The sequence below is a fragment of the Neolamprologus brichardi genome, unplaced genomic scaffold (genome assembly GCF_056152115.1).
Source record: "Neolamprologus brichardi isolate AB-2024 unplaced genomic scaffold, ASM5615211v1 NODE_ptg000031l+_length_7269946_cov_1, whole genome shotgun sequence".
Classification (NCBI taxonomy): Eukaryota; Metazoa; Chordata; class Actinopteri; order Cichliformes; family Cichlidae; genus Neolamprologus; species Neolamprologus brichardi.
The window spans coordinates 2,340,083-2,916,798 of NW_028270136.1; the positions used below are offsets into that span (position 1 = coordinate 2,340,083).

The 576,716-nt window shown below is 40.8% G+C and overlaps 18 protein-coding genes and 6 long non-coding RNA genes across 33 annotated transcripts; 10 read left to right on the top strand and 14 right to left on the bottom strand.

Moving 5' to 3' along the window:
- Positions 1-22,443: 22,443 nt before the first annotated feature.
- Positions 22,444-28,147, bottom strand: LOC148094693 (ornithine decarboxylase-like). 3 transcript variants are annotated; one of them, XM_087837222.1, is made up of 9 exons: positions 27,994-28,147; positions 26,993-27,114; positions 26,089-26,262; positions 25,831-26,003; positions 25,527-25,743; positions 24,941-25,027; positions 24,096-24,252; positions 23,868-23,989; positions 22,444-22,792 (listed from the first exon to the last, which is right to left on the bottom strand). In XM_087837222.1, the coding sequence occupies exons 1-9, from the start codon at positions 28,145-28,147 to the stop codon at positions 22,535-22,537; spliced, it is 1,464 nt and encodes a 487-aa protein (XP_087693348.1). In that variant the 3' UTR covers positions 22,444-22,534. The 3 variants fall into 3 exon arrangements, with proteins under 3 accessions (XP_087693348.1, XP_087693346.1, XP_087693347.1); XM_087837220.1 differs by having other exon boundaries at positions 23,868-24,004; XM_087837221.1 differs by having other exon boundaries at positions 24,090-24,252.
- Positions 28,148-34,675: 6,528 nt separating this feature from the next.
- Positions 34,676-38,350, top strand: LOC148094694 (uncharacterized). The gene is made up of 2 exons (XM_087837406.1): positions 34,676-36,832; positions 38,285-38,350. The coding sequence occupies exons 1-2, from the start codon at positions 34,676-34,678 to the stop codon at positions 38,348-38,350; spliced, it is 2,223 nt and encodes a 740-aa protein (XP_087693532.1).
- A 1,791-nt stretch (positions 38,351-40,141) lies between these two features.
- Positions 40,142-211,636, top strand: LOC148094695 (uncharacterized). Of its 2 annotated transcripts, none has more exons than XR_015718421.1 (4): positions 40,142-40,279; positions 208,984-209,317; positions 210,242-210,370; positions 210,468-211,636. It is a non-coding gene; the product is annotated as an uncharacterized LOC148094695 (long non-coding RNA). The 2 variants fall into 2 exon arrangements; XR_015718422.1 differs by lacking the exon at positions 40,142-40,279 and adding an exon at positions 206,498-206,573.
- Positions 56,502-58,934, top strand: LOC148094696 (uncharacterized). The gene is made up of 3 exons (XM_087837382.1): positions 56,502-56,876; positions 57,525-57,668; positions 57,915-58,934. Exons 1-3 carry the CDS (start codon positions 56,502-56,504, stop codon positions 58,932-58,934), a joined length of 1,539 nt encoding a protein of 512 aa, XP_087693508.1.
- Positions 70,786-72,528, top strand: LOC148094697 (uncharacterized). Its single transcript, XR_015718424.1, has 3 exons — positions 70,786-70,850; positions 72,060-72,231; positions 72,395-72,528. It is a non-coding gene; the product is annotated as an uncharacterized LOC148094697 (long non-coding RNA).
- Positions 75,922-83,890, bottom strand: LOC148094698 (ornithine decarboxylase-like). Its single transcript, XM_087837228.1, has 9 exons — positions 83,586-83,890; positions 82,582-82,703; positions 81,680-81,853; positions 81,422-81,594; positions 81,118-81,334; positions 80,532-80,618; positions 77,793-77,949; positions 77,565-77,701; positions 75,922-76,489 (listed from the first exon to the last, which is right to left on the bottom strand). The coding sequence occupies exons 1-9, from the start codon at positions 83,602-83,604 to the stop codon at positions 76,259-76,261; spliced, it is 1,317 nt and encodes a 438-aa protein (XP_087693354.1). The 5' UTR covers positions 83,605-83,890; the 3' UTR covers positions 75,922-76,258.
- On the bottom strand, positions 118,170-122,631 carry LOC148094699 (ornithine decarboxylase-like). The gene is made up of 8 exons (XM_087837241.1): positions 122,526-122,631; positions 121,627-121,800; positions 121,369-121,541; positions 121,065-121,281; positions 120,479-120,565; positions 119,737-119,893; positions 119,508-119,629; positions 118,170-118,427 (listed from the first exon to the last, which is right to left on the bottom strand). The coding sequence occupies exons 1-8, from the start codon at positions 122,628-122,630 to the stop codon at positions 118,170-118,172; spliced, it is 1,293 nt and encodes a 430-aa protein (XP_087693367.1). The 5' UTR covers position 122,631.
- LOC102799956 (uncharacterized) lies at positions 126,396-131,380 on the bottom strand. Its single transcript, XR_015718428.1, has 4 exons — positions 131,131-131,380; positions 130,907-131,024; positions 130,243-130,294; positions 126,396-129,186 (listed from the first exon to the last, which is right to left on the bottom strand). It is a non-coding gene; the product is annotated as an uncharacterized LOC102799956 (long non-coding RNA).
- Positions 140,629-141,744, bottom strand: LOC148094700 (syncytin-2-like). Its single transcript, XM_087837383.1, has 2 exons — positions 141,520-141,744; positions 140,629-141,403 (listed from the first exon to the last, which is right to left on the bottom strand). The coding sequence occupies exons 1-2, from the start codon at positions 141,742-141,744 to the stop codon at positions 140,912-140,914; spliced, it is 717 nt and encodes a 238-aa protein (XP_087693509.1). The 3' UTR covers positions 140,629-140,911.
- LOC148094701 (ornithine decarboxylase-like) lies at positions 156,363-194,913 on the bottom strand. The gene is made up of 9 exons (XM_087837195.1): positions 194,871-194,913; positions 160,838-160,959; positions 159,939-160,112; positions 159,681-159,853; positions 159,377-159,593; positions 158,791-158,877; positions 158,049-158,205; positions 157,820-157,941; positions 156,363-156,739 (listed from the first exon to the last, which is right to left on the bottom strand). The coding sequence occupies exons 1-9, from the start codon at positions 194,887-194,889 to the stop codon at positions 156,482-156,484; spliced, it is 1,329 nt and encodes a 442-aa protein (XP_087693321.1). The 5' UTR covers positions 194,890-194,913; the 3' UTR covers positions 156,363-156,481.
- LOC148094702 (uncharacterized) lies at positions 168,584-169,690 on the bottom strand. The gene is made up of 3 exons (XR_015718430.1): positions 169,442-169,690; positions 169,218-169,335; positions 168,584-168,606 (listed from the first exon to the last, which is right to left on the bottom strand). It is a non-coding gene; the product is annotated as an uncharacterized LOC148094702 (long non-coding RNA).
- LOC148094703 (ornithine decarboxylase-like) lies at positions 190,818-194,026 on the bottom strand (the record flags this gene model as incomplete). Its single annotated transcript, XM_087837384.1, has 7 exons — positions 193,870-194,026; positions 192,971-193,144; positions 192,713-192,885; positions 192,409-192,625; positions 191,823-191,909; positions 190,978-191,134; positions 190,818-190,870 (listed from the first exon to the last, which is right to left on the bottom strand). Coding segments are annotated over exons 1-7 (966 nt in total), but the record flags the coding sequence as incomplete, so codon positions are not given.
- A 7,835-nt stretch (positions 211,637-219,471) lies between the features above and the next one.
- Positions 219,472-225,214, bottom strand: LOC148094704 (ornithine decarboxylase-like). The gene is made up of 9 exons (XM_087837407.1): positions 224,967-225,214; positions 223,963-224,084; positions 223,022-223,195; positions 222,771-222,943; positions 222,467-222,683; positions 221,881-221,967; positions 221,033-221,189; positions 220,804-220,925; positions 219,472-219,729 (listed from the first exon to the last, which is right to left on the bottom strand). The coding sequence occupies exons 1-9, from the start codon at positions 224,983-224,985 to the stop codon at positions 219,472-219,474; spliced, it is 1,329 nt and encodes a 442-aa protein (XP_087693533.1). The 5' UTR covers positions 224,986-225,214.
- Positions 225,215-238,010: 12,796 nt separating this feature from the next.
- On the top strand, positions 238,011-240,015 carry LOC148094705 (uncharacterized). The gene is made up of 3 exons (XR_015718434.1): positions 238,011-238,250; positions 238,854-239,406; positions 239,779-240,015. It is a non-coding gene; the product is annotated as an uncharacterized LOC148094705 (long non-coding RNA).
- A 20,231-nt stretch (positions 240,016-260,246) lies between these two features.
- On the top strand, positions 260,247-267,112 carry LOC102797037 (ornithine decarboxylase-like). Its single transcript, XM_087837194.1, has 9 exons — positions 260,247-260,592; positions 261,637-261,764; positions 261,881-262,054; positions 262,142-262,314; positions 262,409-262,625; positions 262,708-262,791; positions 265,631-265,811; positions 265,913-266,028; positions 266,280-267,112. Exons 1-9 carry the CDS (start codon positions 260,247-260,249, stop codon positions 266,535-266,537), a joined length of 1,677 nt encoding a protein of 558 aa, XP_087693320.1. The 3' UTR covers positions 266,538-267,112.
- Positions 267,113-271,212: 4,100 nt separating this feature from the next.
- Positions 271,213-322,992, top strand: tanc2a (tetratricopeptide repeat, ankyrin repeat and coiled-coil containing 2a). 3 transcript variants are annotated; one of them, XM_087837206.1, is made up of 29 exons: positions 271,213-271,500; positions 291,612-291,724; positions 292,000-292,101; positions 304,095-304,231; positions 304,517-304,685; positions 304,773-305,093; positions 308,388-308,513; positions 308,602-308,871; positions 309,277-309,410; positions 310,365-310,596; positions 310,698-310,870; positions 311,721-311,801; positions 311,874-312,074; positions 312,896-313,030; positions 314,102-314,298; positions 314,388-314,496; positions 314,645-314,767; positions 314,843-314,980; positions 315,080-315,178; positions 315,588-315,779; positions 315,860-315,953; positions 316,883-317,016; positions 317,109-317,232; positions 317,713-317,888; positions 318,033-318,165; positions 318,377-318,468; positions 318,576-318,710; positions 318,828-318,928; positions 319,884-322,992. In XM_087837206.1, exons 2-29 carry the CDS (start codon positions 291,664-291,666, stop codon positions 321,745-321,747), a joined length of 5,853 nt encoding a protein of 1,950 aa, XP_087693332.1. In that variant the 5' UTR covers positions 271,213-271,500; positions 291,612-291,663; the 3' UTR covers positions 321,748-322,992. The 3 variants fall into 3 exon arrangements, with proteins under 3 accessions (XP_087693332.1, XP_087693330.1, XP_087693331.1); XM_087837204.1 differs by lacking the exons at positions 271,213-271,500; positions 291,612-291,724; positions 292,000-292,101 and adding an exon at positions 298,961-299,927; XM_087837205.1 differs by lacking the exons at positions 271,213-271,500; positions 291,612-291,724; positions 292,000-292,101 and adding an exon at positions 298,961-299,927 and having other exon boundaries at positions 308,605-308,871.
- A 4,708-nt stretch (positions 322,993-327,700) lies between these two features.
- cyb561 (cytochrome b561) lies at positions 327,701-340,328 on the bottom strand. The gene is made up of 6 exons (XM_006808865.3): positions 340,203-340,328; positions 336,063-336,270; positions 331,306-331,404; positions 331,099-331,202; positions 330,863-331,020; positions 327,701-328,407 (listed from the first exon to the last, which is right to left on the bottom strand). Exons 2-6 carry the CDS (start codon positions 336,265-336,267, stop codon positions 328,215-328,217), a joined length of 759 nt encoding a protein of 252 aa, XP_006808928.1. The 5' UTR covers positions 336,268-336,270; positions 340,203-340,328; the 3' UTR covers positions 327,701-328,214.
- Positions 340,329-352,949: 12,621 nt separating this feature from the next.
- Positions 352,950-423,978, top strand: hdac5 (histone deacetylase 5). 2 transcript variants are annotated; one of them, XM_087837365.1, is made up of 29 exons: positions 352,950-353,199; positions 366,994-367,131; positions 387,486-387,581; positions 389,070-389,323; positions 389,404-389,548; positions 389,649-389,754; positions 393,939-394,072; positions 396,251-396,382; positions 396,537-396,646; positions 398,357-398,473; positions 400,540-400,651; positions 400,775-400,885; positions 400,980-401,173; positions 401,257-401,375; positions 403,379-403,574; positions 407,417-407,528; positions 408,744-408,877; positions 410,580-410,700; positions 411,235-411,284; positions 411,361-411,468; positions 411,547-411,602; positions 411,690-411,777; positions 414,321-414,440; positions 415,560-415,657; positions 415,840-415,958; positions 416,161-416,294; positions 416,728-416,809; positions 416,902-417,082; positions 417,246-423,978. In XM_087837365.1, exons 2-29 carry the CDS (start codon positions 367,110-367,112, stop codon positions 417,283-417,285), a joined length of 3,291 nt encoding a protein of 1,096 aa, XP_087693491.1. In that variant the 5' UTR covers positions 352,950-353,199; positions 366,994-367,109; the 3' UTR covers positions 417,286-423,978. The 2 variants fall into 2 exon arrangements, with proteins under 2 accessions (XP_087693491.1, XP_087693490.1); XM_087837364.1 differs by lacking the exons at positions 352,950-353,199; positions 366,994-367,131 and adding an exon at positions 373,655-375,367.
- Positions 423,979-425,330: 1,352 nt separating this feature from the next.
- On the bottom strand, positions 425,331-428,514 carry pex12 (peroxisomal biogenesis factor 12). 3 transcript variants are annotated; one of them, XM_006808869.3, is made up of 5 exons: positions 428,299-428,514; positions 427,472-427,546; positions 427,187-427,314; positions 426,528-427,063; positions 425,331-426,015 (listed from the first exon to the last, which is right to left on the bottom strand). In XM_006808869.3, exons 3-5 carry the CDS (start codon positions 427,307-427,309, stop codon positions 425,622-425,624), a joined length of 1,053 nt encoding a protein of 350 aa, XP_006808932.2. In that variant the 5' UTR covers positions 427,310-427,314; positions 427,472-427,546; positions 428,299-428,514; the 3' UTR covers positions 425,331-425,621. The 3 variants fall into 3 exon arrangements, with proteins under 3 accessions (XP_006808932.2, XP_006808930.2, XP_006808929.2); XM_006808867.3 differs by lacking the exon at positions 427,472-427,546 and having other exon boundaries at positions 427,187-427,311; XM_006808866.3 differs by lacking the exon at positions 427,472-427,546.
- Positions 428,515-437,834: 9,320 nt separating this feature from the next.
- Positions 437,835-443,230, top strand: LOC102798509 (uncharacterized). Its single transcript, XM_006808870.3, has 6 exons — positions 437,835-437,941; positions 439,632-440,064; positions 441,528-441,673; positions 441,935-442,103; positions 442,491-442,653; positions 442,896-443,230. Exons 2-6 carry the CDS (start codon positions 439,759-439,761, stop codon positions 443,201-443,203), a joined length of 1,092 nt encoding a protein of 363 aa, XP_006808933.3. The 5' UTR covers positions 437,835-437,941; positions 439,632-439,758; the 3' UTR covers positions 443,204-443,230.
- Positions 443,231-449,850: 6,620 nt separating this feature from the next.
- LOC102776086 (M1-specific T cell receptor beta chain-like) lies at positions 449,851-473,597 on the bottom strand. The gene is made up of 10 exons (XM_087837408.1): positions 473,583-473,597; positions 472,198-472,200; positions 471,896-472,094; positions 469,217-469,627; positions 467,647-467,956; positions 452,985-453,034; positions 450,938-451,285; positions 450,823-450,846; positions 450,620-450,726; positions 449,851-449,897 (listed from the first exon to the last, which is right to left on the bottom strand). Exons 1-10 carry the CDS (start codon positions 473,595-473,597, stop codon positions 449,871-449,873), a joined length of 1,494 nt encoding a protein of 497 aa, XP_087693534.1. The 3' UTR covers positions 449,851-449,870.
- Positions 473,598-484,676: 11,079 nt separating this feature from the next.
- Positions 484,677-502,897, bottom strand: col1a1a (collagen, type I, alpha 1a). The gene is made up of 49 exons (XM_006808871.3): positions 502,605-502,897; positions 500,619-500,810; positions 500,339-500,361; positions 500,205-500,240; positions 499,004-499,096; positions 497,467-497,535; positions 497,339-497,383; positions 497,013-497,066; positions 496,873-496,926; positions 496,681-496,734; positions 496,530-496,583; positions 496,366-496,419; positions 495,578-495,622; positions 495,420-495,473; positions 495,280-495,324; positions 495,115-495,168; positions 494,534-494,632; positions 494,300-494,344; positions 494,074-494,172; positions 493,804-493,857; positions 493,599-493,706; positions 493,001-493,054; positions 492,787-492,885; positions 492,639-492,692; positions 492,448-492,546; positions 492,301-492,354; positions 492,156-492,209; positions 491,894-492,001; positions 491,761-491,805; positions 491,020-491,118; positions 490,817-490,924; positions 490,343-490,504; positions 490,184-490,237; positions 489,988-490,095; positions 489,817-489,870; positions 489,487-489,540; positions 489,238-489,399; positions 488,954-489,061; positions 488,601-488,708; positions 488,235-488,288; positions 487,744-487,851; positions 487,569-487,622; positions 487,367-487,474; positions 487,206-487,259; positions 487,006-487,113; positions 486,563-486,842; positions 486,282-486,472; positions 485,747-485,989; positions 484,677-485,620 (listed from the first exon to the last, which is right to left on the bottom strand). Exons 1-49 carry the CDS (start codon positions 502,684-502,686, stop codon positions 485,474-485,476), a joined length of 4,344 nt encoding a protein of 1,447 aa, XP_006808934.1. The 5' UTR covers positions 502,687-502,897; the 3' UTR covers positions 484,677-485,473.
- Positions 496,897-506,087, top strand: LOC118455859 (uncharacterized). Of its 2 annotated transcripts, XR_004844268.2 has the most exons (4): positions 496,897-496,949; positions 499,290-499,377; positions 500,598-500,847; positions 502,483-506,087. It is a non-coding gene; the product is annotated as an uncharacterized LOC118455859 (long non-coding RNA). The 2 variants fall into 2 exon arrangements; XR_004844267.2 differs by lacking the exon at positions 496,897-496,949 and having other exon boundaries at positions 498,781-499,377.
- Positions 506,088-574,203: 68,116 nt separating this feature from the next.
- On the bottom strand, positions 574,204-575,456 carry LOC148094706 (macrophage mannose receptor 1-like). The gene is made up of 3 exons (XM_087837319.1): positions 575,183-575,456; positions 574,478-574,761; positions 574,204-574,392 (listed from the first exon to the last, which is right to left on the bottom strand). Exons 1-3 carry the CDS (start codon positions 575,454-575,456, stop codon positions 574,204-574,206), a joined length of 747 nt encoding a protein of 248 aa, XP_087693445.1.
- Positions 575,457-576,716: the final 1,260 nt, after the last annotated feature.

The following is a 576,716-nucleotide window of genomic DNA, read 5'->3' on the forward strand; positions in this document are numbered from 1 at the left end:
AATTCTTAAAATTTTACCCCAAACATGAAAAATTCTTCAAACATTTAGAGACAGAGTGGAGTTCTAGATAAACATAATGTAGCAAACCACATAAGGATGGAGCATTGGAATCAATAAGATGGTGAAATAACACGCAGGAAAAATGTTGATCATGTTGATTATGTTTATTCCAGTGTGCAGAGATTGGCTAATCTGACCAGGAAATGTTATGAAATGGATTGTCGGAACAGTCAGCGTTAAAGTCACCTTTGACAGTCCAGACTAAGATGGCGTTGGACATCTTTAGGGCGGAAAAGGGTTGGTGTGACCAAGGTGTGGTTTGGCTTGTTGTATGTATACTTCAAGATGATATGGCTCTGGATGGACCAGTTACCAGGGCATGGAAGGAGGACAGACTAATTAAATGAGGAGAAGGAATTTTCTGTGGTTGGAGATCCTCTGGGTGAGTGGTTGACTAAAAGCATGCATAAAATAAAAGCTATCTTTTGTTATTGATTGGTAATAGATTGATAATTGGCCACATTTACAGCTGTGTTGACTTGTTGTGGACGTAGTCTACTTCATGTTTAAGCACTCTAATTAACAGATTGAAAATAGTGACATTAAAGGAAGAATATGCAGCGCCACCCTGTCAGATGCCAGTGACGGTGGGGCTCAGTGATGAATCAGGTGAGCTGGATTCATGGCTGAATCAAAACATAGATGCCCCTGCTGTGGTAAGTAAGGGAAAAACAGGGGGAAATAAAATTGAAAAGAGGCATTTATAAACGTTTATGTGTGAAGTTTATAAACGGGATAAAAAGGGGGTGTTTTACTGTTATTTTAGCATCAGCATTATTGTTACATCAGAATCATATAACAAGCATTGCATTAAACATTTATTGAAGCTATTGACATTACATTAACATTTGTATTACAGTGATTGTTATAACCTCATGTTAATCTTCTATTTACAGGTGTCAGAGTAATCATATGATCTTTCATTGCAGGTGTAACCATGATAATCTTATACATATTGCAGTTTGTTGCTCATTATAGAGTTGTGCTCAAGTTAATAAGGGTTAAAAGCTACAGTCAGCGCAAGGTCTGGCTGATCTATGGAGTGGAGTAACTTCAAGCATATAAGGCCGCACGCGCTTACATAACACTGATATCATGTTATTCTTTGTGATTTTTATTCAGTTATATCTTTTGTTAAGTTTTAAGTAGTGGCAGTTGATTAAACAACATTCATTTAATATTACATACCTGATTCAGGGCATTACACACAGATCAACTTAACAATCGGCAAAACCTTATAGCTAGAATGTTGTGTCTCAATAAGGGACAGTTGGCTCGAGGAGATAAGTGGGAGTCAGTGCCTGTCCTGGGGAAGGAGAGAATGTTCCTTTGCTGTGTCAAAAGTAGTCAACAAGTTCATATTGAAGTGAAGTTCATATTAATACAGGTTTTGTTTGTAGACAATTGTGAAGACGCAGGCTCTGGGTGGAGCCAGGAGTTGAACAGATCTAACATGACAATTAAATTGATTTCATTCCTTGGCACAGGATAACAAGACTGGAGCAACGACACTGGATAGGAGAAAGTCTGATACTTTCTAAGATATGAGGTGTGGAGATGGAAAATTATTTTACTGTTACTATTCATAATCATTATTATTACTGTTGCATCACTTATGATTTATTATCACTTATGAGTTATCATCATTTGATTAGAGCATTTATTGAAACTGTTGATGTTACATTAAAGTCTGTATTTCAGGTGTTAGCTGAACCACATAAGAATCTTTCATTGCAGGTGCAGCTGTAATCATGTTATACACATATTGCATTTTTGTGCTAATTGCAGAGTTGAAGCTCAGTTGATAATGGTCGGAAGCTTCGGTCAGCGTGAGTTTGATCGATCAATTGGAATACCTACTGGGCTAATGAAAGACTGCATACATGCTTACAATTCACCACATATTATATAGGAAATAGAATAAAGGCCTGTGTGCCCTCATGTTGCATTGAAGTCTGCCTGGCAACACATGACTCAAACTGAGTCAGGCAGTATGCTTCTGAAATGTCTTTTGTTTGTTGAGTAAGGTCTTGCACTGAGGTCAGGACACACACAGGGTGCCTGCACACACACAGTATTTAGATAGATACTGGTTTGCTCGCAACTGCAAGGTGTACCTGCATACGTGACAGTTTGGTTCCACAGATAAGGGAAATAACAGGACGCATCTGGCGATAGTGAAGGAACAAAGGAAGGAAATGCTCTTTTTTTAGAATATGTCCTAGGATCTCTGGAAACTTACTGGAACTTATGCTTGTTGATTATCTGCTTGTGACGCACTATTTTCGTATATATATGACACCCCATGTATTGTTCGAGGAAGATCGATGCTGTGAGGGATTGTGCTCGGTCTCCCATGTATATATATGTGTTTTAATAAAATCATTGTTTGACCCACTATGGACCTCCAGTCGTATGTCTCCACCTCAAATTACGAATCAGGACAGAGGTCACTAACCTTTTCTTTTAATTTTCTAGCTCCGTTGAATTGACACATGGAAATGTGTCAAAAAGGGGGGGAAGTTGAGTTTTAACATCAAACAAGGGTTATATGAAAATTTTTATGACTTCATTTGTGTTTTAATAACTTAGGTATGGTAAAACTTAAGCTAATAATGACCCAAAAGGTTTCCATATTTTTTAGAGAACCAGTGAGAAGCATAAATCATTATTTCCATGTTTAACCATTAATCATTGAAATGAACTGAATAGTGTTTAGAAGATAAAATGCCTGTGTTCACGAGAAGCTGAGTACCACACTGGAGAGGAAACCGTGGGACGGTAGGTGGAAGGAAACACATGATTTTTGTGAAAAGGGGGGACACATGTTAGAATCAAAAATGGCTAATTTGTTTTTGATGTCTTTTATTAGAATGAGTGGTTTTAATCATTTTCATACACACCTTGCAAATGTGCTTACAATGAGTTGGCACTCGGCCTTTTGAAGGTCATAAGCTTCGTTCGGCGATGGTCCGGACTGATAAAGTGTAGGAAATGCCTTGAGTGCAGAGGGCTAAATGCAAACACGCTTACACACACATACATTATAATTAGGATAAGTCCTTGGGACATTCTGAATATTCTAAACAATTCAGAACCACCAAAAGATTAGTAGATAACAACATTAGATTATTAGAGCTAGGAAGAGAGGTGTTTTGGTTTTCTGTCTCTTACAGAGAAAGGAACAGACACCAGACGCGGTCACAGATATACGAGGATCCTTCGCAGCAGAGACAGACACAGTGACTGCTGAAACACCAACTGGGTTCAAGTGTCATGGCATTTTGGGCTCCAGCTAGTCACCTCAAAAGGATGGATCCCATAAACACAGCAATAACCATGAAGGGGTTGGCGGAAATCCAGGAACACCAGACCAACAAGGTTCGAGAGGCTCTTGGTCAAAAGGGGGACACGTTCCTGTTCCTTTTTCTGGGGAACACAGCTGTGACCCCAGAATACACAGATCGTTGTTTGAAATCGGGGCAGAATAATCCCCTGATCTGTGCAACGACTGAAGGGTTGTCTAACCCCTGAGGTTGAAGAAAGAAGAGCAGAGGATCACCCGACTGGAAGACACTGGTGCCTACAGCAATAAAATAAAGGCTAAAAGCTCCTCGGACAGAGGTTCTAGTCTGAGTACGGGTATAAGGTAGCACCGAAATAAAGCTGTGGGAGAACTGGGGAGTGTCATCTGTACCTACTATTGTTTTTTTTTTTTCTTTGTTTTTTGTATTTTTCTTTTTGCCTGTCCCATTTGGTTCTTTAGCCGTCAGAATTGTTGTCTGAAGACCAACAAGGATACTCAATGGATTTATTTTGCCAAATGGATCATCATGGCATTGCCGTATTGGTCCATTTGATCGACCTTTGTTTTTATTATTTATTTTATTTTATTTTCAGTTGTTACAGACGGGACAGACATGAGTGAGGGACAGGAAAGGGAGAAAGAAAGAGGAAGGAAAAGAAAAACAAGGGGAGAGGGACAGTGAGAAAGGGGGGGAAAAAAATATCTCCGGGATTCAATTCAATTTATTTATATAGCGCCAAATCACAACAAATGTCGCCTCAAGGCGCTTCATAGATACAGAGAAAAGCCCAACAATCATATGACCCCCTATGAGCAAGCACTTTGGCGACAGTGGGAAGGAAAAACTCCCTTTTAACAGGAAGAAACCTCCGGCAGAACCAGGCTCAGGGAGGGGCGGCCATCTGCTGCGACCGGTTGGGGTGAGAGAAGGAAGACAGGATAAAAGACATGCTGTGGAAGAGAGACAGAGATTAATAACAGATATGATTCAATACAGAGAGGTCTATTAACACATAGTGAGTGAGAAAGGTGACTGGAAAGGAAAAACTCAATGCATCATGGGAATCCCCCGGCAGCCTACATCTATTGCAGCATAACTAAGGGAGGATTCAGGGTCACCTGGTCCAGCCCTAACTATATGCTTTAGCAAAAAGGAAAGTTTGAAGCCTAATCTTAAAAGTAGAGATAGTGTCTGTCTCCCGAATCCAAACTGGAAGCTGGTTCCACAGAAGAGGGGCCTGAAAACTGAAGGCTCTCCCTCCCATTCTACTTTTAAATACTCTAGGAACAACAAGTAGGCCTGCAGAGTGGGAGCGAAGTGCTCTAATAGGGTGATATGGTACCACAAGGTCATTAAGATAGGATGGGGCCTGATTATTTAAGACCTTGTATGTGAGGAGCAGGATTTTGAATTCAATTCTGGATTTAACAGGAAGCCAATGAAGGGAAGCCAAAACAGGAGAAATATGCTCTCTCTTTCTAGTCCCTGTCAGTACTCTTGCTGCAGCATTTTGGATTAACTGAAGGCTTTTCAGTGAGTTTTTTGGACATCCTGATAATAATGAATTGCAGTAGTCCAGCCTGGAAGTAATAAATGCATGAACTAGTTTTTCAGCGTCACTTTGAGACAGGATATTTCTAATTTTAGAGATGTTGCGCAAATGGAAGAACGCAGTCTTACATATTTGTTTAATATGTACGTTGAAGGACATATCCTGGTCAAAAATGACTCCAAGGTTCCTCACAGTGTTACTGGAGGCCAAGGTAATGCCATCCAGAGTAAGAATCTGGTTAGATACCATATTTCTAAGCTTTTCAGCGCCGAGTACAATGACCTCAGTTTTATCTGAGTTAAGAAGCAGAAAGTTAGTGGCCATCCAAGTCTTTATGTCTTTAAGACATTCCTGCAGTTTAACTAATTGGTGTGTGTTATCTGGCTTCATGGACAGATAGAGCTGGGTGTCATCTGCATAGCAGTGAAAATGTATGCTATGTCTTCTAATGATGCTGCGTAGGGGAAGCATGTATAATGTAAACAGAATTGGTCCTAGCACTGAACCCTGTGGAACTCCATAATTAACCTCAGTGTGTGAAGAGGACTCTCCATTTACATGCACAAATTGGAGTCTATTAGATAGATATGATACAAACCACTGCAGTGCAATACCTGTAATACCTACAGCATGTTCTAATCGCTCTAACAGGATATTATGGTCAACAGTATCGAATGCTGCACTAAGGTCAAAAAGGACAAGCACAGAGATGAGTCCACTGTCAGAGGCCATAAGAAGATCATTTGTAACCTTCACTAAAGCTGTTTCTGTGCTGTGATGAACTCTGAAACCTGACTGAAACTCTTCAAATAAACCATTCCTCTGCAGATGATCTGTTAGCTGTTTGACAACTACTCTTTCAAGGATTTTTGATATGAAAGGAAGGTTGGAGATTGGCCTATAATTAGCTAAGACTGCTGGGTCTAGAGATGGCTTTTTGAGTAAAGGTTTAACTGCAGCCACCTTGAAGGCCTGTGGTACATAGCTGATCATTAGAGATAGGTTGATCATATATAAGATCGAAGAATTAATCAATGGCAGGACCTCTTTGAGCAGTTTTGTAGGAATGGGGTCTAAAAGACACGTTGATGGTTTGGAGGAAGTAATTATTGAAGTTAACTCAGAAAGATCGATTGGAGAAAAAGAGTCTAACTTAACATCAATGGAACTAAGAGTAGCTGTAGATAATATTACATCTGTGGGATGATTATTGTTAATTTTTTCTCTAATGATAAAAATTTTATTTGTGAAGAAGTTCATGAAGTCATCACTAGTTAACGTAAAAGGGATGGTTGGCTCAAAAGAGCTCTGACTTTTTGTCAGCCTGGCTACAGTGCTGAAGAGAAACTTGGGGTTGTTCTTATTTTCTTCAATCAGTGATGAGTAGTAAGCTGTTCTGGCTTTGCGGAGGGCTTTCTTATAAAGCAACAAACTATTTCTCCAGGCTAAATGATGATCCTCTAAATTTGTGACACGCCATTTCCTCTCCAGATTACGAGCCATCTGCTTTAGGGTACGTGTTTGAGAATTATACCACGGGGTCAGGTACTTCTGATTAGAGACCTTAGTTTTCACTGGAGCTACAGTATCCAGAGTCGTACGTAGTGAGGAGGTAAAATTATTAACAAGATAATCGACCTCTGTTGGGGTAGCGTTCAGATAGCTGCTCTGCTCTGTGTTGGTACAGGGCATTGACGATGATAACAGTGGCTGGATTATATTCTTAAACTTAGTTACAGCGCTTTCAGAAAGACATCTACTTTGATAAAGTCCACTCTCCACTGCTGCGTAATCAATTATTGTAAATGTAAATGTTATCAAGAAATGATCAGACAGGAGAGGGTTTTCAGGAAACACTGTTAAATGTTCAGTTTCTATGCCATATGTTAAAACAAGATCTAGAGTGTGATTAAAGTGGTGGGTGGGTTCTTCTACATTTTGAGAGAAACCAATTGAGTCTAACAACAGATTAAATGCCATGTTGAGGCTGTCATTTTTAGCATCAACATGGATGTTAAAATCACCCACAATAATTATTTTATCTGAGCTCAGAACTAAATTAGATATAAAGTCTGAGAAATCAGACAGAAACTCTGTGTAAGGCCCAGGTGGACGATAGATGATAACAAGTAAGACTGGTTTCTGAGTTTCACAGCTGGGGTGGACAATGTTAAGCATCAGGCTTTCAAATGAATTAAAAGTCTGTCTTGGTCTTTCATTAATTAATAGACTGGTGTGAAAAATTGTTGCCACACCGCCCCCTCGACCTGTGCTTCGCGATTTCTGGTAGTTAGAATGATTCGGGGGTGTTGATTCATTTAAACTAACATAATCATCCTGCTGCAACCAGGTTTCTGTAAGGCAGAGTAAATCAATTTGTTGATCAATTATTAAGTCATGTACTAACAGAGACTTGGAGGAGAGAGACCTAATATTTAATAATCCACATTTCACTGTTTTACTCTTTGGTTCAGATGTGGATACTGTATTGTTCTTTCTTTGTAAATGTTTAAGTTGTTTGTTGCTGGTTTTTAGTTTGTTTTTTGTCTTTTTGGAAGCAGACACAGTCTCTATGGAGATGGGTTTTTGGGAGGGTAGCAGGAGGAGAGAAGCTGCAGAGAGGCGTGTAAGACTGCAACTCTGCTTCCTGGTCCCAACTCTGGATAGTCATGTTTTGAGGGGTTTAATAAATTTGTCGATATTTCTAGAAATGAGAGCTGCTCCATCCAAAGTGGGATGGATGCCATCTCCCCTAACAAGACCAGGTTTCCTCCAGAAGGTTTGCCAATTATCTATGAAGCCCACATCATTTCTGGGACACCACTCAGACAGCCAGCAATTTAAGGAGAACATGCGGCTAAACATGTCACTCCTGGTCTGATTGGGGAGGGGACCAGAGAAAACTACAGAGTCCGACATTGTTTTGGCAAAGTTACACACCGATTCAATATTGATTTTAGTGACCTCCGATTGGCGTAACCGGGTGTCATTACTGCTGACGTGAATTATGATTTTACTGAATTTACGTTTACCCTTAGCCAGCAGTTTTAAATTTCCTTCAATGTCGCCTGCTCTGGCCCCTGGAAGACAATTGAGTATGGTTGCCGGTGTCTCTAGCTTCACATGTCTGAGAACAGAATCACCAATTACCAGAGTTTGACCCCCAGCGGGTGTGTCACCGAGTGGGGAAAAACGGTTAGACACATGAACGGGTTGGTGGTGTACCTGGGGCTTCTGTTTAGGACTACGCTTCCTCCTCACCGTTACCCAGCCGTCTTTCCCCAGCTGCTTGGGATCTGCCGGGGAACAGCTAGCGGGGCCTACGCTATCTTCGGCTGCACCAGCTACAGGGGCCTGGCTAGCTAAGGGTGAGAGAAGGGTGCAAAGCCGAGTCTCCAGTTCAGTAATCCTGGCCTCCAGAGCTGCAAATATGCTACATTTGTTACAGATATCATTACTGCTAAAGGAGGCCGAGGAGTAACTAAACATCTGACAGAATGAGCAGGAAAGTGCAGAAGGGACAGGTGAAGTAGCCATGGTGCTAACGGGTCGGCTACGAGCTAAGCTAGCGAAACAGTACAGAGACAGTGAGTGAATACTTTGGCTATAAATTAGGTAGTGAGTACACAGAAAGTGTGCTTCGGATGAAGCACGTGAAGATTATACTGTGAAAAAAAAGAATGTATTTAAAAGTTGTTAATTAAACTGCTAAGCAAATAAGCTACTCAGAAACACCACTGTGTTTGAGCAGGAACAGGAAGCGATACTATACCACAGAGCGAGCGAACACCAAGTGACCTTTAGGATCACCTGTTGAGAGAAAAAGAATAGAAAACAAGCAAAAAAACCCAAAACAAAGCAACATACTATACACAACACCATCGCATTAATCTAGCTAAGTGTAAACAGCAGTAAATACTAAATATTAAATGTTGTTGTGCAGCACGCAGGACAGACAGCGCACAATGTGCTTTGAAGTAGCAGCCAAGAAAGGTGTGATTTAAGTCTACGAACAGTGAACACCCGTGTGTACACCTGTGTGGATCGGCGCGCTTATATTCAAATGGTTTCCCCATATAATGGTCTGCAAGAGGATGTAGAGAGCCATAGCCCTGTCCCCCAGGGCATGAAGCATGTGTGTGTGTTATGAGAGTGTAAGTAATGTGGATGTCTAAGTTGTGAGATAAAATTGAGGCACAGGTGGCCAGAAGAGGACAGGGGGGGGGGGGGGGGGGGGAATGTCTCCCCTGCACCCTGGTGACACACCCGCACCCCAAGGCCCTACCTGTGTGGGTGGGTGTGGTGGAGCGGGAAGAGGGAGGCAGCCGGGGATGGGGAGGAAAAGAAGGGGGGGGGAGGGTGTCCCTCCCTAGGGCCAGCTCCCCCGCTGACCCCAGTAGGCACCCCCGTCCTCTGGTATCCACCAAGGCAAGGGAGCCCAGGCCCATCCAGACCGGGGCCTACGGCAGCAGCACCCCCAAGCCCCACAGGACCCGGGGCAGCCCACCCTACCCCACCGCAGAGGAAACTGTACCCACCCCAACATTCAATCATCTCCCAGACTACACAAGACACAGACACCCAGGATAAGTTTATTCTCCACCTCTCCTATGTCTCTCCCCCACCTGCAGAGTGGACTCCTGCAAAGATGGAACAACCTCCCTGCCAGTTGAAGAGCCCCCCGGCTAGGCCGATGCACAAGAGACCCCCTGCGCCAGGGCTGAGCCCCCGTGCACCCACCCGCCCACAACCTCGGCGACACACCGACGAGGACCGAAGCCCCCAAGGCCCAGCCAGAGCTCCAGCACGGAGGCGAAGCACCCCCGAACCCTAAACCCCCACGCCCGCCCCGGATCCACTCAGGGGCAGCCAGGCCACCAGGCCAGTAACCTACGTCCGCCAGCACAGACCATCCTCCAGCCCCGCTGCACGCGGCCACGAGGAGAACAACCTCAGAGCGACCAGAGCCACTAACCAGGTTATGAACACAACCCCCGGGTTAAGCCCTCCAGGGATAACGTCTCTAGGGGTCCTCCAGGTGCCCTAAGCCCATCCCAACCTCCACATCAACCACAATAGCCAAGGCGGGACCAAACCACGACCCCCTACCCCCGCTAGGTGATGGAGCCGATCAAAGGAGCCCAGAGGGATTGATCTAATGTGGTGGCAGAGGCTATATTGAGACTAATGTGATCTATTAGATAGTTTCTATATTGGCTAGAATTAAGATTATTTTTATTTTTCCAGTTCATGAGGACCGTTGTCTTGGCGATGCATAGGGCAGTAAAAACCATGTGGACTGTATTAGTTTCTGTAGTGACATCATCCAAATTTCCCAACAAGCATACTAAAGGGGAGGTTGGAATTTTACATTTCAGACACTTTGATAAGTCTTCACATATCTCGTGCCAAAACTTCTGCACTGGTGGACAGAACCAAAGAGCGTGGATGTAATTGTCTGGTGTATTGCCTTGACAGTGTGAGCAGTTGTTGGCGGATGTAAAGCCCATCTTGAACATTCGATGACCTGTATAGTGCACTCTATGTAGTATTTTGTTTTGTATTAATTGCAGATTGGGATTTTTAATCAATTTAAAGGTTTTTAAGCAAATCTGAGACCAGACGTTTTGGTCTAAGCTAACTGATAAATCTGCTTCCCACTTTGCAATAGGAAGGGATATTGATTCATCTATTTTAGAAAGTGTTCTGTATATTTTAGATAATAATTTGGGGGATTTAAGAGTAAGAAATTGAACCACACTTGGTGGTGTTTGTAATTCAACTTGACTGAGGTTAAATTTCTTTTTTACTATGGATTTAATTTGTTGATATTCTAAAAATCTTTTCTTGTTGATCCCATATTGTGTAACTAGTCTGTCAAATGGAATAAATTCTGTTCCCTCTAATATATGTTCTAAGTATTTAATTCCTTTACAACTCCATTCTGGGAAATTAATCATATTATTGTTTTGTAATATGTCAGGGTTATTCCAGATAGGTGTACGTTTGCATGGGATTAATGAAGACTCCGTTATTTTTAGAAACTCCCACCATGCTGTCAGAGAAAAGCTGATGTTGATGCTTTTAAAGCATTCATGTCTTTTGATGTTTGAGCTAATAAATGGTAGGTCTGAAATCTCTAGATCATTGCATAGTGCCTGTTCAACATCTAGCCAGGGCTCATCTAAGAGGGTACATTTTAACCATTCTGAGATGAACTGAAGCCTGTTGGCTAAGAAGTATTGGTGAAAATTAGGCAGATCTAATCCTCCTCTATCCTTGGTCCTTTGTAGCGTTTTTAAGCTGATACGCGGGGGTTTATCTTTCCAAAGGAATTTAGAAATATGTGAATCCAGAGATCTGAACCAATCTTGTGATGGTTTGTTAGGGATCATTAAAAATAAGTAATTTATTTTTGGCAAGATCATCATTTTTATAGTGGCGACCCTTCCCATGAGTGATATGGGTAGAGATTTCCATCTAGTCAGATCGCCTTCTACTTTCTTTAGAAGTGGGATGGGGTTTAATTTAATTAAGTCTGAAAGCTTAGGAGAAACATTAATACCTAAATATTTAATATTTCCAGATTGTAGTGGGGCAGAATAAGAATTATGGAAGGAGCAGTTAATGGGAAGAACTGTAGATTTTGGCCAGTTAATTGAATAATCTGAAACTCTTGAAAACCAGTTTATTAGAGTAATTACCTCAGAGAGGTTGATTTGTGAGTTTTGCAGAAAAAGCAACACATCATCCGCATAGAGACTGATTTTATGTTCTACGTTCTTACATTTTATGCCCTTAATTGTTGTAGCCTGTCTAAATGCTGCTGCTAGAGGTTCGATAAAAATTGCAAAAAGTGAAGGGGAGAGTGGGCATCCCTGTCTGGTGCCCCTCAGGAGACAAAAGCTGGAGGATGTCTGGTCATTTGTTCTGATACGAGCTGTTGGGGAATTGTATAATATTCTTATCCAATTTATGAAAGAGTTTCCAAAACCAAATTTGTGTAAAGTTGCAAATAAAAATTTCCAGTTAACTCTGTCAAATGCTTTTTCTGCATCTAGAGATAATATTATGGTTTCAATGTTTTTATTGTATGAGTAGTCTATTAAATTAAGTAATTTACGAGTGTTTGTTGAGGAGTGCCGACCTTTTATGAAACCAGTTTGGTCAGGATGAATTAAGAGGGGGGTTATTTTCTCTAATCTCTTTGAGAGAGCTTTGCAGATTATTTTAAGGTCTACATTTATAAGGGATATTGGACGATAACTTGAGGGAAATAAAGGGTCTTTTCCTGGTTTTAGCAGGAGACTAATGTTGGCAGAATTCATATTTGGTGGTAGTCTGCCATTTTTCTCGATTTCCTGCAACATTCCATGGAATACTGGTGCCAAAATTGTCCAGAATTCTTTGTAGAATTCTGAAGGAAAGCCGTCTGGACCTGGAGCCTTATTATTGGGCATACTTATCAGGGCTTCCTGGAGTTCACCTGGCGTCAGTGGCGAATCCAGTGCCATTGCTTGACTGTCTAGTAATTTTGGAAGAGTTACGTTGTCAAGAAACAAATCAATTTCATTTTTAGACGGGTTTATTTGTGGTGAATATAAAGTTTCATAGAAATCCCTAAAAATGTTGTTTATTCTTCCAGGGTCATATATTGTGTTCCCTGATAAATCTTTAGTAGCACATATAGTTGTTTTTTCTTTATTTATTTTTAACTGGTTTGCTAGAAATCGACCTGATTTGTTACTGTGTTCAAAATTCTGCAAGCGAAGTCTTTGTACAAGGAATTGTGTTTTTCTATTAATAATTTCATTTAATTCTAGTTTTGTTTTGCATATTTTGTTCATTATTTCTTGATCTTGGTGGAACGCGTAGGCTTCTTCTAAGGATTTGATGTTTTTTTCTAATTCCTGAATATTTTTGTTTTCTTCTTTCTTTTTGTGTGATGAGAAAGAAATTATTTTACCTCTCATCACAGCTTTTCCTGCTTCCCATAGAACAGAAGCAGATGTTCCGGGAGTGTCATTAAAGTCTAAATATGAAATCCATTCCTTTTTAAAATATTTAATAAAGTCTTCATCTTTAAGTAGTGATGTGTTAAATCTCCAGTTTTTACTTGGCGTAGTATTATTCTTGTGCATTAGTGTTAAAGATACAGGAGCATGATCGCTGACAGCTATAGGGTGAATCTCAGTGTCTGAAATGTCACTCAGCAGTGAGCTGCTGACCAAAAAATAATCCAGACGAGAGTAGGAGTGATGAACATGTGAGAAGAAAGTATATTCCTTACTGTTGGGGTGAAGGGAGCGCCATGCATCGCAAAGGCCATAGTCGCTCATATATTGTTTGATTATATTTGTGGATTGCCAATTGCGCTGAGTTCCTGTTGTGTTGAGCCTATCCATTTCTTCATTTAGTCCAAGGTTGAGGTCGCCTCCAAGAATGAGTGTGCAATCAAGGTGTTCAGAGAGTGCACTAAAAAATCCGTGGAAGAATGAGGGTTCATCAACATTTGGACCATATATACTTACAATACATAGTTTTTTGTTCAATATTGATAGTTTAATAATTAGAAATCTACCCTCTGGATCTATAACTGTATCGAGTACTGTAAAATTAACATTTTTATGTATTAAAATTGCTACTCCTCTTTGTCTAGAATTATAACAATTACCTACTATTGTTGTTGTAATAATAGTTTTTCTTGCATCTGAACTGCGCAAACACAGAGGTCATCTCACATATGGTTCACCCAGCAGGGGGACAAAGGGCCTCAGGGGTAAGAAGAAATGAACCTGGCAACACTGGATTGCAGGGTGTAAGTGAGCTCTTTAAGTTTAAGGAGCTCAACAGGGGGGATGTTGGATTATAATATTATTTTTATGCCATGTTAGACCCCTAATTAAAGATTGTGAATTATTATGTAGTTTTAGTTTGCATTATTCTCCTGAATTAGAAGAAGGTGATAACTATTACATTTGTTAAACTGATTTGCATTACATTAGACTGCTGATTTATTGTGAATGAATGATATTGTTTTATGATGCATTATACTGCTGAGTTATAAGAAATACTGTTCGCAGAAAGTCATCTGTAGCTTGCAATCTAGAAATGTTCCTTAAATGAAAGAAACAGCAACACAAGGTAGATTTCATATGTGATTAATGCCCAGAGAGGAAGCATACATGACACCAAGACGATAGTTACACCATCGTGTAACTATCCATCTGCAAATGCTTTGCTTTTTTATATAAATAGCATTGCGTGTGTAAACTTCAGAATAAGTGAAAATTTCAAAATAAAAGTTCAAATGTTTTTTTGACATATTATTTGGCAATATTATTAAAATTAATATTTTAATAATATTGCATAATATCCTTTGCACATTTTATCACTTTGATTTGCACCAAAGCAGTTAAAATGTATGATTTCTTTTTCCTAACTGCACAGACTGATATCCTGGCTTCGTATTATACTGTGATGATCCAGAATGCCCTTAAGATAAACAATGGATTAACCTTAGGACTAGGGATGGGTATCGTTTAGGTTTTATCCGATACCAGTACCAAACCGGTACTTTTGAAACGGCGCCAGTGCTTAAACGGTGCTCGAACCGGTGCTCAAACCGGTGCTTAAAGAATGGAGAACACAAAATTGGTCCAAAAACCTCTCATGTTCAGCTGTTTTTTTGTAAAAAGATAACAATGTTAGCCTGTTCTGCAGCTATAGGGGATTTATGGCATCACTCTTAGCTAGAAGCAGTGCTTAAACAATGGAAGAAAAAAACTTTGTCCAAAAACCTCTCATGTTTAGCTGTTTTCCACTTTTTCTTTGGTCATTTTAGCCTTTTTGGCCAGGGTGAAGGGAGTATCTGCCATCAATCAAGAAGACAGCCGCCCAGATAGAAAGACGACATTGAATTGATTTTGATTTTTCATCCGATCCGTCGTTATGGTCAGGGTTGAAATGCCACTGTTGAACAACATTGAAATACTGCGGTAAACTGACAGTCTTACTATAGGGACGTTGAAATGATGTTGATTTACCGTGGGTTTTTTTTTCATTGATATTTGATCTATTTGTAGTCGACCAGGTGACAACAACAACGTCGAGAAAACGTCTATTTATAGTTGACCATCATTCCGCGCGGGTCACCATCAAAAAGCCATCGATTTGTAGTTGAGCGTTAAATTGCATTGCAACTGAGCGGGTATAAAGTATGGAGGACCACAAGAGCCACGCGCGTCGAAATAAAAAATTCTGAAAAAAAAAAACATTTTCCAATTGCACTTTAATAAACTTAATTTCAAAAATCTTTTTCGAATTGCACTTTAATAAACTGCTTTTCAAAAACCTTTTTGCAATTGCACTTTAATAAACTGCATTTCGAAAACCTTTTTCCAATTGCACTTTAATAAACTGCATTTCGAAAACCTTTTTCCTATTAGAACCAGCACTGAGGCCTGTTACATTTATACAGTGTTAGAGCAACGGCTGCAACCTACAGTCTTTAAACTAGCGATTAAAATGCTGACAGTAAACTCGTCAGTCCAGATGTTACCACATTACTTTGTGATACTTAAGAGTTAAAACAACTGAGACAGGCTGATTAAAATAACAGCTGTCAGTTCTCACATTTAATATATCAAGACTGGAAATCACACTACTGATTTCAGTTCATTTAATATGTGAGTGCACAGATTCATTCTCAACTGGACATAAATGATGATCAAAGGTTGTATATATGATGAAGTCATCAAATCCCAGCCTCTAAAACAGTGCGCTGACTCTTAGCTTTGAATGTCCAGTATATTCTAATCAGTGCAATTTCAGCATTCACTGAACCTACAGTATCTACACCGGTGTGGCAAATGTGTGGTAAAGATACAGATAATGAAATTTACAATATATAATACAATATACATCATGAAAAACAAAAGCTGAAATTGATTCAGTTTAGTACTTTTCTCTGTATGCTCTGTGATTATAAAGGCCTTAAATTCTGTGATATATACTGTAAATGATTTTCACAGAGGTCAGAAGTAGTTAAATCACTGCTGATAGTCTGGTTGTTTATATTTTCACGTTTTTGTGTCTGTAGGGCTGTTTGATGACGGTTTGGACTCCTCTGGGAGATGAGGACACACCCACGTCTGTTCCATACTGCAGCCATTGATGGTGTTACGGCTCTGAGTCAGCTTTGGGGCATCAGACGCACACACTGGAAAACCAGCAATGTAACAGGCCTCAGTGCTGGTTCTACTAGTCTGAGCTGCTTCCAGCTTTATTTGTGAAGAGCACAGCAGCTTACAAAACACGTAGCTAGCTCGTACAGCTGCGATGTAAAACTTTCATAAGCTAAGATGACCTTAAAATAACGGGGCTACATGCGGTGATGCTAGCGTTAGCCATGTTAGCACGTTACCTTCACAGGTGGTCAGACTGCATAAACAGGCACTCAGTCAGAGGCTGTGCTCTCCGTTTCGCTGCAGGGTCCCTTCATTCTTCACATATCCGTGTCGAGCCGAGTGTAAATCCTGAGGCTGAACGGCCTTTGTACAAGCACACACGCTTCTTAGCAGGGCGAAGCTATGAGCTAGAAAAATCCAGGCTGGCAGACAGCCTGTGTCTGACCAACCAATCAGAGATCTCCTTACATCCCACGGTGTGGCTAATATGAATAACAGCAGGATTTTTAAAATGAAGTTGTTAATCCAACTGCTAATCCAACTGCTAATCCACATGTTAATCCCTGAGCAAACAGGAAAGGGAAATGGATTTTGAAATGCAGTTTATTAAAGTGCAATTGGAAAAAGGTTTTTGAAATGCAGTTTATTAAAGTGCAATTTGAAAAAGGTTTTTGAAATGCAGTTTATTAAGGTGGAATTGGAAAAAGATTTTTGAAATTAAGTTTATTAAAGTGCAATTCGAAAATGTTTTTTGAAATGAAGACTTAAAAAGCATTTTAAAAATCAGTTTATTAAATTGGAATTCAAAAATGAATTTACAAATGCACATTTTATTCTACAATTCATTATTTAAGCACAGAATTTTTTATTTCGATGCACGTGGCTCTTGTGGTCCTCCATAATAAAGTACCAGAGAAAGTAGATTTATTGTTTTTTTTGTTATCAATGACTTTGGTCTAGTTCACCAGCTTTAAAAAAAATCGTGTCGACGTGCAATTTATGTATAGGGAAATTAAAGCAGCGATCACTTGGACTATTCCGCAGCACCCCTCTCACAGTGGTACATCCCTCCAGGTAACCATTGTCTTATACAGTAGAGCGGGACATTAGATTTACTGTCAGCGGAATTGACCGGAGAAGGCACGAGTTCATGCACTGCACTGGCCTGCACCATGATTAGTATAAGGTAAGAATGAATGAATTTTCTTCTATTCGTTATTTCCACTGTTGCATTTGAATAACAGTAAAAAAAACTTGTTAATGTACAGTTTCGGACAAAATAGGAGCCCGAAATTGTGTCTACTTTCATCTTACAATCTGGCAACAAATAAATTGCACTGCGAACAAAGTCTATCAACAAAGAAAACATTTTCGTTTAATACTTTTCCGTTATATTCCCTTACAAAGCTAGCCTAACGCTTCGAGGGTTCCTTTGTTCTTGCCGTCGCCTTGGTGCTTGACCCAGACTTTCGCTCTGTAGTTGCTTTTTAGCATAGTATTACGAAAAATTGTAAATCTGTGATAGATGATTGATCAACTTAAAGGTAACTGTATAAATGTGTTCAATGACTTTGTTACTTTTAATGATTGGATTGCACCCGCTTCAATTCGCACTCAATTCAAACTTTACGTTGCACGCTCACCTACCTTGCGTTTGCACCTTTTGTCCACACATAAACTGCATTTTCGTTAACTGAAAACTGAGATTTTTAAAGACGCCTGCCAGGGTGGATATTTTCAAAAACTCAGTTTTAGCATTTACGTGTGGACGAGGAAAACGGAGTTGCCTATATACATTTTAAGCTATTATTTATTATTTAGTTCAGTCAATAGATCAAGTTTTGTAGTGACTATGAAATATATTCTAATTATCTGTTTCCTGTTTATCCTAGACAGGGCAAAAAAAAGACTCCAAATCAAAAAAAAGATAAAAATGAAAGACTGGTGCATTGTGCAGTTCAGCACTGGTGGTACACTTTTAGCAGTTAGAACAACTTATACTTGAATGCAGAATGTTACACCATCACTTATGATATATTCGTTTTTCACCTCTCACTGCTTAAGCCATTAATCTTTCTAGAATTGTTCTTTGAAACATATGCGACCTCACAAAAGATATTAACTATGCTGTCAGACCTGACCAGAGCTGTTAACGAACTCCGTGAGGAGGTCAAAGCCATCCGCCATCCCTGCTGCAATGAATCGGTAGATGCTGGGGTACTGCCTCTGGATTTGCCCTTGCACAGCACTGAGAAGCTAAACAATGCAGAGGCAGCTCTTCAATAACAAGAGGCAAATAAGGCAATGGTAAGTATATAAAGGTTATGTACACTTTGTAACTATAAAGTGTAATAGCTGTCAGATGTGATTTAAATACATAACGACGGCATGTTGATTAAACACACAAGCACTTGCATACACATTTAAGACATGAGACACGCTAATTCCATCTCTTAAAATGTGTCTATAGGTGAGACGCTTTGCCTTGATTGGAGGGACCACACTGGAGGTGCGAGTCTGCCGTGTAATGGCTTATGCCATTACAAACGAGCTGGCCTCGGTACTCAACTGGGCAGGGGAAAAAACCAAGGACCAGACAAAGCAAAAAAGGGCATTTAAAGAGACAGTGTTGTGCAGATGCATATTTGGTAAGTCTTACCTTTTGTTGTAGTTTTATGAGCCTAAAGTGAACAATAAAGGGATCAATTGATCTGCTGGGTGTGTTTCACATTTCCTATGTCCGGTTTTTGCTATATTACTTGATCTTTCTTAATAACAAGACTTTCATGTCCGGTTAATCTGGAGATGGAGTCTTTGGTCTTCAGCCCCATGTTTATTTTGTTTTAAAATGCGGCAGTTTGCAGATTTACGCCTGGTGACTTTCATGTTTATCAGCCTAAGAGTTTACATACTTTCTCCCCACTGAAGACAGTTAACAAGAGCTTATTCATGTGCTCTAATTAACTTTTTTTGTTTGTGTGTGTGTGTGTGTGTGTGTGTTTATTTTTGTCCTAGATGGCCTGACGCAGCAGGTAGGGGCGAACTCCGAGTTTGTCTTTGCACAAGCAGTCCAGACATGGCTCCGATACTCCCCAGATCGTATGGGTGGCGCAGGACGCACATCATCCATCCCCGTCCCAGAGTAAAAATTACAAACTTATGTGAAACATAGAAATGTAAATGGAAAACTGTCTTTTAATGAGCAAACAAAACATGTCTATTGACCTTTTTTTGTTTAGTTTTTTTTCTCTGTTACATCACATACAATGCTTTCTTATTTTAGGATATTAATATTGACATGATACATTGTGAGACATTTTTTTTATAAAGGGTGTCCAATTTGAGGAATAAGTACAATTATGTGTTCAGGTCAGGGGTGTCAAACTCAATTGCACAGGGGGGCAAAACTCAAGGCACACTTTACGTTGCGGGCCAAACAAGATAAACATTTATTCAACACACTAAAACAATGGTGTTTTTAAACATAAATATGAATAAAAACAGACAGGAACATTATTCCAGATTAAATAAACTTTAAAAAATAAACTTTAACTTTAAATATTTTGCTCTTCATAAAAATAAATCCTGTCAAAATTATGCAAGTTAGAAATATGAACATGCTGCCAAAAACCCCAGAAAAAATAAATGAAAGCGCACACAAGGTTGGAGCCGCATGTAGACGGAGCTGAGGCGTTGCTTCAGGAATGAAACTAATAAACTGTGCGGGCCATTCAGTGTCGTACTTTCCCTCAAGTGTATCATTACACTGCAGCTCCATCTGAATCTGCACAGGTGCAGTTCAGTTCAGCAAAGTCCGCTGACTTGGTTCAACATTACTTGGCAACAGGGAAAGTGAGGCAGGTTGCACTGGTGCATTTGTGACAGCTTCACTTGAAATGCTTTCACCGCATCATACATGCCATGTCCATGAACTGACAGGTTTCCTTGCTGAGCTCAAAAACTCTATTGAGAATTTTTATCCCAACTCAGCCAACGGTCCTCTGCATGATAAGGAATGTCGGCAAACTCTGAATCTATTTCCCACATAAAAGACTGAAATTGATGGTGATTTAAACTTTTAGCTCAGATAAAATTTACGGTCTGCGTTACAGTGATCATTACATGCTCCATTTTTAGGACTTTACCACACAGCCTTTCCTGGTGTGTGATGCAGTGATATGCTGTTAACTCACCGGTACAGTTCTCCTCCTGCATCTTTACTTGCATCCTGCGGACTAGTCCACTTTTTTCACCGCACAACACCAGCGCTCCATCTGTTGTAAGTCCAACAAGTTTGTCCCAGGGCAGTTTCATGTCGGTTACCCTTTGACATACGTTTTAAAAAATGTCTTTTCCTGTCGTTGTCCTGTGCATCGTTTTAATGTTCAACCCTCTCCACAGACGAAGATGGCCAGCTGTGCAATGTCCATCATGTCTGTACTTTCATCCACAGCAAGAGAGTATGCAATAAAGTTTTGTCTGACACAAGACATCGCACACCTTCATCATGCAGCTCTTCAGAGTGGTACCGGGCTGATTTGGCTCCTCTGCTATAATAAAACTTGCTTTCACTTTGTGATTTTGCTCTGGTGAAAAAAGTCTGCTGAAATGTCAGATTCTTCTTTAGCTCTTCTACTTTCCCTAGTTTCTGGGAACAAGTTTTTTTACAAGTTTTGTCTTGTAGTGCCGTCTTATATGAAATTCCTTAATTGCAGCCACATTAGCTCCACTAATAAGACACACGGGTTTACCAGCAATGTCTGTAAACATATATTCAGTCATCCACTGGGGCTGAAACGCTCTGCTTTCAGAATCAAGTTTTCTCTCCACCATTGTGAGCGACTAGCTTTGCAATAACAGAAGTTTGACTAGATTGATGCGGGAATGTTCCCAAGTAGCCTAGCGGTCAGCAAGGAGGCTGCAGCGCTGCATTATTGGATCTGTAGTTAGTATATTATTAGCACCTCATATGCATAACAATAATAGTACATCTATATAAAATGATCTCGCCGGCCGGATATAAATGTACGCCGGGCCGGATGTGGCCCGCGGGCCTTGACTTTGACACATGTGGTCTAAGAACACTACCTTGTGACGTAGGTAGGTAGTGTCCTTATGAGCATCCTTCCCCTGAATTCGGACACAGCCATGGTAGGTGTGTTTTATCATGATTCATATAATAGTGATGACAGATTTTTAGACTAATAGTTAGGCTAACACACTTACCGCTCATCTTTTCTTTCCTCACAAAACCGATAGATCCTGCACTTCTTTTAAGTGTCTTCCAGCGCAATTCTTAGCATATTTTGATTCCTACAACTGGTCCGTCCGGTTATTGTCTCCCCAGAGACATTGCTGGTGTTTTCCTATGTTGCAGTCCATTTGGCCTCTCAGGGCCACCGTAGTTTTAAGTAACTATCTGATCATTTTTAAAATTAAGCAGGACTAGTTCATGTTCATACCGCATTACAATGGTAAAACAATTATTCATTTTCATAGCACTTTTTGAGATTGTTAGAGACATATCCCTGAATTTGTTTTATTTTATGAAGCAAAATTTTGAAAGGGTTAGATTATGTTTTCAGTATGAACTCACTAAAAACAATTCTGAGGAGATTTATATTTGTCATGGTCCCTGTGCCTCACCAGCTGATCCTGTATTAGGCAACATGTTTTCTCTCTCTCTCTCTCTCTCTCTCTCTCTCTCTCTCTCTCTCACCTGCCGGGACGGTGCTCATTATGGGCTCCCGCCCCTGGCCCACGCACCTGCTGCCTATCGGGATGATCGCAAGGCCGATTTAAGACGGCAGCACTGTGTCACTCGTCGCTGGATCGTTGAGCTATCAGCGTCAGTCTCTCAACCATTAGTGAGTTAAACTCCGTAAAGTTGTTTCCGTCTGTTCGTCATTAACCCCCGTCTCTGTGTGCAGATCTACCCCGGAACTTTCCCTGCCTGCCTGTTTCCGTGTGGACGAGTGAGTGGATTTGTGTTTCCCCAGTGTGGGGAGTGAAGAGAGAGAGCCTTTGGAGTGCGTCTGATTCCCGTCTTTCCCCTCACATACCCCAGAACCCTGGACCCCCCTCCCCTCCCTCCAGCACGTTGTAAATAGTATCACCAGGTGTCGTTGTGTAAATAAACTGATTGTTAACTCTGCAAAGATTCCCGGTCTGCGCCTGAGTCCATTAACTAAAACGTGACAATATTCAGACATCTGCAAAGTTAGTCTCAAAACAGCATGTTTATCCATGTTCAATATTTGTTCATGTAATAACAATCTTTCAGTTTACATTTCTCGAGGAGCAGAAATTCTACAAAATTCTATAATTACTGGGCAGCAAGAAAAACTCAAATGATCGACTCTCAAATTAATGATAGTTATATTAAGTTACATTTTCTTACTCTTTTCTCAGTTATTATCTGATCATTAATTGATAGTGTTTTTTAAGCAAGACTGATGTATGGCGAGCCAGGTCTTAGCTGTCACAACAGGGTAAATGTGTGCCCTTTCAAAGCCGTTGAAGTCAGTGGATGTACTGAGAGAATAAGCCCCCATGTTATCAATAAGAAGCCAGTCCCCCACGTGCAACTCAGGAATCCAGCAGCTTTCGGTGACTTTGTCAATGCTGTCGCAGGTTGGACCCCAGATAACAGAGTAGTATCTCGGTTCACTGTTGTCAACAGCCTGTAAAAAGGAAAGCAAATGAAATATAAAACCCTAATCGCACTCTCACAATCTAACCATGTGAATTCCATACAATACCAGGTTTAGTTGTAATGAGCTATAAGTAAAAAGTCTATGTTTATCTTTTTTTCCAAGCAATGAGATTTAAATTTAACAATTCAAGATGTAGTAAGACCTTAGTCCCATTGAGTAACAAACAAAAAAATGCGTGTTATCTGACTGATTCACAAGTTGTTGTTCGGTATAACCAAGTGAATTCATTTGCAGAGCTGATGATGCACCAAAAAAATCCCTGTGATTGTGTTGGATGTTGCAGTCTGTCGAGGATTACAATGATGATGCAAACTTGTCTGCAAAAACACACTCAACAGTGAGTAGTAGTGAAATGTTGTAAAGATGTAAATACAAACAGTTTGCCTTTCACAACTTGTTGGTTACAGTGATACAGTACAATACTTACTTTGAATGCAAACAGTCTTCCATTTTTAGTTTGCATCACATTGTTCACAGTTTAACATCAACTGTATGGTTTGCAGAAAAATTTGTGTCTTCTGTATAAACGATGGGCCACTATGGCAACTGCTACTGACCTGTCCCTGGGACAGCAACCTCCCACAACCACTTCCCAACCCATCAGGGAATACTTTTTCCATTGCAGTTGGTGGCTAAAAGTGGGACACTAAGCATCTCTAGGCCTAGGCATGACTAGAGCTTAAGTAATCAATTTACCAGCAAACTCCAGTAGCTATTTGAAACCTGTTGAGGTACACTCAATCTTTCCTAGTGATCGTGGTTGCCAGGCAGCCACCAACCAGTTTTTAAGGCCTTTGTGACTTAAGATTAAAAAGGAAGCTTATGGAGGTCTCATTCTGAGTTCTATTAGTAAGTTGTGCTGTTCATCAATATTGATCAACAGCACATCTTAAATGTCAGTAACATAAACATATATTAATTGCCTAACTGTAACCATGACTTCAATGTACATGGTATGCTATAACCACAATCTTACCAACTTTACCACAAGAAACTGGATATAAACACACACTCAAAAGTATGGTGATTTTATATTATTTACCCTAAGAGGCCATGGTTCAACCTTGGCGTGGGCAGGATCATTGATAAGGCAGTTTAATGATCCGTATACTCCATCATTGATGTAGTATATCATCATCTTCTCAGAGCTGTAGTCCTTCCGATCTGATAAGCATTTACCTTTATATTTGAAATTAAATTCAATTTAAATACAAAGGCACATCATTATGGAGTATTTAATTTGCTTTAAACTGCATATCTGTACATTTACCACTGCGTTCATCTGTGTCTTCAACTCTTTTGGCAATGACATTTACTGCCAGTGTAAAGGCTGAGTCGACATAGAATCGGCCTGGTTCTGCGATGATCTCCAACCCATTGGCAGGTGGGAATAATTCATCCAGTGCTTTATTAATGACTTCTGAAAACTAAGAATGCAAAACACATTAGGTTAATGGATATTGCTGAGCTATTAATACTTCTGACATTTTCTTGACACTTTAAGATGTTCTGTAGCGATCAGTACCTCTGACCTCAAAGGCAATACCTCTGCCTTTGAGGTCTCTACCTGTGCTTCTATGAAGTACAAGAGATTGGTGATTCTAAATTGTGGTAGATAAACATTCAGAATGAAAAATACTAAGGATAGAGTTTGTGTGATATTCTAGACAACAACAAAAAACAAATGCATATACAAAATATGCTGTCTTTATGCTGCTGATGAATTACTTTTCCTTGGGAACTCACCTCTCTTCTCAAGACAGTAACACGTATAGGTAGTTCCAATCTATATCACACTACTCTATAAGCTGTAGTAATCAGTAGTTTTACATTAAAATGATTGATTTGAGGCCGAACCAACAAGGTCCCCTTCGCAAACAAGAGAAAAGATGAAGGAAAGCGATAACGTGACCAGCATCTGAACAGAATGATGTCTGTCACCAGGGCAGTCAGGGCTCTAACACATAACTAAATGTACATATGCTTGTTTATTCCAGATATTATCACAATTAAAAGGAACAACTCATTGTAAGTTAAAATTCTGCCAACCAATGTTATGTTTGAATGTCCTAAACACGTTCCCTCTGTCTTGTACAGTGTTTTTATTAATAATACCTCCTCAAATTTAACTTCAATGAAGTCTTCTGTCCCAGAAAAGCCTCCACCAATATCCAAGAGGCGCATCTGGAAGCCCGCTGAATTCTGCAAAGATATAATCTGTTTAAACTTGAGACTTTGCCATGTAGGGTTTAGCTGAGAAGACTTCTGCTTTGTATATATTAATACCATTGTTTCAATAGTTTCCTGATTAGTTTGTGGGCTCAGTCACTCATTTCAGGTCATACTGAATACAACATTAAGTCCATTTTATAAACTTGGGTCATTTTAAGTTACAGAAATGAGGAGTGTGTGCAGTGTCACAGTTACATTCTCGCCTTGCATCATCACATTGGTCTTTACTTTAGCATTAATATGAGCACTTGATCACAATAAGATAAAACTTTCAGTAATATTTCATAATTTAAATCAGATCCTTAAAGCAATACTGAATGAGTCATTAATAAAGACATTAAAAAATACCTTGAAAGTGGTAAATTTAACAACTGATCATCACAACCAATCCATATTAGTGGCAGTTATTCAAAATTAAATGTACAGTACAGTATTCTTATAAAGGTTTGTTTGTGCAGCAATAACTTACTGCTATATCAAAAGCATATCGAGCATCTGTGATAGCCTGCTTGAAGGCCAAACTTCCAGTGCACCCACTGCCTACGTGGAAGCTGACCCCAATCACCTCCAAGTTCAGCCGTCTGGCACATTCCAGCAGTTTACTAACTGAGGACAGTCTGACTCCAAACTTTGCATTGAGTCTTAGGAGAGATTTGGAGTCGTCCACTGCAATTCGCATTACTAGCCTACAAAATGCATCCAGACATTAATAGTCAATACTCTCAAAAGACATTGCATAAAATGCTGAAACATATTAGCAGTTGCTTACTTACTTGGCTTGAGGATGGGTAAGAGAGATTTTTAAAAGTTCCTCCTCATTATCAAAAGTCATTAAGTTCACTCGGTGAGTGCGGGCATATCTGATGTGGGACCATGGTTTGGTAGGATGGGCATAAATGATCTTATCAGGGGTAACTCCAAGGGACAGGGCCAGCTCGATCTCACCCTGCGTCAGACAGAGATGTGCTTCACATGAACAAACTCACAAGAACATAAACAGAATCCCCAAATCATCTTTGAAACACTGGTACCTTGCTGGCACAGTCAAAACCCGTGTCCAGAGCGATGAGCATCTTGATAACTGCTGGTGTGTTGTTGCACTTTACTGCATAGAAAGGTTTGACCCGAGGCAACCTAGTGATCCACCTGTTGTGCTTTTCTAATATATCATCAAGATTTAACACATGGAATGGCTCATCTTTGCCCTGAAAAAAGAAACATTTTATTTCAAAGATATCAAAAATCTCTGGTGTATTCACCACACTAGGGATGTGGTGTGCCGCTAGTCGACAAGATGAATTATGTCATTGTTAACATTTTAATTGATTCAGTAAATTATTGTGTACGTAATGTTATGCAGCCATCTGCCACCAGATGGCTCATCGTTGTCGAGAAATGCCATAAATCTGTTAATCTAGGCCTGATCTTTTTGTTAATACGATCAGAATGCGATATAAGCGGCAGAAATGGTAGATGACAAGAATGTGATTAATGGTTTCAAATGCCTTTGTTTAATGAGTTTTTGACACAAAACAGATCAAAAGTTTAACATTTTAGACCCTTTTAGACTCGTTAATTAGTCCAATTTTTTACTTTAGTCAAAATTAGAAATTAATCACCAGGAACATCCCTAGCGATAACCCTTGCCTTGCATGTGTTAATTGTTTAGGCACAAACAACCTTGATGTTTGAAGGCTTTCAGTGACTTAAAATGATGCCCCTGAAGTATGGTAACAAAGTATTTGTACATCGTTAATTCTCATATCTTATCATAATCATCATTGCCTCGGTATGAGGAATAATAATCTCTGAAATATAAGGTTTCACAGAGGTCAGGGACATTGCTAAAACTATCAGAATGGGCTTAAGTTAGTGGTAAAAGAAGTGGAAAAACTTGATGCACAAATATTCTTGCATGATGCCTCTGATACTCACCTGTGAACCAAGCTCTTTCACCTTTGTGTCTATCACATCAGTGATGCTCCTTCCACTGTCCAGGATTTCAATGTCATCATTTTCAGGGGAAAAAACACGCACCATTGATTCATTTATGGTAGCTGCAGGTGTCAAGAGCAAAGGCACGTATAAAGAAAAAGTGTTACACAATGTGAGATGTCGGAAAGTATGAGAAAGAGAGAAGGGAAAAGGTGATGCATTTGAGAAATAAGTATAAACGGAGCTATTCAGGAAGGTTCCGTTTTTTCCTCTAGTTTCCTGCGAATGAGAAAACAGTGACTTTGGAAGACGGAATTTTGTCATTCACAGTCAAAAAATTCAGGGAGAAGTGGATTAACCACTGTGCAAGCACTGTGGACTTGTAATTTGGGGTATTTTCTGTACTCATTTTTGCAGTGTTGGAGGACTTTGGAATAAATCATTGCTGCCCGATTCGGACTTCATCAGGTGCAGCCGGGAGAGGACTGCATGACTGGCCAACGTGTACTTTCTTTTCCCTCTGTCATTCATCTCAGGACCGGTATCAGAAGTCAGTATTAACATACAGTTAAAAACATAAAACTCATGTCATTATTTTTTTATTTGATTGCCTCTTTACTGGTCATAACATAGTCATATGTACTGTCTAGTCTTCTGCTGTGTTTAGTCAACCTTGTCTTCATGTTTGTTTATATCTTGTCTCCATGTTTGGTGCCCCCTTTCTATCCCCCTTGCACACCAATATTTGGGAATTTTGTCCCTGGGCTGATGTACTTGGAGAAAATTCTCCTGAGTTTCTCCAATAAACCTGCTACATAATGGATGACAGTATTTTCTGTTCTCCGACCTCCTTTCCTACCTTTAGGTGAAACATCTTAAAGAAACTCCAGTCACCTTCTTTCCAAGCTCTTCAGACTACCATGATCTGGATGACAGAGAATCTACACAGACAAACAACAATGTTCATGTTCACACATCAGATCATAAAGTTTTTGGCTTACCTTCCTTTGTAGTGTCCATGTTCTCCAGTGTGAAGATCTTGCAGAGAACTTCCAGAAGTTCAAAGTAAAACAACAGAGAATGGCTTGATCGGCTGGTTTTGTTAGTGGCATTTCCCCACCTTCCCCACTTTGTTACGTAAATTTGACTTTTCATTAACTTTCATACAAATAATGTTGAACTTTAACTCATTTTAACTTGGATTCTTTTATTAACTTGTAGGTCCCTTATTGCCTATAAATTGAGGTTTAGGTTAGTGGAGACCCTTACGCTAACCTAAGCATAAGCTTTTACTCTCTAAAAAAAGTAATAATTTGCATTACTAGAGACTTTTTGCCTGTGTAACTGCATGAATACATTTATATGTATGACCTCATGAACACATCTATTTAATTATTACCCAGAGTAATGGTGGCAGAATACTAAGATCAGCAGTAGTAGTACAGCATGGAGAAAAGAATCAATTAGAAATAAGTCACATAATAATTTCTGTTGTGAGAGTTAGATTTTAATTTGTAAGCAAGTTTTGATCAGCTGGCTGCCACGATTGGGGAAACACACACCGATTATTCTTAATAAATTGGCGTGCCCATGTAGCGTGCTGGCTAGAAAGAAAGAACAATACAGTATCCACATCTGAACCAAAGAGTAAAACAGTGAAATGTGGATTATTAAATATTAGGTCTCTCTCCTCCAAGTCTCTGTTAGTACATGACTTAATAATTGATCAACAAATCGATTTACTCTGCCTTACAGAAACCTGGTTGCAGCAGGATGATTATGTTAGTTTAAATACCCTAACTACCAGAAATCTCAAAGCACAGGCCGAGGGGGCAGTGTGGCAGCAATTTTTCACACCAGTCTATTAATTAATGAAAGACCAAGACAGACGTTTAATTCATTTGAAAGCCTGATGCTTAGCCTTGTCCACCCCAGCTGTGAAACTCAGAAACCAGTCTTACTTGTTATCATCTATCGTCCACCTGGGCCTTACACTGAGTTTCTGTCTGATTTCTCAGACTTTATATCTAATTTAGTTCTGAGCTCAGATAAAATAATTATTGTGGGTGATTTTAACATCCATGTAGATGCTAAAAATGACAGCCTCAACATGGCATTTAATCTGTTATTAGACTCAATTGGTTTCTCTCAAAATGTAAAAGAACCCACCCACCACTTTAACCACACTCTAGATCTTGTTTTAACATATGGCATAGAAACTGAACATTTAACAGTGTTTCCTGAAAACCCTCTCCTGTCTGATCATTTCCTGATAACATTTACATTTACAATAATTGATTACACAGCAGTGGAGAGTAGACTTTATCAAAGTAGATGTCTTTCTGAAAGCGCTGTAACTAAGTTTAAGAATATAATCCACCCACTGTTATCATCGTCAATGCCCTGTACCAACACAGAGCAGAGCAGCTATCTGAACGCTACCCCAACAGAGGTCGATTATCTTGTTAATAATTTCACCTCCTCACTACGTACGACTCTGGATACTGTAGCTCCAGTGAAAACTAAGGTCTCTAATCAGAAGTACCTGACTCCGTGGTATAATTCTCAAACACGTACCCTAAAGCAGATGACTCATAATCTGGAGAGGAAATGGCATGTCACAAATTTAGAGGATGATCATTTAGCCTGGAGAAATAGTTTGTTGCTTTATAAGAAAGCCCTCCGCAAAGCCAGAACATCTTACTATTCGTCACTGATTGAAGAAAATAAGAACAACCCCAGGTTTCTCTTCAGCACTGTAGCCAGGCTGACAAAAAGTCAGAGCTCTTTTGAGCCAACCATCCCTTTAACGTTAACTAGTAATGACTTCATGAACTTCTTCACAAATAAAATTTTTATCATTAGAGAAAAAATTACCAATAATCATCCCACAGATGTAATATTATCTACAGCTACTCTTAGTACCATTGATGTTAAGTTAGACTCTTTTTCTCCAATTGATCTTTCTGAGTTAACTTCAATAATTACTTCCTCCAAACCATCAACGTGTCTTTTAGACCCGATTCCTACAAAACTGCTCAAAGAAGTCCTGCCATTGATTAATTCTTCGATCTTAAATATGATCAACCTATCTCTAATAATCGGCTATGTACCACAGGCCTTCAAGCTGGCTGTAGTTAAACCTTTACTCAAAAAGCCATCTCTAGACCCAGCAGTCTTAGCTAATTATAGGCCAATCTCCAACCTTCCTTTCATATCAAAAATCCTTGAAAGAGTAGTTGTCAAACAGCTAACAGATCATCTGCAGAGGAATGGTTTATTTGAAGAGTTTCAGTCAGGTTTCAGAGTTCATCGCAGCACAGAAACAGCTTTAGTGAAGGTTACAAATGATCTTCTTATGGCCTCTGACAGTGGACTTATCTCTGTGCTTGTCCTGCTAGACCTCAGTGCAGCGTTCGATACTGTCGACCATAATATCCTATTAGAGTGATTAGAACATGCTGTAGGTATTACAGGTACTGCACTGCAGTGGTTTTTATCATATCTATCTAATAGACTCCAATTTGTGCATGTAAATGGAGAGTCCTCTTCACACACTGAGGTTAATTATGGAGTTCCACAGGGTTCAGTGCTAGGACCAATTCTGTTTACATTATACATGCTTCCCTTAGGCAGTATCATTAGAAGACATAGCATACATTTTCACTGCTATGCAGATGACACCCAGCTCTATCTGTCCATGAAGCCAGATAACACACACCAATTAGTTAAACTGCAGTCTTAAAGACATAAAGACCTGGATGGCCGCTAACTTTCTGCTTCTTAATTCAGATAAAACTGAGGTTATTGTACTCGGCGCTGAAAAGCTTGGAAATATGGTATCTAACCAGATTCTTACTCTGGATGGCATTACCTTGGCCTCCAGTAACACTTTGAGGAACCTTGGAGTCATTTTTGACCAGGACATGTCCTTCAACGCACATATTAAACAAATATGTAAGACTGCGTTCTTCCATTTGCGCAACATCTCTAAAATTAGAAATATCCTGTCTCAGAGTGATGCTGAAAAACTAGTTCATGCATTTATTACTTCCAGGCTGGACGACTGTAATTCATTATTATCAGGATGTCCAAAAAACTCACTGAAAAGCCTTCAGCTAATCCAAAATGCTGCAGCAAGAGTACTGACAGGGACTAGAAAGAGAGAGCATATTTCTCCTGTTTTGGCTTCCCTTCATTGGCTTCCTGTTAAATCCAGAATTGAATTCAAAATCCTGCTCCTCACATACAAGGTCTTAAATAATCAGGCCCCATCTTATCTTAATGACCTTGTAGTACCATATCACCCTATTAGAGCACTTTGCTCTCGCTCTGCAGGCCTACTTGTTGTTCCTAGAGTATTTAAAAGTAGAATGGGAGGGAGACCCTTCAGTTTTCAGGCCCCTCTTCTATGGAATCAGCTTCCAGTTTGGATTCAGGAGACAGACACTATCTCTACTTTTAAGATTAGGCTTAAAACTTTCCTTTTTGCTAAAGCATATAGTTAGGGCTGGACCAGGTGACCCTGAATCCTCCCTTAGTTATGCTGCAATAGACGTAGGCTGCCGGGGGATTCCCATGATGCATTGAGTTTTTCCTTTCCAGTCACCTTTCTCACTCACTATGTATTAATAGACTTCTCTGCATTGAATCATATCTGTTATTAACCTCTGTCTCTCTTCCACAGCATGTCTTTTATCCTGTCTTTCTTCTCTCACCCCAACCGGTCACAGCAGATGGCCGCCCCTCCCTGAGCCTGGTTCTGCCGGAGGTTTCTTCCTGTTAAAAGGGGGTTTTTCCTTCCCACTGTCGCCAAAGTGCTTGCTCATAGGGGGTCATATGATTGTTGGGTTTTTCTCTGTGTCTATGAAGCAGCTTGATTCGACTTTTGTTGTGATTTGGCGCTATATAAATAAAATTGAATTGAATTGAATTGAATAGACCAAAATGCGGCAAAGGCTAGTGATGGGTTGGAAGAGGCATGTACTTACTTTAGTAACACCTGGTGCGCTGACCGCGGCTTCGGAACCGGTGTTACGACTGGTCCGCAGGCTGAACCAGGATGGAAGAATGAACAAATCTGGATGAGTAAAATACTCATGGCACCTGAGGCGAGCGGTGGCTCGCCTCAAGCAAAGGTTTCGGTGCTCCTGACATGAAGGAACCAATGTTTGAGTGCAGAACAGGTGATTCATCTCCCTTTTAAACCCAATGTCTGTGGTCACTTGACCACTACCTGACACTGACCTGTGCTTCTCTAAGATTTAATGATCTTTCTGGATTTAGTTAACAGAATTCAACAAAATATAAGCAGATTTTTCACGAACTACACGGCCGAGTTCCAACTCCTAGACGCCATCAAGGTTATAGCTAATTTGGTTGACTGAACATTAAGAGCATCAGCCCTTTGAATTGAATTTGATGTCTCCACACTTGTAACTTCACACTGACCATGAACACAAGAGCCTACTGTCCATCAGTTCAGCATTGCTGTGCATTACTGTAAACTTAGGCACTATACCACTTCAGCCTGTAAGCATACTAAACTCCCCAGTTTTTATGCAACCTGTAATTAACACTTAATTATGTTACTTCAAATTTGTTTTTCAGACACTTCATAAAATCATAATCTAGAAACAAATAATTTTGGGGGATATTATGAATAAGCTGTAAATTGTCCATTGATGAGCAGTGTTTACCTTTGAAAATAATCTCTCATTGGCTTCTCCTATTCTTCTTACATCTTTCTCCATCACGGAGTGTCACACTTTAACTTATATTTTCTCGCTCTGTGAAATGTGACTTTATAGTACCATATTATCCCAACAGAGTACTTATTGGTGACACTCTGGTGTTAGTGTCAGAGAAATGGACACTAAAGAAACTGCTGGACATTATGGACAATGCTGGGCATCGTCTGCACACGGCCATAAACAACCAGAAGAGTCTGTTCAGTGACAGGTTGCTTCTCCCAAAGACAAGAACCATCAGACTTAAAAACTCCTCTCTGCAGGTGAGAGGGAGGGGAAACAGGTGGACAAAGGAGGGGGGGAACAACTAAGCTGTAGTGCCTCTTCACTTCACTGTGCAATTACCTTTTGTGCAATACTTTTTGTTAATAGTCAACGGTGCAATAGACTCCATACTTGAAATGTGCAATTCACTTGTATTTTTATTTTTATTCCTATTTATTCTGTCTATCCCCTTTGTATATTTTATCTATATATGTCTTTGTATTTATATATGTGTATATATATATATATATATATATATATAATATTCTGTAACTCTGTAACTTCTGTCGGTGCTGTGCTTTTTTGGAAACCAAATTTCCTAGAGGAACCAACCCGAGGGATTAATAAAGTTTTTATCTTATTGTTATTAAAGAACAACCACTGTGATTACACAACTGGTGATATATATAAATAAAATAGAACTTAACCTAAGTCCAAAATGATGTCTAGTCTAGAAAACAAGGACATTACCAGATGCTGTTTTCTCCACCATGAGTAGCTGCTTGTGTGTGACGCTTCCTGAGTTAAGTATTTTTTAAATTCATAACTGAAAAGCTTGCTTTATTATGTTAAGATCAGATGGGTGGTTTGGCCATTGAAAAATGGTCAAAGTTCCTTTAACCCTCAAGGCACCCAATGTTTATTCCACTAAGCTCGGACATCAGGGACAGTATTGTTTCTTTTATTGTTGCAATTATCATTTTTAATTAAAATGACAGTACAATCTACAGGCCCCATCTTATCTTAATGACCTTGTAGTACCATATCACCCTATTACACTGTAAAATGTAATATTGTGTTTAATTAAAAATATTAAATAGGCTGAACTCAGTTTTTATCAATTTGTTATTAGAACTCGATTTAAATAAGTTACCAATACTTTTTATGCAAAAACGCTGATAAACTCAATTTATTTGAGTTGTGTTAACTTAGAAAAACTAAGTAAAATGGAAGTTTTGCTTCTCAGTGCAGAAGGATGAAAGATGTGTTTTGAAAATGCCACGTGACTACCGTCCTCCTCCCTCTTGGATCAGTCCGCTTGTTCATGTTAGGATGCCTGGGTCGTTGACCCAGGGTTTTTGAGTTTATTATATTATTTATAATTTCTAGTCTTTGGGTTTTCGTTAGAGTCATGTCTTATGGTTTGTCTCTGTGTAATCCTTAGTTGCTGTCTCCCCTGTCTGCTATATCCCCGTGTCCAGTCAGTGTCTGTGTCTGCCCTGGTCCCACATCTCTGTTCCCTCTGTTGTAGTGCCTGCATGTGAGTCTGTGTCTTTTGTTCAGTCTGTGTTATGTGTTTCCTGTTTTACTTTGAAGGTCTCTGTCTTATCTCAGTGTGTTCAGTTTACGCTTCCTTGTCTCGTCAGTTCTGATTTGCCCCAGCTGTGTTTCCCTCCTGTTGTCCATTCCCTGATTGCTCCCTCTATGTATTTAAGCCCTGTGTTTCAGTTTGTCATTGTCGCGATCTACCGTTTATCTAGCTGTGTGTTCTGTCAGTCTGTTTGTGTAAGTTTATTTTGGATACTCAGTTTTGTTGCTTTTTTTGAGTTTAACATTAAAGCTGTATTTAAGTTCACCTTTGATTTCCGTGAGTCTGCATTTTGGGTCCTTCATGTCACCACCCCTGCGTGCACACAGCCTTCACATAACAGAAGATCGCGACCATAACATGGACCCAGCAGACTCCGTGTGGTATCGGCAACCCGCAGCTTCTGCCTTCCTCAAGGAGAGCGTGAGGCAGGAGGCTAAGCATGCCCGGGAGCTCGAGTCACCTTTCTATGGTTCACGTTTGGCTTGGGGAGGGCCCCGCAGCCTCCAAACTGCCATGACTACGGCCGAGCCGGCGCCTATGCCTCGGGTGATCAGATTGAGCACGTGCTCATTCTCTCCAGTCGCTACACCTCCGCCTCCACCCCTGGATTACCAGTCCGACAAGAGGGTTAAGCGGCGGCGGAAGAAGGATTACGTGACGCCGGACGTTAGACTCACTCCACTGCAGTCCTTCGCTCTGTTTTTGGGTCTGCCACGTTCTGAGCTTCACAAACTCTCTGCTTCCTCATTGCAGCCCGGTCTTTTGGAGGATTCGCAGCCCAGTTTGCCACCTCCCACTACCCGGAGAAAGCGACGCTCACGCGGTCGCCACTCTGTCTCTGCTGAGCCACTCCCCATGGTGAGGTATAATGACTGTTTTCATTCTGCTCCCTCTGAGCTGGAAAAAGACAATCATGTGCACACTGTAAATTCTGAGACTGTGAAAACTGTTAAGACTGTTAGACGTGGTGGTGGTAGGAAGCTAAAAAACATTTTAGAGGAGTCTGTGTTTGCTGAGCCTGCTCCTTTGCACCGTTGTGTTCCTGCTCCCAGGGCAGCTCGGGCCCAGCATTCCCCTGCACCTGTTTCAGTGCTTCAGGTGAGGGAGGCTGAGGTCCAGCTGGTCCCTGCTCCGGTGTCCAGGCCGGCTGAGCCTCTGCCTGTCGCTGCACCCATACCAGCTCCTCGGGTGGGGACAGCAGCTGCCCAGCCATTGACGGTGCCTGTCCCGGCTCCCAGTGTGAGGATGACCGGGAACCAGTTAGCTCCGGCACCCGTACCTTCTCCTCGGGTGGGAGTGGCTGGTGTCCGGCAGGTACCTGCACCTGTTTCTGACCTCGCTGGAGGCTCAGGTGAGCCCGTCCAGCAGTTTTCTTCAGGTTCTGGAGGCTCAGGGAAACTAGCGCAGCTTACTGCTGATCCACCTCCTTACCCACCATTACTACAATCTTTACAACAGTCAATACATATTAAACTTCTCTCCGTAGCTCAGACTTTAGCTCACCTATCAGCTCAGTCACCTGCTCAGTTCTCACCTCAGTCATTTCCTCCACCGCCTGTTCCTCCTGGAGGGTCCGAGGGGCCCGTCCAGCCTTCGTCTGCCTCCGCTGGAGGGTCCGAGGGGCCCGTCCAGCCTCCGTCTGCCTCCGCTGGAGGGTCCGAGGGGCCCGTCCAGCCTCCGTCTGCCTCCGCTGGAGGGTCCGAGGGGCCCGTCCAGCCTCCGTCTGCCTCCGCTGGAGGGTCCGAGGGGCCCGTCCAGCCTCCGTCTGCCTCCGCTGGAGGGTCCGAGGGGCCCGTCCAGCGACCTGCCTCCGCTGGAGGGTCCGAGAGGCCCATCCAGCGACCTGCGTCGCCTGCAGCGCCACCACCTGCGGCTCCCACGCCGTTCCCTGCAGCGCCGCCCTCGTCAGGTCCAGCCTCCGAGTCTTCGGCCGCGTCTGGTCCAGCCTCCGAGTCTTCGGGCCGCGTCTGGTCCAGCCTCCGAGTCTTCGGCCCTCGTCTGGTCCAGCCTCCGAGTCTTCGGCCCTCGTCTGGTCCAGCCTCCGAGTCTTCGCCCTCGTCTGGTCCTGCCTCCGAGTCTTCGCCTTCGGCGTCGCCTGGTCCTGCCTCCGTGTCTTCGTGTCTTCCTGTCCGGCCTGTTCGGCCACTTTCCGGGCTGATGACTGGACATCATTGCCGTCACGGACGGTCCCCTGACCTACGTCGCCGCCGGTGCCTCCCGCCCGGCCGGCCTCCTGACCTGCTCGGTCGCCGCCGGTGCCTCCCGCCCGGCCGGCCTCCTGACCTGCTCGGTCGCCGCCGGTGCCTCCCGCCCGGCCGGCCTCCTGACCTGCTCGGTCGCCGCCGGTGCCTCCCGCCCGGCCGGCCTCCTGACCTGCTCGGTCGCCGCCGGTGCCTCCCGCCCGGCCGGCCCCCTGAACTGTCCTCTTGGCTCTTGGGCCGCCTGCCTCCGGGCCGCCCCCCTGAACCTTTTCGAGACCGTTGCCTGGGCCTCTGCGCCTTTCATGGGCTTGTGGTCTGTTTTCTTTTGGACTGTTGCTGGGACGCAGTGCTGTTGTTTTGGGCTTTTGCTCCCTGTATTTTTTGTCACTGGCTCCGTGTGTTTGTTTCATTTCGGTCCCTCCATCCTGTTCCCCCGCCGCCCACCCTGGTTGGGTTGTTTTTTGTTTTGGTGTTTCGGGTTGGGCTGTCTGGGAGCCAGCCCTTTAGGGGGGGATACTGTTAGGATGCCTGGGTCGTTGACCCAGGGTTTTTGAGTTTATTATATTATTTATAATTTCTAGTCTTTGGGTTTTTGTTAGAGTCATGTCTTATGGTTTGTCTCTGTGTAATCCTTAGTTGCTGTCTCCCCTGTCTGCTATATCCTCGTGTCCAGTCAGTGTCTGTGTCTGCCCTGGTCCCACATCTCTGTTCCCTCTGTTGTAGTGCCTGCATGTGAGTCTGTCTTTTGTTCAGTCTGTGTTATGTGTTTCCTGTTTTACTTTGAAGGTCTCTGTCTTATCTCAGTGTGTTCAGTTTACGCTTCCTTGTCTCGTCAGTTCTGATTTGCCCCAGCTGTGTTTCCCTCCTGTTGTCCATTCCCTGATTGCTCCCTCTATGTATTTAAGCCCTGTGTTTCAGTTTGTCATTGTCGCGATCTACCGTTTATCTAGCTGTGTGTTCTGTCAGTCTGTTTGTGTAAGTTTATTTTGGATACTCAGTTTTGTTGCTTTTTTTGAGTTTAACATTAAAGCTGTATTTAAGTTCACCTTTGATTTCCGTGAGTCTGCATTTTGGGTCCTTCATGTCACCACCCCTGCGTGCACACAGCCTTCACATAACAGTTCATGGTGCCAGCATTTGTTATGGAATATGTTGAGCAAACCTGGAAAAGCGTCAGCTCAAGATATTATTTTCATTGCTGTGAATCTTTACCTGATACACTGACTTGGTGAGTAAATGTTTACTTTTATTCAAACTGATTTTGTGGCTTCTCTTAGTTTAGGACCAGGTTTATAATCTTGCTAGCTAGCGGCTGGGCTCATGTTACTTAAAAATTAACACCACAGCCTTAAAAACCTTACATAAAAATATGTCTGTGAAATTTTCTGTTGATTGTTTGAAATAAAAAAGTGAGATAAGAGCTCAGACGAAAATCTTCGGGAGCTGCAGCCATTAGGGGTGGGGGGTATTTTCAATCCATAGCCATAACTAACTAACTAATTATATATATCATGTTTAACCTGAGTAGCAAAAGACAGCAGGGGGGGTTGAAAACAATACGCCAGGAGTTAGCTGTGCTCGCGGACTCGATCAAGCCTTGACCTCCCGGTCAGCTTTCGCGCTGGTGGATAACAGAGCTCACCGAAAACGTGGAAGCACTTTTGCAAATATGTGATATTTTGATAAATTAAGTAGATATTTGAGCATTACAAAGCTACATTCTCGCCTGAAAATATTTTAAAAGGTTATTTTGTGACCCAGAAAGGGTAGTCTGGGGAAAAGGAGGATGGCATTTGTCGGCCACGGTTGTCGGAGCCTGTGCTACTTGTAAGCGCGGCAATGGCGGAAGAGCGCGGCTAAAAAAACTTATTAATTTTTCTGGGTCACAAAATAAACTTTTAAGATATTTTCAGGCGAGAATGTAGCTGTGTAAAGTTCAAATATCTGCTCAATTTATCAAGACATCACATATTTGCAAAAATGCTCAGACGTTTTCAGAGACGTCCATTTTTTTCATGCTTTGTGGCAGCTTTTGAACATCTGTGGCATCTATTAATGTCAAATCTAGACTTTATTTTACAACATAACTCTATGTTACAATGATTGCACAGCCATTAAGGATCAAATTAGTTTCTGAAAAATGTTCTGTTTTTTCTCCCTCTGCTTGCTTCTTACTGTCTTTGAGGCTCGGGACCAGCACTCCTGCTGTTGGACAGAAAAACATCAGTATTTTGGTTTTCCAATATATTAGCAACTGTCAGTGACATTTATATTAATCAGGCTGGACTTTAATCATACTTTAGATCAGCCTGTTTTACTTATTGTTTTATTTGTGCTTTGGTTTGGGGAAGTTGTTTCTGTACTGGTCTTCTGTTATTAGACTTGAGATATGACTGCACTATGCTGTTGCTGTTGACTCCAGTTAATTCTACAAGACATGCTGTGTAAGTAAACAAACAACAACAGTTTGGTCTGCATTTCTTGAAAGATCACATCCCCCAAACTTAGTTTAGAGGGTCTACACTGCATATAGTAAAGTCTGCAAGTTTTCTAACAGCAAAATCTGTTTTGTGCCAAAAATCATTTTGCACATCATTAGAATAAAAGTTATTGGCAATGTTTGCATAGCCCTTTTTAAAATGATGCTTTCATGACATTATTGTATGTTGGGTGGTGGTACTTAAGGGAAGTTAAAGACTTTCTTCTGCACCTACATTTGGATCACCTCGATCCATGAGACTGCAGTTGTGACAGAACAACATATATTTTATTTTGATTATATAAGTAATGTAAGTACAAAACAAACTTGTGGTAGGCCTAAACTTATTTTCAGAATAATTACATCTGAGACTTTGTTTCATTGTAAGATTATAACCGTGATGGCAATATAATTGTTTGTTGTTCAGCAGAACAGTGTCCAGTATGTTGGCTGTTATAGTTTGTTGTGTTTGAAAATAAAAGTTGGGCTCATCTTAACATCATTACAAAAAGTGTTGTTAATTATTTTTAATCATATTCAGGTTACCACAAATTGTTTTTTCATTTAGTTGAACTTGAACTGTTTGTCAGTAGGTAAACAATTAGTATTGTACAGTCAGAAATATCAAGTTATTCTTAATACTGCAGACTTGCAATGAATAAGTTGTCCTAACAGTCATCTTAAGTAAGCTTTACTTAGTATTTTTGAGGCAACAAGTTTCCTTAATTTTTTTGAGTTCTGGGAACTAACAAGGCTGTACAGTGTACTCAAAATGAGTAACGGTGTGTTCACACCGAACGCGATAGAGGCAGCCAGAGCGTCAGGTTTACATGTAAAGTCAATGGAAAGGCGCGATGACCCACGATTGCGGCTCCCGCGAAAATTCGGAAGCAGATTTGCGTCGCAAAAATGCCAAAACGTGTGAAACGCGCGTCAGTGTAGCGAGTCTGGCGTGTTTGACTCGCAAAAAAAACCACGCGCGTGAGTTTTTGTGTTGCTTTTTGTGCATATGCACATTTTGTGTCTACCACTCGAGTTGGAAAAATCTGAACTCCAGCGTCAAATCGCGCCGCGACAACCAATCAAGAGCCTGGTGACGTGGCTCTGACATAGGTCAAAGGGGCAGATCCAGCCAAAGCCCTTCATTCTTCAATGGAGGGAAGGCTAATCAACGCTGTAGCAAACCACCCGGAGCTGTTCGACACCAGCTGCTTTCTGTACCGAGACAGGAATATAAAGGACGAGCTTGGAGGAAGATATGTGAAGAGATCGGGCAACCTGGTAAGTTCATTCATTTCTCTTTTTACATTTTTGACTGACCCAGGGAAGCCGCACAAAAGCTAGCAAGCCACCGCTATTTTCCCACTGACGTACAAATACCGTTCTGCTTTTATACATGTTGTCATGCAGGAATATATTTTGTTTATTAATAAACAGCACACAGTGGTCCCGCTGTTCATCCATCACTGCTTCGCTTTTTCGCAGATTTTTTATTGCACCATACAGCATTGCATTCTGCAGCCTGATTGACAAATCTCCTCCGTGTCGTGTCTCCTGCGCTTGCCAAATTTATCACGTTTGGTTTTGATAACCATCACATCCAATAGAAAAAAAACAGCACAAAAACAACCATAACTATGACCTTCATTCGGAAATAGACACCTGCGGATGGGTGAGGGGAAAAGGCGCACGAAAGTGGCAGGCAGATGAAGACAAAATGCGGCATAATAATACTTTTACGTTTTGCAATCTACAAAGGTTTGCACTTTGAGAATCATCTTGTGAGAACTGTGACTGATGTTCATGTTTGTGGGGGAAAAAGTGTATAAAGTGCGTGGCGAGGGGCTAGTAATTCTGAGAACCCGTGCTGCAATAAATGAGGGATCACTGTATACACTTTCTCTATGATTTATTCAACCTGTTAACATTTAATATGATAATATAATAATCTTTAAAAAGCTCTATTTTCTGTTGTCTATAATGTAGAGGATAACTGTGCCTCCACAACTAAACAGGAAAATCAGTAGAGTGAAGGGTTAAAGCAGGATTCGCCAGTGCGAATGGTGGCGAAACCCTAAGATCAGTTGTAGTGGCTCAGCGTGAGGAAAAGAATCATAACTCATAATAATTGAATAATAATTAACGTGAGGTCCAGTAGATTTTCTTAATGTGGAGGCGGCTCTTTGTGGATTTGCACAACTGCATTCAACAAGATATGAGCAGATCTTTCACATCTACCTTACAATATAAAGCGCCTTGTTGTTGTGATTTGGTGCTGTATAAATAAATTGAAAATGAAAATTGAAATTGAACACAATCTCTTTCATAAACTAACCGTATACTGTATATTGTTTTTATACTAGGCTGTATACAATTGGTGCAAAGGTAGAATTTAGTGAATTGATCTATGCATCATCAGCTTTAATGCAGATTAATTTCCTTTACTTCATGTAACCTAACACTAACCATGAGCACCGCAGCCACTGTGCACAAGCCCAAGACAGTACAACAAGCTGACCTGTTTATCCTGGGCAAAACTACCCAATATTTTTATGCAACATTGAAATAACACAAAGTTAGTAGAGCTTAATTTGTTTTGCAGGATGTTTTACAATAAAACATTTTTTAAATCAAAACACATGATGTAAAAATCCCATATGTAATTCGACTTATGATATTAAATGTAAGCTTAATTTTGCAGTTAATTTAGTGTCACAGTCCTTACCTTTTGTGTCTCTGTTGATCTTGAGCTGATAGAAATGTTGCATTTGGAATTACCTGCTTATTAAAAAACATTACTCCCAAAATGCTTGCTCCTCTTCTTCAGGACTAGCTGCTGAAGTACCGTGACTTAACTTGTGTAATTTACAGGCGCCTGCACTCATTCCAGCCCATGTTAACCCCCAAGTAAAAACACTATAAAAGACACTGTTGAATATAATGTGTGTTTTGAAAATATAAGGATGACAAGTAAAAAGTTGTCAGAAAATTAAATACTCAAGCAGAATTCCACTGTAGACTTTTTTGAGAGCAGTGCTTAAAAGTGGACTTTTTATGTTTTTATATCTCCACCTACAATAACCCCTGTTCCCTGCTGGAAAATCTCACCTTGCAAAGTCTGTACATTTTGTTACAGCACTCTAATCCAACAGCATATCGATTACAAATGGCAGTGGAACTTTTCAATTAGTTTTTCCTACAGAATATAACCCAGAAATATCAGCTTCACTTCAGCTTGTTTAATAGTTTCAATGCATCTTCAGAATCCTTAATCGACCCTAAATTGTGTTTACTCTGTCTCACTTTTACCCAGTGACACTGCAGCAGCCCAGCATCTGCCTGACATCTCCTAACACCGGGCTGCTCCGGGCTAAAAGACTAGCCAATTTAGCTTCCACTTGGCTGACTTGGGGTTAGAAAAGCCTGGGACTTCCAGTGTTAACACTTAATTATGTTACTTCAAATTTGTTTTTCAGACACTGACCATGAACACAAGAGCCTACTGGTTATCAGTTGAGCATTGCTGTGCATTACTGTAAACTTAGCCACTATACCACTTCAGCCTGTAAGCATACTAAACTCCCCAGTTTTCATGCAACCTGTAATTAACACTTATTATGTTACTTCAAATTTGTTTTTCAGACACTTCATAAAATCACAATCTAGAAACAAATAATTTTTGGGGATATTATGAGTAAGCTGTAAATTGTCCATTGATGAGCAGTGTTTACCTTTGAAAATAATCTCTCATTGGCTTCTCCTATTCTTCTTACATCTTTCTCCATCACGGAGTGTCACACTTTAACTTATATTTTCTCGCTCTGTGAAATGTGACTTTATAGTACCATATTATCCCAACAGAGTACTTATTGTTATTAAAGAACAACCACTGCGATTACACAAATGGTGATATATATATATATATATATATATATATATATATATATATATATATATATATATATATATATATATATATATATATATATATATATATATATATATATATATATATATAAATAAAATAGAACTTAACTGAAGTCCAAAATGATGTCTAGTCTAGAAAACATGGACATTACCAGATGCTGTTTTCTCCACCATGAGTAGCTGCTTGTGTGTGACGCTTCCTGAGTTAAGTTTTTTTTTTAAATTTATAACTGAAAAGCTTGCTTTATTATGTTAAGATCAGATGGGTGGTTTGGCCATTGAAAAATGGCTAAAGTTCCTTTAACCCTCAAGGCACCCAATGTTTATTCAACTAAGCTCGGACATCAGGGACAGTATTGTTTTTTTTATTGTTGCAATTATCATTTTTAATTAAAATGACAATACAATCTACAGGCCCCATCTTATCTTAATGACCTTGTAGTACCATATCACCCTATTAGAGTACTTCACTCGCACACCTCTGTCTCTCTTCCACAGCATGTCTTTATCCTGTCTTCCTTCTCTCACCCCAACTGGTCGCAGCAGATGGCCCCGCCCCTCCCTGAGCCTGGTTCTGCTGGAGGTTTCTTCCTGTTAAAAGGGAGTTTTTCCTTCCCACTGTCGCCAAAGTGCTTGCTCATAGGGCTCATATGATTGTTGGGCTTTTCTCTGTATCTACTGTACAATATAAAGCGCCTTGAGGTGAGTTTTGTTGTGATTTGGCGCTATACAAATAAAATTGAATTGAATTACAATACAATTGTTTCAGACAGTTGTTTCAGGTCTCTCTCATAAAAAAGACATTGAGTCTCAATGGGACTATCTGTGTAAACAAACAAATGGGCAAAACCTTAAATGGCAGTCAGTGATTCTATGTCACTAGCAAATAAATAACAAAATTCTCCAGAAATTGTATTTTCCATAAAATGGTTTCTTAACTGTAGCGTCCATGGTTTTTGGATTGAAGGAACAATTCAACAAATGCTAAATTGGGGCATATTAACCCCGATTCTTTTGTCCCCGTGATAGAACAGAGAAAACCGACTCATAGTGTGTTACAACATTTATATTTCTTTTTATTCAATCATCTTCCGGAAGAGAGAGACCCCTGCACAGCTCAAACGGCAGTTGCAAGAGCTCTAACATTTTTAGCTCAACATGTGTCTTATATGGTGTTATTTCTGTACTTCAGACGTCACACAGTCTCAAACATTGCTTATATGGCAAAGTTCGTCTTTTCTGTGTCTTATCTATTAATATGCCTGTGCACTAAAACTTCATGTTTTTCAGTCTGGCTGAGCACTTAGTGAGTCAAAAGTGGCCTTGCTCTACAAGCCTTCAAGTACATAAAACAATATAATAGGAAAATAAGGATACTAAGGATATTGATTTCATGACAGGCAGTGTAAGAGCTGGACAGCTTTGAGGATTCAATTCGTAGCTGTTAGAAGCAAAAATTTTGTGTTGTTTTTGAGTTTATTTTGTTTTGGTTTTATACAGCTGAGAATTCTCTGACAATACAGAAAATACAGAAAGTTGAACTTAATTGAAATGAATTAACTAACAAACAGAAACATACTGAACATTAGAGTCTGTGCTACACCACTGTCACTCATCATATCATGTGACGTGATAATTAATAGTCATAATTTCATCAGATTACTACTGTTTTTCCACATTTTGCTTTCACCTTGTCGAGTTACTGCTCAGGTTTGGATCTTCCTGATGCAGTGAGGCAGAAGAAGAGAGTGAGAGACATTCATATATTATAATAAGTAATGAATTTCAGGTATCTTTTCCACTTGGTTAACTTGCACAGACAAGGTTTTTCTATTAACTTGACTTGAACTGAGAAATCAACAAATATGTTTCATCACATTCTGCTGTGTTTGGCAGGTTTCTCTGTGTCACATTCCCGTGGAATTTTTCACCATAGAAAGAAGTTTTCTTCCCATGCAGAGTGCACCTAGGACGCTAATGCTCTTCTCAGTTTTTACAGAGTCAAACTCAAAGTAATGTTGGTACTTCCAAGCATTGGTCATGTTCTGTCCTGCTCTCCATGTTATCTGTTATCTTTTAATTTAACTTTTTGTCCACTACAGAGGACATAATGAATACGCTGGGTCTCAGGAGGATATGAGGATGATTGTGCTGGATGTCCAAATTGGGTGAGACGAGTTTAGGTTTGATTGAGTTTTAGGATCCAAGTTCAATTTGATGTGATTCCATTTCATTTATATTGCGGCAATTCACAAGACAGTCATCTTATATTGTAAGGTAAGCCCCTTACAGTAATAGAGAGACAAGTTACTGGAAGTCCCCCAGCAGTCACAACCTAAAACAGGATAACTCAGGGTCAACTGATCCAGCTCTAACTATAAAATGCATCAAAAAGGAAAGTTTGGAGTCTCATCAGAGGAGAGTCTCTGTCTTCTGAATATAAACTGTGAGCTGGTTCCACAGGAGAGGGTCCTGGTAGCTGAAACTCTGCCTCCCATTCTACTTTTAAAACTCAAAGAACATCCAGAGTGATTCTCAACTTCTGATAAAGGACAGAGTTTTTAAAAAACGGAGTCTTTGTTTGTGACTGGTGGAAATAACCTCTTTGGGCACAGGTAGATACAAGCATACAATGAACATTCAGCTTTACTTTCAACTCTTACTTTAGAACACACATCTTCATCCCCTCTTTCACAATAATATGCTCATGCCAGCTACTAATGTGTTTCAAAGATTTGGACGAGGCAACAGAAATGTTCTTTGCTATCAACAACTGAAGAATGCAGTTAAGAAAAAGTTCCTACGCTTCACAGCCCTTTATAAGCACTTGCACATGTAAAAGTACACAAAGATGTACACTTAGGCCCCTCCTCAAATTCGAGTTGGTCTTTCCCTTTGGGCTCCTTGACTCCCCACTCAAACTAGCATTGCTTCCTGTCCAGGATGTGTACATCCTCATCATTGAAAGAGTGTCCACTGGCCTGTAGGAGTAGATAGACTGCAGAGTCCTGGCCTGACGAGTCCTGGCCTGTGTTGTGCAATCCGCTTAGCCAGAGGTTGATTGGTTTTCATGTATAAATGTATAAATCATGGCAATCCTCCTGGTATATAACAGCGTACACTATATTGTATCAGCATTATGTAACAATTTGATAGCTTTGTGCACTGCAGTGGGGGGTGGGGGGCGGGGAGTTAGATCAATTTGATACCAACTGCGTTTACTAGAAAAAGCACAATGAAGTCAAACAAATGAAATACAGGTTTCACAACACACTGCACATAATTCAAATGGTTTTCAGTTAAACTACAAAGTTTTGTTTGGTTTTACTTCAGGGTTTCTACTGTGTCAAAAGCAACCACACCCTCTCCCTGAGGAGCTAGTACGCTTTCTCTGTATTAAAACCAGAGCATAGCTGTGTCAATACTGAATTACTAGAGTCATACCTACTGTAGGCATTTTAACACATGTGCATTATACCAGTACAAAGAAGTAAAACACAAAGAACATTTGAATAGGAAAAAAAACATCAGTAAGTCCATGTTAATGTTATAAATTGCTTGTTCAGTATGTTGCTGTTTTGTTGTACCCGTGTACACGAATGGCACCGCGTGCTGCCTTCTGTGGTTATCACAGAGATGTAATCATCTCTGTCCTTCCCCAAGGTTAAACTAATCGAGTGTTACCGTCTTGAATCAAATGGCAGAAATGGGGGAAAACTCACCTGTAAATAAATTACAAGAATGTCAACTCATGGATCCCAACTACTGTCAATATCTAAAAAAAAAAAAAAAAAATATGTGTTGACACTAGCAGTAAATTAAGTGAATAACTCTGTAATTGGCTTATATTCTTCTGGTTTTCTCTTTCAGAAGTGTCAGGCTTGACACATTGAACAAGTAGTCCAGCAGCCAATCTCAAGTGTCAGACTCAGTACCTTTTCTCTCTTTTTTGTATTTTATTTATTAGCTTACTTTGTTAAGTAGTTGTTCAATAGTGTTGGCTGTATTTCTGCAACACATTGTGTGTTCAGCATATCCACGTTTATGTACAAGCTTGGGAACCTCCAAGCCATACTACATATCAGTTGACTTTTCAAGAGAAAAAGAACAAATACACACCTACAACAAACAAGCATTAAAATGAGACTTTCTTTACACAAAAAACACTACCAGTTACAGCAAGTTAGGGCCCCATGCTTAGTGTGCCACCTGGTGAGGTACTCATGACTAATGCTGCATCACCATCAGTGGTAGCCATCTGAGAGAAATATTTATAAACAGACATGGTGAATTGTACCACTACATGCAGATCATGACCATTTATGAAGATCAGAAGTGTAAACATAAGTACAAGTAGACGTATACAAACACTTGGGTAGGACGGCTTGGTATAAATGCACTGGGTACCTCAAACAGCAATGCTTTCCTAAACCTAATGCAAGCATCTAATGAAAGTAAAACTATGCACTGAATGAACCTAGATTCAAAATGTGGCGTCAAAGTTCAGTCTCATGATTTATGCTCCCCCACCAGCTTGTTGATAGCCACATTTAAAGCTACTATAAGAAATATAATTTGTACTTTTGAACAGCAATGTAGATCTATGGTGGACTTGGTGACACTTGGTGTTCGCTCGCTCGCTCTGTGGTATAGTATCGCTTCCTGTTCCTGCTCAAACACAGTGGTGTTTCTGAGTAGCTTATTAGCTTAGCAGTTTAATTAACAACTTTTAAAAACATTCTTTTTTCACAGTATAATCTTCACGTGCTTCATCCGAAGCACACTTTCTGTGTACTCACTACCTAATTTATAGTATTCACTCACTGTCTCTGTACTGTTTCGCTAGCTTAGCTCGTAGCCGACCCGTTAGCACCATGGCTACTTCACCTGTCCCTTCTGCACTTTCTTGCTCATTGTGTCAGATGTTTAGTTACTCCTCGGCCTCCTTTAGCAGTAATGATATCTGTAACAAATGTAGCATATTTGCAGCTCTGGAGGCCAGGATTACTGAACTGGAGACTCAGCTTTGCACCCTTCTCTCACCCTTAGCTAGCCAGGCCCCTGTAGCTGGTGCAGCCGAAGATAGCGTAGCCCCCGCTAGCTGTTCCCCGGCAGATCCCAAGCAGCTGGGGAAAGACGGCTGGGTAACGGTGAGGAGGAAGCGTAGTCCTAAACAGAAGCCCCAGGTACACCACCAACCCGTTCATTTGTCTAACCGTTTTTCCCCACTCGGTGACACACCTGCTGGGGGTCAAACTCTGGTAATTGGTGATTCTGTTCTCAGACATGTGAAGCTAGAGACACCGGCAACCATAGTCAATTGTCTTCCAGGGGCCAGAGCAGGCGACATTGAAGGAAATTTAAAACTGCTGGCTAAGGGTAAACGTAAATTTAGTAAAATCATAATTCACGTCGGCAGTAATGACACCCGGTTACGCCAATCGGAGGTCACTAAAATCAATATTGAATCGGTGTGAAACTTTGCCAAAACAATGTCGGACTCTGTAGTTTTCTCTGGTCCCTTCCCCAATCAGACCAGGAGTGACATGTTTAGCCGCATGTTCTCCTTAAATTGCTGGCTGTCTGAGTGGTGTCCCAGAAACGATGTGGGCTTCATAGATAATTGGCAAACCTTCTGGAAGAAACCTGGTCTTGTTAGGAGAGATGGCATCCATCCCACTTTGGATGGAGCAGCTCTCATTTCTAGAAATATTGACAAATTTATTAAACCCCTCAAAATATGACTATCCAGAGTTGGGACCAGGAAGCAGAGTTGCAGTCTTACACGCCTCTCTGCAGCTTCTCTCCTCCTGCTACCCCCCCAAAAACCCATCTCCATAGAGACTGTGTCTGCTTCCAAAAAGACAAAAAACAAACTAAAAACCAGCAACAAACAACTTAAACATTTACAAAGAAAGAACAATACAGTATCCACATCTGAACCAAAGAGTAAAACAGTGAAATGTGGATTATTAAATATTAGGTCTCTCTCCTCCAAGTCTCTGTTAGTACATGACTTAATAATTGATCAACAAATTGATTTACTCTGCCTTACAGAAACCTGGTTGCAGCAGGATGATTATGTTAGTTTAAGTGAATCAACACCCCCGAGTCATTCTAACTACCAGAAATCTCGAAGCACAGGTCGAGGGGGCGGTGTGGCAGCAATTTTTCACACCAGTCTATTAATTAATGAAAGACCAAGACAGACTTTTAATTCATTTGAAAGCCTGATGCTTAACATTGTCCACCCCAGCTGTGAAACTCAGAAACCAGTCTTACTTATTATCATCTATCGTCCACCTGGGCCTTACACAGAGTTTCTGTCTGATTTCTCAGACTTTATATCTGATTTAGTTCTGAGCTCAGATAAAATAATTATTGTGGGTGATTTTAACATCCATGTTGATGCTAAAAATGACAGCCTCAACATGGCATTTAATCTGTTGTTAGACTCAATTGGTTTCTCTCAAAATGTAAAAGAACCCACCCACCACTTTAATCACACTCTAGATCTTGTTTTAACATATGGCATAGAAACTGAACATTTAACAGTGTTTCCTGAAAACCCTCTCCTGTCTGATCATTTCTTGATAACATTTACATTTACAATAATTGATTACGCAGCAGTGGAGAGTGGACTTTATCAAAGTAGATGTCTTTCTGAAAGCGCTGTAACTAAGTTTAAGAATATAATCCAGCCACTGTTATCATCGTCAATGCCCTGTACCAACACAGAGCAGAGCAGCTATCTGAACGCTACCCCAACAGAGGTCGATTATCTTGTTAATAATTTCACCTCCTCACTACGTACGACTCTGGATACTGTAGCTCCAGTGAAAACTAAGGTCTCTAATCAGAAGTACCTGACCCCGTGGTATAATTCTCAAACACGTACCCTAAAGCAGATGACTCGTAATCTGGAGAGGAAATGGCGTGTCACAAATTTAGAGGATCATCATTTAGCCTGGAGAAATAGTTTGTTGCTTTATAAGAAAGCCCTCCGCAAAGCCAGAACAGCTTACTACTCATCACTGATTGAAGAAAATAAGAACAACCCCAGGTTTCTCTTCAGCACTGTAGCCAGGCTGACAAAAAGTCAGAGCTCTTTTGAGCCAACCATCCCTTTAACGTTAACTAGTAATGACTTCATGAACTTCTTCACAAATAAAATTTTTATCATTAGAGAAAAAATTACCAATAATCATCCCACAGATGTAATATTATCTACAGCTACTCTTAGTACCATTGATGTTAAGTTAGACTCTTTTTCTCCAATCGATCTTTCTGAGTTAACTTCAATAATTACTTCCTCCAAACCATCAACGTGTCTTTTAGACCCCATTCCTACAAAACTGCTCAAAGAAGTCCTGCCATTGATTAATTCTTCGATCTTATATATGATCAACCTATCTCTAATAATCGGCTATGTACCACAGGCCTTCAAGGTGGCTGCAGTTAAACCTTTACTCAAAAAGCCATCTCTAGACCCAGCAGTCTTAGCTAATTATAGGCCAATCTCCAACCTTCCTTTCATATCAAAAATCCTTGAAAGAGTAGTTGTCAAACAGCTAACAGATCATCTGCAGAGGAATGGTTTATTTGAAGAGTTTCAGTCAGGTTTCAGAGCTCATCACAGCACAGAAACAGCTTTAGTGAAGGTTACAAATGATCTTCTTATGGCCTCTGACAGTGGACTCATCTCTGTGCTTGTCCTTCTTGACCTTAGTGCAGCGTTCGATACTGTTGACCATAATATCCTATTAGAGCGATTAGAACATGCTGTAGGTATTACAGGTATTGCACTGCAGTGGTTTGTATCATATCTATCTAATAGACTCCAATTTGTGCATGTAAATGGAGAGTCCTCTTCACACACTGAGGTTAATTATGGAGTTCCACAGGGTTCAGTGCTAGGACCAATTCTGTTTACATTATACATGCTTCCCCTAGGCAGCATCATTAGAAGACATAGCATACATTTTCACTGCTATGCAGATGACACCCAGCTCTATCTGTCCATGAAGCCAGATAACACACACCAATTAGTTAAACTGCAGGAATGTCTTAAAGACATAAAGACTTGGATGGCCACTAACCTTCTGCTTCTTAACTCAGATAAAACTGAGGTCATTGTACTCGGCGCTGAAAAGCTTAGAAATATGGTATCTAACCAGATTCTTACTCTGGATGGCATTACCTTGGCCTCCAGTAACACTGTGAGGAACCTTGGAGTCATTTTTGACCAGGATATGTCCTTCAACGCACATATTAAACAAATATGTAAGACTGCGTTCTTCCATTTGCGCAACATCTCTAAAATTAGAAATATCCTGTCTCAGAGTGACGCTGAAAAACTAGTTCATGCATTTATTACTTCCAGGCTGGACTACTGCAATTCATTATTATCAGGATGTCCAAAAAACTAACTGAAAAGCCTTCAGTTAATCCAAAATGCTGCAGCAAGAGTACTGACAGGGACTAGAAAGAGAGAGCATATTTCTCCTGTTTTGGCTTCCCTTCATTGGCTTCCTGTTAAATCCAGAATTGAATTCAAAATCCTGCTCCTCACATACAAGGTCTTAAATAATCAGGCCCCATCTTATCTTAATGACCTTGTAGTACCATATTACCCTATTAGAGCACTTCGCTCTCGCTCTGCAGGCCTACTTGTTGTTCTTAGAGTATTTAAAAGTAGAATGGGAGGGAGAGCCTTCAGTTTTCAGGCCCCTCTTCTGTGGAACCAGCTTCCAGTTTGGATTCGGGAGACAGACACTATCTCTACTTTTAAGATTAGGCTTAAAACTTTCCTTTTTGCTAAAGCATATAGTTAGGGCTGGACCAGGTGACCCTGAATCCTCCCTTAGTTATGCTGCAATAGATGTAGGCTGCCGGGGGATTCCCATGATGCATTGAATTTTTCCTTTCCAGTCACCTTTCTGACTCACTATGTGTTAATAGACCTCTCTGTATTGAATCATATCTGTTACTAATCTCTGTCTCTCTTCCACAGCATGTCTTTTATCCTGTCTTCCTTCTCTCACCCCAACCGGTCGCAGCAGATGGCCGCCCCTCCCTGAGCCTGGTTCTGCCGGAGGTTTCTTCCTGTTAAAAGGGAGTTTTTCCTTCCCACTGTCGCCAAAGTGCTTGCTCATAGGGGGTCATATGATTGTTGGGCGTTTCTCTGTATCTATGAAGCGCCTTGAGGCGACATTTGTTGTGATTTGGCGCTATATAAATAAAATTGAATTGAATTGAATTGAATTGACTTCCAAGTACAAACTTTTCTGTGTTGACTTTTGCTGGACTGGTCTTTGATAATAATCATCTGAATTTACAGCAAACACAAAGTGTCTTCATAGACTGAATGAAGAACCTGTTGTGTGTAATGTGAGCTTTATTGTTGTGTGACATAAGCTCCACAGTGATTGTCTATCTCTGTAGAGATACTAACAGAACAAACTTAACATGTGAATTGTTTGGTGTATTAACAGAAATGGGAAGAAAGAGCATTTTGTGTGTGTGCATGTCATTTACTGAAGTTGCATATGTCAGGGGCCTCTAACCAAATATTGATAGAAAGACTAATATTACTTGTGGTTCCTGGGATATTTAAAAGTAAAACGGCAGGCAGAGCCTTCATCTTCCAGGCCCCTCTTCCGTGGAACCAACTTCCAGTTTGGATTCAAGAGACAGACTCTATCTCTATTTTTGAGATTAGGCTTAAAACATTTCTAAAGCTTATAGTTAGCTGGACCCTCCCTTAATTACACTGCAATAGGCTAGGAAGCTTGGCTGCTCCCTTCATTGGCTTCCTGTTAAATCCAGAATTGAATTCAAAATCCTGCTCCTCACATACAAGGTCTTAAATAATCAGGCCCCATCTTATCTTAATGACCTTGTAGTACCATATCACCCTATTAGAGCACTTCGCTCGCACACTGAAGGCCAGCTTGTTGTTCCTAGAGTATTTAAAAGTAGAATGGGAGGCAGAGCCTTCAGTTTCCAGGCCCCTCTTCTGTGGAACCAGCTTCCAGTTTGGATTCAGGAGACAGACACTATCTCTACTTTTAAGATTAGGCTTCAAACTTTCCTTTTTGCTAAAGCATATAGTTAGGGCTGGACCAGGTGACCCTAAAATCCTCCCTTAGTTATCCTGCAATAGACGTAGGCTGCCGGGGATTCCCATGATGCATTGAGTTTTTCCTTTCCAGTCACCTTTCTCACTCACTATGTGTTAATAGACCTCTCTGCATTGAATCATATCTGTTATTAATCTCTGTCTCTCTTCCACAGCATGTCTTTATCCTGTCTTTTTCTTCTCTCACCCCAACCGGTCGCAGCAGATGGCCCCGCCCCTCCCTGAGCCTGGTTTTGCTGGAGGTTTCTTCCTGTTAAAAGGGAGTTTTTCCTTCCCACTGTCGCCAAAGTGCTTGCTCATAGGGCTCATATGATTGTTGGGCTTTTCTCTGTATCTACTGTACAATATAAAGCGCCTTGAGGTGAGTTTTGTTGTGATTTGGCGCTATACAAATAAAATTGAATTGAATTACAATACAATTGTTTCAGACAGTTGTTTCAGGTCTCTCTCATAAAAAAGACATTGAGTCTCAATGGGACTATCTGTGTAAACAAACAAATGGGCAAAACCTTAAATGGCAGTCAGTGATTCTATGTCACTAGCAAATAAATAACAAAAATCTCCAGAAATTGTATTTTCCATAAAATGGTTTCTTAACTGTAGCGTCCATGGTTTTTGGATTGAAGGAACAATTCAACAAATGCTAAATTGGGGCATATTAACCCCGATTCTTTTGTCCCCGTGATAGAACAGAGAAAACTGACTCATAGTGTGTTACAACATTTATATTTCTTTTTATTCAATCATCTTTCGGAAGAGAGAGACCCCTGCACAGCTCAAACGGCAGTTGCAAGAGCTCTAACATTTTTAGCTCAACATGTGTCTTATATGATGTTATTTCTGTACTTCAGACGTCACACAGTCTCAAGCATTGCTTATATGGCAAAGTTCCTCTTTTCTGTGTCTTATCTATTAATATGCCTGTGCACTAAAACTTCATGTTTTTCAGTCTGGCTGAGCACTTTGTGAGTCAAAAGTGGCCTTGCTCTACAAGCCTTCAAGTACATAAAACAATATAATAGGAAAATAAGGATACTAAGGATATTGATTTCATGACAGGCAGTGTAAGAGCTGGACAGCTTTGAGGATTCAATTCGTAGCTGTTAGAAGCAAAAACTTTGTGTTGTTTTTGAGTTTATTTCGTTTTGGTTTTATACAGCTGAGAATTCTCTGACAATACAGAAAATACAGAAAGTTGAACTTAATTGAAATGAATTAACTAACAAACAGAAACATACTGAACATTAGAGTCTGTGCTACACCACTGTCACTCATCATATCATGTGACGTGATAATTAATAGTCATAATTTCATCAGATTACTACTGTTTTTCCACATTTTGCTTTCACCTTGTCGAGTTACTGCTCAGGTTTGGATCTTCCTGATGCAGTGAGGCAGAAGAAGAGAGTGAGAGACATTCATATATTATAATAAGTAATGAATTTCAGGTATCTTTTCCACTTGGTTAACTTGCACAGACAAGGTTTTTCTATTAACTTGACTTGAACTGAGAAATCAACAAATATGTTTCATCACATTCTGCTGTGTTTGGCAGGTTTCTCTGTGTCACATTCCCGTGGAATTTTTCACCATAGAAAGAAGTTTTCTTCCCATGCAGAGTGCACCTAGGACGCTAATGCTCTTCTCAGTTTTTACAGAGTCAAACTCAAAGTAATGTTGGTACTTCCAAGCATTGGTCATGTTCTGTCCTGCTCTCCATGTTATCTGTTATCTTTTAATTTAACTTTTTGTCCACTACAGAGGACATAATGAATACGCTGGGTCTCAGGAGGATATGAGGATGATTGTGCTGGATGTCCAAATTGGGTGAGACGAGTTTAGGTTTGATTGAGTTTTAGGATCCAAGTTCAATTTGATGTGATTCCATTTCATTTATATTGCGGCAATTCACAAGACAGTCATCTTATATTGTAAGGTAAGCCCCTTACAGTAATAGAGAGACAAGTTACTGGAAGTCCCCCAGCAGTCACAACCTAAAACAGGATAACTCAGGGTCAACTGATCCAGCTCTAACTATAAAATGCATCAAAAAAGAAAGTTTGGAGTCTCATCAGAGGAGAGTCTCTGTCTTCTGAATATAAACGGTGAGCTGGTTCCACAGGAGAGGGTCCTGGTAGCTGAAACTCTGCCTCCCATTCTACTTTTAAAACTCAAAGAACATCCAGAGTGATTCTCAACTTCTGATAAAGGACAGAGTTTTTAAAAAACTGAGTCTTTGTTTGTGACTGGTGGAAATAACCTCTCTGGGCACAGGTAGATACAATCATACAATGAACATTCAGCTTTACTTTCAACTCTTACTTTAGAACACACATCTTCATCCCCTCTTTCACAATAATATGCTCATGCCAGCTACTAATGTGTTTCAAAGATTTGGACGAGGCAACAGAAATGTTCTTTGCTATCAACAACTGAAGAATGCAGTTAAGAAAAAGTTCCTACGCTTCACAGCCCTTTATAAGCACTTGCACATGTAAAAGTACACAAAGATGTACACTTGGGCCCCTCCTCAAATTCGAGTTGGTCTTTCCCTTTGGGCTCCTTGACTCCCCACTCAAACTAGCATTGCTTCCTGTCCAGGATGTGTACATCCTCATCATTGAAAGAGTGTCCACTGGCCTGTAGGAGTAGATAGACTGCAGAGTCCTGGCCTGTGTTGTGCAATCCGCTTAGCCAGAGGTTGATTGGTTTTCATGTATAAATGTATAAATCATGGCAATCCTCCTGGTATATAACAGCGTACACTATATTGTATAAGCATTATGTAACAATTTGATAGCTTTGTGCACTGCAGTGGGGGGTGGGGGGCGGGGAGTTAAATCAATTTGATACCAACTGCGTTTACTAGAAAATGTCACGGTCCTGGGTCGGTGACCCAGCGCTTTGAGTTTGTTATTAGTATTTTCTAGTTTATTCTGTTTTGTATTGGTGGTTGGGGTTTGGTTGTGTTTATTTTCCCTACCTGCGTCTCCCTCGGTGCTCTGTTCATGTCCCCGTGTTGTTATGTAAAACAGTCTGTGTGTTTCCTGTTTTACTTTGTAGGGTTGTGTCTCGTTATGTCCATTAGTTCCAGCTGTGTCCCCGCCTGTCTGCCATTACCCGATTACCCTGTGTGTGTGTGTGTGTGTATATATAGTGGGTGTCGGTCTGTGTTCGTTGTCGGCTCGTCTGTGTTTCATGGTGTCTGTTCCTCGTCTGTGTCTCTCTGCCTCCCACCCCATTTGTATGATCCGGTTGTTATTTAGCTCACCCAGTTTAGGTTATGTTCTGTCCTGCCCTCAGTTCTGTTATTTGTACACTGTAAATTAAACCCTCACTCTTATCATCAAATCGGCTGTCTGCATTTTGGGTCCTCCGTTTCCTCCACACCACACGGCTCACCCCGCCAGCCGTGACAGTACGAGCCGACCAAACATGGACCCAGCAGCATCCGCACCCTCCCAGGAGTTTCGGGAGGAATTGATTGACTCCGTGTCAAGGTTAGTTAACCTGTGGCTTGAGCATGAGGGGGAGGAATTTCACCGCGCTGTAGAAGCCAGGCTACAGCAGCTAATCTTTGCTCACTCCTGGCTACTGGACTCACTTCACCCGCTCGCACAGAACTTCATTCTGAACGAGCTCCGTCTTCACCCCCCGGCTGCTACCACCCACCCTGCAACTCATGCTTCACTTCCGACAGAGGATGTTCTGCCCGGCCCGTCAACCCAGCCTTCAAGGGGGAAACGGCGCTCACGCTGCCGACGCTCCTCGCCACAGTCGGACCTGGGGATTTCTGAGCGGCCGGCTGTGGTGAGTGGACAAGACACTCTTTTGGTTTCACCAGAACTAGTGACGGTTTATACCGGGGCTGTGTTTTTTGAGCCTGCTGCAAAGCCGCAAGCTCGTTTAGCTGCACAGCCGCATTCAGCTCGGCCCCCGGTATCCCCACTAGCCCAGTCATCTATGCCATCTTCACCGACCCCCTCTGTACAGGAGGCTGCGTCTCTGCCTCCCGTTTTGGACTCTTTTTCTAAGTATTTTTTGCAGAGAGACAAACCACACAATCCTGCAAACGTTCCTCAAAAGCTGGCCAGTTGTGAGACTGAGATGCACTCCAGGGCCTCCCCAGAGGCTGGGTTTCAGCCCCCAGCAGACTCTGGACCCCTGGAGGTAAAGAAGCCAGCTGAGGACTGCACCCGGCTGTCGCTGCCTGAGCTGAGTCAATGCTCGGTGCAGCTGCAGTCAGCTTTGTGTTTGCCAGAGGCCCGTGCGCCTGCTGGTTCTGATCTGTTCCTGCCAGAGGCCCGTGCGCCTGCTGGTTCTGATCTGTTCCTGCCAGAGGCCCGTGCGCCTGCTGGTTCTGATCTGCGCCCGCCAGAGGTCTCCGCACCTGCTGGTTCTGTTCTGCGCCCGCCAGAGGTCTCCGCGCCCGCTGGTTCTGTTCTGCGCCCGCCAGAGGTCTCCGCGCCTGCTGGTTCTGATCTGCGCCCGCCAGAGGTCTGCGCGCCTGCTGGTTCTGTTCTGCACCTGCCAGGGGCCCCTGTGCCCGCTGGTCCCGAGACTGTTCTCGCTGGAGGGCCCGAGGAGCCTGTCCAGCCTCCTGTCCCGTCCGCTGGAGGGCCCGAGGAGCCCGTCCAGCCTCCTGTCCCGTCCGCTGGGGGGCCCGAGGAGCCCGTCCAGCCCCAAGACTCGTCCGCTGGAGGGCCCGAGGAGCCCGTCCAGTCTTCTGCCTCGTCAGCTGGAGGGCCCGAGGAGCCCGTCCAGTCTTCTGCCTCGTCAGCTGGAGGGCCCGAGGAGCCCGTCCAGTCTTCTGCCTCGTCAGCTGGAGGGCCCGAGGAGCCCGTCCAGTCTTCTGCCTCGTCAGCTGGAGGGCCCGAGGAGCCCGTCCAGCCGCCAGCTGCAGCCTCATCATCCTCGCCGGCTGCCGCTCCATCCACGCCGCCGGCAGCAACAGCAGCTTCATCCACACCGCCGGCAGCAGCCGTGTCTTCATCCTCGCCAGCTGCAGCCTCCGTGTCTTCATCCTCGCCAGCTGCAGCCTCCGTGTCTTCATCCTCGCCAGCTGCAGCCTCCGTGTCTTCATCCTCGCCAGCTGCAGCCTCCGTGTCTTCATCCTCGCCAGCTGCAGCCTCCGTGTCTTCATCCTCGCCGTCGCCTGGTCCAGCTCCGGCTTCACCCACGCCGTCGCCTGGTCCAGCCTCTGCATCCGTTTCGCCTGGTCCAGCCTCTGCATCCGCTTCGCCTGGTCCAGCCTCTGCATCCGCTTCGCCTGGTCCAGCCTCTGCATCCGCTTCGCCTGGTCCAGCCTCTGCATCCGCTTCGCCTGGTCCAGCTCCGGCATCAGCCTCGCCTGGTCCAGCCTCTGCATCAGCCTCGCCTGGTCCAGCCTCTGCATCCGCTTCGCCTGGTCCAGCCTCTGCATCCGCTTCGCCTGGTCCAGCCTCGGCTTCCGTCTCGTCTGGTCCAGCCTCGGCTTCCGTCTCGTCTGGTCCAGCCTCGGCTTCCGTCTCGTCTGGTGCTGCGAAGGCCACGCCGCCTTCAGGTCCCAAACTGCCGCCTCGACATCGGCGGTCATCTGCCAGGCCGCTTGTTGGGCGTCATCGTCGATATGGACGACCTCCCACAGGCCGCCGCTACCTTCCGCGCGGCCGGCCTCCGGACTTGTGTCGCCGCCGCCGTTGCTGTCCGCACGGTCGGCCGCCTGACCTGTTTCCCCGCCGTTGCTGTCCGCACGGTCGGCCGCCTGAACTGTTTCCACTTCGCCACCGCTGCCTCCCGCGCGGTCGGCTTTTGGACCTGAGTTGTCAGCCTCCGGGCCGGCCTCCTGATCTATGTTTTGGGACCCTGTTCGGGAACTCCAGTGTGTGATGTGTTTTGGACAATTCGTTTGGCCCACTGGAGCTTGTGTTTTGTTTGGTTGTGGTCCCTCCATCCTGGACCCCCCGCCGCCCGCCCTGGGTTGGTCGTCTGTTTTTGTTTTGGGCTGTCTGGAGCCAGCCCTTGGAGGGGGGGTACTGTCACGGTCCTGGGTCAGTGACCCAGCGCTTTGAGTTTGTTATTAGTATTTTCTAGTTTATTCTGTTTTGTATTGGTGGTTGGGGTTTGGTTGTGTTTATTTTCCCTACCTGCGTCTCCCTCGGTGCTCTGTTCATGTCCCCGTGTTGTTATGTAAAACAGTCTGTGTGTTTCCTGTTTTACTTTGTAGGGTTGTGTCTCGTTATGTCCATTAGTTCCAGCTGTGTCCCCGCCTGTCTGCCATTACCCGATTACCCTGTGTGTGTGTGTGTGTGTATATATAGTGGGTGTCGGTCTGTGTTCGTTGTCGGCTCGTCTGTGTTTCATGGTGTCTGTTCCTCGTCTGTGTCTCTCTGCCTCCCACCCCATTTGTATGATCCGGTTGTTATTTAGCTCACCCAGTTTAGGTTATGTTCTGTCCTGCCCTCAGTTCTGTTATTTGTACACTGTAAATTAAACCCTCACTCTTATCATCAAATCGGCTGTCTGCATTTTGGGTCCTCCGTTTCCTCCACACCACACGGCTCACCCCGCCAGCCGTGACAGAAAAAGCACAATGAAGTCAAACAAATGAAATACAGGTTTCACAACACACTGCACATAATTCAAATGGTTTTCAGTTAAACTACAAAGTTTTGTTTGGTTTTACTTCAGGGTTTCTACTGTGTCAAAAGCAACCACACCCTCTCCCTGAGGAGCTAGTACGCTTTCTCTGTATTAAAACCAGAGCATAGCTGTGTCAATACTGAATTACTAGAGTCATACCTACTGTAGGCATTTTAACACACGTGCATTATACCAGTACAAAGAAGTAAAACACAAAGAACATTTGAATAGGAAAAAAAAACATCAGTAAGTCCATGTTAATGTTATAAATTGCTTGTTCAGTATGTTGCTGTTTTGTTGTACCCGTGTACACGAATGGCACCGCGTGCTGCCTTCTGTGGTTATCACAGAGATGTAATCATCTCTGTCCTTCCCCAAGGTTAAACTAATCGAGTGTTACCATCTTGAATCAAATGGCAGAAATGGGGGAAAACTCACCTGTAAATAAATTACAAGAATGTCAACTCATGGATCCCAACTACTGTCAATATCTAAAAAAAAAAAAAAAACAAAAAAAAAACGTGTGTTGACACTAGCAGTAAATTAAGTGAATAACTCTGTAATTGGCTTATATTCTTCTGGTTTTCTCTTTCAGAAGTGTCAGGCTTGACACATTGAACAAGTAGTCCAGCAGCCAATCTCAAGTGTCAGACTCAGTACCTTTTCTCTCTTTTTTGTATTTTATTCATTAGCTTACTTTGTTAAGTAGTTGTTCAATAGTGTTGGCTGTATTTCTGCAACACATTGTGTGTTCAGCATATCCACGTTTATGTACAAGCTTGGGAACCTCCAAGCCATACTACATATCAGTTGACTTTTCAAGAGAAAAAGAACAAATACACACCTACAACAAACAAGCATTAAAATGAGACTTTCTTTACACAAAAAACACTACCAGTTACAGCAAGTTAGGGCCCCATGCTTAGTGTGCCACCTGGTGAGGTACTCATGACTAATGCTGCATCACCATCAGTGGTAGCCATCTGAGAGAAATATTTATAAACAGACATGGTGAATTGTACCACTAGATGCAGATCATGACCATTTATGATGATCAGAAGTGTAAACATAAGTACAAGTAGACGTATACAAACACTTGGGTAGGACGGCTTGGTATAAATGCACTGGGTACCTCAAACAGCAATGCTTTCCTAAACCTAATGCAAGCATCTAATGAAAGTAAAACTATGCACTGAATGAACCTAGATTCAAAATGTGGCATCAAAGTTCAGTCTCATGATTTATGCTCCCCCACCAGCTTGTTGATAGCCACATTTAAAGCTACTATAAGAAATATAATTTGTACTTTTGAACAGCAATCTAGATCTATGGTGGACTTCCAAGTACAAACTTTTCTGTGTTGATTTTTGCTGGACCGGTCTTTGATAATAATCATCTGAATTTACAGCAAACACGAAGTGTCTTCATAGACTGAATGAAGAACCTGTTGTGTGTAATGTGAGCTTTATTGTTGTGTGACATAAGCTCCACAGTGATTGTCTATCTCGGTAGAGATACTAACAGAACAAACTTAACATATGAATTGTTTGGTGTATTAACAGAAATGGGAAGAAAGAGCCCCGGGGAGGGTGCCCGAGGGCGAGCGTCTGGTGGCCGGGCCTTAGTCCATGGGGCCCGGCCGGGCACAGCCCGAAGAGGAGACATGGGCCCATCCTCCCGCAGGCCCACCACCCGCAGGAGGCGCCATAGGGGTCGGGTGCATTGTGTGCCGGGTGGCGGCCAGGAGCGGAGGCCCTGGCGGACTGACCCCCGGCTGCCAAGACTGGCAATAGGGACATGGAATGTCACCTCTCTGGTGGGGAAGGAGCCTGAGTTAGTGCGTGAGGTTGAGAGGTACCGGCTAGATATAGTCGGGCTCACCTCTACGCACGGCTTGGGCTCTGGAACCAGTCTCCTGGAGAGGGGCTGGACTCTGTCTCAGTCTGGAGTTGCCCCTGGTGAGAGGCGGCGGGCTGGGGTGGGTATTCTAATATCCCCTCGGCTTGCTGCCGGTACGTTGGGGTTTTTCCCGGTGGACGAGAGGGTTTGTTCCCTGCGCCTTAGGGTCGGGGAACGGGTCCTGACTGTCATCTGCGCTTATGCGCCGAGTGGCAGTTCAGAGTACCCAGCCTTCTTAGAGTCCCTGGGGGGGGTGCTGGAAGGTGCTCCACCTGGAGACTCTGTTGTCCTGCTGGGAGACTTCAATGCTCACGTGGGTAACGACAGCGAGACCTGGAGGGGCGTGATTGGGAGGAACGGCCTCCCTGATCTGAACCCGAGCGGTGCTTTGTTATTGGACTTCTGTGCTAATCACAGTTTGGCCATAACGAACACCTTGTTCGAACATAAGAGTGTCCATAAGTGCACGTGGCACCAGGACGCTCTAGGCCGTAGGTCGATGATCGATTTTGTAATCGTATCACCAGACCTGCGACCATATGTTCTGGACACTCGGGTAAAGAGAGGGGCTGAGCTGTCAAGTGATCACCACCTGGTGGTGAGTTGGATCATGTGGCGGGGGAGGACGCTGGACAGACCTGGTGCACCTAAACGCGTAGTGAGGGTGTGCTGGGAACGACTAGCAGAGGCCCCAGTCCGCGAGATCTTCAACGCACACCTCCGGCAGAGCTTCAACAGCATTCCGAGGGAGGCGGGGGACATTGAGTCCGAATGGACCATGTTCAGCGCCTCCATTGCCGAAGCTGCTGCATTGAGCTGCGGCCGCAAGGTGGTTGGTGCCTGCCGTGGTGGTAATCCCCGAACCAAATGGTGGACACCAGAGGTGAAGGAAGCCACCAGGCTGAAGAAGGAGTCCTATCGGGCTTGGTTAGCCTGTGGGACGCCGGAGGCAGCCGACAGGTATCGACAGGCCAAGCGGAATGCGGCTCGGGCAGTGGCTGAAGCAAAAACTCGGGTGTGGGAGGAGTTCGGAGAGGCCATGGAAAAAGACTTTCAGACTGCCTCGAAGAGGTTCTGGCAAACCGTCAGGCGTCTCAGGAGGGGAAAGCGGTACTCTACCTGCACTGTGTATAGTGCTGGCGGAGCGCTGCTGACGTCGACTGAGAAAATTGTCAGGCGGTGGAAGGAATACTTCGAGGACCTCCTTAATCCCACTGACGCGTCTTCCAAGGAGGAAGCAGAGTCTGGGGATGAGGGGAATGACCCGCCAATTTCTGGGGGCGAGGTCACTGAGGTAGTTAAACAACTCCTTGGTGGCAGAGCCCCTGGTGTTGATGAGGTCCGCCCCGAGTTCCTGAAGGCTCTGGACGTTTTAGGGCTGTCCTGGCTGACACGCCTCTGCAATGTTGCGTGGAGATCAGGGGCAGTACCCGTGGATTGGCAGACCGGGGTGGTGGTCCCCATCTTTAAGAAGGGGGACCGGAGGGTGTGTTCCAACTACAGGGGGATCACACTCCTCAGCCTCCCCGGGAAAGTCTATGCCAGGGTGCTGGAAAGGAGAGTTCGTCCGCTAGTCGAACCTCTGATGCAGGAGGAACAATGCGGTTTTCGTCCTGGTCGCGGAACACTGGACCAGCTCTTCATCCTCTCGAGGATACTTGAGGGTGCATGGGAGTTTGCCCAACCAGTCTACATGTGTTTTGTGGACTTGGAGAAGGCATTCGACCGTGTCCCTCGGGGTGTCCTGTGGGAGGTGTTGCGGGAGTATGGGGTGTCTGGCCCATTGCTACGGGCCATTCGATCCCTATACAACCGTTGCAAGAGCTTGGTTCGCATTGCCGGCAATAAGTCGGACTCGTTCCCGGTGGGTGATGGGCTCCGCCAGGGCTGCCCTTTGTCACCGGTTCTGTTCATAATTTTTATGGACAGGATTTCTAGGCGCAGCCAAGTGGCGGAGGGCTTTCGCTTTGGTGGCCTCAGGATCTCATCTCTGATCTTTGCGGATGATGTGGTTCTGTTTGCTTCATCGGGTGAGGGCCTCCAGCTCGCACTGGAGCGGTTCGCAGCCGAGTGTGAAGCAGCGGAAATGAGGATCAGCACCTCCAAATCTGAGGCCATGGTTCTCAGCCGGAAAAGGGTGGAGTGCCCACTCCGGGTCGGGGATGAGGTCCTGCCCCAAGTGGAGGAGTTCAAGTATCTCGGGGTCTTGTTCGCGAGTGATGGGAGAAGGGAGCTGGAGATCGACAGACGGATTGGGGCTGCGGCTGCAGTAATGCAGACGCTGCACCGGTCCGTCGTGGTGAAGAGGGAGCTGAGTGTAAAAGCGAAGCTCTCAATTTACCGGTCGATCTACGTCCCTACCCTCACCTATGGCCACGAGCTGTGGGTAGTGACCGAAAGGACGAGATCGCGGATACAAGCGGCGGAAATGAGCTTCCTCCGAAGGGTGGCTGGCATCTCCCTTAGAGATAGGGTGAGAAGTTCGGCCATCCGGGAAGGGCTCAGAGTAGAGCCGCTGCTTCTCCACATCGAAAGGAGCCAGCTGAGGTGGTTTGGGCATCTGGTAAGGATGCCCCCTGGGCGCCTCCTGGGTGAGGTGTTCCAGGCATGTCCCACCGGGAGGAGGCCCCGGGGCAGACCCAGGACACGCTGGAGAGATTATATCTCTCGGCTGGCCTGGGAACGCCTTGGTGTTCCCCCGGATGAGCTGGAGGAGGTGGCTGGGGAGAGGGAGGTCTGGGCCTCTTTGCTTAGGCTGCTGCCCCCGCGACCCGGCCCCGGATAAAGCGGATGAAGATGGATGGATGGATGGATGGGAAGAAAGAGCATTTTGTGTGTGTGCATGTCATTTACTGAAGTCGCATATGCCCGGGGCCTCTAACCAAATATTGATAGAAAGACTAATATTACTTGTGGTTCCTGGGATATTTAAAAGTAAAACGGCAGGCAGAGCCTTCATCTTCCAGGCCCCTCTTCCGTGGAACCAACTCCCAGTTTGGATTCAAGAGACAGACTCTATCTCTATTTTTGAGATTAGGCTTAAAACATTTCTAAAGCTTATAGTTAGCTGGACCCTCCCTTAATTACACTGCAATAGGCTAGGAAGCTTGGCTGCTCCCTTCATTGGCTTCCTGTTAAATCCAGAATTGAATTCAAAATCCTGCTCCTCACATACAAGGTCTTAAATAATCAGGCCCCATCTTATCTTAATGACCTTGTAGTACCATATCACCCTATTAGAGCACTTCGCTCTCGCTCTGCAGGCCTACTTGTTGTTCCTAGAGTATTTAAAAGTAGAATGGGAGGGAGAGCCTTCAGTTTTCAGGCCCCTCTTCTGTGGAACCAGCTTCCAGTTTGGATTCGGGAGACAGACACTATCTCTACTTTTAAGATTAGGCTTCAAACTTTCCTTTTTGCTAAAGCATATAGTTAGGGCTGGACCAGGTGACCCTGAATCCTCCCTTAGTTATGCTGCAATAGACGTAGGCTGCCGGGGGATTCCCATGATGCATTGAGTTTTTCCTTTCCAGTCACCTTTCTCACTCACTATGTGTTAATAGACTTCTCTGCATTGAATCATATCTGTTATTAACCTCTGTCTCTCTTCCACAGCATGTCTTTATCCTGTCTTTCTTCTCTCACCCCAACCGGTCGCAGCAGATGGCCCCGCCCCTCCCTGAGCCTGGTTCTGCCGGAGGTTTCTTCCTGTTAAAAGGGAGTTTTTCCTTCCCACTGTCGCCAAAGTGCTTGCTCGTAGGGGGTCATATGATTGTTGGGTTTTTCTCTGTATCTATGAAGCGCCTTGAGGCGACTTTTGTTGTGATTTGGCGCTATATAAATAAAATTGAATTGAATTGAATTGAATTGAATTGCTTGAGGTGTCTGTTGTTGTGATTTGGCCCAAATAAAACTAAACTGAATTCTAAATTCAAAACATCATCCAGTGCCTAATGAGCTGACTTAAACAGCTATTCTCTGTATTGCAGGCTGCGGGGCAGGCACTGTATCCAATAACCAAACAGTTAGAGTTTGGTTTAGATGACTGGGAAAACATCTACGCCAAACAAAGTCAAATGCAGCAAGCTTGTAAAACAGAGACGTTATTAGAGGGTGCAAAGAGAAGTAACCAGCATTTAGACAGAAAATGTCTCACATGATGTCAGCAGGTACTTTTGACCGATTCAGTCTTTTATTGTGTATTATTTACAGGGATAGCATATGATTTATGACTCATGATTAGCATAATCATGAGTCTTAGGCAGCACGGTGACACGGTGGTTAGCACTGTTGCCGCACAGCAAGAAGGTCCTGAGTTCAATTCCACCATCAGGCCGGGGTCTTTCTGTGTGGAGTTTGCATGTTCTCCCCGTGTTTGCGTGGGTTCCCTCCGGGTACTCCGGCTTCCTCCCACCGTCCAAAGACATGCAGCTTGTGGGGATAGGTTAATTGGATAATCCAAATTGTCACTAGGTGTGAATGTGCGAGTGAATGTGAGTGCGAATGGTTGTCTGTCCCTGTGTGATGGCCCTGCGACAGACTGGCGACCTGTCCAGGGTGTACCCTGCCTCTCGCCCTATGACAGCTGGGATAGGCTCCAGCGCCCCCCGCGACCCTGAAAATGATAAGAAGAAGCGAATGGATGGATGGATGGATGGATTAGCATAATACCGGGTTTTAGCATCATCGATCAGCTGATAAAGCACTAGGTTACTTTTCACATACAGCACTCCTTTCCCATCAGCACTGCTTTGGTGGAGAAGACGTGTGACCAATGTGTAAAATTTTGATTTTATTTACAGCAGAACACAGGAAACATGTTGAATGTTTAAACTGAGAAAATCTGTTTATCCAGCACATCCCACAGATAACTAACTCTCATTGCTGTGCTCCTCAAACCATTCCTGAAGCATTGTGTATTCTGACACCTTTCTATCAGAACCAGCATTATCTTTTTCACCAGCAGCTCGTCTGTTGGATCGGACCACACGGTGCCACTCAAGCCTTGGCCACTCATCACCCTGTCCCTGGTTTACCACTGTTCTTTCCTTGGACCACTTTTCATAGATACTGACCACCGCAGACTGGGAACACCGAACCAGAGGTACAGATTTAGAGATGATTTGACCATTCCAATTTGACCATAATTTAACAAACTCACTCAAATCCTCATGCTTGCCCATTTTTCCCGCTTCTAACACGTTGAGGATAAAATCTTCAGTTGCTCCCCAGTGTGAGATAGTATGACTCAGTTTGAACACTGTTTCTGTGTTCGGTTGTGAATAAACATGATTTTATGAGAATCATAAATATCTTTACATTGTTTTATTTACATAATACACAGAGTGATGAAGCTATTCTGGCAGATCTTGCAGTGTTAGTGATTCATGAGTCAATCAATCGTCAATAAACTCAATAAACTCAAAACAACACTGGTCAGCACAGTCACATCACAGCATGGTTGTGCATGTCATCTACCAGAGCCCTTTGCGTTCTGCATCATCTGATTCTAGGACTACAGTCTTCTGGACAGAGACCTCTGATGCTGTGCCTGAAATCTGCCGGAGCCACTCTTTCAGTTTGGGGGTTACAGCTCCTAATTTTCCTATTAACACTGGGATCATATTAGACTAAGGAAACACATTGAATTTAAAAAAAAAAGAACTTGATAAAAAGATGAACAATGAAAAAAACAGAAGGTCTGTTTAGACAGAAAAGTTTTTAACTGCAGCTAAACAGAGGAGGTTCTGTTCCCGAACACTGGAGCCACACACTGCAGGCCTCGGTCCTCTCAGTTTTCTGAGTAAAGACAGCGAGCAGCAGTGTATTTAACAGGAAGCTGAAATATTTAGTCTGGAGCTCTGTATGCAAGTATGAGAATTTCAAAACAAATTCTAAAATAAACTGGGAGCCATCATAAAAACAATAAAATCAGCGCAATGTGAACTTGCTTGCTATAGTACGTTTGGTTTCTGGTTGCAACATTTTTTCTAGCTTGTAAGGATGAAAGCGACAGTTTATCTAAGTTGGTAAACGGAGGATTACAATAATCTTGACACAACGACATGAAGGACCAGTTTTCCGCAGTTTAGAGGGGCAGACTGTAGCTTGCAATCTAGAAATGTTCCTTAAATGAAAGAAACAGCAACACAAGGTAGATTTCATATGTGATTAATGCCCAGAGAGGAAGCATACATGACACCAAGACGATAGTTACACCATCGTGTAACTATCCATCTGCAAATGCTTTGCTTTTTTATATAAATAGCATTGCGTGTGTAAACTTCAGAACAAGTGAAAATTTAAAAATAAAAGTTCAAATGTTTTTTTGACATATTATTTGGCAATATTATTAAAATTAATATTTTAATAATATTGCATAATATCCTTTGCACCTTTTATCACTTTGATTTGCACCAAAGCAGTTAAAATGTATGATTTTTTTTCCTAACTGCACAGACTGATATCCTGGCTTCGTGTTATACTGTGATGATCCAGTATGCCCTTAAGATAAACAATGGATTAACCTTAGGACTAGGGATGGGTATCGTTTAGGTTTTATCCGATACCAGTACCAAACCGGTACTTTTGAAACGGCGCCAGTGCTTAAACGGTATTCAAACCAGTGCTCGAACCGGTGCTTAAAGAATGGAGAACACAAAATTGGTGTTCCAAAAACCTCTCATGTTCAGCTGTTTTTTTGTAAAAAGATAACAATGTTAGCCTGTTCTGCAGCTATAGGGGATTTATGGCATCACTCTTAGCTGGAAGCAGTGCTTAAACAATGGAAGAAAAAAACTTTGTCCAAAAACCTCTCATGTTTAGCTGTTTTCCACTTTTTCTTTGGTCATTTTAGCCTTTTTGGCCAGGGTGAAGGGAGTATCTGCCATCAACCAAGAAGACAGCCGCCCAGATAGCAAGACGACATTGAATTGAGGTTGATTTTTCATCCGATCCATCGTTATGGTCAGGGTTGAAATGCCACTGTTGTAACAACATTGAAATACTGTGGTAAACCGACGATCTTACTATAGGGACGTTGAAATGATGTTGATTTACCGTTGGGTTTTTTTTCATTGATATTTGATCTATTTGTAGTCGACCAGGTGACAACAACAACGTCGAGAAAACGTCTATTTATAGTTGACCATCATTCCGCGCAGGTCACCATCAAAAAGCCATCGATTTGTAGTTGAGCGTTAAATTGCATTGCAACTGAGCGGGTATAAAGTATGGAGGACCACAAGAGCCAGGCGCATCAAAATAAAAAATTCTGAAAAAAAATTTTTTTCGAATTGCACTTTAATAAACTTAATTTCAAAAATCTTTTTCAAATTGCACTTCAATAAACTGCATTTCAAAAACCTTTTTCCAATTGCACTTTAATAAACTGCATTTCAAAAACCTTTTTCCAATTGCACTTTAATAAACTGCATTTCGAAAACCTTTTTCCTATTAGAACCAGCACTGAGGCCTGTTACATTTATACAGTGTTAGAGCAACGGCTGCAACCTACAGTCTTTAAACTAGCGATTAAAATGCTGACAGTAAACTCGTCAGTCCAGATGTTACCACATTACTTTGTGATACTTAAGAGTTAAAACAACTGAGACAGGCTGATTAAAATAACAGCTGTCAGTTCTCACATTTAATATATCAAGACTGGAGATCACACTACTGATTTCAGTTCATTTAATATGTGAGTGCACAGATTCATTCTCAACTGGACATAAATGATGATCAAAGGTTGTATATATGATGAATTCATCAAATCCCAGCCTCTAAAACAGTGCGCTGACTCTTAGCTTTGAATGTCCAGTATATTCTAATCAGTGCAATTTCAGCATTCACTGAACCTACAGTATCTACACCGGTGTGGCAAATGTGTGGTAAAGATACAGATAATGAAATTTAATTATACAATATACATCATGAAAAACAAAAGCTGAAATTGATTCAGTTTAGTACTTTTCTCTGTATGCTTTGTGATTATAAAGGCCTTAAATTCTGTGATATATACTGTAAATGATTTTCACAGAGGTCAGAAGTAGTTAAATCACTGCTGATAGTCTGGTTGTTTATATTTTCACGTTTTTGTGTCTGTAGGGCTGTTTGATGATGGTTTGGACTCCTCTGGGAGATGAGGACACACCCACGTCTGTTCCATACTGCAGCCATTGATGGTGTTACGGCTCTGAGTCAGCTTTGGGGCATCAGACGCACACACTGGAAAACCAGCAATGTAACAGGCCTCAGTGCTGGTTCTACTAGTCTCAGCTGCTTCCAGCTTTATTTGTGAAGAGCACAGCAGCTTACAAAACACGTAGCTAGCTCGTACAGCTGCGACGTAAAACTTTCATAAGCTAAGATGACCTTAAAATAACGGGGCTACATGCGGTGATGCTAGCGTTAGCCATGTTAGCACGTTACCTTCACAGGTGGTCAGACTGCATAAACAGGCACTCAGTCAGAGGCTGTGCTCTCCGTTTCGCTGCAGGGTCCCTTCATTCTTCACATATCCGTGTCGAGCCGAGTGTAAATCCCGAGGCTGAACGGCCTTTGTACAAGCACACACGCTTCTTAGCAGGGCGAAGCTATGAGCTAGAAAAATCCAGGCTGGCAGACAGCCTGTGTCTGACCAACCAATCAGAGATCTCCTTACATCCCACGGTGTGGCTAATATGAATAACAGCAGGATTTTTAAAATGAAGTTGTTAATCCAACTGCTAATCCAACTGCTAATCCACATGTTAATCCCTGAGCGAACAGGAAAGGGAAATGGATTTTGAAATGCAGTTTATTAAAGTGCAATTCGAAATTGTTTTTTGAAATGAAGACTTAAAAAGCATTTTAAAAATCAGTTTATTAAATTGGAATTCAAAAATGAATTTACAAATGCACATTTTATTCTACAATTCATTATTTAAGCACAGAATTTTTTATTTCGATGCGCGTGGCTCTTGTGGTCCTCCATAATAAAGTACCGGAGAAAGTAGATTTATTGTTTTTTTTGTTATCAATGACTTTGGTCTAGTTCACCAGCTTTAAAAAAAATCGTGTCGCCGTGCAATTTATGTATAGTTGACCGGGAAATTAAAGCAGCGATCACTTGGACTATTCCGCAGCACCCCTCTCACAGTGGTACATCCCTCCAGGTAACTATTGTCTTGTACAGTAGAGCGGGACATTATATTTACTGTCAGCAGAATTGACCGGAGAAGGCATGAGTTCATGCACTGCACTGGCCAGCACCATGATTAGTATAAGGTAAGAATGAATGAATTTTCTTCTATTCGTTATTTCCACTGTTGCATTTGAATAACAGTAAAAAACTTTAATGTTTCGGACAAAATAGGAGCCCGAAATTGTGTCTACTTTCATCTTACAATCTGGCAACAAATAAATTGCACTGCGAACAAAGTCTATCAACAAAGAAAACATTTTCGTTTAATACTTTTCCGTTATATTCCCTTACAAAGCTAGCCTAACGCTTCGAGGGTTCCTTTGTTCTTGCCGTCGCCTCGGCGCTTGACCCAGACTTTCGCTCTGTAGTTGCTTTTTAGCATAGTATTACAAAAAATTGTAAATCTGTGATAGATGATTGATCAACTTAAAGGTAACTGTATAAATGTGTTCAATGACTTTGTTACTTTTAATGATTGGAGAGCACCCGCTTCAATTCGCACTCAATTCAAACTTTACGTTGCACGCTCAGTGGAACGTAAATGAGTTGGGGTGGCTGTAGCTCAGGTGGCAGAGCGGATCAGCCACTGACCAGAAAGTCGGTGGTTCAATCCCAGGCTGCTCCAGTCTGCATGCCAAATATCCTTGGGCAAGATACTCTCCGATGCATCCATCGGAGTGTGAATGTGTATGAATGTTAGATGCTTAGAAGTGATTGGGTGAATGAATTAGCTGTATAAAGCGCTTTGAGTGCTCGGACAGAGTAGAAAAGCGCTATATAAGAACCAGTCCATTTACCATTCACCTACCTTGCGTTTGCACCTTTTGTCCACACATAAACTGCGTTTTCGTTAACTGAAAACTGAGATTTTTAAAGACGCCAGGATGGATATTTTCAAAAACTCAGTTTTAGCATTTACGTGTGGACGAGGAAAATGGAGTTGCCTATATACATTTTAAGCTATTATTTATTATTTAGTTCAGTCAATAGATCAAGTTTTGTAGTGACTATGAAATATATTCTAATTATCTGTTTCCTGTTTATCCTAGACAGGGCAAAAAAAAGACTCCAAATCAAAAAAAAGATAAAAATGAAAGACTGGTGCATTGTGCAGTTCAGCACTGGTGGTACACTTTTAGCAGTTAGAACAACTTATACTTGAATGCAGAATGTTACACCATCACTTATGGATATATTAGTTTTTCACCTCTCACTGCTTAAGCCATTAATCTTTCTAGAATTGTTCTTTGAAACATATGCGACCTCACAAAAGATATTAACTATGCTGTCAGACCTGACCAGAGCAGTTAATGAACTCCGTGAGGAGGTCAGGCCATCCGCCATCCCTGCTGCAATGAATCGGTAGATGCTGGGGTACTGCCTCTGGATTTGCCCTTGCACAGCACTGAGGAGCTAAACAATGCAGAGGCAGCTCTTCAATCACAAGAGGCAAATAAGGCAATGGTAAGTATATAAAGGTTATGTACACTTTGTAACTATAAAGTGTAATAGCTGTCAGATGTGATTTAAATACATAACGACGGCATGTTGATTAAACACAAAAGCACTTGCATACACATTTAAGACATGAGACACGCTAATTCCATCTCTTAAAATGTGTCTATAGGTGAGACGCTTTGCCTTGATTGGAGGGACCACACTGGAGGTGCGAGTCTGCCGTGTAATGGCTTATGCCATTACAAACGAGCTGGCCTCGGTACTCAACTGGGCAGGGGAAAAAACCAAGGACCAGACAAAGCAAAAAAGGGCATTTAAAGAGACAGTGTTGTGCAGATGCATATTTGGTAAGTTTTCCCTTTTGTTGTAGTTTTATGAGCCTAAAGTGAACAATAAAGGGATCAATTGATCTGCTGGGTGTGTTTCACATTTCCTATGTCCGGTTTTTGCTATATTACTTGATCTTTCTTAATAACAAGACTTTCATGTCCGGTTAATCTGGAGATGGAGTCTTTGGTCTTCAGCCCCATGTTTATTTTGTTTTAAAATGCGGCAGTTTGCAGATTTACGCCTGGTGACTTTCATGTTTATCAGCCTAAGAGTTTACATACTTTCTCCCCACTGAAGACAGTTAACAAGAGCTTATTCATGTGCTCTAAATAACTTTTTTTGTTTATGTGTGTGTGTGTTTATTTTTGTCCTAGATGGCCTGACGCAGCAGGTAGGGGCGAACTCCGAGTTTGTCTTTGCACAAGCAGTCCAGACATGGCTCCGATACTCCCCAGATCGTATGGGTGGCGCAGGACGCACATCATCCATCCCCGTCCCAGAGTAAAAATTACAAACTTATGTGAAACATAGAAATGTAAATGGGAAACTGTCTTTTAATGAGCAAACAAAACATGTCTATTGACCTTTTTTTGTTTAGTTTTTTTTTCTCTGTTACATCACATACAATGCTTTCTTATTTTAGGATATTGATATTGACATGATACATTGTGAGACATTTTTTTAATAAAGGGTGTCTAATTTGAGGAATAAGTACAATTATGTGTTCAGGTCAGGGGTGTCAAACTCAATTGCACAGGGGGGCAAAACTCAAGGCACACTTTACGTTGCACGTTACACTAAAACAATGGTTTTTTAAACATAAATATGAATAAAAACAGACAGGAACATTATGCCAGATTAAATAAACTTTAAAAAATAAACTTTAAATATTTTGCTCTTCATAAAAATAAATCCTGTCAAAATTATGCAAGTTAGAAATATGAACATGCTGCCAAAAACCCCAGAAGAAATAAATGAAAGCACACACAAGGTTGGAGCCGCATGTAGACGGAGCTGAGGCGTTGCTTCAGGAATGGAACTAATAAACTGTGCGGGCCATTCAGTGCCGTACTTTCCCTCAAGTGTATCATTACACTGCAGCTCCATCTGAATCTGCACAGGTGCAGTTCAGTTCAGCAAAGTCCGCTGACTTGGTTCAACATTACTTGGCAACAGGGAAAGTGAGGCAGGTTGTACTGGTGCATTTGTGACAGCTTCACTTGAAATGCTTTCACTGCATCATACATGCCATGTCCATGAACTGACAGGTTTCCTTGCTGAGCTCAAAAACTCTATTGAGAATTTTTATCCCAACTCAGCCAACGGTCCTCTGCATGATAAGGAATGTCGGCAAACTCTGAATCTATTTCCCACATAAAAGACTGAAATTGACGGTGATTTAAACTTTTAGCTCAGATAAAATTTACGGTCTGCGTTACAGTGATCATTATATGCTCCATTTTTAGGACTTTACCACACAGCGTTTCCTGGTGTATGATGCAGTGATATGCTGTTAACTCACCGGTACAGTTCTCCTCCTGCATCTTTACTCACATCCTGCGGACTAGTCCACTTTTTTCACAGCACAACACCAGCGCTCCATCTGTTGTAAGTCCAACAAGTTTGTCCCAGGGCAGTTTCATGTCGGTTACACTTTGACATACGTTTTAAAAAATGTCTTTTCCTGTCGTTGTCCTGTGCATCGATTTAATGTTCAACCCTCTCCACAGACGAAGATGGCCAGCTGTGCAATGTCCATCATGTCTGTACTTTCATCCACAGCAAGAGAGTATGCAATAAAGTTTTGTCTGACACAAGACGTCGCACACCTTCATCATGCAGCTCTTCAGAGTGGTACCGGGCTGATTTGGCTCCTCTGCTATAATAAAACTTGCTTTCACTTTGTGATTTTGCTCTGGTGAAAAAAGTCTGCTGAAATGTCAGATTCTTCTTTAGCTCTTCTACTTTCCCTAGTTTCTGCTCTGCATTTAGGTTTTTCAGCTTATCCTGACGTTTTGTCTTGTAGTGCCGTCTTATATTAAATTCCTTAATTGCAGCCACATTAGCTCCACTAATAAGACACACGGGTTTACCAGCAATGTCTGTAAACATATATTCAGTCACCCACTGGGGCTGAAACGCTCTGCTTTCAGAATCAAGTTTTCTCTCCACCATTGTGAGCGGCTAGCTTCAATAACAGAAGTTTGACTAGATTAATGCGGGAATGTTCCCAGGTAGCCTAGCGGTCAGCAAGGAGGCTGCAGCGCTGCATTATTGGATCTGTAGTTAGTATATTATTAGCACCTCATATGCATAACAATAATAGTACATCTATATAAAAGGATCTCGCCGGCCGGATATAAATGTACGCCGGGCCGGATGTGGCCCGCGGGCCTTGACTTAGGTAGGTAGTGTCCTTATGAGCATCCTTCCCCTGAATTCGGACACAGCCATGGTAGATGTGTTTTATCATGATTCATATAATAGTGATGACAGATTTTTAGACTAATAGTTAGGCTAACACACTTACCGCTCATCTTTTCTTTCCTCACAAAGCCGATAGATCCTGCACTTCTTTTAAGTGTCTTCCAGCGCAATTCTTAGCATATTTTGATTCCTACAACTGGTCCGTCCGGTTATTGTCTCCCCAGAGACATTGCTGGTGTTTTCCTATGTTGCAGTCCGTTTGGCCTCTCACAGCCACCGTAGTTTTAAGTAACTATCTGATCATTTTTAAAATTAAGCAGGACTAGTTCATGTTCACACCGCATTACAATGGTAAAACAATTATTCATTTTCATAGCACTTTTTGAGATTGTTAGAGACATATCCCTGAATTTGTTTTATTTTATGAAGCAAAATTTTGAAAGGGTTAGATTATGTTTTCAGTATGAACTCACTAAAAACAATTCTGAGGAGATTTATATTTGTCATGGTCCCTGTGCCTCACCAGCTGATCCTGTATTAGGCAACATGTTCTCTCTCTCTCTCTCTCTCTCTCTCTCTCTCTTGCCGGGGCGGTGCTCATTATGGGCTCCCGCCCCTGGCCCACGCACCTGCTGCCTATCGGGATGATCGCAAGGCCGATTTAAGACGGCAGTCAGTCTCTCAACCATTAGTGAGTTAAACTCCGTAAAGTTGTTTCCGTCTGTTCGTCATTAACCCCCGTTCTGTGTGCAGATCTACCCCGGACCTTTCCCTGCCTGCCTGTTTCCGTGTGGACGAGTGAGTGGATTTGTGTTTCCCCAGTGTGGGGAGTGAAGAGAGAGAGCCTTTGGAGTGTGTCTGATTCCCGTCTTTCCCCTCACATACCCCGGAACCCTGGACCCCCCCTCCCCTCCCTCCAGCACGTTGTAAATAGTATCACCAGGTGTCGTTGTGTAAATAAACTGATTGTTAACTCTGCAAAGATTCCCGGTCTGCGCCTGAGTCCATTAACTAAAACGTGACAATATTCAGACATCTGCAAAGTTAGTCTCAAAACAGCATGTTTATCCATGTTCAATATTTGTTCATGTAATAACAATCTTTCAGTTTACATTTCTCGAGGAGCAGAAATTCTACAAAATTCTATAATTACTGGGGAGCAAGAAAAACTCAAATGATCGACTCTCAAATTAATGATAGTTATATTAAGTTACATTTTCTTACTCTTTTCTCAGTTATTATCTGATCATTAATTGATAGTGTTTTTTAAGCAAGACTAATGTATGGCGAGCCAGGTCTTAGCTGTCACAACAGGGTAAATGTGTGCCCTTTCAAAGCCGTTGAAGTCAGTGGATGTACTGAGAGAATAAGCCCCCATGTTATCAATAAGAAGCCAGTCCCCCACGTGCAACTCAGGAATCCAGCAGCTTTCGGTGACTTTGTCAATGCTGTCGCAGGTTGGACCCCAGATAACAGAGTAGTATCTCGGTTCACTGTTGTCAACAGCCTGTAAAAAGGAAAGCAAATGAAATATAAAATCCTAATCGCACTCTCACAATCTAACCATGTGAATTCCATACAATACCAGGTTTAGTTGTAATGAGCTATAAGTAAAAAGTCTATGTTTATCTTTTTTTCCAAGCAATGAGATTTAAATTTAACAATTCAAGATGTAGTAAGACCTTAGTCCCATTGAGTAACAAACAAAAAAATGCGTGATATTTGACTGATTCACAAGTTGTTGTTCGGTATAACCAAGTGAATTCATTTGCAGAGCTGATGATGCACCAAAAAAATCCCTGTGATTGTGTTGGATGTTGCAGTCTGTCGAGGATTACAATGATGATGCAAACTTGTCTGCAAAAACACACTCAACAGTGAGTAGTAGTGAAATGTTGTAAAGATGTAAATACAAACAGTTTGCCTTTCACAACTTGTTGGTTACAGTGATACAGTACAATACTTACTTTGAATGCAAACAGTCTTCCATTTTTAGTTTGCATCACATTGTTCACAGTTTAACATCAACTGTATGGTTTGCAGAAAAATTTGTGTCTTCTGTATAAACGATGGGCCACTATGGCAACTGCTACTGACCTGTCCCTGGGACAGCAACCTCCCACAACCACTTCCCAACCCATCAGGGAATACTTTTTCCATTGCAGTTGGTGGCTAAAAGTGGGACACTAAGCATCTCTAGGCCTAGGCATGACTAGAGCTTAAGTAATCAATTTCCCAGCAAACTCCAGTAGCTATTTGAAACCTGTTGAGGTACACTCAATCTTTTCTAGTGATCGTGGTTGCCAGGCAGCCACCAACCAGTTTTTAAGGCCTTTGTGACTTAAGATTAAAAAGGAAGCTTATGGAGGTCTCATTCTGAGTTCTATTAGTAAGTTGTGCTGTTCATCAATATTGATCAACAGCACATCTTAAATGTCAGTAACATAAACATATATTAATTGCCTAACTGTAACCATGACTTCAATGTACATGGTATGCTATAACCACAATCTTACCAACTTTACCACAAGAAACTGGATATAAACACACACTCAAAAGTATGGTGATTTTATATTATTTACCCTAAGAGGCCATGGTTCAACCTTGGCGTGGGCAGGATCATTGATAAGGCAGTTTAATGATCCGTATACTCCATCATTGATGTAGTATATCATCATCTTCTCAGAGCTGTAGTCCTTCCGATCTGATAAGCATTTACCTTTATATTTGAAATTAAATTCAATTTAAATACAAAGGCACATCATTATGGAGTATTTAATTTGCTTTAAACTGCATATCTGTACATTTACCACTGCGTTCATCTGTGTCTTCAACTCTTTTGGCAATGACATTTACTGCCAGTGTAAAGGCTGAGTCGACATAGAATCGGCCTGGTTCTGCGATGATCTCCAACCCATTGGCAGGTGGGAATAATTCATCCAGTGCTTTATTAATGACTTCTGAAAACTAAGAATGCAAAACACATTAGGTTAATGGATATTGCTGAGCTATTAATACTTCTGACATTTTCTTGACACTTTAAGATGTTCTGTAGCGATCAGTACCTCTGACCTCAAAGGCAGTACCTCTGCCTTTGAGGTCTCTACCTGTGCTTCTATGAAGTACAAGAGATTGGTGATTCTAAATTGTGGTAGATAAACATTCAGAATGAAAAATACTAAGGATCGTCACAATACGGCTGTGTGCAGGCAAGAGTAGTAGTGATGGGTCGTTCGCGAACGAAATGGCTCTTAGAGCCGGCTCTTTGACGTGAACGACGCGAGCCAGCTCCTTATCGCGAGCCGTCACGTGTTTTTTTTTTTTTTTTTTTCCCCCCCTTTCTCTCACCCTCTCTCTCGCACTTTTTTTCCGCTTCACTCTGCACGCGAGCCTTGTGCTTTATGCTGGGCAGAGGGGGGAGGGGCGGTAGTTACACTCAGTAGCACAGGAACAGAGCGGGAGCGAGGGAGAGAGAGCCAGGGACAACAACGTCACATTAGAAAGGTATAGTAATCATCCACAACTATTTTCGGTTGCAGATGATAAAGGATTCAGAAAGTTTATTCATGCAGGTCCATATGACAGAGAATATGCATGTTATTTTTGTTTTCATATTTTAATTTATATTTAATTGTGTTGTGGTTTGCAGTGTTTTGTGTTGTTTCACTTTAAATTTGTAAAAGGAAAAAAGCTGAAAATTTAAATAGTTAAAATTTGAAATGTGAATAGTTGATTTTTGTATTATATGATTTATTTATTACATTTTATGTGGAGTGAATAAATAAAAGTATATTTACGGTGGCCCCTACAGACAAAGCACGTACAAACTTCAAATCACGTACAAACTCAAAAACACGTAAAAACTCCGAAGCACGTAAAAACTCAAAACATGTACAAAAGACAACAGAAGTGCTCCAGGATGCTGGGCGCAGTGTTGAGCTTTTGTTACCTAGTGGCTACACAAGCCAGCAAGTACCAACGACCGGATTTGGTGTGTGGTAGTAACAGGTAAATGAACTTTTTTTTTTTAATTATTTGAATATATATGAGTGCCTGTGTAAAAATACACAAACAATACACACATGCTTTCATTTGTGTAATTTAAGTGATCTAGTAGCTCTGCTTTGGAAGTTCAGTTCATGCTAGTAATGTGTTTTGGAGTTTGTACGCGTTTTGTCTCTAGGGGCCACCGCATATATTTATATATATTTTATAAACATATATAAATAAAACCACTTTTTTTACGTTAGTAATTCCTTTTGTGCATAATTTTATATTATTGTTAATAATAAATTAATTAAAGCAACAAAACAACCTGAAGATCCGGTCCGGTTAGTGAGCCGAACCGAAAGAGCCGGATCTCTAAAAAGAGCCGGAAATCCCATCACTAAAGAGTAGGACCCAAACGCAAACTCGCAGAGACAAAAAGTAAACTCAAAAAACACAGCTTTATTGCTGGCGTGGAGTGGGACAGGAAAAACAATACAAAACTAAACTGGGAAAACTAAAGCACAAGGAGCCACAGGGAAAAATCACACAGCTATGAGGGAGGACGCAACACTGACAAAGAGAAACATGGGGCTTAAATACACTGAGGGATAACGAGGGGGAATGAGCCACAGAAGGAGAGCACAGCTGGGAGTAATTAGGCAGGACGAGACAAGGGAAGCAAAACTAGAAACATTAACATAGGACAGACTGTGAAAGTAAAACAGGAAACGCACTGACGGAACTCAAGACATGTAAACTTAACATACTGGGGAGACAGAACATAGGGACCTGAAACATGAAACAGAAAGGCACAGTAGACACAACATGAACATAACAACGCCACAAGGGAAGAGTAAAACAAAATGCAGGATCACAGGACCTCTTTCAAAATAAAATGGGAAACATAATGAAACGCAAACATGACAACATAAGAAACACAGACATGAAGCACATGAAGGACAAGGGAGACTTAACAGGGGTTGGATACACAAGGGGAATCTAATAAACAAATGAACTTAGATAACCTAATGAACCAAATAAACTCAAACTTAAAACGCTGGGTCAAAAGACCCAGGATCATGACAAGGATAGAGTTTGTGTGATATTCTAGACAACAAAAAAAAACAAATGCATATACAAAATATGCCGTCTTTATGCTACTGATGAATTACTTTACCTTGGGAACTCACCTCTCTTCTCAAGACAGTAACACGTATAGGTAGTTCCAATCTATATCACACTACTCTATAAGCTGTAGTAATCAGTAGTTTTACATTAAAATGATTGATTTTAGGCCGAACCAACAAGGTCCGCTTCGCAAACAAGAGAAAAGATGAAGGAAAGCAATAACGTGACCAGCATCTGAACAGAATGATGTCTGTCACCAGGGCAGTCAGGGCTCTAACACATAACTAAATGTACATATGCTTGTTTATTCCAGATATTATCACAATTAAAAGGAACAACTCATTGTAAGTTAAAATTCTGCCAACCAATGTTATGTTTGAATGTCCTAAACACGTTCCCTCTGTCTTGTACAGTGTTTTTATTAATAATACCTCCTCAAATTTCACTTCAATGAAGTCTTCTGTCCCAGAAAAGCCTCCACCAATATCCAAGAGGCGCATCTGGAAGCCCGCTGAATTCTGCAAAGATATAATCTGTTTAAACTTGAGACTTTGCCATGTAGGGTTTAGCTGAGAAGACTTCTGCTTTGTATATATTAATACCATTGTTTCAATAGTTTCCTGATTAGTTTGTGGGCTCAGTCACTCATTTCAGGTCATACTGAATACAACATTAAGTCCATTTTATAAACTTGGGTCATTTTAAGTTACAGAAATGAGGAGTGTGTGCAGTGTCACAGTTACATTCTCGCCTTGCATCATCACATTGGTCTTTACTTTAGCATTAATATGAGCACTTGATCACAATAAGATAAAACTTTCAGTAATATTTCATAATTTAAATCAGATCCTTATATCAATACTGAATGAGTCATTAATAAAGACATTAAAAAATACCTTGAAAGTGGTAAATTTAACAACTGATCATCACAACCAATCCATATTAGTGGCAGTTATTCAAAATTAAATGTACAGTACAGTATTCTTATAAAGGTTTGTTTGTGCAACAATAACTTACTGCTATATCAAAAGCATATCGAGCATCTGTGATAGCCTGCTTGAAGGCCAAACTTCCAGTGCACCCACTGCCTACGTGGAAGCTGACCCCAATCACCTCCAAGTTCAGCCGTCTGGCACATTCCAGCAGTTTACTAACTGAGGACAGTCTGACTCCAAACTTTGCATTGAGTCTTACGAGAGATTTGGAGTCGTCCACTGCAATTCGCATTACTAGCCTACAAAATGCATCCAGACATTAATAGTCAATACTCTCAAAAGACATTGCATAAAATGCTGAAACATATTAGCAGTTGCTTACTTACTTGGCTTGAGGATGGGTAAGAGAGATTTTTAAGAGTTCCTCCTCATTATCAAAAGTCATTAAGTTCACTCTGTGAGTGCGGGCATATCTGATGTGGGACCATGGTTTGGTAGGATGGGCATAAATGATCTTATCAGGGGTAACTCCAAGGGACAGGGCCAGCTCGATCTCACCCTGCGTCAGACAGAGATGTGTTTCACATGAACAAACTCACAAGAACATAAAAAGAATCCCCAAATCATCTTTGAAACACCGGTACCTTGCTGGCACAGTCAAAACCCGTGTCCAGAGCGATGAGCATCTTGATAACTGCTGGTGTGTTGTTGCACTTTACTGCATAGAAAGGTTTGACCCGAGGCAACCTAGTGATCCACCTGTTGTGCTTTTCTAATATATCATCAAGATTTAACACATGGAATGGCTCATCTTTGCCCTGAAAAAAGAAACATTTTATTTCAAAGATGTCGAAAATCTCTGGTGTATTCACCACACTAGGGATGTGGTGTGCCGCTAGTCGACAAGATGAATTATGTCATTGTTAACATTTTAATTGATTCAGTAAATTATTGTGTACGTAATGTTATGCAGCCATCTGCCACCAGATGGCTCATCGTTGTCGAGAAATGCCATAAATCTGTTAATCTAGGCCTGATCTTTTTGTTAATACGATCAGAATGCGATATAAGCGGCAGAAATGGTAGATGACAAGAATGTGATTAATGGTTTCAAATGCCTTTGTTTAATGAGTTTTTGACACAAAACAGATCAAAAGTTTAACATTTTAGACCCTTTTAGACTCGTTAATTAGTCCAATTTTTTACTTTAGTCAAAATTAGAAATTAATCACCAGGAACATCCCTAGCGATAACCCTTGCCTTGCATGTGTTAATTGTTTAGGCACAAACAACCTTGATGTTTGAAGGCTTTCAGTGACTTAAAATGATGCCCCTGAAGTATGGTAACAAAGTATTTGTACATCGTTAATTCTCATATCTTATCATAATCATCATTGCCTCGGTATGAGGAATAATAATCTCTGAAATATAAGGTTTCACAGAGGTCAGGGACATTGCTAAAACTATCAGAATGGGCTAGTTAGTGGTAAAAGAAGTGGAAAAACTTGATGCACAAATATTCTTGCATGATGCCTCTGATACTCACCTGTGAACCAAGCTCTTTCACCCTTGTGTCTATCACATCAGTGATGCTCCTTCCACTGTCCAGGATTTCAATGTCATCATTTTCAGGGGAAAAAACACGCACCATTGATTCATTTATGGTAGCTGCAGGTGTCAAGAGCAAAGGCACGTATAAACAAAAAGTGTTACACAATGTGAGATGTCGGAAAGTATGAGAAAGAGAGAAGGGAAAAGGTGATGCATTTGAGAAATAAGTATAAACGGAGCTGTTCAGGAAGGTTCCGTTTTTTCCTCTAGTTTCCTGCGAATGAGAAAACAGTGACTTTGGAAGACGGAATTTTGTCATTCACAGTCAAAAATTTCAGGGAGAAGTGGATTAACCACTGTGCAAGCACTGTGGACTTGTAATTTGGGGTATTTTCTATACTCATTTTTGCAGTGTTGGAGGACTTTGGAATAAATCATTGCTGCCCGATTCGGTCTTCAGGGAGAGGACTTCGGGAGAGGACTGCACGACTGGCCAACGTGTACTTACTTTTGCCTCTGTCATTCATCTCAGGACCGGTATCAGAAGTCAGTATTAACATACAGTTAAAAACATAGAACTCATGTCATTATCTTTTTTTATTTGATTGCGTCTTTACTGGTCATAACATAGTCATATGTACTGTCTAGTCTTCTGCTGTGTTTAGTCAACCTTGTCTTCATGTTTGTTTATCTCTTGTCTCCGTGTTTGGTGCCCCCTATCTATCTCCCTTGCAGACCAATATTTGGGAATTTTGTCCCTGGGCTGATGTACTTGGAGAAAATTCTCCTGAGTTTCTCCAATAAACCTGCTACATAATGGATGACAGTATTTTCTGTTCTCCGACCTCCTTTCCTACCTTTCGGTGAAACATCTTAAAGAAACTCCAGTCACCTTCTTTCCAAGCTCTTCAGACTACCATGATCTGGATGACAGAGAATCTACACAGACAAACAGCAATGTTCATGTTCACACATCAGATCATAAAGTTTTAGGCTTACCTTCCTTTGTAGTGTCCATGTTCTCCAGTGTGAAGATCTTGCAGAGAACTTCCACAAGTTCAAAGTAAAACAACAGAGAATGGCTTGATCGGCTGGTTTTGTTAGTGGCATTTCCCCACCTTCCCCACTTTGTTACGTAAATTTGACTTTAACAGTTCATTCTGGCAAAGAGGATTTCCATTCCCAAATCTAACTTTTTTAGATATTTACAATTACGAAACTTTCACACAAATAATGTTGAACTTTAACTCATTTTAACTTGGATTCTTTTATTAACTTGTAGGTCCCTTATTGCCTATAAATTGAGGTTTAGGTTAGTGGAGACCCTTACGCTAACCTAAACATAAGCTTTTACTCTCTAAAAAAAAGTAATAATTTGCATTACTAGAGACTTTTTGCCTGTGTAACTGCATGAATACATTTATATGTATGGCCTCATGAACACATCTATTTAATTATTACCCAGAGTAATGGTGGCAGAACACAAGATCAGCAGTAGTAGTACAGCATGGAGAAAAGAATCAATTAGAAATAAGTCACATAATAATTTCTGTTGTGAGAGTTAGATTTTAATTTGTAAGCAAGTTTTGATCAGCTGACTGCCACGATCGGGGAAACACACACTGATTATTCTTAATAAATTGGCGTGCCCATGTAGCGTGCTGGCTAGACCAAAATGCGGCAAAGGCTAGTGATGGGTTGGAAGAGGCATGTACTTACTTTATTAACACCTGGTGCGCTGACCGCGGCTTCGGAACCGGTGTTACGACTGGTCCGCAGGCTGAACCAGGATGGAAGAATGAACAAAGCTGAATGAGTAAAATACTCATGACACCTGAGGCGAGCGGTGGCTGACGGAAGCAAAGGTTTCGGTGCTCCTGACATGAAGGAACCAATGTTTGAGCGCAGAACAGGTGATTCATCTCCCTTTTAAACCCAATGTCTGTGGTCACTTGACCACTACCTGACACCGACCTGTGCTTCTCTAAGATTTAATGATCTTTCTGGATTTAGTTAACAGAATTCAACAAAATATAAGCAGATTTTTCACGAACTACACGGCCGAGTTCCAACTCCTAGACGCCATCAAGCTTATAGCTAATTTGGTTGACTGAACATTAAGAGCATCAGCCCTTTGAATTGAATTTGATGTCTCCACACTTGTAACTTCACACTGACCATGAACCCAAGAGCCTACTGTCCATCAGTTCAGCATTGCTGTGCATTACTGTAAACTTAGCCACTATACCACTTCAGCCTGTAAGCATACTAAACTCCCCAGTTTTCATGCAACCTGTAATTAACACTTAATTATGTTACTTCAAATTTGTTTTTCAGACACTTCATAAAATCACAATCTAGAAACAAATAATTTTGGGGGATATTATGAGTAAGCTGTAAATTGTCCATTGATGAGCAGTGTTTACCTTTGAAAATAATCTCTCATTGGCTTCTCCTATTCTTCTTACATCTTACTCCATCACGGAGTGTCACACTTTAACTTATATTTTCTCTCTGTGAAATGTGACTTTATAGTACCATATTATCCCAACAGAGTTCTTATTGTTATTAAAGAACAACCACTGTGATTACACAAATGGTGATATATATAAATAAACTGAAGTCCAAAATGATGTCTAGTCTAGAAAACATGGACATTACCAGATGCTTTCTCCACCATGAGTAGCTGCTTATGTGTGACGCTTCCTGAGTTAAGTTTTTTTTTTTAATTTATAACTCAAAAGCTTGCTTTATTATGTTAAGATCAGATGGGTGGTTTGGCCGTTGAAAAATGGCTAAAGTTCCTTTAACCTTCAAGGCACCCAATGTTTATTCAACTAAGCTCGGACATCAGGGACAGTATTGTTTCTTTTATTGTTGCAATTATCATTTTTAATTAAAATGACAATACAATCTACAGGCCCCATCTTATCTTAATGACCTTGTAGTACCATATCACCCTATTAGAGCACTTCACTCTCGCTCTGCAGAACTACTTGTTGTTCCTAGAGTATTTAAAAGTAGAATGGGAGGCAGAGCCTTCACTTTCCAGGCCCCTCTTCTGTGGAACCAGCTTCCAGTTTGGATTCAGGAGACACACAATATCTCTACTTTTAAGATTAGGCTTCAAACTTTCCTTTTTGCTAAAGCATATAGTTAGGGCTGGACCAGGTGACCCTGAATCCTCCCTTAGTTATCCTGCAATAGACGTAGGCTGCCAGGGATTCCCATGATGCATTGAGTTTTTCCTTTCCAGTCACCTTTCTCACTCACTATGTGTTAATAGACCTCTCTGCATTGAATCATATCTGCTATTAATCTCTGTCTCTCTTCCACAGCATGTCTTTATCCTGTCTTTTTCTTCTCTCACCCCAACCGGTCGCAGCAGATGGCCCGCCCCTCCCTGAGCCTGGTTTTGCTGGAGGTTTCTTCCTGTTAAAAGGGAGTTTGTGCTACACCACTGTCACTCATCATATCATGTGACGTGATAATTAATAGTCATAATTTCATCAGATTACTACTGTTTTTCCACATTTTGCTTTCACCTTGTCGAGTTACTGCTCAGGTTTGGATCTTCCTGATGCAGTGAGGCAGAAGAAGAGAGTGAGAGACATTCATATATTATAATAAGTAATGAATTTCAGGTATCTTTTCCACTTGGTTAACTTGCACAGACAAGGTTTTTCTATTAACTTGACTTGAACTGAGAAACCAACAAATACGTTTCATCACATTCTGCTGTGTTTGGCAGGTTTCTCTGTGTCACATTCCCGTGGAATTTTTCACCAAAGAAAGAAGTTTTCTTCCCATGTAGAGTGCACCTAGGACGCTAATGCTCTTCTCAGTTTTTACAGAGTCAAACTCAAAGTAATGTTGGTACTTCCAAGCATTGGTCATGTTCTGTCCTGCTCTCCATGTTATCTGTTATCTTTTAATTTAACTTTTTGTCCACTACAGAGGACATAATGAACGCTGGGTCTCAGGAGGATATGAGGATGATTGTGCTGGATGTCCAAATTGGGTGAGACGAGTTTAGGTTTGATTGAGTTGTATGATCCAAGTTCAATTTGATGTGATTCCATTTTATTTATATTGCGGCAATTCACAAGACAGTCATCTTATATTGTAAGGTAAGCCCCTTACAGTAATAGAGAGACAAGTTACTGGAAGTCCCCCAGCAGTCACAACCTAAAACAGGATAACTAAGGGTCAACTCAGGGTCAACTGATCCAGCTCTAACTATAAAATGCATCAAAAAGGAAAGTTTGGAGTCTCATCAGAGGAGAGTCTCTGTCTTCTGAATATAAACGGTGAGCTGGTTCCACAGGAGAGGGTCCTGGTAGCTGAAACTCTGCCTCCCATTCTACTTTTAAAACTCAAAGAACATCCAGAGTGATTCTCAACTTCTAATGAAGGACAGAGTTTTTAAAAAACGGAGTCTTTGTTTGTGACTGGTGGAAATAACCTCTTTGGGCACAGGTAGATACAAGCATACAATGAACATTCAGCTTTACTTTCAACTCTTACTTTAGAACACACATCTTCATCCCCTCTTTCACAATAATATGCTCATGCCAGCTACTAATGTGTTTCAAAGATTTGGACGAGGCAACAGAAATGTTCTTTGCTATCAACAACTGAAGAATGCAGTTAAGAAAAAGTTCCTACGCTTCACAGCCCTTTATAAGCACTTGCACATGTAAAAGTACACAAAGATGTACACTTGGGCCCCTCCTCAAATTCGAGTTGGTCTTTCCCTTTGGGCTCCTTGACTCCCCACTCAAACTAGCATTGCTTCCTGTCCAGGATGTGTACATCTTCATCATTGAAAGAGTGTCCACTGGCCTGTAGGAGTAGATAGACTGCAGAGTCCTAGCCTGACGAGTCCTGGCCTGTGTTGTGCAATCCGCTTAGCCAGAGGTTGATTGGTTTTCATGTATAAATGTATAAATCATTGCAATCCTCCTGGTATATAACAGCGTACACTATATTGTATCAGCATTATGTAACAATTTGATAGCTTTGTGCAATGCAGTGGGGGGTGGGGGGGAGTTAAATCAATTTGATACCAACTGCGTTTACTAGAAAAAGCACAATGAAGTCAAACAAATGAAATACAGGTTTCACAACACACTGCACATAATTCAAATGGTTTTCAGTTAAACTACAAAGTTTTGTTTGGTTTTACTTCAGGGTTTCTACTGTGTCAAAAGCAACCACACCCTCTCCCTGAGGAGCTAGTACGCTTTCTCTGTATTAAAACCAGAGCATAGCTGTGTCAATACTGAATTACTAGAGTCATACCTACTGTAGGCATTTTAACACATGTGCATTATACCAGTACAAAGAAGTAAAACACAAAGAACATTTGAAAAAAAACATCAGTAAGTCCATGTTAATGTTATAAATTGCTTGTTCAGTATGTTGCTGTTTTGTTGTGCCCGTGTACACGAATAGCACCGCGTGCTGCCTTCTGTGGTTATCACAGAGATGTAATCATCTCTGTCCTTCCCCAAGGTTAAACTAATCGAATGTTACCATCTTGAATCAAATGGCAGAAATGGGGGAAAACTCACCTGTAAATAAATTACAAGAATGTCAACTCATGGATCCCAACTACTGTCAATATCTAAAAAAACAAAAAAAAACAAAACAAAAAACGTGTGTTGACACTAGCAGTAAATTAAGTGAATAACTCTGTAATTGGCTTATATTCTTCTGGTTTTCTCTTTCAGAAGTGTCAGGCTTGACACATTGAACAAGTAGTCCAGCAGCCAATCTCAAGTGTCAGACTCAGTACCTTTTCTCTCTTTTTTGTATTTTATTTATTAGCTTACTTTGTTAAGTAGTTGTTCAATAGTGTTGGCTGTATTTCTGCAACACATTGTGTGTTCAGCATATCCACGTTTATGTACAAGCTTGGGAACCTCCAAGCCATACTACATATCAGTTGACTTTTCAAGAGAAAAAGAACAAATACACACCTACAACAAACAAGCATTAAAATGACTTTCTTTACACAAAAAACACTACCAGTTACAGCAAGTTAGGGCCCCATGCTTAGTGTGCCACCTGGTGAGGTACTCATGACTAATGCTGCATCACCATCAGTGGTAGCCATCTGAGAGAAATATTTATAAACAGACATGGTGAATTGTACCACTACATGCAGATCATGACCATTTATGATGATCAGAAGTGTAAACATAAGTACAAGTAGACGTATACAAACACTTGGGTACGACGGCTTGGTATAAATGCACTGGGTACCTCAAACAGCAATGCTTTCCTAAACCTAATGCAAGCATCTAATGAAAGTAAAACTATGCACTGAATGAACCTAGATTCAAAATGTGGCGTCAAAGTTCAGTCTCATGATTTATGCTCCCCCACCAGCTTGTTGATAGCCACGTTTAAAGCTACTATAAGAAATATAATTTGTACTTTTGAACAGCAATGTAGATCTATGGTGGACTTCCAAGTACAAACTTTTCTGTGTTGATTTTTGCTGGACTGGTCTTTGATAATAATCATCTGAATTTACAGCAAACACAAAGTGTCTTCATAGACTGAATGAAGAACCTGTTGTGTGTAATGTGAGCTTTATTGTTGTGTGACATAAGCTCCACAGTGATTGTCTATCTCTGTAGAGATACTAACAGAACAAACTTAACATGTGAATTGTTTGGTGTATTAACAGAAATGGGAAGAAAGAGCATTTTGTGTGTGTGCATGTCATTTACTGAAGTCGCATATGTCAGGGGCCTCTAACCAAATATTGATAGAAAGACTAATATTACTTGTGGTTCCTGGGATATTTAAAAGTAAAACGGCAGGCAGAGCCTTCATCTTCCAGGCCCCTCTTCCGTGGAACCAACTCCCAGTTTGGATTCAAGAGACAGACTCTATCTCTATTTTTGAGATTAGGCTTAAAACATTTCTAAAGCTTATAGTTAGCTGGACCCTCCCTTAATTACACTGCAATAGGCTAGGAAGCTTGGCTGCTCCCTTCATTGGCTTCCTGTTAAATCCAGAATTGAATTCAAAATCCTGCTCCTCACATACAAGGTCTTAAATAATCAGGCCCCATCTTATCTTAATGACCTTGTAGTACCATATCACCCTATTAGAGCTCTTCGCTCGCACACTGAAGGCCTGCTTGTTGTTCCTAGAGTATTTAAAAGTAGAATGGGAGGCAGAGCCTTCAGTTTTCAGGCCCCTCTTCTGTGGAACCAGCTTCCAGTTTGGATTCAGGAGACAGACACTATCTCTACTTTTAAGATTAGGCTTCAAACTTTCCTTTTTGCTAAAGCATATAGTTAGGGCTGGACCAGGTGACCCTAAAATCCTCCCTTAGTTATCCTGCAATAGACGTAGGCTGCCGGGGATTCCCATGATGCATTGAGTTTTTCCTTTCCAGTCACCTTTCTCACTCACTATGTGTTAATAGACCTCTCTGCATTGAATCATATCTGTTATTAATCTCTGTCTCTCTTCCACAGCATGTCTTTATCCTGTCTTTTTCTTCTCTCACCCCAACCGGTCGCAGCAGATGGCCCCGCCCCTCCCTGAGCCTGGTTTTGCTGGAGGTTTCTTCCTGTTAAAAGGGAGTTTTTCCTTCCCACTGTCGCCAAAGTGCTTGCTCATAGGGCTCATATGATTGTTGGGCTTTTCTCTGTATCTACTGTACAATATAAAGCGCCTTGAGGTGAGTTTTGTTGTGATTTGGCGCTATACAAATAAAATTGAATTGAATTACAATACAATTGTTTCAGACAGTTGTTTCAGGTCTCTCTCATAAAAAAGACATTGAGTCTCAATGGGTGTATCTGTGTAAACAAACAAATGGGCAAAACCTTAAATGGCAGTCAGTGACTCTATGTCACTAGCAAATAAATAACAAAAATCTCCAGAAATTGTATTTTCCATGAAATGGTTTCTTAACTGTAGCGTCCATGGTTTTTGAATTGAAGGAACAATTCAACAAATGCTAAATTGGGGCATATTAACCCCGATTCTTTTGTCCCCGTGATAGAACAGAGAAAACTGACTCATAGTGTGTTACAACATTTATATTTCTTTTTATTCAATCATCTTCCGGAAGAGAGAGACCCCTGCACAGCTCAAACGGCAGTTGCAAGAGCTCTAACATTTTTAGCTCAACATGTGTCTTATATGGTGTTATTTCTGTACTTCAGACGTCACACAGTCTCAAACATTGCTTATATGGCAAAGTTCCTCTTTTCTGTGTCTTATCTATTAATATGCCTGTGCACTAAAACTTCATGTTTTTCAGTCTGGCTGAGCAGTTTGTGGGTCAAAAGTGGCCTTGCTCTACAAGCCTTCAAGTACATAAAACAATATAATAGGAAAATAAGGATACTAAGGATATTGATTTCATGACAGGCAGTGTAAGAGCTGGACAGCTTTGAGGATTCAATTCGTAGCTGTTAGAAGCAAAAATTTTGTGTTGTTTTTGAGTTTATTTCATTTTGGTTTTATACAGCTGAGAATTCTCTGACAATACAGAAAGTTGAACTTAATTGAAATGAATTAACTAACAAACAGAAACATACTGAACATTAGAGTTTGTGCTACACCACTGTCACTCATCATATCATGTGACGTGATAATTAATAGTCATAATTTCATCAGATTACTACTGTTTTTCCACATTTTGCTTTCACCTTGTCGAGTTACTGCTCAGGTTTGGATCTTCCTGATGCAGTGAGGCAGAAGAAGAGAGTGAGAGACATTCATATATTATAATAAGTAATGAATTTCAGGTATCTTTTCCACTTGGTTAACTTGCACAGACAAGGTTTTTCTATTAACTTGACTTGAACTGAGAAATCAACAAATATGTTTCATCACATTCTGCTGTGTTTGGCAGGTTTCTCTGTGTCACATTCCCGTGGAATTTTTCACCATAGAAAGAGGTTTTCTTCCCATGTAGAGTGCACCTAAGACGCTAATGCTCTTCTCAGTTTTTACAGAGTCAAACTCAAAGTAATGTTGGTACTTCCAAGCATTGGTCATGTTCTGTCCTGCTCTCCATGTTATCTGTTATCTTTTAATTTAACTTTTTGTCCACTACAGAGGACATAATGAATACGCTGGGTCTCAGGAGGATATGAGGATGATTGTGCTGGATGTCCAAATTGGGTGAGACGAGTTTAGGTTTGATTGAGTTTTAGGATCCAAGTTCAATTTGATGTGATTCCATTTCATTTATATTGCGGCAATTCACAAGACAGTCATCTTATATTGCAAGGTAAGCCCCTTACAGTAATAGAGAGACAAGTTACTGGAAGTCCCCCAGCAGTCACAGCCTAAAACAGGATAACTAAGGGTCAACTCAGGGTCAACTGATCCAGCTCTAACTATAAAATGCATCAAAAAGGAAAGTTTGGAGTCTCATCAGAGGAGAGTCTCTGTCTTCTGAATATAAACGGTGAGCTGGTTCCACAGGAGAGGGTCCTGGTAGCTGAAACTCTGCCTCCCATTCTACTTTTAAAACTCAAAGAACATCCAGAGTGATTCTCAACTTCTGATAAAGGACAGAGTTTTTAAAAAACTGAGTCTTTGTTTGTGACTGGTGGAAATAACCTCTTTGGGCACAGGTAGATACAAGCATACAATGAACATTCAGCTTTACTTTCAACTCTTACTTTAGAACACACATCTTCATCCCCTCTTTCACAATAATATGCTCATGCCAGCTACTAATGTGTTTCAAAGATTTGGACGAGGCAACAGAAATGTTCTTTGCTATCAACAACTGAAGAATGCAGTTAAGAAAAAGTTCCTACGCTTCACAGCCCTTTATAAGCACTTGCACATGTAAAAGTACACAAAGATGTACACTTAGGCCCCTCCTCAAATTCGAGTTGGTCTTTCCCTTTGGGCTCCTTGACTCCCCACTCAAACTAGCATTGCTTCCTGTCCAGGATGTGTACATCCTCATCATTGAAAGAGTGTCCACTGGCCTGTAGGAGTAGATAGACTGCAGAGTCCTGGCCTGACGAGTCCTGGCCTGTGTTGTGCAATCCGCTTAGCCAGAGGTTGATTGGTTTTCATGTATAAATGTATAAATCATGGCAATCCTCCTGGTATATAACAGCGTACACTATATTGTATCAGCATTATGTAACAATTTGATAGCTTTGTGCACTGCAGTGGGGGGTGGGGGGCGGGGAGTTAGATCAATTTGATACCAACTGCGTTTACTAGAAAAAGCACAATGAAGTCAAACAAATGAAATACAGGTTTCACAACACACTGCACATAATTCAAATGGTTTTCAGTTAAACTACAAAGTTTTGTTTGGTTTTACTTCAGGGTTTCTACTGTGTCAAAAGAAACCACACCCTCTCCCTGAGGAGCTAGTACGCTTTCTCTGTATTAAAACCAGAGCATAGCTGTGTCAATACTGAATTACTAGAGTCATACCTACTGTAGGCATTTTAACACATGTGCATTATACCAGTACAAAGAAGTAAAACACAAAGAACATTTGAATAGGAAAAAAAACATCAGTAAGTCCATGTTAATGTTATGAATTGCTTGTTCAGTATGTTGCTGTTTTGTTGTACCCATGTACTCGAATGGCACCGCGTGCTGCCTTCTGTGGTTATCACAGAGATGTAATCGTCTCTGTCGTTCCCCAAGGTTAAACTAATCGAGTGTTACCATCTTGAATCAAATGGCAGAAATGGGGGAAAACTCACCTGTAAATAAATTACAAGAATGTCAACTCATGGATCCCAACTACTGTCAATATCTAAAAAAAAAAAAAAAAAAAAAAAAAAAAAAAACATGTGTTGACACTAGCAGTAAATTAAGTGAATAACTCTGTAATTGGCTTATATTCTTCTGGTTTTCTCTTTCAGAAGTGTCAGGCTTGACACATTGAACAAGTAGTCCAGCAGCCAATCTCAAGTGTCAGACTCAGTACCTTTTCTCTCTTTTTTGTATTTTATTTATTAGCTTACTTTGTTAAGTAGTTGTTCAAAAGTGTTGGCTGTATTTCTGCAACACATTGTGTGTTCAGCATATCCACGTTTATGTACAAGCTTGGGAACCTCCAAGCCATACTACATATCAGTTGACTTTTCAAGAGAAAAAGAACAAATACACACCTACAACAAACAAGCATTAAAATTAGACTTTCTTTACACAAAAAACACTACCAGTTACAGCAAGTTAGGGCCCCATGCTTAGTGTGCCACCTGGTGAGGTACTCATGACTAATGCTGCATCACCATCAGTGGTAGCCATCTGAGAGAAATATTTATAAACAGACATGGTGAATTGTACCACTACATGCAGATCATGACCATTTATGATGATCAGAAGTGTAAACATAAGTACAAGTAGACGTATACAAACACTTGGGTAGGACGGCTTGGTATAAATGCACTGGGTACCTCAAACAGCAATGCTTTCCTAAACCTAATGCAAGCATCTAATGAAAGTAAAACTATGCACTGAATGAACCTAGATTCAAAATGTGGCGTCAAAGTTCAGTCTCATGATTTATGCTCCCCCACCAGCTTGTTGATAGCCACATTTAAAGCTACTATAAGAAATATAATTTGTACTTTTGAACAACAATGTAGATCTATGGTGGACTTCCAAGTACAAACTTTTCTGTGTTGATTTTTGCTGGACTGGTCTTTGATAATAATCATCTGAATTTACAGCAAACACGAAGTGTCTTCATAGACTGAATGAAGAACCTGTTGTGTGTAATGTGAGCTTTATTGTTGTGTGACATAAGCTCCACAGTGATTGTCTATCTCTGTAGAGATACTAACAGAACAAACTTAACATATGAATTGTTTGGTGTATTAACAGAAATGGGAAGAAAGAGCATTTTGTGTGTGTGCATGTCATTTACTGAAGTCGCATATGCCAGGGGCCTCTAACCAAATATTGATAGAAAGACTAATATTACTTGTGGTTCCTGGGATATTTAAAAGTAAAACGGCAGGCAGAGCCTTCATCTTCCAGGCCCCTCTTCCGTGGAACCAACTCCCAGTTTGGATTCAAGAGACAGACTCTATCTCTATTTTTGAGATTAGGCTTAAAACATTTCTAAAGCTTATAGTTAGCTGGACCCTCCCTTAATTACACTGCAATAGGCTAGGAAGCTTGGCTGCTCCCTTCATTGGCTTCCTGTTAAATCCAGAATTGAATTCAAAATCCTGCTCCTCACATACAAGGTCTTAAATAATCAGGCCCCATCTTATCTTAATGACCTTGTAGTACCATATCACCCTATTAGAGCTCTTCGCTCGCACACTGAAGGCCTGCTTGTTGTTCCTAGAGTATTTAAAAGTAGAATGGGAGGCAGAGCCTTCAGTTTTCAGGCCCCTCTTCTGTGGAACCAGCTTCCAGTTTGGATTCAGGAGACAGACACTATCTCTACTTTTAAGATTAGGCTTCAAACTTTCCTTTTTGCTAAAGCATATAGTTAGGGCTGGACCAGGTGACCCTAAAATCCTCCCTTAGTTATCCTGCAATAGACGTAGGCTGCCGGGGATTCCCATGATGCATTGAGTTTTTCCTTTCCAGTCACCTTTCTCACTCACTATGTGTTAATAGACCTCTCTGCATTGAATCATATCTGTTATTAATCTCTGTCTCTCTTCCACAGCATGTCTTTATCCTGTCTTTTTCTTCTCTCACCCCAACCGGTCGCAGCAGATGGCCCCGCCCCTCCCTGAGCCTGGTTTTGCTGGAGGTTTCTTCCTGTTAAAAGGGAGTTTTTCCTTCCCACTGTCGCCAAAGTGCTTGCTCATAGGGCTCATATGATTGTTGGGCTTTTCTCTGTATCTACTGTACAATATAAAGCGCCTTGAGGTGAGTTTTGTTGTGATTTGGCGCTATACAAATAAAATTGAATTGAATTACAATACAATTGTTTCAGACAGTTGTTTCAGGTCTCTCTCATAAAAAAGACATTGAGTCTCAATGGGTGTATCTGTGTAAACAAACAAATGGGCAAAACCTTAAATGGCAGTCAGTGACTCTATGTCACTAGCAAATAAATAACAAAAATCTCCAGAAATTGTATTTTCCATGAAATGGTTTCTTAACTGTAGCGTCCATGGTTTTTGAATTGAAGGAACAATTCAACAAATGCTAAATTGGGGCATATTAACCCCGATTCTTTTGTCCCCGTGATAGAACAGAGAAAACTGACTCATAGTGTGTTACAACATTTATATTTCTTTTTATTCAATCATCTTCCGGAAGAGAGAGACCCCTGCACAGCTCAAACGGCAGTTGCAAGAGCTCTAACATTTTTAGCTCAACATGTGTCTTATATGGTGTTATTTCTGTACTTCAGACGTCACACAGTCTCAAACATTGCTTATATGGCAAAGTTCCTCTTTTCTGTGTCTTATCTATTAATATGCCTGTGCACTAAAACTTCATGTTTTTCAGTCTGGCTGAGCAGTTTGTGGGTCAAAAGTGGCCTTGCTCTACAAGCCTTCAAGTACATAAAACAATATAATAGGAAAATAAGGATACTAAGGATATTGATTTCATGACAGGCAGTGTAAGAGCTGGACAGCTTTGAGGATTCAATTCGTAGCTGTTAGAAGCAAAAATTTTGTGTTGTTTTTGAGTTTATTTCATTTTGGTTTTATACAGCTGAGAATTCTCTGACAATACAGAAAGTTGAACTTAATTGAAATGAATTAACTAACAAACAGAAACATACTGAACATTAGAGTTTGTGCTACACCACTGTCACTCATCATATCATGTGACGTGATAATTAATAGTCATAATTTCATCAGATTACTACTGTTTTTCCACATTTTGCTTTCACCTTGTCGAGTTACTGCTCAGGTTTGGATCTTCCTGATGCAGTGAGGCAGAAGAAGAGAGTGAGAGACATTCATATATTATAATAAGTAATGAATTTCAGGTATCTTTTCCACTTGGTTAACTTGCACAGACAAGGTTTTTCTATTAACTTGACTTGAACTGAGAAATCAACAAATATGTTTCATCACATTCTGCTGTGTTTGGCAGGTTTCTCTGTGTCACATTCCCGTGGAATTTTTCACCATAGAAAGAGGTTTTCTTCCCATGTAGAGTGCACCTAAGACGCTAATGCTCTTCTCAGTTTTTACAGAGTCAAACTCAAAGTAATGTTGGTACTTCCAAGCATTGGTCATGTTCTGTCCTGCTCTCCATGTTATCTGTTATCTTTTAATTTAACTTTTTGTCCACTACAGAGGACATAATGAATACGCTGGGTCTCAGGAGGATATGAGGATGATTGTGCTGGATGTCCAAATTGGGTGAGACGAGTTTAGGTTTGATTGAGTTTTAGGATCCAAGTTCAATTTGATGTGATTCCATTTCATTTATATTGCGGCAATTCACAAGACAGTCATCTTATATTGCAAGGTAAGCCCCTTACAGTAATAGAGAGACAAGTTACTGGAAGTCCCCCAGCAGTCACAGCCTAAAACAGGATAACTAAGGGTCAACTCAGGGTCAACTGATCCAGCTCTAACTATAAAATGCATCAAAAAGGAAAGTTTGGAGTCTCATCAGAGGAGAGTCTCTGTCTTCTGAATATAAACGGTGAGCTGGTTCCACAGGAGAGGGTCCTGGTAGCTGAAACTCTGCCTCCCATTCTACTTTTAAAACTCAAAGAACATCCAGAGTGATTCTCAACTTCTGATAAAGGACAGAGTTTTTAAAAAACTGAGTCTTTGTTTGTGACTGGTGGAAATAACCTCTTTGGGCACAGGTAGATACAAGCATACAATGAACATTCAGCTTTACTTTCAACTCTTACTTTAGAACACACATCTTCATCCCCTCTTTCACAATAATATGCTCATGCCAGCTACTAATGTGTTTCAAAGATTTGGACGAGGCAACAGAAATGTTCTTTGCTATCAACAACTGAAGAATGCAGTTAAGAAAAAGTTCCTACGCTTCACAGCCCTTTATAAGCACTTGCACATGTAAAAGTACACAAAGATGTACACTTAGGCCCCTCCTCAAATTCGAGTTGGTCTTTCCCTTTGGGCTCCTTGACTCCCCACTCAAACTAGCATTGCTTCCTGTCCAGGATGTGTACATCCTCATCATTGAAAGAGTGTCCACTGGCCTGTAGGAGTAGATAGACTGCAGAGTCCTGGCCTGACGAGTCCTGGCCTGTGTTGTGCAATCCGCTTAGCCAGAGGTTGATTGGTTTTCATGTATAAATGTATAAATCATGGCAATCCTCCTGGTATATAACAGCGTACACTATATTGTATCAGCATTATGTAACAATTTGATAGCTTTGTGCACTGCAGTGGGGGGTGGGGGGCGGGGAGTTAGATCAATTTGATACCAACTGCGTTTACTAGAAAAAGCACAATGAAGTCAAACAAATGAAATACAGGTTTCACAACACACTGCACATAATTCAAATGGTTTTCAGTTAAACTACAAAGTTTTGTTTGGTTTTACTTCAGGGTTTCTACTGTGTCAAAAGAAACCACACCCTCTCCCTGAGGAGCTAGTACGCTTTCTCTGTATTAAAACCAGAGCATAGCTGTGTCAATACTGAATTACTAGAGTCATACCTACTGTAGGCATTTTAACACATGTGCATTATACCAGTACAAAGAAGTAAAACACAAAGAACATTTGAATAGGAAAAAAAACATCAGTAAGTCCATGTTAATGTTATGAATTGCTTGTTCAGTATGTTGCTGTTTTGTTGTACCCATGTACTCGAATGGCACCGCGTGCTGCCTTCTGTGGTTATCACAGAGATGTAATCGTCTCTGTCGTTCCCCAAGGTTAAACTAATCGAGTGTTACCATCTTGAATCAAATGGCAGAAATGGGGGAAAACTCACCTGTAAATAAATTACAAGAATGTCAACTCATGGATCCCAACTACTGTCAATATCTAAAAAAAAAAAAAAAAAAAAAAAAAAAAAAAAACATGTGTTGACACTAGCAGTAAATTAAGTGAATAACTCTGTAATTGGCTTATATTCTTCTGGTTTTCTCTTTCAGAAGTGTCAGGCTTGACACATTGAACAAGTAGTCCAGCAGCCAATCTCAAGTGTCAGACTCAGTACCTTTTCTCTCTTTTTTGTATTTTATTTATTAGCTTACTTTGTTAAGTAGTTGTTCAAAAGTGTTGGCTGTATTTCTGCAACACATTGTGTGTTCAGCATATCCACGTTTATGTACAAGCTTGGGAACCTCCAAGCCATACTACATATCAGTTGACTTTTCAAGAGAAAAAGAACAAATACACACCTACAACAAACAAGCATTAAAATTAGACTTTCTTTACACAAAAAACACTACCAGTTACAGCAAGTTAGGGCCCCATGCTTAGTGTGCCACCTGGTGAGGTACTCATGACTAATGCTGCATCACCATCAGTGGTAGCCATCTGAGAGAAATATTTATAAACAGACATGGTGAATTGTACCACTACATGCAGATCATGACCATTTATGATGATCAGAAGTGTAAACATAAGTACAAGTAGACGTATACAAACACTTGGGTAGGACGGCTTGGTATAAATGCACTGGGTACCTCAAACAGCAATGCTTTCCTAAACCTAATGCAAGCATCTAATGAAAGTAAAACTATGCACTGAATGAACCTAGATTCAAAATGTGGCGTCAAAGTTCAGTCTCATGATTTATGCTCCCCCACCAGCTTGTTGATAGCCACATTTAAAGCTACTATAAGAAATATAATTTGTACTTTTGAACAACAATGTAGATCTATGGTGGACTTCCAAGTACAAACTTTTCTGTGTTGATTTTTGCTGGACTGGTCTTTGATAATAATCATCTGAATTTACAGCAAACACGAAGTGTCTTCATAGACTGAATGAAGAACCTGTTGTGTGTAATGTGAGCTTTATTGTTGTGTGACATAAGCTCCACAGTGATTGTCTATCTCTGTAGAGATACTAACAGAACAAACTTAACATATGAATTGTTTGGTGTATTAACAGAAATGGGAAGAAAGAGCATTTTGTGTGTGTGCATGTCATTTACTGAAGTCGCATATGCCAGGGGCCTCTAACCAAATATTGATAGAAAGACTAATATTACTTGTGGTTCCTGGGATATTTAAAAGTAAAACGGCAGGCAGAGCCTTCATCTTCCAGGCCCCTCTTCCGTGGAACCAACTCCCAGTTTGGATTCAAGAGACAGACTCTATCTCTATTTTTGAGATTAGGCTTAAAACATTTCTAAAGCTTATAGTTAGCTGGACCCTCCCTTAATTACACTGCAATAGGCTAGGAAGCTTGGCTGCTCCCTTCATTGGCTTCCTGTTAAATCCAGAATTGAATTCAAAATCCTGCTCCTCACATACAAGGTCTTAAATAATCAGGCCCCATCTTATCTTAATGACCTTGTAGTACCATATCACCCTATTAGAGCTCTTCACTCGCACACTGAAGGCCTGCTTGTTGTTCCTAGAGTATTTAAAAGTAGAATGGGAGGGAGAGCCTTCAGTTTTCAGGCCCCTCTTCTGTGGAACCAGCTTCCAGTTTGGATTCAGGAGACAGACACTATCTCTACTTTTAAGATTAGGCTTCAAACTTTCCTTTTTGCTAAAGCATATAGTTAGGGCTGGACCAGGTGACCCTAAAATCCTCCCTTAGTTATCCTGCAATAGACGTAGGCTGCCGGGGATTCCCATGATGCATTGAGTTTTTCCTTTCCAGTCACCTTTCTCACTCACTATGTGTTAATAGACCTCTCTGCATTGAATCATATCTGTTATTAATCTCTGTCTCTCTTCCACAGCATGTCTTTATCCTGTCTTTCTTCTCTCACCCCAACCGGTCGCAGCAGATGGCCCCGCCCCTCCCTGAGCCTGGTTTTGCTGGAGGCTTCTTCCTGTTAAAAGGGAGTTTTTCCTTCCCACTGTCGCCAAAGTGCTTGCTCATAGGGCTCATATGATTGTTGGGCTTTTCTCTGTATCTACTGTACAATATAAAGCGCCTTGAGGTGAGTTTTGTTGTGATTTGGCGCTATACAAATAAAATTGAATTGAATTACAATACAATTGTTTCAGACAGTTGTTTCAGGTCTCTCTCATAAAAAAGACATTGAGTCTCAATGGGACTATCTGTGTAAACAAACAAATGGGCAAAACCTTAAATGGCAGTCAGTGACTCTATGTCACTAGCAAATAAATAACAAAAATCTCCAGAAATTGTATTTTCCATAAAATGGTTTCTTAACTGTAGCGTCCATGGTTTTTGGATTGAAGGAACAATTCAACAAATGCTAAATTGGGGCATATTAACCCCGATTCTTTTGTCCCTGTGATAGAACAGAGAAAACTGACTCATAGTGTGTTACAACATTTATATTTCTTTTTATTCAATCATCTTCCGGAAGAGAGAGACCCCTGCACAGCTCAAACGGCAGTTGCAAGAGCTCTAACATTTTTAGCTCAACATGTGTCTTATATGGTGTTATTTCTGTACTTCAGACGTCACACAGTCTCAAACATTGCTTATATGGCAAAGTTCCTCTTTTCTGTGTCTTATCTATTAATATGCCTGTGCACTAAAACTTCATGTTTTTCAGTCTGGCTGAGCACTTTGTGAGTCAAAAGTGGCCTTGCTCTACAAGCCTTCAAGTACATAAAACAATATAATAGGAAAATAAGGATACTAAGGATATTGATTTCATGACAGGCAGTGTAAGAGCTGGACAGCTTTGAGGATTCAATTCGTAGCTGTTAGAAGCAAAAATTTTGTGTTGTTTTTGAGTTTATTTCGTTTTGGTTTTATACAGCTGAGAATTCTCTGACAATACAGAAAATACAGAAAGTTGAACTTAATTGAAATGAATTAACTAACAAACAGAAACATACTGAACATTAGAGTCTGTGCTACACCACTGTCACTCATCATATCATGTGACGTGATAATTAATAGTCATAATTTCATCAGATTACTACTGTTTTTCCACATTTTGCTTTCACCTTGTCGAGTTACTGCTCAGGTTTGGATCTTCCTGATGCAGTGAGGCAGAAGAAGAGAGTGAGAGACATTCATATATTATAATAAGTAATGAATTTCAGGTATCTTTTCCACTTGGTTAACTTGCACAGACAAGGTTTTTCTATTAACTTGACTTGAACTGAGAAATCAACAAATACGTTTCATCACATTCTGCTGTGTTTGGCAGGTTTCTCTGTGTCACATTCCCGTGGAATTTTTCACCATAGAAAGAAGTTTTCTTCCCATGTAGAGTGCACCTAGGACGCTAATGCTCTTCTCAGTTTTTACAGAGTCAAACTCAAAGTAATGTTGGTACTTCCAAGCATTGGTCATGTTTTGTCCTGCTCTCCATGTTATCTGTTATCTTTTAATTTAACTTTTTGTCCACTACAGAGGACATAATGAATACGCTGGGTCTCAGGAGGATATGAGGATGATTGTGCTGGATGTCCAAATTGGGTGAGACGAGTTTAGGTTTGATTGAGTTTTAGGATCCAAGTTCAATTCAATTCAATTCAATTCAATTTTATTTATATAGCGCCAAATCACAACAAAAGTCGCCTCAAGGCGCTTCATAGATACAGAGAAAAACCCAACAATCATATGACCCCCTATGAGCAAGCACTTTGGCGACAGTGGGAAGGAAAAACTCCCTTTTAACAGGAAGAAACCTCCGGCAGAACCAGGCTCAGGGAGGGGCGGCCATCTGCTGCGACCGGTTGGGGTGAGAGGAGGAAGACAGGATAAAAGACATGCTGTGGAAGAGAGACAGAGGTTAATAACAGATATGATTCAACACAGAGAGGTCTGTTAATACATAGAGAGCGAGAAAGGTGACTGGAAAGGAAAAACTCAATGCATCATGGGAATCCCCCGGCAGCCTACGTCTATTGCAGCATAACTAAGGGAGGATTCAGGGTCACCTGGTCCAGCCCTAACTATATGCTTTAGCAAAAAGGAAAGTTTGAAGCCTAATCTTAAAAGTAGAGATAGTGTCTGTCTCCCGAATCCAAACTGGAAGCTGGTTCCACAGAAGAGGGGCCTGAAAACTGAAGGCTCTCCCTCCCATTCTACTTTTAAATACTCTAGGAACAACAAGTAGGCCTGCAGAGCGAGAGTGAAGTGCTCTAATAGGGTGATATGGTACTACAAGGTCATTAAGATAAGATGGGGCCTGATTATTTAAGACCTTGTATGTGAGGAGCAGGATTTTGAATTCAATTCTGGATTTAACAGGAAGCCAATGAAGGGAAGCCAAAACAGGAGAAATATGCTCTCTCTTTCTAGTCCCTGTCAGTACTCTTGCTGCAGCAGTTTGGATTAGCTGAAGGCTTTTCAGTGAGTTTTTTGGACATCCTGATAATAATGAATTGCAGTAGTCCAGCCTGGAAGTAATAAATGCATGAACTAGTTTTTCAGCGTCACTCTTAGACAGGATATTTCTAATTTTAGAGATGTTGCGCAAATGGAAGAACGCAGTCTTACATATTTGTTTAATATGTGCGTTGAAGGACATATCCTGGTCAAAAATGACTCCAAGGTTCCTCAAAGTGTTACTGGAGGCCAAGGTAATGCCATCCAGAGTAAGAATCTGGTTAGATACCATATTTCTAAGCTTTTCAGCGCCGAGTACAATGACCTCAGTTTTATCTGAGTTAAGAAGCAGAAAGTTAGTGGCCATCCAAGTCTTTATGTCTTTAAGACATTCCTGCAGTTTAACTAATTGGTGTGTGTTATCTGGCTTCATGGACAGATAGAGCTGGGTGTCATCTGCATAGCAGTGAAAATGTATGCTATGTCTTCTAATGATGCTGCCTAGGGGAAGCATGTATAATGTAAACAGAATTGGTCCTAGCACTGAACCCTGTGGAACTCCATAATTAACCTCAGTGTGTGAAGAGGACTCTCCATTTACATGCACAAATTGGAGTCTATTAGATAGATATGATACAAACCACTGCAGTGCAATACCTGTAATACCTACAGCATGTTCTAATTGCTCTAATAGGATATTATGGTCAACAGTATCGAATGCTGCACTAAGGTCAAGAAGGACAAGCACAGAGATGAGTCCACTGTCAGAGTCCATAAGAAGATCATTTGTAACCTTCACTAAAGCTGTTTCTGTGCTGTGATGAACTCTGAAACCTGACTGAAACTCTTCAAATAAACCATTCCTCTGCAGATGATCTGTTAGCTGTTTGACAACTACTCTTTCAAGGATTTTTGATATGAAAGGAAGGTTGGAGATTGGCCTATAATTAGCTAAGACTGCTGGGTCTAGAGATGGCTTTTTGAGTAAGTTCAATTTGTTGTGATTCCATTTCATTTATATTGCGGCAATTCACAAGACAGTCATCTTATATTGTAAGGTAAGCCCCTTACAGTAATAGAGAGACAAGTTACTGGAAGTCCCCCAGCAGTCACAACCTAAAACAGGATAACTAAGGGTCAACTCAGGGTCAACTGATCCAGCTCTAACTATAAAATGCATCAAAAAGGAAAGTTTGGAGTCTCATCAGAGGAGAGTCTCTGTCTTCTGAATATAAACGGTGAGCTGGTTCCACAGGAGAGGGTCCTGGTAGCTGAAACTCTGCCTCCCATTCTACTTTTAAAACTCAAAGAACATCCAGAGTGATTCTCAACTTCTGATAAAGGACAGAGTTTTTAAAAAACTGAGTCTTTGTTTGTGACTGGTGGAAATAACCTCTTTGGGCTCAGGTAGATACAAGCATACAATGAACATTCAGCTTTACTTTCAACTCTTACTTTAGAACACACATCTTCATCCCCTCTTTCACAATAATATGCTCATGCCAGCTACTAATGTGTTTCAAAGGTTTGGACGAGGCAACAGAAATGTTCTTTGCTATCAACAACTGAAGAATGCAGTTAAGAAAAAGTTCCTACGCTTCACAGCCCTTTATAAGCACTTGCACATGTAAAAGTACACAAAGATGTACACTTAGGCCCCTCCTCAAATTCGAGTTGGTCTTTCCCTTTGGGCTCCTTGACTCCCCACTCAAACTAGCATTGCTTCCTGTCCAGGATGTGTACATCCTCATCATTGAAAGAGTGTCCACTGGCCTGTAGGAGTAGATAGACTGCAGAGTCCTGGCCTGACGAGTCCTGGCCTGTGTTGTGCAATCCGCTTAGCCAGAGGTTGATTGGTTTTCATGTATAAATGTATAAATCATGGCAATCCTCCTGGTATATAACAGCGTACACTATATTGTATCAGCATTATGTAACAATTTGATAGCTTTGTGCACTGCAGTGGGGGGCGGGGAGTTAGATCAATTTGATACCAACTGCGTTTACTAGAAAAAGCACAATGAAGTCAAACAAATGAAATACAGGTTTCACAACACACTGCACATAATTCAAATGGTTTTCAGTTAAACTACAAAGTTTTGTTTGGTTTTACTTCAGGGTTTCTACTGTGTCAAAAGCAACCACACCCTCTCCCTGAGGAGCTAGTACGCTTTCTCTGTATTAAAACCAGAGCATAGCTGTGTCAATACTGAATTACTAGAGTCATACCTACTGTAGGCATTTAAACACATGTGCATTATACCAGTACAAAGAAGTAAAACACAAAGAACATTTGAATAGGAAAAAAAAACATCAGTAAGTCCATGTTAATGTTATAAATTGCTTGTTCAGTATGTTGCTGTTTTGTTGTACCCATGTACTCGAATGGCACCGCGTGCTGCCTTCTGTGGTTATCACAGAGATGTAATCGTCTCTGTCGTTCCCCAAGGTTAAACTAATCGAGTGTTACCATCTTGAATCAAATGGCAGAAATGGGGAAAAACTCACCTGTAAATAAATTACAAGAATGTCAACTCATGGATCCCAACTACTGTCAATATCTAAAAAAACAAAAAAACCCAAAAAAAAAACGTGTTGACACTAGCAGGAAATTAAGTGAATAACTCTGTAATTGGCTTATATTCTTCTGGTTTTCTCTTTCAGAAGTGTCAGGCTTGACACATTGAACAAGTAGTCCAGCAGCCAATCTCAAGTGTCAGACTCAGTACCTTTTCTCTCATTTTTGTATTTTATTTATTAGCTTACTTTGTTAAGTAGTTGTTCAATAGTGTTGGCTGTATTTCTGCAACACATTGTGTGTTCAGCATATCCACGTTTATGTACAAGCTTGGGAACCTCCAAGCCATACTACATATCAGTTGACTTTTCAAGAGAAAAAGAACAAATACACACCTACAACAAACAAGCATTAAAATTAGACTTTCTTTACACAAAAACCACTACCAGTTACAGCAAGTTAGGGCCCCATGCTTAGTGTGCCACCTGGTGAGGTACTCATGACTAATGCTGCATCACCATCAGTGGTAGCCATCTGAGAGAAATATTTATAAACAGACATGGTGAATTGTACCACTACATGCAGATCATGACCATTTATGATGATCAGAAGTGTAAACATAAGTACAAGTAGACGTATACAAACACTTGGGTAGGACGGCTTGGTATAAATGCACTGGGTACCTCAAACAGCAATGCTTTCCTAAACCTAATGCAAGCATCTAATGAAAGTAAAACTATGCACTGAATGAACCTAGATTCAAAATGTGGCGTCAAAGTTCAGTCTCATGATTTATGCTCCCCCACCAGCTTGTTGATAGCCACATTTAAAGCTACTATAAGAAATATAATTTGTACTTTTGAACAGCAATGTAGATCTATTGTGGACTTCCAAGTACAAACTTTTCTGTGTTGATTTTTGCTGGACTGGTCTTTGATAATAATCATCTGAATTTACAGCAAACACAAAGTGTCTTCATAGACTGAATGAAGAACCTGTTGTGTGTAATGTGAGCTTTATTGTTGTGTGACATAAGCTCCACAGTGATTGTCTATCTCTGTAGAGATACTAACAGAACAAACTTAACATATGAATTGTTTGGTGTATTAACAGAAATGGGAAGAAAGAGCATTTTGTGTGTGTGCATGTCATTTACTGAAGTCGCATATGCCAGGGGCCTCTAACCAAATATTGATAGAAAGACTAATATTACTTGTGGTTCCTGGGATATTTAAAAGTAAAACGGCAGGCAGAGCCTTCATCTTCCAGGCCCCTCTTCCGTGGAACCAACTCCCAGTTTGGATTCAAGAAACAGACTCTATCTCTATTTTTGAGATTAGGCTTAAAACATTTCTAAAGCTTATAGTTAGCTGGACCCTCCCTTAATTACACTGCAATAGGCTAGGAAGCTTGGCTGCTCCCTTCATTGGCTTCCTGTTAAATCCAGAATTGAATTCAAAATCCTGCTCCTCACATACAAGGTCTTAAATAATCAGGCCCCATCTTATCTTAATGACCTTGTAGTACCATATCACCCTATTAGAGCACTTCGCTCTTGCTCTGCAGGCCTACTTGTTGTTCCTAGAGTATTTAAAAGTAGAATGGGAGGGAGAGCCTTCAGTTTTCAGGCCCCTCTTCTGTGGAACCAGCTTCCAGTTTGGATTCGGGAGACAGACACTATCTCTACTTTTAAGATTAGGCTTCAAACTTTCCCTTTTGCTAAAGCATATAGTTAGGGCTAGACCAGGTGACCCTGAATCCTCCCTTAGTTATGCTGCAATAGACGTAGGCTGTCGGGGGATTCCCATGATGCATTGAGTTTTTCCTTTCCAGTCACCTTTCTCACTCACTATGTGTTAATAGACTTCTCTGCATTGAATCATATCTGTTATTAACCTCTGTCTCTCTTCCACAGCATGTCTTTATCCTGTCTTTCTTCTCTCACCCCAACCGGTCGCAGCAGATGGCCCCGCCCCTCACTGAGCCTGGTTCTGCCGGAGGTTTCTTCCTGTTAAAAGGGAGTTTTTCCTTCCCACTGTCGCCAAAGTGTTTGCTCATAGGGGGTCATATGATTGTTGGGTTTTTCTCTGTATCTATGAAGCGCCTTGAGGCAACTTTTGTTGTGATTTGGCGCTATATAAATAAAATTGAATTGAATTGAATTGCTTGAGGTGACTGTTGTTGTGATTTGGCCCAAATAAAACTAAACTGAATTCAAAATTCAAAACATCATCCAGTGCCTAATGAGCTGACTTCAACAGCTATTCTCTGTATTGCAGGCTGCGGGGCAGGCACTGTATCCAATAACCAAACAGTTAGAGTTTGGTTTAGATGACTGGGAAAACATCTACGCCAAACAAAGTCAAATGCAGCAAGCTTGTAAAACAGAGACGTTATTAGAGGGTGCAAAGAGAAGTAACCAGCATTTAGACAGAAAATGTCTCACATGATGTCAGCAGGTACTTTTGACCCATTCAGTCTTTTATTGTGTATTATTTACAGGGATAGCATATGATTTATGACTCATGATTAGCATAATCATGAGTCTTAGGCAGCACGGTGACACGGTGGTTAGCACTGTTGCCGCACAGCAAGAAGGTCCTGAGTTCAATTCCACCATCAGGCCGGGGTCTTTCTGTGTGGTGTTTGCATGTTCTCCCTGTGTTTGCGTGGGTTCCCTCCGGGTACTCCGGCTTCCTCCCACCGTCCAAAGACATGCAGCTTGTGGGGATAGGTTCATTGGATAATCCAAATTGCCACTAGGTGTGAATGTGCGAGTGAATGTGAGTGCGAATGGTTGTCTGTCCCTGTGTGATGGCCCTGCGACAGACTGGCGACCTGTCCAGGGTGTACCCTGCCTCTCGCCCTATGACAGCTGGGATAGGCTCCAGCGCCCCCCGCGACCCTGAAAAGGATAAGCAGAAGCGAATGGATGGATGGATGGATGGATGGATTAGCATAATACCGGGTTTTAACATCATCGATCAGCTGATAAAGCACTAGGTTACTTTTCACATACAGCACTCCTTTCCCATCAGCACTGCTTTGGTGGAGAAGATGTGTGACCAATGTGTAAAATTTTGATTTTATTTACAGCAGAACACAGGAAACATGTTGAATGTTTAAACTGAGAAAATCTGTTTATCCAGCACATCCCACAGATAACTAACTCTCATTGCTGTGCTCCTCAAACCATTCCTGAAGCATTTTGTATTCTGACACCTTTCTATCAGAACCAGGATTATCTTTTTCACCAGCAGCTCGTCTGTTGGATCGGACCACACGGTGCCACTCAAGCCTTGGCCACTCATCACCCTGTCCCTGGTTTACCACTGTTCTTTCCTTGGACCACTTTTCATAGATACTGACCACCGCAGACTGGGAACACCGCACCAGAGGTACAGATTTAGAGATGATTTGACCATTCCAATTTGACCACAATTTAACAAACTCACTAAAATCCTCATGCTTGCCCATTTTTCCCGCTTCTAACACGTTGAGGATAAAATCTTCAGTTGCTCCCCAGTGTGAGATAGTATGACTCAGTTTGAACACTGTTTCTGTGTTCAGTTGTGAATAAACATGATTTTATGAGAATCATAAATATCTTTACATTGTTTTATTTACATAATACACAGAGTGATGAAGCTATTCTATCAGATCTTGCACTGTTAGTGATTCATGAGTCAATCAATTGTCAATAAACTCAATAAACTCAAAACAACACTGGTCAACACAGTCACATCACAGCATGGTTGTGCATGTCATCTACCAGAGCCCTGTGCGTTCTGCATCATCTGATTCTAGGACTACAGTCTTCTGGACAGAGACCTCTGATGCTGTGTCTGAAATCTGCCGGAGCCACTCTTTCAGTTTGGGGGTTACAGCTCCTAATTTTCCTATTAACACTGGGATCATATTAGACTAAGGAAACACATTGAATTTAAAAAAAAAAAGAACTTGATAAAAAGATGAACAATGAAAAAAACAGAAGGTCTGTTTAGACAGAAAAGTTTTTAACTGCAGCTAAACAGAGGAGGTTCTGTTCCCGAACACTGGAGCCACACACTGCAGGCCTCGGTCCTCTCAGTTTTCTGAGTAAAGACAGCGAGCAGCAGTGTATTTAACAGGAAGCTGAAATAGTTAGTCTGGAGCTCTGTATGCAAGTATGAGAATTTCAAAACAAATTCTAAAATAAACTGGGAGCCATCATAAAAACAATAAAATCAGCGCAATGTGAACTTGCTTGCTATAGTACGTTTGGTTTCTGGTTGCAACATTTTTTCTAGCTTGTAAGGATGAAAGCGACAGTTTATCTAAGTTGGTAAACGGAGGATTACAATAATCTTGACACAACGACATGAAGGACCAGTTTTCCCCAGTTTAGAGGGGCAGACTGTAGCTTGCAATCTAGAAATGTTCCTTAAATGAAAGAAACAGCAACACAAGGTAGATTTCATATGTGATTAATGCCCAGAGAGGAAGCATACATGACACCAAGACAATAGTTACACCATCTTGTAACTATCCATCTGCAAATGCTTTGCTTTTTTATATAAATAGCATTGCGTGTGTAAACTTCAGAACAAGTGAAAATTTAAAAATAAAAGTTCAAATGTTTTTTTGACATATTATTTGGCAATATTATTAAAATTAATATTTTAATAATATTGCATAATATCCTTTGCACCTTTTATCACTTTGATTTGCACCAAAGCAGTTAAAATGTATGATTTTTTTTCCTAACTGCACAGACTGATATCCTGGCTTCGTGTTATACTGTGATGATCCAGTATGCCCTTAAGATAAACAATGGATTAACCTTAGGACTAGGGATGGGTATCGTTTAGGTTTTATCCGATACCAGTACCAAACCGGTACTTTTGAAACGGCGCCAGTGCTTAAACGGTATTCGAACCGGTGCTCGAACCGGTGCTTAAAGAATGGAGAACACAAAATTGGTCCAAAAACCTCTCATGTTCAGCTGTTTTTTTGTAAAAAGATAACAATGTTAGCCTGTTCTGCAGCTATAGGGGATTTATGGCATCACTCTTAGCTGGAAGCAGTGCTTAAACAATGGAAGAAAAAAACTTTGTCCAAAAACCTCTCATGTTTAGCTGTTTTCCACTTTTTCTTTGGTCATTTTAGCCTTTTTGGCCAGGGTGAAGGGAGTATCTGCCATCAACCAAGAAGACAGCCGCCCAGATAGCAAGACGACATTGAATTGAGGTTGATTTTTCATCCGATCCATCGTTATGGTCAGGGTTGAAATGCCACTGTTGTAACAACATTGAAATACTGTGGTAAACCGACGATCTTACTATAGGGACGTTGAAATGATGTTGATTTACCGTTGGGTTTTTTTTCATTGATATTTGATCTATTTGTAGTCGACCAGGTGACAACAACAACGTCGAGAAAACGTCTATTTATAGTTGACCATCATTCCGCGCAGGTCACCATCAAAAAGCCATTGATTTGTAGTTGAGCGTTAAATTGCATTGCAACTGAGCGGGTATAAAGTATGGAGGACCACAAGAGCCACGCGCATCGAAATAAAAAATTCTGAAAAAAAAAACATTTTCGAATTGCACTTTAATAAACTTAATTTCAAAAATCTTTTTCCAATTGCACTTTAATAAACTGCATTTCGAAAACCTTTTTCCAATTGCACTTTAATAAACTGCATTTCGAAAACCTTTTTCCTATTAAAACCAGCACTGAGGCCTGTTACATTTATACAGTGTTAGAGCAACGGCTGCAACCTACAGTCTTTAAACTAGCGATTAAAATGCTGACAGTAAACTCGTCAGTCCAGATGTTACCACATTACTTTGTGATACTTAAGAGTTAAAACAACTGAGACAGGCTGATTAAAATAACAGCTGTCAGTTCTCACATTTAATATATCAAGACTGGCGATCACACTACTGATTTCAGTTCATTTAATATGTGAGTGCATAGATTCATTCTCAACTGGACATAAATGATGATCAAAGGTTGTATATATGATGAATTCATCAAATCCCAGCCTCTAAAACAGTGCGCTGACTCTTAGCTTTGAATGTCCAGTATATTCTAATCAGTGCAATTTCAGCATTCACTGAACCTACAGTATCTACACCGGTGTGGCAAATGTGTGGTAAAGATACAGATAATGAAATTCAATTATACAATATACATCATGAAAAACAAAAGCTGAAATTGATTCAGTTTAGTACTTTTCTCTGTATGCTCTGTGATTATAAAGGCCTTAAATTCTGTGATATATACTGTAAATGATTTTCACAGAGGTCAGAAGTAGTTAAATCACTGCTGATAGTCTGGTTGTTTATATTTTCACGTTTTTGTGTCTGTAGGGCTGTTTGATGACGGTTTGGACTCCTCTGGGAGATGAGGACACACCCACGTCTGTTCCATACTGCAGCCATTGATGGTGTTACGGCTCTGAGTCAGCTTTGGGGCATCAGACGCACACACTGGAAAACCAGCAATGTAACAGGCCTCAGTGCTGGTTCTACTAGTCTGAGCTGCTTCCAGCTTTATTTGTGAAGAGCACAGCAGCTTACAAAACACGTAGCTAGCTCGTACAGCTGCGATGTAAAACTTTCATAAGCTAAGATGACCTTAAAATAACGGGGCTACGTGCGGTGATGCTAGCGTTAGCCATGTTAGCACGTTACCTTCACAGGTGGTCAGACTGCATAAACAGCCACTCAGTCAGAGGCTGTGCTCTCCGTTTCGCTGCAGGGTCCCTTCATTCTTCACATATCCGTGTCGAGCCGAGTGTAAATCCCGAGGCTGAACGGCCTTTGTACAAGCACATAGGCTTCTTAGCAGGGCGAAGCTATGAGCTAGAAAAATCCAGGCTGGCAGACAGCCTGTGTCTGACCAACCAATCAGAGATGTCCTTACATCCCACGGTGTGGCTAATATGAATAACAGCAGGATTTTTAAAATGAAGTTGTTAATCCAACTGCTAATCCAACTGCTAATCCACATGTTAATCCCTGAGCGAACAGGAAAGGGAAATGGATTTTGAAATGCAGTTTATTAAAGTGCAATTGGAAAAAGGTTTTTGAAATGAAGACTTAAAAAGCATTTTAAAAATCAGTTTATTAAATTGGAATTCAAAAATGAATTTACAAATGCACATTTTATTCTACAATTCATTATTTAAGCACAGAATTTTTTATTTCGATGCATGTGGCTCTTGTGGTCCTCCATAATAAAGTACCGGAGAAAGTAGATTTATTGTTTTTTTTGTTATCAATGACTTTGGTCTAGTTCACCAGCTTTAAAAAAAATCGTGTTGACGTGCAATTTATGTATAGTTGACCGGGAAATTAAAGCAGCGATCACTTGGACTATTCCGCAGCACCCCTCTCACAGTGGTACATCCCTCCAGGTAACCATTGTCTTGTATAGTAGAGCGGGACATTAGATTTACTGTCAGCGGAATTGACCGGAGAAGGCACGAGTTCATGCACTGCACTGGCCTGCACCATGATTAGTATAAGGTAAGAATGAATGAATTTTCTTCTATTCGTTATTTCCACTGTTGCATTTGAATAACAGTAAAAAAAACTTGTTAATGTACAGTTTCGGACAAAATAGGAGCCCGAAATTGTGTCTACTTTCATCTTACAATCTGGCAACAAATAAATTGCACTGCGAACAAAGTCTATCAACAAAGAAAACATTTTCGTTTAATACTTTTCCGTTATATTCCCTTACAAAGCTAGCCTAACGCTTCGAGGGTTCCTTTGTTCTTGCCGTCGCCTTGGTGCTTGACCCAGACTTTCGCTCTGTAGTTGCTTTTTAGCATAGTATTACAAAAAATTGTAAATCTGTGATAGATGATTGATCAACTTAAAGGTAACTGTATAAATGTGTTCAATGACTTTGTTACTTTTAATGATTGGATTGCACCCGCTTCAATTCGCACTCAATTCAAACTTTACGTTGCACGCTTACCTACCTTGCGTTTGCACCTTTTGTCCACACATAAACTGCGTTTTCGTTAACTGAAAACTGAGATTTTTAAAGACGCCTGCCAGGGTGGATATTTTCAAAAACTCAGTTTTAGCATTTACGTGTGGACGAGGAAAACGGAGTTGCCTATATACATTTTAAGCTATTATTTATTATTTAGTTCAGTCAAGAGATCAAGTTTTGTAGTGACTATGAAATATATTCTAATTATCTGTTTCCTGTTTATCCTAGACAGGGCAAAAAAAAGACTCCAAATCAAAAAAAAGATAAAAATGAAAGACTGGTGCATTGTGCAGTTCAGCACTGGTGGTACACTTTTAGCAGTTAGAACAACTTATACTTGAATGCAGAATGTTACACCATCACTTATGGATATATTAGTTTTTCACCTCTCACTGCTTAAGCCATTAATCTTTCTAGAATTGTTCTTTGAAACAGATGCGACCTCACAAAAGATATTAACTATGCTGTCAGACCTGACCAGAGCAGTTAACGAACTCCGTGAGGAGGTCAAAGCCATCCGCCATCCCTGCTGCAATGAATCGGTAGATGCTGGGGTACTGCCTCTGGATTTGCCCTTGCACAGCACTGAGGAGCTAAACAATGCAGAGGCAGCTCTTCAATCACAAGAGGCAAATAAGGCAATGGTAAGTATATAAAGGTTATGTACACTTTGTAACTATAAAGTGTAATAGCTGTCAGATGTGATTTAAATACATAACGACGGCATGTTGATTAAACACACAAGCACTTGCATACACATTTAAGACATGAGACACGCTAATTCCATCTCTTAAAATGTGTCTATAGGTGAGACGCTTTGCCTTGATTGGAGGGACCACACTGGAGGTGCGAGTCTGCCGTGTAATGGCTTATGCCATTACAAACGAGCTGGCCTCGGTACTCAACTGGGCAGGGGAAAAAACCAAGGACCAGACAAAGCTAAAAAGGGCATTTAAAGAGACAGTGTTGTGCAGATGCATATTTGGTAAGTTTTACCTTTTGTTGTAGTTTTATGAGCCTAAAGTGAACAATAAAGGGATCAATTGATCTGCTGGGTGTGTTTCACATTTCCTATGTCCGGTTTTTGCTATATTACTTGATCTTTCTTAATAACAAGACTTTCATGTCCGGTTAATCTGGAGATGGAGTCTTTGGTCTTCAGCCCCATGTTTATTTTGTTTTAAAATGCGGAAGTTTGCAGATTTACGCCTGGTGACTTTCATGTTTATCAGCCTAAGAGTTTACATACTTTCTCCCCACTGAAGACAGTTAACAAGAGCTTATTCATGTGCTCTAATTAACTTTTTTTATTTGTGTGTGTGTGTGTGTTTATTTTTGTCCTAGATGGCCTGACGCAGCAGGTAGGGGCGAACTCCGAGTTTGTCTTTGCACAAGCAGTCCAGACGTGGCTCCGATACTCCCCAGATCGTATGGGTGGCGCAGGACGCACATCATCCATCCCCGTCCCAGAGTAAAAATTACAAACTTATGTGAAACATAGAAATGTAAATGGAAAACTGTCTTTGCAAACAAAACATGTCTATTGACCTTTTTTTGTTTAGTTTTTTTTTCTCTGTTACATCACATACAATGCTTTCTTATTTTAGGATATTAATATTGACATGATACATTGTGAGACATTTTTTTTATAAAGGGTGTCTAATTTGAGGAATAAGTACAATTATGTGTTCAGGTCAGGGGTGTCAAACTCAATTGCACAGGGGGGCAAAACTCAAGGCACACTTTACGTTGCGGGCCAAACAAGATAAACATTTATTCAACACACTAAAACAATGGTTTTTTAAACATAAATATGAATAAAAACAGACAGGAACATTATTCCAGATTAAATAAACTTAAAAAAATAAACTTTAACTTTAAATATTTTGCTCTTCATAAAAATAAATCCTGTCAAAATTATGCAAGTTAGAAATATGAACATGCTGCCAAAAACCCCAGAAGAAATAAATGAAAGCACACACAAGGTTGGAGCCGCATGTAGACGGAGCTGAGGCGTTGCTTCAGGAATGAAACTAATAAACTGTGCGGGCCATTCAGTGTCGTACTTTCCCTCAAGTGTATCATTACACTGCAGCTCCATCTGAATCTGCACAGGTGCAGTTCAGTTCAGCAAAGTCCGCTGACTTGGTTCAACATTACTTGGCAACAGGGAAAGTGAGGCAGGTTGTACTGGTGCATTTGTGACAGCTTCACTTGAAATGCTTTCACTGCATCATACATGCCATGTCCATGAACTGACAAGTTTCCTTGCTGAGCTCAAAAACTCTATTGAGAATTTTTATCCCAACTCAGCCAACGGTCCTCTGCATGATAAGGAATGTCGGCAAACTCTGAATCTATTTCCCACATAAAAGACTGAAATTGATGGTGATTTAAACTTTTAGCTCAGATAAAATTTACGGTCTGCGTTACAGTGATCATTACATGCTCCATTTTTAGGACTTTACCACACAGCCTTTCCTGGTGTGTGATGCAGTGATATGCTGTTAACTCACCGGTACAGTTCTCCTCCTGCATCTTTACTCGCATCCTGCGGACTAGTCCACTTTTTTCACCGCACAACACCAGCGCTCCATCTGTTGTAAGTCCAACAAGTTTGTCCCAGGGCAGTTTCATGTCGGTTACACTTTGACATACGTTTTAAAAAATGTCTTTTCCTGTCGTTGTCCCGTGCATCGATTTAATGTTCAACCCTCTCCACAGACGAAGATGGCCAGCTGTGCAATGTCCATCATGTCTGTACTTTCATCCACAGCAAGAGAGTATGCAATAAAGTTTTGTCTGACACAAGACATCGCACACCTTCATCATGCAGCTCTTCAGAGTGGTACCGGGCTGATTTGGCTCCTCTGCTATAATAAAACTTGCTTTCACTTTGTGATTTTGCTCTGGTGAAAAAAGTCTGCTGAAATGTCAGATTCTTCTTTAGCTCTTCTACTTTCCCTGGTTTCTGGGAACAAGTTTTTTTACAAGTTTTGTCTTGTAGTGCCGTCTTATATGAAATTCCTTAATTGCAGCCACATTAGCTCCACTAATAAGACACACGGGTTTACCAGCAATGTCTGTAAACATATATTCAGTCACCCACTGGGGCTGAAACGCTCTGCTTTCAGAATCAAGTTTTCTCTCCACCATTGTGAGCGGCTAGCTTCAATAACAGAAGTTTGACTAGATTGATGCGGGAATGTTCCCAAGTAGCCTAGCGGTCAGCAAGGAGGCTGCAGCGCTGCATTATCGGATCTGTAGTTAGTATATTATTAGCACCTCATATGCATAACAATAATAGTACATCTATATAAAATGATCTCGCCGGCCGGATATAAATGTACGCCGGGCCGGATGTGGCCCGCGGGCCTTGACTTTGACACATGTGGTCTAAGGACACTACCTTGTGACGTAGGTAGGTAGTGTCCTTATGAGCATCCTTCCCCTGAATTCGGACACAGCCATGGTAGGTGTGTTTTATCATGATTCATATAATAGTGATGACAGATTTTTAGACTAATAGTTAGGCTAACACACTTACCGCTCATCTTTTCTTTCCTCACAAAGCCGATAGATCCTGCACTTCTTTTAAGTGTCTTCCAGCGCAATTCTTAGCATATTTTGATTCCTACAACTGGTCCGTCCGATTATTGTCTCCCCAGAGACATTGCTGGTGTTTTCCTATGTTGCAGTCCATTTGGCCTCTCAGGGCCACCATAGTTTTAAGTAAATATCTGATCATTATTAAAATTAAGCAGGACTAGTTCATGTTCATACCGCATTACAATGGTAAAACAATTATTCGTTTTCATAGCACTTTTTGAGATTGTTAGAGACATATCCCTGAATTTGTTTTATTTTATGAAGCAAAATTTTGAAAGGGTTAGATTATGTTTTCAGTATGAACTCACTAAAAACAATTCTGAGGAGATTTATATTTGTCATGGTCCCTGTGCCTCACCAGCTGATCCTGTATTAGGCAACATGTTTTCTCTCTCTCTCTCTCTCACCTGCCGGGGCGGTGCTCATTATGGGCTCCCGCCCCTGGCCCACGCACCTGCTGCCTATCGGGATGATCGCAAGGCCGATTTAAGACTGCAGCACTGTGTCACTCGTCGCTGGATCGTTGAGCTATCAGCGTCAGTCTCTCAACCATTAGTGAGTTAAACTCCGTAAAGTTGTTTCCGTCTGTTCGTCATTAACCCCCGTTCTGTGTGCAGATCTACCCCGGACCTTTCCCTGCCGGCCTGTTTCCGTGTGGACGAGTGAGTGGATTTGTGTTTCCCCAGTGTGGGGAGTGAAGAGAGAGAGCCTTTGGAGTGCGTCTGATTCCCGTCTTTCCCCTCACATACCCCAGAACCCTGGACCCCCCTCCCCTCCCTCCAGCACGTTGTAAATAGTATCACCAGGTGTCGTTGTGTAAATAAACTGATTGTTAACTCTGCAAAGATTCCCGGTCTGCGCCTGAGTCCATTAACTAAAACGTGACAATATTCAGACATCTGCAAAGTTAGTCTCAAAACAGCATGTTTATCCATGTTCAATATTTGTTCATGTAATAACAATCTTTCAGTTTACATTTCTCGAGGAGCAGAAATTCTACAAAATTCTATAATTACTGGGCAGCAAGAAAAACTCAAATGATCGACTCTCAAATTAATGATAGTTATATTAAGTTACATTTTCTTACTCTTTTCTCAGTTATTATCTGATCATTAATTGATAGTGTTTTTTAAGCAAGACTGATGTATGGCGAGCCAGGTCTTAGCTGTCACAACAGGGTAAATGTGTGCCCTTTCAAAGCCGTTGAAGTCAGTGGATGCACTGAGAGAATAAGCCCCCATGTTATCAATAAGAAGCCAGTCCCCCACGTGCAACTCTGGAATCCAGCAGCTTTCGGTGACTTTGTCAATGCTGTCGCAGGTTGGACCCCAGATAACAGAGTAGTATCTCGGTTCACTGTTGTCAACAGCCTGTAAAAAGGAAAGCAAATGAAATATAAAACCCTAATCGCACTCTCACAATCTAACTATGTGAATTCCATACAATACCAGGTTTAGTTGTAATGAGCTATAAGTAAAAAGTCTATGTTTATCTTTTTTTCCAAGCAATGAGATTTAAATTTAACAATTCAAGATGTAGTAAGACCTTAGTCCCATTGAGTAACAAACAAAAAAATGCGTGTTATCTGACTGATTCACAAGTTGTTGTTCGGTATAACCAAGTGAATTCATTTGCAGAGCTGATGATGCACCAAAAAAATCCCTGTGATTGTGTTGCATTTGATGTTGCAGTCTGTCGAGGATTACAATGATGATGCAAACTTGTCTGCAAAAACACACTCAACAGTGAGTAGTAGTGAAATGTTGTAAAGATGTAAATACAAACAGTTTGCCTTTCACAACTTGTTGGTTACAGTGATACGGTGCAATACTTACTTTGAATGCAAACAGTCTTCCATTTTTAGTTTGCATCACATTGTTCACAGTTTAACATCAACTGTATGGTTTGCAGAAAAATTTGTGTCTTCTGTATAAACGATGGGCCACTATGGCAACTGCTACTGACCTGTCCCTGGGACAGCAACCTCCCACAACCACTTCCCAACCCATCAGGGAATACTTTTTCCATTGCAGTTGGTGGCTAAAAGTGGGACACTAAGCATCTCTAGGCCTAGGCATGACTAGAGCTTAAGTAATCAATTTACCAGCAAACTCCAGTAGCTATTTGAAACCTGTTGAGGTACACTCAATCTTTCCTAGTGATCGTGGTTGCCAGGCCGCCACCAACCAGTTTTTAAGGCCTTTGTGACTTAAGATTAAAAAGGAAGCTTATGGAGGTCTCATTCTGAGTTCTATTAGTAAGTTGTGCTGTTCATCAATATTGATCAACAGCACATCTTAAATGTCAGTAACATAAACATATATTAATTGCCTAACTGTAACCATGACTTCAATGTACATGGTATGCTATAACCACAATCTTACCAACTTTACCACAAGAAACTGGATATAAACACACACTCAAAAGTATGGTGATTTTATATTATTTACCCTAAGAGGCCATGGTTCAACCTTGGTGTGGACAGGATCATTGGTAAGGCAGCTCAATGATCCGTATAATCCATCATTAATGTAGTATATCATCATCTTCTCAGAGCTGTAGTCCTTCCGATCTGATAAACATTTACCTTTATATTTGAAATTAAGTTCAATTTAAATACAAAGGCACATCATTATGGAGTATTTAACTTGCTTTTAAACTGCATATCTGTACATTTACCACTGCGTTCATCTGTGTCTTCAACTCTTTTGGCAATGACATTTACTGCCAGTGTAAAGGCTGAGTCGACATAGAATCGGCCTGGTTCTGCGATGATCTCCAACCCATTGGCAGGTGGGAATAATTCATCCAGTGCTTTATTAATGACTTCTGAAAACTAAGAATGCAAAACACATTAGGTTAATGGATACTGCTGAGCTATTAATACTTCTGACATTTTCTTGTTACTTTAAGATGTTCTGTAGCGATCAGTACCTCTGACCTCAAAGTACAGTAGTTTGTGTGATATTCTAGACAACAACAAAAAACAAATGCATATACAAAATATGCCGTCTTTATGCTGCTGATGAATTACTTTTCCTTGGGAACTCACCTCTCTTCTCAAGACAGTAACACATGTAGGTAGTTCCAATCTATATCACACTACTCTATAAGCTGTAGTAATCAGTAGTTTTACATTAAAATGATTGATTTTAGGCCGAACCAACAAGGTCCCCTTCGCAAACAAGAGCAAAGATGAAGGAAAGCGATAACATGACCAGCATCTGAACAGAATGATGTCTGTCACCAGGGCAGTCAGGGCTCTAACACATAACTAAATGTACATATGCTTATTTATTCCAGATATTATCACAATTAAAAGGAACAACTCATTGTAAGTTAAAATTCTGCCAACCAATATTATGTTTGAATGTCCTAAACACGTTCCCTCTGTCTTGTACAGTGTTTTTATTAATAATACCTCCTCAAATTTCACTTCAATGAAGTCTTCTGTCCCAGAAAAGCCTCCACCAATATCCAAGAGGCGCATCTGGAAGCCCGCTGAATTCTGCAAAGATATAATCTGTTTAAACTTGAGACTTTGCCATGTAGGGTTTAGCTGAGAAGGCTTCTGCTTTGTATATGTTAATACCATTGTTTCAATAGTTTCCTGATTAGTTTGTGGGCTCAGTCACTCATTTCAGGTCATACTGAATACAACATTAAGTTCATTTTATAAACTTGGGTCATTTTAAGTTACAGAAATGAGGAGTGTGTGCAGTGTCACAGTTACATTCTCGCCTTGCATCATCACATTGGTCTTTACTTTAGCATTAATATGAACACTTGATCACAATAAGATAAAACTTTCAGTAATATTTCATCATTTAAATCAGATCCTTAAAGCAATACTGAATGAGTCATTAATAAACACATTAAAAAATACCTTGAAAGTGGTAAATTTAACAACTGATCATCACAACCAATCCATATTAGTGGCAGTTATTCGAAATTAAATGTACAGTACAGTATTCTTATAAAGGTTTGTTTGTGCAGAAATAACTTACTGCTATATCAAAAGCATATCGAGCATCTGTGATAGCCTGCTTGAAGGCCAAACTTCCAGTGCACCCACTGCCTACGTGGAAGCTGACCCCAATCACCTCCAAGTTCAGCCGTCTGGCACATTCCAGCAGTTTACTAACTGAGGACAGTCTGACTCCAAACTTTGCATTGAGTCTTACGAGAGATTTGGAGTCGTCCACTGCAATTCGCATTACTAACCTACAAAATGCGTTTAGACATTAATAGTCAATACTCTCAAAAGACATTGCATAAAATGCTGAAACATATTAGCAGTTGCTTACTTACTTGGCTTGAGGATGGGTAAGAGAGATTTTTAAGAGTTCCTCCTCATTATCAAAAGTCATTACGTTCACTCTGTGAGTGCGGGCATATCTGATGTGGGACCGTGGTTTGGTAGTATGGGCATAAATGATCTTATCAGGGGTAACTCCAAGGGACAGGGCCAGCTCGATCTCACCCTGCGTCAGACAGAGATGTGTTTCACACGAACAAACTCACAAGAACATAAACAGAATCCCCAAATCATCTTTGAAACACCGGTACCTTGCTGGCACAGTCAAAACCCGTGTCCAGAGCGATGAGCATCTTGATAACTGCTGGTGTGTTGTTGCACTTTACTGCATAGAAAGGTTTGACCCGAGGCAACCTAGTGATCCACCTGTTGTGCTTTTCTAATATATCATCAAGATTTAACACATGGAATGGCTCATCTTTGCCCTGAAAAAAGAAACATTTTATTTCAAAGATGTCAAAAATCTCTGGTGTATTCACCACACTAGGGATGTGGTGTGCTGCTAGTCGACAAGATGAATTATGTCATTGTTAACATTTTAATTGATTCAGTAAATTATTGTGTACGTAATGTTATGCAGCCATCTGCCACCAGATGGCGCATCGTTGTCGAGAAATGCCATAAATCTGTTAATCTAGGCCTGATCTTTTTGTTAACACGATCAGAATGCGATATAAGCGGCAGAAATGGTAGATTAAGTGACATGATTCATTATTAAAGAATGTGATTAATGGTTTCAAATGCCTTTGTTTAATGCGTTTTTGACACAAAACAGATCAAAAGTTTAACATTTTAGACCCTTTTAGACTCGTTAATTGGTCCAATTTTTTACTTTAGTCAAAATTAGAAATTAATCACCAGGAACATCCCTAGCGATAACCCTTGCCTTGCATGTGTTAATTGTTTATGCACAAACAACCTTGATGTTTGAAGGCTTTCAGTGACTTAAACTTATGCCCCTGAAGTATGGTAACAAAGTATTTGTACATCGTTAATTCTCATATCTTATCATAATCATCATTGCCTCGGTATGAGGAATAATAATCTCTGAAATATAAGGTTTCACAGAGGTCAGGGACATTGCTAAAACTATCAGAATGGGCTTAAGTTAGTGGTAAAAGAAGTGGAAAAACTTGCCTCTGATACTCACCTGTGAACCAAGCTCTTTCACCTTTGTGTCTATGACATCAGTGATGCTCCTTCCACTGTCCAGGATTTCAATGTCATCATTTTCAGGGGAAAAAACACGCACCATTGATTCATTTATGGTAGCTGCAGGTGTCAAGCGCAAAGGCATGTATAAACAAAAAGTGTTACACAATGTGAGATGTCGGAAAGTATGAGAAAGAGAGAAGGGAAAAGGTGATGCATTTGAGAAATGAGTATAAACGGAGCTGTTCAGGAAGGTTCAGTTTTTTCCTCTAGTTTCCTGCGAATGAGAAAACAGTGACTTTGGAAGACGGAATTTTGTCATTCACAGTCAAAAAATTCAGGGAGAAGTGGATTAACCACTGTGCAAGCACTGTGGACTTGTAATTTGGGGTATTTTCTGTACTCATTTTTGCAGTGTTGGAGGACTTTGGAATAAATCATTGCTGCCCGATTCGGACTTCATCAGGTGCAGCCGGGAGAGGACTGCACGACTGGCCAACGTGTACTTTCTTTTCCCTCTGTCATTCATCTCAGGACCGGTATCAGAAGTCAGTATTAACATACAGTTAAAAACATAAAACTCATGTCATTATTTTTTTATTTGATTGCGTCTTTACTGGTCATAACATAGTCATATGTACTGTCTAGTCTTCTGCTGTGTTTAGTCAGCCTTGTCTTCATGTTTGTTTATCTCTTGTCTCCGTGTTTGGTGCCCCCTATCTATCCCCCTTGCACACCAATATTTGGGAATTTTGTCCCTGGGCTGATGTACTTGGAGAAAATTCTCCTGAGTTTCTCCAATAAACCTGCTACATAATGGATGACAGTATTTTCTGTTCTCCGACCTCCTTTCCTACCTTTAGGTGAAACATCTTAAAGAAACTCCAGTCACCTTCTTTCCAAGCTCTTTAGACTACCATGATCTGGATGACAGAGAATCTACACAGACAAACAGCAATGTTCATGTTCACACATAAGATCATAAAGTTTTAGGCTTACCTTCCTTTGTAGTGTCCATGTTTTCCAGTGTGAAGATCTTGCAGAGAACTTCCAGAAGTTCAAAGTAAAACAACAGAGAATGGCTTGATCGGCTGGTTTTGTTAGTGGCATTTCCCCACCCACTTTGTTACGTAAATTTGACTTTAACAGTTCATTCTGGCAAAGAGGATTTCCATTCCCAAATCTAACTTTTTTAGATATTTACAATTACGAAACTTTCACACAAATAATGTTGAACTTTAACTCATTTTAACTTGGATTCTTTTATTAACTTGTAGGTCCCTTATTGCCTATAAATTGAGGTTTAGGTTAGTGGAGACCCTTACGCTAACCTAAACACAAGCTTTTACTCTCTAAAAAAAAGTAATAATTTGCATTACTAGAGACTTTTTACCTGTGTAACTGCATGAATACATTTATATGTATGACCTCATGAACACATCTATTTAATTATTACCCAGAGTAATGGTGGCAGAACACTAAGATCAGCAGTAGTACTACAGCATGGAGAAAAGAATCAATTAGAAATAAGTCACATAATAATTTCTATTGTCAGAGTTAGATTGTAATTTGTAAGCAAGTTTTGATCAGCTGACTGCCACGATCGGGGAAACACACACTGATTATTCTTAATAAATTGGCGTGCCCATGTAGCGTGCTGGCTAGACCAAAATGCGGCAAAGGCTAGTGATGGGTTGGAAGACGCACATACTTACTTTAGTAACACCTGGTGCGCTGACCGCGGCTTTGGAACCGGTGTTACGACTGGTCCGCAGGCTGAACCAGGATGGAAGAATGAACAAAGCTGAATGAGTAAAATACTCATGGCACCTGAGGCGAGCGGTGGCTGACGGAAGCAAAGGTTTCGGTGCTCCTGACATGAAGGAACCAATGTTTGAGCGCAGAACAGGTGATTCATCTCCCTTTTAGACCCAATGTCTGTGGTCACTTGACCACTACCTGACACTGACCTGTGCTTCTCTAAGATTTAATGATCTTTCTGGATTTAGTTAACAGAATTCAACAAAATATAAGCAGATTTTTCACGAACTACACGGCCCAGTTCCAACTCCTAGACGCCATCAAGCTTATAGCTAATTTGGTTGACTGAACATTAAGAGCATCAGCCCTTTGAATTGAATTTGATGTCTCCACACTTGTAACTTCACACTGACCATGAACACAAGAGCCTACTGTCCATCAGTTCAGCATTGCTGTGCATTACTGTAAACTTAGGCACTATACCACTTCAGCCTGTAAGCATACTAAACTCCCCAGTTTTCATGCAACCTGTAATTAACACTATTACTGTACTATTATGTTACTTCAAATTTGTTTTTCAGACACTTCATAAAATCACAATCTAGAAACAAATAATTTTTGGGGATATTATGAGTAAGCTGTAAATTGTCCATTGATGAGCAGTGTTTACCTTTGAAAATAATCTCTCATTGGCTTAACTGAAGTCCAAAATGATGTGTAGTCTAGAAAACATGGACATTACCAGATGCTGTTTTCTCCACCATGAGTAGCTGCTTGTGTGTGACGCTTCCTGAGTTAAGTATTTTTTTAAATTCATAACTGAAAAGCTTGCTTTATTATGTTAAGATCAGATGGGTGGTTTGGCCATTGAAAAATGGTCAAAGTTCCTTTAACCCTCAAGGCACCCAATGTTTATTCAACTAAGCTTGGACATCAGGGACAATATTGTTTCTTTTATTGTTGCAATTATCATTTTTAATTAAAATGACAATACAATCTACAGGCTCCATCTTATCTTAATGACCTTGTAGTACCAAATCACCCTATTACACCGTAAAATGTAATATTGTGTTTAATTAAAAATATTAAATAGGCTGAACTCAGTTTTTATCAATTTGTTATTAGAACTTGATTTAAATAAGTTACCAGTACTTTTTATGCATAAACGCTGATAAACTCAATTTATTTGAGTTGTCTTAACTTAGAAAAACTAAGTAAGATGGAAGTTTTGCTTCTCAGTGCGGAAGGATGAAAGATGTGTTTTGAAAATGCCACGTGACTACCATCCTTCTCCCTCTTGGATCAGTCCGCTTGTTCATGGTGCCAGCATTTGTTATGGAATATGTTGAGCAAACCTGGAAAAGCTCAAGATATTATTGTTTTCATTGCTGTGAATCTTTACCTGATACACTGACTTGGTGAGTAAATGTTTACTCTTATTCAAACTGATTTTGTGGCTTCTCTTAGTTTACCCATACGGTAAAAAAATACATTTTTCCTGGCCAAAATATATTTCAAATATATGGTAAATATATTTTGTATTTGTGATGCTCCAAAAATATATATTTTTGAAATTGAAAATATATTTCTTTCAAACCAAAATACATTTCAAAAGATATTTGCGTTCAAGAAAATACATTTCCAACCTTTCAGTAGAATATATTTCAAAGTATCCCTTATTTAACCTCCTAGGACCTGGCGTCCACATATGTGGATGTCACATTTTGGGTTATTTAGACCAAAATACTCAATTTTGCTCTACAAGGGCCTGATATCCACTTCCGAGGACATTATACTGCTACTGTTCTATCAAAATTTTAAACAAATATCCTCATATGTGGCTCTTATTTTTCTTAAAAACAAAAATAAGGTAAAAAAAAAAAAATCTGGTAATTCTTTGTTTTTACATTCATCGGGCCCCAATATGCCCAAATATCAAAGAGAAATTAAAAATGCATGTCGTGGAAGAGTTCGGGTCTTAGGAGGTTAAAATGTATTTAGTGCAATAATAATAATAAAAGTAACAACATCTGCATCTAATCACATCTGCAAAAACAGTTGGATTCAAACAAAACAGAGTCAAAGGTCTAGCAAGAATTAGGTTATTTATTCATTTGCTTACAGTATTTCACATTACACAATATCAATTGACTTTGAAATTATTTGTCATTGATACAGTACACAAAATACAACAACTGCTATGTACACTTTAGTTTTTGACAATATATACAATATAGTACTTATAGAAACAGTCCACTTTTTTTGGAAATAGGCTCATTCTCCATCTCCCTCCGAGTTAAAAAGTTGAGTTTGACCATTAAGTCTTTGGTCATTTTTCAAGGCGATGCTCACTGTCCCTTTGGATTCAATGATGTATGCTAAGCTATGTTAAAAGTGTTATCACCATACAAATCAACTGTATGGATTCCAAAGTGGTCAGACTCAACGTATTAACTCTGAGGGAGTGTTCCTTTAATGATGCAATATAATAAAGCACTTAATGACTTAATGTAATGTATATCTGACGTTTTGCCATTTAATGTTTAATTATGTATGTTTTTTTTATGAACTGGTTTAAAATCACTTCAGAAAAATACCACATGGCAGAAAATCATGTTTTCTCGTGTTTAACCTTATTTAAGGAATTCACACTGATTAATGCTTCTAAAAATGTAATTGACTTTTAGTTTTTCAGTGTGAATGATCAGACATTTGCATTTGATCTCTGCAGCAAGAATACCTGTCAGATGCCCAAGACGTTTTGATACTGGTTCAAAATAACTTGGATTTGAGGCACAGAGACTATGCTTTGCTCGTTCATAGAATCTTCCAATGGCATAACACGTCTCTCCACTTTCATTTTGACATATTACAAATCGTTTAATGTTAAAGAAATTTTGATCATCATCATTCAACATAACAGTGAATGAATTACGTTTGAGTACACGACTGTAATCTTCTGAGTGAAACACCTCGCCATTTGTAATGATTCGTTGAAAGTACTTTACTCTGCTCCTTTGTACCCCATAACGACTCAGTGCCATATAGTCATCCCTCCTAATTAATCGCACTTTAGGATGATTAAGTGCAGTGATACCATGTGTGCGAGTTACATCTTTTAACTGTTTAGGTCTTGTTAGAGATTCAAATATCTCCTTGCATTCATTTGAGGCATCTTTCAGTAAAGTCTGGCCATAAAATGGTAAGGCCTTCTGTAGCCAGAACATTTTTACAATCTGTAGCGCAACCCCTTGAGTGCTTTTGATCATGTCTAGTAGTTTAGCATTGTAAGACTCAAACACAAAGGCGGAATGAGCCCACAAAGGCCCCCAGTTAACTACACTCCTTGGTAAATGGAGGCAAAGATGGACATTATAAGACAGATTAGCTTCCCCATAGAATACCTCCATGTCTTTCACAAAATCTGTTAGAAGTGCCTCAGACTCAGTAATCTGCTCTCTAGTTATATTTTTGCCCAACAGAAGGGATACTCCCTTGACTAGTTTAGACCAGTGATTCAGTAGTGGTTCTGGCAATACACCTTTTAGTACAGGTAAGCTCTAATAAAAGAGCCACATATACCACTCATGGGCTTTCCAAAATTTCCTCAATGTGACAGACCTTGGCACACGAGGTACATTACATGGCGGTTTAATCTTTAAAAGCATTTCATCTAACAGTTTTGTAGACCTACCTATATACCAGTGCTTTTCATGGTTTTCACTGTTTAACCACAGCCCTGTTACAGTTCTTGCAACACCCAGAAGTACTGAATGCATATAGTCTGGGACAGACCCTTCGATAATATCAAAACTGGGAAGTCTACACAACATACTTGGCCCTTTAACACCCATAACAGCTTTACCAGACTGTAGCGCAGCTTCTACAAATTCATTAGTTTGTTCCTGATTGCGGAGCTGAATGTCCTTCTGAAAAGGATATACACGAGTGAATCCTCTGCCTTTTTCAACTACCTTTCCTTCATGAAGGCAGTAGGAGCATCCATATTCACCATTAAACTGTTTAAAATTTTGGATCAGAGGTCTGGCAACTGAGTCACTCATTAGAATTAGAGGGATTACTTTTGTATTGACAGAAACGCCTTTGTCATCTTCCCATGTGAAACCACGGTCCTGTAGGTCCACACACTCATCAATGAAAGGTTTTAAGAAACTTCTCATGTGAGGCTTCTCATCCCCGAACCATAGTGCACAAAGGAGTACATTATCCTGTCTTGTTTTCAATGGCAATTCATTAATGGTGCAAAAAAGGGGCCAAATACTACAAGGGGACTTTTTAAAAACTGGCACACCATCACAGCTAAATGTTAAGCTGAGGGTTTGAAGGGCCGTTTCTGAACCACTTAAAGCTTTCTGATACAAAAAAGCATCACAAATGTCACTGAGAGAAGTAGATGTTTCTGTTTGCCTTCCTATTAATTCATCTGTAATTCCTGGCATTCTCAAGAGATTTTTGAGTTGATCTTCCAAGGAGAGGTATATGAAAAAGTTCTTGGTAAACCTACTTGCTTTGTCATAGGTGCTGTTGCATTGAACACAATGAACTTGGTCCAGTTCAGCTGACATTATATTACTACACTGTTCACACACATAACAGATTTTCATGATGTCTTTTGTATCATCAAAAGCTTTGTAAAATGAATATTTTGTCCTGCATGCTGAATCACTGCCACCAACAACATTAAGGATTTTCATGATATCTTCAAGACAGTCATTGGTCAAACTGTGTTTGAGCTTAAGTGCCAGAAGTAGTAGTTGATTTTGCTCTTTAGTTTGACCTGAATCCACTGGGACCTCTATCTGAACAGGACCTGCAGTGCACTCTTCATCATTAGTCATCAGCAGAGTTCTGTCTTCTGGAAGGGTGTCTGGGATTTCCTTGAAAAGAGAAGCGAGAGAGAGAATTATGGGTCCTGTAAACAAATCTTCAGTGTAAGAGCATTAACCTAGTGGACTCATAGACACATTTATGTCTATATCGGTGAGATCTGCCCTGTAACCGTCTTCTCTCTACTGTATGTATGCATCTCTTTTTTTAACATTACAGCAGACATTTGAATTTGGTCTCATTCACTAATTGTGCACTATTTGACATGTCCATTCAGTCTTGCCAAAATTTAAGTGTGCTTAGGCTGTCAAAATGAATGCTTAGTGCTTTCTTTCATGATAAATTCTGTAAGAATATATGATTGCAGTAGAAAGTAGAAATTACCGTAAAAATCATAATTAGAACAATGATTACTTGTTTTATTTTTTCTTGTTCAATGCACTAATTCATGAATATTCTTTAAAAAATAATGTCTAGAAATGTAATGATCTTTTTGATTTCATTTATTGACTTGAAAATTCAACTAACTATTGTGTACTTATTTCGACAAATCTATAGTCCAATATTCAGAATAAATTTAATTTAGGTTTATGCATTAAAAGTGTTTTCATTACACTTAACCCAAAATGTTTGTATTCCAACACTAACCTTAAAAAGAGACCAATAAGATCATTTATTAATATTAATATGAATCAAGCATTTATTATTTGGTATAACTGAGGTAATTAAATGCTAAGGGATAAGATAAAATGGATGATAAGATAAAAGGAATAAAATGTTATTTTGGTAATCATCACCCTCAAGTTGTTCTAAACCTATTTCTTTGTTCTGTTGAACACAAAAGAAGATATTTTCAAGAATGTTGATAACCAGTTTCTTGTCCCTACTGACTTCCATAGTGTTGTTATTTCATACTATGTCCATACTATGTCAATGGGGACCAGCAACTGTTTGGTTATCAACATTATTTTGTTCAAAAGAAATTAATACAGGTTTATAACAACTTAAGAGTGAGCAATTGATTAGAGAATTTACATTTTTGGTTGAACGGTTCATTTATGAATTTACAAAAATGCAAATTGAACCAATTATATCATAAGGCATACCTTTTGACATTCCTTGATAACATTCTGAAGTTCTTCTTCTGCAACCTTAATTCTGAAAAAGAAAATATACAATAAAGAAAATAGAAATTGCTTATTGCTATATTTGAACTCTAAGTGAACTGCTATTAACACGATAAAGATGTGATCACTTATAAAGATGTTTATTGATCAGTAATAAGCAGATTAGACATAGCCTCGCTACATTCCCTGTTTAAAAGAGCCAACTCCAGATCATTCATTTGGGAGCCAGAGTACATTTATCGTACCTTATGCTATGGTAATTTACAAAGATCATTTTTTCCTTACAATTTTCATTGTGGTTATTAATTACATTTTATAAAATTTACTTAGAATGATGTTTATACCATTGTTTTAAGCAACTGCATTTCCTATTTTTACAAGAACATAAGCTGAAAACACTAACTGAAAATCCTTCAATGCTATTCTGGAGTATTAAGCCCCAAATGTCTATTACACATTGGCTTTGTTTATTCTTGATAAAAAAACAAACAAACATCTTAAGCATGCAGTGGACGATTATTTGCCACTTTGAACGATTACATAATTGTGGCATCCTTAGTGATTGCCACTAGATTAATTGATTGTGCGGCCCTATGGCATTCGTTAATGTTAAAGAGTGAGGGATATTACATTACCAACACACCTTTCTTTTTGTGCCCATCTCCGTTTGGTTCTTGAAGGAATTTCCTCTTCAGGATCAGTTAGACAACGTTTATACGAAATCCTTTCAGGAGGCTCGCTCATTTTGACTCACACGTGACCTGTTGATGACATTAAAATCACATTGAAGAAAACATCGAGGATTGTAAAACAGAAACTGCAACATATAAAATAAATGTAGCATGTTACTGTGAAATATATGCTTACCGAGCAGTTTTCCAGGGAGTTCGCAAATTGCAGCGTCTTCTTCCGCGAGCGTCTGCACACGCAATGCAGACCTTAACAAAAACTTTAAAAACTTAAACGTAAAGTCCCAAAAACGTCCGTCTTTGTACATCACAGAATTAATCGAAAAAAAGGTACTTAAAACAATATAATATGTTTTTTCTATGAAATCTATGCTCACCAGAGATTATTCAAAAAATGCAGCGTCGTCGTTCTAGATCTGTAGGTTGTGTGAAAGTGTAAAGGTTAATGAGCGGAGCAGAGTATGCGCATGCGCGTTGCCATTGTGCTTTTTATAAATAAAGATAAAATAAAAAGTAATACGTAAAAAGTAAATATTGAAATATTCCCAAACATGTGCAATGAACGTGCAAAAAATATTAATAATAATAATAATAAAATTATTAGTTGTTGTTTCTTTCCCCCCCCCCCCCCCTTTTTTTTTTTAAATATAACCGACGTCTGAGGCGCAATTTCCGAATGGCCGATATACAGGCGGGAAGACACAAGCGGATAATGTTCGCGTTAATTAAGTAGTCAGAAGATGGAAAGTTCTCAATTGTGCCAACTGAACACATTCGGGATTTTGATGAGGAGGAATACTTAGACGGTTTGGAGGAAAAGGACGTTTATTTGGTGGAGTGGCGACAAGCGCCAAGGAGCCAAAAGGCGGGTGGCCGGTCTATGAAGCCTCCATCATTAAGCTAGCAGGTGCCTTTTCTCCAATATAATATTACTTTATTGTCGCTTATTTGTTAATCAAAATATGTAACTTAATCAATTATATTATGATGTACTTTAGCCTTTTTTATTATTATTCTGCCTCCTCAGAAAGGGAAAAAACTTTGCAAACAAAGCTTAAGGAAATTGAAGAACAACTACCCAAGCCAGAGGTGCTTAAGAGAAAAAGTAAACCTTCTATGAAACTCCTTGAGGCCACAGAGGTGAGAGACGAACCGGCAGCTAAGAAAAAGGTGAGTGTTTTGCCACACGTACACACACAGACATATATACTAATATATATATGTGTGTGTGTGTATATGTGTATATATATATATATGTGTATATATATATATATATATATATATATATATATATATATATATACCTGTTTTGTGTATATATATGTATGTGTAACCCCCCCCCCCCCCCCAACATTTTGAGATCATTCCTTCATACAGAAGGTGGCTTTTACAGAGAGAGTTTTTTATTTCATTTCTTAGGCATACCCAACAGACCAACAACACGATCTAAAGTTATGGAATGAAAAGAAACTTGAACATCTACAGCGTGTCATTAATCAGTTGAGAGAAGAGAACTCGAATCTAAAAAGAGAAAACGATAGGCTGAAAAATGAAATACTTGAAAGTAAGTACTGTACTATTACATGTTTTATGTGTGTGTTTACACTTGTCATATACAATAACTATCAAAACCTATTCACATTTAATTTCACTTTCACAGAAATCCCACCTCTCCTTCAGGCTACAGAGCATTTACTTACCAAGGTTAGAAACAAAGCACAGTTATCCTTCATTAATAATCACTAATTACAATGTTCCACATTTCCTTGCCTTTTTAATCATTTTAAGGCCTTTTGGAGGGTTTTTTGGGTTGTTTAGCAGTAATGTTTGTGCCTATTTATTTCAGCCCATGAAAATGAATGCAGATCTTCCTGACGTAAGTAAAATCTAATTAATTTTTTTGTCATTATCATTAATTTTGTTGCTTTGTTGTTTTTGTGCAGTTTGCAATCATATAAACCTAACAAGCATCAGTCAGCAGTGTGCCTAACCTAAACAGATTCTTGCTTTATTCACATAATATGTAGTTATATGTACTTGTACATTGTACCTAGGGTTGCGGCCACTTGGCACCGCCCCATTGTTGTGACAGCCCTGATTGTACTTGTACACTGCATCGGAACAGGGAACAGTCTGCCACATTAATGTATTTTTAAATGACTTGTTTCTAATACATAAATTTTTCTCTTACAGATGTCAAAGTCTCAACCTGATGCTGCCCTCCCTCATCCTCCTAAAGTAAGTATTAGTTGTTGTGGTTTTTTACGCAGTGTCTGTGTCACGTGATATTATGTCACATGCTAAGCATAACTATTGAAATAATAACTGTTTTATAACAGATTTTCCCAAACACTACCTATGTTTGTTGTCATTCAGACCAGTACTACTGGTTAGACATTGCTTAATAAGGATTGTGTTTTTCAGCACGATATCTTATTTTTCACAGGAAAAAGGGGAAAAGTTTGTAGATGGAAAACTCTCCAAATGTTCTTTGTGCATTTTGTTTTCTATTTGTTAGAATATTTACTATTTATTCAAGTTTTCTAAGGTATCTAATATTTTCATACCTAATATCCATGATCTAAATATTTTAAGAAATAGTCGTTTGTTTGTCAATTGAAAGTGTGTAGATCTTGCATTATTATGGTGTTATTTTATGATTATACACTCAAAGGTATTAAATGGTCTTAAAATGACAATGACATTACTTGACGCAATTGTTTATGGGGCAATATACCGACCAACAAAAAGTTGTTATCGTAACAGGGAGTGAATCAGTAGAGTGAAGGGTTAAAGCAGGATTCGCCAGTGCGAATGGTGGCGAAACCCTAAGATCAGTTGTAGTGGCTCAGCGTGAGGAAAAGAATCATAACTCATAATAATTGAATAATAATTAATGTGAGGTCCAGTAGATTTTCTTAATGTGGAGGCGGCTCTTTGTGGATTTGCACAACTGCATTCAACAAGATATGAGCAGATCTTTCACATCTACCTTACAATATAAAGCACCTTGTTGTTGTGATTCGGTGCTGTATAAATAAATTGAAAATGAAAATGAAAATTGAACACAATCTCTTTCATAAACTAACCGTATACTGTATATTGTTTTTATACTAGGCTGTATACAATTGGTGCAAAGGTAGAATTTAGTGAATTGATCTATGCATCATCAGCTTTAATGCAGATTAATTTCCTTTACTTCATGTAACCTAACACTAACCATGAGCACCACCACTCAAGCAGAATTCCACTGTAGACTATTTTGAGAGCAGTGCTTAAAAGTGGACTTTTTATGTTTTTATAGCTCCACCTAATATAACCCCTGTTCCCTGCTGGAAAATCTCACCTTGCAAAGTCTGTACATTTTGTTACAGCACTCTAATCCAACAGCATATCGATTACAAATGGCAGTGGAACTTTTCAATTAGTTTTTCCTACAGAATATAACCCAGAAATATCAGCTTCACTTCAGCTTGTTTAATAGTTTCAATGCATCTTCAGAATCCTTAATCGACCCTAAATTGTGTTTACTCTGTCTCACTTTTACCCAGTGACACTGCAGCAGCCCAGCATCTGCCTGACATCTCCTAACACCGGGCTGCTCCGGGCTAAAAGACTAGCCAATTTAGCTTCCACTTGGCTGACTTGGGGTTAGAAAAGCCTGGGACTTCCAGTGTTAACACTTAATTATGTTACTTCAAATTTGTTTTTCAGACACTTCATAAAATCACAATCTAGAAACAAATAATTTTTGGGGATATTATGAGTAAGCTGTAAATTGTCCATTGATGAGCAGTGTTTACCTTTGAAAATAATCTCTCATTGGCTTCTCCTATTCTTCTTACATCTTTCTCCATCACGGAGTGTCACACTTTAACTTATATTTTCTCGCTCTGTGAAATGTGACTTTATAGTACCATATTATCACAACAGAGTACTTATTGTTATTAAAGAACAACCACTGAGATTACACAAATGGTGATATATATAAATAAAATAGAACTTAACCTAAGTCCAAAATGACGTCTAGTCTAGAAAACATGGACATTACCAGATGCTGTTTTCTCCACCATGAGTAGCTGCTTGTGTGTGACGCTTCCTGAGTTAAGTTTTTTTTTTTTTAATTTATAACTGAAAAGCTTGCTTTATTATGTTAAGATCAGATGGGTGGTTTGGCCATTGAAAAATGGCTAAAGTTCCTTTAACCCTCAAGGCACCCAATGTTTATTCAACTAAGCTCGGACATCAGGGACAGTATTGTTTCTTTTATTGTTGCAATTATCATTTTTAATTAAAATGACAATACAATCTACAGGCCCCATCTTATCTTAATGACCTTGTAGTACCATATCACCCTATTAGAGCACTTCACTCGCACACCTCTGTCTCTCTTCCACAGCATGTCTTTTATCCTGTCTTTCTTCTCTCACCCCAACCGGTCGCAGCAGATGGCCCCGCCCCTCCCTGAGCCTGGTTTTGCTGGAGGTTTCTTCCTGTTAAAAGGGAGTTTTTTCTTCCCACTGTCGCCAAAGTGCTTGCTCATAGGGGTCATATGATTGTTGGGCTTTTCTCTGTATCTACTGTACAATATAAAGGTGAGGTGAGTTTTGTTGTGATTTGGCGCTATACAAATAAAATTGAATTGAATTACAATACAATTGTTTCAGACAGTTGTTTCAGCTCTAACATTTTTAGCTCAACATGTGTCTTATATGGTGTTATTTCTGTACTTCAGATGTCACACAGTCTCAAACATTGCTTATATGGCAAAGTTCCTCTTTTCTGTGTCTTATCTATTAATATGCCTGTGCACTAAAACTTCATGTTTTTCAGTCTGGCTGAGCACTTTGTGAGTCAAAAGTGGCCTTGCTCTACAAGCCTTCATTATTAAAGTACATAAAAGAATATAATAGGAAAATAAGGATACTAAGGATATTGATTTCATGACAGGCAGTGTAAGAGCTGGACAGCTTTGAGGATTCAATTCGTAGCTGTTAGAAGCAAAAATTTTGTGTTGTTTTTGAGTTTATTTCATTTTGGTTTTATACAGCTGAGAATTCTCTGACAATACAGAAAATACAGAAAGTTGAACTTAATTGAAATGAATTAACTAACAAACAGAAACATACTGAACATTAGAGTCTGTGCTACACCACTGTCACTCATCATATCATGTGACGTGATAATTAATAGTCATAATTTCATCAGATTACTACTGTTTTTCCACATTTAGCTTTCACCTTGTCGAGTTACTGCTCAGGTTTTGATCTTCCTGATGCAGTGAGGCAGAAGAAGAGAGTGAGAGACATTCATATATTATAATAAGTAATGAATTTCAGGTATCTTTTCCACTTGGTTAACTTGCACAGACAAGGTTTTTCTATTAACTTGACTTGAACTGAGAAATCAACAAATACGTTTCATCACATTCTGCTGTGTTTGGCAGGTTTCTCTGTGTCACATTCCCGTGGAATTTTTCACCATAGAAAGAAGTTTTCTTCCCATGTAGAGTGCACCTAGGACGCTAATGCTCTTCTCAGTTTTTACAGAGTCAAACTCAAAGTAATGTTGGTACTTCCAAGCATTGGTCATGTTCTGTCCTGCTCTCCATGTCATCTGTTATCTTTTAATTTAACTTTTTGTCCACTACAGAGGACATAATGAATACGCTGGGTCTCAGGAGGATATGAGGATGATTGTGCTGGATGTCCAAATTGGGTGAGACGAGTTTAGGTTTGATTGAGTTTTAGGATCCAAGTTCAATTTGATGTGATTCCATTTCATTTATATTGCGGCAATTCACAAGACAGTCATCTTATATTGTAAGGTAAGCCCCTTACAGTAATAGAGAGACAAGTTACTGGAAGTCCCCCAGCAGTCACAACCTAAAACAGGATAACTAAGGGTCAACTCAGGGTCAACTGATCCAGCTCTAACTATAAAATGCATCAAAAAGGAAAGTTTGGAGTCTCATCAGAGGAGAGTCTCTGTCTTCTGAATATAAACGGTGAGCTGGTTCCACAGGAGAGGGTCCTGGTAGCTGAAACTCTGCCTCCCATTCTACTTTTAAAACTCAAAGAACATCCAGAGTGATTCTCAACTTCTGATAAAGGACAGAGTTTTTAAAAAACGGAGTCTTTGTTTGTGACTGGTGGAAATAACCTCTTTGGGCACAGGTAGATACAAGCATACAATGAACATTCAGCTTTACTTTCAACTCTTACTTTAGAACACACATCTTCATCCCCTCTTTCACAATAATATGCTCATGCCAGCTACTAATGTGTTTCAAAGATTTGGACGAGGCAACAGAAATGTTCTTTGCTATCAACAACTGAAGAATGCAGTTAAGAAAAAGTTCCTACGCTTCACAGCCCTTTATAAGCACTTGCACATGTAAAAGTACACAAAGATGTACACTTGGGCCCCTCCTCAAATCCGAGTTGGTCTTTCCCTTTGGGCTCCTTGACTCCCCACTCAAACTAGCATTGCTTCCTGTCCAGGATGTGTACATCCTCATCATTGAAAGAGTGTCCACTGGCCTGTAGGAGTAGATAGACTGCAGAGTCCTGGCCTGACAAGTCCTGGCCTGTGTTGTGCAATCCGCTTAGCCAGAGGTTGATTGGTTTTCATGTATAAATGTATAAATCATGGCAATCCTCCTGGTATATAACAGCGTACACTATATTGTATCAGCATTATGTAACAATTTGATAGCTTTGTGCACTGCAGTGGGGGGTGGGGGGCGGGGAGTTAAATCAATTTGATACCAACTGCGTTTACTAGAAAAAGCACAATGAAGTCAAACAAATGAAATACAGGTTTCACAACACACTGCACATAATTCAAATGGTTTTCAGTTAAACTACAAAGTTTTGTTTGGTTTTACTTCAGGGTTTCTACTGTGTCAAAAGAAACCACACCCTCTCCCTGAGGAGCTAGTACGCTTTCTCTGTATTAAAACCAGAGCATAGCTGTGTCAATACTGAATTACTAGAGTCATACCTACTGTAGGCATTTTAACACACGTGCATTATACCAGTACAAAGAAGTAAAACACAAAGAACATTTGAATAGGAAAAAAAACATCAGTAAGTCCATGTTAATGTTATAAATTGCTTGTTCAGTATGTTGCTGTTTTGTTGTACCCGTGTACACGAATGGCACCGCGTGCTGCCTTCTGTGGTTATCACAGAGATGTAATCATCTCTGTCCTTCCCCAAGGTTAAACTAATCGAGTGTTACCATCTTGAATCAAATGGCAGAAATGGGGGAAAACTCACCTGTAAATAAATTACAAGAATGTCAACTCATGGATCCCAACTACTGTCAATATCTAAAAAAAAAAAAAAAAAAAAATATGTGTTGACACTAGCAGTAAATTAAGTGAATAACTCTGTAATTGGCTTATATTCTTCTGGTTTTCTCTTTCAGAAGTGTCAGGCTTGACACATTGAACAAGTAGTCCAGCAGCCAATCTCAAGTGTCAGACTCAGTACCTTTTCTCTCTTTTTTGTATTTTATTCATTAGCTTACTTTGTTAAGTAGTTGTTCAATAGTGTTGGCTGTATTTCTGCAACACATTGTGTGTTCAGCATATCCACGTTTATGTACAAGCTTGGGAACCTCCAAGCCATACTACATATCAGTTGACTTTTCAAGAGAAAAAGAACAAATACACACCTACAACAAACAAGCATTAAAATTAGACTTTCTTTACACAAAAAACACTACCAGTTACAGCAAGTTAGGGCCCCATGCTTAGTGTGCCACCTGGTGAGGTACTCATGACTAATGCTGCATCACCATCAGTGGTAGCCATCTGAGAGAAATATTTATAAACAGACATGGTGAATTGTACCACTACATGCAGATCATGACCATTTATGATGATCAGAAGTGTAAACATAAGTACAAGTAGACGTATACAAACACTTGGGTAGGACGGCTTGGTATAAATGCACTGGGTACCTCAAACAGCAATGCTTTCCTAAACCTAACGCAAGCATCTAATGAAAGTAAAACTATGCACTGAATGAACCTAGATTCAAAATGTGGCATCAAAGTTCAGTCTCATGATTTATGCTCCCCCACCAGCTTGTTGATAGCCACATTTAAAGCTACTATAAGAAATATAATTTGTACTTTTGAACAGCAATGTAGATCTATGGTGGACTTCCAAGTACAAACCTTTCTGTGTTGATTTTTGCTGGACCGGTCTTTGATAATAATCATCTGAATTTACAGCAAACACGAAGTGTCTTCATAGACTGAATGAAGAACCTGTTGTGTGTAATGTGAGCTTTATTGTTGTGTGACATAAGCTCCACAGTGATTGTCTATCTCTGTAGAGATACTAACAGAACAAACTTAACATATGAATTGTTTGGTGTATTAACAGAAATGGGAAGAAAGAGCATTTTGTGTGTGTGCATGTCATTTACTGAAGTCGCATATGCCCGGGGCCTCTAACCAAATATTGATAGAAAGGCTAATATTACTTGTGGTTCCTGGGATATTTAAAAGTAAAACGGCAGGCAGAGCCTTCATCTTCCAGGCCCCTCTTCCGTGGAACCAACTCCCAGTTTGGATTCAAGAGACAGACTCTATCTCTATTTTTGAGATTAGGCTTAAAACATTTCTAAAGCTTATAGTTAGCTGGACCCTCCCTTAATTACACTGCAATAGGCTAGGAAGCTTGGCTGCTCCCTTCATTGGCTTCCTGTTAAATCCAGAATTGAATTCAAAATCCTGCTCCTCACATACAAGGTCTTAAATAATCAGGCCCCATCTTATCTTAATGACCTTGTAGTACCATATCACCCTATTAGAGCACTTCGCTCTCGCTCTGCAGGCCTACTTGTTGTTCCTAGAGTATTTAAAAGTAGAATGGGAGGGAGAGCCTTCAGTTTTCAGGCCCCTCTTCTGTGGAACCAGCTTCCAGTTTGGATTCGGGAGACAGACACTATCTCTACTTTTAAGATTAGGCTTAAAACTTTCCTTTTTGCTAAAGCATATAGTTAGGGCTGGACCAGGTGACCCTGAATCCTCCCTTAGTTATGCTGCAATAGACGTAGGCTGCCGGGGGATTCCCATGATGCATTGAGTTTTTCCTTTCCAGTCACCTTTCTCACTCACTATGTGTTAATAGACTTCTCTGCATTGAATCATATCTGTTATTAACCTCTGTCTCTCTTCCACAGCATGTCTTTATCCTGTCTTTCTTCTCTCACCCCAACCGGTCGCAGCAGATGGCCCCGCCCCTCCCTGAGCCTGGTTCTGCCGGAGGTTTCTTCCTGTTAAAAGGGAGTTTTTCCTTCCCACTGTCGCCAAAGTGCTTGCTCATAGGGGGTCACATGATTGTTGGGTTTTTCTCTGTATCTATGAAGCGCCTTGAGGCGACTTTTGTTGTGATTTGGCGCTATATAAATGATATTAGACAATATTTATCAAGTAATCAGGTATAATGAAATAACACTCAGACACTTGTAACAGTTCAACGTGCACGGGTGAGCGCTCAAGGGAGTCTCACACCCTGCAGCAATTCTCTGCCTTTATTTATACACAACATGAAACATACAAGAAAGGAAGTAACATTCCCTAGCCAAACAGGCAGGTGTGAGATCTCGGAACTTATGTTCAAAAAAGGTTGTTTCTTAAAAGGTAATTTCTTACTCTTGGGTGGCGGTTTCCTGTTAGATAATGTGAGAGCAAAACAAGTCTTTTTAAGGCAAAGTGTAGACAGTTGTGAAGCTAGTTGAGTGAAAACAGAAATATGAACACTCTTAGCTTTAGTATATCAGCAATAATGATTAATAAAATGTCTTAATAATAAAAATCTCCTGACATCCCCTCCTGTTGTTCAAATTTCTGTAATAACAGCATTGCTATTGGTTCAATTCATAACCTCTTGCCTAAACATTTTCGGTCAGAACGTCATTGAGCAATCCTGGGTTCAATTAGACTTCAACATCATCACATGAATCCTTTTCCAAAACATCTTCCATTTGAGGCAGTGTTACATAAGCGTTGATAGAGGTCATCACCATGTTTGATACCATTTTCTTCAGACAGGGTATTACACATGTTGTGAAAACACATAAAAGTAAAAGTAAAATTCCAACAAAAACAAGTCCTTTAATCAGTAGGGACTTCCAAGAACCACTTAGCAACCATGTGAGCCAATCTTCAGTGCTTGTGACATAGTCTTGTTGCTGAGCGTCCTTAATCTTTCTCAAAGCGTTCAGAGCGTCGGTCATGTTTTGTGAATGCACATTGTCTGGGATGTATGTACAACATGTGGTGTTAAACAATACACATAAACCTCCTTTTTCAGCTAAAATCATGTCCAGTGCGACTCTGTGTTGCATCACTACAATGCGTATTGCGTCGATTTCTTCATTTTGTGCCTTGTTGATCTTTACTGAGGCATTTAGGAACAATCCAAATCTCTGCGTGAGCAGTTGCCAGTTATCGCTTTGTTGAATATGCACATCGCTTCGTCGAGTTCAGGTGCCATTCCATATATTGTTGCGTGTATGGCCGTTGTTGGCATGTGTGAACACACATAGCACTCCGTGCTGTTGTCGGTGCGTGTTCTGTCGTACACATACTTATACCACGCGTTGTTCATCCATGGGTGGTTGTGGTCTTGGTTCAGGTCGCGCAGGTGCGAGTTGTCGTGTGTCCATCTTTTTTCCAGATTTCTTTTGTAGCTGCCTTGCAGTGTGAATATTGCAAAGAGAGCCACCAGTGATAGGAGGATCGCTGATAGCAGGAACAGTGTCTTCATGGTGACCAAGCACACTAAAACCTCTGGTGCGTAGACTAGGGCGAGAAGATCAAGGGCGGGCTTTTTACCCAATCAGCCCTCTCTCCACCACTAGAGCACCGGTGAGATTCTAGGGAGCTGGCGTCTTAGCCTGATGCGTCCTGTACCTTTTTACAGTGGCTTTGGTGGATCCACGAGGGTCTCTCTGCTATTTTGCAGGCGGTAGGTGTGGTAAGAAGGACTTGGTACGGGCCTTCCCACCTGGGAGAGCTCCAATTTTTCCTTTGGAGCACCTTGATCAGGATCCAATCACCTGATTTTAACCTGCAAGACACTGGAGATACATCACTTGGCAGTTGGTTGTTTAGCACAATCTCTTTGTTTTCAAGCAGTTTAGTCATCCATTCAGCTAAGGTGGTTTCCTTTACTGATTTGTCTATTGGCTCGCTTGTGATCGGCAGTGGGAACGGTCTGCCATGAATAATTTCAAAAGGTGTGAGCTTCTGAGAGCCTTGCGTCAGTCTCATCCACATTTTTACTAGGCCTACACACTCGGGCCATGGCCTTCCTGTTTCTTCCATGCATTTTCTTAATCTTTGTTTTATTGTACCGTTAGTTCTTTCCACTAGTCCGGCACTTTGTGGATGGTATGCACAGTGATGTTTGATGCTAAATCCTAAGGCTTCAGAGACCTTGCTAATTATGTCATTTACAAAATGTGTTCCATTGTCAGCCCGTATTAGGCTAGGAATGCCATATGTGGGTATGAAATGATTGCATAAGCATTTTGCTACTGAAATTGCATCTGCTCTTTTTACTGGATAGATTTCTGGCCATTTTGAAAATACATCTATAATTACTAGAGCATATTTTGAATTTTGGCATTCATTCAATTCGATAAAATCCATGTGGATTGTATGGAATGGGTGAGGTGGTGTGGGAAAATGACCTCTTTTTGGTCTGAGATTTCCCTGTGCATTGTGTTTTTGGCAAATCATGCATGTTCTGATAAATGCTTTTGCTGAATTTTCGAAATTTTGAGTGTAGAAGTGTTTAGAGAGAATATCTATCATCCCCGCTGTTGATACGTGTGTTAAACCATGTATCACTAATGCTGCTGTCTTGTGTAGGGATTTTGGCAATATTGGTTTGCCATTACAGATCATTAAGTCATTTTTCAGTTGTGCGCCACATTTTAACCACTTCTTTTGTTCTGCAGTGGGTGCGGCTTTCTGTTCATCTTTCAGTACATCAAGTGGTATTAACTCTGTGGTTTCAGACATTAAGGTTTCTATTGGCTGATGTGCTGCCTTTTTTGCAGCTATGTCTGCAAAGTTGTTGCCTTTAGTAATTTCAGAGTCATCTTTTTGGTGTGCAGCACATTTGCATAATGCCAGCTTCTTTGGCAGAGTTATAACTTCTAGTAGTTGTTTTAAAAGATTTCCGTGTTGCACAGGGTTACCGGTAGAAGTAACCATACCTCTGTTTTGCCAGATTTTTGCAAAATGATGTACTGCTGCAAAAACATACTGGCTGTCTGTGTGTATGTTTATTTTTTGTCCCTCATGCAGTTGACATGCTCTGATGACAGCCGTCAATTCGGCACTTTGAGCAGAGTGTGAGGAAGTTAATGGTTTAGCTTCTAAAACCTTGTCAGCTGTGGTTACTGCATAGCCCACACAGTTTCTCCCCAGACTATTTTTGGATGCTGAGCCATCTACAAAAATATTAGTGAAGGTTAGTTGCGGTGTGCTATGAATGTCAGCTCGTGGTTTCGTTTCCTCATCTAATTTTTGCATGCAACAGTGTTTTTCTCCGTCTGCTGAAGTGGGGAGAAGTGTGCTTGGGTTTAGTTGTCCACACTTCTCAATTGTAATGTGTGACTGTGATAGCAGAATGCCTACATATGAGAGCTGTCTTGCATGTGTAAGATAAGACAAGTTTGCTTGCAGTAAGATGGAGGTTACAGCATGGGGAACTTTGATAATTAATTTATGACCGAGAACAATGTCGGCAGACTTTTTTACTGCCTCTGCTGCGGCTGCACAGGCCTGTATGCACGTAGGCAAGCCTGAAGCAACTGAGTCTAATTTACACGAGTAAAAGGCGAGTGGCCGTTGTTTTTCCCCAAATGCTTGTGTTAGAACGGCCTTCATATAGCCTGCACCTCCGTCTACGTGCAAATAAAATAATTTGTCATAGTCTGGCAGGGCTAAGACTGTGCGTGTTTGTAGGGCAAGTTTCAAATCATTAAATGCTTTTTCTGCTTCTGGTGTCCATTCTATTTTATCTTTCAGTGCTAGATTTTTTCCATAAATTAAGTTTTGCAAAGGTTGAGCTAACAGAGCATATTCAGGTATCCAGCATCTGCAAAAGTTGCAGAGACCTAAATAACTCATCATCTGTTGTTTTGTGAGTGGTTTTGGAGCATTCTGTACTGCTAGTTTTCTGCTGTCTAACAGTGTTCTCCCTTCCCCTGTGAGCTTGTGGCCAAGGTATGTGACCTCTGAGCTCCACAGTTGTAATTTGTGCTGTGAGACTTTGTGGCCCTGTTCAGCTAAATGTTGTAATACTGTTATTGTGTTCGCTTTGCAGTCTGCCTGTGTGTTTCCTGTGATCAGTATGTCATCTACGTACAGGAGAAACTGTCCTGGGGCAGGGAGAGTGCAAAGCGACATAGATTTCCTTAAAGCTTCTGCATACAAGGTGGGGCTGTTCTGGAAACCCTGAGGTAACCTTGTATATGTGTACTTCTGATTATCAAAGGTGAAACCGAACAGAGCCTGTGAGTCAGAATGTAGCGGTACAGAGAAGAATGCATTTGATAGGTCTATAACCGAAAACCATTGCTCTTTTGGTGTTACTTGATTTAGGATTGTGTGTGGATTTGCTACCACAGGTGGGATTTGTTCTGTTACGTCATTTATTGCTCTGAGGTCATGTACTAGGCGATACTTTCCTGTGTTTGCTTTTTTCACTGGAAAGATTGGAGTGTTACAGGTCACTTTGGTTGTTTTTACTAAAATGCCTGCTTTCTCCATATCTGCAATTACTGGCCTGATGCCTGCCTTTGCTTCTGCTGTTAAGGGATATTGTGGTTTGACTGGCCTGTAGGTTGTGGTGGTTTTTACTACAACGGGATCTGCTCCTTTAATTAATCCTACATCTGTAGAGTCTGCGGACCACAGAGTTGTGGGCAGTTGTTGTAGTTCTGGGTGTAACTCTAATGAGAGTTCATGTCAGTTCTCACTATCTTCCTGCACGTGTACATCAGTGCTGTCAATCATGTGGGTGGCTGGGTGGGTAGTGAGTACCCACCCTAATGTGTATCTCATGCATCCTGTTCTGCGACCTTGAAGCCATCCCTCATGTGTTTCTTCAGTTTTTTCATATCTGTCCCTTTCAACTTGAGCGAGAACGCGGCCTAAATCTTTCCACTCAGTGCTGTCATTGTGTGCTACTGATACATGTGGTTTTGGCATCCTGTTCACTCGTTGCACTATTTCTGGCTGAAGTACAGAGCAGACTGCATTACCACTTTGAGTGACATATAGGTGCTGCAATGTGAGCATTTGTGGGCCTAGTTTATGCACCTGTAAGTCATACATGGGGTCATGACCTGGGCTTTGTTTGAACCTCAGTGTGTTGTGATACTCTGTGTAGCCCTGCCGTGTTGAGTGGGTTGGCAGATATTGATTTGCTATGTGTTGCAAAGGTTCTAGTGAGGGCAGGTCTAATGTCCAGTAGTAGTGAGGCTCTCCCTGTCCTTCACACACATTAATCTGACAGTCAGTGAGGTTTTGCTCTTCATTCAACATTAGCTTAGCATACATGCCTTCTGGCCCTGGCAATACACCTATTTGCAGTTTTTCTAAGGAGTCTCTCCCTAGAAGGTTAACTGGGCAGGATGGGTCATATATACATTGATTTTTGCAGCTGCGTCCACTGTCTGTATGTACTAACAGTAGGCTCTCTGTTAAAGACTTAATGCTGGTGTGCCCTGATGCTGATTTCACTATCATGGTGTTACTGGAGTATTTCAGATTCGGTGGTTTTTGATTTAACACCGTTTTACATGCTCCAGTATCACACAGCATATTCATAGGTTTGTTGTTAACATGAATAATTACTGTGGGTTTATGTTCAGAGCCTAAAAGTAATTGTTGTATGTTATAGATTTCAGTTTCATCCTCAATGTTTTGTTCAGCTTCAGTATTTTGCTCTAGTCACATACTTTCTCTGTCACTATGATTCTCTTTTTTGTTTCTGCAGTCTCGTGCAAAATGTCCTTCTTTTCCACAATTATAACAACGGTTGTCTCTTTCATTTCTGTGCTTCCTGTTACCTTTGTAACCTCTGCTTTTCTGTCCCTTTCCTCTGTGTTGTCCTTGTCCCTGTCCTCTGTATTTACCAGAAAATGCTATGACACCTGTGTCGGGATCTACAGTGAAAACACCTCCTTTTTCCTTCTTTTTCAGCACTCTAGTTGCATGCTCTGCATATTGTAGGGCGTCTGCTAGATTTCCTGTGTTTATTGTCACCCAGTGCTTTTCGACATGGGCTCTGACTGCGGGACGGAGACCATTTAGAAATGCATTTTTTAACTGCTGTTGGTAAGGTCTTTCAGGGCGGTCTTCATAATCTAGGCCTGAATGTTGTCGGAAAACCGGGCGTAGCCGATCGAGGAAGTCTGATGGTGTTTCGGCTTCCTTTTGTTTTACTTCTCCTATTTTGGAATAATCTGCTCTGGGGGCTAAACGAACCCTAATTCGGTCATATAAGTCTGTCAAAGTGTTCATTAAATCTAGGGAATCTGGGCCAAGAGGTCTTCCTTGGTCATCTGCACCTGTAAAACCGTCTTTCACTGTCCCCATTCTCAATCCTAACAGGTCTTGTACTACTTGAAGCATTTCATGACCGTTTAGGCCCCATTGAGTTCTAATTAGTTCTACTGCGTCTCTCCACTGTTGAAAGCCTTCATTTAAAGATGGAACATCTTTTTCGACATTTTGTCTGTCAGCTTGGGTCCATGGTCTAAAAGCATACACAAATGGGTTTATATCTCTTTCTTCGTTCTCACCACCTATCAACTGTCCATATCTGGGATTAGGTGCAGCTACCATTGGAAAAATTCCAGAGGGTCCTGGAGGATCTACAATACCTCCCATGTCCCTGCCTGAAGGGTCTTTCCCTATGTCTTCCTGTGGGTTTGTTGTCATACAGTTTAATGCACTTCGGGCTTGGGCATAAGGATTAAGATTAGGTTGACTAATGAAGGGATTTTTTGATTGTGGCTCCGGTGCTGACGGTGCTGGTACATAAAGTGGCGGCTGTAGGCTTTGTAATGTTGTTTCCTTTTTCTTTTTTCTTTTTTCACTACGTCTGTCTTCCTCCTCTTTCCATGCTTTGAAATATTTTAACTCTTGAGTACGTTTTATTTTCTTTTTAGGACTTTTTTCATTGTTTAATTCTGCTTGGAGGGTCTCTTTTAAAGTTGTCACTGCAGAGGGATTACATTTTCCCTCCCACGCAGGGCATTTAAACTTTTTTGGATTCCTCCATCTGTTTGCACTAATTTGTCCGGCGCCTGGACATTTTTTCTCTAACCACTGCTCGTCAGCAGTGAGTTTTGTTGATTTATTACCCATTTTCACTAATTTGTTTTAAATGTTTTATGTTTAGGTACCCTGAAAATTACAGCTTTTTAACTTTTACACACACAAACAGCCGTGGTGCTTTCTCTGGCACGAGGGATGAGAGAGGTTATTAACACAGCCTTCTACTTTCAAGCTACCCTTGAAAGCGGTGTTAATTTTATGTGATGAAGCACAACCTTTTTCTCGTCCCACCAGTACGTGAGCACCAGTCGGCAAACAATACGGTGGAATAGTTCAGCCTCCCTATTGTGCTGTAAAATGTAACTTATTCCACCAACAAAACAATAAAACAGAAATATTTCGCGCGTTTAAAGGTTTTTATTATGACGCTTTTCCCTCTAAAATAGCTACCAACCCTCTTTCAGGCGAGCATTTACATTTAGAGTTTCCTATAATAGCTACCAGTCCTCTCTTAGAACGAGCATTTACTTTTAGGAGTCTCCTATAATAGCTACCAGTCCTCTCTTAGGACGAGCGTTTACTTGTAGGAGCAGCGTCAACTCTTATTCGAATTTTTCGCAAGATGTGGGTGAGTGTTAAATATTCACCTGATTTATTTCGTGGTTGTTTAGGTCTGCTCCATCAACCCCCAACGTCGTGGACCACTTTATAAGAACGCTGGCCAGAAACTGAACTATAGCATCTCTGGTCTTTATCCTCTGCCTGGAGAGGAGCTGTCGACAGACTTCAGCGCGGGCTTCTCACGACGTCAGGACTTGATGAAGGTTTCCTAGTGGAGCATGAAAAAGAAAAAAAAATCAATGTCCACTCCGGCTCGGAGGACCATTAAAAATGATATTAGACAATATTTATCAAGTAATCAGGTATAATGAAATAACACTCAGACACTTGTAACAGTTCAACGTGCACGGGTGAGCGCTCAAGGGAGTCTCACACCCTGCAGCAATTCTCTGCCTTTATTTATACACAACATGAAACATACAAGAAAGGAAGTAACATTCCCTAGCCAAACAGGCAGGTGTGAGATCTCGGAACTTATGTTCAAAAAAGGTTGTTTCTTAAAAGGTCATTTCTTACTCTTGGGTGGCGGTTTCCTGTTAGATAATGTGAGAGCAAAACAAGTCTTTTTAAGGCAAAGTGTAGACAGTTGTGAAGCTAGTTGAGTGAAAACAGAAATATGAACACTCTTAGCTTTAGTATATCAGCAATAATGATTAATAAAATGTCTTAATAATAAAAATCTCCTGACAATAAATAAAATTGAATTGAATTGAATTGAATTGAATTGCTTGAGGTGACTGTTGTTGTGATTTGGCCCAAATAAAACTAAACTGAATTCTAAATTCAAAACATCATCCAGTGCCTAATGAGCTGACTTCAACAGCTATTCTCTGTATTGCAGGCTGCGGGGCAGGCACTGTATCCAATAACCAAACAGTTAGAGTTTGGTTTAGATGACTGGGAAAACATCTACGCCAAACAAAGTCAAATGCAGCAAGCTTGTAAAACAGAGACGTTATTAGAGGGTGCAAAGAGAAGTAACCAGCATTTAGACAGAAAATGTCTCACATGATGTCAGCAGGTACTTTTGACCCATTCAGTCTTTTATTGTGTATTATTTACAGGGATAGCATATGATTTATGACTCATGATTAGCATAATCATGAGTCTTAGGCAGCACGGTGACACGGTGGTTAGCACTGTTGCCGCACAGAAAGAAGGTCCTGAGTTCAATTCCACCATCAGGCCGGGGTCTTTCTGTGTGGAGTTTGCATGTTCTCCCCGTGTTTGCGTGGGTTCCCTCCGGGTACTCCGGCTTCCTCCCACCGTCCAAAGACATGCAGCTTGTGGGGATAGGTTAATTGGATAATCCAAATTGTCACTAGGTGTGAATGTGCGAGTGAATGTGAGTGCGAATGGTTGTCTGTCCCTGTGTGATGGCCCTGCGACAGACTGGCGACCTGTCCAGGGTGTACCCTGCCTCTCGCCCTATGACAGCTGGGATAGGCTCCAGCGCCCCCCGCGACCCTGAAAATGATAAGAGGAAGCGAATGGATGGATGGATGGATGGATTAGCATAATACCGGGTTTTAGCATCATCGATCAGCTGATAAAGCACTAGGTTACTTTTCACATACAGCACTCCTTTCCCATCAGCACTGCTTTGGTGGAGAAGATGTGTGACCAATGTGTAAAATTTTGATTTTATTTACAGCAGAACACAGGAAACATGTTGAATGTTTAAACTGAGAAAATCTGTTTATCCAGCACATCCCACAGATAACTAACTCTCATTGCTGTGCTCCTCAAACCATTCCTGAAGCATTGTGTATTCTGACACCTTTCTATCAGAACCAGCATTATCTTTTTCACCAGCAGCTCGTCTGTTGGATCGGACCACACGGTGCCACTCAAGCCTTGGCCACTCATCACTCTGTCCCTGGTTTACCACTGTTCTTTCCTTGGACCACTTTTCATAGATACTGACCACCGCAGACTGGGAACACCGAACCAGAGGTACAGATTTAGAGATGATTTGACCATTCCAATTTGACCATAATTTAACAAACTCACTCAAATCCTCATGCTTGCCCATTTTTCCCGCTTCTAACACGTTGAGGATAAAATCTTCAGTTGCTCCCCAGTGTGAGATAGTATGACTCAGTTTGAACACTGTTTCTGTGTTCGGTTGTGAATAAACATGATTTTATGAGAATCATAAATATCTTTACATTGTTTTATTTACATAATACACAGAGTGATGAAGCTATTCTGGCAGATCTTGCAGTGTTAGTGATTCATGAGTCAATCAATCGTCAATAAACTCAATAAACTCAAAACAACACTGGTCAACACAGTCACATCACAGCATGGTTGTGCATGTCATCTACCAGAGCCCTTTGCGTTCTGCATCATCTGATTCTAGGACTACAGTCTTCTGGACAGAGACCTCTGATGCTGTGCCTGAAATCTGCCGGAGCCACTCTTTCAGTTTGGGGGTTACAGCTCCTAATTTTCCTATTAACACTGGGATCATATTAGACTAAGGAAACACATTGAATTTAAAAAAAAAAGAACTTGATAAAAAGATGAACAATGAAAAAAACAGAAGGTCTGTTTAGACAGAAAAGTTTTTAACTGCAGCTAAACAGAGGAGGTTCTGTTCCCGAACACTGGAGCCACACACTGCAGGCCTCGGTCCTCTCAGTTTTCTGAGTAAAGACAGCGAGCAGCAGTGTATTTAACAGGAAGCTGAAATATTTAGTCTGGAGCTCTGTATGCAAGTATGAGAATTTCAAAACAAATTCTAAAATAAACTGGGAGCCATCATAAAAACAATAAAATCAGCGCAATGTGAACTTGCTTGCTATAGTACGTTTGGTTTCTGGTTGCAACATTTTTTCTAGCTTGTAAGGATGAAAGCGACAGTTTATCTAAGTTGGTAAACGGAGGATTACAATAATCTTGACACAACGACATGAAGGACCAGTTTTCCCCAGTTTAGAGGGGCAGACTGTAGCTTGCAATCTAGAAATGTTCCTTAAATGAAAGAAACAGCAACACAAGGTAGATTTCATATGTGATTAATGCCCAGAGAGGAAGCATACATGACACCAAGACGATAGTTACACCATCGTGTAACTATCCATCTGCAAATGCTTTGCTTTTTTATATAAATAGCATTGCGTGTGTAAACTTCAGAACAAGTGAAAATTTAAAAATAAAAGTTCAAATGTTTTTTTGACATATTATTTGGCAATATTATTAAAATTAATATTTTAATAATATTGCATAATATCCTTTGCACCTTTTATCACTTTGATTTGCACCAAAGCAGTTAAAATGTATGATTTTTTTTCCTAACTGCACAGACTGATATCCTGGCTTCGTGTTATACTGTGATGATCCAGTATGCCCTTAAGATAAACAATGGATTAACCTTAGGACTAGGGATGGGTATTCGCTCTGTAGTTGCTTTTTAGCATAGTATTACAAAAAATTGTAAATCTGTGATAGATGATTGATCAACTTAAAGGTAACTGTATAAATGTGTTCAATGACTTTGTTACTTTTAATGATTGGAGAGCACCCGCTTCAATTCGCACTCAATTCAAACTTTACGTTGCACGCTCAGTGGAACGTAAATGAGTTGGGGTGGCTGTAGCTCAGGTGGCAGAGCGGATCAGCCACTAACCAGAAGGTTGGTGGTTCAATCCCAGGCTGCTCCAGTCTGCATGCCAAATATCCTTGGGCAAGATACTCTCCGATGCATCCATCGGAGTGTGAATGTTTATAAATGTTAGATGCTTAGAAGTGCTTGTGTGAATGGGTGTGATTGGGTGAATGAATTAGCTGTATAAAGCGCTTTGAGTGCTCGGACAGAGTAGAAAAGCGCTATATAAGAACCAGTCCATTTACCATTCACCTACCTTGCGTTTGCACCTTTTGTCCACACATAAACTGCGTTTTCGTTAACTGAAAACTGAGATTTTTAAAGACGCCAGGGTGGATATTTTCAAAAACTCAGTTTTAGCATTTACGTGTGGACGAGGAAAACGGAGTTGCCTATATACATTTTAAGCTATTATTTATTATTTAGTTCAGTCAATAGATCAAGTTTTGTAGTGACTATGAAATATATTCTAATTATCTGTTTCCTGTTTATCCTAGACAGGGCAAAAAAAAGACTCCAAATCAAAAAAAAGATAAAAATGAAAGACTGGTGCATTGTGCAGTTCAGCACTGGTGGTACACTTTTAGCAGTTAGAACAACTTATACTTGAATGCAGAATGTTACACCATCACTTATGGATATATTAGTTTTTCAGCTCTCACTGCTTAAGCCATTAATCTTTCTAGAATTGTTCTTTGAAACATATGCGACCTCACAAAAGATATTAACTATGCTGTCAGACCTGACCAGAGCAGTTAACGAACTCCGTGAGGAGGTCAGGCCATCCGCCATCCCTGCTGCAATGAATCGGTAGATGCTGGGGTACTGCCTCTGGATTTGCCCTTGCACAGCACTGAGGAGCTAAACAATGCAGAGGCAGCTCTTCAATCACAAGAGGCAAATAAGGCAATGGTAAGTATATAAAGGTTATGTACACTTTGTAACTATAAAGTGTAATAGCTGTCAGATGTGATTTAAATACATAACGACGGCATGTTGATTAAACACAAAAGCACTTGCATACACATTTAAGACATGAGACACGCTAATTCCATCTCTTAAAATGTGTCTATAGGTGAGACGCTTTGCCTTGATTGGAGGGACCACACTGGAGGTGCGAGTCTGCCGTGTAATGGCTTATGCCATTACAAACGAGCTGGCCTCGGTACTCAACTGGGCAGGGGAAAAAACCAAGGACCAGACAAAGCAAAAAAGGGCATTTAAAGAGACAGTGTTGTGCAGATGCATATTTGGTAAGTTTTCCCTTTTGTTGTAGTTTTATGAGCCTAAAGTGAACAATAAAGGGATCAATTGATCTGCTGGGTGTGTTTCACATTTCCTATGTCCGGTTTTTGCTGTATTACTTGATCTTTCTTAATAACAAGACTTTCATGTCCGGTTAATCTGGAGATGGAGTCTTTGGTCTTCAGCCCCATGTTTATTTTGTTTTAAAATGCGGAAGTTTGCAGATTTACGCCTGGTGACTTTCATGTTTATCAGCCTAAGAGTTTACATACTTTCTCCCCACTGAAGACAGTTAACAAGAGCTTATTCATGTGCTCTAAATAACTTTTTTTGTTTATGTGTGTGTGTGTTTATTTTTGTCCTAGATGGCCTGACGCAGCAGGTAGGGGCGAACTCCGAGTTTGTCTTTGCACAAGCAGTCCAGACATGGCTCCGATACTCCCCAGATCGTATGGGTGGCGCAGGACGCACATCATCCATCCCCGTCCCAGAGTAAAAATTACAAACTTATGTGAAACATAGAAATGTAAATGGGAAACTGTCTTTTAATGAGCAAACAAAACATGTCTATTGACCTTTTTTTGTTTAGTTTTTTTTTCTCTGTTACATCACATACAATGCTTTCTTATTTTAGGATATTGATATTGACATGATACATTGTGAGACATTTTTTTAATAAAGGGTGTCTAATTTGAGGAATAAGTACAATTATGTGTTCAGGTCAGGGGTGTCAAACTCAATTGCACAGGGGGGCAAAACTCAAGGCACACTTTACGTTGCACGTTACACTAAAACAATGGTTTTTTAAACATAAATATGAATAAAAACAGACAGGAACATTATGCCAGATTAAATAAACTTTAAAAAATAAACTTTAAATATTTTGCTCTTCATAAAAATAAATCCTGTCAAAATTATGCAAGTTAGAAATATGAACATGCTGCCAAAAACCCCAGAAGAAATAAATGAAAGCACACACAAGGTTGGAGCCGCATGTAGACGGAGCTGAGGCGTTGCTTCAGGAATGGAACTAATAAACTGTGCGGGCCATTCAGTGCCGTACTTTCCCTCAAGTGTATCATTACACTGCAGCTCCATCTGAATCTGCACAGGTGCAGTTCAGTTCAGCAAAGTCCGCTGACTTGGTTCAACATTACTTGGCAACAGGGAAAGTGAGGCAGGTTGTACTGGTGCATTTGTGACAGCTTCACTTGAAATGCTTTCACTGCATCATACATGCCATGTCCATGAACTGACAGGTTTCCTTGCTGAGCTCAAAAACTCTATTGAGAATTTTTATCCCAACTCAGCCAACGGTCCTCTGCATGATAAGGAATGTCGGCAAACTCTGAATCTATTTCCCACATAAAAGACTGAAATTGACGGTGATTTAAACTTTTAGCTCAGATAAAATTTACGGTCTGCGTTACAGTGATCATTATATGCTCCATTTTTAGGACTTTACCACACAGCGTTTCCTGGTGTATGATGCAGTGATATGCTGTTAACTCACCGGTACAGTTCTCCTCCTGCATCTTTACTCACATCCTGCGGACTAGTCCACTTTTTTCACAGCACAACACCAGCGCTCCATCTGTTGTAAGTCCAACAAGTTTGTCCCAGGGCAGTTTCATGTCGGTTACACTTTGACATACGTTTTAAAAAATGTCTTTTCCTGTCGTTGTCCTGTGCATCGATTTAATGTTCAACCCTCTCCACAGACGAAGATGGCCAGCTGTGCAATGTCCATCATGTCTGTACTTTCATCCACAGCAAGAGAGTATGCAATAAAGTTTTGTCTGGACACAAGACGCCGCACAGAGTGATACCGGGCTGATTTGGCTCCTCTGCTATAATAAAACTTGCTTTCACTTTGTGATTTTGCTCTGGTGAAAAAAGTCTGCTGAAATGTCAGATTCTTCTTTAGCTCTTCTACTTTCCCTAGTTTCTGCTCTGCATTTAGGTTTTTCAGCTTATCCTGACATTTTGTCTTGTAGTGCCGTCTTATATTAAATTCCTTAATTGCAGCCACATTAGCTCCACTAATAAGACACACGGGTTTACCAGCAATGTCTGTAAACATATATTCAGTCACCCACTGGGGCTGAAACACTCTGCTTTCAGAATCAAGTTTTCTCTCCACCATTGTGAGCGGCTAGCTTCGCAATAACAGAAGTTTGAGTAGATTGATGCGGGAATGTTCCCAGGTAGCCTAGCGGTCAGCAAGGAGGCTGCAGCGCTGCATTATTGGATCTGTAGTTAGTATATTATTAGCACCTCATATGCATAACAATAATAGTACATCTATATAAAAGGATCTCGCCGGCCGGATATAAATGTACGCCGGGTTGGATGTGGCCCGGGGCCTTGACTTTGACACATGTGGTCTAAGGACACTACCTTGTGACGTAGGTAGGTAGTGTCCTTATGAGCATCCTTCCCCTGAATTCGGACACAGCCATGGTAGGTGTGTTTTATCATGATTCATATAATAGTGATGACAGATTTTTAGACTAATAGTTAGGCTAACACACTTACCGCTCATCTTTTCTTTCCTCACAAAGCCGATAGATCCTGCACTTCTTTTAAGTGTCTTCCAGCGCAATTCTTAGCATATTTTGATTCCTACAACTGGTCCGTCCGGTTATTGTCTCCCCAGAGACATTGCTGGTGTTTTCCTATGTTGCAGTCCGTTTGGCCTCTCAGGGCCACCGTAGTTTTAAGTAAATATCTGATCATTTTTAAAATTAAGCAGGACTAGTTCATGTTCATACCGCATTACAATGGTAAAACAATTATTCATTTTCATAGCACTTTTTGAGATTGTTAGAGACATATCCCTGAATTTGTTTTATTTTATGAAGCAAAATTTTGAAAGGGTTAGATTATGTTTTCAGTATGAACTCACTAAAAACAATTCTGAGGAGATTTATATTTGTCATGGTCCCTGTGCCTCACCAGCTGATCCTGTATTAGGCAACATGTTCTCTCTCTCTCTCTCTCTCTCTCTCTCTCTCGCCGGGGCGGTGCTCATTATGGGCTCCCGCCCCTGGCCCACGCACCTGCTGCCTATCGGGATGATCGCAAGGCCGATTTAAGACGGCAGCACTGTGTCACTCGTCGCTGGATCGTTGAGCTATCAGCGTCAGTCTCTCAAGCATTAGTGAGTTAAACTCCGTAAAGTTGTTTCCGTCTGTTCGTCATTAACCCCCGTTCTGTGTGCAGATCTACCCCGGACCTTTCCCTGCCGGCCTGTTTCCGTGTGGACGAGTGAGTGGATTTGTGTTTCCCCAGTGTGGGGAGTGAAGAGAGAGAGCCTTTGGAGTGCGTCTGATTCCCGTCTTTCCCCTCACATACCCCAGAACCCTGGACCCCCCCTCCCCTCCCTCCAGCACATTGTAAATAGTATCACCAGGTGTCGTTGTGTAAATAAACTGATTGTTAACTCTGCAAAGATTCCCGGTCTGCGCCTGAGTCCATTAACTAAAACGTGACAATATTCAGACATCTGCAAAGTTAGTCTCAAAACAGCATGTTTATCCATGTTCAATATTTGTTCATGTAATAACAATCTTTCAGTTTACATTTCTCGAGGAGCAGAAATTCTACAAAATTCTATAATTACTGGGGAGCAAGAAAAACTCAAATGATCGACTCTCAAATTAATGATAGTTATATTAAGTTACATTTTCTTACTCTTTTCTCAGTTATTATCTGATCATTAATTGATAGTGTTTTTTAAGCAAGACTGATGTATGGCGAGCCAGGTCTTAGCTGTCACAACAGGGTAAATGTGTGCCCTTTCAAAGCCGTTGAAGTCAGTGGATGCACTGAGAGAATAAGCCCCCATGTTATCAATAAGAAGCCAGTCCCCCACGTGCAACTCAGGAATCCAGCAGCTTTCGGTGACTTTGTCAATGCTGTCGCAGGTTGGACCCCAGATAACAGAGTAGTATCTCGGTTCACTGTTGTCAACAGCCTGTAAAAAGGAAAGCAAATGAAATATAAAATCCTAATCGCACTCTCACAATCTAACCATGTGAATTCCGTACAATACCAGGTTTAGTTGTAATGAGCTATAAGTAAAAAGTCTATGTTTATCTTTTTTCCCAAGCAATGAGATTTAAATTTAACAATTCAAGATGTAGTAAGACCTTAGTCCCATTGAGTAACAAACAAAAAAATGCGTGTTATCTGACTGATTCACAAGTTGTTGTTCGGTATAACCAAGTGAATTCATTTGCAGAGCTGATGATGCACCAAAAAAATCCCTGTGATTGTGTTGCATTTGATGTTGCAGTCTGTCGAGGATTACAATGATGATGCAAACTTGTCTGCAAAAACACACTCAACAGTGAGTAGTAGTGAAATGTTGTAAAGATGTAAATACAAACAGTTTGCCTTTCACAACTTGTTGGTTACAGTGATACAGTACAATACTTACTTTGAATGCAAACAGTCTTCCATTTTTAGTTTGCATCACATTGTTCACAGTTTAACATCAACTGTATGGTTTGCAGAAAAATTTGTGTCTTCTGTATAAACGATGGGCCACTATGGCAACTGCTACTGACCTGTCCCTGGGACAGCAACCTCCCACAACCACTTCCCAACCCATCAGGGAATACTTTTTCCATTGCAGTTGGTGGCTAAAAGTGGGACACTAAGCATCTCTAGGCCTAGGCATGACTAGAGCTTAAGTAATCAATTTACCAGCAAACTCCAGTAGCTATTTGAAACCTGTTGAGGTACACTCAATCTTTCCTAGTGATAGTGGTTGCCAGGCCGCCACCAACCAGTTTTTAAGGCCTTTGTGACTTAAGATTAAAAAGGAAGCTTATGGAGGTCTCATTCTGAGTTCTATTAGTAAGTTGTGCTGTTCATCAATATTGATCAACAGCACATCTTAAATGTCAGTAACATAAACATATATTAATTGCCTAACTGTAACCATGACTTCAATGTACATGGTATGCTATAACCACAATCTTACCAACTTTACCACAAGAAACTGGATATAAACACACACTCAAAAGTATGGTGATTTTATATTATTTACCCTAAGAGGCCATGGTTCAACCTTGGTGTGGACAGGATCATTGGTAAGGCAGCTCAATGATCCGTATAATCCATCATTAATGTAGTATATCATCATCTTCTCAGAGCTGTAGTCCTTCCGATCTGATAAGCATTTACCTTTATATTTGAAATTAAGTTCAATTTAAATACAAAGGCACATCATTATGGAGTATTTAACTTGCTTTTAAACTGCATATCTGTACATTTACCACTGCGTTCATCTGTGTCTTCAACTCTTTTGGCAATGACATTTACTGCCAGTGTAAAGGCTGAGTCGACATAGAATCGGCCTGGTTCTGCGATGATCTCCAACCCATTGGCAGGTGGGAATAATTCATCCAGTGCTTTATTAATGACTTCTGAAAACTAAGAATGCAAAACACATTAGGTTAATGGATACTGCTGAGCTATTAATACTTCTGACATTTTCTTGTTACTTTAAGATGTTCTGTAGCGATCAGTACCTCTGACCTCAAAGTACAGTAGTTTGTGTGATATTCTAGACAACAACAAAAAACAAATGCATATACAAAATATGCCGTCTTTATGCTGCTGATGAATTACTTTTCCTTGGGAACTCACCTCTCTTCTCAAGACAGTAACACATGTAGGTAGTTCCAATCTATATCACACTACTCTATAAGCTGTAGTAATCAGTAGTTTTACATTAAAATGATTGATTTTAGGCCGAACCAACAAGGTCCCCTTCGCAAACAAGAGCAAAGATGAAGGAAAGCGATAACATGACCAGCATCTGAACAGAATGATGTCTGTCACCAGGGCAGTCAGGGCTCTAACACATAACTAAATGTACATATGCTTATTTATTCCAGATATTATCACAATTAAAAGGAACAACTCATTGTAAGTTAAAATTCTGCCAACCAATATTATGTTTGAATGTCCTAAACACGTTCCCTCTGTCTTGTACAGTGTTTTTATTAATAATACCTCCTCAAATTTCACTTCAATGAAGTCTTCTGTCCCAGAAAAGCCTCCACCAATATCCAAGAGGCGCATCTGGAAGCCCGCTGAATTCTGCAAAGATATAATCTGTTTAAACTTGAGACTTTGCCATGTAGGGTTTAGCTGAGAAGGCTTCTGCTTTGTATATGTTAATACCATTGTTTCAATAGTTTCCTGATTAGTTTGTGGGCTCAGTCACTCATTTCAGGTCATACTGAATACAACATTAAGTTCATTTTATAAACTTGGGTCATTTTAAGTTACAGAAATGAGGAGTGTGTGCAGTGTCACAGTTACATTCTCGCCTTGCATCATCACATTGGTCTTTACTTTAGCATTAATATGAACACTTGATCACAATAAGATAAAACTTTCAGTAATATTTCATCATTTAAATCAGATCCTTAAAGCAATACTGAATGAGTCATTAATAAAGACATTAAAAAATACCTTGAAAGTGGTAAATTTAACAACTGATCATCACAACCAATCCATATTAGTGGCAGTTATTCGAAATTAAATGTACAGTACAGTATTCTTATAAAGGTTTGTTTGTGCAGCAATAACTTACTGCTATATCAAAAGCATATCGAGCATCTGTGATAGCCTGCTTGAAGGCCAAACTTCCAGTGCACCCACTGCCTACGTGGAAGCTGACCCCAATCACCTCCAAGTTCAGCCGTCTGGCACATTCCAGCAGTTTACTAACTGAGGACAGTCTGACTCCAAACTTTGCATTGAGTCTTACGAGAGATTTGGAGTCGTCCACTGCAATTCGCATTACTAACCTACAAAATGCGTTTAGACATTAATAGTCAATACTCTCAAAAGACATTGCATAAAATGCTGAAACATATTAGCAGTTGCTTACTTACTTGGCTTGAGGATGGGTAAGAGAGATTTTTAAGAGTTCCTCCTCATTATCAAAAGTCATTACGTTCACTCTGTGAGTGCGGGCATATCTGATGTGGGACCGTGGTTTGGTAGTATGGGCATAAATGATCTTATCAGGGGTAACTCCAAGGGACAGGGCCAGCTCGATCTCACCCTGCGTCAGACAAAGATGTGTTTCACACGAACAAACTCACAAGAACATAAACAGAATCCCCAAATCATCTTTGAAACACCGGTACCTTGCTGGCACAGTCAAAACCCGTGTCCAGAGCGATGAGCATCTTGATAACTGCTGGTGTGTTGTTGCACTTTACTGCATAGAAAGGTTTGACCCGAGGCAACCTAGTGATCCACCTGTTGTGCTTTTCTAATATATCATCAAGATTTAACACATGGAATGGCTCATCTTTGCCCTGAAAAAAGAAACATTTTATTTCAAAGATGTCAAAAATCTCTGGTGTATTCACCACACTAGGGATGTGGTGTGCTGCTAGTCGACAAGATGAATTATGTCATTGTTAACATTTTAATTGATTCAGTAAATTATTGTGTACGTAATGTTATGCAGCCATCTGCCACCAGATGGCGCATCGTTGTCGAGAAATGCCATAAATCTGTTAATCTAGGCCTGATCTTTTTGTTAACACGATCAGAATGCGATATAAGCGGCGGAAATGGTAGATTAAGTGACATGATTCATTATTAAAGAATGTGATTAATGGTTTCAAATGCCTTTGTTTAATGCGTTTTTGACACAAAACAGATCAAAAGTTTAACATTTTAGACCCTTTTAGACTCGTTAATTGGTCCAATTTTTTACTTTAGTCAAAATTAGAAATTAATCACCAGGAACATCCCTAGCGATAACCCTTGCCTTGCATGTGTTAATTGTTTATGCACAAACAACCTTGATGTTTGAAGGCTTTCAGTGACTTAAACTTATGCCCCTGAAGTATGGTAACAAAGTATTTGTACATCGTTAATTCTCATATCTTATCATAATCATCATTGCCTCGGTATGAGGAATAATAATCTCTGAAATATAAGGTTTCACAGAGGTCAGGGACATTGCTAAAACTATCAGAATGGGCTTAAGTTAGTGGTAAAAGAAGTGGAAAAACTTGCCTCTGATACTCACCTGTGAACCAAGCTCTTTCACCTTTGTGTCTATGACATCAGTGATGCTCCTTCCACTGTCCAGGATTTCAATGTCATCATTTTCAGGGGAAAAAACACGCACCATTGATTCATTTATGGTAGCTGCAGGTGTCAAGAGCAAAGGCACGTATAAACAAAAAGTGTTACACAATGTGAGATGTCGGAAAGTATGAGAAAGAGAGAAGGGAAAAGGTGATGCATTTGAGAAATAAGTATAAACGGAGCTATTCAGGAAGGTTCCGTTTTTTCCTCTAGTTTCCTGCGAATGAGAAAACAGTGACTTTGGAAGACGGAATTTTGTCATTCACAGTCAAAAAATTCAGGGAGAAGTGGATTAACCACTGTGCAAGCACTGTGGACTTGTAATTTGGGGTATTTTCTATACTCATTTTTGCAGTGTTGGAGGACTTTGGAATAAATCATTGCTGCCCGATTCGGACTTCATCAGGTGCAGCCGGGAGAGGACTGCACGACTGGCCAACGTGTACTTTCTTTTCCCTCTGTCATTCATCTCAGGACCGGTATCAGAAGTCAGTATTAACATACAGTTAAAAACATAAAACTCATGTCATTATTTTTTTATTTGATTGCGTCTTTACTGGTCATAACATAGTCATATGTACTGTCTAGTCTTCTGCTGTGTTTAGTCAGCCTTGTCTTCATGTTTGTTTATCTCTTGTCTCCGTGTTTGGTGCCCCCTATCTATCCCCCTTGCACACCAATATTTGGGAATTTTGTCCCTGGGCTGATATACTTGGAGAAAATTCTCCTGAGTTTCTCCAATAAACCTGCTACATAATGGATGACAGTATTTTCTGTTCTCCGACCTCCTTTCCTACCTTTAGGTGAAACATCTTAAAGAAACTCCGGTCACCTTCTTTCCAAGCTCTTTAGACTACCATGATCTGGATGACAGAGAATCTACACAGACAAACAGCAATGTTCATGTTCACACATAAGATCATAAAGTTTTAGGCTTACCTTCCTTTGTAGTGTCCATGTTTTCCAGTGTGAAGATCTTGCAGAGAACTTCCAGAAGTTCAAAGTAAAACAACAGAGAATGGCTTGATCGGCTGGTTTTGTTAGTGGCATTTCCCCACCCACTTTGTTACGTAAATTTGACTTTAACAGTTCATTCTGGCAAAGAGGATTTCCATTCCCAAATCTAACTTTTTTAGATATTTACAATTACGAAACTTTCACACAAATAATGTTGAACTTTAACTCATTTTAACTTGGATTCTTTTATTAACTTGTAGGTCCCTTATTGCCTATAAATTGAGGTTTAGGTTAGTGGAGACCCTTACGCTAACCTAAACACAAGCTTTTACTCTCTAAAAAAAAGTAATAATTTGCATTACTAGAGACTTTTTACCTGTGTAACTGCATGAATACATTTATATGTATGACCTCATGAACACATCTATTTAATTATTAACCAGAGTAATGGTGGCAGAACACTAAGATCAGCAGTAGTACTACAGCATGGAGAAAAGAATCAATTAGAAATAAGTCACATAATAATTTCTATTGTCAGAGTTAGATTGTAATTTGTAAGCAAGTTTTGATCAGCTGACTGCCACGATCGGGGAAACACACACTGATTATTCTTAATAAATTGGCGTGCCCATGTAGCGTGCTGGCTAGACCAAAATGCGGCAAAGGCTAGTGATGGGTTGGAAGACGCACATACTTACTTTAGTAACACCTGGTGCGCTGACCGCGGCTTTGAAACCGGTGTTACGACTGGTCCGCAGGCTGAACCAGGATGGAAGAATGAACAAAGCTGAATGAGTAAAATACTCATGGCACCTGAGGCGAGCGGTGGCTGACGGAAGCAAAGGTTTCGGTGCTCCTGACATGAAGGAACCAATGTTTGAGCGCAGAACAGGTGATTCATCTCCCTTTTAGACCCAATGTCTGTGGTCACTTGACCACTACCTGACACTGACCTGTGCTTCTCTAAGATTTAATGATCTTTCTGGATTTAGTTAACAGAATTCAACAAAATATAAGCAGATTTTTCACGAACTACACGGCCCAGTTCCAACTCCTAGACGCCATCAAGCTTATAGCTAATTTGGTTGACTGAACATTAAGAGCATCAGCCCTTTGAATTGAATTTGATGTCTCCACACTTGTAACTTCACACTGACCATGAACACAAGAGCCTACTGTCCATCAGTTCAGCATTGCTGTGCATTACTGTAAACTTAGGCACTATACCACTTCAGCCTGTAAGCATACTAAACTCCCCAGTTTTCATGCAACCTGTAATTAACACTATTACTGTACTATTATGTTACTTCAAATTTGTTTTTCAGACACTTCATAAAATCACAATCTAGAAACAAATAATTTTTGGGGATATTATGAGTAAGCTGTAAATTGTCCATTGATGAGCAGTGTTTACCTTTGAAAATAATCTCTCATTGGCTTAACTGAAGTCCAAAATGATGTGTAGTCTAGAAAACATGGACATTACCAGATGCTGTTTTCTCCACCATGAGTAGCTGCTTGTGTGTGACGCTTCCTGAGTTAAGTATTTTTTTAAATTCATAACTGAAAAGCTTGCTTTATTATGTTAAGATCAGATGGGTGGTTTGGCCATTGAAAAATGGTCAAAGTTCCTTTAACCCTCAAGGCACCCAATGTTTATTCAACTAAGCTTGGACATCAGGGACAATATTGTTTCTTTTATTGTTGCAATTATAATTTTTAATTAAAATGACAATACAATCTACAGGCTCCATCTTATCTTAATGACCTTGTAGTACCAAATCACCCTATTACACCGTAAAATGTAATATTGTGTTTAATTAAAAATATTAAATAGGCTGAACTCAGTTTTTATCAATTTGTTATTAGAACTTGATTTAAATAAGTTACCAGTACTTTTTATGCATAAACGCTGATAAACTCAATTTATTTGAGTTGTCTTAACTTAGAAAAACTAAGTAAGATGGAAGTTTTGCTTCTCAGTGCGGAAGGATGAAAGATGTGTTTTGAAAATGCCACGTGACTACCATCCTTCTCCCTCTTGGATCAGTCCGCTTGTTCATGGTGCCAGCATTTGTTATGGAATATGTTGAGCAAACCTGGAAAAGCTCAAGATATTATTGTTTTCATTGCTGTGAATCTTTACCTGATACACTGACTTGGTGAGTAAATGTTTACTCTTATTCAAACTGATTTTGTGGCTTCTCTTAGTTTACCCATACGGTAAAAAAATACATTTTTCCTGGCCAAAATATATTTCAAATATATGGTAAATATATTTTGTATTTGTGATGCTCCAAAAATATATATTTTTGAAATTGAAAATATATTTCTTTCAAACCAAAATACATTTCAAAAGATATTTGCGTTCAAGAAAATACATTTCCAACCTTTCAGTAGAATATATTTCAAAGTATCCCTTATTTAACCTCCTAGGACCTGGCGTCCACATATGTGGATGTCACATTTTGGGTTATTTAGACCAAAATACTCAATTTTGCTCTACAAGGGCCTGATATCCACTTCCGAGGACATTATACTGCTACTGTTCTATCAAAATTTTAAACAAATATCCTCATATGTGGCTCTTATTTTTCTTAAAAACAAAAATAAGGTAAAAAAAAAAAAATCTGGTAATTCTTTGTTTTTACATTCATCGGGCCCCAATATGCCCAAATATCAAAGAGAAATTAAAAATGCATGTCGTGGAAGAGTTCGGGTCTTAGGAGGTTAAAATGTATTTAGTGCAATAATAATAATAAAAGTAACAACATCTGCATCTAATCACATCTGCAAAAACAGTTGGATTCAAACAAAACAGAGTCAAAGGTCTAGCAAGAATTAGGTTATTTATTCATTTGCTTACAGTATTTCACATTACACAATATCAATTGACTTTGAAATTATTTGTCATTGATACAGTACACAAAATACAACAACTGCTATGTACACTTTAGTTTTTGACAATATATACAATATAGTACTTATAGAAACAGTCCACTTTTTTTGGAAATAGGCTCATTCTCCATCTCCCTCCGAGTTAAAAAGTTGAGTTTGACCATTAAGTCTTTGGTCATTTTTCAAGGCGATGCTCACTGTCCCTTTGGATTCAATGATGTATGCTAAGCTATGTTAAAAGTGTTATCACCATACAAATCAACTGTATGGATTCCAAAGTGGTCAGACTCAACGTATTAACTCTGAGGGAGTGTTCCTTTAATGATGCAATATAATAAAGCACTTAATGACTTAATGTAATGTATATCTGACGTTTTGCCATTTAATGTTTAATTATGTATGTTTTTTTTATGAACTGGTTTAAAATCACTTCAGAAAAATACCACATGGCAGAAAATCATGTTTTCTCGTGTTTAACCTTATTTAAGGAATTCACACTGATTAATGCTTCTAAAAATGTAATTGACTTTTAGTTTTTCAGTGTGAATGATCAGACATTTGCATTTGATCTCTGCAGCAAGAATACCTGTCAGATGCCCAAGACGTTTTGATACTGGTTCAAAATAACTTGGATTTGAGGCACAGAGACTATGCTTTGCTCGTTCATAGAATCTTCCAATGGCATAACACGTCTCTCCACTTTCATTTTGACATATTACAAATCGTTTAATGTTAAAGAAATTTTGATCATCATCATTCAACATAACAGTGAATGAATTACGTTTGAGTACACGACTGTAATCTTCTGAGTGAAACACCTCGCCATTTGTAATGATTCGTTGAAAGTACTTTACTCTGCTCCTTTGTACCCCATAACGACTCAGTGCCATATAGTCATCCCTCCTAATTAATCGCACTTTAGGATGATTAAGTGCAGTGATACCATGTGTGCGAGTTACATCTTTTAACTGTTTAGGTCTTGTTAGAGATTCAAATATCTCCTTGCATTCATTTGAGGCATCTTTCAGTAAAGTCTGGCCATAAAATGGTAAGGCCTTCTGTAGCCAGAACATTTTTACAATCTGTAGCGCAACCCCTTGAGTGCTTTTGATCATGTCTAGTAGTTTAGCATTGTAAGACTCAAACACAAAGGCGGAATGAGCCCACAAAGGCCCCCAGTTAACTACACTCCTTGGTAAATGGAGGCAAAGATGGACATTATAAGACAGATTAGCTTCCCCATAGAATACCTCCATGTCTTTCACAAAATCTGTTAGAAGTGCCTCAGACTCAGTAATCTGCTCTCTAGTTATATTTTTGCCCAACAGAAGGGATACTCCCTTGACTAGTTTAGACCAGTGATTCAGTAGTGGTTCTGGCAATACACCTTTTAGTACAGGTAAGCTCTAATAAAAGAGCCACATATACCACTCATGGGCTTTCCAAAATTTCCTCAATGTGACAGACCTTGGCACACGAGGTACATTACATGGCGGTTTAATCTTTAAAAGCATTTCATCTAACAGTTTTGTAGACCTACCTATATACCAGTGCTTTTCATGGTTTTCACTGTTTAACCACAGCCCTGTTACAGTTCTTGCAACACCCAGAAGTACTGAATGCATATAGTCTGGGACAGACCCTTCGATAATATCAAAACTGGGAAGTCTACACAACATACTTGGCCCTTTAACACCCATAACAGCTTTACCAGACTGTAGCGCAGCTTCTACAAATTCATTAGTTTGTTCCTGATTGCGGAGCTGAATGTCCTTCTGAAAAGGATATACACGAGTGAATCCTCTGCCTTTTTCAACTACCTTTCCTTCATGAAGGCAGTAGGAGCATCCATATTCACCATTAAACTGTTTAAAATTTTGGATCAGAGGTCTGGCAACTGAGTCACTCATTAGAATTAGAGGGATTACTTTTGTATTGACAGAAACGCCTTTGTCATCTTCCCATGTGAAACCACGGTCCTGTAGGTCCACACACTCATCAATGAAAGGTTTTAAGAAACTTCTCATGTGAGGCTTCTCATCCCCGAACCATAGTGCACAAAGGAGTACATTATCCTGTCTTGTTTTCAATGGCAATTCATTAATGGTGCAAAAAAGGGGCCAAATACTACAAGGGGACTTTTTAAAAACTGGCACACCATCACAGCTAAATGTTAAGCTGAGGGTTTGAAGGGCCGTTTCTGAACCACTTAAAGCTTTCTGATACAAAAAAGCATCACAAATGTCACTGAGAGAAGTAGATGTTTCTGTTTGCCTTCCTATTAATTCATCTGTAATTCCTGGCATTCTCAAGAGATTTTTGAGTTGATCTTCCAAGGAGAGGTATATGAAAAAGTTCTTGGTAAACCTACTTGCTTTGTCATAGGTGCTGTTGCATTGAACACAATGAACTTGGTCCAGTTCAGCTGACATTATATTACTACACTGTTCACACACATAACAGATTTTCATGATGTCTTTTGTATCATCAAAAGCTTTGTAAAATGAATATTTTGTCCTGCATGCTGAATCACTGCCACCAACAACATTAAGGATTTTCATGATATCTTCAAGACAGTCATTGGTCAAACTGTGTTTGAGCTTAAGTGCCAGAAGTAGTAGTTGATTTTGCTCTTTAGTTTGACCTGAATCCACTGGGACCTCTATCTGAACAGGACCTGCAGTGCACTCTTCATCATTAGTCATCAGCAGAGTTCTGTCTTCTGGAAGGGTGTCTGGGATTTCCTTGAAAAGAGAAGCGAGAGAGAGAATTATGGGTCCTGTAAACAAATCTTCAGTGTAAGAGCATTAACCTAGTGGACTCATAGACACATTTATGTCTATATCGGTGAGATCTGCCCTGTAACCGTCTTCTCTCTACTGTATGTATGCATCTCTTTTTTTAACATTACAGCAGACATTTGAATTTGGTCTCATTCACTAATTGTGCACTATTTGACATGTCCATTCAGTCTTGCCAAAATTTAAGTGTGCTTAGGCTGTCAAAATGAATGCTTAGTGCTTTCTTTCATGATAAATTCTGTAAGAATATATGATTGCAGTAGAAAGTAGAAATTACCGTAAAAATCATAATTAGAACAATGATTACTTGTTTTATTTTTTCTTGTTCAATGCACTAATTCATGAATATTCTTTAAAAAATAATGTCTAGAAATGTAATGATCTTTTTGATTTCATTTATTGACTTGAAAATTCAACTAACTATTGTGTACTTATTTCGACAAATCTATAGTCCAATATTCAGAATAAATTTAATTTAGGTTTATGCATTAAAAGTGTTTTCATTACACTTAACCCAAAATGTTTGTATTCCAACACTAACCTTAAAAAGAGACCAATAAGATCATTTATTAATATTAATATGAATCAAGCATTTATTATTTGGTATAACTGAGGTAATTAAATGCTAAGGGATAAGATAAAATGGATGATAAGATAAAAGGAATAAAATGTTATTTTGGTAATCATCACCCTCAAGTTGTTCTAAACCTATTTCTTTGTTCTGTTGAACACAAAAGAAGATATTTTCAAGAATGTTGATAACCAGTTTCTTGTCCCTACTGACTTCCATAGTGTTGTTATTTCATACTATGTCCATACTATGTCAATGGGGACCAGCAACTGTTTGGTTATCAACATTATTTTGTTCAAAAGAAATTAATACAGGTTTATAACAACTTAAGAGTGAGCAATTGATTAGAGAATTTACATTTTTGGTTGAACGGTTCATTTATGAATTTACAAAAATGCAAATTGAACCAATTATATCATAAGGCATACCTTTTGACATTCCTTGATAACATTCTAAAGTTCTTCTTCTGCAACCTTAATTCTGAAAAAGAAAATATACAATAAAGAAAATAGAAATTGCTTATTGCTATATTTGAACTCTAAGTGAACTGCTATTAACACGATAAAGATGTGATCACTTATAAAGATGTTTATTGATCAGTAATAAGCAGATTAGACATAGCCTCGCTACATTCCCTGTTTAAAAGAGCCAACTCCAGATCATTCATTTGGGAGCCAGAGTACATTTATCGTACCTTATGCTATGGTAATTTACAAAGATCATTTTTTCCTTACAATTTTCATTGTGGTTATTAATTACATTTTATAAAATTTACTTAGAATGATGTTTATACCATTGTTTTAAGCAACTGCATGTCCTATTTTTACAAGAACATAAGCTGAAAACACTAACTGAAAATCCTTCAATGCTATTCTGGAGTATTAAGCCCCAAATGTCTATTACACATTGGCTTTGTTTATTCTTGATAAAAAACAAACAAACATCTTAAGCATGCAGTGGACGATTATTTGCCACTTTGAACGATTACATAATTGTGGCATCCTTAGTGATTGCCACTAGATTAATTGATTGTGCGGCCCTATGGCATTCGTTAATGTTAAAGAGTGAGGGATATTACATTACCAACACACCTTTCTTTTTGTGCCCATCTCCGTTTGGTTCTTGAAGGAATTTCCTCTTCAGGATCAGTTAGACAACGTTTATACGAAATCCTTTCAGGAGGCTCGCTCATTTTGACTCACACGTGACCTGTTGATGACATTAAAATCACATTGAAGAAAACATCGAGGATTGTAAAACAGAAACTGCAACATATAAAATAAATGTAGCATGTTACTGTGAAATATATGCTTACCGAGCAGTTTTCCAGGGAGTTCGCAAATTGCAGCGTCTTCTTCCGCGAGCGTCTGCACACGCAATGCAGACCTTAACAAAAACTTTAAAAACTTAAACGTAAAGTCCCAAAAACGTCCGTCTTTGTACATCACAGAATTAATCGAAAAAAAGGTACTTAAAACAATATAATATGTTTTTTCTATGAAATCTATGCTCACCAGAGATTATTCAAAAAATGCAGCGTCGTCGTTCTAGATCTGTAGGTTGTGTGAAAGTGTAAAGGTTAATGAGCGGAGCAGAGTATGCGCATGCGCGTTGCCATTGTGCTTTTTATAAATAAAGATAAAATAAAAAGTAATACGTAAAAAGTAAATATTGAAATATTCCCAAACATGTGCAATGAACGTGCAAAAAATATTAATAATAATAATAATAAAATTATTAGTTGTTGTTTCTTCCCCCCCCCCCCTTTTTTTTTTAAATATAACCGACGTCTGAGGCGCAATTTCCGAATGGCCGATATACAGGCGGGAAGACACAAGCGGATAATGTTCGCGTTAATTAAGTAGTCAGAAGATGGAAAGTTCTCAATTGTGCCAACTGAACACATTCGGGATTTTGATGAGGAGGAATACTTAGACGGTTTGGAGGAAAAGGACGTTTATTTGGTGGAGTGGCGACAAGCGCCAAGGAGCCAAAAGGCGGGTGGCCGGTCTATGAAGCCTCCATCATTAAGCTAGCAGGTGCCTTTTCTCCAATATAATATTACTTTATTGTCGCTTATTTGTTAATCAAAATATGTAACTTAATCAATTATATTATGATGTACTTTAGCCTTTTTTATTATTATTCTGCCTCCTCAGAAAGGGAAAAAACTTTGCAAACAAAGCTTAAGGAAATTGAAGAACAACTACCCAAGCCAGAGGTGCTTAAGAGAAAAAGTAAACCTTCTATGAAACTCCTTGAGGCCACAGAGGTGAGAGACGAACCGGCAGCTAAGAAAAAGGTGAGTGTTTTGCCACACGTACACACACAGACATATATACTAATATATATATGTGTGTGTGTGTATATGTGTATATATATATATATGTGTATATATATATATATATATATATATATATATATATATATATATATATACCTGTTTTGTGTATATATATGTATGTGTAACCCCCCCCCCCCCCCCCCCCCAACATTTTGAGATCATTCCTTCATACAGAAGGTGGCTTTTACAGAGAGAGTTTTTTATTTCATTTCTTAGGCATACCCAACAGACCAACAACACAATCTAAAGTTATGGAATGAAAAGAAACTTGAACATCTACAGCGTGTCATTAATCAGTTGAGAGAAGAGAACTCGAATCTAAAAAGAGAAAACGATAGGCTGAAAAATGAAATACTTGAAAGTAAGTACTGTACTATTACATGTTTTATGTGTGTGTTTACACTTGTCATATACAATAACTATCAAAACCTATTCACATTTAATTTCACTTTCACAGAAATCCCACCTCTCCTTCAGGCTACAGAGCATTTACTTACCAAGGTTAGAAACAAAGCACAGTTATCCTTCATTAATAATCACTAATTACAATGTTCCACATTTCCTTGCCTTTTTAATCATTTTAAGGCCTTTTGGAGGGTTTTTTGGGTTGTTTAGCAGTAATGTTTGTGCCTATTTATTTCAGCCCATGAAAATGAATGCAGATCTTCCTGACGTAAGTAAAATCTAATTAATTTTTTTGTCATTATCATTAATTTTGTTGCTTTGTTGTTTTTGTGCAGTTTGCAATCATATAAACCTAACAAGCATCAGTCAGCAGTGTGCCTAACCTAAACAGATTCTTGCTTTATTCACATAATATGTAGTTATATGTACTTGTACATTGTACCTAGGGTTGCGGCCACTTGGCACCGCCCCATTGTTGTGACAGCCCTGATTGTACTTGTACACTGCATCGGAACAGGGAACAGTCTGCCACATTAATGTATTTTTAAATGACTTGTTTCTAATACATAAATTTTTCTCTTACAGATGTCAAAGTCTCAACCTGATGCTGCCCTCCCTCATCCTCCTAAAGTAAGTATTAGTTGTTGTGGTTTTTTACGCAGTGTCTGTGTCACGTGATATTATGTCACATGCTAAGCATAACTATTGAAATAATAACTGTTTTATAACAGATTTTCCCAAACACTACCTATGTTTGTTGTCATTCAGACCAGTACTACTGGTTAGACATTGCTTAATAAGGATTGTGTTTTTCAGCACGATATCTTATTTTTCACAGGAAAAAGGGGAAAAATTTGTAGATGGAAAACTCTCCAAATGTTCTTTGTGCATTTTGTTTTCTATTTGTTAGAATATTTACTATTTATTCAAGTTTTCTAAGGTATCTAATATTTTCATACCTAATATCCATGATCTAAATATTTTAAGAAATAGTCGTTTGTTTGTCAATTGAAAGTGTGTAGATCTTGCATTATTATGGTGTTATTTTATGATTATACACTCAAAGGTATTAAATGGTCTTAAAATGACAATGACATTACTTGACGCAATTGTTTATGGGGCAATATACCGACCAACAAAAAGTTGTTATCGTAACAGGGAGTGAATCAGTAGAGTGAAGGGTTAAAGCAGGATTCGCCAGTGCGAATGGTGGCGAAACCCTAAGATCAGTTGTAGTGGCTCAGCGTGAGGAAAAGAATCATAACTCATAATAATTGAATAATAATTAATGTGAGGTCCAGTAGATTTTCTTAATGTGGAGGCGGCTCTTTGTGGATTTGCACAACTGCATTCAACAAGATATGAGCAGATCTTTCACATCTACCTTACAATATAAAGCACCTTGTTGTTGTGATTCGGTGCTGTATAAATAAATTGAAAATGAAAATTGAAATTGAACACAATCTCTTTCCTAAACTAACCGTATACTGTATATTGTTTTTATACTAGGCTGTATACAATTGGTGCAAAGGTAGAATTTAGTGAATTGATCTATGCATCATCAGCTTTAATGCAGATTAATTTCCTTTACTTCATGTAACCTAACACTAACCATGAGCACCACCACTCAAGCAGAATTCCACTGTAGACTATTTTGAGAGCAGTGCTTAAAAGTGGACTTTTTATGTTTTTATAGCTCCACCTAATATAACCCCTGTTCCCTGCTGGAAAATCTCACCTTGCAAAGTCTGTACATTTTGTTACAGCACTCTAATCCAACAGCATATCGATTACAAATGGGAGTGGAACTTTTCAATTAGTTTTTCCTACAGAATATAACCCAGAAATATCAGCTTCACTTCAGCTTGTTTAATAGTTTCAATGCATCTTCAGAATCCTTAATCGACCCTAAATTGTGTTTACTCTGTCTCACTTTTACCCAGTGACACTGCAGCAGCCCAGCATCTGCCTGACATCTCCTAACACCGGGCTGCTCCGGGCTAAAAGACTAGCCAATTTAGCTTCCACTTGGCTGACTTGGGGTTAGAAAAGCCTGGGACTTCCAGTGTTAACACTTAATTATGTTACTTCAAATTTGTTTTTCAGACACTTCATAAAATCACAATCTAGAAACAAATAATTTTTGGGGATATTATGAGTAAGCTGTAAATTGTCCATTGATGAGCAGTGTTTACCTTTGAAAATAATCTCTCATTGGCTTCTCCTATTCTTCTTACATCTTTCTCCATCACGGAGTGTCACACTTTAACTTATATTTTCTCGCTCTGTGAAATGTGACTTTATAGTACCATATTATCACAACAGACTACTTATTGTTATTAAAGAACAACCACTGAGATTACACAAATGGTGATATATATAAATAAAATAGAACTTAACCTAAGTCCAAAATGACGTCTAGTCTAGAAAACATGGACATTACCAGATGCTGTTTTCTCCACCATGAGTAGCTGCTTGTGTGTGACGCTTCCTGAGTTAAGTTTTTTTTTTTTTAATTTATAACTGAAAAGCTTGCTTTATTATGTTAAGATCAGATGGGTGGTTTGGCCATTGAAAAATGGCTAAAGTTCCTTTAACCCTCAAGGCACCCAATGTTTATTCAACTAAGCTCGGACATCAGGGACAGTATTGTTTCTTTTATTGTTGCAATTATCATTTTTAATTAAAATGACAATACAATCTACAGGCCCCATCTTATCTTAATGACCTTGTAGTACCATATCACCCTATTAGAGCACTTCACTCGCACACCTCTGTCTCTCTTCCACAGCATGTCTTTTATCCTGTCTTTCTTCTCTCACCCCAACCGGTCGCAGCAGATGGCCCCGCCCCTCCCTGAGCCTGGTTTTGCTGGAGGTTTCTTCCTGTTAAAAGGGAGTTTTTTCTTCCCACTGTCGCCAAAGTGCTTGCTCATAGGGGTCATATGATTGTTGGGCTTTTCTCTGTATCTACTGTACAATATAAAGGTGAGGTGAGTTTTGTTGTGATTTGGCGCTATACAAATAAAATTGAATTGAATTACAATACAATTGTTTCAGACAGTTGTTTCAGCTCTAACATTTTTAGCTCAACATGTGTCTTATATGGTGTTATTTCTGTACTTCAGATGTCACACAGTCTCAAACATTGCTTATATGGCAAAGTTCCTCTTTTCTGTGTCTTATCTATTAATATGCCTGTGCACTAAAACTTCATGTTTTTCAGTCTGGCTGAGCACTTTGTGAGTCAAAAGTGGCCTTGCTCTACAAGCCTTCATTATTAAAGTACATAAAACAATATAATAGGAAAATAAGGATACTAAGGATATTGATTTCATGACAGGCAGTGTAAGAGCTGGACAGCTTTGAGGATTCAATTCGTAGCTGTTAGAAGCAAAAATTTTGTGTTGTTTTTGAGTTTATTTCTTTTTGGTTTTATACAGCTGAGAATTCTCTGACAATACAGAAAATACAGAAAGTTGAACTTAATTGAAATGAATTAACTAACAAACAGAAACATACTGAACATTAGAGTCTGTGCTACACCACTGTCACTCATCATATCATGTGACGTGATAATTAATAGTCATAATTTCATCAGATTACTACTGTTTTTCCACATTTAGCTTTCACCTTGTCGAGTTACTGCTCAGGTTTTGATCTTCCTGATGCGGTGAGGCAGAAGAAGAGAGTGAGAGACATTCATATATTATAATAAGTAATGAATTTCAGGTATCTTTTCCACTTGGTTAACTTGCACAGACAAGGTTTTTCTATTAACTTGACTTGAACTGAGAAATCAACAAATACGTTTCATCACATTCTGCTGTGTTTGGCAGGTTTCTCTGTGTCACATTCCCGTGGAATTTTTCACCATAGAAAGAAGTTTTCTTCCCATGTAGAGTGCACCTAGGACGCTAATGCTCTTCTCAGTTTTTACAGAGTCAAACTCAAAGTAATGTTGGTACTTCCAAGCATTGGTCATGTTCTGTCCTGCTCTCCATGTTATCTGTTATCTTTTAATTTAACTTTTTGTCCACTACAGAGGACATAATGAATACGCTGGGTCTCAGGAGGATATGAGGATGATTGTGCTGGATGTCCAAATTGGGTGAGACGAGTTTAGGTTTGATTGAGTTTTAGGATCCAAGTTCAATTTGATGTGATTCCATTTCATTTATATTGCGGCAATTCACAAGACAGTCATCTTATATTGTAAGGTAAGCCCCTTACAGTAATAGAGAGACAAGTTACTGGAAGTCCCCCAGCAGTCACAACCTAAAACAGGATAACTAAGGGTCAACTCAGGGTCAACTGATCCAGCTCTAACTATAAAATGCATCAAAAAGGAAAGTTTGGAGTCTCATCAGAGGAGAGTCTCTGTCTTCTGAATATAAACGGTGAGCTGGTTCCACAGGAGAGGGTCCTGGTAGCTGAAACTCTGCCTCCCATTCTACTTTTAAAACTCAAAGAACATCCAGAGTGATTCTCAACTTCTGATAAAGGACAGAGTTTTTTAAAAACTGAGTCTTTGTTTGTGACTGGTGGAAATAACCTCTTTGGGCACAGGTAGATACAAGCATACAATGAACATTCAGCTTTACTTTCAACTCTTACTTTAGAACACACATCTTCATCCCCTCTTTCACAATAATATGCTCATGCCAGCTACTAATGTGTTTCAAAGATTTGGACGAGGCAACAGAAATGTTCTTTGCTATCAACAACTGAAGAATGCAGTTAAGAAAAAGTTCCTACGCTTCACAGCCCTTTATAAGCACTTGCACATGTAAAAGTACACAAAGATGTACACTTGGGCCCCTCCTCAAATTCGAGTTGGTCTTTCCCTTTGGGCTCCTTGACTCCCCACTCAAACTAGCATTGCTTCCTGTCCAGGATGTGTACATCCTCATCATTGAAAGAGTGTCCACTGGCCTGTAGGAGTAGATAGACTGCAGAGTCCTGGCCTGACGAGTCCTGGCCTGTGTTGTGCAATCCGCTTAGCCAGAGGTTGATTGGTTTTCATGTATAAATGTATAAATCATGGCAATCCTCCTGGTATATAACAGCGTACACTATATTGTATCAGCATTATGTAACAATTTGATAGCTTTGTGCACTGCAGTGGGGGGTGGGGGGCGGGGAGTTAAATCAATTTGATACCAACTGCGTTTACTAGAAAAAGCACAATGAAGTCAAACAAATGAAATACAGGTTTCACAACACACTGCACATAATTCAAATGGTTTTCAGTTAAACTACAAAGTTTTGTTTGGTTTTACTTCAGGGTTTCTACTGTGTCAAAAGCAACCACACCCTCTCCCTGAGGAGCTAGTACGCTTTCTCTGTATTAAAACCAGAGCATAGCTGTGTCAATACTGAATAACTAGAGTCATACCTACTGTAGGCATTTTAACACATGTGCATTATACCAGTACAAAGAAGTAAAACACAAAGAACATTTGAATAGGAAAAAAAAACATCAGTAAGTCCATGTTAATGTTATAAATTGCTTGTTCAGTATGTTGCTGTTTTGTTGTACCCGTGTACACGAATGGCACCGCGTGCTGCCTTCTGTGGTTATCACAGAGATGTAATCATCTCTGTCCTTCCCCAAGGTTAAACTAATCGAGTGTTACCATCTTGAATCAAATGGCAGAAATGGGGGAAAACTCACCTGTAAATAAATTACAAGAATGTCAACTCATGGATCCCAACTACTGTCAATATCTAAAAAAAAAAAAAAAAAAAAATATGTGTTGACACTAGCAGTAAATTAAGTGAATAACTCTGTAATTGGCTTATATTCTTCTGGTTTTCTCTTTCAGAAGTGTCAGGCTTGACACATTGAACAAGTAGTCCAGCAGCCAATCTCAAGTGTCAGACTCAGTACCTTTTCTCTCTTTTTTGTATTTTATTCATTAGCTTACTTTGTTAAGTAGTTGTTCAATAGTGTTGGCTGTATTTCTGCAACACATTGTGTGTTCAGCATATCCACGTTTATGTACAAGCTTGGGAACCTCCAAGCCATACTACATATCAGTTGACTTTTCAAGAGAAAAAGAACAAATACACACCTACAACAAACAAGCATTAAAATGAGACTTTCTTTACACAAAAAACACTACCAGTTACAGCAAGTTAGGGCCCCATGCTTAGTGTGCCACCTGGTGAGGTACTCATGACTAATGCTGCATCACCATCAGTGGTAGCCATCTGAGAGAAATATTTATAAACAGACATGGTGAATTGTACCACTACATGCAGATCATGACCATTTATGATGATCAGAAGTGTAAACATAAGTACAAGTAGACGTATACAAACACTTGGGTAGGACGGCTTGGTATAAATGCACTGGGTACCTCAAACAGCAATGCTTTCCTAAACCTAACGCAAGCATCTAATGAAAGTAAAACTATGCACTGAATGAACCTAGATTCAAAATGTGGCATCAAAGTTCAGTCTCATGATTTATGCTCCCCCACCAGCTTGTTGATAGCCACGTTTAAAGCTACTATAACAAATATAATTTGTACTTTTGAACAGCAATGTAGATCTATGGTGGACTTCCAAGTACAAACCTTTCTGTGTTGATTTTTGCTGGACCGGTCTTTGATAATAATCATCTGAATTTACAGCAAACACGAAGTGTCTTCATAGACTGAATGAAGAACCTGTTGTGTGTAATGTGAGCTTTATTGTTGTGTGACATAAGCTCCACAGTGATTGTCTATCTCTGTAGAGATACTAACAGAACAAACTTAACATATGAATTGTTTGGTGTATTAACAGAAATGGGAAGAAAGAGCATTTTGTGTGTGTGCATGTCATTTACTGAAGTCGCATATGCCCGGGGCCTCTAACCAAATATTGATAGAAAGGCTAATATTACTTGTGGTTCCTGGGATATTTAAAAGTAAAACGGCAGGCAGAGCCTTCATCTTCCAGGCCCCTCTTCCGTGGAACCAACTCCCAGTTTGGATTCAAGAGACAGACTCTATCTCTATTTTTGAGATTAGGCTTAAAACATTTCTAAAGCTTATAGTTAGCTGGACCCTCCCTTAATTACACTGCAATAGGCTAGGAAGCTTGGCTGCTCCCTTCATTGGCTTCCTGTTAAATCCAGAATTGAATTCAAAATCCTGCTCCTCACATACAAGGTCTTAAATAATCAGGCCCCATCTTATCTTAATGACCTTGTAGTACCATATCACCCTATTAGAGCACTTCGCTCTCGCTCTGCAGGCCTACTTGTTGTTCCTAGAGTATTTAAAAGTAGAATGGGAGGGAGAGCCTTCAGTTTTCAGGCCCCTCTTCTGTGGAACCAGCTTCCAGTTTAGATTCGGGAGACAGACACTATCTCTACTTTTAAGATTAGGCTTAAAACTTTCCTTTTTGCTAAAGCATATAGTTAGGGCTGGACCAGGTGACCCTGAATCCTCCCTTAGTTATGCTGCAATAGACGTAGGCTGCCGGGGGATTCCCATGATGCATTGAGTTTTTCCTTTCCAGTCACCTTTCTCACTCACTATGTGTTAATAGACTTCTCTGCATTGAATCATATCTGTTATTAACCTCTGTCTCTCTTCCACAGCATGTCTTTATCCTGTCTTTCTTCTCTCACCCCAACCGGTCGCAGCAGATGGCCCCGCCCCTCCCTGAGCCTGGTTCTGCCGGAGGTTTCTTCCTGTTAAAAGGGAGTTTTTCCTTCCCACTGTCGCCAAAGTGCTTGCTCATAGGGGGTCACATGATTGTTGGGTTTTTCTCTGTATCTATGAAGCGCCTTGAGGCGACATTTGTTGTGATTTGGCGCTATATAAATAAAATTGAATTGAATTGAATTGAATTGAATTGCTTGAGGTGACTGTTGTTGTGATTTGGCCCAAATAAAACTAAACTGAATTCTAAATTCAAAACATCATCCAGTGCCTAATGAGCTGACTTAAACAGCTATTCTCTGTATTGCAGGCTGCGGGGCAGGCACTGTATCCAATAACCAAACAGTTAGAGTTTGGTTTAGATGACTGGGAAAACATCTACGCCAAACAAAGTCAAATGCAGCAAGCTTGTAAAACAGAGACGTTATTAGAGGGTGCAAAGAGAAGTAACCAGCATTTAGACAGAAAATGTCTCACATGATGTCAGCAGGTACTTTTGACCGATTCAGTCTTTTATTGTGTATTATTTACAGGGATAGCATATGATTTATGACTCATGATTAGCATAATCATGAGTCTTAGGCAGCACGGTGACACGGTGGTTAGCACTGTTGCCGCACAGAAAGAAGGTCCTGAGTTCAATTCCACCATCAGGCCGGGGTCTTTCTGTGTGGAGTTTGCATGTTCTCCCCGTGTTTGTGTGGGTTCCCTCCGGGTACTCCGGCTTCCTCCCACCGTCCAAAGACATGCAGCTTGTGGGGATAGGTTAATTGGATAATCCAAATTGTCACTAGGTGTGAATGTGCGAGTGAATGTGAGTGCGAATGATTGTCTGTCCCTGTGTGATGGCCCTGCGACAGACTGGCGACCTGTCCAGGGTGTACCCTGCCTCTCGCCCTATGACAGCTGGGATAGGCTCCAGCGCCCCCCGCGACCCTGAAAATGATAAGAGGAAGCGAATGGATGGATGGATGGATGGATTAGCATAATACCGGGTTTTAGCATCATCGATCAGCAGATAAAGCACTAGGTTACTTTTCACATACAGCACTCCTTTCCCATCAGCACTGCTTTGGTGGAGAAGACGTGTGACCAATGTGTAAAATTTTGATTTTATTTACAGCAGAACACAGGAAACATGTTGAATGTTTAAACTGAGAAAATCTGTTTATCCAGCACATCCCACAGATAACTAACTCTCATTGCTGTGCTCCTCAAACCATTCCTGAAGCATTGTGTATTCTGACACCTTTCTATCAGAACCAGCATTATCTTTTTCACCAGCAGCTCGTCTGTTGGATCGGACCACACGGTGCCACTCAAGCCTTGGCCACTCATCACTCTGTCCCTGGTTTACCACTGTTCTTTCCTTGGACCACTTTTCATAGATACTGACCACCGCAGACTGGGAACACCGAACCAGAGGTACAGATTTAGAGATGATTTGACCATTCCAATTTGACCATAATTTAACAAACTCACTCAAATCCTCATGCTTGCCCATTTTTCCCGCTTCTAACACGTTGAGGATAAAATCTTCAGTTGCTCCCCAGTGTGAGATAGTATGACTCAGTTTGAACACTGTTTCTGTGTTCGGTTGTGAATAAACATGATTTTATGAGAATCATAAATATCTTTACATTGTTTTATTTACATAATACACAGAGTGATGAAGCTATTCTGGCAGATCTTGCAGTGTTAGTGATTCATGAGTCAATCAATCGTCAATAAACTCAATAAACTCAAAACAACACTGGTCAACACAGTCACATCACAGCATGGTTGTGCATGTCATCTACCAGAGCCCTTTGCGTTCTGCATCATCTGATTCTAGGACTACAGTCTTCTGGACAGAGACCTCTGATGCTGTGCCTGAAATCTGCCGGAGCCACTCTTTCAGTTTGGGGGTTACAGCTCCTAATTTTCCTATTAACACTGGGATCATATTAGACTAAGGAAACACATTGAATTTAAAAAAAAAAAGAACTTGATAAAAAGATGAACAATGAAAAAAACAGAAGGTCTGTTTAGACAGAAAAGTTTTTAACTGCAGCTAAACAGAGGAGGTTCTGTTCCCGAACACTGGAGCCACACACTGCAGGCCTCGGTCCTCTCAGTTTTCTGAGTAAAGACAGCGAGCAGCAGTGTATTTAACAGGAAGCTGAAATATTTAGTCTGGAGCTCTGTATGCAAGTATGAGAATTTCAAAACAAATTCTAAAATAAACTGGGAGCCATCATAAAACAATAAAATCAGCGCAATGTGAACTTGCTTGCTATAGTACGTTTGGTTTCTGGTTGCAACATTTTTTCTAGCTTGTAAGGATGAAAGCGACAGTTTATCTAAGTTGGTAAACGGAGGATTACAATAATCTTGACACAACGACATGAAGGACCAGTTTTCCGCAGTTTAGAGGGGCAGACTGTAGCTTGCAATCTAGAAATGTTCCTTAAATGAAAGAAACAGCAACACAAGGTAGATTTCATATGTGATTAATGCCCAGAGAGGAAGCATACATGACACCAAGACGATAGTTACACCATCGTGTAACTATCCATCTGCAAATGCTTTGCTTTTTTATATAAATAGCATTGCGTGTGTAAACTTCAGAACAAGTGAAAATTTAAAAATAAAAGTTCAAATGTTTTTTTGACATATTATTTGGCAATATTATTAAAATTAATATTTTAATAATATTGCATAATATCCTTTGCACCTTTTATCACTTTGATTTGCACCAAAGCAGTTAAAATGTATGATTTTTTTTCCTAACTGCACAGACTGATATCCTGGCTTCGTGTTATACTGTGATGATCCAGTATGCCCTTAAGATAAACAATGGATTAACCTTAAGACTAGGGATGGGTATCGTTTAGGTTTTATCCGATACCAGTACCAAACCGGTACTTTTGAAACGGCGCCAGTGCTTAAACGGTATTCAAACCAGTGCTCAAACCGGTGCTTAAAGAATGGAGAACACAAAATTGGTGTTCCAAAAACCTCTCATGTTCAGCTGTTTTTTTGTAAAAAGATAACAATGTTAGCCTGTTCTGCAGCTATAGGGGATTTATGGCATCACTCTTAGCTGGAAGCAGTGCTTAAACAATGGAAAAAAAAAACTTTGTCCAAAAACCTCTCATGTTTAGCTGTTTTCCACTTTTTCTTTGGTCATTTTAGCCTTTTTGGCCAGGGTGAAGGGAGTATCTGCCATCAATCAAGAAGACAGCCGCCCAGATAGAAAGACGACATTGAATTGATTTTGATTTTTCATCCGATCCGTCGTTATGGTCAGGGTTGAAATGCCACTGTTGAACAACATTGAAATACTGCGGTAAACTGACAGTCTTACTATAGGGACGTTGAAATGATGTTGATTTACCGTGGGTTTTTTTTTCATTGATATTTGATCTATTTGTAGTCGACCAGGTGACAACAACAACGTCGAGAAAACGTCTATTTATAGTTGACCATCATTCCGCGCGGGTCACCATCAAAAAGCCATCGATTTGTAGTTGAGCGTTAAATTGCATTGCAACTGAGCGGGTATAAAGTATGGAGGACCACAAGAGCCACGCGCGTCGAAATAAAAAATTCTGAAAAAAAAAAACATTTTCCAATTGCACTTTAATAAACTTAATTTCAAAAATCTTTTTCGAATTGCACTTTAATAAACTGCTTTTCAAAAACCTTTTTGCAATTGCACTTTAATAAACTGCATTTCGAAAACCTTTTTCCAATTGCACTTTAATAAACTGCATTTCGAAAACCTTTTTCCTATTAGAACCAGCACTGAGGCCTGTTACATTTATACAGTGTTAGAGCAACGGCTGCAACCTACAGTCTTTAAACTAGCGATTAAAATGCTGACAGTAAACTCGTCAGTCCAGATGTTACCACATTACTTTGTGATACTTAAGAGTTAAAACAACTGAGACAGGCTGATTAAAATAACAGCTGTCAGTTCTCACATTTAATATATCAAGACTGGAAATCACACTACTGATTTCAGTTCATTTAATATGTGAGTGCACAGATTCATTCTCAACTGGACATAAATGATGATCAAAGGTTGTATATATGATGAAGTCATCAAATCCCAGCCTCTAAAACAGTGCGCTGACTCTTAGCTTTGAATGTCCAGTATATTCTAATCAGTGCAATTTCAGCATTCACTGAACCTACAGTATCTACACCGGTGTGGCAAATGTGTGGTAAAGATACAGATAATGAAATTTAATTATACAATATACATCATGAAAAACAAAAGCTGAAATTGATTCAGTTTAGTACTTTTCTCTGTATGCTCTGTGATTATAAAGGCCTTAAATTCTGTGATATATACTGTAAATGATTTTCACAGAGGTCAGAAGTAGTTAAATCACTGCTGATAGTCTGGTTGTTTATATTTTCACGTTTTTGTGTCTGTAGGGCTGTTTGATGACGGTTTGGACTCCTCTGGGAGATGAGGACACACCCACGTCTGTTCCATACTGCAGCCATTGATGGTGTTACGGCTCTGAGTCAGCTTTGGGGCATCAGACGCACACACTGGAAAACCAGCAATGTAACAGGCCTCAGTGCTGGTTCTACTAGTCTGAGCTGCTTCCAGCTTTATTTGTGAAGAGCACAGCAGCTTACAAAACACGTAGCTAGCTCGTACAGCTGCGATGTAAAACTTTCATAAGCTAAGATGACCTTAAAATAACGGGGCTACATGCGGTGATGCTAGCGTTAGCCATGTTAGCACGTTACCTTCACAGGTGGTCAGACTGCATAAACAGCCACTCAGTCAGAGGCTGTGCTCTCCGTTTCGCTGCAGGGTCCCTTCATTCTTCACATATCCGTGTCGAGCCGAGTGTAAATCCTGAGGCTGAACGGCCTTTGTACAAGCACACACGCTTCTTAGCAGGGCGAAGCTATGAGCTAGAAAAATCCAGGCTGGCAGACAGCCTGTGTCTGACCAACCAATCAGAGATCTCCTTACATCCCACGGTGTGGCTAATATGAATAACAGCAGGATTTTTAAAATGAAGTTGTTAATCCAACTGCTAATCCAACTGCTAATCCACATGTTAATCCCTGAGCGAACAGGAAAGGGAAATGGATTTTGAAATGCAGTTTATTAAAGTGCAATTTGAAAAAGGTTTTTGAAATGCAGTTTATTAAGGTGGAATTGGAAAAAGATTTTTGAAATTAAGTTTATTAAAGTGCAATTCGAAAATGTTTTTTGAAATGAAGACTTAAAAAGCATTTTAAAAATCAGTTTATTAAATTGGAATTCAAAAATGAATTTACAAATGCACATTTTATTCTACAATTCATTATTTAAGCACAGAATTTTTTATTTCGATGCACGTGGCTCTTGTGGTCCTCCATAATAAAGTACCAGAGAAAGTAGATTTATTGTTTTTTTTGTTATCAATGACTTTGGTCTAGTTCACCAGCTTTAAAAAAAATCGTGTCGACGTGCAATTTATGTATAGGGAAATTAAAGCAGCGATCACTTGGACTATTCCGCAGCACCCCTCTCACAGTGGTACATCCCTCCAGGTAACCATTGTCTTATACAGTAGAGCGGGACATTAGATTTACTGTCAGCGGAATTGACCGGAGAAGGCACGAGTTCATGCACTGCACTGGCCTGCACCATGATTAGTATAAGGTAAGAATGAATGAATTTTCTTCTATTCGTTATTTCCACTGTTGCATTTGAATAACAGTAAAAAAAACTTGTTAATGTACAGTTTCGGACAAAATAGGAGCCCGAAATTGTGTCTACTTTCATCTTACAATCTGGCAACAAATAAATTGCGCTGCGAACAAAGTCTATCAACAAAGAAAACATTTTCGTTTAATACTTTTCCGTTATATTCCCTTACAAAGCTAGCCTAACGCTTCGAGGGTTCCTTTGTTCTTGCCGTCGCCTTGGTGCTTGACCCAGACTTTCGCTCTGTAGTTGCTTTTTAGCATAGTATTACAAAAAATTGTAAATCTGTGATAGATGATTGATCAACTTAAAGGTAACTGTATAAATGTGTTCAATGACTTTGTTACTTTTAATGATTGGATTGCACCCGCTTCAATTCGCACTCAATTCAAACTTTACGTTGCACACTTACCTACCTTGCGTTTGCACCTTTTGTCCACACATAAACTGCGTTTTCGTTAACTGAAAACTGAGATTTTTAAAGACGCCTGCCAGGGTGGATATTTTCAAAAACTCAGTTTTAGCATTTACGTGTGGACGAGGAAAACGGAGTTGCCTATATACATTTTAAGCTATTATTTATTATTTAGTTCAGTCAAGAGATCAAGTTTTGTAGTGACTATGAAATATATTCTAATTATCTGTTTCCTGTTTATCCTAGACAGGGCAAAAAAAAGACTCCAAATCAAAAAAAAGATAAAAATGAAAGACTGGTGCATTGTGCAGTTCAGCACTGGTGGTACACTTTTAGCAGTTAGAACAACTTATACTTGAATGCAGAATGTTACACCATCACTTATGGATATATTAGTTTTTCACCTCTCACTGCTTAAGCCATTAATCTTTCTAGAATTGTTCTTTGAAACAGATGCGACCTCACAAAAGATATTAACTATGCTGTCAGACCTGACCAGAGCAGTTAACGAACTCCGTGAGGAGGTCAAAGCCATCCGCCATCCCTGCTGCAATGAATCGGTAGATGCTGGGGTACTGCCTCTGGATTTGCCCTTGCACAGCACTGAGGAGCTAAACAATGCAGAGGCAGCTCTTCAATCACAAGAGGCAAATAAGGCAATGGTAAGTATATAAAGGTTATGTACACTTTGTAACTATAAAGTGTAATAGCTGTCAGATGTGATTTAAACACATAACGACGGCATGTTGATTAAACACTCAAGCACTTGCATACACATTTAAGACATGAGACACGCTAATTCCATCTCTTAAAATGTGTCTATAGGTGAGACGCTTTGCCTTGATTGGAGGGACCACACTGGAGGTGCGAGTCTGCCGTGTAATGGCTTATGCCATTACAAACGAGCTGGCCTCGGTACTCAACTGGGCAGGGGAAAAAACCAAGGACCAGACAAAGCTAAAAAGGGCATTTAAAGAGACAGTGTTGTGCAGATGCATATTTGGTAAGTTTTACCTTTTGTTGTAGTTTTATGAGCCTAAAGTGAACAATAAAGGGATCAATTGATCTGCTGGGTGTGTTTCACATTTCCTATGTCCGGTTTTTGCTATATTACTTGATCTTTCTTAATAACAAGACTTTCATGTCCGGTTAATCTGGAGATGGAGTCTTTGGTCTTCAGCCCCATGTTTATTTTGTTTTAAAATGCGGAAGTTTGCAGATTTACGCCTGGTGACTTTCATGTTTATCAGCCTAAGAGTTTACATACTTTCTCCCCACTGAAGACAGTTAACAAGAGCTTATTCATGTGCTCTAATTAACTTTTTTTGTTTGTGTGTGTGTGTGTGTTTATTTTTGTCCTAGATGGCCTGACGCAGCAGGTAGGGGCGAACTCCGAGTTTGTCTTTGCACAAGCAGTCCAGACGTGGCTCCGATACTCCCCAGATCGTATGGGTGGCGCAGGACGCACATCATCCATCCCCGTCCCAGAGTAAAAATTACAAACTTATGTGAAACATAGAAATGTAAATGGAAAACTGTCTTTGCAAACAAAACATGTCTATTGACCTTTTTTTGTTTAGTTTTTTTTTCTCTGTTACATCACATACAATGCTTTCTTATTTTAGGATATTAATATTGACATGATACATTGTGAGACATTTTTTTTATAAAGGGTGTCCAATTTGAGGAATAAGTACAATTATGTGTTCAGGTCAGGGGTGTCAAACTCAATTGCACAGGGGGGCAAAACTCAAGGCACACTTTACGTTGCGGGCCAAACAAGATAAACATTTATTCAACACACTAAAACAATGGTTTTTTAAACATAAATATGAATAAAAACAGACAGGAACATTATTCCAGATTAAATAAACTTAAAAAAATAAACTTTAACTTTAAATATTTTGCTCTTCATAAAAATAAATCCTGTCAAAATTATGCAAGTTAGAAATATGAACATGCTGCCAAAAACCCCAGAAGAAATAAATGAAAGCACACACAAGGTTGGAGCCGCATGTAGACGGAGCTGAGGCGTTGCTTCAGGAATGGAACTAATAAACTGTGCGGGCCATTCAGTGTCGTACTTTCCCTCAAGTGTATGATTACACTGCAGCTCCATCTGAATCTGCACAGGTGCAGTTCAGTTCAGCAAAGTCCGCTGACTTGGTTCAACATTACTTGGCAACAGGGAAAGTGAGGCAGGTTGTACTGGTGCATTTGTGACAGCTTCACTTGAAATGCTTTCACCGCATCATACATGCCATGTCCATGAACTGACAAGTTTCCTTGCTGAGCTCAAAAACTCTATTGAGAATTTTTATCCCAACTCAGTCAACAGTCCTCTGCATGATAAGGAATGTCGGCAAACTCTGAATCTATTTCCCACATAAAAGACTGAAATTGATGGTGATTTAAACTTTTAGCTCAGATAAAATTTACGTCTGCGTTATGGTGATCATTACATGCTCCATTTTTAGGAGTTGACCACACAGCCTTTCCTGGTGTGTGATGCAGTGATATGCTGTTAACTCACCGGTACAGTTCTCCTCCTGCATCTTTACTCGCATCCTGCGGACTAGTCCACTTTTTTCACCGCACAACACCAGCGCTCCATCTGTTGTAAGTCCAACAAGTTTGTCCCAGGGCAGTTTCATGTCGGTTACACTTTGACATACGTTTTAAAAAATGTCTTTTCCTGTCGTTGTCCCGTGCATCGATTTAATGTTCAACCCTCTCCACAGACGAAGATGGCCAGCTGTGCAATGTCCATCATGTCTGTACTTTCATCCACAGCAAGAGAGTATGCAATAAAGTTTTGTCTGGACACAAGACGTCGCACACCTTCATCATGCAGCTCTTCAGAGTGGTACCGGGCTGATTTGGCTCCTCTGCTATAATAAAACTTGCTTTCACTTTGTGATTTTGCTCTGGTGAAAAAAGTCTGCTGAAATTTCAGATTCTTCTTTAGCTCTTCTACTTTCCCTAGTTTCTGCTCTGCATTTAGGTTTTTCAGCTTATCCTGACATTTTGTCTTGTAGTGCCGTCTTATATTAAATTCCTTAATTGCAGCCACATTAGCTCCACTAATAAGACACACGGGTTTACCAGCAATGTCTGTAAACATATATTCAGTCACCCACTGGGGCTGGAACGCTCTGCTTTCAGAATCAAGTTTTCTCTCCACCATTGTGAGCTAGCTTCGCAATAACAGAAGTTTGACTAGATTGATGCGGGAATGTTCCCAAGTAGCCTAGCGGTCAGCAAGGAGGCTGCAGCGCTGCATTATTGGATCTGTAGTTAGTATATTATTAGCACCTCATATGCATAACAATAATAGTACATCTATATAAAATGATCTCGCCGGCCGGATATAAATGTACGCCGGGCCGGATGTGGCCCGGGGCCTTGACTTTGACACATGTGGTCTAAGGACACTACCTTGTGACGTAGGTAGGTAGTGTCCTTATGAGCATCCTTCCCCTGAATTCGGACACAGCCATGGTAGGTGTGTTTTATCATGATTCATATAATAGTGATGACAGATTTTTAGACTAATAGTTAGGCTAACACACTTACCGCTCATCTTTTCTTTCCTCACAAAGCCGATAGATCCTGCACTTCTTTTAAGTGTCTTCCAGCGCAATTCTTAGCATATTTTGATTCCTACAACTGGTCCGTCCGATTATTGTCTCCCCAGAGACATTGCTGGTGTTTTCCTATGTTGCAGTCCATTTGGCCTCTCAGGGCCACCATAGTTTTAAGTAAATATCTGATCATTATTAAAATTAAGCAGGACTAGTTCATGTTCACACCGCATTACAATGGTAAAACAATTATTCGTTTTCATAGCACTTTTTGAGATTGTTAGAGACATATCCCTGAATTTGTTTTATTTTATGAAGCAAAATTTTGAAAGGGTTAGATTATGTTTTCAGTATGAACTCACTAAAAACAATTCTGAGGAGATTTATATTTGTCATGGTCCCTGTGCCTCACCAGCTGATCCTGTATTAGGCAACATGTTTTCTCTCTCTCTCTCTCTCACCTGCCGGGGCGGTGCTCATTATGGGCTCCCGCCCCTGGCCCACGCACCTGCTGCCTATCGGGATGATCGCAAGGCCGATTTAAGACGGCAGCACTGTGTCACTCGTCGCTGGATCGTTGAGCTATCAGCGTCAGTCTCTCAACCATTAGTGAGTTAAACTCCGTAAAGTTGTTTCCGTCTGTTCGTCATTAACCCCCGTCTTTGTGTGCAGATCTACCCCGGACCTTTCCCTGCCGGCCTGTTTCCGTGTGGACGAGTGAGTGGATTTGTGTTTCCCCAGTGTGGGGAGTGAAGAGAGAGAGCCTTTGGAGTGCGTCTGATTCCCGTCTTTCCCCTCACATACCCCAGAACCCTGGACCCCCCTCCCCTCCCTCCAGCACGTTGTAAATAGTATCACCAGGTGTCGTTGTGTAAATAAACTGATTGTTAACTCTGCAAAGATTCCCGGTCTGCGCCTGAGTCCATTAACTAAAACGTGACAATATTCAGACATCTGCAAAGTTAGTCTCAAAACAGCATGTTTATCCATGTTCAATATTTGTTCATGTAATAACAATCTTTCAGTTTACATTTCTCGAGGAGCAGAAATTCTACAAAATTCTATAATTACTGGGCAGCAAGAAAAACTCAAATGATCGACTCTCAAATTAATGATAGTTATATTAAGTTACATTTTCTTATTCTTTTCTCAGTTATTATCTGATCATTAATTGATAGTGTTTTTTAAGCAAGACTGATGTATGGCGAGCCAGGTCTTAGCTGTCACAACAGGGTAAATGTGTGCCCTTTCAAAGCCGTTGAACTCAGTGGATGCACTGAGAGAATAAGCCCCCATGTTATCAATAAGAAGCCAGTCCCCCACGTGCAACTCTGGAATCCAGCAGCTTTCGGTGACTTTGTCAATGCTGTGGCAGGTTGGACCCCAGATAACAGAGTAGTATCTCGGTTCACTGTTGTCAACAGCCTGTAAAAAGGAAAGCAAATGAAATATAAAATCCTAATCTCACTCTCACAATCTAACCATGTGAATTCCATACAATACCAGGTTTAGTTGTAATGAGCTATAAGTAAAAAGTCTAGGTTTATCTTTTTTTTTCCAAGCAATGAGATTTAAATTTAACAATTCAAGATGTAGTAAGACCTTAGTCCCATTAAGTAACAAAAAAAAAATGCGTGATATCTGACTGATTCACAAGTTGTTGTTCGGTATAACCAAGTGAATTCATTTGCAGAGCTGATGATGCACCAAAAAATTCCCTGTGATTGTGATTGTGTTGGATGTTGCAGTCAGTCGAGGATTACAATGATGATGCAAACTTGTCTGCAAAAACACACTCAACAGTGAGTAGTAGTGAAATGTTGTAAAGATGTAAATACAAACAGTTTGCCTTTCACAACTTGTTGGTTACAGTGATACGATGCAATACTTACTTTGAATGCAAACAGTCTTCCATTTTTAGTTTGCATCACATTGTTCACAGTTTAACATCAACTGTATGGTTTGCAGAAAAATTTGTGTCTTCTGTATAAACGATGGGCCACTATGGCAACTGCTACTGACCTGTCCCTGGGACAGCAACCTCCCACAACCACTTCCCAACCCATCAGGGAATACTTTTTCCATTGCAGTTGGTGGCTAAAAGTGGGACACTAAGCATCTCTAGGCCTAGGCATGACTAGAGCTTAAGTAATCAATTTCCCAGCAAACTCCAGTAGCTATTTGAAACCTGTTGAGGTACACTCAATCTTTCCTAGTGATCGTGGTTGCCAGGCAGCCACCAACCAGTTTTTAAGGCCTTTGTGACTTAAGATTAAAAAGGAAGCTTATGGAGGTCTCATTCTGAGTTCTATTAGTAAGTTGTGCTGTTCATCAATATTGATCAACAGCACATCTTAAATGTCAGGAACATAAACATATATTAATTGCCTAACTGTAACCATGACTTCAATGTACATGGTATGCTATAACCACAATCTTACCAACTTTACCACAAGAAACTGGATATAAACACACACTCAAAAGTATGGTGATTTTATATTATTTACCCTAAGAGGCCATGGTTCAACCTTGGTGTGGACAGGATCATTGGTAAGGCAGCTCAATTATCGGTATAATCCATCATTAATGTAGTATATCATCATCTTCTCAGAGCTGTAGTCCTTCCGATCTGATAAACATTTACCTTTATATTTGAAATTAAGTTCAATTTAAATACAAAGGCACATCATTATGGAGTATTTAACTTGCTTTTAAACTGCATATCTGTACATTTACCACTGCGTTCATCTGTGTCTTCAACTCTTTTGGCAATGACATTTACTGCCAGTGTAAAGGCTGAGTCGACATAGAATCGGCCTGGTTCTGCGATGATCTCCAACCCATTGGCAGGTGGGAATAATTCATCCAGTGCTTTATTAATGACTTCTGAAAACTAAGAATGCAAAACACATTAGGTTAATGGATATTGCTGAGCTATTAATACTTCTGACATTTTCTTGACACTTTAAGATGTTCTGTAGCGATCAGTACCTCTGACCTCAAAGGCAGTACCTCTACCTTTGAGGTCTCTACCTGTGCTTCTATGAAGTACAAGAGAATGGTGATTCTAAGTTGTGGTAGATAAACATTCAGAATGAAAAATACTAAGGATAGAGTTTGTGTGATATTCTAGACAACAACAAAAAACAAATGCATATACAAAATATGCCGTCTTTATGCTGCTGATGAATTACTTTTCCTTGGGAACTCACCTCTCTTCTCAAGACAGTAACACGTATAGGTAGTTCCAATCTATATCACACTACTCTATAAGCTGTAGTAATCAGTAGTTTTACATTAAAATGATTGATTTTAGGCCGAACCAACAAGGTCCCCTTCGCAAACAAGAGCAAAGATGAAGGAAAGCGATAACATGACCAGCATCTGAACAGAATGATGTCTGTCACCAGGGCAGTCAGGGCTCTAACACATAACTAAATGTGCATATGCTTATTTATTCCAGATATTATCACAATTAAAAGGAACAACTCATTGTAAGTTAAAATTCTGCCAACCAATGTTATGTTTGAATGTCCTAAACACGTTCCCTCTGTCTTGTACAGTGTTTTTATTAATAATACCTCCTCAAATTTCACTTCAATGAAGTCTTCTGTCCCAGAAAAGCCTCCACCAATATCCAAGAGGCGCATCTGGAAGCCCGCTGAATTCTGCAAAGATATAATCTGTTTAAACTTGAGACTTTGCCATGTAGGGTTTAGCTGAGAAGGCTTCTGCTTTGTATATATTAATACCATTGTTTCAATAGTTTCCTGATTAGTTTGTGGGCTCAGTCACTCATTTCAGGTCATACTGAATACAACATTAAGTTCATTTTATAAACTTGGGTCATTTTAAGTTACAGAAATGAGGAGTGTGTGCAGTGTCACAGTTACATTCTCGCCTTGCATCATCACATTGGTCTTTACTTTAGCATTAATATGAGCACTTGATCACAATAAGATAAAACATTCAGTAATATTTCATAATTTAAATCAGATCCTTAAAGCAATACTGAATGAGTCATTAATAAAGACATTAAAAAATACCTTGAAAGTGGTCAATTTAACAACTGATCATCACAACCAATCCATATTAGTGGCAGTTATTCGAAATTAAATGTACAGTACAGTATTCTTATAAAGGTTTGTTTGTGCAGAAATAACTTACTGCTATATCAAAAGCATATCGAGCATCTGTGATAGCCTGCTTGAAGGCCAAACTTCCAGTGCACCCACTGCCTACGTGGAAGCTGACCCCAATCACCTCCAAGTTCAGCCGTCTGGCACATTCCAGCAGTTTACTAACTGAGGACAGTCTGACTCCAAACTTTGCATTGAGTCTTACGAGAGATTTGGAGTCGTCCACTGCAATTCGCATTACTAGCCTAAAAAATGCGTCCAGACATTAATAGTCAATACTCTCAAAAGACATTGCATAAAATGCTGAAACATATTAGCAGTTGCTTACTTACTTGGCTTGAGGATGGGTAAGAGAGATTTTTAAGAGTTCCTCCTCATTATCAAAAGTCATTAAGTTCACTCTGTGAGTGCGGGCATATCTGATGTGGGACCGTGGTTTGGTAGGATGGGCATAAATGATCTTATCAGGGGTAACTCCAAGGGACAGGGCCTGCTCGATCTCACCCTGCGTCAGACAAAGATGTGTTTCACACGAACAAACTCACAAGAACATAAACAGAATCCCCAAATCATCTTTGAAACACCGGTACCTTGCTGGCACAGTCAAAACCCGTGTCCAGAGCGATGAGCATCTTGATAACTGCTGGTGTGTTGTTGCACTTTACTGCATAGAAAGGTTTGACCCGAGGCAACCTAGTGATCCACCTGTTGTGCTTTTCTAATATATCATCAAGATTTAACACATGGAATGGCTCATCTTTGCCCTGAAAAAAGAAACATTTTATTTCAAAGATGTCAAAAATCTCTGGTGTATTCACCACACTAGGGATGTGGTGTGCCGCTAGTCGACAAGATGAATTATGTCATTGTTAACATTTTAATTGATTCAGTAAATTATTGTGTACGTAATGTTATGCAGCCATCTGCCACCAGATGGCGCATCGTTGTCGAGAAATGCCATAAATCTGTTAATCTAGGCCTGATCTTTTTGTTAACACGATCAGAATGCGATATAAGCGGCGGAAATGGTAGATTAAGTGACATGATTCATTATTAAAGAATGTGATTAATGGTTTCAAATGCCTTTGTTTAATGAGTTTTTGACACAAAACAGATCAAAAGTTTAACATTTTAGACCCTTTCAGACTCATTAATCAGTCCAATTTTTTACTTTAGTCAAAATTAGAAATTAATCACCAGGAACATCCCTAGCGATAACCCTTGCCTTGCATGTGTTAATTGTTTATGCACAAACAACCTTGATGTTTGAAGGCTTTCAGTGACTTAAACTTATGCCCCTGAAGTATGGTAACAAAGTATTTGTACATCGTTAATTCTCATATCTTATCATAATCATCATTGCCTCGGTATGAGGAATAATAATCTCTGAAATATAAGGTTTCACAGAGGTCAAGGACATTGCTAAAACTATCAGAATGGGCTTAAGTTAGTGGTAAAAGAAGTGGAAAAACTTGCCTCTGATACTCACCTGTGAACCAAGCTCTTTCACCTTTGTGTCTATCACATCAGTGATGCTCCTTCCACTGTCCAAGATTTCAATGTCATCATTTTCAGGGGAAAAAACACGCACCATTGATTCATTTATGGTAGCTGCAGGTGTCAAGAGCAAAGGCACGTATAAACAAAAAGTGTTACACAATGTGAGATGTCGGAAAGTATGAGAAAGAGAGAAGGGAAAAGGTGATGCATTTGAGAAATAAGTATAAACAGAGCTGTTCAGGAAGGTTCAGTTTTTTCCTCTAGTTTCCTGCAAATGAGAAAACAGTGACTTTGGAAGACGGAATTTTGTCATTCACAGTCAAAAATTTCAGGGAGAAGTGGATTAACCACTGTGCAAGCACTGTGGACTTGTAATTTGGGGTATTTTCTGTACTCATTTTTGCAGTGTTGGAGGACTTTGGAATAAATCATTGCTGCCCGATTCGGACTTCATCAGGTGCAGCCGGGAGAGGACTGCACGACGGGCCAACGTGTACTTTCTTTTCCCTCTGTCATTCATCTCAGGACCGGTATCAGAAGTCAGTATTAACATACAGTTAAAAACATAAAACTCATGTCATTATTTTTTTATTTGATTGCGTCTTTACTGGTCATAACATAGTCATATGTACTGTCTAGTCTTCTGCTGTGTTTAGTCAACCTTGTCTTCATGTTTGTTTATATCGTGTCTCTGTGTTTGGTGCCCCCTTTCTATCCCCCTTGCACACCAATATTTGGGAATTTTGTCCCTGGGCTGATGTACTTGGAGAAAATTCTCCTGAGTTTCTCCAATAAACCTGCTACATAATGGATGACAGTATTTTCTGTTCTCCGACCTCCTTTCCTACCTTTAGGTGAAACGTCTTAAAGAAACTCCAGTCACCTGCATTCCAAGCTCTTTAGACTACCATGATCTGGATGACAGAGAATCTACACAGACAAACAGCAATGTTCATGTTCACACATCAGATCATAAAGTTTTTGGCTTACCTTCCTTTGTAGTGTCCATGTTCTCCAGTGTGAAGATCTTGCAGAGAACTTCCAGAAGTTCAAAGTAAAACAACAGAGAATGGCTTGATCGGCTGGTTTTGTTAGTGGCATTTCCCCACCTTCCCCACTTTGTTACGTAAATTTGACTTCAACAGTTCATTAACTTTCATACAAATAATGTTGAACTTTAACTCATTTTAACTTGGATTCTTTTATTAACTTGTAGGTCCCTTTTTGCCTATAAATTGAGGTTTAGGTTAGTGGAGACCCTTACGCTAACCTAAACATAAGCTTTTACTCTCTAAAAAAAGTAATAATTTGCATTACTAGAGACTTTTTGCCTGTGTAACTGCATGAATACATTTATATGTATGACCTCATGAACACATCTATTTAATTATTACCCAGAGTAATGGTGTAATGGTGGCAGAACACTAAGATCAGCAGTAGATTCAGATTCAGAATTTATTTGTCACATACAGGTTGCCCCGCAGTGAAATGAGACACCCCCCCCCCCCCCCCCCCCCCCCCGACCTTACACACATAACACAGAAGTGTTACAAGTCGGAGATCGGCAGAGTTACAGAAAAAAACACTGAAATGTACACACAATGGGAAAGTACAAGAGGAAAAAAAGAGACCTCTACTCATGCTGTGCTTCCATGGTAGGACAGCACGAGAACAGGAAACAAAAAAACTCCTCTGCACAAAAAAAAAGCACATGAATGTTCACAGCACAACATTGTGAAGACATAACAAGCCACAGGGTTGGGTAGGGGGATGATGAGTAATCCCAGGCAACACAGCGGACATCCTGCCACTGCGCCGACTCGCCAGCGCGGGCCCAGACCTGCCTCGTGTTCCCGGGAGGTAACAAGCATCGAAGGCGTTGGAAAGGGAAGGGGAGATGAGTGAGTGCTTATCAGTGTAAGTGTGTGTGTATGCGTGTCCATAGTTCAGCTGAGACAGTGTCCTTCGCCCTATCAGGCTAAGTAAACAGTCCTCCAGCCAATCCAGGTGGCCTTGCATGGGATGGGGAGAATAGTCATCACACAGTCGTTATCAGGGAGTGTTTTGTCCGGCTTCAGCCTTGGGCCTGTGCAGCTGGCGCCGTGGTGGTGTCTGCATTTTGATCCCGAATTTGTTGATTTTGTTGATTTTCTTTCAGCTCACGAGAATTTTCAAAGCTGATCTTTTAACACTCTGATGCTGGTCTCTCGATCTCCCGTTGGAGAGCCGCGAGCCTCCCCATGATGGTATCAAACTTCTGATCCGTGGTGTTATCATTCTTTTGATTCTGAGACCTCACAACTGCAGTGATCCGTTCTGTGATGTGATCCAACTTTCGCTCAAGGTTGTCATTTTGAGCAGGGCCCTCTCTGATGTATCCCACCATACGCTCAATGGTGTTGTTTTGAGCCTTCACAGCAGCTGTAAGCGTCTCCAAGGTGTTAACCATGCTGCGTTCGTTGTGAGATGTCGCGACTCGTCCCGTCGCTTCGATTCCAGCGGGCAGCCTTGGGGGGGTTTGAACAGCCGGTTCCGCTCTCTCAATTCTCCGAAAAGTCAGGGCCATGCCAGCTCCGATCAGCAAGAACCCTGTTATCATGGTTCCGAATAGGTAGATATCTTCAGCGTCCTCGATCGACAGTCCCGCCAGGCACATGACTCTCCAGTTCTGCCACCCGTCCATCGTGTATCCGGCAGGGAAAGTCCCTCCAGGGCACTCGGGCTCTCCCGAGCCCAGACTTTTCATTGAGAAGAGGGTGTCAATAGCATTCAGAGACCAGTTGATCAAATCCATAATTCTCTTTTAGGTTTTAGAGAACGACAGTGAGAGACTGTTCCAGGGAAAAAGTAATGCACATGAGACAGACAAGGACACAGAGGCTAAGCAGGGAAGATAAGGGTAAGGAGGAGAGGAGAAAAGTGCGACCGCCTTCGCTGAGAGCCAAACGAGAAGTGAGTAGTAGTACAGCATGGAGAAAAGTATCAATTAGAAATAAGTCACATAATAATTTCTGTTGTGAGAGTTAGATTTTAATTTGTAAGCAAGTTTTGATCAGCTGGTTGCCACGATTGGGGAAACACACACTGATTATTCTTAATAAATTGGCGTGCCCATGTAGCATGCTGGCTAGAAAGAAAGAACAATACAGTATCCACATCTGAACCAAAGAGTAAAACAGTGAAATGTGGATTATTAAATATTAGGTCTCTCTCCTCCAAGTCTCTGTTAGTACATGACTTAATAATTGATCAACAAATCGATTTACTCTGCCTTACAGAAACCTGGTTGCAGCAGGATGATTATGTTAGTTTAAATACCTAACTACCAGAAATCTCAAAGCACAGGCCGAGGGGGCGGTGTGGCAGCAATTTTTCACACCAGTCTATTAATTAATGAAAGACCAAGACAGACGTTTAATTCATTTGAAAGCCTGATGCTTAGCCTCGTCCACCCCAGCTGTGAAACTCAGAAACCAGTCTTACTTGTTATCATCTATCGTCCACCTGGGCCTTACACAGAGTTTCTGTCTGATTTCTCAGACTTTATATCTAATTTAGTTCTGAGCTCAGATAAAATAATTATTGTGGGTGATTTTAACATCCATGTAGATGCTAAAAATGACAGCCTCAACATGGCATTTAATCTGTTATTAGACTCAATTGGTTTCTCTCAAAATGTAAAAGAACCCACCCACCACTTTAACCACACTCTAGATCTTGTTTTAACATGTGGCATAGAAACTGAACATTTAACAGTGTTTCCTGAAAACCCTCTCCTGTCTGATCATTTTCTGATAACATTTACATTTACAATAATTGATTACACAGCAGTGGAGAGTAGACTTTATCAAAGTAGATGTCTTTCTGAAAGCGCTGTAACTAAGTTTAAGAATATAATCCAGCCACTGTTATCATCGTCAATGCCCTGTACCAACACAGAGCAGAGCAGCTATCTGAACGCTACCCCAACAGAGGTCGATTATCTTGTTAATAATTTCACCTCCTCACTACGTACGACTCTGGATACTGTAGCTTAAGTGAAAACTAAGGTCTCTAATCAGAAGTACCTGACTCCGTGGTATAATTCTCAAACATGTACCCTAAAGCAGATGACTCGTAATCTGGAGAGGAAATGGCGTGTCACAAATTTAGAGGATCATCATTTAGCCTGGAGAAATAGTTTGTTGCTTTATAAGAAAGCCCTTCGCAAAGCCAGAACATCTTACTATTCGTCAATGATTGAAGAAAATAAGAACAACCCCAGGTTTCTCTTCAGCACTGTAGCCAGGCTGACAAAAAGTCAGAGCTCTTTTGAGCCAACCATCCCTTTAACGTTAACTAGTAATGACTTCATGAACTTCTTCACAAATAAAATTTTTATCATTAGAGAAAAAATTACCAATAATCATCCCACAGATGTAATATTATCTACAGCTACTCTTAGTACCATTGATGTTAAGTTAGACTCTTTTTCTCCAATTGATCTTTCTGAGTTAACTTCAATAATTACTTCCTCCAAACCATCAACGTGTCTTTTAGACCCCATTCCTACAAAACTGCTCAAAGAAGTCCTGCCATTAATTAATTCTTCGATCTTAAATATGATCAACCTATCTCTAATAATCGGCTATGTACCACAGGCCTTCAAGCTGGCTGTAGTTAAACCTTTACTCAAAAAGCCATCTCTAGACCCAGCAGTCTTAGCTAATTATAGGCCAATCTCCAACCTTCCTTTCATATCAAAAATCCTTGAAAGAGTAGTTGTCAAACAGCTAACAGATCATCTGCAGAGGAATGGTTTATTTGAAGAGTTTCAGTCAGGTTTCAGAGTTCATCGCAGCACAGAAACAGCTTTAGTGAAGGTTACAAATGACCTTCTTATGGCCTCTGACAGTGGAATCATCTCTGTGCTTGTCCTGCTAGACCTTAGTGGAGCATTCGATACTGTTGACCATAATATCCTATTAGAGCAATTAGAACATGCTGTAGGTATTACAGGTACTGCACTGCAGTGGTTTGTATCATATCTATCTAATAGACTCCAATTTGTGCATGTAAATGGAGAGTCCTCTTCACACACTGAGGTTAATTATGGAGTTCCACAGGGTTCAGTGCTAGGACCAATTCTGTTTACATTATACATGCTTCCCTTAGGCAGTATCATTAGAAGACATAGCATACATTTTCACTGCTATGCAGATGACACCCAGCTCTATCTGTCCATGAAGCCAGATAACACACACCAATTAGTTAAACTGCAGGAATGTCTTAAAGACATAAAGACCTGGATGGCCGCTAACTTTCTGCTTCTTAATTCAGATAAAACTGAGGTTATTGTACTCGGCGCTGAAAAGCTTGGAAATATCTAACCAGATTCTTACTCTGGATGGCATTACCTTGGCCTCCAGTAACACTGTGAGGAACCTTGGAGTCATTTTTGACCAAGACATGTCCTTCAACGCACATATTAAACAAATATGTAAGACTGCGTTCTTCCATTTGCGCAACATCTCTAAAATTAGAAATATCCTGTCTCAGAGTGATGCTGAAAAACTAGTTCATGTATTTATTACTTCCAGGCTGGACGACTGTAATTCATTATTATCAGGATGTCCAAAAACTCCCTGAAAAGCCTTCAGCTAATCGAAAATGCTGCAGCAAGAGTACTGACAGGGACTAGAAAGAGAGAGCATATTTCTCCTGTTTTGGCTTCCCTTCATTGGCTTCCTGTTAAATCCAGAATTGAATTCAAAATCCTGCTCCTCACATACAAGGTCTTAAATAATCAGGCCCCATCTTATCTTAATGACCTTGTAGTACCATATCACCCTATTAGAGCACTTCGCTCTCGCTCTGCAGGCCTACTTGTTGTTCCTAGAGTATTTAAAAGTAGAATGGGAGGGAGACCCTTTAGTTTTCAGGCCCCTCTTCTATGGAACCAGCTTCCAGTTTGGATTCAGGAGACAGACACTATCTCTACTTTTAAGATTAGGCTTAAAACTTTCCTTTTTGCTAAAGCATATAGTTAGGGCTGGACCAGGTGACCCTGAATCCTCCCTTAGTTATGCTGCAATAGATGTAGGCTGCCGGGGGATTCCCATGATGCATTGAGTTTTTCCTTTCCAGTCACCTTTCTCACTCACTATGTATTAATAGACTTCTCTGCATTGAATCATCCATCCATCCATCCATCTTCATCCGCTTTATCCGGGGCCGGGTCGCGGGGGCAGCAGCCTAAGCAAAGAGGCCCAGACCTCCCTCTCCCCAGCCACCTCCTCCAGCTCATCCGGGGGAACACCAAGGCGTTCCCAGGCCAGCCGAGAGATATAATCTCTCCAGCGTGTCCTGGGTCTTCCCCGGGGCCTCCTCCCGGTGGGACATGCCTGGAACACCTCACCCAGGAGGCGCCCAGGGGGCATCCTTACCAGATGCCCAAACCACCTCAGCTGGCTCCTTTCGATGTTGAGCAGCAGCGGCTCTACTCTGAGCCCCTCCCGGATGGCCGAACTTCTCACCCTATCTCTAAGGGAGATGCCAGCCACCCTTCGGAGGAAGCTCATTTCCGCCGCTTGTATCCGCGATCTCGTCCTTTCGGTCACTACCCACAGCTCGTGGCCATAGGTGAGGGCAGGGACGTAGATCGACCGGTAAATTGAGAGCTTCGCTTTTACACTCAGCTCCCTCTTCACCACGACGGACCGGTGCAGCGTCTGCATTACTGCAGCTGCAGCCCCAATCCGTCTGTCGATCTCCGGCTCCCTTCTCCCATCACTCGCGAACAAGACCCCGAGATACTTGAACTCCTCCACTTGGGGCAGGACCTCATCCCCGACCCGGAGTGGGCACTCCACCCTTTTCCGGCTGAGAACCATGGCCTCAGATTTGGAGGTGCTGATCCTCATTCCCGCTGCTTCACACTCGGCTGCGAACCGCTCCAGTGCGAGCTCCTCTGTGAATCGCAACCTTATCGTGGTGGAGGGGTTTGTGTGTCCCAGGGATCCCAGGGGCTATGTTGTCTGGGGGCTTTTGCCCCCTGGTAGGGTCTCCCATGGCAAATTGGTCCTGGGTGAGGGACCAGACAAAGAGCGATTCAGAAGACCCCTATAAAAAAAACACAGAGGGAACAGTTTACCCTGCCCGGGATAGGGTTACCGGGGCCCCGCCCTGGAGCCAGGCCCGGGGAGGGTGCCCGAGGGCGAGCGTCTGGTGGCCGGGCCTTAGTCCATGGGGCCCGGCCGGGCACAGCCCGAAGAGGAGACATGGGCCCATCCTCCCGCAGGCCCACCACCCGCAGGAGGCGCCATAGGGGTCGGGTGCATTGTGAGCCGGTTGGCGGCCAGGAGCGGAGGCCCTGGCGGACTGACCCCCGGCTGCCAAGACTGGCAATAGGGACATGCATTGAATCATATCTGTTATTAACCTCTGTCTCTCTTCCACAGCATGTCTTTTATCCTGTCTTTCTTCTCTCACCCCAACCGGTCGCAGCAGATGGCCGCCCCTCCCTGAGCCTGGTTCTGCCGGAGGTTTCTTCCTGTTAAAAGGGAGTTTTTCCTTCCCACTGTCGCCAAAGTGCTTGCTCATAGGGGGTCATATGATTGTTGGGTTTTTCTCTGTATCTATGAAGCAGCTTGAGGCGACTTTTGTTGTGATTTGGCGCTATATAAATAAAATTGAATTGAATTGAATAGACCAAAATGCGGCAAAGGCTAGTGATGGGTTGGAAGAGGCATGTACTTACTTTAGTAACACCTGGTGCGCTGACTGCGGCTTCGGAACCAGTGTTACGACTGGTCCGCAGGCTGAACCAGGATGGAAGAATGAACAAATCTGGATGAGTAAAATACTCATGGCACCTGAGGCGAGCGGTGGCTGACGGAAGCAAAGGTTTCGGTGCTCCTGACATGAAGGAACCAATGTTTGAGTGCAGAACAGGTGATTCATCTCCCTTTTAAACCCAATGTCTGTGGTCACTTGACCACTACCTGACACCGACCTGTGCTTCTCTAAGATTTAATGATCTTTCTGGATTTAGTTAACAAAATTCAACAAAATATAAGCAGATTTTTCACGAACTACACGGCCGAGTTCCAACTCCTAGACGCCATCAAGCTTATAGCTAATTTGGTTGACTGAACATTAAGAGCATCAGCCCTTTGAATTGAATTTGATGTCTCCACACTTGTAACTTCACACTGACCATGAACACAAGAGCCTACTGTCCATCAGTTCAGCATTGCTGTGCATTACTGTAAACTTAGCCACTATACCAATTCAGCCTGTAAGCATACTAAACTCCCCAGTTTTCATGCAACCTGTAATTAACACTTAATTATGTTACTTCAAATTTGTTTTTCAGACACTTCATAAAATCACAATCTAGAAACAAATAATTTTGGGGGATATTATGAATAAGCTGTAAATTGTCCATTGATGAGCAGTGTTTACCTTTGAAAATAATTTGTCATTGGCTTCTCCTATTCTTCTTACATCTTTCTCCATCACAGAGTGTCACACTTTAACTTATATTTTCTCGCTCTGTGAAATGTGACTTTATAGTACCATATTATCCCAACAGAGTACTTATTGGTGACACTCTGGTGTTAGTGGCAGAGAAAAGGACACTAAAGAAACTGCTGGACATTATGGACAATGCTGGGCATCCTCTGCACACGGCCATAAACAACCAGAAGAGTCTGTTCAGTGACAGGTTGCTTCTCCCAAAGACACGAACCAACAGACTTAAAAACTCCTTTGTCCCACACGCCATCAGACTGTTTAACTCCTCTCTGGAGGGGAGAGGGAGGGGAAACAGGTGGACAAAGGAGGGGGGAACAACTAAGCTGTAGTGCCTCTTCACTTCACTGTGCAATTACCTTTTGTGCAATACTTTTTGTTAATAGTCAACGGTGCAATAGACTCCATACTTGAAATGTGCAATTCACTTGTATTTTTATTTTTATTCCTATTTATTCTATCTATACCCTTTGTATATTTTATCTATATATGTCTTTGTATTTATATATGTATATATATATATATATATATATATATATATATAATATTCTGTAACTCTGTAACTTCTGTCGGTGCTGTGCTTTTTTGGAAACCAAATTTCCCAGAGGAACCAACCTGAGGGATTAATAAAGTTTTTATCTTATTGTTATTAAAGAACAACCACTGTGATTACACAAATGGTGATATATATAAATAAAATAGAACTTAACTGTCCAAAATGATGTCTAGTCTAGAAAACATGGACATTACCAGATGCTGTTTTCTCCACCATGAGTAGCTGCTTGTGTGTGACGCTTCCTGAGTTAAGTTTTTTTTTTTTTAATTCATAACTGAAAAGCTTGCTTTATTATGTTAAGATCAGATGGGTGGTTTGGCCATTGAAAAATGGCTAAAGTTCCTTTAACCCTCAAGGCACCCAATGTTTATTCAACTAAGCTCGGACATCAGGGACAGTATTGTTTCTTTTATTGTTGCAATTATCATTTTTAATTAAAATGACAGTACAATCTACAGGCTCCATCTTATCTTAATGACCTTGTAGTGCCATATCACCCTATTATCTGTAAAATGTAATATTGTGTTTAATTAAAAATATTAAATAGGCTGAACTCAGTTTTTATCAATTTGTCATTAGAACTCGATTTAAATAAGTTACCAATACTTTTTATGCAAAAACGCTGATAAACTCAATTTATTTGAGTTGTCTTAACTTAGAAAAACTAAGTAAGATGGAAGTTTTGCTTCTCAGTGCGGAAGGATGAAAGATGTGTTTTGAAAATGCCCCGTCACTACCGTCCTCCTCCCTCTTGGATCAGTCCGCATGTTCATGGTGCCAGCATTTGTTATGGAATATGTTGAGCAAACCTGGAAAAGCGTCAGCTCAAGATATTATTGTTGTCATTGCTGTGAATCTTTACCTGATACACTGACTTGGTGAGTAAATGTTTACTCTTTGTTTACTATTTTGTGGCTTCTCTTAGTTTGCCGCTGGGCTCATGTTACTTAAAAATTAACACCACAGCCTTAAAAACCTTACATAAAAATATGTTGGTGAAATTTTCTGTAGATTGTTTGAAATGAAAAAGTGAGATAAGAGCCCAGACAAAATTCTTCGGGAGGTGCAGCCGTTAGGGGTGGGGTGTGGGGGGTATTTTCAATCCATAGCCATAACTAACTAACTAATTATATATATATATATATATATATATATATCATGTTTAACCTGAGTAGCAAAAGACAGCGGGGGGGGGGTGGTGTTGAAAACAATAAGCCAGGAGTTAGCTGTGCTCCTGGACTCTATCGAGCCTTGACCTCCCGGTCGGCTTGATAGAGTGGAAGCACTTTTGCAAATATGTGATATTTTGATAAATTAAGTAGATATTTGAGCATTACACAGCTACATTCTCGGCTGAAAATATTTTCAAAGGTTATTTGGTGACCCAGAAAGGGTAGTCTGGGGAAAAGGAGGATGCATTTGTCGGCCACGGTTGTCGGAGCCTGTGCTACTTGTAAGCGCGGCAATGGTGGAGGAGCCTGGCTAAAAAACGTATTACTTTTTCTGGGTCACAAATAAACTTTTAAGATATTTTCAGGCGAGAATGTAGCTGTGTAAAGTTCAAATATCTGCTCGATTTATCAAGACATCACATATTTGCAAAAATGCTCAGATGTTTTCGGAGACGTCCATTTTTTTCATGCTTTGTTGCAGCTTTTGAACATCTGTGCCATCTATTAATGTCAAATCTAGACTTTATTTTACAACATAAGAAAACTCTATGTCACAATGATTGCACAGCCATTAAGGATCAAATCAGTTTCTGAAAAATGTTGTTTTTTCTCCCTCTGCTTGCTTCTTACTGTCTTTGAGGCTCGGGACTCCTGTTGTTGGACAGAAAGACATTAGTAAGTATTTTGGTTTTCCAATATATTAGCAACTGTCAGTGACATTTATATTTATATTAATCAGACTGAACTTTAATCATACTTTAGATCAGCCTGTTTTACTTATTGTTTTATTTGTGCTTTGGTTTGGGGAAGCTGTTTCTGTACTGATCTTTTCCTGTCTTCTGTTATTAGACTTGAGATATGGCTGCACGATGCTGTTGCTGTTGACTCCAGTTAATCCTACAAGACATGCTGTGTAAGTAAACAAACAACAGTTTGTCCGCATTTCTTGAAAGATCACATCCCCCAAACTTAGTTTAGAGGGTCTACACTGTGTATAGCCCTTTTTAAAATGATACTTTAATGACATTATTCTATGTTGGGTGGTGGTCACGGCTATCCAGACTGACAATTGGGACATTGAATGTCACCTCTCCGGTGGGGAGGGAGCCTGAGATTGTCTAAATTGGAGTCTGTTTTATACCAAATGCAGAAAAAAATGTTTGAAGAAAGCAATTAAGTTCATGTTCCAAAAAATATGATTGTTTGCTTGCAGGACAACAGGAGAGATGAGTCCTCCGTCACAGATGGTGTGGTCAGTGAAGATGGTTGCCTTCAGGTTCAAGCTCATTGCATCTCCAACCCACATCCACTGCACTTAAGGGACGTTAAAGACTTTCTTTTGCACCTACATTTGGATCACCTCGATCCATGACAGTCATTCAGGCAGCAATGCCTGGACTGGAAACAAGCCATCCTTAAAATAATACAACGTTCCAGCTCATGTGTAGGAATGAAAAACAAATGCGTTGTTTAAATTAGAGACTGCACTTGTGACAGAACAACAAATATTTTATTTTGATTATATAAGTAATGCAAGTACAAAACAAACTTGAGGTAGGCCTAAACTTATTTTCAGAATTACATCTGAGACTTTGTTTCATTGTAAGATTACAACAGTGATGGCAATATAATTGTTTGTTGTTCTGTCACGCTGGATGGAGGCCAACAACTTGAACAGAACCCAAGCGCAGACACACAGAGCGGAGGCAAGAGGGCATTTTAACACAATTTATTGGTGATTATATAATATGGGTGAAAACACAATAACGTGGCAAACTGCGGTGTGGAAACGTAGCCGTGGAACTATTAGCGTGGTATGAACGTGAGGACAACTGGATCTAGGCAGGTAAGTATTGGTCACACTGGGGAGAGAGGAGAGCGGAGTTAGAGCTGGGTTGAAGTGGATTACCAGAGAGGGTAAGTATGAGAGTCTCTTCAGCTTACTTGCAGGAGGTGGTGTGGTATCGAGGGGGAGGTGAAACGGCTGACCTGGGATTCGTTGGATCCAAAGTGGTGAGTGAGCAGGAGGGCAGGCAGGTGAGGTTTGGAGATATTTCCCAGTGAGGTGGAAAGGAGCTGAGATCCAAGTAGTGAGCAGCAGTCGACACTGGAGAATAGGTCCTGAAGCACAAGAAATAGCGTGAGTCAAACAACTTGAGATTAGCAACATGAACGTGGGAGCCGGTTACCAACATCAGGTAGTTGACGAACTGGCAGGGAGGAGATGACAGCGCAGAGCTTAAATCCCTCTTTGGCCTGATTGCCCCAATTAGCTCCAGATGCGTGAAGCTGAGGAAGTCCTGCCCACGGGCGGAGCCAAGGGTGCTCTGACACTGATGGAAAATCCCAGCTGCTCACCCAGACCATGACATGTTAAGCAGAACAGTGTCCAGTATGTTGGCTGTTATACTTTGTTGTGTTTGAAAATAAAATCGGGCATCGGGCAACCTGGTAAGTTCATTCATTTCTCTTTTTACATTTTTGACTGACCCGGGGAAGCCGCACAAAAGCTAGCAAGCCACCGCTATTTTCCCACTGACGTACAAATACCGTTCTGCTTTTATACATGTTGTCATATAGGAATATATTTTGTTTATTAATAAACAGCACACAGTGGTCCCGCTGTTCATCCGTCACTGCTTCGCTTTTTCGCAGATTTTTTATTGCACCGTACAGCATTGCATTCTGCAGCCTGATTGACAAATCTCCTCCGTGTCGTGTCTCCTGCGCTTGCCAAATTTATCACGTTTGGTTTTGATAACCATCCCATCCAATAGAAAAAACCAGCACAAAAACAACCATAGCTATGACCTTCATTCGGAAATAGACACCTGCGGATGGGTGAGGGGAAAAGGCGCACGAAAGTGGCAGGCAGATGAAGACAAAACGTGGCATAATAATACTTTTATGTTTTGCAATCTACAAAGGTTTGCACTTTGAGAATCAACTTGTGAGAACTGTGACTGATGTTCATGTTTGTGGGGGAAAAAGTGTATAAAGTGCGTGGGGAGGGGCTAGTAATTCTGAGAACCCCTGCTGCAATAAATGAGGGATCACTGTATACACTTTCTCTATGATTTATTCAACCTGTTAAAATTTAATATGATAATAAAATATTTTTTAAAAAGCTCTATTTTCTGTTGTCTATAATGTAGAGGGTAACTTTGCCTCCACAACTAAACAGGAAAATCAGTAGAGTGAAGGGTTAAAGCAGGATTCGCCAGTGCGAATGGTGGCGAAACCCTAAGATCAGTTGTAGTGGCTCAGCGTGAGGAAAAGAATCATAACTCATAATAATTGAATAATAATTAATGTGAGGTCCAGTAGATTTTCTTAATGTGGAGGCGGCTCTTTGTGGATTTGCACAACTGCATTCAACAAGATATGAGCAGATCTTTCACATCTACCTTACAATATAAAGCGCCTTGTTGTTGTGATTTGGTGCTGTTTAAATAAATTGAAAATGAAAATTGAAATTGAACACAATCTCTTTCATAAACTAACCGTATACTGTATATTGTTTTTATACTAGGCTGTATACAATTGGTGCAAAGGTAGAATTTAGTGAATTGATCTATGCATCATCAGCTTTAATGCAGATTAATTTTCTTTACTTCATGTAACCTAACACTAACCATGAGCACCGCAGCCACTGTGCACAAGCCCAAGACAGTACAACAAGCTGACCTAATATTTTTATGCAACATTGAAATAACACAAAGTTAGTAGAGCTTAATTTGTTTTGCAGGATGTTTCACAATAAAACATTTTTTTAATCAAAACACATCATGTACAAATCCCATATGTAATTCGACTTATGATATTAAATGTAAGCTTAATTTTGCAGTTAATTTAGTGTCACAGTCCTTACCTTTTGTGTCTTTGTTGATCTTGAGCTGATAGAAATGTTGCATTTGGAATTACTTGCTTATTAAAAAACATTACTCCCAAAATGCTTGCTCCTCTTCTTCAGGACTAGCTGCTGAAGTACCGTGACTTAACTTGTGTAATTTACAGGCACCTGCACTCATTCCAGCCCATGTTAACCCCCAAGTATAAACACTATAAAAGACACTGTTGAATATAATGTGTGTTTTGAAAATATAAGGATGAAAAGTAAAAAGTTGCCAGAAAATTAAATACTCAAGCAGAATTCCACTGTAGACTATTTTGAGAGCAGTGCTTAAAAGTGGCAGCACGGTGGCACGGTGGTTAGCACTGTTGCCGCACAGCAAGAAGGTCCTGAGTTCAATTCCACCATCAGGCCGGGGTCTTTCTGTGTGGAGTTTGCATGTTCTCCCCGTGTTTGCGTGGGTTCCCTCCGGGTACTCCGGCTTCCTCCCACCGTCCAAAGACATGCAACTTGTGGGGATAGGTTAATTGGATAATCTAAATTGCCATTAGGTGTGAATGTGCGAGTGAATGTGAGTGCGAATGGTTGTCTGTCCCTGTGTGTTGGCCCTGCGACAGACTGGCGACCTGTCCAGGGTGTACCCCGCCTCTCGCCCTATGACAGCTGGGATAGGCTCCAGCGCCCCCCGCGACCCTGAAAAGGATAAGCGGAAGCGAATGGATGGATGGATGCTTAAAAGTGGACTTTTTATGTTTTTATAGCTCCACCTACAATAACCCCTGTTCCCTGCTGGAAAATCTCACCTTGCAAAGTCTGTACATTTTGTTACAGCACTCTAATCCAACAGCATATCGATTACAAATGGGAGTGGAACTTTTCAATTAGTTTTTCCTACAGAATATAACCCAGAAATATCAGCTTCACTTCAGCTTGTTTAATAGTTTCAATGCATCTTCAGCATCCTTAATCGACCCTAAATTGTGTTTACTCTGTCTCACTTTTACCCAGTTAAAATGCAGAAGCCCAGCATCTGCCTGACATCTCCTGGTCTGGGGTCCTGAAGGTGCAGAGGTCATCAGAGGTGACGACTTTGTCTTCACCTGCTCCATTTCCTCCCACTTTCCTGGAGGGGTTTTCTCCCTCATCTTCTCGGACTCCAACATCACAGAGACCAAGCCAGCTGTCAATAACTCAGCCTCCTTTAGTTTTCCTGAAGCTGACTATGAACACCAGGGCAACTACAGCTGTGTGTATGAGGTCGTAGTTGTCTCGAGGAAATTCACCTCAAACTTCACAGCAATGAGTGTCACCATTAAGAAGGCTGGATTGAAGCTGTACTTAAGTAAGACCTATAATTGATTTGAAAATTATCCTGAAAAACAAATATATTCTCTGGGTGTCCGATGAGCTCAGGGCATCCTCAGAAAACCATTATTATTAATGACACCGGTGGCTGTTCGGTGAAGTGCCACCTAACATGCATTTTTATGAGAACTCCTAAAACAGGGACATACACAAGGCATTCCTCACTATTATATTGCTTGGTGACATGTACTTGATGTTATATAAACCGGTGGGATTGACTGTATTGGTTAGTAACAGTTAAACATAGGGTAATAAAAAGAAAAGTTAACTTGGATGTTATGAAGCAGCTAATGCTATATACATGCTGCATATGTCAGTAAAATGGAGGTAGCTAAGCTAACCTTTTGCTGATGATAAAGTTAGCAAAAAATGTGATTAGCTGGCCAACTCATCAGCACCACAAAAATCTGCTTAGTTGTTACTTCATCGGTCAGTTAAGTTACCAGACCAATCTTTGTTGGACCATCTTTCTTCTGGCTAGTACTGACTTATCTGTTCATGGCCTTGGTTTACTTACCTTAATGTGGTTATTTATAAACCTGTCTCAGTCAATAATTGTGTTTTTTTGCTTTTTTGCTTTGTCATTTGTTTTGTGCTAACAGCCAGTTGTTTGTGTTCTGTGTACTATGGTTACTCATTGTTGACCTTGAAACTACAAGAGAGTCACTTAGGCAAGGCAAATGGGAGGAAGTGTTTTAAATCACATCCTGTGGCCTGACCAATCCTTCACATAGAAATCAGTGTAGAGACTGTGAGAGGCAACTGCTGTTAGGGAAGGCAAGAGAAGTTAGGATACACTCCACCCAGTGGCAATATAAAACATTTAATATATGAGAAAAACATTTCTACTGTATGTTAAATAACACAAATTTCATGTTTTTCTCATGTTTTTCTGTTGTAGTGAGTATGATCACGATCGTCTCAGTCTCAGCACCCCTATTGCTGCTTCTGCTGGTCCTGCCTGTGGTCTTTCTGGTCTGCAGGAGAAGGAAACAAGCTGAGAAGTCTGAAGACCTTGTCCATTTTCAAAGTGTGTACGCACAGAGTTACAGTACATTACAATAACAGATGAACTGAGAAAGTATTTCAATTTGCTGACGTATGATATTCTAATGTTTGTGTTGCAGTTATTTCAAACAATTACACCATTGATGGTGAGGAAGAGTCGCATTATATCAGTTTTAAGCAGAACGACACAACGAAGAAGGTGGATCAAGGACAGTGTATGGAGAGAGTTGTGTGTGAAGAGGATCATGATCATGAGTGAAAAAGGAAATGAAAGGGCAGCCAACTTTTAATTTTCAGTTGGAGTAGAAGTGGGGGAGCTGAAAGGTCCCTTTAAATAGTTTATAAGTGTGACTGTGTGTTCAAAAACAGAATAAATACCACAGCATGATAACACTTTTAATAATTCAGTCATTATCAGCCCAAATTTGCTTAGAAAAAGATTTCTTAGTTTATAAATAATTATGAAACACTCAGCAAATACTGCGACTTAAAGTCTCAGTATTTGCATTATTAATCATTATCGCAGGTCAAGGTCATAGGCCACTGTTCTATCATAGGACTCAGTGTTTAAATGTAATGATATTTGATTATTCTTTCTAAAGGAAAATGCTAATGAGACATGTGTACCAAATATTGATAGAATTATCAAAAATACAAATTCTGAATTTTAAGCAAAAAGTGAACAACTATAAAAATAAACTTACAAATAATCAAAGTTTTAGTAACTACAGTTTATGTGTTTGATTTGTCAGAGAGATCTGTGTGCCTCATGGTCTGATGAATCATCAGTAGGATATAGATTTGTGTTGGTTGCTTCCAGCTGTTTGAATTTAACACCAGATTCAGACAGTCGACATATGTGTACATTTGTGAGCTGTGTACATTTTGGTATGTAACACAGTAACGCTAAATTTATTAATTATTCAGTTATTCCAGTCAAAACACAGAGGATAGTTCCAGCAAATCACACTTTATTTTTATATAACTAAGTGAGGTGAGTGTTCACACACAGTTACATTACTTACACTCGGTAGCTATCCCCAGGTTGAAGAGTCCTGAGCTCCATGTAGCTATTATCTATTTTATACTGTATTCTAATAACAAGTGTGGGTAAGTTGATGCACTTATTGTAGCAAATAATAATCATTTTCATCATCATCATCATCATCGTTGTTGCTAAATTTAAATGTAACCTCATCATTTGTGGTTTTAATCATTGTGTCATTACTGTGCACATGGATGTTGTTCAGCTTTACTCCAAATTTAAATAAAGGCTGCTGCCAAAATATCGAAATGCTTAAATCTCATTACACACATAAAGAATTTCAACTATTTAGGAAATTATTAATAAAGTAATGAAACAATTGTGTTTAGATTTCTATTTGGCTGATAGTTTTTTTAAAGACGGGGTGGGGGGTATTATTTTCATGTTGGACTTTTTTTGCTCTAAATAAGTGTAAACTGCATTTAAAGGGTCACTTTACCCAAACTGGCTAGAAAGCAACCCGAACATTCTAACCTTACTAATAATTTTAATTACACATAATTACACATTCGAGTAACACACAACAGGTCGTGTGTGCGTGCATATGTTTGTGTGTGTCTGTGTGTGGGGACGTGTCATGTTTTCATTTCTAAGAAAGGAGAAGTTAGCAGACATTAATATGTATATCTGGTCATATAGATACGTAGGTTCAAACAGCCGCATGTACTGAGATGAGTATGAAAGAATTAAAAAATTTCAGTAAATAGCACTTAAAGTTCTCATTCATGTCACACAAAAACTTAAACACGCTGGGCATGCTCTGTTTGAACCTCTTTGAAGGCTGGAACAGACAAACCTACAGTCCTGCAGGGCTGAGGAGGCTTTCTTAGTACATGAATTTATTAATGGATAGTCTCTGGCCCTGATCCCACCATAGAAGCCATTTGAGCCACTATTGGCAGAGACAAATGATCTCTGAATCCCAAATGTGGCAGAGAGTTTGCTTTTCAGAAGTGTGATCTTTTGCAGTAGATTTGATATAAAAGGTCCTTTTGTCTTGTTCAAAAACACTTGTGGTATTTTGGTACAACAGACTTCAGGTTAGCATGATTAAAGCCTTCTGTTACTGCAACGGTATAATGGATTGATTTAGCTTGGCCAGCTTGCAGTGGTACATAAACAGCTGTTATAATGAATAATTTAAACTCTGTAAAGTCTCTGTAATGTCTGCAATGTGACATTAGGTACTTGATATAGTGGAAACTATGAGGATCATAGCCAGCGCCACTGTCACATTTGTACACTCGCTATTGACAGCTACAGGTACCAGGTGTTCATCTGAACAACAAACTGGACTGGACTCATAATTCAGACGCCCTCTACAGGAAAGTGCAGAGCAGGCTGTACCTGCTGCGGAGACTCAGGTCGTTTGGAGTAGAGGGCCCACTCCTGAAGACCTTCTATGACTCTGTGGTGGCCTCAGCCATCTTTTACGGTGTGGTCTGCTGGGGCGGCAGCATCTCTGCTGGGGACAGCAAGAGACTGAACAGGCTGATCCGAAGGGCCAGCTCTGTTCTAGGATGCCCTCTGGACCCAGTGGAGGTGGTGAGTGACAGGAGAATGGCGGCTAAGCTGTCATCCCTGTTGGACAACAGCTCCCACCCCATGCAAGAGACTCTGACAGCACTGAGCAGCTCCTTCAGTGGGAGACTGCGGCACCCACGGTGTGGGACGGAGAGATTTCGCAGGTCTTTCCTCCCCACTGCTGTCAGACTCCACAACAAAGACTTTTGCAGCTGATCAAACCCTCACATGTGCAATAAGACTGCTATATGTGCAATTCTATATGCTATATGTGCAATTCTTGTACAATTCTTCTTCTGACGAAGTTGTACTTTTGTATTTTCTTACTCAGTTGTATATAGCATTTGTATTTCCATTTTATTATATTGTATATAGTATTTTATTTCATTGCATTCCAGTGTTTTCTAATTTCTGCTACATAACTTTGCACTTTTGCTGTAACAAAACAAATTTCCCACCTGTGGGACTAATAAAGGTCATCTTATCTTATCTTATCTAGTGTGCAATAGCTGTTGTTTAAATACAGAGTCCCCCTCCTCTTTTTCTGTGAACAGTCCTATCCTCTCTGAGGAGCTAGCTCAACAGCCACATCCACAATGTTATTATTCTGCCACAGTGTCACGGTCCTGGGTGTTTAACCCAGCATTTGTGTTTGGATTAGGGCTGTCAATGTTAACTCATTGACGCGGATTAATCCGTCATCAGGATTTACACGAGTTAAATTTTAAACGCAATTAACCCATCTGGAGTGCAGAATGACTCAAAATCACTGAAATGTCTCTGTCAAAGCATATCGGGCAGTTTGTTAGTTCTGCGCTCCAGATGGGTTAAATGCGCTAAAAATTTTAATTGCATTAATGTTTACAGCCCTAGTTTGGACTTTTGATTCTAGTTTGTTTGAAATTCTGAGGTCAGGATTTTGTTCCTAGTTTTGGTTTATAGTTGTTATCCCTCTGTTTATATATGCATTCTGTGTGTGCCCTGCACAGCCTGGTCCTGCTCCTTCTCTGCCACAGATCTCTGCACCTCCTAGTCCTGTTCCCCCAGCACCAGGTTTCTGCACCGCCTTGTCCTGTTCTGTTCAAGGGTCCCCATTTCCACTGGTGTCGGCCTCCAGTCCTGTCGGAGTCTTCGTCTGAACTCCTCCGTCTAGACTGCCGGCCACACAGTCAGCCCCCTGAACTGCTAGTTTTTTGTTTTGGACTCTTATGCTACTGTTTTTCGTCATGTTCCGAGTCGTTCACATTTGTAGCTCATTCATGTTGATAACCGGGTTTTGGTGAAGATAAAACTTGCGATGGCCTGCTTAGCTTCTAGCTTTACTTGTGACCTCCTCTTTCTCTCAGTAAGGGGATGATTAAACCTTCTCTCGTGCAGGTGCCAGATCTCTGTAGGATTGTAGTTATTATTGTCCAATTTGTAGTGAATGTTATGTGGAACTATAAGCTGCTCGGGTGTACTGTGTGCATGCAACTGCTAATGCACGCACAAAAATCTTCATAAATATAAAACAGCTGCCAAAGTTTATAGAGCACTCTGCTATGCTTGGGCCCCAACTATTCTGCAGAGTACACCCAGCTCCCTCCATAACAAGGAAAGGTGGAGGTTTGCAGAGTTAATGTATTTCTGCTTCGACTGCTGCCCCTCCTCCTTTGCCTAGAAAGGTGGTAGAAAGTGAATGGATTTTGGAGGTAGATTTCTTTTCTCTTTTATTAATCAAATATTTAATTATATCACATTAGTTATAGTAATATCACTTTCTCACTTTACTATAATAAGAGCTCTCCTGTCACCAGTTGCATGAGGAATGTTAACACAGTGAGGCCATTGTAATGGGAGACGTTAAACAGATAGTGGGACTCCTCCTTATCAGGGATGTAAATCCTTAGATGACGGCCAAGCAGAAAACAAGGTCATAATTCTCTCTGTGAGGGAGGAGGTATAGCCCCCCTATGAGCAGTGGCGTTTCTAGAATATTTTTGTTGGGGGGGCAGGTAGGGGCACGGATTTGGAGAAGGGTGGCAGATGTAATTGGCAGATAATGTTAAAAAAAAAAATTACCAACCGTTAACCATAACCCTATAAACCTAATAAGCGAATGCGCTTCTAACTCTTATTAGAATGAGATTTTAACCACTACAGTGCAAAGTTTTTAGATACTGTGTTGTTGAAGTACAAGAGATACAATCGGTGCTTTGTCAGTGTTTATTCAGCATTTAAGGACAGCAATATTTGCATAGTATTTTTACTGACATATAGTGCACATGTGTTTTGGGCAAAGACATTTTTAATATTAAAATACAAATATTTTTAACATACAATTGGCAAATTAGCCAATGCCAATGCAAAACTTTATCTGTCTATTAAAAAAAGAAGATAATTTTCTCACAAACTGGTTTTTGATTTTGAAACAGGATAAAAGAAGCTCTCTGCTTCTAGTTGTTTTTTAGCCTTCTTAAGGAAGAAATTCTCAATATTTTGACACCTTTTTTATTATTTTATCTCTACTGGTTGGCCCTGAAGTAATAAGCAAAAACTTATGTCACAAACAACAACTTTCCTGATGTATGACCTTGACTAGAAGTCAGGGGTGTCAAATTCTGGCCCTCATGGACCCCTATCCTGCACGTTTTAGATGTTACCTATACCAACATAGCCAATTCATATCAAATAATCCCCAAACACCTAGTTGTGCACAAGTCTGTAAATGATTCTTTAAATCATCTGTGTTGAAGTATGGAAGCATCTGAAACTGGGAGGACAGGAGCCTTCAGAACCAGAACTGCACATCCCTGCATTGAACATGGCAGAGCCATTTCATGGGGTGATTTACACTCTATTCATAGCATGGAGCTGGCAGATAGGATACGTAATGAGAGAAATTAGCTAGACCGCACAGTGTAGTGTAAGTGCTGCCTTATGGTAGATAGATATGTCAACATCAGCAAACAGACATAGGTGAATGCAAATCAAAGGATAGAAAAAATAATCCATCAGGACAGCAAGACCACATGAAAACTCATCTCAGGCTGTTACTAGTAGATACTAATATTCTGTTTTAAGCTCAGTTTCAAGCTTTTTTCACATTGTGGCAAAGCTGTCTGTGAAGGTTCTCAGTCATCCAGGTCATTGTAGTCTAAGGAGCTTGGAAAGAAAAGCGTCTGGACTTCTTTAAGTTGCTTGAAGACGTTTCACCTCTTATCCGAGAAGCTTCTTCAGTTCTAAGGTCAAATGGTGGGGAGTCCCAGATTTAAATCCAGTGGGAGTTTTCCCCCCAAAGAGGGACAAAATGATCCTCTACCTAATCACATGAGCCAAGGTGTGAAAATGGGTGTGGATCACAATCAGCCAGGGTTTCGGGTGAGCTCATTGTGAAACCTGGCCCCACCTTATCATGTGATTTCCTGAGGTCAGATGGCCCAGGATGTGAGTGGGCATTAAGGGATCTCAAAACTGGATTATAGATGACAGACAGTTGGTGTCGTAAGCCACCGCCTTTGTTCAAAGATGGTCGCTCACAGTGGACGTAAATGGCTTCTTTTACTCCTCTTTCAAACATCTGTCTTCTCTGTCCAAAATGTGAACATTAGCATCCTCGAAAGAGTGACCTTTGTCCTTTAGATGCAGATGGACTGCTGAGTCTTGTCCTGTGGAGGTGGCTCTTCTATGTTGTGCCATGCGCTTGTGAAGTGGCTGTTTGGTCTCTCCAATGCAAAGGTCTGGGCATTCCTCGCTGCACTGTACAGCATACACCACGTTGTTAAGTTTGTGTTTAGGAGTTTTGTCTTTCGGGGGAACCAGCTTTTGTCTGAGTATGCTATGGTTCCGATTGTGGCAAATCGGAACCATAGCTATTGTCAGTTCCTGCCCATATGGAAAAGAAATAGTAAAAACTTACATGATTTACTCATGAAAGTGGCCACTTTCTCATTACTTTCATATATTGTTGTAGTAAGTATCCAAAACATACACGTTTCATTTATATAATTTTTCAAGGGATCTTATATCTGTTTTCTCTCTTGTATGCTTTTCATACAAGTTTCACACAAGACAGATACAAACTTTATAAGATTTATATATATATTTTCCATATGGGTGTTTGCAGCACACAACTAAATACAGAAACTAATCCCACATTAGTTTTATCTATCTATCTATCTATCTATCTATCTATCTATCTATCTATCTATCTATCTATCTATCTATCCATCTATCTATCCATCTATCTATCTATCTATTGTCACGGATTCAAATATTGAGGATGGATACAAGAGGAAAACCAAAATAACAACACTGGTCCGGCTGGGTTGAGTCAAACGATGATTTAATGAATACACGCGTGGAAGATGGACGCCATACAGCAGACAGCATCAGATCTCAAAATGGTGGAGCATTGATCAAACTCTTATAGCCTCTAGTGGCCCCCACCTAATCATAAAAGCCTAAACATTCACATTCTTTCTCTCACATGGCGCCTAAGCTATGACCTTGGCTCCCTGTTTATCTGCTCCTGCTGAGATGGGGCAGAAAACCTCTCCAGTATGTTCTGTTCTCTTCTAATCAGACAAATAAGGCGATGACTTTCTGCGAACAGTATTTCTTATAACTCAGCAGTATAATGCATCATAAAACAATATCATTCATTCACAACAAATCAGCAGTCTAATGTAATGCAAATCAGTTTACCAAATGTAATAGTTATACCTTCTTCTAATTCAGGAGAATAATGCAAACTAAAACTACATAATAATTCACAATCTTTAATTAGGGGTCTAACATGGCATAAAATAATATTATAATCCAACACTATCTATCTATCTATCTATCCATCTATCTATCTATTGTTACGAAATCAGTTTTACCCCTGTTCTTTTATTCGTCGAAACTACCAGAGACGGCACCGGAACTCAGTAGTTATTTTCACAAAACTTTTATTCATCTTTATTCATCTTCATTTAAGCATGCACTTCTAGAAGGGAAGACGAGGCCGGTGTGTCCCTCTGCAAAATCTTCACCCCTTTGTTAGTTACAGCCAGCTTTATAGAGGTGTCCCCATCATAAAACCCCCCTACAGTGTGCTGCAAACTCTGTGTCTGTGTCTATGTGAGTGTTCGTGTGTGACTGTGTACGCATACCTGTGTGTATGTGTGTGCACGTAAGTGAGTGTGCGTGACAGTTAAAACACTGTGGGTGTAGGTGACTCCCTAGAGGTCATAAAAAACCCATTTCCCTTCCAGATCACAGTTATCCAGGTCAAATGTTGAGACCCCCACCCAAACATTCTCTGGGGAATTTCCTCTCAGGATTAACTCCTCTCTGTTTTACTTTCACAGTTCAACTGGGGAGGGTCTCCTTTACTCTGCTCCTAAATTCAGGACACCATCAGGCCTTTATCACATTGAGGGCAGTGTCAGTGTCTCTACAATAATTCTACATTCTATGTTAACACATTTCTAAACTCTAAAATAAGCTAAACATTTCTACACTATCTATCTCAGTGGCTCCTGGGGAATAGTCAAAAATAAAAGTATAATTATTTTGGTAATTAAATCAATTTTACTTCAGGACATACAAAACGGAAGTCAGTAGTACAAAACAAAAAAATAAACTGTCAAAAGCAAGGTGTGTGCAGGACAAAATACCTAAGAGGCTAATTATATTACAACTAATTATAGTTTACTGATGTTTTTGCAGAATTTTAAAAGTTTAGGTGCATACTCCGTGTATGAGTTCACTGCAAGCCAAGGTGATCTCTTAATCCTGTGTAGGACATAAAGTCTGATCTATTAATGGTGTCATCAACATTATATCATTTACTGAAACCGGGCCGAGTCACACTGATGTTTTCCTTCTACAATGCTACGTCCCCTTTAGCTCAGGCTAACAACTAGAGGCCACATCATGCAAAAAATCTTCTGCTCTCATTACTCAAGTAGGCTATCTTCTTTGTTGAGTTTGTTTTACTTTTCACAGAAACGTTTGAGTACTTTTAAGTAAAATTATAATCTGTTGTTGTTGACTGAAATAAAATAAATTCAATTCAATTCAATTCAATTCAAGAGCCAGTGTCCTGTTGATCAGTGTGTCATTTCAAGATGTTGTTGTGCCATTGGTTTGTCTATTGAAAATGAGCTTTGAATAGCTATATTTGTGTGACACAATGCCTATTTGGAACCACAAAGTAACAATAATGATCATGTCCCAAAATGTATATTCTGTTCATCTCGATGTGGCATTTTCAGTGTGGGAACATTTTTAGCACTTGGATAAGACTCCAGTTTTGATTTTATGTGTTTGCTAGCTTAAATTAACTTTTGACTTTGAAATTAACTTTTTTTTTTTTTAACTCTAAACTTTCAATTCAATTCAATTTTATTTATATAGCGCCAAATCACTACAAAAGCTGCCTCAAGGTGCTTCATAAGAGAAAAACCCAACAATCATATGAGCAAGCATATGACCCCCTATGAGCAAGCACTTTGGCGACAGTGGGAAGGAAAAACTCCCTTTTAAGTTACATTTTTTTTATTCTTTTCTCAGTTATTATCTGATCATTAATTGATAGTGTTTTTTAAGCAAGACTGATGTATGGCGAGCCAGGTCTTAGCTGTCACAACAGGGTAAATGTGTGCCCTTTCAAAGCCGTTGAAGTCAGTGGATGCACTGAGAGAATAAGCCCCCATGTTATCAATAAGAAGCCAGTCCCCCACGTGCAACTCAGGAATCCAGCAGCTTTCGGTGACTTTGTCAATGCTGTGGCAGGTTGGACCCCAGATAACAGAGTAGTATCTCGGTTCACTGTTGTCAACAGCCTGTAAAAAGGAAAGCAAAGAAAATATAAAATCCTAATCGCACTCTCACAATCTAACCATGTGAATTCCATACAATACCAGGTTTAGTTGTAATGAGCTATAAGTAAAAAGTCTAGGTTTATCTTTTTTTTCCAAGCAATGAGATTTAAATTTAACAATTCAAGATGTAGTAAGACCTTAGTCCCATTGAGTAACAAAAAAAAATGCGTGTTATCTGACTGATTCACAAGTTGTTGTTCGGTATAACCAAGTGAATTCATTTGCAGAGCTGATGATGCACCAAAAAATTCCCTGTGATTGTGTTGGATGCTGCAGTCAGTCGAGGATTACAATGATGATGCAAACTTGTCTGCAAACACACACTCAACAGTGAGTAGTAGTGAAATGTTGTAAAGATGTAAATACAAACAGTTTGCCTTTCACAACTTGTTGGTTACAGTGATACGGTGCAATACTTACTTTGAATGCAAACAGTCTTCCATTTTTAGTTTGCATCACATTGTTCACAGTTTAACATCAACTGTATGGTTTGCAGAAAAATTTGTGTCTTCTGTATAAACGATGGGCCACTATGGCAACTGCTACTGACCTGTCCCTGGGACAGCAACCTCCCACAACCACTTCCCAACTCATCAGGGAATACTTTTTCCATTGCAGTTGGTGGCTAAAAGTGGGACACTAAGCATCTCTAGGCCTAGGCATGACTAGAGCTTAAGTAATCAATTTCCCAGCAAACTCCAGTAGCTATTTGAAACCTGTTGAGGTACACTCAATCTTTCCTAGTGATCGTGGTTGCCAGGCAGCCACCAACCAGTTTTTAAGGCCTTTGTGACTTAAGATTAAAAAGGAAGCTTATGGAGGTCTCATTCTGAGTTCTATTAGTAAGTTGTGCTGTTCATCAATATTGATCAACAGCACATCTTAAATGTCAGTAACATAAACATATATTAATTGCCTAACTGTAACCATGACTTCAATGTACATGGTATGCTATAACCACAATCTTACCAATTTTACCACAAGAAACTGGATATAAACACACACTCAAAAGTATGGTGATTTTATATTATTTACCCTAAGAGGCCATGGTTCAACCTTGGTGTGGACAGGATCATAGGTAAGGCAGCTCAATGATCCGTATAATCCATCATTAATGTAGTATATCATCATCTTCTCAGAGCTGTAGTCCTTCCGATCTGATAAACATTTACCGTTATATTTGAAATTAAGTTCAATTTAAATACAAAGGCACATCATTATGGAGTATTTAGCTTGCTTTTAAACTGCATATCTGTACATTTACCACTGCGTTCATCTGTGTCTTCAACTCTTTTGGCAATGACATTTACTGCCAGTGTAAAGGCTGAGTCGACATAGAATCGGCCTGGTTCTGCGATGATCTCCAACCCATTGGCAGGTGGGAATAATTCATCCAGTGCTTTATTAATGACTTCTGAAAACTAAGAATGCAAAACACATTAGGTTAATGGATATTGCTGAGCTATTAATACTTCTGACATTTTCTTGACACTTTAAGATGTTCTGTAGCGATCAGTACCTCTGACCTCAAAGGCAGTACCTCTACCTTTGAGGTCTCTACCTGTGCTTCTATGAAGTACAAGAGATTGGTGATTCTAAATTGTGGTAGATAAACATTCAGAATGAAAAATACCAAGGATAGAGTTTGTGTGATATTCTAGACAACAAAAAAAAAAAACAAATACATATACAAAATATGCCATCTTTATGCTGCTGATGAATTACTTTTCCTTGGGAACTCACCTCTCTTCTCAAGACAGTAACACGTATAGGTAGTTCCAATCTATATCACACTACTCCAAAAGCTGTAGTAATCAGTAGTTTTACATTAAAATGATTGATTTTAGGCCGAACCAACAAGGTCCCCTTCGCAAACAAGAGCAAAGATGAAAGAAAGCGATAACGTGACCAGCATCTGAACAGAATGATGTCTGTCACCAGGGCAGTCAGGGCTCTAACACATAACTAAATGTGCATATGCTTATTTATTACAGATATTATCACAATTAAAAGGAACAACTCATTGTAAGTTAAAATTCTGCCAACCAATGTTATGTTTGAATGTCCTAAACACGTTCCCTCTGTCTTGTACAGTGTTTTTATTAATAATACCTCCTCAAATTTCACTTCAGTGAAGTCTTCTGTCCCAGAAAAGCCTCCACCAATATCCAAGAGGCGCATCTGGAAGCCCGCTGAATTCTGCAAAGATATAATCTGTTTAAACTTGAGACTTTGCCATGTAGGGTTTAGCTGAGAAGGCTTCTGCTTTGTATATATTAATACCATTGTTTCAATAGTTTCCTGATTAGTTTGTGGGCTCAGTCACTCATTTCAGGTCATACTGAATACAACATTAAGTCCATTTTATAAACTTGGGTCATTTTAAGTTACAGAAATGAGGAGTGTGTGCAGTGTCACAGTCACATTCTCGCCTTGCATCATCACATTGGTCTTTACTTTAGCATTAATATGAACACTTGATCACAATAAGATAAAACTTTCAGTAATATTTCATAATTTAAATCAGATCCGTAAAGCAATACTGAATGAGTCATTAATAAAGACATTAAAAAATACCTTGAAAGTGGTAAATTTAACAACTGATCATCACAACCAATCCATATTAGTGGCAGTTATTCTAAATTAAATGTACAGTACAGTATTCTTATAAAGGTTTGTTTGTGCAGAAATAACTTACTGCTATATCAAAAGCATATCGAGCATCTGTGATAGCCTGCTTGAAGGCCAAATTTCCAGTGCACCCACTGCCTACGTGGAAGCTGACCCCAATCACCTCCAAGTTCAGCTGTCTGGCACATTCCAGCAGTTTACTAACTAAGGACAGTCTGACTCCAAACTTTGCATTGAGTCTTACGAGAGATTTGGAGTCGTCCACTGCAATTCGCATTACTAGCCTACAAAATGCGTCCAGACATTAATAGTCAATACTCTCAAAAGACATTGCATAAAATGCTGAAACATATTAGCAGTTGCTTACTTACTTGGCTTGAGGATGGGTAAGAGAGATTTTTAAGAGTTCCTCCTCATTATCAAAAGTCATTAAGTTCACTCTGTGAGTGCGGGCATATCTGATGTGGGACCATGGTTTGGTAGGATGGGCATAAATTATCTTATCAGGGGTAACTCCAAGGGACAGGGCCTGCTCGATCTCACCCTGCGTCAGACAAAGATGTGTTTCACATGAACAAACTCACAAGAACATAAACAGAATCCATCTTTGAAACACCGGTACCTTGCTGGCACAGTCAAAACCTGTGTCCAGAGCGATGAGCATCTTGATAACTGCTGGTGTGTTGTTGCACTTTACTGCATAGAAAGGTTTGACCCGAGGCAACCTAGTGATCCACCTGTTGTGCTTTTCTAATATATCATCAAGATTTAACACATGGAATGGCTCATCTTTGCCCTGAAAAAAGAAACATTTTATTTCAAAGATGTCGAAAATCTCTGGTGTATTCACCACACTAGGGATGTGGTGTGCTGCTAGTCGACAAGATGAATTATGTCATTGTTAACATTTTAATTGATTCAGTAAATTATTGTGTACGTAATGTTATGCAGCCATCTGCCACCAGATGGCGCATCGTTGTCGAGAAATGCCATAAATCTGTTAATCTAGGCCTGATCTTTTTGTTAACACGATCAGAATGCGATATAAGCGGCGGAAATGGTAGATGGGTTCTGCCTTACTGATACAGTTATTGATACACAATGCAAGGGGCTGCACAATTAAGTGACATGATTCATTATTAAAGAATGTGATTAATGGTTTCAAATGCCTTTGTTTAATGAGTTTTTGACACAAAACAGATCAAAAGTTTAACATTTTAGATCCTTTTAGACTCGTTAATTAGTCCAATTTTTTACTTTAGTCAATATTAGAAATTAATCACCAGGAACATCACTAGTGAAAACCCTTGCCTTGCATGTGTTAATTGTTTATGCACAAACAACCTTGATGTTTGAAGGCTTTCAGTGACTTAAAATTATGCCCCTGAAGTATGGTAACAAAGTATTTGTTTCTCATATCTTATCATAATCATCATTGCCTCGGTATGAGGAATAATAATCTCTGAAATATAAGGTTTCACAGAGGTCAGGGACATTGCTAAAACTATCAGAATGGGCTAGTTAGTGGTAAAAGAAGTGGAAAAACTTGCCTCTGATACTCACCTGTGAACCAAGCTCTTTCACCCTTGTGTCTATCACATCAGTGATGCTCCTTCCACTGTCCAGGATTTCAATGTCATCATTTTCAGGGGAAAAAACACGCACCATTGATTCATTTATGGTAGCTGCAGGTGTCAAGCGCAAAGGCACGTATAAAGAAAAAGTGTTACACAATGTGAGATGTCGGAAAGTATGAGAAAGAGAGAAGGGAAAAGGTGATGCATTTGAGAAATAAGTATAAACGGAGCTATTCAGGAAGGTTCAGTTTTTTCCTCTAGTTTCCTGCGAATGAGAAAACAGTGACTTTGGAAGACGGAATTTTGTCATTCACAGTCAAAAATTTCAGGGAGAAGTGGATTAACCACTGTGCAAGCACTGTGGACTTGTAATTTGGGGTATTTTCTGTACTCATTTTTGCAGTGATGGAGGACTTTGGAATAAATCATTGCTGCCCGATTCGGTCTTCAGGGAGAGGACTTCGGGAGAGGACTGCACGACTGGCCAACGTGTACTTTCTTTTCCCTCTGTCATTCATCTCAGGACCGGTATCAGAAGTCAGTATTAACATACAGTTAAAAACATAGAACTCATGTCATTATCTTTTTTTATTTGATTGCGTCTTTACTGGTCATAACATAGTCATATGTACTGTCTAGTCTTCTGCTGTGTTTAGTCAGCCTTGTCTTCATGTTTGTTTATCTCTTGTCTCCGTGTTTGGTGCCCCCTATCTATCTCCCTTGCAGACCAATATTTGGGAATTTTGTCCCTGGGCTGATGTACTTGGAGAAAATTCTCCTGAGTTTCTCCAATAAACCTGCTACATAATGGATGACAGTATTTTCTGTTCTCCGACCTCCTTTCCTACCTTTCGGTGAAACATCTTAAAGAAACTCCAGTCACCTTCTTTCCAAGCTCTTTAGACTACCATGATCTGAATGACAGAGAATCTACACAGACAAACAGCAATGTTCATGTTCACACATCAGATCATAAAGTTTTAGGCTTACCTTCCTTTGTAGTGTCCATGTTCTCCAGTGTGAAGATCTTGCAGAGAACTTCCAGAAGTTCAAAGTAAAACAACAGAGAATGGCTTGATCGGCTGGTTTTGTTAGTGGCATTTCCCCACCCACTTTGTTACGTAAATTTGACTTTAACAGTTCATTCTGGCAAAGAGGATTTCCATTCCCAAATCTAACTTTTTTAGATATTTACAATTACGAAACTTTCACACAAATAATGTTGAACTTTAACTCATTTTAACTTGGATTCTTTTATTAACTTGTAGGTCCCTTATTGCCTATAAATTGAGGTTTAGGTTAGTGGAGACACTTACGCTAACCTAAACATAAGCTTTTACTCTCTAAAAAAAAGTAATAATTTGCATTACTAGAGACTTTTTGCCTGTGTAACTGCATGAATACATTTATATGTATGACCTCATGAACACATCTATTTAATTATTACCCAGAGTAATGGTGGCAGAACACTAAGATCAGCAGTAGTAGTACAGCATGGAGAAAAGAATCAATTAGAAATAAGTCACATAATAATTTCTGTTGTGAGAGTTAGATTTTAATTTGTAAGCAAGTTTTGATCAGCTGACTGCCACGATCGGGGAAACACACACTGATTATTCTTAATAAATTGGCGTGCCCATGTAGCGTGCTGGCTAGACCAAAATGCGGCAAAGGCTAGTGATGGGTTGGAAGAGGCATGTACTTACTTTATTAACACCTGGTGCGCTGACCGCGGCTTCGGAACCGGTGTTACGACTGGTCCGCAGGCTGAACCAGGATGGAAGAATGAACAAAGCTGAATGAGTAAAATACTCATGACACCTGAGGCGAGCAGTGGCTGACGGAAGCAAAGGTTTCGGTGCTCCTGACATGAAGGAACCAATGTTTGAGCGCAGAACAGGTGATTCATCTCCCTTTTAAACCCAATGTCTGTGGTCACTTGACCACTACCTGACACTGACCTGTGCTTCTCTAAGATTTAATGATCTTTCTGGATTTAGTTAACAGAATTCAACAAAATATAAGCAGATTTTTCACAAACTACACGGCCGAGTTCCAACTCCTAGACGCTATCAAGCTTATAGCTAATTTGGTTGACTGATCATTAAGAGCATCAGCCCTTTGAATTGAATTTGATGTCTCCACACTTGTAACTTCACACTGACCATGAACACAAGAGCCTACTGTCCATCAGTTCAGCATTGCTGTGCATTACTGTAAACTTAGCCACTATACCACTTCAGCCTGTAAGCATACTAAACTCCCCAGTTTTCATGCAACCTGTAATTAACACTTAATTATGTTACTTCAAATTTGTTTTTCAGACACTTCATAAAATCACAATCTAGAAACAAATAATGTTTGGGGATATTATGAGTAAGCTGTAAATTGTCCATTGATGAGCAGTGTTTACCTTTGAAAATAATCTCTCATTGGCTTCTCCTATTCTTCCTACATCTTTCTCCATCACGGAGTGTCACACTTTAACTTATATTTTCTCTCTGTGAAATGTGACTTTATAGTACCATATTATCCCAACAGAGTACTTATTGTTATTAAAGAACAACCACTGTGATTACACAAATGGTGATATATATAAATAAACTGAAGTCCAAAATGACGTCTAGTCTAGAAAACATGGACATTACCAGATGCTGTTTTCTCCACCATGAGTAGCTGCTTATGTGTGACGCTTCCTGAGTTAAGTTTTTTTTTTAAATTTATAACTCAAAAGCTTGCTTTATTATGTTAAGATCAGATGGGTGGTTTGGCCGTTGAAAAATGGCTAAAGTTCCTTTAACCTTCAAGGCACCCAATGTTTATTCAACTAAGCTCGGACATCAGGGACAATATTGTTTCTTTTATTGTTGCAATTATCATTTTTAATTAAAATGACAGTACAATCTACAGGCCCCATCTTATCTTAATGACCTTGTAGTACCATATCACCCTATTAGAGCACTTCACTCTCGCTCTGCAGAACTACTTGTTGTTCCTAGAGTATTTAAAAGTAGAATGGGAGGCAGAGCCTTCACTTTCCAGGCCCCTCTTCTGTGGAACCAGCTTCCAGTTTGGATTCAGGAGACAGTAGACACTATCTCTACTTTTAAGATTAGGCTTCAAACTTTCTTTTTTGCTAAAGCATATAGTTAGGGCTGGACCAGGTGACCCTGAATCCTCCCTTAGTTATGCTGCAATAGATGTAGGCTGCCGGGGGATTCCCATGATGCATTGAGTTTTTCCTTTCCAGTCACCTTTCTCACTCACTATGTGTTAATAGACCTCTCTGCATTGAATCATATCTGCTATTAACCTCTGTCTCTCTTCCACAGCATGTCTTTATCCTGTCTTTCTTCTCTCACCCCAACCGGTCGCAGCAGATGGCCCCGCCCCTCCCTGAGCCTGGTTTTGCTGGAGGTTTCTTCCTGTTAAAAGGGAGTTTTTCCTTCCCACTGTCGCCAAAGTGCTGCTCATAGGGGTCATATGATTGTTGGGCTTTTCTCTGTATCTACTGTACAATATAAAGCGCCTTGAGGTGAGTTTTGTTGTGATTTGGCGCTATACAAATAAAATTGAATTGAATTACAATACAATTGTTTCAGACAGTTGTTTCAGGTCTCTCTCATAAAAAAGACATTGAGTCTCAATGGGACTATCTGTGTAAACAAACAAATGGGCAAAACCTTAAATGGCAGTCAGTGATTCTATGTCACTGGCAAATAAATAACAAAATTCTCCAGAAATTGTATTTTCCATAAAATGGTTTCTTAACTGTAGCGTCCATGGTTTTTGGATTGAAGGAACAATTCAACAAATGCTAAATTGGGGCATATTAACCCCGATTCTTTTGTCCCTGTGATAGAACAGAGAAAACCGACTCATAGTGTGTTAAAACATTTATATTTATTTTTATTCAATAATCTTCCGGAAGAGAGAGACCCCTGCACAGCTCAAACGGCAGTTGCAAGAGCTCTAACATTTTTAGCTCAACATGTGTCTTATATGGTGTTATTTCTGTACTTCAGACGTCACGCAGTTTCAAACATTGCTTATATGGCAAAGTTCCTCTTTTCTGTGTCTTATCTATTAATATGCCTGTGCACTAAAACTTCATGTTTTTCAGTCTGGCTGAGCACTTAGTGAGTCAAAAGTGGCCTTGCTCTACAAGCCTTCATTATTAAAGTACATAACACAATATAATAGGAAAATAAGGATACTAAGGATATTGATTTCATGACAGGCAGTGTAAGAGCTGGACAGCTTTGAGGATTCAATTCGTAGCTGTTAGAAGCAAAAATTTTGTGTTGTTTTTGAGTTTATTTCATTTTGGTTTTATACAGCTGAGAATTCTCTGACAATACAGAAAATACAGAAAGTTGAACCTAATTGAAATGAATTAACTAACAAACAGAAACATACTGAACATTAGTCTGTGCTACACCACTGTCACTCATCATATCATGTGACGTGATAATTAATAGTCATGATTTCATCAAATTACTACTGTTTTTCCACATTTTGCTTTCACCTTGTCGAGTTACTGCTCAGGTTTGGATCTTCCTGATGCGGTGAGGCAGAAGAAGAGAGTGAGAGACATTCATATATTATAATAAGTAATGAATTTCAGGTAGCTTTTCCACTTGGTTAACTTGCACAGACAAGGTTTTTCTATTAACTTGACTTGAACTGAGAAATCAACAAATACGTTTCATCACATTCTGCTGTGTTTGGCAGGTTTCTCTGTGTCACATTCCCGTGGAATTTTTCACCATAGAAAGAAGTTTTGTTCTCATGTAGAGTGCACCTAGGACGCTAATGCTCTTCTCAGTTTTTACAGAGTCAAACTCAAAGTAATGTTGGTACTTCCAAGCATTGGTCATGTTCTGTCCTGCTCTCCATGTTATCTGTTGTTAATCTACACACATCTGTTGCCAGTGTTGGGAAGGTTAATTTTAAAATGTATTCCACCACAGATTACAGAATACATGCCCCAAAATGTATTCTGTAACGTATTCCGTTACTTTACTCAATGAGAGTAACGTATTCTGAATACTTTGGATTACTTAATATGTTATCATGCTGTTTACAACTATGTGAATGTGCTATTGCTGTGATTTATTACTGTTACTGAAGGTCTGCGGCTCCGAACCGTAGTAAAGGGACCTCTGGCTAATACGTTGGGTTCATGTCGGGCTCGTAGCCGAAAACTAGCTTTACTTTGTTGTCTGGGTCAACTTTGCTAGCGAGAGACAGAGAGAGGCGTTGAAAGGCTGCTCCCATGGAACTTATTGTTTCGGAGGAAAACAGGAACACGGTGTACAATTGAGTCTTAATAGCTTACTTATGTTGCGGGTTCAGATATTGAGGGTGAGCACAAAAACACAAGAACAATAATGGTCCAGAAGAGCTTCGGTCAAACAATGATTTTAATGAACACACGCATGGGGGGATGAACACTGCCCACCGACAGCATCGATCTCCGTCCAATAATACACAAACGGTTATTTTATACCATCAGGGTTTGGTTTATGACGCCCCCTCATGCGTCAGAACACATACAAAGCACATACAATAATATTGACGACTTTCGACATATATGGAAAGAGCCTTCTCTCCGTCTCGAGGCCAGGTGCCGACTCTCACTTATCTCCTGGAGCAGACTGTCCCTTTCACAGGCATACTTTTGCAGTCACAAGCTTTTGCAAACTGTTATTCGAACTCCTAGCCTAAACATGAGTCTAACTACTGTTTGTGTGTGTGTATGTCTCGACCTCCAACGCACTTAGCCTCACCCCGCCCGTTGGCGCTTCTGGCCTTTTACCAGACAGAAGCTCTCTGTGATAGGTGTAATAATCTTAACTAAGAACATGTGTAATCTATTGAACAAATGCTTTGATGAAATGATAATTAATGTAATGGCAATAAGGATGGTTATAAATAGTAGCAGTAAAATATTTCCCTGATCTCCACACTCCTCCTTTTGACCTCTTGACCACAAGAGGTCACCATATGTTGCGCTGTGTTCAGTTCAGTTCAATTTCAATTTTATTTATATAAAGTCCACTCTCCACTGCTGTGTAATCAATTATTGTAAATGTAAATGTTATCAGGAAATGATCAAAGAGGAGAGGGTTTTCAGGAAACACTGTTAAATGTTCAGTTTCTATGCCATATGTTAAAACAAGATCTAGAGTGTGGTTAAAGTGGTGGGTGGGTTCTTTTACATTTTGAGAGAAACCAATTGAGTCTAATAACAGATTAAATGCCATGTTGAGGCTGTCATTTTTAGCATCTACATGGATGTTAAAATCACCCACGATAATTATTTTATCTGAGCTCAGAACTAAATTAGATATAAAGTGTCACTCCTCGGCCCAATCAGCTGCTTCCATGTCCATCAATGGCATCATGGGCCCGTGTCACCGTTGCCAGGTCCACTGCCCTCGCTCTGACCCTCTCTACCCGTCCTCTGGCCGAGGGAATGAGACAACAACCTCTGAGACATGAGACAAAGACAAACACCTTTCCCTACTATGCCTCCCACACTTATCTCCTCAATTGGTCTCCTAATTCTTCAGACTTGGTTCAAGCTATCATGTTTGGGAGTCTCTAATCAAAAGCGAGCCTGACTTATGGCCTTGGCTCCCTATTTCGTCTACCTTCAACAACGGTGCGAGTGAAGCTCCCGTGGAATGTGCTCTCTGTCTTCTCTACCATCAGATAAAGCAAGGTCCTGACTCTCTGAAAACAGTATTCTCAGCAACTCAGCAGTATAATGCATCAAAAACAATATCATTCATTCACAATAAATCAGCAGTCTAATGTAATACAAATCAGTTTAACAAATGTAATAGTTATCACCTTCTTCTAATTCAGGAGAATAATGCAAACTAAAACTACATAATAGCTTCACAATCATTAATCAGGGGCATAACGTGGCATAAGATAATATAATAATCTCACAGTCCCCCTTTGATCTCTTTTAAAGAGATCACTTACACCCTAGAATCCAGGTTTGCGAGGTCCATTTCTTCTTCTTAGTCCTGAGGCCCTGTGTCCCCATTTAACGAGTGAACCACATGGGATGACCTCTGTGATTGCGCAGTTCAGATGCAAGAAAAACTATGATTACAACAACAATAGCAGGTACAGATGACACTTCCATCACTCTCCAGTTCCCCCACAGCTTTATCTTGGTGCTCCAGTTTCCCCAACCTCATTTTGGTGCCACCTTGTACCTTTCAAATGTACTCAGACTAGAACCTCTGTCTAAGGAGCTTTTAACCTTTACTTTATTGCTGCAGCTATCAGTGTTTTCCAGTCGGGTGATTCTCTGCTCTTCTTTCTTCGACCTCAGGGGTTAGACCACCCTTCAGTCGTTGCACAGATCAGGGGATTATTCTGCCCCAATTTTCAAACAACGATCTGTGTATTCTGGGGTCACAGCTGTGTCCCCCTTTTTACCAAGAGCCTCTCGAACCTCGTTGGTCTGGTGTTCCTGGTTTTTTCGCCAACCCCTTCATGGTTATTGCTGTGTTTATGGGATCCATCCTTTTGAGGTGACTAGCTGGAGCCCAAATTGCATGACCCTTGGCCCCAGTTGCTGTCTCGGCAGTCTCCACGTCTATCTCTTCTGCGAAGGATCCTCATATCTCCGTGACCTCGTCTGGTGTCTGTTCCTTTCTCTGTAAGGCAGAAAACCAAAACACCTCTCTGCCTAGCCTTGATAATCTAATGTTATTATTCATTGTTCCTCTAGTGATTCAAAATTGGTTTAGAATATTCAGAATGTTCAGGACGCTCTGACCCAGGGACTTATTCTCATCATAATCTATGTGTGTGTAAGCGTGTTTGCATTTAGCCCTCTGCACTCAAAGTCAATACCTGCAATATATCAGTCCGGACCATCGCGCCGAACGAAGCTTATGACCTTCAAAAGACTGAGTGCCAACTCATTATGAGCACATTTGCAATGCGTATATAAAAATAAAAATAACCACTTATTTTAGTAAAAGGAAATCAAAAACAAATTAATCATTTTTACTTCTACCATTTGCCACCTTTTTACAAAAATCATGTATTTCTTTCAGCTTTCCGTCCTACGATTTCCTCTCCAGTGCGATACTCAGCTTCTCGTGAACACAGGCATTTTATCCTCTAAACGCTATTCAGTTTATTCCAATCATTAATGCTTAAACAGGAAAATCATGATTTATACTTCTCACTGGTTCTCTAAAAAAGTCTGGGAACTTTTGGGTCATTACAAGCTTAAGTTTTACCATACCTAAATTATTAAACACACAAATAAAGTCATAGAATATTCATAAAACCATTGTTTGATGTTAAAACTCATCTTCCCCCTTTTTGACACACTCCCATGTGTCAATTCACCTGGAGCTAGAAATTAAAAGAAAAGGTTAGTGACATCAAAATCCGTATTAATATGAACTTCACATTTGAAACGCCATTTTTCTTTTTTTTTCCCACTGTTTTTCCCTCACTGACAACAGCAGGGGAATCTATGTCTTGATTCAGCCATGAATCCAGCTCACCTGATTCATCACTGAGCCCAACCGTCACTGGCATCTGATAGTGTGGTACTGCATATTCTTCCCTTGATGTCACTATTTTCAATCTGTTAATTAGAGTGCTTAAACATGAAGTAGACTGCGTCCACAACAAGTCAATACAGCTGTGAATGTGGCCTATTATCAATCTATTACCAATCAATAACAAAAATGATTATTTTATGCATGCTTTAGTCAACCACTTACCCAGAGGATCATCAATCCCAGAAAAAATGCCTTCTCCTCATTTAATAATGTCTGTCCTTCTTCCATGCCCTGGTAACTGGTCCATCCAGAGCTGTATCATTTTGAAATATACATACAACAAGCCAAACCTCACCTTGGTCACACCAACCCTTTTCCACCCTCAGGATGTCCAACGCCATCCCAGTCTGGACTGTCAAAGGTGACTTTTGACGCAGATTGTTCCAACAATTCTTTTTATTACATTTCCTGGTCAGAATAGCCAATCTCTGCACACTGGAGTAAACATAATCAACATGGTCAGCTTTTTACTGAGTATAGTTTCCCCATATTATAGATTTCAACGCTTCATCCTCATGTGGCTTGCTACATTATGTCTATCTAGATCTCCATTCTGTCTCTAAATTTTGGAGAATTTTTATGCTTGGTGTCAAATTTTACGAATTTGACACTAGGTGACATTTATGGTGTTATCACCCCCATCGGGGCTTACCTCGCCCACTTTTGGTGATATTCCTCCCTCGAATATTTGCAATTACCCCTTTGGTGGTGAAAAACTGTTGGTGTGGTCAAGTAGGTGCTGTAAAAACAAAAGCTCAGGACAGAACAGTTATCAGTCATGTGCTTCATACAGAATTTGCATATATTTTGATTTCATATTGATCCTCTGAGTGTAACGGTACATTTTAATTAGAATTTATCAAAACTAAACACAATAGGTTTTCTTTCTTTAATTTGCTCTTGTTCTCTTGCAGTACCACATCCTATCACATGCCCCTGTCGGTTATATTCTACTTTTCTAAATTATTGACTATTTCAATGGAGAACCTAAATCACGTGGACCAGTGTTTGTTATTACATATCTCTATTTTGAATGTGACAAGTCTATCATTCCCCTGTTATTCTTAGGTATTGTTAAAGTTTTGGCTTTTTCCTCTATAAAAGTTAATTGAGTTTTTACAGTGGCCTGCTATGGTTAATAATAACATGTTCTCTCCACTGTAACATTCGACACTTCCCAACAATATAATGTGATACCTTAATTAAAACCCAGTTAATACTTACAACTGGGCTCGTCAGGCACTCTTCTTGGCTGCAGTGGTTATTATTATATTTACACCCGTTTCTGCTTGATGACAGCTTTTCCATAACCCACTTTTCCACTCTCCTTTTTCTCCCTCATCGCGCTCAAAGACACATAACGGGGATGGCAGTCCATTCTCCCTGCAGCATGGACTACACTGCCCATGAGGCTACATTCTTTAGGCCTATGCCTGTAGCATTCTGTAGCTTAGCACAACAACAACAACAAAAAGGCGCTCTCTCACCCAGGAAACACACAGTCGCAGAGAGCGCATCACCCTGTAACCATGGCAACCGCAACAATGCCGCCTGGAACAACAGAACGTAGCTGTCAAACAAAACTCAAACAGTCCTGACCCGCGACAATATGAAACGGGAAAATACCGCCGTGTAATCCATTTATTTCAACAAAGTAACTGTATTCTAAATACCACCTTTTTAAATGGTAACTGTAACGGAATATAGTTACTCATATTTTGTATTTTAAATACGTAACGGCGGGACATGTATTCCGTTACTCCCCAACACTGTCTGTTGCTACCCCATGGACATCGCAGGATCATACGTCATTGTCATGGACAATCTTGGTTTAGTGACGCAGTCACACAGCCAGCTGACGGATACTCACTACTTAGAGAGAAGGGGGGGACTGGTTCATTTGTTATGTCACAGATTGCAGGGCTTCCACGCAGAACGTCTGAATAACTCTATGAAATATGTAGTCTATGGATGTGCAAGTGCAGCTCTGAGTTCAACCGGATTTTGAACGTTGTCAATAGAAATAAAGTATCGAAGTCGATCTTATGTGCTGCACAATAATATTCAATATTTAGTATTTACTGTTATATTCAGATAGATTATCACGATGATGTTGTTTAGTATATTGCTCTCTTTTTTGTTTTCTCTTTTGTCTTTCTCAACAGGTGATCCAGGTGATTGATATATGTATTTTTTGTCTGTTTGTTTTGTTTGTTTTTGTTTTTTGCCCTTTATCACCGTCCCTCTTCCCCGCTGTTTTTCTTTCCTTACCTCTCTTTCTTTCTCCCTTTTCTTTCCCCCAGTCATGTGGTGTGTGTAGCAAGTGAAAATAAAACAAAACAAACAATAAAAACAAAGGTCAATCAAATGGACCAATACCACAAGCCCAGGATGGTCCATTTGGTAAAGTAAATCCGTTGGGCATCTTTCTTGGCCTTTAGACAATAATTCTGATGGCAAAAGAACCAAACAGGACAGGCGGGGAAAAAAGTATCAACCTGGCAGAGAATAGGTGTTAAAATAATGTGTTTAAATTTACTAGTTACTAAGTTACTAGTTATCGCAGGTGGACCATTCATCTTCAAAACAGGTTTAAGTTCAAGTAGATAGATTATTGTAAGTATCTTGATGCATTCTCAATCATCCAGGAAAGTAAATCTCCAAAAAGTTGATTCTGTTCATCTGGACGTAGCGTTTTGTGGGAGAAACGTTTCGTCACTCATCCAAGTGGCCATTCCCCAACTCTCTGTGAATGGTACTCATGGCCATTGATCAGTGGTCTTTGATCAGTGGGTTTTGGTCAGTGGTTGTTGATCAATGGTCATGAGAATTTGCATAATTAAAATTAAGGAACTGACCTCCCAGCCCATTGTTCCTTCAGTGGGCTGGTTTCAGTCATTATGCAAATGTACTGTTTATAAGATTGGAAACCTGCAGTCAGCTGAGACTGAAGAAGTCACTTGGATGAGTGAAGAAACGTTTCTCCCACAAAACGCTACGTCCAGATGAACAGAATCAACTTTTTGGAGATTATTATAAGTAGTTCTAAACAGCTTAGCATTGATACGTGTTTCTCTAAATTACTGTAGAATTAGCATTAAAGCCTCATAGTAAAGATAACAGGCGAGAGAGGCACTTAAACTCCAACTATATTGCACTGCCCTCTGCTGGGAGTGAGTAAAAGTGGTTTTACTGATGATTATATCTACTGCTAGATCCTGAGTTTGACAACAAATGCACCATTAAATAGGGAACATCTGTGAGGAAGAAGATGACTGAGGGAGGGTACAGTGACAACACTAACCTAGCATTATATTTTCAGCTTACAACAGAAAGTACAGATGTATTTCACTTTCACAGAGCTTTATTTTATAGCATAAAACAATAAAGTCAATATTGTTTAACAAAATAGTAACATTTTATTAAATAAAGTAAAGGGTGAACAAAATTCAAAGATTAATATCCCCATCTTTTAATTTAACTTTTTGTCCACTACAGAGGACATAATGAACGCTGGGTCTCAGGAGGATATGAGGATGATTGTGCTGGATGTCCAAATTGGGTGAGACGCCTTTAGGTTTGATTGAGTTGTAGGATCCAAGTTCAATTTGATGTGATTCCATTTCATTTATATTGCGGCAATTCACAAGACAGTCATCTTATATTGTAAGGTAAACCCCTTACAGTAATAGAGAGACAAGTTACTGGAAGTCCCCCAGAAGTCACAGCCTAACTAAGGGTCAACTCAGGGTCAACTGATCCAGCTCTAACTATAAAATGCATCAAAAAGGAAAGTTTGGAGTCTCATCAGAGGAGAGTCTCTGTCTTCTGAATATAAACTGTGAGCTGGTTCCACAGGAGAGGGTCCTGGTAGCTGAAACTCTGCCTCCCATTCTACTTTTAAAACTCAAAGAACATCCAGAGTGATTCTCAACTTCTGATAAAGGACAGAGTTTTTAAAAAACTGAATCGTTGTTTGTGACTGGTGGAAATAACCTCTTTGGGCACAGGTAGATACAAGCATACAATGAACATTCAGCTTTACTTTCAACTCTTACTTTAGAACACACGTCTTCATCCCCTCTTTCACAATAATATGCTCATGCCAGCTACTAATGTGTTTCAAAGATTTGGACGAGGCAACAGAAATGTTCTTTGCTATCAACAACTGAAGAATAGAAGAATAGAAAAAAAGTTCCTACGCTTCACAGCCCTTTATAAGCATTTGCACATGTAAAAGAGTTTTCAATGATTTTTCCAAAAGTAAAAAAATCTCTCTAAATTGGCTGCAATCACACAAAGATGTACACTTAGGCCCCTCCTCAAATTCTAGATGGTCTTTCCCTTTGGGCTCCTTGACTCCCCACTAAAACCAGTGTAGCCAGATGGGCTACTCGCCTTTCTTTTTCTCTTTCGCTCGCTCTCTCCTGCGCTCGCTCTCTTCGCCGCGCAACTAGGTTAATTGGGAACCCACCTGCATATTGATTGCAGGGTGGCGTTAGCCCGTATAAAGCAAGCCGGTGTTTTTGTTGGATCATTCCTCCTATGCATTCGGCACAAGGCAGCAGTAAATGCTGGCCCACTGCGACGGACTGATCAGCAAGAGTCGATCATATGACAGCTACAGCGCGGCAGTTTGTTTTATTCCGGCGTTGCGGAGAGAGGTGCTCGTGTTATCCCCACCAGTGAGAGTATAGCGCCTCCGGTCCTGGGGTAAGCCGTTAAAACGACTTTTATTAGCATTCATAGCTATAAGAGTCTAAGGTTACATTTATCTGTTTTAGGGTTTGACTGCTGTATTCGCCTGTCCGTGGCAAATCGCCCAACCGGAAGAGTGAAACGCCTTCCCAGCCGCTGTTGTGAGGACTCCTCCTCGGTGGAGCCTGCTGTCTTGTCTTGTCTCGTCTTGTTTTGTTTTAGCTGGTCTTATCTTGTTTTTATTAAGTAGGCTTACCTTTTTCTGGTTCGCCTGGTTTTATTCTATTTTATCCTGGACTGTTGCTCGTACGCTTCTGTGCTCGGGCTGAAGCGACCCTCTGCCCGAGTGTCGTGCTGGGACTTTAAATCGCCTCGGTTGCCGGTGTTGTGCCAAAAAGTGATTTCCAATGTTTGCGTGTATTTTTTATGTGTAATATCTATGTTGGTAAATAGACTTCGGTGAACAGCGTTTACAAAGGGGCTATATATGGAATTAAAAAATTATCTGTTTTTTCAAGTATCTTTACAACTCTGTGTTATTGTACCCAGATAGCGAGGAGACATTGAACAGATGTTGATTTTCCATCTGAACCATCAGAATCGTCAGGGTTGAAATGTCAACACAAAACCAATGTTGAAACAACATTGAAATACTGATGAAACCTGACACTGACATTGAAATAACATTGATTCACTGTTGTTCTGTCATCGTTGATTGTTGATCTATTTATAGTTGACAAGGTGACAACAATCACGTTGAAAAACCATTGATTTATGGTTGAGCGGAAATTAAAGCTGCTACCACTTGGACTATTCCATAGCCCCCCCTCTCACAGTGGTACATCCCTTCAGGTAACCATTGTCTTGTACAGTAGAGCGGGACATTAGATTTACTCTCAGCGGAATTGACCGGAGAAGGCATCAGTTCATGCACTGCACTGGCCTGCACCACGATTAATATAAGGTAAGAATGAATGACTTTTGTTCTATTCGTTATTTCCACGGTTGCATTTGAATAACAGTAAAAAACAAACAAACTTGTTAATGTAAAGTTTCGTTCAAAATGTGGGAGCCCAAAATTGTGTCTACTTTCATCTTACAATCCGGCAACAAATAAATTGCACTGCGAACAAAGTCAACAAAGAAAACATTTTCGTTTCATACTTTTCCGTTATATTCCCTTACAAAGCTAGCTTTAACGCTTCGAGGGTTCCTTTGTTCTTGCCGTCGCCTCGGCGCTTGACCCAGACTTTCGCTCTGTAGTTGCTTTTTAGCATAGTACTACAAAAAATTGTAAATCTGTGATATATGATTGATAAACGTAAAGGTAACTGTATAGATGTGTTCAATGACTTTGTTACTTTTAATGATTGGAGAGCACCCGCTTCGATTCGCACTCAATTCAAACTTTACGTTGCACGCTCACCTAACTTTACGTTGCACGCTCACCTACCTTGCGTTTGCACCTTTTGTCCACACGTAAACTGCGTTTTATTATTTATTTATTAGTTTTTCGCCTCTCACTGCTTAAGCCATTAATCTTTCTGGAATTGTTTTTTTTAAACAGATGCGACCTCACAAAAGATATTAGCTATGCTGTCAGACCTGACGACAGCTGTTAACGAACTCCGTGAGGAGGTCAGAGCCATCCGCCATCCCTGCTGCAATGAATCGGTAGATGCTGGGGTACTGCCTCTGGATTTGCCCTTGCACAACATTGAGGAGCTAAACAATGCAGAGGCAGCTCTTCAATCATAAGAGGCAAATAAGGCAATGGTAAGTATATAAAGGTTATGTACACTTTGTAACTATAAAGTGTAATAGCTGTCAGATGTGATTTAAATACATAACAACGGCCTGTTGATTAAACACACAAGCACTTGCATACACATTTAAGACATGAGACACGCTAATTCCATCTCTTAAAATGTGTCTATAGGTGAGACGCTTTGCCTTGATTGGAGGGACCACACTGGAGGTGCGAGTCCGCCGTGTAATGGCTTATGCCATTACAAACGAGCTGGCCTCGGTACTCAACTGGGCAGGGGAAAAAACCAAGGACCAGACAAAGCAAAAAATGGCATTTAAAGATACAGCGCTCTGCAAATGCATATATGGTGGTAAGTTTTACAGTTTTTTTGCTATATTACTTTGTCTGTCTTAATAACAAGACTTTCATGTCCGGTTAATCTGGAGATGGAGTCTTTGGTCTTTGGCTTGTTTAATCCTCGGGTTGTAGTTGTACAGCCCGAGGACCCCATGTTTATTTTGTTTTAAAGGATACACGGCACACCATGCTAAGACTTATCACTTTTTCCGCTCATAGCTCTTTGGGAATCAAATGCGGCAGTTTGCAGATTTACGCCTGGTGACTTTCATGTTTATCAGCCTAGGAGTTTACATACTTTCTCCCCGCTGAAGACCGTTAACAAGAGCTTATTCATGTGCTCTAATTCACTTTTTTTGTTTGTGTGTGTGTATTTTTTTCCTAGATGGCCTGACGCAGCAGTTAGGGGCAAACTCTATGTCCGAGTTTGTCTTTGCACAAGCAGTGCAGAAATGGCTCCGATACGCCCCAGATCGTATGGGTATGGGTGGTGCAGGACGCACATCATGCATCCCCATCCCAGAGTAAAAAATTACAAACTTCTGTGAAACATATAAATGTAAATAGGAAACTGTCTTTTAATAAAGTATTTAGCAAACGAAACATGCCTATTGACCTTTTTTTGTTTATTTTTTTTTCTCTGTTACATCACATGCAATGCTTTCTTATTTTAGGATATTAATAATGACATGATACATTGTGAGACATTTGTTGTTGTTTTTTTTATAAAGGGTGTCCAATTTGAGGAATAAGTACAATTATGTGTTTAGGTGGTTTAAGTATTGATGGAAACATGCAGTAGTTTAGTATTGGTTAAAATACCTATAAAGAAAGGTAGATTTCCAGTCATGATTTAACTGTTGTTTTAATAAAAAGCAACTGTGCGAAAGAGGTGGAAAATCAACACCATAGCTCAACAGTGTTTCAATATCAGAATCTGACATTGTTTCAATGTCAGGTTTCAACATTGATTCAACATCAAAACCTGACGTTGTTTCAACATTAAAAAAGGGTGCAAGAGTGACGTTAGGTCAACGTCACACTTCAACGTTGGTTCAATGACGTCGCCTGATATTGACTCAACGTTGTTTCAATGTTTCCTTGCTATCTGGGTACTTACATTATAACCAATCCGGTCCTTTATCCCCACTTTAAATATTTTTACAGAACTATTGTAATATTTGAGCCATTTCTGCTGTCCAACTACTTCTTACAAAAGACATTTTTAATGTTAATTAGACTTTTTTTTTTTTAACGGCATAAATAAAGGTTATATAAAAGTCACTGCCAAAGACTGATTGCGGCTTCTACCTTGTTACACTAATGTTGTTTGTAGCTCAATATGACTTTATGTCATCCATGAAGGATGCATTTGACATATGTTTCACACATTATAGCCCAACAAGTTACTTATAGCAATTTAAATACGAGCAATCAGTTTTTGGCAGACAATCACTTTTTGGCACAACACCGGTCTCAGCCGGTGAGGAGCCAGATTGAGGTGTGTGGGTGTGTGTGTGTCGTTTTTTTTATGATCTGTAGCGAGCCTGACGCTCAGTGTCCTTTTATTCTTTTAACATATTTTTCTGTGTTTATTTCAGTGAACAGAGGACGTACCAGTGGCCCTGGGACCTCAGGTGGTGGGTCGTTTTCACACTTTCTTTTGTATAGCACCGGGTGGGCTGCAGTGATTTTCTTTTGGGTCCACGGCTGCTGGTAAGTCCAAGTTCCCTGATTGTTTTATTTTCACTTTAGGACACTGTCAACAGTGACGCTACATCTTGGGTTTTAATATTTTATTTATTTTTACTATAAATAAAACTGTTTTAATATTGGAGCCAACCTGCCTCAGTGTGCATCCTTGAATCTGTGCGGCCTCTTATTCTTATTTATTTTTCTTAAATATATTTCCTGGGGGTGAAATTCCCCTAGGTGGCGTTGTCATTTTATTAGTTTTTATCTAACCCCGCCGACCACTTGGTCACACCAGCATTGCTCCCTGTCCAGGATGTGTACATCCTCATCATTGGAAGAGTGTCCACTGGCCTGTAGGAGTAGATAGACTGCAGAGTCCTGGCCTGTGTTGTGCAATCCGCTTAGCCAGAGGGAGGGAGGGAGGTAGGTAGGTAGGTAGGTATGTATGTGCACAGGTGAGAGGGTTTATTCTGCCTCTGTTTGACACCTGTGTTAGTTGAAGACGAGTTTTCCTCTACCAAGCTCTCGTGTGCGGGTGCACACTGCGACCAGTGGTACCAGGTGTCGCCTTTCCCTTTCGGTTGAACTGCTGTAGTCGTTCTGGCAATGACCTCGTAAGGACCCCTCCAGCGTGGTTCCTTCCACTTTCGTTTGAGCACCTTCAACCACACCACCTTTGCCTCCGGGGTCGCCCTGTCCACAGCGTGTACTCCAGAGGTGACCTGTTTTGTGAAACTGCAGACAAGAGCTTTTAATTCATTCCAGTATTCTGCATGAGACCTGTTACTCCTGGTGCTCGGTTCCACTGGGACCTCGGTCCAGGGTGCTGGGAAGGGATTGATTAACGGAGCATCTTATAGTCATTAGAGCAATTGGCAGAGCTGAGATCCAATTTAGCCCTGTCTGCGCACAGATTTTAGATAATTTGTTTTCCAAATTATTCAATTCAAAATTGAAGTTCATCCTCTCTACCTTCCCTTGAGATTGAGGATGGTACACTGTTCCAAACCTGTGTCTTACTCCCAACATCATCTCCACTTCTATTAACCCCGATTCTTTTTCCCCATGACAAAACAGAGAAAACTGACTCATAGTGTGTTAAAACATTTATATTTCTTTTTATTCAATCATCTTCCGGAAGAGAGAGACCTCTGCACAGCTCAAACGCCAGTTGCAAGAGCTCTAACATTAGAATCATAAACTGTGCTTCATATAGGTTTTATTTTGGTACTTTACACGTCACAGTCTCAAACATTGCTTATATGGCAAGTTCCTCATTTCAGTGTCTTATCTATTAATATGGCTGTGCACTAAAACTTCCCGTTTTTCAGTCTGGCTGAGCACTTAGTTTGTGAGTTAAAAGTGGCCTTGCTCTACAAGCCTTTATTAAAGTACATAAAACAATATAATGAGCAGATACACATTAAAAAATATTTCTCTTATCCCTAACAGAGGATTTCGTCTAAGATGGGAGACTTAATTCTGGGGATGAACACATAAATAAACACATGAGACAATTCTCCCCATCTTAGATGAAATGTGACCTTAAATGTCAGTTTCTAAGTCATGTTCTTCTCTACACACAACTCTTGGCCTACAGGGCATAACCTTTGGACTTATAACTCTGATATAAGTCCACACAGCGCACCAAGCACAGAAAATTCTACCTCAGTGCTTCAGAATTCTCCTCAAAATTCAGAAACTGTTTCTGTCATTTATCTGCCCAAGAACTTCATCATATGGACCTCGCCGGGTCCAGTAATCTTCACCACGTGTATATCACTGCAGCCAGTGATGATTTAAAAACAGTTTCTTGTCTCAGTTTACCCAGCATTCACTTATCGGATGGACCGCAGCCGATCCATCCATATCAACACAATTGTGTGTCCACATGTACACAACTTATTCTTCACTTGTATCACAGCACATCTAGTAATCTTCAGAATTACTTCAAATTGGTAAACATTGATTTTTCTTTAAAATCAAATTACCATTAGAACTCAAGATCACAGCTGACTCGATTCTCTGAAATCCTGAGTCAGTTAAACACCTTGCTCAACTCAAGGTGTCCTTTTCTCGGACTCCCTCATCCGAGCTCACTCTTTTTACCCCGGCATCTCCACCGGAATGTTATGAGATCTTCCACTCTTACTTGGTGAAAGAAGGTAACTTCGTAAGGTCTCTCCACTGTCTCACAGTAGCAAACAACCTGCGCATTCAGAAGATCCCCTTCCCACTGTAATTCAATTCTCATAGACCCAAAAGTAAGCATATTATTTCCCTAGTCAAAAATGAAACCGTTCCTCACACAGTAATTCTTAATCCAACCTTAAAATGAAACCAACAACCTTCGTGTTTTGAAACAAAAAATTGGAAGGAACAACGCCCAATTTTAACTGTGCATGTTGTGACTCAACAACACAGACACAGACACAGACCCAGGGCAATTCTTCCTGGATCATTTATCAACATTCAAACCAACACAGTCCGCATTGGTTATTCTTCTGGACCTCAGCGGATCCACCAAATTCATGTAAGTATATCAACCATTCACTGATTTATTTCTTTTCCTCAGACCACGCCGGATCTGTTAATATCAACAACGCTGCAAACTCAGAATTGTACAGCTGATTCTTCCCTTCAGACCACGCAGGATCTGTTACTTCAGCACAGTAAACACTGATTTTCCTTCAAAATCAGTTTACCAAGAGCCACAAAACCATTTCTGACTCGATTTTCTGAAATTCTGTCACTTAAACATCCTGACAGCACCAGGTGTTTTCTGTTGGACTTCCTCGTCCGAAATTACTCTTTTTACTCAGTCTCAGAAAGGGGAAGTGGCCACACCCAAATGTTAACTACGCACTTTCTCAACCCGAAAAAGAGAAAGAAAAAGAGACTTCAAAGCCTCTCACACACCGCCTGCAGCCAACGGCACTTACATCACTTCAGACAGTTTCTTACGTCACTGTTTTCCAGTGTTGGGACTAACGCGTTATTAAGTAACGCGTTACAGTAACTACATTATTATTGTGGTAACGAGCACGGTAACTAGTTATTATGCCAAAATCAGGAACGCGTTAGTCGTTACTGGGATTTAGATAGGCTCGTTACTCGTTACATCGTGTGGTGGCTATCGCGGAGCTTCCACAGATTCTGTAACATTGGCAAGTGGTGGAGGCAGCAGGTGGATGAGGGAAAGGGGACGCAGAAGGAAAAGAGACCCGAGGTGGCCGCTGGTCCAAGTGTGAACTGAACTTCAGATAAGAAGTTATGACCTGCAGTCTATCTGGGTCAGATATAAACCAAGTTTAGGTGGAGTTTATTTTCGTTATGCTAACTTTTTCCGTACTGCGTACTAGCTAGCATGACGGAGTTTCTATACAGCTGGGTGGGTGCTATGAATGATGTTGAACTTTATTTTGTTCATAAGTTATTAGAGTTGCCAACCGTCCCGTCTGGTATTCAGAGAAAATATTAAGCGTTTCTTATTGAGGTGAAAAGGAACAGTTTGTCCCGTAATTCAGCTACATTGAAAAAGACACAAAGCTGGAGTTATTCTGTGTCTTTGCTGCACAGCTGCCTCTTCTTCTCTCATTCTCTCCCCTCCCTCTCCTGTTTCTACTTCAATCATGAATCTGATCAATGATCAGCTGATCGGCTTTTCTCTCTTGTTTGTTTACTTTGCGCCAGAAAGAGGAAACCAGCCGATGTCGCGCTAAACAACAGCAGCACGTTTAAGCTTGATTAGCTGTTGTTAGAATTTATTTAATATTAATTTCTAGTATCAGCTGATGTTTGCTGGAGCCACAGCTGCAAAAAAGCTGCTGGTCATGATATCGGTTTGGTTATCTGGTGAGAGGGAAACATGAAGATGAAACCAGGAGATGTCCTTACTGAATCATCAGAGCTGAACAGGTGATGGAGAAACAGGTTTACCTTTTAGGTGACATGAATGAGTTGAAGGGAAGTTATGAACTGTTTCTGAGAGACAAATAACACCAGGATCCTTTTTTAGGTAGCTGACAGCTGGTAACTGTGCAGGGGCGGATCTAGCAAAGTTTTGCCAGGGGGGCCAGGTAGGGCATTAACAGGGAGAGGGGGGCACAAGGAAATACTTTTCTTTCTTATTCTCATTTAAAATGTCTAGCTTTTAAAAAATAATTATCTGACTCTTACAACAAACGATTGATAGATTGATGCATATATACCATCAAAACAGTGAACATCACTGTCACAACAGCGTTTGTTTTCATTCAAAGGCTTTATGATTTTTCCTATAATGGTGGGCCAGTCTCTAGTCAAAATGCCTGGGCCAATTTTCTGTCCCAGTCCAGCCTGTATGCAGCTCATCTGCAGTCTGTAGTTAACTACATCTTCCTATTCAGAAGGCAGATTTTCCGAGTTCTGAGTACAATCAAAGCACCACGACTGCAGTTTTTGTGTTGGATGTAAAAAGCGCACATGACGCTGTGACGTAGGCTAGAATCATGGCAGCAGTCAATGACGGTCCAGGCGTGGGATTTCTCTCGTGGAAATATGCACATTATCTTTTCCTTTCTATTGGTAGGTGGCACAGTGCACTTGTGGAAAGTAAGCAAGCTAGAAGACTGGCAAAGTTACGGAAGCAACACATTAACAAGAGAATTCTGAGTAAAACCAAAGTTACTTTCCCTAGTAACTAGTTACTTTGAAAGTAACAAGTAACTTGAAGTAACTGAGTTACTTTTGATAGAAGTAACTAGTAATGTAACTAAGTTACTATTTTAAAGTAACTTACCCAACACTGCTGTTTTCAACTGTAACTTGTGGATCACAGCTGATCCGGATATGGAGCGGAAGTTAATTTACCCTATCCAATGATACTGAATTTCAAACCCATTAAATACAGGAAGGAGGAAAATGCCCTCTCTGCCTCACGCGGATCTTCGCCAGGTCTCGCACTGTACATTACCAAACACCTAAATATAAGGAAACTCCGGAACAAAAAGCTATATAAGTCTGACCGTCTTATTTCTGCAGCCACTGTAAAACCATAAGGTGTTTCTTCCGTTTCACCACGACATATACATTTCATGTAAAGAAGATCCCCTGTACGTGAGTATTCAATTTGGCACGATCCCGAAATGAGCATGCCTTTCTCTAGATACCGATGAAACTACTACAGCCCCTGCAGCATTATCATCAAAATTACTTCAACACAGTAAACCTTGACATGCTTCAAACTAAGTTTTTATTGTTTCCCTCAAGCTCACGGCTGGCTTGAGTCTGTTAAATCATATGTCAACTCCCCGGACCTCTGCGTCCGGTATTACTCTTTTTCTCACAAATAAGTGTATCTCAAAATGATCCTCTGATCATAACCTATTTTAAACCAAGGTCCCAAGTCTTGGTAGATGGTCAATCTCCAGTACGGCCACGCCGGACCACCTACTGGACGTCTCCAGTAGGGAGGAAGTCTGCACTTCTGAACTTGACACTTATTAAACCATAAACTGACCAATAACTCTTATATTCTCTTATTCTTTAATCACACATTGGTCTCTTTTCTTTCTTATTTCCTTAAAACAACGTCTTGAGTTACTTTTAGCTCAGTACTGTTTCTTACGAGCCGACCTTGAATGCAACACTACAGTTTCACTTTCGTTCCAAACAAAAACTCGAAGCAGAGATCAATGGATAAACTTCTTGACTACATTTTAGAATTATAATCCAATACAGCACAATTTCAGTTTAAGAGGTTTGTGCCTTACCTTTTTTATGTGGGCCCACAGTAGTCAAGAAACCACCCGTGACGTCTGCCCGTCTGACCACCAATCCGGCTCGACCACCGCGGAAAGTAACACCGCTAAGCCTACACTGCCCGCATCCTCCACCAAGCTGTCGCGAAATCGATCAATGTAGAGCAGTGAGACAAACCACGGAGGCCCCAGAAAAGTGCAATCAAGTGTGTTAGATCAATTTGATACCAACTGCGTTTACTAGAAAAAGCACAATGAAGTCAAACAAATGAAATACAGGTTTCACAACACACTGCACATAATTCAAATGGTTTTCAGTTAAACTACTGACACCCTCTTGCTCTGTGGTTGCTCTGTGGTTGCACTTTCTCTGTATTAAAACCAGAGCATAGCTGTGTCAATACTGAATTACTAGAGTCATACCTACTGTAGGCATTTTAACATGTGCATTATACCAGTACAAAGAAGTAAAACACAAAGAACATTTGAATAGGAAAAAAAACATCAGTAAGTCCATGTTAATGTTATAAATTGCTTGTTCAGTATGTTGCTGTTTTGTTGTACCCGTGTACACGAATGGCACCGCGTGCTGCCTTCTGTGGTTATCACAGAGATGTAATCTCTGTCCTTCCCCAAGGTTAAACTAATCGAATGTTACCATCTTGAATCAAATGGTAGAAATGGGGGAAAACTCACCTGTAAATAAATTACAAGAATGTCAACTCATGGATCCCAACTACTGTCATAATAAAAAAAAAAAAACATGTGTTGACACTAGCAGTAAATTAAGTGAATAACTCTGTAATTGGCTTATATTCTTCTGGTTTTCTCTTTCAGAAGTGTCAGGCTTGACACATTGAACAAGTAGTCCAGCAGCCAATCTCAAGTGTCAGACTCAGTACCTTTTCTCTTTTTTGTATTTTATTTATTAGCTTACTTTGTTAAGTAGTTGTTCAATAGTGTTGGCTGTATTTCTGCAACACATTGTGCGTTCAGCATATCCACGTTTATGTACAAGCTTGGGAACCTCCAAGCCATACTACATATCAGTTGACTTTTCAAGAGAAAAAGAACAAATACACACCTACAACAAACAAGCATTAAAATGAGACTTTCTTTACACAAAAAACACTACCAGTTACAGCAAGTTAGGGCCCCATGCTTAGTGTGCCACCTGGTGAGGTACTCATGACTAATGCTGCATCACCATCAGTGGTAGCCCTCTGAGAGAAATATTTATAAACAGACATGGTGAATTGTACCACTACATGCAGATCATGACCATTTATGATGATCAGAAGTGTAAACATAAGTACAAGTAGACGTATACAAACACTTGGGTACGACGGCTTGGTATAAATGCACTGGGTACCTCAAACAGCAATGCTTTCCTAAACCTAACGCAAGCATCTAATGAAAGTAAAACTATGCACTGAATGAACCTAGATTCAAAATGTGGCGTCAAAGTTCAGTCTCATGATTTATGCTCCCCCACCAGCTTGTTGATAGCCACATTTAAAGCTACTATAAGAAATATAATTTGTACTTTTGAACAGCAATCTAGATCTATGGTGGACTTCCAAGTACAAACCTTTCTGTGTTGATTTTTGCTGGACTGGTCTTTGATAATAATCATCTGAATTTACAGCAAACACGAAGTGTCTTCATAGACTGAATGAAGAACCTGTTGTGTGTAATGTGAGCTCATCTTCCAGGCCCCTGGAACCAACTCCCAGTTTGGATTCAAGAGACAGACTATCTCTATTTTTGAGATTAGGCTTAAAACATTTCTAAAGCTTATAGTTAGCTGGACCCTCCCTTAATTACACTGCAATAGGCTAGGAAGCTAGGCTGCTTGAGGTGACTGTTGTTGTGATTTGGCACAAATAAAACTAAACTGAATTCAAAATTCAAAACATCATCCAGTGCCTAATGAGCTGACTTCAACAGCTATTCTCTGTATTGCAGGCTGCGGGGCAGGCACTGTATCCAATAACCAAACAGAGTTTGGTTTAGATGACTGGGAAAACATCTACGCCAAACAAAGTCAAATGCAGCAAGCTTGTAAAACAGAGACGTTATCAGAGGGTGCAAAGAGAAGTAACCAGCATTTAGATAGAAAATGTCTCACATGAGTCAGCAGGTACTTTTGACCGATTCAGTCTTTTATTGTGTATTATTTACAGGGATAGCATATGATTTATGACTCATGATTAGCATAATACCGGGTTTTAGCATCATCGATCAGCTGATAAAGCACTAGGTTACTTTTCACATACAGTATACAAGCACTCCTTTCCCATCAGCACTGCTTTGGTGGAGAAGACGTGTGACCAATGTGTAAAATTTTGATTTTATTCACAGCAGAACACAGGAAACATGTTGAATGTTTAAACTGAGAAAATCTGTTTATCCAGCACATCCCACAGATAACTAACTCTCATTGCTGTGCTCCTCAAACCATTCCTGAAGCATTGTGTATCCTGACACCTTTCTATCAGAACCAGCATTATCTTTTTCACCAGCAGCTCGTCTGTTGGATCGGACCACACGGTGCCACTCAAGCCTCGGCCACTCATCACCCTGTCCCTGGTTTACCACTGTTCTTTCCTTCTTCCCTTCTAACACGTTGAGGATAAAATCTTCAGTTGCTCCCCACTGTGAGATAGTATGACTCAGTTTGAACACTGTTTCTGTGTTCTGTTGTGAACAGTGTTGGGTAAGTTACTTTAAATTAGTAACTTAGTTACATTACTAGTTACTTCTATCAAAAGTAACTCAGTTACTTCAAGTTACTCATTAATTTCAAAGTAACTAGTTACTAGGGAAAGTAACTTTGGTTTTACTCAGAATTCTCTTGTTAATGTGTTGCTTCCGTAACTTTGCCAGTCTTCTAGCTTGCTTACTTGCCACAAGTGCACTGTGCCACCTACCAATAGAAAAAATAATAATAATGTGCATATTTCCACAAGAGAAATCCCACGCCTGGACCGTCGTTGACCGTGGCCATGATTCTAGCCTACGTCACAGCATCATGTGCGCTTTTTACATCCAACACAAAAACTGCAGTCGTGATGCTTTTGATTGTACTCGGAAATTCTGACTTCTGAGGAGGAAGATGTAGGTAACACCAGACTGCAGATGAGCTGCATACAGGGCTGGACTGGGACAAAAAATTGTCCCGGGCATTTTGACTAGAGACTGGCCCACCATTATAGGAAAAATCATAAAGCCTTTGAATGAAAACAAACGCTGTTGTGACAGTGATGTACACTGTCTTGATGGTATATATGTATCAATCTATCAATCGTTTGTTGTAAGATTCAGATAATTATTTTTTAAAAGCCAGACATTTTAAATGACATAACAAAGAAAAGTACTTTGGGCCCCCCTCTCCCTGTTAATGCCCTACCAGCCCCCCTGGCAACACTTTGCTAGACCCGCCCCTGCACAGTTACCAGCTGTCAGCTACGTAGAAAAAGGATCCTGGGGTTATTTGTCTCTCAGAAACAGTTCATAACTTCCCTTCAACTCATTCATGTCACCTAAAAGGTAAACCTGTTTCTCCATCACCTGTTCAGCTCTGATGATTCAGTAAGGACATCTCCTGGTTTCATCTGCATGTTTCCCTCTCACCAGATAACCAAACCGACATCATGACCAGCAGCTTTTTTACAGCTGTGGCTCCAGCAAACATCAGCTGATACTAGAAATTAATATTAAATAAATTCTAACAACAGCTGATCAAGCTTAAACGTGCTGCTGTTGTTTAGTGTGACATCAGCTGGTTTCTTTCTGGCGCAAAGTGGGCGATAAACAAACAAGAGAGCCGATCAGCTGATCATTGATCAGATTCATGATTGAAGTAGAAACAGGAGAGGGAGGGGGAGAGAATGAGAGAAGAAGAGGCAGCTGTGCAGCAAAGACACAGAATAACTCCAGCTTTGTGTCTTTTTCATTGTAGCTGAAGTCCAGGACAAACTGTTCCTTTTCACCTCAATACGAAACGCGCAATATTTTCTCTGAATACAAGACGATTCTGTTTTTTATGGGACGGTTGGAAACTCTAATAATTAACCTTATGAACAAAATAAAGTTCAACATCTTCATAGCACCCACCCAGCTGTATAGAAACTCTGTCATGCTAGCTAGCACGCAGTACGGAAAAAGTCAGAATAACGAAAATAAACTCCACCTAAACTTGGTTTATATCTGACCCAGATAGACTGCAGGTCATAACTTCTTACCTGAAGTTCAGTTCACACTTGGACCAGCGGCCACCTCGGGTCTCTTTTCCTTCTGCGTCCCCTTTCTCTCATCCACCTGCTAATGTTACTGAATCTGTGGAAGCTCCGCGATAGCCACCACACGAAGTAACGAGTAACGACCCTATCTAAATCCCAGTAACGACTAACGCGTTCCTGATTTTGGCATAATAACTAGTTACCGTGCTCGTTACCACAATAATAATGTAGTTACTGTAACGCGTTACTGTAACGTGTTACTTAATAACGCGTTAGTCCCAACACTGGTTGTGAATAAACGTGATTTTATGAGAATCATAAATATCTTTACATTGTTTTATTTACATAATACACAGAGTGATGAAGCTATTCTGGCAGATCTTGCAGTGTTAGTGATTCATGAGTCAATCAATTGTCAATAAACTCAATAAACTCAAAACAACACTGGTCAGCACAGTCACATCACAGCATGGTTGTGCATGTCATCTACCAGAGCCCTGTGCGTTCTGCATCATCTGATTCTACGACTACAGTCTTCTGGACAGAGACCTCTGATGCTGTGCCTGAAATCTGCCGGAGCCACTCTTTCAGTTTGGGGGTTACAGCTCCTAATTTTCCTATTAACACTGGGATCATATTAGACTAAGGAAACACATTGAATTAAAAAAAAAGAACTTGATAAAAAGATGAACAATGAAAAAAACAGAAGGTCTGTTTAGACAGAAAAGTTTTTAACTGCAGCTAAACAGAGGAGGTTCTGTTCCCGAACACTGGAGCCACACACTGCAGGCCTCGGTCCTCTCAGTTTTCTGAGTAAAGACAGCGAGCAGCAGTGTATTTAACAGGAAGCTGAAATATTTAGTCTGGAGCTCTGTATGCAAGTATGAGAATTTCAAAACAAATTCTAAAATAAACTGGGAGCCATCATAAAACAATAAAATCAGCGCAATGTGAACTTGCTTGCTATAGTACGTTTGGTTTCTGGTTGCAACATTTTTTCTAGCTTGTAAGGATGAAAGCGACAGTTTATCTAAGTTGGTAAACGGAGGATTACAATAATCTTGACACAACGACATGAAGGACCAGTTTTCCCCAGTTTAGAGGGGCAGACTGTAGCTTGCAATCTAGAAATGTTCCTTAAATGAAAGAAACAGCAACACAAGGTAGATTTCATATGTGATTAATGCCCAGAGAGGAAGCATACATGACACCAAGACGATAGTTACACCATCGTGTAACTATCCATCTGCAAATGCTTTGCTTTTTTATATAAATAGCATTGCGTGTGTAAACTTCAGAACAAGTGAAAATTTCAAAATAAAAGTTCAAATGTTTTTTTCTACACATTCATTTAATAATAATATTAATGTTAATAATATTGCATAATATCCTTTGCACCTTTTATCACTTTGATTTGCACCAAAGCAGTTAAAATGTATGATTTTTTTCCCTAACTGCACAGACTGATATTCTGGCTTCCTGTTATACTGTGATGATGGATTAACATCAACAATAAACAATAAACAATGGATTAACCTTAGGACAAGTCAAAAATTAGCTTGAAGTTATGTGTGCATGGTGTTCTTAGCGATTGGACAGAAGTAGAAGGTATTCTAGCTTGTTTTCATACCTCAGCAGATTCCTATATAAGCCTGTAGGGGGCATCTCTTCCTGGTAAGTCTGCTGCCTGCACAGCCACTCAGCGCTGGACTTCAGTCTTGCACGACCCAGAGATGAGGCCGCTTCCACATGTCTTTTTCCATCTTCAGGTTAGGTAAATGGTCCAGACAAACACGGGCAATGCACACGTCCACTATGCCAGAGGTCAATGTTGCTTTTGTCCGGAAGTAAACAGTGCTTGTAAAGGTCTTAAGCCTTCCCTGTATTTGCCTCCAAGCTCTCCTAAACAGGACTCCTGCAGGCTTTGTGAAGTGCTTTTTCACTCATTTTTGGCCCAGTCCTTTCATTGAACATTTTCCGAGGGATTTGTAAGCCACTTAACAATGACCTGTGGCTCTTTAAACAAAAAAAGGACAAACCAGTGTCGTGTCTACACCAGGGTTTTAATAGTTTTGCAATTTTCATTAGTTTTTATTTTTATTTAGTTTTGACTTCAGATTTTCAATTTTATATCGGTTTTAATTAGTTTTTACCAATTGTTTGCTAGTTTAGTTTAGTTTTTATTTTTTTTGAAAATCCTTAGTTTCAGTTATAGTTTTAGTTGTGTTTGCAATAATTAAGTGTAACAAAATCCCAGTTTCATCATATCAGTCATTCTCTTCTGCTTATCCTTGGGTATGTTGCTATTCCAGCTACCATACTGCACCCTGGACAGGTCGCCTGTCTGTCGCAGGGCTAACACGCAGAGACAGACAACTCACATTCCCACCTATGGGTTCTTTAAATAAATAAATAAAGGCAGACGAACAACCATTGATACCAGGCAACTATAAAACGTATATCTTGGCCCCAATGAGACTATTAACTCTCGCAGCACCGGGTGTTCGTAATTGTGGTTCAAGTGAATTGATAAACGTTTTGAAGGTAATTGACTCACGCAGTTGTGTAGATATCCCCGTCCTGTTGTCTCGGGATGCATCACGCTGCCTTGCCTGGGGTTAGCTTCTGTTTCTGGGGATGAGGGTTGAGTGTGCTCCCTTACCTTCTCAAAGTAAGCTAGGTTAGCCTTCTTGTGTGAGCTTTTCAAGTGCACTTTAAGGTTTGTGGGATTTTTTTCCCTTTAGAAATGTCCCTCATAATTTGTCTCTTTCCACTACAAGACACTTGCTTTATCCAAAACACAGTCATATTCAAAGTAATCCCAAATTGGACTCTGGCGCTTTCTCCCGACTTTTCCTGACATGATTCTGCGCGTGGACGGAGCAGCAACACAGACGACTCGACTAACGTACTGCCACCTGCTGGCATAATGAGACACAGCAAGAAAAAAATCTGTAAACTAAACTTCATTTTCACCCTTGACTCTTGTATGACACGCACACATCAATGAAAACTAAACACATTTTTGCTATAAATTCAGTTAATTTTAGTTAGTTTTGTGAACACTCATTATAGTTTTAGTTAGTTTTCCTTTTTTTTGTTTTTATTTTTATTTCCGTTAACGAAAATGTTTTTTCACTTCTAGTTTTCGTTATTTCGTTAGTTTTCGTTAACGATAATAACCTTGGTCTACACGTAACAGACCTCTCGGCACAGAACAAATCTTAAATTGTATGTTTAGACCCTTTAGTGGCAGCCTGTTGCAAAAACTCACCTATTCAGTTAAATCTACAAAAATTCTAAAAATAACAGTTTCAACAAGCTATTAGCCCAGATCTCAGTGTTCAGTATGTCCTTTACAGAGCATGTTGCTCTGTAAGGCTGGAAAAGAGCTACTGTATCAATCAAGTTAAGCCTCTCTGTAGTCAGGCAAAAATATAAAAATGTTAATACCACAGTCCTGTCATTAAGACGTGAGAGAATGTTGATGTTTAGAAGTACCAAAGATGGTTTTAGTTTTTTTTCTTTCAGCCTCGGTGGTGTATCATTCCCTCTATGCCTATGTTGTCATGTTTAAGATGGAATTGTGACACTTTTAAAAACTGCAGACCCTCCTACTTATCAGCACACAGAGATCTGATGGATGTGATTCATCATTAGTCAGTGATTTCATAGCTGTTAATTAGGCAGCTTTACAGGATGTGTTACTTGGTCTCGTGGTCTCATTCCTCATTGACTTTCAATTCAATTCAATTCAATTTTATTTATATAGCGCCAAATCACAACAAATGTCGCCTCAAGGCGCTTCATAGATACAGAGAAAAGCCCAACAATCATACGACCCCCTATGAGCAAGCACTTTGGCGACAGTGGGAAGGAAAAACTCCCTTTTAACAGGAAGAAACCTCAGGCAGAACCAGGCTCAGGGAGGGGCGGGGCCATCTGCTGCGACCGGTTGGGATGAGAGAAGGAAGACAGGATAAAAGACATGCTGTGGAAGAGAGACAGAGATTAATAACAGATATGATTCAATACAGAGAGGTCTATTAACACATAGTGAGTGAGAAAGGTGACTGGAAAGGAAAAACTCAATGCATCATGGGAATCCCCCGGCAGCCTACATCTATTGCAGCATAACTAAGGGAGGATTCAGGGTCACCTGGTCCAGCCCTAACTATATGCTTTAGCAAAAAGGAAAGTTTTAAGCCTAATCTTAAAAGTAGAGATAGTGTCTGTCTCCTGAATCCAAACTGGAAGCTGGTTCCACAGAAGAGGGGCCTGAAAACTGAAGGCTCTCCCTCCCATTCTACTTTTAAATACTCTAGGAACAACAAGTAGGCCTGCAGAGCGGGAGCGAAGTGCTCTAATAGGGTGATATGGTACTACAAGGTCATTAAGATAAGATGGGGCCTGTTTATTTAAGACCTTGTATGTGAGGAGCAGGATTTTGAATTCAATTCTGGATTTAACAGGAAGCCAATGAAGGGAAGCCAAAACAGGAGAAATATGCTCTCTCTTTCTAGTCCCTGTCAGTACTCTTGCTGCAGCATTTTCGATTAGCTGAAGGCTTTTCAGGGAGTTTTTTGGACATCCTGATAATAATGAATTGCAGTAGTCCAGCCTGGAAGTAATAAATGCATGAACTAGTTTTTCAGCATCACTCTGAGACAGGATATTTCTAATTTTAGAGATGTTGCGCAAATGGAAGAACGCAGTCTTACATATTTGTTTAATATGTGCGTTGAAGGACATATCCTGGTCAAAAATGACTCCAAGGTTCCTCACAGTGTTACTGGAGGCCAAGGTAATGCCATCCAGAGTAAGAATCTGATTAGATACCATATTTCTAAGCTTTTCAGCGCCGAGTACAATGACCTCAGTTTTATCTGAGTTAAGAAGCAGAAAGTTAGTAGCCATCCAAGTCTTTATGTCTTTAAGACATTCCTGCAGTTTAACTAATTGGTGTGTGTTATCTGGCTTCATGGACAGATAGAGCTGGGTGTCATCTGCATAGCAGTGAAAATGTATGCCATGTCTTCTAATGATGCTGCCTAGGGGAAGCATGTATAATGTAAACAGAATTGGTCCTAGCACTGAACCCTGTGGAACTCCATAATTAACCTCAGTGTGTGAAGAGGACTCTCCATTTACATGCACAAATTGGAGTCTATTAGATAGATATGATACAAACCACTGCAGTGCAATACCTGTAATACCTACAGCATGTTCTAATCGCTCTAACAGGATATTATGGTCAACAGTATCGAATGCTGCACTAAGGTCAAGAAGGACAAGCACAGAGATGAGTCCACTGTCAGAGGCCATAAGAAGATCATTTGTAACCTTCACTAAAGCTGTTTCTGTGCTGTGATGAGCTCTGAAACCTGACTGAAACTCTTCAAATAAACCATTCCTCTGCAGATGATCTGTTAGCTGTTTGACAACTACTCTTTCAAGGATTTTTGATATGAAAGGAAGGTTGGAGATTGGCCTATAATTAGCTAAGACTGCTGGGTCTAGAGATGGCTTTTTGAGTAAAGGTTTAACTGCAGCCACCTTGAAGGCCTGTGGTACATAGCCGATTATTAGAGATAGGTTGATCATATATAAGATCGAAGAATTAATCAATGGCAGGACTTCTTTGAGCAGTTTTGTAGGAATGGGGTCTAAAAGACACGTTGATGGTTTGGAGGAAGTAATTATTGAAGTTAACTCAGAAAGATCGATTGGAGAAAAAGAGTCTAACTTAACATCAATGGAACTAAGAGTAGCTGTAGATAATATTACATCTGTGGGATGATTATTGGTAATTTTTTCTCTAATGATAAAAATTTTATTTGTGAAGAAGTTCATGAAGTCATCACTAGTTAACGTTAAAGGGATGGTTGGCTCAAAAGAGCTCTGACTTTTTGTCAGCCTGGCTACAGTGCTGAAGAGAAACCTGGGGTTGTTCTTATTTTCTTCAATCACTGATGAGTAGTAAGCTGTTCTGGCTTTGCGGAGGGCTTTCTTATAAAGCAACAAACTATTTCTCCAGGCTAAATGATAATCCTCTAAATTTGTGACACGCCATTTCCTCTCCAGATTACGAGTCATCTGCTTTAGGGTACGTGTTTGAGAATTATACCACGGGGTCAGGTATTTCTGATTAGAGACCTTAGTTTTCACCGGAGCTACAGTATCCAGAGTCGTACGTAGTGAGGAGGTGAAATTATTAACAAGATAATCGACCTCTGTTGGGGTAGCGTTCAGATAGCCGCTCTGCTCTGTGTTGGTACAGGGCATTGACGATGATAACAGTGGCTGGATTATATTCTTAAACTTAGTTACAGCGCTTTCAGAAAGACATCTACTTTGATAAAGTCCACTCTCCACTGCTGCGTAATCAATTATTGTAAATGTTATCAAGAAATGATCAGACAGGAGAGGGTTTTCAGGAAACACTGTTAAATGTTCAGTTTCTATGCCATATGTTAAAACAAGATCTAGAGTGTGATTAAAGTGGTGGGTGGGTTCTTTTACATTTTGAGAGAAACCAATTGAGTCTAACAACAGATTAAATGCCATGTTGAGGCTGTCATTTTTAGCATCAACATGGATGTTAAAATCACCCACAATAATTATTTTATCTGAGCTCAGAACTAAATTAGATATAAAGTCTGAGAAATCAGACAGAAACTCTGTGTAAGGCCCAGGTGGACGATAGATGATAACAAGTAAGACTGGTTTCTGAGTTTCACAGCTGGGGTGGACAATGTTAAGCATCAGGCTTTCAAATGAATTAAAAGTCTGTCTTGGTCTTTCATTAATTAATAGACTGGTGTGAAAAATTGCTGCCAAACCGCCCCCTCGACCTGTGCTTCGAGATTTCTGGTAGTTAGAATGACTCGGGGGTGTTGATTCATTTAAACTAACATAATCATCCTGCTGCAACCAGGTTTCTGTAAGGCAGAGTAAATCGATTTGTTGATCAATTATTAAGTCATGTACTAACAGAGACTTGGAGGAGAGAGACCTAATATTTAATAATCCACATTTCACTGTTTTACTCTTTGGTTCAGATGTGGATACTGTATTGTTCTTTCTTTGTAAATGTTTAAGTTGTTTGTTGCTGGTTTTTAGTTTGTTTTTTGTCTTTTTGGAAGCAGACACAGTCTCTATGGAGATGGGTTTTTGGGGGGGTAGCAGGAGGAGAGAAGCTGCAGAGAGGCGTGTAAGACTGCAACTCTGCTTCCTGGTCCCAACTCTGGATAGTCATATTTTGAGGGGTTTAATAAATTTGTCGATATTTCTAGAAATGAGAGCTGCTCCATCCAAAGTGGGATGGATGCCATCTCTCCTAACAAGACCAGGTTTCCTCCAGAAGGTTTGCCAATTATCTATGAAGCCCACATCATTTCTGGGACACCACTCAGACAGCCAGCAATTTAAGGAGAACATGCGGCTAAACATGTCACTCCTGGTCTGATTGGGGAGGGGACCAGAGAAAACTACAGAGTCCGACATTGTTTTGGCAAAGTTACACACCGATTCAATATTGATTTTAGTGACCTCCGATTGGCGTAACCGGGTGTCATTACTGCCGACGTGAATTATGATTTTACTGAATTTACGTTTACCCTTAGCCAGCAGTTTTAAATTTCCTTCAATGTCGCCTGCTCTGGCCCCTGGAAGACAATTGACTATGGTTGCCGGTGTCTCTAGCTTCACATGTCTGAGAACAGAATCACCAATTACCAGAGTTTGACCCCCAGCGGGTGTGTCACCGAGTGGGGAAAAATGGTTAGACACATGAACGGGTTGGTGGTGTACCTGGGGCTTCTGTTTAGGACTATGCTTCCTCCTCACCGTTACCCAGCCGCCTTCTTTCCGCAGCTGCTTGGGATTTGCCGGGGAACAGCTAGCGGGGCCTACGCTATCTTCGGCTGCACCAGCTACAGGGGCCTGGCTAGCTAAGGGTGAGAGAAGGGTGCAAAGCCGAGTCTCCAGATCAGTAATCCTGGCCTCCAGAGCTGCAAATATGCTACATTTGTTACAGATATCATTACTGCTAAAGGAGGCCGAGGAGTAACTAAACATCTGACACAATGAGCAAGAAAGTGCAGAAGGGACAGGTGAAGTAGCCATGGTGCTAACGAGTCGGCTACGAGCTAAGCTAGCGAAACAGTACAGAGACAGTGAGTGAATACTTTGGCTATAAATTAGGTAGTGAGTACACAGAAAGTGTGCTTCGGATGAAGCACGTGAAGATTATACTGTGAAAAAAGAATGTATTTAAAAGTTGTTAATTAAACTGCTAAGCAAATAAGCTACTCAGAAACACCACTGTGTTTGAGCAGGAACAGGAAGCGATACTATACCACAGAGCGAGCGAACACCAAGTGACAGCGCCACCGACAAACAGACTTGAGGGTCAGTCAAGGCTGACTTCAGGCTGAAAAATTGGACTAGCTGACTGAAAACAGCTCAGATTAGTTGCAGCAGCGTTTCCCACTAAATTTTGTCTATTTTGGTCAGGGGAGAGGCATCTGCACACCTGTATGTGTATGCTAGTAATGGAGTGGAACTTCTAATACTATCAGATCAGTTTGCTTTTAGTTGGAGTAAAGCATCATCTTACAAGTTGATGTTTTCTGTTTTTTTTTTTTTTTTTAAGATACAGCCTTTTTTTGTAGAAGCAGATGTATGCAATAGATTAAGTTGTTGCTCCTCATTCACTCACTGTCTCACAAGCACTCTGGGCTGAATAGCAGCCTGTTTCTGGAGTAATTTCCTCAGTGTTATTCACAGGAAGTGTAAAAGCTCTTCCCAGGCAGTTGAGTATTTATTTACTTTTTTTGCAACATAATTGGTAATCACTAATGAGTGTCTCGTCCTGTGGACCGCAGCTGGTTCTTCTGGTGAACTTCGTTCTCTGAGCAGAAGGCGAGGGCTTTGCCTGCTAGTAAAGAGCCAGAGCGCACTCCAGTTGCTGTAAGCACACACTGTGTCACGTCTCTGTGTGGGGAAACGCCGCAGAGACGCGGCTCTCATCACCAGCAACGTCCTTTCACACAGAGATGAGGTCAGTTTGACACAGATTCAGATTTGCTCGCTGTGCAGGTGCAGGCCTGCGGTGGAGTGGCCAGCGCAGGTCTTCTGGGGAGCATAATAAAAATATAGAAACCTGAGAAATGCTGTTTTGCTGTAAGAGCACGCCACTGTTTGTGCCAGATGCTCAAGGAGTAAGTATGCACCCAGAGGACAGGCCATTGTGGGTCTGGGTGCTCAAGGTCAAAATTTCTTTATTGCACATGTTCACACGGGATTCCCAGCAAAAACGTATTTTCACTGCCTGTTTATGCTGGCCTTCTGTGGCATATTTGATAAAAGATATGATAAATGTGCTGCTTTTACTTTCTTTTTTCTTTTCAGATTTAGCAACAGGAGAAAAATCTAAAAACACCCGCTTCTCTGGAAACTTTCTGGACTTGTCTAAGAAGATGACTTTGAACAGACTATCAGCCAAATATGATTCAGGTAAAGTTGTAAAACATGAGGGGCTCCTGATTTTCATCTCCCAGCGTAGTCATTGCATCATCACTTTTTCATAAAGTTATTGAAGCTCCTGCCTGTGGTACCCGGCAGTCTTCAGATGTCCATTAGCCCATCGCTATTGTACCATTGCAGACGTCAGTATTATACTACTGTGTATTTATACCTAGCCCAGCAGATGATTTCTCTTGGTGATACTTTAAAGATGTAACAGGTTTTCAGGTCAGGTGAAAAGCATAGCTTTAAAAGTAAGACATGAAGATTTTATTTTATTTGAAGAATAGTTCAAAGGCCAAAATAATGTCATTTTTAACATCCTTGTGTATCATTCCCTCTATGCCTATGTTGTCATCATACTTATAAGAATCATAGTTATAAGGCTTTATATCAATTTTTGACAGATAAATCATTCAACTTGATCTTGATGACCTTGGTGGATTATAATAGATTGCAGGAGTGCCTAGTTGGGTCATGTTAACAAAGTTTTACATTACATTGAAAACTTGCTGCTGTCATGTTTAGAGACAGAATGGCACGCACACATGGAAACACTACTGAAACGTAACCTCACAGGCGTTTCCCTCGTGACTATGACTGCATAACACCGGCCTTGTTTGTCTTAGTGTAGTTAGTTTAAAGACATCTTGACATTGCACAGGAAAAAAAATAGTATTGCAGGTTTAAAGTAAATACTACTGATGTTCTTTGTTTTGTTTTTTTCTTTGTTTTGTTTTTTTCCTTAATGGTAGGTGGAGAAAAGTCTTTTCTCAGCTAATAAAACACAGCACACTGAGTATCTGTTGGACTGAGTCCTTGTAAAGTGTGCCTGCATAGCTAGAAAGCCCTGCAAACACACTCGGGCCTGTTTGAAAATAGCTTATATAGCTTTGTTGGTTTCTTTTTTCCAGAGAACGTTTCATCCTATGGTAAGAAAACAGGGGGAAAAACTTAATTTGATGTTTTGGTTTTTGTGAATGAAGTTGATTCTTGTTTACGAATCTAGACATTTTTGCTCCGTGTCTCCTCCAGCACCTGAAACTACAAATGGATCAGTCATGCATGGTTTGTCTCTTGAGAGGAATCCCATTGAAATATTAGAGACTGGAAGGAGCATCAGTGACATCATTGATGGCAAGATTAGACAGCTGTATTCGGTGGTGAGCATCAGAGGCATTGTATCATTCAAATTCCTTAATTTTGTCCAAATGTTCTGTGATGGCTCTCAAAATATTGTATGATTATGAAGAGGTCTCCAAAAAAATGCATCTTCTAGGGCAGCGAGGAGCCTTTCTGTGTCGTAAATCTCGACAATATATTAGAGAGGCACCGGCAGTGGATCAGTCTGTTGCCTCGGGTGAAACCCTTCTATGCAGTGAAGTGCAACAACACAACAGCAGTTTTGAAGATGCTAAGCGCTCTGGACACTGGTTTTGACTGTGCCAGCAAGGTACCGATGGAATATCTTAAAATAATGAGGATTAGTTTGTGTTCTTGAGAGTCAGCTCTTGTATAAATACATCTTGGTCCCACACAGGCTGAGATCGAGCTGGCCCTGTCGCTTGGGGTGAAGCCCGATAACATCATTTATGCCCACACGACCAAACCGCTGTCCCACATCAGATACGCCTGCGCTCACAGAGTGAATCTGATGACTTTTGATAATGAGGAGGAACTCTTAAAAATCTCTCTTGTCCATCCCCAAGCCAAGTAAGTGAGCAACCGCTACTATGTTTCAGCATTTGGTGCAGCTTCCTTTGAGATTGAGATTGATTTGCAATAACACCTTTGAATCACTTTCCAGGCTGGTAATACGAATTGCAGTGGACGACTCCAAATCGATGGTAAGACTCAGTCCAAAGTTTGGAGCCAGACTGCCCACAGTTAGACAGTTGCTGGGCCGTGCCAGAGAGCTGAACTTAGAGGTGGTCGGCGTCAGCTTCCACGTGGGCAGCGGCTGCACCAGGAGCTCGGCCTTCAGGCAGGCCATCGAAGACGCTCGGGGTGTCTTTGACGTAGCGGTGAGCCATTGTGACACAAACGCAACAATAATTCCTGTATTGTTTATTTGCAGCTCCAATATGCAACACTGATCTCTTTCAGAGTTTTTTGGGGTTCCAGATGAGACTCTTGGATATTGGTGGAGGATTTTCTAAGATTGGGGACTTCCAAGAGAAGTTTGAAGAGGTAAAGTCTCTGCTTTAGCATTGTCTCCACCACATTATATAAGTCCTGTTTCTAATCACCAGCTCTGGCACATTAACTCCCCACAGGTTGAAAGGATTTGTTTCTTAGAGTTGTGTATGAAAAGTCAAAAAATATGCACTCACTTGCAAACAACCACAGCCTCAAACACAGTTTATGATGGATGGATGGTAAACAAGGATCTCTAGCCTGAGATGGCAGTTTGGGAAATGCCTCCTGAGGGTCAGTGAGCTCCCAGCCTGGTGGCAACCAGGGTGACAAAATGTGGGGAAGGAGCGTGGGGCAGTTGCACTTATAAACACACAGCAACCTTAAAGACGTTCACCTGATGGTCATCCTTTATTTATCCAGCTAGTCTCACTGAAATAAAAATGTCTAGAAGAAGTTACAACAAATACAACAGGTAACAATATAACAAACAAAGAAGCGATACCTGAACTAGAGATGGACCGATCCGATATTACGTGTCGGTATCGGTGCGATACTGACCCAAATTCCTGGATCGGATATCGGGGAGAAATAAAAAATGTAATCCGATCCATTAAATATCAAAAAAGCACCTCACAAAACTTGCTACACGGCGTAACCCGGCTCATAACCATAGCACGTTGCAGCAGTGTGGTCACGTGATAGAGCCGCTGTGTGTATTTGTAGCCTCGCTACCAAACCAGCATTTCATCTCCGAGGAAGTTTTCCCAGAGAGAAGTAAAGCAAGTGTGTAAGTTCATCTCTGAATGTTTGTAAAGCATTCCAGCGTTAAGCTTAACAACCGAGATATGGAGCGACTGCCTCTCTCTCTCTCTCTCCCTCTCCTGCTGCGACTTCAAACGTTAAACTGATCAATGATCAGCTGATCGGCTTTTCTGTCGCGAGTCCGTCTCTCATTTGTTTTTGGCCCACTTTGCACCAGAAAGAGGAAACCAGCGGCTGAACAACAGCAGCACGTTTAAGCTTGATAAGCTGTTGTTAGAATTTATTTATTATTACTTTCTACACCAGGATCTTTTTCTATGCAGCTGACGGCTGTAACTGTGCAGGGGCGGATCTAGCAAAGTTTAGCCAGGGGGGCCGATAGGGCATGAACAGGGAAAAGGGGCACAAAACTTTTCTTTCTTATTCTCATTTAAAATGTCGAGCTTTTAATAAATAATTATCTGACTCTTACACCCAAAGTTTTAATCTGATGTAAAAAAAATATATAGAAGTCCATTACTGTATATAGTAACTGTTAAGTCTACTATACCCTAGTAAGCTATAGTACTTTTTCCTTTGGGAAGGTACCATCTGTGCAGTCTGCAGTTCTGTTGAAGAAAGATGTTGAATCTATTTAATATTTCTTGAAAAATAATTGATTTCTGTGCATTTTCCTCCCTGCATCAAATTAAAGTTGATTATGTTGATTAAGCATCATGAGGTGGGGGGTGGTTCCCTTCTTTTTTTTTTTGCTGGGAGTTTGCAACCCTATTAGTTAGGTTGCTTAATATTTCTGCTAAGTACTCTTTAAAATACCAGAATAGGGAGGATGGAGCAGGTTTAAGTTTATTAGATTGATCAGTGTTGCTGAACTATGAAATATTTTGGGCGCAGTGTATTTTTTACATACAGGTATAACAGAATAGCTTTAGTGTTGTTATTTATTTAAACTTGAGTATGAACTTATACAAAATGCAGCAAGATATTTTAAAAAAAACGTTTTATTTATTGAAAAACACACTATATCGGATTCATATCGGTATCGGCAGATATCCAAATTTATGATATCGGTATCGGACATAAAAAAGTGGTATCGTGCCATCTCTAACGTGAACACAAACGTGACTCTGATGCTTTCACTATCAGTTGGTTTGCTTGTTTTTCTTGATGGTCCCACGTTCCTGTTGAGAGCGTTCACGGTGTTCTGCTCGCTGCAGATGATATTTGGAATCAGTTTTTCTGCCTTTGTAGTTCAAAGCAGAGTGAAAGGAGAGCAGTGGCCACATGATGGTGCTGTTGGTACATTTGAGATTCCCAGGGCGTTCAGAGGAGCTGAAAATTATTCTGTCATATCATTTTTATTGATTATGAAGAAGAAATTTCATTTAAAAGGCTATAGGGAGGAAAAACCACTCTTACACCAGCCAACACACATGTTTGTGTGTTTAGTTTCTCCCCCACGGCGACAGCAGACTGGTATTCAGGGGAGCGTGCTGTCACTCAGCTCTGTCTTTGCTCTACTTGTCTGGATGTCCTGAACCCAGTATCTGCTGGAATGCAGTAACCTGTAGAAGCTCGTCTTCTCTTCTTCTGAATCAAAGTGAATTTTGTCTGTAGCACAAACAGTAATGGCATCACAGTCATTTGAAGACTGCATGTAAAATGGGCTCGCCAGTGGTAAATAAAGAGTTGGAGTGTGTATGTGTGTCCTGAGATGAGCTTTTTGTCTGCACTCTCACACAGACACCGGATCGCTCAAGCATAACTCAAGTTGTGGAGGAGCCTTTAAATATAAGATCTGCCTTATAGTGCAAGTTAACCACTGCAACACTATCCATCCATTTTCTCCCACTTATTCAGTGCAGGGTCGCAGTTGGGCTGGATTCTGTCATGGGTAAAGACACACAGGTACAGGTTGCCTGGATATCGCAGGTTAACACACTGACAGAGACGGACAACCATTTATTAACCTAACTCGCACATCTTTGGACTGTGGGAGGAACCCACGCTACCACAAAGCACCCCTGCCTTTTTTTAAAGAGTAAGTATTGTGAGCAGAGGCATAAGGCCATAGAGTCAAGTTATTAACAGTGTGTGTGTGTGTGTGTGTGTGTGTGTGTGTTCCTAGTTCTCGGAAGTCATTAACGGATCGCTGGATGAATTCTTCCCACCTGTCAGTGGGTTGGAGGTGATTGCAGAGCCGGGCAGATACTACGTGGAATCGGCCTTCACGCTGGCAGTGAACGTCATTGCCAAAAGAGTCGTCGTCGAGGACGGAGCCATTAAATGCACAGGTGTTGCAGTGATGTGTAACTGTTCGACACACCTTAGCGTACAGGGTTGTAGTTTCTGTGCATCTCAGCTGCTGTTATGCTAACCATCATTCCTCGTTTGCGTTCTCCAGATGGAGCAGAAAGCTGCCCCGAGAGAGTGATGATGTACTACATTAACGACGGTGTGTACGGCTCCATGAGTTGCATCATCTTCGACCCCGCTCACTGCAAACTTGAACCGTACCCTCACAGGGTAAATATCAACAGCATCCCTATAAAAGAATTTCACTGTTTTATTTTTTTTCCTCTTCACATCTGGTGAAAAGTGCTAAACATCCATGCTTTCAACAGCAGCAGTTTCTGCATGTTTAGGCCAGTGACATCATGTCAAAAATTGACAAAATCATCATTGACAAAATTGAGCATAGTGTTAGTTCAGACAGGTTGTGGGGTTTTTTTGTTTTGTTTTTTTTAAATATATCTCAGTTGATAAGCTCTCTGCAGGCTGTTAAGAAGAGCGAACCGAGATACCGCTCCGTCATCTGGGGTCCAACCTGCGACAGCATCGACAAAATAACCGAAAGCTACTGGATTCCTGAGCTGTACGTGGGCGACTGGCTTCTCGTCGACAACATGGGCGCTTACACTGTCAGCGTAACCACCGACTTCAACGGCTTTGAAAAGGCACACATTTATACTGTTGTGACAGCTGAGACTTGGCTCGCCCTAAACCTGTCTCGTGCCTACGATACTGTCCATTAATGAGGCGAGCACTTATACTTAACTTCACTGGCCTGTTGTGAATATCGTGTCTTTTGTCTGTTGCACTGTAGAATGTTTTCCTGCTTTTAAAATAGCCTCTGTGTTAAGTCTGTTAACTTAGCAGAAGCAAGCCATCCACTGCAGAGCTTCTATGAATGTATTGTGAGGTTAATGATGTCCTTGTCTCATCAAATTTAAGTGGGGTGAAGACCAATCGGTTACCTAACCTTAATTACAGTTATGTGACGCCCTTTTTAAATACGAGACATACGTCAGTTTATTTTGGCCACTTAATGACTATAACTAGTTAATATGATCTGCTGTCTGCCAAAGGAAGTGAAACTCAGAGCTAAAAGTGTTATGAAAAAACTGCATATAAAACTGTATGGTGCTATAAGAAATTATTTAGTGTCAGTCTCTTACAGTCTACAAATGTTGCAAGACTAATTGTCATTCTTTATTTTAGCCTTTGAGTGTGTGCATCTCTTCCAAAAAAAAATGGTGGGAGGAGACGAGGTGTTTTTATAAAAACAAAAAAAAAATACTTTTATCTGCTGGTGTAAATTCTTCTTCTTTTGTCTGCTTTGTTTTTAACATGCAAGTAATATTGATATGTTCCTGCTGTGTTTTGCCATATAGGCAGGCCTTTACTGATTAGTAGAGAGCAGCTGAAATTGCCACACCAGTCAAGCATTCTTTGGTAGAGTTTGTTGTTTCTCCAACGCCTCTACTTGATTCTGATTATAATTTGCAGTAAATTTTGCAGAAATTTTAAACCTTGAAACTCAGTGTGTGTTTTTTTTTTCCTTCCAGAGGTGTGCCCCTTATTGTTTTGCTTCCAAGGTGCCAGACATGCTTCATATGTAATCAGTTCTTAGCTCTCTGGGCCGTTTGAAGGTTCTTTGAACACTGGCCTGTTTTTCACTCCTTTTCAGTCCAGTACTTGTATCTGACCATTTTCAGAGGAATCGTTTTGTTTGAGCCACTTAAAACTGACCAATGTGTCATTCAAGACAAACAAAACAGGAATCTAACTCAAGGAATGATCAAGTGTTATGTGCAGACACACAACACTTGCACTCTGGAACTCTCTCCCTTTGAGCTTGAGATCTGTGGTCTCTGATTCCCAAAGAGGTATTAGATGAAAATGTGGCACATCTCTGCATGTTGTGCAGCATGTACATCATTTGGATGTCTTAAAAAGTCCCTCAAAAGCCTTCAGTTGATTGAAGATGCTGCAGCAAGCGTACTGACAGTGTTGGGGAGTAACGGAATACATGTACCACCATTACGTATTTAAAATACAAAATATGAGTAACTGTATTCCGTTACAGTTACCGTTTAAAAAGGTGGTATTTAGAATACAGTTACTTTGTTGAAATAAATGGATTACACGGCGGTACTTCCCTGTTTCATATTGTGGCGGGTCAGGCCTGTTTGCCGTTTGTTTGACAGCTACGTTCTGTTGTTCCAGGTGTCAGCGTTACGGTTGCCATAGTTACAGGGTGCCGCTCTGTGTTTCCTGGGTGAGAGAGCCCTTTTTGTTGTAGTTGTTGTGCTAAGCTAATAGGCAGAATGCTACAGGTATAGCTGTAAAGAATGTAGCATCATGGGCAGTGTAGTCCGTGCTGCAGGGAGAATGGACTGCCATACCCGTTATGTGTCTGTGAGCGCGAGGAGGGAGAAAAAGGAAAAGTACGAGCTGTCATCGAGCAGAAACAAGAGCTGGAAGCATGTAAATATAATAATAACCACTGCAGCCAAGAAGAGAGCCTGACGAGCCCAGTTGTAAGTAAGCTATTAAGACTCGACTGTACACCGTGTTCGTGTTTTCCTCCGAAACAATAAGTTCCGTTGGAGCAGCCTTTCAACGCCTCTCTTTGTCTCTGGCAAGCAAAGTTGACCCAGACAACAAAGTAAAGCTAGTTTTCGGCTATGAGCCCGACATGGAACCCATTAGTCAGAGGTCACTTTACTACGGTTCGGAGCCGCGGACCTTCAGTAACAGTAATAAATCACAGCAATAGTACATTCACGTAGTTGTAAAAAGCATGATAATATATTAAGTAATCCAAAGTATTCAGAATACGTTACTCTCATTGAGTAACGTAACGGAATACGTTACAAAATACATTTTGGGGCATGTAATCTGTATTCTGTAATGGAATACATTTTAAAAGTAACCTTCCCAACACTGCGTACTGATAGGGTCTAGCTAGAGACAGCATATTTTTCCCACACTGGTTTCTCTTTATTGGCTGTCCATTAAATCCAAAATCACATTTAAGAACCTTTTCCGTACATCTACAGTCTTGAATGATTGAGCCCCATCTTACTGTATCACCCGATTACAGCACTTCACTCTCAGACTGCAGGCTTACTTGTGGTTCCTGAGGTATTTAAATGTAGAACAAAAGGAAGAGCCTTTAGCTTTCAGGCCCCTCTTCTATGGAACCAGCTATGGGTTTGGATTCAGGAGACAGACACCCTCTCTACTTTCAAGCTCAGGTAGAGGCAACATCATGGGGGTTATTAGAGAAAGACAGGCTAAAACATGCTGTGGAAAAAAGCCAGAGATCAGCTAATTAATAATTAAATGCAGAGAGATAAATACATAGTGAGTAAAAAAAAAGGTGAGTGAAGAAGAAAATCATGGGAATCCTCCAGCAGCATGGGCCTATTGCAGTGTTAGGGGGATTCAGGATCACCTGATCCAGCCATAACTATGCTTTGAAAGAAAAGTTTTAAGCCTAATCTTGAAAGTAGAGAGGGCAGTTTTCCCTTCCCACTGTCACCAAAGCCATTGCTCATAGTGAGACGTGATTGTTGGGGTCTTCCCTGTAGTATTGTAGGTTCTTTACCTTTGCAAGTGATTTTCTATAGCTCAAGCGGTAGAGCGGGTCCTCTACTATTAGGAAGGCTGGTGTTTTGATCCCTGGTTGCACCATTCTAGCCAGATATCCTCGGGGATAACCTCAAGTTGTTCTCTGATGGATGCGGTGCAGTGTGAATGTTAGAAAGATGTCTTTATTCTTATTATGCCTTATAATTGATCCATCCATGGTCTCCATGGAATTGCTAAATTGAAAATCAGTCACAGCAGGTCTTATGGTGTGATGACTCCAAATTTGAAATATTTGGTTCAAACAAGAACTGCATGTTAAATAATGAAGAAGAGGAGGCAAAGTTTTTTGGATTTATGTTTTAGGACACAGCTGTGGAGCATGCATCTAAATCTGCTTAGGTAATGTGGCACCAAATACCGGTGTACACTGAAACAACAATTGTTGTTATCTCCGTTTATTTGTGACCTCAGTAAGCACCTTCCTGTTTTACCATGTCATTGCTAGCCTATCAGAGCCAATGTCCCTTGGTTTCTCAGACAAGTTGACACTCTGAAAGACTACATGACCGGGAGTATTCACTGATGTCTTTGTGGCTCTACATTTTTATATTCAGTCTATGGGGTGGCTGTAGCTCAGGTGGCAGAGCAGGTCAGCCACTAATCAGAAGATCGGTGGTTCGATCCCCAGCTGCCTCCTGGCTGCATGCCAAATATCCTTGGGCAAGATACTAACCCCATGTTTGCCTACTGGTGGTGGTCAGAGAGCCCGGTGGCGCCAGTGTCTGGCAGCCTCGCCTCTGTCAGTGCGCCCCAGGGCAGCTGTGGCTACAATGTAGCTTGCCATCGCCAGTGTGTGAATGGGTAAATGACTGAATGTAGTGTGAAGCGCTTTGGGGTCCTTAGGGACCAGAAAATGCAAATGCAGGCCATTTACCACCAGTCTGTGGAAGCATCACATAGAGTAGCCGCTGTTCACTGACAGTTTTGTAAAATGCTAGCAATATTTCACTTAACAAGTAGCTCGAAAATTGTTTGGTTAGCTCTTCATGCATCTAAGCTCATTAGTTGTTGAGCAAAGGCAGTCTGCAGGAAATAACCTTGAGCAATATTTTGGAAAAGACTACTCAAGAGGAGAAAAAAGAGGTTGTTAATACATCACTGTAACGTCCTGTGAAGGTGCAAAAGATATCAGTGGCTTTCATGAGAAACACCCTGGGAAAGAAGGACTAATATTTCCTCTTTGCTGCATGTGCCAAGGAACACCTGATGAGTGGAAGCATGTAATTTGATCTGATGATTGATGAGATGAGATCATTTTGTTCCGCAAGACATTCAGGATTCATCGTTTAGATTCACATGTCACTCAACGTGCCCAAATCGTGCAAACTTAAAGCCTTGATATAACAGGTGAAGAGGTCAGCTAGGAAAAAACAATAAACAAACAAGCAAAAAACAACCACGTTACAGAGACAAAAAACTGATACAAGCACACTAACACGACAGTGGTCTATTTTCACATGCGGATTAACACGCATTTGTTACTCTATCATATAACGTAACCGTGTTGCTCATTGACTTTCTCCAACAAAATAAATGTGCCTTTTGATTAGATTTATTTCTGCAAATTACCTTTTGGCCGCTAGATGTCGTCCTCGCGAGCGCTTCATGGCGACTACGCTGGTTTAACTGAACCCAGCCCAAGCATTCTGTTGTTTGTAGCACGCGCGCGCACCCAAACACACACACACACACACTCCGCGTATTGGCCACGCCCCTCTTATGAATAATGCAGCACCTCCCGTCGACCGGAGGAGACTCGTGCCACCGGAGCTCTTCAGACGTCAGCTCGTGCTCACCGGTGGAAGGAGAATAATGAGCGTAATATAACCAGTCCATCTACTGATAAGAAGATATTAATATCCGGTAATGAACGGGGAATTTGGGAAGTGTGGGAATCCGCCTCGCGCACAACAACGGGTCCGCTGGTTTGTACCGGGGTTTTACGGAGGAGGATACACCGAGGGCTGGATATTAACCCGACCGTGACCGACCTATTATCCACCGGTCAGACGGTTGTTATTCTCATCGCCGCTGAATTGAGGAAAAACAACACTTAAGGTAGGCCTTGTCTTTCCTGTGTTCTCTGTGTTTATACGTGTATGTGAGCGAAGGAAGGAGCTAAATATTATAGTAAGGTGGTACGTGTGTGTGTGTGTGTGTGGACGTACAGCCATAATATCGTGTGTCATATATATATCTATCTTTATATATCTATGTATGTATAACGTATTACAGGCCCATTAATCTTAAAAGGTCCATGTTTAGTATTATTGTTACCCCGTGTTTGTGTTTTTATTTAATAATCATTGTAATGTAGGTGCTTGTAAAAAATGTGGTCCTATATTAATGCTGAACTCAGCACGGCAGCTCTTAGTCACTGCAGAAATATTGTGTTGACAGCAAAAAACATCACTATAAAATTATGCTTGAAGACCACATGAGCACATTCTCATATTCTCTGAATGATATTAGAATCATTGCTGTTAATGTAAGGTATAGCTGACACACATTTGAACATCACGTGTAAAATACAAAGCAAAAATAACAGCGGGAGACTGTGGCTGTACTGAGATAAAAAAGCAGTTGAAGATAAAAAGGAGAAAATAACAGCAGAGACAGTGAAGGGAGCATCGTGACAGACTGGAAAAGATGACCCTCACCAGGAACTGTGTGCATGTACATGTGTGACACGGGTTTTACTTTTCCCGCCCTGGTGTGGTCTTGTTTTTCTCACACATTTTGGTCACATTTTAGTTTCCCCTGCCTCCACTGCTGGGCCGGATGTGTGATGGAGCCAGCTGGTGGTTTACAGTTGTGTTCGAAGGAAACACAAATCCTTTGTTTGGAAATGAGTGGATTATCTCCCACACTATGTACATGCTACATTATTGTGATGTCTCTGTTGGCTGGAATGGCTAAATCAGATCTGTTTGTCTGTGTGTGTTGTTATTTAGCTAACACGTTACAGGTTGAAATTAATTAGTATAGGTACAAATTACACCTAATTACTAGGGGTGTAGAGAATGCAGATATTTGTCTTAGTTTCAATTTATACCTTACTGACACTTATATGAGTTGACATTTATTGATGGCAGTGTACCAATATCGACATTCTTCTAGAAGCATATCTCAGCACTTGGAAGCCATCTTGGTAACACATCTTATATGAGCAGTTAATCTGAGGCATTTTGTACACTAACTTGCATTTCAGTGGTCACTAGAATAAAGCAGTAACAGTATTATCCAACACCAGTCAATTCACCATTCTTAAGAAATCCTTTTTCTTCTCTGGAAGGTCCCACCGTCTTTGTACGAAATTCTTTTGAAGACATGTCTTATAATGTGTCTTGTATTAGTGGCAGTTATAGCTAACTATTAGCGGTGTAATACATGGCCAATTGATGGTGCTGATGCCAGTGGCCTTCTGGAAGGATCTGGGGCATCACTGAATACACCAGCCTGCATATTGGATCATATCTGCACAACCTCATCCAAATAACAACAAAACATAAGCGCTTTGTGAAAAATTGGTATGAAAACGGGTATCCTTTTCAGTTTGATAGGATCGTTTGTTGAAAAGCTGCAAAAATGCACTAAGGAAAAGAGAATGATAAAATGAGCTGGTGCTTATATAGCACTTTTTACAACATGCCTCATCCATATAAGTACCTTTCTCTATGCCTAAGTGCTTTTCTACTTAACACTCACACGAACGCATCCAGAGGCATGCAGACTGGAGCAGCCAGGGATCAAACCACCAACCTTAGTAGATGATCTGCTCTACTTCTTGAGCTACAGAAAACCAGGACGCCCACAAGCCCAATCCAAGAAACAGCTTGGCTTTTGGTATTCCAGTAGTATGGAAGGAGCCACAGAGTCACTTTGGTGACTTTTGTTTAGTCAATATTTCTGGATACAGTTCTCAAACTAAATCATCTATCAGACCACATAAGGTAGGTTATGGAAGGTTAATCTAACCTCCCATCAGCAAAGAGACCTGTACCACATTCAGATGAAATGCCACCTCCCATTTTTACTGGCACAGTTGATAGGATCATGTTTTGTCTTCAGATGTGCAACATTCTAGTGATGAGGACTTTGAAGATTCATCTTCTAGTAGCTCATGTCCCCCCTGTTATGGCTGTGCCCCCAGCTGAGACTTCAATGCTAAGTCAGCGGGAGTTAAATGGCGTAGCACAAGATTTGGATCCAGTTTCTTGGGTCTAGGCTCTGTGGGGAAACACGTCCTGGCATCTGGAAACAAATTTTGTGGCGTAATGAGAAAGATCTTATTCCATTCTTTGAAATCCATGATTACTTTTGGGCACATCGTGAGTATGAAGAAGATGATTGGAAGCTGTTCACTGCTGTTCACAAATGGACCAAATGTGGAAAAAATGATTTGTATTTTGTGACAAAACTGTTGAACTGTTTTAACTGATTATTGTTGAATTTGGTCGTATCAGTGGCTTTCTGGAAAACAGCAGAAATTGTATTTTTTTGATTGCAAAGTGTTGTAATCAACAGCAAAAATTTAAGGTCCTGGCAGCTGACTCCCTGACAGTTAAGGAATATTAAGGTATAGTCCTAGTTCTGTCACTGTGGCTAAATGATCAAAGATGATATGATGAGGAGCTGTAAGAAAAGAAACTGGTTCTTTATTGAGAATAATGGTGTCGTTTTTTCCTGGAGTCAAAGAAAATATCAACAAAATTTTAACAGCTTACTGAGACTTACTGGTAAGTTAACGTAACATTTCAGTGGTAACAAAAAAGGAAAACTGCACCAGTCAAATTTGATTTCACCACCATCAGAATTCTCTCATAGATTCTCTCATGATATCTCAGATGATTCATGCAGTACTCCCTAAAAAGTGTTCAAAAGTCACACATAGAATCTATTGTCAGAGTGTGGGAATACAGAAGTCTACAGAGTATAAAAAGTCACATTTTATATTACAACCTTTTATCCAAAGTACCGTCCAGACCTCAGCATTCAGCAAATATGAGGTTGCAAGTCAGAATTGCTGAATGAGGGTAGTAATTTGTGAATCCATTCCACTTCCATACTTGAGCAGAGCATAAGTTGATTTGCTTAAAATATTTAAAGAATTTAGGCCATCAAGAATCTTCCCTTTTACGCCCTGATATGTAAAACAAATCAAATAAAAACCTCTTTTCACACAAGAAATATCTGTAATGGACTGAAATCAAGCATTAGCTTGAATGACCTAAAACTTAAATCATTCCTAATATAATTTCAGCTCTAGAGTTGTGCAAAGTAATGTAACCTTCTTCTTTTTTTTGTCAGTATTCAGGACTCTAATCTTTATCCAATAAACTCTGTTGGATTCCTCCCTATGTTAAAGCTGGTAGGCAACAGCTGCTGAGGCGTGATGGATAGAACTGAAGCTAAGATGGTCTATTTTCCACCAAACTTTATTTTTTCAGGATGCAGTTACACGTCTCTGTGATGGAGTTGTTTGTCATGTATTGCGCACTCCCAGCCTTTTTGCTGGCTTCTGTTCCTAGACAGTGGGAGTGCAGATGGGCATAATCCTGTATTAATCTGCCTAACCCTGTACTTCGTAGTCTGGGTTTAACGGCGCTCTGATTAAAAGCCTCCCCCTCCCCACCATGTCAGTCATTAGTTTAATTAGATCACTTGCGTGGCCTCACTAGTGCCAATTAAAGGAATACAAACTGAAGTGCCCTAGCAATGTAATTTTATTAGGATTTTTTTAAACACTCTTCACAAGTTCAACATGAATTCCAAATTCACCCAGCAAATAAAACCCGTTCTCCCAAACCTGCCTGATTAATTCTATTTTTGAGCTCAGCGCAGTGTAATCAGTGATATATTTTTCACAAAATGCTATGATGACTGATAGAAGGGAATCCAGAGTGTAAGTGCTTGTATGTGAGCATACCCTACCACTCTGACTCCCTGTGGGAAGAAACTCTCTTGGAAATGGGCATCTTGTGATTTAATGCCCCACCATCATTTTCCACAGAGTGAGTGTGGACCACCTGACCTGTGTCCTTGATGATCTTTTGAGCTTTTCATATTGGCGTGACTAATGCACCTCTCATGGAGCGAGGGATGCCAATATTTTTCTCTTCCGTCCTTCAGCAGCTCGCCATCCAAAGCGGCCCAGTTGTCATAAAGTAGAGTGATGCACCCTATCAGGATGCTTCCAAAGATGCAGTCCATTTACATGAAATGCAGCCCTCTGTGTGGTATTTGCAATGATGTTTCCAGTTGTTCAGTTATTTATTAGTTTATTATTTATTATTTTAGATAGCAAGGAGTTTATTAAACTTCACCGAAACAATCTGCAAATTTCATTAAAATGTAATAAACTCTCATCTTGTCTTTATTTTTAGTTAGCACATACCTTAAACACTTAAAGCTGTAAGCTAATGATAGTTATATAAGAGCAAGTTTTACGTCCAATGGATGCACGATCTGATTAGTCGACTAATCGCAAAAATAATCAGTGACTAGTCGACTATCAAAATAATCGTTTGTGGCAGCCCTAGAGCAGATGCATCTCTTAGGTCCTTCGTCAGGTCATTGCTGGATAGTTTCTTATTTCTTAAGGACTTGACTTTCAGATATTGTTTATCTCTTGTAGATAGTGTTTGATCTTTTGTCCAGTTTACCTAAAAAAATTTTAAGGATGCACTGTAAAGCATGCTAAGATATGACAGATTTTCTTCTTAAAGACCTTTGGGAATCACTTTATTGGTGAAAAAATACAATTGTATACCTGTCAAACTGTGTTATTGTTGATATTTTTCTTGTAGGTTCCACAAATGGGAGCAAATTATACACACACACACACAAGAACTTTATTATTCCCATGGTTAATTTTTGTGCCATTTATATGCTCAGTGCAATAAAAATAGAAACAGGAGCAGAAACAGAAACATCATGTGTGGAGTCGCACACAGACCAGAACAACAAAAATACATTTAAAACAACATAATAAAGCTCTGTTGGTGAAACAAAGATGCAGGATACAGACACAGGATCGAAACCTTTTAACCTTTGCTAAGTTACCTGTTACATGTAAACACAACACTAGTTTGTCCCTTGAGTTAGGTGCCCTTTATGTGCTGCAGTGATTTATTGGTCAGTTAAATCATTCCTCTGAAAATGTTCAGGAAAAAGGACTGTACTGAAAATGAACCACCAGTCAGTGTCTAAAGAAAAACTTTGACAGACTTTCAGAAAGCCTGCAGAACTTTTACTTAATACCACTTAAAAAAAACTAGCTTGGCTAGCAAGCTGTATCTATAAACTGTATAGGTATAATAGACAGATGTACATATCAGCTAAGTAACAGACTAATAAAATATTGAATAGCATAATAAAACTTTCTTAGATGGCATGTACCAGACAGCAGGGTAGAATATTAATTGGGTAAGGAATTAAAAATGCTCAGTTCAGTTCAGCGACTCTAAATAGTAGAGACAGACACTCAAGAAATGTTTTTGCTAATCCAAAGATTAGCAAAAACATTTCTTGTATCAGCCACAATGCTGTAAAGTGGAACATTATAACATTGGAGTCTATAGGGGCGAACTTTCATACCCATTGGTCATGGAAAATCCCCTCACTCATATTTTTGAAAGTTAAGTGGCTCCTAACTTCCTCCTGTTTCCGTAGCAGCTGTAGCAGAAGTGGTGCTCTGAAGATTCACTGTAAGCTTGAAGACCACTAACCAGAGCCTGTAGCAGTGAAGTACTGGTTGATGTACTCAGCCAAGCTCCAGGAAGCTTCAAAGCAGTGCAAGGACCACCAGTACCAGCTGCAATCCAAGATGGGGGAGTTAGACTTCATCCATGACATCAGATACTCCCTGAAGAAACTGATGGTTATGTTTTTAGTGACACAAAGTGACACTGATTCTGATGAACAGAATCAGTTTTTTGGGGGATTTACTTACTATCATGCTCATATCATTGAGTATGCATCAAGAGAGAAATGACTAATGCTAGCAGAAAATAAATATTTTGTGTACTTTCACAAAAATCACACAAGATGAATCTTTGAATGTTTGGAGAGCAGAGCAACAGCCATTAGCAATAGCGAACATTATCCTGGTAACTTAAGAAGTAAACAAGACTCAGTTAGTACAGTATGTGACTTTATCACTTTATCACTGAATCAGCATTTTTATGCAAAATGCTGATTAAAGTCTAAACTAAATGCTCTTATGAAATGAATAGTATTTCATAGCATTATTAGCATGCTGCTTTCTCTGTCTGTTTACTTTGCCCCCTTGGACTGACCAGTGTCCCCAGAAAGCTAGACAGTCTGGCTTAGTGGAGCTTAATTACAGCAGGTTTGTTTGGTCAAAATGGTTGGCCGATATTTAGTTATTTCTTACAGAACAGTTATAGGTTGTGTCTGTACATGAGACCTCTTGTTTTTTTCTAAATCACTTTTCACCCCACTAGGGGAGGGGTGTGAAGTTGTCTTGTGAAGCTTTAAATTACTTCAAAGAGTGGAAAAGTGATGAAGTGTTTACACCATGAGGAAAGGGTAAAAGGTGAGCATATCACTTAGGCCTTTGTTTGTTTATCTGCAGGAAGCTGTTTTGGGGGCCACACACGCACACACACACTCTCATTCCCTTCCTGTACTGTATGTGGGCAAGCCAAGTGAGTCCTGAGTGATTGCAGGAAGTCAGGATTGGCCTCTCTGGGGAAGAGAGATAAGAGTCTGGCACAGTGCATGTGTGTGTGCATGTACAAGTGGATTCAGTCTAATGCAAGACCATCTGCACTCAGCTATTGCTAATAACAGACACACCTATAGATACACAACTAAAGCTAGTCAAACAAACCTGTGTGCTCTAGGTTCAGTGTGTTTGAAGTTGTGTTTGAGTGTGTCGTGTGAATATCACTGGTGATTTCCTCTGCTTATATAATCAGACACTCTTTGGGTGGTTGATAAAAAGGGAAATCTCTCTGTGCTGTTGGGGGGCTATCGGTGCAACACCCAAGTTAACCTAACAGGGAGGCAAGTAGGACTACATCTCCCAGTACACCTTGGGTTATTTTAGACTCCCCACAGAGCTGCTGGAAAAACATGCACAAAGTTTGTCTTGGAACAAGTAGAGCAGAGGTGGGGCGATTTGAATTAAATTTGCATGCTATGTCAACCCTGCCTGAGAACTGCAGGGTAAATAATGACTCTGTTGTTTAAACCAGGATCCACACTGGATCCATAAGACTTTGAAAATGCCTTTGACCCAGTTTTACTTTGAAAATCTGGCATGACACAGACTGAGACTTTAGGAAACTATGATGCAGAATCACTGTGTTTTAGTTACCTTCCTTTTAGATTAGCAAAGCTGCGACACCAAGAGTACAGTGGGTCAGCAGTGATCCTCAGTAGTGGCTCTCTGGTTTATGACAACGGGAAAAGTTACACAGAGAAACAATCTCTCTAGCGGTCTCTCTAATCTCTATAAAAGAATAAAAACTGCTCTCCACCATGTCAACAGCATAATGCTGTAAAGTAAATTTAACAAAACAAATTTGGCAATGAAGGAAGTCTTTGTACTATATGTGCAAAGAGTCAAGAGTCTTTATGATAAAATATGACAGATTCAACTTATGATGTAGAGACAAACAGAAATAAAGGGCTATCTACAATACAAGTACAGTTTAAATAAAGACCTATTCACTACATTTCAAATAAAGGCATTTTAGCTGAGTAATTAGTTGTTCTTGTTTTGTTTAAAGCAGCCATAAATTGAATTCTTGATTTACTACTTTACTGTATTCATCGATAGTACCACTGTTGCTCTCTCTGAGCACAAATGTGGTTAGACAGAAAATGTGCAGTTATCTAAAGTAAATCCAGACCATCAGCCACATGTAGCTAAAGGCACACGCTTTATTTAGTGTTTGTAAATGTCATCAATAAGGTCACCCTGGTTATGCTTAAAAAGTGTATCGGGCAGTAATTGAGTCTTTTATCTTTGCTGTCTGTTCATGTGCTTTGTGTCAGTGTATTTCTGGCCCTAAATGTGCTTGCTAGCAAAGATTTTTGTACCAAAGTGTGCTAGTATAACGGCACCAAGGTATTTCTGTCCTTACATCTGGTAGCATGATGGTATATAGCTCATATGGAAATATGCTAGCTAACATATTTCCATGCATAAATGTGGTAGCATGATAAAGAACATAACTAGTCGATGTTAAACTTAAATAATTGATAGCGCAAAATAAAGTGAAACCAAAAACAAGCGACACTACTTAATAGTAAGTTATTAAAATATGTTCATATTACTTGATTCCAACTATCAGTTATAGTCTTTGTTCTGTAAGCTGTTAGACATGAATGTATGTGAGTTTGTTAACTGACAACAATACAAGTAACGGAGGGCAACATTTTGCTTTACACTGGTGTGAACGCACCATTAAATGGATGATAGATGGGTGGGATAATAATATGTAAGACTTTAGGGTTTTAGGGTGTTTGTTTGGCATCAACAAGTAGCTGTGCTCTACAGCAGTATGCATAGCACCAGCTTTTTCAGGTACACATTTCATCTGTTCGTGAATCCAACTATCTAATCAGCCAATCACATGGCAGAAAGCAACTGCATTTAGGCACGTAACCATTTTGAATGTGAAAGAAAGATGATTGACGTGATTGTGAACGTGGCATGGTTTTTGGTGTCAGTTGGGCTGAGCAGCTGACCTGCCCATCAGAAAGTGCTGATCGACTGGGATTTCCCTACACTCCCATTTCTAAGGTTTACAGAGAAAACAGTGACTGACAACAATGTGATGTTAATGTTAGAGGTTTAATAAGAATTGGCAGATTGCTTTGAGCTGATGTGGATGATGTTTTAGTGGCACATTTGGACCCGTTAGTATTTGAGCGGTATTTAATCGCAGCAGCCTACCTGAGTATTTTTCATTCCCATAAGACCAGAGTGTTCCCGTCTTCCAATGGCTGATTTGACCACGATAATGCGCCATGTCACAAAAGCTGAAATCATTCCAAACTGGTTTCTTGAACTTTACAGTGAGTTCACTCCACAGTCACCAGGTCTACATCCAATAGAGCACCTTTGGTATGTTGTGGTGGTGGGAGATTGGCATCATGGGCGTGCATGCTGACAAATCTGCAGCATCTGCGTGACATGTCAACATGAACCAAAATCTCTGAGGAATGTTTCCAATACCTCGTTGAATCTACACCACGAAGAGTTCAGGGAGTTTTAAAGGCAAAAGCGTACTAGCAGAGTGTACCTACTATAGTGTTTGATGAGTGCATGTATGAGCTGAGTTTCTGCAGCTCAGCCGGCTTCACTATTATGTATATTTTGTGCTACAGTTAAATCTGGAGAGAACTCTGTTTTTGTGACACACTCACTAAAAGTTCGAGGAAGTCAGATGGAGGAGGAACTCACGACAGATGGTGTGTTTGTGTGAAAGAGAGAGAGACATGCAAACAGCACGCTTATCTGTGGCTTTGGCACTCACATGAATGAGCTTCTCACCACGTCAGCACTGAGTCACATTTACTGGCCTCCATCTGATCAGAGTGACTCACATCAGATTCCTCGTTTCCCACATGTCTCCTCGGTTCTGCATGTTTTCTGGTGTGTTTGTGGTGATGTAGAGTGCAGATTGTACACATTTGGACAGCAGCAACATTGTTTTGTTGTTCAGTCTCTCCTTCAACACAAAATTTCAAAGGTTGCTGGACACTGCAGCGAGTTTCTTGAACAACTTCCTGACATAATGAATGATCTGTCTTCAAATTGTGAATTCCTGTGTTGTTACATTAACATTTTTTATATTAATGGTTAGCTTAAGCTTCCACTCACATAAGTGTTGTTTCTCAAGCACCACCACTGGATGTTTTTCACAGAAAAAAAATCTGTCGAAACTTACTCAGCAACCACAAAATGTTAGTGGCTAACTTTTGAGGGAGAAAAGCGTAGTCCCTATGGCAGCTAAAGAACACAACTGGTGAATGTCGGGCTGAAATGGGGCAGTTTATCACATTCAACCCCATAATTTTTATTCCTGTACTTTACTAGAGTAGCTTTGGACAATTTATAGTTTAAAATAATCCTTCTTTAGTTCATATCGGGCCTTGATGGAGCTTCTCAGTTCATTCACTGTCTGAAACAAGATATTTCAGCTTCTCACTGTTTAAGAGAACTTTCTGCTGATTGGCTGTCCCTTGGCAAAAGAGCTGAGATACTCTCTCCTTATGACATCATACAGAGTCGAAAGAAGAAGAAGAAACTGTTTACAGCAGTTTAAATATGAAGCTGGCAGCTGGGACACACTTCAATTGTTTGGTAAGAGGATCCACCACAGGAACTCTGTGACTGGTTCTTTGTTCTGAGGCTGCTTGATTAAAGTAGAAATCATAATTAGGATCATTATGGTCAGTATTATTGATCATAATTATTTATGAATCTAACAATTATCTTGCTGTTATCAGTTATAAGTTAAAAATATCTCTTTTCATGTACATTTTTTATTTAAACTTTAAGAATAATTTGAATGAAAAAGTGTAGAAAAGAGAGAGTTTACATAAAGCCCATCTTACAATTACAACTGGCTTTACCTACTGCTCTGCTTCCACCGTGGGATGTCTGCGAGTGGAGACAGGGATTGAAGAGTGGCCGAAACAGCAGCCGACTCGGGGGGAGTCTGAGAGTAAAGCTAACAAATCTGGGTCTACATCTTCTAGCTTTCACAAGCTGCAGTGAAAGATCCCTGCCACCGCTCCTCCTTCATGGCCCATGCTCCAACAACTCTGATAGTGTAGCTTGCTGGTGTTGATTCTGTCACTTATTCAATTATTGAATTATCTGCTAACAGGGACTTGGATGAGCTAGAGCTAATGCATGATAGTTAACATTTGCCTGACAAAGAGCTAGGCTGGCACGTTGGCTATAAAAGCATTTTTACAGCTCATTCTGTTTACCCAGGTGGCCAAAATGATAGTTACTGTTGCTTTATGATTGTCTGAATCAGTGCACTGGTTTACCGTTGTTTCAGTTTGATAGAAGTACAAAACACAGGCTCCACAGCCTCCTTGTGTAACAAACCATGCGTGTAAGTAACAAAGTTTATGTTAACTCACTTAACAGAAGTTTGTGTATTTTTCTCTCATTTTTGGCAATTTGACAAACAAAAGTGAGACCAAGCTTAAAAAAACAGATCTAAAATGCTTTTACTACAATCCTGGTGACTTTTCTTATGTGGTAAATACAAAAACATTTTTCTCATCAAACCCTTCTTCTCCTTTTGTTTCATTTGTGTATGTGAACATTTTTATGTTTGTTATTGCTTGCCTTCTCATTTTTCCATCTCAGGCAGACACAAAGGACTCTTGGTCTATTTTCCATTGTCTAATTTGTCTTCAGTGCATTTACATAAGAAGGCCAACATCTCTCATTTCCCAGACACATGCACTGTCATATTAATATATGTGCTGCAGTTCAGTCATGCGCGTGTTGTGGATTGGGGGGGTGTCTGGGTTTTTATTTTTTAGACTCAGTCCCGTCACTCCAGCTTACTTCCCTTCAAGGATTAGCACACTGACACACATTACACACCCATGCAAGGCTGAGCTAGTCACCACTGTGTGTGCATCATATCTAAAGAGCCAGTAGTCCTCTAGCTGCTGCAGCTAGAAGCTCTTTGTGGGATTCTTTCTCAGACATGGATTAGGCTTATTCCTAAACTCCCCTCGCAGATAGCCATGGGGTTTATTTGCTCAGGTTTTGAAATATCTGCTGCCAAGAGAGGTTGCACTGGGAATGAATGTTATGCTAAATTAATTTCAGCACTATGCTTTTCTTCAAGAATGAAATTAAACATTGGAAAGTGTTATTTACTGACAGCAGTGGCTTATCTGACTGCACACACATGCACACACACTCACTGAAGAAAGGTTCGTCCTTGTGGAGTCACCTCACTGTCTCTCTTGCTCGTAGTGCACCTGGTAGTAGCACCTGATCCACTCTCCCTTGGGCACACAAACACACACACACACACACACACACACACACACAAAGGAGAATGTTCCCAAGAGAAAACATAGTCAAACACAAAGGGAGAGGAAAAGAGGAAGAGGCTTGGACAGCATAGAGACTCTGCCACATTCTGCTCACAGTAATGATGATATGCTGAGTGGTTTCCTCATCCATCATGTACCTTTATGCACGCATGTGTGTGTGTGTGTGTGTGTCTTTCCAGAAAAAACTGAAATCGAAACCATGGAATATGAGACTAACAGTAAAAGAAAAGAAGAAAAAAAGTGGAAATAAAAACTGCCGATGGAGAAAGAGCTGCTCAGACTCAAACTGGCAGCACAAGTTTGGATGGAAATGTGTCATACATATATGTGTGCACATATTTCATAAAGTTTTTTTCTTCCATCACGACAGTGATTGTTGTTGAAATGATTTAGGGCATGCAAAGACCGCGGTGGTATTTTTGAATGTCTGTAGTCAATAAGTACAAACTCACTAAGACTGTAAATATGTCCAAAAAGATTTCACTTCAGCAGCTTCACAATGTGATGCAGCTTTGTGAGTCCTGCATGGTGAGGAAAGGGCAGGCAGTCTTCAGTGATGAATCAAATTTTCTCTGTGATGAATGTGAGTTACAGTCATCAGGAAAGGCATAAGGGCGCCCGCTTAGCTGACTACTTATGCCTTTTATACCTTAAAGTATAACACAGTTAATAAAGACTGAACTGAAAGTCAATATTTATTATGACTACCTTTATTTTTCTAGCATATCTTTATTTGTCAGCACAAAAGTTTAAAATAAGCACAATTTTATGGCATTCAGAAGCATTTTTACTGCTTTGCTTCCAGCATGTGCCTGCTTTGGTTGGCAGGTTTGTTCACATGGGCATTTTAGATCTATTTTAACTATTTTTTGGATCCACTATAAATACTTTATGATGTGTGTCAGTTAGAATGATTCTTTTCTTCTTCTCCTTCCAAAAAATGTTTTTATTATTACATTTGTGGTTGTATAAGTATAATGTAGCGTATTACCTATGGTGACTTAATCCTAACAGGGTTCATGTAGGACTGTTAAAAGCATATGAAATTTCATATTTGAAATTTCAACTGAAGTCTCCCAGCATACACTGGATCATTTTAGATTATATCAGGAAACAGGTAGTGCTGTGTCAGTCATTTGAATTAAATTTGCTTGTCATGTGGACCCCACTTCATAATTGCAGGAAGCCTACATTTCCATTATTAAATAATGTGTCTGTTAAAGATTGTGCAGTTTAAACCTAAGGTTTACCTCCAGTGTAACCCCAAAACCCCAACAAAAAGAACTGAAAAACAGTGATGCTCTTTTTTGTTAAGCTTTATATTTGAGTAGCACACCTGTGACACTACGAGTGCAGTTGGTTTACTTTACTGTAACTTAGGGTCGGTAAAAGCAGAAAAAAATGTTAATGGAAGAAAATCAGAATTACAGATGACTTTTCTTGTGATCACTTGGTAGTTTTGATGTTGTACAGCACACTAAAGTTAACCATCCTGGTAAGACAATGACATAGCTTTTATTTTCATAACACTATTCACCTTATCAGACATCTAGTTTGCTAATGTTATGCTCACATATTGTGACATAGCGTTCAACCAAAAAAAATGTATCTATTTTACCTCCAGTCTGTAGTCATGTTCATCTGTCTGTAATGTTTTGGAGTAATCTGAGCTTTGGAGATGTTAGCTGTCTAGGTATCTGACTTATTATGAATATAATGGAACTAAAGGGGCATATGGCTCCACACAGTGTCTAAGTAGCAGTGCTGCTTGTGATCTTCTTGTGATTAAAATATTCCTGCCAACAGGGCTGGGCCATATCATACCGTTCACGTTAATACCAGTATAATGTTGGGCAACGATAAGAAAATGAAATATCGCGATAGAATATGGGTAAAACGCGCATGCGCAGTGCCTTTGTTTTCATACACACATGGCGGGAAAAGCACGGCGGCGGCGATGGAGAATGAGAAGGGCGAAAGCAGATCGTTGAATGAAACGGATGGACCAGAGTTGGTTTGTAAAAATGCTGCGACTTCACTGGTGTGGAACTGGTTTAGCTTTCGTCCGTCAGATACACAACAAAGCACTATTTTTGGTAGCGCATGCTAGCGGGCCGTCGTTATTACTGTGTTTTTTGGAAAATACGGCACATTTAAAATCAATCCTTTGATTTTTCTGAAAATCGACAGTGCCCCTTATAATCCCGTGTGCCTTATGTATGAACTCTGGTTGTGTTTACTGACCTCGAAACGATTTTATGTTCACGGCGCTCGAAAATCTGTCAAATGTTTCAGTACGACTTTGCTAAGCTACGAAGCCGCACCGCTTGATGGATTGTTGGAGCATTACGGCTATATTAGGCAGGAGCCTCGTGGAGTGATACGTACTGTGCTTCAACATAATGTTACTGTATTGTGTGTGTATAACCTCTTTTTAAGTTTTGTGGATATTATACATGGTTATGCTGAGAATATGTCGGCCAGTTTCCACTGGAAATGCCTTTTGGTTAAACTGTCAGCGAGGAATTTGCATTTGCACTATTAAATTTTTATATAACGTTAATGCACATAAAAAACAGCTGCTTGTTTAAGTGAAAATCATTGATGGGGTTTTTTTTGCACTAATAAAGTTGTGGTGTTGTAAAGTATTTTGTCTAGTGTCAATTATATCGTCAGTTATATCGTTATCGCAAATTTTCAAATGTATATCGTGATAAATATTTTTGGTGATATCGCCCTGCTCTACCTGCCAATCTTCTTATGGTTGTCAGACATATCCAATAAAAAGAAAACACAATAATGATAAATCATATACAGACCTTATGCCGTATGTCGTATTTCGAACTGGAATAAGCCAGAAGTAACATGACAGTAATTAGTGTGTGTGTAAAAGCCTAATTAATATGCACTGTTGCTGACATGACTCACACTGGTAGTTTAATAAAGCTGAATGAGAGTACAGTTATTAAATTGCTGTGCTGTGAAAACATCCGTTTCCCAGTGGAAACTATAACTATGCTGCTGTTATCAGCAATGGTCAACAGAGGGGGCCAGAGGTCAGTGGTTCCTTAAACTGTTTAAACTGTAAACCCCTGGTGTGGTTTCAGTGCCAGTCCTAAGACTGTTCAGTGCATGTTGTACATGGATGTTTTTCAGAGTGTAAATCCTGAAGCAGAGACATTTTCTTAGTAAAACAGTGAGGAAGCAATGCCACTGCGACTCGGGCTTCCTGTGTTATTTAAACGTCCCTCTTGCCATGTCGGCTTCCTCACACAAAACACAATTTGGTTTTGTTATGTAGCAATACTTTGAACCAACTGAGATTAACCCTGTGAGGTTCCCTAACTGTAACCCTAACTCTATGCTATCAGGAAATACAACTTTTGTTTTTATTTGCATTATTCTCCCACATTTTGGAAATCAGGGAACAAAGAAAATAATCCCTCTAACTGACATCACAAACTATTTAAATTTTTTACAAGGAAGTATATTTACTTCCCTTACTCCACTTATTCATAGTACCGCATTTGTTTCTGTTTGCAGAGGTATTTGCCTAAAAACCGAACAGTATGTAGCTCGACGTGGATCACGTTGTGTGTAGATTGAGTGGTGATTGGAAGAGAAGTGAGCTGGAACAGGAAAGGGATCACCAGCAGAGTTCAGAACACAGGGAGAGCGAAAAGGCACGAGGCATGAGCTAAAACTGACAGCAGCACTGTGCACCACGCTTTGGCGTCATTTTGCCTTGGATACTCTCAATTTTTGAAACCAGCATGGCCAGTGTGGTCAGGTTAAAGATGTGCATGTACAATTGCGCCTGTATTTACCATTAATGATATATCAGTATAAGAGATTCCCAGATTATACAGAGAGAAAAACAGCAGCATCTTGAAAAGATGGGTTTTTTCAGAGTGGCGATAATGTCATTCAGGAGAAGACCGAAGGGATTCCAGCTTCCCCCCACATTGATAGTGCAAACAACACTGTGTCGTCTGATGAAGTCACAGCTGGAACACAACAAAACTAATGCAGTGCGTATTAGCTACCACATGGCTAACCCCAAACCTGAAGTCAACACTAAAACACATCTTTTGTTCCCAGATGTCAGGTACCCATACCGTGTAATCAAATCAGTGCCCTTGAAATGTAGAGTACATCTTCTTTATCTTCTTACCCCTCTGAGATCTAAGAAATAGGTGGTAGCCCTGACCTATCCCTATATTTTGGAAAAATATAGTTAGAATGAATAAATATTTTTTTTCCTGCTGACTTAGGAGAACCGTTTAATAAAACACAAATGAGGTATTCATTAGATTGCCCAAGGTCGGTTAGGGTTTGACAGCTTAGACGTCACAAGGTTAAAGATGTGCATTTGCCATCTTCAGTTTTAGGATATATGTCAGAAATCTGTTTTTTAAATCAAACTATCTTTCAATTGAATAGTTTCACATATTTGTCCTGAGTGTCGTTCACGTTAAGTTAAAGTTGTGTAAAGTCTCATGGAGTTGCTTATTTGCTCAAAGTCAATAACCTCACACTGACACAGTGACCCACATCTGAAGTTCTGTAGCCTTCATACGGCACAGATAAACCAGGGAAGCATACACCACCAGGCAAAAAGGGTTACATCAATATGAATTATCATTAGGGGATTGCTTAGCAACCGCAGATGGTTGCCTAGCAACACCATTGCCAGGCAGCAGTATGGGTGTGTTCAAAAGTCACACTGTAGTAAAGCAAAAGAGCAAAGAAGGGAAATGTTGTGTGGTGTGTGATTCTGTGTAGAATCAACTCTTAAATGTAATACTGCTTTTTAGTTTTCCATCGATAGACTCCACCTCCACCATCTTGGACTGCAGCTGCTGACAGTGGTCCTTGTTCAGCTTTGGAAATGTGCTCTGAAAAGACTGAATTCCCAACTAAAACTTGGAGGCTGGAGAGTAGAAAAAGGATTTTAGTCCGCAGCTACAGTCGTAGACAGTGGTCATAAAGGTTCATAGAGGGTGCACCACACACAACCCTCTGCTAACACCAATGGTGGGTTGATGAGCTTATTGCTATAGCACTAGCTAACTGGCCATGGTATATCTGTAACGTACTTCTGGTTATTTCAGCACGTGTTTAGACCCCATTATGAGCAAATGACTGATTAGAATGAAGTTCTGAGCTCATATATGTTTAGCTGTGGGTCAGGAGGTAGAGCATACAGCTCCTTTGGTTTGTATATTTAAGTATCTTTAGGCGAGATGCTGAACCCCAAGTTGCCCCTGATGTATCCATTGGTCTGTGAATTCTCCAGGGGAATGTGTGAATGGTAACCCTATAATGCCATTTGTATCATATTTCCTACATTAGTTTCTGAGACCTCTATCTCATGAACATGATCAATACTTGCCATAATTTCAAAATGTTATGGACAAAACTCTTTTTTGTCTAAAATTAACATTGTTGTTAACAAAAAGTTGCCAAAAATGCCCAGTGTATCAAATGCCATACAAAAAATATATAATAAATATTAGTGCTGTCAGCTAGGGCTGGGCGATATGACCCAAAATTCATATCTCGATATTTTTTTAAAGCCATAAAGTAAGAACAAAAAGAGAGTTCTTAGTCAAAGCTGTGTCCCAGATGTCACACAGGCACTTTTATTAACATACAGCATAGATGTACATGAAAAAAATTACTCAAAAATAAATTATGAGCATATATTAAATAATAATGCTCCATAAATAAAAGAAAACTATGTTGTTTTTGTCCATAACAAAAAGCTCACAATTGTGCAGTCAAAATGTAAACTAACAGACGCTGAGCATAATAACAAAGACAGATTTCACAGCTGCTCTGTTCCCAACTTCTACTGCGTGACTGACAGCCTGCAGTTTGAAATCCGCTTCAGGTGCCATTTATGGTCCTTATACACACACAATACGGTAATATTACGTTGAAGCACAGTACGTATCACTCCGCGAGGCTCCTCGGTAGCCGTAATGCTCCGACAATCCATCAAGCGGTGCAGCTCCGTAGCTTACCAAAGTCGTACTAAAACATTTTTTGACATATTGCTGAGCGCTGTGTACCACATAAAATTGGTTTGCGGTCATCAAGCACAACCAGATTTCATACATAAGGCGCGCTGTCAACTTTTGAGAAAATGAAAGGATTCTAGGCTGTGCAGTCCCTCTGGGCTGCATGGCGTTAGCGCGGTTAGCTCATTAGCGTGGTTAGCTCGTTAACACATTGACGCCGTCCAGCCTCACGCACAGGGCGATGCGCAGTAACTCGTTAACGGAGATTTGCCGTGTCCATCTTGTCGCTGCCTGCAGGTGAAGCGATGGGGGAGGAAGGGGAGTTGTGTTCAGTGAAGGAGAGAGGCGAGGCCGAGTAACGTTGCGTAAAGACAAAAGGGGACGAAAGAGAGGCAAACTTGTGGCTCCACAACTATAATTATAACGTAACATAGACTATATTGATATAAAGGATGTTGTCACATCTTATATCTCGTATAAAAATATATCGATGTTTTTTAAAAACTCGATATATTGCCCAGCCCTACTGTCAGCGTTAACAGGTTAACGCAGGCTGATCTGCATTAACGCATTAAAACTGGGTAATTCGTGTTAACGAGTTAACGCAGATCAATCCATGTAAGGGGTTACTCAGCATCCACGCCTTAATGCAGCTTAAACACATTAACGCCATCATCACGACTAATGCGATGAACAGTTACCCGTCTGGAGCGCAGACTGACTCAAAATCCCTGAAATGACTCTGCTAACACATTTCAGGAAGTTTGTCCAACGTGTGTCCATTCTGCGCTCCAGATGGGTTGAGCCCTTTAAAAATTTTAATCGTGTTAATCGTGATGACTGCATTAATGCGTTAACACTGACAGCACTAATAAATATCTAATAAAGATATACCATAAACAACATGATATAGCATTTTGTTATAAGGGTTATTAAACATCTCAGTTCCAAAAAAACCTGAATTTTCTGGCTGTTTTTGATGGGTTGGGTCTTACGGGGTTAAGTCAAAATTGATAGTATGAATGTATGTGAATGAGGCATGTAGTAAGAAACTGAGTAATCAAACAGAAAAGAACGGGGCTGTGTAAGTAACAGTCCATCTATGTATGTATTAAAGCATTGCAGCGGTATGACCCCTTCGCTAGCTTCACTGAGCTTTCAACTGGATGTGATGAATCAACACATCTGACAAAAAAATGATGAGCTTAAATCCTCCCTTACTTTGCTGCAAAAGGTCTAGGCTGCTGGAGGATTCCCATGATGCACTGAGGCTATGACCACACTAGCCCGAAAACGCCGTCTCAGTGCGGACGGGAGGCCAAAACGGAGAGAAACGATGCATTTTCAAACGAAAAGTATGGACGTAGCCCGAGTGTTTCACTCACTATGTGTTTATACACCTCATGTTATTATTAATCTCTGGTTCTCTTCCACAGCATTTCTTTGTCCTGTCTTCATCCACTCTTCCCTAGCCGATCACGGCAGACAGCCGCCCCTCCCTGAGGGTGGTTTTCCATGAGCCTTCTTCCTGTTAAAAGCCACCAAAGTTCTTCTAGAAACAAGTCATGCTCCTTTTTATAATGCCAGAATAAATGGAAATCTGATTCATCTTCTACCTGACAGAACCTATATAATGCACATAATCCTATAACAGATGTATTTCCTTATCCTTTTATTAGTCCTCCGTGCTTATCACTGATGCAATGCACAACAACAGAATTCTTACATATATTTCTATTCAGGATTCTCAGGCATTCAGGAGTGCCACGTCTCCTCCCTGTTTTCTGCTTCTGCCACCCAAGCTACATAAGTGTCCTTTCAGATACTCTGGGGACCTGCTGCTATTGATGTTATAGCACTATAGCAGTATACTGAGTTCGGTCAGAGACATTTACACAAGGAAATGACATTCACTGCAGATGATTAAACTGTTAGAGCAATGAGATTCTGTTAAGCAACACATACGGATCATAACATGACTGGACATAAGAGGTCAGCTGGAAAAGGAAGTGATTAGTTCTAATGGTTTACTGACTCACTCTCTCTCTGTCTCCATCTCTGTAGGAGTGTTGACAGGAAGTGTGCGCATGTGTGTTTGCTGACATCGTGAGCAATCATGTTCCGGAACAGCCTGAAGATGCTACTGGGCGGCAAAGGTCGCAAGAACAATACCAGTGGTCAGTAAATTCATATATGTGTTTTTCACCCGTCGTTTTGTGCTCCGATCAGAAGCCGTGCCTCTAGTCTGTGTGTTTCAATGAAGCCATGTCATGGATGTGTAAATAGATATGTTAATGTTATATTACACAAAATATTTTCATCTAATATTGTTGTAAAGCACGCAGATCATGGGTGGCTGTTTGTTTGGGCACATACAGATGAGTTCTTCTTCTGTACACCACTGTTTCATGCAGCAGTGTCTCTCTGTGGCTCTTTGTCACTTTTCCAATAGGTAACACGGACTCAGAGGCATCAGAAGTCAGGATGATCGAAGGATTCACTCGTTCACTCCCCTCCTCTCCTCTCCTTAACCTTCGCCTGGGCAAGAGACCTGGTAGGACTGTCTATTTATCTCAGTGCGTGCTCAATGAAAGGTTTCTCCCACTGAAAACATTACGTCCAGATGAACAGAATCAACCTTTTGGGGCTGTCTGTGTAGCTCAGTATGTTGGTCGATCACTCATGTTTAGTATTTGATTGTGTGACGTTCATGTGGTCTTATAAAAACAACAAGTAGTGCTGGAAATATGTGTGCAAATATTAGTCACAATATCTGTGTATATATTTCTGCATCTTATAAATAGAACGTGATTGTAATTATTTGTTGACAATTTTATTTGCATTTAAAACAGCTGATAAAAAAAATATTTTTGTTGATATTGCATAGGACTCAGAAATAACTACCAGTAGTGATGGCAACTGTGATATTTTAAAACCAAAACTTGAAATTGTCTTTAAATATAATATATAAACTGTACTGCACTCCTTCCTTGATTTTCTTTGTTCTTGTGGCTTCTTCTCCCCGTAGATGCACTGATCCAATTCTTTTCCTGTTCTGATCCAATGTACATACCTTGATTTTATTTTACCTTACTAATGTGATACTCATGTTAACCATATGAGGTCTGAATAATGCTGGGAGTTAACCCTAACCTGTACATTTTGACCTGGGAGCAGAGTTTTTGAAAAGAACAGAAACATCATGTTCTGAAAGCACAGGATTAGGGCAAACTCATCAATGATAACGACTTAGACCAAAAAGGGTTAATACCTGCAGTGTTTCATTCATTAGTAACCAAGTGTCCACTGTCAGAGCCTCAGCCCTGGTTCTTTTTAATGGAAGTACAAGAGCTACTTTTCTATGTTGTAACCCAATGAAAATATGAACACACTGGCAGGATATACAAATATTTATAAATCTGCCCTTAAATCTTACATCAGAGCTGTACTTATACTTCCTGAACATGTTTATGATGTTATCAGTATCAGCGTCACTGAGTGATAGTCGAAGGACTTGGAAAGAAAAGCAGCTGGACTTCTTTAAAAAGTTGTGCCAATTGATCTCAATGGGTCACATAATTGGTGAGGGAAGGTCTCACAACGGTTTCACTCGAAACCTCTGCTGATAATGATCCATACCCTTTTCCACACCTTGGCTTACATCATAGGCGTCGAACTCCAGGCCTCCTCCAGGTTTTAGATGTGCCCTTGATCCAACACAGCTGATTTAAATGGCTAAACATATCTTGAAGTTCTCCAGAGGCCTGGTAATGAACTAATCATTTGATTCAGGTGTGTTGACCCAGATTGAGATCTAGTCGCTTTTCTTTTTTTCAAGCTCCATCCATGACCTGGATGACTGAACCTGCACAGACACACTGAGTGATAGGTATGTTTACATTCACAGGTGCACTAGAAGCAAGAATAACTACCAGACAATTCTGCATGCCTTTAGTTGTTTGAAATAACAAAAATGCCAACAAATAGTCTCAATTCATAGCTCACAATGCTGCTCACTCCATGATATTGTAGATTTTAGATACTAACTCACCAGGCTAATGCTAAATGCCATCTTATCCCCCAGCTTGTGTTAGCTTGTTTAACTGCTACAGCGCTGCTGGTGCTACCACTTAGTACAGGACGAAGCTGTAAGTTTTGGGGGATTGTTGTATTTGTGAACCACACACAGGGAAAATACTTCAAAAAATCTTAACTCACATTATATTCGATTACTTCATCGTTTCGTAGCTAGTAGTTAATGTTTGCTAACTTCAGTTAGCTTAGCCTTTGCTTTTCCTGTTGCTGTAAAGCGAGCCTATATAAAAAATAAACCAAAATACTATGTCAGCTCTTTCTCACTAGTATTTTAGTAGTTCGTTTTTACTTACCATCAAATTCTAGAAGTCCATACCTGGAGTAATGTTTATAAGGCAAAACAAAAATAGTTTCTAGAGGGTGAAGCTCAACTCCTTCGAAGAAAAAGTCCTTCAAGAATAAATGAAAGGTACAAGACTAAAATACATTTGTGTGAGAAATGTAATAAACATGTTGGATATACATTGTTACAATGAAAGATATACAATGAAAGAGCCCACTCACCAAAAGAACCCAACAAGAAAAAAATAAAACAAAATGGACAAGCCCCCAATTATGTTACACCCCAGCCTGTGGAAAACCGGCATGCAACATAAGGAAAATAAAAATAAGGAGAAATGCCCCCACACTCCCTGCTCTCAAGGAAGATGAACCAAAAAAAAACCAGCTACCACGGATTTCACAACAGCCAGTCAGTTTATTAAGTCCCAAAAGGTAGCGGGCGTCAGGGTGAGCATGGCCAAAACAACAAACAAAAACTCTAGAAATGAAATGCAGCTGGCTCACCTTCACAGAAAACCCCAAAAGAAAATTACTGGTGTCTTACCTGCCTCTCTAACCAAAAACAGGAGAAAAGGTTCCCAAAGAAAAAAATGGCTTCTCACCCCTACAGCTACCGAGTAAAAAAAAGTATCGACAACTATTTACATCTATATACAACAAACTATTTACAACACGGCAAATACTTCCAGAATACAAATTCACACGCAGCCACATGCACAGTTCGTTGGGAACAGGAAGTAGGCGGGGCGTGCCGGTTGAAAAGGGTCCTCATTTATAGCCGGCCTCTTCCAGTCCTCCACCAATGGTCAGCCTCCACCTGGAACACACATAGCAGCAATAACACAGGACACAAACTATGCCACCCTCTGGTGTGGCAGACAAAAAACACAGTACAAAAAAATATCCATGACACTGAATCATAACAACATGTATACATATGAAATGCATCCTTGCAAATTCAAGAAACCTGCCCGTTGTTGTGAAGCGTCGACTCACGTTTATCATGTGAGTACACTTATACAGTGGAAACCCACAAATGTTTGCCAACAGGAGGAGAAGGAGGACAACCAGTTAGTGTAACATATTGTCAGGATTTCAGGAAAGTCCGTATGGCTGTTAATGCAAAGTTAAATCATAACCCTCCAGCTGCACACAGACAATGGCAGTAAGCTGGGGAATCCTTCTGGAACAGTCTGAGCTGATAAGCTCTGTCATTAAGCGAACGTTTCGATGAAGATGAAACATTGTCAACTGACAACATATTCATTTCTGTCTGTGTCGTTTCACCAGTTGATCTTTGCCAATGCTCTGCTGCTTAAAACGTCATGTTTGGTGTGAAACATGCTGAAACAACAGGATTCAAGCTGCTGGGAGGGTCTGTGTCCTCTTCTGTGTGCATAATGAATCTATATCATAAGAAATCTATACGCGCAATTTATGCAAATCTTCTTGTAACCATGGTAACACAAGCCTGTTCCTCATTAAGGCACTCGAAGGCAGTTAAAACTGCAGACTGTTTGTGTCATCTGTGCACTATGTGTTTTCTTCCTCCCTCAGACACACACACACACACACACACACACACACACACAGGGCTGTGACCTGTTACACAGCGTATGGTAGCAGATGGGGGTGGGTTGGCCTTTGACCCTGTATTTGATCGCCCCACTGTGCCTGAGTGAGAGAGAAAACACTGAAATATTACACCCAGCCCCCTGCCAAGCCCTCCAATCCTCTCCTCACCTAAACTCTTCTCCCGCTGCTCCTCTTCCTCCTCCTCGGGGCTGATTTGACACACTTGTCTTAAACATTACCATGTGGAGTTTATCTCTCTGCCCTTTATAAAGTACGGCACTAAAGAAGGGAGACTTCTTTAGTTATTGCACAACGTCTACACACACAAACATAGACAATCTCAGATTTGGCTCATTTCTCTTAACCCTTTTTTTTCTTCCCATTGTGTTTTTCCCCCTGTGCTTATACTCTTTTTCACCACCCCGGCATATCCCTGTCCTTTGTTTTGTCCTGCTCCTTTCCGTGACTTCTACACATCATTAGTTGCTGACATGGATCCACAGTTTGATCCTGGGAAAAGACACAAATACCTTTGAGGTTGTGTCAGGAACAAGCAACACAGAGTTGTTGCCTGTACTGATCTCAGATAGAGGCAGTGTGCAAAGTATGTTGTGGTATGTAGCTTGGGCCATAGTAGTAATTAAGTGTAAGCTAGCTTTTTTAATAGCTAAAAGTAATTTAATTGGAAATTAAGTTGTTGGTTTGTACAAAAACATTTTTTATTGTGCCAAATATTTAGTTTTTTTAGTAATTTAATAATAAATAAATTATATGTCCTCAATCCAGAAAAAGGAGCTAATGCCTGCTTAAGATTTCAACTCACAGTTGTGCTTTTTTTAAGCCACAGATGAACTTTCTGTCAACAGTAGTCTAAGGAGCTTGGAAAGGAAAGCGTCTGGACTCCTTTAAGTTGCTTGAAGATGTTTCACCTTTCAGCTGAGAAGCTTCTTCAGTTCTTGGGTCAAATGGTGGAGAGTCCTAAATTTAAGCCGATTTAAGCAGATTTTTGTCAACAGTAAAATCTTTTGGCCACCAACGTTTCAGCAGCTTTCATTTTAAGAGCAGTGAATGGATATTTCTTGCTAAAATACAATTTGGGACTTGTATTTTGCTTAGTAAACACTAATCTGATAAATTATTATAATACTATAATTATTCACCATAATTAAAGCCTATGCAGTTAAATTTAGTCATTAAAAAGAAAAAACACAAGCTAACTCTAGCTCAAGATCGACTAGCGCTTATCTTAACTGCAAGGTTAGCTTTTAGCTTATTTTCAGTTTACAATATTTGATAAACTTTCTTTGAATAACATGTTTAAACCTCCCGTAATTAACTATGTACGTGCTGTAAATAAGCTGCAAAGACATTATTAACATATAATCAGATTTTATGCTGGTATTTTACACTAACTAGCAAAAATTTACTAATAAGTCCAACAGTGTAAAATGTAGTTCAGGGGTCAGAAAAGTTCATTCAAAACTGAAGTTGCTTAAATCTGAATTCTTTTTAATGAACACGGGGGGATACTTCAACCTGAAAACACTTTGTCTTTTAGACTCTTTATTAATGAGTTTATAGACTCAGAAAGGAGGATTGTTTAGCATATTGTCATTTGCTAATAAGGTTGGGTGATTGGATGAACATATCGACTATTGACGATAGGCCGAGCCTTTCGCCGATCGTTTACACAAGAGCGGTGTATTTATTTATTTGCCCATGAGTAAGTTTGCTAATATTGTTTATTGAAGCTAAGAGAAGCGGTCAACCAAACAAATAATAGCGCTGTTTTAATGGCACACTCTTCCAGCTGTGAACAAACGCACATTCCTCAGTGTGCGTAAAATGCAGCGACTCCTTTACTCAAACTCAGAAAGAACGAAAGGCAGCGGCCTGTGTTCAGAAAAAACACAAAAACATTTTACTTAAATAAAACAACAACAATGGTGGGGAGGGAAACAACGAGAAACTGCATCTTTTTTCTACTATAACCGTGTTTACAGGCTGTTCCAGTGTTTGTCTTACACACTCGACCAAACAACAAATACAAATTAGACAAAAAGTAATTTAAAAATCAAAATGTCTCTTCCAGCCAGCACAAAAAAATCTGTCGTAATGTTAAGTCTTTTGTATGATTTGGTGAATCTCAAACAAAGAAATGAATGAATGAATAATCCAAAACGTAGCTATATTAATACTGAAACAAACAAGAAAAGAAGGTAAAATATTCCCTCAACAAACAAAACGTATAAATTCTAAACGTGAAAATTAGTCCATGCATGATTACATGGCTCCGCCCATCAAAATGTCAGTGCCTGCGCGAATATATCGCCTGTCATCGGTTGTTGGACTGATAACATATCGTCCAAGCTTATTTGCTAATGATTATTCAATCAGAGGAGGTTATTGTTTCACATCTGGCTTTCAAAGAGATGCTCATGGTAAAAATGTTTGACTCGAGCCTTGATAGCAGGACCTCACAGTCCAGTGGGTGACATCACAGAGGCTTCCCCCGTCCTCTGTGCTGTCGTGATCCACGATCGTGGAGTGGGTCAGAGCTCCGACTTTGACCCACTCCACATCTTCAGTAAAAAGCAACTCTGATATCCGAGTTTGGGCTTCTGGCTTACCTCTGCTTTTGGTCTCCACCAACTACAGCTTGTAAATGCTCTGCTGAGCTAGTTTCTGACTGTCTGTGTTTTAAACTGTGGCTTTACAAAAGGTTCTTACTCTGTATGTTTTTAGAAAACTAAATAAAAAAATAAATAGTGTAATAAAGTTCTAAGATGAGTGGATAATGCTTTAGATACACTATCTCTAGTAGTTTCATTTTTCTGTACATCTATATGTTACCTATAAGGTATTAATGTAACCTGTTAAATGTTTTAGGTTGCACTAAAACTATTTCTAGGTGAACAACAAAAGGTCAAAGGTAAAAGTTGGAGACATTATAGAATCATAAACCAGCTTTTTGTGTTTTTTATTCGTTCTTCCACAAATTTCAGCCTAAATCTTTCCTTCAAGTCTTAAATTTAAACCCGTTTTTTCTGCACTCTTTCATAAAATCACATTTTAAATAATATTTGTTTCAATTTAACTAGTTTTTTTTATACATTTTCCACATTTCTTGGTCTAAAGTGGATTACAGTCTTCCATGTTCACTGTGATTTGTGGGCGCACTCTCCTCTGTTCTTGGAAAGAGTTTCACTTTAATTGCAGCATTTCTTTGCTCTGCTGCTTTTCGGAAATTGTTCTGTCTCTGCGCGTTTTTCCTTCTTTTAGAAGAGACAAGGCTGAACTGTTTTTCTAAACTTTCCTCGTGCTTCTCGACATGTAACAGATTACGCTCTCGGTTCAGCTCCTCCTGCAGGCTTTCTGTTTCTCTCCTGTGTGGGTTTTTTTCTTTTTGGGGGTTGGAGGAGGGGAGGTTTTGATTTGCGGTGCAGTCGGACGAGGGAGGTCGTCTTTCAGACCAGATACGGAGGCTCTGCTGGTGGAGAAAGAGGCTTTGCACACTTAGAAGTGTTCTTTTTTGTGTGTTCTGACCTAAGAGCGTACCGTATGTGAGAGGATTGTTGTGGGCTTTTTTGCTTGTTTTTGCACTGGATGCTTTAGTTGTTACTCTGTTTTCTGGGACTCTACCTGTGAATGAGAAAGACTTTCATTTTTCTGGCTACAAAGGACAATAACCAGTGGAAATGCATTTCCCAGGTTTGTGTGAGTTGCAGTCAACTTTAGAGCACTTCTCATGTATGCAGATTGCTGTTTCACCTCTGAAGAGTAACAAAGAAGTTCATCTGTTACCACTGGATTTGCTTGTTTTATTGTCCCGCAGTCACTCAGCCTGAAAAGTCGGAGCACCTCTGGTGTGTTTTTTTTCTTTTTCCGGAGAGTCTCTTCCTCTTCTTATCACTTCACTTCTACCTCCTTCATCTTTTTCTCCCCCTCTCCTTTGTGTACTCTGGAGAAGGAGGAGCTCGATACCAAAGTGAAGAAGACGGGATCATGATGTCATCACATTTTCACCAACAAAACTTAATGGAGAGGGAGAAGAGCACAACTTCAGCTGACTTAGTTTACTCTGCCCCCTACATGGAAGTACTGTGAACCAATCAGAGTCCTGCTGACAGCTAGCCATGGACTGCACGGCGGCTATTTTGAAAGCATGCGCCCGCTCCAGAGCCAAGTGGTGTTGCCACGGGCGCTCCAGCGTCCGTCACCCGTGGGGGCCGGCGAATGGCTGCGGTTGTGGTCGAGGTGTGTTTGCGGGGGGCTTCGTCAACCACACCTCGTCCCTCCTGCGGCGCTTGCTGTTGCACGTTTGCTGTTGTCACTCTCACGAGGAGAGTTCGCAGTTGTGTCGCGATTGGGGGGATTGTCCGATCCAAGGAGTGGAGAGAGATCGAAGAGGAAGGAGACAGGAGGAAGGTGAGAGTGATGGATCTCTCTATGGCCAGAAATTCTTGTTTTATCAGTCAAATACTATATTTTTTAAATTTACTCTAATCTGTTATCTGTAATTGTGTTTGATTTTTTTTCAGATTTTGTACAAATAGTATGCGAAAATATATTTTTCCCTTTAAATTTAGCCTAAAAAAAGTATTTTCTACATTTCCCCCCAAAAATGAGTCGAGCTACTCAAGCTGGCAAAAACCCGGTGATGCCATTTAATGTCTCATTAGTATGTAGTTCCAAGCGTGTAAGCAAAGGAATCTAAAACAGTTTGTTTTTTATGAACAGAAAGGTTAGAAAAAAACTCGCCTGTAAACATGTTTATCGGTGCTATGATTTTACAGTCAGCCCCAAGTGGCTGTTTGAAGAACTGCAGCTTTGTTATTTTTTCAGCTATGCAGGTGTCCACAAGGCTCACATGTCTTTCTATGCCAGAGCAGGAAAGTTTGTCCTTTTAGTTAAGGAACGTGATTATGTGCATTTTTGACAAAGTATTATATCGCTATATATCGATATGTGGTGACTCCTCCTCCTCAGCAGACGTATCTTGTGTCCTAGCCTCAAGTTGTTCACTGTTGGTTTTGTGTACTCCAGCGTATACACTTGAGCATCTTCATCCTTTCCATTAATAACTGCAGATATTCACATTTACCACAATTTAGCGTGCTTCAGCTGCCTCAGCTGCTGCTTTCATTTCTCTTTTGTGTTTTCACTTTGTAAGAGGTTTTTTTTCTGAAATAAGGGAGAGAAACGTATGTCTTATATCTTCGCAAAGAACTAAAGACAGATCAGATTGGTTTCCAAACAGATGTTACAATGTAGAAATGAGTTAAGTTATATACTAATGGCCTTTAGAAAACCCAAGGTACTTACTGTGACACTGAATGATGTTGTTAAAATGAAGTCAGGACCTCTCACAAGGCTGTTTGGTTAAGTAATGTTGGCTGATGTAGTCACAGCTAACTCCTTAGACTGAGTTTGCCCTCAGGACTTTGTGTCAGGCTCTCTGTGAGGTGGTTAATAGTCTTGTTCACAGCCTCATTACCTCCCACATTGACTATTGTAATTCTCTCTTACATCGTCTCCCCCAAAAATCCCTCCACAAGCTTCAACTGGTTCAAAACTCTGCTGCCCGCATTATCACCAGAACTCCTACCAGCACATCACCCCCGTTCTTCAGGAGCTTCACTGGCTCCCTGTGAAATTCAAGAGAAGTTCTTCTGCTCACCTTCAAGGCCCTTCATAACCTTGCTCTTCCTCACCTTTCTGACCTGTTAAGCACTACTTCTTCTGCTCGCTCACTTCAATCTTCTTCTATCCAGCTTGCTGTGGCTTCTGTCCGCCTCACCACCATGGGAAGCAGAGCTTTCAGTTGCTCTCAGGCTGTGGAACTTTCTGCCCCCAAATATAGGAAACATTGGTTCTCTCCCCCAGTTTAAATCCCAACTCAAAACCCATCTGTTCAAATCTGCATATTCACTGTGAACTCATTTTTTGTTTATTTTATCTTGTGCCTTTTGCTTTTTTATTGTTCTTTGTTGTCATTGTTATATTATGTGTTTTATTCTATTGGTAAGTGTCCTTAGGTGTCTTCAAAGCCCCTTTTAAATAAAATGTATTAGCATTATTATTATTATTGTTCTTCAGAGAGTTCACAGGGTCCATTTTAGCCACCATACTTTCCCAAAAATATAACCAGCTTGTTCTGTTGCTGTCACTTATCCAAACCATAACTGAAAACAGAAAATAACATCAAAGAAAGGACGTCTTTCTTCATTTAAAAATGCATTATGTGACCAAAATGATCTGACCAATCAGATCTCAACTATGTGGACTGCATTTGCACCTTTACCTGTATCCATTCACTTGTGCTTAGATCAGCTAAAACGCATGCTAATCCCAGTTTACAAAGCTCTGAGTTTCTAATTTATCTAAACATCCTTGCCCCAGGATTATGCTCTTGGTGCTGTTCATCATTTTATTCACTGAATGTTACAGGAAGTCAGAGGTGCAGTTAACAAGCAGAATCATAGTGACACTTTCAGACTGCTCCAGAGCTTTGGAAATGATTGCATCATTTTACTGACAGAAACATGTTAGAGTTTCTATATTAGGATTCTGTTACAGCAGAAAGTTGTTCTGGTTCAGGAAGAAAGGAAGTAAAGAGAGTACATGAGGGAAAAAGAAAGAAATCAGGGAGGGAAGAGAGAAAAGAAAAAACGGAGGAAGGAAAAACAAAAGAAAGATGGGACCAGAGAAAACTCAAAGGGTGAAAAGAAAGTCGGAAGAAATAAAGGAACAAAAGAAGGCAGACTAATGAGGGAAAGTAAGGAAAGAAACTGGAGGAGAGATGAAAAACAAATGGTTAGAAGAAGAGAGAAACTATGACAGAAAGAAAAGCTGAACGTAAGAATGGAAAGGAGGAAAGAAAAAAGAAGAAATACACAAAGAAAGAAGAGAAGAAGGGACGACAAAGGGAGAGGAAGGCTCCTAAGGAAGGGAGGAAAGACAGGAGAAGCAATCAGAAGCTGAACTAGTTAAGAAAGCAGAAATGGAAATGTCTGCGCGCTCTGTATCTGATCTTTCCATTTTATTTTTCTTCTGCTAAAAACGACTCACACACCCTGTCATTGACTGACCACACACACGCATGTATGTGCACACGTACACACACACATGTGCTTTGTGTTGGATGGCTTTTTTTGGTGTGTGTGTGTGTGTGTGTCTGATTCTTCACCAGCAGTCAGCAGTTTAAAGCTGTAATTACAGAGAGAGAGAAACAGAGTCGGAGCTTTCATGCTGCGGCTTACATTCTTGTCTTGGTGTGTGTGTGTGTGTGTGTGTGTGTGTGTGCAGTGCTCTTGGCATATTTAGGTCATGATAGTGAATACATTAATAGCAACATCAATCACTGTTTTGCATGTGCTTTGAGTGAGTTGCAGCGTGTGTGAGATTCTCTGAATTGTTCTATTTTTATAATTTCTTCTGATTGGATGGACTTATAACAGTGTCTACTCTTGAACCCAGCACATCAAATTGGGACTTTTTAGCAGGTTGCCAGTAGAAACCTGTCATTGAGGCAGCTTTATGCTGAGCATATGCTGACCCCAGCCCAGCAGCCAGACCCTGAACTTCAACAGATAACAATCTGATGAGCTGTCAGGCTACAGCCTGCATTTCTACCTTCATGTTTTAAAGTCTCTTTGTGCTGGTTTTCATCTTTGCTTTGTGTTCTTACCTACATACTAAGAGAAAGATTTGTGTTGGTGTGTGGGGCTGGTAATCATGAGACTGTGTTTCAGGTCATTTTATGGAGAAACACGAAAGTAATGTAATGTGTGCTGGATTAGAAAAGTGTTCTGTGTAATACAGAACACCCAGATGGCAAGAAAGAGGGGACATACCTCCAACATGCAAAAAAATGTAATCACCCAGCATGCAATTCATTTGCACAAATGTAATGTGTTTGATAAGCTGCTCGGCGATGGTGGTGACGCCATTGAGAATCAATAAGGAATCGATTCGATAAGTGATGGAAGTGGAATCACTACAGTCGCACACACCAACACAAATCCCCATATGGACACAAATACGGACGGTGGACACACATGGAATATGTATGAGCGTATGAGAGACCTGAAAACAATCATCACAGTGATTCTACTATGAACAGGTAGAAACAGAGGCTGACTGCTCATCACTGCTTTGTCTTCTGTTGAAGCTCATCCTCTCCCTGCTCATCACGCTAGGTTTTTCGCTAGCCTTGCGTTAGCATGTTGTCTGTGCTTGCAAAAAGCTCAAATCTTGCCACCAGTATAATCCAGTTGTTTCTGTCCTGCATGCAGATTCAACGTTATCATCACGCTCTCGTCCCTTTGTGCCATAAAAATAAAATGAATGTCCATAGCTGTAGACTTCATCGTTCTCCTTCTGCTGCACACAAACTGAAATCTTTGTAACACGAGTACTGGCATAATTGCAACTGGAATTATATTTTTCACTAATGGTTTATGTCGCTACATTACTGAAAAAATATAATGTGATTATAATACATGAAGGTATACGGTCTCCATTGTTTCACATGTCACAGTCAACAGTCAGATGACATCATCAGCATAGTATTCCCTTTTCTTCACTCGTTAGGTGAAGATGAGGAGTTAGGACCACCCCCCTCAGTAGATGAGGCAGCTGACGCCCTGATGACGAGGCTTGGTTTTCTGCTTGGAGAAAAGGTCGTCAGTGGAGAGCCAGGCTCCCCTTACCATGCTCAGGATGGGCAGGTAAGTAACATACACGCTTTTGTTCCACCTAAATGATCAAACGCTCTTAGGTTCAGAGATTTAACGGTGAATCTGCCGTACGATGTTTTATCAAGGTTGTGGTAAGTCTCGTTCCACTGATAAATCTATTTCATCCATCCACTGTGTTTCTATTTGAATATTTAAAGATGTTTTGCCAAAAAATGCTAACTTATACAGACACATGATAACTATAAGAATGAGAACTGTACGATATAATATTAATACCTATAATGCACAATAATTTTTCTTTTGCCTTTCCCACAGAGGATGTCTCCTTCTTCCAGTCTGGCTAGTAGCAACACCTCGCCCAGTTCCACACTGCACCCTCCCACTGGTGCTGAAGGCAGTAGTAACAACAAGCACGCCTCCCCGAACCACGCCTCCGTCACCTCCCCCACCTCAACACTGGAGAGCAGAGACAGTGGGATCATAGGTAAGGGGCGGTTGTCTTCAAATGGGCCATTAAACAACCAGCTCTTGTTGCTAATGCCCCCTGTTTCCCCTTCACTCTAATTTTCAGCCACGCTGACTAGCTATTCTGCTGACTCAGCTGCAGAGAGGGATGACGGCGCTAAGTATGCAGGAGAATGTTACCATGGCAGCAGTCTCAACCTGTGGCAGCAGGCGGGTCGACCAGTGGTGGCGTCCACTTCGTCTACCAGTGTGGTAGCGTCAGGAAGCAGAAATGAGGGTTTTCTATATAGGGTGGACGACAGCATGGCTGCCTCCACTTACAGCCTAAACAAACTCCACCCAGATCGAGGCGCTGGCCTCACCCAGTCTTCAGGTTCCACCCATTCCATCCCCCTCTACTTCATGCCTCGCCCTAATTCGGTTGCTGGTAAGATGGCAGATGAATGCGATGTGGCCTTTTTTGCCTTTCAGCACAGTTTGAGGTTCTGTTGCATTTTACCAGATATTTATAGTCAGTGTGGTCTAGAAAAGTCACAAGTAACTGGCTGACACCAACCAACCATAAAAGTCCAGCTGAACAAGCTCCACATATAAAAGAATCTATAATTTTGCAGATTGCTTACAGATAATTTCATTTTAGACCAAATCTTAAAAGAAAACTTGGTAAAAAGAGAGCCAGCGGCAGGACAGGGAACTCAGTTTAACCCTTTAAAGCCGGTCGGAGCGGGCATGCTCTGTTTTGCGTAACTATTTTTAAATCCCGGTAGCTCTGCAACCACGTGAGCTAGCGCAATAATTTTTTTTGCATATGAAACTGGAGGAGATGTACTTACATCTTATGCCATCAGCTTGATCTAGGTCACGGTTTCCTTCCACATATAGCTTTGCAAAAACTACATAAAAAGCACTTGCAGCAACAAAAACATAATATTCCAGAAACACGCTTTGCCGATCCGATCAGCTGTTCATAACACTTCCTATGTTGGAATAGACGTCAGCGCGAACTATCGCATGTCCGCCATGACCTGCCCGAAACCGGAAGTGACGTCATTTTCGCGGAAAATGTAGTTTTTTACCCTCCGGGCCTCAATGAGCCTATACTGGTGTTTTTAAAAGTTATGTTTGACTTTATGACTTTCTGTGTGGTTTCTGGGATGCTTAGGACTCATATTGCACTGCTGGAAATAGTTTATTTTGATGCATATGCTGCTTTTTTGCAAATTTGCATTATAACATTTATTTTCGTTTTTCCTGCAGTTTATAAAAATTGGTGTATTTCAAAAATAAAACTATGAAGGCACTCAAAATAAATTTCCTGTGGTGGGAAACTATTTTGTGCAACTTTTTTGTATTTACAGTTTTGAGGGATAAGCCTCTTAAATTTCTCTAACTAGAAATATATGTTAAAAAAACAAAAACGATTTTCAATTTTTTTGTAGTTTATTGCACTTTTTTGCAATTTATGTAATTACTATGCACTTAATTCATACATATTATTAAAATCTAGGCTGTAATGGTTGTATTGATGTATAGCAACTTGAAATGCTCCCAAAAATGGCTCCACAGCATGTAAAAATATAATATAAGCTCTGGCGGACTTGGTTCTATGGTAGGTCTTAAAGGGTTAAACTCAGCACAGCTCACTAAGCCCATAATCTGGCTTCATAGTGCACCCCTCTGCTCTGCAAAAGTGAATTCAGAGTGTGTCCCAGTGCATACGCAACGCACTTGTATTCAAATTTGTATACAAATATACAAACAATTGCAGTGAATTATGGGGGCGACAGTTAGAAAAAGATTCCTATATTATTAATAAGTGACACGGATGACTTTATGGGCACGTTCATTCATTTTGCATCAAACTGAATAAAACATAAAATTAGTTTTTTAATGTTGCTGTTATTATAAAAACCTGCCAGGATACTTTGCAGTGTGATTGGATCACGTGCACGCAGTAGTGAGGAATTAAAACACAGTTTTTTCTCTAGTTTATAATCTGTCTTTAAAAAAAACTTCACCTTTATGTAAAAACATAAAAAGTCGCTCCAAGTCTTGGCAGTCTGAGAACAAAGGAAATAATCATTCTAATTGTGCACATCTATTTAGAGAGAAGTCAGTTTTAGCTTAATCCAAAATAACATGTACAGGTTAGGGCTACAGTTAGACACAGAGAGTTAAAGACAGTGTTTCAGAAGCACACATAGAAAATCACAGTCCTGGATCCAGGCCATACTTCACCAGAGACATAACTGAGGCACAGGCAGATATTAATACAGAATCCTTAACACCTTAAAAAGATCACCTATTAAGACTGTCTGGTTTCTTTCAAGTTTCTGGTTTATTCCATCTGTACACAGGCAGGTGTGTTAACAAGCTCGTCATTGGTAGTTTATAAACTGCTGATAAAAGGCAACAAGCTGAAAACTGGAGATGGTGCCTGGGTAACGTGTTCAGAGCCCATTCTCCTTTTCCTCTTCTCCTTCTCCTGTTTCAATAAAAGCTAAAAGTCATGAGCACTTTGGGGAAGGAAGGAAGTGACACACAGGATACAAGGCACAGCCTGCACTCGTATTCTCTGCAGTGCAACAGGATTGTTACTGGAGTCATTAAGACAAAAGTTCTGGTAGGTTTCTCACAGCTTTGTGTTTGCAGCCAGGGAAAGTTAAAGTTTTTAACTTGTATTAGTCCATTGTTAGGTTTTATATCAACTTTATAGGAACTGTCAAGATACTGAAATCTGACTAATCCTGCCTGTTTGCTTTGCTAACAACAGATACGGAAATCTGTTCAAAAGCTATAAACACGTTTGTCTTCATACAAGCTCGAAGATACATGAGTACTTTTGGTTGGTTGGTGTTATGTTAGATTAACTTGTTAAATTGTTGTAACATATTTGTTACTGAGAGTGTTTAAATATTTCTGACTGTTGTGGAGTATATTTGTGGAGGTATGTTAATGGTAACTGAACAATAAGAACAGTTTTAAAAGAGATTTAAAGTCTAGGAACTATATGAGTCCATAGAATGTAAAACAAGAGCTGGCTGCAATTATATGCCAAAGAGTCTAGCTGATGACTCTACATATATATAGCTCTAGGCTGCATAAAAAGACTTCATCCTGTCTTCCTTCTCTCACCCCAACCAATCGCAGCAGATGGCCCCGCCCCTCCCTGAGCCTGGTTCTGTTGGAGGTTTCTTCCTGTTAAAAGGGAGTTTTTCCTTCCCACTGTCGCCAAAGTGCTTGCTCATAGGGGGTCATATGATTGTTGGGTTTTTCTCTGTATCTATGAAGCGCCTTGAGGCGACTTTTGTTGTGATTTGGCGCTATATAAATAAAATTGAATTGAAATTGAATTGAATTCACAAAGCAGATGGTGACATCATGTTGGCTACATCCATCTTTTATACTGACTAATTTCTCCTAGCTGTGTCCTCCTTTAACAAAAACAAGAATTATAAGAATATTCTCGTCTAACCTTTGGCAAGAACGTGAATGCATCGGTTTACCAAAGTGCCAGACCTGTTTGTACCAAGTAGTAAGGACACATTCACCATAGCTAACTTAAACTTTGGAGTTTCTTCAGAGGAAAAAAATATATCTACAAACGGCTCTTAATTTAGTTTTCTATAACCAACTTAGCATCTCTATAAAGCACATTATGTCAGTTATTTTGCAGCAGTCTTATTACAGCATTATTTATATTTTTTTTATTTCTCTTTAGCCACTAGTTCGGCCCACCTTGAAGACCTGGCTTATCTTGATGAGCAGCAGAGACACATCCCTTCAAGGACCTCCCTCAGAATGCCTAGACAGAATTCTGGGATTCGTAGTCAACAGGACCACAGAGGTGAATGCACACATGGTGCCAAACATCCTGAGATGCAGTTATTCTAAATGGCAGTATTACACGCGCTCCTCTCTTCCCTCTCTTCCAGCAGTTCGTTTCACTCCCTCTCTGAACCTGAAGCCGCTTCACTTTGAGGTTCCTGGTCTCTCATCTGATTGGCTCTTCACCGGCAGGGAGTGGCTCTTCCAAGAAATGGACACCTGCCTCCGCAGTGATGACCCAGCAACCAGCCGGGGCGCGGTTATCATCGGCAACATGGGATTTGGCAAAACAGCCATCATTGCTCGCTTGGTGGCACTTAGTTGTCATGGAAACCGTATGTGGCCAAATGCTTCTAGCAGCCAGACCATAAACAAACGTAAGAGGAAAAGATCACAGCTCTGTAAACTGTATTGTACAAGAGACATCATGTGGCTATTAGCAGAACCAAAGAAAAAATGTCTGCAAGAGTTAAACTGTCTTCAGGTTGCGTTTGCGTATCAGAAAGTTCATTTCTTGTGTAGCCTTTCAGCAAGATAAAGAGCCAAAGCACACAGCCAAGACGAGGCTCTGAGTGTCTTTGACCAGTTTAGACAAAAATGTTTATGTACTTAAATTCACTCAGAGTAACAGAGTCATCATATGTAACCCAATAAAATCCACAGGGCCAGTAGCTGGACCCATAGCTGAGCCAGGCATCAGAAAAACAATGTAAAATCATGCAGTTAATGAAGGCAACAGCTGCTCAGAACGAATGACACGTTTGTATGTTTGAATTTCCCAGATGTGGAGACTTTTTCCCACGACTCCCTGGGAAGAGGTGGAGGAGGAGATGAAGGGGGATCAGGAGAAAGCTGTCCAGGCACACCAGAAATGAGGAGGAGACAGGAGGAGGCGCTGAGGAGGCTCGCGGGACAGGTAGTATCCCTACTTCATTCCTCTTTCTACTTTTTTTTCCTCAGATATTTTTATTAAATTTTCTGCATCCATTTTTACAAAAGACAAATTGAACAATATGCAGTTTTCTTTTTGAAGAACATAAAACAATATGAAACATACACTCCCACCTCATAATTATAGGAGTACCAGTGGGTGTACAAAAAGAAAAAAGAAAGGGTCCAATCTAATAATACGAATAGTAAACCCTGGAGTACAAGATAACAGTTCCTGGGTGTACAAGAGAGATGTGGAGAGTTTCAGAGCCCACACCCCCACACAGACACAGAAAAAACAAAACAAACAAACCAAGAAAAAAATAAAAAACAAAAAAAAACACAAAAAAAAACACAAACATGAGTGGTCAGCTTAGTTGTAGAGATAAGTCAAATCTGTAAGAGAAAGGAAATATGTATAAAGTAGGTAAGTAAATGCCATCATAAAGCGCAGGCACAATAGAGTCCATATACTTAAACATAAGATAAAATAAAATAGAATAAAGTCTGAGCTGGCTAATTGGGAGCCTTGCGGGACCGCAACGTCTGAACATGGTCAAAAAAGGGTTGCCAGATCTTAAAAAATTTGGCCATAGACCCACGCAGGGTGAATGTAATCTTTTCTAGTTTGCTAAAATGCAAAGCATCTCTCAGATTTCCCAGGATGGGGGAGAAGGGGACTTCCAACATAACAATCTCTTTCTACTTTTTAATCAAAGATGACCCATTGTGCCTTTCATAATTTTCTGTAGGCTGCTTGCGTGCAGCAGTGGAAATGACCATAAAAGACCCACATGAATTAGGCTGCTGTAACACCAACCAGTATAATGAATGATCACTTAGTCTCTCAAGCTAAAAGGCCAGCGTGTGAATCCACCTCAGCAAACTTTTACTGATGATACAGATGATTCACCGACTTTCTTCTGCCTCTGTTTTGTAGGTCGTCTCATATCACTTCTGTCAGGCCGATAACTGCCACACCTGTCTCGTTCCGGAGTTTGTCCACAACATGGCGGCTACATTAAGTAGCGCACCTCAGCTGGCCGCCTATCGTGAACTACTGCACCGGGCGCCACAGCTCCAGAGCATGCTCAGTCTGCGCTCCTGTATCCAGGATCCGATCTCTGCCCTTCAGAAAGGAATACTAGAACCGCTCGATGCTCTCTACAGAGGTACAGCTTCTACTACATTCTGCTAGCTTGTGTTCGGTAAACTGTGGCACATTAACTGATGTGCAGTGATGCAATGTGAGTTTGTTTTGTTTGCTTTCCAGAAAATAAACTGCATGTAGAAGGGGCGGGCCTTATTGTACTGATTGATGGGCTAAACGAGGCAGAGTTCCACCGGCCGGACTACGGAGACACGCTGACCTCCTTTCTATCCCGAACCATCCAGAAATTTCCTTCCTGGCTGAAGGTCATTACCACTGTCAGGACCAGTCAGCAGGTAAACACAAGTCACAAACACACAGAAGTGTAAAATCCCAAAGGTGGCCGTGAAATGGGAACAAAAGAGCACACAGGTGCGTTGGAGGGGCAACAATGAGGCAACCCCCAAAACAGGAATGGTTTTACAACTGGAGGACACAGACATTTTTCCCTCCTCATCTTTTCCGACTGTTTTTCACTACTTTTGCATTTGACTGGGGTCACCTGGTAGCATGAGGTGATACCTGGACCCTACAGAGGTCACACAGGTAGTCCGGCTCCTGCCAATGCGTGCCATACCTGCAAGGTTTGCTGTGTCTTTCAGCACAGTCTCAAGAACATCGAAGAGATTCCAGGAGACTGTAGGAGACCTGCACAGGGTTGAAGAGGATGAGAACATGTGTGAATGTTTCTGACCAAACAATCAGAAACAGACTTCATGAGGGCTGTCTCAGGGCCCGATGTCCTCTAGTGGGCCTTTTGGTCACAGCACTGTGGAGCCTGATACACATCTGCCATACAAATCCAGAACTGGCAGCTCCATAGATGAGAGATGAACACATGTGAAAGGCTTTAAAGGAGAAAGACTCTATGCCAGTGCAGTGGGTCCTTGGTTCCCGGCATTGTGAAGAGAGCATAAACATACAAACAAGGGGGACTATTTTGAGTTGTGTTGGTTTCTGTCATTGTTACCAGTGTTAACTGAATATCTCTTATCAGTTTGGAACCTTCTGAATATGATTAAAATCATATTATTCTGAAGCAAATACTATCTGTGCTGCCAAATTACTGTGAGCAGCACACAGGCTAATAAACAAAACTTTTTCTGAACTAACAAAATCTGTTTCTTTGTGTTTTTATTCAATCAGGACATCACTCATTCTCTGCCCTTTCACCGCATCTCTTTAGACCGAATGGATGAGAATAGCGCCATAGACCAGGACCTGCAGGTAAGTTACACCTTTCTGTGAGTTTCTCTGTCTGTCTGCACATCTGTACTGCATCGGTCTGTCTTTTCTCAGGGTTACCTGATGCAGCGTATCCACAGCAGCACTGAGATCCAAAGCAATGTGTCACTGAGCAATGGCCGCCTCGATAACACTGCGCTGTCCAAACTGATCAGCCACCTGAAGAGCCTGAGCAGAGGCTCATATCTCTATTTAAAACTGATCCTGGACCTGATAGAGGGCGGATACCTCGTTCTGAAGAGCTCCAGCTTCAAGGTGAGATGGGGAAAGAAGGTCAAATAAAGTCCTGAAGAAAGTCGAGACTGCTACAAACTAGACTAAAGGAGTAACTGACAGTTGAAGTATAATCGACACAGATTAAAGCACTTTCATTTAAACACGGATGAAATAAATCAAGTGTTCAACTCCACATGGAGGGCAAAAATTATTTTCTCTACTGTCTGCTTGTCATTTTTACCAGATTTGTTTAGCCAAAATACAGGACAGTTACTAATCTTCCCCATACTGGAAATATTTAGTGTGTGCTACTGTTTAAAAAGCTATAGACACATTCAGTCAGTTACTGTGCCATACCGCTGGAAAAATGTCCGTCACAGTTGGCTCTTGGAGATTATATCAGCATTTGAGTAAATGTATTTAAAGGGACTGACTGTTCTGTCTACATTTTATTTTAAAATTAGTTTCAGTCATTGAATTTTATGTCCAACAACTTTGTGAAAGGGACAGTCTCTGAAACTCAGCGTGTGAGACACAACATCACCAACATCAGTTTCAGTCGACCCTGAACTTGCCAAAAGGTTTACTAGCAGTGATTCTGTGACTTGTTTACGTTTCAGTGTAAACATAATATAAATGTCAGCTGAAATAACTGAAGCGTACAAGAGCGAGAGCATGTTAGTTTAAATAATTAGACACTGCGGAGGGAAGTGGGCGTGGCATTTTAAATGTAAACAAAGAGATACTGATGTGTAACCATGAAGCACAAATGTGTGCACTCTTTGTAGCTCATCTGATGTACTGAAAAGGCTTTTAATGTGTGTGTGTGTGTGTGTGTGTGTGTGTGTGTGTGTGTGCAGGTGGTTCCTGTGAGTCTAGCAGAGGTTTACCTGCTGCAGCTCAACATGCGCTTTCCCACCCAGTCGTCCTTCCAGAGAGTTCTACCTTTACTCAACGTTACTGTGGCGTCGCTGCACCCGCTGACTGACCAGCAGGTAAAGGCTCAGTCGCAGTAAAAACAGGACAGCAGCTTCCTTGCAACTAGGAAAAATCAGTAATTGACTGCAGGTAGTACATTTATCATAGTTATTCGTTTTAGCATAAAAACATTGCATATAATTGCTGACTTGACGCCAATCAGTTGTAGAGTGATTCTGTCTTATTGCTGTTCTTCTGCCATCTTGACACAGCAAAGTTGTTTTAAGGATGGCAGCTGACTGAGTGTTCACAGGCTTAAAACAACCATTTCAAAGGCAACAAGTTTGGAGTAATTTAGTAATTTGTGGGCTGTGGTCCCCAGCGTGATTGTAGCATAGCACACCAGCATTTTCACGCTGGTAAACTTTATGTAGTATACTGTGGACTCAGAACATGATGAGTTTAGTGGAAGTAACGTTTGTAACACTACTGAATGTTGTGAGCACACATACACGAGATTCTTCAGTGAAGATGACTGTTTAACAAATATACACAACGAATAACTCTAGTGAGCATTAGCAATACTGACAACATATTCTTCCCCCGCTGGCTCAAAATTGATTGTTGGTCCCTCCTTCAGGGAACTGTACAATGTTCCTCTGTCATCTTTATCACCGTTTGTGGTGGGGCGTGGTCTGCGGTGTCGTGCAGGGAGGGCGGAGGCACCTGCACGGCATCCTTCATCACGCCCGCCTAGTTATAAACACGGGGACTCAGGGGTTGGTGTGTTGTGGTGTGAATATTGAATAAAATGGCTCAAACCTATGATCCCTGGACCCGCCGTGTCTCATTCACACCACACCGTTATAATTAAACCATGATATTACTCACAGAGCACCTCATGTAGCCATATTTGATATTGCGAATAGATTTAAGCCCTCGAAGTAATGACTTGAAATGCATCGATTGTGTGTATAATTGTGTCACCTTGTAAGAACCGTCCTGTGAAATCAGTGACGCTATCAGGATATTTTTTATGAACAAATATCATCAAACTTCCTGATGTGCCTTTCAGCCTCAGCTGTGCTTCAGTTAGTGCTAGCATGCTAATAGTTGCTAACAGTGGATACAATACTGTCGATGCACAGCTGTTTGAGGTGGTGAATGCGGGCACCCTGGCCGGAGGTTCGCTGGAGTGGGCGGAGTTCTCGCAGCGCCTGGAGCAGCTCTCCTCGTTCCTGTTGCGGCGCAGCGACGGCAGTCGGATGCTAAACCACACCTCCTTCAGGGAGTGGCTCATGTGGAGGGAGGAGGGCCAGGATGACCGGTTCCTCTGCGATCCCAGGTACAGTCAGCCAGAGGGCATGAGTGACAAATGGAGAGAGAAGAAGACAGGGACAGATGTTTCTCACTGAGCTGTGTGTCTGTTTCCAGGAGTGGCCACACTCTCCTGTCCTTCTGGCTCTGCAGACAGGCAGGAAAGCTGACCCGACAGCAGACACTGGAGCTCGGGCATCACATCCTGAAGGCGCACATCTACAAGGCGAGCTCTCACACACAAAGTTAGACACGCATACGCAGATACAAGAGGCTGGAAACCACACCAGGAGATTGTTTTACAGATCACAAACCAATGAGATGCCACTGTTTTATGTCTAACTGTTTCTGTCACATTTGTTCTCCTCATCCAGGGCCTGAGTAAGAAGCTAGGGGTTTCCTCCTCAGTTCTGCAAGGGCTGTGGCTGTCATACAGCACCCAGAGTTTGAGCCCTGTTCTTGCGTCACTGCGCAACCTCTACACCCCCAATATCAAGGTAACAATGCATACTCACACACGAGTGTATTTCCCACCACAGTTCTGCTGTAACTTTCCTCTTTTCCTTTTGCAGGTGAGCAGATTGCTGATTATGGCCGGGGCTGATGTGGATTACTGTAGCGATGTCCTCAACAACGCCCCCCTGCTGTGTGTCCACGCTCACCTGGGCCACACTGATGCCGTAGCACTGCTGCTTGATCATGGAGCACAGGTAAGAAAAAGGAAACATCATGTGAGTTCATAGAGACGCGTCATTGGGTGTTAACAAGAGCAGATTTACTCCAACCACAATTCCACCTTCAATTTTTAGCTGGATGCTTGGTCACATGACGGTTTGACTGCACTGGGATTCGCTGCTGCAGCTGGTCACCTGGAGATCGTCACAATGCTGAGTCAGCACAGAGCCAAGGTAGCTACCAGTTCTACTCCACATGTGCAGTTTGGTGTCAGACAGATGTTTGCAGCTAATGTAAAGAATGACAACAGCAGGATTTTCACAGGCTTCTGTGCAGTACATCCCATAATTCAGTAGCTTGTAGATCCACCATTTGCTGAAAAAAGTAATAGTTTTCTGTCTCTCGCGTTGTTCCAAGGTAATTGTGCACAAAAAAATATCACCGTGGTATGCAAGGGGCCAACCTTATACATACAGTGAAATATGTTAAATAAGGGAAAATTGAGACTGTTGCAGTTCAGTTGCTCTTTTTCTTTTGATTCTTGGTCTTATAACCTTTTCTGATAGTCAGTGGCATCACTGCAATTTAACCTAGAAAGAGTCCCAACCCTGTTTTTGAGTGTCTGTCTCCCGTTGGGTGCAGGTGGGTCACGTGGACGGCTCCGGTCGGTGCGTGCTGGTTCACGCAGCCCAGCGAGGCCACCTCGAGGTGCTGCGCTTTCTCCTAAAGAGGGCGGAGTGGAGTTGTACTACCTGCTGTGGACAGAAGGGGGCAAGCAGGAGCCAAGCAGTGCAGCAGGCTTTGATTGCTGCAGCCAGCATGGGACACACAGAGGTGATACAAACACACACCTTTAATGTATAACACTGTGTGGTACAGAATATATAATCACATAGTCGGGTGTGTGTGTGTAGATGGTGTCATACCTATTGGACCTTCCAGAGGAAGATGAAGAAGGGGAGGAGAGACCTGAGATCAACACATATGACAGTCTATGGGGAGAGACAGGTAATGACCATGTAACTACTATTGTGTAACTGTCACGGCAGGCTTTGTTTTTCTGTCAACCAGACGCCATCAGTGTGATAAATTCACATGGAACGTGGTGGGAAACAATGTTTTCATAAACATGCTTTGGTTTGCTTAAAAGGTCATTTACGATAACGGATGATGTAGCAGGATCATTTCCCCACCACAACCTCATAATTAATGAGAGGCAAGCAGGAGACAACATGACTGATCACGATACTTTACATTAGTAGCATCTAGTGGACGAAAGTGTTCACTTCAGTAAAAACAGAACAAATAAGTATTTGGACTCGTCTACATGTTTGGTTCCTCTGTCCAAGATTATTATATTTATATTATATAAGTGCAAAAAACAACACAATAAAATAAGTCTTTGAAAATATAATTAAAATGAGACAAACAATAAATAAATAAAAATAAAAACATACAGTAAATGTGAAAAACAAGCTGATACAATAACGACTATACTGAAGCAATAAAAACTAAATGGAAACAAGCAAATACACAATAGAAAACTATACTGAAAACAAAAGGTTCTCCTAAGAAATGCAGAAGTTTTATTTACGTAGTCATCTCGAGGTCCTTTATGTTGTAATATAAAGACCCTAAAGTAGTAGAGTGAAAATCCCAACATCAGACGTCCCCTCGGTGAGAAAGCGCTTGGTGACAGTGGGAAGTAAAAACCTCCAGCAGAGCAGATCAGGCCTGAGTGATTCTGTCTCATTGCAAACTTTTCTTACCAAAGCTCAGACGTGGATTCATTTAATATCCATCGCGTCAAAATAAACTCTATATTTAATGTTTGTTCTCTAACACCTACCACAGCTTTATAATGCCATGTGTTCAGTTACAGAGCTGAAGTTTGTAATCGTCTGCTTTCCTTGTCTCACTCTGTGTGTTTGCGTCAGCTCTGACAGCAGCAGCAGGATGTGGCTGTCTGTCTGTCTGCAGGCTGTTGTTGGATCAGGGGGCAGCTGTGGAGCAAGGAAACAAGCAGGGTGTCGCTCCACTTTTCAGCGCCGTGAGACGGGGTCACTGGCAGGTATGGTGGAACCAGAAAGCAAACAGGCACATGATCACACGATACCTGCAGCAGATAACTGCAGTCTTCCTCCTCCTGCATCCTCCGGTCAGGTGGTGGAGTTGTTTCTGAATCAGGGGGTGGAGGTGAACATGGTGGACCAGCAGGGGCGAACAGCTCTGATGACTGCAGCCTCAGAGGGGCACATGAGCACTGCCCAGCTGCTGCTGGATCATGGTAATCACACACTGCACTCTGCAGCCAGAAAAACAGCAGGAGTTGCTGCAGCGATGCAATTAAACCAGCAGTCACATTGTTTATGTCCAACTTCAGTTCAGTCAGAAAGTATTTTTTACTTTTTCTTTGATCAGGAGATTCAGATGTTAAAAAACCCTTGAAAACGAGATTGGTCCCAATCAATAATACTTTAACTACAAACGCTAATCTTAGAGGACAGCTGTGATACTGTACAGTATTCTCACTGCTGTAAAAACGTGTTTTCCTCTTTCCTGACAAAGAAATATGAAATGAATCTGTTGTCCTCGTGATCAAACACTCCACTGTAGGAATTTACGGTTTTAACAGAAATGGCATGTGTGCTGAGACTAGTGAGGCCGTGTTTGTAGCCATTATTTATAAGGTCTTCCTTAGAGCCCCCATTCTAATCACACTGACCCTGACAATAGCTCCGACTCTAATGAATCTGTCTGTTTCCAGGAGCCTCCCTCGAACAGACCGACAGAGAAGGGCTCACGGCGCTGAGCTGGGCGTGCCTAAAAGGCCAGCTCTCATTGGTCAGAGAGCTTGTGGAGAGAGGAGCAGCCACAACTCATGCAGACCGCAATGGACGCACGCCTCTGGATCTGGCTGCATTCTGCGGAGACCCAGATGTGGTGTGTACAGCCAGAGTAACCATGATTGTGTTAGTTAATTTAGAACAGTTACCTGTCCTACCTGTTCTGCAGCCGCTGCAGAGGGCAATGTAATGTAGAGAATTTATAAAAGTGGTGAAAAATGTCGCTTTGATCCGTGTCCAGGTGCAGTACCTTGTGGATCACGGTGCGTCAGTGGAGCATGTGGACTGCAGCGGGATGCGCCCTCTGGATCGAGCAGTCGGCTGCAGAAACACTTCTGCAGTCATCGCTCTACTGAAAAAGGGAGCCAAAATAGGTAGAAGCATGAAGCATGTTCAGTTTAACAGCAAGAATTAAACCATGTTGTAGTTATGCAGTAAGCATCTTCACTGCTGCATGGCCACACTCCCATATAGTTCATTTCCATTAGCAATACATCATCCTGCAGAATGAACCTTCATGAACTCTAAATCATGTGTGTGTGTGTGTGTGTGTGTGTGTGTGTGTGTGTGTGTGTGTGTTTGTAGGACCTGCAACCTGGGCCATGGCGACCTCTAAGCCAGATATCTTAATGGTTCTGCTCAGTAAATTGATCCAAGAAGGAGATAAATTGTACAAGGTAGCGTACATTTCCATCTCGATGAGATTTGATTTGATTGACTCGATATCGATTTGATTCGATATTCCAAAGTTCTTTCTGAAAGAGTTTCTTTTTTTTCTTTCCAGCAAGGTAAAGTGAGGGAAGCCGCTCACTCCTATCAGTCAGCTCTCCAGAAGTTTCCAGGAGACGAGCTGAAGACGTTCAAACAGCTCAGGGTGTGCGTGCTGCTCAACCTGTCACGCTGCCGCCGCAAGATGAATGTGAGGCTTGTTCTTACACACACATACATGCTGAGAATATTTTGCGTGTTATTTTGAAACAAATCTCATCTCGAAAACTTTATTTCAGTATCGATATATCGTTAATCTTCCTTACAGGACTTTAGCCTTGCTGAGGAGTTTGCTACCAAGGCCCTGGAGCTAAAAGCCAAATCTTATGAAGCCTTTTATGCCAGAGCCCGGGCCAAACGCAGCCGCAGGTAAACAGTGTCGTGAGAAATTGAATAAAACTAACTGATCGTCATCTTCTGAGAGTTTGGGTTCTTTGGATCTTCAGTAGTAGAACTGTGATGATTTTATTGTTTGACATTTTTAAACTATTTGAAATTTAGACACGAGATTGCAGTGAGAAAGAGTTGAGTAGTTTTAGGCTCACTACCATGTAAAGAAAACCTGAGAGATAGAGTGACCTGAACTGTAAGAAGAAGAAGACATATGTGCTGTCAGGTAGGGTCTCATGTGTTTTAACTTGGCGGGGTGTTGTCAGTTTCCAGTTACCTCCATGCTAAGGCTCTATACAGTTTGCTAAGGCCTCAGCTACACAGGCCCAGAGACCAGCTGGCAATCCCCTGTTAACCTCCAATCACTAGGAAAGCAAAAAGGGTGCTGGACCAAAAACCATCTTGTGATTTCTTTGATTGCTAGAAGATTACTGCGGTCACTCATAGTTTGCATAGAAGATGCCAGCTTGTCTGCACTCAGTCACTAACTAACCACCATGTAGTGGTGAAGCATGAAAAAGTACAGCACAAACCAGAAACAGAGACCATTTCCCTTCAAAGTAAAAGTATTGCAACTTCCTGCAACCGCTTGCCAACCAGACATATTTTCCACTAGTGACGAGTGGTTACCGTGGGGTCATTGACTGGCACCGTTCACCAGAGAGTAAAGACCTCAAGCTTTGACCTAGCATTGCTTTACAGTCACAGTGACTGAAGGCATAGATTTCAGATGGAGGGACACATTTTTAAACCTGTTTTTTCTTTGTGAATGTGATTGCAGCAAATTTCAGGTAACCAGACATCAAAGATTGGAACAAACCTTCTAAACACTGACAATATGAAACCTATAATTCCAGAAACATTTTTATATACACATTCTCTGTCATCTTCTGTGTTTGTCCTGTTTTCACTCCTTGTCACTATCACAACCCAGACAATTCCACGCTGCTTTGGAGGACCTGATTGAAGCCAGCCGTTTGTGCCCATCCAACCGGGAGATTCAGCGCCTGCTGTCACGGGTCAAAGAAGAGTGTCGGCAGGCTGCACAGCAAAAGGACACTCATCCTCCATCATCTAATCACATCTATCAGCAGAACATGTCCATCAGCGAGGCCAGGTCTAGAGATTCAGGTTGTTTGCAGGTACAGGATAGAGAGGGGCTTACAGAGGAAGAGGAGGAAGAGGAGAAAGCAGAGAGCAGTTTCAGGGAAAGAGACTCCTCTCCGTGTCACCTTCAACCTGCGGTTCAAAGTCTTGACACCCGCTGCCACTCTGGGGTACCATCGCCCTCCTCCCTGTCCCCCACTCATCTGTATCATCACCTCCCCAGTCCCACCCACGCAGCCTCCCTTTCTTCACCTAGTCACTCTGCACCTCCCCCTCCTTCCACATCTTATCACGATTTCAGCCCTACTTCCTCCCTAATCCAGCATCAGCAGCGAGGTGGCATAGTGTCTGAAAGTATGCCTACATTGTCCGAAAGTGGAGGTGTACAAAACTATCCACAGTCGGACTTAGATCAGAACCAGGGAGTCCAGCGTCACCCCCATCTGGCTGGTCAGAGGTTCCAGAAGCAGAACCCCGTCCAAGGCCACTGGCTCCAACCAGCCAAAGCACAGGTGGTCCGAACCAATCAGCCCAGTTCTTCTACCCACTCCAGCATGGTTTTGGGAAGTTCTGCCTATTCCCAGTTCGCCCATCTGCCCAAAGAACTAGCAGAACTTGGGGAAGGCTTTTGCTCAAATCCTATGGATGTCAGGCCTAGCCCATTGGCTCTGCCTGGTCTGAGCTCTGGAGCTTCTTATGTACAGGATGAAGAAGAAGAAGTTGACCTGGTTAGCCAGGCCAGAGGCACATCTGGCTATGGGAAAGCAGCAGGAGCCGAGCGGGCAGGGGTAAACCGTTTTGGCCAGTCCCGTCAGTTCAGCCGTAACCAATCCAAAGCAGCCTACTACCCTTTGGAAGTTACAGAGGCAGCAATGGGGTCTTCAGATAGGCTTCAGTCATCGCACGATTATCAGTATCAACACCAGGGTGGTCTTCGACGTCCACTCAGTGCTCACCCAACCTCCTCCTCTGGTCATTCCCCTAGGCCTCTCATCCATTCCCAGAGTGTCAGCGTCCGTTTCTCCCCCAGTAGTGGTAGTCTTGCTACTGGACAGCCAGCTAATCTTGGGCCAGGCTTTAGGACATCGGCCTCAGTTCAGCACATGGATCTACCTTCAGATCTGGCCTCTGCTAGAAGCATTAGTGGTTACCATGATGATAACTTCCTGATCGCCTCTCCCCAGTCAGAAATATGCATGTCAGGAGGCGGGACTTACCCTGGAGAGGTGGGACGTTCATCTAGGAACACTCCTTTTATGGGAATAATCGACAAGACGGCAAGGGTGCACCAGCAGTATCAGCAACAGGCTCCGTCCAGCTCAGCGTCCTGTCTCAGTCCGTCTCGCTCCTGGGCCGTGTCTTCAGTGGACACAGTTGTCACTTCGCCCAGCAAAACCCCCCCTCCACCCCAGCTCTCATCCTTTGCCTACCACAACCGCAGCAACAACAATGCCCACAATGGTCACGCCTCTTATGATAACCAGCTGGACTTCTATGAGGTGACACCAGGAAATGTTCATCAGGGTGAGGGCTCAGTGCAGGTTGCCTGTCAGAATCTCTCCTACATGGATGTGAAGGTGGCTCGGACGCTACCCATGATCCACAGCTGCTCGGACAGACCGACTGAGAGACGTACGGGTCCTACGTCTCCGGTTAAACCAAAAAGACCCTTTGTAGAGTCCAATGTGTAAAGACAATACAAGAACATTAATGAAAAGTGGTATAAATGAAGTCACTGTACCGATATACTGGAAGACTGTTCTTGAAACAAAGTAATGTCAAGTTCCTACATTTACTACTTGGAATGTTTATAAGAGCAAGACACACCAAGTTCAGACTGGGTAAAAGCTTTTGTTTTCATTTGGTTGTATTTGTTAGTATGCTTCAGAGAACTCCACCTCACTTGCTAGGTTAAGTGATTGCTGTATGTCGTTTTTGGAAAGAGTGCCGCTTCATCTTAGGCATACTGACTCCTTCATGGTGAAGATGCCTAACCTATAAGAACGGCATGGAACATATTCACCAATAATGAACTGGTTCTGCCATTTGGAAGTGAAACATCAACAGGTGTTCACCTCGCAAAGCACAAGAATGAAGAAGATAATTATGGAATAAGACTGTATTCTTCTTCTTGCACAATTCTGGCTTGAATTACATCTTAAAACTGCAGTTCAAGTCTAAATGGTGACGTCCAGACAGGAGAGAAAAAGCACCGCAATTACCTTTGCCTGCTGCCGACGCCTTTAATAAAGATCTCATTTCAAGATTGAAGCGCTTAAATAACACAGACTTGAAAGAAATGGACGAATCCAGGCTCGCATCATTGTACCAGTCAAACGCTTGTTAGTGACCCAGACCCAAGCCATAGTTTGAGAAACTCGAAAATACTGTCATTGAATAAACACTGAGTTTAAAAAAAAAAAGGAGAAAAAATTGTATTTATCTTTTTAAGTTATGTCTGTATTAAACTGTAAAGTTTCTTTTTGTTTTTTCTTAAAACGGTATTCCTTTGGGATTTGCCATCGTGTTTATTTTGGGGGATTGTCTGTGAGAACGCGTAAACTGAAACTTTTAGTTTACATGAAGCAGAAACTCTAAAGAGTTCCATGTTGGGTTAACATTGGTCTCTTCTGGGTTCAATCAGAACGATATAGCGCATTTGTAAAAATTGGATTTTTTGGAAGGTTCATCCATTCAGCCTTTTTCTGTGCTCTCTGAAGGCCTTTTATATTCTGTAGTCCTAATGGTCTAATTATGCAAACCATATGATTCCAAGTGATACACCAGGGCTCTTCATACTGTATTATGTTGGAAACATTTTGCTTGTATGTGCCTCGGTTGTCAGTATTGTCAGTCACTCTCACTCTGACCATTAACTAGGCTTGACATGTAATTTCTGGATATTTGTCCTCAACAATGTGCATTTGAACTCTTTGGATGGTGTTGTATGTTTTTCTTGCCTTTCCAAAGATAACTGTGTAAAATTCCGATGAAACAATCTATTTATCTGCGCGAAACCAGCTTAGTTTATGACCATGCCAAGCTAACTATCTTACCACCAACAGCAGCCACAGAGCCTTACCAATGAGGCCCAAAAATGTACCACTATTCAACTACATTCATTTACTGTGTTGAGGTTTGTTTGTTTTTCAAAAACTAAAGTTCAATTCACTCTTTTCATCTTATCATCCACTGTGTATTTCACAGTCTTAGCCTCACAAACATTAGCATACGTAGCCGTGTGTTTACTTACTCTTCAGATGGTTCCTCCAACTTTGGTGTGTTTCTGTGCTTGTTATAAACGCCTGCGCTCAGAAAAAGTTTAAAATCTTCAAAAATTAAGTTCAAACAAAATGTGAAGAAACAACTTCTCCAAAACATGTACTGTGTTGGAGCAACACCATCTTAAGTTGTACTAGAGCCAGGCAGGACTTTTCATGTGAAATCGGTTTGTACCATGAGCTGGTGCAGTGAATCAGTATAACCTTTATTTAATGATGTTCTTATTTATAGTGCTGTTCTGGGAAAAGGCAAATTCTCTTGAGGCAACAAGGGCAGAAATAAAAAGAGACAAGAAAAGTTTTTTAAAAGTGGTGAAAGTTTTTGTTAGAATTTGCAAAGTATAATTAAAAAAAGGAAGTTTAGGTCAGAACATAGACCTAAATTTGGATGTTAAATAGGAAAAAAACTGTCGTAATCAAAGATGATAATTAAATTGTTTGTCTGCAACAAATGATTTTAAGTCATTAATCAAAAGTTTCTTATTATATAGCAAACAAATATAGTTGTCGACAGTGTTTCTGCTTATGTGATATCAAAGACTAGGCGTCAGTAACAGTAACTGTGACATAAAAAAAAGTTTTCCTCATTGTGCCACGTTACTGGGTTTTAAAAATGGTTACTTTGAATGGAAACGTTTTTCTTATCGTACCTTAGATGCTAGGGCTAACAAACATCTGCTGCAATACAGAAATTACGCTGTTTCTTTTTTGCGTTTCCCAAAGCGATCACCATCTACTTGGGATTTTGAATGTTACCAATTTTTAGCACACTATCGTTTATGAATCCATCAAGCACATGTTTATTTATGTCTTTACAAGGTTTTCCTTTCAAACCAGTAGTTTGCCTAGCTTGCTAAAACAGATAAAACAGACAACATATTTATGACAAAAGACACAGTTTGCTGCTCAAAATGCTTTTGTCTATGTCAGCAAGGAATGATTTAACTTTTCCATCTTAACCTTGTTAACGATAAGGGGAGGTGGCTAGCTGAATATTTAAAAGAGGGACAAGTTTTACTTTAATCATATATTAAGATCAGGCTTCTTTAAAAATGTCTTTTATAAACATGAATGCCAGTTTTTGTACATTTGTAGTGCTTTTTTCCCCCAAACTTCTCAGTTTCAGTTGCTGTTGCTGATGAAACAAGTGACCTCTGACACAGCACACACAGTACCGTCTCTGACCACTGCCATCATCTCGTACTGCTCAGGGGACTGCAGCTGTGAGATGATATTAGCAATTTGATGTTCAAAGTGAAAACGTTGAAAACCTGTTAGCAAAACTGTGCGTTGTGCATCACATGTAGGATGTTTACCTTCTGTCTGCATTGGTGCCTGACTGTGAAATATCCCGTCAGAACAGAGCCAAGTCAGTGTGTACTTTGAACTCTTTCACTGTGTGTAAGATGAGCTTACATTTAAAACCAAGGATGGTGACAAGAAGAGCTTCATTATCAAACATTTCAAGCAACATGAATGTGTTTTTTGGCTCACGTGGAATCACTGAGTTAGAAAGAGGAATAAAGCTGAATAAAAGACTGAACTGTAAGTCTGTCTCTCATTGTGTGACCCAACAAAGAAAAGCGTTTTTGGGTATAATCTTACATTAGAACAAGAACATTACCTTCTTGTTGTGTGGCAACACTGGTTAAAGGCCCTAAAGGTTTTACAATGAAGAAAAACTGTGTTCACGTATGTGTTTGCATTAGTGATGGGATTTCCGGCTCTTTTTAGAGATCCGGCTCTTTCGGCTCGGCTCACTAAAAAGAGCCGGCTCTTTCGGCTCCGAACCGGCTCTTCAGGTTGTTTTGTTGCTTTAATTATTTAATCATTAACAATAATATAAAATTATGCAGAAAAGGAATTACTAATGTTAAAAAAAGTGGTTTTATTTATATATGTTTATATATGGCCCCTAGAGACAAAGCCCGTACAAACTCTAAAGCATGTACAAACTCCAAAACACATTTCTAGCGTTAACTGAACTTCCAAAACAGAGCTACCCAGATCACTTAAATTACACAATTGAAAGCATGTGTGTATTGTTTGTGTATTTATAGACAAGCACTCATATTTATTCAAATAATTTAAAAAAAAAAAGTTCATTTACCTGTTACTGCCACACACCAAATCCGGTTGTTGATACTTCCTGGCTTGTGTAGCCACTAGGAAACAAAAGCTCAACACTGCGCCCGAGCATCCTGGAGCACTTCTGTTGTCTTTTGTACGTGATTCTGAGTTTTTACATGTTTTGGAGTTTGTACATGCTTTGTCTCTAAGGGCCACCATAAATATACTTTATTTATTCACTCAATAAATAAATCATATAATACAAAAAACAACTATTTACATTTTAAATTTTTAACTATTTAAATTTTCAGCTTTTTCCTTTTAAACAAATTTAACATGAAACAACACAAAACACTGCAAACCACAACACAATTAAATATAAATTAAAATATTAAAACAAAAAGAAGATGCATATTCTCTGTCATATGGGCCTGCATGATTTCTGAATCCTTTATCATCTGCAACTGAAAAGTGGATGATTACTATACCTTTCTAATGTGACGTTGTTGTCCCTCGCTCTCTTTCTCTCTGGCTCTGTTCCTGTGCTACTGCGAGTGTAACTAACGCCCCTCCCCCCTCTGCCCAGCGCAAAGTACAGGCCGCGCGTGCGGAGTTTAGCGGAAAAAAGGGCGAGAGAGGGTGAGAGAAAGAAAAAAAAAACCTCACGGCTCCCAATAAGGAGCCGGCTCGCATCGTTCACTTCAAAGACCCGGCTCTAAGAGCTATTTCGTTCGCGAACGACCCATCACTAGTTTGCATTACATGCTGTCTGCATTGTTATTAGCACAAGTCATATGCTCACGTGGATAAATGCTTTTGTTTTAACTGTGGTGGAAAGATTGTGTTGATCTTATATGCAGTGCTCTTACAATAACTGATTGTTTTTTGGCCACTTGGGGGCAGCAGAAGCAATCTAAATAGAATATTGATTTTAACATAAAGCACCAGTCAGTGGGCTATCGGGCTTTTTATGATTGCTTTGTAAGAATGAGCCAGACTGCTCCTTTATCTGTTTAACCTTTCATGAAATAAAGAGGGAACAGACCTGAACTGGCCATCAAACTGCTTTTCAGTTCCATGTCCAGTTACATTTGAGTGTTAGAAAATGTAAACCCTGAACAGTTAACGTGATACCCACTTAGATTATTACTGAATGTCTGCACTTCAATGACATCTTGCCTGTGTGATTTAAAATCCACTATGTTGGTGTACAAAGGCAAAACGACAAAACTCGTGCAGCTTAATGCACATAAAGGTGACGTGAACAGCTTGTTACGTACAGTAAAAATGTTTGTGTTCATTTTAAAACAATCTACAATTCAAACATGTTTTCTTGCTGCTTTCACATCCAATGTTAAAAATCTGGGGAAAATAATTTCAAACACTTTATTTCAGGTTGTCCTGATAAGATCGGGACTTCCTGTGAACAACGACACTGTCACAACTTACAGAAAAATGAACAACCTCCACCAAGCTCTCTCTGAGGCACAAAGACTGAAGGCGAACAAAACAAAAAGTAGATTTAAAACATACATGTAGGTATTTGAATACACACAACAGGTTATTGAAGCATTTAAACAGGAACAGTTACTGACGGATAGGATTCAGTCAGAAAACAGGACTTTATGGTACTGCAGGTTACGAAGACGGAGCAACAGCAGAGGAAATTTTATCATACAACCAATTTACACCACCTTTAATGCCACATATTGACCCCAAAATGAACGTGGACCTGTGGCTCTTTAGTTACACAGAGAGGAACATGAGGGGAACTCAACCAATCTTCACCACAGAGAGACAGAAAAGCAGCACGGACAGTAGACAGCGGCTACGGAGAACAGTTTTTGAACACGTGGTTCTCCTGCAGAGCACAGAGTCTATTCTACAGACTACCAGCGCACCACCCTGCTCCACCCTGCTCCACCCTGCTCACAGAAAGGCTACGTTTGCAGGATTTGTACAATTGTTCCGAGGGTAGTGTAGCTTCTTTTTGAGCATCAAATTTAATTCCACTGATAAGGTGCCAGATTTACTAAAAAGGATAGCATCAGCGCAATCACCAAATAACGCCCATGGCAGCCATCTGCTGTGACTGGTAAGAGGACAGAAAAGGTGATGGTGGTTGTGGTGGTGCCATCTTATTGATCAGGATAAAAAAAAGTCAGGAGAAATACTTGATATTGAAACGGACAGATTCTGAATTCCAGCTTTCCGAATATTACGTAAACCACCCATCCGCACATCATGACTTTAGTTATTTCTCACAGGAAACCAAAAAACAGAAACATGGGAGTGCATTAATGTCAATAGCTGTCCTCACAAAGCCGACACACAGAGCAGAGCTGTGGAGGAAAGGACGGGAGAGGAGAACACTGCACCTACTCGGGTCGGCTGATGCTACATCTTTAATATAGATAAGACACAATGATAAAACACAAGTGAAGGAATCCAAGACACATTTAAGCAAAACGAGAATCACAACCTAACCATGAACACTGCACAACAGGAAACAATAAAATATAAACTGCGCCCTTCAACTACACAAACATGACGCTCCATATCACAATGTGTAGTGAAACAGTACATTTGTAACTATGTTTGTATAAATGTTTTTCATGACAAAGCTGACAGAGCTGGTTGGTATAATAACATGAGAAAGACAGTTATTACAGATTTCTCTTCTTACTTCACTGAACCTAAAGCTGAACTCATTTTCTGACAGGTATGCAGGTACTAACAGAGACTGGTAGCACAGGTAGTCTGTTGGCTCTGCAGATCACAGAGAGGCGTCAGGCTTCAGGGTGAGATTAAGGCGTGGTTGGTGATCCCCCGTCAGTCAGTGTCTTGAAATGGACGGACAGAGCTTCTTCCTCTGGGTTTGGTGGGCGTCTGTACTCCTCCCTCGTCATCAGGTGTCCCAGCACCAATCCAAAGCACACCAACAGGATACCCAAGACGTTGGCCAGCACTCCCTCTGGGGTGAACTTAGAGTAGGTCGGCCTGGCCCCAAGGAAGCAAGGAGACATCATAAGCAGAGATGGGCAGTAACGCGTTACGCATTACTGTAATCTGATTACTTTTTTCAGGTAACGAGTAAAGTAAGGGATTACTATTGCAAAAACAGTAATTAGATTACCGTTACTTTCCTGTAGGAGCGCTGCGTTACTGCGTTACTAAAACCGTGATTTTTTGTGAGAATGTCTCATGACAGTGACGTAAGCGAGTGCGATGTTCGTGACAACAGCTGTGTGCAGATCAACAATGGATCATATATCGAGTGCAGAGAGAGTATGAGCGTGCAGCGTTTAAAGCGTGGAAGTACTGACCTTACTTTGAGTTTGATTCCATAAAAAGTGACAAAAACATTAGTGTCCGTTGTGCGTGGGAAGAAAACTTCTTTTTACAGCGAAAAAACCCTAAACTTCCAAACAAGCACCGAGTAGCTACGACGTAATGGGAAACTCACAGAGAAACTCGCGGATTCTTCCACTGACCGCTGCACACCTGCACCAGGGTAAACCTCCGCCTACCCCACTCCTGCTTTACAGGTGAAAATAGAGCAACAGGACCGCTAGTCTTTGACTTTATTTATTTTCTGCTGTGTTTTACTTGCATCTATTTGAAAGACTGAGTGTAAACACAAAAAATATTTTATTTTATGTGCTGGAATGTGCAGAAAATAGGTTTAAATGTTAAACTAATTTCTTCCAGTCAGAGAATGTTGCAGATAATTAAATTTTTGCTTGATGCATAAAGTTAAAAGATTAAAACTAATAAAACAAGTTTTTAAAAGAGACTTTTCCATTTGATTACATTTTGTATGATGGATTGTAGAAAAAGTAGAATTGGGCTGAAAGATCTATCGCTTCATCACCTATTCAGGTTGTAAATTGTGTTTTTAAATAGTAACTAAGTAACTAAGTAATTAATTAGGCAGCACGGTGACACGGTGGTTAGCACTGTTGCCGCACAGCAAGAAGGTCCTGAGTTCAATTCCAACATCAGGCCGGGGTCTTTCTGTGTGGAGTTTGCATGTTCTCCCCGTGTTTGCGTGGGTTCTCTCCGGGTACTCCGGCTTCCTCCCACCGTCCAAAGACATGCAGCTTGTGGGGATAGGTTAATTGGATAATCCAAATTGTCACTAGGTGTGAATGTGCGAATGAATGTGAGTGTAAATGGTTGTCTGTCCCTGTGTGTTGGCCCTGTGACAGACTGGCGACCTGTCCAGGGTGTACCCCGCCTCTCGCCCTATGACAGCTGGGATAGGCTCCAGCGCCCCCCGCGACCCTGAAAAGGATAAGCGGAAGCGAATGGATGGATAAGTAATTAATTACTTTTGAAAATAAGTAATCAGTAAAGTCATGGGATTACTTTTTTGGGGAAGTAATCAGTAATTAGTTACAGATTACTTTTTTCAAGTAACTTGACCAACACTGATCATAAGTGGGTAAGGGCATAGTAAAATTTAAGGTTAGTTGAGATAAATCAGGACCAGATGGTGGTTATTGAGGATTTGCAGACATGTGACCACTAACCATGTGATGTTAACTTGTCTGACATTCTGCACTTGTGGGATCAATGAATGTAGGTCACTCAGTGACCATCTCTCAACCAGCAGTTGTGAGGGAAAATGTAGTACTCCCCGACTTTAGTGCGAGTGGTTGGTGGAGTTTGCTGGGAAATGATTCCTTAAGGATCACACAGGCCTACAGACTGGTCAGTGATCAAGCTGGCAACCACATGTCACTAGGGAAAAACTTATTTCGGTTGGCAATGACCTTCTTCCGATTGCTTTGGTCACTATCATATTGCTGTGTTTGTAGTTTGAATGGAAATGACAAACTTGCATTTTTGAAAGTTTTGCTACCTCTTAGCATGTCATTAGCAAGTATTTACAGACAACGATTTTTAAAAATTGCTCACAGCCTCAGCAGCCTGCTAGGAGGTCTTTGGTGTAGCGCCTTCTTTGCAACCAATTTCATGCAGCCAACAACCTCCAGGAACCACTACACATTTTCCTTAGCAACTGGTGATTGTACCATGTCCACCATGGTAGGCAACAAGAGCAGTGTGCGGATGTACTGGATTATACTGGATTTCTTTTTATCAGAGCCATCTGACTTCTGAGATCCAAGTTGTAATCAGCGATGACCCGAACTAAAAAGGCCTTTATGCACCAGACTCGTAATATCTGATATGAAGCCATTAAAACCATGTTATGTTATATTCCCGGGACAAATGGGAAACCACTGGTGCTGAATATACAATAATGTGGAAATAGACAAATAAATTTAGTTACTTAAGCAAGAAATGATTTCAAAAAGAAATGACAAAAACACAACGACCTTCACCAAGCCACTCGTGTGAGGTCATACTGTCTGTGGTTTATGCCTAAAGAACATCACTAATGAAATGAAGAGGAGACGAGGGGGCAGATACTCGAGTACAGACATACATGATGTTGAAGAGGAGCGTCTCCGTGATGCCCAGCAGGCTGGTCCCTACGGACATTACCAGCAGAGCCAGGCCACAGAACACGTGGACAGGCAAGTATGAGGCTCGTAACCATGCCGACGCAACAGGAAACAGGAAGAACATCAAACCCATCACCCACTGGCAAAAATGGAGGGATAAAAAGTTTAGTGTTGTAATCTGTTACATTTGCTGCAGAAATTCAGTCTGTGTGTGTACCTGTAAGCAGAACAGGATCAGGGTAGTCATACCGCACCAGCTGTGTAGAGAGTACATGTCAGGAATCTTGGCTGCCCGGTGGAAGTCAAACACAGCCACAAAACCTGCACGCACGCGTAGAGCAACATGTCAGACGGACACACACGTGGTTATTTAAAAAAACAAACATCTGCAGCAGTCAGACGCTGGCTAATGTAGCTCCCTTACCTACAATACTCATGATGAGAGCGAGCAGGTGAATAATGCCGTGAAGCAGCTTTACGTTCTTCTTCGGCTCATTGTGAAACACTCTGTAGACCAGGATGGCTGGAGAGGCAGACAGACAGAGACACGGAGACAGAGGGAAGACTGTAGAATCAATTAAGTGCATTTAACACTTGATCAAACATTACACACATGTTAATTGCTGTTTGTTCTTTTTTAGACTTTTGTTTTTTCATCCAATGCAGTCTGAAAAAGCAAAACATGATTCATACTCATATTTCATAACCCTCAGCGTAGCCACTGTTTGGCTCAACGAGAGCTTTGTACTAGGAATGTACTGAAACTCTACGCTGACACATTTAGTTCATTTCATTTATTTATTTGTTTCACACATGGTTCAACAGGATTTGAACCATGACCAATGGGCAACATATAGGAAGCGTAGTGATTTTGGAATATTGAAATGATTATTAAATAAAGAGAAACATTTTTATGAAACTATTTCTCATCTGATCTTTGCGGATGATGTGGTTCTGTTGGCTTCATCGGGTGAGGGCCTCCAGCTCGCACTGGAGCGGTTCGCAGCCGAGTGTGAAGCAGCAGGAATGAGGATCAGTACCTCCAAATCTGAGGCCATGGTTCTCAGCCGGAAAAGGGTGGAGTGCCCACTCCGGGTCGGGGATGAGTTCCTGCCCCAAGTGGAGGAGTTCAAGTATCTTGGGGTCTTGTTCGCGAGTGATGGGAGAAGGGAGCCGGAGATCGACAGACGGATTGGGGCTGCAGCTGCAGTGATGCAGACGCTGCACCGGTCCGTCGTGGTGAAGAGGGAGCTGAGTGTAAAAGCGAAGCTCTCAATTTACCGGTCGATCTACGTCCCTACCCTCACCTATGGCCACGAGCTGTGGGTAGTGACCGAAAGAACGAGATCGCGGATACAAGCAGCGGAAATGAGCTTCCTCCGAAGGGTGGCTGGCATCTCCCTTAGAGATAGGGTGAGAAGTTTGGCCATCCGGGAGGGGCTCAGAGTAGAGCTGCTGCTCCACATCGAAAGGAGCCAGCTGAGGTGGTTCGGGCATCTGACTTGGATGCCCCCTGGGCGCCTCCTGGGTGAGGTGTTCCAGGCATGTCCCACCGGGAGGAGGCCCTGTGGCAGACCCAGGACACGCTGGAGAGATTATATCTCTCGGCTGGCCTGGGAACGCCTTGGTGTTCCCCCAGATAAGCTGGAGGAGGTGGCTGGGGAGAGGGAGGTCTGGGCCTCTTTGCTTAGGCTGCTGCCCCCGCGACCCGGCCTCGGATAAAGCGGATGAAGATGGATGGATGTTTCTCATCTTCTTAACTTAACTCATCTACACTTATTGTCCATCATTTTCAAAGGTGCCTGGCAGAATGTGACACGTTACTAATGGATGAAGATGTCTGCAATCAGTCTTTAACACGCTGCACGCCTGTAAGCTGTCTGCATTGACCACTGGGCAACAAAATTAGAAGACCATGTAAAGTATGGAAGGAATCACAAGTAAAAAGAAACAATTGTTATTTTGAGGTCTATCTTTACTTTGCTGGAAACATAATCTGTATTTTATTCAGAATTCAAGGCAACACTTAAACAGCATGATTGTGTGTCACTTCCTGCAGTGACACCATTATTGGAGCTAACATTTGATTTTCTATAAAATAGAGCAATTACAGATTCCTTCCTTCATTCCTTCGATCCAGTATAAGGTCACAGTGGGGCTGGAGCTTATCTCAATGGTTATGGCTCCAGAGGCAGAAAAACAAACTGCCAGCCTGTTCCAGGGTACCACAGACAGACAATCTGTCAAGCTCACATCCACATGACCCTCTATAAGCAAGCATTTGGCAACAGTGGGAAGGAAAAACTCCTTTTTAACAGGAAGAAACCTCCAGCAGAACCAGAGTCAGGACGGTCCAGCTGGGAGTGAGGGGACACTGTGGTAAAAGGTCAGCATTAATACTGTGCAGCAACTGAGCCTCCAGCTCTACCACACACTCTCTAATTGTTCTCAGCATAAATCCTTCGTTCACCCACCTGAGCCAACAGCTTTGTTTCATTTCCACTTCACAGCGTCACAGAAATTTAAGCCACCTCATGGGGGTGCAAGATACTCAAAAGAACCCAATATTAAAGGCGGAGAAGGGGGGCATGAGCTGAAGTGTAACAGCATTAGTGTGGACATGTGTTTGTTTCTGTGTGAGGAACACCCCCAGGAGGTTTCCATTTCACATTAAGATCCTTCCTCAATCTCATTCTAATGTCCAGTTAACCTTTGTTTTTATTGCTCTAATGCAATCTAGCACTGAACCAGTTGAGCTAATGTGGTTACTCTCATTAGAGCGGTACCCAAGGCTGCGGACACAAAGCAAAGTCTGCTGCAGCATGAGCAGGTGGCAGCAATACGTCAAAAACGGTGACGGTGTGTCCAAAACAAATCAAGTTGAGCTGGATGACTGACGGCACCATCAAAAAGGAAAATCTGCATTAAAAAGAAACTGAACACGGGAATTGGAAAGAATAACCAAGCTGCTATATAGTCTCATTTAGAAACAAGGAATGAATGAATACATTTAGACGTATTAATCGCTTGTGTGACACAGTAATTGCTGGTGGGCAGTCTCTCCACATCATATCCACATACCAAGCGTCTGGATCAAATGAACATGTGACATCTGAAGTTTAAGTCAGATTTGACAAAATTCCTACAATTTTTACGCTGTTTAAGTCTTTTGCTCACCTCACAAAACATTTGTGTGACAGAGCAACTACACCTCAGCTGTCATTTGCACTTCCTTTAATCTGGCTGTGTGGATGTGTATGTCGTGTTGGTGTGTCATCCAACTGCCTTAATGTGTGGTGTGAAGTGTGTTCTGCATTTTTCACAGTTGTAACGTTATATTGTGGTGATCTGAGTTCAGTCTTGAATGATGTTTATCGTGCTGTTGCAGAGTGACTAAGACTAAAGCTACATGAAGACTACATACAAACCATGCAGTGCTGTGCAGACATCTTAAGCCTTCATTTTCTTATATTTTCCGTTTTCAGCAGTCAGACTTTCATCATGTTTTTCTTAAGTGTTCTTGAGCAGAAACTTTCTGAAGGTCTTCAAAGTTTTTCCTTGGACATTGACTGCATTTTCACCCATTTTCAGTCCAGTCCTTGTACCTGACCGTTTGAAGAGGAATGTTTTTTGGTTTTTTGAGCCACTTAACACTGGCCTAAAAAAATCAACAATACAGTGTGACAGATATAAAATAATATTCCTGCACCAACAAGGTGATTTCCCGAGTTACTAGCAGTAACCCAAGTTTCCGGCAATCCGTCCAAGGATTTCTTTTTGACACCCAATGGCCGTCAGGATGGTGTCGACTAGCCTGTAGAGGTCAGTGTGTCCCATCATGGGGATGCCTCCCCACACCATCACTGACCCACCACCAGAGATGTCAGTCTGAACAATGCACCGCATCCCATTCTCCAGAGCTTCTCCAGGGTCACGTGTGTCACTCAAGGTGAACATGCTCTCAATGGTGGACCGGCCAATTCTGGTATTTGATGGCATATACCAATAGGGCTCTACGGTACCAGACAGCTTTAATTTTTGCTTTAATTTTTTTTGTGTAGAGCCTCATCCTTTTGTTTTCATCTAGTTATAACTAGCTACATTTGTGCATAAAGGATGACAAAAGGCAGAGTAAATACATGAAAAAGCTGAGTCAAAAATATTATTTCACTTTCATCTAACAAACTAACTTCCTTCTTAATGTCAGGTATCAAGTTAACTGGTAATCTGGTAATTAGCATGAAGGTCAATTGCAACTAACCTGAACTCTAACACAAGAATATTTGATTTTGTTTATACAATTTTGACAATCAGGGTGCAAATAACATAATAATTCCATAATAATGACACATTTTAAAACTGGTGGAGTGCAGTTAGCAGTGGTTAGCTCAATATATCCAGCACGGGGAGGCTGAGCTGTCTAAACAGGCCACAGCATGAACAAACAAGAAGACCCAGTTCTGAGAAAAGCCATAATTGGACAAGAGAATTTAAAGACCAATAGAGTGGAGGCGTCTGCTGTCAATGAAAAATATGCTGTTGTTTGCTGACTGCTGCTTTTTTTGTGCCACTTTTCCCTTTAGAGTCATCCTGTCAAACCTTTACTGGATGTGTGACAAAAACACACACGCAAGCTGTTTACATTCATTCAGTGATGCAAACCATTCCCCCTTTCCTCTGTTTGTCTCAGTGCTGCTGGGTCAGGTTAGGGAGGATTGATGGGTGTCTGGCCAGTGTTAGCTTAATGTAACAAGTCAGCAAAACAGTGGCTTGAGGCTACGATGCACTGGTGCACACTCATAAGCTCAGACACACACCAACAGTCCTACTAATTTAGAGCAGCCATTTTCTGTTGAGCATTTTGCAAGAGGAACAATCACTGACTGCAAGTTTTTCAAACTATTCTAACGTTTTCAGCTGAGCTCTGGCTAACTGGTCAGCTGGATATCACTTTGATATTTCAGCAAGAACTCTCTGCTCTGCTTCTGTAAGGCATTTATGGTGCCAGTTGACCAGCTCAATGAAGACCTGATGGGGAGTGATGGGTGAGGAAAGTAAAGCCTTTTTTTTAACAATAAAAAAAAAGTATAATACAATCACAGAGATGCATCGCTCAGTTTGAGCCACATCCTGATTAGGCTGTGGTTCTACCTGTACAGTCATTGATCAGTGTGGACTCACCGTCTCCATGCAGAAAGACCAGGCCCAGCACCATGCACAGAGGGTGGACGTTAAACTCCTGCTTTGAGCCATTCCAGGCAAAACCTCCACGGAAGTGACCCATCCACACACCGGTTAGCACCACCGATGCTAAACCCAGCACCTGGGACACTCCCACCAGCCCCGCAAACGCAGCGCGACTACGACGGGGGGCAGAGTCCTCCATGATCTGAGAGCCAGGAACAGAGCAGTTAGAACCGATGCCTTAGGCTGCACCATTTGCTGAATAAAATCAAAGTAAATTCAATTAGAGGGATGGGTTAGACAAAGATAAACACAGAGCATCAACAAAGTACCTCACAAACATTATTTTTCATCATGTCACATTATAAAGAGTTTGAAAAAAGAAATTTTGCAGTACGAGAAAATCTGTACCCATGAAACATAACATCAGCCAACATCACTCCTGCATTTGTATTCTATCTTTAGGGTCTGTCTTTCACCAGCCAGTGTCAAGGACTGGGCAGTGAAAAGACTCACCAAGGGGCCGTCTAACATGCTAAAAGGATTTAGCTGAACAGTCTTCCATCTATAAAAATATATACAAATATCTAAAAACAGATATACTGAATGCCCTCTGTGATTGTTTCAGGATTCATGCCTGCTAGAACATAAAATCAGGCTCTAAACCCTTCATACACTGGTAACAAAAAGCACTACACATACATTAGGCCATCATGACATGTCTGTTATCATGTGCTAATATTCTGCAACGACACTCTTCTCATTCCTTACAATAAGGAATGAGAAGAGTTATGGGTTAGTTTGTTTCAGTTTCTTGGGTAAGTTTTTCATAAGATGCCGTATTAGTGTATAAAATAAGCATAGAGCATGTCAATTATATTAACATGCAAGTACCACATGCACACTGATCAGGCATAACATTAGGTCTGATCATGCCTATAATTGTGTTGGTCCCATTTTCCTGCCCAAGCAGCCCTGACCCACTAAAGGATGGACTCCACTCGACCTCTGAAGGTGTGGTGCACCAAGAAGTTAGCAACAGATCCTTTAGACTTGTAAGTTGCGAGTTGGGGCTTCCAGAGACTGGAATTGTTTGTCCAGCGCTTCCCACAGATATTCACTTTGTGGAAGGGCATATTTTCCTGCTGAGAGAAGCTACAGCCCTCAAGGAATACCGTTACCATGAAAGGGTGTTCATGGTCAACGCAATGCAACAATGAACCCCCATTTAGCAGCAATAACAAGGTTAAAAAAAAGTTTACTGCTGCTAAAGGAGACCATTCTTACTCTCTGAACCAGTTTCTTAATGGTTGTCCACCAAGGGAAGGAAATCACCTGCTGTGCTCTACTTTGTCACTGATGGTCGGTTGTTTATGGCCATTCCAGGCTCTGGTTGCCTGAATTAATGGATTTGCTATCCTGACATACAGTGGGGCAAAAAAGTATTTAGTCAGCCACCGATTGTGCAAGTTCCCCCACTTAAAATGATGACAGAGGTCAGTAATTTGCACCAGAGGTACACTTCAACTGTGAGAGACAGAATGTGAAAAAAAAATCCATGAATTCACATGGTAGGATTTGTAAAGAATTTATTCGTAAATCAGGGTGGAAAATAAGTATTTGGTCAATAACAAAAATACAACTCAATACTTTGTAACATAACCTTTGTTGGCAATAACAGAGGTCAAACGTTTACTATAGGTCTTTACCAGGTTTGCACACACAGTAGCTGGTATTTTGGCCCATTCCTCCATGCAGATCTTCTCAAGAGCAGTGATGTTTTGGGGCTGTCGCCGAGCAACACGGACTTTCAACTCCCGCCACAGATTTTCTATGGGGTTGAGGTCTGGAGACTGGCTAGGCCAATCCAGGACTTTCAAATGCTTCTTACAGAGCCACTCCTTTGTTGCCCGGGCGGTGTGTTTTGGATCATTGTCATGTTGGAAGACCCAGCCTCGTTTCATCTTCAAAGTTCTCACTGATGGAAGGAGGTTTTGGCTCAAAATCTCACGATACTTGGCCCCATTCATTCTGTCCTTAACACGGATCAGTCGTCCTGTCCCCTTGGCAGAAAAACAGCCCCATAGCATGATGTTTCCACCCCCATGCTTCACAGTAGGTATGGTGTTCTTGGGATGCAACTCAGTATTCTTCTTCCTCCAAACACGACGAGTTGAGTTTATACCAAAAAGTTCTACTTTGGTTTCATCTGACCACATGACATTCTCCCAATCCTATGCTGTATCATCCATGTGCTCTCTGGCAAACTTCAGACGGGCCTGGACATGCACTGGCTTCAGCAGCGGAACACGTCTGGCACTGTGGGATTTGATTCCCTGCCGTTGTAGTGTGTTACTGATGGTGACCTTTGTTACTTTGGTCCCAGCTCTCTGCAGGTCATTCACCAGGTCCCCCCGTGTGGTTCTGGGATCTTTGCTCACCGTTCTCATGATCATTTTGACCCCACGGGATGAGATCTTGCGTGGAGCCCCAGATCGAGGGAGATTATCAGTGGTCTTGTATGTCTTCCATTTTCTGATGATTGCTCCCACAGTTGATTTTTTCACACCAAGCTGCTTGCCTATTGTAGATTCACTCTTCCCAGTCTGGTGCAGGTCTACAATTCTTTTCCTGGTGTCCTTCGAAAGCTCTTTGGTCTTGGCCATGGCGGAGTTTGGAGTCTGACTGGTTGAGGCTGTGGACAGGTGTCTTTTATACAGATGATGAGGTCAAACAGGTGCCATTCATACAGGTAACGAGTGGGGGACAGAAAAGCTTCTTACAGAAGACGTTACAGGTCTGTGAGAGCCAGGGATTTTCCTTGTTTGAGGTGACCAAATACTTATTTTCCACCCTGATTTACGAATAAATTCTTTACAAATCCTACCATGTGAATTCATGGATTTTTTTTTCACATTCTGTCTCTCACAGTTGAAGTGTACCTCTGGTGCAAATTACTGACCTCTGTCATCATTTTAAGTGGGGGAACTTGCACAATCGGTGGCTGACTAAATACTTTTTTGCCCCACTGTATATCTGTTATCATTTGCTCTCATGTTAGTAGTCGCATTAGTTAAAATAGCTGTTGGTCCCAAGTTTAATTATTCTCAACTCTGAGGCAAGCATTGAAGGAACAGCCAATGGGAACGCAGAACACTGTTGATTGACATAGGACAGCGAATAGGCAACAGGTGTTCTCCTTCTGTTTCACAGGAAGTAGTTTCAGATGTTTGCCTGGAAGTTTAGAAAATGTTGTCTTGGGTCCCGCCCACTTTCTGGTGCCAGCACTTATTTCACCCATAGTCACTTGAACGTCATTGACTTTCTATGGTCTCTGGTCACCTTGTGGTTGTTGCTCTTAAGCTCTCACTGAAATTCTGCTAAACATCAGCTGGACAAGCCTAAATCCTGATGCCACTGCCACCGTGCTTCTTCTTTGGGTTGATGTTTTCATGCTGTTAGGCATTCTCTAATGTGCGTCTAAGAAATGCATTAAAAGGTATAAAATAGCATAAAGTGGAATAACCTATTTGTAATGGCTCCTTCATGTACTTATGTCTTTGGCTCTGAACTGCGCTAAACTACTGACGCACAAAAGGAGCAAAAAGTCTGTTTCATTTCATAATAGGATCTTAAAGTCCCTGATGTCACTGTTACAGAACACAATCACCATGGCACGAACACAGCCAGCACCACACTGGTTTGAAAGAAGATTTAAAAAATAAAAACACGCAGGAGCCCGTGTCTGCTGTGTTTTATCATGTTTCATATCAACCCAAAAGTCACAAGCTATCAATGCCGCTCCCAATGCATAACAGGAAGTGTGTCACAGCTGTTACATGAGGACTGGAGCACAGAACAGCCGAATCCAACGGATTTCCACGACTGCAGCTCAAACTCCATTATCAGCTCCTCTTTGTTAAAATTCACCTTCCACGCACACGGCGCGCGCGCACACACACGGGAAGAATGACAGCAAGTCAAACAGTCGTGTTCACGCTCCCACGGTGCGCTGTCACCTGTTACCTGTGGGATCAACGGGACTCTCCAGCCTGTTTTAGCTGTGTCTGAGTTATGTTCACAGTGACTGTGGAAAGGCACAGAGCACAAGGTTGACAGGAAGCGTGGAGTACTTACTGCGCTGCAGGGTCTGCTCGGCTGTAGCGAGGAAGTCCTGCAGAGTGGACTTTACAGATCCGCCTTCCTCCTCCTCCCTGCTTGCCACCGGGCTGAAGTGCGCCTGTGTGTGGGTGTGTGTGTTTGTTTTGGGTGGCCTTATTAGAAAAAAAAGCCCACGTGACTTTAGGACGGCGATAAGCAGTGGAAAGCAATACTTGTTTGTGATCGTGTTAATAATAATATTATTATTATGAGGATGATGAAACTCTGATGTACACACTCAGCTCACAAAGAGGATTCCAAGAAAAATGAATCATGAAAATGAGATTTTACGTGATAAAACGTCACGACAGCGTCAAGGGAGGGGTGGGAGGGGGTTGTCTGCGTGGACTTATGACTAACAGCTTCGATGTAAAGGTTTGTTGCCTTGACAACGCTGGAGTGGGAAAGATGGAGGTGGGTGCGTGAGCGAGAAGAAGAGGAGGAGGAAGATGGGAGCGCTCGTCTTTGAATGAGAGCAGCTCGTTAGTGGAGACGCAGACAGTCATAGCCACTCGTGTTTTTAAAGGCACTGCCCACTCGTGTGGATTCTCAGTTTGCGTTACCTTCCAGAAAGCAAGTTTCACTCAGAGTAATGAAGACAATGGACGCCGGGGGGGGGGTGCTGTTGATGTGGCACAGTAATCGACAGGAGTGAAAAATTCACCAGTGTATCGCTGTAAATGTATAACTATGTGCTGTCAAAAAACACTATCGATGAAATATGTTGGTTTAATAGATGGAAGCAGCACATGAGTGATTTTTGTACCATTGCTTCTTTAACTCTCTAACATGTTTACTTTGAGAAATGTGAGCAAGACATGTGAGACACTATCGTTACAGCCACTCAGTAAAATCAAATATATTTACTGCTGCAACCACATTATTATTACCAGCTCTAGCCCTATTAAGTCACCAATAAACCTTCTTTTTTATGTTTACAGAATTCTGGTGGGTCTGTGCACATTAAAATCATTATAATTCATTGTCTGTGAAGGTTCTCAGTCATCCAGGTCATCGTAGTCAAAGGAGCTTGCAAAGAAAAGCGTCTGGACTTCTTTAAGTTGCTTGAAGACGTTTCACCTCTCATCCGAGAAGCTTCTTCAGTTCTAAGGTCAAATGGTGGGATTATAATTCATTGAATTATCAGATGCTTTTGTTTGTTTTAAAAAAATTCTGATAGAATTTCCCAATTTCTTAAAAACAATCATGGATACAGATCTACGTTCTGCGCATAATTTCCTGCATTCTCTTAAACCTTTAAGCATCAATATGTGCATGATAGCAGAAATATATTTATTCCAGTAAAGAAAAGCACACACACACAAGAAAAGCAAATCATGCAGGTAATAACATCAGCTACAATATAACAGTGAGGCTCTGTGGCACTCTGTGTCGCTGTCAAATAATACTCCTAGTTTTTCCTGAGCTGTTGTTGGACGGGTGTGGCTCAGGAGCAAATGCTGCTGTTTAAATGTGATCATGAGTCATTGCTCTTGTCTTGTACATTTTATCAGGAGTGAATATACGTTCTTGATAAACATCAGGAAAAGAGATTGAAATTTACTTCAAAGAGCCGAGTGTCACTCTGAAGCCTTATCCGTGTTGTCAGTTGGGAAAAGTGTCAACCTGTGGAGCTGTTGAAGTCCAGTTTTACTCATGAAAAAAAGGTTTAACATAGCTTTGATTTTTAGTAGTCATCTTCATCTCATCAGTGTTACCGAGGCTGACTGAAGACAAGAATTCAGGCCAATAAATCCTTAGGATTAGTCACCACCAACACTCCTAAACTTCATAAATAGTAGCTGGCTGACTTTGTACTCAGACTAAAAAAAACCCAACATTATATGTTCTAATGATTTCCTGCAAAAATCACAGCATGATTTTGCTGTATTTTTTTTTTTTTTAACACAGTAACATTCTGTAAATAGCAATGCATTCTGGGAGCTTGTGGCTGTTTGGCCTTTAAATCACAATTCCAAGCTCCACTGTAAATTTCACATTTACAGATGCACTCATTTCTAGTGGAATTGGACAAGCAGAAAAAAAGGGTGAAAAAACAAAAACTATCGATTGAAGTGCACTTAAAAATACAGTGTTTACTCCTAAAATGTAGTAAAAGTACTGCGTTATTGCAATCACAGTAACATCCCTGCACTTTGCCTTCTTCTCCCCTTGAGGGCGCTGCTGTCTCTGATAATTCACCTTGTGATCGTGTGTTTAATGAGCAGCAGCCAAATCCTTGATGGTGTTGATCTTGGGCTTCTGGGGAGTTGTTAGGGGACAACAACAGATGACAGAAAATATCCGTCCTCCACGACGAGGTCTAATGTCTGCGTATGCTCAATATGATCCAAACATCCAGCTGCACTGCAACACAGGGTGTGTTAAACTCACGTGTTTCTCAGGTGTGTGTGTGCCTAAAGCCTCACGCTGTCACCTTTTTTTAGAGGAAGGAAAGAGAACAGTTTGTCAAGGATATCTTCATTAATGTCAGAAATGGGTGGCTACAGCCGTGTGTGTGTGTGTGTGTGTGTGTGTGTGTGTGTGTGTGTGTGTGTGTGTGTGTGTGTGTGTGTGTGTGTGTGTGTGTGTGTGTGTGTGTGTGTGCTCTCTTTTTCAGTCTGACATTTCTGATTTCTCCTGTGACTCACAGGAGGCTGACTCACCACTGCTCCTTTTGCGTAAGTGTGTGTTTGTGTGTGTGTGTGTGCGCGCGCCACATATTGACATGCTCTTTATTAATCTGTCCTCAACAGCTTCCATCCCCTTCCTTTCTTTTCATCTTTTAATGTCTTCTAACTTTTAATGACACCCATGTGCCCAGTTCCCCCCCTCTTCTTTCACTCTAATAATAAAGTCTCTGTGACCCTCCTTCAGTATGAATAGATTTTTTCTTTCTTTTTTTCCTAAGGCTGTGGGTTTGAACCTGTCACATTTCTATTACTCTAAGATTGTACTTCCACCCACTGGTGCTGTATGATGTCACAATTAAAGAAACACTCGCACGTAAAGTTCACTTCTTCATTTTATAAAACTATGTTAAATACTTTTAGTTGCTAATGAGTATATTAATACCACTGGAGCATTCTACTCATTTAAAGCTTTGGATATTTACTCATGGACTCTACTGGATTATGTTTAATGATTCAGAGTTGAAAATAATCCTTATTCAAGCTCTCAGCTGTATTTAGTAATTCTGGTTCTTGACAAAGACTTACATTGTATCTCTTCTTCTCTGCTTCTCCCGTGTGTGTCACATCTCTGCTGTGTATTTTTAGATATTACGCCTGCCCCTGACCTTTGCAACACTCACCTGGATACCCCTGTCAAACTTGTTCTCTGTTTGTTGTAAATAAACCCTTTACCTTTTACCTGTTGTCCTCTCCTGCATTTTGGTCTAGTGAAACTCAGCAGGCCTTGGTGCAGTCTCTCAATTTATTACTGTCTGAACAAGCTGTTTCGTTTACCTTTGCCTTTGGCTAGCTTTCTTCTGATTGGTTACCCCCAGTAAACAAAAAGTTTGAACAGTATGTGGGTGGGGGCTTCTGTTCTCATAAATGACTGTATTAGGGTCAAAAGTAAAAAAACAAACAAACCCTTAACCCAATACTACTTTTACCCTTTCAGTAACTATATTGAATGAGTAAATGTAAATACGCAGAGCTTTTTACTCTGAGCACTCAAAGCATTTTATACAAAATGCCTCATTCACCCATTCATACAAGCATTTTTTTCTATGCCATAGTCCTTTCTGAAGTGTGGACTGGAGCAGCCAGGTATTGATCTAAGGCCCTGCGTTAGAGATGGGATGAGGAGCTTGGTAATTTGGGAGGGGCTCAGAGTACAGCCAGTTAAGGTCATTCAGGCAACAAGTATGCCTCCTTCACAGCTCATAGGTGAGGTTTGTCAGGCATGCCCAACTGAGAGAAGGCCGAAGGCCGAAGGCTTGACCTAGGACCCGCTGCAGATGTTACGTCGATTGACTGGCTCAGTCCTCCACCTCAGTGTCCTCCAGTAAGAGCTGGAGGAGCTGGTCGGGTGAGAGGGATCTCCGCTTAGACTGCTGCCCTTGTGACCCCAACCCTGATAAATAATTCTTGTACTCTATATTGCCAAAAGACTTTGCTTGTCTGCCTTTACATGCATATGAATTTGAGTGACATCCCATTTTAATCCATTGGATTTAATATGCTGTTGGCACCATTTGCAGCTATAACAGCTTCAACTCTTGTGGGAAGGTTTTCCACAAGGTTTAGAAGAATGTTCATGGGCGTTTTCTTCTTCCAGAAAGTGAGGTTACACACTGATGATGGATGAGAAGGCCTGGCTCAGTTTCCGCTCTAAATCATCTCAAAGGTGTTCTATTGGGTCACTGTGCAGTCAAGTTCTTCTACACCAACCTTGCTCATTAAAGGTTCCAACAAAGTTGGGACATGAAATTGTCCAAAATATTCTGGTGTGCTGACGTATAAAGAGTTCCTTTAACAGGAATTAAGGGGCCAAGCCCAACTCCCGAGAAACAACCCCACATCATAATCCCCTCTCCACCAAACTTCACACTTGGCACAGTGCAGTCAGGTAAGGAACATTCTCCTGGCAACCACCAAATCTAGACGTGTCCATTGGATTGCCTGACAAAGAAGTGTGATTTGTCACTCCAGAGAACAAATCTCCAATGCTCTAGAGTCCAATGGTGGCAAGCTCTTGGGTGAAGCTGCTTGGCCATGGAAACCCTTTCATTAAGCGCTCTACGCACTTGTAATTTACTACATAACAGTATGTAGGTGTGATACACATTTTACTTTCACTGATGCACCGCATTCATTTTAGCTTTATTTAAATTCATTTCATGACTCGTCAGAGGGAGAACATAAAAGGAGGGGATAAGAAAATATGTGGGGAGTAATCGGAAGCAATGACACGACCTTTGACATCCATGTACACCAACCAATCAATAGCCTTCTCTTCCATAAACCCCTCCAATCAGCACAGTTCCTTAAAAATACCCACGAGGTACCTGTGGAGTAGCCTGAGCGAGGACAGCATCTCCATGGCAACAACATCATTACCAGAATAGCTCTTTACTTCTCTATTTCTGTCTCTCCATTTTCTCCGACCTTTCATTGCAACCCATCCTCTCTCCTCTTTTTGTCTTAATGCACATTGTTTCTCCTCTCCTCCTCATGTCCTCCTTCTCAACCCTCTCCTCCATTTCCCATATTCTTTCCTTTTTTGTCCTTTCTACCCCATCTCTCTCCAAACCTTTCCTCCCTCATTTTTTTTCCCAGTCTCCATTTTTTATTCCGTCCACCTCCTCCGCATGTATCTATTTAGCATTTTCACATTGTGCAAAGAGAGAATATATTTATAGCCTCAGCTATGATTCCGCCTCTCCTCTCTTTTTATTTACTGTGAATGAAAGTGAGATTCTGCTGCATTTCTTCTGAGCTCTCCGGTTAAATCTGACAGTCGTTTTCATCTGTTTACATCAGACTAATTGCTTTTTTTAAATCAGATTTTGACAAATTTGAACTGAAGTGCTCCTGCATTACTGATATGCAGGACTTTGACTCTGATTTTCCTAATATTAGAAATTTGGTGTCCATTATGATGCATTACTGCATCTTATCCATGCCACCATATGTTTAGTGGGCTACAGTGAGATTCAGAAATGCCTAAAAGATGGCAACATTTTCATGCACCTCCGCACACTTGACATGACTGACATGATTGAAGTGCTGTCCTCAATGAAGGTAGTTATAATAATAATAATAATTCAATTCAATTCAATTTTATTTATATAGTGCCAAATCACAACAAAAATTGCCTCAAGGCGCTTCATAGATACAATAATGCGAAAAAGAACTATTGCATCTTATTGTAACAACGTATTCTTTTCAGTGAATGACTGTCTGAACTCAGAACATGGACATCACAAAATGCTAAGCTTGCTCCCTAAAATAATTTGGTAGGCCTTCACTACAGTTGCCTTCAGTTATTGCTAACTTGTGGGTTTTCTGCCATCAGATTAGCCTACAGTAAGTAATATAAGGCTCAGATGAATTGAGTTCAGGTTCCTTAATTTCCCATTTGAGAACATTCCATTACCTTGTTTTGAGTCACTTTTACAGTTCATTTTGGCTCATTGTCCATGTGTACTGTGAAGTAGTGTCAAATGTTCTGCATTTTTACTAAATCTCAGCACAGAGTATAGCTTTGACCCGTTTCTATTGGCAGCCAAATGTGTCAATGCCACAACACTGCCTATGGACAGGCCTAAAGACTACGCTGTTCTGGACAGAGATCTCAGATGTCGTTCCTGGGATCTGCTGGAGCCACTCACCCAGTTTTGGAGGTCAATGCCCTGAGTGCTCAGATTACCATGGGGACCACTGCTGCCTCCACATTTTCTCTAGCTCCTCTCTCAGTCCCTGCTATTTCTTGTGCTTCTTGTGGTCCTTTTCACATATGTTGCTATCATTTAGTATAGTTACATCTATCACTAAGGCTTGCTTCCTCTGCTTGTCCACCACTATGATGTCAGGTTGGTTAGCCGTCACCATTTGTTCTTCTGTATCTGAAAGACCCAAAGGATCTTAGCTTGGTCAATCTCAACCACCTTTGACCTGGTGACTTCCAGGCCAGCCTTGGCACAGATGTTCCTACATACTATGCTAGCCACTTGGTTATGGTATCCCATGTATACCCTGCCTGCTAGCATCTTGCACCCTTCCATAATGTGATGGATTCTTACACACTACACCTGGAATCTGGCTTGGTGTAGACCCCATCCTCTATCGATCTTGTCCTTAGAGCTTGTTCCTGTGTTGCCATGATTAGTGCCTTTGTGGTATCTTTCAGTCCAGTTTTTTCAGCTATTGGTGTTGGTAGCCATTTTCCAATATCAGCCACTGCAAATAGTAGGCTCAGCAAGAGCCTGTTCTTCCATGATGGTTCCTCTTTTTGCTCCTTTTCTTTCTCTTATTTCTGCCTCCTGAGGTATTCACTAAGCACATTATTGGATGGATCTTTGTTGTTTTATCCTGGATCATAGTTCTGACACTCACTGGAACAGTACAGTACCTGGGCTGAAACCCTCCATGCATTGCAAGGCGCTTTCCAGTCTTGATGTCAGTGGCTTCAATCTTCTTCTTTGGCCAGCTTATGACCTCAGCATGGTATCTAAAGACTGGCATGGCATAGGTGTTGATCGCACGGATCTTATTCTTCCCATTCAGCTGACTCCTCAGGACTTGCTTTATTCTCTACAGGTATTTGGTGGTTGCTGCTTTGCTTTCCTAGTGGCCTTTCATGGTTCCTATTTGCCTGTGGGATTCCAAGGTACTTGTAGTTATACTTTCGCCAATAGGTGTGAATCATGTCAGGGCCTGGTGCTGTCCAATGCTTCATACTTGAGACTCAAGACAGTTCTTGGCTTGCTGGATCCTGTTCAGGGAGGTTGCTGTGGTCTGTTCTTAGATCCACTAGCAACTCAGTATTGATGTATTGCATCCTCTCTTCCATATATCTTTACAGTATTGCTCAGTCTCCAGGCTTAGTGGCATTGTTCTTATATTGTTTCCCTGCCACTGAGAGTATACTTTGGATGGTTCAGTGGAGGACATCTTTTTTTTAAATCCTAGCTACTATTTCTCTGGTATACTTTTTCGGGTGGTTAGCCAAGACTATGAGTCTTTGCTTGGCAGGTTCTAAGGTCTCAGGTATGGCCAGCTTGTTGTATTTCTTAAGCATGCCTTTCTTCAGTTCTGATAGTTGGCTAACTTCCCTCTGTACTAACCTTGAGTTTGGCCTCTAGTCTCTCTTTTCAAGGAGAGTACTGCTCCTTGTCCTTGTTCATGCTGTAGTCAAACATCTCAGGAGTCACTGTTGTCATGGTGTCGATCATCTGGTTGGTTTCAGTAATGATCGCAGCGCAGTAGAGATTGTAATGCTGCATTCATATCTTCTAGTAGACGTTCAGAAGGTACTTTCTTTAGTCTTTGTAGTTTTTTTTTTTTTTTGTTTTGTTTTTTTTTTTTTTTTTTTTTTTTGCCTGTCCCGTTTGGCTCTTTTGCCATCAGAATTATTGTCTAAAGGCGAAGAAAGATGCCCAACGGATTTTCTTTACCAAATTGACCATCCCAGCTTTGCCGTAATGGTCCATTTGATTCACCTTTTATTCTTTATTTTATTTTCACTTGCTGAATACGGGACAGACTTGACTGGGGGAAAGAAAAGGGAGAAAGAAAGAGGGAAAGAAAAACAGTTGAGAAGAGGGACGGGGGAGAAGGGCAAAAAACAAAAACCAACAGAATAAGCAAAAAAAAAAAAAAAAAAAAAAAAAAAAAAATACATATATCGATCACCTGGATCACCTGTTGAGAAAGAAAAAAGAAAACAGGCAGAAGAAAACGAGAGTAATACAATAAACAACATCACAATGATATATGGGAATATGACAGTAAATACTAAATATTAAACATTATTGTGCAGCACGTAAGATCGACAGCACAGTGTGCATTGAGGTAGGAACCAAAAAGGGTGTAGTTTGTGTGTGTGATCACCCGTGTGTACACCTGTGAGCATGGACGCGCTTGTTTTCTTAAAAGGTTCCTTCATGTAATGATCTGCTAGAGGGTGTGGGGGGCCACTGCCCCGTCCTCCAGGGCATGAAGCAGGTATGGAGGAGATCAAAACTCCAGACATCCAGAGGCCCCCAGAACACAAGAGACCAAGGAAGACCAACAGAGGGGCAGCCGTGCCACTGTCCCAGAAAGAGCTGAGGAGAGTCCCAGCTGAGGGGTCACCCAGCAGCCACGGAGCAGAAGCCAGGGGGGGTTGCAGCGACGTGCCCGTGAGCTCCGCCGGCAGCCAGCTGTGCCTGAGTGACCGAGCCCCAGGCCGAGAGGCCGGGGGCACCCCACCTCCGAAGTGGCCCAAGCGAGCCCCAGGCTCCAGGCCCCGATAAGCAGCCGCCAAGGAGTGAGCCGGTGTGTACCCGGACGCCCACCCCCGGACACAAAGAACCACCAACGCACCGATGTCTGAGGGAGTCCGCCCCCGGCAGGGGAAGTGGTGGGGGGAGATAGGCCTCCAAACCTTGGAGGGCCTGAGCTGTCCTCAGAGAGGTGGCGTCTGATACCCAACCTGACATATGGACACAGACATACAGGCACACACAGATACAAACATCCATTCCCACCCTCATGCTCTCATATGCACTTACTCCACACTTAACCAACGTGGAGACAGACATAAAGAGACGCTGTACACACAATCACACTCCCCAAGCGTACTCTACGAACCGGGTCTAGGTACCCTTGCCCCTGGAGGGGGGAACTGCACCCAGACCCAGGTTGTGTTACCCTTTTTCCCTGCGGTGGGGAGAAGCAGACCGCCCCGACTCCGCAGCAGCAGGGAGGCCCCACATTCCGGACCCCAGTCGGACGGCCAACTCCTCCTCCTAGCCCCCCTGCTCCAGCAGACCGCAGAGAACGAGGGTGAGAGAAGACTCCTAACCTCCCTCCACCCGCTCATTGTAGTGTTGATGTATGTGTGTTCTAAGGTGCATTTAAAACCCAGGAGGGCATGGAGCTACCTGCCAGAGAGCAGCAGGTAAGCGCATAGTCCCTCCTGCTAGCCCTCAATGTCTACGTGTATTTAAAATTGAGAGGTGGGCAACGACGCCAGGGGTGAGGTGTACACCCTGATGGTAATTGGGATTCCGTGTAGCGTGCCCACCCCCAAGATCCTATATGTATGTGTAATGAGAGTGTGAGTAATGTGAATGTCTAAGTTGTGGGATAAAATTGAGGCAGAGGCAGCCAGAAGGGGACAGAGGGGGGGGTTACCTCCTCTGCACCCTGGTGACACACCCCTACTCCAAGGCCCTGCATGTGTGGGTGGTTGCGGTGGAGCGGGAAGAGGGAGGCAGCTGGAGATGGGGAGGGAAGGAAGGGAGGGGCAAGTGACCCCTCCCTGGGGCCAGCTCCCCCGCTGACCCCAGTAGGCACCCCCATACTCCGCGACCCGCCAGGGAAGGGGGGCCCAGGCCCATCCGAACCGGGGCCCAGTGCAGCGGCGCCGCCCGGCCCCACAGAGCCCGGGGCAGTCCACCCAACCCCACCACAGAGAAAACTGCACCCACCCCATCATCCACTCATCTTCCAGACTACATAAGACAATAGACGCCCAGGCTGAGATCTTCCTCCACCTCTCCTGTATCTCCCCCCCTTGCAGAGAGAGTTCCTGAGAGAGGAAAGCTCCTGCAAGATGTGACAACCACCCCCCCCCCCCCCCTCCCCCACCAGTTGAAGAGCCCCCCAGGTGGCTCGGCGCACCGGCGGCACCCCGCGCCAGTGGTGGGCCCCCATATACCCACCGGCCCACAACCCCGGCAACACACCAACCAGGACCCAGGCCCCCCAAGGAAGATGCTCCCGGGGAACCCCCCGACGCCCTAAGCCTGACCCTACCCCCACACCAATCACAACAGTGAAGGCGAGACCAAAATATGACCCCCCACCCCCACTAGGTGATGGAGCTGATCAGAGGAGCCCAGAGCGATTGATCTGATGTGGTGGCAGAGGCTGTATCAAGACTAATGTAATCTAATAGATAATTTCTATATTGGTTAGAATTAAGATTGTTTTTATTTTTCCAGTTCATGAGGACTGTTTTCTTGGCTATGCATAGGGCAGTGAAAACCATATGGGCTATATTCTTTTCTGAAGTGACATTATCTAAGCTGCCCAACAAACACACTAAGGGGGAAGTTGGAATGTTACATTTCAGACACTTTGATAAGTCTTCACATATCTCGCGCCAAAACTTCTGAACTGGTGGACAGAACCAAAGAGCGTGGATATAATTGTCCGGTGAATTGGTTTGGCAGTATGAGCAGTTGTTGGTAGATGCAAAGCCCATCTTGAACATCCGATGACCTGTATAGTGCACTCTATGTAGTATTTTGTATTGAATTAATTGAAGACTGGGATTTTTGATTAGATGAAAGGTTTTTAAGCAAATCTGAGACATCTTTAGTCTTTGTAGTTAACCACAAGGGCCAGGTTTCCAGCTTAGCCACAATTTTCTTTTTCAGGTCAGCTGCTCTTGCATTCGATGCCTACAACGCACCAGGTGTTCTTGGAGCTTGGTATCCAATCTAGAGGGTGGGGATTATATATATATACTGTGGCGGAGGTGTGGTCCCGGGCGCGGCTGCAGGGGAGGGGTGGTGCAGTGAGCTCAACGGGGCGGTGCTGGAAACGCAGGTGAAAACAGCTGATGGCGTGTGTCTCCTCCGTGCGAGTGTCACGACTCACTCGATATAACCTATCTTGTAATAAAATGAAGCGCGGGTAGGTCCGCACGGCTTCAGGGCGCACCACGTGACCATCAATCTCAATCACTTGGTCAAAGGCTGAGCGTAGGGTGTCATCACGAGACTGCTCCAGTGGGAAATTACCCCCACGGGCGATTTCCCACTGGAGCAGTCTCGTCAAAGAATGCAAAGATACCACATCCTCTTCAAGTAACCACTTTTGTTGGGATTACATGTGTAGTAGCATTCCAAAGGTTGCCTATTCCCATCCCTTGTCCACTTATGCTTTAATTGTTCCAGTAGCCCACTTCACTTCTCATTAGAGTATCCTGGTTCTTTATCACCTGGCCCAAGCCAGGGCCACATCTGAGCCATTATGGCTTCAGCTATATGTCTCTCGCTCAGATTCCAATGTAGGGTTTGATAGCATGGGCGTAGCCTGAGGACCCTTATTGGTCCCTCAAAGCATTTTCTTACTACAAGTCTTATTTTCCCATTCAAGCACTTTGCCTAACATTTACACTCACACACACACTGCTGCACACAATAGGACAAGACAAAGATTATGCCATTCATTGTAATTTTTACCAAAACACTTTTTATTGTTAACAGCTCTGTTGGAAATGCACTTTGTTTCTGAGTTTTGCTGCGAATATAAAATCTGTAATTCACCAGTCACTTAAAAACAAATTAAACGACGAGCTGAGAAATGAATGGTGGCACATCATGGATGTGTAGCTGACAGATCTGCAGCAACTGTTTGATGCTATCATATCAATATTGACCCAAACCTCACAGGAATGGACACATCTTATGACGGTGATGCGCTTCAGTACAAGTAGACACTTGGTAATGTATTCCAAGTTTCTACTTGAATCCTGGTCGCCTGGATGTGAAAATACTATCAAATCACGAGTTGGTATTAACCTTTTATAGAACTTCTTCAAACATGTCTGGATTTTAAAGCGACTTCTGTAAAATAAAATGGTTAGCTTAGTGTAATCGCCATACTAGAGCTCTAAAAAAATAACAAAAAAGGCCCTGCAGTGTGATAGTAGAGAGTTTGCTCATGAATAAAGCAAAAAATATTCATAGATGATAAGAATCTTAGCACTCTTCACAAGTTCATAAACCTGGCAGTCAGCTCATTTATTACTCATGAATTGCGCAACTAAAGGGAATACTCTTAGAAAGTCTTTCCTGTGTTATCTGTTGCTCGAAAGTAAGACGCTGTCCGGTTGCCTGCACTAACGAAGAATATCTGACAAAGTAAGGTGAAGCAGGCAAACAAGCCAAACTTTACGTCTGTCTGTCTACCTCTGCCTTGTCTGTCTGCCTCCATTGGTTTCTATTGAGTCTATTTTTAGCCTCAGCAGACTGGTCACGTGGCAAGAGGAGGACGTCAATAATGTTGTTGTTGGTGGTGGGAGAAAGAGCGAGAGAGAGGGAGAGAGGCAGACGGTAAATATGGAGGAGGTGAAGCGGTAGGAGGTGAGACGCGTCCCGCTTGTTAAACTACGCGTTTTCGTGTGAATTAGAAGCGCAAAGGAGCTCCACGGAGGGACACACCGTGCCTCGGCAGAAACCAAAGCCGGGAGGAAGCGACCTCTGCTCTAATACACATTCCAAGAGGAGCCGCCGACATCCACGGTACCGTGGGGTTTTATCAGAGAGAGAGAAAGCGGGAGAGAGGGAGAGCGCGAGCGAGAGATTGAGGCGCGTGCGTGTGTGCGTGACCGTCCAAGAACATTATGCGTAGACATTTATTTGATCTTATTTTGCTGCAGAGCTAAGATGTAACATTTTGTGCTTTTGCTATAACGTTGTCCTCACTTCTGCCGTACAGTTAACGCATAGGCTAACTTGGAAACTGTGTAGTTAGTGCTAAGGCTAGCTAAAATACACAAGCTCACACCTGACAGATACAACAGCGAACTAGCTAGCAAACAGGTAACAGTTATTACAGCTTCATACAGGCACTAGCGGCGTGCCAGGAGTGACATGATAGCTTCCAGCTAACTAGTACAGAACAGACAGCTGACAACCACAAGTTAATAAACTAAGAGCTAGCAGTGGGCACCAATTAACTACAAATATGGTGGTTTTACTTGCCAGGGGCTACCAATGAAGAACATAACAGCTGCTACTAGTAGCTGTTATGGGTACCACTACCACTGCTGGTATAAAGTCCTCACATGTATTCAGACACTAACTTATGTTGAGGCTGTCCAGTTTTTCCCCTGAATCTTATTGCATCTGCAGTGCCATTAAAGCGTCATTGTCGAGTTATATACTGCCTAAAAATGTCTAATTTGTATGTGCATTTTTGCCATCTTGCTGCAGTTCAGGAGTTGTGTCATCTCATGATTAATGACTCCTTATTATGGAGCTCACTGAATTACTCTTTAGGCAATAGAAGGAGCATAAAAACGAGAGTGTAAGACCAGTCAGTTTAAGAATAAGAGGGGTAAGTAAAGTTGGTAGAAAGTCATTTGTGAAAATCACAAGCAAGCAAGCCTCAGCTCTTAACCTGTAAGTCTCTGCAGTGAGAATACAGGATGGAAAGTCAAGTGTGCTGTAAATCAAGCTAGTCGCCAGACTTGTCCGACAGGGGTTTTGCTTTATTATTAGCATTAACAAATAGTCATAACCTGCTTACATCTTATAAACCTTACTTATATTTTACATTTAACAACAACATGCTAACTAAAAGCATACAATGAAGTAATATCATAACAATATGGCTCTAAAGGGCTCCAAAGTAAATATAGAAGTAATTCAAGTAATTTACATTAAAATGTTAAACCTCACACATCTCTGTAAAGTGCTTTTCATATGGCACTATTTCTGTTATTTTGCTTACCTAATGTTAACCGCGTCTGAGATTTATAGCAGAACCTTACAGGAGTCATGGAGATTTCAATTAACCTGATAACTTGCAAGTTGCAAAGTTGCAAGGGAAGCGCCTCACAAGTCGAATCTGGAGTGTTCAGTCCTTCTCTCTTCCCTTTTTTGAATCAAGAGGCAGCTTTGTAATGTTTGGCAGCCCATGTAATCATTGATGTTATGGAAGTATCACATACTCAAGATTTATAATACTACACTGGATCCATACAAACAAAACATGGTTACATTACAGAAGTAATATTCAGTGCTGATCTTTAATGTCTGCTTTACCTTTTAGTCCCAGTAGTGCTAATGTAAAAATCGCAGACCAGGGTCTGGCTGCAGCAATATTACAAAACTTATTTGTGAATATGTTACATTTATGTTTGAAAAAATTGCAACACTTTATAGCACAACATAATAAAATCACCCTAATGCTGATAAAATATCATAGTTCTGTCAGTAAAAAGCATCATATTTATGTTTTTCTGTAACGTGATGGGACATCTTGTTACATCGTCACCAGTCTCAAACAGAGCGCCACAAATACACACCCAACAAGCTAACCTGCAGCCACATTTTCTTCTCACCCCTGAGCTGGATGTAGCAGATATGCTCTCCCCACTGTGAGCCTGGTTCTGTTGGAGGTCTCCTGCTGTCAGAGTTCTTCTTCCCCACAGTTGGTCATAGCACTGCATAGCATGCCACAATACCTGAACGTTTGCAGTCTTTGCCAATACCAGCAGAATTACATGATTCTTGATACCTAATCTGAAAACAAAACAAAGCCAGTATCCCATCTACTTAAACTCTTTCATTAAAAAGAGATTTTAAATCACTTACATGATGCTGGCAGACCATTTATTTAAAATGTTAATGATATATTCTGTTGAGAAGACATAGATGGTTTCACATCGGTCTCAAACTAAATGGTAATGTATTTTTGAGGATAACATAAGACAGATAATACTTTGGATGTTGGTAATATGAACTGAAACTCATTCGCTTTGAATTGTTTGAACAGATCTGCATGCTGATCTTTCAGGTGCTTTGCTAAATTAGAAGCATTTCATTCCTTTGTCCAAAAAACACAGTGGGATTGTTTGCATACTGCCTCGTGTCAGTTAGCATGTCCTGGTCATCCACTTTCGACACAAAGTACTTTCATGCCTGACTGTTTCTTATCAATGAGGCAGGGCTAGTCGCCATGTTTTTTTTTGTTTTGCTTGTGGGTGTCCTTTGTTTTCGGTATGTAAAGTTAGACAGGTGCCCCCACTGGCTTTGGTACATACGCAGCGTTTAGATTCTATGGTTTCTATGGAGCTAAAACAAAAACTAGTACTTTTATATTAATGTGAAAGCCAAAATGACAATCAGTCATCGTTTATGGAATTCTCTGAACATCAAGGTTTTAGTTTCCTTTTTGCAAAATAAGACGACCACAGTCTGTCTTTATTATTAGATTTGTAATCCCGCCTCCTTGTATCTCTGCAGGAAAGTTCGTGATTTGCAGTTTGACTAGATGACAGCGTCTTTGTCTACTTTTATTTTGCCCACTGGCAATATTAAACCTTAATCTATTTCAAACAAAGAATAATCTGAAGAAATTGAGGTTGTATTGGACAGTAGCATTCATCACTAATGCTTGTGACCAGTATAACTAGGGACTCATCCGCAAATGATGCAGGTCGGTTATGGTGATAAAAATCCAAAAGCTTTGCCAAAACCACTTGAAAAGGGATTAAAGTTTATTGCACTGATCCTGCATAGTTCTGCTGAGTATTGGTCCTACTCCCAAGAGGGAGCACAAATTTGTGCGTCAGCATCAGCTGTTGTGAAAACACCTAGAGGCTGAGTTGCTTGGCCATAGATCATCCAGGAACTCAAAGCACAGGCTGAGGTAGAACACATTTCACGGGTAGGGATGCACGTCACAAGGACTGAATAGTAGCAGTACTGGTAATGCCTATCTGTATTAACTCTTATCAGTACTCTTATTCTTCCTTAGTTTAATGATTCAAATTCATATAATTGCTCTATTCATAACTGGACCCCACAATGTGCCCCTTATTCATTTTCTTCATAAAAACTGCTACATGATCATAGCTTCCTCTTAATTGGTGTTTCCTGGAAGAAATAAAAAAATGATAACATTTTGATATAGGGCTTCATTTTTTTTTCTTTACATGTATTCAATGTGTGTGAGAGAGATCAACCAATGACTGCCTTTCTATTTTAAAAGCCATTGGTAAAGGAAAAACAACATTCACAGAGAGGCTAGTGTGTTAAGAGCAGTGAGTGAAGGAATACGTTCAGGTCACACAGATAACACGGCACATGTATGAAAGTCTTTGAAGCGGATGTTTTCACCTATATACATGGTTTACTTCCAGGGATTTTTGTGAAAATTCTCCCTGTTAACCCATCATTTGGGTTAACGGCCTTAGACGATGGAGAGTTACCACAGTGTGTTTGAGTGTGGACAGAAAAATCACTTCCCTAAAGAATGAAAAAAGCTTTATTGGTTCTGTTAATGGTCATTGATCAAACCCGGGACACTCATGCTACCATAAGATGTTTTTTTTTAATTGTTACTTGTTACCTGTCTTTGGTTAGTACTGCTACCTGTCTTTGGTTAGTACTATTTTGTTAGTTACTAGTTATTGGTGAGGTCTTTTATAGCTTGGGGTAAACTGCACACAGTGATGCTGCAGTATTGATGGATTCATTATTACTGCTTATGGTGGCTTTGAATTTTAGACTTTTAACAGCAGTAAAATAAAGAAATCCAAACCATCTAAGGTCTAAGTTTAAACAATCTAAGGATACTGAAGACCCAGCACATCTATAGGTAATTTAGAATCATCAGTTAACCTATCCCCACTAACTGCATGTCTTTGGACTGTGGGAGGAAGCCGGAGTAGCCAGAGAGAAACTACGCAAACACAAGGTCTGTGTGTGTATTCATGAGGTCATATCGGCCAGTCCTAGGTAAGACTGAACAGGTGCTATATGTAAGGTGAGGTTATTTAACTTCTGCCAGTCTTGTTTTGCTGTTGTTACCTAAAACAGCCTAGTAGTAGTAGTAGTATAGGACAATGATTGGTTTGACAATAAACACTTAGCTTGGCCTGTCATTATGGATTTGCATTCTCCTGAGAATCCAAGGTAACTGGATTACAGGTAGTTATACATACTGCCTGTATTTAACTGCTCTGCTCTAAGAGTGTATTGAAACTCTTGACTGCTACTGTAGGTAATATGCATAATTACCCATTATATCTGATTTGTAGATGTTCACGAAGAGTTTGTAACAACCCCAAGGGTAATACAAGGAACAAGCAAGAATTTTCTTTATCATCACAATATTTTAAAAACCTTAAACCTAATAAGTGGTTGTGCTATCCTTGGCAGCATTTGCGATAACTGGCAATGAGTCTTTCACATCACCATGGAGGAATTTTGGCCTGCATCTTTGCACATATATTTAATTCAGTCACATTGGAGGGTTTTTGAGGAAGAAGGGCCTGTTTGTGCCAAAGCATCTCAGTGTGATTTAGGTCTGGACTTTGACTGGGCTGCATCCATGCTGGAAGTGAATGTCAGTGATGTCATGACCAGAGACTGTAGAAAGTGAAGGATGTTTAGCGGCTTCAGGTGACTGCTGGTGACATGAAGTGAGCAGGATGCAACATAAACTTTCCTCAACTTCCAGCTGAGCAACTCAAGCGACTACCACTGAGAGTATAGCTGATTGACATGTGACCTGGTAGTAAAAACATTAGAGAGTTACCAAGGCAACCGGAGGCTTTAATGTCCACACGTGACCGGCAGTCAGCTTCAAAACAACGTGTGAATCAGTTGCAGTGTGGGAACAGCCTTGAACTGCGCTTTGTTTGACAGCTCTGATAAACTCAGCATAGCATCACATGAACTAGTTCCTCCCCTGCCGCAGGTTCTGGTTAGAGCGACCCTCCACCTCACAGCACATTTTCATTGCGGACTGCTGGATGACCGTCTGAAAACTGTGACTTGATGATCCTGCAAGCAGGGAAATGTGACACTGGATGGGGCGGTGCTGGCTAGTTAGTGGGGACTGAACTTTCAAACTAGTAAGGCAATTGTCTCAGACTGAGAAGAGTCTATGTGTAAGTCACTGAATGTATATTAAAATGTGTTTAGTAAATATTAGCAGAGCTTTTCTTCATTCGGTGATGCCAGTCTGTAATGTAATGGTATTAAAGTCTCAGTTAGATGTACAAGTAGCTCTGACTCAGTTACTCAGAACAAAACAGAATAGTGATTTGGCTTAAATGATATCGATTATCTGCCTTCATGTTTGGTTAGAATTTGTTACACTTTGTGAATTCTACCATCATGTTAGCAGATATTTCTTCCGTCCTTCCTCCAAAGTCAAGAGGTCAGATCTTGGAGGTAAAGGCCAGCCTTTTAGTTATGTAAGAGTGACCCCCAGTGATCATAATAATTGGATTCTTGCTCTGTTATGTTACTCTGTCTCATTGCCTTCCAACTTTGATGCTTCTCGCTTTCTATTTCTAGAGCTTTCAACCACTTCAGAGCCTTCTTTAGTGACGGGTTGTTGTGATGATTACGTCTCTCTGTAAGGGCCCTGCAGTGAACCCAGCAGTATGTCAACACTGTAACAAATTCAATTCAGTTTTATTTATACAGCGGCAAATCACGACAACAGCCACATCAAGGGGCTTTATAGTGTAAGGTAGATGCTACAATAATACATACAGAGAAAAACCCAACAATCATATGACCCCCTATGAGCAGCACTTTGGCGACAGTGGGAAGGAAAAACTGCCTTTTAAAAAGGCCCGGCAGATACAGGCTCAGGGAGGGGCGGGGCCATCTGCCGCAACTGGTTGGGTTGAGAGAAGGAAGACAGGATAGAAGAAATGCTGTGGAAGAGAGCCAGAGATTAATAACAAGTATGATTCAATATCATTCAAATAGGTCACAAAATAGCCCTCGGGGTTTGTTGTTTTTGTTCTGCTGGACAGTGTAACACTGAGTGAAGCAGAGGAATATAGAGAATTATCTTGATAACACTCGAAGGAGGAATGACTAATGGTTGTATAAATGTGTGATTATGGTGTTTGTCCCTGTCGTGTTCAGGTTAGGACTAGTTATTATGTTAAGAGATAGAAAAGCTGTAAAGCATCAGTTTTGTAACAGTCAGGATGTTTGCGCATTATTAACTCCCTGAGGATTAAATCTAGTCGCTGAAGCTTTAACAGTTATTTTAAATATGTGCTGATACAGTAAGGTCACTTTGGTAAAGACAGCTACAGCATGTGTGTGTTTGCGCGTTGGAGTTGCTGTCTCCTTTCTCCTTGAATGTGGTGGACTCAGGGGGGGGCAGTGGGGCCGGTGTTAAATGCTGTCATGGTCCAGCAGCTTGGTGTGTGTGACAGAGAACAGGTGAGAGCGAGCAGGACAAAGGGACTCCAAAGAAATCCTGCAAGAGATCGCCTCTGACATTAGCTCCACATCCTGCTCCCCCTGTCTCCCTTGCTCAGGCTTGCTGTTTGTTTAGGGAAGAGGTGTTCAGGTGAACCGTTACCACGGCACCCAGCTCCGTGGTTGCCAGGCAGCACTTCCTGCTCCTCTCCAGGTTGGGAGGGGCCAGGTATTTTAGGAAATGATAGTGTGAAGAGGAGGAGGAGGAGGTGGCAGAGTGAGAAACAGAGTAATTTATGTTTCTTGGTTTTCTGGCAACATTTGGACACTGAAGCAGCAGCTTCTGCTCTTCTGTTGTCACGCATTTCCTCTTTCTTTCTCCCGACCTCCCCATGTGTGTGTGTTTGTGTGTGTGTGTGTGCATGTTATTAGGCTAATGGAGTAGTTGGCCAGCAGGTTAGTCTGTCATGGCTAGTTAGCTCTTTAGCCTGAGTGCAGACACACACACATACACACTCACTGAGGCACGCAGACATGCTGACACCCACAGCGTTTCATCCCATTATATAGGCCCTGACACTGACATCCTGTGACTTCTCTCAGGAATTAGCGAAGTTGTAGGAGAGCTGCAAAGCTTTCCTCCAGTCGGACAGCAGCCAGTAACCAAGCTAATTATAGGCTGAAATGTTTCACTTGTTGTGTTTGATTTCTGATATTGTCGAACTGTCGTGTGTTACACAAGCTTTGCAATAATTCTCGTTCTGCCTGTCAGTACATCCCGTTCGTTCCCCACCAGGGCTGTGGGAGGGTTCACTCCACCTTTATCTATTTGTTTAGTTTATTAAATAATAATATAATAAATTATAAATTATAATTATAAATAATTATAATAGAAAGCTAAAGGAGATCCAGCGGATTTTTTTTTAAGTTGAATAAGTCCACTGTTCTTCCAGGCTGTGACTAATCGTATTAAATAATTGTGACCCTCTGACTAATTATTTTCACACTTGCGGCACTAATTGTTTGGACTTAATGCGAGAGCTAATTATACAGAGTTACAGTTTTCTGAAAGTAAACTAAAAGGAAAACAAAAAACGACACAGAACAAAGTTAACATAATAGGTGAGAACCGGGAGCCCGCAGAGTGCGAGCCGTCGCGTTTCTTTTTTCATTCCTGGCCTGTTTTCTCTCCACTGCCTGACACTTTTTTTTTTGCAGTGTGCACGGTCGTTATTAGTAAGTAACACCAGCCTACCTCTGTGTAAATAGGCAGCTCATTATTATCATTTTGCATTGTTGTGCTTTCAGTTGTGATTAAAGAAGTGCACCTGTGTTGCAGCACAGCAGCAGTTTGGTGTTGCGTAGCGGTTGTTGTGAGCTGTGAGTGTTTTTAACGTGTGCAACAGGACAACGTGTTGCAGAGCTGGAAAAGCGCAGCTGCTGCTGCTAATTTCAACAATAGCTCTGTTCATTTCCGCCTCTCAGCGAGGTCCCATGTGCACCAGCAAACCCAGGACCTGGCTCATTAATGCTGTTAATTACACCTGTGTTTTTCCTCTTTTAACATGTTTACATATCTGCCGGGAAACGATAATAATGCCGGCCACAGCTGCATTATCGGAAATGCACTCATTAAGTTTCAAAATCAGTGAATGCGACAAACTAGTGTTTGCTATCAGTAATGTCGGTTACTTTTGTGTCGTATTGTCGACAGTAAGAGCAACAGTGACTTTATTTGGAGCTCATATGATTGTTCTTCAGCAGCTTCTCTGGGAAACATCTGTTCCTCTAGCTGATCTCCACTGTGTTGTAGTGCTAGGTCAATATGTTCAGTTCCTTTTTAAAATGGTAAAGGGTAAATGGACTGGTTCTTATATAGCGCTTTTCTACTCATCTGAGCACTCAAAGCGCTGTACACAACTTGTGCATTCACACCCATTCGCACAAGCACATCTTTCTAAGTGCTTCATAGCTAACATTCACACACATTCATACTCCGATGGATGCATCGGAGAGCAATTTGGGGTTAGTATCTTGCCCACGGATATTTGGCACTAGGGCTGCTCGATTATGGCAAAAATGATAATCACGATTATTTTCACTGAAATTGAGATCTCGATTATTTGACGATATTTATTTAACAATAACAATGTGTTGAATAATGACTTTAAAGATTGTCAAAAAATATATAAAATAGTGTGCAAATACTGATAACAGTGCAAATGTTTGCAATATAAAAATAAATGAAAAATGTAAACATCTATGTTTAGTGAACTTTGCAGTGTTGCTCTGTGGTGCAGCTACGACACTGTAGCAAAGTTTACACACTGTGTCTACTTGATCCACGTCTGACTCCGCGAACCCATAATGTTTCCACACCACTGAAGTTTTTTTTACCTCTTTTCAACCAACGGCAGTCACTCTCCTCTCCAAATAACTTCTGCTTACCTTTCCGAGCTTCCCTCAGGTCCTCTTAATCAGCGGTCCCCAACCCCCGGGCCTCGGACCGGTACCGGTCCGTGAGTCGTTTGGTACCGGGCCGCGAGAGTTGAGGCTCAGGTGTATAGTATGTAAATATATAGTTTTCAGGGTTTTTATCGGTTTTCAGCGTTATTTTGTTATCGTTTTTATCGTTTACTCGGTTTTCCTGGGTCTTTTCACGTGTGTTATGAATAAATCCTCTTTTTTTCAGTACCGGTACTAGTTTTATTTTGTTGTATTTATCCGCGACACCTTAAAGGCCGGTCGGGCATAAACCGGTCCGTGGCGCAAAAAAGGTTGGAGACCGCTGCTCTTAATTGTTGTGACACGTGTTCGAAATGCAGAGAGGCGCGCTCGATTTGCCACACGGAGCAGCGCGAGAGTAAAGCACGAGGGAGGGGCTAATAATCGGCTCAGTCATTTTTAATGATCGTTGAAAGCCCAGATCGTAATCGAGATTAAAATTCGATTAATTGAGCAGCCCTATTTGGCATGCAGCCTAGGGGAAGCCAGGAATCGAACCACCAACCTTCCGATCAGTGGATGATCTGCTCTACCAAAAGCGTCATAACAACGTTAAAAACATATTTTTTAGGGTGGTTTCGGCTTCTGTGCCTAATTTCCCTTTTCACACAAATCTGGTTGAATTTTTAAATGTATATTTTTATAAGTCATCAGTAGTTAGTGGTGTGGCTGCTTTGACTGATAGGTGTGCAACGCAGGCAGCTGCAGGTGGTGTCTGCTTGGCCTCTCCTTTCTTTGTTATTAATCTGGACCTCTTTACTTTGGGTGTGCTGTTTGAGGGTTTTAATGTATTTCTAATGGATTACACGACTAAAGTATGGATTGCTGTGTGGTAAAGGTTCACAGAGGGCGGAGACTGCGCGAGCTGTCATAGTCTGAGAACTGGGGTACACCCTGGATAGTTCATCAGCCTATCAGGACTAACACAGAGAGGCAGAAACTATGACCAGTTTAGCGTCAGCTTTTAATCTAACAGGCATGTCTTTGGGCTGTGGGAGGAACCTGGACAGAACCCATGCAGACACAGGGAGAGTGTGAAAAGTGCTGGCAAACAGCCTCAAAGCGCCGTATAAGAACCAGTCCATTTACTATTTACCATTTACCAGTTCAATTAATTCAGTTTTATTTATATGGCGCCAAATCACAACAACAATAATACAAGAAAACAGAGAAAACCCCAACAATCAAATGACCCCCTGTGATCAAACACTGGTGACTGTGGGGAAGAAAAACTCCCTTTTAACAGGAAGAATCCTCCAGTAGAACCAGGCTCAGGGAGCGGAGGCCATCTGCTGCCACAGGTTGGGGGTGAGGGCAGGAAGACAGGATGAAGATGGTGTGGAAGAGAGGCAGACGTTAATAGTAACTAGTGATTAAATGCGTGGTTTCAAGTCTAATCTTAAAAGTAGAGAAGGTATCTGTCTCCTGACTCCAAATAAAAAGAGCTTTTAAAAACCTTCTTGTTGTGAGCTGACACTGAAAACTAATGCTCCGCTGAGCCACCAGTTATTCCAGTTCAATGTGTATTCCCAGCCAGTCTCCAGTTCCAAGTACTAAGCAGGCCTGACCCCGTCTGACATCACATGAGCTCAGATGCAGCCTGGTTGTGCTCGAGTTTTCTTCTAGTTAAAAGGGAGTTTTTCCTTCTCCAAGTGTAATATTGCTGGGTCTTTACACTATGAAGCGCCTTGAGGCGACTGTTGCTGTGACTTGGTGCTATATAAATGAATCAAATTGAATTTGTGGGCATACGTAGGCTTGTTTTTACCTGCGTCTGAAAGCAGTCCAGTGTACGTCCAACCAGTCAAAGCCATTATATTGTACATACAGATTAGTTGACTACATGTGTTAAAAAGGTTTATTTTGAGCCGATTCAGCTGCATCTACAAGCGAGTAAATGTTGGATGTAGGTGACATTATGACAGCGATGAAGAATCCACCCACGCTGAGACGTCCCCCTCCATCAGTTAAAAGCATTAATCGACTGCTATCAGTGTTTGGGCTGAGAGCCAGCAGTCCTCACACAGCTGCCACCACGGTGCTCTATGTCGGTGTGTGTTTGTGTGTGTGTGATGTGTCCAAGAACAAATGAGTGTGTGTGGTTTGAGTGACACAAAAAGAATGGAGGAGGTGAGGGGAATGGAAGATAAATACATTACATCACATTACAGCTAAGTAGCCAAGGACTTAGCTGCAACACTTAGACACACACACACACACACACCTATTACACACTGTATTGGGAACTATTTAGGGTGTCAGTATGTTTTCCATAAACCCTTTTTCAGTACAAAACCAGTAGGTGGAGCCAGAGGATCAAGCAGCATCAGCGAGCCTCGGCTTTTCTCTGTGTTTAAAATAATAAAACAAAACAAATGTGCTCATTATTCTAGATCAGAACACAGTCTGACATATAGCCAGTGTGAATGTCATCATATCAGACTGTACTTCACGATTCTTTGTGATGTTATTGTCATATATCATAATGAAACAGCTTTTTCTGTCAGTGTAGAGAAACGTAACTGAACATTTAATCCCTGCAATGTTTTAATATAAGACAAACAAAGTGTGATTTCAACTGCACGTCTCAGTTTCTTTACATGATCAATGTGTGAAAAGACAGAAAATGTATAAAGTTTTGTTAATTCACAGATTTTTTTTTTTACATTTTAAAAAAAGTGGACCCACTATAATAAAAGCAGAAATTTCTGTAGTAGATGGTGGAAAAAGTTTTGTGTTTTGATTATTTTTCTGTGACTTTGGTGTAGTATAAATGCGTGGACTCTTTATCAGCAGGAAAACCTATAAAACGTGTGACAGTTCAGCTATGCACTGGTTCATATTGGCCTTCCAGCGGTCCAGATTGGAGTCTTTGCCGGGCCAATTGTGGCCCCCAGGCCTTATATTTGGCAAAAGTGCATAGAGGTGACGGGAGCATCTGTCACAAAAACTGAAGATTTTATTAGCGTTTGTAAGAATAAGACATAGTCTATATAAGTAGCTAAAGCTTGTAAACAGTAGTAAGTGAATGCTGCATCCTGAAGGCATTGCTGCTAGAAAGAGACAGAGAGGACAAGGAAGGGCAGCTTTCAGTAAAACATAAAATAAAAGCTTGTGGAAAAGTGTACCAGCAGCTTGTGTGCATAAAGATTTTATTTGAACTACTTCTGTATTCATTTGTGCTAATGATGAATGGCTTTTATTGGTGTAAAAATTGAGATTTTAATATTTCAGTTAATCCACAGATAATACAACATGTACAGTTGGGCCCAGGAATGTGAAACCCTATCAAAAACATCTGGAGGTATTTGTTGGTTAGCAGTTCAGACCTGTGTTACCTCCCTTTACTCTTTGTCATTGAAGCTGTTTTCAGATGAGGGCAGATTAGGACATGAAGTACATCAACCTGGAGCCATGTTAAACTTCAGGCACAGCTGTATTATATGGCTTTGGCAATTTTGGGGATGCGAGGTATCGGTACTAAGAGAGGTCAGATTTTCTCGCCATCAAAACATGACAGGACTGGATCAGTAACTAAGGTTATCTTAGTAACTAAGATAAACCTGAACTTTACTGCAGATGATGGGATCCTGTTTTCTGATGATTGACAGAATTTGTTGCAGCAAGAGTAGAATATAGGTAAAAAGACATGAAAGAAATGACACGGCAGATTAAATCAGTAAGGAAATATGATGGAGGAAATATTAAAGTCTCTTGATTTGGATTCCTGCAGTGCATCCTGATCAAGCAGAAGCAGCATTTCATACTTCATCTTTGTGGAGAAGGATTCACAGCTGGATAATGAGCCCAAACACACCTCAAAGCTTTGGAGAACACCAGAAAAGACCTCAGACTTCTGCCTGTCATCAAAATCACGATTAATTGAACATTTTACCATCATTTTAATGAATAAATACTTATTATTTTGCACAAAGACACACACACACAAGCTGCTCGGGTTGTGCTGTCGGCTCAGTGTTTGACTTTGCCTCATGATACTTTTTCTCTTGTGTGTTTTAAAGGGGACAGTACATAAAGGAAGTAATAATAACTGAAACAACAAAAAACAAATAACCAACATGGATAAAATGTTCTGAATGTCAGTTTTGATTCGTTTTTTGAACGACTGCCCAGCACTGCCTAAACCCTACTGAACATTAATGGGACCTATTGAAGCTTTACAGACATCAGCAGTAGCTGCAGTAACCTGGATTATTGGAAGTGAGCAAGCGCTATAAAAAGCTGTCAAATAGGGAAATTTCAGAGATTTAACTCAACACTAAAATGTTTAAGCTGGCATCATTGTTTTGAATGAAATATTTTATTGACGTGTGCCAATAGAAACATCTTCACAGGCATTCTCAGGCTTTTGGATGCATCTGTGAAAAGTAGTGAAATAAAGAGCTCCAACTACTGTGGCTCCGACTTGACCTCTACAGACAGAAGAACAGAAGCCAAGAGAGACATTAAGCATGCTAATCTTTGCAGTTAACTGTCGAGCAGGATCGAATCAACTTGCAGTCCGAGTTTGTCTGCTACGCTGCGACTGGGCTGTAGCTGTTTGGTTGAGGTGTCGGTTGTTTTGAGTGTGAATGCTGAAAAACGCAATTTTGTCTTTTGCAGAAAGAAATCATCCGTCTGTCCTTCTACACATGGCCGACTCAGAGGACCCGCTTTAACCCACACACGTACACACACACAGTGGAAGGGCAGGGGAAAGAAGTCCAGATTCAGCCATCATGAATTCATCACACCCCTCAGGTGAGTCTTCTTCAAACAGCATGATATGTAATTAGTTAACAGTGGTCCTGAATCCTGGAAGCGTAAAACTGCCCAGTTTGGGCTGGTGAATGTTCATTTTTTCATGCAGTGTCTGTGTTTGATGTGTCAAAGTTCTAAGCTCCTAGATAAATCCATATGAGCAATGCAAACCTTGGCCTTGTTCTTGTTGGGTTACTGCGCAGTGTGATTTTGTTGTTGCGCTTTGAGCTCAGGTCAATTATACTGAGCGCTGGCTCAATAAGGTGCTGAGTGCTGTGTAAACACCGTGAGTACGACTAAAAGGCTCGATGCTTCAGTGGCACTTTCTAGCAGATGTTTGGCTCATCTAAGCTGTCAGTATCAAAAGCAGTCATGTCATCATACTGTAGGTAGCTTTGCTCCAGCTGCCTGACAGCGCTAAGTGTGTGTGACGTACTCCTGTGGCAGACAAAGTGTCTCTGAAGCCCGCTCTGTGCTTTATCTACAGTGTTTTCTCAAGTCAGGTCAAAATTTAGATTTGTCCAGGTCAAAACTGACAGCCTCGCAAGACTTGAGCTGATTTTATAGAGCTGTGTTGGTTTGAGAGCTTGTGCCATACTGGGCAGCATGTTTGTAGGTACATCTTCAACAGTTATATTTACTGATTTGTATACTGGCTGTTGCATTAGCATGAGGAGCAAGCTAGATCCAGTTACAGTCTGTTACACTGTGTTTCATCCATCTGCACAACAATATACTGTCTGTGTTAAACATACAAAACAATACTGTGTTTACACCAGCAAAACAGACCGAGGAGGGGTGCTCCCATCCTCGTTTAGTATAACTGTGATAATATGCACATGTCACAGTACAGTGTATAATTACATTACTTTGGTTTTTGCCTTTGTTACACAGATATTGTGATGATTGTTATCATCTACACAGATCAAAACACGTCACCCTGATCGTTTTCTAGAGGGAATCGTAAAATACTATTCAGAAAGAATGATTTTGCACAGTTGGCCTTTTTCTTTCTGAGCTGCACAAACCCTCCTGAGTCAATCGACACCTCGCCCCTTATAGAACCTGCTCGGTCAGTGTAAATCATATAATCATCATTCACATTCATTGCATGAATACTAAGCAATGGTAGAGATCACCTAAGATATAAATTAGTTCCATTCAAAGCTACTTTTGCTAACATGCTAATGTTGCTACTATAAAGTTCCCGAAAATGCTCCTCTTAGTAAATTGAATGTAAATATTTTCATTGGTTGTCATTAGAGGTGGGAATCACCATACATCCCACGATACGATATTATCACAATACTTAACGCACGATACGATATTATTGCAATTTTTTAAAAATATTTTGCGATATTCAGATTCTGTACATAAAGGTAAACTTTATCAATATTCATTTTCTCTAATATCAAAGTCTCACACTCAGTCTTTCTCTCATTTCAGTTTTATTGTTGACAAACTGAACGGTTTGTATTACAGTCTAGTCCAACTTAACTGAATCAACCATCTGGTACAATTATAGCTATTCTGAACTATGCAGTTTATGAAAACTATGCAGCCCCTTCAGCAACTGAAGAATTTGAAAGTAAATTAAAACAAATAATTTTACATTAAATAAAAAAGTTTTAAACTTAATTAAAATAAAACATGTCTTAAATTAAAATAAGTAAACTGTCATGTTTATTGCTGCCATAAAAAAAGTTAAACACATTTGGACAGTGAAGGAATGTCAGGATTCTTGCTCAGAAAAAGGATCAACATGCTCTGAAGTCAGAGCACAAAAACCTTTTTTGTAACAAAATATCGATTTCTGCTGTCCCTGTATCCATACATTATTGGCAAACAAAATATCACGATACTACACAGAATCGATTTTTTTCCCCACCCCTAGTTGTCATTAAATAAAAGTGAATACTGTTAGCGAACCTTAACAGCTGTGTTAAAACACAGCTTGTAGCTCAGTCTGTGCATTTGGTGGCTAGCATCGGTTTCAATCTTTGATTACATGAGTTACATGTGACATGACCATGTTACATGATCGTGTGTTACATGATCATGTGTTACATGTATGAAAATGCATTGTGTGGTTGTGTTGCTATGTAAGACATCAATAAATAACTAGAAAATGCATTTTCTGAAGAAACTGCAGTGTGAATGCTGATAGCTGAATGTTTTGAGCTAAAATGAAACAAATGCTGAATTTAAGTAAAAAATGTTGAATGAGATTAAAAATACAGAAATTTTCACCTGAAAACAAAAGTTGAGAACTGTTGAAAGCCGACGTTCACACAGAAGTTGAAAAGTAGGTGAACATGTTTAAAATGTGAATTAGAAAAACCTGAGTAATGACAAAAGAAAATTTAGAGTCAGAAAACATCTGAATGAATATGAAACCTTATATTATTTAAATCTCTGAATGACTGAAAAATGGGAAAATCCACTAAAGACAGCTAAATGTTGTAAGAAAAGATGATTCTAAGTCATCATCTGACTTCAACTGCCGAGATCTGAACCACCAATGAACAATAAGCTTTAATTTAATGGGCCAATCAGAATGCTGTATTTAGCTGGCCTGCAATAACTACTGGCATACTATTATTCTGTAGCAAAACCCTGTCAAATCTGCTTTGGTGCACCTGTTGAAAAACTGCATCTAAATCCAAAACCATAACTCGTAAAAAACAGCTTTTGAACTGTGAGGATCCCAAGGAATTGTTCTACACAACAGTGTCTCTTTTATGCTTGTGCTGTCAAAAATGTGATGACAGGAGTGGTTTAACAAGTGGGATCTTTCCTGCTGTTGAGACAAACTCCTGGCTAAAAATACAATGTATTTATATGGGTCGATTAGAAGGTTATCCCTCTACCTGGATTCACACAGTTCAAAAAGTTTACATCTCTGAGCTTTGGAAAGAGAACAGCGATGGCTACGTTTTGAGGGTAAAATGATGGCTCTAGAGCAAACACTGTGGACACAGCAGCAGTTGAAAGAGGTTTTTAACATTAATCTTGGCAGAGTGACAGACAGAGCTCATAAAGCAGGCAGGTGTGAGCCTGGTTGCTATCCGGTCGTTAAGTCTGACATCACTAGCCGTGTCTGGGCCTAAACTCCGCTGCAGGTCCATATATCAAACGATCACTATGGCATTACTGAGAGTTGAAAAACTGTCTAAAGTCTTTCATCTTTAATAAAATGATCAGCGTTCTGCTCTACCAGGTGTAACAATTGAGTTTAACATCCAGGCATCCATGAAAACGGAATTTATGACATTTAACGGCGTTAGAAGTTAGCAGGAAGTTAGCTCGCTAGCTTCTATCTAAATACAATATAGCATGTCCTGACTGCGGGGGTTTGGAAACAAATTCAAACGTACAGCTCTGTTATCACTTCCAACATAAATGAAGACAGAAAACTAAACAGCAGTGACGTTTGTAGGGTTACTGAAGTTTGGCTAGCTGGTATATAATGATGTGCTACGTGACCGCTAGCGACACAGCTATGTTAGCATAATATAAACAGTTATGTTTGAGTTATGATGCAGCTGTTATACTGGGCAAAGTATGGGACTAATTCCTGGACAGATGATTATAAGTTGTATCGTAATAGCTTTGTGCTAGTGATGCTATTTGTTAACTCAGAGCTGCTATTTATTTCTTTACATCTTAGTTCTGGACATTATAGATGAAAATGAAAGAAATCAAAACTGAATGAGGATCTGATGGTACGGTCACCGGAGCAACCTGCAAATCTAAAGGCGACCACAGCATTTAAATCATTACATTGTGCAAAACATGCTAAATTGAGCATGTGCAATCGTGTGAGAGTGGTTTGGGGTCTTTGAAAGGATGAAAAGCAGTTTTCTTGAAATGTGCTTGCTTAATTTGCTTAGCTAGTGGAGTGTAACTTCAGTGTAGGGCCTCAAATCAAAACCTTGATTAACTGAACAGTTTACAGTTATTGATTGATTATTTTATACACACACACACTCATGTCATTTTTCATTCATTGCTCATCTCAACTATAAACAAAAATGAAAATTCGTCCTTGACAATGACACCAGAGCATGCAGAAGGATTTATTAATGCATATCATTTGAATGGCAACAAAAATGCCAGTGTCATGGTGGTGCGAGAGGACACGTGACTAGACTATGATTGTTTGGACTAAAGGCACATGTGGAGAACTGAGCATCATTGCTATTCCTATGTCAAGCTGCTAGCATGCTGGGAAAGAAAAGCATATATTAATATATTACAAGTCTCTGGGTGTCGTTGCAGACGTGTGCTTTAACGAAAGCAATACGTTTTTGAACACTTGTGAGTCATCTTCCTTTTACATCATCACTGGTAGGTGTGTGTTTAAGGGCACTAAATGTTGGGACACATGGCTTATGTCAGAAATCTGAGTGGACCAGGTTGGAGTCTTTAAATCGAGTTGCCGACAGTCCTCATGATTTTAAAAAAAATGCTTGATATTTGCTACTGATGGTGTTCGTCAGGTGAGGGAGACATTTTTCATTCACGGTGAATGCAACGGCAGCTCCTGTTTTGCTCCATGTGCTGGATATGTGTGAGTAGTAGGTACCTGTGCGTCCTTCTCACAGCTTTTTTGACAGCTTTGTCTTGGGACGAGTGACGGGGTGACTGACTGGCTGTAATTTGGTTGTCATGGATACAGATGTAGTAGATACACGCGCACACGAGCACGCACAGACAGCAGTGTGACTCCAGGGGTTGATGCGCCTCAAATAGAAACGCAGAGATGAGTCATCCGCCAAGCTGCTGCAGTACACACAAACACACACACACACACACACGCACACTCACCTTTAGTAGATGTGTTTGGTATGTTAGACCACTGAGATGTCAGACATGTTGCCTGGACAGTTTCATCTGCTACCGTAAACACACGAAAGGCTGATTTTAAGCTAACAGCACAAGTCTTTAATAAATAATCATAGTGTTGGATAACAGAGCAGCAACACAGCAGCCCATTCAGTTTCAACAAGACAGGACACTTCAAGTTAACTTTCTGTATTTACATTTTCTCCCTTCGCTGTGTATATAGTCTTTACTTGTGAGTCATACTGAGGCAGCCTTAGATCTGCTGGAGGACACAGGGAGCTGTTTACACAGGAGGTGAGGATGATGAGGGAGATGAAGGTGATGAGGAGGAGGTGGGATAGAAGTGATGATAAAATGATTCAAAGAAACATTTCTGGAAAGGAAACAGCAGTGACAGTGGTCAACGCAGAGATGAAAAGCAGACGAATACATGAATTAGACGAGTCCTGAGCTGGTCTGCTGGATTTGTTCGTCTGTTAAATGTAAAATCACTGATTACACAGAGCTCAGTTTCTTCTCCTCTTTTGCTTTTTCTAATCCTTGCACTCTGCATTTGCCAGCAGCTGAGACATCCCATTATATTTCGTTACGAGGACCAAAACCTATTCTTAATGTGTAGCTTCTGTGATGACTGAATACTGAATGGAACAAACAAATACTGTAAAGAGCAGTTTCAATGAATAATATCCACGCTGACAGCAAAGTGAGGCGTGTAGCTTCTGGTTACAAAGAAGCCTTTGCAGGATTCTCTGTGACAGTTTTGTATTGGAAGTGAGGTGACTGAAAAATGTCCGAAAGAATAGAATTTTAAGCCCGGAGAACGACTGCTCAGGATCAGAATATAAGAAAACAAAAGTCTGGCTGACTGGAAGCAAAATGGGAAGAAATCAGAGGTGACTTAAGACTTATGCACAGTCTTGTAGTTATACTTAATTTAAATTCCTTTTTGAAAATTACATTTTTCAACAAAATGTCAAGAAACTGTTGTGAGTTTGTGTCCAAGGCGTCTTTGTATTGTGTTTAAGAGATTTTAACGAAAGCCTAACTAGATCTGGCCGTACTTTAACTACCAGCTTTTAACCACAAGGTGGTGCAAGTGAGGCAGTGTACTCTTTGTTTAACCCAGCAAGTCCTTAAGACCACAGACGTATTGGCAGCCTGGCAAGTGGCCGATGCTCTTAGAGAAATGGTGGTAGCGAATAAAAAGAGTTAAGCAGCCATCAAATAATAACATCTTAAACCACTAGTAAAACACTGCCCCCTGGTGGTGGAAGTTGTAGCTAATTCAAACAAGTGTCTTTAAGGCTTCAACTTTTCTTTTCAATAAAAACTTGTTTAAGGGTTAAGTGAATGAAGCCTCACAAAAACAATGATTAACAATATTGTTAATGCAATTTAACAGCAAGTACAGCTTAAAGCTGCAGAACCATTCGCAGCACCAGCCTGATGGCGCTACTAAATGGAACAGTTATCAGGATTCCTCCTCTGGGAGCCATGAATGGCTTTGGCTGAATGTTGACATACTTTATTGGTCAGGTGGACATATCGGCCAGCTGGTGGCACTAAATGACCATTCAGCAGATTAGTAGGCTTTATCCTCTTGGCACTGTGGATGCTTTGAGCTGATATCACACTGCGATCTTACACTGCCATCCCCCAGTGCCCGCTGCTAGCTAACATAAACACCTGCACGGCCACAATTTGTGCACCCAAAAAAAGGGGGGTCGTGGAGCTAGCAGAGCAAGAAGAGGTCCACGGTGCCCGCCCACACTCTTTGATTGACATACAATATTTGGCAAGCACAGCACAGAAACATGAAAGCACCCAGCGCCACCCTCCCATCCCCACCCCAGAGCTGCAGGCTTACTGCTCCCTCCTTCTCTCCTTCTCTCCCCTCTCTCTGTCTATTTTTATCTCTAGCTCCTCCTCTACCCTAGCAGGCTATTTTCAGCACTGTTCCCCCACCCCAATCGCCTGTGTTTGTAAATGCTTCTCTTCTCTTCTCTTCTCTTCTCTTCTCTTCTCTTCTTCTCGTGTCCTTGCTCCCTCTCCTTCCTATGAAGTAAAATGAGCTGTTGTTGACTTTTCTCTGTATCCGTCTAACTTCCTTTCCACCCAGTGATCTACTTTCAGCCTCTCTCTCTCTCTCGGTCACCCTCCTCCCTCCGTCTCCTGTCTCTCTGTCGACGTTCATTCAGTAGCTCAGTGAGCGTCTCTCACACACTCATCAGTGACTCTCAGTCAGTGAATATTAGCCGTCTGACCAGCAGCTGTTTGTGGTCGCTGTGTCGAGCACCACTGTCTTATGATAAGAGGACAGCGTGCCGTCTCCTCTCCCGCTGCTCAGTTTCTCAGCGAGGACTCCAAACTCGCCGTCCCAGCGTTCTTCCATTTCCTTCTCTGTCTGTCATTCTCTCAGTGCTTCGTTCTAATTTTGGAAACATGGAACCTCGGGGAGCGCTCTCCCAAAGCTATTTACGTCCTTGCCTCTCCTCCTCCTCCACCTCCTCCTTGCTCTCCTCCTCTTTCTTCTCTTCCTCCTCCCTCTCGTCAGCCAGGAGGAGAACAGCGTGAGGATTCTTTGATGCACACAGAGCTGGGGAATTGGGCTGCTCCTCTGTCTGTATTTTTATTGTGTTGACGAGGCTGCAGCAGCTCCCCTCGTCGCCGCTCCTCGCTCTCACAGCCTGTGGGTGACTGGATTTTCCCTCGCAGCTGAATGGAAGAAACAAACTTTCTGTTCCTTCCATCTGCAACACACCCCAACAGCACTGGAGCCAGCACTGTGTTTCTGCATGGATCAGGACTCCAGGTGATGTAGGTACAGAGAAATAAACCAAAAGACCACACAGACACTTTTCAGGTGGTCTCCTTTGGCTGTTGACATTTTGATTGATCTGCGAAGCCCAGCGGAGGGGAGGCTTTCTGTGGGCTGCAGCCGAGACGACGATATTAGAAAGGAGGAGTTTGCTCAAAGTGTCGCCCGCTCGTCATCACAACTCGAGCTGAGCAGTCAGAGACGGCAGAAGCTCCAGGAGTCCGATGGAGACTGGATTACACAAGAGAAGCACAGAGGTGTTCGATTATTTTCTTTTCTTGTGATTTGCGGCCGTTCCGCGCAGAAGTTAGTTTTGAAGTTTTCAGTTCAACTGTATGGGTCTACGGCATGCCTGCGTCTCGGATGAAGAAGTGACTGGTTTAACAAAATAAAGCGCCGGCTCTCGCCTTGGCATGCTGTTGCATCCCACCGTGTCAGGATTGTGCGCCATGTTGCAGACCATCTATGAGACTGAGTCCTGTTTTTCCTCCAGCAGCACAGGCAGCCACCATCAGCCTCTGGAGCTCCTGAGCGGCAACAGGGGCTCCAGCGCTGCCATGCCCACCGCTGGTGAGTCATCTATGGGAAAGTAGGGGTGGGGGGAGAGGGAAGGTGGGAGGGAGGGAGTGGGGGTGCTGCGGTGTGCTGGAGTTTGATTAAAACTGATGAATAATTTGACGTTTTCTCTCATAAGGAACGCCTGTGTGGTATTTGTGTTGAAGTTTGTCAGCTGGAGCAGCAGCACTCGCAGCTCGCTGAGGAGACGGTGGTACCTGAGTACACTAAGTGCTCGCTGTCCACAGTTTGCGTCAAACTGTGCACTCCACAGATACCTCATACACGTATTTTTAGATTCAACGTGACTTCCCACATCTCGTCTGTATCGTCTTCTCCAGCAAACACATTGAGGATAAATATTGATGGATGTGTTTAGAAATCATAGATTTAAGTAGAATAACTGTGTGCAGGTTTCCAGTGCAAGGCGTCAGTGTTACAGCGCAAAAGAAAATATCCTGGTTCCATAGTTTATCCCTGCAGTACAGTTAAACAGACATTTTCTCACAATTGGAACTTTTAACTCTTTAAAAAAAATCTAAATATGTGTAAAAGTCTCTGGTTTGACAAGAGAAAGCTCCACATGTTAAAACAAAAAGAAAAATGAATCAGATTTTTAGAAATAAAGTGCAAGTTGACGAGCCTGACAGAAGGTCAAAGAGAGACGAGATCCAGTCTTCTTTGTAAGAAGAATATTTCACTCTTAAAGCAAAAAAGCAGTTCTCGCTCTTCTTCACGTTTCTTAGAGAAGAAGGGCGGAAAGCCCCGACCAGTCTCTCTTGATCTCTTGCAAAAGGTCTGAGTATTTTTGTAGTTTATGTAGATGGTTTCTCAGTCTGGACACACTTTCTGTCATTCCGTCTCATTCTGTAGACTAAGTTAGCTTTGGGAATCCTTTGGGCATCTTTAGGAAATTGACAGTCTTATAATTATTTATTTTTGGCTACTATAATGCCAAACACAAATGTACACTAGTAGGAAACATGGGTGATGAAATGGATTTTCTGAGCTTTAGGTAGAGTAGAACTGGCCAAACAATGGTGCCAAAATGAGGTGAAGCGGTGTTGAAATGTAGCTTGATGACAGCAGGCTGGAACTAAGAGGATGTATATTGACTCTAATCTTCTTTTGGCTGCCGTTACAATGTTGGCTCCGTGCATGTGTGTGTGTGTTCAGAATTAAAGACTTGCAGAGATTGAAGACGCTGTTAATGAAGTAGCTCAAGATTTGTTAGATTTACATGTGTAGTGGCCCAAAATTCCTTTAAATGAAGTAATGAATTTCCTCTTAGATTGCAAAATGAAAACAACCTGATTACTGTCTGTTTGTTTATATCATTATAACTGGTGAACTATGTGCACATCTTAGGCTTCTCAAAAAAAGAGAATGTCACGAAAAAGAACAAAAGAACTTTCACGTGTACCCTGAAATATATCGAGTCTTCTTTTGTTTGAATTTTGATTATAGCTTATAATCAAAGCCAGCCTCTCTGATTATTAGAAGAGATATATTACAACACACAAATGGCCAAAATGTTCAAAGAAATGTTTGTCTGTACACCCATGACTTTACTCCGTTACTCCTTCACTGTGGATTACTGCGTCAGTGCATCGTAGTTGCGGAATTGCAAGGCTGTTATTGAGGTTTCTTTGATAGTGGCCTTTGGCTTTTCTGGATTTTCGAGTTTGGGAGTTTGTCATTTTCATCTACTCCAGAGATTCTCTGTAAGGTTCAGGTCAGGTGAGTTCGTTGGCCAGTTTCATTTTGCACTGTGGACAAGTGCTAATACCTAAATAAAGATATCAACATCTTGAGGAGACTGTGGATCCTTCACACTGCACTTAAAACACTGGAATATCTTCCTTTAAGTTCTTGAGCCTTGATTTCTAAATGCAATGCAACATTTACTTTCATATGAAAAGACTTCCATCATCTCAACACTTCAGTCACCCGGGCTCCTTGTGGATCTTTTCCTATCACACTTTTCCCTTCCAGTAAACTTTCCATGCTTTGGTACGACACTCTGTGAATCCTGTGTTTCCAGCCTTTTCAGCAATAACCTAATGTGGCTTACTCTCGTTGTTGCTTGTCAGTGACTGTAATCTGAACAACTGTCAAGTCGGTAGTTTTCCCTTGATTGTGGTTATTTGTATTCTAGTAGCGCAAGAGATGCACGACAGTTCTCTTGCTCTAGTAGGCTGGAACTTTATGTAACCACAAAGTAAAAGTTTACCTTTATAAATGATATTCTACCTTAAGTAACAGCAGCTGTCACCTATTGCTATTCCTGTGGACGTTACAGGCTCCTGTTGTATAGATAACCCTTTAATGTATTTACCACCGATCAGCTGTATCCTTTTCTCCTATTGGTAGTTGATCCAATCCCTTGTCTCAAAGTTGAAAGTTTAAATTAGTCCTTGCCCACTATGTGTCAGTAAAGGTTATTTTGGCTTCGTAAGTAGCTTAAATTCATTGACGTTCACAACAGTATAATCAGTGCTAGCCTGTGTGGACGCATCTGTACAGGCATGTTTAACCCTTTAAAGCTGGTCAGAGCAGCACGCTCCGTTTTGCGTAACAATTTTTAAATCCCTGTAGAACTGGAACCGCGTAAGCTAGCGCAATAATTTTTTTTTGCATATGAAACCAGAGGAGTTGTACTTACATCTTATGCCATCAGCTTGTCATAGGTCACGGTTTCCTTCCACATAAAGCTTTGCAAAAATTGCATAAAAAGCGCTTGCAGGAACAAAAACATAATATTCCAGGAACACGCTTTGCTGATCCGATCAGCTGTTCGTAACACTTCCCACATTGAACAAGACGTCAACGCGAACTATCCCATGTCCGCCATTTCCTGCCCGAAACCGGAAGTGACGTCATTTTCGCGGAAAATGTAGTTTTTTACTTGTAGGCCTTAAAAGCCTATACTGGTGTTTTTATAAGTCATGTTTGACTCTATACTTTTCTGAATAGTTGCTGGGATGCTTAGGACTCAAATTGCACTGCTGGAAATAGTTTATTTTGATGCACATGCTGTTTTCTTTGCAAATTTGCATCATAGGATTGTTTTTTGTTTTTCCTGCAGTATATAAAAATTGCTGTATCTCCAAAATAAAACTATGAAGACACTCAAAATAAATTTCCTGTTGTTGTAAACTATTTTTTGCAACTTTTTTGTATTTAAAGTTTTGAGGGATAAGCCTCTTAAATTTCTCCAAGTAGAAATATATGTAAAAAAACCAAAAACGATTTTCAATTTTTTTGTAGTTTATTGCACTTTTTTGCAATTAATGTAGTTACTTTGTACTTAATGCATACATATTATTAAAATTTGGGCTATAATGGTTGTATTGATGTATAGCAACTTGAAATGCTCCCAAAAATGGCTCTACAACATTTAAAAATATAATATAAGCTCTGGCGGACTTGGTTCTATGGTAGGTCTTAAATCCACCACTGTCTGTTTTGGTCTCCACCGCCTGTTGTAGGAAATGTGCTCTGCTTTGTTCATCCGATACTTTCTGAACTTTTCCATCTGCTTAACTGTAAGCATTCAATGAGAGCTTTTTGTACTCTAAACTGTTGTCGGATGCTGAAATGACCAAGCAAGATCACAACCGTGAGACTCAACCAAAAGCTATAGAGTGTAAAAACACAATGACAAAATATACAGTGTTAAACGCTGAGGAGGCCTGCTTCATGGGGGTGATCATTCTTTGAGGTTACTGTTACTGGTTCACTTTACATTGTACGTGACCGCTGAAGTTGAAATATAAAAACATAACTTAGTGCATCTTTAAAGCTACGTATATTCTGTGGCACGATTAATTGTACCAGATGTTCTCAAGTACTTTCAGCCCAGTGTAACACAACAGACAAGATCCACTGTGGATGACCTACAGTCTGCCATCCCATAATGCTTAACCCACCCATCAGTCTCTATAGCAACACCACACATGTGACTCCTCTCCCTCTCTCTAAGCTTCTAATTTGTCTAAAGTACACACAGCCATTATACTATTTTTACCTCACTCTCCCTCTTCCTCTGCCTTTTCTTTCTCTGCTCTGTCTCTCTGTCTCATGGCTTTTTTTAGAGTGTTTTGCAGGGCTGACGTCATAGTGCCTATTTTCTTTTAGCAATGCAGAGTGAACAAGACGGGGAGAAAGAAAGCAGGAGAAACGAAAAATATTGGTTTCCAGAAATACCTCCCAGCAGAAGCAGCACCAGTGTGAAATAGGAGTGATAGAACCAGAGAAAGAGTGCAAAGTAATCCAAATTGGACTTCAAACTCCACATCCCTGATGGGATACATCATGCGATTTTCAAAATATTTGCAGTGACAAATCTTGGCCAACACTTAGTAAAGCATCCTTGACTCTGTCTGGATACTGACTGGATCACAGTTGCTTTAAAGCAGCCACATGAGGTATTCCTGTCAGAGGCATCAGTGGGAAATTCCCAGTTAGTAGATTGTAGGACTGTAACACTGCAGCCAGGCTGACAAAGAGTCAGAGGTCCGCTGAGCCAAGCATTCCTTTAAACTGAACTAGTAGACTTCATTAATTTCCTCACAAATAAAATATTAAATATTCAAAAAATATTCAAAACCACCTCACAGACACATTATTTACAGATACTTTCAGTAGTACGGATATTTATTTAGACTCTTTCTCTCTGATTCATTTTTCTGAGTTAACTTCAGTAATTGTTTTCCTCCAAATCATCAACGTGTCTGTTTCCATTCCTACAAAAGTGCTTAATGTCCTACCATTAATTAATGCTTCAATTTTAAATATAATCAGTCTCTATCTCTATTACTGGCCTGTGTACCACACACCTTTAAGGTGGCAGTAATTAAACTGTTACTTAAAAAGCCATCACTTGACCCAGCTTGCGTAGAAATTATAGGCCAATCTCCAACCTTCCTTTCATATCAAACATCCTTGAAAGAGTAGTTGTCAAACAGCTAACAGATCATCTGCAGAGGAATGGTTTATTTGAAGAGTTTCAGTCAGGTTTCAGAGTTCATCACAGCACAGAAACAGCTTTAGTGAAGGTTACAAATGATCTTCTTATGGCCTCTGACAGTGGACTCTGTGCTTGTCCTGTTAAGCCTCAGTGCTGCGTTCAATATTCTTGACCTTAATATTTTATTACAGAGATGAAAACATGCTGCAGGTATTACAGGTACTGAACACAGTGGTTTGAATCATATCTATCTAACAGACTCTGGTTTGCTCATTTAAATGGGGGAAGTCTTCTAAACACACTAATGTTAATTAGTTCCACAGGACTCTGCTTACATTATATGTGCTTACATACATTTTCATTGCTATATAGATGATACCCAGCTTTATCTGTCTACTAAGCCAGATGACCACACCAATTAGTTAAACTGTAGGAATACCTTAAAGACATGAAAACCTGAGTGAACTCGAATTTTCTTCTTCTAAACTCAGATAAAACTGAGGATATTGTACTTGGCTCTAAAAACCTTAGAAACATGGTGTTTAACCAGATACTTACTCTGGACTGCACTACCTTGTCCTCCAATAACAGTAAGAGTCATTGTTGACCAGCACATTAGACAAATATGTAGGACCGCTTTCTTCCATTTGCACAATATCTCTAAAATTACAACCATGCTGTCTCAGAGTGACGCTGGAAAATTAGTTCATGCATTTATTACTTCTAGGCTGGACGACTGTAACTCATTATTATTAGAATGTCTTAAAAACTCTGTGAAATACCTTCAGTTGGTCCAAAATGCTGAAGTGAGAGTCCTGATAGGGAATAGAAAGAGAGAGCAGATTTATCGAATACTGGCCTCTTTATTGGCTCTGTTAAATCCAGAATCACATTTAAGTTTTTTCTCCTGATGAACAAGGTCTTGAATAATCAGGCCCCACCTTATCTTAAAGATCTCATATTAGGGTGATTTGGTAATATGTGGTTCCTACAATATTCCATCCATCCATCCATCTTCATCCGCTTTATCCGGGGCCGGGTCGCGGGGGCAGCAGCCTAAGCAAAGAGGCCCAGACCTCCCTCTCCCCAGCCACCTCCTCCAGCTTGTCCGGGGGAACGCCAAGGCGTTCCCAGGCCAGCCGAGAGATATAATCTCTCCAGCGTGTCCTGGGTCTGCCCCGGGGCCTCCTCCCGGTGGGACATGCCCAGAACACCTCACCCAGGAGGCGCCCAGGGGGCATCCTTGTCAGATGCCCAAACCACCTCAGCTGGCTCCTTTCGATGTGGAGCAGCAGCGGCTCTACTCTGAGCCCCTCCCGGATGGCCAAACTTCTCACCCTATCTCTAAGGGAGAGGCCAGCCACCCTTCGGAGGAAGCTCATTTCCGCCGCTTGTATCCGCGATCTCGTCCTTTCGGTCACTACCCACAGCTCGTGGCCATAGGTGAGGGTAGGGACGTAGATCGACCGGTAAATTGAGAGCTTCGCTTTTACACTCAGCTCCATCTTCACCACGACCGAGCGGTGCAGCGTCTGCATCACTGCAGCTGCAGCCCCAATCCGTCTGTCGATCTCCGGCTCCCTTCTCCCATCACTCGCGAACAAGACCCCGAGATACTTGAACTCCTCCACTTGGGGCAGGAACTCACCCCCGACCCGGAGTGGGCACTCCACCCTTTTCCGGCTGAGAACCATGGCCTCAGATTTGGAGGTGCTGATCCTCATTCCCGCTGCTTCACACTCGGCTGCGAACCGTTCCAGTGCGAGCTGGAGGCCCTCACCCGATGAAGCCAACAGAACCACATCATCCGCAAAGATCAGAGATGAGATTCTGAGGCCACCAAAGCGAAAGCCCACTGCCACTTGGCTGCGCCTAGAAATCCTGTCCATAAAAATTATGAACAGAACCGGTGACAAAGGGCAGCCCTGGCGGAGCCCATCACCCACCGGGAACGAGTCCGACTTATTGCCGGCAATGCGAACCAAGCTCTTGCAACGGTTGTATAGGGATCGAATGGCCCGTAGCAATGGGCCAGACACCCCATACTCCCGCAACACCTCCCACAGGACACCCCGAGGGACACGGTCGAATGCCTTCTCCAAGTCCACAAAACACATGTAGACTGGTTGGGCAAACTCCCATGCACCCTCAAGTATCCTCGAGAGGATGAAGAGCTGGTCCAGTGTTCCGCGACCAGGACGAAAACCGCATTGTTCCTCCTGCATCCGAGGTTCGACTAGCGGACAAACTCTCCTTTCCAGCACCCTGGCATAGACTTTCCCGGGGAGGCTGAGGAGTGTGATCCCCCTGTAGTTGGAACACACCCTCCGGTCCCCCTTCTTGAAGATGGGGACCACCACCCCGGTCTGCCAATCCACGGGTACTGCCCCTGATCTCCACGAAACATTGCAGAGGGGTGCCAACCAGGACAGCCCTACAACGTCCAGAGCCTTCAGGAACTCGGGGCGGACCTCATCAACACCAGGGGCTCTGCCACCAAGGAGTTGTTTAACTGCCTCAGTGACCTCGCCCCCGGAAATTGGCGGGTCATTCCCCTCATCCCCAGACTCTGCTTCCTCCTCAGAAGACGCGTCAGTGGGATTAAGGAGGTCCTCGAAGTATTCCTTCCACCGCCTGACAATTTTCCTACAATATTCAAAAGTAGAATGGGAGACCGAGCCTTCAGCTTCCAGATCCCAGATTTGATTGCTACTTCTAAGAATACGGTTAAAATATCCTTTTTCATAAAACGTATAGTCAGGGGTAGATCAAGTGACCCTGAATCTTTCCTTAGTTATGGTGCAGTTGGCTTCACCAATGCACTGAGCGTTTGCCACCTCTTTTCACTCATCATGTTTTTTTACACCTCTACATTTAATAATTAGTTATTATTAATCTCTGGCTCTCTTCCACAGTGTGTCTTTTATCCTGTTTCCTCCGCTCACCCCTAACCAGTCACTGCAGATGGACTGCACTCCCTGAGCCTCGTTCTACTGGAGGTTTCTTCCTGTTAAAAGAGAGTTTTTCCTTCCCACTGTTGCCAGGTGCTTGCAAAAAGGGGGTTATTTGATTGTTGACTTTTCTCTGTATTATTGTAGGTTCTATTATAAAGCAGCTGTTTTTGTGATTTGGCGCCTTATTAATAAAATTGAATTGAATAAGACAGAAATGGTTCATTTCACCGGTCCAAGCAACAACAACAACAAAATAAAGTACTTGGGGATTTTTATCCTGATCACTTAATTTATAGTTGAGCGGCTGTAGATCATTTTTATTTCCTTCATGCTCATTATTATGGAGAATCTTTATATGGTTTTGCAACATCTAAAATGAGCCATTTGACAAACAATATTAAATACTGAAGAATCTTAGTTTCATTATGCCAATTCTTAGAAGAAAATGGAAAAATGTAAAAATTTTTAAACGTAACAATATTTAATACAAAATGAAGTCAATGAGACTGCTTTCACATTTACATTGTTCTACTTTTCCTTTAATTCATCTTTTTATCCAGTAGTTTGACAATTTTCCTGAAGTACCTTTGGCCAAATGGAATCTCCTTGTGCTGGTGATTTCAGTGCTTCCTTGTGTGATGGATGGATGCACACAGTGTACAGACTTGCTTTTATGGACGTAGCGTTGGGCGATTGAAGCTAACAGTCATTGCATTTGTTTGCTTGGTCCTTATCCATTAATTAAACTGCAATTTGTGGTCCATTGATTAGCCACTTCAACTTGCTGTTTGAATAAAGAGGACATGGCTAGTAATAGAAAATCACAAAATGCTTGCTAAATTACTAATGCTAGCTCTGTTCCCATGCAACCCACAGATAGTACCTGATCTCAGGTAAATCAGAGTCAGCAGCGGGTTATCTAGTTTGTCTATCCACTATTAATCTACCCTCAAAGACCAGAAGTTTTTTCACAATGTGCATGCACAAATTAACAGTCCTCCTAGCTTGCCCAGCTGTTAATGGCACATGCACATGCTCATCAAATCGACTGGTGCTATGTATTCTATGGAGGCAAGCGTACTTAAGCCTGCTTACAGAGTTAACAACTAACTGTGGCTGCATGATGACAGTAATTTAAAGGTGGTGCACACATGCAATGAGAGAAGCTCATGGGACAGAACACTCTTTGAGATGCAAGGAGAAATATTGATGTTGATTTTTTACATGTTACTGGACAAGCAGTAACATGTTTGCTCAGTGACATGCAGTGGTGGCTTTGCTTGCCCTGATTGAATGCCACTGATGCACATTTATTTAATTGGAGTTCTTCACGCCTTCATTTTTAGCTTGCTTTATAATAAACTCTCTGGTTTTATGAGGTGACCTGGTCACTGTGCAGAAAGTTTGCCTGTGTATCTTATTAGGGCCAGGGTATAATGACCAGTCCGTCTTGTTTCCATCCAGATTCATTGACTGGACGAAGTGGACCCACAGTCTGTCTTTCACTCTTTTTTGGTGCATGAATGACTGCGTGGTGCTGCAGTGAGCAGTAGTCAGTTAGAAGCTGATACTGGATGATTGACTAAAATGTTGCCTGAGCCCTGCCTCTGTGTCAGACTGTACGTTAGTGTGTGTGTTTACCAGACTATAAATGTCTTCAGTTTGACGTCAGACGCTGGCTGCTGTGGAATGCTGCTCCGTTGCCAAACGGACTGTTGTACCCACACTCACAGACCGGTCTCTCACGTACACACACATATACAGACAGAGTGTGTGTTGTAGTGGAAGGGGAGACACGTGCGTCACAGTGAAACTCCAGAATATTTGTTTAGGTAATTTGTGAACGGCTGCACACATATGCACAGACACACTTGTTTATCCAGAGCTCCCACTTTTTGGGCATTTTTGGTCACAAACCAGCAGCCTGAAAAGCTTCTGCTGATTTCATATACCTGTGTCATGAAGCACTTGTTCACTCGCTGTAGATCCACTTCATGTTTCTCTTCAGCTCTGCTATGATCTGAAGCCAAAGTCGTCACAATCTAACAGGCTTGGCCCTACTGTGGATGTTCCTGTTTGATTAGCTTAGAAGCCACATGGGAAGCGTCAGACATCAGAGACCAATCGGACCAACTCAGAAAGGTCAAAGGTCAGACTTCACAGTAGGTAAAACCTAATTAAATTTCCTCCCGGGTCTGCAGACAGGAAATGTCCTGACGTCACAGCGTGCTGCCGTGTGTGGCGTTTCCTAAGACGTAGCCTGATCCTCTCATAGCGGTCACCAGGAGAGCAAAGGCAGGTCACGGTTACAGCCCTTCTCCCGGACACAGTGATGGCTGCTGATGGAGCAGGAATGCTAGGACCTCTCTGCCCCTCTCTCTCATTGCTCTCATCTTTTACTCCCAGCACTAAATTACAAATGACCAGAGTCTCTGTTATATCGCAGCCTTTGGGAGTGAAGAAAGTAAGAAAACAGATTTATATTGGTTTATTAAAGTTACCTTTCACATTTTATCTGACACCCCTTCACTGATATAGACAGAACGTAGACAGAAGAAGAACGTTTTCTGTGTCTTGCTCAGACCCTCTGAGGTGCGGGATCTGCAGCTTCTCCGTCCCAGCATACAGACTGTGTGTTGATGCTGACAGTGCTTGTTGGTGCAAATGTAAAACTTCTTTGTCTTGTAAGCCAGCGGTCTCCAACCTTTTTTTCGCCACGGACCGGTTTATGCCCGACAATATTTTCACGGACCGGCCTTTAAGGTGTCGCGGATAAATACAACAAAATAAAACTAGTATTGGTACCGATAAAAGAAGATTTATACATAACACACGTGAAAAGACCCAGGAAGACATAGTTAAAGATAAAAACGATAACAAAATAACGCTGAAAACCGATAAAATCCCTGAAAACTATACATTTCACACCTGAGCCTCAACTCTCACGGCCCGGTACCAAACGACTCACGGACCGGTACCGGTCCGAGGCCCGGGGGTTAGGGACTGCTGTTGTCTATAAAACAGGCTATGAAAACATTTAGGGAATGTTTAAACATTCAAAGTGAGAAAAGGAGAGTTTTCCACTGCCTGGCTCATAGTTCATCTAGCATCGCTCCATGTATCTTATAGCAGCAGCCTGGAGAGCACATCATTATCTAAATTACAGGTTATCTTATCTAAAATATAAACATGGGCTAATGATCTAAGTAAATATTAGCAGACAGACTGTTATGGGTGCGTGCATCGAGTCCGACATGGTTAAAACATCATCTGATCTCCCAAAGTCCCGGACGGCTACGCAGGACCTTTGCGATACTCATCCCCAGTGTTAACCTGTTGCTTCTTTGCGCTTCCGAGGGCCATAACTAAGGAATCAGTCCAAATGAGATCATACAAACTCTCTTCCTCTTTCTCTCTCACTAACATTCACTTATACACACAAGTGATCAGTATAAGCTGATTGGAGCTGCTAAGCTGATTGGAACCTTCCGCTGCCGAGGCTTGTAGCTTAAATGTACTTGTGAGAAAAAAGAAGACGAGTACATTACAACAAATGCAGAGAGCGAGTGACGACGGTCAGCTTAAACTGAGTGCATGTCTGTACGCACACAAATGATGCTTCATTTCTGTTCAAATCAAGCCGTTCTTATAAGTTATTGTGAAAAAGCCTTTAAGAGAGTAGCCAGTGTCCAAAAGCAGGTTTTGTTTGTAGGTTATATTAAGAAAGCTCACCAATGAATCACAGCTCGTAATTATTAATCAGAGGTCATAGCCTGTTGACACACTTAAAATAAGTCAGCTGCTGGGCTTAGCAAGGCTTTGTCTAAAGCAGGAAATCAATACGAGTCTGGCATTTCAATTAAGAACAAGTTTTCTTTGCTTGCTACTTGTACTTCTGTAATAATCTGTCACTATTAGTATGTAGCGTGTTACTGCAGTGTCCTTTAGTGTAGCCGTGCTGAATAAAGGCTGACTTAAGCGCTGGAGCTCAGTGCTACCCACTGCTGCTTGTGAATATTTTTAGGCAGCAGGACTGTCCCCCTCACTTTTCTTACAACACTATCACAGCCCATCTGAATGACATGGAAGCTGTCTCTATGTGGGTGTGTATGCGATGAGTGATGCAATAATCTGCTGTGTCCCTGACATTTTCCACACTAATCAATCACTCATTTCTCTGTTCTCTCTCTCTCGCTCTTTCCTGCAGTAGTGGAGGTGAAGAGCAGCCTCCCATCAGGCATGCAGAGCCCAGTAGGAACAGCAAGCGAGCAGAGAGGAGGAGGAGGAAGTGGTGGAGAAGGTGGTGAGTAGGGAGTCCTCTAAGAGTCCTTGAAGTGGGAGGTGTGTGTCTGTGTGTGTGTGTGGTGGTACAATTTTTAAAAAATAACCAGAATGTGGGAAGTGAAGTGTCTGACGCTCGCAGTGTACCTAACGTTCCTCAGCCCAGCGAATGACATACATACCTATGGCTATGTATGTCATATGTATCATGGACAGTCGTTATCGTGATGTCACCCACCGGTTTGGGAAGTCCTGGTACGAAACTTTCAAATCAGAGTTGGTGTTTGTGGGTTTTTACAAACCCCTGTGATGAGCGAGGGGGGGTCTGACTACAACGTGCCGTTCATCAGCCAGTGTAGAGTGTAAAATCCTTCTTTAGTAATATCAGAATAACCGAAACTGGGCTCAACATAGACTCATATTCAAAGTGTTTACAGAGGTCATTTTCACATGGACCACAAAAAGTGTGCAGGAATGAGGCAGCCAATCAGGACTGTGCTTAGCCTTTACATTTCAAACACAGGCCTGATTGGATAAAAAACCAAACCTTCTCCAAAGCATCCCTTCTTATTTTAGCAGGTTGTAAGCATCTGTGGGACCAGTTGCTGGACTTCAGGGGGAGGAATGTTGTGCCATTCCTGCCTGATAGATTTGAGCAGCTCGAGTCCTGGTTCTACTTTCTTCTAGTTTTCAGTTTAATGAAGCAACTGTTCCAATAGATGCAGGGTACAGTTTAGCATTGCCTTGCTGAAATATGTAAGGCTTTTCCTAAAAAACATCAACTGGATGGGAGCACACATTTCTCTTAAACCTGTGTATAGTTTTCAGCACTGATGATTTACAGATGTGCAAGCTTCATACCTTCATACCAAGTGAGCGCTGATACTGACGATCTTTCGTTTGGAGGACTGAGCTTCTGTTTTTGCCAAACAGAATTTCAAATTTCTAATCATCTGAAGACAGAAAGGTTTGCCTCAGTCCATTTTACATGAGAAGACGGTGGTGTTTAACGATCATGTTCACATAGTGCTTCTTCTTCTTCTTTGCACAGCTTTAACCTAAGTTTGTGGATGGGACGGTGCACTGTGTGCTGAGAACCTGAAGAACTGGTTTCTTAGATTTTCATAATCTTTGGATATTACTGCTTTATGATAAGATATTCAAAGTTATCACAATTATACATTGAGGAATTTTTCCAAAGACCCAATCCTGTTACTGACGTGTTGCCAATAAACCAATGTTGTTCCAGCTCATTTTATTAACACTTACCTTTGCAGCCTTTAGTTTCTCTTTTTTGTTGCTGCTGCCAGAATATAATATTTTTCATAAAATAAATAAAAGGTCTCAGTTTAGCTTTTAAATAGTGTCCAGTGTGATGGCTGCTGTAATGTATAATAATTAGGAAATGGAAAAAATGCAGTAATTCAAATCAGACTGCAGATATACAGAATCAGAAGCTCAGCTGTGCATTTGGCTAAAGTTGATGCCATGTTGTTTGTGACATTTCCAGGTGGGAGTCCAGGAGAAAGCCCGGGAGGAGGAGGAGGAGGAGGCCCGGTGGACCTGCGAACTGAGCCCAGGGTAGGGTCTGTCTCCGGGGGTGCAGTGGTGGACACAGCCATGAGAGAGCAGCAGCTCCAGCAGGAACTCATTCTCCTCAAGCAGCAGCAGGAGCTGCAGAAACAGCTGCTGTTTGCAGAATTTCAGAAAAAACACGAAGTGCTAACAAGGCAACACGAAGTCCAGCTGCAGGAACACTTAAAGGTGAGCTGAAGCACCGGCTCTCTTTTCCGCTGCCTTATTCCAGAAACCATTCAATAACCCGTGTGTGCATTTGTGTGTAGCAACAACAGGAGCTGCTGGCAGCCAAACGACAGCAGGAGCTGGAGCAGAAGAGGAAGCTGGAGCAGCAAAGACACGAAGAGCAGGAGAAACAACGGCTGGAGCAGCAGCTGCTGCTGCTGAGGAACAAGGAGAAAGGCAAAGAGAGTAGGTCATCCTGATGCTACTCGCAGACCACAGGCTGTTTGCATACAGACAGGGAAGTGGCCTGATTGCTTTGTGTGTTTGTGTGTGTGTGTTTTGGAAGGTGCCATTGCCAGCACAGAGGTGAAGCTGAAGCTGCAGGAGTTCCTTCTCAGTAAGAAGGAGCCTGGTTCTGGCGGACTAAACCATTCCTTCTCCCCAAAGTGCTGGTGAGGACCCAAACTGTTTCAGAGTGTGTGTGTGTAGTGTTTCCCACTGATGGTTTGATCTTCTGCATCAGAACTAGAGCCTCATATAACACGCACTTAACGCACTTCGCTATGAAAACAAAACAGAAATAAAACAAAGCAGGACCTGAGAGATATCGAGGAAGCACTCTTCACTTTCCAAGCTGAGGAGAGTGTGAGGCTGCTGTTTTACCCGCGATATCACAAAGTTGTGTTTTCGTTGTCTGGATGTAGAGAAATAAGGACTAAAACACACATGGTTTTGGTTTTACACAGTTATACTTTGTTACCATGGTTACATGTAGTATTTGAGGGCACATGATGCAATTTGGTGAGCAGCTCTATCTCATTAACCTCTTAAGCCCCAATGCCCCCTTATACGGGGGCAAAAGGCAGGAGATCAGTTAGGCTTGGGGCTTAAGAGGTTAAATTGACAGTATGCAGTTAATGTACTAGAGTCATGTCTTAGGTCACTGGATAGTAACATAATCACTGTGACACGGCGGTATGTGCATGGTGCAGTGATGCACATGCAAATCCTCTGTGCTATGGCTCAGCAATAGCAATAGTAAGCAATGTTTATCTATGTGGCACTTTTCCAGACACGAGTCACCAAGTGTTTTATGGAAAACGCTGTGAATAATGCAAACAGTGAGAAAGAAACATGAGGAATAACTTGAGAATACTGCTCGGATAATTAAAGAACGTGGACGTTAGTTAAAGAGAAGGTACAAAGACAACAACGTACACGGCAAAGAAGAAACCGGACTGGTGCAAAACATCCGAGGACCGAGTCTTCGGCTGACTTTAACGAGGTCACAGCAGAGCTCACAGGTGCAGCCGTCCACAGGACTCATGGTTCCAACAATAATGTGACACTGTTAGAGTTGAGTGAGCAAGCTCAAGGGTGAAGATGACGAATTTAGGACACCATGCAAGGGAGCGTGTGATGCTCTGGAGGAGGAAACATTCAGACTGGATCCTGAATGCAACAGAGAGACGTTGAGGGTCAAGCTGGGCATCGATTTCCACTTCTAATCGATTTGATTTGAATCAATTTTGACTGACAGTCAGAAATACAGTGGAACCCCGACTTACAAAACTAATTCGTTCCCGAGGGTCATAAGTTTCGTAAGTCGAAGCACTCATCGCGCATTTTCAGTGAACGATAGGCTACAGGCTAATTGCTAACTGCAACAACAATACGTCGTTCAAGTGGAACAGCGAAGCGCAAGTACGAAAGCCAAGGGGGTTGTCACATGATTCGGAAGGCATTGTTGGCTCAGCCAATCAGAGCCAGCGGATTTCGTTACGTGGGCATTTTGCCGTAACACGGGCAGAAATATTGCCGTTAAGTCCCTGCGTAACTTGAATTTTTTGTTAAATGGGGTATTCGTAAGTCGGGGTTCCACTCTATTATATTTCTGATCATTTATCAGCACTGACACTGGGGTTTAAACATCACAGCAGATGCCTTTGTGTCAAAGTATCTGAGGATAAAACAGAAAAAACATGAAGGAGATTTTCCTGGCCTGGCTTTTTATAGCAGGTGACCTTAAAAATATTCTGCGTTAGATCAAAAACTGAAGAAAACCATGAGTCGACATATGAGCATTATCTGATGCTGCTGAAGTGAAGCAGAGCAAAGTTACAGAGGTTTCATTAGAGACACAGCAAAGCAATTTGGAATTTGGCATCATTTTAAAAAATTGACATTTCTTCGGTATTGAACAGCAGAAATCAGGCGTTCTTGTTGGAGGTCATTTGTGTACAGCGCTGTACAAAACAGTAATAAGCAAGTTAATAATGCAGGAAACAGAGATTTGAGATGGGAAACTGTTCTTGAAGTACACTGAGAGAGAGAGGAAGTGCAGGAAGTGGGATTTTATCGTGGTGGAAGCAAAACAGCAAAAGTCAGAGGGAATCCATGACGATGTTTATCAAACGTGAAGCAGAGTTTGGATCTTTTGCTGCTGGTTCAGTGGATTTTGGTTGGAGAGCGACAAAACCTGCAGCATCAGAATCTGTGAGCTGTCGGCTCTCAGGCGTGGCGGCGTGTCCGTGTCCGTGTCCGTGCCGTCGGGTGAACGATCCACGCTTTGTGTTTACATCTTTGTGTGGAATCCGTGTACCTGCTCTCATTTGTTGTTGTAGCTGTTTAGTAGGGGTGGGGGAAAAAATGGATACTGTGTAGCATGGTGATATTTTGTTTGCTAATAATGTATGGATACAGGGACAGCAGAAATCGATATTTTGTTACAAAAAGGTTTTTGTGCTCTGACTTCAGAGCATGTTGATCCTTTTTCTGAGCAAGAATCCTGACATTCCTTCACTGTCCAAATGTGTTTAACTTGTTTTTGGCAGCAATAAACATGACAGTTTACTTATTTTAATTTAAGACATGTTTTATTTTAATTAAGTTTAAAACTTTTTTATTTAATGTAAAATTATATTTTGTTTTAATTTACTTTCAAATTCTTCAGTTGCTGAAGGGGCTGCATAGTTTTCATAAACTGCATAGTTCAGAATAGCTATAATTGTACCAGATGGTTGATTCAGTTAAGTTGGACTAGACTGTAATACAAACCGTTCAGTTTGTCAACAATCAAACTGAAATGAGAGAAAGACTGAGTGTGAGACTTTGATATTAGATAAAATGAATATTGATAAAGTTTACCTTTATGTACAGAATCTGAATATCGCAAAATATTTTTAAAAAATTGCAATAATATCATATCGTGTGTTAAGTATTGTGATAATATCGTATCGTGGGATGTATGGTGATTCCCACCTCTAGTGTTTAGCGGTTGTTGAAGTAGTTTTGTGAGCTTTAACCTGAGATTCTGGCATTTCTGGCAAAATGCATTTTTATTTAAAAATCGATTCAGGGTTTACTTTATTTTATTGAAGCTAAAATCGATTTGAATCTGGAAAATCAATTTTTAAACCCAGCCCTAGTTGACGGGACTCTTATGTAGACTAGCAGGAGCATTTTTGAATTTGGGTGGGAAGTGAGTCATGTACTTTCCCCCTTTTTATTTTAGTAAATGTTTCTCACTTTGTTGAACTGGCCTCTCGAGTGTTTTAGTGCTGTGTATCGAAATAAAAGTTCCTGCCTGTATTAAAACTCCAGCAGTTTCGAGTGCTTCAAAATAAAGTTTGGTTGTGTTATCTTAATGAGGCGCTGTCTATGACAGCTATTAAAGCAGGGCTCCCCAATCCCAGTCCACGAGGGCCGGTGTCCCTGCAGGTTTTAGGTGTGTCTTTGATCCATCACAGCTGATTTAGGATAAATTACCTTCTCAGCATGTCTTGAAGTTCTCCAGAGGCCTGCTAATGAACTAATCATGTGATTCAGGTGTGTTGACCCAGGGTGAGATCTAAGACCTGCAGGGACACTCGTGGACTGGGATTGGGGAGCCCTGTATTAAAGTTTCATTATCGCCTGTTCTAACAGAAGCATCACATGTTCAGTTTTCCTACGGCAGAACGGACCAAAGATTGTCCAGTTTTGATCCTCCTGTAGAAAACGTCGATCCCAAAACTGCTCGCTTTGTGTTTTCAGTGAGCTGAGCTCTTTTTCCTTTTCTACTATTAATAACAGCCACAAACCCATTGTTCTGTGATGTATGTTTTTTCAGTCTGATGTGTGGATAATCACCTGAATCATGGTAAAAAAATATTGCTCCAACACCTCAGACACATCTCCATAACACACGCTAACATACCAGACACCTACGCCTGAACGACAAAAAGCTGTCACTTCCCATGAACGTAATGAGTTCCCAGTCTGAAAAGGGCCGCAGACAACACGATGCCACGTCCTGTTAGAATCAGCAGGGCCAGAAGCAACCGGCAATGTTCACTGATCTACAACAACAACAGAAAAGGTCAGGTTTCAGTGTCATAAGCTTTTACTCAGACCCGTCCTGCAGCAGCTATAACACAGGAGGAAATTAAAGGAAGAAGCACAGAGAGAATGTTTCCACACTGACAATCAAAGGAAATAACGCAGCATTCTAGGAAGTGTAGGAAATGACTAAATGACGTACGAGTCCCTCGAGAACCTGGGCAGAAAATGACATTCAGCGCTCGGTCTCATGGTACGATAAAAGGGTTTTCCCAGGCCGCTAATCTGCCGTCTGTTTGGGTGTTTGTGTCTGCAGGGGAGCCCAGCACACCTCCCTGGAGCAGAGCTCGCCTCCGCAGAGCAACACACCGGGGACTCCTCCTTCCTATAAACTGCCCCCTCTCCTGGGGAACTATGAGGGCAAAGACGACTTCCCACTCCGCAAGACGGGTACGAGTGTGTGTGTGTGTGTGTGTGTGTTTGCACGTACACAATTCATAAGGTATGAAAAGGTGGTGCAGTACTCTCATATACTTATTTACTTGTCAAATAAGTGTTGCAGACTAATTGTCTTACCTGGACCTGGAACAAAAGTGTGTAGATACTCCCCAATGCAACGGACAATTCCAACCTACCAGACAAATCTCATATACATTAAAGGTGTTTAGGTGGATCCACACATGACAATGGGTGGAGTCCCGATGGCCGAGCAGTTAGTTAGAGCCCTAGTGGACTCGCTGATGGAGAAAGTTTAAAACACAGCTGTGATATGCTACATGCAAAGCAACTGTGGGCACGTCTCAGGTTCATTTTACTCAGCAGCATCAATGGAGGTGAAGAAAACCTCATTTTACTCATGAAGGGGCGTCAAACAATGACACAGTCGTCTGCACAGTCCGAGTCTGTGTCTAACAGGGACCGGCCGTCCGCCATAAAGCGATAAGCGACAAGCCCACAAACTGAAGCTCGGTCACAGTCAGAGCACAGCAGCTGACGATTTACAGTTGCTAACTCTTACACAGGGAGCTGTGTTTAAGCTGCTTCAGCCTGCACGCAGATGCTGAACATCTGGAAGGGAGTTTGCAGCCCACCTCCACCCCAGCTCTTTCTTTCATGCTATTTCTGAATTGTCCTATCTGTCGTCATCTGTCCTGTGGTGGGATCTTGTTGTTGCTCTCCCCGCCTAAGGCTTTTCATGTGTGCACATGGAAAGTGGAGGTTCTCAAATAGATGCCGCCAAATATAAATGGCTGCAGATGGAAACATCGTTTTCTTTTGACTGTTGTGGTCTCAGCTGAAGTAGCAGTTACCGGATAACATGTTTGCCTCTGTAGTTAAATTGTTTAAATGCTCAGCGTACAAAGGTCGCCCACAACACTCCAAGACAGACAAGAGCGCAGCAGCTGGGCTACGTGAAGCTCACAGGGATGTGTGGCAGGACCTCCGTACTGCATCTGCACCACCCGGCTCACGACTGCAAAGACTGTAGTTGTCACTCGTGCACAGCACATAGGTCTGAGGTATTTTAGCTTTACTTTATATAGTAGGGGGCCGCTGTGATGGATCTTTATACATATATATAAATATATATATATATATATATGTATCATATACATGTCCATACACCGAGCTTCTAATGCTCCTACACTGAATTATAATCACAGTCTGTATCATAGCCAACACCAGGGTGAAGCAGCTTCGGCGTAGGGTTAGCACGAGGTTGTATTTTAGCCACATGCTCTCTTTTATGCATCATGGCTTCACAGTTTGTCTCTTACAGGGTTTCTGTTTCAGTTATGCCATGTAGATGTGCACGTACCCTAACCTCCCAGCAACCTGACAGATTTTAAGAGGTTCAAATTTGTGCTGGATGGAAAATTGACTACAATTGCAGATAGAAGCATCCATGCCGTGATGTTTTCAGCTCTAAAGGGTTCCTCCTTTTAGCCAGTCATCCAAATATAGAGGCAGGAACACTTTGTAGATGTGCATGACACGGGTGCTCTTCAGTGGCACTTGTGTAAATCACATAGACCAGATTAAACTCACTCTTTGTAAATATACTCCAGTGTGTCCCGGGATACCGTGTCCAGGTTCTGCTGCCTGGCTCACAATAATGACAAATGGGTTTTAGCATAACAAATGCCAGGCTGCGCTGTCATTGGCTGCCCTGATGCCACCGGGTAAGCAGTGACATGTCACCCTCTGGATCCAGATACTGTTTATGCCACTGAAAACTTCATGTTTTCCCTTCTACTGTTTATTATCCTCACCTTGACCCATACACCAAAAATATCTTAAAATCCACTGTGGCTGCTCGTTTAGCAAACGACCCAGCCAAATTGTAATGTAGGATTAGCAGACTTCTCAGTCTGCCCTGATAGAATCTTGTTGGCAAGTCACCAGGTGACTTAAAATATCACCGAAGCCCTCTGCCAAAACAAACCACTGCATGTTACCAGTGACCTATAATGAAAAAGAAACAAGTCAGATCAGCAGCCGACAAAATAACTGTTCTTCTTTCACCTGCGTTCCGAGCACAGCGTAGTATTTACAGGAAATGGTCGGCGTTACACTGATGTCTCCGAGCTGAACAGTTTTATCTCCCCTCTCTCTTTACTCGTCCAGTCTCTGAGCCTAACCTGAAGGTGCGTTCACGCTTGAAGCAAAAGGTGGCAGAGAGGCGGAGCTCCCCTCTCCTCCGCAGGAAGGACGGAACGGTCATCAGCACCTTCAAGAAGAGAGCCATAGAGATATCAGGTGAGCAGCGACGCTTAGGTTTTCATTCTGAGAAGATGTGCAAAATGCAAATAAGCTCTCAGGTGCAGAGTGTTAAGTGTGAATAGCTGCTTTAATCAGACATTTAAAATGAATTTGCTGCTGATTTATTCCTGTGTCTGTGTCTCTCCACCAGTTTCCTCTCTCTGTAACAGTGCTCCGGGGTCAGGTCCCAGCAGTCCCAACAGTTCCAATACAGCTATTGCCAACGGCAATACTGGATCAGTCCCCAACATACAGACTGAGGTACACGTGCGCACACACATAGGCTGGCTTCATTTTCATTTCTTCAAACTCGACACGAAGCTCGAGTTTGCCCCCTGCAGTTCAGTGTGGAGCACTGAATCAAAAATGACCATATGGGGGAAACTGTAACAGGCGACATGTAAGCAGCTGTGTGGAAGTGATGATGAGCAGCAAAAGACAGCATTTAATTTAATTTAGTTGTGCTTTCTGTTCTGTACGTTGTGTTTGCTGTGCATACTTTGATGCTGTTTGGGTCACAGCCAAAGTATAAATCATTTTGGCACTGCAATCTTGGAAAAGAAAACATCCTCGAATTTTTATTGTTTGTCAAATGTCAAAGATAAAATTGCTCACTGTGACGCAGAAATAGGGCTGCAAAAATACTAACTATAAATATCTAACTGTACCTTTAGTGGTTCAGAGTCACTGGAGGGAAACTCTAAAGTACTCCCTGCACCCTGGAGGGGGGATTTTATTTGTACCCTGGTGGTTTGTGCTTACAGAAACAAATCTTGAACCTCTAATTACAGTTTCACAAGAGCATAACAGAAAACCCAGAATCGTTTTGCTGTGAGGCATCTGCACCACCCCTACAAGATCAAACTTCTGTAATGTCTACAGTTATTTCTGGAGAAAATAAAGCAAAACCTACAAATCTAAATGTAAAATTATAATTTGAGTATTGATTCTCGATACTGGAGAATAAAATCAAGAATAATTTGAAGTACGTAGCCTTTACTACTCGTGAATGAGGTACAGTGATTAGTGTTAAAGGGTTTCAGTGGAATTATACACTTTTCCTGTGCCCTTATTTTTAGGAATGTAGAGTGTGTGATGCAAATTACATAGGTCCCATAATGGAACCCTGTGGTACACCACCAGATGTGCCATATCTGCAATAGGTTTTGCTGCTTTGTTGATAAGAAAGACACTATACTAAGATGATATCCAGAGTTCACCTAACAGACAAACCGTAGTTGTAGCCTCAGCAGAGTTGGTTGGTTTTGATTGGTTATTTCAGTATATGACTTTAAAGACACATGAACATTTTTTTATGTTTTTGTTGTAAGTCTTTATGAAGATAATATGACAAAGCAGTTAAATATCCATGTTTCGGATTACTCATTTACACTCTGCTCGACGCCACTTGAATTAACTGGTTGTTGTGTTTGGCTACACAAGTGCACAGAACGCCCTCTGGTGGTCAAACTTTCCAACATCAGTGCTCATAACATGGTTTCCTGTCTCTTTACCTTTTGAGTTTTCATTTGTTGGGCATTATAAACACTGATACTGAGATATCAGTCGGGCTGCAGTTAGAGATTAAAGACAAGCATGGCCAAAGACAGAGTGATTTCATTTTTTCATTTTATTCCAGAGGCATATTTCTAAGGGTGGTGTTGAATATGGATAATATACTGGGCACAACTGTATCAAATGCATGTTAAAGCAGGCTGTATGGAGTAATTCTTAAAGGCCTTCAAGGCTGACAAGACTCCTCTGTTTATTTAAGTTGAGCGAGTGTGGAACAAATGCCATGGACGTTTCCTGTTTTTGTGCTTTTCCAAGAAACCTCCAGGAAATGGTCTTCTCCTGCAACAAGAAGAAGAAGCAGTTAATTATATTTTGCCCCAGTATGTGCTAAATTGAACAAACGGAGTTCTCCCTGTGCAGGACACTAAACCTGCTTGCGTGTTTGTTTTTCTGCAGCTGAGGTCTCTTCATCAGACGCTGGGGGCTGATGGGACATTGAGTCCTCTGAGTCTCTACACCTCACCCTCCCTGCCGAACATCTCGCTGGGCCTCCCTGCCAACACACACATCACAGTGAGTCACTGTGGTGCATGCACCCATCGACACAAGAACACACAAACACACACTATACACCGATGGACTCGCCACACACACTGTTACACAGTAACCTGTAGTTCTATAAGTATCTGCATATCCTGTTTTTTCTCAGCTTGGTTCTGGTGGAGGTTTCTTCCTGTTAAAAGGAAGTTCTTCCTTCCCACTGTCACCAAATGCTCAGTCATAGACAGTTGTGTGATTGGTGTGATTGCTGGGGTTGCTTACCTCTGCAGGTTCTTTACTTAACAATATAAAGTACCTTGTGCCAGCTGTTGTTGTTAAATGGAGCTGTATGAATGAATTAGGAAAAGGCTTATTGAGGGTGTCAATCAGTCATTTGCCAGTGACTTCTTTCCAACTGGCCTCCTTGTGGTGAGTGTAGAAGTCGCCTCCTTGTTGCTTTGCTTTTTAAACCCAGGAGTTTCGTCTAGCTGACGAGCACTTTTGTTACAAAGCAGTCAGTCTTACTCACTTAAACTAAGTGATCCATGAAGCAGTGGCTCTTCTTTTTCTATATGTGTGTAGTTTTCCACACAGAAGTAAACCAAACGAGGCCTTTTTATTTCCATGACTGTTTATTTTGGTGAGAGATCACTTCTAGCTGGCATGTGTAAGCGAGTGCTATCCTTAAAATGTATGATTTGGTTAAAAGCTCTTTCTCCAGTGGGATTTTTATGTCTGCACGTTTCTACACGAACCCAGTGGGAAGATATCCATAGGCTGCTTCTTATGGAATACATGGAAACAATAAAGAGTCCTATTCTCGTGTTGCAGTGTAAAGCTAGTTATTCCTGCATTTTCATAAAGGTAAAATATGGTAAGACAACCAAACACGTGTTTAGACTTCTTTGGTCTTGGCTTTGGATCCATTTTCATGATGAGTTTTGGTTTCTCCGTTTGCTCCGAGCTCTGTTTGCACCACTGTAGGAAATCTGTCCCATAAGAAGGAATCCAGCACTTCATAGATTTGTTGTTCTGAGTTCTGTGTTAACCCTTTAAAGCCGGTCAGAGTGGGCACGCTCTGTTTTGCGTAACTATTTTTGAATCCCTGTAGCTCTGCAACCACGTAAGCTAGCGCAATCATTTTTTTTGCATATGAAACCGGAGGAGTTGTACTTACATCTTATGCCATCAGCTTGTCCTCGGTCACAGTTTCCTTCCACATAAAGCTTTGCAAAAACTACATAAAAAGCACTTGCAGCAACAAAAACATAATATTCCAGAAACACGCTTTGCCGATCCGATCAGCTGTTCATAACACTTCCTACATTGGATTAGACATCAGCACGAACTATCACATGTCCGCCATGACCTGCCCGAAACCGGAAGTGATGTCATTTTTGCAGAAATGTAGTTTTTTACCATCAGGGCCTCAATGAGCCTAAACTGGTGTTTTTAAAAGTTATGTTTGACTTTATGACTTTCTGTGTGGTTTCTGGGATGCTTAGGACTCATATTGCACTGCTGGAAATAGTTTATTTTGATGCATATACTGCTTTTTTGCAAATTTGCATTATAACATTTATTTTAGTTTTTCCTGCAGTGTATAAAAATTGGTGTATTTCAAAAATAAAACTATGAAGACACTCAAAATAAATTTCCTGTGGTGGGAAACTATTTTGTGCAACTTTTTTGTATTTACAGTTTTGAGGGATAAGCCTCTTAAATTTCTCTAACTAGAAATATATGTTAAAAAGACAAAAACGATTTTCAGTTTTTTTGTAGTTTATTGCACTTTTTTGCAATTTATGTAATTACTATGCACTTAATGCAGACATATTATTAAAATCTAGGCTGTAATGGTTGTATTGATGTATAGCAACTTGAAATGCTCCCAAAAATGGCTCCACAGCATGTAAAAATATAATATAAGCTCTGGCGGACTTGGTTCTATGGTAGGTCTTAAAGGGTTAAATAAACAGTTCCTGTTCAAGGAGAGGGTTTAAGCAAAAAGCTGAGCAGCTGAAAAACTGCCACGCTGTTATATGAGGTGCCTGTCGATTTGTGTCTGTGTGGTAACTATGGTAATACTCCCTCTAAAGCCCTCCCAGAAGCTGTCTGCCCAGCAAGAGGCAGAGCGTCAAGCCATCCAGTCGCTGCGGGGGGGTGGAGCTCTAACAGGAAAGTTTCTCTCCACGTCCTCCCTTCCAGCAGGTGAGCTGGACCGCTGCTCATATCAGAGTTTAGTGAGTCATTGTGCACTAATCATAAAAGTGCATCATGACTGTAGTTGGTTTAAAATGAATTCTTTAGTTATGATTTAATATGTCTTTGCAGGTGTGGGACATGATGTGGAGACTCCGCCCCCCAGCTCTCATTCAGCCCATTCCTCGTTACTGCAACACGTACTACTGCTGGAGCAGGCTAGGCAACAGACTGCTATGCTAGGTGGCGCAAACACAATCGCGCACGCAGCACATACACAAAAATTCACGACAGCGCCTAACTCATCACCTTTTTCTGTGACCCTTGACCTGTCCAGTGCCCATGTACAGCCAATCGCCGCTGGTTACAGCAGAGAGAGGTGTGTCGGGTGGCATGCGGGCCGTCAACAAGCTGCCTCGCCACCGGCCGCTGGCTCGTACGCAGAGCGCGCCTTTGCCCCAGTCCCCCCAGGCCCTGCAGCAACTGGTGGTTCAACAGCAGCACCATCACTTCCTGGAGAAGCATTACAAGGTAGACACAATTACACACACACACACAGATGAGCACACGTGCAGATTCTCACATAATCTTTGTGTGTGTGTGTGTGTGTGTAGATGCTGTCAAAGGGGACAGATTTACCCAGGCCACCACCCACTCACCCAGAGGAAACAGAGGAGGAGCTTACAGAGACCAATGACATGCAGGAGGAGGATGAAGGGGTGGGCCTTCACAGGTGTGCCAGTATTTCTGTGTTTGTGTGTCTCTGTGTGACACACAGTGCTTAACACATTTATTAGCCCCACCTGATGTCGTTTGTGTTCAGTAATGGTTCCTCCAGCAGTGTGTGGAAGCTGTTTAATGCTAAATAGAAATATTGTTTTTATCTGTGAATTTTCAAATTTGTTGCTTCACAAAGAAGCTGAAAAGCTGTTATTTGTTTTTAATTCAGATTACAAACACAATTCCTGAATATAAAAAGTGAATGTTCTGTTCTCAGAGATGTCCACTCCGTTAGCTCAAATATGAGAATAAAAACATGAATTCAGTTTGTTATTATTTAGGCTTCGTTATTTGGCTGGTTAATAACAATATAAATATATATGTATATATATATATTAGGGCTGCTCGATTAATCGTTAGAAAATCGCGATCTCAATTCATACTTATGTGCGATCTCATTTCCAAATGACAACGATTTAAAAAAAAAAAAAAAAGACGACGATTGTACCGCATTTTGATCCGGGACGTAATCTGCATGAAAACAAGCGCTCACTCTTCCTGCTCAACAAATGACGAGGGCGGAGCCTTATACCACGTGATACAGAAGCTGGCTGCTAAAATTAGCAGGAAAAAACAACGGAGAGCACGTCAGGGATGACGAGAAAGTGACAGGAGAAAATCCGTCCCAGTCAACCACCCAAACATCAATAACGGGAACCTTATACAGCGCTTCCCTATACACGTCAAACTCCCGCAGGCACAAAGAAATTACGGAGGCTATCACTTATCAGCTGACCAAAGATATGGCTCCATCAACACTGTGCAAAACGAGGGATTTAGGGAAATGATCAACACCCTAAACGTTCCACAGTGCCGTCCCGCAACTATTTTTCTATTGTTGCACTACCTGCTCTATACACGCAGTGTCGAGCAACGGTGGAGACGGAAGTTCAAGCAGTACAACATTTTCCAGCAACATGTGAGACATTTGTTGTTTTTATGTTTATTTATTGTTTTTATGTTCAGTCTCAACTGTTACGAAGTTGATGTGCAGTTAATAAGCGCAATAAATATTTATACTGGAAAAGAAAATCGTGAGAGAATCGTGATCTCAATTCTAAGCAAAAAAATCGTGATTCTCATTTTATGCAAAATCGTGCAGCCCTAATATATATGTATATATTATTATATATTATTATATATCTGTAGAAATGAAGAGTGTGGCTGCTCCTATTTTTACATTTTTACTGATCTTGTTGGCTGACGTAGTCATAGCTGAGATGGTTGTTAGCGGAACAAGCTTATAATGGATGGCTCAAACTGTGAACCCAAGTGCTTTGGTGCTAAACACATGCAGGTCATGTTACAGAGAGTCAAGTTTACAGTGTGCAGTGTTTTTGGTTTATAGTCAGATTTCTGCACAAACGCTGGGAGTGAAAACTGCAGAGAGCTCTTCATCATCACAATTAAGCTTTTAGGAATTTTCTAAGACTTGCATAACAACATAAAGTGTGTCGCTCCTATTATTGATGTAGACATTTGACTGCCTAATCATCCCATCAGTCAGCTGTCAGAGTTCAGGTTTGTAAGGTGGAAACGTTTGAACTGAAACAGCTCTGGACTCGGTCTTAAGACCTGAACGGATCTTGTTCAGTTTCCTTTGGTTTTGCTCTTGAATCAAAACATTTTTCCTGGAAGGAAACGCTGTAAAACACGAGCTTGTTATGTTTGTCACATTTCAACAATAGATGACTCATTCTCTCACCAGGTCCCACTTGTGTCCAGCCTGCTAATTTGTGCTGCTCTTGGTAGATCATGCCGACATCATTATTGAAATGAACCGGCTGTGCCTGTTCGAATAACTTTACACTCTCGTTGGTGCGTTGTTCAGTTGCAGGTTGTCGATCAGTTGCCCTGCTTTGTAAATCTGACCCAGAAGCTAGTTTTCGTAAAGAGCATGTGTATCTGGCTCCTGGACACACCTTTTCCCTCTGTTCTGTCCTCTCATCCAATCAGGCTTCAGAAGGAGGGGTCTGATGATAGCACGCCTTCATCTGAGCGTCTCGGCGTGCACGTGAAGGGTGAGGAGGAGTGTGGAAGCGTGCATATCAAAGGGGAGAGCACCGAGAGTGAGCTGGAAGAAGAGGAAGAGGATGAAGATATCATTCAGTTGAGGGAGGGCGACGAAGAGGAGCGAGGGAGTTACAGTCAGGTTTGTGTGTGAATACAGTGCAGCTTTGCATCATTGATAATCAGCTCGGTTCATGTAAATGGGTGTGGTCAGCTAGTGAGTGCATGGTGTCCAACAGGAGCTCCTTCAGAGCCCACGGTCTGTCTTAAAACTCAGGACTTGTTGGTTCCACAGCGTCATCCCACAGAGGGATGAGTCACACAAATGCATCACTGACCGCCTTCCTGCTGTTTTGTATCTCGCTGCGTTTGCTCTGTTACAGCGGTTGCTTTGCGTTAGTGATCTGACTCATCCCAGCTAATGGTCGGCCTCTTACTTCAGTCTAAAGCTGAGGTGGCTTCAGGTGTTTTTCACCCACGCACAACTGTTTTCACACAATCCTGAGCTGCAGTACATTTACGTATCACTTCAGAGTATTCCTTTTGGGCTGAGCTCATTGCGTAACGTGTCTTATCTGCTCTCAGGAAAAAGAACACACATTGAATCCACAATTTGACAAACGCGTGTTTTTCTCGTCTTAGACGAGGCAAAGTGTTCTTGAAGAGCCAACTTATACAATGTGATGCTCAGACCACTTGGCAGTGTGCAGGGTGGTGACGTCTAACTGTGTGAGCACCACACTGTTCAAGGACTCTGACTGAACGTAAGGATCACTTTGCTCAAAGTGGATCAGTGATGCTAACTACATGAATTCTTTCCTATTTAGTCTGCCATCTGGTATTCTAAATATGTCGTTCCACAATCAGACTCTGATGCCAACATTTGGTATCAACAGTTGAATTGGCCAAAAACAGAAGGATGAGCTGAGCAACACCAAAAGACCACGGAGACTACACATGGCAGATAAAGGTGATAATCACAGTTGAGCGGTTTCCCTGGTAAACAAAAGTCCTACATGACATTGAGTGAAGTTGAGAACATTTAAATCTACAATTAGTGAATGTAAGTAGAGTTTAACCTCAGAGTGAGTGGCTGCAGTGACGAGCACAAACAGCCAGATTAGAACAGCCTTACAAATGTGAAACATGATAAGAGCATGAACAGGGACAAGAAAGCATCATTATTCATATATCTGATCGCCTCTCCAACATAGTAGAGACGGCATTAAGGACTTACCTTTCATATCTAAGAAGTAAACCAGGGGTCCCCAATCCCAGTCCACGAGGGCCGGTGTCCCTGCAGGTTTTAGATCTCACCTTGGGTCAACACACCTGAATCACATGATTAGTTCATTCCCGGGCCTCTGGAGAACTTCAAGACATGCTGGCTGTATCCCAATTCAGGCTCTGCAGCCTTAAAGGCCACATTTTAAGGCCGATTACGTCACAGCGACGCGACGAAGGCTGTCCCAATTCAAAGGCTGCTCGAAATGCGGCCCTCAAATGCGTCCTTCATTTCCCTGAATTTTAAGGATGTGGCGGTGTAGACTTCGTGGCCCAACATATCCCAGAATGCATAGCGCGGCGGTGGGTGTGAATAATTTTGCCGAAAAAAACCGATGAGGGGCGCCTGAAGAGTAAACTTTAAGTAAGTACTGAATATTATGTCACTTATTTATGTGCAAATGTTTACTAACGAAGAACATTAAAACATTACTGTTGGCCACATGTCGGCAAAGTTATGTGACATTAGTGACGTTTGTACTAACTTGGTTTTAAAGCCTTTACTTTAAAATATACGCCGTTCAATAGCTGAGCTTAATCAGAGAATGATCAAAGCTCATGTAGAAACAAACAAACAAATGAACAAAAGATTTTCTCCTTCATTTCTGTCAAACAATGCTGTATGAAACGTTTCCAGCTGTTAGTATCATGGTTGCTAGGCAACCTGGGCAGCGCAACGGAGGCTAGACCGTCCCATTTCACAAGCCTCGGACTTCCGGCCTTAGCGGTCTTTAAGTACGCGGCCCTTGAGGACCGTTGAGACTGCGTACTTTAAGGCTGCAGACCCTGAATTGGGATACAGCCGTTGAGAAGGTAATTTATCCATTTAAATCAGCTGTGATTGATCAAAGACATCTAAACCCTGCAGGGACACGGGCCCTCGTGGACTGGGATTGGGGACCCCTGAAGTAAAGCCTCAACAGAAATACTTTAAGCCTGCCTTTTATCAAATGGCCAACACAGGGCGACTTCACCAGCTCTGAAGAAGTGACGACGTTTTTTTTGTAAACACTTCTGCGATGAGTTTATGGTCACAATCATTCAGCTCAGGTCTTATTGAATACATTATCATAGATATATTGATTGATTGACAAGTGACTACTGTATTTCTCGGTTTAACTGTCAGATCCGGCGCTCATCATAGCCTCACTTTGAATGTTTCTTAGACCGGTGGCTGGTGCCACAGAGGCTGTGTCCATATAAAGGCACAGACACTACTGCAGCACTCTTCTTTATTGATTATGTGACTGCAGGTGCAAACTGTACTTTCAATCAGATGCTGCAAAACTGATAAGATAGTGCTTCACAGTTCAGCCCTGCAATGGTCCAACAGAAGCACCTCTTAAAGCAAAACATGGAGAGGTCTTGAATGGTTACAGAGGAGAACTCTCAGTTTTTGGTTTGACTTCTCAATGTTTAAAGGTTTCTGTGGAGGGAGTGTGTATAAAAATAGCTGTAATTCCTAAATGGTTAATACAAGATTTGTGGTCAGCCTCTTGAATTAAAGCTGAAGTTTCCACTTCAATCACATCTTGATTGCTTCATTTCATTGATTTAGTACAGAGGCAACATTTCTGTAGGAGAATTGTGCTGCTGTCTAAATACTTCTGGACCCGACCGTAAAGGTTCGTGTGTGACGTGCATGCTCGCGGTCGTTGAGTTTAAGTGCATTTAACCTGCACACTTCACTGTGTTTTTCAGTCATCTTTTCCTCTCCAGCCCCATGACAAACCTCTGACCCGTCACTGTGGGTGGTACTTACTGAGAGGAGGGTTAAAGTGGATGCTGTGATTGTGGAGAAACAGCTTTATTTATTTATTTATTTATTTATTTATTTATTTTTGCACCGGTACTCGATGAGTCATCAGAAGAAGAAGAAGAAATCAGATGCTTAACCAAAACAAAACAAGATGGCATTTGAATATGAACAACTTCACTGCTTTCATACAGTGTATACAGTAATATGCAAAATCAGAGGGAGGATGCTTCCTGGGAGACTGCATGATGAGATCAGGGCTCTGCAGGGGTTCACATGCTCTGCTGCAGGACCTGTTGTTGCTCTCAGTACTTCAAGTATCAGGTTGGATGTTTGGGTCATGTTGTTGAACAGTGGAAGAAAGACAAAAGCCTTTAAAGCTGACCCAGCCTCAAGATAATGATGCACAGACACACACACACTTGTTGATGCCGCAGTGACATCACCAGCTGATGACTCAACCACTGGACTCACCGCTGTGTGTGTATGTCTGTATATCTTCGAGTGTGTGTCTTTTAGTGTCCACCCACGCGTGATGAGTCACCCAGATCGCAGCAGGGAGCACAGCAACACTCCCTATATATAGACACCACAGAGTGTGTGTGTGCGCGAGGGGAGTGCTTACACAAACCTGAAATCTCACACATACACCATGAGGGGGTGGTGATCAGTTAGATTTCAGGACAGTCAGTCCAAATGTCATGAAAACGGAACACGATTTTTGTGAATGATACAATATTTTGAATAGTGATTTCAGTGTGTGTGTGTGTGTGTGTGTGTGTGTGTGAGTGTGCGTTGGCAGAGACAGAGAGACAGGACTGGTTTTAAGTGTGCTCTCCTCTTAAACTCCTCCATCGCTGCAGTGAATGAGCTGATCTCTGATTCATCCTCCTGCAGTGAATCATTACTTTCTGTCTCTTCTCTCCCTCCATCCGTCCCATCAGGCCTTGCAGCAGCTGGGCGTGTTCCAGTCCTCGCTGCCCCACAGACCCCTGGGTAGAGCGCAGTCCTCTCCTGCAGCTGCCGTTAATCCCATCAAACACCTCTTCACTACCGGTCAGTTTTCTGTGTTTGCGCTTCTCATGTGGTTGTGCGTGCGCGCATCTGGTTTCCCATTGGATAACGATGTGATGGTGTCAAGTCTGCCTACTGGAGGCCTCCATACTTGTTGCCTAGCAACAGGGAGCTGACTCTCTCGGTTGACGGTTCAGATGAATGGCGCATGAGCCCATCACTCGTACCTTGTTTTATATTTGATTGTTTTCCAGTAAGAGCTCTTCCTGTTTTTATGTTTATGTGCTGGGACGAGAACGTGCAGGTCAGGGTGTTGCTCTGAATCCACAGGGCAACAGCTCCGTATGACACTTCCTTGCACGAGTACTGTAAACTAAACTGTTACACAGAGGAGTCTGAGCACTTCACGTTTTAATCGCCTCACCTAGAATTACTTCAGCTCACGCTGTGCAGCTGGCACACTTACAAAGTTTATTCACACCGTGAGCTGCGTTCTTGGCATTTTCAAAGCCAGAGAGAGGGAGCGTCACAGCAATGACCTGTTCTGCTCCAAGTTTGAATTCTTGGATTTGAATCATAGTTCATAAGTAATGCTTATTCATCTCACACTGTGTCTGTTATTAAACAGATTTGTTCTGGTATTAAATTAGCTTTTAGCTCTTTGGTACCAAATAAAGACTCAAACCGTGAGTTTTGTGCTGTTGTTTTCCTAGTCCAGTTCACTTATGTAGAAAAGGATTCACTTTAGCATGAGCTTAGCCTGAGATGGGGTCTGACCAGGATGAAACGAGGGCAGATCTGACAGATGTGGCTTTGTAAAAATGTTGAGCAAGCTTGAAAGCAGAGGCTCCAGAGAGCATGCTCATGTTAATCCTGATAATGAAAGCTGGTGATTAAGGTGACCCGTCTCTCTTTGACAGTTATTTCAGAGTAAACGTGTGGCTGTAAAATCTTAAATCTTCATCGATTGTGTTCTTATTGTGTTGCTGTGACCAGTTCTCTGCCTCATTTCATGCTTAAAGTGGATCTTTTGTTTTCCACTCCATAACAGACCAACCAGTGTTGAATTCCAGTTTACGAATATAAAAACAGACTTGATGCAGCTGCACACAAATGCATGTAATTGGTAGTTGCTCCTGACATCTTGTGGTGATCATTGGGTACTACAGCTGCTGTTGACCCGGTGTTCATACCACTGAAGCACAGGCTTTTATTTCATTGCAATATCTGTGTGTATCTTTTCCTCTCCCTCTCCAGGGCTTGTATATGACAGTCTGATGCTGAAACATCAGTGTGTGTGTGGGAACGCTCACATCCACCCAGAGCATGCTGGGAGAGTTCAGAGCATCTGGTCCAGACTGCAGGAGACGGGCCTGCTGGGCCGCTGTGAGGTACACACACATTCTTACGATTCAGATAAGGCCTTCACACTGACGGCAGAGCCTGCAATGATTCGTTCAATTCAGTTTATTGATTTATAAACTGTGTAAAAGTAGAGCTGGGCGATAGAACGATAACGACATGTATTGCAAAATAACTTTTTCTCGATAGAAAAATTAAACTATTGCGATAGGCCTCACCACTCTTGTCCTCTTAAAAAAAAATATAAGAAGAACAGCCAATCTTAAGTAGTGCAGAGCCGAACCAATCACAGCCGCAGCGTCACGTCACGTGACTTGTTACGTACAGCACAAGTGCCAAGCCGCACATGTGTATTTGTTTGGGAAGCAGCCAGCCGCCGTGCCGCCGGGTAACGGAGGAAATGAGTGTGCCGACTAGAGAAAAATCAACCGAGAGCGTGACTGAAGGTTACCGAAGAGAAAACAGATGATGGCTTCAATGCCGGAGAGATTGTCGAACGGAAGAGCCACAGAAGTTCCGTAGTGTGAAGGTATTTCTGCTATTTCAAGTCTGACAAAAACAGAGTAGCGCACTGTAAACTGTGCCGAAAGCAAGTCTGGAAATACAATAAAGCGGTGCATGCTCAGTCTCTGACTGGAAGCGCTAATTCGTCATTCGGCTTTTGTCGACTAAAGTAAGTGTTCAAACTGTTTGAAAAGCTCAGCTATACAACAAGGAGAGATCGAGAATTTCCTTTTAGTTCTCAGTTTATTTGATATTGACAAAAGTTAGTCAATTTTGTTCTTCTGTAAAACAAACTAAGATTTATTTTTAGAATTAATATTTTCTAAGTGGAATCGACAATTTAGTAGTTTTGTTTGTTCTATTTTGAAACTTAAACGCTTTAGCAGCTGCCATTTGTGTAGTTTGCAATATTTGCCTTTATTTATCTGAAAAAGTCTCATGTTGTCAGGCTCAGGAGAGACTCGGAGGCAGACCGTCACTTAAGTTCACAATTTATTACACACAGACACCAGGTGCGGATATATACAGGTGAGGGGGCACAGGAAGAGGGTCTCCGGGAAACACAGGCACGGGAAGGGGACGGGCTATGTACACAATCCTTCACTGAAGCTCAGGTAGCTCGGACTCCGGCTTTTGGCTCACCAAACGGCGGTCCTCAGGCTGGCGAGAATCTGGCACAGGGAGGAAGAACAGGTAAGCAGCGGCACGAAAGAAACTCGGGAAAAAGCTCAGACTAGAAATGACACTGACGAGTGTTACACAATAATCCAGCGAGGAAGCACTCTCAGCAGCCGCCTTAAGAAGTGAATGAGATGAGATGATTGTTTGCAGGTGTCCGAGCCAGGGGCTGGAGCCGTCATGACTCCGCCCCGGTAGAGCGCAGTGCGCGGGAGGGGAGAGAGAGATGCAGCACAACAAAAACACTTGTAGCCATACAGAGTCAGCCGAGAAGGCACAGGGTCATGACACATGTTCCTTAAGTACATCTACCCTGTTGAACTTATTATGGGAAATAAATATTTAAAAACAAGCTGCTGATTATTTCACATTTTACTTGTGAGCAACGGCACATTTAAATCTTACAAATATAGTTATTTGGCTTATATCGTGATATGGAAAAATCTTATATCGCCCAGCTCTATGTAAAAGCAAGTACAGCACATCTGTCATTTCCTGCAAAGTTGATTTTGTTGTATGAAACATTACTCTCTGTCTGTGTGTGAGCAGAGGATTCGTGGGCGTAAAGCATCTCTGGATGAGATCCAGTCCGTCCATTCAGAGTTCCACACCCTGCTGTACGGAACCAGTCCGCTCAATCGGCACAAACTGGACCACAAGAAGCTGCTCGGTACCCGTCTGTCTGTCTGACTGTCTGTCTACACTTTCTATACACTGAATCTTGACTAAAGTAAATCTGTAAATTATAAATTATAGAAAAATTATAGAGAAAAATGCAGAGTTTTATCGCTTCTTTAAATGTTCCTGTTTAATTTTTAGAAATGAAGTAAACATCAATCAGACACCCAGATCAATTATCCTCGCAGTAACTCCACAGAGGAAAAGACAGGAATGTCACAGCATCCTTACTGTAAATAAGCTCAGGGCCCAGCAGTGTGTCCACTGTAACTGAATACTTTACCCAGAAACATCATTTGTAATTACATAAAGGTTGATAACAGTCAGATGTCGTGATGATTGAGTGTTCTGACAACCCGGTTATGGTCCTTCCATCCTGTGTTTGGCTGTTGCCTGTGTGGGAGTCTGTTTAGTTGGTGTCGTACCCACTTTCCTGTTTGTCTGTTATTATTATTTCCACTTGTGATAAATGTATCGAGCACTTCATGTAAATATGTGCCATAACCTCAACTCTCGCTCATTCCAGGTCCGATTAGCCAGAAGATGTACGCTGTTCTTCCCTGTGGAGGAATCGGGGTGAGATTCTCTTTTTGTAGCCGGTCTGCCTGTGTTAGTGTTAGCCCTGGTCTGAACTGTGTGCTGCCCCCTGCAGGTGGACAGCGACACAGTGTGGAATGAGATGCACTCATCGGCTGCAGTGCGCATGGCGGTGGGCTCGGTCATCGAGCTGGCCTTCAGAGTGGCTGCAGGGGAGTTAAAAGTAAGGCTTTCACCGATGCTTGTGAGTGTGAGCTCATGCTGTGTGCGCGCCCCCCTCACTCTGTGCTTGTTTTTCTAGAACGGCTTCGCAGTTGTTCGTCCTCCAGGGCACCATGCTGAGGAGTCCACGGCTATGTCAGTACACCTGTCACACAATTCTGACTACATTTCTCTCACTACATCCGCAGCTTGACTAATATGTTTTTTAATGTGTTTGCACAGGGGCTTTTGTTTCTTCAATTCAGTCGCCATTACTGCCAAGCTGCTGCAGCAGAAACTTGGGGTGGGCAAGATCCTCATTGTGGACTGGGTGAGAGGGCAGACACACACAGTCATGTTTTCATATTTTTGTGGGGACATCTAATTGACATAATGCTTTCCCTAGCCTAACCATCAAAAATAAATGCCTGTCAGTAGGGCTGCCACGATTAGTTGACTATCAAAATCGTCGACGACTGATTTAAACGTCGACGCGTCGTTTGAAGCTTTGTAAGATCACAAAAGACGCAGGAATAAGTAGTAGGATTTAAGAGTGTAATAACGGACTGAAACAGAAGATGGCAGCACTGCATGTACAAGGATGCCAGCTGCTGTTAAACCCCGAAGAAGAAGAAGCTGTGTCCCAGAATTCATAGCGCAGCCCAGCTCAGTTTCCAGCAATGGCGGCAGCTAGTTGGTTTTAATATTACTCTTATTATTCTTTCTGGGTCACAAAATAAACGTTTAACATATTTTCAGGCGAGAATGTAGCTGTGTAAACCTCAAATATCTGCTCAGTTTATCAAGACACCACATATTTTCAAAAGCGCTCCGACGTTTTCGGAGACGTTTGTTAGCCACTAGCTCGATAGCTAGCCGGGGGCTAGGCTAACTAGAGCCGTGAGAGCACCGGACTCCCAGCAGATCGTTTTCAAACCCACCGCCGTCTTTCACTACTTAGATTAAACATGATATATAAGTCACTTAGATAACTTAAAAATGTTATTGTTTGGCTTTTTTCAGTGTTTTATTTGTTCCTGAGTAAATCGGCTGAGTTTATTAAACTTCACCGAAACAATCTGCACATTTCATTAAAATTTAATAAACTATCATCTTGTCTTTATTGTTAGTTAGCACATACCTTAAACACTTAAAGCTGTAAGCTAATGATAGTTATATAAGAGCAGATGCTGCTGGTGCAATAAGCTGTACGTTTTACGTCCAATGGATGATGATCTGATTAGTCGACTATCAAAATAATCGTTTGTGGCAGCCCTACCTGTCAGCCTAAACCTAAACCTAACTGTAACCCTGACACTAAAATCACATCTCAAAAATGCCTTAAGCCCGTTCAGTTATCTTAGTGAGGACCTTCATTGACATAATGGTTTCCCTAACCCTGCCTAACCCTAACCGCCAGATCTTGGCCGAAACGTCGCGGCATAAGCCCACACTTCATTGACTTTTTTATTTGAGGAGTTTTATTTTGTTCTTGATTTCATTTTTCATTTTTTCTTTCATTTTATATACACACATAAAAAAATACACTTATAAATAACATACCTGATAACAAATTCATTTTATTTACCTATAACAAAGCCCACGGGGACGCAAATTCTACACAAATAAATAGTAACACAAGACAACTATTAACGAAAAACAGTGGACTACGGTCCGCAGGGGGAAGAGCACTTCCCACAACCTTTTCCGGACGGGGCGACCCATTGGGGGAATGGACAGTGCCTTTCCTGTTTCCGGCTGAAGACAGGTTCAGTCCACACTTCCTAACCATTAAAAATGAATGCCTAACCCTAACCCTAATACCTAACCATAACCTAATCGTAACCCTGACACTAAAACCACATTTTGAGCCTCAAAAAGGCTTCAAACGTGTGAGGACCAGTGTGTGTGTCCTCACACGTGACTGTTGGTTTTCACAAGTATAGTAGAATGCAGATTTCGGTCCTCACAAAGATAGCTAGACAGGAACACACACACACAGTTTCTCTATGACTATAGAAAACATTATATTTACATACATTTTTTAAGGCATTTCATATTTAATAGAAAGTGTAATAATAACTTCATTATGAACAGATGAATGCTTCTTCAGTTTGGGTGAAACAGATTGATAGATGAATGTATTAATGATGCAGCTGGAAGCAGTATTTAGGCTTACTGGGGTCAGATCAGGGTTAAATGTGACTGTTCATTATTGCAGGTGAAGTGACGTGATTGGACAAAGATCATTTGAGTAAATACAAAATGCACTATTTGAATAATAATTTCATGTATTAAAGGATAAAGAAAAGCTATCCAAACCTACCTTTTGTGTATGCAGCCCAGTGGACTCATTGTATCTTTGTTAAATTATGAATTATTTGTGATTCACCACATTTTATTAGGATATCACAGTTCAGTTTTGCTAGCCACACCCAGACCTGATTCCTAGCAGACCTGCCGAATCAACACATCAGTTATAGCGTCAGTACAGCCTCTACATCGGTCCTTTCACTCACACAATATTATCACACAGTCATTTCTATTTATCCCGCTTTAACGCTCAGAAAGCTGCTGCAGTATTCTCCATCTGTCTGTCTGGAAAAGGTTATAAAGCCGTTTCTAACGCTTTAAGACTCCAGTGAAAAACAGTTCGAGCAAAAAGAAAACAAAGGCATGTCTCACATTTACCAAAACAGCATCTTGACGATCCCTGAGAGTTTTGGGAAAACATTTTTTAAGAAGGTTTTAAAAAGTTAAACTAAAAGGGAAATGAATCTGAGTGAAAGGCTAACCCGTCCCTGTGTCCACTGTGTCTGTACCATACGTTCCCTCTGACCTTCTCTCTGACGCTGCTGTGATATGTCACTGCAGGACATTCACCATGGCAACGGCACTCAGCAGGCCTTCTATAGCGACCCCAACGTCCTCTACATTTCCCTCCATCGCTACGACGACGGAAACTTCTTTCCAGGCAGCGGCGCTCCAGAGGAGGTAATCACACAATCCCACCGGTCATTCTGTGGGTGTGACGACTCGACAAACCAAAAGTTTCAACCTCGGCTGACCAAAGTGGCCAAAAAGATCTCCACTTGGATAATGTAGTGCACAGGAACGAACAAGAGGCAAATCAACGAGAACCGGTGGCTATTTGAGTTTAAATGGCAAATATGGTCACAGGAGAGAAAAGAGCTGATTGGAGGATGCAGGAGGCCGATGACTGAGAAAGCAACAAGAATACAGAGATTAACTGATGGTGAACAGGCAGACAGACAACTGGAGGCTCAAAGACAAAGGCTACGTTCACACTGCAGGCGAAAGCGCATCAAATCCGATTTTTTTGACCCTATGCGACCCATATCCATCATGGTGTGACAGTGTGAACGGCACAAATCCGATATTTTCAAATCCGATCTGGGTCACTTTCGTATGTGGTGCTGAATCCGATACATATCCGATGTTTTAGAAAGCGACTGCTGTTTGATGGTCAAGTCGCATTAAATCCGTCTTTTACGTCACTGACACAAGACAGACGCCAATTATCAGCTCCGGAGAAGACATCGCGAACGCTTCCTGGCCATCCGGTGAAACTGTTGGGAAGACAACGTTGGAGAAACGTGAACATTTTCTTTGTACTGTATAATCTGCAGATTCTGACAGAAATCTGCAACTATCCTTTGAAGCAGCGCTCCTCTAAAACAGCAATAAGGATCATTATTAGGTTATTTACATTATTATGTAAATAACAAAATAACTTAAAGCAAAAATTGGGAAACGTTAAGTCCAAAGTCTTTATATTAAGGGCCATCAGTCAAACAATACTGTTGCTCTGGGTCTAAACAGAGCGCGTTGTGCGTGACGTCTTCTTTTGCGCATGCGGGCCGCTTTTTGAGCGTTCACACTGAAGCGTGTTTGCTGTCGCATTTTATTTGTAGTGTGAACGAGCAGACAAGAAAATCGTATTTGATCAAAAAATCGGAATTGAGCATCAAGACCTGCAGAGTGAACGTAGCCAAAGTGAAACTGACAGAAATGCAAAGAGCAGAGTTTACAAACAGAATGGCTAAAGACACGTGATGATGATTGTTGCTCTGTTTGTCCTGCTGTCTGCAGGTGGGATCAGGTGCAGGTGTTGGTTTTAATGTGAACATAGCGTGGACCGGAGGAGTGGATCCCCCAATGGGTGATGTGGAGTACCTCACTGCTTTCAGGTAAAACTTTTCATCGTTTCGTGATGTTTGTGCTGCCATGTGTGCGTTTGAATGGTGTTAATTCAGGTTTGCAACATAAGTGGAATCAAATTCTGTTGGGAAAAAAAATAAAAAATATCCAGTGAAATTTATTTGCATCCAGTGAAGTAAAAACGTGTGTGTGTGTGTGTGTGTGTGTGTAGGACTGTGGTGATGCCCATCGCTCAACAGTTCAGTCCAGATGTGGTCCTGGTGTCGGCAGGCTTCGATGCAGTGGAGGGTCATCAGTCTCCTCTGGGAGGCTACAATGTCTCTGCCAAATGTGAGCACAACCTTTAGTTTGTTTCAATTTGGGGTTTTTGCTCAACTTCTTTTTCTTTTTTGACCAGAACTCGCTGTTTTTCAAAGTAAAAAAACAAACGAATAGAAACATGCTGTCTCTCTACAGAGCCGTCTTCTGAGGAGTCTCTGTGACTACGGTTCACATGCAGTGTTTCTCACGTGTGACCGTTGTGTGTTGGCAGGTTTTGGTCAGCTAACGCAGCTGCTCATGGGTCTGGCGGGTGGGCGGGTTGTTATGGCGCTGGAGGGCGGTCACGACCTCACCGCTATCTGTGACGCATCGGAGGCCTGCGTCTCTGCGCTTCTGGGAGACCCGGTGAGAGTCAGAGTCCAATATTTATGTCTTAACCTTAGACTTTTACCACCTGGAGGTGTTAGCCACAACAGTATGGAACAACAACACCAGTGTTTACAAGGTTTCGTGATGGTTTGAGGTGACTGAGCGCACACTGGAATTACTGCTTTGTCCGAATAAATTCACTCAAATGATGGAAAATCTGCTTCGTAGCTTTCTTACTGGGACAAAAGCTGTGAAGCCGATTACACTGTGACACACAACCACATTCACACCATGTAGTGCATGTTTTTGGACTGTGGGAGGAAGCCAGAGTACCCACTAACTCACAAACTGATAAAGAGCATAAAGCATGTTAGCTAGCCTGCTCTGTGATTCAGTGATGAGACCAGCAGACTTTCTTGAAGTGTCGAGCACTTATTCTTTGGTTTTCCCTTCTCTCTGTCTCCGTCAGTGTGACTCTATGTTTCAGTGGCCTCAGGAGAAGCCCTGTCCAAAAGCCTACGCCTCCCTGGAGAGAGTAATAGAGATCCAGAGTAAGAAACGCTCGCTAAATTGCCAGAAACCCATGAGATCGTATCTTCTCAACTTCCTGATTGTATTTCTTTCTCTCGCTGTGTCCCTGCAGGTAAACACTGGTCCTGTCTGCAGAGTTTGTCTCAGACCAGTGGACACTCGCTACTCGACGGCCCCTTGGGGGCTCAAGGCCAGTCAGAGAAGGATGAGGCGGAAACGGTCAGCGCCATGGCGTCTCTGAGCGTCGATGTTGAGCAGCCAGGCTCTGTTCCTGATAGCACAGAAACCAGCAGGTCAGCAGTGCACAGTGAAAGCTTCATGCTACAGGAGAGCACGCATGTCATCCAAGAACATTAGTGTTGTAATTCACAATAAAATGAAATGAATCGTGTTTTCAAACAAATTCTCAGGCTTGTATTTATTCATTTATGTTGTTTTGCTTTGACCTTTTCTCAGGTCCACAGAGGAACCAATGGAAGAGGAGCCCGTTTTGTAGGAGGAGCTTAAACAAGAAGAAGCACACCAAACTTCCACCTACATCTCCTTCGAGCACCTCTCTTTCTCTTCCTTTTCCTCTTCCTCCATGGAGTGTGCATTGGTAAACACAACACACACACACAGAGCGCAGCCGTGCTGTTGTGGAGGACTCCAACAGGCAAAGGAGAACTTAACGGAGGAGAAACCGCGTCATGCGAAAACATGGATGCACTTCTTTTCTCTGTTTCGTCCATGCAAGGAGGAGCAGACGACTTGTTAGCACCTCCGTGGGGCTCGGCAGAGAGGGAGCCCTTGAATTTTTGACCACCTGTACACAGCACCACTGAAATGTTCTCTTCCACCCTCCAATCATTCTCGTGACCTTTTTATTCCATCCCTGCTCCTTTGTTTCCACTGAGGGACGATGACTGTGGAGAAACTTGAATCTTAAATGCCGCACACCAAGCGGACGACTGGTCCTCTTGCGTGTGTCGAGCGCAGGGTTGCCCATTGGAGGAAATGACTGGTTTTAATATTCGCAGGGGAGGAGGAGGAACTAGGTGCCTTTTTTTCTGTCCACAAAAACTAAAACTAAGTCCAGAAAACACAAACCACCACCGCAGCACCTCAGTACAGCAACCAGCTGATCAGGACTGAAGAAGCACACTTTTAAACACACACACAAACACACACACACACGCTGTTGTTGATCCAGTCGGTCACTTCATTTCCGAGTCCTTGTTTCTTCATCTGGATGCCTTAGTTTGTCCCAGTCTCACTATTTAGCAGCTTGTAGAGAGATGGAGAGAGAGACTCATGAGCTCATGTAAATACATATTCTGCTTATTGACTATTTTTTAATATCTGGCTATATTCCAAAAGACTGAGTTTTGCTTTTTTTCACATTTTTGAGGGAAGAAAACCCTCTAAAGCCATCCTCACACACTAGAACTCTCCAGTAAAAATCTCAGTTGAATATTAGTAATAAGATTAAAATAATATTCAATCAGACTTTTGTGGAATCTGGTGGAAGCGTCTCAGGATCAGATCAGCTTTAGCAGGATTCATGTAACTAATGAAACTGCAACACCCATCAGTCCTCTCTCTCCCTCGCTCTGTCTTTATCGTTTGTGTTGATTGAGTCATGTGACCTCCTTCTTTGAAGGAGGGGACTGTGGGATTGTACTTTTGAAACACCGCAGTGACCACCACGTCCCACGTTATCTCTCTCTCTCTCTTTTTTTTAAAAGAATTGTAATATTTCCTGTTTGGTGTAAATAGCGTCTCCTGTCCTGTTGGCCATGGTTACATCACAGCAGGTTTGGTGTGGTCACTTTTCTATATCTGTACATACACACATGTATAAAACCACAAAAGACTTTCTCTTTTTGTATAAAAAAGCAAAAACAATATTCTATATAAATATATATATGTAAACAGTGTTTTATCCAATCAGATTGGATTTCTGAATATATTCTATTTGAAGATTTGAAGTTTGAAAAGGTTTGGCTGTTAGACAGGAAGTAAGCACATGGTCTGATGCGATCAGACCACGACCTGTTTGTTTGTTTGTTTATAGATGCTCAGGATGGCTGAATATTGTTGTGTTGGAGGGGGGGGTGGTCAGCGAGCTCTAGTTCTTCTAGCAGGACCAGCGCTGCCCTCCTCAGGCAAACAGCAGCAACTACAGAACGGTGATATTAAGGTCAAAAGTCATGGCTGAGTAAAATAGGCTGGTCCAGTGATTATGTGTTTTTGTAGTCCAAATGGAGCTAGCTCCAGAGACTGTGGTATTCATTCTACATATCACACGATGGTACCAAATCATGAGCCCTGTAATTCTCATACGTTAGGTTTGTATCAGCTCTGATCCAGGAAGCAGTGAAGCAACGATGGTCGCTTGATGGATCGTGAAATGAGGTACAGCAGGAGTGTTGAAAACAGCCTCGCTGGATGACAGTCTGTTGTTAAACTCACTACCATCCATTTTCTAGAGGTCACAGCAACAGTCTAAGCAGACATGCTAAGACGGTCTTCCTCAGCCACGCCCTCCATCTCCTCTGGGGCGATAAATGGGTGTTCCCATTCCTGCGTGCCCTGGTTCTGTCACATTTAGTTGGACATGCCCAAAACACCTCACCCAGAAAGCATAATCACCACCTTACCACAGTGGGGGGCTTTGGCTGAGTGATCCCATTGGTTCAGAAGTCATTGTTGCCCCTTGTAGGGTCTGTCAGGGTGAAGTGGTCCTGGGTGAGGACCAGGGGATCAGCCAGAGCCTAGACCACGAGGCTGGACTGGGATATTGGTATTTCATCCCCAGCTGTCCACAGTAAACTTGAATAAACTCACTACAAACTGATTAAAATCAAGGTGAAACAACACAAAGTGAGTAAGCAGTAAGTACTGAGAGCGAGGGAAACCTGCTTCCTCAGGTATTATTGGACGTGGTTTGTACCAACTTGAATGGAGAAGACCGTTTTTTGTTGAGGACACATCAGGAAGCTGCATGCCTGCAGACCCGGGGTTAGCAGTACAAGTCGAGGTTGGCACTTGGATTGCCTGAATTGCTGTTAAAGCTACATGATTCTCAGTTTGTGTGTTCAAATTGGGATGTTGTCACTAGTTTTCCAATGGTGAACCGACACAGGTCTAAAGGTGTCTATTTCTAATAGGAGCAAATAAAATCCTGCATATATCCTAAACAAATATGAGGAATTTAAAGATATAATCCAGGCTGAAAGCTACACAGCAGCTGTAGCCAAAGCTGGCAGAAAAATGTGCAACTCAGCAGGCTTATCAACATCACTGTTACATCAATAGATCACAGGGAGATCCGCCTAGAATTAGAATTTCTTGATAGATTCATTTTCTGTTTTCTCGTATTGTTTAGTTGCATTCTCGTGTCGAGATGATTTCTCATTTCAAGCTTGTTCTTTTTCAAATTAAGACTTAAGAGCATTGCTCAGATTTTTTAACAGTCTAGTTTGAGTCAAAAAAAAAAGTACATGCTTTGTTTATTCTAAGATTTTAAGTATCGGGCATAAACAAAATGACTGAGACATTACCAGCTCTTTACAAAGTCAGATAAATAAAAGCTGGGATAATTCAGTAGTTTGTAGAAGCACAAGCAGCAGTAACCGCTGTATGACTATCATTTCCTCACACTGTTGGAGGAACAGCTCTTCTTTACAACATTGCTTAGTTCATACCCGAGGTGCTCTGCCTGCCTTTATGTCAGTTTCTCTGACCTTGGGGTGATTCTGAGGTTGCACATTATCTGATTATGTACTGATATGTGAAACATTAGAAGTTACATAGGGCGTACTTTCTTATTACCACGACGATATATCATGGTGACTTACATCCAATGAACAGAGCGCATTTGAAGGCTGTTAAAACTTTTAACACAAATTTCGCTTCCATTCTGTGACAATAATGACAATGACTGAGAATGCATCGTGTGCTGTTCCTGGATCAGTGCTGACAACCCACTATTTTCAGTACAGTAATGAAGGAGCGAGTGCTTTGTTACACGATATAATCCTCAAACATCATCATTAAAAAAGTGCAGTCAAATTGCACCACTCATGAAATCTTTAAAGTGAATGTTTGAAAGTGTTGAGCTTTGTTCAGTCTCAAAAACTCAACCTACCCAACTTCAGGCTCAAGCCTGCTGACTGCTGTTTGGCCACCACCTTCCCATTCTGACCAATCACATGTTGCTCAGCAGACACAGAAGCTTCAGAGCTGGACCGGCCTATTGTGAAAACCTATTGAAACTCAACTCAGAAACACTATACCGGGACGTCAGGGGACTAACTCTGATCGATCGTCAACCTCACTAAACTTCATTTCCCAGGACCCTTTGCGGTGTTCTGGCCGACGCTGCTACCTCTGGGTCTCGTCCATTTAAAGCAATACCACAGTGGTGGAACTGCAGTGACGGGAACAGAGAGCGAGAAGGCCATAGCAACCGATGATCTGAGGAACTCTCTGTACCTTTTTACACAGTGTGGTTGAGTGCTCTTTGTGTATATTATCTGTCAGGTGGAATGGAGAGGCAGTATTGATTGATTGATTTATTGACCTGTGTTTCCAGGTGGTTTAGTGTAGTCTTTTTGTACTATTGTAAACACTAAGGGCATTTTGTCCATTTAACACGCAGTCAGTAATAGCAGCGCCTTGCGTCGGGTTCGTGGGGGCCGTAGAGAGCGAGCGCTGGACAGGTCGATCATTTCAATGACCCGACACCGCAGTGCTACACGGGGTCAGCTGCTGAGCTCGACTGGAGTTCATGCAAGCACAAAGGGAGCAAATGAAGAACTTTGGAGGCAAGCAGCAACTACCACAGGTGTTGGTTCAGATGAAAAATACCTTAACATTTATAAAAATGAGTAACAACAAGTAAAAGATTCACTTTGTTAAAGGATCTTCCATTCCCTCAATAACTAGACTAGCATCGTGTGGGCATCATGGTCACTGTGGCCTAAACCAGCGGTCCCCAACCTCTTTTGCGCCACAGACCGGTTTATGTCTGACAATATTTTCACAGACTGGCCTTTAAGGTGTAGCGGGTAAATACAACAAAATAAAACCAGTACCAGAACCAAAAAAAAAGAAGATTTATTCATAACACACGGAAAAGACCCAGGGAAACCGAGTTAACGATAAAAAAGATTAAAAAAAATAATGCTAAAAAAACCCTGAAAACCATGAATTTCACACCTGAGCCTCAATACTCGCATCCCGGCACCAAACTACTCATGGACCGGTACCAGTGCCAGGCCCGGGGGTTGGGGACCACTGGCCTAAACTCTTAAACCACTGAAGAAGAAAAGACTGAGTTGATGTAGTTAAACAGTAAGACTTTGTTTTCCATTTTAGAAAAGATGACATGGAAATGTAGCATCTAATCTAATTGGTAGGTTTTCCCTTTGAGATGCAAACAAGTGAAGAGAAACCAATAAAATGGAAACAACCAATAAATCAGATGTTGGTTTTCCTAAGTCCTTTGATTTGGAAGTGCACACAATTTTTCCAATTTTCCTTGTTCTTGCATTCACAAAGGGAACAAATTGTTAGTTGATTTCCTGTAAATCAAGTTTGGATAACAATTTAGGTATTTTCAAGAATGTCACATTAAAAAAAGCCTTGACCCAACAAGTCAACATGTAAACCTATAAGAGCTCATGATTAGCTACCTTATCTCGCTAGGTCAGACTTCTTTTGTGGTTTTTATTTGTTCCACAATAAAAATTAAAGATTTAAAAGAATTAGAAAAAAAATAACAGGAAAATCCTCCCAAGATGTTGTTCAGATGGGTTTCTTGCAAACTTGGTCGGATCTAGAAACGGAATTGCCAAGCGAGCAAAACTTGACACCAGCAAAGTTTTCCAAAATTTCCAAAGTATATGACGACAAACGTTTATCCCTTTCTTCACACACGGTTGTGAACAGTTCTAAACTTTGCTCATCTTTAAAAATACCCAACTTTCATATTAGCATTACTGTCCAAGATTCGAGCTTGAGTGAGCTCCTCTGTGTCGTCGTAGTCGACAGATGCGATGGACAAACTTGGCCTAATTTGGAAAAACTGAATGAACCACTTGTGGTTGCGTTGATTTAGCGCGTCACCAAGAGACGGCCAAACCCTTCAGCTGTAGTGGTTGCTGCTTGGTGTCGAGGACACTTATGAGCACAGATTGAGGTGGGAAACATTGGGATCTTGCCTCAGCACAGGGCTGATTGCGCTAGCTGGAAGAGCCCAAAGAGAAGAGGGAAGGGAATGGAGAACTCTTGCAGGACACCGTGCTGATGCAGAGAGATGGTTTGGGTCGTCAGGGCACCTCCCCAGCCTGGAGGCCACATAGCTTTACTGCTGCTGCCACCCACACGACACTGAGGTGAAACGCACACAGTCACACACACTCGGACTATTTTGCTACGAGTTGATACTGTGTATTTCTTGATATGTTTGATACTGTGGTGTAAATGTAGTGTCCTGCTATCATGCGGTGTTCAGGGGCGGGGGGTGGGAGAGCGGTACATTTGGGCTGTCGGGTGGGAGGGAGACAGAGGAGGTTCGCCCTCTCTCCCTCATTTACCTCCTGTTTTTTGAGGGGAGACGTTCTCTCTGTTACCTTTCACTCGTTTCAGCTCGCGCCTGAAACGTTGTTTTTTTCTTTTCGGGAAACGCCATTTTTGTTGAAACTGATCACGAGCACATTCCTGACTCTTCTCTGTCTGTGCTGTTGTTTTCTCCAGATTCTTGCCTGTTGCGACGATATAACATGTGTCTAGTTCTTGCTGACTCACATGTATATAAAGTGCATATATGTGTACACATGTGCAATACACGCTATTCGAGCAATCTATTACTGTGACTATTATTGATGATGATACTTGTCCCTTTTTTGAAGTTTCAGCCTGTTTTTTGTTCGTTTTGTTTCTTTTTTGTTCCCCTCCTCGTCCTGATTTGCTGTTGATGGATTGTGTTGCAGGAGCCTAAAAAGGGAAGGTGACTATTGTGATTCTTCACGCTCAGTTTCATTTCAGGGGTTTGTGGACATTTTAACGAAGCCCTTTTTTTATTACTCTCGCTGTAATGTTGTGATGTTGACCCTGATTACCTGTTTCTCTGTTTTTTTTTTTGTTGTTTTTTTTAAGTGGGCTTGTTGTTAAATTTGTCTGGAAACTCAATAAAGCAATTCACCGATGGTCTGTGCAGTAACTTGTATTCTGTGCAAGAGTCTAGTCTAGTCTCAGATACAGCAAGAGGCTGTCTGTATACAGACTATGGATTGTTTGTAAAACCTGAAAGTTGCCATCATGATGTGATCAACTGGCGCTAACTCTTGAAGGAATTCAGCTCGGCTTTTGACCTTTTGACCTTTAGATGCAGATGGACTGCTGAGTCTTGTCCTGTGGAAGTGGCTCTTCTATGTTGTGCCATGCGCTTGTGAAGTGGCTGTTTGGTCTCTCCGATGTAGAGGTCTGGACATTCCTCGCTGCACTGTACAGCGTACACCACATTGTTAAGTCTGTGTTTTGGCGTTTTGTCTTTGGGGTGAACCAGTTTTTGTCTGAGCGTGTTGCTGGGTCTGAAATGCACCGGGATGTCATGCTTGGAGAAAACTTTTCTTTGCAAGCTCCTTTGACTACGATGACCTGGATGACTGAGAACCTTCACAGACATAATCATCATTATGTGTTAGCTTGTTAGCTGTTAGCTTAGCACTAAATCGCTGTGAGCCTTTAAATTGCATTTGGATAAGGTTTTATATTTGGTGGAGACATGAGAGCATCATTAACCTTGTTATGTTGTTTATGCCCTACTGTCAGTCATTAGTGTGATCGTAAGGTCGTATCTGAAACAAGTCTTCCACTTGTTAGATCAGCTTAGGCAAAAAGGACACACACACACAAACACACAAATGCTTTCTAGGCTCATTCAAAATGCATCTGCTCCTCTAAGACTGTGTTCACACAACCTTACTGATTAGTATATTTATTTTTCTTCCAACTCATCAGCAGTTTGTTTGAGGAAAAGGCCAGATCTCATTCTAATCCATCTCCATTAGCATGTGTCCTCATTATGGGATGCAGCAGAGCACTCACACCATAGAAACTGATTCTACTAGGAGCAGCTCGACAATGTTTCTCTGTGCAGCAGGAGAACACTTTTTAGGTTTCTGGGTAAAAGGGAAGTGAACCAAGTTCCCAAACTGGTCGTGCCTCAGGTCTTCTTTGGGCAGAACCAGGCCAACGGTTCAAAAAGGCCACAAAAATGAAGTTGCATCTTATAATCCACCATGTAGGAGTTTAAACATCTTTGCCAGGTCACAGACATTTTTATCAGTAATGACAACTTATTCGTGAACAACTTATTTCTGAGGAAAAGACCCACTGACTGATCTGCTTTTATGCTAACTGTGACAGGCCTAAATCTGGTCCTAGCACTGGAAAAAGCTGCTAAAATGCAGCCAGTTTGTAACCAGTAACCCAACTGGTGACCAAATTAAGGGACCCTGCAAATTCCTCAAAAAAACAAAAATATTACACTCTTATTAGATTTTTTTAATTAGACTTTATTATTGAATTATTCAATTTTCACTTTGACAAGAGCTGAAAATTAGTAAAAAAAAGTTATTTTAATTTTAATTTAATTTAGTATTTTAATTTTAATTAGTAAAAAATATTATTAAAATGTATTAGTTTTTTCAGAAACTTTAAGGACATTATTAGTTTATTGTATAGAAAAAGGAAAACAGCTGTGAATATCCCTCAAATATCATTTTCATATTGTGTCTGTATATCATCTGTCACACAGTTGATCTTGTCTGCTTTGATGCTTTAGCTCTCTGGTGAGTAGATCTTGATGAGGTGTTGCAGTTCGGTGGGATATCCGGTGACTGGGCAGCGGTGGTTACTTTTCACGTATGTGTAAATGCAGCGGTAACAGAACACGAAGCCCGAGGTGGACAGCACGGTGGCATTGGTGTGGGGCTTCCTGCACAGAGGACAGTTCCTGCTTTCTGAGCCCAGCCCGCCCTGATCCTGCTGCAGGTGGAGCGGGGGTGGAGGAGCCGGCAGGGAGGTGAGAGCTTTCACTGTGCTGAGGTTCTCCGACGAGTACCACCACTCCAGGAACTGCAGGAAGAAAACACCCATAGAGAGGGAAGAGGAGACAGACACAGCCACGCCCCTCGCTGCTTGTGACATCATCCACCAAGCTCTCTGCAACACGCTGTGAACACAGAAACAATGCATTGTGGGTGTTTAGCAATGTTTTTTTAATGACATTCCTCATTCAAGAACTGTAAAAAATATCACTGAGTGTATGTTTGTGTGGCCTCAAATCAATTTACCAAATGAGCTAAAGCCACACAGCACACATCAGCAAACATTAAACTTGATAAGTGTTTAAGTACTTAAACCTTTGGCCAAACAAAGTGAAATTAATCTAACTGTCTGAATATTCTCTGCGAAAAACATCTGTTTTCTAATGTGTTGGATCTGAGCCATCCCAGCAGACAGGCTTGGACCATAAGGACACAACAGTTTTGTGGTTTTTGCATCACTGACTAAATGCACTTTAATGCATGGAACGTTGTATCAGCAACATACAGTTAAACAGGCTGCATGAAAAACTTCCTTCAGTTTAGATCTGCAACTGGTGATCTATCCGGGTACAAAGCACACCTGTTAGGACACCACTGTGGGTAGGGACACAGACAGTAGGGAGTTTGCGAGCTGTACCTTCCACCAGCTGGTCTCCCGGGAGTCCTGGCTTTCCGCTCCATGTCTCTAATATCTTGAGCGTTAAGTCGTTCCAGTCTGACCCCGGCCAGCCACAGGAGAGGACTGTGGGTCCTGGAGACTCCAAAGACAAACAGCAGCTGCTGACAGAAGATCCACGTCTGCCAGGCTGAGCTGACGTACGGATATGCTGCTACGGCCGCCCGGTACAGCCTCTGGCTCCTCGTCTGCGCCAACCGGATGGAGAAATCCTCCTCATCCCTCTGCCGTGCCAATGTGGCCTCTAGCTTGGCCTGCAGGTATGGCAGCAGGCACAGAAGAAGAAGAGACCACCAGCGGGATGTCCTGGTCATCCCGAGGCGCACAGGAAGTCTCTGCCTGCCTGAAACTCTTTTCAGTCCGTAGAAGTTCTCTGAGAAGGAGGCACTGCAGTTAGACAGGAAGTGGTTCTGAAGGAGAAGGTCCAGCAGCAGGTAGAGCTCATCAAAGCTTCGCCACAGGAAGCCAAAGCGGGATGGGTTGGACTCTGCCAGAACCTGGAAAGGACACCAGGAGCTAGGCTGTTAGAACCCTAACACTGATCTGTGGAAAGTATAAGTACCACCACACACAGACACAGACACAGACACACACACACACACACACACACACACGCTCACCTTGACTGCATGTTTCAGCGCCGGTCTGACCGCCTCCATCAAAGACTCCTGTGCCAGGACTTCAAACACTGACGGCTGCTCACTGACAACCGTGGATGTAAGATGGGCTCCGGCCTCAGCCATGGCTGCTGCACAAACACAGCACAGTTACCTTTTACTGCCTTTTGTATGACCACTGCACTCAAGTCCAGACTGAGAGACTCTTCCATCTGTATAAAGATTTACTGGATTACTGTAACTACACTGAAAGCACTTCATATGTGACAAAACGTTTGCTTTATTTACATCAGCTCAAGGACCAGCAGCCAGTGGAAGCAGCCGACCTCAGGGAAACACTGGTACATCCACCTTTCTGTCAATCTTTGAACACAGAGCGCAAAGCAGGGTTTACACAGGCATGGTAGAAGAAAATCACCATGTGGTGCTGCGTTTGAGGAACAGCTTGAAATGCACTTTCTTGGGAATCTCACGACTAATATTAACTTAAAATCTGTCAGTCAGTCACGTTTAAACAGTTTTAATTCCCGTTTGAGGTGCAATTGTGCAGTTTTTATGTCACGGTGCTCACTAAAACTAAATTTATTCAAGTAAAGTTTGAAAACTGCTGCCCAAATTAGTTTTAGGAACTATTTTAAGGTGGATGGAGCACAAAAAGGAGGTTTCTATCGGGGCTTTGTGACTCACACTAATCTTGTCTCCCTTACGGAGATTCAGTGAGCAAAATGACGGTTACACGCGGCCGCTGCATGAACTTAGAACCGAGGTACAAGGTGCAAAGCTGGCATGACCTACTTCAACGTGAGTTGTCCCTGAAGGCTGCATGTGTCGTTAAACGACACAGGTGTCTTCAGTGCAACACTCTGAAGTCTTAAAAACGCAAGCCGCGTATATGAGCATTTGTGAAACACTTAATATGTCAGTGACGTTTTGAAATGACGGCTGGTAAACGCCAGCTAGTGTCGCATCTTACTCAGTGCTAACGCCAGGTAAGTAAGGCACTGGACAGGTGCTATTACCAGTTTAACACAGTTTAACAGACTAAACAGTAAGAAGTGCTGATAGCGGGAGGTAGCATTTACTTTTCACTACTTTATTTCGGTGGTCACACGTACCTTCCTCTGCTGGTTGCTAGCTCCCAGCTAGCAGGTCTGCATTACCGTCGATTCTCTTCAGGCTCCTTCTAACTCACACGGCAGCGCTGAGCAAAACATTAGGACGGAGTCTGATTTTGTCCCATTTCTCTCCTCTCTCGCCCCACAGCGTGTACTGTCCACAACAATTCACCATTTCCGTTTACACACGTTCTGAGTGTTTTTTTTTTTCAACAACGTCATCGCGCAAGAATACGTATGCGACTGCTCCATCGGACTCTAAGGAGTGACCCTGTAACTCTACGGTGATTGGCTGTTTCGCTGTCAAGTAACCGATGACGCTCTAGATCCTAGGCCACCGATAGGTGGACGCCGCCAGGCTGTGCCAAATAATGATAGTTTGCCAAAAAAAAATGATTGCCTGTATTTAAACCGTTGTAAATGACTTGTTGGCCTATAAGCTCCCAAACATATCTGTCATTAATGATATTAAGTAATTTTTAGCCAAAAAAATTATACCAGTCACAAGGTAGAAGATGCAACCAGATTTTTGCAAAAGCGACGCAATATCCTTTATTTATACAGGTAAAAAGTGCAATTGACCTTAAAAATCCACCTCAGGAAGAGGGAGAGAGCCAAGAGGGCAGTTATTAGACAACTATAAAATAACAGTTGTTTAAACATATTTTTATTTACATTATTTACGGATTCATATTAATTACTTGATTTTGATGTATCGTCGATTTTAATCTGGACAGCGTTTTTCTTTACATTGTTCTATACATACTGCAGTTGAACAAAGCACCGAGTCCAAATAACACACAGAAACACATAGACCAATCAGGTACATTGTAACACATCTTACGTGATCGTGCTGAGCCAATCAAATAATTTATTCAAAAAAAGGAAAACTCCGCAAGGAGACGAGATGCAGAAGTCCGAAGTAGCAAAGTCAAGGAAACAGAAGGGAGGAGTTGAAGCTGATAGTTTACATGGGACATGTAGTAAAGGAAGAAGAAAAGGGTAAACCAGCTGCTTCTTTTCATTATTTTTATTTTAACTTAAAGATGACCAATTTTTATACTTTTGAATGTAAAATTTATTTTAATTTATACAAGAAATTAAGATTGCATTATTTTATTTTCATTGTGGAAATTAATAATACACATTGGTGAAATAATGTGAGTTTGGCACTGATAGAAATTTTAGGCTACTTTGTTTTACAAGAAAAATGTTCGCCCCCCCACTACTAACTCTTTTACTCTACGTCCACACTTAAACGGGTATTTTTGAAAACGCAGCTGTTTCTATGCGTTCGAACCTTTCGTCCACATGTAAACAGCGTTTCGAATCACCGAAAACTGAGATTTTTTTAAAACGCCGTTTTTTGCGTTCACGTGTTTACGAATACAGAGTTCGTCACGCAGCGTCAAAGGTATGTGCCTTTTTTCACGTCACGCTGTGCGCCAAGTTATTGTTTACATGAGATGAATTGCAGAATGGCAAAATGTTACTGTTAATCTGACTGTCTGCAGTTTTACACTCTATACACACGCAGTTACTGTCCCCCAATTTAGAAAGGCAGAGGCGTCACAGTGTAATTATTTTACGTGTAGTTGTTTTTTTCCTGTGTAATAATATTCAATATTGCTATCAATACATTTCTCAAAAAATGCCTCTGTGTGCAAAATGGATTAAAAAGCATAAACAACTGTGGGATACTGTTAGTCCGTAATTCTGAGAGCACAGAGCATGCTCCCGGAAACTAATTCTGCCGCAGAGACCTACCTGGCACTTGTGCAGGTGAAGCCAAAGGGAAGATAAGCTTCACCATATTTTCTCGTCTTTGGCTTGGAAGGAAGTTGGTTTGGAAACATATTTGGCGATGCTTCATGTGATATTCTGGATTAGGCTCTTTGAAAGATCAGGACAGAAGGACGTGGATAGGTGCTTTATTGAACAGCAGGACATCACACACTAACTTGTTGGTTTCTTAGCGGTGCACAAAACTACCCTTTTGTTGTTATATATTGGTCAACCAAGAACTAGCCCTGTAACAGGCACTTCTGTATTTTACCACTGGGGGCAACAAATTCACTCTATTACATTCCTCCCCTTTTAGATTTGTAATTGAAATAAGCAACCCTTTAAAGAATGTATTTCACTGCCCCCACCAAAAGAAATATTCTGTGGCCCTTACGAACAATGAACAAATGTAGCCATTACTTTCATTATTAAAATGTTCACTTCTAAAATAACTGGCAGTAAATAACTAAAACATAACTCTACATTTTCAAAGATTCAGCCTCTTTGGGGGAACTCTGCATCTCTCTGGGTATCTGCGTTCCACAGATGGGCTTTGGGTGGTTTCTGGGGTGGATACTGGTGGTTCATCAGTTGTCTCTTTAGGTGGTTCAGGAGGTAAGGGGTGTGATGTTAAAATCCCAGGTGGACTTGGTGGTATCTCTGGAACAACACCATCCATAATCACTTCTGGCCGTCCCTCTGAAACCCGTGAAAATATAACTGGGGGTTTCTCCACAGTCTGTCTCCATGGTAACAGGTGGTCCACATGTGTTGTGCGTGTTCTCTGTCCCTCTTTTATCAGGTAAGTAACACTTCCCATTTTCTTCAGAACTGTTCCCTGAGTCCATTTTGTTTCCCCCCCCCTGAAGTTTCGGATACGCACAGCGTCTCCCTCCAAAAAAACACGAACAGGTTGGGTTTTGTAATCATGGTGTCGCTTCTGCTCAGACTGTTTCTGTTCAATGTGTCTGCTTAGTTCAGGTTTCAGCAGGCTGAAGCGAGTCCGGATCTGACGTTTCAGGAACAACTCTGCTGGTGTACGACCCGTCACAGTGTGCGGTGTACTGCGATACATAATAAGGAAGTTTGCCAAACGATGACTGAGTGGCAATGTGGCCTTACCATCTGCTTCCAGCACATTTTTCATCAGGGATCGTTTCAGGATTTGTACTGACCTCTCTGCGGCCCCGTTTGATGCAGGATGATAGGCAGGAACAGCCGTGTGTCTGATCCCATTTAACTCCAGAAACTGACTGAATTCCTTTGACACAAGTTGAGGTCCATTGTCTGAAACGAGCTCTTCTGGAAGTCCATATGAAGCAAATAACCCTCTCAAAACCTCAATGGTGTTGTGTGAGGTAATGGATGGCATAGGGAACACTTCCAACCATTTTGAATGACTGTCAATGACAACTAAAAAGTACTGCTTGCCTTTTTCAGCGAAATCAATGTGAATCCGTTGCCAAACTCTCTCAGGCCACTTCCACGGATGGAGTGGTGCAACGGGTGGTGACTTCTGTACAGCCTGACAGACTGAGCAGCTTTGAACCAGTTCTTGTATATCACCATCACAGCCTGGCCACCACAGGTAACTGCGAGCGAGTGCTTTCATACGACAGATACCTGGATGTTCATGATGCAGGTCTTCCAGCACTTTCTGTTGGTAAACTGGTGGAATGATGACCCGTTGTCCCCAAAGAACACATCCTTGTTCTGCTGACAGCTCGTGTCTGCGTGTAAAGTAAGGCTTAAGTGATTTGTCTTGCATATAACTCGGCCACCCATTCATGGTGTAACTCCAGACCTTGCTGAGGATTGGATCCTTCATGGTTGCTCTCTCAATGTCTTTAGCTACTATTGGTAGCTCTTCCACATGTGAGAAATAGAAGATACTTCCCTCCTCTGCAATGTTGTCTGGCGTATTTCGAGGTAGACGTGACAATGCATCTGCATTGGCATGTTCAGCTGATCTTCTATATTCAATGTCATAGTTGTATGCCATTAGAATAAGAGCCCAGCGTTGCATTCTTAGTGCAGCGAGTGTTGGGGCAGCTGACTTTGGCTCTAGTATAGCCAGCAGTGGCTTATGATCTGTTATGAGGGTGAATTTCCTTCCATACAGATATTTATGGAATTTCTTTACTCCAAAAATTATGGCAAGGGCCTCTTTTTCTATCTGGGCATACTTTCGCTCAGCTTCAGTTAATGTTCTTGATGCGAAAGCCACGGGCCTTTCCTTTCCATTTTCCATGACATGAGAGATGACTGCGCCCAATCCATAAGGTGACGCATCACAGGCTAACTTCAATGGCAGAGTTGTGCTGTAGTGCACCAACACTTTGTTCTGCAGCAGTAGACTTTTTGCATCCCTGAATGCTTTTGCACATTCCATGGTCCAAATCCATTTAGCATCTTTTCTCAACAGGTTATGCAAAGGCTGAAGAATGGTGGATGGATTTTCCAAAAATCGACTGTAGTAATTTAGAAGACCAAGAAAAGACTTCAGTTCAGTGACATTTGTTGGTTCTGGTGCATTTGTTATGGCTGCTACCTTTTCCTCTAAAGGATGCAGTCCATCCCTGTCAATACGATGTCCCAAGTACTCCACACTGCTCTGAAGAAAGTTGCACTTGGAAAGCTTCACTCTGACACCATGCTTCTCCAGACGTGTGAGTACTTCCTCCAACCTCTTCAAATGCTCCTTTTCAGATGAAGCAGTGATGAGGATGTCATCCAAAAAGCAGGTCACATGCTCCATCCCCTGAAGGATTTGATCCATCACAGACTGGAAAAGAGCCGGAGCACTGGAAACACCATAGCTGAGGCGATTGTACTTATAGAGACCTTTGTGTGTGTTGATGACCAGATACTTCTCTGATTCTTCATCTAACTGTAGCTGCTGATAGGCATGAGAAAGGTCAAGTTTGCTGAAGGATGTTCCTCCAGCTAAAGTAGCAAACAAATCTTCAGTATTAGGAAGTGGATATCTTTCCTCTTCAACACACTGGTTGACACTGACTTTGTAGTCACCACATATCCTAATTGTTTTGTCTGCTTTTGGCACAGTAACAATAGGGGATGCCCACTCACTTTTCTCAACCTTTGAAATAACCTTCACCTTTTCCAATCTGTCCAGCTCCTTTTCCACAGCTTCTTTTAGTGCATAAGGAACTGGGCGAGCTTTACAGAAAATTGGTGTAGTGTTTGGTTTAGTGTGGATTCTAGCTTTAAATCCCTTTATGCAGCCTTGGTCATCCGAAAACACTGCCTGATGGCGCTGAATCACTTCTAGTACTCCTGGCTTTGCTTCTTTCTGCACCAGTACCTTGTGTACTGTGAAAATCTGTTTCCAGTTCAGCTGTAGTTTCTTTAACCAGTTTCGTCCAATCAGAGCTGGTCTGTCTCCCTGAACAACGATCAGTGGTAGGCTGATGTTTTGAGTCCCATACTGTACTGGTAACATAATATATCCACGCACAGATATGTGTTGGCCTGAGTAGGACTTGAGCTTTAGCCCACTGGCTGGTTTTATAGGGAAATGAGTGAGATGCATCTGATAATACTTGTCTGATACTACAGACACTGCTGATCCTGTATCCAGCAGCATGGTGGTGTTCTTGTTCCCAAGCACAACATCCACTGTGTATCCCTTCTCACTGGAGGTGATGGAGTACATTGAATAAACTCCAAAAAGTTCAGCTTCATCATTCCTACTTGAGCATTCATCCTCAGTTTCCAAATACTGAGTTTGCTGACTGAATTTTTTATTCCTGCAAGCACGTGCAATGTGTCCTATTTTTGCACAAACATGACACTTTTTACTCTTAAATTTGCACTCACGTGCTGAATGCTTTCCACCACAACGATAACATGGTTGCTTCACTCCTGTGTCTTTTTTAGGTCCCTTCCAGTTCTTTGGCTTGTTATTGCCCTCTTGCCTGTTCTGTCCTTTCCATCCTTTGTTGAAAAAATTTGGAGCATTTGTCAAGGCATTTATGTGGTGAGGGTCCTGGCGTCCTGAAAACTCCATCGTATTTTTCGAAGCGAGTTCCATGGATATAGCAATCTCACATGCACGTGGAAATGTAAGATCTTTTTCCGATAGTAGCTTGCGCTGCACAGCATCAGAACGCAGCCCACTAACAAAACGATCCCTCAGGGCCTCATCCAAATATTGTCCAAAATCACATGTGGCTGACAACTGCCTCAGGGCGACAACATAGTCTGAAACTGCCTCCCCTTCTTTCTGGTTACGTTTCTGAAAACGAAAACGCTCAGCTATCACCACTGGAGTCGGCTTATAATGCGCACTTAACGCTGCAGTCAGCGCTGCATATCCCATGGTACTCGGTACCCTCGGAGACACAAGATTCTTTAGCAGCCTGTATGTATCTGCTCCGATCACAGAGAGAAACGTGCACACTTTCTTCTCATCGGAAACATCATTTGCCAACATCCATTGCTCCAACCGCTCCAAATATGACTCAAAATCTTCCTTCGATTCATTATACTCTTCAACACGACCCACATGCATCGCCATGTTAGCTCACCAAAAGCTGTTCCGCTGCAGCCGTGAAGAAAACGTCTTGTTTTGTCTTTTTCTTTACATGTGAGCTCAGCCCTTCTACAGCCTCAGTCACGCTGTGGAAATCTTTTGAATCCTCGTCGCCAGTTGTGATATTCTGGATTAGGCTCTTTGAAAGATCAGGACAGAAGGACGTGGATAGGTGCTTTATTGAACAGCAGGACATCACACACTAACTTGTTGGTTTCTTAGCGGTGCACAAAACTACCCTTTTGTTGTTATATATTGGTCAACCAAGAACTAGCCCTGTAACAGGCACTTCTGTATTTTACCACTGGGGGCAACAAATTCACTCTATTACACTTCATCTCCAGCTTCGCGTTTGTGTGGGAGCCCCGTCAAAAAACCTGTCAATGATGCTAGCAGTGTCCAAGGGTTCTTTATTTTCTCTTTCTTTTCATATCGCCCCCCCCCCCCCCCCTGCAATGGCTCTGCGCCCCCCCGCCCCCCCATGATGTCGTCTAATCTATTTCTGGTTTTATCAAACAGCCACTGTGCCTTTAGAAGCAGTGACAAACCAGCAGGTGTTATAAAACATTATTTTATATACAGTCTGTGAAACGTGATGGTTCTGCTTCCTTATCCGTTCTGCCCACATTTAGCCTGTGAAGGTTCCCCAATCAATCAGGAAGGAATTTTGGAGGCTGTCTTTGTGCTCTTTTCCTTGTTGTCTTGTGTCTAACATGGGTACCTAAAAACAAAAAAAGTGATAATTAAACATGAACAATATTCAGCTCTCCACGTGGGTCTGAGTCTGGGTTTAATCTCTTGATCCTATGCCCTCTGTCTCTCTATCCTCTTCATTTTCTGCCTGCTCTCAGTTGTCTGAGTTCAGTAAAGGCTTAACACATAACAAAGCAAAAATCTGTAGGCCCAATAACATCATTGCAGACTGTGCAGTCCTCCTGGTGAATGGATGCTGGGTATTTAACCTCTTGATTGCATAATGTGATGAAATTGTTGTGCACAAACGAGAAGACAAAACATTTTAATCCTCATAAATGCAAATATAAATTTCAACATTACACATTATTCAACATTATGTGGCTTTTCTTCACTTATGCACTGAATTATTGTTTATTCTGTAAAATAAAACACAGTCAACTTGACAGCACACTTACAGTGCTGTGCCAAAATGTTGGCTCACTTGTAATTTCTGAAGCTCACCGAAGCCTCATCAGAAATTGCACAGTAGAAATTAGTTACATAATTGCTACAATAAATCTTGCTAGTTACAATAAATCAAGCAGCGTCTGCGTAGATACTATGAAATCGTAGACTGTATATAAAAATGGACACCTTTTTTTTGAACCCTCAAAATAAATGTTTTGCCATCACCATCTTGGTGTGTGTTGAAATCAGATGTGGTTATTTAGGGGCCGATCTAACTGAAGCATTACATCCTAGTAACCTAATGTTGTTGATCACATGATAAAGCTTAGTCCCCGTTGTCCTTTTTTGACTTTAAAACAGACTTTGATTGACAAAATCATGTTGTATTTGAAAAGAAACGACCATATGGGGAAAGTGTACTGAGACCAAAGGGAGCTAAAGCCTTGTCTTATCCGGTCATTAAGTCTGACGTCACTAGCCGTGTCTGGGCCTAAACTCCGCTGCAGGTCCATATATCAAACGATCACTATGGCATTACTGAGAGTTGAAAAACTGTCTAAAGTCTTTCATCTTTAATAAAATGATCAGCGTTCTGCTCTACCAGGTGTAACAATTGAGTTTAACATCCAGGCATCCATGAAAATGGAATTTATGACATTTAACGGAGTTAGAAGTTAGCAGGAAGTTAGCTCGCTAGCTTCTATCTAAATACAATATAGCATGTCCTGACTGCGGGGTTTTGGAAACAAATTAAAACGTACAGCTCTGTTATTACTTCCAACATAAATGAAGACAGAAAACTAAACAGCAGTGACGTTTGTAGGGTTACTGAAGTTTGGCTAGCTGGTATATAATGATGTGCTACGTGACCGCTAGCGACACAGCTATGTTAGCATACTATAAACAAGCTAACTTTTTTCCACTCGATAAAAGTTAACGTGAGTGTTCTCGGTGGTCAGGAACAAATGTAATCGCATGGCAGGATGCTGTAAAAGGACCAAACTTCAACCAGGAGAACAATTGAGATAATCCATCCACAATACGAGGTTAGTCATTCATATACTGCTGCATGGGCTGGGCTGTAGCTACATCCTAAGGTTTTATTTAAAGTTTAAATAAATGATTAGCGGTAACAAAAGCTGAGGGAGGTCAACAGTGATCACTGACTGTTTTAGGAGCTTTTTGAGATTAAATAGAAGAAAATACAAAGCATTAAACATGTTAACAACACAAAAGCCATATTAAACGCAGACTACTTTAGGCCCAGAAGTAGGATTCGCCACGTCATCGCTTAACGACCGGATAGACGTTTTTACAATCTTAACTATTTTTATATCCACAGGAGTTGGCCCCCTGTTGGTCATGAAAAAGAATGGCAGTTTAAGGAGCTTCCGCAAAGGCTTGTCTTTTCAGAACTGTAAGCTGCATCTGTCTTGCAAGGCCCAGGAAATGAACCTTGTAGACCTCCAGAGTATTCCTCTGTGATTTATAAGCCTTAAGTAAATTAACATGCTGTACTTCTCCTCTCTAATTTATCTAGTATAAGAATGAATGACTGCAACAATTTCTAGAAGTTCTTATCAGTTGTTATTGATGTTAATAGGGGCTAAATTGCTAAATTTGCAAGTAGTCACTGGCATTGCTAGCTAAAGAAGCTGGAGAAACAGCTGACTCTTTGTATTAAGGTAATAATTAATTAATAAATAGCCCAAGTGAATTTTGGTAGCTAAATCTGTACTTATCCTTACTTGTGTGCTTCTTTACTTACTTAATAAAGTAACACACAAAAATATACACAGAGACACACATGCGATATTCTCAAATTGTTAAAAGTCTTTATATAATATTTAAGTCGGTAAAAGGGACAGATGGAGCGATGCCTAGGAAACCAGAGGGAGGGTGGACAGAGAGAGAAACACCATGACAAACATCAGACGAGTTCAGTGAGAGAGAGAAAGCGTTTGGCAATTGGAGAGGATTAGAGGATTATTAACGCAGCTGACTGCACTGGAAGGCTCCATCAGCATCATCGTCCTGTCTGTGGTTCTCTCGCTCCTTCCTTCCTCTGCCTGTTGTCTCAGCATCATCCATTAAAGCCGAGGGCATGTAGAAGTTGAGGAGCTAGCATGGATATATTTTGGTTCTTCAGCAGCAGAAGGGGTGAGTCAGGTATCCATCGTCAAAATAACTGATAAAAAATATCCCAATTGTTAAACTTTAACTTTATTGATCCTCTTTGTTCGCTGTCTTTATTTTCTTATTTTTTTACCATGAAAAATGTTTTATCTTGGAGATTGTTTTTTCCAAAATAAGCATTAGAAAACTACATGCTAACAAATAAAATAAAAATTGATACAGTAAAAAAATAGCAGTTTCATCAGACTGGCTGAATTCATTCATGATCTGATTATGCAGCTATATCTGGATGAGGCATGGAGAGACGAGATAAAGACGCATCCCTGTAGTCCTACAGCCTGTTAGGTAAAACTGTCCTTTGGAGATTTAAAGAAAAAAATGAAGAAAGTCATGTTTATCATGTCGTAGCTTTTCAGAACTTTTATGCTCATTGTTTTATTTTCTAAGAATACAAATTCAACTGTCATAAACTGTGGCTTCATTTGCAGGAGGCAGAATTGATATAATAAACTGTACAGTATACTGATGAGTACAGTGGAACAATTAACAGCTAATGATCCAAACATTTCTGTCAGGACAAGTAGGAACCCAAACAAACAAACAAAAAACCAGATAAAACTCGTTGTAAGTTTTTGTGTGCAACTTTACATTTGCTTCTCTTTTTTAAATTCACTCTGTTACGGTTCTCTTTTTTCTCGCCTCTATTCTTAAAGGTGCTTTATAAATATAGCTTACTACTTCCACAAAAGCCATAATTTCTTTGGTACTGTTTGCATGTGCGTTATTCTATCTTTAATAAAACCTGCGGATAGGGGTGTGGAGCGGGGTCATGTTAACAATACACGAAAATTCGTCTTTCATCAACCAAGGTCATGAAAGTGAACTCAGTGATTTATTGGCTGGAAAATTGGCAAAAAGCCTTAGAAACTATGATTCTTTCAAGTTTGGTGTGAATTATCAACATATAATATGTTATCGATATATAGTAAGTACTGTATAAAAATTTGAACTATCATGTCACATTTGACCTTTAAACTCCCCTTCAAGGTCAACAGACTGATCCTAATGCCAAAGCGATAATAATGATAATATAGGGCTTTTAAAACGATGCTTCCTACTGCCACTATATGAATTGACCACATACAGGCATATAGGGATACACAGGGATTCTCAATATCACATTATGGTTTGCGTCCATAACCTCTGACCTCACTTTGACATGTCACATCTGCCTTTTTTCCAAGTTGACCCCAAAATGTGTCACATGTTTAAAGAAAGCATTATCAGGAGAAATGAGCTGCCTAGTTAGTTACTAATATACTAACTAGCACACTCAAGTTATTCATGTCCAGTTATTTACAAATCAGCACATATTATCTATTGATCCTACATAATGCTTATATATAAAAAACAATACAATTCCCTTAAAAGTAAATGCTGTCCAGACACTGAGCTACCTTGGTGGAGGTTTGTGCTCTCGGAGTGCTTCTCCGTGGCAGCCTGAGCCACTCACAGCATGAATAAGGGAGAGCTGGATCAGGGGGTTTGTTTCACGAAGCTCACAGATATCTGTAAGCTTTATCAGTTAAAGAAAAGGATTTTAAGTTCATTTCTGGATTTAACAGCGAGCCAGTGAAGACTACACTATTATTAATACTGAGTATAGTATTAAATTCTGATATAGAAAATATATTCTGTTTCTTTCTATTGCCAGTTTCTTTGGCTGCTTTGACATGGACTACGAGGTTTGGGAAAAAGAACAGCAGAATTAAACTCCCGCCCTTCAGTGAGCTTTCTGCTTCTTAAAATCTCCTGACCCTCCTTCAGCTGTCCTGGGAAATATGAGTCTTCTTTCCTCGACACATCTCTTCTTCCTTCTTGCCATTTACTCCCTGCAGTCCCTTCTCCCATGTGTTCAGTGCTCAAAGTTGTGTCCACACAAGTGCATTTGTTATGAGCATGCTGACCTGGTGGACTGCCGCGACAGTGGGTTTGAGCACGTTCCCAGGGGCCTCCCACACGGCACGTGGCTGCTGGAGCTAGGAAGAAACAATATGAGTGTGATAGGCACTCAAGCCTTCAAAGGACTGTGGTCCTTGCGGGTGCTGGTGCTCACCAACAGCCAGATAGAGGAAATCCAACCACAGGTAAGAACAAAGTAGTGGAAAAACTATTTATGCATCTGAAAATGTTGCACAATTACAGTTGTACGGATAATACGAAGACATATTTTAGAGATTTAATATGTAACTAAAGCAAATTAGCACAAGCATAGAAAACACTCCAGGGTAACAAGTATGTTAGCTTAACTGGAGATCCCAAATTGGCATTAGGTGTGAATGTGAGTGTGGATGGTCGTCTGTGTCTAAGTGAAAGCTCTGAAACAGGCTGGTGCTGGTCCAGGATGTACCCTGCCTCTTTGCCTGTGACTGACTATCTGTCTGCAGCTCACAGATAGATAGAAAATAAATTGCAACTTTGTATTTGTATAGAAATCGACATATTAAAAAAAATAATACTTTATATTTAAAAAACACATTTACAGAAAATAACAGAAATGAGAAACGAGAAATGAGAGACATGGACTGCAAGCAAATGTGTTTACCACTACATCACTGCCAGTTACTGATATGTCATATAAAAACTGGATCTGTCACAGTCGCGCTGGCAGACCGTGGGGATGTGGGGAAATTAGAACCCAAATGCAGGGCTCTTCGATGGGGTGGCTGTAGCTCAGGAGGTAGAGCAGGTCACCTACTGATCGGAAGGTTGGTGGTTCGATCCTTGGCTCCTCCAGTTTGCATGTCAAGTATCCTTGGGCAAGATACTAACCCCAAGTTGCTCTCCGATGCGTCCATCGGAGTATGTGAATGTAGTTAAATTGCACTAAGTATAGATAAAGTGCTTGTGAGAATGGGTGTGATTGGGTGAATGTGGCATGTTGTATAGAGCGCTTTGAGTGCTCCGAGAGAGTAGAAAAGCGCTATATAAGAATCAGTCCATTTACCATTCGATGCAAAGCAGTGCGTTTATTTACAGTGAAGTAAACTGACACAGTGCATTCCCGACTCCGTGCTGTATCCTCTTCCCAGAGTAGTGCTCAGTGTGTCTCCGCTCCTCAGTGTTCGAGCACCCCGTGCTCACTGCCCTCTCGACTCCACACTCCACCTGGGGAATAAGAAAAAGGCAGCTGTCAGAACACACCACAATTGCGGCAGACTAACCTTCTCTAACTGACAAAGAGACTAACGTGAAGTCACTCAATGATCCAGCGTTGAGAAGCACTCAGCCACACTGCTATGTAGCTCCCCTAACGATCCTTATCAGCTGCAGGTGTGTGTGTTCCTCCTCCTCGGGTGTGGCCAGCCTCCCAACAGGACACACCCACTAGGACTGGTGGTCCAGGAAAACCAGGACATCACACACACGCACACACATACACAATACAAAGGGAAACCAGGGGCACAAGAACCACACAAAATCACGGTACACACAGCAACAAATAAACAAGTTCAAAACTGCTCATGGACCCTGGGTCCTCAGACCCAGGTCCCTGACCATAGGAAAGTTGAAACAGCACAAGTAATTGATACTTTTTGTCTTTGAATAGGCATTTTTCTCATTGTCCTTTCTGGAGAAACTGGATCTCAGTTGGAACAAATTAAAAACTCTCCCTGTGGACTTCTCATCCAGTCTGCCTGCTCTCAAAGAACTGCGACTGCAGCACAACAACTTGCATTATCTATCTGGATACAGGTACATGGCTATCTGTGGGTCATCAGAGTGCCGTGAATCTCCATCTCAGTTTTCCATCAGCTTCCATATTTCTGTTTATCGTCTGGCTTAACAGGAATATGTTTAAAGTGATCCAAAAGACCAGGAGCTGTCTTACGCATGCCTCTCTTTTACATCCAGCGAATACAGTTACAGACAGCAGCATTCAGCACAGAGCTTCTCTCTGCCTGTCTCTCACAGTATCTTCTCACTGTCTCACGCTCTCGTTGTCTCTGCTGCCAGCCTGGAGTTTCTGGACAACATGGAAAAGCTGGACCTGAGTCATAACAAACTGGTGTCTGTTGGCCCCGGCGTGTTCCGAGGCCTCTCCCGGCTCAGACAACTCTATCTACACAACAACAAACTGACTGTGGTGCAGCATGGGAGCCTGGACATGCTGCCTGGACTGGAGGTGAACAGACTTTTATTTAAATGGGTAAATAAAGAGGTACCTCAAAGTTTTTTTTTGATTGCGGACTGTTGTAGCTTTAGCCTCTAAAAAGGATAATAATGTAAATGAATCTTATTTCAGGTCTTAATTCATCTGTACGTAAGACAGCTAGTGTTTTGGTACACTGAATAATGATTAGTTTGAAATTCATCATTAGTTATAAAGTATAAAGTACTATGATATGGCTACCTATTAATGCACACTTTAATATGCTGCTTTGGAAGAATTGTCTAATTATTGTAAGAAGAAGTGGCTCAAAAACAGATCCCTGTGGCACACCATTTTTGATGACTTCACTTTTCTGTATGTCTGCCTTTCTAATTAGTACCTGTTTGTCTGTCTTCCTAGGTACTCCAGCTGAGCAACAACAACATCTCTCAGATAGATACTGGTGCCCTGGCACCTCTGTACAGCCTGGCTGTTCTTGATCTGGAGGGAAACAACCTGCATAACCTCAAATTTAAGACCTTCATCAGCCTTCATACAACAGCAACACACATACAGCTGTCAGGTCTGCAGAAATACTTTAATTTTATTTCATTCATTTTTCTCCATGTCAGAAACTGACGGAACAGACTGAAATATGTTTAAAACATTTGGACTGATTATCATGCAATATAAAATAGATGATGTTGATCAACACCCCCTCTTCTACAATCAAGTTCTGACTCAACACTCTGACACACAATTTTAAGGTTTGCATTCTTTGTTTAATTGAACTCTGTATACCTGCCTTCCTTCTTTCCCTGCCAGGGAACCCTTGGAGCTGTGACTGTGAGCTGCATCGTGTTTTCAGTAAGATCCTACACGTCCGGCACCTCCACATTGACGACTACCACAACGTGACATGCCAGGACCCTCCGCAGCTGTTGGGGGCTTCATTGGCCTGGGTAGACAGCCAACTCTGCGTGGCTGAGACCGCTACTGTACTTGTCATCACTGTCACTGTGTTTGTCACTGTGGTGGCTGCTGTGGTGATGGCGGAAAGGAACAGGAAGAGGAACCGAGGGAAGAACTGGGACACCGAGTCGCAGACGCAAACTCAGAGCCCTCCATCCTGAGGCAAAATTAGTGAGAGGATAAGCAGATGTTTCTGGCTCCTCTAGTTACAAAAATGCTTTTAGCACACACTTCCTGACTGCTGCCACAAATGGATAGTACTTGATTTCTTTTTCCTTGCAAAAAAGTGAAAAACAGAGTTGGAATTAAAACTGAAGAAGAGCTGGAGTATCTGTTCAAATTTAATATTGCAGCTGTGATCTGCTGCTACCAGTGAACTGCTGTAAAAATGTGGTTCTTTCGATGAATTTTTAAGAACGACCATTGTCAGCAATGGGATTTTTCACAATAAAAGCCATACTTTGGTAAAGGCCAAAGGCCATTACATATAATGTGGAGTTCAAAGAGTAAAAAAATGTCTGACTTGTGTTAACAGTTGCCGAGGTTTCATTCACCTGTAGTCTCTTGAAGTCACCAAATGTCAGATTGACTGTCTACGGTCTCTTGTCACCACATCACTGTGAATCGCTCCCTGTGTGGATACAGCTGAATGTTCACACATAATCTGACTTCTGTTGTGCTTTCTTTCTTTCCTTTCACTGAACTTGTTTCCACCTATTATATAATACCTACGAGCTTTTCCTTAATCACACGGGATCACCGCAGCAGGCAGCTGTCGTAGACGTTTAATTTAGCAGGTTTTTACACCCTTTCTTATGCAACACCCAAGGGAAGTCTGTTCACTCACAAAACACATCTTTGCATGTGTGTAACTCATAATGTAAAATAGAAAATTGCAAATAAATTATTTAATATTTAATAGAAGGTTTCTTGAATATACTCTTTGTTCTTTGTAGTTTATCACCATAGAAGGCCTAGGAATGTCTGAACCTATTGATTGACAGTCAGACCGAGAGTCAGCAATAGAGACAGAGGGGGTCATGAGGACCATATGTGTCTGTACTCCACAGGGGATTAGTGCAGGACTGATGGAGGGAAAGAGAACAGAGAAGGGCAAAGTCCCACAGAGGTCAAAGATGTCAAGATGATTACTGCTGATCTGGAATACAGTTATTAACTGTGAGTGTGAGTGTGAGTGTGTGTGTGTGTGTGTGTGTGTTGGAGGTATTAAACAGGCAGAGAAAGAGAGCCGTCTGGCCTCCAGCAGTAGACTGCCCTCCTTTCATCCATCTCTTCTTTAATTGTTGTGTTTTTCTGTCCTTTTGAAAAATCTTTTAGTAATGAAACTCTTAGGACCAGTGTTGGGAACTTTGTCACAGTTTAATTGTTTCCAGCAAACAGGGTTGAAACCCAAACCTCACCTCTGATTAAAGCTCATCGTGGTACTGTGCCAAAAACAGAATGGTGGACAGATGGATGTCAGTCTTATTTCCGAGCAGAGTAGAGGTTTGGTTTGACTGCGTCTTACAACTCGAGAAATACAAATCAGATTATTGCAAAGAAGGATTAAAGTGTTCACCTTTGTTTTTTCTCAAACAACAACAACTAATATGCGTAGAACTGATTATGATCAGACGTCAGTCTGCTCCATGTACACAGACTAGTATTACTGGAGCCTGTTTTAGGGAAAAAAAATGACACTGTGAAGCTATTAATGATTTGATATTTCTAAATTCTGCATCATGTGATTATGCTCGCTCTGTCTGAGATGTCAGCATCATAAACTCAGGAATGCTGCTGCTCTTATGTACGGTTAGGTAGTTTAACAAGATAAGAAGTGGGCCGAACACTGTTTGAAACATCAGATATCTGCTCGTTCTTTCTATTGAGAAACGTTAAAATGTTTTACATTTTGTTTATTCTCATTACCAAATAGATAATAGAAAACAGTTACTGAAAACAAATTCTCAGTGATATTGAAAATATATGTCAAACTGACACTGTGATAATGTCCCTAGTGTCATTTCATCTTTAATTTTAGTAATATTTTTCAATATGTTTGCTACGGTACAGCTTTAATTTCAAAATAAGAAATTTGGGTTTAATAAGCAGCTAGCCCCACAGTTTGGTCTACTGATCCAGCACTGAGCTTATCGTTAGCCTCTGTGACTGTACTGCTCTCTACAAATATTCAGTGGACTTAGACTGATAATAATGGATAATAGTTATTAATAATATTGAGCAAGCTAAAGTGGAACCAGACCAGTTTGGAGTTAGCAGAACATGAATTTCTACATGCTAACTGCTCGCACTTCAAAACAAACGAATGTTTAGCTGCTAAGTGGGCGACAGCAATTTAGTTTTTCTGAATTATTCTTAACTGAACCGAGCCCAGGCATGTTTACTCTGTTTATTCTTTGAAACACTCAGATCATGACAAATGCACTGCAGTATTTTCCAAATTCCAAAGAAAAGAACAGCTTTTTCACCCTTCTTCTTCTTCTTCTTCTTTTTTTTAATATAGCGCCAAATCACAACAAAAGTCGCCTCAAGGCGCTTCATATGGTCTTATTGAATAAAACACGATGTTCACAAAGAAATAATTTTTCTGAATTTGAATTCTTTTGAATAAGTAATGGAAGCTCTGTAGGAGCTGTCTAATGTCTGATATATGGTGCTTTGTTTAGCTGTGTGGAGGGTTTTCAACAGTGCAGTGAATGGGGCGCTATTTATAAAGTTTAGTTTCTCTTTATACAGCCATGGTTATAGACCAAACTGTCTGCTTACATACACATTATTCCAAATATCACCCCACCATCTAACCCCTGATAACAATTAAAAACACTGGTGACTGCCCGTGCTACCCCACAGCCTCCTTGTAGATGGACTCGTGTTGTTTTTCCTGCGCATCACTGCCACCGCTGATCAAGTCAAACTCCAAGAGTGTTATGTTAAAAATTTAATAAATAAAGAGTGAATATGCAGTTATTAGCCCATTCGCTGTAGACCTGTAAAATCTAGAGCAATGACCTGATGAACCGACGTCATACAGTCAACCTCTCTTTGACTTTTAGGTAACAGGTTTTAAAGCTGGAACAATAGGGATTAGAGTGAGATTCACTCCACATCTGTCTGACAGAAAGGACGTGGCAGAGTGAATTTTGGGAGCTAATGATGATGTTTTATCTGCTGGATGACAGCTGCATTTAAAATGACATTCTAGGTGAATAGGATGTTCCTAATGTTCACTTCAATTCAATTTTATTTATACAGCACAAAAATCACAAGAAAAGTGTCTCAAGGTGCTTTATATTGTAAGGTAGACCCTACAATAATACATAGAATATTGTAGGGTCTGCCTACATTATTGGACTGAATGAAACAAAATCAATACTTCAATTAATACAACTCTCTGTGGGAGGGAGTGGAATAGGCATTGCTGTACACATAGAGTTGCAGCAGTCCAGCAAAGGCGTGATAGCTGTTTCCAGGTCCCTAAAATGTTGTGTTTGGTGTGATTTTGTTCAATTTCTGCTTCCATTGTATTTTTTATGGAAACACAATGAATACACTTTGTGCTGTGTGTAACAGTTCATATGATATATGAAGCTTAGTTATTTCCAGCTGTGCTCCACCCTCCTAGAAGCACATGTAAGTGTATGGGTAGATTCATTCAGTTAGGTGATACTAGCAGAATTCATCTTGTGGGTTTTTAATGTAAACTATGTTGTTGAGGATAATAGACTAATATGTATTAAAGAAAGTGACTCAATGTCAGTGTAGGAAGCCTAGGTGCAGACGAGCCTCGTACAGACACGAACCCAAAATCAATCGTCTTCTCTGGCATGCTGCTGGCAAGTGAGGGTGTGTCCATGATGGGAGTGAAGTATAGCTCATGCCCTTCTGGGTAGCAACAAGCTGACCGGCTCTGCAGCCCGGAGCATCACTCTGTCTCTGTTAGCCATCGCTCTGCGGCTCTGCTGGATCCTCCTGGATTAATCGTGGCAATCGTGTCTGCATTTATTTTAGTGTAATTTTCTGGAGCTTGATAGCTTTTCTTCTTTAAGAAACATTTTAATATTTAAGATTCACTTTGTTCCTTCATCCCCAAATGTGCCAATAAAATCAATCATGTTCATTTTGACTCATTAAAACATTTGAAAACTATTTGTGCTGATTTTTGTTTTATGTGTTAAACGTACCGTCTATTGTAGCCCTTGATGTAGTGGCATGGTTTGCCCAGCAGATGGAGACACTGATATAGCGCAGATGCATCCTATGCATGGCTGTATGACGTTATTCTTTAATTAAAAGACCAGCAGGCCTGGGTGTGTTGCTCTCAGGAACACTAGCACTCTCTGATTAAGGTAAAAATATTTATAATTTATTAATGTACAGCTTGTTTCATTTCCCATCGGTCACAGCTGATAGATGAACACAGCACTGAAGTTGTTCCTGAGTTGTTCCTACAATAAGGCTGAAAAAATAAACAGTTTAGAAGCATTTAATAAGCTGTAGAAAAACACATATATGATCATGATCTGCTCAAACCCCTTCAAACTTACTGTAATTACATAACTTGTGTTTTATTGAAACCCAAATGTAGTTTTATACTTTTTTATTTCAGTGTTTAATCTGATTAAATCTCTTGCACCCTCTGATAATGCATTCCACATTTTGATCTTGTAACTCTGGTTTAAATAATAAAACTGTTTCTTGAGTATCTTATCATTCGGGCTAATTAACATTTTTCTGTAGTATCTCACTATTTTAAATACATTTTCTCATCATGACCTGGTTAGCGTCATGTTATACACAAAAGCAAGATGTCTCTGCGGGACAAGTTCTAAGAGGTTAAAACCCAGTAAGGGTGCAAACCTTTCATAAAACAACAGGTTTCCATGTTTAACATCTTTCTTTAATTGTGACTGAGTCTGATGTGTCTGCTGTGTTACACCTGTGGACTGAAGCAAAAACCTATTTTAATCAGGTTTATTTAAACGACTGAACTATTATGAATCTATAAACACTCCCTCAAAACTCTAAATGTAGTAATTGAAGGGTAACGTGTTCATAAAAAGAGTGTTGAACTGTGATAAGTTTTGTAATGTTACACATCTGCTACTCTTCTGACAGATAAAACACAGTAATAATGATTTTATTACAAAGCACTTTGGTGGCCAGTAAGAGTAAAAATAGCACAAAGTGAATACCATCCCAGTGTCGTACTTAAACTACAATCATATTTAAACTGGAAAAGCACCTCAGAGTGTAAATTCTTAAAGGACATTTTAATGTATTATGTTAATATAAATCTTTACCAACAGCCACCTCCTGCATCTACAGGCAGCGTGTTTGAGTTCAGTCTTTCTCACACAGTCTAAAAATGTGAGCAATTATCAGGTGAAAGAGGCAGATCCCAGTTTTAATGGCAAATATACTTTAACAAAGTTAGATTTGATTTCACTTTCAGATAGAGACAGCTCTAATATGAGGGATGTGACGTGTAGGGAAAATAAAATAGACTAGTTAATGAAACACTCCTTCGTCTGATAATGCAGACTAAGGGGAAATATGAGGTTGTTCTTTATTGAATTAAATGAGCTGTTTTTTTCCAGCCCTGGGCTGAGTTGGATTAACAAAAGAAAGTGGATGGACAGATGTTAGCTTTATGTACTAATAGGAAGTCAAGCCCCCAAAAACGATTTATTATATTATAGTTTTATTATAATCATTGTAGTCTATTGTTACCTTCTTGTTATGTAATGCTGTTATGAGCATTAAAGGATTATGGTGAGTACTCTTAACTCAGCTTTAGGAGATCAAACCTCTGTTGTGATATAAACATCCTCTGATTAGGAAAAAGGAAATGAGCACTTTATTGTGCTTGATAGTTCTGATGAACTTACATGACCTCAAACTCTAAATAAAAGGTTGCAGTTATGCACACAGAACAGCTGCTGTCTCCCAGTGTAGCTTCAGTTGACACAGTTAGCGTGCTTCGTGCAGCGCTGCAGAGCGGGGAGCTGGTGCACAGGTGCGTGTTAATGCTTGTGAAGGTTGCGGTGAAGCGGAAGTCTGCACCTCTGAAGCTTCTCAGCAAGCTGCCGCTCGCTCGTCTCACTCTGTGACCACATCCTGTGCTCTGCTGTTGCTCTCAACGCCTCCGTAAGCTGTCATGACCTGGTTTGTTCCTCACGAAACAACAGCTTCAACCTCCTTCTCTGGAGAGAGGAGAGTATTGATTTCCTGTTCCTACGAGCTGTGGTTGACTCACATTTTACACACATACTTCAATATGTATAACCCTCCACCTGCTGTGAAAAAAACACAGCTTTACTCACTGAGAATGGAAAAAGTGAATCTTGAACAGGTTTTACAGACATGTTTTGTTTTGCTCAGGGGAACATGTCACAGTAAAATGTTTTTGAGTTGGAGTTCATAGAAAATGGAAAATATAAGGGTGAGTTCTCAGAAACCCAACAGATAACAGGCTGCTAAAAATAGCTCCCTGCTAGCCATGCAGTGTAGTGAATAATACCTGAAACTGCACCTGATGAGTATACTGTATGTTGTACTGTCAGGCAGAACTGCCTCAGACTCATATATGAAAGAAATAAACAGTTGTGTGTTTAAGGAGTACTTTTATTAAGAAGCAAACTGAGCACAAAGCACTTACACAAACTAACAGAATAATAACTAATAACTGCACAGGATGTCCACTTATTTATATACTAAATGGAAGAAAGTCAAATGGAAAGCAAAGCTTTAGGATACTGTGAATGTTTTTGTTTTCACAGAAAGCAGCTCAGTCGTTCAGCTCAGCTCTCATTTCTCCGGTTTTCTTGAAAACCCCTGTGAAGACAGGAAACACGTTTTCAGTTTACAGAGTCGCTCTTTAAACAAAGGTTTAAACGTAAAGCCTCATGTCTTCAGTGAGTCTTCACTAAATAAACTGACTATAAAGAAGGCAAGCGTCACCTTCCTGCTAATTTTTAATTATCAATCAAGCACAAAGAAATTGTGGATGATACACTAAATGATAACTATAAGAAATCATTTTCAGAGCTTCTGTGGTAATAATGAGCACTGTGTCAGAGTTTTTACATATATTACCACCCACCGGTGCTGAGATTACTGAGAAAATATTATTATACTAATTTTAAAAGTGATTGATTGAGATATTTAATGAAATATACTGCTGGGGATGACTGAAATATGGTCATCGAGAATCTATAAATCTATAAACTTTAAACAACATCAACAACAAAACCCCTCCCTTGTTATTTTAAATGATACCTTTATATTCATTAGTCTGTAGCTCATTAGCTTTTAAAATGTTTTCAATAGGTTTTAATTGTTGAGTGATAGTTGCTAAGAAAAAAGACATATTCAAGAAAAACAGGCTAACTGAGCCGTGTTTTTATGGTGGTCTAACAAATCGATCCTGCATTACATTTAGATTCAGTTTCAGACAGGTTCCTTTGGAGGAAGAAGCACGTGGTGCTGGTAAATTATGTTTCATATAACGACCACTGCTCATGGCACAAACAGGAGCTGGATCGTTTTGGACCAACCTGAAATTTCCACACCAGGATGATCACAAAGAGTCCGTAGATGCTGCTCTTGATGATCAAAACCAGATATGACAGCTTGGCATTGTGGGTGATCTTCAGATACTTGTCTGCACAAAATTGTAAGATTTGTATTATTTTCCCAGCTCAGTATAGAGCAGACACACTGAGTTATTATTATTAATAATATTATTAATAATATTTACTTCTTATTGCTGCAGCTCCTGGATCTAAGAAAAAGAAAAACGATTTCTTTCAGTGAAATCAAGTCAAACTATTTCAGATGATTTTGACACATTTAAAGATTGTAAATGAACGTACTTCGAATGCCTGCGACCGAGCCCACAGAACGAACCGTCTGTTCCCCGTCAAAGAAGCTGACGGTGCAGGTGAAATTCTTGCCTGGTTTGAACCACTGTGAAAACAAGACTCTCAGCCTGCTTGTGATGCGGTAGCATGAACCATTCCAGTGGGCAGAGTGATCGGTGGCGACGCCATCGTTGACGTCCACCCCATCAATCTGCCAGGACACATTAACATGGTCCGGATAGAAATCAGAGGCCACGCACAGCAAGGTCTTCTTGTTTTTCTTGTGTTTTTCATTTTGACACTCCTTTGTTGAAGGTTTAAACACTTTCACCTTTGGTGGCTTAACTGTTATATTTGGTGCTGTGGGACAAAGAGAATCGAATCATTAGAATGCAAACAGTCTCATTATTCCCATTTTGAATACCTAAAGATAAAAAAAGTAACACTTGTAAAAAAAACCTGCTTCGTCATTTTCTTTTGGATTTTTGGATCTTTTGGAAAAACAGCAGGTGATTACTGGGTAAAAAGAAAGTAAAATGAAATAAATAATGGTGTAAGGTGTTAATATGTAAGCTTCTGATGCCACATCTCTTTTTTTCTTTTTTCCAAAATGCCAAATATCGAAAATATCTTAGATATAGAAGACATTTGAAATAAATTTCATGGCACATTGTTTTAAATCCACACCAACGTGTTTATAACTTTGTGATTCTGTCTACACCCAAGTATGAAAAACGACATTCAAACTTTTTACAGCCCTAAACTTACATTAGAACTTCTCAGAGGTTCTCGGCAGTGCAAAAAAAATCAAAACATGCATAAGGTTTCTTACCCAAAACTGTCAGTTTGGTGCCAGTACCAAAGTAAGCAGGGTTGTAGTTTGCCACACTGATATGCAGTGTAGTAAAAATTGTTTGTGCTATCAACAGCTGGAAATGATCTTTTTTTTCTCTTTATGAAAAATTCTAATTTCTCCAAATTTACTCTTCATAACAAAACCGAATTAGACAGATTTTAGGTTTTAGACAAAGTCAGGAACCTTAAATGATGCTACAGTAACTCAACTTACTTACAATTAGGTTTTAATTTATGGACTATTGCATGATAAAATACATTTGTGCCTGTTAAAATGTTCTATTTTTGCACCTTACCTGAAACTGTGAGTTTAGTTCCCAAAGCGAGCCTCGGACTGGGAATACGCAGTCGCTCACAGAGCTGATCAGAATAGCCACAGATAATCTGGGCAATGAGCCAATTCTTTTATAGCTGCAGCACTTATATAATCAGCACTGACACAAGACTAACTTTGTGCTTTAATAGCTTTCACTTTTTAAAAACAGCTTGAATATGTTTATGGCTGATTAATAAAACCACCCAAAAAGCGAAGCACACTTATCACACATTATTTCTATCATATTAAGACGTGTAGTTTGAGTCTTCGCTGCAGATTATCTTACCTAAGACGGTCAGTTTAGTTCCAGCTCCGAAATAAGCCTCGCTGAATGAACACAGAGCTCTCAGACTGTTACAAAAACCTCTTCCTTGTCTCTTGGGGCTCCTCTTTGCAATTTATCAAGCTTTGTCATAGTTTCAGACATTGAGCTTTTCATAGAGATCGACAGTAGTCGACAGTTAGAGTCTGCTAAGGATCGCCCTTGAAACCACGGCAGCAACAGGACACATTTATATATATATAGATATATATATATAAATATAAATATGGTGAGTTTTATGGCTATTATTGCATCACTCATTACCTGAAGGTGTCATTCAGGCTTTTGGGTATTTTGCCATCAGATGAAAAACAACCATTAAATGATATTCTAATTTATATTCTAGTTCTTTCACTTTATTTCTTAACTAAAACAGTCGACCTGGTGCCTCCATTGAAAAAAGCCTCAAAAACAAAACCACCAGCACAGTAAACTGAACTTTACTCCAATCACCTTAAACATGCCGGATTTGCTTTCTTTTTGTACACACAGGCTAATATCCAAATACTTTCCAACATCGACACATTTATAACGCTTCCAAAGGGACGAGCGGACGTTTTACTCACCGAGGACGGTCAGTTTTGTGCCTGCACCAAAATAGGCTTCATAAGTAGCACTGTGGACCAGCTTAATATCAAATAGCACGGAGCTGAACCAGTAATAAAAAGGACCACATTTTTGTAGGTCACTGCTTCAGCCATAGTCTAAACATTGCAAACGTGTTTTTTTTCTCAATAAACAGAAATTGTGAGGCCCCAACTTACCCAGAACAGTTAGTCTAGTTCCACTTCCAAAGCAGGCTTCAGCTCCAGTGTCACATTGAACGCATCCTTTGTGAAAAAGTAACCAAACAGTCCAGAGCAGGCACTTGAAATGAGACTAAATTCCCACTAAACACTTGGAATTTTAGCAAAGGAAATGTTAACACCACCAACTGAGTTTTAGTTAAAAAAAAGATGAGTGAAATAAACTCAAAAGCTGCACTGTGTTTAAAATTTTATTGAATTCCAAACAAATTCCCTCACTAATGATATTTCTGTGCAGTAAGAGCAGGGCTGCCTTGTCAGGTGTTGTCTGCAGAGCTCCTCGCTGTGCATTTTAAATGCAGGAGGTTTTTGTACGGCGGCTCTATTGGTTTGTATCACCGTGCCCCCCCTGTCCCCACAGTGAAAAAGCACTAGACAAAAACCTGACTTCACTTTGCTGCTGTCTTTCCTCCCCCCACCCAGCATCTCCATATCTCAGCCTCCATCTTTCTCTGTTGGTGGATGAGAGCAGCTGTGCAGGCTGCCTGGAGGCCTGAGGTGAGCATGAATGCTGCTATTTCTGTGACTGCTAAGAAAAGACGCACAAAGAAAACGAAGCCCGTGTTTCTATATACAGTAGCTGCACGGTGACGTCTTCTCTGGTCACACCTCTTTATTTCCGCCCAGTCAGTATAAAACTGGAGGATTCAGCAGTTCCACATCATCATTTTGATAATGTTTCCCAAATTACAGTGATTAAACCTATGGTTTGACACCCCTACAAGGCTTTTAGATGAATAAAAAGGAAAGCGAGTATATGATCAAACTTATCAGATATGAAGGAAAACCCTTTCAAAGTCAATCGCAGTCAAGACAACATGTTGTTTGCTTTCTTTTCAGATTGTTCATCCTGACAGAATTACACACACTGCTGTGGAGGCTCAAATTATTCACTTTACTGTTTTCTAACCACAACTAAACTTTTAGATGGAAAATAAAAACATATCAAACATATTAATACTAATGTTTTATTCCTAAAAGTGCCAGAATCCTAAAAGGAAAAAAAGGGGAAAAAAAGGTCTTATGTGATTTTGTAATAAAAAAATATAAACGTAAACGCGACATGAGAAATAAAGTTATGGGACAACTGATAAAACATTTGTTTGTCCTTCCTTAACCCTTTAAGACCTACCATAGAACCAAGACAGCCAGAGCTTATATTATATTTTTACATGCTGTAGAGCCATTTTTGGGAGCATTTCAAGTTGCTATACATCAATACAACTGTTATAGCCCATATTTTAATAATATGTATGCATTAAGTCCATAGTAACTACATAAATTGCAAAAATGTGCAATAAACTACAAAAAAATTGAAAATCATTTTTTTTTTTTTTACATATATTTCTACTTGGAGAAATTTAAGAGGCTTATCCCTCAAAACGTTAAATACAAAAAAGTTGCAAAAAACAGTTTACAACAACAGGAAATTTATTTTGAGTGTCTACATAGTTTTATTTTTGAGATACAGCAATTTTTATATACTGCAGGAAAAACAAAAAACAATCCTATGATGCAAATTTGCAAAGAAAACAGCATGTGCATCAAAATAAACTATTTTAAGCAGTGCAATTTGAGTCCTAAGCATCCCAGAAACTATTCAGAAAAGTATAGAGTCAAACATGACTTATAAAAACACCAGTATAGGCTTTTAAGGTCTACAAGTAAAAAACTACATTTTCCACGAAAATGACATCACTTTCGGTTTCAGGCAGGTAATGGCGGACATGGGAAAGTTCGCGTTGACGTCTGCAGTGTTGCCAACTTAGCGACTTTGTCGCTATATTTAGCGAGTTTTCAGACCCCCTAGCGACTTTTTTGCTAAGAAAAGTCGCTAAAAAAAGACGTGAAAGCGCATATGGCTTTTACTCTCAACAAGCAGCGGGTGCTGTAACGCAGTCAGTTCTTCTTTTACTCTTATGCTGTTTTGTGGATCAGGTTTAAAACTACTCATAAACACACACACAAAGTAACTCCACACCAGAGTGCCTATTTTGGGTCACTTTTGCTGGTCCAAGCCCGGGTAAAGGAGCAGGGTTGGAATGGTGACATTACAAAAAACAATAATTGCTAAAAGAAATTTAATTTGTAGTTCTAAATAAATTCTAAATGCATTTAGGACGTTTTTTGCTCCCTTTATGTCTCTTCCACGATGTTATTTCTCTCTCCAGCAGCGTAGGTTACAATTACATTAGCATGACCAATTATGCAAATTATGTGATGACGTCATTTAGCGACTTCTAGCGACTTTTTGGACAACCAATAGCGATTTTCCTTACTGAGGAGTTGGCAACACTGGACGTCTGTTTCAGTGTGGGAAGTGTTACGAACAGCTGATCGGATCGGCAAAGTGTGTTTCTGGAATATTATGTTTTTGTTCCTGCAAGTGCTTTTTATGCAGTTTTTGCAAAGCTATATGTGGAAGGAAACTGTGACCGAGGACAAGCTGATGGCATAAGATGTAAGTACAACTCCTCTGGTTTCATATGCAAAAAAAATTATTGCGCTAGCTTACGTGGTTGCAGTTCTACCGGGATTTAAAAATAGTTACGCAAAACGGAGCGTGCTGCTCTGACCGGCTTTAAAGGGTTAAAGAATTTTAACAATGATGCAGTTGGACCTCGGTTCATGCTTAAGCACAAAGTTAAATCAGTCTGGTATAACTTTATACATAAATATAATCTGAGATTGGCCCGGCTCATTGAAGGGTCATCATCAGCATGATTTTTCAGACATATGTAACACCAACTTCAGCCAGCAGAGGTCAGGCTGTGATCAACTTGTTCTTAAACAAAACAATGGTGTGCTCAGACAGCAAACACTTAAAGAATAAGAGAAAAAGAAACACAGAATAGCAAAATGCAAGATATGTGGATGCTGAGAAGCTACATTGTACGGGACACTGCTGCCTCTGTTATAGCACCTGTGTACTTATCTAACTGATCAGCTTTGTGGTACTGCAGACACGTCAGCGAACTGAAACAGATACATTTTTATGACTTCATGGATCAGCGACTGCTCCTCTGCTGCTGATCAAGTTTTGCCTCAGCTAAATTTTTCTAGAAAAAGCTCTATGTGGGTAAAACCACAGAACATGGTCCAAGCTGCTTGTACTTTGGATTACCCACCATGTCAGAAATCTAAAAACCACGGAGCAAACTAAAGCTGAAAAACTGATAGCTTGTGACCTTCGATTTGGAAGGCAGCGTGTGGCAACTAGAATACAAATCATGCTCAAAGAGAGACGAGAAAAATAGGGATAAGGATCAGAGATTATTTTCACACTTTAGTAATTTTTGATAAACTGCAAATGTAAATGAAAATATTAGCTAATGTCCCATTTCAGCGTTTTTAATCACGAATTAGTTTATTCATATTGTGAAATGTCTGTCTGTATTGTGCTGAGGTTTGCAGTCAATTACTATGTTGGACTGCAGCAGAGCAGGCTAAGGCTACCTTAGCCCCACCTAACATCAGTTTAAATGCTGATTTGATTCATTCACTAAATAAGACCTTTGCACTAGTTTTATCCGGTCGTTAAGTCTGACGTCACTAGCCGTGTCTGGGACTAAACTCCGCTGCAGGTCCATATATCAAACGATCACTATGGCATTACTGAGAGTTGAAAAACTGTCTAAAGTCTTTCATCTTTAATAAAATGATCAGCGTTCTGCTCTACCAGGTGTAACAATTGAGTTTAACATCCAGGCATCCATGAAAATGGAATTTATGACATTTAACGGAGTTAGAAGTTAGCAGGAAGTTAGCTCGCTAGCTTCTATCTAAATACAATATAGCATGTCCTGACTGCGGGGTTTTGGAAACAAATTAAAACGTACAGCTCTGTTATCACTTCCAACATAAATGAAGACAGAAAACTAAACAGCAGTGACATTTGTAGGGTTACTGAAGTTTGACTAGCTGGTATATAATGATGTGCTACGTGACCGCTAGGGACACAGCTATGTTAGCATAATATAAACAAGCTAACTTTTTTTCCACTCGATAAAAGTTAACGTGAGTGTTCTCGGTGGTCAGGAACAAATGTAATCGCATGGCAGGATGCTGTAAAAGGACCAAACTTCAGCCAGGAGAACAACTGAGATAATCCATCCACAATACGAGGTTAGTCATTCATATACTGCTGCATGGGCTGGGCTGTAGCTACATCCTAAGGTTTTAAAAACTGAGCTTAAATGAATGATTAGCGGTAATAAAAGCAGAGGGAGGTCAACAGTGATCACTGACTGTTTTAGGAGCTTTTTGAGATTAAATAGAAGAAAATACAAAACATTAAACATGTTAACAACACAAAAGCCATATTAAACGCAGACTACTTTAGGCCCGGAAGTAGGATTCGTCACGTCATCACTTAAAGACCGGATAGTATCAAGAGGTGAACGGTTAGGCATGATGGCTCAGGATGTCTAAATCCAAGACGTAGTTTGGTATCAGCAGAGAAAGCCAGCTGATCTCTGCCTCTATGCAAAGAGAAATCTACCACAGAAGAATGAATTGTGACTGAGGATTCCCCCTTGCTAATTTCCACTTTAACCCATAATTGTCGTAATGTACACAATTGCATGTATAGTATAAAGTACTTATTTTATCATAGTATACACAAGCAGGAAGATCATTTCAAAATTGGAGATTTATTGTGAGGTGTAACAGGTATAATTTATACATAAGGACATCATCTACCAGGGTTTCCGTGATATTTCAACTGAGGAGCTGAGAGATTCCTGAGTGGCAGTGAGGGGATGCTGTCAACTTTTATTTCATTTCAACTTCAATTGGCATGCAAACACTGCTGCAGGGACTTTTTCCACACTGTGGAATTGTTTTTAGGCAGACTAGAGCAAATGTAACATGTCTCAGTCACCAGAAGAGATGGTCAGCTACTGTAATCCGATTACTTTTTTTCAAGTAACGAGTAAAGAAAGGGATTACTATTGCAAAAAAGCAATTAGATTATTGTTACTTTCCCGTAAACTCGCAGTGTTACTGCGTTACTAAACTGTGATTTTGTTTTTGAGGGTGTCTCATGACAATGAGGCAGCAACAGACGTGTGCAGATTAACAATGAACAACATGGAGTGCGGGAGAGAGTACGACCATGCAGCGTTTAAAGCTTGGAAGTACTGACATTACTTTGAGTTTGATTCTGTAAAAGTGGCAAAAACATTAGCGTCCGCTGTTAATCTGTGTGGGAAGAAAACTTCTTTCTTTCTTCTACTTTATTTTATATGCTGAAATATGCAGAAAATAGGTTTAAATGTTAAATAATTTCTGCAAGTCAAAGACAGCTGCATATAATTTCATTTTTGTTTAATGCAATGTGCATAAAATTAAAAGATTAAAACTCATAAAACAATTTTAAAAAAGATATGTTTTCATTTGATTCAATTTTATATAATGGATTATGCAGAAAAAACTAGATTTGGGCTGAAAGGTCTGTTGTTTTATTACATATTCAGGTTGCATATCATGTTTTTAAAAAGTAACTAAGTAATAAGGTAAGTAATTACTTTTGAAAACAAGTAATCAGAAAAGTAACATACTCTCTTGGAGAAGTAATCAGTAACTAATTACTCCTGTTACTTTGTCTTTGTGCTGCTGTTATGTTTTTTTTTTTTTTAACTTTTGTGTTTGATTTTTACTTTCAATCAGTTTCGTGTTTGTGCAGCGCCTTTTATGACTTTTGATATCACTGAATGTGTTTTGTCATGTGACTACCTGCAGGTAGGATTTTTGTCTGTGACTGTTTCTGGTTCATATTTATATTTAGTGCTGTAAATATACCAGGATTTTGAGGCATTTTAATGCAAACATAATATGCACAAAAATGGCCTCATGTAATGTATAATGCTTGATTCATTTCAATGTGTAACAAAATATATGAACAAACACAACAGTACATTTAGAGAAAAAATAGTAAAATGATTAAAAACGAAAAGTAAAGTAAAAAAAGTTGGATTACAATTTTCTACAGATTACATAAATAAATAAACAAAATTTCAGACTCATAACAAACAGGATGCTGAAATAATCGATGTATCTTAATCAGGACAGAAAAATTATAGATAAACTGGAAATCTGAATCATGTTACCTTGAAATTGTAACAAATTCAAGAGCCTTATTTTCTATTCTTTTCTTTAAAAATTACGAAAATTAAGAAAAATACTATCATTACATTTCTAAATTACACTTTTAAACAAATAATATACAAATATAACCAAATTGAATATATAATTTAAAGACAAATTCTTAAAGTCAAGCCAAAGCTTTACTAATTGAACACAAAGAGTTTTGACAAAAACAAACATCTGCGGGGAGACTGAGTGAGCTGCTTGTCAGTCGTTGACCTGCTGTGATGTTGGGGTTGTTGATGAGCCACAGAGTGAGTCTGTGCTACTGTGGCAGTCTTGAGGCGCAGTAATACACCGCTGAATCTCCAGGCTCCACTCGCTTTATGTGCAGACTAGAATTACGCACCGCAGGACGTGACATGAAGTACTTTGTCTCATTAAATGGAGCTTCAGTGGTTTGAATACCTTTATTAGTAGAATACGTTAACAGCTGCATTTGCCTAAAGTCTGCGTGTTTGTACCAAAACATGTATAAATATTCATCATTGTCCTGTTCACATTGCAGCGTCGCCGAGTTCTCTCCTTCACGGCTCAAAGTAAAAGGTGGCTGATATATTTTCACACTGCAACAGAATCCTGGACAACGAAGAAAACAAAAAGGTTAATTGAAGGGTTTGGTGTAGAGATCAAGTCAAGTAAAACAAACAAACAAACAAAAACTATTTTCTTACTGGAAAACAGGAGAAGAGAGAAGAGCTTCATGTTCATTAGGGTTCATCAAAAGGAATGTTCACATGCGCGAATGTTTCCTGAGTTTTCCACGAGCGCTCCACCCACAGACACTGAGAACAGCTGCAGCCCTGCCCACGGTGGCGTGGCCTCTGTGGGGAGGCTGCTGACTGCTAATTCAAGTCATTATAAAAGGCTAATTAATTAGCAGAAAACCTTTAGTTCAAATTAATTCCACCTCAAGGTGCTTTATATTGCAAGATAATAAGCACTAAGCCAGAATAATGACAGTAATGGATTTTCCAGAACAGTCTGTGGATACGAACGCTGCTGAGCTGCTGTGGGAACTGTTTGACATACTGATGGTAGGGAGGACGCTCCAGGAAGGCAATCTTGTAGGAGATGTTCCAGGAAGTGTGTGGTTAAATGTCATCAGATTACCTTAAAACAGCAGCTGTAATGTGTAGGAGCTGCCAGACTGTAACTGCTGCAAAAGGTGGTTTTTGAAGTTTGAAGAACGCGTTTATTCATTTATTCCTTTTGAGCAGTATTATATATATATATATATATATATATATATATATATATATATACATATATAATCTTTGTGAGGCAGAGTAACACCATTGCTTTGCTTTTTTTCACTGAAGAAAAACATTATAAAGGGTTTTTTGGTTTAATTGTCCAAAGTACATTGTTGTTGTGCCATGACTGTCATCTCACAGCAAGAACAATTTGGAGATGAATGTGGTGGTCCTCTGCAGGTGCTGATATAAGTGCACTCTGTGGTAAACCTGTGATGGGCTGGTCCTCTGTCTACTCAAACACTTCAGTGCCCCCTCAGTCGCTGCCCTATAGCCCTACTTAGATACGGAGTTAGTGGACTGAAGAATGTCCTTTTCTTTTTCAACCAAATTTCACTTTTCAGCCATTTTCAATGTTATGTGGACATCAAGCAAAGTTTGTTTTTGATGGCTAGGCTTCATTGGAGCACATTCTTCAAGATCGTCTGCTACTGTAGTGTTTGACCCGACACACTGTATTACTTTGAGTAGTGTTTATTGCAAATCACACAAAATGCTTTCTTGACAGGTTTGGCACCCACTTCAGCTTTTCAGATGGTCTCCAGCACTCACACCTCCTTCCCCAGGTCTCAGGCTTCACTCTAGAGGGAGAAACTAGTGGAATCCCAGACACCTGTCCCTCCAGCCTCCTTGGCACTCCCCCCTTGAGCTCACTGCCCTACTGCTCCCCTGAGCCAGAGACGACACCTCTGCCACAACTACATTTTTGTCCAAATGTCCTTTTTTCCCCCCAAGTGATTTATGATATTTTATTTCTTCAAATATGAAAAAAAAAACAAACAGTAGGAGATGTCTTTTCCTTTGTTGCCTTTACTTTATTATTATTTCTGGGACTGTTATTGTAGGGTCTATTTTACAATATAAAGTGCCCTGAGATGACTGTTGTTGTGATTTGGAACTGTATAAATGAAATTGAACTGAATTATTGCCTTTACTTTACCTGCATTTATCTCAATTCTATTATTGCAATTCATTGGAAAGTGGGGTCTTTTATTTCTTTAACTTAACCTGATTCTGTCACGATTACTAGTAGGGGTGCAATGATACACAAAATTCACGGTTCGGTTCAATACTTTGGTGTCACGGTTCAATATTTTTTTGATACAAAAAAAATGTTCATGCCTTTTTAATTTGTCATTTATTAAAATTATAAATATATATTTTAAGTCAAAAGTACAGTTTTTAAATTTAATGTTGCTGAAACAACAAAATAATAAAAAATATATATATATCTGATGGAGAAATCACTCATCTTTGGAAAAGAGAGTTTATTACAGAGAAATGTCTCTTTCCAAAATAAAAGCTATACTATACGCTTCTTCTGGGCTATATTCTCAGCAGCATATTAAACATATCAGGTCCCCATAAGGAGAATCATGTGCTAACGGCTGTCTAAATGACTCGGGTAAAGTTTGTAGCATGCGTGCTTGTTGTTTTTGTCTGCTTCCACTTGTCTTTGCACGAGGATGATGTCGGAGTAAATGTGCAGTCATATTTGTTGTGTTCCCACTAGTGCTGTCAGCGTTAATCTGAAATGACGTTAATGCCATAACACGGCAAATCTCTGTTAACGAGCTACCTCAGATCGCCCCGTGCGTGGGGCTGGACGGCCAACACGTTAACGAGCTAACTGTGCTAACACACTATTTCCCACCCATGTAATTGAGCATTGCTGGCACATCCAACATACTGTTTTACTTTAGTCCATGACGCGCTTACCTTCAGGGTCATACGTCACATGAAAACCAAAATAGTTCCAAACGCCAGATCTGAATGAGGGTGGGGGAGGTTCAATTTGCCATATTGCAACAAGCTTAACTTCTGTCTGCTAGCTTGCCCTGCAGTGAATCTGCGTTCGACTACTCTGCCTAGGCTGCACTGTCGAGCGCAGATCCACTGAGCGCTCAACACAAACAGCACCGTCAGAAGAAAAGTTGATCAAATAAATTTTGTATTGTTCGATACACATGCGTACCGAAAGCACTGTATCGAACGGTTCAATATCCATACGAGTATTGTTGCACCCCTAATTACTAGGTAGGACTGCAGTGCTAGTGGAATATTTACATATGTACAGTGAGAGGGGGAAGAGGGGTCCAGCGATTCCGCTGGCAGGTCCAGGCCTGGAGAACAGACATGCTCACACTCACTCCGCTCGTGAAAGAAACACACTCGGTCCAAAAGATCCACGCTGTGCCTCAGTCACACTCTCATTCATCCAAAAGGGTTCCAGGAAAGGCAGGCTGGGGTCCAGGGAGGTCTGTACAGGGGAGACGGAGAAACAATGATTAGCCAGAGAACCATAAGCACAAGTAGAATACAACAGAGAGCTGGGCTACACTGACTGAGAAGAGTACAATGATCCAGCGAAGCCTTAAATGAGATCAGGGCAATCAGCCAGGATGAGCAGGTGAGCAGATAAAGGATGGGAGATCCAGGGAGGCACAGGTATCCAGACGCAGCCCTTGTGGAGAAGGTGAGTACCACCACCAGAGCAGATTCTCTGTGCTGGTTTGTGTCTGACCTCCTGCTCTCCTCATGTGCTTTGGACAGGTCAACATGGCAGCTCCAAAAACTTGAGTGATGAGAGATGTCGATCTCTACAAAGCTGTTGCAGAAATATGCTGTCTCGCAGAGCATGGCTGCACAGATGGTTTTAGTAAGTCTGTGTCACTGAACCACATCACTGTGTACTGGCAGCGCAGAAATACACAGCTGAGTGTGACAGTTTGACACTGGGGAGGCTCAGAGCTCCTTTCACTCTGGTCTCTCTCAAAATCTCGGTGTGATTCTGAAACGCCGGCTCATAGTCGGGTTTGTTTGTGTCATAGCTATATCCAATTAAGCTCATCGCTCCATAATCCCTTTGCTGGTACCAGAGCATCACGTATAAACTGTCATCATCGTGGCTGCATTGGATTTCTACTCTTTCGCCTACGTTGACTATCCTGGACGGAGGTTGCTGGAATGTCACACAGTTGGCTTGATCTGCAGGAAAGAGATTTAAAATGTGGTTAATACTAGTTGACAAAAACAAGTAGAAAAATTCTGAAGGTTGTTATTGTTGAAGAAAGATTACATGGAAATAAGAGCAGAAAAAAAAGTGTGATTCCAGCTGAACACATCTTCGAGTATGAGACCGACTGCCTAACTTCTCTGCTCTGTGAAGACACGCTTCCTCTGACGTAAGAGCTGAAGAAAAGAAGACGACACTGAGGGACTTTTTGTGAGGGAGCAGTATTAAACCACACCGCTGTGTGCTGGCAGAGTAACAGGTTTGCTGTGGGAATAACCAGAGCTCCTTTTACGTTGTCTTCTCTTTCAAGCTTAAATTCTTCTTTATATTAACCCTCGTAGGTCGGGTCTCCTGTGCCATATCCAAACCCAATGAGGGTCATAGACTGACTGCTTGTTCTTTGCTGGTACCAGAGCATCACAAAGCGGGTCCCGTCATCGTGGCTCACGTTAGAGGTCACGTTCACAATCTGAGGAAGACTTTGATGAAATATGATGCTGCTGACCAGAGCTGTGGATGTTTGGATAAAATTATTACTGCAGTACAAACAAAGAGGACAGTTATAGGTTTATGTATGAGGGAATGTGAAACTTGGAAAGCAGAGGAAGAGAAAGCCAAACGTGTGGAGGAAAGGAGACATTGTGAAAAAGTAATGTTTGCTCTGAGTGACTGAGCTCATGTATTTCTGGAATGGGGAGGTGCTCCCCATCCCCGGCTGCCTCCCTCTTCCTGCTCCAACACACCCACCCACACAAGTAGGGTCTTCGGGTGTGGGTGTGTCACCAGGGCGCAGGGGAGGCATCCCCCCCCTCTGTCCCCTTCTGGCCACCTGTGCCTCAATTTTATTCCACAACTTAGACATCCACATTACTCACACTCTCATAACATATACATATAGGGCCTTGAGGGTGGGCACGTTAATGGCGTCCAGTGGACGGTCTGTGTATTCACCCCACCTCTGGTGCTGGTGCCCACCTCTCAATTTTAAATCCATGTAGACATTGATGGTTCTTGGGAGGGGCCCTGCTATCACCTGCTGCTCTCTGGCTGAAGCACCATGCTCTCCTGTGTTTTAAATGCACCTTAGAACAACACGCAGCAACACTACACATGAGCGAGAGGAGGGAGGTTTGGGGTCTTCACACACCCCTGTTCTCTGCTGGCCATCGGGGCGGGGGGGCTGGAAGGAGGTGTTGGCCATCCGATTGGGATCTGGGATGCGGGGACTCACTGGTGCTGCGGAGCCTGGGGCGGTCTGCTTGCCTCCACCCCGGGGGAAAGGGTAACTTCTCCTGGGTCTAGGTGTCATTTTGCACTCCAGGGGTGAGGGTACCTGGACCCGGGGTATAGAGTTTGTTTGGGGAGTGTGATTGTGTGTACATGTCCATGTATGTCTATCCCTACGTTGGGTGAGCTCTGAGTATTTGTATATGTGTGCATGAGGGTGGGAATGCATGTCTGTGTCTGTGTGTGCCTGTTTGTCTGTGTTTATATGTCAGGTCGGGTCTTAGACTCCACCTCTCTGGGAACTCCCAGGCCCTCCAAAGGCCCATCTCCCCTCACCACACTCCCTGTCAGTAACTGATGCCCTCAGGGGTCGGTGCGTTGGTGGTTCTTGGTGTCCGGGCCTGGGCGCTCAGGTATGTACCAGCTCACTCCCGGTGACTACTTGGCGGGGCCTGGCGCCTGTTGCTCGGTCAGGCCTCTTCCCGGGCAAAGGGGGCCCTCCGGCCTCTGTGCCTGCGGCTCGGTTCACTCTGGCACAGCTGGCTGCCGGCAGAGCCGGCGGGCACACCACTGCAGCCCCCTCTGGCTTCTGCTCCATGGCTACTGGGTGACCCCTCATCTGGGGCTCTCCTCAGCTCTTCCCAGGAGGGTGGCACGATGCACCTCCAGTGGTCCTCCTTGGGCTCTCGCACTCTGGGGCCTCTGGATGTCTGGGGCCTGGATCTCCTCCATGCCTGCTTCATGCCCTGGGGGAGGAGCCATGGCTCTCTACATCCTCTAACAGACCATTACATGGGGAAACCATTTGAATACAAGCGCGCCGACCCACACAAGTGTGCACACGGGTGTTCACTGTTCGTAGACTTAAATCACACCTTTCTTGGCTGCTACTTCAAAGCACATTGTGCGCTGTCTGTCCTGCTTGCTGCACAACAACATTCAATATTTAGTATTTACTGCTGTTTACACTTAGCTAGATTAATGCGATGGTGTTGTGTATAGTATGTTGCTCTGTTGTTTTGCTTGTTTTCTATTCTTTCTCTCTCAACAGGTGATCCAGGAGATTTTTTTTCCCTTTCTCACTGTCCCTCTCCCCTTCTGTTTTTCTTTTCCTTCATCTTTCTTTCTCCCTTTCCTATCCCTCAGTCATGTCTGTCCCGTCTGTAACAACTGAAAATAAAATAAAATAAATAATAACAACAAAGATCGATCAAATGGACCAATACGGCAAGGCCGTGATGATCCACTTGGTAAAGTAAATCCATTGGGTATCCTTGTTGGTCTTCAGACAACAATTCTGACGGCTAAAGAACCAAATGGGACAGGCAAAAAAAAAAAAAAAGGAATGGGGAGGTGCTAATTCATCAACCCTCTATGCTGTGTGCTCTACCTCCACCTGTTGGCTGAATCTAACCCTTAATAGACTCTGGAATCGTTTATTTTGATAAGTGGATCATAGTTATACTAAATGACATTTAGTGGAGATATTACAGCATTTGAACATGAGACACACACACAAAATAACTTTCAGTGGTCACAGGACATAAAAATTGCATCTAAAGAATCTCTTGTCAACTTAACAGAGCTTTTCGCTGAGGTAGTTATACTGCATGGTCTTTTCTTCTCCCACAGATTTCAATTCAGGATTAAATTGCCTGTGTTTTGATGTTTCTCGTTTTTATTAGTCTACAGTGACAAAGATTCCAACTTATGGAAATTGCTTCTAATCCTCACATTGGTTTCCTTACAGCCGTTCCAACAAACAAACAAAAACAGGAAAAACAAAATCAAGTAAAGGCTGCACTTTTGAAGAAAGAAACCGTATTCTGCGTTTGCAGGTGTATGACCAGGAAGACCTTAGTTTAACATATGTTTTATATATAGCACCAAATTGATGGGGTTAAATGCATAACCATGGTACCCATCTGAACTGGCTTGCAACATCCTAAAAGGAAACCCAAACAACCCTCAGAAATAGCACAAATTAGCTTAATCTTTTCTTCATTGTGTGGTGTAGGTGTGAACTAAAAACATTTGAGTTAACAGAGAAATATAACTGTCCTGAGTCGAGATCCAGGAGTCGTGTACTTGGACTAAACATTCCACAGAGGCTAAAGCGCATCAGTGAAAACACAAGGCTCAACCACCAGAGTGTGTCTAGTCTGTTGTGACGTGGAGGGTTTCAGTAACACATTACATACACTGGACCTGCAGAAAGAATTAGCTTCCTTTTCTGTGCTGACCACAGGAGCTGTTAAACTCACACTGAATTGCTGGTTGGACTGATTTAGAAATAATCATTCACTTCTTTTACTGTAAACTTTGAATTCACACAGAATAAAATTGCTGGAGGATGACATGACTTGCCATAGTTATGTTAATATAATACATAAGCACGCACATAATCATTTTTTAATAGACTTTATTTTCACCTTTACAGTTTCCCAAATAAGCATGGAAATTATAATATAGCCCAGTTAGTCTATAAGTAACATTAAAAACTACAAAGAGTGTTGAATGCTTAAAAACTGTTATTTTTATTGACTACCAGAAGCTTGAACCACATCATCATTACCCCTCAGCTGTAAAAGGCTTGTGGGGTTTCGCTTTAATTATATTGTTTATCAGTCTTCACTGTTATGGAGGCTAAACTGAAGCATCGCTGAAGGAAAAAAGCTTCTTATCTCAGTGCTTTACAACCTCATCACATGATACCAGTGGTTTACCATCTGTTAGCAGTTTTTGTAAGAGAGAGGAGCTGCATTCATTACTGTGCTATCTTGCGGCACTAAAGTACTCTGCGCTGTGTTCAGGGTGTCTCGGTCTCAGGATGTGAAGATCCACTGCACTCTCTCCATTTCCACTAACGTTGAACTGACCTACAAATGATGGTTCAATAGTTGGAGACTGATAATACATGAAGCCAATCAGCTTCAGAGCAGTGTCTCCTTTGGAGCGCTGATACCACAAAATAGTGTTAAAGTTTTGGTTTTTATGTTTGCAGGTCAGCCTGACTTCCTCATTCGGCGGCTTCAGGAGTTGCTCTGGAGTTTGAAGAACCTTTATTTCTTTATCGAGGGACACTGCTGTAGAGAAACAAAGAAAAGTTGACAGGTTATAAATTGATGGCATTTCTTTTCAAGGATTCTATTGAGACAACTGCTAATTATAGGATTAGAATAAAAAGTACACAAAATGCAGTTCAATCTGAGAATATGAAGAATTAAAAGAGGGTTTATTGGCTAATTAATAATTAATAATACGGTTAGACATCAGAGAGTTTATAAACCCTATCCCTAACTCTCTCTCTTAACCTCTTTAAATGACCTGTGCTTGTGCGTACATTCCCCTGGACTCCCTATTTAAAATAACAGCTATTAGCAACTTTAATTCCTAATCTTTTAGAAGCTGGTCTGTATTGTCCCGTGTCTTGCTGTCTTGTAGACGGACTCAGAGAGAGGGAAATACTGAAAATCAGAACTAATCACCCTAATGTGGCTGCCTTTCTAGAACATGTCTCTGCTGAAGGCTGACCATGGAAGGGTAACATAATTGGAAATAACTAGTTCAGATGCTTTGCAGCACTTAATTGTCCAATAAAAGATTAACCCTCTGTGGTCCTCATTGATGACAGAATCAGAGACTTTATTTATCCCCAAGGGCCAATTAAGATACAACAGAGCAGCATGACGTTAAAAATAAGGACAGGGCATAAACAGTGAGATAAAAAAATACTTTACACAGTTTTAAAATGACAGTGACTGAATAAGTGAATCAAAAACTATAAGTGACTAACAGTGAATAAAGTGTTGGCAGTATACAAAAGAGTGTCGAGTAGTAGGAAATAAGACCGACAGGAAATAATCTCAAGTCGAACCTCTAAACGATCTATTGGACAACAATAGAAGAGCTCTCTATATAAATAACATAAACTGTTTTTGATATATTTCAGTCACAATGATTTTTGTTACCTGAATGCAAAGACACTGGGGAAAGGACAGCGAGCTATTGTTAGAACTGAGGATTCAGGGTTTAAACAGAAAGTCTGATCATTGGTAAATTACTTGTTGAACACTAATAAAACCATTAATTGAATGCTATTATGAATGCCCAAATTACAAAGTTTTATAGTTTTTATACAAATAGAAAACATGGAAACCACTTCTAAGTCAAAATTCTAAAGGACAGAGAGTCTCTATGAATACCTTTAATGCAGATGATGATGTGTATGAAGAGATGAGACCAGTTCATGTTGAATGTGATAAACCAGCTCGAATCCCAGCTGCCATTTGAAAAGGACTAGAATTCGCTGCATCTGTCAGCTTCTCCAGCGCAGCTCCTCCCACTGTCTGCAAAGGTTTGTGGGCACGTGGTTTGCTGCAGGTGTTCAGGGTCAGATGAAGGTTTTTGTCGAGGAATTTCAGGCTTTTCTGCTGTGGTGGGACTAGAAACTGCACAGAAATAATGCCCGCTGTTTTCAGGGTGCCTGAGTTTGCCCAAGTGCAGGAATGCTTCAACCTCTCCATTTCCACTCACGCTGAATAAGCCCTCATAGGGTTTCTCCACAGTCTGAATTTCTTTATAACTTGTAAAACCAACTAGCTTCAGAGAGGTGTCTCCTGCTGGGCGATGATACCACACAATAGTGTCGTAGCTCTTGACTTTGTGTTTACAGGTCAGCTTGTCTCCATCAGTTATGTTCTTCAGGAGATCAGTCGGAGTCTGATGAACATTTTCATTTTGATTTGGTGATGCCCCTGCAGAAAAATACTAACGTTAAGTCAAATCCTGTCATGAAACTTGCAGCATTGAGCAGACAGAAAGAAATTAAGTAAATAATTACCTTTGATCCCCAACAGTGCAATAATAACTGATATTAAAAAAGTGTTCATGTTGAAAACCACACCTGCTGACTGACAATAACTCTGAGTGTGGTGCAGGAAAGGGAGGAGACAAACAGCATCTCACCACGATGATGAAGTCTCACGTCAGCACCAGCTAAAGTGTAGCCGTCTCATTTAGAATCTAGAAGAAGTTAAAAGTCAAGTCTCATTTTTAGGGGCCAGCGTACTGTGAAAAGATTTTATATTGAGGTGCTCCAAAACAAGTGAATATTGGAATTTTGGTGAAGACTAGAGAGATTTACTGCACTTAATAAATTAAGAGGAAATAATTAATTTTGTCTGACAGAAAATCAAACAAAAAAACAAAGTTTAAACCTTTAAACTTCTGATGTGGATGGGCACTGTTGTCTGCATAGAGCCAGGAATCGAACCACCAACCACCACAACCAATTGGTAGATGACCTGCTTCTATACCCACCCCGTTATAATATACGAAGAACGTATTTTGAATCAAAATTGTTAAAAACAATGACTATTGCCACCGGGCAGCACGGTGGCACGGTGGTTAGCACTGTTGCCGCACAGCAAGAAGGTCCTGAGTTCAATTCCAACATCAGGCCGGGGTCTTTCTGTGAGGAGTTTGCATGTTCTCCCCGTGTTTGCGTGGGTTCCCTCCGGGTACTCCGGCTTCCTCCCACCCTCCAAAGACATGCAGCTTGTGGGGATAATAGGATAATCCAAATTGCCACTAGGTGTGAATGTGTGAGTGAATGTGAGTGCGAATGGTTGTCTGTCCCTGTGTGTTGGCCCTGCGACAGACTGGCGACCTGTCCAGGGTGTACCCCGCCTCTCGCCCTATGACAGCTGGGATAGGCTCCAGTGCCCCCCGTGACCCTGAAAAGGATAAGCGGAAGCGAATGGATGGATGAATGGACAATGACTGTGCATCTCTGCAGAGGTTTCTCTTAAAAGGGAGTTATCCCTTCGCCGTGTGCTTGCTTGGTGGTTTTCCCTGTATTATTGTAGCAAGAGGAACACAATAATTATATATAGTGTGAAAATGCATATTACAAATTAGTTACATTATTTGCAGTGTCCTTCAACCTACCGCCTACTGGTGATGGCCAGAGGGGCCGATGGCGCGATATGGCAGCCTCGCTTCTGTCAGTCTGCCCCAGCTGTGGCTACAACTGTGGTTTGCCTGCACCAGTGTGTGAATGTGAGAGTGAATGAATAGTGGAATTGTGAAGTGCTTTGGGTGCCTAAAAAACCGCTATATAAATGCAATCCATCATTATTAAAACAAAAAAAATGTTGGTGAGTAAAATGAATATCTAGTAAAAAGAAAATGTAAACATGTAATCTGCCTTCAGCACACGTCTCACCCTCTTGTTCACATTTAAATATGTATAAGTATCTGTGATCAGAAAAAAATAGAATATCTTATAAGATAAGAAGCTTATTTTCATGTTATTGCTGTGTCATGGTACTTTTTCCATTGGCTGAACAAAATGATTTTTTTAAAACATTCAATTGCTTGGAGAAAACGCCAATTTGGAGTCAATCCCCATCAACTGCTAGAGATGGCCTAGAATGAATATCAAAGCAACCAAGTTTTATTTGGTACAACACATTACAAAGTATGTTAAAATGAAATCATTGAACAAATAAATGACTTTTTACTATTACTAACTGATTTTGCACTGTCACATTTGTTTCCACAGTATTGCCCCAGTTATGTAAATTTCAGTCTCAGCTGATTCCAACTCATTATTTGGTTAATGCGTGATAACTAAATAGTATCGTCACACACTATTAGCCCGCCGTAGCCATGTTAGTGAGGTGTATTAGAAAGAGCTGTCAGGAGTTTTTCCAAGGAACCCTATGAATGCTGCAGGAAACACACACCAACCTTGCTGCTGTATTTCTGCACAACATCTTAGTTAAAGAACAGCCTGACTTAATAGGACATAAACCCAAATGAGAGCCACAGAAACAGGTGCCTGCTCCTCGGTGCCATCTACAAATCGATCAGCACTGGAAGTCTGTGCTTTGGGGTTTTTGTAAATACCAGAAAGATTTTGTGTCACCGTGCAAAACGAGCTGCACAATAGTACACTGCACTGTCCTGAGCTCCTGTCAACCGGATTATTAGTGAAACATTTTTTATATCACTTGTACTAAGATCTCCACTGATCTTGAAATTCTGTTTATATGTCTCTTCCACTGTGACATCCCGATAGTTGATATATCCAATGCATTTCATATCTGTCTGGCCAGCTGGCTGTTGGTACCACAGCATCACTCTGTATTCAGTTAGATTGTGGGTGCAGACTAGCTGCACCATGTCATTGGGCTTTTTGATGAGAGCAGGGGGAGTCTGATGGATACCCACACAGCAATCTGGAGAGAACACAAGAACATTTCTTCTTATTATATATTATTTGCAATGAATAAATGAGAGAAGGAATATGAGTCAGTACCTGCTAGAAAAAAGAAAAAGAGAAAGTAGATCATTTTAATGTCTTCTATAATCGAGAGCTCCTCCTCAGTTTTGTCACATCAGCTTGTGTCTCTGAGGTCTGAGGAGGAAAGAGGATGAAAGGGGTGTAGGTAATGCACAGGATGACTCCACCTCCTAACATGTGAATGGTCATCTGGTTCTTGGTTGTTCCTTACTGTTTTTTAAGATGAGAACACTTTAACATATTCTTGTGTACATTTTTATATCAGGTGTTGGTATTAAACTAAAATTACACTAAAAAGATTACAGCCAAATGTTCTGAAAAGTAAGAATGGCTCCACCATGTGGCATTTCACAGCATAACTCTCTCTCTCTCTCGATGCATATATATATATAAAACAACAGCAGGAACCCAATGCAATGGACTGAAACAGAGAAAATATCCACTGAGTGGCAGTTTCCTGGGGTTTTCCTGGGGTAGCAATTAACCTCTGTTAATGCCAGAGGTTCTGAGCTGATGGGAAGGCAGTCGTATATCAAATAACCACTTGATAAAATCAAGATATGCAGAAGAGCATCTCTGAATACACAACATGTTGAACCTTGATGTAGGTAGATTTACAGTGGCAGAAGACCACATCAGATGCCGCTTGTGTCAGAACAAGAAAAAAAGGCTGGAATCAACCAAAAATACAGGCGGCTGCCAGAGCTACCCCTCAGCATAGCTAGTAGATGCAAATCCTATAATTAGTATTAGAGAGTATCAATCCCACCCAGACTCTTTGGAGGAGGTGGTCTTGATACAGTTCCAAATCAACTCTAGAGTGGTTCATTTATGGCATGAATTTGATCCAACCTCAATCCAAACGAACTATCGGGTGGACATTGTGTCACGGCGAGTGAAGTGAGCCGTGTGGAGATAATGAAGTAGGATCCAAACGCAGGCACTTGTAAAGGTGTGAAGGTGGTTTATTGAAAGTAAAGTACAAAATAGAAAAACGGCAAACTGGACTGCAGACTATCTGAAGTGGGAACAACTAAACTACGAAACACGAACCAGGACACGAACATGAAGAAGGATGGGTGGAGGTAAGTGATGACGCAGCAGGGAGAACACACGGATGAAACATGATGGATACACAGACTTTCACAATAAAACAGGAAACAAGAAACCACTAAACAAAGAGGCAGACAGAATATAACACATGCAACTCAAACAATACATGAAACAACAAATCCTTAAACACGGATGAACAGAAACATGGAACTCTAATAATAATCATCATCACAGCATCAGAGAAACAAAACAATCATTCAAAAATAAACCAAAACATAAGAACTCAAAATGCTGCGTCGAACCTGACCCAGAACTGTGACACATTTCAAACTTCCGTGAAACATTACCTTGATCGCCCTCATTACCTCACAACAAAGTCCAAGAATGACAGTTCGTTAACAAATGAGGGAAAAATCAGACAGTTTCCCAATATTCAGTCGTCTTTGTTGAGTTTTGGTATAGCCTGGCAGGTATCTGCATCGGTGTGTGAGCTGACAGCACAGAGATACACACCACTATCACCTGGCTCCAGATGTTTCACTGTGAAAGCTCCGCTCTCACTTACAATCTTGTTGGCTGAATATTTTTCTTGACTAAAGTTTCCAAAGTCCGGGGCTTGTAAGGCAGCATGTGGACAATCAACCTGAAGCTCCCCCCTGGTAACTGCTGAAACCAGTACATATGGTAATAACTGCCATGCAGATTGTGATGGCAGTACATCTGGGCAGAGTCACCGGTTTTCAGGAGTAAGGAAGGGGTCTGTGTGACATCGTTAGTCCATATAACAGCTGGAACCAAGCACATGAACAAGTATTTTTTAATGTGAACTTTAGCAATATATGTGTTTTAAGAAGAAAAAGATACATTTCTGGGCGTAAAGATCTTAAAACGATACCTGCAGTACAGAGGAGAGAAACAGTGCTGATGATAAATGGTGACATCATTCTCAACTCTCAAATGCCTCTCACAGCGAAGTGACACCTTAATTTCTTCTGTCACATGTTGGTTTCATCAGTCCCATCAGCCCTTCACACTTGATACTTTCTTAATGTGAAATCTTCATAATAATTGTTACCTGTTTTGAGTCTCAGTGATGTCAGAAAGATTCATTTTTTTTGCGTGATGTTGAAATAGTCTAGTATGTAGTTGACTACATTATAAAAGCAGCCACAGAAACAGGTGTTTGCCTTACAGGAAACCACAAGTGATTCAAAGCCTGTGCATCATGAGTGATACACAGAGATGTGTTCAGCTGCATATATTCCTCATAATTTGATGCACAGAAAAGTCTGGTTAATGGAAAGTGAACTGCTCTCTAGCATAGTGTTGAGTTGTGTCTGATGCTCAACCACAGTGGGTCTTCCAGTCCAAACTCTTCTTCTGTATTCACACTGATCATGAAGTAATCATGAAGTGTTAAACAATAAAGTTTAACCCCTTAATACCTGAGCTGATTCAGTTCAACTGTATACAGCGCCAAATCACAACAGCAGTTGCCTCAAGGGACTTTATATTGTAGGGTAAAGACCTTACAATAATTCAGAAAAAACCCTAACAATCATATGAGTGAGCACTTTAGCGACAGTGGGAAGGAAAAACTCCCTTTTAACAGGAAGAAACCTTTTGCAGAGCCAGGCTCAGGGCGGGGTTGTCATCTTCTGCGATCAGTTGGTGGTAAGGGGAGGAAGACAGGACAAAGACATGCTGTGGAAGAGAGATTATTAACAACTAATGTTTACATGTAGAGGTGAATAAACATGAGTGAAAAAATGTTAGAGAAGGAGAAATGCTCGGTGCATCATTTGAAGCCCCTAGCAGCCTAAGCCTGCTGGGGAAGATTCAAGGTCACCTGATCCAGCCTTAACTATGTGCTTTATCAGAAAGTTAATTTTTAAGACAAATCTTAAAAGTAGAGATAGTGTCTGTCTTCCAAATCCAAATTGGGAGCTGGTTCAATACAAGAACCCTGGAAGCTGAAGGGTCTGCCATTCTACTTTTAAATATCCTAGGAACCACACGTAAGCCTGCAGTCTGAGAGCAAAGTGCTCTTGGGGCGATATAGTATTATAAGGCCTTTAAGATAAGATGAAGCCTGATTATTCAAGACATTTTATGTGATGAGAATGATTTCAAATTTGATTCTGGATTTAACATTCCTACATATTTGTTTAATGAAAAATTCCAGATGCCTTGATGTCCACACTGATGTCTTTAGAGTTCAAATATTTGGTGTCTTGCCCATGGGCTGTGATCACATATCAAGGTTTTAAAAACTGAGCTTAAAGAAGTGCTGCACATGAATAGTGCTAATAAAAATCCAGAGAGGCCAACAATTACCACTGATTATTTTAGAGGCATGTTTGTGTTAAATAAAACACGATAGAAAGCATTACAACATGGATAAAAAAATTATTTTTTGAAAAAGGAAAACAAGAACTTTATAATCACATTAGCTGTTTCAAAATAAAAGTCTGTACCTCCATATAGGAATTGACCTCTCTACAGTAAGAACTCCAGCTGTAACCTCTGAAATAAAAAGCTGACTAGATGCAGGAACAGTAATACACAGATGATATTTTATGTGTGGTGGTGAGGTTTTTGTGCTCAGAAGCAGCCATAGATAACACTGTGTAAACTAACTTCTGTTCATCTGGCAGAATTTCCAGATGAACAGAACCAACTTTCTGAGATTTCCTTACTTGGAAAAAAGTCTGGAAATTGGCAGCAAAAATACAATGGTTAAAAACTCATTTAAAAAATAGAAGCCTTCACTTTCCCAGGAACATTTCTGCCTGCACAGTAAGAACTAAGGGGTGTGAACAGTAATACACAGATGATATTTTATGTGTGGTGGTGAGGTTTTTGTGCTGAGAAGCAGCCATAGATAACACTGTGTAAACTAGCTGCACAGAAGTACACTGCATTGCTGTCCTGCTGGAGTTTCTCAATTGTTAAGGTGCAGTTTTTATTCTCATCTGCACTACCATCCAAGGTTGCAGACACATTGGCCTCTAGAGTGGGACGGCTTCCCCACATGTATCCCAGCAGCTGTAACTGTCCACCCTGTGACTGCTTGTACCAGAGGATCCTGTTATAGGTGGAAATGGTGTGCAAACATCTGAGTGTGGCTGTCTCATTTGGGTTTTTGTACATATCAGCTGGAGTCTGGTGGACCTGGTCACTGAGTGAGACACCTGTGAAAGAAACAGCAAAGAACACCATAAAATACTTTACACACAGCAATAAGAAGAAGGTGCACGCTTTAGGCAGCGGTTATTCCCTCTTTCACGCCCTTACCTGAAGCCAGATTAATATTATGAATCAGAATCAGGAATAAGATTTTCATCTTCTTTATTTCAACTATTAAACTAGCTTTGGTGTATCTGTGCTGTTGCCTTCAGTTGCTGTTTTTCTCAGTGGATCTGCAGTCGTAGTGTTCATCCACATCCTTAACGCACAGAAAATCACAAGGTGGGCGGGAACCTCCTCCCATCAGCCCTACACCATTAGCTCAGTACTTTGTGAAGATATGCTGCCAGTTCATGAGAAAACTGAGTCAGAGTTGGAGAGAGTGATATTACTTACTTTCTGTCACCACCAAACAGATGTGGCAGATGGAGCCAGGTTTCTCCTGTAAAAAGCAGGACTGTCACCAAGTGCTTGCTATTATTGAAGGGCCTTTGCAATATGACTCACTGTCATTTGGTGGTATATAAATAAAAAATGAACTGATGTCTTGAAATTGCAGGTCTGTTAAAAAAAATGTTCCTACTTTTGAAAGTGTGATGAGCTACAGATCAATGTTATTTATCTTTATTCACCTAATAGGTTAAATTGAACCGTTTGGCCATAAACCCATCTCCATAGAAACTGTGTCAGCTTCCAAAAAGACAAAAAACAAACTAAAAACCAGCAACAAACAATTTAAACATAAACAATTACAAAGAAAGAACAATACAGTATCCACATCTGAACCAAAGAGTAAAACAGTGAAATGTGGATTATTAAATATTAGGTCTCTCTCCTCCAAGTTTTTGTTAGTACATGACTTAATAATTGATCAACAAATCGATTTACTCTGCCTTACAGAAACCTGGTTGCAGCAGGATGATTATGTTAGTTTAAATGAATCAACATCCCCGAGTCATTCTAACTACCAGAAATCTCGAAGCACAGGCCGAGGGGGAGGTGTGGCAGCAATTTTTCACACCAGCCTATTAGGCGGTGGCTGTAGCTCAGGAGGTAGAGCAGGTCACCTACTGATCGGAAGGTTGGTGGTTCGATCCCTGGCTCCTCCAGTCTGCGTGTCAAGTATCCTTGGGCAAGATACTAACCCCAACTTGCTCTCCGATGCGTCCATCGGAGTATGAATGTAGTTAGAAAGCACTAAGTGTAGATAAAGTGCTTGTGAGAATGGGTGTGATTGGGTGAATGAGGCATGTTGTATAGAGCGCTTTGAGTACTCCGGGAGAGTAGAAAAGCGCTATATAAGAATCAGTCCATTTACCATCAACAAAAGACCAAGAAAGATTTTTAATTCATTTGAAAGCCTGATGCTTGACATTGTCCACCCCAGCTGTAAACTCAGAAACCAGTCTTACTTGTTATCATCTATCGTCCACCTGGGCCTTACACAGAGTTTCTGTCTGATTTCCCAGACATTTTATCTGATTTAGTTCTCAGCTCAGATAAAATAATTATTGTGGGTGATTTTAACATCCATGTAGATGCTTAAAATGACAGCCTCAACATGGCATTTAATCTGTTATTAGACTCAATTGGTTTCTCTCAAAATGTAAAAGAACCAACCCACCACTTTAATCACACTCTAGATCTTGTTTTAACATATGGCATAGAAACTGAACATTTAACAGTGTTTCCTGAAAACCCTCTCCTGTCTGATCATTTCCTGATAACATTTACCTTTACAATAATTGATTACACAGCAGTGGAGAGTAGACTTTATCACAGTAGATGTCTTTCTGAAAGCGCTGTAACTAGGTTTAAGAATATAATCCACCCACTGTTATCATCGTCAATGCCCTGTACCAACATAGAGCAGAGCAGCTATCTGAACGCTACCCCAACAGAGGTCGATTATCTTGTTAATAATTTCACCTCCTCACTACGTACGACTCTGGATACTGTAGCTCCAGTGAAAACTAAGGTCTCTAATCAGAAGTACCTGACTCCGTGGTATAATTCTCAAACACGTAGCCGTAGAGAGGAAATGGCGTGTCACAAATTTAGAGGATCATCATTTAGCCTGGAGAAATAGTTTGTTGCTTTATAAGAAAGCCCTCCGCAAAGCCAGAACATCTTACTATTCGTCACTGATTGAAGAAAATAAGAACAACCTCAGGTTTCTCTTCAGCACTGTAGCCAGGCTGACAAAAAGTCAGAGCTTTTGAGCCAACCATCCCTTTAACGTTAACTAGTAACGACTTCATGAACTTCTTCACAAATAACATTTTTATCATTAGAGAAAAAATTACCAATAATCATCTCACAGATGTAATATTATCTACAGCTACTCTTAGTACTGTTGATGTTAAGTTAGACTCTTTTTCTCCTATTGATCTTTCTGAGTTAACTTCAATAATTACTTCCTCCAAACCATCAACATGTCTTTTAGACCCCATTCCTACAAAACTGCTCAAAGAAGTCCTGCCATTAATTAATGCTTTGATCCTAAATATGATCAACTTATCTCTAATAATCGGCTATGTACCACAGGCCTTCAAGCTGGCTGTAGTTAAACCTTTACTCAAAAAGCATCTCTAGACCCAGCAGTCTTAGCTAATTATAGGCCAATCTCCAATCTTCCTTTCATATCAAAAATCCTTGAAAGAGTAGTTGTCAAACAGCTAACAGATCATCTGCAGAGGAATGGCTTATTTGAAGAGTTTCAGTCAGGTTTCAGAGCTCATCACAGCACAGAAACAGCTTTAGTGAAGGTTACAAATGATCTTCTTATGGCCTCTGACAGTGGACTCATCTCTGTGCTTGTCCTGCTAGACCTCAGTGCAGCGTTCGATACTGTTGACCATAATATCCTATTAGAGCGATTAGAACATGCTTTAGGTATTACTGGTACTGCGCTGCAGTGGTTTGTATCATATCTATCTAATAGACTCCAATTTGTGCATGTAAATGGAGAGTCCTCTTCACACACTGAGGTTAATTATGGAGTTCCACAGGGTTCAGTGCTAGGACCAATTCTGTTTACATTATACATGCTTCCCCTAGGCAGCATCATTAGAAGACATAGCATACATTTTCACTGCTATGCAGATGACACCCAGCTCTATCTGTCCATGAAGCCAGATAACACACACCAATTAGTTAAACTGCAGGAATGTCTTAAAGACATAAAGACCTGGATGGCCGCTAACTTTCTGCTTCTTAACTCAGATAAAACTGAGGTTAATGTACTCGGCGCTGAAAAGCTTAGAAATATGGTATCTAACCAGATTCTTACTCTGGATGGCATTACCTTGGCCTCCAGTAACACTGTGAGGAACCTTGGAGTCATTTTTGACCAGGATATGTCCTTCAACGCACATATTAAACAAATATGTAAGACTGCGTTCTTCCATTTGCGCAACATCTCTAAAATTAGAAATATCCTGTCTCAGAGTGACGCTGAAAAACTAGTTCATGCATTTATTACTTCCAGGCTGGACTACTGCAATTCATTATTATCAGGATGTCCAAAAAACTCACTGAAAAGCCTTTAGTTAATCCAAAATGCTGCAGCAAGAGTACTGACAGGGACTAGAAAGAGAAAGCAGATTTCTCCTGTTTTGGCTTCCCTTCATTGGCTTCCTGTTAAATCCAGAATTGAATTCAAAATCCTGCTCCTCACATACAAGGTCTTAAATAATCAGGCCCCATCTTATCTTAATGACCTTGTAGTACCATATCACCGTATTAGAGCACTTCGCTCTCACACTGCAGAACTACTTGTTGTTCCTAGAGTATTTAAAAGTAGAATGGGAGGCAGAGCCTTCAGTTTTCAGGCCCCTCTTCTGTGGAACCAGCTTCCAGTTTGGATTCAGGAGACAGACACTATCTCTACTTTTAAGATTAGGCTTAAAACTTTCCTTTTTGCTAAAGCATATAGTTAGGGCTGGACCAGGTGACCCTGAATCCTCCCTTAGTTATGCTGCAATAGACGTAGGCTGCCGGGGGATTCCCATGATGCATTGAGTTTTTCCTTTCCAGTCACCTTTCTCACTCACTATGTATTAATAGACCTCTCTGCATTGAATCATATCTGTTATTAACCTCTGTCTCTCTTCCACAGCATGTCTTTATCCTGTTTTCCTTCTCTCACCCCAACCGGTCGCAGCAGATGGCCCCGCCCCTCCCTGAGCCTGGTTCTGTCGGAGGTTTCTTCCTGTTAAAAGGGAGTTTTTCCTTCCCACTGTCGCCAAAGTGCTTGCTCATAGGGGTTCATATGATTGTTGGGTTTTTCTCTGTATCTATTATTGTGCAATCTACTGTACAATACAAAGCGCCTTGAGGCGACTTTTGTTGTGATTTGGCGCTGTATAAATAAAATTGAATTCAATTGAATTGAATGTTCTGCACCCACATGCACGCACTCAAAATGTAGCTACAAGGCAAGGGGTTTAGTACGATGTCAAGAACCTGATGAAGCTCTGCTAACTGTTAAGAAGTGAGGTTGTGATAATACAAACAGGGAGTGGCAAAAAGGTGAAAAATTAAAGACGGCATTGTTTGAACATCTGAAGAACACCAGGGGCTGGTCAGGCTCCCAGAGTTTCAGGGGTTTGGGGAAGAGTGACAAATTTTCATGGAGTCAAACTGTCTTTGGTAATGCCATGCCCCACCATTCAAAGTTTTGTTTTAATCCCGAGTAATCGGCTGTCTGACATCAGATATTGACAAAGTGTTTGCAGAATGTGTGGCTACAGCAGATGAGTGTGGTGAGGGTTTTTGTTACAGACCGCTCGGGTGATGCAGCAGGGTGCTTCACTTGCGGCACAAAAATATATCACACTGCCTTGGGCTAAAAAGTGAAGAGACGAAGCACTTCTGCCGTCTCTGCTCACGTTATAAAGTGCTTGGAATGGGCCTTCAACAGCCTGACTGTCATATCGTGCAAACCCAATGAGAGTCATTTCATTCCTCCTTGTAGACTGCTTGTACCACTGATCATGTAAAAATCACTGTTACTGTGATTGCAGTTAATCAGGACTTGTTTTCCAGCCACTTTGAACATCTGAGCAGGACTCTGATGGACAGTTTTTGATGAGAGCCCTACAGAAAACACAATCGAAGCACACAGTTGGAGTTATTAGAAGCATTAATATTTAAATCAGTACTTACAGAACTCAGGAATTTACCTGCTAGACATAGTGGAAGAGCAGCTAATTGAAGGAGTCTGAGCATCATTATTGTGCAGGTGAAAGCCAGAGAATCACAAAGAGTACTTGTGCAACTGCTGTTGACACTGTGTGATACAGAGACAGCCCAAGAGGTGTTTACCATGTGGTGGTATGGATTTACACAATTGTGATTATTTAGCGCCTCTTCTTGGCATTAATAGGGTACTGAACCCTTGATATTATGAATATAAATAAATGTAGAGTGTGCAGCAGTACTTTTTGTATTATTGTAGCGTCTTTACCTTGCAATAAAAAATGCCTAAAAAAAGGCAACTGAAAATGAACTGATAAGGTTGGGTTTCTGGAGATTAAAATTTAACTCAAGTATTAAATTAATGGTAAATAAAATAGAAAAGATAGCAAAAGGTGACACACTGAGCTCAAACAACAGTCAGTCAACTCTGAGTAATCCTGAGTTAACTGTGAGCAATGAAAAAGTTTTGTAGAAATTCCAAAAAAATGAAAAGAAAGAAAGAAACTGGGGGAAAACCATATTTACTGTTAATGTTCCATAAATATTTGGAAACTGATGGTGGACTTTTGAGAGAGGAATGTTGTTCCATTCCTGTGTGATAGAGGATCGCAGCTTCTCAAGAGTCCTGGGTGGTATTTTTGTTTTGTTTTGTTTTTGTTTCTGATGCACTCAGCTTCACTTCAGCAAGCTGAAGGGATTTTAATGTTTGCTGAACAACATTTAGACGAACCTGAGAAATACTGTGGGAATATAGTCTGGTCAGATGAGACCAACATTAAACTCTTTGCATACACACCATGCTTGGAGGTCAAAAGTCACTGCATATGACCCGAACACACCATCCCAACAGTAAAGTTTGGAGGTGGGAACGTCATAGTGTGGGGCTGTTTTTTAGCATACAGTACTGGCATGCTTCACATAATTGAAGGAAGGATGAATGGAAAAATGTACAGAGACAGATGAAGATTAAATGAGGGTGTAGGTTTCAGCAAGACAACGATCCCAAACACAGCCAAGGAATGGGCCAAAGTCACACCGGAGCAATGCATGGGACTAGTTTCTCCACACAGGAGGATCTTTGAAGCGGTTATCACCAACAAAGGCTTGAGTAGAAAGTATTAAATAAATTTCAGTTACCAGCCTAAATACTTTCCCCCTGTGTGTTCGCCATTATTACACATAATTTACGGCCATCTATGGTTTGCTTTCTTTGCATGTGTGGATTGGATCGGTGAGAATTTCATGTCAATACCATCTTTAGATGATAGAACACTGAAGATGGAAGTTAGGTGGTACAGTAGCTAAATCTGTTACAAAGCTTCTTTTTATTTTATGTGTTCATATATTTTGTAGCTGCTGCCTAAAAGAATAAACAGAAACTGTCCCTTCAAAGATCTTGCTTAAAAGTCATCCTCTAGCTGTATCTGTTATCTCCTTTTTTCTGGCCTCATCGCACCCTTCTGATGTTTACCCTTGGTATAAAGTCACACAAGCCTGAAGAGAAGCTTCCTCTCTGCAAACAGAACCTCCTCTGTTGTCCGAAACCGGAGAGGTTAACATTCCTCTGCCCAGGCCTCAAATAAAGGCCTAAATTCTTGCGGAAATAATCCAGATTCCCGCCGGGACTGCAAACCTACCCTCTCTTCCCTGGCTCCCTCAAGGTGGACAATCAGTGTCTTTGTGAAGCCAAGTTGATGCCAACAGTCTGAGAGCAGAGCTGGTTCCCCCCAGCACCAACAAGCCCCTCAGTTCTGCAGTCTGAGTTGAGCAGACGGGCTGACCAGCTGTGGAAACAGTGGGGTAAAAGATTGTTGTAGGGACTTGTCAAGATGGACAGAATTACTCGTAAATGGACTATCAGGCCGACACTTTCTTGGCGGATTATGGATGTGCATTTTTCTATATGGATTTAATGGCATGGAAGAAGTCACTATGTGGAATCTGACTGAAAGGTAGGCTGCTTTCCTCATTTTTTCTGACCCCCAGTAAGTTGGACAGGTTTCACAATTAGAAGCCGCGTTATTCACCTGCTTATTTTACGTGGCAGCACTCAAAACTGCAAAGAGAAGCAAAGGCTTACATGATCAAGAGACACAAGTCAAGGTGCTACCTTCAAAATCTGCTAACATCTTTCATCTACAGAGGAATATATTAGCAAAATATTAAACAAGAGGCAGAAATCTTTCTGTCATGTTTCTTTAATCTTGTCTCTTTCTGTTACTGTACAAGTTGTAAAAAAGGCAAAAGGTGCTTTACTTCAAGTCTCTTCTTTTTTTGGAGGGGGGGAGAAGTGCAGGGGGTCAGTCAGGCAATTAGGCAGGATTCATTGTTCGACCACTTAACATGCTTTATTTCAGCATTCAAAATAATTAAAAACATCTCAATTTATTATACATATACAAAATAGGTACAGATCCTTGTGGTGTTTTCCCCCATGGGTGTGTCTGTCTGCCTTCTCTCACAAACTCTCACTGATGGTTCTCTTTCTGCGCATTTTATCACAGCTCGAATTTTGTTGTTGTTGAGAAACTTCAAGAAAAGAAAAACAAGAAACAGACCACAACAGATAGTTGGTGGACTAGAATCTGGATGACAGTTAAAAGTGAAGGGGGAAGTTCAAAACATAAAAAAAAGAGGCTTAAAGAGGCGCTACGCTGGTTGCCAACATTACCAAAGCTGGAAATAGAAGAAGTCTGTCTCATTCTGGACACCAAGAAAAAAAAACTGTGGTTTTATTTTAGCACCATGAGGAGGACCCTGCCATGCCAGAGTGACCGTAGCTACACTACTACACAACAGTATAGTCATACTGAGCAGCCAGCAGACCTCTGAGAAAGAAAGAATAGCACCTTTAGGCTTTTGCCCTCTCTGCTTCTGTTAAAGTGTCTGCAAACCTCAACTACCCCCACTGACCACCACAACTCTACTGCAGGCTTCACTTTAAAAAACACTGGGCCCTTTTTTTAGAGCTGGAATTCCTTTCACTTCTGAGGTAGGCATAAGGATTTTTTTTGTGTTTTTTTCCTTAAAAAAAGAGGTTTAAACCCATGTTTCTCTGCTGGTGGTTTTAATGTGGCTTTTCTTTAGGAAAAAAAGGGAGACATAGAGAGGAATAAACATGAAAGAGACCACAACAACAAACAAATCACAACAGCTACAACATCAGCAGGTGAGGGAGGGACAACTCTTGAGGAGGCGTTGTCTAGGGGCAGGTGGAAAAAGGGGAAGGGCAGAACAACAGAGACAAACATGGCTGTCAGTTTCACCGTTTATTCATCAACACCTGAAACGTGGTACAAAGCAATTGGGTTCTGTCTGTTGGGACTGTCCTTTCATTCCTCTCACCGCAGAGGTGTATAAAAATACAAAAGTCACCTGTGTCTGTTTCTGTAAACTCCAGAGAGGCCGGGTTTGGCCGCATGATGAGGGGAAGTCAATTTTCTTTTACACTTTACAGAGGCATATATTATTTTCTTGTTGCCAGTGAAACAAAATGTCTTCTCTACAGGATCCTTGGTGTTGGTGATGGCAAAAACAAACAAAAAAAAGTCAGAAACAAAAAAAAAAAAGTAGTGGTCCCAAATGCGACGATGCAGATGCCTCTACACCACCGCCATGTTGTTCTCGTCGAAGTGCAGGTTTTAGGCAAAGCGGACCATCGGAGCAACGGCCAAATGGAAACTTGTAGAATCAAGAACGAAGGGTCAGATTTTTCAGAAAAATGGCATCGGGAGAATGATTTGTTGGGGGCATTTTTTTTGCTTTTGCTTTAGAGAGAGATGACTGCTAGAAAAAAATTAAACACACACACGCACACAACAACAATTTCAAGTCCAGATTTCTCTTTTTACAAGAAACAGACAGGTCCAACTTCAAAGCCAAACTCTTGGTCTGGAGCACCAACGTCCATAGGAGCGATGTCAATGATGGGCAGGCGAGATGTTTTCGATGTCTTGTAGTCAATGACTGTCTTGCCCCATGTACCGGTGTGTGACTGGAAGGAGAGACAACGAAAATCAGAATTAGGGTTCATATTCAGAACAGTGCTGATTAGAACCTCTAGCCTCTAACCCGTCTCAATCTTTGTTAACTTTGAATAATTAACAAAAGGTTTCCTCACCGTGCATCCATCCTCAAGGACACTGTAGGTGAAGCGGCTGTTGCCCTCGGCTCTGATCTCAATCTCGTTGGAGCCCTGGAGGAGGAGGGCCTTCTTGAGGTTGCCAGCGGCGCCATCCATGTAGGCGACGCTGTTCTTGCAGTGGTAGGTAATGTTCTGGGATGCCTCAGTGGACATGAGACGCAGGAAGGTCATCTGGATGTTGACATCCTCTGGCAGAGAGCCCTCGCTGCCATACTCGAACTGCACAAGACAGCGAATAGGGGATAGATTACTGACTGTGATGGGCAAAGGTGTGATGGTGTTGAAAAAGACTGGGTAAAGACAAAGTGGGAAGGAGTGGAGATGGGTAGAGAGGAGTAGAAGAGGAACCTAAGCAGACATTTAGGAAAGTGGGTAAGAGAAATGAACTCAAGCTGAAGAAAATCACAGTGGAACTGCAGATAAGAGAAATATGGAAAGAGACAGAAGAAGAAACTATAACGAAGAATAGAAGAAGAGAGAACAGGTAGGTTCTATAAATTAGGACGCTTACCTGGAAGCCGTCATTCATAGCCTCTCCGAACCAGACGTGCTTCTTCTCCTTGATGTTCTTGCTGATGTACCAGTTCTTCTTGGCAACCTCACGCTGAGTTGGGGATACGCAGGTCTCGCCGGTCTCCATGTTGCAGTAGACCTTGATGGCGTCCTGAGTGCAGCCCTGATCAGGGTCAATCCAGTACTCACCTGCAAAACACAAACAACTTCAAAACTCCGCTACGCCTACACCTGACTGCCCTTGGACTAGCTCTCCTGTCACTGTATTGAACTGCTCACCGCTCTTCCAGTCAGGATGGCACATCTTGAGGTCCCTGCAGGTTCTTGCTGGGTTCTTGCGGGTTCCGTCAGGGCTGCGGATCTGCTCAATCTGCTGGCTCAGGCTCTTCAGGGTGCTATCAACCTCCAGATCACGGTCACGGAGAACGTTAGCATCATCAGCACGGTACATGCGGAAGGGATCAGGGGCCTTCTCCTGAGGCTGGACCATGAAGCCAAGGTCAAATCCACCACCAGGGGCACCAGGTGCTCCAGGAGGTCCAGGAGGTCCAGGAGGACCCTGCAGAAGGAGAAGGGTAAAGAAAAAGTGTGGGTTGGTTAGTTCATTAGTAATGTGCTGCTTTTATCAAAATGTACCCTCAAAAACCCTAGGTTTAAAGGTACAACTTGGCACAATTTAAGTAAACAGCTGAATGTAAAGAAGGTTAGCTTGTTAGACTTACAGCAGGTCCCATCTCTCCAGAACGTCCACGAGGTCCAGGAGGTCCAGTGGGTCCAGGCAGACCGCTCATACCATCCTTACCAGCAGCACCAGCAGCTCCTGAAGGACCCTACAAACACCAGGAAATTTCAAATGTCAGTATCTGAAAATAAACTAGGTAAAGCTGAAACTACACAACTGCTCCAGACTAAGTTAACTTACTCTAGGTCCAGCGGGTCCAGCAGTACCAGCGGGTCCAGACTCTCCAGAAGGTCCCTATGGGTGCACAAAATCAGACAATCAGTTTAAAACTAAGTTTGCTGGTGTATGGCATTACTTTCTTTGACTGTAGTATATGCAGACTCAAGCATAAACTATCATACAGCAGGTCCGGGAGGTCCCTGCATGCCAGTGAATCCTCTGTGTCCCTTCATGCCTCTCTCTCCAGCCTCTCCAGCCTCTCCCTTGTCACCACGAAGTCCTGTAGCCCCCTGTCATAAGGAAAAATGACAGACATCATTTGGTTTAACCTTCCTTGCATGCTCTTCCATCCAGTGTAGTTTTGCAACTAATATTGTTACTTACAGCAGGGCCACGAGGTCCAGCAGGGCCAGCAGCGCCGGCAGGGCCAGCAGGTCCCTGGAAAATTGAAAAAAAAAAAGTTTTACGTGGAGACAGGGTTGCAGTAACTTACAGCCTTTGTCTTTGACTGGCATGACATACCAAGCTGAAACATTAATGAAGCAGATTTGTCACTCACAGTCTCTCCACGGTCACCAGTCTTTCCAGCAGGGCCGACAGGTCCAGGGGCGCCAGGGGGTCCAGGGGCACCAGAGGCTCCGGCAGGGCCACTCTCTCCACGGTCTCCCTAAAGGACAAATAAAAACTAGGTTATCACTAGCTTCAAACAGTGTATCTGACTACATTTGCCCGTTAAGCTTTATGTTAAAAATTCTAGTAGTGTATGGATATGTATGAACATGCTGAACACACATATATATCCTCCAGGGCGGGATTCACAAATCATGGCAGTACTCACAGAAAGTGTGACTTCTTCCTCTGGTTGCCATTTTAGAAGTTGTGGATGATGGCTAATAGGTAAGCTTTAGGCTAGATTACTTGTGATGCTACAAATTATTTAGTTGCATGTTAACATGTTAGCATGCTAACTTGTAGGCTGCCAACATACTTGGCGCTATGGAACAAAAAATAAGATAGCTGTGTGCTGTTGGTGAGGTCAGCTTATCTTACCTTGGGTCCAGGGGCTCCATCACGACCAGATGCGCCCTCGTTACCAGGGGTTCCCTTAAACACAGGCACAGAGCAAGTTAAGCTTAACAAAAACCTTCAGAACTGACTTCCCTGAAAGTTTTGCTAAAATGGTCAATTTTAAAGTCATTACAATTTATATGGCTGAATGCATAACGAGATGTGTCAGAAATAGTGTTTATAGCAAAATACTGCCACACAAAAATTAGAAATATAGCAGTCACTAGATGCAACTACATTTCCATGAGCATATAATTGGCCCTTTAATGGGCTTCACAGTTGGTTGGGAGGGTAACCAAAGGGAGAGCCACCCCTTGGCTCTCCACTTGCTCTGGTGGGACTTTATACCTCACGTCCAGACTCTCCAGGGGCTCCGGCCAGGCCAGGGGGTCCCATGGGTCCAGGAGGTCCACGCTCACCGTTTGGACCACCAGGGCCTTGCTTTCCAGGCTCTCCCTATTAGTGCAACAATTGCAGTCAGTCCAGTTATATTAACCTCATTCATATTTCTAACTGACTGAGACTGGTCTGTCTTATTTTTTGCTTAGCTAAATGAGAATTAAATGTTATTGTTTTGTGTCTTTTAGAAGTAGATAGACTTTTCTCTTGATTTAGAATCATGTAACTTGATGTTCTGGATTTATCAGATCCACTGAACATTTTGAAATGTTTGGGGTTTTAGAATACCAATGGGAACTTACAAGAGCTCCGGGAAGTCCAGGGAAACCTCTCTCGCCTCTCTGTCCAGGCAGACCAACAATACCACGCTGTCCAGCAATACCCTGAGGTCCAGGAATACCAGCACTACCCTGTGAAAGACAGAAAGTAGTTAGACACTGAGACACAGGTAGCAGAAACTGTGCAGTGAGTGGAAGGATGGAAATTAAATTTAATGATATTGCTGAAAGAAGATTATTGAAGGCTATGGTTTATTATAAATTGTGTCACAGCATTTTAGAATGTACTGAAAGTTGATATAACTTACGGGAGCACCATCAGCACCAGGGCTACCCTTCTCTCCAGCAGGTCCTGGGGGTCCAGCAGCACCCAACTCACCAGGGCGACCAGCAGGTCCAGTCTCACCACGGTTTCCTTTGGGTCCCTCCTTGCCAGCTGGTCCAGAAGCTCCGGGAGGTCCAGCGTTACCCTGTGGGGAGGACAGGGAGAATTTAAAATAATTCCAGGAAAACATAGATTTTGCGCACTGTGTCAGAAACACCGAAGAAAAACTTACAGCGGGGCCGGGAGGTCCAACTCTGCCAGCAGCACCAGGGAAGCCAGTAGCACCCTAGGGAGATAGAGGCCAATTAGCTAACTCAGGCTGCAAAAATACTGCATCAAGTCAGTAAAAAACAAACAAACAAAAAACAGACATGTATCAAACAATGGATTTGATGGTGGTACGTGTTTGGAAAATAAATAAAATGTTTCACTACTTTCTTTCCTTTTTTTAATTTTCTTTGCCCAGTTTTATGAAGTATTGCCAGTTTGGCAAGGGGTACTGTCACCTCTAAGCTAATGTCAGAAATGTAAGTTGCTTGGGAAAGTAGGAAGGGTGACTTACAGGAGGTCCAGCAGGTCCACGGGCTCCCTTAGGGCCAGTGTTTCCAACGGGACCCTGAAAGGCAACAGCATAGTGTCAAAGAAACTGCAGCACACAATATGGTCACATATAATGTTTAAATAGCTGTAATTTGTGAACTGGGATATGCTGGGAGTATGTTATTGTGTAAACCTGAGGTCCTGCAGCACCAGTGGGTCCAGCAGGTCCGGGAGGACCAGAATCTCCCTTAGCACCGTTATCTCCAGGCTCTCCCTTAGCACCAGCCTGTCCATCAGCACCCTAGAGTGGAAAAAGCCAAATAGTTCTTTAGTAACTTCTGTGTTAGAGTAAGAAAAATAGCGTGGACACTATTGTAGAATTTACTTACAGGAGGTCCAGCGAATCCAGCAGGTCCAGGTGGTCCGGCCTCACCACGCTCGCCCTAAGATGGAGGTAGACGAATCAGAATGAATTCAAACATTCAAAGATTAACACACTTGAGAACTTTGAATTAAACATTATCTATTGCAGACATAGCAGTGCTTACAGGGGGTCCACGGGCTCCAGAAGGTCCAACAGGTCCTTGGGCACCAGACTCTCCCTTGTCTCCTGGGGAGCCAGCAGGTCCAGGAAGTCCAATTGGTCCAGTCAAACCACGAGGACCATCCTTACCAGGAGTTCCATCAGCACCCTTAGGTCCTTGGTCACCCTGTGTGTTTGAAAGGAAAAAAGATGTTGGTAATAAGACGAACATTCACATAGTATATCAGGTCTTACAATGCTGGGGTCATTTGCTAAGTCACGGTAAAGCCCATCAGTGATTACACTGGGCATTTGCATCCCAATTGTGTCGTAATGACAATAAAATGGATGGACATATAGTAGAAACACTGATCAGTGTTTGTTGGATTGCTAAAGTAAATCTCACCTAGGATAGCAGTCTACAATGGCAGTGACCGCCAATGTACTATCCTGGCTACTCCGAATACTAAGAGTAATAGGACTACAGAAGGCGACTCACTCTGTTTCCTCTCAGTCCTGGTAGACCAGCGGCACCGCGCTCACCAGGCATTCCCTGCAGTCCAGGAGGACCCTGAGCACCAGGAGTACCAGGGGCTCCAGCATCTCCCTGAGGAAGAGATGTTCAGAATAGTGTAAAATGTGCAATTTAGTCAATCTGCTCACAACTGAGAACTTCTTAGTTTTTATATAAGATGTGTTCACCTTAGCACCATCATTTCCAGAAGCTCCGGGGGATCCACGGGCACCAGCAGGTCCAACTGGCCCAGCTGCACCACGCTCACCAGGGAATCCTCTATCGCCCTGAGGAGAAGAGTAGGTTGAAATGAGGTTATTGGATGGTTTGTTGAAACCATGAGAACGAGATCTGCTAGATCAGTTCTAGTTGGATGATATTCCCCAAAGGGAGGTTCATATGTGAGGTGAAGCTTTCATCCTAATTTATCTGTTCATTTATGAATGACAGTGTAAAACAGAATTTCTGATCAACACGAAGAGCTACTTTGTGAATGGCAGTGCAAGGGTTTTCCTCCTGTGACCATATCGACACTGTTATGGTACCTTTGTTTTGTTTACAGGTAATGTGAGTTGAAGCTAGTGATAGCATCTGCATAGTTGCTATCACTATTAATGATACAGTAGCTTGTTAGCAATCCTAATATTGAAAGTAGCTGGCTAGTTATCAGGCTAAAAGTTGTTTTCCAGGTCTAAAATCGAGCATTTTGGACAAGAATCCACTTTAAAGAATAAAAAAGCAGTTATAAGCTTACAATAGCCTGCTAGTAATAACTTCAATGTGTTTGAATATGCTAGTTAGCAACTTAGGAAGTTGTTTTCTACACCACGTAGGATTTTGGAAAAAGAACTAATGAATATATTTAATTATATTTAAACCACAATTAGAGTCTTATCTAACTGTGAAAATTATGAGGATATGTGACTTACTCTTGCTCCAGCTGGTCCTGGGGCTCCAGCTTCGCCAGGTACACCCTAAAAGGAAAAACAGAAATACAGGAATAAGCGCTTTTATTCACTGGAAATGATGCTGTTCCAGTCATGGTTCCGCTTCAATCAGTACCTGCTCTCCGGGCTTGCCAGTCTCACCAATGGCTCCCTGGGGTCCTGGGAGACCCTGGAATCCAGGAGATCCAGCAGCTCCCTGCTCTCCTCTCTCACCAGCAGGACCCTTAAGATGAGCAGAGAGGGAGGGTCAGCAATGGTGGCAGTAATGCATGGAGTAGATGTGACTTATTCTTGCAGCTATGTAGCTTTCAGTACTTTGTAGAGAGACATCAACACAAACTTGGGTGTTAATATCGAAGTTAGTGTTGTTTACTTACAGCAGGTCCAGAAGGGCCCTGTGCGCCAACATCACCATCCTTTCCAGGTGCACCCTGGGTAGAGAGATAGAAGGCTTTCACACACACAATCCTACCATTGATGATAGATAACAAGAAAGAAAACAGCAGGATATTGAGCACTCACAACAGGTCCAGTAGGTCCCATGGTTCCTCTCTCACCGGGCTTTCCAGCATCACCCTATAGACAAAAAAACACGGAGACCATATTTTAGATGCCCACTATTACTAAGCATGATTAAATATAATGTATAGATGTTGTAACGCTACTCACAGCAGCACCCTTGGGTCCGGGGAATCCCATGACTCCAGGCTGGCCTCTATTTCCACCAGGGCCAGGAGGTCCAGGGCGGCCATCTTGTCCGGGGGCTCCCTGTTAAGGAAGATTAAGCATGTTAAGGGGTTTTGCTATTTCTTGACATAAATTATAAGAACTAGGGTTAACTGTACTGCATACAAACTTACAGAAGGTCCCATCTTGCCATCAGGTCCAGGGTTGCCGGGGCTGCCAGTCATTCCCTATAAAGCAGAGGTCAGAGGTCAGAGGAGGGACTGGGTATAATGAATAAATGATGCTGCAGAGAATTATTTGACAGACAGTATGCTATCCCACCTTAGCTCCGGGCAGACCAGGCTCACCAGTGCGGCCAGACTCACCAGTGGAACCTTTAGCTCCAACAAGACCGGGGGCACCACGCTCACCAGGGGCACCCTAAGAAGAAAATAAGAATGGTGGAAATTCAAAAATTAGTTAAACCAAAATTGTGGAAGCCTGCGGGCGAAATTAAGGTTTATATCTGTTGTATGTATGTGTGCATTTTCCTTACTTTGGGTCCAGCAGGGCCATCAGAACCAGGGAAACCACGACCACCAGGGGCACCCTGCAAAGACAATCAAACATGTCCTGCTTAGCTCTGAACAGTAAAAAGTGTTTAAAGAGAAATGTGTCCAAACTATAGGTTTAAAATTGAACACCCTGTATCATGCATGCAGTCGAATTCCATCAGAGAGATCTGGACCTCAGGTCTGTGGCATCATTTTTAACTTAAATTAACATCCAAAAGACTTAATACTTTTAACCAAGTGCTTGTGCTGAATTCCTTCTGCTTCAGTGCCTTATGAACATAAATATAGGTCTAATCATGTTTTAGAGCCCTGAGAGAACTCAATGAGAAGAAAATGATGGCAGATAGAAGCTGTGGACTGGATCTGCCAGCCATTGACAAATTGCTTGTATTAACCTTGTCTCTAAGAACAGAAATGAACGTTTCTATCTTAGTACTAGCACCACTCAGTATGTCCATATCTGTAATACTCTTGGTCAAATGTCTTTTGTCCTTTGTGTTGAAACACCACTAGAGGTCCCTCTGCCATCATTTTACAGACTAGGGTACGTATAAAGTGGAAATCCAGTGAGATGCATACTCTCTCTCCAGGGCCGCCACGGGCTCCTGCAGCACCAGGCTCTCCTCTGGCTCCTCTCTTGCCCTCCTCACCGGGAGGTCCAGGGGGTCCCTGAACTCCTGAAACACCCTGTAGAAGAGCAATGTAACATGCAATGTGGAATAAGAGGCTGATACACACATAATTTTAGTGCAGTGTGCTCTGTCATGATCTATGGTGAACTCACAGCCTCTCCCTTGGCACCAGGCTCTCCCTTGGATCCTGGGGCACCAGCCTCACCCTATGGGACACAAACAAACAAGAAAATATAAAATTAAAAAACTACAAAATAGGGAGAAATTACTATCATTTGGATAAATCTAAAAGAAAAATAATTTCAGCAAACAACAAATGCCCAAAACAAATCTCTAACTGTCAAAGTATTCACACAAAACATACAAGTTTAAATTTTGGGTGATTTTGCTTTTTTTTTTGGATCTAAGAGATCTTTACTTACAGTGTTACCCTTGGGTCCGGGGGCACCAGCAGCACCCTGAGGTCCTGGGGGTCCACGGGGTCCGGGGAAACCAGGAGCTCCAGCAACTCCAGCAGCACCCTGTAGGGGGCAGCACACAACAATACAGTCATTTAATGTCATGCTGTAGAAAAAGTGATGACTATCTGTAGCTTTAGTAAAAATAAGAAAGTATTAAAAATAGAGTAAGTTGTTTAAAGATACTCACAGGTGCTCCCTTAGCTCCAGCGGCTCCATCAGCTCCAGGGTTTCCCTGAGAGGAGAAGGAAGGAAGTTTATTTATTGTCCCAGAAGGCAGAATTTTTTAAAATTTCTTTTAACAATTTAAACAATAATGTAAATTGTTTTATTTTGCCATGAATCAGATTCTAGTGGCCTATTTTTTGTGGCCCATTTGTTGTTGTTTTCATCAAGGATCTTTATTACAGTCTTTCATACTTACGGCAGGTCCAGCTGCGCCAGCAGGTCCGGGGTTTCCGGGCTCACCACGAGCTCCACCAGGGCCCTCGGGTCCACGAGCACCCTGAGCTCCAGCATCACCCTGGGGAGAAAGAAAAGATTATTTAGCAATACAAACAGCTTGGTGGTGGAAGACAAGAAAAAAAGAAGATAAAATTGTTGGCATAAACACTCAACATCTAACCTCAGCCAAAAAGAACCCCACAGCTTCAGCTATGACCCAGTTCCACATGCACAGACAATTACTGTGAATTTCTATCATAAGCTTTAAAATATACTGAGAACTCTGCAAAAAAATAAAATAAAATAAAAATAGTGCCCATCCATCTAATTTCTTAATAGTCACTGTTCATACTCGAACAGTTGTGGGAGCTCAGATGTTTTTTATGACCTGCATTCTACATGTCAGGTGTACGTGTTGGCTACCTACATGCTTCAGAAAATAAATTCTTCAAAGTCGGCACAGTAAAAACACAACCAAGAGAGGAGAGGAAATAGATTATACTGCTTTTCAGAAGAAAAATGGACTGAAGATTACTGGAGCGGGTCAGGAGCAGTTTATACCTTGGCTCCAGGGCCACCGGGGAATCCAGGGGGTCCAGCGGGGCCAGTGGGACCCTGAGAAGAACAAAAACACCGATACTCAGATATACATAGTGCATCTTTTTGGGTCAGTGCTAACAAAGCTGAGATTTTAAGAGCTGAAGCTTTGGACAATGAAAGACTTACAGGAGGTCCAGCAGCACCAGCAGCACCATCGTTACCACGAGCTCCCTGCAGGTCAAAGACAAACGTGAGTGGTCGATTGGTTTCTCAATTCACTAATTAATTGATTTCACTAGTTGCAACTATGTAATGTATGGACTCACAGCAGCTCCAGAAGCACCAGCACGGCCTCTCTCACCAGGCAGACCACGAGGTCCCTGAGATAGACAAAGACAGCGTCAGTTAGCCAAAATCAGTTGTGGAGAGAAGAAACTATGCTACTATAATTATGTAGCAGAGACGGGGCGCTTGTTTTACTCACCATAGCACCAGGGGTTCCATTCTCACCAGGGGTGCCAGCCTCTCCCTAAATGGACAGAAACACACGGGCCGACGAGAAGATCAGAATCATTAATTAAACTCTAGAAACTTTATCAAACTTTTAGAAATGATGCTCGTCAATGCAGCATTTAGCCAATCAAGCTGCTATAACTAAAAAGTAGCCAGTGACTGCTAATGTAACTTGCTAGTGTTTAAATGGTTGATACTACTGCTTTTTGTAGCATTATTGTAGCTTTTACTGTCCACATTGATACTCAAACTGTTAGCTGTTAATACTAGCAGTATTTAGCTTTAGGTTAAAATATGTTGTATATGACCAACTTGTCGGTGGAGTGGTAGGTGAAGAAAATACACTGGTTATAATGGAGGAAATGCTGAAACTGTTTTAGACATTTTTAATGATTTTTCTGCATCTATAGGTTAATTTTTTCAGTGTGTCTTTAAACACTAAACGGTACTCGTTTGAGAACCATATTGATAGTTCTGCCTGAGATGTCTTCCTGTTAAAAGGGAGTTGTGATATGGTGCTGTCTATAATTACAATCAAATGCGATTAATTTTATTGTACTTCAAATTCTGGCACTAGTGCTCCTACCACCAGGACCACTATGAGTTAGATATCAGTGCCAATATTACTGTCATTTATAGCACTGCTACGATTACAGCTACTCACCACTGCACTATCAGTGAAGTAGCCCACCTGTGGGTGACTTTTTTCTACAGCTTATGTGGTGAGAACAAGTGTTATAACAAAGTGGGGGCAGTCACCTTGGGTCCAGCGGGGCCACTGTCTCCCTTAGCACCATCCAGGCCACTGAATCCCTACACAGAATAACAGACATGCAAAGATGAAGTTTCCAGCCACGACTTTCAACATTTTTTTATTTTGGGTTGAATATCAGTTGAATGGGGTGGCACAAGTTCTGACTCACTCTATGTCCCTTGATGCCAGGCAGACCTGGGGTTCCTGGGAAACCACGAGCTCCCTGGGAAAAAAAACCCAAAAAAACAAGGAGGTGACAAAAGTTATTATCTCAGCTCTGTTTTTGTTTTACATATTGGTGGTAAGAATCAGCAACTTACCTGAGGGCCAGAAGGTCCGCGCTCACCGGAGCGACCTGGTTTGCCAGACTCACCCTGAGAGAAAGAGAGTTGGGGAGATGGGGATGAAATGATGGCTCAAGACATTCCTCAGTCTAAACTGATATATATGTATATGTATATATGATATATATAGGTAGATGAACTGATATGATATCAATCCAGTGCACTTACATCCTCGCCGTTCTTTCCAGGGGGGCCGGCAGCTCCACGGGGACCCATGGGACCCTGAAGCGAAAATCAGAAATAAGGTGAGAGTGTTAACATCACAGCAAAGTTCAACGTGCATTTGTTTCCCTGTCCTGAATACTCACAGGAGATCCAGGCTCTCCGGACTCACCAGGGGGGCCAGTGAATCCTTGAGGTCCCTATAGTTGGTAACAAACAGAAACACCATCACTACACCAAATATGTTGATGCTACTCACTGTTTCAACACACTGTAAGGAGCAGTTTGTTAATTTTTCAAAATTTATTTCAAGAAAATAAAAGATGTTTTTGCTGCCTAATAGTAATCAATCAGAAAAAAACACTGTCTTTGTGTTATTTCCAGCAGAAAAAGGAAGGACTGGATTCATGCTAGCTAGCATGCCAGGTTTCAGTTTTTAACCTAAGCATAAAAACCCCCATCATGTACTCACGTTAGGTCCAGGAAGTCCAGGAAGTCCACGGGGTCCCATTGGGCCCTATCAATCCAACAGAGAAAAGCTTAGATGCTGCGCATGGAAATATTTTGAATATAGTGTATTTAAATACGTATGTAACCTACTATGGGTCCAGGCACAGGCATGGCAGGAGATTTGTCATCGTAGCCACCGGACATCTGAGGGGAGAAGTTCTGGAAAAAAATAAACACAGACATGTTAATCTCACAAAAATACCAAAATTATTGTTTTTACGATGAAAAAATATTAACTTCCATCTGTGTTGTGACATGACATAGGCTACATGTTAGCTATGAGTAAAGCAATGCATTTCAAATCTCAACACTAAATTTTTCCAGTTGAATAGAATCACTGATTCTGGATCATCTGAGCCATAGTCCAAATTAAATATCTAAATCATGCATAGTTGTGTCATGTTCCATCAAGTAGAGTTGTCTGTTGTTTCTTTTACCATGCACTTCCCCACTGCATAATTTTTTTTTTTATATTTCCAAATAAAAGCAAACACAATAACAAAACTGCAGCAGCAGATTTGATGATATGGAATCTCAATGCTAATGCTACTCATAACAATCCAGTTCTAAAATGAGCAGTGCGTATCAAATCATTGACCTTTGACCTCAACAGTAGTATTTAAAGGTGTCTCTGGAGGATACATACTGTATAATGTAGATAGGGAACATTCTGTCTGAAGTCAAACATATGTTAATGGTGACTGTCAAGTCTCTAATTGTCCAGCTTAACGTGGACCATTGGCATAGAAGTATGTCACTGATAATGTATACACAGGGAAGACTGTAGGAGTTTACTGAACTGTGGTTACATGGAGTAAATGCTGAAGTATGTTAATAGATGTTAATGTCCTGAATCATGGAAAATTTGATGTTGATATTTAGCCATATCTAAAACAGCATCATGCTAATCCTCGGTAAAGTTATACATGTTATCCACGCTATAGTTATTACTTTAGCATACACATGTGTAGTTGAAGTTATTGGCAAACTGAAACATAGAATATTTAATTAGAAGTTGATTCTACAAAAGTATGGACTCATGTTTAAGCAAGATACAGAAATACAAATTAGCTTTTGAATGTTAGCTAAGTATCTCATTAAAGAGTATGACCGTGTGACAGTGTGTTCTTTTAACATTTTAGCACAGAGGCAAATGATAAAATGAATCAGCAAATAATAAATTATATTTTGTTACTATTTAAAATATTTTCAATCAATATTTTTGGTATATTAGCAGTCATGTCAACAACAGGCAACAGTCAGTGGGTATATTAGTATGTAAATAAACCTCTAAAATTAAAAATGGTAGCTTAACAAACTTTCTAAAGTTTGTCCACTTCCAGAATATTGTCTGCTTTCCGTTCAAAAGGAAATGAGGCGTCGTTCCATCCTTAGTAATGACTTCTTGACCTTCTGCTCAGAGACACTGTGCCAAACTCCAGACACAGCTCATCACACTAATATCACTTCAGCTTTGACAGTTGACTTTTTCCGCTCTAGCTGCAGCACGATTAACATGCTGTCAATCATTTGCATACATTAAACGACATAGTTACGTTACTAACTGACCGGCCACCATTCACCTTTAATGAGTGAAATACAGAATAACTAAAATTTAACAACTTACTCCACCAAGGCCAGGGGGTCCAGGTGGGCCAGGAGGTCCAGGCAGTCCAGGCTGGCCAGGCATACCATCTCTACCAGGGGGACCAGCAGGACCCTGTAGATAGAGGAAATCAGGGTCATACTCAAGAAGGTCGCTTGGATTAAAAGTTCTGATGTCCACAGTCCAATACTCTAAGACAGAAAACTGATTTGTTAAACCATTAATCACGTGCATTTCCTGTGGTCTGGCCGTATCATTGAAGACATGTGTTTGGTTAATATTTGATTCCATGTTTGTGTCTTCAAAGGCTTTTAAATCATTAAAGGTGCAGTTTACGTTGAGGCTGACTATGAGACTAACCAGGAACAGTCTAGTCATTTGATATCAGGACACAGGTAAGAGTGCCATTGACTTAGAAAGCTACCCGTTCGTCACCATCATGCTCGGTAGCCAAAATAGCACCACGAAATACATTATTATTACACTATTAAATGCACTCTTAAAAACAACACAGCTGATCCACAGAGCCTCTTTTACAGTCTAAGATTCAACTTGTAAAGTGACCAATGAAGGTTCAATCAAATCCAATCCAAATAAATAATCAGAAGTCATAATTTCCTCCTAAGATTGAGCCAATTTAAATGAAAGTAGCTCCACTGTTGAAAATCATGGATAAAGAAGTTGTTTTTTTCATTGATAAAAACCAAATCCTTATATAGCTAATAATATTTATCCATGATAATATTTGGTTTGATTTTGAAATGTAAGCCAAGTCATGCTGCTCTGCAGGATTTAACCTGACCTCATCATGTTTTGTGTGAGGTAAAAAAAACAGACTTAAACTATCAAAATTGGATGTAACAAAGGACAACCGGTGCCCTAGGGTGACATTTAAAAACACAAATCCAAAAATTACAGTTTACAGAAACTTTACATGTAAGATTCTGCCTCACTGCCTCACTGCATGAAGATGGGTAAATGGTTTTAGATTAAGTATGATGTGTGATGAAAGCTAAAAGCAGTTTGCAGTTTCACTGCATTTCAAAGTCATCTGAGCCACGTTTCCACATGTGCCTGATTTAAAACACATGGAGCTACGTTCTATCAGTGTAACTGATCAGCTCCAGCAAAAACACAGGAATTAGAGTGACAGATCTTGAGCTCACCACACAACCAAAAGTTACGTTAAGTAAAACAAGGAAAGAAGAGGGTGTGAACCTACCCTGTCTCCCTTGGGTCCACGAGCTCCCACGGTTCCCTGTGGTGAAAAGAAGAAAACAGTGTGTCTAATGTGTATCTGATCTCATGGGAGTTGTGCAAACTATTTACAAGTGTCGGTGGAAAATGTATATTTACCTCAGTCTGAGGCTCCTGGAAGCCTGCAGAGAGCAAACAGGTTTGGCATTAACAGACGAAAGCACCCAGAAAAGCTCATAATGATGCTTTAAGTGTTCAAACAGAAACTAAAAAATAATTTTTCAAAGACAGTGTCTCACTCACACCAGTAACTCTTGGCATGTCATTGAGGACAGATGATGGATTCGTGTCATGGGGGCAGTTTAAATGAGAACATGTGATGTGCAAAAACTGTTTTGTGTATCTGTGCTTTGTCCAGAGAGAGATGCAGTTATTATACCGTCATCGGGGCAGATGGGGCAGCACTCGTCGTGGGGGATGATGGGGTTGGGGCAGTCCGTTGTATCCTCGCAGATGACCTCATCGCACATCACCGTGCCACTGTCGCACACACAGATCTGACATGGCTCCGGCTTCCACACATCCCGGTCTGCAAACACCTGGCCGTCCAGAGTGCAGCTTTTGCCCGTGCCTGAGGGGGGCGACACAGAGGGAGAGGGACGACACAGGTGAGCTACCTGAACGCACATGCAGCCTCAGTATCTACACTGGTGGGAGTCCAGATAAAACTAGGGCAGGAGACTAAAGTGCTTTAATTATGAAGCTAAAAATAAATTGTGAAAAAACCCTGAATATGTGGATCATTTTCTCAAATTAAAAAATTTGATTTGTTCTCAAATTTAGTCAGACTGATTACCTGAGATGAGAATTTTGAATTACAGTGAAAAAATAGTTTCAATAAAACACTTTTTTGGAGAAAAACGTTAGAAAAAGATAGATTGCTAAACTGGTGTAAAATCTACGTCTGAAACATAGGAAATAATGACAGCACCAACATAAATACACAAAGCTTAGCGGTGATAAAGACGTGGACAGGAACTGGGGGGCTTTGGAATCAGACCGGAACAGGTCAGAGGTGACAGAGAGGGCACCAGTGTGTGTCTGCAGGTCACGCCATCATTGCACACACAGACACTGATTAACCCCGCAGTAAGATGGGATTTAATCTCCCTGTTCTTCAACTCAAAGTCATATTTTCCACCCTGACACTGTGGCGGCTGCATTTGATTCTCAGCAAAACTCAAACTGGGACTCTGCTCAGAGTGCTTTTAAATCTTCCAGCGTACCAAAGTGCTGAGCTCAGAGGGGAAAAGCAGAAGCGGCTGGAGGACTGCAGACTGTAGGCTTGGCAGTGACTGGTGGAAACACTCCACATGTGGATGCAATTAGAGAAGAAAAAAAAAGAGTGGAAAGAAAAGAGGGGGGGAGGGGATGGCACGGGGGGACGTGGCGGCCAGATGTGTCTGGCAGTGCTGAGAGCAGCCTCTGGGTGGCGTTGTGAGATCGCTCAGAGGGCCAGAAAACATCTGCTTTTTATGCACAGCTGAGTCCTTTCCAAAAGAAGAGGAACATCTGGAAAAACCGAGTTTCGCCTCCTGGGCTCTTGTTTCCAGAGCTGAACTGCTTTTCCTTTGTCTTCTCAGAGGAGAATACTGGTTGTTCTAAGCACCAGCAGAGGCATCCGCTTCCCTCTGATCTCTCTTTCTGTGCAAAATGATCTCTTCAAAAGTCCACCTGAGCTTTTGTGGGCTCTAAAGTTGAAAGCTGGCTCAGGCTGTGGAGGTCAAATACTCCGGCAGACAAGACTACGCCTGCTCCTCTCCTCCTCCGCTCCCTGTTTTCTTCCTACTCTCCCTCTCAGTCACCTGTCCAACTCAGCACTTGGCCTCAGGCTGCAAATTCCCTGTCACATCAATCAGGCCTGTGAGAGGCTTCGCCTTCTGGCTCATATCTCGTGGAAACCATTTTTTTTGAATGGGTACAGGTGACGCAGGTAGTCGTGTCAAACTGATAAAATGCCACAGGGTTTGGGTTAAAGGGAGGTTCAGACCTATGCAGCTGGATAACCCTCGCCTGGAGGAGAGAATGGAAAACTTGCAGCAACTCGCTCTGCATGCATGGTGGGGAGGTGGGGGTTGGACAGACTTAGACAAACACAAGGAGAGGGAGAGACAGGGGCCTTCTTGAGATGCCCAATGCATTACACACACCCTGCATTATCTGTCTATCTGTCTGGAGACAATAGAGCACAACAAAGCAAACTTAATTCTACTTAAAACTTTTCCTTTCTCCTCTTCTCTAAGATCTCAGAAGCCGTCCAGCCACGTAGAGAAAATCCACTTTCCAAACCCAGTAAAGAAAAAAATGCAATAAAATAAAAGGGGAAAAAGTCTGAGAAGATCCAGTAAACAGTGATGAAACTTACGGTCGTCCTCGCCCTGCGCTCTGACCAGAAGCACTGCTGCGCTGAGCAGCAGCGCCAGCCGCAAATCCACAAAGCTGAACATGTCTAGATGCCACTAGACATGTAGACTCTTTGAGGCAAGAGAGGAAAAAAAGTTGGGGATGTTTCTTTCTGCTACACTCCACTCATACACGGGTGTTTGGGGGCAGGATCCACTCGTCTGTTCACAATCCTCCTGACCCCAGCAGAAAACTCCCTACTGCCTACACTGACTTTCCACAAGGGTTTTTATATGGGAGCCTCAAGAACTGGGAGGTACCGGAGACTGGACCGACTGTAGGGACGCACCCTCATTACCCCGTTGCTGCTTCTGCTCACGTTTAGGGAAGACAAGAATGGACGACTCCTTCAAAGGAAAAAAAAAAAAACAGCGAGAACAGAAGGTCCCTCCTTCCATGCCTCCACACCAGAAGGGTTATAGTTTGGATCAGAAGAGGAAGGAGCAGGAGGGGAGGGGGGCTGAGCGGGAGGAAACCTGATCCATAAGAGCATCGGACGGTTGGAGGAGGATCTCCTGCAACAGGCACGGGTTTAATCCAGAATTTATTCCTGGTTGTGGTCCACTTCCTGATTCGCTTTGATTTGAGTTAAAGCTAAGACTGTTTAGATTCAGTTTTCTGGGTTTTTTTCACAATCTGATGGCTCAGAATCTGTCAGTTTTATATCTTGTAGTTCCGGTTTGAGTTGGGTTTTGGTAGTAGATTTGAGCCAGTTGTTTCAGCTTAACAGAGTGTTTTTATAGTCTTATCTGTTTGAGTGTTAACATGTCCTGAACATGGCTGCAGCCTCACAGACACTTGCCTCAGGCTGTATGTGTATCTTCTGCTTTAGTTTCTAAATTTTGTTGTGATCAGCGAGCAGGTTTCATGTCAGGTTTGGAAAAATTGTTCAAAGAACTTTATAATAACATGCTCCATGTTTGGAACTATTTCAATTCAGTTCAGTTTGATTCTATTAGATTCCATTTAATTTAATTCAATTTCAGTTTATACAGTGCCAAATCACAACAGCAGTGGCCTCAATATGCTTTATACTCTACAGTAACATAGAAAATGCCAACAATCAGACAACCTCCTATGAGCAAGAACTTGGTGACAGCAGAAAGAAAAGCTCTTTTTACAGGAAGAAACCTCCAGCAGAATCAGAGAGGGCCAGACATCTGCTGTGACCAGTTGAGGTGAGGGGGAGGAAGACGTTTACACTGGAACATAGATCATCACACTGACAAAGTCCACCTAATGACTTATTTTAATACAGTATGCATGTGTGTAAAAAGAGAAATCTGCCTTTCACAAGTCCTCAAACTATACTGCAGAACTAAAAGACTGGAGTGTCCCAGAAAAGCTCACTTGTGACAGTCCATGGATCACAATCAATAAATAAGCAAAAGAATCTGCTGAAAGTCGATGACGGAAGGGATTTGTTTTCTGTTATAGGATTATAAGTGACACAAGAAAAGTTTGTAGAACTGTGTCATTGTTTTTGATCACCTGATTCAGGTCTGATGGAAATACTTTCAGAACATTACCGAGCAAAGTGGCTAATATGTTAAAACTGCCGCCTCCTGGATTCACACTCGGGTAGGTAGACCTGTTCTATATGGGGTTTGCATGTTTGGTTTCTCCTAACTTTGGAATACATGCTTACGTCAGTAAGCCCAGGAAACTTTAGTAAAGAGATTGTTAATTCCAAACACTTCACATGTCATCCTGTTTATTTCACACTTTTTTTTTGGGCCTTTTTTCTTATCAAATTCACAGAACACATGTAAAAGAGAGAGGTAGCTTCTGGGTTTGTAAAGGGAATTAACAGTGGAAATGTCCTAAACATGCATTATTTCTAATAGCCAGCAGAGGGCGACTCCTCTGACTAAAAAAAGAAATTTGACTATGTAAAAGCTCAGACCCTAGTAAACTGTTTCCTCGGGAGTTTTTAATTCTGATAGCTATTGTTAAATCTTGCTGAGTACAACAAAATGTTTGTTTTGTAAATTACGACCCCGATTATAGTGAAAAGGACAATAAAGGTGGATGAGCTTAAGGGTGGCCAAAATCATAAATTGCTAGCTATGATTGTGCCGTTTCGTATGTTAATGGGAGCTTATGAGGCCCAAAGCAGAGATAAAGAATGGGCTGCACAGGTTGGTTCAGTATACGTCATCATAACTCAACACACTCTGATTTTCCATTTTAAAAAGTAGATACTGTAGGTCCGTCAATCAGTCCTGTGATTACTTTTTACTTTTGTGTCAAAAAACATGAAACCATGGGACATATGTCCAGAGCAGAAACTCTCTGGTGGTCGTTATAGTCTAAACGTTGTGTATGCGCCGACTGCATAACTATTAGAGCCTCTTTTACACCTGTTCTGGGAAAATCCTTTACTTTGGGGAAGGTTATTTTAAAAACCTGCTTTAACAAGATTGATTGTGCAGTTTTATTCACCGTAGAATTCTGGTGGGTCCTTTGTCACCACAGTAGAAACAGAAACGCTGAACAACACTTTTGTAAACAAATGCACAATAATTTTTTCTGTAACTGTGAGTGTTCTTATTCTTCTTCAGCATGTATGGATAGACTAGACCACTCATGCTGTCCCCTTCAGTTCTGGATGAACTGGAACCTCAGTACATAAAAAGGGTACCATGTGTAATAATTGTCACTTCATGAGATAATAGTAATCTTGTGTAATATTTACACTTAGAAATGTGTTAAATCATATCACCATGGTCAATGTAAAAAACAAAAACAAAAAACAAAAAGACCAAAAAAACAAATACACAAGTCATTTTGAGATGCTCTGAAGTTGGAAATTTGGGACTTGATAAGAACAGAACCCTTAAAGAGACAATTTACCTGCAAACTTGAAAAAAACAACAAAAAACCCAAACATTCTAATTATGTCTGAAAGTGTTAGAAAGACTACTAAGATCTACTGGAATCATCATACTATGTATTTGATATTTTAACTTGTCTTCCATAAGGATGGAACAATCAAATGACAGATTAAATAATAGATGACTGTTAAAAAAATAGCATATGACTGAACCAGATGTTAGCATTTTTGGAGCGAGCAGCTGCAGTGGGCTAAAACTGCCTCTGTTTAGAAATACCTGCACAATTGTGGGGTTTGCACAGATTATGATTGTTATCGGCTCTAAATAATAAGAGCCCTTTTTTTGCTGTTGAATTCCCCCCCCAGTCCAAATACAGGTTTATATAGAAGGTTCTCTGCCCCCCCCCCAACAGTATTCTGTGTGCAGCGCCGGCCCGACTGCAGGTGAGCTGTAATTAAGCAGAAAGCAGACATTATGGAGCAGATGAGCTGTGGGGAGACACACAGCAGCTTTCTGCCATCTGATCCACCAGCATCAGACACGTTGCACAGTCTGAAGCTGGCCAAGCAAGCCTCTAATTCACTCCTCCTCCTCTCTCTCTCTCTCTCTCTCTCTCTCTCTCACACACACACACACACACACACACACACACACACACACTGCAGATACCTTCATATTATCCATGTGTCTGCCTGTTCGTTTTTTTTTTGTTTTTTTTTACAGGGAGGATGGAATGCAATCTGTCTTTCAGGAAGAACAGAGAGGGAGAAAAGAATAAAAGGGAGGAAAGCGCCACCTCATCATTCCCCGGCTCGACCTCCAGCTCTGACTGAATCCTCAGAGTGTCACAAACTCACACATACATGCATTTGCAAGAGTTTGCATTTGCTCCCATCTCTAATGAAAAAAACCCATCACCCTCCTTTCAGCAGCACACCTCAAAGTTTGACTTCAGGTTACACATTGAACGATTAAGTTTCGATTTTGAGAATATGTATTTTTGGCTCTTAGCAAAGTCACTGCCTCAGTAAGTACTTTTTGTCATAAGGGTATCAAGTTTACTAAGTTCAAGTTTAGACATGATTTCAGGTATTTGTATATCAAGAGTTTAGTATAAAAGTATCACTGATTTATAATGACACCTTTGACGTACCTTTCAAACACACTCTATATGATATGTACTGCAGCAATATGCTTTATGTTACTAATAGTAATAATGTCATTTCTTCTTTAAACTATGGTAATCTGTTTTACTTTCTTGCTGATTACAATCCTCAAAGCCTTCTCAAGTATAAATAGAAAATGTGTTTTAATTAATTGAACAAATTTAATATAGCATGCTATGTGAATAGGTGACTTTCGCACAAGCCAAGAAGCCAGTCTGCTGATATGCTGCTGGTAGCTTCATATTTACTGTACCAACTTGAAAGTGGTGTTACCTTTATACTGGGAGCAAGAACGTGGAATATTTAAAAAAAATGTCATCTTAAGAAATAAAAATGAACTAAAAAATTAGAAATAAATAAATAAAAACTATTGTTGTATTGTCTTATACTGTATCATATCTCTTCAGTGTATATCAGTCTGGCCCTTTAACGATAAACTCTAAAGTCAGAAGCAGGCCAGGAATACACTTAACTATCAAAGTCTAGTAATGTACCAAAGCAAAGTAACGACCACATGCTTAGATGGGAGGACAGCATAGCAACACAGCTAAAATACTCTTGCCGAAGAGCATTTTCTTAATTAAACACTCACCCATGGAAACAAAAAGGATCCCGGACAGCCCCCCATTTATTTTACACAATTTCTGTGGCTGCAAAAAACAAAACAAAATAAACAAAAAAAAAACCCCAAACTAAAAACAAGGTTGCAAAGACAGTAGGGATTTTAGAAGGGTAAAACATCTCAAAATGGTCTATGTTGTTTTGTTTCAATAAAAAGTCTAAAAATGAGACTGTTACTTACTTTACAGTATCATTGTACCACATGGTGTGCAGGGTCTCTAGTCTAGATAGCTTTGGTTGATTTATTTACTGACTATGAGAAATGAACACAACACTTCTCTTAAATGTGAACAGTTTTAACCAGCATCAAAGATTTGTTGAAAGCCAAGAAACACTGATGACTAGCCAAGCTATAGCATAGTTGATTAGCCGTAGCAAAATAACTCTTTAGAAGTTGAATAAAACTATATTCTCTATGTAGATAACAGAGGTGAATATTTAGCTAAGTCTTAAGATACAGATTTGTATTATTTCTTACAATTTTACTTTTCTTATCCGGCATATAAGTTCTTAAACATGCACAAGCCAGTATACTAGTAAACATTGAATCTGCCAAACATGAATTAAAGAAACATCCCCCCCAAAAAAGCACAAGATGTTGTTGCTAAATACAGCAATAAGAAATGAAAAAACCTTCTGTGATGTTTGGAATGAAATGGCAGCATACGCATCTGAAACATTCAGTAAAACTGAATTTAGAAAAGATATAATTGAAGGTTTTGCAGTTTAAAGCAGTCCGAATTAAAGATATGGAATGGAATTTCTTTTAACAGCTCCTTCATGCACGCCCTTGTCCCCTACCAACAGGGTCATGCTGGTCAAAATGCAACACAATAAACCATCAAAACGTGCATGTTTTTCCTGTTGTTTTCTCAGCCAAAAAGTAATGTGACCTAAATTATAGAGTGCATAATCATGTACATTTCCCCCCCGTAAGAATGTACATAAAGGCTTTGATTCCCAAATAGTCATTCCTTGCAGACATTGCATGCACAGAACTCTGGTAATTAGTTGTAAGTTGATTGGCTGGTTTCAAAAAGTCTATGTTTACCATCTTTCGAGTGTCAGGTCAGTACAATAGTAGGTTTGACCCCAGAGACAAAACTACACATGAAAAGCCCATACATATGAGTGCAACGTAATTAAAGAACATTGTGAAGCTATGTAGTAATAAAGGCTTGGAGATCAGTGGTGCAAAAAAATCCAAATCTGTCATTTCCGAAATATCACCAGAAGAGCAGAGCTGGATAGAAACCCTGGAAATATCTGGAGGGAACGGGCGGGGGAGAAGAAGAGATTGAAATCATATCAATAATCCCCCAAAGTTCAGTGAGGACATACAGAGACACTAAAATAACTAAAGAAATACCAGAATTTAAATTTTCATTGATTGATTGAAGTATCAAAAGTCTTGTATGCTCTTGTATGCTTGTGCAATGCAGAAAACCATGACAATATTTGTGAGAAAGAAAAAAGCACCAACAGCTATTTGTTAAACAAAAAAATATATAACTGTGAAAAAAATGCTTAAAAAGCTGATTTAGTTAAACACTTATGGTGTGACTTAGCTATGTCAACTTTTTTGGTTTGGTTGGAGCACTGGAGAATAAGTAGATGAGCAAACATATTGTTCTAAAAAATATCTAAATTGAATTTTATAGTTATCAACTAAAGGTGTTTATTTGAAATGAAGGAACTATCCACATGCTGTGACCTGGCATACACTGAAGAGACTAAAGGAATTATTGGCTAGATGTCGTTGAAGGAATGAAGAGTCAAATTCTTTTTAATGGAAAATCATTCAGAAAAAATCTCAGCAGGAATATATGGAAAGACACAGGCAGGGAAAGCAGAAAGAAGACACCAGCACAGAACAGAGCAGGCATCAGTGAAAACAGATAAGATAGAGATTTAGTAAAAATCATTTTAAATGGTTTAAATGATTCTAAGCTTCAATAACCCACTGAAATCTTAGTTAGCCTAAGAGTGACTGTTTGCTGAAGCATTCAGACATTTTGTGTCTGGTTAAGTGTGAAGCCATGGGCTCTGGATACATTGTAAAGGTCTAAAAACTGTTATGAAAGACTTGATGGGCATGAATAGTGCTAATAAAAAGCCAGAGAAACCAACAATGACCAATGATTTTTTAAAGGGCCTGTACATAGTAAATAATACAAGATACAAAGCATTACAACAGCCTTAATGAACGGAGTAGAAAGTTGGATCCAGAAGCAGGGTTGATATGTTATAATATATTATCCAGATTATTTTATGTTCACCGGAAAACCCTTTTTTTCTGAATATGGTACAACTGAAAAAAATCTTTTTCCTATTAACATTAAAAAAAAAAACTGTTAGGTTCTTTTTTTCCCAATATTATGGTGCAACTGTTGGTTGAACATGCTCCAACAACAGGTCCTCCAGGAAATATTGAAAATCTCCTATCAGGACCGGATAACCAATGAAGAGGTGCTACGAAGAGCAAACGTTCTTCCCCTAGCCGATATTGTTGCTCAACGTCAATTTCGGTTCGCAGAACACATCTTCCACCTACCGCTCCACTGGCCAGCCAACGATGTCATGACATGGTAGAGGGAAACACAAAGACGGATGACCTAAGACCACCTGGCGCCGGACCATAATAGATGATCTGGAGCATGCCGGCATTAACTGGGATGAAGCCGAAGCAATTGTTGCTGATCGCCAATGATGGAAAGCATTAAATGCTCGATGCACCACACAGCTTAGGAGGAACTAAAGCCTAAATGGTGCAACTGTATTGATGTAAAGTTCTTGCTGTTTTAATTCAATTAAAAGTTTTCAAGAACTGATGATAAACCAAATTCAAATTCTTATTTTATACAAGACTTTAATGCTTAAAAGATTAAAACCCACAGCTTTCCCCAAAATGTCACACCATACATTTGGTGCTGCATGGTGGTTTAGTGGTCAGCATCATCACCTACCACACTGAGCTTCTGGGTTTAAATCCACCATCTGGCTTAACCTTTTTGTACATTTTCATCCCCCATGTTGGTCTTCTCCAGATGGTTCCTTTGGCAGACAAGTTGTAGATGTTAGTCTGATTGGGAATTCTAAATTTGTCAAAGTTGTGAAGTAAAGTGCTCTATGAAATGGTTAATAGTAATATAGTATTATAGTGGTAATAAGGGTTAATGTGACTTACAGTCTTAAGTATTTTGAGTATTCAGTGATATTAGAAAAGCTTTATATAAATGCAAGTATATTATACTGCTTACACCAATCTTTTCATTCTCTATCTGAAAGGCGCCCTTTAAGGATTCTCTCCCTCACTCTAACTGTCAAAATAAGATGCAGCTCTTCAAAATACCCTGGATTTTAGCTAAGAATGTTTGAATCAAATTCAGATCCCAAAAAAGAAAAGACCTTGCAGAAGTCATTGCCGTTGGACAATGATTTATGTGATAGTGTTGCTATTTCCTAAATTACTTCAATGAGGTGCAAAGCTCTGAGCCGACATCCTAGGCGTATGATTCTGTGCGTGCGAGAGGTCCCGGGTTCAGATCCCGGACAAGCCCCCAATTGTGTTACACACCGGCCTGCAAGAAAAATAATAAAAAGAAGTAAATCACACAGCCACAGCTTTACAATGGCTAGTCGTTTTATTAACTTGACAGGTAGCGAGTGTCAGGGTGGGCATGGCCAAAACAACAAACAAAACACACTGGAAATGAGCAGAACTAACTTACCTATAGTGAATCAACCCCAAAAGAAAATACAAACCTCTAACCTGTCTCCCTACCCAAAACAGGAGAAAAAAGGTTGTAAAAGAAACGGCTCCCCACCCCTACAGCTACCATGTCCAGATACGACTCTCTAAACTGTTTTTACTGCAGCCTAGCTCTGTCACATGCCACGAAGGGCCCCAAACGCGCAGCTCACTGGAAACAGGAAGTAGTTCTGTGACCATGTGGACTAATACGCGGAGACTTCACCACTTCATTCAGTCTTTAGAGAACTAGAACAGGAATGACATCTTGGTTGTGACTGTCCCTTAGTGTTAGAATTTTAACATAAAATTAGCTTGATGATCAAAGCTTGCGCAAATGTTAGCCACATTGGCCAAGGATTTTGCAATTGTTTTGATGTTTTGGCCCCAAGTTTTAGTTTCTCAGATACCTGAAAGAATGTTGTCTTTGTTTTTTGGAGAAAACGACAAAGTATGGAAGCTGAAAAAAAAAGGCATCCATAACTCGAAATTTCAAGTTAGCTCCGCCAATCAGGAAGGTCTGTGAAGTTACATAATTTTCTTGTTTCCTACATTATTCCTTTGTTATTAACAGCACAACAGCAATTTGTATGTGCACTATACATTGGTAGCTCAATGATGCTATCACTACCTGATTTTGAGTGTGGCTGTGTCCGTGCCATCTGCTTCTCGGTAACACCAAATTATGACATACCTAACATAATCAGTGGGGCTTTGTCATTAATCATCTCCAAAGTTTATTACATAATTTAAGGAAATACAGATTGTGCTTAACAATTCCACTGAGTACATGATTAGCTGTTTAGGGTATTGCTGAAAGAGAATAGTCACAGTAATACTATATGCAGTAAATAAATAAGTAATCAAGATTAAAAAAGATTTAAAAAATATTAAGGTCTCAAAGAGAATCTAAGAATGTAAATGGCCTGTATTTGTATAGCGCTTTAATAATAACAATAATGGATTGGCTTTATATAGTGCTTTTCAAGGCACCCAAGGCACTTTACAATTCCACTATTCATTCACTCTCACATTCACACACTGGTGGAGGCAGCTACAGTTGTAGCCACAGCTGCCCTGGGGCAGACTGACAGAAGCGAGGCTGCCATATCGCGCCATCGGCCCCTCTGGCCAAAACCAGTAGGCGGTAGGTAAAGTGTCTTGCCCAAGGACACAACGACCAGGACAGAGAGACCGGGGATCAAACCGGCGACCTTCCAGTTACAGATGCGCTTCCCAACCTCCTGAGCCACGGTCGCCCTTTACTAGTCCCTAAGGACCCCAAAGCGCATTACACATTCAGTCATCCACCCATGGCAAGCTACATTGTAGCTGACAGAGGCGAGACTGTCGGAGCCGGGGCTCGATCCGGCAACCTTCCGATTACAAGACGAACTGCCAACTCTTGAGCCATGATTGCCCCGTGTCTCACAAAATGTCCAGAGCATTATCATTTCCAATGCGTAAAATACCACGTCCCTAGGCATCTCATAGTGAAGCAAAAGGTACATTTCCAAGTCCTCATTAAACGCTCTGGGTTCTCAATTGACTCCAATATAAACCCGCTTGGGGCGGAAAGATATACACAAACACGTCAAAGTATCTGATAATTCAACTATAAAATAGCTTCATGTTGTGGCCATCATATATTGTTTTCCAAAGTGATTCAGGATCTGAAAGTGAACAGATTTAATGTACATAATGCTTTTTTAGGTTTATTATTTTCACTTCAAAAGTAAAATACCGACGATTGTGACAAGTTGTTGGTATTTTATGCGTTGAGAATGAGAGTGTGTTGGAATGTCTAAAAACAATCTCTAAGGATGTAAGAGTATGTAACAGACTTTACACAATCACATTCACACATACAGTCAGTTTTTTGACACCTAACTGCTAGGGATGGGTATCGAAACCCGGTTCTTGTTGAGAACCGGTTCCCACTGTTTCAATTCCTTGGAATTGTTTGCCATTTTTGCAAACGATTCCCTTATCGATTCCAGTTGCCTCGAATGACGTCACCTCGTTGCGGAGCGTCATTTACCTGGCAGGAAACATGGCGCCTCAAAACTTTTATTATACTTTACGAGAATGGATGACAACAGAGCAACTTGCAATACTTGCAAAGCAGATATTTCATTTAAGGGAGGAAACACTGCAAATATGCAAAAGCATTTGCTCACAAAACACGCGATGACCTTAAACGAATGTCGTGTTTTTAATTCCACTCCGGACTCGTGAATCTCAACCCATCAGCAGCGGTAACGTTTGCATGTCCTCTCCCGTTAATGCGGCAGGTAAATAATCAACTAACAGTGCATATTATGTTAGCGCGATCTGCCTTATTACAAAACCATTACCAGGATATTCTTGTGTAATTGCTACAGAATAATTTATGTTATACTTTGTTATTGCTACAGAAGAATATTTATTTTATTATTTTACATTTACATTTTTTTTTCCTGGGGACCCTGTGACACCCCATTGAAGAGCCGTAGGCTGTGGATCTCTTAAGATCTCACTGCTGGGTTTGTAAGGCCATGTTACTCCTAAATTTCTGTCTTGTTCAAAGAGAAGATATAAAACAAAGTTCTAAGCTAATCGACCTTAGTGTTCTCCTTTTTAAAAAAAGAATCGATAAAGAATCGAATCGTTAAACAGAATCGAAAATGGAATCGGAATCGTGAAAATCTTATCAATACCCATCCCTACACAACTGCTTTCCATCATACACATTCAAACTTTACACATTGGAGAGCAACTTGGGATTCATTATCTTGCCCAAGGATACCTTGGCATGCAGACTGGAGCAGCCATGACCTGAACTACAGACCATCTCATTAGCAGATGACCTGCTGTACCTCCTGAGCTACAACCACCCCAGAGTAATACCAGTCAAAGTTTTGAACACACTCACCCACTGGTATTTGCGCAAGCATTTGACTGGTTCTGTAAATTTGGCAAGCTTAATTGTATAAAGTGGAAAGCTTGAACATGTCATCAAGAGAGCTCACCAAAAAGAGTGATGCAGAAAGATACTGTGACTGAAGAAAACTTGACCATTTGTATTTGTTTCACTTTGAATGTCTGGCCACATATCCATACTCACCATTTTTTAAAGTGATAGAAAAAAATGAAGTTTTCTTTTGAAGTTTCTGGTTAAGTTCAAATTTAAGATACGTCTCTTTCTATACCCCACTGATACATCACTGCCACTGTTCACAGGTTAGTGACTTTAAAGGTTATAGTGTACTTTCATACTATGCCTGCTGCGTTAACCTTTTCTTCCAGTTAGAGTTCTCTCCATGACTTCTTCTTTTTCTCAGCCTTCAGAGTGTATAATTTGTAAAACACTAGTTTGGTGTTTCAGGGCGTGTGGGGAAAACTGAGCTTTTGCAAAGCTAAGACGCATGCTACCCTGCAAGAACCAGTGGCTGTGTGAATGTAAAAAGGAGACAGTCTGACCCTTTCATGTTCACTTTAAATGTCACTATCATAACTATCATCAAATATTACTGGACATTTTATATTATTTTATATTCTACATATTTATTCTTGGACTCAAATACCTGCCCTGTCAAAACCTGCTGCAGGCTGTGATAATGTCATATAGTCTTTAGTTTCCAACATTATATTTTGTTTTTAAAAAGTATTTCTTATATTTTTGTCTGCTTTGTCCACTTAGTTACTACTTAATGTTATTTTCTTAATCACTCTAATGTTGGACTAATGAGTCTTTTTTCTTTAAAGTAATATACAATAGATAGATAATGACTTGATTATCAATACTTTTGATAATGATAATTTTCATTAATGACTTTGTTTTGTTATATTTCTTTATTATTTATGTACTTATTAATCTTCAAAACGAAAGTTTTGACATTACTGATATTGGTTTGTATAATTGTAAGGTAAATGTGAATCCATATCTCATCACTAAACACTAAAAAACAAACTCAGGCCAGGTGTTTGGGGGATTCTTAAACCATCATTTTGTGTTGATCCATCTGTTTTACCCCTGGGAGTGAGGCATTCCCCTCTTGCTTAAAGCTATATTGTTAAAAAAAAATAGGTGTAGAAACAGGTGGAAAAATGTAGGAGGGATAACAGCAGGATGCCAGATGGATGGAAAGGCAGAAAGAGATAATAATGTTCAAAAAAAATCCACTGTTCAAGCAAGACACAGTCAGCTATATGTATTTGTGGTATCATGAGATGGCCTCCACCAAATGTCTGATTGGTTTATTGAAGTTATCAGCTATGAAATCCTTCATATGTATCTTCATATGTTTTATGTGGAACATTTCCTAAAATCTGCTACATTTAGTATAGGTTGACTTTAGAAGTTAATGTACCTCAAAAACCCTGAAATCAACAAAACAACACAATTAACACTCTCAAATTAGTTCCTGCTTGGCTCTGAGTCCTTACTGGCCTGACTTGAGAAGAATTTCAAGCAGCTAGTCCTTCTTTCAGACATTTTAAATGTATTTTTACCCCTGTAATTTGGATCCAAGACTTTGAAAATAATAAAGCACACTGCATACCGGCATTTGAGCATGTTTGTGTGTGCAGTGCTTAAAGGAATGCTCAGACTGGGCAAATGTAAATGTAAGACAGGTAATCTGGAAGGTAGCATCTTTAGGTTTTAAAAACTTGTTTGGTTCTTTGGCAAGTGATTCAAATACAGTCTAAAGTTATGTGTTGAAAGATGTTAAAGTGCATATTTAGAAAATACTGATCTCATGCCAAAAATCTTTTGATTTTATGCTGGACACAACTACATGTGAAAAAACACTGAGCTACACAGAGAGCAGAAAGTGTAATGTTATTGTTGTGAGATGGATTTAATAGCATTTTAATAAAAACACATAAAAGAAAAGCAGAGTGCATAAAAATAGTAGGTTTGATGAGGAGGGGAATGGGAAGTGATGCAGGAAGGAGGAGAGTGAGAATGAGGGAAGCAAAGACAAGGACATAGAAGAAGATGCAGAAAACCAAATGAGAGCTTTTGACGAGAAAAAAGAGAAGAAAGAAGATGGAAAGCAAGACAGAGTAAGAAAAGGGTGTGTGTGTGTCAGTGGCTGGAAGGGAACAGACTGAAATAGAAGCAGTTATTACTCCGTGTATTGCTGTGACTGACTGTCTCCCTCTCTCACTCCCTGTCTGACTGTGCTGTGTTCATAATGTACTGTGGTCAGTTAGCAGAGAGACAGACTGCAGGGTGGAGCTGCCTTCACTGTAACCACACACAAACACACAGATGTGAATCCCTCTTGATCTGGTCTGTTGGCAGATGCAGTCACAGTGAACCTTGGATGCTGCAACAATCAACTCGCATGACCACTCGACATGTCGCATCGGCAGAATGCAACATGTTCATCATGAAGGTCAAGTGTCCCACATTACTGCTAATGCCACAACAACGTCTCATGCTCTACATCAGGGGTCCCCAATCCCAGTCCACGAGGGCCGGTGTCTCTGCAGGTTTTAGATGTGTCCTTGATCCACCACAGCTGATTTGAAATGATAAATGACCTTCTCAACATGTCTTGAAGTTCTCCAGAGGCCTGGTAATGAACTAATCATATGATTCAGGTGTGTTGACCCAGGGTGAGATCTAAAACCTGCAGGGACACCGGCCCTTGCGGACTGGGATTGGGGACCCCTGCTCTACATTCATCACTTAATAGGATCTCAAGATACTACGTGTGTACTCACACTAAAGCCTCTGTATTGTGCCCAAAAGTATTTGACTCCAAGCCTAGCTTGGTTATCTAGTGGGATCACTGCATCCCATGCCCGGGCACAGGTACGCAAACTGGCCTGCCAGTAGAGGTGTGCCTGAGTGCAGTGCAGTGATCGCTATCTGGATGTGGACCACTCCCTCAACGACAGCTGCTTCCCTAACACCTCTAACTTGGCCACAACAAAGTAATTAGGCAGCAGATAAAAAGGTCAATGACAAAAGAAGCAAAAAAGAAAAAGAATAGAAACCAACCACATTTCCCCTCCAGTCTGACGTTTGACATTTAGTCGATACGGTTACTAGCTAAAGTTAGTCTCCACAGAGCACAGAACTGAGAGCATTTCAGTCTCTTCTCCACTGAGGTTACGTCCGTCTGTCCACTTCAGGAGTTCCAATAAAGATTTGTATGAACACATTTGTATTTTGAAAAATAATAAACATTTATTTTGAATGACTGTGTTTTCTGATTGTTTATGTGCGTTCGTGTATGTATATATTGTGTATGGCTAAATAACTTCCACACTAATATGTACAGCTTACGTGAGGGCAGAATGGCAAAAAAAAGTGCCAGCAATGTGTAATTACGTGGGCCTGAACAGTAAGGATAGTTTCAAACAGCTGTGGTGAGCTGAACTTGGACTAAATTTGTCATCGCTGCTTTAAAGTGAAGAAGTGCAGCAGAAGTGAGTGCAGTGCTGGTGCACTGGACTAACGTGCATGTCGCTATACAGTAGCAGCAGCTTTGATGTTGCTCTGCTGTCGACTTTACACTTCCTCTCAGGCCGTAAAAACCTGAATACACAGCTGTCTGTCATCACACACACAGCAAGACAGCCTGTCTGTGTGTGTGTGTGTGTGTGTGTGTGTGTGTGTGTGTGTGTGTGTGTGTGAGAGAGAGAGAGAGAGAGAGAGAGAGAGAGAGGATGAAAAGGTTAGTCTACCTGCTGCTTTCTCATTATTGCTTTTGGGAGTCTAAATAATGGTTAAAAATGTGTGTGTGTGTGTGTGTGTGTGTGTTTGTGTGTAATGGGCTCTTTACGAACGGAAGCCATTGGTTGTTTGAAGTTTACACTACTGGAAAAAATCAGATAACAGGGTTTTATGTAGACTGTGCCTCTGTATATGTGTGTGTGTGTATATTTGTGTGATGGCACCTCAGGCTAATGATTTACTGAAAGTGTGTGTAAGGCAAGGAATGGTAAGGACGTAAGGTTTACACCTAATAATCATGTGTTTCAGCTGGGGTGTCAGGAACTGAACTGCGGCTGTTACCTGGCCACTCCTGGTCCTCCGGCATAGGTCGCACAGAACCTCGCCAACTGAGTTTGGTATTCAGAGTTCAAATATGAAAATGGAAGTAATAAAATATAACATCCAGCAGCTGGTTAGCTTATGTTAAGCTCGTTTGATGGGTTTAATAGGCCTTTCATGCTAAAATGCTGGGAGTGCATTGTGTGTCTCATCAAAAGGGCTTGTAGTAATTAAAAGATGCTCTTTTGTACTACAGAGAAAAGGTAGGTACTAAGCAGTAGATACAAACAAGCGCTGAACAATACTACAAGAGCTATTCAGTAGCCTATATGGGCATACTGTATAGGCTAAACAAATAATAATATATAATATGCTCAATAATCATGCAAAACCATTAAAGTTTTTCATAGGAAATCATTACATCTTCAATTCAAATTCTCTGGAATGCCAGAAATCTGAATGTATTACTCAACGGTGTAACAATATTATTATTATCACATCATAAGACATCTTAAGAAGCTTTAATTTATTATTTACAGTTAGATGTCTCCACATCACAGACAACATAAGCATGTTTTTTTATTAATTTTTGTGCTGGTGGGCAAAATCTGCACAACTGCACTGTTGGGATTAAAAACGGGTATTTTCTCTGATGGTTTGAAGTGCGCACCTTCAACATGACTGGAGAGTCATCAGTGGTGCTGCTTCGTCATCACATTGGTCATGTGACTTGAACGTGCGAGGGTTAAGTGGACGAGGTAGCGTGTGAGCCAGTTCCAAATCAGCTTTAAGCAACTTTGCTTTTATGGAAAAAAAATCCTATTGAAACACATCTAAATGATCACACATACAGGCCTTTAAATAACCTGAAACTAAGTATGTTCCTGCTTTGTGTCCATATGTGTGAACGCAGCGTAGGTGACACTCCACACTGAAGGGATCTTATGAGCTGTCTTTTTAGTAGCAAGCCTTTCAACTTGGCTGCAATGTAACAATTTTTAATATCAAAGGTAAATGGAAACCAGAAATACCGCACTCTGCTTAAGTTTTAGATGTAACTAGAAAGATTTACTTAGGGGGAAGAAAGGAAACAGAGGCCACTGAGTCACATATTGTTATACAGATGTCTGGGCATTAACATGGAAATTGAGGCGTATCTGCTCATTGAACCAGACCAGTGCCAGACATTAAAGCACTATAGGAAGATTCATATTCAGTGTGTGTGTGTGCGAAAGAAAGGAAGGTGCAGGTAACTCGGCTCTGTTGCCACCTGTCATTAAAACCGTCTCCTGGAACTGAACTGAACCTTTATAAGAACATTATAAAGATATTTACTGGGGTGAGAGAGACAGCAACACAAAGAGTCATAGAGAGAAAAAGAAGAAGGCAAAGTGGAGATGAAGAAATTCTCCTTCTCTGTCTTTCTTTGCCAAAAGCAGATAATTGAAGGCCTCACTTGGACTCGGGAAGCAAAAGGAGGGCAGAGAAGGAAAGGAGACGATCGAGGCCAAAGAGGGAGAATAGAGAGAGGGAAGCCACGTCCACATGTATGACTCACTCTCTCTCCCTCCTGCTGCTCTGTAACTCTTCCTCTATGTCACTATCCCACTCTCACTGTCAGCGAGGTCAAACCGAACTCAGAGCAGCAGTTTTCCCAAAATATAGCACCAGTGGTACTATTTATGTCACCTGAGTCACGGTACCTGTATCAGCAACATGAGTTGTAGTAGCAGTAAACCATCATTGGTGCACCGTGCCAATAACACAGCTCTGTGAAGACAAACTATACACTCGCATACAACTTTGCCTGCTTTTGATCTGTTGCCAAGGTAAACTCAGACAGACTTGAGGAGCATGTCTGCCATCTAAATATATACGTGTGTGTTTGTGCTGAATGTTTCATGCTCCTCTGCTAACCACAAGAAATAACTGAAACCTAAACCGGTGACATAAAAGTCAAAGAGGCCAAAATCACACGAGCATGTATGCACAAGGAAATGAAAAGCACTTAAAGAAGCTGCCTTTGTTTGACTCGGAAGCGATGTCCAAAGCTTGGACAATCAGACAATCAACATCATTAAAATACAATAAAAACATATCAGGTTTTCATTCGATGAAGAACAGATGGAGAAAAGAGGCTGCACTTTTAAGGACTATTCACTGTTTCCATGTTTCCAAACAGCTGCAGTCAGCAGTGTTCATGTTCATGCACTAGAAAACCGAATGCAGACCTTCTGACATCGAGGCAAAGAGTTGCTTTTTCCTGTGTTAGACTGGACAACATGAAAAAAAGGAAATGGGGAAAGTATTGTAAGAAAAGGGCCTACAAATCAAGAATGCTGACTTACAGCATGCAGCTCGTGTTTTTGGTTGTGAGTTTCACTGAGAGATGCTGTAAGGTCTGGCTCTACTCAACAGCAAACCAAAGACAGACAGACAGACGGACAGGTGGGACACGTCTTCCTCACAGGCTTTCTGTCAGCAGAGGGAGACCCTTGGGTACGAGTGACATCACCCATCAGGAGCCAATCACACGCGTGCAGTAAATGTTTAGAAGGTTTAGGCATTTGTAGGGTTGGTTGGCTCGACCGTGAAGCACAGCATGCTGAGGACTGAACAATAATGTGTTGGCGAGTTTTGACAGTCATGCAGTTAAAGTGTCCATGTGCTGAAAATAGGAGGAGAGGAGAATATAAAGAAAAGGATAAAAAGTATGAAGATTTTTTAAATGGGTAAAGGATGGGTTGGATGAAAATGAGTTGAGAACAAGACCAGCTGAGAGTGAAGGAATGGAAAAGCAGACCAAGGAGTGACTCAGTACAGCCAGAGAGAGAGAGAGAGGAATGTTTAACACACTTTATGTCTCTCTGTCCCACTTACTTTCTCTGCTTCCCAACTTGCAAGGAATATCAAACCCATCCCCCTCCTCCTGACGCACACACACACTCAGCACAGACAGGCTGAGGATGGAAAGTATGAGCATTGCACTGCAGCCAGACTTCAGAGAGAGAAATGATCAACAGAAGGAAAATATCCTGTGTTGTGACTCAGGCTGTTCTGGTCTATTGTCTACCTATACTGATATAGATTGCACTTAGCTTGTGTTAAAATTTGAATGAAGTTTAATTTAGAGTGAGATAATACAAGTGGACGGTATATTAGCATTGGGATTTTCAAAGCTTTTGACATTTGTTTGCTAATATCCTTGTAATAAAGTTAGAAAGCAAAGGACTAGTTTGACATTTTCAGGAACCTAGCCTAGCATAATTATTAGCAATGGCTACACAGCTAGCTGGCTATCGTCAAAGACAAAACAGTGCAAAGTTCTAACTCTTCCCTCTTCTTGTTTTTGCACAAATGAAACCAACAAAAGACAACTGGAAGTACTCATGCCAGCTTTGGATAAAGCTAGGGTATTTCCAGCCTCTGCGCTAAGCTAAGCAAACCTGCTGTTAGTTGTAGCTTGAAATATAGTTTACAAATGTACACTGATGTTGACAAGAGACTAAAATGTCACTAATATCTCATTTTAGCTTTTGGAATAATAGTTTTACTTTGCAATTATGGTGGATAAAAAAAAAATCTGATGATGATGATGAAGTGTCTGTAAAAATAACTCTACCAAAGCATTCACAAAGAGCAGTTACACAGTTGTTGAAAATATTACTGTATGTGCATTACTGACACAGTATCAGTATTTTTACTTTTCACTATTATTCTCAACATGTTTTTATCATGATAGATATTACACATCATGTTGCTTGTGTACATTGCGTATGACTTAAAAAAGAAACTGACATAATCAGCCTACAGAATCATTTTGATATGAAAGTGTAGGAGGCTGGTTTGGAGTTTGGAGTCACGCTCCTCGTGTTGCATTTATACGTAAGATACGTGGTTATGCATCCAGCACATGCCCAGACAAATATGACTACATACACACAGCGCCCCACCCCCAGGCACAGACGCTATATCTAGGGCAGGGTGTAATGATAATGATACAGTGGTGTTAATTAGCATGAAATACTAGCATGCTATCCAATTTTCTCCATTCAAAATGAAGAGCTGCTGCTTCTGCTTCAAAAACACACGGCTGCTATCAAATGTACCACTGTCTAATGTTGATGACACGGTTTAAAAGAAAAGGTTTTTGCATGTACAGTTTTTTCCTAACATACGGTACAGTAGCGTTACAGAGTCTACCCGATTTCGGCTCATGCCCTCTTTTGCCACTGTCTCTGCAGGAATTTAAAGCAATGTTTCATCAGTGTGGATGGATGAAAACTTAGAAAAACATGAAACGAACTCATGATTGGAACATAACCACTGCATTTTCAAGACCCAATTTGCCCAACATTTTCAATTATTTGTTTTGTTGTTGGCCCTTGCAGACACAGAGCATGCAATCAAACATAACACAAAGGGTTAAATGCTATTTAAACACATCACAGTTAAACCCCCTTCGTTGCACATCACTTATTCTTGAGTGATCATTTTATTTGTTCTACGTGGCAAGACTTGGGAGAACAATGTAGAAAATATAATAAGAAAAAATGTGCAATTAATGATGACCTCAAAGAGCTAAAGTAGGATTATGGTAGTATTAATCGCACTGGGAGGGGAAAAGTACAGTTCCAACAGGGTTGAAAATATTTCAGCAGTCACTTTCACTTTTTATTCGCACCAGCAAATTGTACCTGTATCTCCTTAATCCCTTTAACCCTCTGAGGTCTAAGTTGTCAGTGGAAAAGATACAACCCCACTAACCCAAACCCTAACCCTGGGCAAGTAGAATATTAACGTCCAATGACATCATGTCAAAGAAAACATTCATTTTTAATGGCTTCAAACACTATTCAGATTTTTTTTCCAGAAAGTATGTTTTCTATCATCCAAACATAGGATGAGACTCGGGCTGGAATCTGCTGGTGGTTCACCTATAACAGGCCCATGCAGCATAGCTGAACTCTACTTTCCAGTTGAGCATGAATGTCAATTCTGAAATGTTAATATTCTCTGTTTACTCTTTTTTTTTACAGTGTGCATGTAAATTCATGTGATGGCTGCAAGACAAAGCTGATCCATGTATTTGTTCATTTCATCAAACTCTGAACAGTTGAACTGAAAACTGTGGAGTGATAAAAAGTGTTTGAATACACGATGACATACATGCTGTATAATTTATTTCCCCATGGTATACTACTATCAGTGAATGTCATCTGTTAGGTCAGCACAGCTATTAAAATAGTGCTAACAATGTTTTTGTTTGATGGAAAGGGAACAACTTTGACTCTGTGTGCTAATAAAATGTCATAACCTCCTGCTTTCCCTTATTTCCTGTGCAGTAAATCCGTACCCCCAGTGTCCCACCAAACCTGTGTGCATGTGGTCTTTTTTCTCTAGCTTCATCAGGTGTCATTTGCATGCATTAAAAAAGTCATTCTGCTCATTTTGAGGTCCAGACACTCTAGCTACCATAGCACTATCCTTTTATGTATTTGTCCTTGTGGATGATGACTTAGGCTCAGCTGGATCTTAAACTGAAATAACATCATTTAGTCCATAAAAACTTTAGGTTAAAATGTAAATAAAATGGCACCAAACCCTAACCCCGCCTCTAGCTGATGACAGGGCCCTATTTTTAGGACAGAAGCATTGACTATTGAATTGACCGGACAAAGACTCCTATCTGACCCACTGGACAGTGTTAGAAAATGGCAAAGAGGGCATAACATAACATAACAGTATTTTCATAGGTGCTACAGCCTCCCCCACAGCCATGCATATTACACCAAAGTAATTAAATATTAGATAAACACTTGAATTGATAAGATTTAAGGTGAATTAACTTCCTATAACTTTAATTAAAGGGGCATCTGGGCAGTGAGCTACCAGAACCTTTCTGTAATTTCACACATTTATTCATGCTGGCACATTATCATGTAGAAAAACTGACACATACTGTTGAAATTACACTCCTTTTTTATATTGAGGAGGACTAAATGTGTACCCATAGATCTTTTCACTGAGAAAAAGAGGAGTTTTGCTGGATACTAAGTAGGTTTTAGATGTCCCATAGGTCAGTGAGCTTGACCTTCCTCGCCTAGGCTTAGAGTTCGGGTTATGGTTGTCAGGCTTGATGACTCAGGCTCCACAGGGTTAAATAGTATTTGCAGAATCCCCTCTCAAGTAGGCTAATACACCTGAATCATCATCATTTACATTTCATATAATCAGAAGGGTTTATGCACTCCTCACTAAAATTATGCTGCTAACTATTATGGTGAGTCTGTGCTTTCTACCACATGGCTCAAAGAGTGATGTCGAGTTTGTTCTAAAAGTTATAGACTGTATAGTATAAAAGAGAGACAATTCATGATAATAAGCACATAGGTCTCTAATGGGAGCGGGTGGAGCTAATCCTTCTTCTACATCCAGATCCAATAACTCCTCCTGAGTCAAAGGCTGGTCTGTGGAGTCTCCAGCGTCCCACAGCTCTGTTAGCTAATGTTTTTCCTTGGCTGCTAACCAAACCACAGCCCAGGAACAGGAAGATGCAGAGAAGCGTTTGGCTATCCTACCTCTGAGGCTACACACCTATTCTAACGACCCAAACAAACAGCAGATAAAACTTACATACTCATACCCATGTGATAACCTGTTTAGTTAACAACATGGATTAATAGTTCAGATATAAACTGCTAGCTGTGTGTCTTTTTTGATTGTTTTTACTACAAGTAATATTTACTAGTACTGAATCCTTCTGGTTAAAGACTGTGTTGTAATCATCAGATAGACACACTGATCTGTGGTGTCTTCCCCTCCTCTTCCTGTGTGCATTCTGTGCTTCATTTGCTGACCTCTGTTAGCCACAGCAAACGTCTATTGTTCATTTTTTTTACTTCAAACATGCTTTTTGTGGCCCATCTGGAAACATTTAGCACAGTGTTGCCACAGTTATGGCCAGACGATGGACACAGCGGCGATGTAAATCCACCTCAGCGTGTCTTCAGGATGAGGAAAGGATAATGGGAAAGAACTCCAGGCTGGGAGTGCTGGTTGGAAAAACTAAAACAGCCGAGGGATGTCATTTAATTAATGAAGGGGTTTGTGTGTATATGAGTTTGTGAGTGTGTGTGTGTGTTCATCTACAAGCGTCTACATGACAGCAGAGGTCGGTCTGAGAGACATCACAGCTCCTCCCCTGTTAGAGGTCGAAGGTCAGGAATGGTAAAATGTTGGTGGGGGTGGAGCAGTTTCACTAAAAGCTTCACCAGCTGCCACAGGAATTAATTTTGTGGTGTTTGTCCTATTCCCACTCACGTCCCAGTGTGAGGGAGCTTTGCACCATAAGGTTCATAGGTTGGCTGTAAATACAGGACCCACCAGGCGTTCTGCATCCCCCTTTACAGGATTTTTCTAAGACTGATCAATCTTCAGTGCTTCTTTAATTGTGTCTGAGCTCCAAGCATTCACACACCTCTTGACACAATGCTGTGGTTTACTGTCACAAACATTCTGTGCTGTTTGGTTTGAACCTAAATATGACCAAGAGACATAATAAAAGAGAGACACTCAAAAATCCTGATTTGGAGGTGTGGAATGTAGTGATGTGCCCCTGATTTCCTTTCTGATTCGATACCGAGTAAAATTCAGGGTGACGACGATACTGATCCGATACAGTACAAAAACGTAATGTTCCATTGTATTTCATAATACAACATATAATTGTATTATGTAATCGTAATAATATAGCTTCATAATGATTACAGGACACTAAGTTCATATTGCTTAATAATGTAGAATTATCATGTGGAAATAAAAACAACTGAAGTTTGAACATGTTGCCTGCCTGCAGCACTGAAGGACTCCGCGAGAGATGTCTGTCTCCCCTAGCAGCACCTGTCCCTCTCCTCCTCTTCAGTTCGCCTCACCATATGCTCATCATATTCTTTACTCTGAGGTGTTTGACGAGGTTAGTGGTGTTGCCACAACACCTCACTGTCTTGCCACATATATCGCGTAAGATACGTCCACACATGACTCCGTCCACGCTCAGCCATTGTTGTGAGTGCGCACGCCAGGGGCTGACACATTTAGCCGTATTTCGCATATGACTGTAAAAGGCGGAAGAGGAAGTAGTTCCTTCCAATTTAGACGATCCGAGTGATATTGTTTCTTTCCACGGTAATGAAAAACTAAAAATTTACCCCAAAGTACTAAAATGTCGATATTTCAATATCGATCCACTAGTGGAATGGCTCTCTGTAGTTCCATCTGGAGTTTTTGGAAATCACATGTGCTTTTCTCTCACTGCTGCTGAACCCTGTGCTTCAGTGGCAAAAAGGTCAGTGGACATGACAGCCTGTAAAAACACGCACTAAAGAGGAAAGGTATCTATTCTCTCAACAGCTACAATTCTCACTACTGCCTTCATTTTATGGCATAGGAAAATATAGGTGTAGGACTCCATTACCCAGAGTACCCTTCTCTGCTGCAGACACACGTGTTTGAGTACTAAGATGATTCCAACTGTACAAAAAGCTACATGTTAACATTCTTCTAAGATTAAAAACTAAAGTCAGGCAACGAATAGAGCAACACACTGACACTTTCAAACAAACAGAAGTTCTAAATACACCAATGAGCACTGACAGGTGAATAACACTGATGATGTCTGAATTGTGGCACCTGTTAGTGGCTGGGCTTTATTAGGGACCAGGTGAACATTTCGTCCTCAAAGTTGACGTGCTAGAAGCAGGAAAAATGGGACCTCTGTCCACCACTGCAAGTCCCAACAGCTCACGAGCATCAGAGCTGGGCCATGGACCAATTTGAAGAAGGTGGCCCCGTCTAATGGATCACATTTTCTTTTACCTCACCTGGGTGGCCAGGTGTGTGTGCATCACTTACACCTGTCACTAGTGTGCACTATGAGAAGAAGGCAAGCCAACAGAGGCATTGTGATGCTTTGAGTAATGATCTCCTGGGGAACCTCGGGTCCTGTCGTCCATGTGGAGGTTACTTTGACCTTGTTGTGTCCCACTGGTGTACGTGTGTTAAAAAATAAGCCTGAGCTGATTCACTTGATATTAGTGAGTCATACTGATTGTCCTTTAACTGTATTTTAGAATATCCACCTGAGCTTTCTTATTAAAGACTAAGAGTTTAAATACATTCAGTTAGTCATCTAAATTATTTCTCATTTAGGATTGTAAAAATCTGGGCCAATCAATCGTCAGCAGTAGCTCCACATGTGTGACTTTTCCCAGATTTACAGGGTTTGTGTCTCCAGGTGCTTTTGCTTTTTTAAGAAAGTAAAATTTTATTTTGCAATGACTAGATCAGTGACAGTCCGCCTTATTAGTCTGTTGTAAAAATCTAAGAAGTTTGAATCAAGTGTACTAACCAGAAAATGGTTTCTGTTCTGTGTTTTGCACAAGCTATAGTCAAGAAGCAAATAGATTGGTTAGCGCTGATCAAAAGGTGCTAAGAAAACTAATCTGCTGGGTGTTTTTTCTTCCCAGGATGCCTGCAGTGTTCTGAGTGTGAGCTGAGGACTGCCCTGTCCATACAGGTCATAGTGTAAGCTCAGCTCTCAGTGTATTTGGAGCCCTCTCTTTGTGTCTGCTAGCGTTACACTTTTTCTGTTTCTTCCCTTTTCGGTGCCTCAAGCTCTCTCTTCCCTCTCAGAAATTAAAGCGATGCACTTTTAAAGCCGTCTCCCGTTTTACCCACCTACCCGTGATATTTAACGTGCAGAGCAGCTTTTCCAACAGTACTTTGTCTACCATATTTTACCATTTTCACACATTTCCTCCCTGCCTCATTACCTCTCATGACCTTTTGTGTGTGCGTGTGTGCATGCGTGTGAGAGAGAGAGGCAGTTAGAAAAAGCAAGAGGCAGGCAGCCCATCATCGACGTGGCAGGGTGACGTTGCAAAACCTGAAGACAAATCCAGGGGCTGGATCAGCGAGGAAAAGACAGAGAAAGCAGGAGAATGCACTTTTATTTTCTTCACTGTTTATTTAAAGACTCTGGACGTTTAACAATAACAGTGCAAGTTTTTTTTTTTATAAATAATAGAATAAGAATTTAAAAAAGAAGGTTTGTGTAGTTTTCTTTATCTGTAGTGATGTGTATATGAGGAAGTGTGGGTAAAACAGAAAAATACCAATTCCATAACAGAGCTATAAAAACAAACAAAGCCATCATACATCCTTGGAGAGCTTTTGCAGTTACTGGGAGTTTGTGCAAAAGTGCTATGATGTACACATGTCAATCCAGCAAGCATGCTGTCCATCAGCTTTAGTATATCCAGGTACTGGGACAGTAGTTGTACATACAGTACATATATGTATTTTTGAGATCACCACCAAAGGATTCTACAGAATAAGAATCAGCTGCTGTTTGTTTCCCATACATTTATTCTACATTTTGATTGTGAATCCTGTAAATGGGAAACCTCTTGTATGTGTGTAGTTCTACGACAGAGTGCGTGTGGAAGTGTAGTCAGTGCAAACCAGGAGCAAATAACTCAAAGCTGGCACAACCCATAAAGAGAAGCCATTCATTTGAAGCCTAAACAACAATCATAGTCTCGGTGGAGAACGTGCTCCAAATGATCTCCTCGCTTAAACAAACCGCTAACATACAGTGCTCAACAGCAGCCCTTTCTTATCACTTCCTGTTTCCTTTGTTCATTTTTCCAGATAAACCGGTTTGCGATATGACATGTTGCTGAAACAAAGCAAGTGAACTGTCCTGACACCTCTGTCCACAGGTGCGGAAACTGGATTGAAAATCAGCAGCTCATGACTTTGCATTTGATAGTGGCAAACTGAGCTGACAATTTATGAAAATGATAACATTTTTTCTTAGTAGCCCATTTAAAAATGAGTTACCGTCTCTATCTCTAGTTGTGACGTTAACATCTCTACATCTCTTCTAAACATTACTGTGACGCTAACCGAAGAAAAAACAGGAATTCACTAAGGTAATAATTGTTTGTGTACTATATGTTTTGTTATTAAAAGTATCTGCAGGTTATTTATTCCATCAACCAATTAGCTTTACCCGAAGTAAATCAATGGCTAGCTAGCTAGCTAGCTAGCCATTGATTAAAGTTGAATTAAAGCCTTTTTTTCTTAACAGCAGATACTAGATCAATGTCTTTGATAGCTAAAAGCTTTACCTAAAAGTTCAGGCTCAATAATTTACTCGACTTGTGACTTAATTTAGGCTACGTCCACATGTACACGGGTGTTTTTGAAAACAGAGATTTTCTGTTTTCGTTTAAAAAAAAAAAAATCCCGTCCACACCTAAATGCCAAAAATGAAGGAATTGCTGCCAGGAACATGCCAAAGCAACAGGTGGTGATATATTCCTATCGTGTAGAAATGTTGGCCAATCAGAAGTCTAGAAGCCTGGGTGGGAAAGAGTAAACAAAAATGGCGCATAGAAGCAGAACTGAGTCCTATGTGTGGAGGGACAGTAACTGTGTGTGTATATGTAAGCATTTAAAAACTGCAGAGAGTACAATTGACAGTAAATGTATTTTGTCTAAATCCGCTATTGTAGAAATTCATTTCACCGAAACAATAACGCGGTGCACAGTGTGACGTCAAAAAAGGCGCACACCTTTGATGCTGCGTTTTCTCCGTTTTCCTCGTCCGCACGTAAATGCAAAGGTTTTAGAGTTTTCGAAATTCTCCACGCTACCAGGAGTCTTTAAAAATCTCAGTTTTCAGTGACCGAAAACACCGTTTATGTGTGGACAAAAGGTGCAAACGCATAGAAAAATCTGCATTTTCAAAAATACCCGTCTACGTGCGGACGTAGCCCGAGTCTCTTGCAAGTTAATAAACAACATGCTGGGTTAAAACCAGCGGTTGTTGTTACAATTAAATTGTACAACTCAGTTTGATTAATCAGAAATGTTGTCCCTGTAAATATCTTTACTAGCCAGGTTAGAGGTTTCTGACTATTATTCATAGCTGACCTTCTTTTTCAGTTTTGACATTACCTGTAAGTTATATGGAAGCTGAAAAAGATAAAATTATTGGTTCATTAGCATTTTCTATTTCTCTAAGTAGAAGAAAAGTATAACTATAGAACCTTTACTAGCATGTTTAATGATACAACTTATAAACCCCAAGCTGTAGGTTATAGCTTAAAGGTTTTAACTGTTACCTATTTACATTTGAGAGTTCAATTCAATTCAATTTTATTTAAACAGCGCCAAATCACAACAACAGTCGCCTTGAAGTGCTTTATATTGAAGGTAGATCCACGTTAATACATACGAAGATATGACCCCCTATGAGCAAGCACTTTGGCGACAGTGGGAAGGAAAAACTCCCTTTTAACAGAAAGAAACCTCTGACAGAACCAGGCTCAGGGAGGGGCGGGGCCATCTGCTGCGACCGGTTGGGTGAGAGAAGGAAGACAGGATAAAAGACGTGGAGAGATTAATAACAAATGGGAATCAATGCAGAAAGGTCTATTAACGCATAGTGAGAAAGGTGACTGGAAAGGAAAAACTCAATGCATCATGGGAATCCTCCAGCATTCTATTGCAGCATAACTAAGGGAGGATTCAGGGTCACCTGGTCCAGCCCTAACTATATGCTTTAGCAAAAAGGAAAGTTTTAAGCCTAATCTTAAAAGTAGAGATAGTGTCTGTCTCCTGAATCCTGAAGTGCTCTAATGCGGGCACTCTATGGTACTACAAGGTCATTAAGATAAGATGGGGCCTGATTATTTAAGACCTTGTATGTGAGGAGCAGGATTTTGAATTCAATTCTGGATTTAACAGGAAGCCAATGAAGGGAAGCAAAACAGGAGAAATCTGCTCTCTCTTTCTACTCCCTGTCAGGACTCTTGCTGCAGCATTTTGGATTAACTGAAGGCTTTTCAGTGAGTTTTTAGGACTTCGTGATCATAATAAATTCCAGTAGTCCAGCCTGGAAGTAACAAATACATGAACTAGTTTTTCAACGTCACTCTGAGACAGGATAATTTTGTAATTTTAGAGATATTGTGCAAAAATTACTGCGTTTTTCTAAATGACTGTAATGCTCATGAACTAAATCATTTTCTGGTTTCAGTTCTTGATAGTTGATGGACGGATGGACAGTGTTTGATACGTGGAACATTGTCAGGGTACAACTCAGCTGAGTTCATTTATACTTTTATCCTGGCTGTTGTTTGAAACTAAAAACTACAGCAAAAGTATCCAGTGATTTTACTCCACCATTTTGGATTTTAATTGGACTTTACTCCAAATTTGAGAAATCTTACACAAGGTCAGATAGATTATGGGGCTGTTGGTTTCCTCTGCTTTTGCCTGAAAGATAAGATCAAAAACAATTCTTACAAGGATTCAACTGTCTGAGCTGAGCTGCAAGACAAAAAGTCAAAAGAGAGATGAGAGGAAAAACAGAGACTGGATCAAATGTGGGAAAAAGAACATTTTCTCTGTCGTTCCTTCTCTCCGTGGCAGTTTAATCTAACCAATATGTGTGTCTGACACATGAGGGGGAGGAGACAGAGAAGAGGAGAGGCTGAGAGGCTGAGAGAGAGAGAGGGTTTGCATTCTTTTCCACTGATGTCAGTGTTTTACAGAGCCTTTGACCACTGCCTGCAGAGTGTGTGTGTGTGTGTGTGTGTGAGGTGACCACAAAAGGAGTTCATATGCAATTCAAAATAACCTGGGCACTCATCTGAAGAAATTTGAAAACTGACATTGATCTATAATCAATCTGATCAATGACTTTACTCCTATAAATTTAATTCCGGTCCATTCTTCAAACATGATATCACAGCCACGTGTTTTGATCTTTATAGTTTGTGGAAATACATTCCAATCCAGTGATAGAAGAAACTTTAATTTCACTTCAGATTCTCAATTAAGATCATTTTTGATTAATTATTTGTATTCACACAACAGCTTAATAATATCTCCTATTTTCAGAAGCATTTCTGCTCTAATGATGCTTGTGTGAAGTCAGCTCATTTTCTCTTCACACTTCCTTCCTTTTGTTTCTCCTCCCTCTGCCTCCCTCCACCTTTCAGCCTCTCCTCCCTCTGTCTTTTCTCTCCTGCTCAAATGTCCCACTTTATTCAGAGACTCATTTTTTTCATTGTATTTTTTTATGGCACTTGTATCTCCACCTACTGCTCTTCCACTCTTAACCCACACATCACACTGTTTGTGTGTCTTTCCCTGGCTTTCCCCAACTTTTTCCCCTCTCTTCCTTCCTTCTTTATCTGCGATTTCAGCTTTTTTCCCCTTTGTCAGAGACATCAGTTTCTCTGCTTTCTCTCTCTTTCTACCCTTTTGCCATCACTCACTATCCGCTTCTGGTGTCTTTTATTCATTCTTTCCTCTTTCTTTGTCATACTTTAACTTTCCATTTTACTCCATCCTCTGTCCCTGACCATACAGAAACCATTAGAGGAGTGTGGATGAAGACCCTAAAATTAAAATTCATCCATTCTGGAGAAACACTAATGAATTCAATTTAGTTTTATCGATCACAACAACAGTCGGCTTAACATGCTTTATATTTTAAGGTAAAGACCCTACAGAGAAAACCCCAACATTAGATGACCCCACTATGAGCAAGCACTTGGTGACAGTGGGAAGGAAAAACTACCTTTTAACAGGAAGAAACCTCCTGCAGAAACTGGCTTAGGGAGAGGCAGCCATCAGCAGTGACCAGTTGGTGGTGAGGGGAGGGAAATGCTACAGAAGTTATACCAGGTTGCAACACTGTGCTTCTGTCCTGGTGACCGGTCAGTGCAGGTTATAAGTTATGTTACAGTTTCTGAAGTAGGCCTGCTAGCAACGCTAGCTAACATTAGCCATGTGTGCAGTCTCATCAAAAACAAACAGTGCAAGATGACCTGAAGCTATACTCAACAGGGGATCGTTTCAAAGGCACATGTGAAGACGCAGCTATGGCTTCAGTAATTCTCTTTATCCCTGACAGTGAGATATATAGATAGAGATATAAACCCCCTACCTCATCTACTTTTTAAATGTACAATGATGTTCAAATGTAATGTAAACATCACTGACAACAAAATTTAACTATTTATTTATTTTTTTACACTAAAAACAAAATAACAAATGTCATAGATGTGCATGTGGTCAGTCTGGGTGGAACATGACGAGTTAACCTCTCTGTAAACGACTCCCCTCTGCCCTGGTTTCTCTCACACTTCACCACTCCCTACCATGAGGACTTGAGTGCACTGCAATTGTGTGTGTGTGTGTGTGTGTGTGTGTGTGTGTGTGTGTGTGTGTGTGTGTAAAAGCCTCCAATCCTTCCTCCTAGCTGGAATTTTTTTAGACTGGAATCAGCTGCTATGTGTTTATTTTCATTAACAGAGGTAGACGGAGCAGTAAGTTCAGACCCTTAAAGGGAGCCCCGACTATTATGACAAGTTACTCTAAATATATTACAAATTATCTCCATTAAAACATACTTGAGAATAACTACAATTTTTTTGTTATTCATTAAATCTTTGTTGTTTAAAACTATTTTGGAGCCGTGTGAGCAGCCATGTTTTTTCCGCACACAATGCATTCTGGGACGATGACGTGTATTGGTTGTCGGTAGTATAGGTGCTTTCGTTCAGCTAACCTGTTTTGTTTTTTAAAGTGTAGCAACCGTATTAATTAACTTACCTATTAGTGACTTGCAGTGTTGGGAAGGTTACTTTTAAAATGTATTCCATTACAGATTACAGATTACATGCCCCAAAATGTATTCTGTAACGTATTCTGTTACGTTACTCAATGAGAGTAACGTATTCTGAATACTTTGGATTACTTAATATATTATCATGCTGTTTACAACTACATGAATGTACTATTGCTGTGATTTATTACTGTTACTGAAGGTCCGCGGCTCCGAACCGTAGTAAAGGGACCTCTGGCTAATACGTCGGGCTCGTAGCCAAAAACTAGCTTTACTTTGTTGTCTGGGTCAACTTAGCTAGCCAGAGACAGAGAGAGGCGTTGAAAGGCTGCTCCAACAGAACTCATTGTTTCAGAGGAAAACACGAACACGTTGTACAGTCGAGTCTTAATAGCTTACTTACAGCTGGGCTCGTCAGGCTCTCTTCTTGGCTGCAGTGGTTATTATTATATTTACATGCTTCCAGCTCCCGTTTTTGCTCGATGACAGCTCGTACTTTTCGACTCTCCTTTTTCTCCCACCTCGCGCTCACAGACACATAACGTGTATGGCGGTCCATTCTCCCTGCAGCACGGACTACACTGCCCATGATGCTACATTCTGCATTCTGCCTATTAGCTTAGCACAGGGGTCTGCAACCTTTAGCACCCAAAGAGCCATTTGGACTCGGTTTCCACGCAAAACAAAACACTGGGAGCCGCAAATACTTTTTGACATCTAAAATGAAGATAACACTGTATATATTGTTTTTTACATTTATGCCTTGTTTGAACAACTAAATGGCCTGTATTTGTATAGCGCTTTACTATTCCCTAGGGACCCCAAAGCGCTTTACACAACCAGTCATCCACCCAGTCACACACACATTCACACACTCAACTAAGGTGTGTTGCTTATGAAATCCTTGAAGTGCTACAGATAAATAAAAATAATAATAAATAAATAAATAAAATTACATTTTATTTATGTAATTAACACATTTTGAACTCTTAAAGAAATATAACAGAAAAGAAAGACACCCAGCTGAACTAAAATGATCCAGCAAACAAAAACTGTTGTGAGCCACCACGCTTATATCACCTTTGTGCTTTTGGAGCCTTTACCTGACTTTAAAAAAAATATTTGGAAAAAGCACTATGCTGCTAACAAAAAAATAGATATTTGCAAAATTCTGCCTAAATATGTATTTTACCTGGTTAATGTGTGTGGCGGGGCGTGGTCTGCAGCGCCGCTGCAGGGGAGGCGATGCACCTGAGCGGCTGAGGGGCTTTCATCTTTACGCAGGACTGTAAGCTGTCGTCTGTGAGGCGTGAGCGTTTGTTTTTAACATAGTTCACGGTGGAGCTGCTGACATAATGTGGATCCATAATTGACCTACCTGGGGTTGAAAGTCTCGATAAATTAATGGCGTTTCGGCGGGTATATCGGCTTCCCCGAGTGTGACGCTTATTTTGAGCGATGAAAAAATAATAGAATATAATTTTATTTTTATATTTCAATATCACAATAATCTTCCAATTTAGAACTACAAGTTAAAAAAGAACGAACATAAATAAAATACACTTCATTTATTTTCCCAAACCACGCAGAGCCGCAGTATAAGGACTAAAGAGCTGCATGCGGCTCCGGAGCCGCAGGTTGCTGATCCCTGGCTTAGCACAACAACAACAACAAAAAGGCCTCTCTCACCCAGGAAACACGCAGAGCGAGAGCGTCACCCTGTAACCATGGCAACCGCAACGCTGCCGCCTGGAACAACAGAACGTAGCTGTCAAACAAAACCCAAACAGTCCTGACCCGCCACAATATGAAACAGGGAAGTACCGCCGTGTAATCCATTTATTTCAACAAAGTAACTGTATTCTAAATACCACCTTTTTAAACGGTAACTGTAACGGAATACAGTTACTCATATTTTGTCTTTTAAATACGTAACGGCGGTACATGTATTCCGTTACTCCCCAACACTGACTACTGATTTATTGCACTGTTACTCAGTGACTTTTAGCATCTGTGGATTTACACACTGGAGCTTCTGATCACTAAAAGGAAGGGTTCCTATGATCCTCAAGATAGCTGATGTTCAGATGTAGATTTAACCTCTTCAACAGCACAAGACGTTAGAGATTTAAAACACCTTTAAGTTTTATTCCAGAGGCACGGAAAGCAAATTTCAAGGTTAGGAAAATTTCTTACAAATAACTTCCAAGCATTCAAATTTATATATGAACTGAGCAGGAATGTGCAAGAAACAACTGAAGTGGACTAATACAATAATGGCTAATACAACATTACTGTTTGATTGTTTGACACAAATTTTCTATTTTTTTGTGCTCCTGAACACAAATGTCTGAATATTATTACTTACCAGTTGTTGTTCACTGATGGTGAATACCTGTGTGTGGGCTGGCATCGGGCAGCATGGACACTAATCTGATCATTTGAGAACGCAGTAACAGAGTAATAACATCGGTGCGTCTACTAAAAACTTTGATAACCTTGATGAGTTCAGAGGTCAAGTTTGCTGAAAATCTTGTAATGCAATAGCTTGAGAAGGAGGTCATGTAGGATGTTTAAATAGGTGTATTTACTCAGAAAGATGGTTTGAAAGATGGCCGCTCATGTGAATGAGCTTAAGAACAGAGTCAACAGAGAATACGCTGAAGCAGTTTTATTTCACAAGAAATTTAACAAGATTTCCTGAGTGTTAATAGCTAACGCAATGTGCTGGAAATTGTACTGCTGAATAATTATACACCTTTAAACACATTCCTCTATTAGTGCTTCTCTGTCCTGTTTAAACCCTTCAAATTTCATGCTTGTCCACATCCCCTAAAGACCCCCCCTTTCCCCGCCTAAACCCCGCTCTCCTTATCTCTTATCTCACACTCTCATCGTGCCGCTTGTGTGCTCTGAAGCAGGTGTTTCACATGCCTGTAATATGTGACATTATGGAAGCAGGAGGGAGAAATATGTGGTTTTATGATCACGCTCTTACCCCTGTTATTTTCCTATGATTAGTGGTTTAGCTATACTGAAAGAGATATGTGTGTGTGTGTGTGTGTGTGTGTGTGTGTTTGTGAGGATGAGGAAGGAATCTCAGATGAGCATTAAACGTGTGGAATGGGGAAAATGTTTTTGTTTAGTCCATATACGAGATGTAGATGGACCAGTCGTGCCTCATTATCATGTGGTGTCAGGTATTGAAGGACAATTAAGAAGGAACATTTAGAATGAGACAAAGAGATACAGAGCTCTGATAACACCCTAAATGAAAACTCAGGCTAGAGTTTGTTTTTCTTTCTCCTTTTTTTCAGTTGGGACGTCATAAAACTGTTTACACTTTAAAAGATTAAGAGAAGATATTAGTAAGTCACTTTTCATCATACTCAATGAAAAGGCTAAAAAGAACTACAGTATGACAAAGGTGTTGGAGCAAACAACACAAATGCGCACACAGATATTGTTGTTTGGTTTTCTTCTTACACCTTATTAACAGTTCATCAGTGTATCGGACCAGTTACAGTTTACTGATGTCTCAACTTTACAACTTGGGGGAGAGGACTTCACGTGGACAGTGTTTGCCTTCAGTGCCTTCTGCCAGAACACCAATCCAGAGTTTATTTTAATGACCCCATTTTTAAACATAACCAGGTAGTTTTAGTGTACAGACTTCTAAACTTAATCATGGTATGAAAATAATATTTCCATATTTACTTTGCTAATTTTCCTTGACATAATATTGACATCACAACATCCTGATTGGTCAGTTGCAGTGATAGTCTTCCTGTATTAATTGATACAGTGCCATAGCATGAAGAACGCATATATGCATTTAAAGTGTGTGCGTGTCTGCGTGTCATCCCACTGCCTGATTGAAAAACCTGCTACTTTTACTTTCTCCACGTGGACAAAGGAGCTGATGTGAGGGCATGTGCACTGATCAGTGTGCTGGAGCATGTGTGTGGGAAAATGTGGGGGAAATGAAATGATTTTTTAAATGTCACTACTTGGAGTTTGCAGCATTTGAAATGACTAAATAAATTCAACCATCCAACTCCAATAGATTTAACCTGATACTAAATATATAAAACATGGACCCTTGGTTTTTAATCCTCCACTTAAGCTTTGCAGCCATCAATATTTTTCATTTTCTGTACCCAGGAGTGACCAGATTTAGACAAGCAAGTTATTAGTAAATCTTAAAAATATTGCTTGGTGTGCAAGTTGCAGCCAGGTTAAGTAACAGCAATGGAGGGTGCAACAGGAAATTGATGAACTTCTAAATTTATGCACAGCTTGTGTTAAGCTCAATTTTGGTGACAGAATAAAAACAAAATATAGAGACAAATATCTGCTCTTCAGTCTTTTGGCAAGAGGAGATGATAGAGGGCTGTTTTCCAGGAATCCTCTCTGTCACCAGTGTCCCAGTGTCCATGCACACACATTCTGCCGGAGCAGCAAGTGGAAAAATGATTCCAAATGAGCCAAAAATACCTGGCGTTGGTTCATTTTCACTGAAGATCATACCTTAAAATGTGTGTGATGACTTGAACACATGAAAGGAATTTGTCATAACTGATATTTCTGCAGGCACAGTAAACGTAAGCACTGGAAATTTAAGGCCCTTTCTCTTCCTTCCCTTGTGTCCTTCTAGAACCTGGCAGGTGTTTGAGTGCAAATTGCGCACACGCACGCACACGCACACACACACACACACACACACACACAGTAAGTAGATTATTTCTATTAAAAAGGCTATGAGGTGTGCTTCTAGTGTTTTTAACTTGATTAATATTGCCTTGCATAATCTGTTTCAATCCAAACAGAGTGCGGGACTTTGTGGAAAGCAAATTAAAAAAATTAAAGCTACATGGAAACACAAATGTATCCCTTAAACTCTCAAAACTCTCCACTGCTTCATTTTTTTCAAAGTTTCACATTAACTCAGATTTCTCTGAAATGGAAACGAGTCCTTACGTCAGTAGATTGAGTGACTGTTTGCTGATTGTCTGTTTTCGTCGTGTCATTCTTGGGATCATTATTCTGTTGCATGAACCAATTTTAGCCACACTTTCACTGTTGAAAAGGTATCCAATTTCCAATCCAATTTTATTTATAAAGCACTTTAAAATACCCAGCACAGGAACAAAGTGCTGTACAGAAAATAAGTCAAAACAATAGAATAACAGAAAACAGCAAAATAAATAAATAAAACACATAAAACATAAAATTAAAACAGCCCTATATTAAAACAAAAACAAGATAAAACAGCATCGAATCACCTAAAAACAACTAAAATAAAAATAAAAAACCAACATCTCACGTGGTGTTAAAGGCCAGGGTAAAGAGGTGGGTTTTCAAGAGTGACTTAAAAACAGATAAAGAACTGGCCTGTCTAATCTTCTGCTACAGCAAAAGCACGATCTCCTCTAAGTTTACGCCCAGTCCTGGGTATCTTCAGGAGCAGCTGATCAGCTGACCTGAGAGAGTGGGTGGGTGTATAAGGCTGTAGCAGCTCAGAGAGATACGATGGGGCGAGGCCATGGAGAGCTTTAAAAGCAAATAAAAGAATTTTAAAATGAATCCTAAAAGAAATGAGCAGCCAGTGAAGTAAAGCTAAAACAGGGGAAATGTGCTCAAACTTTTCTTTACTCTGATAAACCAAGGTGTTTGTGGTCAAATGCAATACTATGGCTCCAAAATAAGGCGACGTGCTGATACGCTGTGTTTGGTTTTCATTAAATATAGAGCAGTGCCAACCATCTCTGTTTTTGTCTCTTCTGGCCAAAGAAAACTGTTTAGAAAGATATTATTTATTCACATATAAGTATCATTTTCTGTTTAGAGAGTAGATTTTTTTTCTGGTAACCTGTAAAAGACATGCTTTAATTGTTCAGTCTTTTTATAACTGAACTGTCATTACCTTTAACATTTAACATGGAAGGACTGTAGAGCCTGAAATGTAGCTCTTGTGTTTTGCTGCATATATTTGAGTATATAGCCTGACTGGCTGAGACTTCCTGAAAATATTGCACTGGCAGCATTGTGTTAATACACACCTGAACGCTCCAGACCTTCAAACTGCCAAAGCTCCTTCTTCTTCTTTCTCCTTCCTACAAATAGTCGCAGTTGGTGATGACCAGTTAATCAAGGGAATTTGATTAGCAGCATTTAGCTGCTACATACCATCTTAATTCCTAGACGCAGTAATAGGGGGAACTTTCATAGTTCATAGTCCTTTGAGACTGAACATTTTCACAGGACTGTATCTAAACCATATGAATCAAAGTACTGAGTCAGGAGCAGATCAGCAATGGGATCCCATTAAGGCAAAGGGACTGAAAACAGCTACATAAAAAAGGTGTGGTCTGATACTTTTGTCCAGAAGTTTATGTCAGTAAATTGAATCTTTTTTGTGCTTGGTATTTTTATTATGGTCCTTGCTTTGTACTCCATGCTGGAATGATAAATTGTGCTCAAGTTTCTTGGAGAGCTCCTAAATAATCTAAAACTAGAAGTGGTGCAAATGTACAATGGTTAAAAAACTGGTAGTCCTCATTTTCATGTAATCATTATCATCATCATCGTTCCACCACTTTACCCTTGCAGAACTAGTATTACTTGTTATTGTTATTCTGCATATTTGAATTTAATTATGTTAAGTAGGATTCTTTATTCTTGACCTTTCAGCATGAAAACTGCAGTGAACAGTAAAGACTTGGTGTGCTACTTAAAGGAAGGGAGGGGGAGGGCTGGGAATAGTAGTGTGTAATCACGCCTCTACATTTTCCTCCATCCATTGTGGTGTTCAGGCCACTCAGACTACTATAAATACACGTCAAATTAGAGACTGCCTGTGTGTGTATATTTATGTGCGTACGTTGGGAACTAATGGTCCTTCGACTGAGAGAACTTGAAAAGTCTTATTTGCCTACGTGTGTGGACTGAATGACCACTTGTCTTTTCTTTCTTTCTTTTTTCTGACAGCAGGCGTTGTGTTAAAATACACTTTTATCCTAAAAGGCAATAATCCTTCAGGCTTCTACTGAGAAATAAATCTAGCTGTCTGTCAGCAACTATAACTCCCTTTTCTCCACAGTTTGGCCATGCAGGTGTGAAGAGCTTTTTAAAAGCCTCTTTTCATTCAGTGGTACAGTGAGGAGAGAAGAGATAACGTGTCTTTAGATTTACTATGCTGCTATTAACATTACTGACACTTGTGCTCTTCTATTAAAACTCCTGTAAAACTTGGCTCAAAGCAGCTGTAGGCTGTGTTATTTTCATTCTTGTCATTTTCTAGTTTATGGTGTATGGTAGATACAGAATGGTCTGGATTTTTAACAGATCTGTAATTTTGTTTTTGTTATTTGTTTCAGTCTAATGTGACTACATATACTAATCATATGAATAACTACCACATGAGCATAATATCTGCAACTAATGATTTAATAATTTGGCAGCAGACCTAATACAGAAACATAAAACTGGGTAATAAAGCGACCCATCACAAATTACTAAAATAAGTAATAATGAGGGCTCTGTATATATCCAACCACAACGCATTTAAAAATGACAACAGTAGAAAACACTAGAAAAATTAAAGTAGAATGCAGATAATGTATTTTGTGGGTAATGGAGTCAAGTGAAAATAAAAACTAAGAGATTTAAGAGTTTTTAAGAGTGTTTTCTTTTAGTAAGCGTAAAATCGCTGTAAAATCTCAAAGCTTCAGCTGTGGTAACAGCAGCCCAATTTTAAATGAGTACATTCAAGAATGTTTATTTGTCACATGCATAGTCATACGAGTGCAGTGTAAAGTAAAGTGTGTCCTGAACTCCTCCTTTTACTGTGCAAAATGAGACAATATATGCAGTAAGAAAGTTAAATTAAAAAAAAATCTGGAAATCTTTAAATTAAAAATATGAAAATGTACATTGTGTCTTGTGCCATTTTAGCACAGTGATGTATTGACAGAGCAGTGCAGTAGAGTAAACAGGTGACCAGAGTAATATAAACAGAGCAATTCAACAGACTAACCAGAGTAGTGTAAACGGTGCTATCCTAAAGAGGATAGAGGCTCCTCTTGAGTCTCTCTGTTTTTGCCTTAATGGTGCTGAACCTTCAGCCCATTGCAGAAGTTGGAACAGTTTATTACTGGGATGGGACAAGTCCTTTAATATCTGAGCTGCTCTGGATCAACATCTCCTGGTGTAAATGTCCTGTAGGGAAGGGAGAACAGACCTGCAGCAGCGTTCTGCCGCACGGATGACTCTCTAAAGAGCTTTTTGATCCTGAACACACCTTTTCCCATATCAATCCTGATATGGGAAAAGGTGTGTTCAGGATCCTCACACAGAACATCAAATCCTTGATGTTCTGTGTGAGGATGCTCTCCACAGCGCTTAATTAGAAAGTCCTGAGGATCACTAGAGAGACCCTGAACTTCCTCAGTTGTCGGCAATGGTACAGTTTCTGCCTAGCCTTTTTGGTCTGGAAATGAATGTGACAAGACCATGTTAGGTCTAACGAGATGTAGACACTGTAGATACTTGAAGGACAGCACCCTCTCCTCTGGAGCTCCATTGATGATAAGGGGCTTGTAGACTCAGTGCTTACTCCTTAAGTCAACCACCAGCTTTTTGGTCTTTCACATGTTCAGCTGGAGGTGGTTGTCCTGACACCATGATGCCAGGTTCTTCACATCATTCATGTAGGCCGTCTCATCATTGTTGGAGATGAGGCCGAACACCACTGTGTCATCAACAAACCTTATGATGGTATTAGAGCCATGGGTGGACACACAGTCTGAGGTATAGAGGGAGTAGAGCAGTGGCGAGAGTACACCACCCCTGTGGTGCTCCCGTGTTGGTGGTGATGCTGTCAGAGACACACCTGCCCACTCTCACCCCCTGAGACCTGCCAGTGAGGAAGTTCAACACCCATGCACAGAGTTGGCTGTTGAGTCCTAGATCCCTGAGCTTTGTGAACACTCTGCAGGGCACTATTGTGTTGAACGCTGAAGTGTAATCTACAAACATCAATCTCACATATTTACCATTTTTCTTGTCCACATGGCTGAGAGTGGTGTGCAGGACGTGGGAGATGGATCCCACATCCTCTTTGAATCTGTTGGGTCGGTAGACAAACTGAAGCGGGTCTGTGGTGCTTGGGATGGAGGAGGAGATGATGTTCTTCAGCAGCCTCTCGAACACCAACAAACCAACAAAGTCAGTGCAACTTGCCGATAGTTGACCACAGATGTAGTCAGCGACTCAATGAAGATAGACGTGAACACACCTGCTAGCTGCTCATCACAGCAACGCAGCAGATGGCTGATGATGTTGCCTGGTTCCGCCACTTTCCTGGTGTTCACTCTCAGCTTGGATGTCGTGCTACCTGATGCTGATCCCCCTTTCCTCGCGGATGATGTGACCGTCCTCTGTTTTCAGGCTGCAGTCAGCATTAGCTGCCTGGCTAACCTTGAAATGGGCGTAGAACTCGTTCAGCTCGTTGGTGAATGCAGAGTTGCCATTGATCATCGCAGTGTCGCTGCTACTTTGTAGTTTTGCAATACTTAAATTAAATATGATTTTAAAAAATGCTAAATGCATTAACTTGCAAAAAACAGCAATTAAACATATAATTAACTTGTAATTGCTGGCTTTTAAAAGTCTTTTTCAAAGTAAAGATGTTAAGGAGAACCATAAACAGATAAAAGACTGATAGCTGTACTTTGCTCTCTATACAACTTGTTGATGGTAAACTGGGAAATTAAAAAATGCAAATCTATATTAAATAAATGTTAACAGGATAAAATCTTTAGTATTTTTATATCAGTGCTACTGTTCCAGCTGTGTTCAGGTCAGGACTAACCAACATCAAACAAAAAGCACTGGAGCTGATTTTACTACTTGTACATGTGTGCACTCTCACTGTGGCTGGTGTTGCTGGCGGCAACAGGTTCTTGCATATAAAAAGATCAAGGAGAAGCTCAAAACGTGGTGGAGACCTGGTGTGTTTACTGCATCATTAGAAACTAGAAGCCTTTATTGGGGTGTTTCTGTGTGTTTTTGTTAAGTCAGGGAGTAAGAGAAAGCCAGAACTAAATGAACTCATCACAGTGCAACTCTGAGTACTTCAGTTAACTTTCTTTCCTTTGTTTCTTACTTTGTGTATATTTGTTTCCTCTCATCAGGATTCATCATAACAAAAGATTGCCAACTGATAAATTAGGAAAACAAACAGTAGATGGATCAACTGAAGGGCCAGCTTTACCTCTTTCTTTTTCCTTCTAAGTAAATGGTCTTCCACATACACTACCAGTCAAAGGTTTGGACACACCTTCTCATTTAATCATTTTTCTATATTTTCATGACAGTAAACCAGTAAACCAAAAAGAAAGACGTTTTATATTTTAGATTCTTATCAAAATAGCCCCCCTTTGCTTTGATTACTGCTTTCTCTTGGCATTCTCTTGGTGAGCTTCATGAGGTCGTCACCTGAAATGGTTTTCCAAGAGTCTTGAAGGAGTTCCCTGAGATGCTGAGCACTTGTTGGCCCTTGTTGGCCCTTTTGCCAACAAGTGCTTCTATCTTATCCCAAACCATCCCCACTGGGTTTAGGTCAGGTGACTGTAGATGCCAGGTCTTCTGGTTCATCTGTCCGTCACTCTCCGTAGCCCTAAAACAGCCTGGAGGTGTGTTTGGTGACTTGGATGAATTTATCCTCAGCAGCAGAGGTGATTCTTGGTCTTCTTTTCCCGGGGCGGTCTTCATGTGAGCCTGTTTCGTCATAGCACTTGATGGTTTTTGCGACTGTACTTGGGGACACATTCAAAGTTTTAGCAATTTTCTAGACTGGCTGACCTTCAGTTCTTAAAGTAGTGATGGACTGTCATTTCTCTTTACCTAGCTATTTGGGTCTTGCCATAATAAAAATTCTAACAGTTGTCAAATAAGGCTTTCAGCTGTGTACTAACTTACACAACATAACTGATGGTCCCAACCCCATTAAGAGGGCAGGAAATTCCACAAATGAACCCTGACAAGGCCCACCTGTAAAGTGAAACCATTTCAGGTGACTACATCATGAAGCTCATTGAGAGAAGGCCAAGAGTTTGCAGCACTGTCAACAAAGCAAAGGTTGGCTACTTTAAAGAATGTAAAATATATGACAAATTTACAGCTATCTATCCATTCTTTTTGCTACATAATTCCATATATTTTCCTTCATATATTTGATGTCTTCAGTATGTATCTACAATCTAGAGAGTAGTAAAAATAAAGAAAAACCATTAAATGAGAAGTTGTGTCCAGACTTTGACTGAGGTGTGTTTTTTTTAGACCTGCCACTTATTTGTTTGCCTTCCTCTTCGCCAGTTTCCTCAAACATTCAAGGACACCATGGACACCAGGACAAAGATACCATGTTGAGATATGCAAAGGTTTCAGCTAAGAGCTTTTTGGGAATCAGCTTGTTGGTGCAAAAGTATTATGTTATGTGTAAACACAAAACTGGTTAATTTGGTACTTGTTTGTTTCTCCCCTTTTTTTTTAAAAAAAATTGTTTTTTTTCTATTTTAATTCTTTTACTATATTATCCCTCTGTTCAGCACTTTTGCCGACACTTTATGTCTTTTAAATGTGCTATATAAATAAAGATGACTTGACTTGACTTAGTGGTGTTCATTTGTGCAGGTATGAACACAGTAATTGCACTTGGCTGTGGACCAAAACAAGACCCTTCTAAGGTGGTGTTGTGGTTACAAACTCTTGACATTCACTTTCAAATTTTTAAAATTGCTTTTACTTTTTCTCTGTGTGAAAAGAAACCAAATCACCAAAAGGTTTAGTTTAAAAAAAATATTTACAGAACGAATTTGAAAGACCTTCAGTGAGCCTGGAGAACTTTTACATAAGAGCACATACAAACAAAAAAGTCTGCTAACAAAAAAGCAAATGTTTGAAGTCATTGTTTCATGGTGACTTCTCTTGTGTAGATTCTATGGTTTTCCTTTACCATTTGAAACTATTGTTTTCTGACTGCTTTGGTATTAGTGTACTTTAATTTAGGACTCAGCTTCACTGGATTTTTAAAACTCAGGTAAACTGCCTGTGCTCCTATTTGAAATTTGTCAAAAAAGTATATAAAGTGGAGCAATCTAGATCATTCTAGCTAAACTAGATACTTTGCACAAAGGTTTGGTGATAGTTGATAGAATTAGAATAATTTTGGTCAGAAGTCAGAAACACAAGTCCAAATAAACACTATGTCACGTACGCACTGGTACCAGTTTGCTTTGAAGCTACCAACTGGTTGCTTTCAGGTGTGCGATCCTCTAATATATATCATTGCAGGTCATATGTCAATCAAAAATATTCATTGATAGTCTCTTCAGTTGCTCACCTGAAGAGACTATCAATGACTATTGCAGGTCCCGCCCACTTTATTTGCCAGGAGTTATTTAGCCCATAGTTTCAAATTAGCTTCAAGTGTACATGGCTTAATGTTGCTGCATGATATATAGATCTATAAATTAGGGGTGCAACGATACACAAAATTCACGGTTCGGTTCGGTTCGATACTTTGGTGTCACAGTTCGATATTTTTTCGATACAAAAAATGTTCATGCCTTTTTAATTTGTCATTTATTAAAATTATAAATATATATTTTAACTCAAAAGTACAGTTTTTAAATTTAATGTTGCTGAAACAACAAAATAATAAAAATAAATAAATCTATCTGATGGAGAAATCACTCATCTTTGGAAAAGAGAGTTTATTACAGAGAAATGTCTCTTTCCAAAATAAAAGCTATACTATACGCTTCTTCTGGGCTATATTCTCAGCAGCATATTAAACATATCAGGTCCCCATAAGGAGAATCATGTGCTAACGGCTGTCTAAATGACTCGGGTAAAGTTTGTAGCATGCGTGCTTGTTGTTTTTGACTGCTTCCACTTGTCTTTGCACTAGGATGATGTTGGAGTAAATGTGCAGTCATATTCGTTGTGTTCCCACTAGTGCTGTCAGCGTTAATCTCATTAAAATGACATCAACGCCATAACGCAGCAAATCTCCGTTAACGAGTTACCTCGGATCGCCCCGTGCGTGGGGCTGGACGGCGTCAACACGTTAACAAGCTAACTGCGCTAACACACTAGTTCCCACCAATTGAGCATTACATGGCACATCCGACATATTGTTTTACTTTTGTCCATGACGCACTTACCTTCAGGGTCATATGTCACATGAAAACCAAAATAGTTCCAAACGCCAGATCTGAATGAGGGTGGGGGAGGTTCAATTTGGGGTAGCGTTGAGGCAGTTGCCATGTTGCAACGAGCTTAGCTTCTGTCTTGCTAGCTTGCACTGCGCTCAGTGGATCTGCACTCGTCAGTGCAGCCTAGGCGGAGTAGTCGAACGCAGATCCACTGGGCGCTCAACACAGACAGCATCGTCATTGGAAGAGTTGATAAAATAAATTTTAAAAATTTGTATTGTTCAATACATATACGTACCGAACCGAAAGCACTGTATCGAACGGTTCAATATCGATACGAGTATCGTTGCACCCCTAATATATATATATATATATGTGAAATTTAAGAATAAGTGTAGTACTTCATTTCTGACATTAATAGCATTGGAGACAATAAAAAAAAGTCAGTATCTCTGCCAGATAGACCATCTTTCTGTATCAGCTGTAGATCAGCTGTTCAGATGCCAGACTCTAACAACAGTTAGATAACTGAGGAAAGACCAAATGTTGTCCACTCTTGACTTCAGTGCTGTAGTATCTGGAAAAAAACACATACACACATTAAGTTGAAAGATCAGCAGCTACCTGTTCGCCACGCTGGCACCCCCAAACAGTTAAATGTCTTTATGGAGCAACTTTTAAATGGCCCCCCCACTGATGGTTTCCAGCATTACATCGGGGGGCCACGGGTCACCTCTTCCTCTCCTTTCTTCTCCTCTTTTCATGTCCCTCTTTTTCTCCCTCTCAGCAATTTTTATACAGTCCTTCTTTCCATATTAGCTGCTCTGAAAGCCCGTTAACTAACACACCCCTAAACCCACTGCTGGTTTCTGTTAGCGTTTAGCCACATTAGCAGGGGGTTATGGATAAAAAAGCTGCATATACACGGGGGCAAAAAAGGAGAAACTGCTTAGATTGGACCTGCATGTTTTTGAAGTTTTATGGTGGTGTTTTAAATTGGATTACTGGGGCTTTAGGTTACAAAGTAGGTTGTTTATGGCTGCTTTGCTTTAACTTGTTCATATGGGCAATTGTTTTTTCCACCTCAGAAAGATGGCGTCTTTATTTACACCAGGGGCCTGTGCACCTACACATGTTTTAGCATGAACAAACGAGTAACAGTTTGTCTTGATCTCAAAACTTCTTAATCAAAGTTGACGGATTAATTGTCACAGCAATATAGTAATAGAGTAAAAACTATTAAGGAGAAGGTTTATTATGTCATTATTATGTCAATGTCATTTAATCATAGCTGTGCCTTGTGGGTGAACATGGTTATGATTCGCTCTTCTTATTAACTTGATAATGAGAAGAGTGTTTCAGGTGGCAACAATATTACACAATCATCTTTTAGAGAGGTAGTGTTTCACTAAATAACACAAATGTCCTTGGGTTGCGCTAAGTGACTGGAGTATGGCATTAATGAGCTCACTTTCACAGCTTGTCATTTTTGAATATCCAAAGTTATACTTCTGAAGGGCCATATTTTGTTGTGAAGGACAGTAGAACAAGTCGTCTACTATACAGAAGGTTGCTGGTTCGATCCCTGGCTGCTCCAGTTGGCAACATACTAACGCAAGGGTTGCATCTGTCAGAGTTTGAATACACTTAGATAGAAAAGTGCTTGGATGGGTGAACGAGGCACGTGTAAAGTGCTTTGAGTGCTCAGGAAAAGTAGAAAAAGGGCTACAGAAGAACCAGCCTGTTTATTTGTTGCACTATTCTGAGTCACATATTTAATCTTGGACCCAGAGGAATAGAGTTTAAAACCCAGATTTCTCTTGTCTCACTTGTGTCAAGTAACCTGCAAAACTCTACCCATAAAGTTTAACCTCTCTCCATTCTCCAATTGTTGTATGGTGTTTTGGAAATGTTGTCACTAAAGGCATTTACTAGATTTCAGTAGCGATGGCTGTCCCAGGTGAACTGTGAAAGTCAAAGGTCAGGCATGCAACTGGATTACTACCAGTCCAGGAAGAGACGCAGAGAGCCAAGTGGCTCCTTCTTGATATATTACTGGTGATTCCTGAAGTGTTGTGGAAAGAGACACTAAGGAATTCCCTCCAAGCCACAAGACCGAGGACTGAAAGAAGACAGATTTCTCTTTTCTTTTTAACTCGTTTGTTACTCCAGCTATTAAAATGAGCACCTCTCTTTATTTCTATTTTTATGACAATGACTAATCATCAGTAGTGATCAATTCTGTTGCCAGCCTTTAGCTATAACAGGATATTCACAGTTAAGGTTATTTCAGCTGAAGTTATTCAAAAGGGGCTTGGAAAGAAAAGCGTCTGGACTTGTTTAAGTTGCTTGAAGACGTTTCACCTCTCATCCGAGAAGCTTCTTCAGTTCTAAGGGTCAAATGGAGGTTCACAATGGTTTCACAATGGTTTCACAATGGTTTCTGTAGCAGGTATTACAAATAAATAATATGAGATACACATTAAATTATTGTCTCGACAACTTTGGACCAGTATCAGAAAGTTCTAGGTAAGACTATGGAGCCTTGAAAGGATCAGCAGAGAAGGAACCACACAATGATAGATAAGATGTGATTTGAATAGAAACTGTATTGAAAGATGTAAAGTTTACAAACCCTGCCTGTCTAAAGCTACAGTGCACAAATGCACATTAAAGGGCCCAAGATAAAATCAAAACCAAATATCCTCTTTAAGGAAATTATCCAAACAGTTTCAATTAAAGAGCTTCCACTCCTGTTGCTCAGTCCACTTCTCTTTGGAAAGAGAAATTAGAGTTCCTTGTGTGTGTGTGTTTCTGTCCACTGGTTTTAACACTACCCGGGTAGATTTTTAAAGTGTTAGTCTAATCTGTGTCAAGGAATGTAGTTATAGTCCTGAGGTTCGCTGAAGATGGATCCCACGGCTGGCCACACCGTACTCTGGTCCATCTACAGTCACTCTCTTGGGATTGGCTGGCCACTGAACCCACAGGGTTCAGATCTCGAATGATCCAGTCCTGGTCAAAAACCAATCTATGCACACAGTTCAGAGTGCATACATTACTATTTTATCTATGCTTCTTCCATTACTCATCTTTCAGTCAGGTATTGCTCAAGTATAACAAATTATTTTAGTTATACAATGTCTCAACCATCATGAAATAACTTGAGTTACATCCCACAAGGTTTTAGCGCAACAGAAAATATACCTTATATTTACCCTTTTAAAAATAAATGAACTTGTAAGATCCACTCTCCCATATTTATCCTTTTAACAGCTTGATTTTAACTGTTCTTCTTTTTAAGATATTTCAACTTGAATTATTTCTCATAAAAATATATTAACTTCTTAAAACATTAATACTTCAAAAGAGTAATGAGATCCCTCACATTTTATAATCACATTTTATGAACTTTTTGCATCTTTATCAAATGAATTAACTTCTAAGTCAACAAAACTAAAAGGGGTGCATTTAAGCACAAAGTTTTGGAAAGCTAACAAACTCAAATGAATCACAGTAATGTTAGAACACACAGAGATACACAGAAATTGCTAAGCAGTAGCTTAATACTAGCGGTTAGCTGGGCACATTTTAATATATTCTTTAGCACTTAAAATTAAACATCTGCACATCAGTGATGTTACAGTTCTTTAAACATAAATATCACAACTCCGACTGGTTTTGTTTTTTAAAGCAGAAAATATATTAACAGCAGTCAACTACATGTCTTTATGGTGCTAACATTCATGTAGCATCCCTTACCGGAGCTCGTGGTGAGATAGCTCGCCTGGCTGACGCAGCTCCCCACGGCCGTATCTCACAGATTTCAGATCCTAATAAATAGCCATCTATTAACTACTAGTATGTGAAGATAAATTGTGAATTTAACTTTATTTTAGCTTTTCTTACCGGGATCTTTCAGCTAATTTGGCGGTTGCCTCGTGAGTAACGGCTTTCACAACAGGAAATGTTGACTAACAGAAAGTCATCTCAAGGCATACTCGCCTCCTAGTGGTGGGGAGGGAAATTACACCTCCAACTTTATTCATCAGCAGAACTCACAAATCTGATGTGGGTTACATTTCACAATGAGCTCACCCGAAACCCTGGCTGATTGTGACCCACACCCATTTTCACACCTCAGCTCATGTGATTAGGTAGAGGATCACCAGGGGGTCCTTTGTCCCTCTTTGGGGGAAACTCCCATTAGGTTTAAATCTGGGACTTCCCACCATTTGATCTTAGAACTGAAGAAGCTTCTCGGATGAGAGGTGAAACGTCTTCAAGTAACTAAAAGAAGTCCAGACGCTTTTCTTTCCAAGCTCCTAAGACTACGATGACCTGGATGACTGAGAACCTTCACAGACGATGTGTTACAAAGTTTGACTGGCCTCAACATTAAATAATAAATTAGAAAGAGAGGTCAGATGTAGTTTTGAACTGGGAATAAGACTGCATGCGTTCAGTTAGCCTTCTCAACATTATTAATACTGATTCAATTGGTTGTACAAACCACTCCTGTTCTGTGTCAGGCAGTATAGATTAGATAAGTGTAGATAAACGACGGGGGTTGCATCAGGAAGAGCCTAAAATCTGCTGCTGTTGACCAGCACAGTGCCGGTGCAAACTGTGCTATTTCAGTGTTAAGACAAAAGAAGAGAAAAGGCCTGTTTGGAGGCAGTGAGAGAGAAGGAAAGTTATTAGATAAACCTACCAGACAGCAGGAAAAGCTGATGTAGTGAAGGAGGACACGCAGTGTGCTGGTGTGACAGAAGAGAATGGTAGGGAGAAATGATAGCTAAAGGTGTAACCTAAAGAGAAAAGGTGAAAGAAGAAGAAAACAAAGAAGCAGAAATAGAAGAGAAAATGCATATACAAATTGCAATTGCAAATTAGCAAGAGGTGCAACAATGGTACATCCCCCAAAACAGGAATGGCCTGACATTTTTCCCTCCTCATCTTTTCTGACTGTTTTTTTTTCACTCGTTTTTCATGTGGCTAGGGTCAGTGTCACTACTTGTAGCATCAGGTGATACCTGGACCCTACTAAGGTCGCAAATTCTCTGGGATGGCACATTAATATTTGCTGTTGTCAGTTGGTTTGCTGTGTCTCCCCAACACGTTCTCACTCCCAAAGCGTAACATTTTACGCTAGGTGACAAATCGTCAACATATTACGTTTTCGGCTACCCACCACGTTCCTAAATGACGACCTCGGAAAAATGAGGAAATATGAGAAAATATGAGAACCGTATGGACTCAATCTACACATGTTTGCTCTTTTTCTTCAAATCACTTAGAAACACGCTATTTAACATCATTAAAGTCCTGGTTAAGATCAGGAAAAAGTTTATGGTTAGGGCTAGGGATAAGGTTAGGTTTAGGGCTGGAATTCAGGGCTGGAACGTCTATTACCGCGGGAGCGTCATTGCACTGGATTTCGCCCATAACCCGCCGCGTACCATAAGAACGCCAAAGGTCTCCTTTTGCGTTCCTCAGGAACGCCGCGGGACGTGACAAAACGTCGGCATGTTACGCCTCGGGAGTGAGAACGGGCTGGTCTCCCAGCACAGCCTCCAGAGCATGGAGGAGATTCCAGGAGATGGGCAGTTACTCTAGGCCAGGCATTTTTCTCTTTGATTTCAGGGGTGTCGTTGAATTCAACTCTTTGTTGTAATCATTTTATTTTCCATCAAATGAAATAGCATCTTTTTTTCATTCATAACGCATTTTACCATCCATATCAGTATAGATACCCAGCATGATCTTTTTTCATTGAGATCTAGTGTATCTTAAAGTGTTCTTTTAGGTTTTTGAACAGTGTATATACATGGCACACCTACTTTAAAAAAAAAAAAATTAAAAATGTAAATTTCAACTTATTATCTTATTGTTTCCTGTTTGATACCATTTATAGGTTATATTATTTAATATTTTCAAATTTAAACAAGCTAAAATGACAAAACTCACTATATTGATGGATACAGATTCCTATTTTCTGGTTAAATAAATTTAGAAACTCTGTATTTAACCATCTATCTTCTTCCACTTTCCTACTTCAGGGTTGGTTTGTCTTGGCTAAGCTCTGGTTCAGGTGGACCAGAGCTTAGCCAAGCAGGGTAATATTTGTTTTCATCAAACACAGATGTTTTTTTTTAATCTGGCTACTTGCCTCAAAGACTGTCTCCTGACTCCAGCAACAGCCCCGTCACATCACTGTTAAGCTTATTTGTGATGGATTATGCATTTATTTGCAATGTAGTCATCTTAAATTTGACTTTGACAGAAAATCCCTGAGAGGGTGGAGCAAAGAGGTGGGCGGGTTCACCTAAACTGAGTGCTACTGATTGGTTGATACTAATGTATTTTATTGGTCGTGGTGCAGAGACATTGTAGCAGCTGTGTTCTGAGCTGGCTGATGAGGTCTGCAGAAGACCAGCGCATGCACACACAAATGCTAACACACACACTGAGTGCGTTTGTTACTCATCACTGACTAACGTGTGGCTGGGTTCTTTTTCTTTTCCTTCCCCTGTGGTAGTCTTAGTCTGCCCCTGTAATCTTCTCCGTACTTCCTTATCTAAGAATTTCCTTCTAGCTGACATTAAGCGTGTGGCAACAAAATCTAAAACCAAAAATCCACAGTCACCTTTTGTTCTAAAGTAAAACTCATTGTTCTACTACTAATGACGTTCTCATACAGATTTAATGTACAGTGATCAAATCCTCTACAATAGTTTCCTGAAAGGTTTGTTTTCTGTTTTTTAAATCTATTTCTTTTTTACATATTGTTTATTGAATAACTGATGACCAATTCAGCAGTTCATAACTGTCCTGTGATGACAGAGTCAGTCAGGTATTATGATGCAGCAGACTGTGGAGGTCTGGGTGGGTGTTCGTAATGTTATATGAATGATAGTCAACGTTTCGGTGTCCTGGTCTTCATTAAACTTGTTTCCTGGCTTCTCCAGGCAACATGTTGAAGTAACCTTGGGCAAGATAGTGAACACTGCGTTGGTCCTGATCTCATCTGTGTGTGTGAATGTTAGAGAAGATTCTTATGTAGAGAAAAAAGCACTAGCCCTGCGACAGACTGGCGACCTGTCTGGGGTGTACCCCGCCTCTGGCCCTATCACAGCTGGGAAAGGCTCCAGCGCCCCCCGGCAACCCTGAAAAGGATAAGCAGAAGCGAATGGATGGATGGATGAATGTGTGCGATTGGGTGAATGAAGCTTGTAGTTAAAATACTTTAAGTGCTTGATTAGAGCAGAAAAGTGTTTTGTAAACACCAGTTCATTTCTTTATAGTAAATATTAAATCAAAACTTCCTGCTAAGCTAAGAATTAGCATAGCAGACTGTTCAATCATATCACTCAATAAACTTACTAATGTCGAACCAAGGACTTCCATTAGCCTACCCAACTACTGGGGTGAGTCATAACACAGCGTAAGGTAGGTTGTATTAATAAGAGTCAACAAATAAAAACTGAGATCACAAAATATGGTTCTTAATCCTATTATTCTGCATTGACCAGCACTTCATCATCTTCCAGGGTTTCATCTGGGTCACAAAACACTCACCTCAGACTTAACACACAGTCGCCTGTTGCTAGAAAATATCTACTAAGCTGCAAAAAGATTGCATGCTTTTTTCACCCACTGAATTATATTGAAAAAACTGAGTAGGCCGGGGAAAATGTATTTACTCATCATCATGGGGATCGTTTTGTCTTTCAGAAGGTGTTACAGTACAACTATCCCCATGCATGTCAGCCATTACTTAGCCAGTTGTAGGGGTTGCTGTAGTTCAGGTAGTGCAGGTCATCTACTAATCAGAAGTTAGCTGGTTCAATCCCTGGCTGCTCCAGTCTGCATGCTTGTTCAGCTGCAAGATATTTACCCCAAGTTGCTCTCCGATGCACCCATCTGTGTGTGAATGTTAGATACAAAGCACTTACAGAGAACAAGCATAGAGTAGAAAAATGCTATATGAGAACCAGTCCATGCACTATTGTAGCAGCATGGTGGTTTGAAAATAGCATAGATGGTTAAAAAGATTCTTAGTTGTAAATCAGTGGTTTTACTATAAGATCTGAATGCTTCTTCATAGCTTTTCAGTTTCACCTGCAAGGCCAGGAAGGAAATTATTTTTCTGGTTATCCCTTCTTAGTAGACATTTATGCTGTTAAATGCACTGCTTTGTTACAATGGAGATAATAGGCGATAAGAAAAGATTAGACGATAGCCTTTATGTTTTTAAAGATGTGTGTTTTAAGAACGTGCCCACTCTTAAGTCTTTTTTGCAGCAAATGTGAAGCCACGTCTAGTTAGCTTAGCATAAAAACAAAAATGGGGAACCCTCTATCCTCGTGGCACTGTCCGAAAGATAACTGATCCAAGCATTAGACACTGAACTCCAGAAAGAATTCCTACATAGAATTGTTTTCCAATGTATGTGACAGTTAGGTCCATAAGATTTTAAGCAATGACAGTTTTTAACAAAAGTTAAAACTTTTACGTTTAAGTTTAACAAAAGTATTGCATTACCTAGGAATTTCATGACAAATAATCAGATAAAAAATCAGGAGTTCTTTTTTGCAGGTATTGATCTTGCATTTAACAGCTCTTCACTGGATTCTAAATAAAGAAAACAAAATAAAACCTTCAGAGAACATAGCAGTGGCCAAATGCGATTGGACAGCTCAGCAACACCAAAGTGGCTGGAATACGAAAGCAGAAAATGACAGTGGATGATAAAATAATTCTTTCTTTGGTTGAAAAAAAATCTAACTCAAGACAAGAACACTTTAAGAAGGGTAGGCATATCACTGTCAGTGTCTACAATCTAGAGACACAGATGATTTACAACCAAGTGCAAACCACTATAGTAATGCACAAAAGCATGGTTAGACAAGATTAGACAAATCCTGCCTTTTTGGTTGCAATGGAAATATTTAACGTAGAATGAAATTCACAGAAATAATAATTTTCTTTTTTAAATGGCTTCCTCGTTGATGCAAACCACCCATTCACAGATGTAATACAGTTATCTGCATGTTCATACTGTAACACTATGGTTACAAAGCTATGGTAATGGCTGAATCTATTTGTTGTTGATTTATTTAGGATGTCACCATCTCTGGACAGATTGAACTGTCCTAGTGTCCCCTGGTGGTTGCACTGTATAACTGCATTCTCAAAACCAGAACTCCCGTTCACACACCCAGACCCTGGATCCCCACAACTTCTATATTCTGCTTACTTGGTACTATTTAGTTGGGACTAGTCTGACTGATGGACTCGTTTCATTGTTGTGGAAATAGTAAGATCCAGCTCACTAGTTTACCCAGTTAACATCAGGTGTCAAATGTGGACACATGCTACAGATTTAAGGTGCTGGGGGAAGAAGAAGCGAGTGAGAGACGGGTGGCCGAGGGTAGAGCAACCAAGGGGGTGTTGCTGATCAGGCAGAGGGCAGGGTTAAAGAAAAAGAAGGAGGTGTTCTGTTTCCAGATGGAAAACCAGGAGGAGGCAGAATGAAACACTCTCTGATCATGTCTTTTACTTTCATGTACAACACAGTTCTAGCTGTCAACATACACGCAAATATTGCAAAAGCAGAAAAATGGATGGTAAATGAACCCAATTAAACTGACAAATAGGCACTGTCACACGTATCTCTTTATTAGCATGAATGCACGCTAATGCATTAATTCGCTAATACACAATCTTGTAGCCTTGAATACACAACAGTTAAAAGAAAAAACAACGGAGCCTTCTGAGCGCTCTTCTTTCTTAAAAAAAAAAAAAACGCACACACACTGAGCAGCCACTTTGTTAGGTACAACTGTTTAGCTGCTAAATGGCAGCATGCCTTCATGCCTGCCATCTTCAGGCATGAAGATGTTGTCAAGATGACCTGCTGAAGTTCAAATGGAGCATCAGAATAATGAAGAAAGGTACATTTAAATGCATTTTTACAAATCATTTTAGAAACTGTCGATCTACTCATAATTTCCTGGACACCTATTTCAAGAGTTGTGAATGGTTTTTTAAATAAATCCAGTGAGCACCTTGGTGGTGCGAGAGGTCAGAGAACAATTGCTGATACAAAGGCAACAGCAACTCAAATAAACCACTTGTGAAAACCAAGGTATGCAGAAGAGCATCTGTCACTATGTTAAAGATAGAGAGATGAAAATAGTAGCTCCCCATTTTATTTTATGCTCAAAGACACTTTCTTTTGGTAAGGCCACTGTAATGTCAGTTTTACTGTTATGTAAGTTCTGCAAGCAGAGGGCGCTCAGTCTCGTACGCATCGGTAGCTGGCGCTACACTAGATGAAGTAGTCACAGTAGTAAAGAGACAGCCCGTGCGCCAAAAGACCTGATTAATCTGACATTTTTCTATTTTTACAGGTAAGCTGGGGGGTTGATAATAAAAACCAGATATTATAAAAGTGACAGACAGCAGTGGCGATTGACGATAAATGTCTTGTTTGCAGTGAATGTTAAGCTAGAGAGCTCATTTCCAAGTTGGTCCAGTTGTTAGCCTGTGCCGATGCAGTTGTGAGACGGTACCGAAAGTCTGTGAGCTCCACACAGGTATATTTTTTGGGTTAAAGGCACACTTTATATGTTTTGCACAATAAGAAAAAATGTGAATTGCTGTATGTTTAGTTCATTGAGAGTGCTGTAGAAATATGTTAAGAAAAACATTTATTTGAAAGGGATTGAGTTGAATAAATAAAGTTAATAAGACAGATTCATAAATAGATTAAAACAGTAGTAAAAACAAGAGAAAACGGTAATCACAGTTCATTATGGTGTTTGTGCATACAGTAAAATGTATTTTTGTGATTTAACCCTTTAAAGCCGGTCGGAACGGCCGCGCTCCGTTTTGCGTAACTATTTTTAAATCCTGGTAGCTCTGCAACCACGTAAGCTAGCGCAATCATTTTTTTTGCATATGAAACCGGAGGAGTTGTACTTACATCTTATGCCATCAGCTTGTCCTCGGTCACAGTTTCCTTCCACATAAAGCTTTGCAAAAACTGCATAAAAAGCACTTGAGGCAACAAAAACATAATATTCCAGAAACACACTTTGCCGATCCGATCAGCTGTTTGTAACACTTCCTACGTCCATCAGCTGGAACTATCGCATGTCCGTGATGTCATTTTGCGGAAATGTAGTTTTTTACCATCAGGGCCTCATGAGCCTATACTGGTGTTTTTAAAAGTTATGTTTGACTTTATGACTTTCTGTGTCGTTTCTGGGATGCTGAGAACTCAAATTACACTGATGGAAATAGTTTATTTTGATGCATATGCTGTTTTTTTGCAAATTTGCATTATAATATTTATTTTCATTTTTCCTGCGGTGTATGAAAATTGGTGTATTTCAAAAATAAAACTATGAAGACGCTTAAAATAAATTTCCTGTGGTGGGAAACTATTTTGTGCAACTTTGGTGTATTTACAGTTTTGAGGGATAAGCCTCTTAAATTTCTAGAAATATATGTTTAAAAAACAAAAACGCTTTTCAATTTTTTTGTAGTTTATTGCACTTTTTTGCAATTTATGTAATTACTATGCACTTAATGCATACATATCATTAATATTTCGGCTATAATGGTTGTATTGATGTATATCAACTTGAAATGCTTCCAAAAATGGCACTACAGCAAAAATAAATGTGGTGCATGTGAGTATGAAACTGTATACGTTTGGGAAACGTAATGTTAGCTACACTAGAAGAAGTAGTGTCAGTAGTGAAGAGGCAGCGTACGGCCCGCGCGTCGAAGAGAACTGATTAATTTGACATTTTTCTGTTTTTACAGTTGTGAAAAATAAATATGTTGCACCCAAGATGAATTGGCCCATCATTTCAGTGGTGTAACATAAACACTGAAGCAGAAGAGGTGAACTGCCTACTTAGATGTTTCTGTGCTTTTTCACTTGTTTATTAAATTAGGGAGTTAGGGGTAATGCTTGTCTTTTGTTTGTTTTTTGTTGAACACAGGGTTTAGGTACCACCTTTCTTTTGGAATAGCTTGTTTTGTTTATTATTTTGGCCTTTGTTTACTCCAGATTTAATGCTTTCAGGTTTGGGCTGTTGGGTAGGGCTTTGGGGACTGGGGCGGGGGCACCTTTTTTTGTAACCCTTATGTTGCACTCCTGTACCCCTAGACTGGGACGTAACATTAGAGAAGAGTTGTTAAGTTAAGCTAATTAACACAACACATTTAAACATGAGATTTTTTAGCCAATAAAGCTAACTAAGCATTAAAACACATTTTAAAACAATCAGGAAACCAAAAAAATGGCTAAAGGGAAAAACAATCAGCTCAGCACATCAAGCTTCATATTAACATATTAGCTCTCATTTAAATATATCTCAAACCTCTATTCAGGCTGCTGCCACAGTTTTCTTTCAAATCCTCATCACTTCATTCTGTCTCATGTTTCCTTCTTGTCTCTGTGTCTCTCATTCAGCCTGTCTGTGCCTGTCTCTGGCATACCAAAGGTTCCTGTCCTCTACTTCTTCTAATAGTTTTCCACTCTCGCTCTCCCTTCTCTGTTTCTCAAAGCTTCTTCCTGCAACACTTTTTTGGTTTGCCCTCTCTTCTCTTTCCAACACACATTCTGATTTAATTTGAAATAATTCAATTCTTTTAAACAGTAAGTTAAAATTAACCAAGAAACACCTCGACTCCTTGAAACACTTGCACTGATTCCAAGCATGCTTATTTGGCAAATTAGTTTGTGGCAACCCAAGTATTACACATTGTTGCTTGCGCGCACACACACAGACTCATTAAGTTGCACTGCTTCAACCTCTGCCCTTACAATAAAGGCAAGCTTGAACATGTAAGCTACTGTGGATATATGTAGATATGGTTTACAACTTTTTCTGGATTTTCTATTTTTAAAACGTTTTGACATCAGAACAACAAATCCCCACGAGCTAAATGCTCAGGGTTAGTGTTATGTGATATCAATGTGAAGGCCAGAAATAACATATTTTCTGTTTATTTATTTTCAGATTAGGATTAATTAGTGTTTAGTTTTAAATTCTTTGCATTTGCAGTTCTGTCAAGTTACAAATCGTTTTCGTAGTGTATTTGCCAGTTTTCAGTCTAATCGTCATCAGTCCAGTAAATTTTTAGTTTTCATTATTACATCTAAAAATGTCAGCAGTTCTGGAAAAACATTCTTTGGACAGATAAAACCAAAATCAACCTCTACCAGAATGATGGCAAGAAAAAAGTATGGGGAAGGCGTGGAACAGATCATGATCCAAAGCATACCACGTCATCTACAAGACACGGTGGAGGCAGTGTCATGGCTTGGCTGACATGGCTGCCAGTGGCACTGGGAGAAGCAGCTGAAGGAATTCTGAGGTGTTCAAACACACACTGTCCGCTCAAATGTAGCTAAATGCAGTCCATCTGTTTTCATAAAACAGATGGACGATGATCCAAAACATACAGCCAAAGCAACCCAGGAGTTTATTAAAGCAAAGAAGTGGGATGTTCTTGAATGAACAAGTCACTCAACTGATCTTAAACAACAGAGCTTGCATTTCACTTCGGACACCAGCATATGGTGGCGTCCATGAGTTCAAGACTTCTTGCCGTCAGTCCCAGCAAAGAGTTTTCAATCAAATATTAGAAATTTCAGTTATTTAATTTGTCCAATTACTTACTGAAATGACAAGATCCTTTTAAAAAAAAAGCTGTATACCAACTGCATAATTTTATTTTAATAATCAGTATTAACAAAATTCATTTTAAATAATAATGTGTATGTGTTAGTCCCCGTAGGGAAATTGCTCCTCTGCATTTAACCCATTCACCCAGTGAAGCAGTGGGCAGCCACCAATGCAGCGCCCGGGGAGCAGTGTGTAGGGACAGTACCTTGCTCAGGGGTACCTCAGGGTAACCGTTCAGTGGAGTCGAACCCCCGACCTTCTGATCATGGGGCCACCACTCTACCTACTGAGCTATCCCTAAAGTATTTTAGTTGAAAGGTTATCTGCTTTATTTCTGTGTGATGTTTAATATATTGACTTCCCTTAATATTAGAGGATCAAATCAATAGAGTGTGCTGCTTCAGAACCTTTTGCCTGCGTTTTAATGCTGGCATTTCTTTTATCATTCCTTCACATTGTGAATTACTTTCTATCAATAAACTTTAGGTCGGACTGCTTAAGTATATATCTTGTGTTGTGGGTGTGTTTTATTGTTGTGCAGTTGTTGAGACTGTGAAGGGTGTAGCGTTGAGGCTGGGTCTTCCAACTTAAAAGGATTTCAGCACAAAGTGCCATCTGGTGGACAACCATGTACACCCACAGTCAAACACGTGTACCTTTTTTTCAGTTGTGAAGCAGAAAGCAGTGGAGTTGGCTAAGTTGCAGCGTCACCACCACAGAAAAGGAGAGCTGTGGATTCTCTGGGCTCCCAACATGGCGTGGGCCAGACTCTGACCAATCCACTCACTTGGCAGAACTTTGACACAGTTTTAATCGAATGCTTTGTTGACCTCAGTCATCTAAGCCAATCAAACTTCGAGCCCGCCTCATATAATTCTACATTGCAGTAATGAGACACACAGTGAATTCTACTTTAAGCAACATGGTTTTTAAGACATGGCAGAGTTTTAACTCTTAACTCTGGCTTTAGTCAGCATCCAAATCGAAAAAGAAACAAACATAATACTCACAACTGCCAGATTTTACGATCCAACCAGGAACAGGAAAGGCACCACTCATTGCCTCTTTCTGGCTCCCCCAGTAACAACCAAGGGGCAACAGTATACAGACCTGTTTACATTTCTTATTGGAAATCAACAGACTGAAAACCAAGCAAAAAAAGAAAGTGATGAAACTACAAAAATGGCAACAAAGGGATACAGAGTGTTAACAAAGATGTAGAAAACAGTTACAAAAAGAAAGAAAATGAAGGGACATGAGTAACTTAATTCTATATCTATATCTATATCTATATATATACATACATACATATGTATATATATATATGTATATATATATTAGGGGTGCAACGATACACAAAATTCACGGTTCGGTTCGGTTCAATACTTTGGTGTCACGGTTCGATATTTTTTCGATACAAAAAAAATGTTCATGCCCTTTTAATTTGTCATTTATTAAAATTCTAAATATATATTTTAACTCAAAAGTACAGTTTTTAAATTTAATGTTGCTGAAACAACAAAGTAATAAAAAAATTAATCTATCTGATCGAGGAATCACTCATCTTTGGAAAAGAAAGTTTATTACAGAGAAATGGCTCTTTCCAAAATAAAAGCTATACTATACGCTTCTTCTGGGCTATATTCTCAGCAGCATATTAAACATATCAGGTCCCCATAAGGAGAATCATGTGCTAACGGCTGTCTAAATGACTCGGGTAAAGTTTGTAGCATGCGTGCTTGTTTTTGTCTGCTTCCACTTGTCTTTGCACTAGGATGATGTCGGCGTAAATGTGCAGTCATATTCGTTGTGTTCCCACTAGTGCTGTCAGCGTTAATCTCATTAAAATGACACTGACGCCATAACGTGGCAAATCTCTTAACGAGTTACCTCGGATTGCCCCGTGCGTGGGCCTGGACGGCATCAACACGTTAACGAGCTAACTGCGCTAACGCACAAGTTCCCACCAATGTAATTGAGCATTGCGTGGCACATCCGACATACTGTTTTACTTTTGTCTATGACGTACTTACCTTCAGGGTCATACGTCACATGAAGACCAAAATAGTTCCAAACGCCAGATCTGAATGAGGGTGGGGGAGGTTCAATTTGCCATGTTGCAACTAGCTTAGCTTCTGTCTTGCTAGCCTGCGCTGCGCTCAGTGGATCTGCACTCGACAGTGCAGCCTAGGCGGAGTAGTCGAACGCAGATCCACTGAGCGCTCAACACAGACAGCATCGTCAGAAGACAAGTTGATAAAATAAATTAAAAATTTGTATTGCTCAATACATATGCGTACTGAACCAAAAGCACTGTATCAAACGGTTCAATATCGATACGAGTATTGTTGCACCCCTATTATATATATATATATATACATATATATATATATAAATAAAAATCCCCTCTTGTGTCTTCTTGGCATTTGTAAATGTATTCGCTTAAAACACACACACACATATTTATTGCGCAGTATCTTTGCTGTTCCTAGGACTGCGCTCTTCTGGTCATTCTCGACCATGCCAGAGGGTGTGCCCCATTTTGATTTCGGGACTTCCAGGCCACACTTGGCACAGATGTTTCTCTATACAATGCCGGCCACTTGGTTATGGCGTTCCATGTATGCCCTGCCTGCTAGCATGTCTGGTGTGATTTAAACAGCATAAATTCACCCAGAGTGCTTTAGAGAGACGCACATTTAGGGGTGGCTGTAGCTCAGGTGGTAGAGCAGGTCACCTACTGATCGGAAGGTTGGTGGTTTGATCCCTGGCTTCCCCAGTCTGCATGCCAAATATCCTTGGGCAAGATACTAACCCCAAATTGCTCTCCGATGCATCCATCGGAGTATGAATGTGTGTGAATGTTACTTAGAAAGCACTTAGAAAAAATGTGCTGGTGTGAATGGGTGAACGTACAAGTTGTGTACAGAAAGAGTAGAAAAGCGCTATATAAGAACCAGTCCATTTACCATTTAAGAACCAGTCCATTTACACTCCCAGTCTCCAAAAAACGAATAAAAACATGAAAAGTATGTTGTGTTAACTAATTATTGTAGAAAGTAAAAATCACACTGATTTAGTGATCATTAAAATGTGTTTGGAATGTACAAATTAATGATAAGTCCTCTGATAAGTTATGACACACTGCCTACATAATCTTCCTTTATGGGTTAAAAGGTTATCGATATTGGTATTCACAATACTGGACCTGTATTTACTTGATATCAGATCAATACCAAAATCAAAATCGCACACCACAAGTTTTTCCTTTCATTAGCTGAGGGAGGAAAAAATATATTTGAAGTTACAATTTTCCTATGTATCTGCACTCGACAGTGCAGATACATATACATGCAGACATGAAATCTACGTGAAAACGGCACACTACATATAGTTTTTTAAAAAGTCAATATGAGATTATTCAGGGTTCCTGGCTAGCTTTGCGTTAGCATGCTGTCTATGTACACAAATGAGATACTGGGCTCCTCCATTTCTCACAAGAAGGCATGAACTCCTGGTTCATGGTTTGTACCAGGAGTTAAAGCTGTAAGATGCTTTTGTACATGTTTTAAAATGTCAGTGGGGCAGTTTAAATTATTTTGGTGGATTTTTGACATGCATTCTGAGTCTATAAGCAAGTAAAGAATAAACATTAAAAAATCTGTAAAAAAAAAAATCTCAAAAATGGTTTCTTATTGATCCACCATTTTTTGCAACCTCATACCACCCCCTGGTGATCATGTTGGAAGATTACAGTTGCAGCACAGATACATAAAAAATCATATCAACCTTCATTTTACTTTTTTAAATTGTCTTTAAACTACTGATTAGATTATATATATGTATATTATTGGATTTTATGCACATATGTTAGGCTCACACAAAAAATAGTGAAATAATTACACGTATTATATGTAATTTAACTGTTTACATGAGGTCCCTCTGGTTTACAGATCAAACACTGGTTGATCAAAATTCCTCTTTATTTACTATACAATAACAAGTAACAACAAGTACATGCACAAACACACATAAACATGCACACACACACATTCGAGTAACTTTTCATCATACCAGATCAACATATAAAAGTATAAGTGTGCAGAGACAAAATCAATCTCAGAGTCCACAAGCTGGCACTGCAGGAAGGAGAAATCAAATCAAATATGCATATCAGTCTGCCTATATGCCACATCTCTCTCTCGCATCTGAAATCTGGCTCAGCTACAAGTTTTAACCTCTGATCCCAACGGGTCTTACCCCACTGTCAACGCAGAGTCCAGATGGAGCTGACGTTTCTTTCATTGGTGAATATCTGAACAAACGGATTGTGCATGTCATCTTCAGTGTTCGGTAAGTTACTTTAAAAAAGTAATTAATTACTAATTACTAATTACTTAGTCAATATTGTATGTAAAATACTTATCTAATTACTGTGTCAGAAAAGTAACTTAATTATTAAATAAGTAATTTAACTAAATACTTCTTAAAATCCCAATAAACCTTGAGTGGACAAACAATAGAAATTAAACTCTTTAAATAAATTTTTTTTCTTTTTAAAGATGGAGACTCTACAGTACGCAGCGGTAGCATCTCTTCCATAATGTAGCCTGCAATCATTTTTTTAAGTTCACCTTCAGACGCTTTCTGTGCTGCTGAAGAAAAATCACGTTTTGCCTGCTTAGCAGGAGTTGCCGCGGTGTTATCCATGGATGATGAGCAAGGATCACTCAGAAGTGTTCGTCTATGCTTTCATGTCAGACGCTTCAGTAGATTACTCCTGCTATTAACAGCAGCCGATAGTTTTTTCTCCCCAGGACATAGCTTACATATTACTGTAATATTCTTGTCTGCTTGTTTCAGAAAAATGAAACGACGGGAATATGTCCATTTCAAAAAACAGCCACACGCTTCAGCCGAGTCCGACATCTTCCGCTTTAGAATACGACTGTGCAGCAAACCGGCGTGAAATGACGTGCAGCTGCACTACAGTGATGTTAAAGAGCAGAGTTTACTTCTACGTTTAGAAGATAAATTATTGAAATTAAATAAGGATATTCAGCGAGTTTAATTATTTTACAATGTAACGCAAGTACATTGTAAGTAACTGTAATTAAAATACCTAAAAATTAACAGTAATTAGTTACTCTACTTTTTCAGTGGAAAAGTAATTTAATTACAGTAACGCATTACACCCAACACTGGTCATCTTTTAATCACATTAAATGTTTGTCAAATGTTTAGTAACTCCTTTAATGGTAATAGTACTTCTAAAAGGTAGCTTTCTAGGCCGTAGGCGACCACCATTGCCACTTGTGTTTTGAAATGCATTGTGGGATATCTGACTGCCCCAAGTATAACCTACCTGTCACTAACCGATGCGTACCGGAAACCCGATCGGTGCCCCGCATGCGCAAAAGGTGTCTACTTCCGGTCGAAGTGTTTTACGATAGTTACGGGTCAGAGCATCTGTTAAGATGTTAAGAATAATAAGTATCTCTTAAAATGTTTCCAATAATGAAACATTTCAATATAATGTAGACAAAAACGAAAAATAAAAAGATAGTTACGGATCAGGACTCCCCGATCCTTACTGCGCATGTGCAAAGTCGGACCATACATATCGGGTCTACCCGATCCGTACCGCGCATGTGCAGGGGTTTTCTTCTTATTTTGTGGCCACTTGAAACTAGCTCAAAATGCAAATTAATCCCCAAACACTCTTTAAGACAGCTTATTAACATTAAAAACTATGTATGTAGTCTGATATGATTTCCTCCTTGTGCACAGAAACAGATTTTTTGATAGTCCACCAAACTGGACTTAAATTTAGGGACATGTCTGCTTTGACAGGTATGTCATCACATACACCTGGCACCGGTAGCTGTTTTCCTAACTACTTTTTATTAGAATTGCTGAACATGAACATGTTTGTAATATTAATATCTTTTGAAAGATATTTTATGGAAAAACCTCAACCAGTAATAAAGCCGCTACATGCCATTCAGGATGTTTCTTTTCAATTTTGGTGCATGAAAATCTGGTATCGTACTGGTCTATTATTTAGCACAATTAGGACTTTATTTGTCTCTCTGCATTGGAACCATTCAATTCATTGAGGCTTCTGTATAACGAAGTTTCATTATGCTCTTCTATTTAAATGCAAACATCCCTCACTGACAGAAAAAAGACTATATTTGGTAAAGATATGCATCTTCAACTGCTTGATATGCCACCTCAAGCAGTTTTGTTAGCAGTGGAAGAAAAAGTCTTAATGTACATTATTGTTATGTCTGTGTTGGCAGATGTGTGGACTGCAGAGAGTTTGGACCCAAATGCAGACAGCTGAACAGAACAAACCCTTAATGCATCTGTTGATTGAAACTGACTGAATAAACTGGTGCAAGATGAAGCTATACATTTGAGTTATAGTTGAATTTTTGTTTTAACCGCTACAGGTTGTAACAGCATGTGCTGTCCTCCACAACATCTGCCTCGGTGCTGGTGACATTGTGGCCCGAGTGGATGAGCCTGAGGAAGATGGAGCAGAGGCTGAGGAGGGGGAGGCTGGTTCAGAGGCAGTTAGTGGTGCTCTTTGGCGCCACTCCAGGGCAGAGGTGTCTGCCCTGGAGTGGCAGACAGAGTGGCAGTGGCAGACACCTCCGCAGGTCTCGGTTGCAGCACCCTATCCATGTCTGATCTTGCTTTGGCAGATCCAGCAACACTGCCAGAGACTTCCTTGAATCTATTAAAGTAGCTAAAGAAACGGTAAAGGAGCAGGTAGCTCAGGTTAATCCTGTGTGAACAATTGTAAATAGCAGTAAATATTTTCTCCCGTCTTCAAATATTGTTGGTGTATTGCAAATATTCTTGTTTTATTGTTATTTACTTTGTCATTGAATAAATATCCATTTAAAATTAAAGTTAGTGTTTATGTTTATGCATGTTGAAAATACCTATAATAAAATAAGTTCAATGACAATTACTGTTTGTTTTAATCAATTTATTGATAACTTAAAACTTTTAAACTTACAAAACAAATACAACAATGTAATAAAACATTCCAATACAGTCTCATTTTGGGACTAATCATTCAAGAATGGAAAAAGTCTGTCCATCCTTTCCCTCCTCTCTCCTCTCCTCAGCCTCTGTTTGATGCATCATAATCTCTCTGATGAGGTCAAGCAGCTCATCGTCTTCATCCTTTCTCCTCTTCTCCATGTTGTGGGTGGCTCCCACCCTTCCTCATCAGTGTCCTCTTCCCTCTTATTTTGTTCACACACTGCTGTGCTTGGTCCTGGAGTGTCCTCAGGGATAGAGGAAATTTGGGAGGCCTCAGTGGCTGACTCCCTCTCCTGACCCTGGATACTTGCAATCCTAAAGGCAGAGCAAATCAGAAATGAACCGCAAAAGAAGCGTATTCTCAGAAAAGTGGTTGCAGCAGGTGAGCTGGCTTTGAACAAATGATGAACGCACAGAGATGTGGTGCAGAATATGCCGTGTAAATCCCACTCTAGCGGACAAAAACAGCCTTTTATATGTACACAAACGCACGTTGCAACTTCTTATCTGGTGCACGTCTTTTATTTTGACAGCGAATGCACACCTGCGGACCACTTATGTGCAGCCCTGCTTATATGATGAATATGATGTGTACATTGATTTATTGATTTATTCTTGTACGTCCATGCCACAGTGGCCGAATTCTTCGCCCCAGAGAGGAGGTGATCAATTTCTCCTTTCATTTTAATAAATTGAGCCATTTTGTCTTTGTTCCCTAAAACATATCACAAAGGTTAACTTGAAAAAATCAAAATTAGTTGTGTTAAGCGGCAATTCACTAGCTGGGACCACATCCTCGGTAACGTTGGGCGATGAGGGATGAGGAAGTGTAAACTGATGCTGCAGTTTGGGACTGCCGACGGCTCCCGGGCCGGGCAGATCCCCGTGTACTAATGAGAAATGAATGAAGAAAAAGAGGAGAAGAGGAGAAGAGAGGGAAAAATGGGGGGAAGGGTGGGGCATGAAAATGAGAACAGCAGATATTGGAGAAGGAAGGGTTTTTATAGCCTGGGCTTTGATCAGTGGTTGTTGATCAACGGTCATGAGAATTTGCATAATTAAGATTAAGGAACTGACCTCCCAGCCCATTGTTCCTTCAGTGGGCTGGTTTCAGTCATTATGCAAATGTAGTGTTTATAAGATTGGAAACCTGCAGTCAGCTGAGACTGAAGAAGTCGCTTGGATGAGCGACGAAACGTTTCTCCCACAAAACGCTACGTCCAGATGAACAGAATCAACTTTTGGAGATTTTGTACCACCAGATTTTCATATATGTAGGGGAGACCGGGGATAATTTGTAACAGTTGCTATTGTAATGCAGTGTATCACCACATGGCGGCGCCTCCTGTCTCATGACTGGTGTGTCACCCCCTTTTTGTTCTTCTTCGCACTCCTCCTGTAATGGATGCTCCCGTGTGTACGCGGACTAGTGTGCTCTTTAGTAATGTGTGGTAGAGGTAGCACTTTTATTTTTGATATTGTAAATAAATGAGTACTTTTTGGAAAGTCAGAAGCTGTTGCTCATTCGCTATCCACCTGCACACCTCCACGGCTGGCTTCATCTTCACCGCACGTTACAAGTTGTAACGTGGGTCAGTTGTAACACTTCCAATTTCTCCAATCAGGGCTAAGTTTCAAATGATGTGACTCATCCTGTGCATGCCCAACTCAGTTCTGCTATCACATGTGAAAAATCAACACATTTTGTCAAACACAGACAATTTATCACGAAAAAAAAGTAATTTGTATGCCAAAAAGTAAGTTTTTCTACTTCATTTCAATTTCTAATAGCATTATCTGCTTTGCAGTTAAACTCATCAAACTTAAATTGTGTTATTTGTATGTCTATGGGGATATATTCTGTGTAGGTCTTTAGTGCTAATGTTTTAGCCGTTGGCTGTAATGTTAGCTAGTTCATGGCTATAGGAGTCTGGGTCAGTTGTAACAATAATGCAGATGTTACAACTTACCACACTATTACTTTAACTTATATTAAACAAGTTGGGTCAACGACATCAGCAGAGAGGTTCACTGGTCACCTTTGTATATGCGGTTAATGCCATTGGCAACACAATTCCTCCACTGTTTGTGTTCCCACACATACATTATGCAGACCACTGTGTCAGAGATGGACCAGTAGGAAGTACTGGTAGTGGAAATAAATCAGGATGGGTGCAAGAAACAGATTTCCTCATCTTTCTGAAGCACTTTGCAAACCACACCAAGGTAAGCCGTGATAAAAAGTAATGGAATTGCAATGCTGGTGAACAACTACTATTTTTCAGCTTCATTGTTATGTTCAAAATTGGTGCAAAAGTTGTAGGTTATAATGCCCACTGAGCCAATGAGGCCAAACTAAAATTAATGAAATATTCAGTTGCAGAAAATTCCATAATTTGTCTTTTTTGGAGGGTTGGCATATGTTCAAAAGCTAGATTTCTGCATTCTGTCACACACACACACACACACACACACACACACACACACACACATAGTTACATAAATGGCTCTAAGTGCATTCATGTGTTGAATAAACAAAGATTACATGTTAATGTTTTGTTAGTACCCTTATTTCATTGTGTTACATTTCACCCCAGGATATGTTACAACTAACCCAGACTATGGGGTTAATTGTAACATTTCACTCTTTGTGTTTGAGACCATACCATGCAATGGGTAATTGTGCTGCAGAGAAAATAGCTGCACTATTTAATATCAGAGACATGTAAATACTTTGCATTACATTTTGAATACACTACCTTAAAAGAGCTCCAATTTACAGACAGAAATGTCAAAAATGTTACAACTATCCCCGGTCTCCCTTACATTTGAAAGTGTATTCCTCTCCCGCTTTCACTCCCGCTTCGTCGTCAAAGGAGCTTGCAAAGAAAGCTCCGCCTCGTCCGCCATTGTTATACGCAAAATTCTTCTTCTTCTACTAAATTTATGCGAAAGGTCACTCCACCTATGTTAGAAGCATTTGAATTGCTCTGGCTTTCCAGCCACAAATTAATTTAAATCTCTTTCATTTCAGATGCAAAGCAGCAGCATTCAAATGTAGTTTAGTGATCTTCCTGCTTCTGTTTTGGCTCTCAAGAAGAAATCATCATTTTGGATCTTTTTATTATTTTTGTTTGTTTGTTTGTTTGTTTTGCTACAAAGCTTACAACCTTTAGGTGTCTCATTAATTAATAACTCGCTTTGCTGCTTTCTTTACAAGCATCATGTGATTTCCATGTATATGAGGTAGTTTTGAATGTGGGAAAAAGCTGTGAAAATGCAACCTCAACCCCAGATCATGAATTAACTATGATTACCCAAGTTTTATGGAAAAGGCCACTTCAGTTTTAAAGTAACACCTCATGTCACGCAAAAACAAAACATCTGGGAAACAAAGTATTTGGCATCATCATGCTGGAAATGATTAAAACCCATTTTTAAAGCTATGGAACTCCAGCTAACCATGGTGGGAGGGAGGAAACTTGTAACGTCAATGGACCTCACCATTTTTTTATTTTAATTATATTTTTGCTATTTAAATTGTTATTCAAATTAGTATTTAAATCAAGGGCGTAGATTTATGCATGGACGGAAAGGACATGTCCCCACCAATAATTTGATCTCTTCGAGTAAAGAAAAACAAACCCGATAGAAAGAAAGAAAAACATCTGTCAGCGTCTCATTCACCCAGCGGTGCAGAAAGAGTTCAATTACGTTCTCTACTGGAGTCCTACCTCATGTGACAAATATGGCCAATGTGATTGGCTGAGCCTTTCAGGGAGCTCTGTTTAGTTTTAGCAGCGGCAAACCTGCGCAGCGAGGAGGAGAAGAGGACGGCAGCAAAAAGGAAGAACCTGGATATAAGAAAGTGTTTTTCAAAGAAACCTGTAAGTCACTTAAAGTCAAATTCACTCATAAAATGTGTCCGTCATAATAATGTTACAGACTATGCTAGGGCCATACATGCCAACCCTCCCGATTTTTCCGGGAGAATCCCGAATTTCAGTGCCCCCCCCCCGAAAATCTCCTAGAGCGACCATTCTCCCCAATTTCTCCCGATTTTCCACCCGGACAACAAAATTGAAAAACCATACCCCAGACTGGCCCAGCAAATTCCAGTGTCCAATAATATTACTGCAGCTACTTAGTTTTAATATTACTCTTATTACTCTTTCTGGGTCGCAAAATAAACTTTTAACACATTTTCAGGCGAGAATGTAGCTGTGTAAACTTTAAATATCTGAGCCGGAGAGAACAGCAAACTCCGGTCATTCAGTGTTCAGATGTTGGTGTACTGTAACTGAAGTAATGTTGTTGAGTCCTGAAAGTCATATTCTTTTATTGTCATGACTGTATTTGAAGTTATTTTTATTTTTGTATGACACCTGATTTATATGGAATATGGCTGAAGTAAACTAAAGTCTAAAATACTTAGTCAGTCATTTGTTTAATAGTAATTTAACATTATATAATTCACATGTAAAACTATGAATTGTAATTTTAAATGGTTTAAAAGCTGGTAGAATAGCATATGTAGGCAAGTATATTTCTCCTTTTGTTATGAAGAAGCAAAAAAAGAAACGGGGCAGGGTTTGGTGAATCATCCGTCCCCACCAATGCCAAAACCAAATCTACGCCCTTGATTTAAATGAATCCTAGAGTGCTTTGATGACTCATCCATGAGGTCTCAGGCCTCACATGCTTGCGTTGTGGTCAATGATTTTTTTTTGCCTGTCCCGTTTGGCTCTTTTGCCATCAGAATTATTGTCTAAAGGCGAAGAAACTTTACCAAATGGACCATCCCAGCCTTGTTATGGTTCTGGGTCAGTGTTGACCCAGCATTTTGAGTTTCTTATATTTTGGTTTATTTTTGCATTATTGATTGCTTTCTGATGTTCTGGTGCTTTGTTTATTATTATTATTATCATTATAGATGTGTTTCTGTTATTCTTGGTGAGGGATCAGTTCTTAGGTTTTGGGTTCTCATGTGTATTGCAGTTTCTGTTCAGTGTCTAGTCTGTCTCCCAGTGTCGGGTCTGCATCTTTGTTTAGTGGTTTCTTGTTTCCTGTTTTATTGTGAAAGTCTTTGTCTTATGTTAGTGTGTGCAGCTTAGCTCCCCCTGTCTCATTAGCCCTGATTTCTCCCAGCTGTGTCTCCCTCCTGTTACCCATTCCCTGATTACCACCCTGTGTATATTAGCCCTGTGTTGTCCTCAACCCAGTGTCGCGTCGTACCATCAGATTATGCCTCTGTGTTTCCGTTTTTCCATATTCAGTGTTCACTTCATGTTTTGTTTTCGTACCAGCAATAAAGCTGAGGTTTTTTGAGTTTCAAGTTAGTGTCTGAGTCCTGCGTTTGGATCCTCCTCTCCGCCTGCCCGCACACAGAGCCCTGACAAGCCTTGCCGTGGTCCATTTGATTCACATTTTATTTTTTATTTTCCATTGCTAGATACGGGACAGACTTGAATGAGGAAAAGAAAAGGGAGAAAGGGCAAAAAACAAAAACCAACAAAATAAGCAGACAAAAAATACATATATCAATCACCTGGATCACCTGTTAAGAGCAATAAAATAAACAACATCACAATGATCTATGTGAATATAACAGTAAATACTAAATATTAAACATTATTGTGCAGCACGTAAGATCGACAGCGCACAGTGTGGTTTGAGGTAGCAGCCAAAAAGGGTGTAGTTTGTGTGTGTGAGCACCCGTGTGTACACCTGTGAGCATGGACGCGCTTGTTTTTAAAAGGTTCTTTCATGTAATGATCTGCTAGAGGGTGTGTGTGTGTGGGGGGGGGAACTGGGAAAAACAACTAAAACCTGAACACGTGATGACTTGGGAACCTAAGACATGAAACATGAAACCCGACCATGGACATAGACATGGACTCGCATGGAACACAGAGATACTGCATACAGATACTGTTTTGCCCAGTGATTTGAACTACTTTATTAATTGGCCATTGTCAATCACTGGCTACACCTGTCATGCAGCATGTTGTGTGACAGCAGAGCAGTGGATATTCATGATAAAAACTGCCACAAGCAGAAGAAAAAACAATGAAAGAATTTACATCAAGTGTTTTTGGTCATTTTTTTGTGCAAATTATTTGACAAATTAAGAAAAGGAATTAAACCTACACCACCTGATAACTCCTCCACTGCTGCTGAAATGTAGAATTTGTAGAGGGCACTCCAGGAAGCAAGAAGGAATTGCATGCCAATGCCAATGATTCTCTGACAAAGTAATGTTTAACACACAAAATTGTAATTGTATGTAAAGATACTTGTTTCTAACTTTGGCAGTGCCATGATTGTTTTTTATTATCACATATGAACAATGAAAGTATGAGTTTTCAGGGAAAATGTTAATGCGGTTGGGGTACAAACTTTTGAGCAGTCAAAACTAAGAGTCATTAATAAGGAAATCAAAATTAAACTAAAGTACAGTTCTTGATGTGGTCAGTTTCAAGGCTTTTTGTAACAGAAGAAGTTCCTTCTCTGCTGACATTTTCTTATGCCATAGGATGCAGTACCACTCTTCTCGAGGACGCCACAGAAGCCATTAGTCGGGCAGCTTGGAATATTTTCATATTGCATCTGTTCTCCACCCACCCACAGCCACTCACCAGCCAGGTTACACAGGCCCGTCCACACCTGACAACATTGAACAGAGAGACAATTGTAAACATGGTGTATGAGTTTCTCAGCAACACGAATACGCTGTAGGAAACTGTCCAACCTCATCAGTGGTAGCTTGTTGTGCTCTCTCCCGTGCATAGGTGTGGTCATCAGTAGTGATCAGTGTGGCCAGGTCATAGCGATGGTTCCTGTAGGGAGAGTTGGGATCATTTGTGTCCACTGCACCCAGAGACCTGCAGTGGTTTAATGCCTCCTCCCACGTCTTATTCTCCTTCACCAAAACCAGTTTCTCATCATAACACATGAAAGAATGATCGACATCGCAACCGTGAGTCCACCATACACCATAATTCTTATATACACAGTCTCCATATCGATCTGCCTCTGAAAGAAGAAGAAGCAGAGAAGAAATATTAATTACTAGAAAAGCCTTTTTGTGTCTTTTTGTGTTGATCATGTATATGTGTGAAAGTTTTCTGTACTTAACACCGAATACTTTTTTCAGTGCAGTTTCAACCTCGGCACATCTAACAAAATTGCAAAACATGCTGAGAAGCGGCAAATCTGGGCCACCGACTATGGCAAAAAGTGGCCTATGAAAAGTGCTTCAATTAAATAACAAACAAACAGACAAATAAATAAATAACTATAGTACTTTACAATACAAAGTACTCTTGTGTTAATACCAAAGAATTTGATCTTGCAATCTCTATAATAACTCAATAACTATCTCAATAATTTGCACTCACACCTAAACAGGTGTTATTCTAAGATAAATATTTGAGCTTGAAAACATGTTACTTACGAGAATCACCCCACTTGGTGAAGCTAGTTATCTCGTCTCCTCTGGACCATTTCCATGTACTTGCATTAGCTCGATATAACCCGATCCACCCTCGGCCATCAAAAAATGCGTTCTCTTGTTCATTTCTGATTGTGATCAGGTCAGTGTGGTGCTTTCTGCAGAAGGTCTGGGCATTTGTCCAACTTGTCATGTAAGACCCAGTGTAAAATTTAAAATTTAACCGATCTCCACACACAGGAGAAAGAAAAAGCAGCAGAGGGATGAGAAGGCACATCTTCCTTATGATGCCTTGACACTGTAATGAAAAGGTATGCACAGCCAGAGAAAGCAAAAGAATCACAGAGGGGAAGACTGGAGTCTGTTGCGCTGCCACAACATTTCACTGATAATGAGTCTGTATATCTTTCTGAGCAATGACAATGTAGATCAGGGGTGTCAAACTCAAATACACAGTGGGCCAAAATTCAAAACTGGAACAAAGTCGCGGGCTAACGTTAATATTTATTAAAAAAAAAAAAATCTTCCTCCAGATATAAGAATGAATCTTTTCTTATGGACTCAAACAAGTTTTGCTGAAAAACTGAATATGGAACAAGCAAAGCTTAATACTAAACAATATATATATATTAGCTGTATAATACCAGTAGGCCAGCTCTAATAATAATTTGGTATGGCTTCGCGGGCCAAATGTAATTAGGCTGCGGGCCAAATCTGGCCCGCGGGTCAGAGTTTGACACCTATGATGTAGGACATAATATAGTGTTAGGAAATGTAAGGAGAAGTTTATATAATGAATAAAAATGACTTTTCAATATAAATATAATAAATAAATATCATAATTTTTTTTAAAGCAAATCAATTCCTCTAACATCTGTATTTTTAAATATACATCAACTATAAATTTAAACAAGAAAAATGACATTGCATGAAGATCTGTGCACACATACTAATATATAAAATAATAAAATGATATTTGGGTGAGGTTTGGTTAGAACAAGTATCTTTAGTCAAAGTAATGTTACTTAATCAAATTAATATTTTACCTAATGCATTTGCTCAATGTCATCCTACAAGAATTTCACACGCCTAAATCATGTATGGTACAAATAACTAAAAAGCTAAATTAACTTTTTTTTTAAATAGCTAACACCTGAACAATCATTACTAGTGAAGTGAGCCACACATAAGTGAAATACTACCAGCAGGTTAAACTATTCATTACACTGTATATCAGTTTCTACAGCAGTACTCACCTTGGCAACAGATAAGGGGGAACCTCAAGGTCTACTGATGATGTGAGACACTCATGTACTGTGAGACCTGTCAAAGCTTTTCTTTAGCATAGGTCACTCCACCTATGTTAGAAGCATTTGAATATCTCTGGCTTTCCAGCCACAAATTAATTTAAATCTCTTTCATTTCAGATGCAAAGCAGCAGCATTCAAATGTAGTTTAGTGATCTTCCTGCTTCTGTTTTGGCTCTCAAGAAGAAATCATCATTTTGGATCTTTTTATTATTTTTGTTTGTTTGTTT

Excerpts from the sequence above, each read along its gene's own strand:
- LOC148094693 (XM_087837220.1), bottom strand. The coding sequence starts at position 28,147 with ATGAAAAGTCAAATTTACGTAACAAAGTGGGGAAGGTGGGGAAATGCC. Across the intron at positions 27,115-27,993 it reads CATGGACACTACAAAGGAAG|CTACCATAAATGAATCAATG; the intron begins GTAAGCCAAAAA and ends TGACACCTGCAG. Across the intron at positions 25,744-25,830 it reads CTTACCCATCCTCAAGCCAA|GCTAGTAATGCGAATTGCAG; the intron begins GTAAGTAAGCAA and ends TGCATTTTGTAG.
- LOC148094694 (XM_087837406.1), top strand. The coding sequence starts at position 34,676 with ATGGACCCAGCAGACTCCGTGTGGTATCGGCAACCCGCAGCTTCTGCC. Across the intron at positions 36,833-38,284 it reads GCGCCTTTCATGGGCTTGTG|GGTAGTCTGGGGAAAAGGAG; the intron begins GTCTGTTTTCTT and ends TGACCCAGAAAG.
- LOC148094696 (XM_087837382.1), top strand. The coding sequence starts at position 56,502 with ATGGACCCAGCAGCATCCGCACCCTCCCAGGAGTTTCGGGAGGAATTG. Across the intron at positions 56,877-57,524 it reads TTTCTGAGCGGCCGGCTGTG|GTCTCCGCGCCTGCTGGTTC; the intron begins GTGAGTGGACAA and ends CGCCCGCCAGAG. Across the intron at positions 57,669-57,914 it reads AGGAGCCTGTCCAGCCTCCT|TCTTCTGCCTCGTCAGCTGG; the intron begins GTCCCGTCCGCT and ends GAGCCCGTCCAG.
- LOC148094698 (XM_087837228.1), bottom strand. Across the intron at positions 80,619-81,117 it reads GATATGCTTTTGATATAGCA|AATTCAGCGGGCTTCCAGAT; the intron begins GTAAGTTATTGT and ends ATATCTTTGCAG. Across the intron at positions 77,702-77,792 it reads AGACACAGATGAACGCAGTG|GTAAATGCTTATCAGATCGG; the intron begins GTAAATGTACAG and ends TCAAATATAAAG.
- LOC148094699 (XM_087837241.1), bottom strand. The coding sequence starts at position 122,630 with ATGGTGCGTGTTTTTTCCCCTGAAAATGATGACATTGAAATCCTGGAC. Across the intron at positions 121,542-121,626 it reads GTTTTGACTGTGCCAGCAAG|GGTGAGATCGAGCTGGCCCT; the intron begins GTACCGGTGTTT and ends TGTCTGACGCAG. Across the intron at positions 119,630-119,736 it reads AGACACAGATGAACGCAGTG|ATCGGAAGGACTACAGCTCT; the intron begins GTAAATGTACAG and ends AATGTTTATCAG.
- LOC148094700 (XM_087837383.1), bottom strand. The coding sequence starts at position 141,744 with ATGAAGACACTGTTCCTGCTATCAGCGATCCTCCTATCACTGGTGGCT. Across the intron at positions 141,404-141,519 it reads ACAACAGCACGGAGTGCTAT|AGATTTGGATTGTTCCTAAA; the intron begins GTGTGTTCACAC and ends CTGCTCACGCAG.
- LOC148094701 (XM_087837195.1), bottom strand. Across the intron at positions 160,113-160,837 it reads TGAAAGAGCTTGGTTCACAG|GGCAAAGATGAGCCATTCCA; the intron begins GTGAGTATCAGA and ends TTCTTTTTTCAG. Across the intron at positions 159,594-159,680 it reads CTTACCCATCCTCAAGCCAA|GTTAGTAATGCGAATTGCAG; the intron begins GTAAGTAAGCAA and ends CGCATTTTGTAG.
- LOC148094704 (XM_087837407.1), bottom strand. Across the intron at positions 221,190-221,880 it reads CTGAAGTGAAATTTGAGGAG|TTTTCAGAAGTCATTAATAA; the intron begins GTATTATTAATA and ends TTGCATTCTTAG. Across the intron at positions 220,926-221,032 it reads AGACACAGATGAACGCAGTG|ATCGGAAGGACTACAGCTCT; the intron begins GTAAATGTACAG and ends AATGTTTATCAG.
- LOC102797037 (XM_087837194.1), top strand. The coding sequence starts at position 260,247 with ATGCTGTTTTGCTGTAAGAGCACGCCACTGTTTGTGCCAGATGCTCAA. Across the intron at positions 260,593-261,636 it reads ATCAGCCAAATATGATTCAG|CACCTGAAACTACAAATGGA; the intron begins GTAAAGTTGTAA and ends TGTCTCCTCCAG. Across the intron at positions 266,029-266,279 it reads TTGAACCGTACCCTCACAGG|GCTGTTAAGAAGAGCGAACC; the intron begins GTAAATATCAAC and ends AGCTCTCTGCAG.
- tanc2a (XM_087837204.1), top strand. The coding sequence starts at position 299,636 with ATGGACTGCACGGCGGCTATTTTGAAAGCATGCGCCCGCTCCAGAGCC. Across the intron at positions 305,094-308,387 it reads TCGCCCTAATTCGGTTGCTG|CCACTAGTTCGGCCCACCTT; the intron begins GTAAGATGGCAG and ends ATTTCTCTTTAG. Across the intron at positions 310,871-311,720 it reads CTGTCAGGACCAGTCAGCAG|GACATCACTCATTCTCTGCC; the intron begins GTAAACACAAGT and ends TTATTCAATCAG.
- cyb561 (XM_006808865.3), bottom strand. The coding sequence starts at position 336,267 with ATGGAGGACTCTGCCCCCCGTCGTAGTCGCGCTGCGTTTGCGGGGCTG. Across the intron at positions 331,021-331,098 it reads TGATCCTGTTCTGCTTACAG|TGGGTGATGGGTTTGATGTT; the intron begins GTACACACACAG and ends CATTTTTGCCAG. Across the intron at positions 328,408-330,862 it reads ACGCTCCTCTTCAACATCAT|GCCGACCTACTCTAAGTTCA; the intron begins GTATGTCTGTAC and ends CCTTGGGGCCAG.
- hdac5 (XM_087837364.1), top strand. The coding sequence starts at position 375,211 with ATGCTGTTGCATCCCACCGTGTCAGGATTGTGCGCCATGTTGCAGACC. Across the intron at positions 396,647-398,356 it reads TCCCCAACATACAGACTGAG|CTGAGGTCTCTTCATCAGAC; the intron begins GTACACGTGCGC and ends GTTTTTCTGCAG. Across the intron at positions 411,778-414,320 it reads AGATCCTCATTGTGGACTGG|GACATTCACCATGGCAACGG; the intron begins GTGAGAGGGCAG and ends ATGTCACTGCAG.
- pex12 (XM_006808867.3), bottom strand. The coding sequence starts at position 427,309 with ATGGCTGAGGCCGGAGCCCATCTTACATCCACGGTTGTCAGTGAGCAG. Across the intron at positions 427,064-427,186 it reads CGCTGAAACATGCAGTCAAG|GTTCTGGCAGAGTCCAACCC; the intron begins GTGAGCGTGTGT and ends TGTCCTTTCCAG. Across the intron at positions 426,016-426,527 it reads GGGAGACCAGCTGGTGGAAG|CGTGTTGCAGAGAGCTTGGT; the intron begins GTACAGCTCGCA and ends CTGTGTTCACAG.
- LOC102798509 (XM_006808870.3), top strand. The coding sequence starts at position 439,759 with ATGAGTCTTCTTTCCTCGACACATCTCTTCTTCCTTCTTGCCATTTAC. Across the intron at positions 440,065-441,527 it reads TAGAGGAAATCCAACCACAG|GCATTTTTCTCATTGTCCTT; the intron begins GTAAGAACAAAG and ends GTCTTTGAATAG. Across the intron at positions 441,674-441,934 it reads CATTATCTATCTGGATACAG|CCTGGAGTTTCTGGACAACA; the intron begins GTACATGGCTAT and ends CTCTGCTGCCAG.
- LOC102776086 (XM_087837408.1), bottom strand. Across the intron at positions 469,628-471,895 it reads CAAGATCAGTGGAGATCTTA|GGGCATCACCAAATCAAAAT; the intron begins GTACAAGTGATA and ends ATTTTTCTGCAG. Across the intron at positions 453,035-467,646 it reads TACTTTAGTGCCGCAAGATA|TGCTACTTATGAAGCCTATT; the intron begins GCACAGTAATGA and ends GCTGGTCCACAG.
- col1a1a (XM_006808871.3), bottom strand. The coding sequence starts at position 502,686 with ATGTTCAGCTTTGTGGATTTGCGGCTGGCGCTGCTGCTCAGCGCAGCA. Across the intron at positions 494,345-494,533 it reads CTGGCGCAGCTGGACCTGCC|GGAAACCCTGGAGCTGATGG; the intron begins GTAAGTATGAAA and ends TTCTCCTCTCAG. Across the intron at positions 493,055-493,598 it reads GTGGCGGCCCTGGAGAGAGA|GGTGCCCCTGGTGGTCGTGG; the intron begins GTATGCATCTCA and ends TTGTCTTTGCAG.
- LOC148094706 (XM_087837319.1), bottom strand. The coding sequence starts at position 575,456 with ATGTGCCTTCTCATCCCTCTGCTGCTTTTTCTTTCTCCTGTGTGTGGA. Across the intron at positions 574,762-575,182 it reads CACCAAGTGGGGTGATTCTC|AGGCAGATCGATATGGAGAC; the intron begins GTAAGTAACATG and ends TTCTTCTTTCAG. Across the intron at positions 574,393-574,477 it reads AACAAGCTACCACTGATGAG|GTGTGGACGGGCCTGTGTAA; the intron begins GTTGGACAGTTT and ends CAATGTTGTCAG.